Source organism: Leishmania mexicana, chromosome 17 (assembly GCF_000234665.1).
Source record: "Leishmania mexicana MHOM/GT/2001/U1103 complete genome, chromosome 17".
In the NCBI taxonomy this organism is placed as follows: domain Eukaryota; phylum Euglenozoa; class Kinetoplastea; order Trypanosomatida; family Trypanosomatidae; genus Leishmania; species Leishmania mexicana.
The window spans coordinates 79,712-619,303 of NC_018321.1; the positions used below are offsets into that span (position 1 = coordinate 79,712).

A 539,592-nucleotide genomic window follows, 5' to 3' on the forward strand; every position below is an offset into this window, starting at 1 on the left:
GTTGCAAGGAGGCCATCGGCGAGTCGCCACATCCGTCTCCATCGATCCGCCCTCCGGGCGTGTGTGCGCGGTCAGGCCGACTACACCGAGGCCATGCCGGCAGGGGCCGAGCGCGTCGGCCATACAAGAGCACACACACGCACATACGCCTGTGCGTGCGCACGGGCGGGGGTGCGGCGCTACACGTCCTTCCAGCGTACGGTGCCACCGGGTGCGGACATGCAGGGGGCCCCCGGGGGGGGGGGGCGAGAGCTACATTCTGGGCGCACGGACAGCAGACATAACGAGAGACAAGGGGCCGTGCGGTCACCGTCGCCCATCCGCAGCCGGAACGGAAATGAGAAGGAGCACTCACGGGCAGAGCAAAGAGCGCGCCGCCACCGGGCATCGGGGGAGCGGCCCCATCGTCCCCCCGATGCCGTCGCACCGCCGTGTCCCGAGGAATGCGTGCGGGCGTGAGTGCATGGCGTACACAAAGGAAGGAATAAGCATGGTGTCCGCAGCGACCCGTGCCCGCTCGCGTGGCGGCGTCGAGCAGGAGATCAGGCGCGTGGGTCCCGAGAGTCAGCGAGCGAGCGAGAGTTGGTCGCCAGCACCCCCTCTCCAAGGCGCGCCGTCAGCGTCACCATACAAGCAAGAGAAAAAAGCGAAAACGAAAGAATTCGCAGCTGCCATCGTCGGGCAGAGAGACAACGACGAGCGACACACTCGAGCCTCCACTGCGTCGTCCCGACCACGGCTGCTGCGTAGCACATGCAAGCAGACAGACACATCGACATACATAGAGAGAGATATGTGCATGCACACACGAACACATATATATTTACATGCGTCCATACATGGGCTCCGGTAGAGGCACATATACCTATGTGAGTCTAATATATATATATATACAGACGGAGAGAGATCCATTCAACCGCGCACGTCGGCACGCGCATGCACCGAACCCAGGCGCATGCGTACACACGCGCCACTTCTGACCTCCACGTACCAGAAGAAACAGACAGTGGACAATATCGTATGCGCCTCCTCAGAGCTGCGCCGCTCTACAGTATGGAACGACGAGCTACCGCAGGAAGACTGCTGTCAGCTGCTGTGGCGGCGGAGATGACACACGTCCTAGGCAGACCCCCAACGGCGTCGAAGGCCTAGCCACAAACAGCACCAGATCATCCCCTCACCGGTCAGAGAGCACCGCAGGGCTCTCCTCAATGCTTGTCGCACACATTAAAAGCAGCAGGTCGCTCAGGGGGTTTGCGGAACACAAGCTGCCCACGCATCGCAGACGGTTCCGCAGAGGGCGGCACCGCTGTCAGCCCCGAATGCCGTGCCCTCGCGCCGTCTGCGACAAAGCTGCCCTCACCCAGGAACGGGTTCAGCAATCCACTAGAGATAAAGTTCTGTATATCTCCTGACACCCCAGCCTCGTTGTTGCGCATCTGCTGGCGGGCCTGCAACACCGTCGTAATGCGAACCGCAAGACGGTTCACCAGCCCCTGGCAGTAGTCCTCCTCGCTCACAGCACAACTCCGCGGCGGCGCGCCAACGCCCCACTTGCTCAGCAGCGGCTGCAGCTCCCGCACGCGCTGCGCAACGGGGTACGGCGCAAAGCAGCTCACCAGCACGAAGGCAACGCCAGCAGCAGGGCCGTTCATCGTCCCCACAGACGACAGCAGCGCGCCTGCAGCGCTCGAGGCCGTCTCCGTCGCTGTCTCATCCGGCACGATCGCCTCGATCTCAGTGCGCAGCGCAGCGTGACGGCGGCCAGACACAGCGTTCAGCTGGAACATCTCCACCGCGAACGGCACGCCGCGCAGCCCCTGCGGCCCCATCGCCGTGTGCGCAATGCCCGCGCGCTCGTCGTTCGACAGCGCCCACCACGCCGCCTCCGTCGCGATAACCTGCCCGCCATTCGCAACAGCCTCCGTGCGCGCAGCCATGTTCGACGTGTCACCGTAGTAGTCGTACCCCTTCGTCACCTCGTCGTACCGGATGTCGGCCAGCCCCGTGTGGATCCCCACGCGCACGCGCAGCCCGCACCACAGCGCAGCGTACTCCTCCTCGCTCAGCTGCGCAGTCGGCGGCACGTAGTCGTCCAGAGTGTCCACGCGCGCAAGCTCGAACTCGCGGTACGCGCTGTCCAGCGCCGCAGTACCCCAGTCGTGCCTCAGCAGCTTCGTCTGGATCTCGCACGCAAGGCTCACAGCGCTGTGCGCGCTCTTGCACGCGATCATGAACGAGTCGCCGATCGTCTTCACCTCGTAGCACCCGTACTTCTTCACCAGCTGCCGGATCACACGGTGGTGCGCAGCAATCGCCTCAGTCATCAGCTGCGGCAGCGCCGCCCACAGTGCAGTGCTGCTCTCGATGTCCGTGAAGACCAGCGTCACCGGCTCGTCACCGTCCTTCGGCGCGGCGTCGTTGTCGCGGCTGTCGATGCAGCAGCACAGAATCAGCGTGCAAGTTGTGATCAGCACCACACCACCCACGACGCAGCCAGCAATAACGCCGGCGCGTTGCGCAGGTGTCAGCGCATGCGACCCCAGGCGCGGGCTATACTCCATGGTAGGCGTCATTGGAGAGGAGAGCATCGGCACCGTCGGGTCCAGCATCCGCTGCACGGACAGCATCACGATGCCCTGAGCACCGTAGTTTTGGTGCACACAGAGGCTCTCCGTTGGCGTCGTGGTGCAGCCCCACTGAAAAGCCCCAAAGGGTACGCCGCGAGTGGAGACAGAACCTTCACGGTAGATCATGCCTGTTAGTGAAGTGCTGTCAACGGTGTCCGTAAGCCTCCTCATCGTGGCACAAAAACTGCCAGTTATAACAGCGGCCAGGGATCCTGGAGTGTGTTGGGAAGGGTTAGGCAGCGCGGCGTGAAACACAGTCAGCAGCGGAGAAGCAGCATGCGCGCTCTCCGACGTGTCGCTCCAGAGCGGCAGGTTACTGAACGTGATCACGCGCGCCTGCACAGACGCCGGCTTCGACTTGAGGGCAGTGACAAGCGTGGGGTACTGAATCACCAAGTCATCGAAGACTATCACAACAATCGATGACACCGCCTTCACCAGAAAGTCGACGATGTCAGCTACATCCGCAGCGGTCACGGCAAGCACGAAGTTGATCCGCCTGCGAACCAGCGCACTCCCAACAGTCTCCGTGGAGGGCACCGCAGTCACAATCGGATTCTTGTAGTTGAACGTCGCAGCAGACTTGTACAGCACAGCGGTGATGTTCGCTAGCTCATCGCTGGGGTAGCCGTGCATGATCACATGTACGGTCGAGTCGATCGACGTCACGCCCCTCACAACCGAAAGCTTCGCGTACAGCACGAACATCTGCTGCTCAAGCGTTGGCATCAGATACACGTAGTTTCTTAACGGCTCTACTAGGTGTGGCCGAGGGTAGAGGGGGGAGGGCACCAAGTACTCACCAACGTTCACACCCCTCGCTAGCGTGCCTAAGATGACGTCGGTGGTGTACTTCGTCGTCAACGCATCGTGCAGCGCCTGTGGTGTCGTATCGGTCACGTTAAGTGTCGCCACGTTAGCGGTCGTCTCATTTGGCTCGATGTACTCGAACAGTGCTGCTATGCTCTTGTTCACGTTCATCCCCACGTGTGCCAGCAACGGCTGCTGCTCAAAGATCAACGTCAGGAAGTTCAGCGGCCGCGGGAGGGTCGTTTCATCGGAGTAACATTGTTTCTGCGTGAAGCTGACGCCAGAGCGGTCAATAATGGTCCACACGGCTTCGTCGAGCCGCGAAAGGACCGCCGAGTGCCCACCCTGGTTACAGTAGCACACAGCGCCCAGAAACTCGGCAAGACTGCCGCACGGGCCGCCGTAGTCACCAAGAACAAAGTCCTCGCCTATGATGTAGCGCTGCTGAGCGAATATGTACTTTCGGTACGCCGTCCGATCCGCGATCCAGCTCTCCTCCTCAACCGTCTGCGCGATCAGCGAGCCAGAAATCCACCCAGCAATCATCAGCTGCGTTACGCACGGGTGCTCGTTGAAGAAGTTGTTCACGTATGCATCAGAGTCCGACGGCGGCGCCTCACGCACCCACGGGCCGTACTGCCGCACAGCCTTCGCCTCGTCGGCCCACAGGCTCGCGTCCACGCGGTCGGTCTTCACCATGTACTCCCCCATCTGTGCCCTGAAGACCTTCAGATGGATCGACGCAGGTTCCGTCAGCGGAAAGGATGTAGCGCTCGATATAATCTGCCCGTCTACAGGCGTCAGCTTCCCAGCCATCGCAAGGTCGTAGTACACCTGGAATGTCATCTGCTGCAGCGCAAAGCAGGTCATGATGTACGCCGACGACGTACGCGGGTCCGTCAGCACAGCCTGCAGGAGCCCCGCAACCTGCTCACCAGGTATTCCCCAGAGTATGATCACCTGCGGGTGCGTGTCCGCCATCGCGTCGAAGGCGTCCTTGTCAAAGCCAGTTTTCTTCGGCGAGTACGGCACGGAGTACACCGCCGGCGGGTCGAGCGAGAGAGACGTCATCACCTCCACAATGTGCTCGTGCTCGAAGCTGCCGAACCACTCGCCCGTCAGATACATGAACGCCGTGCGGCGAGCGCGGAATGTATTGGCTATGTGCTTTACCATTGCCATGATCTCCAGCCGCGGCTCCGCGCGCGTGAAGTACAAGTTCTCGTTCCACACACGCAAAGCACTAGACCCGGTGAACGGGCCCAGGAACATCAGCCCGCTGCTCTGAATCTCAGGGCTGCTCATCAAGGCACCAAGGTACGTGTCAGAGTACGGCCCAATCACGCCAAGAAGCGACGGGTAGTCTTTGAGCGCCTTCTTCACGACCGCTACAATGTCCGACAGGTCTACCTTCGGGTCCGGTTCAATGATCCTGATGGGGCGGCCGCCAGCGGCGGTGTAGCTAGCCGCGTGCAGCGCGGAGTCGATGCCCAGCCACAGAGCCTTTGCATGATTCGCACTGTAATCACTCAACGAGTACATGGCGTTCAGCAGGTACACAGGCTCGTCCGACGAGATGTGGGCACCCTCAGCCCACGCCGTAGGCGCCGTGGATACGGCGAGCGTCAGTGCGCCGACAATCAGCAAAGTTCCAGCCAGGAGTCGCGAGCATCGGTACGCATGTCGCTGCTTCACACAGCCGGCCACGCCACCTGCGCCGCACCAGCAAGCGCGGCGCGGATGGGTCGTGTCTGCGTACATTGTATGGTGCGGCGAGCCGCGACAGTAGTTCGCAAAGAGGAGGCAGTGGGAGCGTCTGACAGTCCGGCAAAGAGCGGGAGGGAGCGGGAGGACCGACCCGGATGAGGGCGGCGGGGAGGCGAGAGGCACTGGTCAACAGCAAGAAAAGGAAGCGATGAAGGCCAATCGCCCACGCACGCAGAGGGTGAAGGCGAGGGAGAGCTGCGGACACGGGCGGGCCAGACCCGCAAGAGAGGCGGAGAGGGAAAACGGGGGAGGGCAGAGAGGGGGTGGCGAAACACCTCCTCAGCAGCCAACACCAGACAAGCGACAGCTGAAAGGAAGCGGAAAGGAATACACGAGGGTCGGTCTCGGACTTGTCCGGGTGCGTGCGCTCCCTTGCAGTCGTTGTGCTGAACACAAGGGAATACTCCCTGCTCCCTCGCCACCGCGTGAAGAGAGAGAAGAAAGCGGGGGAGGGACGGCAAAGGGGAAGGAGTTGCAAGGAGGCCATCGGCGAGTCGCCACATCCGTCTCCATCGATCCGCCCTCCGGGCGTGTGTGCGCGGTCAGGCCGACTACACCGAGGCCATGCCGGCAGGGGCCGAGCGCGTCGGCCATACAAGAGCACACACACGCACATACGCCTGTGCGTGCGCACGGGCGGGGGTGCGGCGCTACACGTCCTTCCAGCGTACGGTGCCACCGGGTGCGGACATGCAGGGGGCCCCCGGGGGGGGGGGGCGAGAGCTACATTCTGGGCGCACGGACAGCAGACATAACGAGAGACAAGGGGCCGTGCGGTCACCGTCGCCCATCCGCAGCCGGAACGGAAATGAGAAGGAGCACTCACGGGCAGAGCAAAGAGCGCGCCGCCACCGGGCATCGGGGGAGCGGCCCCATCGTCCCCCCGATGCCGTCGCACCGCCGTGTCCCGAGGAATGCGTGCGGGCGTGAGTGCATGGCGTACACAAAGGAAGGAATAAGCATGGTGTCCGCAGCGACCCGTGCCCGCTCGCGTGGCGGCGTCGAGCAGGAGATCAGGCGCGTGGGTCCCGAGAGTCAGCGAGCGAGCGAGAGTTGGTCGCCAGCACCCCCTCTCCAAGGCGCGCCGTCAGCGCCATGAATTTGTTGGTACTTCAGAATGTCGATTTCGTTGGGTAGTGGCTTCGTTAGTTGGGTGAGCGGGGAAACGGTAATGGAATGGAAAGAGGAAGGCGTGACAGAAGGGAGAGTGGCGTGTCCGAATACGGGAAAGAGGGAGGAAAGAATAGGATGAGCGAAAGCGGGAGAGCCCTACGAGGAAATAAATGTAACCAGCATTAAGGATGTTGAAACAGCGCCTGCTGTGGTTCTCGCATGCCCTGTCTTCTCCCCCAGACAACGAGAGATCCACACCTCCGCCCTCGAGACTCCCCGGCCCTGCCACAGGCCAGCCGTCGCGTGGCGCGACGCAGCCCTAGACACACGCCGGTACAGCAATGCGCCAGCTCCGCCACCGGCGCACGGCCTCGCCATCGAGCTCCACCCACACCCCACTCCGCAGGCCGCCTCACAGCCGCTCCCGCCATGCCGGCCACCGCCCCTCGTGCACCCTCCCCCCCCCGCCTCGCGGTGGCGCAGGCTCCCTCCACCAGTGGGCAGCGAGGGCCGCGTGACAGATGCCTTCGAGCCACGCTGGCGCTCTGCTTGTCACGGCGGCGGCACAAGCGTGCTCGCGGTCGCAGGTCGCTCCGACGCCACGCCATCCACCACCTGACCGCCGACACCAGTCGCCGTGCATCGCTCTGACCCCCGCACGTCGTCGGTGCTCGACCCTCGTCGCGGCCACGAGCGGCCCGGCATTTAGCTGGGGGTAGGGCAGGGGCGGGACTGCCTGGCTTTCTCCCGCACGGAGAGGAGAGTGGGGGTGTGCTGGGGCGGTGTGGCCATGCACTGGGCCGGTGTGGCCCCCTTCATCCCCCACCTCGCTCACCTCACCGTCTCCTGTGATCCGGGAGCGCAAGCAGCAGAAGAAATAGCCAAAGATGGTGTCATGACGTGGGAAGTCTCTGGGGGTGGTGGACGCGTCTTGACGTCTTCGCAACGGAGGAAAGGCAGAGAGACGGGCTGGGTAAGAGGGAGAGCGAAGGTGCGAAACTCCTCCGCACTGCCGTTTCCGTAAACAGCAAAAACATGTTCGAAAAAATGAAGGCGTTGGGCACATAAACACATATATACATATATATACAGTTGTAAGTACGTGTGTGCGTGGATACACATATGCGAAGGAAGGAGAGGAGGAGCAAGACGCGGACGGCTGAGAGAACGACGGAGACATAGAAAGGGTGCAAAGCTAAAGAGTCGCAGAGGATGGTCCAGTGCCGTCGCTGGTCGAGTGCGTGCGCCAGTGCACCTCCTCCGCTCACCAACACCCCGACAAAAAAAAAGCAGAAGACGGTCTCCAATACGCGTGCAAAGGAGGAGAGAACGAGGTTTGTTGACGTGGGTGCGAAACATGAAAAGCGCCTCCATAACCGCACGGACGCACATCCACACGCACACACACGTAGACGATGAGGTGCTGTGTTCCCCTTTCCTGTGTGAGCTGCCGCGGGCATTCTTTTCCTTGAGGGGCAACAACCCCGAGAGTAGAAGGCTTGCACACACACACACACACGTGAGAGCGAAACAGCCACACATGCACCCAAGAGCACCCCCTATCATCAGACAGCAACAGCAGCACGCATGTGTTCACGAACAAGGCCACACACATCACCACCCCATAAAAATGGAGAAGAGCAGCATGCCACCTGCGTCACGCATCAATATCATCGACGGCGATGAGTCGCTTCACCGACACACCAAACGCAAACGATGGCCCCCACTCCGCCGGCCGTACAAAGGCCTCGTCGCGGTCCTCTTCGTGGGTGTCAGCGGCATCGAAGCGAGCGCGCTTGCCGTGACAGCCACCGCTGCTCTCAACAGCGGCGGCGGCGGCCCCGACTCTCACTCCATTTGGCTCCTCCTCCATCGTCCTCAGCTCGCCGCACCGCCCGTAGCGGATCGACACAACCTCAAACTCCATCTCGATGTCCTCCTCTTCGTCCCACACGGCATCCTTGTCGGGCTCGCCAAATACAGTGGTGAGTCCACCGAGGCTCAGGCTCTCGCGTGTCTCAGCGTCGACCCAGGCAGCGCCGCTCAGACGGCTGAACGCAAGGCACGAGGAGGAGCTGGGTCCCTGATGCAGCGTGAGCAGTGATGGCGCGTTGCTGTGCACCAGCCGCACGCCGACTGCACCTGAAGCTGTAGATCCGGTCGACTCTGATGGGGCTCCAAGATGCGTAGCCACCTCCGCCGGGCCGCCGCAGTGCACCGCGAAGGCGATGAGCCCGCACTCCTCCACGAGACATTGGAGCAGCTTCGACACGAAGAAGGGCAGCACCGCACATGACAGCGACAGCGCTGATGCGGACGAGGACGTTGGAGGAACGGTGAGGTAAGATGGCGTTGAGGGAATGAGGCGCCAAATGTAGCGGCGGGCGACAACGGCCTGGCGTGTCGGTTGCCTCGCCGCCGACGTCGCCGACAGCGATGACGACGGAGGCTGGTCTTCCTGAGCAAACACGGGTGCCTCTTCGACGATTCGACCGACTTGATGGAAGCGCGTAGCGCCCTGGAAGGGCATCGATGACATGAGCGAGATGTGAAAGCCGGAAAGGCCCGAGCCGGTTTGAGCCACTCTGCTCAGCACCTCACGCGCCCCTGCCGAAACGTTGTCGAGGGTATTCGCAGCGTCGCCAGCACCGCTAGTGAGTCCCTCCTTGTTCCCCTCCCGGTTACTTGAGGACGGCGAGAGCAGCGGTAGGTTCACCAACGCATCCCACACCGCCCACACTGGGTTGACATCTCCAGGAATCAGCTGAAGCGGCTCCGCCATGAGCGCTGCCCCGCCAAGCCAATCCAACCTCACCCCAGCACCGGTGCGGCAAGCCGCCGTTAAATGCTTCTGCGTTATCCGAGAAGAAGAGATGAGGCAGACAAGCAGTCGACCCCTCTCCACGCACAGCAGAGCGCTGAGATCTTTCCACGATGGATGGCCCAGAAGGCGCGCATAGAAGGTGTGGTGCGTAATCATACCATCACCGATTGTAGCAGCGCAGGCGCCGGATGCAGCGTTCTCCATGGTCACGCACGCCTGCCGCAGCGCACTGAAGCGTCGGAAAGCGTCGTGTAGTGCCTGAACGTATGCCCCGTAAGTCAGCTGAGAGTGGCCAGATGCGGCTGACGAAGCACCACCTTGATTCGGCAGCAATGGCGCCATCACGCTCTCCGAGAGTGTTGCACAGTTGCTGAGGTGGTATACGCTGCCAAAGCGCTCGGCGACGTCGTGCAGGCGGCGCTGAATTTGCGCCATACGCGCCATCGTTGTGGTAGGATTGCGCAACAGCATCCCACCAGACGCCCCTGCCTCGTCTGAGATCGGCAATGCCGGTGTTCGCGCACTACACTCGACGGACACATCTATGCGAACCTCAAACCGACTGAGAATGCCGTAGTAAGGCACCGACGGAAACGTACTTCGACCTGATTTGGCTGCTACGGGGCGTGTCTGCTGCGCAGCCGCCAGAAGCGTTGGAAGGTCCGTCAACTGCTTTGCAGCGGCGCTGGCGCCGATTCCGTACGACAGTGATGCTCGAGTGCCGCCGTCGCCGGGTGCAGGGGCTAGAATAGGGTATCGCACCACCGATGGGGCGGGGGTGTCATCGGCGAGGCTCCTGCCCTGCCGAAAGCCAACGCTGCTACTCTGGAAAATGTTCATGGATGGCGATGCGTCTTCATTCACGTCTCAGCACGTCGTTGACTTCGCCACGCACCTGTCGTGGTGCATGCAGCAAATGTAAGGTGTGGGCACCTCAGCGGGTGCGTCTCAGCACACAAGCACTGACGTCGTCGCATCATATCGTCGGCGTGAGTAGCGAGAAGAGACGAGGGAGGCGATAAAGGCGTCCCATCGCGCGATGGGAGGGGAGTGTGCGGGAGGATGATGCAGACAAGCAGGCGCCGAGGAGAAGGGTGTGAGAGCAAGCGCCTAAGCACGACCTGAAGGACAGGCATGAGGAGGGCTGAACCGCCTTCCTCATAACATAGGCACCGACCTCAAGCTTTGCTGAGCAGTGAAAGAAAACAAGCTCCACAGATGGCCCCCCCGTCCCTGGCACCGCGCCATCGCCGCTTCAGCGGCCACGTGAGAGGTGCCACGCGCACCATGGCGCGCGTAAGAGAAAGAGGGAGGGGCGGGTGGTTGAAGAGGTGTGCGCGCATCGCACAGAAGCCGAGGAGGGAGAGAAGAGGCGCGCACAAGAGTATTACAGGGCACGTGTCTCTGCGCGACATATGCACGTGGTGAGTGCGTCGGTATGCGCCAGGTGTGTGTGCGTGTGAGTGGGAGAGAGGGAGGGAGGCACGTTTACGCTCTTGTGCGTGGCTGACTGCACAAGAGGAGCAGGGCGCAACAACACCGACGAAAGAACACGAAAACCAGGAGCAACGGGAAGCGGCACATCAACGGCCGCTTCAGCGAAAACACGGTGAACAGAATACATACATGTATGCATATGTGTGAGTGAGGTAAGAGAGGGCCATCACAGCGGGGCAGTCTCCACCCTCGCCCGCTCCCATCTCTTCGTGCTGTCTACCCGGTCACGCCACCCAGCCTCAGGCCGACCCACGACAACAGAAAGATGCTCTCGCAACTCGCGAATGCGGGTGTCAATTCGCACAATCACCGTATCCGTCTCACGCAACGCGCCGCTGCTCCCCTCCACCAGTGACAACCGCTCTGTCTCCAGACGATGAAGCTCGCGACTGGTGCGCTCCACAAAGTCGCGAAGGATTTCCGTGTTCTGCGCTGGTCGAAGCAGCGCATTAGTCGCAGCTCCAACATTCGAGGACGGGGTGGAGGATGATAAAGCTGCGGTGCCAGTGGCTGACGGCCCCTCGAGATCCTCGCGGCCAGCGTGGGACGGCGGCCGCTGCGAAACTGATGTCGGTAGAGGCGGCGGTGAGGCGTTCTCTGTGTGACGGCGCAGTTGCTCCCGTCGGCGTGCCAGTGCACCCGTCAGTCTTCTGTTCTGCTCCTCTAGCTCACGGCACCGCTGCTGAGCTGCAGCCATGTCTGACGCATGCCGCTGCGCTTGCCTCTCTAGCTGCAGCTGGTGCTCAGTCTCCCACTGAGCGCGCAGCTGCTCCACCGAAAAAGATGAGGATGCAGTCCCACCCATTGCAGTTGCAGTGGCGCCGCCGCTAGTGGAGCCAGAGGATGTCAGCTGCTGCGTACGGTATCGACTGAAGGCCTCATAGAGGGACAAGTACTCCTGCTGCGCCAGCCGCTGTCTCTCGTCTGCACGCCGCGCCTGCGCCTCTGCTGCCTTCACCCGTTCCTCCAGTAGTCGTGCGCGGTGAGCAATGGTGTCGTTGGCCAGCCGCACCTGCGCCCGCACCTCATCCTCGACACGCTGCTGTGCGTCGAGTAGCTGCTGCCGCATGCGCCGCACTTCCTTTTCCATGTCGGACACATGCTGCTGCCGCTCTGTCAGGCGCGTCTCCTCTGCCTGCACCGCCTCCTCGCGAAGCGCCACTGCCGTGGTGCGCTGCTGCAGCGCCACCCGCGCCTCCCTCTCCCGTCGCTTCACGAGTCGCTCGAGATCGGCGAATGCAGCGCTCCTCTGCTTCTCAAGCTCTTTGCGGAAGCGGTCTGCTTGCACGGCTTTCCACAGCTCTAGGTCCCACGCCGCGCGGTACTCGACCGTGTCGCGAACGTCATGCGCTGCCGCTGCAACCGGTGTTCTTGACTCTGCGGAGAGGGAGGGAGTATTGTCCGTGGCGGCGAAGCGGACTGCGGTGGGACGTGAGAGCAACTTCACGCCTGAGGCTGCCGCAGCACTCCCTCTCTTCAACGGAGTGTCTGGAGGCGACAAGCTGCGTCCTGTGACTGTCAAAGAAGGTTCTCGAGATCGCGGATTGGTGTGCGTCGACGTGGTGTGCCCGTGAAAACCGTCGTCAGGGAGCAGGACATGCTGCGAGGAGCCCCGTCCTTGTCCTCCAGTACAGCTAATGTCATCATCGCTGCCACGGCTACTGCCGCCGTTGCCGCTATCGCTACCCATCATCCCCGAAGAAGCCTGGCAACTGCCGTCAGAGCGATTTTCGGCGCCGCCACCCATCCTCACCCTTCCCCTCACACCTGAAGCTCACGCGGAGACGGCGCGGCTCTTTCAGCGCTTGGCGGCCCTCTCGAGGGATCGGCAAACCAAAGCTATCGAGCTCCCCTCCCCCCTCCCACACACACACAAAACAACAGCACAGCGATAAGCCTGCGGAAGGAGTGTTGGCGGGCGGCGGGGGCCGAGGGGCGCTTGACCGGGCAGGGAGTGAGAGCAGAAGCCGCGGAGATACACACGCGAAGGCGGGGGGAGGGGGGGGGGCTGAGAGAAAAAACGCACAAGAGATGCAACGGAAAAAAGGGGGTTCCGAAGAGTACACACGCGCGCGAGCCCGCTCGTGCCTTTGCTGCGGAATGGTGGTACAGGTCTATGGAAAGGAGAGGTCGGTGGCACAGATGATGTGGATGAGGAGCAGTAAAACAAACGGTGCCAGTCCTGCGTCCGCGCCGGGGGGAGAGGGATGGACAAGCGAAGCTGAGAGTTAGTCGTAGGTGATAAGCCGCCGCCTCACCCTCGTCGCCTCCACACAGCGGAGGTAGTTCGTCTCGGCAGTGGCGCGCGGAGTTGTGTAAGGGCACCGATCTCGATACAAACGGAGAGAGGCAACGCATGCACACACACACACACACCGCAAGCGCGCCTCAAGGGGAGGCACACAGCGTCGCGTTACGATACCCGTCAACTCCTCCCCTCCCCCTTCCCGTTTGCGTGAAAAGGCGGCTCTTTGAGAGGGGACGGATAAAGGAATGGAGAGGTCCAAAGAGAATATGTGCGTCGGTCCGTGTGCGTGTTTACGTAAGTATATATATATATGTGTGTGCGTGGGTGTGGATGTGGGTGTCTGTGTGACGCCTTCTGATCTATGGGGCGCTTGCTAACGACAAGCGCCGCGCGCCGCCGACGAAATAGAGGTGGAGAGGGAGGGAGAGAAGCAACGGAGAAGGGCCAATGCGGCCAAGGAGGGGACGGTGAGGTGAAGCATCATGCATGTGACAGCGGGGGGGGGGGTAGGACGGAGGTGACAGAGGCGTTCTACACCTGTAGGTGAGACTCAATGGCGGGTCAGAGAGGGGTGTGGGCCGCTGCCATCCGCGAAAGGCAATCGTAGCCCTTCGCGCACCTCACAACGGACAAAACACTGAAGAGCCCCTTGCCCAACCACCCGCACGATAAAGAAAGGAGCGGCGCTTGCCATTGTATGGCCGACGTGCCATTGGTGCCTTTTCCCGCACGTACGCACATGTGGATTTCAATGTGGAGCCCCGTGCGCGTGCACTCCCATTGTGGAAGCAGCGATACGCCAACGTGCCTCCAGCACAAGCGCACGCACACGCACAGAGTAGCATTGGGATGCTCACATTATGATTGATTGTTCAGCCAGACACGCGCACGCAAGGAAGGCCGGATGGCAGCGGCTGCGAAGCGTCAAGATGGAGGAAGAGGTGATAGGCATGGCGCGCGTTACTTGATAAGCACCGACTCACCCCGAGCCATACCTTCTTCGCTTCTACAGCTGCGTTGCTCCTCATGTACGTTGAGCTCGCCGTCTTTATAGATGTGTTGCGCATTGTCTTACGTTACAGCGACATACACGGACACGTTCCTGCACCCAAGCACAGTTCCACCGAAAGACCGACAGAGAAGTCAGAGACGCAGACGGTGGGGGGTGGGATAAAGTGGTGTAGGGGTGAAAAGGGAAGGGGGGAAGCGCGGACAGGGAGACCGCGACACCCCCTGCAGCCGCACCACACCACACAAACAGTTCCGCCGATCACAACAAGCAAACCGGAAGAAAAAAAAAGTACGCTAAAACAACGAAGGAGAGAGGGAGGGAGAGAGGGCCTCCACGTGCACGTATAACGAAGCAGCCCTAGGTCTCTCGCTGCAGGTAGGCGTCCAAGGCCGACAGCATGGCAGTGCCGGCGTACATGCGGCGCAGCGTCTCGGCCGCATACGTACGCAGGTCCTGCGCCTGCGTCAGCACCGCCTCCTCCTCGATCCTCGCCACGCCGGACTGGTGCTGACGCAACATTTCATTTGTCACCTGCCACAGCCCGTAGGCCGCCCGCGAGTTGTTCTGCTGCGAGTTGAAGAGAAGTGACTGCGAGTACTCGATGACGCAGCGCGGCAGATCACGCTTCATGTAGTACAGCTCGCCGAGACGCACGTGAGCAAAGTAAGACTCGCTGTCGAGCAGAAGACACTCCTCTGCGTAGAAGATGGCTTTGTCATTGTTGCCGAGGAGGTAATGGAGGTTGCTCAGTTCGCGATAGGTCGACAAGGCGTCGCCGCGGTGCACCTCGAAGTATGTGTGCTGCTTATCATCCTCGTCCGTGTACACAAGGTCCTCCTCGAGGACACGAACGGCCTCCGTGTAGTGGCCGTTGCTCTTGTAGATGGCGCTCAGTCGCTGCACACAGAAGTCGTTCGTTGGCATATCTTTCAGAACCTGCTCGTACAGCTTCTTCGCCTCCGGGATCTTGCCTTGCGCCTCCAGGCACAGGCCGCGAAGGTGGCTGACGCGAACAGACTTCTTGCCAAAACGGCTCTCTAGCAGGTTAAGATACATGGTAGCGTTTTCGATACGACCGCACTCGAGGGAAGCGATCAGCACCTGCTCGTACACATCATAGAGTTCGCTAGACGACAGCCCACTCGACCCGCCAGCCAGCAGGTCCGTGGCTAAGAAAAGCATCTTGTTGGCATTTCGTGCCCCGCTAGAGCGGTAGTCCTGTAACAGCATAATTTTCTGTTGCCTTGACAGCTGCTTGAGGTCGACAGGCGTCAACGACTGCAGGGACAGGTGAGACTCAGCGTCGGACATAATGGTCAGAGAAGAGGGTCGGGAGAGTCGCCAGCAATCACCCGATGACTACGAGAGTTTGTTTTAGCGCGTGAATATCGACAACACACAAGGGAATACTCCCTGCTCCCTCGCCACCGCGTGAAGAGAGAGAAGAAAGCGGGGGAGGGACGGCAAAGGGGAAGGAGTTGCAAGGAGGCCATCGGCGAGTCGCCACATCCGTCTCCATCGATCCGCCCTCCGGGCGTGTGTGCGCGGTCAGGCCGACTACACCGAGGCCATGCCGGCAGGGGCCGAGCGCGTCGGCCATACAAGAGCACACACACGCACATACGCCTGTGCGTGCGCACGGGCGGGGGTGCGGCGCTACACGTCCTTCCAGCGTACGGTGCCACCGGGTGCGGACATGCAGGGGGCCCCCGGGGGGGGGGGCGAGAGCTACATTCTGGGCGCACGGACAGCAGACATAACGAGAGACAAGGGGCCGTGCGGTCACCGTCGCCCATCCGCAGCCGGAACGGAAATGAGAAGGAGCACTCACGGGCAGAGCAAAGAGCGCGCCGCCACCGGGCATCGGGGGAGCGGCCCCATCGTCCCCCCGATGCCGTCGCACCGCCGTGTCCCGAGGAATGCGTGCGGGCGTGAGTGCATGGCGTACACAAAGGAAGGAATAAGCATGGTGTCCGCAGCGACCCGTGCCCGCTCGCGTGGCGGCGTCGAGCAGGAGATCAGGCGCGTGGGTCCCGAGAGTCAGCGAGCGAGCGAGAGTTGGTTGTCAGCACCCCCTCTCCAAGGCGCGCCGTCAGCGTCACCATACATTGATGTATGCGGGCACAACCTCCGTTCATATGCCCACAGGCAGGCATGCACAGCACAACACAGGCAGGGCTGAGGAAATGAAGAGGCGGAGAGACACGCGTCCAGGCGTGTTGATGGCGGCGTGAGGCCGCGTTGACCACAAGGCAGGAGGAGCGAAGAGGAGACGGCAGATGCGCACGCACTGGCGAAGCGGGCCAGTGTGCCGGCGAGAGAGCAGGCGGGAGCGCAAAGGCCTTGACAAAAACAAAGTGGGATGCTTGCGCCGCACTCGACCCCACTCTGCTTGTGGGAGTGGATACATCGGCGGGGTCGCCGTCGCGCGTGCGGACACTGCCCCCAGAACGGCTGCTCTGCACGTTTCTCCGTGCCTGCCTGCCTACATTTGTGTCCTTGCGTGCTACCACGCATGCGTGTGGCCCATCTTACGCAGCAGTGGAGCAGGACGCACCGAAGGAGATGCGGGCAGTGAGGAAGCAACGAGGAGGGCGGAAAGGGAGGGCAGCAACCACTCGCGCAGGCGCCATCCCCCCCCCCCACGCGCATGCAAGCGCCAAAGAAGAGGTGCGCGTGTGAGTGTGCGTGTAAGACAGCAGGGACGAAGTTGTGCGGTGCGCGTACAACACGGCAAAGGCTGGGCAGAAGGGACGTGGGAGCGAACGGAGAAGGCTTAAGGCGAAGAAGGCAAACGCCTGTGATACAGAGAATCATCATCCCCACCACCACCACCACGACTCCGTGTCTCTTTGGACGACACGCCGGCACCAGTACACGACCACTTCTCCTATCACTCCCATCGGGTCATCAAGGAGAGCTTGCCCTTCTCCGTCACTGTGACGCTGCGGTTCACCATGCGCTGACGGTCGGCCAGCCACTCGCGATACTCCCGATGTCGACGCCGCCGACGCAAGAGCTGCGCGGCATCCTGTGAGTCCACTTCCTCACCAGAGGGGCGCGGCGGCCTCCCCTTAGGGGACCTCTCTCCTGCGAGGCCTTTAGAGACATCTTCCAACGTGGGGCGGCGCACCAGAAGGCCCTCCGGCTGCGATGCCGACGTGTCACCAGCACCATCGCCAGCCCCCTCCTCTTCCGCCTTCAGCGCAGCGTTCACCTGCTGCTGAAAAGCCTCTTGCTGCCGCTCCCGCTCTGCGGCGTCCTCGGCAGCTTTGCGGCGCATTCGATCCGCCTTCTCCCGTCGGCGCTTGGCCAAGTTCGCCGCCCACGTCGCCTTCCTTTTCAGCGCCGCGGCTTCTTCACGGGCGCGTCGCTGGCGCAGCCTTTCGTCCGCCTCCTCTGGTGACGAGGAGGTTGTGCCGCGGGGGTGCGTGCCACTCCGCCCACCGACCTGCTGCCGCCATACCTCTGTGTCGGAGTCGTCACTGTCAAGCACCGGGAGCGGCGAAGACCCGTTCAGGATCTGGCGCACGTACGCCGGCCCCTCCATCGGCTCCTCCGCCGTCAGCAACGGGTAGTAGCGGCGGTCTAGCTGGAGGTAGTGCCTGTTGGGGATGCCACCGCTGGCCGTGGCGGCCTGGACGGTATCCGGCAACTCCGTCGCCTTCGCCCGGAGCGTGCTGAGTTGGGTCGAGCTCATGGTGTACTGCATCGCACCAATGAAGCTGCCACTGGCCAAGAAACGCAGGAGGGCGTCGCTGTCGCTGGGGAAGAGAGGCAGCGCCTCCTTGCCAGACACCGGCTCGTGGGCCATCTGCGCATCGTCCATGTAGGCAGCTTTGAGAAGGTCGTATCGGTTGATTGTGTGTATGCCGATGAACGGGTCACGGTGGCGCAGGCCGGTCTCCTCAGACGCGCCAGCGGCCGCCCGGTCGTCATCGGCGGCGGCAGCGGCAGCAGCCTTGTCGCCAGCGCCACCTTCACCGAAGCGCGACTGCAGAGGCATCAAGATGAGAACCGATGGCACCTGCGACACATGCAGTCCGTCCGCCACCGCCGGCAGTTGCTCAGCATCTAGCCAAAACACGTCGCACCGCATGATGGGCGTCCAAGAACGCTCGACGCGGCTGCGCGCCCTCGACCCTTTCGCTAATGTTGTTGTGTTGTAGAGCACCGTTGTGTTCTGCACCCGCCGCGCTAGAGCGGCTGCGACCTCGAGGTGGTGGTGGAACCACATGTCGTCACTCTCGCGCAGCACGAAGACAATTTTCATTGCGTTCTGCAGCGCTTGCAGCTCGTGCAGCAGGTGCGCGGCTGAGTCGATCCTGCGAAGAGGACTCGTGGTGTTGAAGGCCTTCATCGCCTGGCGCCAGTTCTGCAGCTGCGCCATTTCGGCACGGACCGAGGCGGCACAGACAGCGCGCCATGCTGCCGAGTCAGCAGTCGCCTCCGCCAGCTCCGTCACGGTGGCGATGGACTGCGGCGGAGATAGATCTGAGACAGCGGCCACAAATCCAGCAGATGCAGAGCCGTTCAAGTATGCCGCAACAGTGCTGGGCCACGGGGCCATCGTGAGGGTGTGCTCGGCGCGTAGACCCCATGCCGCAGCCACCTCCGCCGACTCCGTCACCAGCGTAAGCACCGCATTGCCAGCTTGTGCGGCGATAGAGGAAAGAGCGGCGAGCACCTCCTCAGAACCGTGTCTCGTAAGTCGCGTATAGATCATCAACACGAATGCCGGGAGGACAGAGCGGGACTCGCTTGCCTCGACAGCGTCGCGGACAAGTTGGAGCGTGTCGTGCACCTCGGCAGGGCTGAAGACGAACTGAAGACTTGGTATTAGGTGAAAGGTAACGGGGTCGACGTAGCGGGCCGGCAGCTCACTCAGCGCCCACGAGCGCAGCTCGAAGTAGCTGGCGCTCGCCAGCGGAGTCGCCGAGTACAGCACTGGTACCTGGAAGGGGCTCGCCGAGATGATGGAGCCGGGCGCCACCTGCACCTTTGCAACTCTGCCGTGGAAGAGTGCCAGTGTAGGTATGCGGCTGGCACCTATGAGCAACAGCTCGATAAGGCGCCGCTCAGTGGCACTCATCGGTATCACGTACTCGTGCACTCGCAGCACTGATGACGGTACGTCCGTTGCCATCTGTCGCACCTTTGCGCGTAGAGCAGCAAGAGTGGAAGAATGGACAGCACTGCTCTCTGTGAAGAGGATGAGCACGGGGTGCGCAGAAAGCCGCGACACAGAGGACGTACAACTGCTCTCCTCACCCTCTCCGGTAGTGGTGCAAAGGCCGCCCGCCAGCACGTCCAGCAGCGATGCGGCTGTGGGAAGAGTAAAGGGAAGCTCGGTGAAAGCGGTGGAGGCAGAGGGAAGTGCAGTTACCGCATCCTCATCGTATCCGCGCACCGGTGTCCCATGGAGCAGAAGCATGGCTGCAACGACAACGAAAAAAGAGGCGCACAACACCGATTGAGGCGGCAGCGGCCCGCGCATCCGCTGCGGTGGGCTTGAGGAGGCCATGCCAGCCAAGAGAGAGGGAAGGAGGAACGCACGCCTCTAACGGCGAGGCTGTGGTGTGCAGAGGCGGGAGCGCTACACGGGTGGTGTAGGGACGAGAGAGGCAGAAGGATCCAGGGAGGAAGGGGGTGGGGTGTGGGGGGCCGATCCGATTATGCAAGAACAGCGCCGTAGCAGCGTGCAATGTTCGTTTTTTTTTTCTTTCGAGAGGGAGGGAGGGATAGAGAGAGGTAGTTCCTGCAGAGAGGCGTCACAAAGGTGCTCGCGTGTGTGGCTGTGTGTGTGGGAGGGTGGGTCGGGGTTCAGTGGTTCCTGGGCAGTGTGGGCATAGAGTGGGGGGGGGTGCATCGCAGGTGTGTTGGGAGAGAGAGTAGGTATAGAGAGGGATAGCGAGGTATCCAAAACCACACGTCCAGCAGGGACAAGGTCATGCGTGTAGATCGGATGTAAGGCGCATGGCAGCCACGTGAGTAAGCCCCTGGAGGCACTGCAGTCGGCGCTGCAACCGTGGTGGCAGCCCCCCCCCCCTCCCCCTCCTCCCACCTTCCTCTCACCTTCCCATCCAGTATTGCCTTCTTTCCGTTATTCTTTCCTGTTGCCTGCTCAGGGGTACACACACTGCACCACCCCACCTCAGTCCGCACGCCTTGTCCGGCTTCCCCATGAAGGTGTGCTCGGAGAGGAGGAGGAGGGCGGCACGGATGAGGAGAGGAAAAGAATACGTTCGCTTTTCATCAAGATATATATATACACACACATATATATTTCTATTATATATATATATGTATGCACATTCGGGCGTGAGAGAGGGGAGGGGAGGGGAGGGATTAAGAGAGCAGGCTGGCATGTGGGCATGTCCAGTTTCCGTGAGTGCGGTCAGATGGAGAAGCGAGAGTGTGGCAAGAAGGCGGAGAGGAGACGAAAGCCAGTATGGCACATCTACCTGTGGACGTGTGTGTGTGTGTGTGTGTGTGTCTGTGTGTGTGTGTGTGTGTCTGTGTTTCTCGGTGTGTACGCCTAGTCTCTGTCGGTTGAAGCGCACGTGTGTTTGCACGGAGGCAGATGGGCGGGCTATTGCTGAGCATGTGTCCCTACGCCTGTCTATGAGCTTCATTAGCCGCGCCATCCCGCCCACCTCACCTCCGCAGTCCCGTTTTGCGTGAACAGAGGTAACCTACCTATGCCCCCACAGTTGCGTCATGACCTTGATCCCCCTTTCCCACCAGCACCACCCCCGTGCCTCCCATGCGCACATACAAGTCCAAACAGAGCGACGAGAGCCCACCCCGTGACGATGCGGGTGACGATATGGCTGTATATACACATGCACATGCGCACACAACAGCCGAAGGTAGGGACAACGCGGCAAAGTGAAGGAAGGAGAGAGAAGAAAAAAAAAACTTCAACGGAGGAGGAGGACGGAGGGGGGAGGAGGGATTAGAGAGACGCTGATGGGGCGTGTCCGCCTTCCGTGGGCGAGGGACACGCAACGCACTGCACACGTGTATTTCTCTATAGGTACATGCGCATGTCTACGCCGCTCGGTACGCCCCCTCCCGCTCCCCCGCCGCCCTTCTTTTTATGTGGTACCTGCGCCTCTTCCCTCGCGCTCTCTCAACCGCGACACGAGGCGGTCGGACATTTCGTTTTCGCTTTACACGCATTATTGAAACAGTGATAGGCACCGGACACGGAAATGTACAGCTGTCACACGTAGACCCGCGCCCACCCCATCCTCTCCCCTGATCGAGTACAACACGTGGGGAAGAAGCGGATGGGTGGCGCTGTGTTGGGAGAGCGGGACGTTCGCGGCGCAGACATTCTAAGCACCACGTAACCGCTGATAAGCCTGCGCGTCTGCCCGCGCACTGTGTGCTTCTTTGCGTGCTCTGCCTCAGCGCGCCTACAGCACGGACGGTGTCTTCTTGCGCTTGTCAGCGCCAAGCAGGACGATGTTGCGGCACACCTCATACGCTTTCACGAAGGACGGGATAGGAAGAAACTCGAAGCAGGAGTGGAAGTTGTGCGCACCAGTGAAGAAGTTGGGGGTAAAGAGGCCCTTCACGGAGAGCGCTGCGCCGTCCGTACCCCCACGCATCGGGATAATGTTCGGCTTCACGCTCGCCTTCTTCATCGCCTCCAGTAGCAGATCAATAGCGGTGAAATCACCCTTGATCGAGTTCGCGATGTTCGCGTACACGTCCTCTATCTCGATCTCTACCTTGCCCGTCGGGTACTTGGCCTGCACCTTCTTGGCTACATCGAGCATGTAGGTTTTGCGAGCCGTGTACTCGGCGAGGTCGTGCTCGCGCACCATTGCCTCGAGCCGCGCCTGGGTGGAGTTGGCATCCATCTTCGCGAACCACCAGTACCCCTCGCGCAGTTCTGTGCACTCGGGGGTCTCCTCGCGGTTGAACTGGGAAATGAAGTCCACGGCCATCAGCAGCGGGTTGACCATCACGCCCTTGGCCGACATGGGGTGCGCCGAGACACCTGTGAACGTAATTGTGGCACTCGCGGCGTTGAAACACTCGTACACCATCTCTCCCAGCTCGCAGCAGTCGAGCGTGTAGGCAAAGTCAACGTTGAAGCGCGCCTTTACGTCGAGGTGCTTCGCGCCCACCAAGCCGATCTCCTCATCCGGCACACAGCAAATAACAACGTCGCCGTGCCTCTCCTTGCTGGAGTCGAGGCTGGCCACCATCTCCATCACCGACGCAATGGCGGCCTTGTCATCCGCGCCAAGCACGCTGGTGCCGTCGCTAAAAAGAATGTCTTGTCCAACGTACTTGTTCAGCTCTGCGTGCTCCTGCAGCCGCATCCAAATATTCTTCTCCTTGTTGAGACAGACATCACCGCCCGTGTAGAGAATCTTCTGAGCCTTTACGTGCGGGCAGAGACCGCAGTCGAAGGTGTCGAGGTGGCAGATAAACCCGATGCGCGGGGCACCAGGCACATTGCCCGGCTTCACCCCCGTCACCGTCGCATACTTGTCGCAGACGACGTTCTGCAGCCCCATCGCCTGAAGCTCCTTGGCGAGCAGCTCCGCCAGCACCTGCTGCCCGGGGGTGGATGGGATGCATTTGCCGAGGCTGCGGGGGTCGCTCTGGGTGGTGATGGCGGAGTAGCGGCGAAAGCGCTCCTCCAGGCGGTGTTCGATCGGCATGAGAGACATGGCGGCGGAGAGGATGGGTGGCGGTGGGGGAGGGGAATGGGGGAGGGAGAGACCAGAAGTGCGACAAGCCACGATCGAACACGCTGCAGGGACACGTGAATCGAAACAACTCTGAAGAAAAAAAAACGAAGCGAGTGCGTTGCGAAGAGCGAGCGAGCTGATCACACACGCACACACATATGTAGATACATGTGTGAGTGTATAAGTGGAGCGCGATGGATGTCCATCCGTTGGCAAGCGAGGGAGGATGGTTGCGGAGGGGAGAAAAGGGGGTGGGGCAACTCGCGCACAGGCACATGCAAGTAGGGAGGCAGTGGTGACCAGAGGAGCAGCAGAGAACGAGAGAGAGAAAAAAGGCACAGAGAGCTAGTGATGAGAGGTCCTTTGAGGAGGGGAAGACGGTGTGCCTCTCCACCTATTCGGGTGATTGAAGCGACCCACCAAGGATTCACGCAGCCCGCGCGATTAGGAGAGGAGGCGAGAGACCTCAGCCCATCACCAAGTCGGCGCACTGCATGATAGAGAGAGGGAGAGGGGGGGGGCTGCAGAGATAACGGCAGCAACAGTATCGAATAACACGTTCGCTCGTATTCCCTCGCATCTCCGTCTTTGTCTCTCTCTCTGAAGGGCGAAAGCGCTGCCGCACTCATCTCTGTGTCAACCATCCGTGCCGATGATGGCGCGCGCCTCTATCGAGCACAGGACGGGGGAGACAGCACTGACAACGGGCCCTTCGCTTTTCTTCATCTCGTTCAAGCGCGCCGTCAGTTGCGTGCACGCGTCGCTGCCCTCATCCAGTCAGCCGACACGGACAGCGACATGGCCACAACGACGTGACAGCACGATGCATGCATCTATAACAGATATATATGGTGCAAGCACAGGGCAAAGGCCATGAGGGACGAGGGAGGTTGTGCGTGTGTGTGGGGGGGGAGGGGTGTAGGGGACAGAGGGCCGGAGTTGGAATGGACGTAAACGGCACACACGAGCACCACCGTGCGCGCTCAAGCTGAACAGGGAAAGAGAGCACCGGTGAGCAATGCGCGAGAGAGAGAGGCGAGGCGAGAAGAGCACCGACCTCCGACTGCCTTGAGTCCCTCCCACCCACTGAATCACCAAACGCCTTCGCTCTTCCTCTTGGCTACTTTACATGAGTTTATTATACATACCAGCAACACCAGCCAGTGCACACACACACACACATCGCAACAGAAACACGCGTACTCGTCATTTGGGAGGGAGGGGGCAGAGAGATGGCAGGAAGAGGGAAGGATGGCGGACTGCCATGCAGCAACCGCACATACGCCTGAAGCAGCCGGCGGCCAAGGACGAACACATGGGGAGTCCCCCACATCGAGCACCCCCCCCACACACACACGCACGCACACGCAAAGACGAGGGCACCGCATCTGCCTCAATACTCGATGACTTTGCGCACCTGCTCGATCGCCGATGTGTAAGTGCCGCGAAGCCCCTTCAGATACTGCGCCACATGCGGCGGCTGCGTTGCCGCGTCGTGCAGCGTCTGCGCCTCGGAGTCTTTTCTCGGGTCCGCCTGCGTCGCTGCCTCACGGCGGAAGTGCAGCGCGGCGGTCTGCGAGGAATGCGTGCGCATCTGCATGAGATTGGCTAACTTCAGCGCGTGTCGACGGAGATCCCACTCGTTCCAGAAGTAGTTGTGGTTGATGTAAGAGTCGATCTGCCCCGTCTGCGTGCCGCAGCTCTGCCTGTTCTCGTGCGTGTTCTGTGCGCTTGCTAAGTCACTCGTCAGCCGCTCCACCACGCGCGCCCCCTCCAAGTACAGCTCGCGCGGCAGCTCGTCGCCTCTCCCCATCACAAGAGTCAGACACGGATCGGCGGCGTGGAAGACATGCAGACAACCCTCCACGTACCTCCACGGATCAGCCGCAAAGGCGCGCATTGCAGCCGCGTCCGAAAAAATGAAGTAGAGTGGGCGCGCCATGGCAACGTGGCGGGCGCCGCCGCTCACCTCAACACATCCCAACGACGTCTTCGATGGCGAGGACGACGAAAGCTCTGACGGCACTTGGCCAGGTATCAGCAGCCCTGTGGTTGGACGCCCGGCGAGGAGTTGAACGGGGCAGTAGCCTCGCATAGCGCAGAGCGACTCGGGGTAAACCTGCGCCACGGTAGGGTCGACCGTGTGCAGCGGGAGGTCGGCGCGGTAGCGGACGTGAACACCAGCAGGAAGTCGCTGCCGCGTTGCGTCGGAGTCAAGCAGGGCACTGACCTCGGCAGCCAGGGCACTCGTGGAGGTGACAGAGGGTGCCGGTGCAGCCTCCGCGAGGGCGAGCGCTTCTTCGGCGGCGGTTCTGGGCAGCGACGTGTCGTATCCAGCGGCGGACTCTGTTGCAACGCGCAGTAGCGTCGACCAAAGCGAAAGCTCGCCGGCGCAACGCATACCCGCCTCGTACGCGTCAGCCAGCTCCATAAACTTTGGAAACACCATCTTCTTCGGAGCGGCCCCACCAGGTGCGGCGGCAGCGGCGGCGGCGGCCGGTGAAGAGGCAGAGGTGATGGCAGACGAGGGCACTGGCGCAGCTGCGGCCACTTTGCTCCCCGGCATCAACTGCCGCAGCTCAGCTAAGAGCAATCTGTATGGCTGCATGACGCGGCTGTTGATGCACTCGCGCAGCTGCTGAAGACCACACTGCACATGCCGAAGAACGTGCTGGACCAGAAGAAGGTGGTGGTACTCCTCCTTGAGCTGCTGCTGGGCCGCGGCATCGAGAGGACAGGTCGGGGACACTAGAAGTGCACGCGTGAGGCGCACCCGTGGCTTCAGCTCAGCCACCGCCTCCTCCGCTTTCGCCTCTAGCTCCGCCAGCGGTGTGTCCACGGTGGTGGACAGCGACATCAAGTCCACGCCGGCGGTGCGGCCCATCTCTTTCTGATAGAGCCGCAGTCCCCATGCAATGCGACGAAGCTGCCGCAGCTGGCTCGCCCGCTCCACGCGGTCCTGACGTAGGAATGCGGTCACCTGTGCACGAGGCAGGGCCGCGCTGACGGCGAAGAGAGTCTCGCTGTGGGAAGTGCCGCTGCTGCCGCTACCAGCCTTCGCCGTGGCCGACGCCAGTGAGCCAAGGCCACTGTAGTGATGCGCGAAGTAGACCGCCAGAGAGCTCCAGACCTGCTCGGCGCCCACCATCCCAGGCTCCATGGACATCAGTGTACCCTCCAGTTGCACTCGGATGGCCTCCTTCTTCACCTCTGCCTTGTGCTGCTGCTCTTCGCGAGACGTGCGCAGCGTGTCGCAGCGGACCTGCAAGGACAATGTGGCGAGGCTAGGAAGACTGCAGCGATGGAGAAGATAATCAAGCACGTCGTCCGCCAGCGCTTCAATACGAAGAACGCTCGCCGCCACATCGCCAGCGTCATCAAATCGGTCACGCTCCTTCAGCAGCCAGAGACGCGTCAGCAGCGCTGCAAGGTCCACCGTGACGGCGGAGCCCATGGGGCGGTCCCGCGCCTGCTTGTGATAGCGCGCCACAATCTCTTGTGCCACCAACGGTATGACGTCCATCGTGGTGACAGGGGTGGTGCGTGCGGGAAGGAAAGAGATGGAGAGATGCAAGGCGGGTATAACGGCGATACCGAAGAGAAAACAGAACGACAAGACTCGACGCACGCAGATCCTCCTGCGCCTACTTCCAGTCGCAGCTGAACGGGTGATGCGAAAGGCGGCTGAGAAACGCGCTTGTGGGTTCGTGGAGGGAGGGTAACCAGAGAGAGAGAAGGTGAGTGTGTGTGTGAGAGAGGTATAGGAAGCGACGGTCAGATGGAGAAGGTGAGACATGTGCGGGTTGATCGAGGAAACAGACAGATAGGCAGGCAGGGAGGAGGGAGAACGACAGGCAGGGTAGCCCGTTCACGGGCGCATCTGTGATGAGCCATGTCCGAGCACGTGCCCGTTGATGATACTACGCTGTCGACAAGTTTCTCCGCGCAGAAATAGAGGGGGGAGGCGGAATGATACGCAGCCGCAGTCGTATCACCCTCCTCCCCTACCCCTTCCTCCTCCCCCGAGCCGGCTCTGCGTGTGCTTCCCGTTGGACAGCACAGCAGCATTCGTTTGAAATCACCCCTCCGCGTGAGTCTCCTTGGCTGCCTCCGCAGTCTTTCCTCCTTGGTGCCATGAGAGCATCGCAGACAGTGCAGGAGAGACGAGATAAGGAAGGGTGAGTAGGAGAGGGAGGGAGAGAGAGACCGGACCGATGAGGAGAAGCAAGAAGGCAGAGAACATGTACATAGTGAATGGACGCACAGACACACACACGCACACACATCTATTGTCTGTGCACTGATGCGGCAATAGGAAAAGCGTGTATGCTGGGATTGTCTGGGCCCAAAACCTCCCTCCCTTGTCTCCCTCCTCATCCTCCCGCCGCCGCCGCCGCCCCCCACTCTCTCCCCCATCCTTACCTATCACCATCCCTCTCTCACACACACACACGTATATAGCACGAGTAGTGCAAGCCGCTACTGTACATGAATGAAAGCGGTCGAACAAAACAAAGCGCACACACGCACACGCACACACCCTGTGGGAAGACAGGCGAGCAAGTAAAGGGAGGCGTGTGGGGAGGACGGGACATGCACGAAGAAGCCGAAGAAAGAATCAGAGAAACAGCTAGCGAGAGAGGAAAGCGCATAAAAGCTTTGCTCGCCCTCCCACCCCCCTCTCGTTCTGTGTGCACGCGTGCATGCATGAGCCACCGGCATCCTCCGTCCAACTGCCATCCTGCCCCCCTCCCTCCCCCTATTTCTCGTCCATGACCGTTTCGCCAACACGCCTCTGATGCCCAAGTGTGAGGGGTGCATGGCACATGTAAAAGCTGATGCGAGAAACATGCAGCAGCCACATCCGCCGTTGCACAGCACCACGCCATCACAGCCACCACCCGCAGCGGCAAACGAGCTTTGCATCACGCACGAAACCCAGATTCAAGCACCGTGCCGTGGTCACATGGAGCAGTAGGCGGCGGACGAAACACCGGCAGCGCTGAAGGTGTCGGACGACATGGCTATTGCTGCAGCCACGTCCGCTGACTCCTTCTTTGTGACGAAGGAAAAAGAGGTGGCAGGACGCAGAGCCGGCCCGACGCCACCCCAGCCCTCGTAGGCGACGTTACCTCCGACGCCGTTGATGGTGACACCACTGAGCCCACCCACCTCGCCGCCACCGCCACCACTCCCTGCACTGCCAGTAGTGGAAGGACGCCGCAGCCGTCGTCGCATCGTATCAAGCGTCAGTTTCTTTGAATTCTCTGCAGGTTTCTTCAGTGGATTCGCAGCAGCAGCGGTGTGGTCCTTGGCAGGCACACGAGCGCGATACCACGACTCAAAGCTCCGCAGCAGCGCCTCGCGACGTCGTGTTAGCTGGCTCTCGTGGTAGCGGCACTCGTCTGCCAGGGCTGGGTCGCTGTGACTGCCATCACCCTTCACTTCCGCCATGAGACGCAGTCTTAGGCTGGCAAGTGCCTCCTCTTCCTGTCGCATCTGCTGCACCTGCTGCACGCCCTCCAATGTCTGGGTCGTGTAGACGTGGAACGCGGAAGACTCGCCCGCACTCGCCTGCAGCACTGGGTCAGCTGTCAAGTGTGATCGCGGCACCTGCATCGTGGAGTTCACCTCGATAGAGGAAGACGGGCCCAGCGAGTCGGTGGGCGCCCGACCCCATGACGTCGACGGCTGCCGGGGGGCGGAGGCGTTTCGCGACGCATTTTTCATGCTCTTCGACGCCGACGAAGGGCGGATCAGCGACACCGGTGCGCCCGAGACCACCCGCGCACCCTGGAGAGACGACGACGGCGCGAACGGCTTAAAAGGCGGCGCTTCGACGTGGGTGGGGACAACGACCATCTCGTTTTCTGAAGACATAATCCCTTCATTCGCCGGCCACGCCACGGCAGCCGCGGCAAGCGGGGTGTTGGCTGTGGCGGTAGCTGCGTTGGGCCCCGTTGATGGAAAGACGCTCAGCCCCGGCAACGGCGAAAACGGGGTTGTTTCCTTGGTCTCACCTCGGTATAACCCCGCAGCCGATGGAGCGCTGCCGAACCCCTTTCCTGCCTTGACACCAGCAGTTGCCGGCACAGTCGGACTCGGCTCGTGTAGTAGCGTCGTATGCACATAGTTACATCTGGGCAACGGCGCTATCGACGCTAACAGAGCCGAGTCCATCGAAGGGCGACGCCTGCCCTCCGCGGCGGGGGTGTCCCTCGCTAAGCTCGCCGGGCTGCGTACCGAGCACATCCGGCGCCGGCCGGCCCCTCCGCTGCAGATGGACCGCCCTGAATAGCGCTCAGAGACGGAGCTGCGCGTGCTGCTCGCTGCCAGGGCCGTGAATGCAGCCGCTGTAGCAGTCTCTGCCGCACGCAGGTCTGCGAGTGCGGCGCGAAGCTGAATGTCCTTTTCTGCCACACACTGGCGCAGCAGCTCGAAGCACGTGTTCATCTCCAGCACCGTGCTGACTGGGAGCATCGCAATGCGTCCGGCAACGAAGTTCATTACGCCTGTTGTCAAGGCAGCCGAGACCGGCGCAACAGATGATGAGGCGGTGCGGCGGAGCAGTGGATGGCAGTCGCTCGCCCCCCCACCGGGTGTTTGCGACGGCGAGGTGCACCAGTCACTCACCTGCCCAGTGCAGGACTTGGACGACCGTCCCTGTGCATCCGTGGCCAAGCCATCGCCAAAGTGCCTATTGGCACCCTTCGCGTTCCTGGCCGTCGGTGCATTGACAGGTGCGGCGGCGGCGGCAAGTGCCGATGCAGCGCTCGCCGCGTGCTCGTTCAACTCCATCTGCAGTCGTAGCTCCGCCTGCAGCGCCGCCATCTGCCGCTGCAGCTGGCGTACCCGGACCACGGGGTCCTCGACGACCCGAGAGGTAGGATGCTCAGGCACACACAAAAGCCGCCGCGCCAGCTGCAACGTGGCCAGTGTTTCCTGCCTGTACGCCTCCTCTGACCGGACGTGCGCAATGATACAAGTGCGACAGCCGCCGCCAAGGTGGCCTTTGAGCAGCATCGCCAGCTTGCTCTGCTTGTATGGCGGCCGCGTAGGCGCCGCCTCATCCTCCTCCGTCGACGAAGACGAGAGTCCTGTGATGACCTGCTGCAGTATTGCAAGTGAATGCCGGATCGCCGCATCCTCGGAGCGGCCGCCGTGCGATGTGGCGCCGCTGTCAGCAGCCGGCATTGAGGACGATGTGAACGAGGGCGGCGGTTGTGGCCTGTGGCTGCGGTGCCGCGGCTGCTCCGCGGCTGCCAGGTCGACGAGGTACAGCTTGGCCGTGCGCACGAGGTGGTGAGATGCGCTTGCCTCCTCGCCCTCTTCACACGTGACGTCCACTATGACGACGACGTGGCCAGGAGACCAAGGCGACGCTGCTGAAGGCGACGCACGACGACTTCGGTGTATCAACGCGATGGCGTCTGCGGCGCTGCGGCACGCCACTTTCGATACGTTGCGCATTAGTACTCTGCCTCGTGGATCCATGGTGATGTTGGGCCTCGCAGAGAGCGATAAGGACGAGGAGGTCAGTGGCGGGGGTGGCGCTGCCCGCGGCGGCACCGACGCCGACGCCCCGTTTGAGGGTGCGCCGTGTGCTGCCTCGGCGAGCAGGTCCATCACGTGCTCTCCGCGGAGAGCCAGGCACGAGAGCTTGACCAAGAACCGCGTGCGACAGCTGCGTCGCGCCTCCTCCTCCTCTGCAGCACTCGAGCACAGGGACGCGAGGTCATGTGTGGAGGGCACCGTCACCGCCATGCCCGAAAGAGACGTGGGCGTTGAGGGCTCGGACTGTGCCTCCACCACTGCAAAGAGCGAGGCGAGAATGCGCTGGCACACCCCAGGAACGGCCACGTCGCCAAACATGGTGGTGGTCTTGCCGGTGCCTTTCTCGCCGCAACAAAGAATCGTGGCGCTCCTCCCCTTCAGCAGAGAGTCCTCCACGCAGGAACGGGCGATGCTGTCGAAGAAAGCGTGCGCGGCGTCCCCTCGGGCATCGCCGACGACGCCGTCAAGTGTGAAGCTTGACGACTGAGTCACATGCGCTATGGGTGACGGCCGCCGTTTCGAAACGGCCTCTGTCCTTGGCGGCACCTCCTCCGCGCTGCTGCAATGCAGCGTCGTGCTTTTACTGTCCACGGTGATCCACGGTGGTGCGTCGGGGGAGGTAGGTGGCCGCACGCGACCGTAAACGTGGACTCGATCGGCCACCTGGCACGGCATCCTCAGTGGTGCTGCTGACGGCAAGGGAGCTTCCATCCCGAGTACTGCGCAAGCGACAAAAACCAAGAGAGGGAAGAACAGAGCGAGGATGGCGCGGGAGGGAGGGAGAGGGGCCAATGAGCTTCACGGAGGTGAGGGGAAAAAATGGGTTTGTACGTGGAAGCGAGTGCGCGACCGTGGGAAGAGGAGATATAAGGAGTACAGTGATGAATGGCGCACGTCTCTGTGTGGGGGGGGGTCTCTCTCTGCGTGTGTGTGTGGGTGTATGTGTGTGCCTGTCAATGGAAGATGGAGAGGTGATGGGTGGACATGGAGGGCAGGAGTGCGAGAGGGTCAGAGGAGAGAGTCCCCTGCAGGCAATGCCCAGCGTCGCCGCAATGAAGGATGGGAGGAATCGTAAGAAAAGGTACGCAAAGCAATGGTTGAAGGGGAAGAGACAGAGAGAGGACAGCAACGAAAACGAAACGCCGTCGGCGCGTCGATGGCCACCGTGGAGGTTGCAGCGGCTCTGATCACTCGCACTTTCTCACCGCTGCTTCTGCTGCTGCCGATGAGTGAGGCATCGGAAGAGCGAAGAACAGGCGGAGGCGGACGCACGCACACGCACATAGAGAGAGGGAGAGCGGTAACCCCACATACGTGTACGACACAAGCGCGAGCGAAAGCATGGCACCGCGCTCAAGGGCCTGACGTACCTGAGCATGTGCGTTGTGTGCGTGCGTGCCTGCTCTCCACAAGCCGTGTCTTCCTTCTCCGTGCTTCCCCTCCCCCTCCGCGACCGCTCTCCTTTTCGCTTTGCTGTGGTATCCTTCACGAGCACACACACACACGCTTTCCATGTCTGCACGCGCACAAATAATAAGGCACGTGCGGTGTTCTCTTCAGCCCTCCCCCTCCCCACGACTATCAAGCTGTCAAGTCTATTGCTTGGCGTTTCCTAGAGGCGCACAGCCGCGCACGCACACGCTCACGCACAGCTCACCGCGCGCACCACCAGACACCGCACACGAAGGGGAGCACCCAAGAGGCAAACGAAAGGCAAAGATCTGGTGCCACAGGAAGCAATGGAATACAGAGATTATACATATGTGCACGCCTTGACAGGAATACAGGCACGCACGCTGCGCGCGCACGCACCAGACAAACAACGCAACAACGAAAGTTGAACGCGATCCCATCACCCCCGATCACCCCATCACACCGCCCCCCTCACCCACTCACCCTTACCCCCCAAGGCACGCAAAGAGTAAAGGCCACACAAAAAAAGCATAGAGAAGGTGCAACGAAGAAGTAAAGGGGGAGGAGGAGAGACGCCGGGGCGGTCGAGCGGGTATGGCGCCGCCGGCGGTGAATCGGCGCGAGGCGGGAGACAAGGCGCGACAGAGACACCGCAAGGGAAGCATAACGCAGAGAAAGAGAACGAGGTGGAGTGCGAGCGACGAACTACATCTCTCTACATATATAAGTGTGTATGGGTGTGTGTGTGTGTGTGTGTGCATGCGTGTCTCCTATAGTTCTCTGCGTGCAGTAGCGGCGGGCACGGCCACGGCCAATCCCAACCTCCCACGCTGTCCCGCCCCTCGCCGCGTGCGCGGGAGGGGGGTCCCAAAAAACAGAAGGGACGAGAGCACAGCACCGAGGAGACGACGGCAAAGAAACGAAAGGGGAAGACGTCGAGAAGCCGGGAAGGGGCGAAGGGAGACACGCGCACACGGCCCACGAGTATATGGAAGAGAAGCGAGCCTAACCGTACTGCGCACGTGACAAAAAGAAAAAGGCGAAGTGCGGCTCGACGCGGCATGTGCTGGGTTGTGTGCGCTCTAGAGAGCGGATGGGCCATGAGGGTGATACAAGTACATCGGCTGACACGTGACGACATTCCCTCGAACCCTATCTGCACGATTCCCGCCCTTGCCGCCAACGCGCCACCGGCGCACCGCGCGTCTCTCTCCCCCTCTCCACCTCTGCCATGCCACCCCACCGCTCCCACATTCATTGATGCTTGCGTGTATGAGGCAGTGAAGGGGGTGGCGTTCAAAGTGGCAGTGGTGGAGCTAGGGAGAACGCCGAGGTGCCCTCGATCACCAAGTGCCTCCACATGAGCACAGAGCGAGAGCGCGCGCGCGACACGCAGGCAGGCGTCGGTGAGTGATGGGAACGGATAGAGGGTGGAGACGAGGGTGTGCGCTTACGGCGTCGGTGACGCACAGCGACGACATCTACGGGACGAAAGAGCACACACGACAATGTCAGTGTTTAGACACACGAGGGAAACAGAAAAAAAAAATTATAAATATCATCGGCAGCAGGGAGTGGCGTGTGGCACCAACACAACCCCAAACAAAGGGAAAACGAGAAAACCTCCCCCCCCCCCTCACGAATGGCGGTGGGCAGGACCTGTGAAATGTCGGTGCTTTGCGGTGATCCGTGATGCCTCTTCATCGCATGAAGAGGGACAGCCACAAGACGCAGAGCAAGGGAGAGGGTGCAGACATGACCGATAGACACAGCGTTGTACACAGACACACACACGCACACGCATACCTTCCTCTTCCCATCGTTAATATACATACATGAAGCCAAACAACGACGGCAACACTAGAATCGCAGCGGAGGGAGGAGGAGGGGGAGAAAGCAAGATCCCTCATTGGCTTCCGCACACAATCGCATGAGTGCACTTGCGAAGGATGTCGGTCGTGGGTGCAGCGAACAAATCACGCACACACACACATATATATATAGCCTCTTGTACCTTCTCCGCGTAGGGAGACAAAATAGCAGAGCACCGATGATACCGAGAAGCACGCGCAGTACCATCCAGCAAGCACAAGAAGCCTATACCCATAATGAAGCGCAAGAGCAAGCCAGACGACCGCGAAACCACAGTAGCGTCACAACGCAGTAGGAGTAGTAGTATACATCACAGTAGACCAGCTGACTAGGTGCTCGCAAGGACAAACTTCTTTGAAAAAGGAAAACGCGCTCCCGCTCACCACACGCCATCGCCCCCCCCCTCCCGCACCCTGAGGATTGTACACGCACGCATGCGCAACCTCCGCGAGAAAAGCACTCGAAACGACCGCGCAGCGTACAGCAGAGCCGTCTGCCCTCTCTCTGCCTTCACTTTCCATGTGGTGTGCACGTTTACATCAAGCGAAGTACGTAGATGTTGCCAAAGCTGTCGCCGAAGGCCATCTTCTCGTGGCTGCCGGCGGTAAGGCAATACACGGGAGCCTTGCAGAAAGTGCTCGCCACCTCCCGGCCGGTCTCGATATCGATGACGTACACGAAGCGGTTGTTACAGGCGACCAGCACAAATCGCGTGAAGGAGCCAGGGGCGGCGCTGGACAACGTCCACCCTAGCTTCGCCGCGCGGTGGTTCGGCTGCAACGTGCCAGCGACGTCGACCGGCGAGAGAGAGAGCTTACAGCTGCCGTCCTCGGCGGACCACACCCGCAAGAGTGACTCATCATTGCTAATAATGTGCTGCCCATCGGAGGTGTAGCTACACGACAGGATTATGCCGACGTGCCCCAGCAGATGGAACCGCGTCTTGGCCGTCGTGGCCGACCACACCCGCAGTGACCTATCCGCCGAGGCGCTACATAGATAGTTGCCGTCTGGGCTAAACGCGATGGCAATGATGATGCCCTCGTGCTCCGTGTAGCTCATCCACTCTCGTCCCCGCTTCGTGTCCCAGAGGCGGCACACGCGGTCTTGGCAGCCGCTGACGAGGTGCTTGCTATCTGGGCCAAAGCAGCAGCAGATCACCACCTTGGGATGCGCGAAGGTGAGGAGGATCTTCGTCGTCGTCACATCCCACAAGATCATTGTCTCATCCTTGCTGGCTGTGGCGAGGTACTTGCCATCCGGTGAGAAGGTCGCGCTGATGATAGTGTCATGATGGCCCGTGAAGATGCCCACCTCGCTGCCGACGGCAAAGTTGCTCAATGTGATGGAGGCGTCCTCGTTGCTGCAGCTGGCGAAGTCCGTCTCGGCCGGCGAGAGGGCGATGCACTTGACGCGAGTCGCGTGCCCTAGGAGCGCCCTTACCTGAAAGCTGCGTAATGGCCGGCCAACCATCAACCCCTTTGAGCGGGACTGCGCTAGGTAGTGAGCCACCGTGTTCGGTGTCTTGGCTGTCGTGTTCGTCACCCTTAGGCGCTTCAAGCTTTTCTTGGGTGTCTCCATAACCGCATCCTGCTCCAACGTCACCACGGCCTCGACAGCGGTCGGGCTCAACGGCATGAAGTCTACCTCGTCCACGCACACGTCGAAGTCGTTGAATGAGAACAATTTCTTCGACGTCATGCTTGCCCCAGTGTCGCTGCTCGGCTCTACGTTGGAAGGCTGAGGCTTGCGACCAGCCAGGCGCCACTGCTTGGCGCGCGCCTCGTCCTTTGAGATGACGATGTCGTCGTAAACGAAGAGATCCTCTTCGATGCTCAGCGGAGCCTGCTGGCACCTCGCCTCCAGGGACTCAGCCCTGCGGAGGGAAGCGTTCGCGGTGCTACCGCAGTTTGGGGAACGGCAGTCCTGCAGGCTGTGCGTCGGTGTACTCTCGACGCTGACGGTATCGGAAATGTCGGAAAGCAACGACTCGCGTGTCGCATGCATATCGGTGGAACCCGTCGAGGGCACCTTCGGAGGCTGCGGCTCCAGCGGCTGGCGCGCGAGCTGCATGTCGTGAACAGCCGCCGACATTGACACAAGGAAAGACGACCTCAAGCTCCGTGAAGAGTATCCGGCTTCCCTCCGGGGCCTCGTCGCTGCAGACGGCGAAGCGTCGGCAGCGGAGCTTGTGACGAGCTGCGGATACTGACTCGGTGGCGCATCTGCCAGACTAGACGCTGCATTACTTGAGTATATCAACGCCATCGGGACCAGTGGGTTGGCCGCGCCCGCCACATTCGAAGTCAGAGTCGCCTTCCCGGACGCGGGAGAGCTGCGGTGCAGCTTCCACGATTTTCCGCTCTTGAACTTTGGCATGCAACTCTCTTCACTGGAGCTCGGCCAATCGGGCTTGCCCGGGCCGACAGCATTCTCCGGCTTGTCGCCATGGGCTGTTGCTCTCGCCCCTGTCGGTGGCTGACTCAAGTCCTTGCTGCTGCCGGTGCAGTCCTCTCGCGTGATTCCTGACTCTTCGAGGAAACCGTTGTAAAGTTTCGCCTTTTGGGGGTCGACGATGGACGTCAGCGATGCGGACCGATCCACGACGGAGTTGCTAACCACGCACCCCATCTGCCGCAACTAGCTGTAGGGGTGATAAGGGTGGGGCGTGGAGGGGAGTAAGGTTACGACGAGTCACGAGCAAGGGGAGAAGGGTGGTAAGAACGTGGAGGGGAGGGGAGGACGGAGTGAAGCCAAGATGGCACCTTGTGTGCACGCGCCTGCCTCCGTGCATGGAGAGGGGAAAGAGGGGAGGGGGGAAGGGAGGGGTCACAGATGCGCCGAAATCGATGAAGGCAGGGAGAGCGAGAAAGCAGTGAGATGGAAAAGGACGGGAGAGCGTGAAGTGGTGGTGGGGTGGGGTGAGAGGGGAGACAGCCAGCACAAGCATGCGATGCCACGCCAGACAACGCTCCTCACCTGCCTTCAAGGCCGCGGTGTGTCTGCTTGCTTGCGTGTACCCCCTCCCTCTCTCCCACCCTGTCCCTCTGTGCCTGTGTGCCTGTGTGCGTCAAGCGGCGTACGCGTCGCCAGCGACAACGTACACAGCAGGGTCAACCCCACACTATATCTATATATAAGCCGAGTAAGAGCACGTGTGTGGCTGTGTTCTGCCTGTGCGCAGAGATGTGCGTCCTCTCGGTGGCGATGCGCGTGTTGCACCGTCGTACACGGACAGAGAGAGACAGAGAGATGTGAATGCGGCGCTCAGCTGTCACATTCACCGCCCTCCATGAAGATGTTGACGCGAAGGAGGGAGGAGGAGGAGGTGGGTGCGAGAGTCCAGACGACGACAACGAGCACGAAACACATGGGAAAAATGGTCCGCGAATGACGGATGCAGAGGGGCCCGCGCCTCCTCCACACACGCCCAAAGGGAAGCTTGAGAAGAGAGAGAACCGTCTGTGTGTTCCCTTTTCTCCTCCGCGACTCCACGCGCATACGCCTGTGCGTGCGCACGGGCGGGGGTGCGGCGCTACACGTCCTTCCAGCGTACGGTGCCACCGGGTGCGGACATGCAGGGGGCCCCCGGGGGGGGCGAGAGCTACATTCTGGGCGCACGGACAGCAGACATAACGAGAGACAAGGGGCCGTGCGGTCACCGTCGCCCATCCGCAGCCGGAACGGAAATGAGAAGGAGCACTCACGGGCAGAGCAAAGAGCGCGCCGCCACCGGGCATCGGGGGAGCGGCCCCATCGTCCCCCCGATGCCGTCGCACCGCCGTGTCCCGAGGAATGCGTGCGGGCGTGAGTGCATGGCGTACACAAAGGAAGGAATAAGCATGGTGTCCGCAGCGACCCGTGCCCGCTCGCGTGGCGGCGTCGAGCAGGAGATCAGGCGCGTGGGTCCCGAGAGTCAGCGAGCGAGCGAGAGTTGGTTGCCAGCACCCCCTCTCCAAGGCGCGCCGTCAGCGTCATCATAAGAGGTGGGGAGGAGTGCGCCTGTTTTGTATGTGTGCGCTTGAGAGCGCAAGCGAGTTCCCATGCGCTCGGAGCCGCCGAGTGGTAACATCCCTCCCATGCGCACACCTCCGCCACTGTGCACACACAAAATATGTGAAGAGAAGCATACCAAATGCCGGCGCACGGCGTGTGTGCTACGCGCGTTACGCAGGAGCTGGAAGAAATGGTGATGGACAGAGAGCAGGAGAGACAGTGGTGTGGAGAGACGGCATCCATGGTAAGCTCGGGCGCGAGGAGAAGCGCAGAAGCGTGAAAGCATGCGAGCGACTCGCGCATCGCTGGGGAGTCGCGGAGGAGACGGGAAGACACAAAAGAAAGATAAGGGAGGCAGTAAGGCTCTTGTGGAAGCAGGCGGTTGAAGACCGTGTCACTGCAGCCTAGAAAGGGAAGAGGGCAAGCGTGCCGAGATCGCGCTTGCGTGCGCGCCAAAGTACCCCCCCCCCCTCCGCCTCCCACAGCAAGCACATGCCCAAGCATGCGCCCACACGTCTACAAGCACATCTGCGTTGTTTGTGTCAGAACAAAATATGTATAGGCGTACTCTCGCGGGTGCCCCCCTCACCCCTTCATGTGTTGCACGCAATGGGGCACTTCCTCTGTAGACTTAAAGCCAGAAGAAGGGCTCTACTCAGCGCGGCTGTCGCTGGTGCTGTGCTGGTGAGCTGCGGTGGCAATCTGCATTGTTCTCTCCCTTGTGGGCGTCCGCCTCTCCCCCATACCGCATCGGCCAATGCACCAGCAGTGTCCTGAAGTCATCAGTGGACAACAAGATATGCACCAAACGCACATGTGCGCGAGCACCAGCAACAGCCTGGAAAACACGAAGAGAGTGGGAGGCACACACATACACACAGTCGCACTCGCCCATGGGCCGTCGAAGCTTGGGGTAGTTCCTGTCCTACTCAAACGGTACCAGCGGAGCCGGCAAGTCGACCGTTGCCGCCGTTACCGCCACTCACCTCCAAGTACGCACCCTCTTCCCTACGCGTAAGGGGACTCGTCAAGTGATGGTGCTGCTGCGGAGAAGCAGCACCTGTGAAAGGCGGCGTTATATGGTAGCTGCTCCATGACGTCGGGTGCATTGTACGGGTCCTAGTGAGTGGCATGATGCGGCCGCCGACGCTGTCCGTGCTGCTCTCAACCGGAGCGTCCGCCCACGGGTCGCGGTACGCGGAGGGTGGCCGCTGTGATGCCGGTGTTGGAGGCATGAACGACCTGACCCAGCTGAGAGTAGTGTCGCCGCTACTGCAGCCTCTTGGTCCCCACGTGAATGCCGAGTGCCTCACGTGGCTCTCCGCTGCCGATGCCGCTTGAGGTGGTAGCAGCGGAGGTGGGTAAGGGGCGTAGCTCGGTCGGTGCTCCCAGCCGCGTGTCGCAGTAGGCAACTTTTCGCTGAATCCGTCAGCGACCGGCAGTGCATTGGCACCGAGCTCTTCGACGTAGGCGAAGGTGTGATGCAGCCCGCTCACGACCCCTCGCACATCAACATTTTGCAGGCCGGGCACGAGCTGATAGTGTGGGTGATGATGGCCCCCCGTGCACGGGAGCGGCGAGCGAGTCGGGAACGCAGCAGCAGCGCCGCCAGGTGCGAGAGCAGGCTGGTAGCCGCCGGCAGAAGCACCCGTCATATAAGGACCGTGGCCCGGAGAGGTGGGCAGAGCGCTTGCGTTCATCGCGGCCACGGGCACCCCGATGTGGCTCGAGGAAACCGTGCCACGCGTCGCGCCACTCACAGCAGACGCGGTTGAGCCCGTCGCGTTCGCCGCCCGGGTTGCCTCGCCGAAGCAGTAGACCTGCGCGTGGGAATGGTACCCAAACTCGGCAGCGTCGGCGCGGCAGCATGGCTGCGGGCACCACGGCTGCGGGCCCTCCATCACGACGACAGTGTGCTGCCGGCCGCAAGCGATGCTGCGAGCCACGCCGCCGGCCACGTACTCGAGACCGACGACCCGATACGGCGCGGTGAAAGCGTCGGGGCTGCCAGCGGTGGTGCCGCACTGCCCACTTGCATTGTCGCCCCAGCAGAAGACGGCACCGGCGGCAGTGAGGGCGACGGTGTGGAAGGAGCCGCAGGCCACATCTACTACACGGTGGCCCTCAAGCGCGCCGCGCACCAGCGTCGGCACGTAGGCGGGAGCTTTGGAGCCGTGCCCGAGACGACCTTGATACCCCACACCCCATGTAAAGAGCTCTCCGTGCTCGTTGATGGCGCCACTGTGCCACTGTCCGGCGCGGATGCGCACAATGCGCTCCAGCGCAGTCACGGCCGCGCCGCCAGGAGCGACTCGCTGCCTGCCCTTCACGGTGACCAGCTGCGGCGTCAGCACGACAGCGCGGCGCTCGTTGCTGAGGGACTCGCCAAGAACGTCGCGATAGCGACGCTCCACCTCCTCCGGTGTGCCGAGACCAACACAGTCCACCAGCCCCCAGCTGTACAGGGAGCCATCATCGCTTAGCGCCAGTGCGAAGAAGCTGCCGCAGCTCAGCTGGATGATGCGTTTGCCCTCCAGCGTGTCCACCAGCACGGGTGCGTCCACCTTCTTCGTCGGCAAGTCAAAGTGGGCGCGTCCGCGGCCACTTTGGCCGTGGTTGTTGTTGCCCCAGAAGTAGACGTGGTGGCCCTCCACAATCGCCATAGCGAACGCGTACCCGGCCGCCACGTGCACCGCCGGCAGCTGCTCAAACAGTGGAATCCGGCGTGGAATCAGCAGCTCCACCGGCACATCGGCACCATCCTGGCCGGTGCCGGTGCCACCGCCCACGCCACCACCTGCGGGGCTGCTGCCACCGCGCACGGCACAGCCACTTCCGCCGAGACCCAGCTGGCCCCACTCCCCGTTACCAAACGTGTATATGCTGCCGGTGTCGCTCAAGGCGCAGCTGTAGTTCGCCCCTAGCGCAATCTCGCACACCCGCACGCCGAACGGCGTCACTTGCGCCATGGTCGGCGTCGGCTCGTCTCGTGTGGCGTGGGTTCCCAGCTCCCCATTGCCGCCGGAGCCCCAGCTGAACAACATCACACGCCGTGGCTTCGCTGGACCGCGCAGCAGCCGCACTAGCCCCATCACGTTCAGATACTCCGCCATCGCCAGAACCCCGGCCACGCTGAGGTAGTGCGGGATCATGGCAGTACCGTGACGCAGGTAGTTCAAGATCGGCAAGAAGTAGTCCGCGTCCAGGTCAAGCAAGATGGCGTTGGCGCCGTCTGTGTCGAGGGGTATGGCAGAGGCCGTCTGCTGCGGGCTCACCGCCTCGCCGTCGCCGCCCTCCCCAACGCTGGCACCCACTGGCAGGCTGACTGCCGGCGGCGTGTGAGCTGCCACGTAGTCAGACTGCGACTCCCGCATCACGGAGAGCAAAGAATGCTGGTGCGGCACGTGCTGCAGCGACGGCGGTGGTGCGGCAAAGGTCGGGGCAGCGGAGGCGATAGAGTGGTGCGATGAGCGGTGGCATGTGTAAAGCTCAGAGAACGGGGAGGAGCGATCGCCGTCGCGTTGTACGCTATCATTGTCGTGCTGAGGCACATATTGCGGTCCATCCTCCGCGGCCGGTGACACCCCCACGTCTAGCGCTGCCTCTGTCGGCAGCGTCTGTGCGTCGCCGCCACCGCTCTCCGATGCGTTGTTGCGCAAGCCGTCTGCGTCGCGGCCGTCGGCGAGGTTGGCGGTGTGAGTGCGGTTGTCACGCCCTAGCGAGTCGCACCGAACTCCACCTTCGGGCGCCTCCTCCTCCTCGGGCGGCGTCGTGTCAGCGACGGCTCTACAGAGCCCCGACGTCTCCAGTGTTGTGATAGCTGCACTGCGATGTGCACTGCTCTTCTTCCCGGCAGCGATGTCACCCCGCCCTGGCGGGGGGACAAGGCACGCACACAGCGACGCCAGCACGCTGTCAGGATCCGCCATGAGTGTGCCGACGGTTGTTGTGATGAGCCGGCCGCCAACATTCAGCAGCACCCACTCCGACGAAGACGCCGTCGTAGCCACGCAGGGCGACTCTGTTGTACGCACCGGTTGAAAGTAAAAAGGACGCGGGAGAGCTGCAGACGGTGGTGATAGGCGCGCCTCCGCCGTTGTGTGTGACCGGCGAGGCGGTGGTGAGGCACACGATCGCCCAGGCGTGGCGGTACTCGTAGCGGCTGCAGCAGTATCACCGTCTGCACGAGGCGATGGCGAGGCCGGAGCCGGACGAGCATGCCGACTCGCAACAGCAGTCGTTGACGTGCTGTCACAAGCCTGTGTCGATGACGGCGTTGTGGCTGGCTGTTGCTGCCGTTGGCCGTGCGGCTGCAGAGGCAAAGGAGGCGACAAAGCGTCCGGCTGCCGCAACCAGCGAGCAGGCAGCTGCGCAGGTGGTGAGGATGTGGCGGCCGCAAACCTGTAGAAGCTCCCGCTCGACGCAGTGTGGCACATGGTCAAGCCACTTGCTGATGAAGGCACTCTAGTCAAGGCAGGGCCACCCTCCACCATCGCGGCTGCCGCAAAAGTTGATTCTGGAAACGGCGACGACGCGGCTGGGCTGATGGTATCGTGGTAGTCAGCGCTGTCCACGTGTAGCATGCCGCTCTGAACGCTGCTACTAGGGCTGCTCCTGCTCCTCGCGGTATTACTTTGACTGCTCCTTGTGCTGCCGCCAAAGTCAAGACGACTGATGGAGCTTGTCCCCGCGGATGCCATGACGGCCCACCCAATACGCCCCACGCGCGCTGCCTCGTTCTGCTGCCTCTTTCGTTGCTGGGACGCGCACCGCCCAGATGGAGCAACGCACAGGCGCAAGCGACGCTTGTCGAGCGCGAGTGGTGAAGGGGCGAGAAGCGAAAGGAAAGGGGGAGCGCGGGACACACTGGCGAGGAAGCGCGGACGGAGGAAACAGAAGACACGCCTCCGAGCACACACACACACGCGCGCGCGCAGATCCTGCGCAGACAATATGGGAAGAAGAGCAGAGGCGCGACACGAGGAGGAGCCCCCCACGGCGACGAAGAGGGGTACCGAGGGAGAAGGAGAAAGCCAAGTGAAGAGGAGGAGGTGGTGGAAGTGGCGGGCGGTGAAATCGAGCTGTTGAGTGCGTGCTGGTGTGCGTGTGGCTGACGCTGGAGGGAAGGGAAGGTGCACTGGGGGAAGGAGGAGCAGGAGGGAGGGAGGGGAAGGGGGAGGCAAGCGAGCGACGAAACAACAAGAAAAGAGAGCGGGAGAGAGGGCCACAGGCAAGTGCGCCCTCGGTTCGAATTGCCAAGTTGGGGCAGAGCGGCAGCAGCGTCCCACGCTGGGAGAGGAGGGAGGAGGGTGAGCGATCCCTCAAGTGGACTCCCGAGGTGGGGAGCAATACGTCGCAGAGCAGAGTGGGGAGTGGTGTAAGCGGTCAAAGATGCGAGCGAAGTCACGCCTTTCTTCGCTTGTGGGGGATGGGACGGGGGAGGGGATGGTGTTCGCTGTATAGTTGCGCGTGTGAGTCTCTGTGTGGCTGTATGGGGAGGGAGGGGGGCGAGTGTATCCGGTGGAAAGGATAGAGGAGACGCACGCCACGTCGGGCTGTGCGTACAAGAGCGAGGTGGCCTGGCTTTCGTTTTCTTCGGCCGCTGTGGCTTGATGTCACTTGTAATGTGTCCCTGGTGCTGACGCCGCCCGCCCTTCCCGTCAAACCTTCTGCTACTATGAAGCCGGGTTTGATGTTGAGTGCGTGTCAAGGCTGGATCGGTGGAGAGAGAGAGGGAAGGAGCAGGGGTTGGCGTTGGTGGATGTCCCTCAAAGCACCGGCAAAGGCCCCCTTCTCGTACCTCTCGTCTGCCTTTTGTTTCGCTTGTCTTTCTGTGGATGCGGCCGCCACGCCAACACATACACACAGAGAGACACACGCCCGCACACCGCTGGCACGCGGGATGCAGGAGTGAAGCAATGAGATCAGGACCAAAAGGAAATATATATAGATATATAGATATATAGATGTGTATATACCCGTATGAAGAATCACAGCTGCCAACGGGGATGAGCAACGCTGCAGCGCACGTAAAAGTGAAAGAGACAACAACAACAGAGGGTCAGAGCTATCAAGAAAGAAAGAGAGAGAATCGTCGTCGTCGTCGCATGGAACTGCGTTGGTGATGGTGGGCGTGTGCGCGAGAGTCTGTTCCCGCGACGTAAGGCTGTCGTCCGTCGTCAGGGAGAGAGGGAGGCGAGAGAAGAGAAGCGGATGACGTGTGCCGAAGCTGTGGCAGAGAAGTTACGCGCACATGGCGCAGTGGAAGAAGAAGGTGTGGAAGGGCGCAGCTCGTGACGTTCTGACCACCCCTCAAGTAAACACGCCGAGTTCTGTCGACGCAGGGCGAACACGGGCGCAGCTACTACCCCGTCCCGCTAGCACGCCCCTCCCTCCCCTCCTCCACAGACACACGCACACACCCATCGGTGCACAACAACGCAGCAGTGTTGTATCCTCTCCACTGTTTCGAGAGGGAGGAGGGAGTGGTATTATCAACGCATCAGTGCAGCACGCGTTGCGCGTTGTCTCCTCCTCCTTCACGCGGAGATGTTCCTCGCACCCTTCGCCCATGTCTGTTCCCTCGTCATCCTTTGCTTCTGCTTTCAACGTTAATCTTACGCAGGCGCGGTGGTGTCCATGAGCGTGTGTGTGTGTGTGTGCGCGCCTGCTTGCATATCTTAGTATGAGGGTTCCCTTTTCTTCTTCTTCACGTCGTCATCCGTCTGGTGGTTTGTGTGCAGCAGAGGGCGCTCCTGCGTTGCGTGCCTTGAAGCACGACGCGAGGGACGCATAGAAACCGACAGAGAAAAGGCGAACAAAAGACCGGGAGAAGAGGGCGTGGCATCACCGCAGACGGCTGCCGTGTCCTCTTGCTTCGTCAAGTAGCGTGTGTTGACGCCCTCCGTGCTGCTTGAGACAGGCTGTGATACTGAGCAAACGATAAGCATGCAGAGACGGCGGTGCCCCACGTGTTGGTCTTCGGAGCCCGCATGCCTACACGAGAGCCCTTCTTGGCTTCGTCTCTGCTGTCCCCTAACCCTGCCTCCCTTTCCCCTCTCAAACCCGCCCACCTGTCCACCTCATCTAGCGCCTCCCATCACCGACGCCATTCGGTGTGCCTGCATAGGTCCCCTTGGACTCGGCAACAACACGGTGCCGCGGCAGCAATGGAAGGCCCACGCAATAGGTAAGGAAAGCCAAAAGCCGAACACACAACGGCCTCTTGCACCCACGGCCTGACACCCGCTGGCGCAGACGTGGAAGAGCATGACACTGATGAGGAGCGAGAGCACGCGACGACGAAGCGCTTCGATTCAGGCGAGCAGGAGAGGCGAAGAATGGCGTGCGACGAAGTCGACGTGATCAAAGACATGAAAAAGAAACATCGCACGCACGCACGCACGCACGCAGGCGGCGGGAGCGAGAGCGACGTAGTTTGACTTCATGGCGAGGTGAGAAAAAGGGGGTTGGGCACAAAGAGAGCAGCGCACACACACACACACAGAGAAGTACACACAACAAGCCCCAGGTGACACGCGCGCTCACACGTACTGTCCATATAGGCGCGCACACACACACATCGGCATACGTGTATGTGTGCAGTACGTGTACACAGCACAGCATCCATGACGGAAGAGCACGCCTGCGAAGCGAGGGGAAGGAGGTGGTGGTGGTGAAAGACGGAAAAGACGCAAAGGCATCACAAACACCGGCCGCAGCCGATGTGCGCTGGCCCGTGTGCCTCCATCACCGTCCTATCGGCTTTCCATCTATTCCAAGATGGGCTTGCGATGCGTTAGGGTGCCACTGGGGGAGGGGGGTAAGAAAGCACATGCGCACTGGCACCCAGGTGCAAAAGGAGAGCTGGCGAACGATTCACTTCAGGGTCGCGGAGAGAGTGACGGAGTGCAGCGCACAGGTCTTCCGACCGCCTGTCTTCACATACACACACGCATACACACGCAAGGGCGCATACCCCCCCCCGCAGGCAACGAGGGAAGAGGACAGACGACGGAATGGGGTCTGGGGGGAGGTAGCGGCACACATCGATGCATCCCAAGGGGTGGCAGTGGCGGTGATGGTGGAGAGAAACGGCGTCATAGGGACGGATGAAGACGCAGTGACATGTGTACATTCACACGAGACACAGCAATGGCTTGCAACGGTGGAGGTGCTGTCGCAGAGTAGACGAGCGAAGGGGGAGGGGGGGATGTGGCGAAAACGGTAAGGAAAAACAGAGAAGGATGTATGGTGCGGGGTGGGAGGAAGAAGAACGTCGGGCAGAGCATGGCGTAGTGGCACGGGAGAGAGGGAGAGAGGGAGGGTATAATCTGGAAAGCTGCTGCAACATGACTGCACTCTCTCCTTTTGATATGGGGGGAGGAGAAGGGGGGTATCTCGCACGCAGGCACGCGGTGGTCCCCTCGATCAGCCCAGACCCCCATCCATTCTGCCTCCTCCTCATTCCCTCGCACTCACTCTCTCTTGCTGCCACCGCCTCTCTACTGAGCGCCGCTCTCGTACTTGGCCAGCTTTGCCTTCACCTCCTCCAGCTCCTTCTTCAGCGTGTCATAGGTGGGGCGGGTCACTTCACCCTGACGGAAGCCGTTCTCGATCATCCAGTTGACATCGGCGAACTTCCCCATGTAGTTGCGGATACCGTCCGCCATGAGCACGACGCAGCGCTGATCCGGGCGCAGGTCCTTGGCTGCCTCCACGACGCCGGCCATCGCGGAGCCGCTGCTACCGCCGACCAGCAGACCCTCCTCGCGGTGCAGCTCGAGGGCGAGGTCAAAACTCTCCTGATCGCGCGTCTTGACCCAGCGATCGACGTACTTACGCTCGCACACGTCCGGCACAAAATCATAGCCGATTCCCTCTACGTGGTACATGACAGGCTCGCCGGGGTGTTCGGGGTCCGCGATGATGCTGCCGACCGGGTCTACACCGACAACGATGACTTCGGGGATGAGCTCCTTCAGCTTCTTGGCCACTCCGGTGATCGTGCCTCCGGTTCCGGCGCAGATGACTACCATGTCGACCTTGCCGCCGCACTGGTCGTAGATCTCCTGACCAGTGAACTCGTAGTGCGCACCCGGGTTGCTGGGGTTCGTGTACTGGTCCAGCAGTACGTAGCCCTTCTCATCGCGCAGGCGGCGAGCGACGCCGATGAGGCTGTCCGGGTGGTCGTGCGGAAGAGACGTCTCCGTGCGGATCACCTCGGCGCCGAGGGACCGCAGCGTCGTCTCCTTCTCGTGCGACATCTTCTTCGGCATCGTAATCACCATGTGGTACCCGCGGATCGCGGCCGCCATGGCGAGGCCGATGCCAGTGTTGCCGCTGGTAGCCTCCACAATCACGGAGCCCGGCTTGAGCGTCCCGCTCTTTTCGGCGTCGAGTACCATCTGCTTGCCAATGCGGTCCTTCACGCTCCCGCCAGGGTTGAAGAACTCGCACTTGGCCACAACCTCGCACTGAATGCCGTGCTTCTGTGGGACACCGTTCAAGCGGATGCAAGGGGTGTTGCCGACCGCCTCGAGGGCGTTGGCCAAAATTTGGTCACGGGGGGCTGCGGATGTCATTATGATGAGAGACAGAGACAGGCAGAGGGAGAATGCGTGGGAAAAGGGGCCAAGAAATATGCTTCAAGAAAACGAAGAGGATTATAGAAGGCAATGACTGTTGCTGCTGACTGTGGGGTGTGTGTGGGGGGGAGGCAAACGATGTGGCAGACACGCAGGCAGTGGTGGGCAGCGGCATTAGCGGTGGAAGGACGGGAAAGAAGAGAGCAAAGGTGGACTCCAGTCAGGAAGGCACACCCAACTGTTCAGTTGGTGCGGGGTGGGGGGAGGACGCCGACCGGGAGACAAGAAGTGATAAGGCTTTCGACGGCGGGCAGTTCCCACGAGCGAGTGCACTGTGTGCATGTCGAAAGGGAAGAGGCAGGGAAGAGGCCTCGCACAGCATGTGGGTACGCCCACAAGCGTGTTGGGCATCCCGAAGGAAAGTTGACACACGTGTCTTCTGGTTAACTTCTTGGGATTTTGAGAATACATGTTCCAGCATCGACCCGCGTCAAGGACAGCTTCACCAAACGCGCACACGCAAGCATCACGAAGAAAATGGCTGCCGCCTACATGCAAAGCACAAAAGAAAAAAATGACGATCGATCCTCCATGCATGCATACGCTCACGGAGACAGCGAGAGAGAGGTACGCACATACATGTGCCCACGCAGCCGCCAATAGTCTCCTCTCTTACCCCTCCCCCTTTCACAGCCGCAGCGTTGCCTCACTTGAGAGACCAAGCGAGGTTGGCAGCGAGGAAGTTTGGGGGAGGGGGGATGCGATGTAAGGGATACAGTCGAGGACGTACGCAGCGGGACGGCAAATCAAACGGACAAGAGGGGGTGTACTCTGTGCGCAGAATGACACGCACTAAACCATGACGCAGTCCCGGGGAGGGAGGGGGGAGAGAAGAAGGGGACGCGGCGTCTAGTCGTATACGTGTGCGTGTGTGTAGCGGCCGTGGCGACATCACTGCATCGTTCCGAAGGTACGCGAACTCACAAGACAGAGCAAGATACAAAAGAACGGAGGAAGGGGGTGGGGGGAAGCAACACGGATTTAAACAGAAACGACTCGTGAAGCGTGGCGAGGAGAGGGAGAGGGGGACAAGGAGGGAGTCCGACGTCCTTATCGCCGGCACACGTGTGCGCGGCCAGAGGATGCAACCATCATCATGAAAGAAAAGGGCGCGGAAGAGAAAAAGCACAGACGCACACATGAAGAATACGCATAAGGAAAGACGGAGTGCAGCCCGACGCGAAACGTAACACAGGGGTGAGATCGGATAGGGAGGGAGCAAGAAGCATACACAGACACCCAGACACATACATACATACACGGACGAAGGGGTTAGTGGGGAGGTGGAGGAATCCTATCGCTGTCGATGCTCCGGCTCTCGTCCTTGTTCGCTTTCGATCACCTCTACCTCTGTCTCGGTGCCTGTCCTCTTCCTCTTGCTGCTCCTTTTCCGGGCTCCCTTTGTCGGGCGCTTCTTCTCGGATTGCATTCCGCAACAACGAAACACCGAGCACAAACGTATGGATAGATAGATAGGCATGCATGCATGCATGTATATATATATATATGTACATCTACATAGAACTATGCATGCATATATATATACACATATGCACATACACACACATATATATATATATATATATATACATCTAGCGTGGCCACCGTGTGCTCCCTCCCGCTACCTCTCCCTCGCCCTCTGTCTGTTGTGTACTTGTCTGCTCCATGTACATGGGCAGCAGATGGACTGCTGGTGGGAAGGGGGTGAAAAGGGGGTAGGTAGAGGCGTGTTGTAGGCTGACGTCAGCGCACGAGACGCACACACACACAGAGAGAACGACACCGAATCAACGGTGCTCGCTTGTCTTTGGAGAGAGAGGGGGGGTACCCTCCCTTTGTTGGTTTATGCATATACATCAAAGTCCGCCACACCCATGCCGGTCTCTGTACATCAACATATGCACAAAGAGCCGTAGAGAAAAATACATGTTTTACGTTGGTGTTATGTACATAAGCCCTCGCCGTGGGGACGCAGCGCGGACGCAAAGGTGCATCGTCACCACCGCCTCGACGAACCCATTAAGCCGCACAAATTGTGGCGGGCACCGGCTGGTTGGCCCTTTAAGACGGATTCGTTCTTTGCTGCTGCTGCTGCTGCTGCTGGAGGCGATTGAACTCGACGGCACGGTTCAGCAGCACCTTGTAGTCCTGTGTCCTCGCCTCCTGCTCAGTGAACTCGTTCTGCTGCGCGGCTAGGAGGGCACGATAGCGTTCCTTGGTGTCCAGGTGCTGCGTCCCTGAGGGACTTCGACACAGCTGCTGCACCGCCGCCTGCCGCGCCTCCTCCTCGTGGGGAAGCGTGAACTTCACAACTTGAATACCGGAGGCGCTGGGCGTGAATGCGTCCTCCGTGTTGTGCCCCGGCGCCGACGCTCGCCCCAAGGCGGCAATGCCGGCTTTCCCGTGCGCCGCGTCGTCCTCCTTCACCGTCACCGGTACGGCAGCTGCGGCGCCGGTTGCTGCTGTTGTCGCGTGCGCCACCGCCGGTGTCTTAGATGCCTCGAACGCATTCGGCGACGCGGGCGCTGGGATCCGTGCAGCTCGAGCCGCTTGCATGAATCGATTGTGCTCCTCCATGCTGCGGCGACTGGCGTCTTGCAGCAGCTGCTGCTCCTGCAGCATAGCACGCAGAGAAGGCTGAGAAGGCGCGGCGGCAGCCGAAGTAGACGGCCTAGGCGGCGAGCGCGGAGGCGATACGGTGGAAAAGGTGCCGGAAGCGCTGGGTTGGCTTTTTCCAATCACGGGCGGCGTCGCCATCTGTGTCGTGTGCGAGAGACGTGACTGGCTCTGCAGTTGCAAGGCGCGACGTGTGTTGTTCTTGCTCTGTTCCGACAACATATTCCGCAACACCTCCATATCATCCCTGCTCATGGCACTCTCCACCGGTCGGGGCTCCGACGTGGGGGAGCGGGGCTGGGTTTGCATGAGTATGCTGCGCTGTCGGTTCGCCTCTTCCCTCGCAGCCACACCGAGTAGCGGCTCGTGCACCGGCGACGGCGGCGCGCGGTCGTCGGCAAGGAGGGAAACGCTGCTGGGGCGTGATTGACGGGTATGGGAGATGCTAGTATTGCTGCTGTTGCTGCTGCTGCTGGGCCGACTCGCCTCTCTCGCGTCACCGCCACTCGTGGCCGCCCCTGCCGCAGCGACAGATGCGCCGCCTGCTTTAGCTGGCGCCCCGGGCAACGATGTCCGCAGCGCGTTCGCGACGCCGCCTTGATCGAGCAGGCGGCTCCCATCCTTGTTAAGGATGCTGAACACAGGCGTCCTGCCAGGCACGGCGGACTTCTTGGCCGACACAAGAGAGGGCAGGGAGCTGCTATCCGATAGAGCCGAGCCGCGGGCGCCGTTGCCGCCGCTGCGGACGGGGGTTCCCGATGGCGGGGTCAGACGCACGATGCTGCGACGCTGCGGCTGCTGTGGTTCCGGGGGAGGGGGAGATAATACGGCGGCGGAGAAAATGCTCGTCACGGAGCCACTAGGGTTCGTGGCGTTGGCGCTGAGCTTCTGCGCAGGAGGCTTGGCAGCTGCTGCTGAAAGACTGCGAGGAGATTGTGAAGGTGCTGTGGTATGCGCACCAGTCGCATGCGCCTTGAACGGCACTGCCGGATGCGGGGTGCCGCTCCACGGCAACTTTGACGCCTGAGCCAGCTGCTGTGCCTCACGCTGCCGCCTATCTTCGAGGATGACGCTGCGACCAACAAATTTTTGCAGAATTTCCTTCCGCGACATTTGAACCTCGGCGACCGCAATATCATGCGCGAGCTGGTTCGACACGCGGCGGATCTCTGCGGCCGCCTCGTCTTCGAGAGCGGCCACTGCGCTGTCCGAGGTGATGCCATCAACAACGCGCCTCGAAGTTGGCGGATGCGGCTGAGTCGGCGGCTGTGCGGGGATGGTGCTTGCGAGACCTTCCACCGCTACCGCACCTGGTGTCGTTTGCTTTCCGCTCGCATCGCCGGCGGCTGCCCACGGCGCCGGGCGCGCCGTGGCGCCCAGCGAGCTTATGCTGTCGTTCAGCGGAGGAGAACCTGAATGCAAAGTAGATGGCGCCGGAAGAACATGCCTCAGGAGAGACTCGGAGTGATACGAGATTGGAGATCGCTGCCGCCTTGAAGGAGACTGAGCGCGAGGTGGGGGGAGCTGATGCTCCGGTGGAGGGGTTGGGACCGCAGCGGGGGTGGCCTGCATCCCCATCAAAAGCGTAGTGGTGGTCACGCCTCCTCCAGTGCTCGGAGCAGAAGAGTCGATCGGTGCGGTCACCGATGACGCATTACCCGCTCCCCGGGTCCCCGGTGTGACAGCGTCGCCAGTAGGCGAGACAGTGGAAGCAGCGCCAGCCGTTGATGGCAACTCGAGAACGAATCGGGCATCCGCCACATTATGCTCCGCCAGAACGCTTTGAATCGCCGCCATGAGGTCAGAGACGTCATCTGTCTTCTTGGCTGCAGTGATGGTCGCAACACCGGCCGCGGCAGACAGCTGGGACGACGGGGTTGGCACCGGTGGCGAAGACATCCGTTTGCAGCTTCCCGCCTCTCTGCCGTTGGATATACTCTGTGGTCACCGGTGTGTGTGTGTGTGTGTGTGTGTATCGGGTAGGGGGGGATGTGTGGTGCAGCTCAGGAGGAGGCAGACTAGGTGCGTGCGTTGTCCTCGTTTTCCCACACCTCGGGTGACAGGTCAATGTATCCTTCCGTGACACGCGCAGCGGGCTAATACACTCGCCCACGCACCCACGTGAACAAAATGCGCGTGATAGAGAGAGGGAGACGAGAAGCACAGGAAGAAAGAGATCCTGCATCCGCCGGGGTGCTGCTGTGCGAGACGACGAGCTCCACGACTGTCGATGTATGTGTTTGGTGATCGGGAGCGGGCGAGCGGCGCTTATCAGATCAAAGACAGAGAGAGGGAGGTGCAGAAGACTTGTGAGGCTCAAACACAGACGTTCATCCGTACGCGCAGTCGCACACGCATGCACAGAGAGAGGGGCGCCGGTGGTCGTAAGCCACCGGCAGATCCCCATACCCACCTATCCCTGTACACGGCGACGAAGCACCACCGGTGGGGAGAGAAAGGGGAGAGAAGGGAGAGAAGGGGCCGGTTGCACAGTCCCCCCGATGCTCTTCCACCACGAGACCTAATCCCGCCACACCCGCCCCCCCACACACATACATGCATACACTTGCATGCATACATACATACTCGACGACTTTTGGTACACGCACACACACACAGAGAGAGGGCCAATCAACGCGTACATCCACAGAACGGAAAAAATGGGTGCGACTACTTCTTGGGCGGCGCGGCGTCCACCTTCTCGTCCAAGTCACGGCAGTACGGACCTGGCGGTTCCTTGAACAGGAGCGACGTGCGCCCACCGGCCGGCTCAGCGTACTTGCGATCTGGACGCTGCGGGCCGATTTTGAAAGGCTTTCCACTACGGAGGTTCTCCACGAGCGTCTTGATGCTCTCCCACGTTAAGTCCTCCATGTAGTCGTACGAGAAGTTGGGCGGGTTGCTGTAGTCGCTCACCACCAGCATTGGTGCATTCACGCACGCGCCAAGACACTCCATCTCGCCAATCGTGATAAGGCCGTCGCTCGTCGTGCCGTGCATGCGCACGTTCAGGTAGTGCATGGTGCGCTCCATCAGCTCGTCGGCGCCGCACAGCATGCACGGGGTGGTGCGGCAGAATTGGATGTGGTACTTACCAACCGGATGCCGGTTGAACATGGAGTAGAAGGTGACCGTCTCGAAGACGTGCATCGGTGGCACTTCGCAAATCTTTGCTATCTTGTACATCGCCGTCACCGGGATGTACCCGCCCTGCTGCTGCTGGGCGAGATGCAGCAGCGGAATGGTGGCCGAGATTCGCCTGCCGCGTGGGAACTTGGGCAAGATCTCGTTGTGAATCTTCTCGTAGCTGGCTGTGGTGAAGTCCCACGGAATGCGTGTGTTGTCGTAGTCCGTGTTCAGGTGACGCGCCTCACCGTGGACGGCGCAGGCGTTCGTAAGGAGCGCCGCGTTGGTGGACAGGTAGCTTGTCATCGGCGCCACCGCGGTCGCAGAAGCAGAGGCAGCAGCGACGCGGCGCATCGCGGTCAAGGTTGGCTGGCTAAGACGCAGCATCGGACCCCGAGCATCCGTGTCGACGGAAATAATAAAAAAAAAAAAACGAAGTGGTCAGTAGAAAACAAGAGCGGGCTACGGGAGGGGAGGGGGCAGCTGGTACGAGTCCTAAACTACTACTTCCACTACTAGTGATCACGATAGACAAGGAGCACAAAACCGCAGCAGTGAAAGGGGGTGTCAGCGTGGAGGAGGAAGAGAAGAGGGGAGCGGCACCGCTCGCAATCACGCAAACTCCCAGATACGCGCTGCAGCTGCGCGACAGCGGTGGCAATGATGAGAAAGGTGTGTGTGTGTGTGTGTTCAAGATATCTCAAACAGATGCAAGACCACTTTTGCGCACGTCGGCTGCGCTTGCGGTGCACGACGGTGCGAGCTATCGGTGCCTACGGCTGTTCGGCGGATGCGCCAGTGGTGGCGGCCTATTAGCGAGGAGAGGTGTGGGGAGGGACCGAGTGCGGCATAAAAGAAAAAGATGGAAAGAAAAGGCAGGAGGCCAGCGCATACATGCACACGTGCGCGCGTGCGTCCACAGCGCACGCGAAACAGGCGTGCAGTGCAAGAAGAGGCGAATTCGAACGCCTTCTTTGCTTCACCTCTCCACCTCGCGACACGTGGTGGCGGCAGTGGGAAGATGAGGAGAGGGAAGGGGGAGGGGGGCTCTGTGCACGGGGCACCGAGGGGACAACAAGAAATACAGAGATGAACGTGAGATGTGGGGAAGACCTCAAAAGGCTGAGGGCCCCTTCACTGCCCCTCCCCCCTACTCCCTCCCTCCCTCCCACCACCACCTTCATAGTCCTCTACCTCCTCTCTCGCCAACTTGCCAAGACGGCCACGAACACGGAAGACCGCCGTCTGCAGCTTGCGAAGAAGGGGCAAACCGCGCTGGATAGAGAAAAGACGGGCTCGTTCTCTCTGCGTCACTACGTGTACGTGTGCGAGTGCAGGTTGACTCACGTCTACGCGGCCGTCCCTCCCCCCGCCGCTCGCGTGACGTGCGCACGCCCTTCTCTTCTCTTCTGCGCTACACTTCTGCTTTCTGCACGCATCACACGCACTCGAATCCGCACATGCGTCTTTACCACGCACACGCACGCACGTGCGGACGTAACAGGAGCCAACACGATGCATCCATCGCGGCTTCGTACAACTCTAGAAAGAAAAGAAAGCGAAAGAAGGAAAGGGAGAGGAGGCGAAGGGGAGGGGGGAGGAGGGGGGAGCGAGCGAGTTTAGCCAGCGGCGGTGCAGCGGTACGCCCTACATGGTGTGGGTGTGGGTGTGCCGTTTTCGCGTGCATGTGCCATGTGGGAAGAGCGAGATGATGTAAAAAAAAGGAAGAGCTGCATCGCGCACGCCACACAAGACGAAGGAGAACACACGTAAAGGAGAGCAACGAGTCCAGCAGCAGCAGCCTTCCCCGATGCACACTCATCAAAGCCACCACGGCGCCGGCTCGTACTCTTTTCCCCTCTGCCTCTGCCGCCTTCGTTGCCACAGCACAAATCGATCGCTCTCCCCTCTGCATACACGTACACAGTTCAACCATCACGGAGGTCGTACCCGGAGAGACGCACGCTCGCACGCACGCACAGGGAGGCAACCACGCGAAAAAGGGAACACATTCCGCGTTATATAGAAACCGAAGAAATGAGGCATCATCTATGTCGAACGGTTGGAGCAGCCCTCCTGAAGGCTGACGGACGCTCAGGGAGAGAGGGAGGTAGGGTGTGGTGGGGCGGGGTGGGAAGGGGGAGGGGGGGGGCAGAGAGGGCAAACGTCTAGCAGCGCAAGAAAGGGAACACAAGCTCCATCCGTCCCCCCCCCACCCCACCCATCCACAGGTTGTGGGCAGATCTGTGGCACAGGCGTGAGCTGCGGAAAGGAAATGCCCCGAACGGAGAAGCAGCGCGTGCCACACACAGCTTTGGCCTTTTTCGCACACACGCACACTCGCCCGCGTCTTCCCCATCCCCCTCTGCCTCGACGGGCATACAGACGGAAGCCACTCACCGGTGCTGCATGGCGCCACTGGACACACACACACCTTCTGCTTGCCTGCCCTCCTGGTTGTCTAGTTCTACCCCTCCACCACCGCCCTCCACAACGCCCACTGAGCTCACCGCCACCACAACAATACGAACACGGAAACTAAAGAACCTGTGCGGCTACATCATCCGACCCGCTCTCCCGTGTAGACGTCGACACACCAAGTACATGCGTGAGGACATGTAAGGGGGACGCACCAGCACGTCTGCCCGTACACATACACGCTCGGTGTAATGCCTCCATGCAACATGGCGGGGGAGGGGAGGGGGCGGAGTCTACGCGGCACGCTTGGCGCTCTTCTTCTTGGACTTCTTCTCCAGTGCTTTGTGCACATTCGGCACCACGCCACCGCGCGAGATGGTCGCCTTCACTACCTGGTTCAGTTCCTCATCACCTCGAATGGCAAGCAACAGGTGGCGTGGCTTGATGCGCTCTGTCTTCTGAGCCTTCGCCGCCGCGCCGGAAAGCTCGATCACCTCCGTCGTGAGATACTCCAGCAGAGCGGCGCAGTATATAGCGGCAGATGCACCGCAACGCTGCTTGCGGTAGAGACCATCCTTCAGGCGAGAGTGAATGCGACCGACCGGGAAGTTCAACTCTGCGCGCGCGGCACGCGACATGCGGTCACGACGCCCTGCCTTGCCGCCAGTCTTCCCACCGCGCTTACCCTTACCTTTACCCTTGCCCTTGCCCTTTCCACCGAGCTTGCCACCCGAGACGATGCTGGTCTGATCGGCCGTCGCAGAGCCAGGCCCCATCATCGGCGGCTGCGCCTGCAGGCCGGTAGATTCCTCGCCGGTGTACGACATCGTGTTGGGATGTGCTGTGGGGGGATTCGAAGAGGAAAACAGGGAAAGCACGCGTGCCTGGCTAGGTTGTCTTGCCTCTGTGGAAGCCCGTGCGCGTGCGCGAGGTGATCTGGCGGCACGTAAGCGCACACGCAGCAAGGGAAACGGAAACAAGATGAGGGAGGTGCTCTTCCGGAAGGAAAGGGAAGAAAAGTAAGCGTGTGGTAAGATCGTTGGGTGTGGGGTGCGGTGTGCCGAAGAAGTGGCGGGATGTGTGTGCGTGGTGGATCTATGGATGTGTGGTCGGGAGGTAGAGACGGACAGAGCACGAGAGATGGACTGCGTGGCAAACCCATGAGAACAGAGCGAACGAAAAATGGGAATGAAGAAGGGGGGAAGCGAATAGAGAGAGATGAAGATGGAGAGCCGAAAACATGAAGATGTGCAAGACGAGCAGCCAGGGAAGAGAGGGGAGGGGATGGGGGATGGGGGATGGCGCTGTCATTGCACAACGCTCTCCCCTCTCCTCCCCTCCCCTCACCTCTTCTCGAAACAGAAAAAAGCAAAGGACTCTACGCCCCCTTCATGTGCGTCGGTCGACGTGTCATGGCGGAGAGCAGCCGACATCTGTGCTTCCTGTGCGCGCAGGAGCGTATATATATATATATATATATACATGTATACATATGTGTGTGTGTGCACATGTATGCGTACGTGTATGTATCTGAATATGTCTATGTGTCTATGGGTGTGCTCACATGTATGCGTTCCCGTTGCTGCCGCTCTTCCTTTAGTTCGCCCTCCTCCCTCCACCTCCCGCCCGCGTTGGCCTCGCACCGGTGCGCGGCGAAACCCGCAGTGGCAGGGGTAGGGGAAGGGGGGCATGGCCGTGCGAGGGAGCAGCTGAAAGACCCCCCCCCGGAGGGCAAAAGAAGAGCGGCTGAGAAAACGAAAAAGAAAAGTCACACGTCATCCGCTTCAAGCTGCGCGAGAGGGAGGGCCAGAGGCGCACAACTGAGTGCGCATGCGCCTTCGGTACAGACGGAGGCGGGCAATGTTGCCGACGCTGCCAACCTCCTCTTGCATCTGCATCTCACACACGCCGACGGCGGGCCTCGTGCCGCTCGTGGCAGGCCCCGCACCAAACCTGCACTGGAAGTTCGAGGCCACTGCGCCTCCCTCCAGCGCTACGATCGCGCACGAGTGTGTTCGCGCTGGGGTCCAGCACATTGCACTCATCTTCCAAGCCGAATATGACACAGGCCGAGGCGCCGGCGAGCAGGGCGCAGGGGTAGTGGTACTGCTGACCGCAGCTACTCTCGCCACGCTCCGTGCCCTCGCACGTGCGCAGACCCGCCCCAAAAGGAAACGAACGGGAGTTAGAGGCTAGCAGCGGTGCACCGTCCTCGCACAGCGCGCAACGCGGTGTCATCAGCGGTCCTTCTGCGCCGCTTCCACCAGAGGTCTGAGCGCGTTGCCACAGCTCACTCTCTGCATCCGAGTCCCGTTGATGCACGTGACACAAAGTCGCGGCCAGCAGCTGCCAACGAGCCACGCGACCTGATGTGCGCGCCGCGAGAACCTCCAATGGATCCTGCAGCGGCACCGTCATGTGCAGCGATGCGGTCGTGCTGGGGACGAAGTACACCCCAGCAGCAGCGGTGGCGGGAAGGTCTTCGAGAGAGGTGTTTGTGAAGAAGTCTAGAAGTCCAGCCCACGCCAGACAATTGTGGTGAGCCACGCCCGTAAAGTGGTGCGCTGTCACCTCGCCACGACAAGGACAACAGTAGCTCCCCTGCACCGCGTCGAGTTCGGTTGTCGTGTACTCACCTTCGCACGTCGGCACCCGTGATCGTGCGCTGTTGGTGCTATGCTCCTGCACCTCGCAGCACACACCCCACAACGGCCCCAGCAGCAGCGAGAGGCTCTCCTCAGTCTGCATAGCCAACTCCGCTGGATCGCAGTGCGCCGTCGGGGATCGCAGGAGTCGTTGCAGACGCTGTCGCACCACCGTGCGCTGCACCACGTCAAGGCCACAGAGGGCACAGCAGCCGAAGCGGTGCCAGAGTGAGGCGGCCGTGCCAGCGGAGACGGCGAGCCACGATGAGGCTGCTGTTGACGCGGCCTCCGTCTTTGCTCGGCCTGCCCCATCAGCTACTCCAGCTTGTCGTGCCAGAAGCCGCGCTGCAGGCGGGGTAAGCGTGCAGTGTATCACTCCCCGGCCGCGTCTCCACAGGCTCAGCGCGGATGCTGTCTTGGAGTTCGATAAATGTTCAGAAGCGAGTACTCTTGACGATGCCTGATCACTGAGATGTATGGTACTCGCCGCCTCTACAACCCCAAATGCTGTGAAGGGTGGCGGGCTCAGCCGCGGCGTCGAATCGAGCTGATCAACGTGGTCCGCGATGTGGTTGCGCATCAGCTGAAAGGGGGTGGAGAATGGCGCTGGTGAGGGCGACAGTGCCGGAGGTGGTGTGGGTGTCGGCGGTCGATCCTGGCCTCGTCCAAACGCGCTGCTATCCCCCACACGATGCGCGACGGCAGACGGCAAAGATGTGGTGACCTGAGCGATGATCGAGTGGCGCGGTGCTTCGCCCACGACCACAGCACCCTCTCCCACCACCAACGGTGGTGGTGAAGGTGACTCACTGTGCAGTCGCTGCGTTTCGCCGGCTGCAGCACGCAGAAGCTCTGGTAGACTCGCGTGCTGAGCATGATTTGCGGTGCTGCCCTCGGTGACAGTGGCTGGATTCGCGCCACGATGTGGTGCCTGAGGCTCACGCAATGACAAGAAGGGCCGCTGTTCCGGCGGTGGTGACAGTGACGAGCGACGCGGCCGCGGTGCCTGATGCACCCCTTGCGTTCCCTCAAGCGCGTCGTCTCCTGTGGCGCCTCGATGCCGCTTCATAGAGGAGTCGTGGTCGCTGTGAGAGAGCGGCGTTGCCGCGTTCTGCACGGATGATCGCAGCTGACGCCCGCTGGCACGCAGCCCCACCTCACGCGTCAGCACACAAAAGATGGACAGCTGCGGCAGCGGTGCACAGTGGCGCAGGTTTGGCACCGCTTGATTGCACAGCGGGCACCGCGGGCGTGCTGCGATGCAGCGGGTAGCGCAGGCGCGGCACAGGATGTGGCCGCAGGGGAGGCATACCGGCTTCGTGAACACGTCGAGGCACACACGGCACACGCAGTTGGCATGCGTGGACTTCAGTAAAGGTACGGCGTCAGTCATGGTAACAGGCATATCCGTGCGAGCTCTCGACTGAGAGGTGCCGACGCAGCTCAATCCGATGGAAGGGGGAGGGGAAGGGGGGCAGCTGCGCAAGGATCTGTGTGCCATGTGTGCCAGGTTGGATCTATGTCAACTCTGCGCTAGTAGCAAGATAATAGTCAGCGCAGGAGCGAGAGGCAGCTGGAGGGGTGGGGTGTGCCAAGGCAGAGATGGGGCAGGAAGAAGCGGAGGAGCACGGCGAGCAGAGGGGGGTGGAGGGGCACCGGTGACACGACGCTCTGTGCGGTGGCGATATACTGCTCGGCTCTCTCGCGCGCTCTCGAGCGTCTTTCTCGTGTAGACCGCTATCGTCTCTGTGAAATGCGCAGTGCCTTCATGCGCACGTGCGAGCAGCAGGCAAGCACACCGACACGCGCAGCGAAGCGAATGCATGTGTGCGAGGGAGGAGAGGAGGGGAGGGGGAGATGGCGAAATTCGAAAGAGAGGATCTACTCGGGACAGGAACAAAAGACAAAAAGGGGAACGGTCAAACGGCCCTGTGCCGTGCCGCTGCCCGAGACGTGCGTGCGCGCACACGTGCCTATGAAGGTCAGCCGTTCCTCCTTCACTTTTCGACCGACGCTGCGGGTCACCCCCTCGCCCAGTGAAGCGGGTCGGGAGGGGATCGGCATCCTCTGGACAACCTCGACGCGACAACATGTAAAGCGGTCTCCATGCCATCAACAGGCGTCTCCGCACAACGACGCCACGGAAAACTCAGAGAGGGGAAGAGCACACACACACAGGCTCTTCAGTCAGCGTGCTCAGCTCCCCAGTGCATGGCCCGTACAGTGCGCCGTGTATCTATGACCTTACGTGAGTTGTGTTTCGAGGTTACTCGTGTCCTGGGCATCGGCAGCTTGGCGCGTCTTTTGCCCTGAACACCCTTTACCGGCCGCCGCCTCCTCCCGCCGCCTTCTTGGCCTCGAGGCGCTTGCGGCGCGCGGCCCGGTTGCGCATCTTCTCCCGCTGCAAGTGAACCTTGATCGATGCAGCCATCATTGAAAATCCACTCTTGAGCTGCCCCAAAGCGGAGTTGGCGGAAGCCGCAGAGGCAGCATTTGTACCGGTGCCACCTGCCGCCTCGATGAAGCGCATGAGGAAGATGTTGTTGCTTCGGATGTACGTGGCACCGATGTAGCGAGGCCGCGGCATCAGCTCACTAGTGCTCTGCATCACGTCTGCATCCTCTTCCACCACGCCTTGGAGACTGCTTGCGATGAGCCGTGCCTCCCGCTGCGACTTTTCACGCAATACAGCCCGCTCCACATCAAAACTGCGGGCTCGTCGCACCAGCGCCTCGTTTAGCATAACGTTGTAGCAGTCATCAATGTGGACCAGCTTGCCTGCGTAGACGTACCCCTGCCTCGTCTCCACCTCCACCTCCATGCTGCGAGACGGGTCACAGCTTAGGCTGCTCGTCAGCAATGCCGAGTCGCACTCGCCCTTGTCGTTAGTGCCGTCACTTGCCTCCACAGCCAGCCCGAGCGCCCGCATGAGCACCGCCGCCGGCGCCGGCACGCCTTTCGACCTTTTCTCCGAGTCAAGGCTCGCGCTACCGCCACCGGTAGCGGCTGCAACACCTCGAGCATCAGTGCCAGTCGAGGATTCGTCGGCGGTGCCTCGCACGTGCTTCTTGGACTTGTCAGGGACTGTAACGCTGGTCGTCTTCGGTCGACGGCGCCTTTGCGTCGACGGCATTTGCCGATCGATGACAGCAGCGGACACAGCCAACAATGCGGCGAAACAAATATGTGTGCACAGGAAGAGGCCCGGAAGAGACGATGCGCAATGGCGATGTCCTGCGTTGTGCGTGGGCGTGAAACGGTGCCGGTCATGCGCGTTGGCCACGTCGTCGAGAGCATCATGAGAAGAGGAGGAGATAAAGCCAAAAGAGAGAAAGCGGTGGAGTGCCACGGAGGATCAACAGAGCTGAGGAAGCAACGCGCAGGAAGGCCACACGTCTGTCGCATTAATTCGATTCCAATGTGAGCCCACTCCGCTGCCAGACAACAGGAGGTCCACACCTCCGCCCTCGAGACACCCCGGCCCTGCCACAGGCCAGCCGTCGCGTGGCGCGACGCAGCCCTAGACACACGCCGGTACAGCAATGCGCCAGCTCCGCCACCGGCGCACGGCCTCGCCATCGAGCTCCACCCACACCCCACTCCGCAGGCCGCCTCACAGCCGCTCCCGCCATGCCGGCCACCGCCCCTCGTGCACCCTCCCCCCCGCCTCGCGGTGGCGCAGGCTCCCTCCACCAGTGGGCAGCGAGGGCCGCGTGACAGATGCCTTCGAGCCACGCTGGCGCTCTGCTTGTCACGGCGGCGGCACAAGCGTGCTCGCGGTCGCAGGTCGCTCCGACGCCACGCCATCCACCACCTGACCGCCGACACCAGTCGCCGTGCATCGCTCTGACCCCCGCACGTCGTCGGTGCTCGACCCTCGTCGCGGCCACGAGCGGCTCGGCATTTGGCTGGGGGTAGGGTAGGGGCGGGACTGTCTGGCTTTCTCCCACACGGAGAGGAGAGTGGAGGTGCACTGGGGCGGTGTAGCCGCGCGTACGCAGGCAGGCAAGTGAACACAAGGCACATAACTATACAAGGGCACGGGGGCACGTGGAGTGGTGCGGGCGGGAGGGGGCGGCGTGCTCGATTATGCCCTCGTGAAAGGATGCAACGGTGCTCTCCGCGGAGCACCGCATTGAACAGTGTACGCGGGCGAGGGACTCCGAGCACAGAGGCATGGGAGGGACGGAGAGAGAGGGAGAGGGGGGGCGGGGGGCGATGCAGGCAGCAGCACGCAAGCATGCGCACACACAGAAGTCACTCGAGTACTATCATAGCTACGCTGAGCACCGGTGTGTCTTTTTCGGCGGTGTAGCCGAGACGCACACGCCTGTGAAGCGAGAGAGAAAGTAGGGGAGGCCCGACCGACGCGCCTCAGAACGAATGCCGCCGCAAGGGGCACATCGCACTCCAAGTCCGTACAAGTGCTTACGTCTTGTCCACGTAAGTGTTCGTCTCCAGATCCAGGTAGCACTGCAGTACGCCGTCGTACATGTACCGACCCGCCCCGTTGCCGAGCTTTGCGGAGAGCAGCACGTCGTTTAGAGGAGCTCCATGATGAGAAACGGGGGCAGGCTGCGCTGGGTCACGAGTCGAAGCAGCTGCGGGAAAGCCGAGCGTCTGCTCCTGCTGCCGCTGCTGCTGAGCGAGTGGCGATGGCCCCACTGCTGCCCCAGCACTGTAAATGGGTGATGTCGCTGCAGCGGCAGCCTGGGGCATGTGCACGACGGACGGGTGTGGCATAGGTGGATGCGCAGAGGGGTATGCAGCTGCGATACCGAGCCGAGGCGGTCGCGGACCACCGCCTGCGCCAGAGGAGGAGTCGGAAAAAGGATCGCAGTGTCGATCGCCACCGGCACTGAGCGGTGTGATCGTGGAGGGGTAACGGCCACGACTCGCTGACAGCGTGGGCAGTGAGGAGGACGGCAGCCACATCTGAAAGCTGCTCACGGTACTGAAGCTGCGGCCGCTCGGAAGCGGGGGAGGGGTCTGCGCGCCTACGCAGAGCTGTGCCCCCTCGATGAAGCCCTGACGGCTCCTTTGATGTGGTGCAACGCCTAACTTGCCAGCGACGGCGGCCGAGAGAGGGGTGTGCATGCCCGAGGAGGTGGGATCGGTCTTCTGCCTGGCGGACCAGGCCACTAGGCGTCCTGCACCACCGCTCTCCGCTCCAGGAGCACGTGCCCGCCCTGAAATTGGGGTGTCCGTGAGTCGAACTTCATCCTGCAACGCGCGCTGAGTAGCGTCGCCGACGGACGGGGAATGGCCAGGCACGGGGACGGGACGGCGCCACACAACTGCCTTTGTGACTTGGCCAGATGACAACTTCGACCGTGGCTCCACAGCCGCCACTAACTCTGGAGCTGGGGTTTGTGATTCGCTCAAAGGCCGCGGCGCCTGCCGCAGCAACGGAGCCCCCTCACCCTTCCCCGCGCCACCCGTGTAGCTTGAGGGAGCACCGCCAGAACGTGGCAGCGCCTCACCTACAGCCCCGGAAGTAGTGGGTACCCTCAGCATTGAAGGCGTCTGCGGAGTCAGAGGGGCCGAGTGGAACGTCCAGGAGGTGGCAGCGCTTGTCGGCGGAGGTATCGCGGCTGAAGGGGCGTCACCGACGCCACCCTTGTCACCACCGTCGACGAGGGAAAAAGAAGCGGCCGAGGAGGACGAAGAGAGAGCCGCCTGGTGCTCACGTAGCCGCTCCGCCAGTGGGGCACGTTGGACAGCGGCAGTCGCTGGTCCCTGCAGTGAAGCTGGAAAGCAGAGCGGCCTCTCTGCCGAGCTCCACAGCTCGAGAATAGCATTCGTGTCGTTCGGGGCAGCGGAGGCTGTCGCTGCACACTCTACGACTGCGACACGCGCAACTATGTCTCGTTTTGGCGTCGCCATCGCGGCCGCTGGTGGCGTTGACGGCAGGCTGGGCACGGCCGCTGTGGCAACCACCGCATCGCGCGGCATGCCACCCAGGACTGCCTCCATGAGCTCAGCAGGAGTCGTTGGGCCAGGAGCAGACGGAGGCGACGGGGAGGAACGGGTTGCAGCAGCGTCTGTGAGTGGTGGTGGTGGCGCCAAAAGTGGCAGCACTGTCGGTGTCACAGTGCTGACGACAGGTCGAGGACCTTGCGCTGTAGGCGGTGGCGTCACGTGGCGCGACGGTGGGCACCTGCCGAGCGGCTGGGCAAAGACGGAGGCAGCAGCAGCAGCAGCAGCGGCCGCCTCCTCTTCCACCCCCGCCAGCACCATGTGGATGCGACGCACCCGCTCGTTCATCGCATCCATCAACTCCGCGGCAGAGGAGTAGGACACAACGGACAAGACTGAAGTTTCCGAGGTTGGGGCGGTAGCCGTGGTGGCGCTGCTAGTCGTAGAAAAGAGAAGGTCCGTCGCTCCCACGGCCGCGGGTGCCGAGAAACCCTCCTGTCCCGCGTCCTCTATCGCGACATTCACTCCCACTTGCTGCACCACCCCCTCACTCGCGAGCCCTGCATCCAGCGAGTGATACGTTGCCTTTTCGGCAACTGGCGGCTGCGACGGTGTGCAACGCAGAGGAGGCTTGCCCGTCATGAGCTGATTCACTGGGTACTGCGGCGGTGTGGCGGGAGCGAGCTGCTCGGCGGCCGACACCTCGCGGACAACGAACACCTCCGCGTCGTCGGAGGCCGAGAGAGACGCCGCGTCAACCGGAGAAGACCAGGGAGAGGCGGAGGATGGAAAAGAAGGCGACGGAGGGGCGGCAGAAGTCGGCACATGCGCTGCAGCTCCCGAGCCGGTGAACTGATGTGCGGGCTGAGGCCATGGCTGCTGCTGCTGCTGATCACGCATTCTTAACAGCTCTAGGGCTGTGTGGTGCAGCACCTTCGACGGCTCCGGCTGCCTCTTGCATACGCGCGCTGCTGCGGCCTCGCCCTCCGGTTGGTGCCGGCACGCATTCGACAAGACGAGACTCTGTTGCTGATCAGAGTTTGGCTGACGGCGCTGTAGCTGGTGCAGCGGTAGCGTGGCAGGCGACGGTAAGGTAAGGGGCTTGCTGGCGACTGCTGTGACTGCCTGTGCTGCCCGCCGCCTTGCGGTGTCCTCTGTCGCGTCCCCAGCCCACTCTACGGCGTCTCTACCAACGTCACCGGCACAGCTGTTCGCCCTCCACCGCACCTGCGTCGCCTCGGCGCTGGTGTCGCTGTCTCTCGTACGCGCTTTACCCTCTCGTGACGGTTCTTCCGCGAGGGCCAGCAAGGCAGGCGCCTCGCTCAGGATATGCTCGTCTCCAGTTCGCACAAAGACGCAGAGGCTCTCCCCCGCCTCGGCGGGAAGACGCAGAGCCTCTGGTGGTGCCCAGCAACTGTCTCTGCCGCTGCTGCGCTGCTGCAGTGTTCCGGAGCCTCGTCGATCGATGTGCCCCTCTCCATCGGCATCCCTGACGATCTCCTGCACACCGCCGAGCGGCGTAGCCATGAGAGGCACCGTACCCGGCACCCCATCCGCAGTGACGAGATGGTCCATGGCGGGGTGAGGAAGCGGGAGCCCGTGGCCGGCAATGATGCGGCGCACGTAAACTCCACCTGTGCTGGCGGCGCTGCCGCCCGAGCCGATACGCAGCTGTTGCAAGCGACAATGTGTCCCGCCTGCCACCACAGCGCCGGCTGCCTTGCAAGACTGGAGAAGCGCTTCAAGGTCCAAGAAGAGCTGCACCCACTGCGCCGTGCGCACACACTGCAGGGGTATCTTCGTGTGGTGCGTGTGTCGCTGTACGGCGTGCCCGGTGTTGGTGAAGCGCAGCCGGTACCCACCACTGCTGCTGCTACTGCCCCCACCGTTGGTGCTGCTCCTTCCTCGAGCACTATCCGAGGAAGTGCCGGTGCGGAGGACGAGCTCAATGTAAAAGCTGCCGGGTGGCGGGATCGGTGACCCCGGCAGCTGAGGTCGCGATGCACCCGCCTGATGTCGCGCAGCGGTCGACAGGGTAGGAGCTGCTACGCAAAACTGCACCACTACAATGGTGTGCACGGTAGTGGCCGCGAATAGCAGAGGCGTGGCAGCCGTCCCCGACGCTGATGTGGGTGTCGCGGCGAGCGCCGGCAGTCGCATGCACGAGGAAAAGTCAACCTCCGTCCCCGGCATAACGTGCAACAACTGCGAGCGTGTGTCGCGGTCGTAGACGCAGCGAATCCCGCTAGAAGACTGGTGGGACGTTCGCGCAGCGGCGGACGCTACTGCGTGCTTCGCATGGCGCTGCCTGGCTGCCGTACCGGATGCTGCCGCTGCAGAAGCAGATAGAGAAGGAGGCCCCCCTACGGATAGTCGGTTGAGGGACGCCCCGCGAGCTCGCAGATGTTCTCCGCGGGGTGCAGCAGTAACGTTGCCGGGACGCTCCAGGGTGACCGTCTTGAGCCCCTCCAGCGGTCGGGGGCCTTGTGGACTGAATAAGACGAGGCACGGCACGGTGCGATGCGGCGGTGCTGCGGTAGTAGACTCGGCAGGTGAAGTGGACCGGCGACTGGACGATGTGTGGGTGGCATTTGGGCGAGGCTTCGAGCCTATGGCAGCCGGCCCAACACGCCATGCGGTCCGCGGCGTGGCGGCGTTGCACATTGCCGCGTCGTCAACGTCATGGTATGGCTGCGTCGCCGCCGTTTCATTGACGCCACTACATCGCCCGTCTTCTTTCCCGTACGGCCCTCCCACACCTTCACTGAGGCATGTAAGCGTCTGTCGTTGTTTCGACTGACGCGGCCCCTGACGCTGCACTCCCGCAGCGATGGCAGCCGCCCGCACCAACGGTGCCGGTGTAGGCGGCGGGGGCACGTGGTGACTAAAGAAGTACGCGTTCATCGCCTCTACTCGCCCACCGTCCCCCTCTGCCTAGTCGGCAGGAATGGGGCGGAGAGCGGATGGGAGAGAGGGAGAGATGGCGGGGAGCCGTGGCAGAGAATCAAAGGCCGGCGTGCATAATCGCCGCTGGTGAGTGCAGGCGTGTGCGCGCGCGCGTCTATGTATGTGTTCGGACGATCGCTACGATCTACTCTAGCGGCAAGAGAGCAACAGAGAACAACGCATGGGAAAAAGCAGCGAGGGAACAGAGAGGCACACGCACACACGTACGACGACTTGCGCGTGTGGGTAGGGGGAGGAAGCGGGGTACGCCGGACTTTGGGCAAGGGAAGCGAAAGAAAACTAAAAAAAGGCATAAAAGGCAGCGACAGCAACACCGGTAGTGAGGGAGTGGCAGTTGTGGGTGCTTGCAGCGGCGCACGTGCACACCACCGCACACGCACTGCCCAGCTAACACTCGTGGCACCAACCTTCGTCGTCGTTTTCCTTTTGTGTGTCTGTGTGTGTGTGGTCAGTCAGTGAGCAACGACTCGATAACGGACGAAGCACCGTTGCGTTCCGGTGCAACGAGGCCCCGCACAACCGACTTTTCCTTGTGTGTGTGTGTGTGTGTGTGTGTGTGTGTGCACCTGCGGGGATGTGCGCGTGGAGAGTTGCTGTAACGGAGAGAAGGGGGGGTGGAAAGCTTCGTGGAAGAAGTGACGGCCGTTGCATCGGCGCCTTCGACACCGCCTATAAAAGAAAGAGCCCTTGTGGTGGGAAGAAGATGCAAGCAGCAGCAGCAGCAGCATCATGGGGTCACCAGCATTCATGCATGTGTGTGCATGTGTGTGTGTGTGTGTGTGTGAGCGATCCCCGAATACCAACACAAGATGGAAGATGCGGCACTACTACGAAGAAGGATATCCACTACCCCAGACGCAGAGATGGTAAATGCACAGTACCCAGCGCGTCCCCACCACCACCAGCACGACCATCAGGGATGATGCTCAAGTGCTCAACACCGTGACGCACACACACACACATGCACGTCGTCACATAGCAAAGCCATGGTGCACAGGTGGATTGCCCAGATCTAATTCCGCTTTTTCCTGATCTCTCGCTTTCTCCGGGCGCCTTGTGTTGCAGTAGTTGCTCGAGTGCATCCTGGCCAGCCTGGCGCAGCCCTCTTCAAAGAGTGGCCGCAGAGGCACAGAAGCGCAGAGACATCGATACACAGCGGGGGGGGTGAAAAAGCAGCGTTCCATTAGAGAACGAAACAAGCAGAGGCACCAACGTCAACTCGGGCGCCGGCGATTCTCTCCACTCGCGTGATGGACGTACGCGGGGGAGGGAATGGAAAGGGGCGGGCGGCAGTGCAGAATGGATGCCCTCAAAAATGCTGAGGATAGCACCGCTCCAGCTCCCGCGCCAGGGAGACGGCTGAGCGACGCCGCCGGCGCTGCCGACATTCGTGAGGAGGGCAAGAATCTGAGCACACACTGCCGTCGATGCCACGCTCGTCTCGAGGTGCTGGCGGTGGTGGATCCGTCGGGTGGTGCGCAGTGAGAGCAGTACCCACAGAGTCCAAATCCGTTTTCAGTGTAGGCCACTTCTGCGGAGCACATATTGACGGCGCCTCCTCATCCTCCAACGGTGTCGGTGATGAAGGACCGTTGTCGTGCGTAGCCCATGACGGCATAGCTGTGACGATGTGCAGAGGAGTCTGGCGCGGCAGAAGAGAAAAGCGCGGCTGTGCGTGAGCTATGTGCCCTCTCTCAGGGTCGACAGAAGCAGCGGTGGAGAGGGTCTGCGCAGAGGATGCCGTGGAAGTGGTATGAGTGCTGGCACCACAGAAGGTTATGAGGCCACAGCCAGCGCCAGCCTCTGAACTCTTGCCCGCGGCGTCCACGGCCTCCTCGTACGGAATACAGTGAAGTTCCATGACCTCCTCCACCAGTATGTCGAACCCGCAGAGGTTCAGCTCTGTGCCCACCACCCAGTCCGCCCCACGATGTGCGCGCTGCATGCAGGTGAAGATCCTGTTCGGGGCCTGCCCCGCCGCTCGGCATCGCAGCACGCACTCCCTGTTCTCCTTGTCGTACAAACAGGAGACGTCGTAGGCGACGGAAAGCAAACCCTCCCGCTTCGCCCGCTGCTTGCGAGAGCCGCTGTTGCGGTGGAAAACCACATTAAACCGAGAGGCACCGGTTTTAGTGGGTGGCGTAGCATGGCGGCTGCCCTTATCACCGGCGCCCATTGCTGCTGCTTGCGGCTGCTGCCGCCTTGACATCGGTGTGTCTGTCTGTGTCTGACCGTATGCGACAAGTGCCCGCAGTGGTGCAACAAGAGGAGGCCCTCTTTCGGCCGCCCATCATCGAGTTCCCAAGAGCGGAGAAAAGATAAGCGAGAGGAAGATGGCGAGGGAAACGCGTTCAGGGGGCTGTCCACCACGAAGAGATGGAAGTCGGACACGAGAGAAGCCGTTGTCCCACCCACCCACCCCCCTTTCACCACCACCACATCTGTAGGCAGTTGCCACGAGGAAGCAAAGTGGCAAGATTTGCGCCGTCTTCAGAACGGCTCCCGGTAGCGAGTGCAGTCTTGTCGACTTCGATCCACGCGAGGTGTACCCGTTCAGAGCCTTGCGGCACCGAGCGGCAGATGTAGGCGTGCTCTGTGGTGGTGCGGGCGTCCTTGCCTCTTTCTCTCCGTTCGTGGGTGATGCCTCGTCCTCCAGTGCAGGCCGGTGCAGCTCACAATGGCGCGCGGGCGAAGCGCGCTTGATGGGAGGCAAGGGTAAGAAGCAGCGCTCCACACTCCCGCGGAAGCACGGATAGCAAGCTCACGTAACACCGATCGTAGCGCAATGCCCCTGCGCTCTTTCCTTGCCGTCACCGCTTCTCCACGGATGGTGGGGACGGCTCCGTTGCCACCACATCGCGGAGTGCATCGCAAAAGTGTCGATATAGCTGCCAGGCGGCCTCGTCGCTCGTGGCGCCGACAGCGCGCGCCGCCACCCAAGGACGATCAAGACGTTCCCTTGTGCCTGCACATGACTCGAGTTCACCGTCTTGTTCCAGCAGGGGTAGAGCGTTGCCATCCAGAGGTAAGCCACCATGCGACGAGGATGGCGAGCCTGGACGCCGGCGCTCCGCTTGAATCTCTACTAAAGCCTCCCCCACCCACACCATCTGGTTCGCCAAAGACGGAGATGCAACCGCACTGGAGTTCATGCGGCGAATGCGCACCTGTGCGCGGCGTCCCACCCACCGCATCAGCAACGCCTCCACCCGTTCCGCAGGCGTCGATCGATAGCTGTTTTGAATGCGCGCCAAGTCACAGGCGCGGGCGTACAAGAGTCCTCGCAGCTCCTCACGCACCGCAAGCGGCAGCCCACACTGCTGTGTTATGTCACTGAGCCACCGGGTGATCTCCTGCAGAAGGCGGGAAGGGTGCTCACTGGGCGGTGGTGCCGCTGCAGCGGCAGCGCCGACACGCGAGCCGTTCGTCCCGGTGTCCAGCGGCGACCAGCGACGGGCAAAGAGAGCAGCAGCCGTGCACTCAAACAGGATGCCGTCCTCACCGTCACCGACACTGGCGTCGACGGCACCGCAACCTGCAGCAACAGAGAATGCCCCAAAGGAGGTGATCCCGCGAGATGCCCGAGATTGCTGGTTGACGAAACCGAGGGGACCGTTACCAGCCACAGTAGCGGCTCCAATACACCCGTCGCGCATGCGCACCTGCACCTTTGACAGCATCACCCGACGCCTGAGCCTCCTCTCGCTTCCCACCCCAGGCGACAGCGAGCCCAGCTCGTCGACCCTGACATCCTCTGCGGCGACGGGATGAATCACCACATCACTGTCGAGGTAAGCGCTCAGCGCCCCAGCGTAGGCATGCCAAATACTCTTCCCGTAGTGCGTCGTGTCACGCCAGGCCGCGTAGGGACCGAAGTGCGGGCTGCGGGCCGCGCCACCAACAGAACCGGGAGACGAGGGTGACATAGCTGCCCATACCATCTGACTCGCCGTAGTCCCCATGGTGGCCCTTGTCATGTGTGTTGCCGCCTCCTGCGCAGCGCTACGCACCGCACGGAGAACGACGGCGACGGCGGCTGTGTAGGCCTCCCCTGAAGAGGCAGCAGTGGCTATGCAGGCGGGGACAACGCACACCTTGGAGCCGTCTGTCCTTACGGCTGTCACCCGGCACTGCGACTGGCGTACTGCCGGAACTAACGCAGAAGCGGCCACCTCTGTCGCTGCGGTTCGTACGGAGGAAGGGAAGAGCACTGAGCAGTCAAAGTTCAGCTTGTAAACGACAGGAGCAACCCCACGCCAGACGCTGTCCTGATCCAGCCCGCTGCTGCGCACAAGCTGGTTCAGCTTCGCTGGCCGCTGCAACAACTCAGACACGTCGCGGTACGCCTCCAGCTGTGTCAACACCGCAGGAAACTGGAGGCGCACTGCCTGCCAAGCAGCTGATCGCCATGCCTCCCGCTTCGTACGGCCCACGCCATGTCCCAGAACAAACGGAATCGTCACCGGAGCAGGGCACGTCGGCGAGACAGCAGGCACTGATGGAGACTCCCCGTTCCCCAGCAGGCTCTCAAGGTAAAGCGTGCATGCCACGGCAGGTGGTTTGGTGAGGCAACTGTCATGCCGCCGCCGTGTTGCGTCCTCGTTGGCTGCCGCATCTACGCGAATTGGCTTTGAGGTGTAGAAGATCGTCGACGGCGGCGTTGCCTCTCCTCTCTCCCTCTCCACCACCTCTGCGCACCCCTCGACCCAGTCAGCACCAGATGCGGCACGCGTGACAGGGTCGCGCGGGGGCAGAATGTGGTAGCTGCACCTATACTTCCCCGCAGCACCTTGCAGCAGCTCACCGAGCAGCTTGGGAGCCGCGTAGAAGCGCGCCTCGTAGGGAAGGTAGCCGCCACCTGTGCCGGCAAACATTGGTGCCGCTGCTGCGCACCACGCAAGAACGTCGCTCGCGGGTGGGAGGATGGACACTAGCGGCGCGTAGCGGGCTTCTGAATAGATGTAGTCAAGTGCCCGGCGACACAGCAACACCAGAGCAGGAAAGATGCCTGAGACCGCCTGTGCAGTCGTTAAGGTGACGGTGCCAGTGCAGCAGAGCGAGAGGGACTCCGTCACACCTTTCTCGCATAACCACTCGGCCTCGGTCACCTCTCTCGCGCTTCGCACCGCGTCTACGCGGCACCGCAAGATAATGACCTCCACACTCGCCACCGCCGCCTGCTTCCCGTCTGCCGTGGCAGCAGCGCCGAGCGAAGTTCCCATGCACAGTTGCACCTCCATCACACCTGCACGAGGCGGGGCTGCCTCCTTGCCTAGAGGTCGACAGCTCCACGTGACATCATGGCCGCCAGCCCACCACCCTCGATCTGCTTCACTGCCCACCTCTCCTGCAAACGGCTCAGCAGTCGGACCAGAGTCTTCCAAGAGGTGCGCAGACAGAAGCTGACGGGCACGTACACCCCCTTGACCGTTGATGTCACCGTTCTCTGCAGCGGCACCCGCACGCGTTGCGGCGACTTTCGCAACAACCTGCAACACTGTCCATAACGCGCCTGCCTCTGACGCGCAAGCCCCGATGCACGCGCGCACAGCTGCGCCCACCACCGCTCGGTCGTGCGCCTGATGTCCTGCGTATTTGCTACTCCTCGCTAAGTGGTCAGCTCCCGTGCCGTCGGCGGCTGCGATGCTCCGCTGCAAGGAGCCTTCCAGCAACTGACGGGAGCGCTGCCACCGGCGTTGCCGTGACACCGACCGAAATGGCCGCTGCACCACCGTAGAGGGTGGTGCGTACAAGTCGTGGCTAGGAAAATTCCGCTCCACCGAGAGAAAATTCACACGCGTCACAGCGTCCACTGCGTCGGCGGCGTGCGTTTCCGCAAACAGCACGCGTTGCCCCAGTACGTCGTAGAAGAGCATCGCGCGCGTCATTGAAGGGCCAAGCTCGTGGTGTGTCGATCCGTTGAGGAACGGGGTCACCGTCGACCTCGGTGGCTGCGCATAGCTTGGCGGAGTGGTGCCGATGGTGAAGCACCGCACCTGCGGCGATGCCTCAAACCAGGAAAAGAGGAGGAAGTCCAGCCCGCCTCGCGCACAGGAAATCTTTACAGGGACCATTGGATAGCACTCTGTAGCCGCAATGGCGACACGGTCAACGACCTGGTCGTACAAGGAGCAGACAGCAGCAACCAAGAGAAGAAGAGGGCCGCGAGGGTAACCCGTATCTGCGCACGAGAGCCATGCACGCCATGATGCCTCGGGACCACACTGAATCGCATTTCGGTGGTGCAGCGCAGGGTCACTCACGGCACACGCTACGAAGCAGTCGCGAGGGGTCTCCCAGCATACATGCACCCTTGTCAAAACGTCCACATCCCCGTACAAGCCCTGAGCAAGCTCCCGCCTACGACGCGCCGGATCATGCAACGCTGTCTGCTCGAACGTGATTTTTGGATAGCTTCTCAAGGGAAGGTGGAGAGCTACACGCATAGAGGCGATCATCGCGACCACGTCGGGGCAGTGCCACTGATTTTGTGCTGGCGAACCAGTGGTATCTTGCGCAGTATTCGATTCTACGCCACATGGCTCACCATGTGAGAAGAGCTCTCGCTGCAGCGCCGCAGAGTCACAAAATATGGAAAAGAATGGTGCCAGAGGCCACTCGAACGCCGACGCGGCTGGTAATTTGCAGCGCACTGAGGCAGTCGACACCCCTTCAAGGACAACGTTGGAGTCCAACATCAAGGCGCTGCACGTGGACGTAGCACTGCGGTACAGCGACGCTTTGACGGTCGCCAAAAGCAGCAGAGTAGCACCAGTCATGCATTGGCGTGGCCACAGCATCTCTTTGAGTGCTGGTTTGCTTCTGCAAGCGTCTTCATCGACAAAAGGGCGCCGGATCGTGACCGCTGAAATCGGAAAAGGCAAGCAGATTTCGTCGAACACCACCAGACCAGCAGCTTCTCCTGAAGGAGCTGAGCTTGGAGCCGCGAAGCTGCTCTCTTTAACACTCCCTCGTGGCACACAAGTGGGTCTGATATAGCTTTCCTTGGGTGTGCGCTCCAGAGACGTCGTAGCGACGCTAATTCTGTCAGAATCTGCAACGCACCGAAAGCGCAACACCACATCTTCAGTAACAGCAGCGCATGGCGAATTACTGGGCACGCTGCCCCAGCGCAAAGCCGAGTTTAGAGCGCAAACGTCCATTTCACTTGTGCAACAGCCCCCGCGTGCCAACTCATTCAGCAGCAGCGCACCTTCTCGGCCGGCTTCACGCCACTCATCCACTGCATGATCTTGCAAGACATCGAGAGACTTGAAAAGAACCAGCTTTATTGCGTCACGTGCGCTCGGTGCCCAGTCGCCTGTTACTCCAACGTCATAACGGCGCGCGCGCTGCCGGCTCTGAAGAGCTTGCGCTTGGGGGTGAACAGCACTGCCCATCCTCAGCGGCACATTACCGGCAGCAATCATCTCGCTCTGATTTCTTGAGATAGTTTCCGCATCATCGATGGACGCCATCTCCGCGGCCACTGTAGCACGAAACTTCGGTCGAGTTTCCGGTGCAAATGGCGCGCGCAAAGTAGCGGGACCAGCTCGCGCTGGCTGCGCACGCATCACTCGAATGAGTGCGTAGGCATTCAGGCTTGTCAAAAGAGCTGCAAACGAAACGAATAGATGGGAATCGAGCACCCGCACAATCCGTGCCCACTCCGTCGATGAGGGAGCAATCGCCAGCGCATCGATGATTGCGCCAAGCTCCGCCTCTTCCTTTGATGCGGCGCTCACCTCGGCCACCGTCAAACTGCATCGGTGGTGGAGCGGAATGCAAACGGACGTCTGGTACAGAGGGCTGTGTCCTTCACCTTTGCTGGTGAAAAGGTACTTCCGATTCGGTGGCGTTCGGCTGACAGAAAAGCCGGAGAAAGGAGCAGCAACACGCCGCGATGAGCTCTGTGCTTCGATATTGCTCAGCAGCCGAGCATACAAATGACGGTTCTCGGCAGCTATGCGCTTTAGCTCCCGGTTTGAGTTGATCTTCGACGCCAAGGGCATCGATCCATTGTCGAAAGAGGAATGCGACGGAGATCTCCAGAAAAAAATGAAAGCAAAGCACTGATAGCCACCACCAGTGCAAAAACAGAGATGGAGGTGTTCGCCTCTTGATTTGATGGCCCCAGCAGATGGTTGAGAAGAAGTGCGCCGAAGTGGCGAAACGAGCACGCCGAAGGGCGGGAAATACGTGAAGAGTCACCTGTGCAGGAGATTGAATTCAGTTCACTAACGATAGGAATGCACAGCCACATCCTCGCAGCAGAAAAAGCATTCCGTCAGAAGAGTTTGAGTGAGAAAAGGAGTTGCTGAGCACAAGGCCCTGCAAGCCTTATCACTTTGGTTTCGCGCTTTCCGCGGCCGGCAGCGACGCACCGAGGTGAAGGTGGCAAGAGAAAGCTGAGAAGGCAACATGTGTTCGAGGCATCGCATTCTCCATGGGCATCATCCACGAGTAAATCAGTATCGTTCTTTTCTCTTGAAGAAGCAGCCCAGCTGATGAATGGATCTTTGGGCGAAAGATCCAGCAAAAGGGTGATATATCACTCTTTTGGCAACCGGTGCCAACTCCTCTGCGCGGAAACCAGCCGCTTACGTGGTGGTCGACAGAGCCGCTTTCCATTCCTCATCACAGAGAACTTGGAGCTTGTTTCTTTTCGTTTCAGTCTCACAAAGTACAGCAAGCAAATATGAAGAAATAAGCATCGTTCACGCATTCGCTTGTTGGGAAAAAGGAGGTCTTCTGGGTTGATTCGCGCGAAGAAGAAACGGCGAAAAAAAAAAGAAAAGAAGCACGTTGTAGAGTAGAAGAAAGCAAGTATCACAAAGCAGGTTGAAGGTAAGACAAGGCGCGGCACTTCTTGCAATCGATCTTCGCAATGCCAAAATTGAGAGTGATCACGTCCACGGTAGGGTTATATGTGGTCTCGAGATGCAAACCGCTTTTCTGGATGACTGAGCCGATGCAGTCAAAAGGGTCTTTGGCAGAAACGGCCACCAACTTGTGCGTCTTGAGATCGTACGTAAACACCTCATCCTTGCAGTTAAGGTCCATGCCCAGTCCCCTCAAGGACAAATCGAACAAATGTAAATCGTACCTCACCGACAAATTGCCCACCAGAAGGCCACTCGCATAACTGCCGCAGTAGAGGCCGTTCGGAACCTTCTCCCTGACTGTCATCGTAATCGCCAGTGCTGCGGCAAAAGCAGCAACCAGCGCCACGGCGCAGAGGATGCACTTTATGGTACGAGGCATGTTTTTTTTTTCTCGCGTTCAGCTCCGCAAACTGATATGTCACTCTGTGTATAGCGCAAGAGAGCCCCTTGAAAGGGAAATTGGGCTGTGTTTGAATCTGTGTAGGGCTTGGAGGATCTCGTAGGGGAAGGTCTATAAAACGGAGAAGCAGAAGATGCAAGCAAAGGACTAGGACGAGAAAGATGCAGAAAAGGGTGGGAATAGCCACTGTTAACGGTGGCGTTTAGAGGACTTGAAACATACTACGGCTAGTCTGTCCTGCAGAGAGCGACACGCTTGGCTTCTCTGTTCACAGAGTTGTGCCTCAGCGCAAGTGACAAGCCAGTGGAAAAAGGGCAGACAAACCGCTATCATTACGCAGCTTGCGGTACAGACGCGCATGGAGAACCAAACTGCCACGATGGATTTTCTTTCTTTCCTGCGCACGTGAGGACACCTGAGACGTTGCAGATTTAGGGGAATAGAAGTGGTAGAAGCAGGCAAAAGATGGAAATTTGGGATGAAGAGTTCAAGGCAGTCTAAGCAAGGCCAAGAACAATGATCTACTATTCTCACTTTTTTTGAAGACAGCGCCACTGCTTGCCGTTTGCACCAGTCCTAGCCGCGGGGAACTGCAAGACAACATGCAAGTCAGTCAACAGCATGGCTTCCCAAAGAAACATAGTTCAGCAGCAACAGGAAGCAAGGCGCGAAAGTGCAGAGGAGCGGTTCAATCTGGTCGTTGTGAAATGCGCCGCAGGAGTAGACAACAGGCTCCAGCGACAGCGCGAAGGTTGACAAAAAGCGAAAGGGAAAGCAGGAGACTGGGTTCAGGCGGCGGGTGCGACTGCTCTAGTTTCGCCGCAAGTATGCGCTCATCAATAATCATATCCTCGGCTGCCCACAGCATTTTCTTGGTTGCGATCAGCTCGCCCTCCAGCCTTTTTATCTCTGTGTCAGCTGTAACGCTGTCGTTTGCACTACTCTGTTGCTCTGCATTGCAGGCTCTTTCCTCGCGCGGTATTCGCGCACATCTGCAGAGCTCCGTGTGCCTGGCAGATACCACCTCGTGGGCCAGGTTTAGGCCTTCGGGAATGCTGTTTTCCTCTGACTCCATTGTGCTGGGTAAACTTGGCTAGAGGAAAAAAGGCGCTGCTGCGGGAGGTGTGTCGATGTGCAAAAGGGCAGCTGAGTACTTCGACAGGGAGGAAACTACAAAGTAGAAACCAAAGGAGACAGGTACAGAGAGAAAAGGTGTGCAGAAGTGAGTGCAGTGGGCTACCAGAGCTGAGAAAGGTAGCCAGAGCCAAACTTCTTGCGCCCCTGAGGGGGAAAGTGCAGCGACAGAGGTCAAAGACTTTGCTATTGACTTGGCGCGTCATGGGAAGAGATCGTTCAGGCAGTGAGTTGATCGAGAGGGGACAAGCGAGCACGACCTCTTGACAGATTACGACTATTCTGCACTGAAGGTTGAAAGGAGATGCCGGCGAAACCTGCGCACGTTTCAGTTACAGTCGCCCATTCTGCCAAAAGCCGAGCGCTTCGGACAAACACAAAACCCGCGGCAAACGGGCCGCGCCTGCGGCGCGCGTGAAGGGCGCCCCGGGGCGCGCCCCTTTGGCGGCCGCGGGTGTGGGGGGGCGGGCGCCGGCCCCCCGGACCCCGTGGGTTTCCGCCCAACCCCTCCGCACCCCGCCAGCCCACCCCTAGGCGGCGGAGCAAGCCCCCGCGCCAGCCTGAACGGGCGCCGAGACGCGAACCCCGGCCTTGAGGGGCCAAGCGAGGAAAGGACAGGGGGAGGGAAGAGCGACGGCGGTTCCGGGAGCAGGGAGAGGGGGAGCAGCCCAAAGGGAGGCGCCGCAAAGAAAAGGCGGCGCCCCCGCAAAGCAACACGGGACGGGCAGGCGGCGGGGGGCCGCCACCCCCTTATAGCATGTAGTGTTCGTTTCTGCCGACCGGTTTTGTTAGGACCCCCCCCGCCACGGCCATAGGCGCCACGCAATGCCACAGCTTTGCGAACAGGCAAACAGCACACCAATGGCGGGGAGGGTGACGCGCGCGATTAACTTTAGCCTTCTACATCCATGCTGCCGTCCAACTCCGCCGCATTTGTGTAGCTGTTGCTCTTGTGCTTCGGGGTGAAGCGGAACTGCTTCTCGACAGGCCCAAGCAGCAGCTCACTTATGCGGATCCAGTCCTTCACGCTATCGCTGGACATGAGCGTCTCCAGCTCATCGCGGCCTTCGTAGAACGGCGGACGCTCGTTGATGCGCTGGGGCAGCCGCTCCAGCAGCCCAACTGGAACATAGCGATGAAGAAACGACAGCCATTCACACAGGAAGCGCCGCGTTGTCATGACACCGCGCTCGTCCGCCCCCCAGTGGGCCATTCCGCATGCGCAGAACTCCTTCAGCATGCCCAGCCGCTCCGAGCTGCTGATGTCCTTCACCTGGCCGCTCTTGATCTCTTCAAATAGCCACGGCTTGATGAGGGCGCCGCGGCCGATCATGTGTGAGGTAATGTGCGGCTGCCGCTCCCGGTGCTCGAGGACGTCCTCCAGGGACATGATGTCGCCGTTGCCAATCACCGGCAGCGAGGTGAGCTGCGCGCACTGGTCCACGTAGTCCCAGTTGGCGAGCTTGGTGTAGCGCTGCTTGCGAGAGCGGCCGTGCACCGTCACCGCTGCGGCGCCCCACGTCGAGTACCGATGGATTTGCTGATGCAGCGTCGGCGTGTCCTCGTCGAGGCCAATGCGGCACTTAATCGCCACAGGGCGGCTCTGGTGAATCGCCAGGCTCTCCACGACATCCCGCAGCCGCCCTGTGCGCTTCCAAAGCCCGCAACCGCAGCCGGACTTCACAATCTTCTCCACCGGGCAGCCGCAGTTGATGTCGAGGAAGTCGTATGAGAAGCCGGACGCCTCCAGCGCGTGCGCAAAGGTCGCCGCCTCCTCCGGGCGAGAGACGGCCAGCTGGATGCCGAAGATGTCCTCGCTCTCGTGCCGGCGCAGCAGCGACCACTCGCTCTTCTGCAACCGATTCAGGTTGAAGACCACAGCCATCTCGCTCAGCGTGACGTCCGCACCGAATGACTTGCAGACGCGACGGAAGGGCAGATTGCCGACCGTGGTCAGTGGCGCCAGTACCAGCTTCTCGGCGAATAGACCGCGCGAGCTTGACTGGCGCGCAATCACCTCGCGAAGGCTCTCCTCCGTCCGTGTGGGGCGAGCCGTCGGCTCATCGCTGCTCGATTTCGTGGTCGCGTCAGGTGTTGGTGTTTCTGTTATGGGTCCCTCCTCGGCCGAGGAACTGCGCTCACGCTTCTGCCCAATTACCGGGAGGAGGTCACTCGCCTCGGCGGCTGTCGCTGATGCTGTCTTCTCGGATGTCTCCGTCGTGATAGCATCAGCGGAGGCAGCCCCGTCCTTGCTGACGGGGCTCTGTTGCTGCTCTCGCTCCCGCTGCTGCTGCTGCTGCTGCTTGGGCTGCTGCTTGGGCTGCCGCTGCTTCGCTTCACGAACAGCCTTCTTGATCTGCTGCAGCGTCGGCCCAAGAAAGAAATTTTTCTCTCCCTCCCACGAGGGACGCTGTGTGCCCTGCACAAACCCTGAGTGCTCACGCGCGGCGCCCTTGTTCATGCCGCGCGTACGGCCCTCCGCATCGAGGCTGACACGCGCCGGGGCTGGACGCAAGTACTCCGCCTTCACTGGACAGACGCCCTTCTCTGTCGTGATCGGCGGGCGAGCGGTAGGTTCCGCGGCGGGCATCGCCACCGGCATTGCAGGGGCCGCCTCTGGCTGCCTCGGCTCACTCATGGCTCGCTTCACGCGTGAAGGTGCGGTGGCCGCAGTAGCTCGGTGCCGTTTCGAATGCCTGCGGAACGCTTCCCCGCTGCTCTTTGCTGTTACACACACTGGTGGGTAGCGAGCGTGCGCTGCACAGCTCCGTCGACGCGCGCGTGCGTGCAAAGCGAGCCGTGACGGATACAACGGAAACCGAACGCAAAACACTGAGACAAGACGGACGAACAGGCGAGAAAGATGGAAAGGCATCTCAGGTAGACAACAACCTCTTCGGAAGAAGTCGGGGCATGCGCACGAGGTTGACATTGAACTAAAAGCTCGACCGATCACTCCCTCAAGTCGCTGTGTACAAGAGGGCACGAGGCGCGTACGAAGAGCCAGCTCGAGGGGGGCACCGGCGAGAGGGAGCGTGTGTGTGTTTGTGGGGGGGGGGCGTCTGCACAAATACGTAGCGGCACCTGCCCTCAACGTGCTTTTCCTTCGTCTCTCTCCCTCTCTCTATATATGCGGGCTGCCCACTGTGCTGTGTGGCAGCAGTTGCTTCCGCTTTGCCTTCGTGCGAGCGTCGCCCCTTCTCCGGCGCTCACACGTGTATGTGTGTGGGAGGGGAGGGGAGGGGGACAACTGCAGGAGCACGCGCTGGGGCACATGCGCTAGCTAAAAAATAAGGCGAGCAGCGGGGCTGAGCCAACGCCAGAGCCTCTGTGGTGGCTAAGAGACGGCGCCACCTCCTTCGCACTCGAGAATACGCCACCGCAGCTATGCAGAGGGGTGGCAGCCCAGCCGCGCTACGTCCATGCCTATGTCTGCCGGACCAAACTTCGCCGGCATGAGATCTGCCAGTCGCACCACCTTTGCTCGCTGTGCATCGAGCGCGACGAGAATCAGCATGAACTCCTCAAAGTTCTCGGAGAGGTCGGCCACCTCGACCAGTAGTTGTCGGCACAGCCCGCACGGGGGGCAAAGAGTGTCCGCCGGAGGGGGGTTTGTCGGGGTGGCGACGGCGCAGCTACGGCCGTACACAGCCACAGCGTTGGCGCGCCGGCGGCCCTCCACGTTGGCTCGCACAATGGCACAGCGCTCGGCACAGCATGACTGCAGCGTGCAGTTCTCGTAATTGCACCCGGCCGTGACGCTGCCGTCGTCGTGCAGAAGGGCGGCGCCAACGGAAAAGTTCGAGTATGGGGAGTAGGCATTCTTTTGCGCCGCGACGGCCGCCGCCGCCGCCCGCTGCATCTCCACCGGCAGCCTCGTCAGGGACATGAGGTCATTCCGCACCACCGGTGAAGACCACTTGATGGCGGGCATTGGCGTCTTTCTTCCCTCCTCGTACGGGTTTGCAAGGGTTCCTCTGCTGCGGTTGCGGTCCTCAGCGACGGGTGCGTGTGCAGTGCCCGTCCGCCGACAGTCATCGCTCGCTCGGATATCGCACAAGAACGGCGGTATGACAAGTTCAGAGAGGGGGAAAGGGGGAGGGAGGACAGCTGAAGTCTCATACTAGCTTTTTTCTTGAGCGGAGAACAGCATCAGCGAGCGTCGCGCGCTGCCGTACGCGCCAGCACGCACACGCAGCGAGACCGTGCCCACACACACGCACACACATACACACGCAAGCGGAGTAAGGCATGCGCGGTGCACGCACCCTTGGCTCGTCTTCTCGCTTTTCTCTTGCAGTGTGTGTGTGTGTATGCCCCATTATGACGGAGACGGTGAGGTGAGCGAGGTGGGGGTGAAGGGGGCCACACCGGCCCAGTGCATGGCCTCACAGGGCCCCAGCACACCCCCACTCTCCTCTCCGTGCGGGAGAAAGCCAGGCAGTCCCGCCCCTGCCCTACCCCCAGCCAAATGCCGAGCCGCTCGTGGCCGCGACGAGGGTCGAGCACCGACGACGTGCGGGGGTCAGAGCGATGCACGGCGACTGGTGTCGGCGGTCAGGTGGTGGATGGCGTGGCGTCGGAGCGACCTGCGACCGCGAGCACGCTTGTGCCGCCGCCGTGACAAGCAGAGCGCCAGCGTGGCTCGAAGGCATCTGTCACGCGGCCCTCGCTGCCCACTGGTGGAGGGAGCCTGCGCCACCGCGAGGCGGGGGGGGAGGGTGCACGAGGGGCGGTGGCCGGCATGGCGGGAGCGGCTGTGAGGCGGCCTGCGGAGTGGGGTGTGGGTGGAGCTCGATGGCGAGGCCGTGCGCCGGTGGCGGAGCGGGCGCATTGCTGTACCGGCGTGTGTCTAGGGCTGCGTCGCGCCACGCGACGGCTGGCCTGTGGCAGGGCCGGGGAGTCTCGAGGGCGGAGGTGTGGACTGCGCGTTGCCTGGCAGAAAAAAAGGCGTCATCCTGAGAAGAACAAAGGAAACAGCAAGAAAGCATGCGCCGCTGTCGAACGGGTGCGCGGGTGTGGCGCGGTCCGCCCCTCTCCCACCTCGGCCTCCTCGCAGCGCCTGCTGTAACGCAGAGAGTCGTTCGAAGGGCAGTGCCGGGTGATGGATTGAGGCCGGCGCAGGGCGGGGGCGGCGGCAGAGGGGGCACGCAGACACCGTGAAGAAAAACGTAACAAGATGAACAAGTGAAACACCCACAGAAGCAACGGCAGTGTAGCACAAGCATACCCTCCCGCACACCAAATAGCAGAGAAAGACGTGGGTGGGGGGAGGGAGGGACGTAACCGTGAGCGTGTCGTCGATGCGTGCGGGCGATGAGAAGCTGCTCTTCGCGCGTCCACTATACCTTGCACCAGCCCTTCTCATCTAGCCCTCTCTGTGGACTGTCCGAACCTTCTTTGAAGTTTGCTGCGCTTCTTCCAGCGTGCATGACGACCACCCGAGGCGAAACACTCTGGTGGGGGAGGGAGGGAGAGAGGGAGGGAGAGAGGAAGGGATCGCTGAGGTCACCCTACATCACGGGGTCGACATTCATGCTCTCCAGCATCGCCCAATAGGCGTGTATGAACGCTGCAACGAACGCCACAAACGTGTACTCGGACACCACAAACATGGGAATCACCTGAAGGTTGCGCGCCCAATCGTCACCACGGGAACTGCTGCAACAGCGGTTGCCGCTACCGTGCCCCCCATCTCGCTGCATCGTGGTGTGCCGCTGCAGTTGCCGAACCGCTGCCGCCCGCCTGTACTCCTCCACGGCAACTGCGCTCGTAAGTACCGCCACTGCCTGGTCCGTCGGCAGCTCCAGCGCAGCCTGCACCTCGTCCGCGGACGCCTTGTTGAGCAACCGGCAGAAGGACCAGAAGGGCAAGCAGTAGGACTCCTCAACGGCAAAGTCCAGGTACACCTCCTCCGCCGCTCCGATTGTGCACCACCCGTTCGCCTCCAGCTCTGCGTAGAACACCTCCGCATCCATCAGCAGCACACTCACCTGATGCGCTAATAAAGACGCCGCGGGGCCACCACTCAGCGCTGTAGCCGCAGCAGCAGCAGCGCCGGCACCAGTTGCCGAGGCTATTGACGAGGACCTGCCCCATCCGTTGACGTTACTGAAGCCACTACCGTTTAAATCCCCTTCGGGGGCGCCGGCCCCGTTCACGCTTCGGCCCCCACCAGCAGTCACGTCTTCGGGCGAGACGGCCGTGTTCAAGCAGGAAACACACGGAGACCCACCGAAGGACTTCGATCGCGTGGTGGGTGCCACCGCTGACGTTTCTGTGATGAGCGCGCCACCAGCGGCGGTCCTCCTGCGGTCATCGGGAAAACTACCAGCTGGAGTGAAGGGCGTTCCCATCGCGCTAGACAGTAGCGGCGATGAGGTGCCGTTAGGGGGGCTGTTACCACCATCTGGCGCGACCGGAGCGTTAAGCGGCGTCACGTTGCTTGAGGGTGACGATGACTGTGGCGGCGTATTCACACAAGTCGACAACGTGGCGGCCGTCCTGTGGGAAATGGGGGGGTTTGACTTCGACGTCAGCGGGGGACTTTTGCTGAAGGGGAGCGATTTGGCCAACTGCGATGGCGGCGCCAGGACCTCCACCACCCCCAGCTCCGGAGCCCCGTCCTCCGCATCCCACGACGCTGCCACCGCACCGACATCTGCGCTCAGAGTGGTACACGGCATCGATCGATGCTGTCCTGGTGTGCTATTCCATGTCATGGGCACGACGAAATCGTCGCCATCGGCCGACGCGTCTGCGCTAGCGGCCTCAGTGGGGAGAAACGTAGCCGACAAGCGTAGCCGCAGCGACTGTTGAGCTACGTACGACGGATGGCGCAGACGAGTGGTGCAACCGAGCCTCACGTCGCCAGCGGTCGCCATGCTGCGCAGGCGACGCTCGAAGCGCTGCCGCTCGTGCCGACGGTCCCGCTCCTGGTGCTGCACAAGCCGAAGCATCCACTCCGCAAAGTGCGCCGCCGCGGCGTGGCGAACGTTGTCCGTGACAGGCTGACTGACCGCCGACGGGGACGACCTAAGCGACGGGGAGCTCTGCGTCGGTGACACAGTGCGCACACTAGACTTTGTGGCCATGATGTCCATCTTGCCCGGAAGCGGCACGGGCCCATCAGCCAGTGCGTTCAGGAAGGCTTCGCGGAAGTGCAGCAGCATGAAGGAGGTCACACTCTGGCTGTGGTGCTGCTCGTGGTGCTGATGCAGTGAAAAAGTCCCGACGACGCTAGGCGACGAAATGTGATGTCGACGTGTGCGCCCCGCCCCGCCAGCGCTAGTGTTGCCGCCATGGCCAGCCTGTGGCTGCGCTGCGGATGCGGCCTTTACAGCCTCAATGCGCTCGCCGACGTGAAGACAGCAGTGCCAGCAATGCAGCGCCGCATATGTTTGCAGTACCTCTGCGAGCTGGTCCGGCAGGACATCGCGACCCACCGTTTTGATGCCCCAGTCCATGAAAAAGCTAATGTCGGTAGAGTTGATGCGGCCATCGCGGTCGTTGTCCAGCATGTACAGCAGCGAGACGCGGTAGAGGCTCACCAATAGCGGATCTGGCAGGTATTGCAGCGCGTGACGCAGCTCGTCAAGCGTGTAGTACTCAGGTGTCAGCGAGACCAGCGGCCCGAGGGCCTCGGGCGGCGGCGGAAGCTGCACATCCGCTGAGCGAGTTGCTGACAATGACAATGGCATGGACTGCTCTGCATCCCGCGATGACCGTGCGGCTACTGAGACCGATTCCTCAGTGCAGGACGCCAGCGACGCTCGTCTATAGCCGCAGGCGCACAGCAGCTCGTCCTCGTCTGCCTGCTCCTCCTCCTTCAAGCGCAGTAAGGCTCGCTGCACAGAAGACTCCGCGTAGGAGGCGGCTTGGCCCATTTCAAGTGTGGGTGCGTGCACCAGGTTGGTGCGGAGCAAGTGTCACGTGCGCTGCGGCGGTGCCTGGGTCTAAGCCAGGACACACAGAAAAAGAAAAGGTGAGAAAAGGTAGCAAAGATGTGAAGTGCTCGTCGCTGCAGACCCCCGCCCGCGCTCTCTGGTGGATGCAGCAGTCAACGGGCGTGTGCCGGTGCCGCCGTGACAACGAACGGGAGCGTCCCGCAACCGACACCGCCTCGCTGCCTCCCCGGACGCGCACGGGTATATGGGGTGGAAAACGAAGGGCGGCACCGCTGCTGTCGCCTTCTTGATGGTGCGCTGTGTGGCCTTACTTTGTTTTGCGCGGCGCCGGTGCTTGCGCGGATCGGCTGAGTAGCTGACGGCCGTGTGCGTGCGTGCTCATGCAGAGGTGGAGGAGCGAGAGAGAAAGAGGAGAGGAGAGGGGAGGGGAACGTGAAGTGGCGTGATGACGTGCGGATGGAGGATGAGGGAAAGGGATCGCCTCCCCACACACACACACAGATTCTGAACCAAAGAGGAGAGGCTGTGTTGCGCGTTCAGCGACGATGCGCGACGCCGCTTGATGGTGTTCAACCTGCCTGCCTGCCTACCCCCTCATCGTGGAAAGCCGCGCCACATGCCGCAATAAGGACTCAAGCATAAAGGCAGCATACACGTCTTACCGTTCGCACTGCAGAGCCACGCCATCACACACCCACACACGCACACATCATGCGGGGCGGGAAGGCTTTCCTTTGGATACATGCGCGTGTGCTCGAAGAGGGCGCCCATCACGCGTACCTACACAACGACAGCAGTAGTCAGAGAGAAGGAGAGACGGGCGCGCGCCTCCGTACAAACGAACAAAAAGCGCTGGCGTGGTGGTGGGAGGCGGTGCACGGAGACGAGCAAATGCGTCAGAAGCACGCAGAGACAGTGACACTGGAGAGAGCCTGGCAGGCGAAGCGATGACGGGGAACGGAAGCGCACACAGAGGCACTGCACAACTACGCAACAGGAAACGTCAAGCGAAGATCGGCATGCGTGCATGCCGAACCAACTCGCTGTGCGCCCCTCCCCCTCCTCCCCCCTCTTCATCCTCCCCCGCCACCTTCACCGTCACTTGTGCTTGAGCACCGCCAGCACCACGGTAATGATGATGCACACCACAATGGCAATAGCACAGCAGATGACCAGCCTGTCGCGAGCCATGCGGCGCATAAAACACTTCAACTCCGTGCTCGCACGCCCGAGCTCGGAGCGCATCTCGTCCAGCTCGGCAGCGGTTTGCTTGATCTGCTCCGTCTGCGCCCGCAGCGTCGTGGCTGCCTCGTGTCCGAGCGTCTGAGTCTCGTTCAGCAGCTTCTCCGAGCGCCCAAGAGACTGCAAGGTGCTGTGCTGCACCTCGTTGATGCGCGTCGCCGCCTGGCGAGCCTCCGCACGGTTCGACATCAGCGGGGCGTCCTCTCCTTCGGCGTCATCGTTGTCGCCCTCGCGCAGCGGCCAGTGCACGCCGGTGCGGCGTTGGCCTTGAGACGGCACCGCACATGTAGCGACCGCCATGGATGCGGCGGTGCTCTGGGCGGCACGTTCTTTGCTCTGCTGCACCCACTCACGCAGTGACGCAATCTTCCTTGCATGCTCGCTTGCGTGTGCTTCGTACACGCCGCGCTCCGCACCGTCCAGCAAGCGCATCTCAACTCGGAGCTGCTGCAGGAGTCGACTCAGCCGCCGTAGAATGTCCTGCGCTTTCGCGAACATCGCGGCACGCGCAGAGGAAGAGTTGACGTTACCACCCTCTCCTCTACCGGCGCCGTTGCTGCTACTGCTGCTGCCGACCCCGGCGGCAGCCTGCTGGCGTGGTGCGCGCACGTCGAGAGGAAGTGCTTCGACCTGTTTCTCGAGGTCGAGCAGCTCTTCATGATACAGGGCTGCGTCCGTCATGACGTAGCGGTGGTGCTCTCTGGAAAAGGTTTGTGTATGCGAGTATGGACGGTGGTAATAATGGTGGTGCCGACAGCGATATACTTTTCTGCCCCTTTGTGTCGCGCCTCCAGTCGGGCGTGTGTAGCAGCAGTGGTCGAAGTACTAACCGGTCGCGTGGCGCCCTTGTGGGGGCGGGTGGGAGGGGTAAGTGGGCATGCGCGTATGGAGAACACGGAACGGAACAAGAGCAAGAGGGATAGGGAGGGGATGGCGAGGGGGCAGATGCCACGTGAGCACACCCCAGTACACGCGCAGAGACGAGTGCGAGGGCGCTCAAGATCATGGCGATTCCGCGCCGAGCTGGTAGAGCCGAAGAGGGGATTAAGAGGAGCTGCAGCTCCAGCACGCGCATGTGTGTGCGTGTGCAGTGAACGAGAAACTCGAGGGAGACGCGAGGAAGCCGGTCTGTGAAGAAGCCTGTGGGCATGCGTGCAACCCTACAGCCTGCGCGTACGCCGCACACACTCCCTCGTGTCGTTGATGCCTCCTCCCCCATCCTTCACGAGCATCTCCGCGCCAGGCAGGAGTCACACGCATTCCGTTGCCGCCTCATATGTTCGCACATCGTCGATTACGACCTGATATTCGGTGCGCTTTGTTTTGTTGTTAGTCGCCAAGTCGGCGCTTTCCGTGGGGCACGCATCAACAAGATTTTCGTGTCCGGCAAAAAGGGGGGGGAGGGGGGAGGGGGGGGGGGCCAAGCGTCACGTCCCTCGACCATGTGCGTGTGGGCGTGGGTTGGGGGGAGGGGGGCGACAGCATCACAGCACGAAGGAACGTAGCCCGAGAGTCATCAACGGGGAAAAAGAAAACACAGGAGACCCGAAAGTGGAAAAAGAAAGAACGCGATGCCGCCCGCGAAACAAAAGGGAAGAGAGAACGTGCGTAGTGTCTGCGGTGGGTGTAACGGGTGGGTGGGGCAGGAGCAAGAGCAAAAGCAACGAGAAGGAAGAGAAACGGGAAGGTGGGGCGTGCGCGCGGACGTGTACCCCATCCACGTGAGCGTGTGCACGTGTGCAGGTGTCGGTGGAATGTGTCCTTGCTGAGAGATGAAAAACTGGCAGGCGGCACCGCAGGCGCACACGCGCTTACACCTGAGCGCCCGCAGATGTGTGCCTGCGGACACACCAACACTCACCATAAGGGGGAAGAAGAGGGGGAGGTGCAGACACTCGAATGCACACGGATGGCGTCGCCAGTCGACGTCATCCGTGTGCGTCACCCTCCCCTTGCCGATCGCTTCCGGTTGTTCCTCTCTGCTTCCGACTCGTCACGGCATACCGGCCTCACTGCGAGAGGGGAAGGAGAAAAACGAAGCGGGACGCCCCACGTACACACACACAGACAGACACACATACACACACACACACACAACGACAGAGAAAAATAGACAGACAGGCATGAAAGGGCGTGTCCGTGTGCGCGGCAGGGAGCGAACTCGAACAGCAACGTACAAGCGAAGGAAAAGAGCGAGAAGTGTCCGGGCACACGAGAGCGCAGGGCACCACAACAGTAACCTATGCCATGCAAGAGGAGGGGGAGGGCACAAGTGAAGCGCATGGGTGAAGAGGAGAACGTGGCAATGCCGATGAGGACGGCAAACGACGATACACCGGCGCGTTCGGGAGTTTCGGTCATGCAGAGAGCTGTGCGCATGTGTGCGTGTATGTGGAGCGGGGAGAACAGCCAGTTCCCGTCACCGCCGATCATTCCCCCCTCCCTCACCACCACCACCACCACCACCGTCGCCCCCGCATAATCCGTGCGCACGCACAAACGAACAGCACTGAAGCAGCAAAGAAAAGTTAGAGAGATGCAGAAACGGGGGAAAAGTCACAGTAAAAGACGGTGCGCCATCGCCTACGGATGCACAGATGTATGCACGTGGGCCCGTCGGTAGGTGGGTCGGTGGACGCACCAGCGCGCGCGTCTCCCGTGCCGGCTGCCGTGAAGAACGGCACCGAATGATGCGGAGGACATCAGATATATAAGTGAGAGGCCTAGCATACTTTCGAGAGGTCGCAAGCGACCACACACACGCAAGCAGACACACAGGCACACATGCGTGGCAGACGATGGAGCACACCAACGTGCGAGTGCACAACTGGAGCATCATCACTAATTTTAGATCACAGCGAAAACTCTACGGAGACGCGAACGACCCACGCGCGCGCCACCACGGGCAACATCAGCGGCTCAGTGGAGAGGAGAAAAGAAAACGGGAGAAAAACAAAAAGGCGCTCGCTAGGAAGTGCACACAAACACACACACATGCTCCTAATCATGAACAGTCAGGTGTGCATGCGCAGTGGACAGCATGCATTCGGGACTGCACACGTACACACACCCAAGCGAACAGAGAGCACGCAAGGGAGGGGGAAGGGGGGAGGAGGGAAAACGCGACGATGTGGGTAGCACCGAAAATAGAAAACAGAGCACAGAGCATCAGGCCAAGTGCGCGAGAGACAGAGGAGGACGATAACGTGGAAGCGAAGCCAGTGAAATTTCATGGAAAGAGCGCGAGAGATGCACACGCACACACACGCACACAGACACACACAACTGTGCGTGTCCCTCGCAACAAACACCAACGAACAAGAAGGGGAAAAAAAATACACCGAACAACACGACTAGAGCGAGTTTTTCTCTATATCCACCGATCGACTGAGGGAAGTGAAAGGGGAAAAGGGTTGCGCGCACCCACACACCCACACATATATAGAAGAGCTCATGACGAGGCAGCGGCCACGACACAGAGCACACCCCAGCGCTGTGTGTCGCCATGCAGTGCGCGGTGCGCGACATACATCTCTGTTCGCGCACCTGTCTGGGGACTCGAGAGGACCAAAAACGTAGATGCTGCCCTCTCAGGATGACGCCTTTTTTTCTGCCAGGCAACGCGCAGTCCACACCTCCGCCCTCGAGGCTCCCCGGCCCTGCCACAGGCCAGCCGTCGCGTGGCGCGACGCAGCCCTAGACACACGCCGGTACAGCAATGCGCCCGCTCCGCCACCGGCGCACGGCCTCGCCATCGAGCTCCACCCACACCCCACTCCGCAGACCGCCTCACAGCCGCTCCCGCCATGCCGGCCACCGCCCCTCGTGCACCCTCCCCCCGCCTCGCGGTGGCGCAGGCTCCCTCCACCAGTGGGCAGCGAGGGCCGCGTGACAGATGCCTTCGAGCCACGCTGGCGCTCTGCTTGTCACGGCGGCGGCACAAGCGTGCTCGCGGTCGCAGGTCGCTCCGACGCCACGCCATCCACCACCTGACCGCCGACACCAGTCGCCGTGCATCGCTCTGACCCCCGCACGTCGTCGGTGCTCGACCCTCGTCCCGGCCACGAGCGGCTCGGCATTTGGCTGGGGGTAGGGCAGGGGCGGGACTGCCTGGCTTTCTCCCACACGGAGAGGAGAGTGGGGGTGTGCTGGGGCCCTGTGAGGCCATGCACTGGGCCGGTGTGGCCCCCTTCACCCCCCACCTCGCTCACCTCACCGTCTCCTGTGATCCGGGAGCACAAGCAGCAGACGCAGTCGCCCACAAGAGGCAGTGGCAACAGGAGGACAGCATGCGGGGGTCGATGACTGGGGAGGGGAAAAGAAAGGATTTGGGTGCCACAGAGCAGGCACAGGCTAGACACGCATCAAGAGCAGGTCTTTCGGATCAGCACTATTTCCGCCCGTGAGCATCACGCCCCTTACATCAGCTTGAAGAAGGGGTGGTGCATGAGCTCCCTCGCAGAGGGCCGCTTTTTGCGGTCTACGACAAAGATGGCGTTGAGCATGTTGATGAGCTCCTGGCTGATTTCCGTCGGCGACGTCATGGTCGTGGCTGGAGACGCCACCCTGAAGGACTTTGAGAAAGTCGACGCGAAGGACCCAGTCATGCTGGCGGTGTTGGAGTTCGACAACGTGGCGTCGAAACTCGCAGAAGCCTCCGCAGTGATGTTGGTGGCTGTTAGGGTTGTCATCAGGGGATCATGCGGTCGCTCGAGGTGCGTTGTATCGTCCAAGCAGCCAATCTTGAAGAGCAGCGCGATGGGTTCCGGTGAGGAACCGGTTTGGGCGTTGTACCACGGCATTTGGCCCGTGAGGAGCTGCACCACCGAGCAGCCAAAGGACCAGATGTCAGACGCGGACGAGTAGGTCCCCTGCACGCACTCGGGGGCCATGTACGCTGCCGTCCCTGCGAGTGCATTCGATTTCATTGTGCGGTTGTTGTCGCTGAGAACGAGGCTAGTGCCGAAGTCGGTCAGCTTCACTGTACCGTCGGAGCTGAGCAGCATGTTCGCAGGCTTCACGTCGCGGTGAATGACGCCGCGTGAGTGCAGATAGGCGAGTCCCGAGACCACATCGCGCGCGTAGCGACGCACGACGCCCTCTCGCAGCACCCCGCGCGGGTGATGGCGCAGCACGTCCTGCAGCGAGCCCGACGGCATCCACTCCATGTAGATGCGCGCTGTCTCCTTCATGACCATGAAGGCAACCACACGCACGATGTTCGGGTGCGACAGCTCCGTCAGCACTGTGTACTCCTGCAGCACCTCGCGCACCGCCACGCTGTAGGCCTTGGACGAGTCCAGCGGCAGCTCCTTTGCAGCCAAGTAGCACCCGGTCACCTCGTCCCACGCGCGGAACACCTTGCCGTAGCTGCCCTGGCCAAGCGGGACGTCCATCAGGATCTGGAAACGGTCGATCAGCTTCAGTGTGTCGTTGCACGAGCACTCCTCGTTGCAAATCACCACCACGTCTTCCGCCTGCAGGAGCGCCTCAATCGACCGCTCCGCCGACTTCTCCACCCCGGCGATGCTGACGCTGCTGTTGTTCGCACTGGAGATGCTGGGAGAGGCGAAGTCCATCTTGTCGCTAGAGCCGAACCCGGTCACTGCCGAACACTGCAACCCGGATCCTGGAGAGCGAAGAGCATGCACAGGGCTTTGGGCCGTCGCATCACCGTAGCTACCATGTTGGCCGCCAGACTCAGGCGCGCTGCCGTCCGAGGAGACGACGCCCTGGACACCGCTGTTTTCCCGCTTCGCCCCCGGGGACGTCGACTCGTATGTCATCATGAGCGCCTTATCCGTCGCTGCCAAGGCGTTGTTGGTGAAGTCGCGCCACTGGCTCCAGAGTCCATCCAGCCCATCTTGAAAGATCCGGCGAAGGATGGCGGCCTCTTTTTCGTCGAAGAGCGCACACACCACATCCACCTGCCGAATCCACATGGGCGGCTGTTCTCCCTCCTGCGCGCTGTTAAACTCGTACAGCGTCAGCAGGGCACCGCGCACCCCCGCGTCTAGGAGAGCGGTGGAATGTGCGCCGTTCTCGAACAGAGAGGTAGCCGAGGTCGGCAAAGATGCACCGTCCACCGCGACGGTAGACAACGGGCTGCACACCTCCGCTGCCTGCCCTTCCGCTGCGCCGGCAGCGGAGGGTGAAAGCGCGTCGCTGTTGTTGGCCGCCTGATGAGGCAATGGCTGCGTAGCAGTATGTGCTGCGTCCGCCGTCTTGGCACAGTCGTTTCCCTGGAGCTGCGTAAGTGCTTCACGGAACGCGGAAAAGTCATCCTCTGGTATCAGCTTCAGCGCCGCGGCCGCCTTTTTCGAAACCTCCGCAGACACGTGTTGGGCCGACTCGCAGTACGTCTTGAACATGCGAACAGCGCAGTTGAACTGGTATATGGCACTGTAGTGCATGTTCACTAAGCCGAGCGCGGTTTCCGGGGAAAGGGTTGAGTCTAACGCTGCACCGATGTCTGCAAGACGGCTGCTATCGCTGCAGCCGCTACCTGTGGTGATGTTTGGCGGCTGCTCAGCACGGGTAGTCTGCGTCGTCGTCGATGGCGCCACCGACTCCGTCTGCACTGAGTTCACCAGCGTGCGCAGGGAGATGAGGATGGAGTGCACCAGCCGTACCAAGGCGCGGCACGCCACCTCATAGAGCAGGACTGCATTGCGCAGACGTATCGTTGCAATGGCCATGCCAGTCGGGCAGATCAAGAGGCTTGGGTCCGTCACGGAGACCGTCTTGATGAGCTCCAGTGTGTCGTCGAGCAACTCCTTCCATGCCGCAGGAGTCGCACGACCCGACGAGGAATCAGAGGCCGGGCACGCGGAGCCGCTGAGAGAGCAGTCGTCCGAGTCGCACAAGATCTCGCCGCGCACCAGGTCCAGCGTCGGGTGACGGAAGCGGTACTCGCAGAGAGCCTCCATGTAGGCCGTGTTAGCAATGAAGAAGCTTATCTCTCTTTCAGGGATATCTAAGATGGGGTCGATGTGCACCGGAAGTGCGTCATTCCCGTGCGAGAGCCACGAGCTCGCCCCTTTACTGTACGTCCCCTTCTGCTTCAGCTGCTCCAGGAAACAGGCTGTCAACGGCTTCACAGCTTTATTACTGCCGACGGCGTTCGTCGACTTTCCTCGACTACGCGCTGGCTTACGCCCTCCCGCGCCGGGCTTGATGGGCTGCAGCGAGCCTGGAAGTCGATCCCCGCTAAGGTTCCCCTGTGGGGTTTGCTTGATCACGTCAACGAGATGCGACACCTGAAAGAGCGATGCACCGGTAGCGTGCACGCTCTCGATGAAGCTGCGCGAGCCGCGCCAGAGCAGCGCGAAAAGTAGGTTGGATGTCTTGCCAATCACCCACAACTGCCCTGTCTCCATGCGGTCACACATCTGCGCCACCAGCCAGTCGCACATTTCTTTTTCCGTGCACAAGCCGTTCTTGGACGAGGTGAGGGAGACGATGAAGTCGACCAACTTTGCGGGCACCGGTGTCGCGTCGTTCTTCGTCGCTTCCTTGAACGCGAGGATGCTCTTGGTGCACTGGAAGCGGCGCACCTCGAGCGGAATGCCCTTCGCCGCCACGTCCACCTCGTCCTTCCCGCGCCGCACAGAGGCGCCTGAAGACTTGACCGAGAATAAGTCGGTGCCTGTGCGCTCGCGCGAAAGGCCGCCGGTTCGCGAGCCGCTCTCGACAGCATCGCCGTCGATGAGGTCCTCTTCCCGGTCATCGTATACGTTCGCCACCTCATCAGGCCTGCAGGAGAGCAGTTCATCGTTATTCTTTCCTGGGCATATACAGTCAGTGAGGCTGTACGCGCCATCTAAGTTCGCCGCTGCAGCGGCGGCCGCCGCCTCCAGGTGCTGCATCACGTCGTTCACATCCGCCTCTTCTGACGTCGCCACGGATGTGCCCGAGCCAAGGCTGCTGCTGCGGTGACGGTGAGGACGCAGGCGACCGCCCTCGCGCACGTCCTGGTTCAAAGATATGGTGAAGTCGTGCATGGTCGACTCTCGACGCCTACTTTTCACAGTCTCTACTTCAATGAGCGACGAGCACGCGCATGTGCGCACCAGCACGAGTGCGTATTGTTATGCACTCGTTGCACGTCTCCGCAAGAGCGCCGTTGATGTGGTGGCTCCGGTCCCCCTTTTCAGATCAGCCGCGCACGCGCACGACAGCAGCGTCGAGTTTTTCGTTAGAGGGAAAACACGGTGGAAGAGAGAGACGAGTTGTAACGCCACAACGCGCAGTACAACTGTAAAATAGTGAGGAGGTGGGGGGAGGCAGAGCCACAGACAGGGAGGGAGGGGGGATGGGGAAGGTAACGAGAAGCGCGTGCACGTGGGGAGAAGTCCGTGTGTTTAACCAAGGCAAGAACCAACAACAGTAAAGGGAGGGAAATAATACAGTCGAGGCGAGCACCCCCTCCACACCCACACACACTCGACACAATACCGAAGAAACGTGGGCTGTAGGGGCAGACAGTGAGAAGGGGGAAGGGGAGGGAGGCAGACGGAGGGAAGGGGGTAAAATAATACAGAAAGAACGCGACAGCGACTGCACAGCCAAAACAACTAAAACGTAGCCGACAATAAGTGCGGGCGTGGATGCGTATGAGGTACAGAGTGCTGACAGACGGCGGGAGAGGCTGAGGTGCACCGCCGTGCAATGATATCGCAGGCCGACCCAACCTTCGCAACGACGACGCTCTCCACGTGCGCTGAGGTGCCACACGCAGGAGCTCAATATCCAGTCTTCGCTGTACCTCTCCTTGGCGTAGATCCCGAAAGCACACGCGGATAAACCAAAAAAAGAAAGAGAGACACACACACACGGAAGACACGCAAGATTACTTCAACGCTCACTCGTCGCTGTAGCTGTGGCGCCTGCTGCACGCCAGCAGCGAAACACAAAGAAAAACGCGAACTCCCCCGAAATATGTACGCGCGTGTGTATGTAGCCGGAGCGCATACACACACGCGAAGCGGGAAAAATAAAAGAGAGAGAACGAAAACGACGTTGACGAGAGAATTGACCTCCTTGTACACGTACGCCTCTGCCACACCTCACCCTAGTAGAGCGCGCGCGTGTGTGGAGGTGTGGGGGGAGGGGTGGGGAGGGTACGGGTTTGGCAAAAGAAGGGGAGAGTGAAGGCCGAGCGTACACTCTGGTGCGCACACACACACACGCTCAAACAAGCAAGCAGGAAAGACACCGCGGCAGCGACAGCAGGAGAAGGAGGGGGGGGAACACGATTGGCGAGTTCAAAGTACACCAGGGAGAACAACAGCAAAAAGCTAGCAGCGGGAGCAGCACCAACACTCAAGAAAAGAATGAGGGGAGGGGGGAGGTAGCAGTGGTGCACACACGCACACACACCGAGAGAGAAGAGTGAGCGATGCAACGAGGCCAGCACCGAGACCAGAATCGACAACAGGAAAAGACGGCGTGAGAGAGAGAAAGTATGACGGGGTGAGTGGGAAGGGCAAAGACCACAGCGAGTAAATAATGAAAAAAAACGAAGGTGAGCCTCTCTATTCAGGCGTGTGTGCGTGCTTGGGGGAGAAGGGGGAGGTGGAGAAGGATTGCAGAGGTGTACGGGTGGGTGACGGGCTAGCAGCTATGCGTGTACCTCCGAAAGCAGAAGCACATATATATATATATATGTATAGCTATATAAAAGAATAAAAGAGTGGGAGAAATCGCTTTGCCTCGTCAGTGTGCGGTTCACTTTTTTCCGTTTTCCCCCGTGATGTTGTTTGTGGCGTTTTTCGTTGTTCGAATGTACCTGGGGGGGGGGGGGGGTTGTGCGGTGGCGATGACGCACTGTGCGTGTGTGTGTGTGTGTGTGTGTGTGTGTGTGTGTGTGTGTGTGTGTGTGTGTGTGTGTGTGTGTGTGTGTGTGTGTGTGTGCAGCTATCCAACATGCGCACACGTTGGCACACGGTCTGGGGTCGTCAGGGACTTGCAACACACGCTGCGCGGAGAGCTCGAACGAGTGATTCGATTTCTCTTCTGCCGCCTTCTCCTATTTTTCGTTTTGTTTTTTCACGTTGCGTTGCGGTGGCACCCGCGAGACACCAACACGACGCAGCACCGGCGCTTCACGCCACAGCACACCACGACGCAGCAGCGAGAGTGGGTTTTCGCCGTCCTCTGCGGATAGTTGTCGTCGTTGTGGGTTCCTATTTCGTGTCCTGTGGGGCGGGGGGGGGGGGGGGGGATGATGCTTGGTGAGGCTCGCAGGCGCTTGCACACACTGCGGTGCGGGATACTGGCCTGTCGTGGCGGCGATAGCCAAGACTGATCCCGCGCTCGTTATCACGTGATGACGTATATAAGGAAAGTGTGCACGCACATGCGCGGATGTGGAATTAAGTGTGGAGGAGGAGGCGGGGGTGGGACAGAGAGAGAAGATAAGCGAGGAAAAAGCGAACAGTGTATCTGGAAAAGTAAGAGATGAGTGCGGGTGTGGGCGTGCAGCGCACGGAGAGCAAGAGGGACATGACTTTTTCTACTCCAATGTGAGCCCACTCCGCTGCCAGGCAACGCGCAGTCCACACCTCCGCCCTCCAGCCTCCCCGGCCCTGCCACAGGCCAGCCGTCGCGTGGCGCGACGCAGCCCTAGACACACGCCGGTACAGCAATGCGCCAGCTCCGCCACCGGCGCACGGCCTCGCCATCGAGCTCCACCCACACCCCACTCCGCAGGCCGCCTCACAGCCGCTCCCGCCATGCCGGCCACCGCCCCTCGTGCACCCTCCCCCCCCGCCTCGCGGTGGCGCAGGCTCCCTCCACCAGTGGGCAGCGAGGGCCGCGTGACAGATGCCTTCGAGCCACGCTGGCGCTCTGCTTGTCACGGCGGCGGCACAAGCGTGCTCGCGGTCGCAGGTCGCTCCGACGCCACGCCATCCACCACCTGACCGCCGACACCAGTCGCCGTGCATCGCTCTGACCCCCGCACGTCGTCGGTGCTCGACCCTCGTCCCGGCCACGAGCGGCTCGGCATTTGGCTGGGGGTAGGGCAGGGGCGGGACTGCCTGGCTTTCTCCCGCACGGAGAGGAGAGTGGGGGTGTGCTGGGGCGGTGTGGCCCCCTACCCCGTCATCAGAGGGCAGGGGATTTAAAAAAAGTTCAAAGGTTGATGGAGAAGGAGGTTAGCTCTTCTGTTGTTAGGCGCTGCCGACAAGGATGATGACACACTGCGTGTGGACCGCACCCACCACTCTGATAAGCTGCAGCGGCAAAGGTGCGCACACACACACACAAGGTCAGCAGAAAGACGACGACAACAACGAAAGGGAGTGAGAGCGGCCTTTTGGCTACTTACTGGTCGCTCCATCGATGCATCTACGCGCAACCGACGAGCACGCATGCGGCCTGCATCGCTGGAAGAGGGCGGTAGAACAGCAAAACAAGGCCACCGTATTCTCTTAGTGGTATGCGAGTCGTTGCTTTCTGCACCCGCCCGCCTGCCACTTTCTCAAGATCAACTCGCTCACCTCCACATCCACGATGCCACGACCCCGCCGCGGCTTCTCTGGCATCGCGCCATACGGATGCACTGGCAAGCAAGGGAGACGGGAAAGTACGATGCACAAAAGGAAAAGGATACGCCGAGGTTGGGTGAGGCAGAGAAAATAGGAAAAGCCTGCGTGCGTGTGTGTGCGTGCAAGAGAGAGAGGCCGGCAGGGAATACGTACAAGGGCAAGCGTTCACAGAAAGACGCACACGCACTCGTCACGCATCCGCGTGCACTTCGCTCGATCTCGCGGGTCTTACTTGCCGCCCCTTGACTTGCTTTACTGTCCATATAGATATATATATATATATATTACCATATTATGATGGCTGTGAAGCAATACATGCTTCTGCCCCCACCACCACCACCACTCCATCACTGCCTCTCAAGGCACGCCAGGGGAGGCTGCCGCCATCACCCTTTCCCCTGCCGTGGCATCCCGGGTGAGGGCAAAGCCTGGCATCACGCCGTAGAAGGCCTCACAGGCCGCAATATTTGTGGCATTGTGGTACGCACCATCGCTCGTCAAAATCGTCCCCACTGTAATGGCGCACCCGCCGCCCCACTCCCGCGCCCATGCGCCGCGCCCCTTGGTGACCTCGTCAGCCGGCACCCGCAGTATGAGCTTGTACACGTTCGTCCTCATCATTGCATCGGCGTCTGTGAGGGGTGGCATGTACTCGCTGCGCCGGCACACGGGGCAGCCGTTGTTCTCGTTCACCTCGCCGTCTACGACAGCAGGCTTGTAGTGGTAATGCGAGCCGATGCATTCAACATGGAAGCAATGGCCGCACAGGGTGCGCAGCACCGGCAGAGGACTGTGCAGCAGCTGGAGACAAATCGGGCACACGTCCGCTTCATCGATCAGGTGGTCATCCGCCATGCCAGCCGCAAGCGCATGCTGGCTTGCCATCGCGGCGGCATCCGCGGCGGCGGCAGTGTCGCCACACCCATCCGTCTCCGTCAAGAGGCTGCTGATATTGGTGACGGAGCAGCGCTGTTTCCAGTCCTGTGGAGGCACAGGCAGACTCGCATGCACGTCGGCGGTCAGCTCCATCTCCTCGGAGAGCATCGGGCACGCAGCGCTCAGCTCGGCCAGCCGATCCACAGGAAGGACCCAGCCGACGGGCATCACGCCGTACGGTGAAACGCCCATGACCACCTCCACCGTCATGTCACCCTCACTCTCCCCGCAGGCGAACGCGCGCACGGAGTGCACCCTCACCTTGGAGAGGCGACCAAAGGCAAAGGGAACGCGCAGATGCGGGTTGGGGTGCACTGCGCGCAGCAGCCGCATCTCGCTGCTCTTGTAGTAATAGTAGCTACATGCAACGCATACATCGTACCCGATGCAGCCCTCGTACTCCAGTACCACCTCGCTGCGCACGCCGCTGTCGAGCACAGCTTGGAAGCTGACACGACGCTCCGTCACGCAGCACATGTCGCACTGCACGCCGCCGAGGGAGAAAATGATCGGGTTGCTGAGTTGCAGGCGAAACGCGTTTGTGGGGTTGATAAGCACCGTCAGTTCGCCCCCGCGCGGGTCATAGGTCGGCGATGCCCAGTGCTTCACGATTACCTTCTCTGCCGCATGCAGCGCACGTGGGTCATGATCGCCCTTCTCATCTTGCTTCACGGCCGGCATCTCCGTGAGGGGCAGCTGCATCAGCTCCGTGATCAGCTCCAGCTCCTTCTGCGACAGAGAGGGTGCCAGGCGGCAGAACCCGTCGTTGAAGGTACGGCGCTCCGGCTGCTCGATGCACGGAAGCAGCGCACCCACACCCTTCCCTGGCACTGTGTCCGCCACCAAGCGTGCAAGAGGTGTGCTGCACGGCGCCGGGCTCCGCACAAACTCGTATGCCATCGTGATGGCGTCCTCACCGCGAGTTTGTGGCCCCAGAAACACCTGCTGCGGCGGCACGTTGGCGCTGTTAGGGCCGACGGCGGCCTCGGTGCCCTCATCTTCGCTGTCGTCGTTGCCTTCATCCCGGGAGTTGCCATCGTCAGTCATGATGCTTTCCGCATCCACCGCCGACGACGACGACCGTGCCGTGGTGGAGCTTTCAACATCCACTTCGCCCGGAGCGCCTGCGCGACGCCCCACCGTTGCCGGCGCCTCAGGAGGCACCATCATGAGCGTCACCAGATGCCCGTTCGCTTCCCCCAGCCACTTGTTGAGAAACTGCCGGAGCTGCTCCTCCCGGTCGTCCGCCCACTGCGCCCTCAAATTCAGCGGATAGCGTGGCCATGTCAGCACACAGCGGCAGATGCGCACAACCTCGGCTGCGGCCTGCTTGACCTGGGCTACCGACACGGAGCCTTGGATGATGATGGACGCGTAGCACGAGAAGAAGAAATTATGGATGCTGTCACGCAAGCGAAAGGCGTTGTCCGGCAGCCCCACACGTATGCTCCGCTTCACCTCCCTCGAAATATAAAAGCCCTCTAACTCCTCCCCATCACCCTCCTCGTCATCATCGATGCTGCTTCCCACGTGTTTCAGCTCTCCTTCGCTGGCAGAGGCGGCGGCACCGTCCTCGTGTGCCCCTGTTGCCGCCGTCTCGCAGCTGCCGCGGGAAGTATATGAGAAGGCCCGCGCAGCAGCGTCAGAGAGCGCCGCATCGACGCCCCCTGTGCCTTCTTGCGCAGCACGGTTGCGCAAGTACTGGCAACGCTGCTCCACCCGCTTTCGCCGTACCGCCATGTAGTAGATTAAGGTGTGCACGGCACGAAAGTAGTCCTCCATCTGCTCCCCGAACAGCTTCGCTCCTATGCAGATGAACTGTTGCAACCACTCGCTCGGGGCCTGATCGTACAGCTCGAGCTGCCGCACACGCTCCCTCTTCTCATGATCCGCATCGCTCGACAGCGACGATGCTGCTGTGCTCGACGCTGAAGAGGTGTGGCAAGCATCGCACCCGTCCCATGGCTGGGAGGACGCTCTGCGTCGCTGCTCTGAGCCCGTGCTCCGGTATAGCCGCCGCCCATGTGTTTTGGCAGGCTCCCCTGACGCATCACATGTCGAAGCAGCCTCGGACCGCAGCAGCAAATCGCCACTTGGAAGCGACGCAGGCGACACAAACCCACTGCCCTCACGGAGGCTTCCGCGGCTGGCGGGGAGATGGGAAGCTTGATCCGCTGGTGACGTGGCCGCTGTTGATTGAGCCGCTCCGTCACCATCGACCCTCTCAGATGCGGCGGCGGGCGTGGAAAACCGCGATGACGACGCGGCAACCTCATCCGCGGCAGCAATGGCCCCGGCGTCCCCTGCGGTTCCCGTGCCGGAGCCTGTGTGACGACTCCTCTCGGCACACGCCTCATCGTCGTCGTCGTCCTTGTCCTCCTCGGACGAATCGCTCTCTGAGACGGAGATGTCGATCACCTCACCCAAGAGACGGCGGTTCCGACGATCGAGCCTCTTCTTCTGCTCGAGATGGATGTCGTCCGGAAGCGACGCCAGCAGCGCTCGCGCTGCCCGGAGCGCGTTGATGAGCTCGTCGCCTGTGTAGGAAATCTCGCCCACGGCGTCGCGAAACGCCTCGGCGAAGTTCATTTGTGTTAATGTAAAGGTGGAGGGAGGGGGGAGAAGGCGACACCCACTCGCTCACACACACACACCTATGCACACACGTTGGCCCATTCAAGGGCACGGGAGGAGGGGGAGCAAGCAAAAGCCGATGTCGGTGTGCAATGGGCCGCGACGCGGATCGCACAACAACGGTCCACAGCGGCACCTGATGACGGTGACGGCGACAACGAACACAGAAATATATGTATAAGCCGCACGAGGTGGAGGAGGGTGGAAGAGTTCCCAGGCGGCCTCGAAGCTGAGAGAGCGCGCGCTCGCTCGCGCCCTTTTGTGTTGTCTATCTTGAATGGGTCAGTGCTCAGGTGAAAAAAAACGCGAGCGGTTTTCTCTGTGTGCGTGTGTGTGTGTATGGGTATGGCTGCTCGGCCGGGGGTGACGGAGAGAGCGAGAGTCCGCAGAGAGAGGGTAAGTGGGTGATCCTTTACCAGTGGCAACACACACCTAACAAGAAGAGAGAGCGCCCCGCTGGCTGCGGGGGGGGGGAAGAATTCAGATAGCCCAGGAGCACGCAAGAGGCAGCTTTCATTGTCAGATAGGGAGAAGAATGACGCGTAGCTGTTGTCTTCTCTTCATGCAACGTGCGTGCCAAACACGTGCACTGGCGCATCAACGGTGTTGCATGGGTGTGTGTGTGTGTGTGTGCGGTGAGAGTCCGCGGTGCCACAATCTCGCAGAGGTCACACACACGCACACGCAATAAAGTAAGAGAAGCTCTACAAGTCGGAGAGCATGTAGGCAGACGACGCACAGAGGGAGAGACACACCAGACACACACACACGCACTTCGCTGGCACTATGCACGACACGTCCCAGATAAGCACACACACACACATACACGTGTGCGCGCGTGTGTGTGTGTGTGTGGGGGCGCGCGGGCGTGCGTGTGTCGGTGGTTTTCAACTGTTTCGACGACGGGACAGTGCAACAGCAAAAAATCTTAAAAAGAAAAGAACGAAGCCCAATGGAGACGTCGCGAGCGACCTGTCCCGCCCCTCCCTCCGTCTCTCCCTTCCCTCTTCAGCCAGCAATGCTCCCCCCCCCCGCCCTGCGCCGCCGCCGCCGCCGCCCTTCCAGGAAGGACGGAGAGCGAGGGAGAGCACGCACACCCGCACTACTTCTTCTTGTTTTGATGTGCCATCGCTCTCCCCTGCCGCCGTCTGCGCTTCGACACCATCCTACCCACCATCGATGACCGGCAGGAGTGTTAGCTGACACACACGCACATGTAAATGTATGTATGCATGTGTACTCTGGGAGAGAGGAGAGAGGCTTCATTGCACGACTCATTGGCTCGTGGTCTCCTCTTAGCGCTTGCTGCTGCTGCTGCTGCTGCTTGGGCGCGGGTATCTGCGCGCGCGTGAGTGTGTGTGTGATGGTGGTGTCGCTACGAAGAAGATAAAAAGTACAAGTGGCCCGGTATCGCCTACGCCTCACTTCGACTTCGCAGCAGCAGCAGCAGCAGCAGCAGCAAGCGCTAAGAGGAAACACAGTGCACTCACCCAAAAGAAAAGACAGCGCGTCAGCGAAGAGAAAAAGTAAACAGAGGCGGCACCACGCAGGAGAAAGCAGCGAGGAGGAGGCAGCGGCGTCTAAAGCCCAGCCAAGCACACACACACACACACGCGCACGCACACGCACACGCACGTGCCTGAACAAAAAGGGCAAAGCAGGCAAGCCATGAAACAGAAGGCAGGGAAACAACATGGAAAGCCACAACGCACCCGCCTGAGCTTCGACAAGTTCGACCCAGCGGGGCTGGAGAGGAAAAAGAGAGATGGAGGCATGCACACAAAATAGAAACGTCCAACACACACACACACACACATGCACACACATGCACGGAAGCAGTCTGTGTCTGTGTGTCTGTGTGTGTGTGTGTGTGCTTGGAGAAGGTGGAAGGAGAGGGAGGGGGTGGGACGGGGTGATAAGGCGAAGAACAAAACACGTTCGAAAAAACTGAAAAGAGCGACGCCTCCGACAGCACAACGCCCTCCCCCACCTCGTGACGCCTCCGACAGCACAACGCGCGGCAACACACGGTGACAGAAGTGCCGCAGAGAAAAGGTGCGCTCTAAAGCGATGAAGCGGCATCGCACGCAAGCGCCCGCGAGTATTTAGAGAAAGGCAGCAAACTGGGGGGGATGGGCAGGCACGAACGCATACGCACAGAAAAACATCACACAATGCCATCAGCAGGGCCATCCGTGTCAGGCACCGACACCGCTCCCCCACCTTCCTTTTCCCCTACGCCCTTCGCAAGCCCGTCATCCGTATCGTGGTGCAGGTGCGTCAGAACAACAAGAGAGAAGTTGGGGCACGGAGAGGGAGAGGGTGAGGGAGAGGGAGAGGGAGAGAGAGAGGGGGGCGGGGAGGAGGACGAGGAGCAAGAGGAGGAAGCACAAGGAAGACGAGGCAGTGTCAAGACGGAGTGGCGCTGATGTATTTGTGAAGTCCTTCTCGTCCATTGTGATGAGTCCTCTCAGACTCGCCTCTTGACACCATATATATATATATATCGCCCCTCACTCCACAGCCCCCCCCTTTCCATTCACTGCAGCATGGCTGCCCGTGTTGGTGTCTCGGTGCATTGCAGTGTGTGTGTGGTGGGGAGGGTACCTCTCGGGGGCAGCCATCCACCTGAACAGGAAGAAGAGTACGATCATCGGGTGCATAAACCGCACACCCATACACACACATGTGCGTGCACACACAGTGATACACGTATGTGCACTCCCATAAAACTGCGCACAGAGATGGAGGGAGAGGCGAAACGAAAGCGTGCTCTTCCTCGCTACTCGATGAACCCAACACAACACCAAGGCAAGCACGGGTGCACATAGAGGACAGGGAGAAGACCGAAAGAAGCAGAGGAGACGACGTCATTCATTTTTTTTTCTGTGTGGCTGTGTGTGCGTGTGCGTGACTCTACACTTGCTAAGCTCAACCATCTAAGAACCAAAACGACCACTCCCTCTCTCTCTCGACAGTCACGCAAAGAGGCGGTGAGCAAGACAGAGGGGAAGACACGCACGCACGCACGCAAGGGAGGGGGGAGGGGAGGCGAGATATAAAGAAATGGAAAAGGGAAGGGAGGGAGGGGGAGGGGGGGAGGGGGGGGGTCACGAAGCACCGATGAGGCGTGCGTTAAAAGAGAGAGGGAGAGACAGCGAGAGACAGCGAGAGGGAGGGGCACACACACACACAGACACATAGAAAAAAAAGAAAAAGAAGGCAAAAATGCGCAAGAAGCCACGAGAGGAGCGTCAAAGGAACGCGTACAGAGAAGTCAAGTCGATTTACCGGTTTCCCAATGGATATCATCCTCCCTCACTCTCCACTCCCCCTCCCCTCCCCCCACTGCCGATTTTTTGTTGTTTGGTTTCCTTGCCGGAAGCCCTCCCACCTCGCCCGCCATCGACCAACGTGAACAACACAAACGTAGACAAACCACAAGATATTCCGGATTGCATGCAGGAGGGGGGAGAGGGAGAGAGCCACGTCACGTCACGTCACGTCATGTCACACCCTCGCTCTTTCTCCCCACGAGAGACTGCTTCTTTCGTTCGTTATTTCTTCGCATCCGTTTGTAGTAAAGTCAGCAGCAACACACACACACACACACACACACACACAGACAGACACATGCGCAAGGAAAGCCGTCAGCTGGGAACGACATGGCACAACACAACATGGCGATGCATGTGTGCTTATATAAATACCATATAAAAAAAAAACGGAACTTCGGAAGAGAAACACAGCAGGTCCTAGCACAGACGCATGCAGACAACCTCGGCTCACCCGGCCCTCTGTGTTGCACGGCGGCTGAGCCCTGGGCGCCTTGGACGGCCCTTCCTACCGTCAAACCGGGGTCACGGGTCTAACGGGCTCCCCTCGTCCTTCCTCGCCCTTTCTTTGCATGTGTGTTGCGCGATCGGCGCCAGGTAGACCTCGGCGCGCTGCATGCCTTTATCCAAAGCGGGCCGCATCCATAGTCCCGCTCGAGGGCGGGGGCGGTGGTGTCCGTCGTGTCGCTAGTAGGGGCTGGCCTACGTGCACGCCAGGTGAGTTCAAGGAGGTGTTTGGTCGGTCTCAGGGGTCAGGACCCTCGGAGATGCTGCGTCTCTGCCTGTGTGCCGTGTCTACTGCCTTTTTTATCCTTTCATATGTTTATTGAATCATCGACACGATTCGGGGCGAGCCCGTGCAGGTGTGATCACCACGACAGCAGGTCTCTTCGGCAAGGCGCCAGTTCAGCTCTGTCTGCGGACACCACGAGTCCGCAACCGTACCTCCGAAGGGGGAGGGGGAAGGAGGGGACAGGATGTGCAGGTTGCTTGGCTTCACCACAAAGAGTGGGCACTGGACCCGGTGTGTGATAGCGCGGAAAGGTGAACCGGACTCAGCATGGTCGGAGTTGACACAAAAGTAAAGTGGAAGGGCAATATATATATATATAGGAAGAAGGACATGACGTAAGAAGAGGAGCAGCGGCCCAAAGATAGATAGAACACACACACGTGCGTGCATGCACGCAGACAACCACCATCGCTTACGAAGACAGAAAATCAAAACAACGGAAAAGGAAACAGAGCAAACACGCGGTGGGAGAATGGATAGGGAGACACACACACACGTAAAAGCGCACGCCTACATACACATGTATATGCATAGCACCGATCGAAGTCTTCCCACGCGTCAGTGATGGACGATGATGCTGGGTGGGAGGGAGGGAGGGAGGGAGGAGGGGGGGGGCATAAGTATTCGTGGTGGGGTGTCGATCATCATCCGGCCAGGCGTCCAAACCGCACGCACACACGCACAGCAACAAATATAAAGAGAGGAAGAAAACGACAAGAAGGGGCACGAGCACGATCAAAACTCCGTCGCATTGAGGGAGAGGAGGGAGGCCGAGGCGGAGGCCAGAGAAACACGGGCGTGCACAACCATCCCCCCGGCCCCCACCCGCCTGTGCGTTCTGGCACACGCGCGCGCGAGAGAGAGGGAGAGAGGGGAGGAGAACGAAGAAGAGCCACGGAAGTAAATAATAATAATAGCGAAGAAGCACGTAAGCTGGATGAGAAGAGCATCATCATCATCAGCACCGTCGCCAGCACGCACGCGCGCAGACGCGTGCACCGGCTGGCCGGCACATTTGCGAGACGCAACGAAGCCAAAAGTGAAACCAGAAGAAACACGTTAGAGGACACGCGCACACGCGCACAAAAGAGCACCCTTTATTCCACGCCTTTCCCTACTCCCTCACTCTCGCCCCACTCGCTCCCTCGTCCTCCCCCTTTGGAGGATCTCCCTCCACCCGCGCACGAGCAAAGATATGCACAGATGCACACACAACACCGTCTCGGCGCTCTACGAGGAAGGAGAAGCAGCAAAACATAGACCCGTGAATGGGCGAGTGAGCGGGCGTTGGCGTGTACGTTGAGCTCGCACAGAGAGAGAGACAGAGAGAGTGGCAGGGGAGCACAGGGAAGAATGGAGGTGGTGGCTTTGCGTCTCGAGACAGCAGTTGTGCATCATCACCTCCCGCAGAAACCGGAGCGTCCGCATGGCGATGTGCCTCTGGCCCGCCTGCCTACCGATGCGTATGTGCCTATTGCGCTTGGGGGAGGAAGGGACTTGCGCAGGTGAACCCCATCCTCTCCACATCTCCTCCCGTCGTGCTCGCCTATGGTCACTCGCTTGCACTTCACCGATCTCTTCGGTCAGAGACCATAGCAGCGCCTCACTCAGTACTTCCGCGTGGGGCGGGCACGCTGCTGCTGGGTATTGTCATTGCCGTTCGCAGCCACAACCGCCGACGCGTCACGCTGGTGGTAGCCATTTCCGTTGGCGGCAGCGTGAGCAGCTGCGTCCTGACCGTTCGACCGGAGCGGCGTGGAGCCTGAGTTGTTGCGATTTGAGGCTGACGCGGAGTTGTTGCGCTGCTTGATCAGCCCCGATGGGCGCCGCGACGTCGACGCACGCGTCCTCTTTGCGGGGGCCGGCTCGGGGACGGGCGCGGGCGCGCTTGGCACTTGGCTCGCGTTCTCTTCTTCGATGAAATCAATCTCCGCTGCCTCCGCGGAAGCATGTGTGGCCGTGGTCAGCACCAGCGTCTCATCGTCGGTCTCCTCAGGCCTGGTGGAGCCTTCGCCGAAGCCCTCCTGGTGGGCCTGTTGCTCCGGCTCCTCCTGCGGAGGCGGGCAGCAAGCTTGGGCGCTGCTGGGACGCCTTGCCGAGCGCGCACGCACAACCAACGGCGAGTCGGTCGCGCACTCAGGCTGAAGAGTCGCCAGGGGCACGCGCAGGGGTGGATAAGGCATCGGGGTCGGTGCAGGCGTCTGCGAAGCGGGCCTGCGTGACCCCGCCCACTTCTGCTTCTTGTGCTGCTGGCGCTGCTTCTTTTGCGGCTCCTGCTGTAGGCTGCTGCCCTCATCATTCCAGTCGCTCACCCACGGCGGCCGCGCCTCAAGGGGGATCGATCGCGGCTTGGCGGCAGCAGCGCCGCGAGAATAAGACAGCGACGGCGCGGGCGACCGGCGATGCGATGTGCGGGTGGACGTGGAGATGGAGGGGGTGTGTAGGGCGGTGGCCGACGACTCGGCCACCGCGCCAGAGCGGCCCATCGCCGCAGCGACGTCCTGCGCCGTCATCGGTTGCTCGTGAACGTGGCTCACCGCCTCGGCTTCTGCGTGTTCGCTCTGGTGCTCGCACGCACCCTCGCTGTCGTTTGGGTGGTGAGCGTCCACGAAACCCGCAGTGGCTTGGTTGCCGCCGGAGCCGTCGTTGGTGTCGGACGTGGCTGGCTCCGCTTTGCACGCCGCCGACCCAGGAGAGTTTGCTGCCCGTGCCGCACCACGCGAGGCCATGCTACGCGACGACGTCGCACGGCGGCTGTCTATGCTGCTTGCCCGGCGAGAGACGGCGCAGCGAGGCAGGACAGCGGCTGACATGCTCCGGTCCCAGCAGTGCAGCAGGTGTTCCGCCTTTGTGTTCATGTCGCTGCAGTCGGTCCAGAAGCGGCGCAGCGACGCCGTGTATGGGCCATGGCACACGTTACTCGCCAGTAGGTCCTCCACGCGTTCCATGAAGTCGACCGCCTGCGCCTTCACCTCAAAGGCGTACTCCATGGTGTCCCGGTCCATGAAGTAGTGCTTGTGATAGCCCGTGATGGCCTTGTCCAACTTCGGCTCCTCGCGCACGAGGAAGGTGTAGATGCGAATACGCAGCACATCAAAGTACTCCACAAAGGCGCGCAGCTCACCTTGAGCAGCGAAGGGCACGAGGTGACGCCTGCCGAGGTGGCCCGCCGCCGTGCCGCCAGCCCAGTGGTGCCCGCTGTTCGCGAAGAAGAGGCCCCCGTCGCTCTGCCCAGGCGTGCTTGCGGAGAAGGAGCGAGCACGCTGGCGGGTTAAGGAGCGCATCTCGCTCCATGAAAGGGTGTGGGCGGTGGCGCGATGCAACGTACTGCCGCGACGCCCACTCACGCAAGAGACGGAGCGGACCCCGGACAGCGCGGCACCACCGCTAGCACACCCCGACCGCAGCGCCCCTGCAGTGGTGGTGTCCGCACCCTCCTCGCCGTCGTCCGTATGAGGGTTGAGCGACGGCATCGCGAAAGCATCGCCCGTGTCGCTGTGCGCGGTGTTGCACCCCACGCCAGCAGCAGTCGGGGGCTCGGCCGTCAGTGGCACCGGTTCCTCGTAGAACTCGTTGCTTAGCAGAGCTGTGAAGAGGGAGTGGTCGCCCATCACTGGCAAGTGAGTGGCGCCGGAGGTGGCGCAGGCCTCCTCTATGAACGCCATCAATTCCGGCGATGCCGCCTCAAGCCCCGAGTTCAGCAGTACCGCCTCCGATGTGTTGTCGATGATGATGTAGAAATTCTCAGGCAGGCGGTTGGCGGGCGCACCGGCCTCGCGCTGCGACTCCACCAGCGCATGGATCGCCTCCTTTGCCGCCTCCACGTCACCCGGGCCGTAGACGGCACCGCCGCAGCACTCGACTGCGCGCCAGTAGCGTGTCGCCGCAGCATCCGTGAAGAAGAAAAAGATGCGGTTGGAGAACAGGTCGGCACGGGAGCGGTTGATCATGGCGGTGGACGGGATGGGAAAGAGTGAGAAGGGACAGGTGTCCGACTCAGGGCGGAGGTATGTGGTGGAGGTGGGGTGAGCTGTGCAGCGCACCGGCACCTCGAAGCGCGACGGCGCCGGCAGCGTGCTCAGCGGCGCCGCCGCGTTCTTCGCCACCGCCGCGAACCACTCGAACACGTACGTTGGCTGCACGATGGAGTAGCCGTAGGAAAGGGCAGCCAAGCAGTTCGTGCTGTCGTTGAGCTCGGCAGCGCAGTACAGCTGCCCAATCGGAATCGCCGGCGCCTCGTGCGAGGGCATCGGCTCATCCACAAGAATCGCACCTAGTTGGCGGAACATGCGACGCAGGTCATTCATGTAGTCCTCGGGGTAGGCACTACGCTCGATGCCGACCATCAGCGGGCGGTAGCGAAAAGTGCCGCGGATGCCATCACCAAGATATAAGATGTCGCCGTCGTGAGCGATCGCCGAGTCGCCCGCGTTCAGGATCGTCTCACCAACACGTACTTCAGCGTCGCCCTTCGTGGGTAGGGCCGTCACACGCACTACCAGCTTGCAGCCTTCACCGTCAGCTTCGGTGGGCGCATCAGAGACCCCGCCGCGCTGCTCCCCCGGCGCGTCATTGGCCGCAACGTCGCTATCGTGCCCATCTTCTGACGCTGTGCGTGCGGCTGCCTCCACCTCGTGGGCCGCCTCTTTTTCATGCAGCACCGTCACGGACACGTGCTCGTCCGAGACACCTTCGTATGCTAGGCTTATATCGGTCACCGCGTCCTGGCCGAGAATGTACGGTTTACGGATCACCAGGGAGTAGTATGGTGCCGACCGGCACGGCGAGGTTGTCGAGATCTCGAGCGCGTACATCCCTTCACTAATTCTACCGCCGCAGCTGCTGTAAAAAAGGGTTTTGTTATGGATGCAGGACGCTGGATGCGGAAGATGGAGGGTCCGCAGCCGTGTACCGGCTGAGCAAAAAGGCAAAGGGGTAAAGACGAGTGGTGGCGGAGATCCGTGATGATGTGGCGCTGTCGTCCCCGTCAACCCGAATACGCAGCAGAAGTCAACAAGGATGGGAAAGAAAGAGGTGAACAAAGCAGGAGGGGCGGGGCGTTGGGAGGCCGCGCGGCTTCTGCGGACGATGCGAGCTGACGATAGTGCCGCTCCTGCTTGAGGGGATGGTCAACCGAATAGTAAATGTGTGTATGTGGCTAAAGGGGGAGGGGAGGAGGAGGAGAGCAGAATGCGGTGCGCCAACGCCCTACACGACAACCGCGGAGGAGAAAGCACCCACAAGACGACGAAGGAGGGTGGGTGGAAGAGAGGGAGGCTGTGAGAGCACAGAAGGGCAAGGGAGAGTGCGGTGGTATGCGAGGGGTCGTTGGAGTGTGTGATGTATGGTGGGGGGTAGGAGGGGGTTGGAGGAGGAGGAGGAGGGGGCCCGATCTGTGATGAGCAAAACAGAAACGAATCGAGCGAGAGAGCGAGTGGAAAAAGGGAGGATGCGTTACAATCTCTTGTTGCAGGAGCTGGAAGGACACGGTTGCAAGCGAGTTGGGAGAGAAGGGGGAGGGGTGAAAGGGGGAGGGGGGCAGAGGAGAGGTCCCATGTCAGCTCTGATGTCTTGCATCTCGTAGGTGCGAAAAAAAAAGACCGTGCCTGCTGTCAGCGAGTCCCGTTTTCCTGCTCGTCCTTGTCTGCGCGTGACCCTCACGGCGTACCTTTGCGCGGCGAACCGGGCGCGTCACACGTAGTGCATGAGGAGAGAGAGAGAGAAAGGCACCGCGACGTGCTCACCCACGCGCGTACAGCTCTTCACAGGTGCTTTAACATTTCTGTGTCTTTACGGCACACACACGAGAGAGATGGTTAAGGAGGACGTCGTGGAGGGTAGGAGAGGAGCGGTGGACCTTCAGTATAGTCGATGGGGAGCCCGAGGAAAGGTATGCGCGCCCCCTGCAGCTGCGCCGCACGCACCGCGCACACGCCGACATACGTGAGCGAATGTGTCGTCACCGCTGCTGCTTCAGCTCCTTCATCCGCTGCAGCAACTCCTTCATGCGCGCGAAGAGAGGAAACTTGAAGCGACGAGTCGCATCCGCGGCGAGCTCCTGCAGCGGCACCTTCTTTGCCTCAACCGTGCGATACGCCTGAATGCACTCCGCCATGGCGGCTGCGTAGGGAACATTGTACGGGGCGACGGCAGATGAGGACTGCTGACCGCTTGCACATGCCGCGTTGGTATCCACGTCACCAGCAGCTGCCGTGTCGGTGGGAGGAGAGGAGAAGGGCGACTTCTGCAGCGCGAGCGCCGCCAGCTCCGCCTCTCCCTCTTCTATCTGCCGCGCCAGAAGCTCCATTTCGTCCAGCCGCTCGGCCCGCTCCCGCTCATTCATTGCAATGGCGTTCGTTGCCTCGGCGACTTGTGCCTCGATGGCAGAGGTGGAAGAGCCCGCGGCAGCCGGGATGACGGGAGACGCGTCGTGCTCAGCGGTGTCGTTGTGATGCTTGGATGCCTCCCTCAGCAGAGTCAGCTCCTTGCTCACCTTTACCCGCTGGTGACGCAGTTTCATCTGCACGTCCATGTGGCGCTGCATCGCATCGATGGAGCTCTTGAAGGTGTCCAAATTCGCGCGAAGGCGCAGACATACATCATACTCGAACCCAAAGCTCTCAGCTGCTACAGGTGCCGCCGCCGCCGCCGAATCGGCGCTGGTGCCAGCCACAGTCCTCTGCTGCACCTCGGTCGGTGGCACGTTGCCCTCCGGGTACATGGTGAGCCCCTCCGGGATGTGCCCCCACTCCATCTTCTCGATCGGGATCGTGTCCCAGTTCACGGCGTTACGCTCCGCCTCTGCGCGTTCCTTGGCCTCCGGATTTTGCGCGAGCTCGTTGTCACGCTCAAAGGCGGCAGTGGGCAGTCGCTCTTCGCCCTCACGCTTGCGCTGCGCCATCTGCAGCGCGAACTCCTTCTCCGAAGAGCGCAGGTCGTTTGCCATCCGGATGGCTGCAGTCATCTTCGCGTCCGCCTCGGGCAGCTCCGCGTTCGGCTGCGCGAGACAGGTGGGCTCGTAAGAGAGGAAGCACACGTACTGGTACGTGAGGTGCTCCACAACGGGGTAGAAGGCGGCAATGAAGAGCGGGCGATCGAGCAGGTTCTCCAGCATTGTGTGATTCTCCAGCACCGTCGTGAAGAGCAGCTTGCCGCCCTCCTTGAGCAGCAGCTTCGCTGTCGTCGCGTAATGCGCCCACACATCCGCCGTGATGAATGGCGGATCGGCGACGACGTAGTCGAAGGCAGCCATGTACTGAATCGGCACCTGTTCCGGCTGGTGAAAGTCGTAGTGCACGTAGCACGGGTCGCTGGCCCACTGGGCGTCGTACTCGAAGACGCGACTGCTGCGCCGGAGCTGCGTCATCCGCGCCTCGTCCTCGGCCATCTCATCGCCGCGGCGCTCGTCCAGTGCGAAGAAGAGCGACGGGGTGGATAAGAAGGCGCAGGCGGCGGCGTGATGACACACCTCTCGTACAAGGTGGTGGATCGTGCTCCTGGAGTACCAGTACTGGTTGAACTCGGACTTGATGTGCGCGGCGTTGAAGGCGCTACGCGAGGCACCCGATGCACCAGCCACAACAGCAGTGACAGCGCCGCTGAGGGAGGGGTTGCCCTGACTGTTCGACATTGTGGACCGCGAAGACTTACAGAGGGAGGGAGTCGCGTACACGTACACACGCTCGGCAGTGATGGCGATCGAGCGAGCACAAGCGAGACAACGCGAATCACCGTAAAAATAAACACAGAAATAAGGAGCGCAGTGGAGGCGATGTACACACGCGCATAAATCTCTCTCTCTCTCTCTCTATATATATATATCTACCTGCACACATACAGACACATCTATCTATGTACATGTACATGCACGCACGCGTGTGTGTAGGGGGAGAGGCACGTGTTCATCATGTCGAGGGAGAAGGGAAGGGAGCGTGTGGAGTCGGAGGAACTGCATCGGTGACTGAGGAAGGGGGCGGAGCACCGTGGCTATCCGACATGTGATCGCTAGTATCCATGCCCTTCCCCCACCCTCGCACACGCGAGCATGAATGGCTGGCGGTGTGCGCACGTAGATGCTTTAGCGCGCGTACAGGCATCCGCAAGCGAAGGCATGCACGAGCGCGCTCGCCACGTGCGATGGCAGAGACACAGTGCGAGAGAGATGAGAAAGGACTGCGCTAGTCACATAACCATCATTCTCCGTGGTAGCGTCGCGCCGCCGCCACTTCTCTCAGGCTTTTGTCAAGAAGGCTCGTGTGTGGGGGGAGGGGGGTTACCTCTATTCGTGGAGTGTATCGCTCACTGATACATGCACACGCGCATCTGGATGTGTGTGGCAGCGGGCGTGTGTACCTCTGCACCTTCTTCGTTGTCTCGGACAGGAGGAGGCAGAGGGGTGTGCCATTGCAGCTGCGTGGGTGAAGGAAGATGGGGACACGATGGGGCCGAGGTGAGTGTACGGCCACGCTCACTCCGTCCCACACACGAAGTGGTCCACGCACAACATAAAACGAAAAAAAAAGAGAATAGGTTCAGTGCTAGCTGATCAGCATCTAGTCGCCCACAGACACAGGGACCACGTATGCGGCGACACCATCGCGTGCGAAGTGCTTGCGCCAGCACGGCTGCGCATCGCGTGTCAGAAGAGTGGTGTCGCATCACAGGCGCAAGCAGATCTCGCTCTTACACAATCTGCCTACGCGCTGGTATGGGAGGGTAAGGGAGAGGGAGGTGGGGGGGGGGGGGGGGCAAAGATCTATGTTCGGAAATATCAATGTGCGCCATGCTATAGACGCTTCCTGCCGGCACAGCCTCCTCCCCGCCAGCCCGACCCTTCTGGCTCCCCCTCCCCCCCCCGGCGTGCCCAGCTCCGAGGAGGTGATGGGGCAAGCAGACAAACAACATGGGCGCGTTGCATAAACACGAGGAGACGCCAGCGTCGGAGAACGCGAAGAAGGTGGAGAGGGGGGGTTGGAGGAGGCACGGCAACAAAAACCCTATATAACCCAATGCGATGAAGAACTCAGTGGAGTGCCCGGAGAAAACGACACGGACACGAGTACAATGAGGAGAAGGGGAGGGGGAGGGGGGCGTCAATACACCAACCGAAAAGAGAAGGAGGGACACGCAGGGGCATGTATACCTCAACGCCGCCGGGCCCCCGGTGGATGCACACGCCCCGGCCTTTCCCCGCCTCCACGTCCTTCGAGTTAACGACGGGGCGGCGTGTAGAAAGCAAAGCATAACAGACGGTGTCCGTGTCGCCGCCAACGACCTCACCCTGCATACTGCTCTGGAGAGGGCGCACCCGCGACACTAAAAAAAAAGCGCATCAGCAGAGAGTAGATCGGGGCACACAAGCAGACTGCCGACACCCCAGGCACCACACAGCCTGCTAAGGGGGGGGGGAGGTACTCCCGATGCACCCTCCCTCTCTCCGATGCCTGCTTAGAGCTCCTTTAGGCTTTCTATAAACTTGCGGTAGTACACAAGGACATCCAGCGGAGGAGGGCGGTGGGCGAGGCCCATTGCAGCCGCAGCCGCCTCCGTGTGCACGGACTCAGAAGTTGTCCTGGGGACCGTCAGTGAATCGCCTGTGCTCGCCACGATCGAATTCGGTGCCGCAGCAGCGTCGCCGCGTCTCTCCCGCTGAAGGAGCGCGTACTGCTGGCGAAGTCGTGGAAAGAGCGTCTCCAGCGGCCCTGTCACGTTGTTAAACTCGTTCACCACCTCCAGCTGAGTCTGCTCCGCATCCGCCTCTGTTGCGGTCACGTGCGCGTGACCGCGGAGATCACTGCATTCTGGCGGCGCCGCACTACTTGTCCTTCGCCGCTTCTGCGGCGGCTGGGCAACGTTGATGGCGCAGTCGTGGCGGCTGGCATTGGTGGCCCCTAGGTGGCGCCAAGCGTACCGCTCGCCAAACACTTGCTTGAACGCCTCCAGCACGGTGAAGTAGAACTGCAGGTACAGCTCTTCCTCGGAGCGGCGGTGCTGCAGCATCATAACATGCTCTAGCGTGCGGCTGGGGGAGATGCACGTTGCCGGGCGGCCGCTGCACTCCGGCTTCGCTGTCTTGACCTCGTCATCCGCATCTGCGTCCGACTTGCTGCACCTTCGAGGCCGTGTTATACCGATCAGGTGCGAGGACAGGAAGGGCGAGCCGCTCCCCCCGACACGCGCCGTCGTGTCGTGTGTATTGAGGGAGAGGCGCTGCTGGCGCGGTGTCTCGAAGAGCTTGTGTGACGCTGTTGTGACTCGGTGATGAGGCTCACCGGCCTCGCTGCTCCTCAGCTGACGGCCAAGCGGCGTCCCCGATAGCAGCACCGCACGGCGACCCTCAACATCGTGGGACAGAAGGCGCGCATTATCGGAGCGAGTCGCCGCACCACCACCCGACGCGACCATGGAGGCCCGCATCGGCGTGGCAGCCAAGGTGCCCTCTGCCGTTCGAAGCGACCAAGTCGCGGGTGGCATCTGCCGTCGCGTAATGACAAAGTACGTGACACGAACGACCGTCTCCATGGGCAGGACACCGTGATCCCTCGCGTCGTAGCCCTGCAGGCGTCGCAGGATGGCGTCCGCAGCGGCATTCAGATGTGGCCGCAGGGCAGTAGCGGCAGATCGCCACTCCCCCGACGTACGCGTAGTAGGCCCAGGGGCGGTTTTCAGCGCAGCCGATGGCGGCGTAGACAGCTCCGCTGCCGCCACGGTGACAGTGGAGAGTGGGAGACTGCGCGTCAGCGTGAGTGAGACACTCCGCGACGCGCACGCGGTGGTCGACACCGTCGCCGTCAACTGCGCAACAGGCGTCGGTGCGGTGGCCGAGAGCGTATTCTTGGCAGTCGGCGACGTCTCCGACAAGTGGAAGCTGGCGCGGTGGTCCCGCAAGGCAGAGAGAAGACTCTCCCGTGTCCGGCACACCTCGGCTTGCGCGCGCCTCACCAGCTCCCTCACCTCCTCGCTGACACGCGCCGACTCGGTCGAAGGCGGCGAGGACATCGACGGCGCCGTCTCCGAGGGCCTGCAGAGCGTACCGGCGGTGGCGAAAGGTGGGGGTGTCGCAGTGCTGTACCGATGCGGCGTGTTCGCCGCCTCAGGGGCAGGCAGTAGCTGCAGGTCGCCAGGCGTCACCGCGTCGTCTTTAGCCGAGAGGAGGTTCAGCTGGACGGAGGCAGAGGCGGCAGTGTTGGCTGCGAGAGCCGGCGATGACAGGCAGCCCGCCTCAGTTTGTGGGCGCGCAGGCTCCGGTGAAAAGGACGGCGCTGAGACTGCGGGGCCCATGGCGGAGTGTGCAGCGGTGTGTCGGGGAGCGGAGGAGCTGCAGTGGTGATGCGCGTCCTCTGCTGGGGCAGTCAGCTGCTCCGCTTCTATAGAAGCGTCAGCGGGAGCGGAGCACGGATGGGCGCTCCCGTGCAATGCGACTCCCGCTTCTGGTGCCGTCATTGCTGAGGCGCTGGCGTCGTCCGCCAGCTTTAGCGCACGCTCTGTCTGAGCTTGGGCGGTGTCACTGCCCTTGCTCGTCTCCTCTGCCTCTCCCTCTTGCGTGGGTAGCGTTGCAGACACCTCCCTGTCGCGGTCACGGAGTCGGCGGAGCGGGGTAGGCGTCGAGCCGCTGACAAGCCACAGCGAACTCATCGCCGTGGTCGTCGCCGACAACGACGGGCCGGCGATGCTGTTGAGCGCCATAAAGGAGTTGAGAGGCGTCACACTCGCCGGACCGCCGTCTGCAGCAGTCGGGAGAGCCGCTGCTGCGTCCAGCTGCGCTGGTATCGTCGGCGTCGCTTGCAGCCCGGACTCCTGGGTGCTGCTCGCAGACTGAGTGCTGGCGGCAGTCGCGGCGGTTGCGGTGGTCGTGTTCGCCAGAGTCATCTTCGTGCCAGCCCGCTGCTGCGGCTGCTGCTCTGTCGCGCTTCCGGCATCGTCACAGACCGCGTACACGGCCTCTCGCACATGTACCGGCGACGACCTCTTCGATATCGCTGTAGGTTGCGTCACGTGCGGCACAGGTCGGGGAAACGGGCTCATCATACTGCTGCTGCCTGCACTGCTCAGACTTCGACTGTGACTGCTCGCCGACTCTCTCTCAGCCGCAGCTGCACGGTGGGGAGTAAGCGGGCCGCGGTGCTGCACACCCGTTTCTGCCTCCCCCACGACGACGTCCGGGACAAGAAGGCCGTCTGGTAGCGTCAGGGGCACCGCGGGCCCCTCGAGAAGCGGCGCATGAGCGACAGCGGGCGGATGCGCATTCGCGCGTGCAATCACTGCGGCGGTTAATTCACCATCCTCAAAAGCGGATCCCTCGTCCTCGTCTCCGTTGTACATGACGAGGATGGTGCTCCCGCGTGGCGCATCCGCGGCGAAATCCACGTGCGGCATTCGTGTCGGCGTGCACCGCTCCGCCTCTTCGGCAGCAGACCGCGGTGCCTGCGCGTCGTCAACGCGCGCGTCGCTCTCCACGTCCGTACTGCTGTACCGGCGAGAGAGCACGAAAGCGCGCCGCGGCGGTGGTGTGGCGCTTGACATGTTCTTTGCATCGTCCTCATTGTGGTCCTCTTGTGCGTCGTGGTCGAGGTTCAGCATCCCACGGCCATCCGCACGCGCGGCACACTTGCTGCCCCGGCCCCGCGACGCCTCCTCGTCATACTGCTCTGCACCCTCGCTGACTGGCATGCTCAGCCCATCTCCGAAGTCGCTGGGCAGCGTTACAGCATGGCGAGGCGCCGGCGACACCGTCGAGCTCATCACACGCTGGCTGCACACCCCAGGCTCACCGTCTGCGTCAGTGCGGTATGGCCTCGGATCTGAGGGTCGTGTCATCACTGTGGCCTCCGACTCCAGGACCTCCAGCTTATCGCCGTCCACCTCAGACGCGAGACAGCGCGCTTGTCCTCCGCGTCGAGGCTGACTGTGAACGTCGTAGTCCCTCCTCACCGACGGAGAGCACGACGAAAGAGAGAGAGAGAGGGGGTGATGTCGGGACTGCGACGGCTGCTGCTGCTGCTGCGAGTAGGGCCGCGAGGACGAGTGAGCAGAGCGCGAGTCCGACACCGCGCGGCTGTGGCTCGCCTTGAGTAACTGGAGAGAGTGCTGCCCAGACGCCTCTACATTGACATCGCGCGTGTGAAACGGCGTCGGGGAGGAGACAGCGGCACCGCTGATGCAGATGTCATTGATACTGTCGCCGCCGAGTGCGCCAAGCAGCGGGCTGGCTGGCCCGCTCGCGGTGCCTGCCCGAATGCTTGTCGTACTGATGAAGGAAAGTGATGTGTCGAGACGGATGGCAGGCCTGGCTCGCACCTGCGACATGCTCTGCGAGCTTTCCTCGTCGCGGTGGAAGTCCGAGTCACTGCAGAAGTGCGGAAGACGACTCATCATGTGACTGTGGCGGTGGTACCGTGATACAAGAGTGAGGCTGAGGCCACACAAAGCGGGATGGAGTTGGGGGAGGGGGGGTCCGTGCTGCACGCTCACGTCTGAAGCTCTTATCGACAGTCACGCCGCCAGTGTGTCTTCTAGCGCGTTCTGTTCGTCTCTAAGCAATGACGCTGCTGCTCGTCACGAAGGAGCGAGCTGCGCGGCTAAGTATTGTTCTATGCTGGCGCAGGTGGCGGCTCCGAGCGCGAGCGTGTATCTGCCTACGGGTATGTGGGTGGGTGGGTGTCTCTATGTGTAAGCTATGCATCTGCGTGCGTTCTGCCTTGACCGGAACCTTTTCTCTCATGACCAACAGGCCTTGAGGTATGAGGCAGGGAGATGGGTTGATGCCGCCGTCTTGAACGCAACGAGCGGGTGAGCGGCAAAGTGCGAAGCGCTCAAGGTCAACGCGAAGACTAGCGGGCAAGAAATCGCAGAAAAAGGTAATATGCGAGGAGGCGCACGCAGTAGTCCCTGAGTGCGTCCCGCTCTCCATGGGGAAGAAGGAGGCGGCGAGGGGGGTTGGCATGGAAGGGAAACAGATGGGATGGATAGCCAGGGAAGCGATGGAGGGAGGGGGGGAAGACGCCGACCAGACGGCCAGCACGCGTCGCGGTGTTGCGCGGAAAAGATCTGCGTGCGGAGGTTTGGGCGGGTGTCCCGCGACAGCTCTCCTAAAACGTGCCCACGTCTTCTCCTGTCACGCCCGCGTCGGTGAGCGAAGAGTCAGCTCAGCGTCCCCGAGCGCACGCACGAGAAGAGTAAAATGACGTGCGCCGCGTTGTTTGGAGCTCTTCTTGCGCATCTTCGCTTGTGCGGCACGCGAGCACGTGTGTGGGTGGCGGGGCAGGAAAGTGGCGCAGTGAGACCCGAAGCAGCACGGCCATCCCCCGCCCAGCCGCCAACCCTGCACCTTTATCGCCATCCAAACAGCGTTGGCATGTGGTGCCCTCCGGGTGTGGGAAGGGTGTGGGTGCAGTACTCTGCAGACAGGTGTGAGGAGGAGGGTGCCATACCGTTGGCGCGAGTGCGTTGCACTGTTCCAGAAAACACCACAGACAAACGCCCCCCCCTCCCCTGTGAGAAGACTATGCGTTCCAGAGATGGCAAAGTCCAGCAGCCATCACAGCAGCAGTGGCGACGTCCATGAAGGACGTACGCGCGCACGAAGAAACGTGGCACACGATGATGTACATGTCGACGGAGAAGAGCTAGCGAGTGCTAGCAACACGCTTGACGCCCGTGGTGCAAAAACAAAGGAGAAAAAACGAAGAGTGGGCGACGGCGGGCGCCAAGAGCGAGACACAGAGACCAAACGCGTCGACACGACGGTCCCCCAACAACATGTCCCGTGTTCGCTGTACATCAAAAGACGCACCATCTCCAAGCGAAACATGCGAAGCGAGGAGGAGGAGGAGGCGCAAGGGGGGAGGAGGGCATAGAGTCGTCGTGCGACGGGTATCAGGATGGGGGGAGGCTGAGGCTGAGGCTGTGAGCGAAGCGTCTGGACCGTGCGCCGAGCAAGAGGGAAGAGCAGAGGCCGCCGGTCGAGCCGTGAGAACGACAAGGAGAGAGACATGGCAAAAGAACAACGCGAGCAGACGACAATCAACGTGAGAAAAATGGGAAGATCGGACCCGTCATGATCGACCAGCGCCACGCGCGTAGCTAGTGTACATCAAGAGGGAGGCACGCAGAGGGGCAGACACACGCGCGCATGCCCGCCTCCTCTCCCCCGCAGACGTGCGCCTCAGGAGGGACACCGTAAAGGCATAGAGAAGGGGAGGAGTGAGGAGATGAAAACGTGTGCGCCAGAGTGTGCTCACCGCGGCGCCTGTATCTGTGAAGGATGACCACGTGCCGCGGAGGCGTCCCCTACTCGTGATAGGACGGGAGAAACGGCGTGAGCACCTCCTGTGAAGGAGTGCTATCGAAAACATCCGACAGGCTCGACCGAGAACTGGCAACGCTCACTGTGTACACTGTGCGCTTCACCGCCCGTTGCATTGGGTCGCGCTTTGCCTGGTGCGGCACTGCACAAGCGTTGCGGCGCTGCTTGCGTGTGCGCACGTAAGTAGACATGAAGTTGGGGCCCGTTAGCTGCCTCGCACTGGAGAGCGGGCGAACGGTGGCCGCAGATGGCGCCATAAACTGGAACTGGGACAGCTGCGTAGCACGCTGCTGGGCAAGTGTGAGTGGCACCTGCTGCATGTTTAGGCCTTCCGTTGAGCCCGCCACCCGCTCCGTGGCGGGTGCATACGGAGCGCGGCAAAGCGTGCCGCCGCCGCCGGCGGCAGCGTCGCGCGACTGACTGATGTGCCACCGTTTCTGCTGTTGCCACGTACGAGGCTTGCGCTGACACCAACGACGCGCCATTGTGCCCGTTGTGCTTGATGCGGGGAGGGCAAAGGGCCCATAGTTGCTCCGCCCAAACCTTTTTGACGACCATTGGCGCTGTGTCTCAGCCGGCGTTGCCAAGTACGTGAACGCCTGTGGGATCGGGGCGCCGCTAGTGCACGGTATCGACTGACCCAACGCATCCTGCCATGTGCGCGCCGCCGGATGCCCAGAGGCGGTACAGGGAGAACTGAAGTGGGAGTCGACACCGGGCCTCCCCACAATGGCGCCGAAGGTCATGCTTGTGTCACTCGGCGGCACGCCGGCAGGTGACGCTAAGATGGGTGTCTCGTACAAGTAACCACGCACCCAAGTGCCGCGCACCGGTCTTGCCATCACTTGGCGCAGTCTGCCTCTAGTCCCGGTGTTCCGCTCCACGTACCCCGCGCCGCCACGCGGCCACCCGGCAGCCTGGACATCACTCACGCCCCCTACCGCCGTAGACGACGGCTGAGCACCGCCGCGGCCACTGCACAGCGGCGAGACGCTTTGACCGAGGCAGAGGCGCAGCTGCTGATAGGCGATCATAAGTTGCTGACGCTTGTTCAGCGCCGTTGCCGCCGCAGGCGGGTAAGTTGCGTCCGTAGACAGCTGCGCCGGCCCATCGCTCCCAACATTGATTGCGGCAGCGATGGCGGCAGCGACCGCTGTCGAGATAGGACTGGACATCCACGCGGACACTGACTGCTGCGGCATCGTCGAGGAAGAGATGTGGGGCGGGCTCGAGGAACGAATGTTCGACCCCAACACTGACAGCCAGGATGCAGGAGCAGAAGTAGTAGCAGCGCCGGTGGCGAGGGTCTGGTGCGAGTGTTGTGTTCCAGCCTCCATGCCAGTGGGTAGAGCCGGCACGGGCACACGAGAGGAACGGCTGGTGCTCGACGGCGGTCGGCGCCCGCTTTTCGAAGACGACGCGTGGGTGCTCCACAAGTGCTGCTGCAACGGCGCCTGCGAGGAGGAGAGAGGCGGCAGGGATGGCAAGGCACACCTGTGAAGTCCTCTCATGAGTGGGCGCGGTGACTCGGAGAGCAGCTTGTAGGCGACAGAGTGGCCTCCGGCGCTGTTTGCGTGGCCGTCGCCACTGCCTTTGGCGGCGCTGCTGACATACGCGCCAGGGTCAGCCCTTTCCGGCTGCATTGCAGTGGCGCCGGTGACGCGCGAGTTGGTGATCACCAGCCCCAGTGTCTGCGTCTTGTGGGGAACAGATGCCGAAGAGGCGATGGCGCGGTGCAGAGCGCCGGAGCCGGTTGCGCCTGTGCTCGAGGTTGTGGCCCCTGTCAGTGCCTGAGGGCGACGGTTCAGTGCAGGCAGGCACGCGGAACCCCACACCGGCCTCAGTGTCGATGTGTTGCCGTACTGTGGCTGCGTAGCGGACGCAGCTGCGAGACCGCCACCGGCCCGCTTTGAGTGGTGCCCCTGCGGCGGAGGTGACACGAACGGCGATGGCCGTTCGTGGCGAAATGCGTTGGTGTTGCTCTCGTAAATGGAAGCGGCCCCGCCGACCATGTTGCCGCCGCGGCTCTGCGGTGCGCCGTCGCCCATCGCCTCCACATTCAAAATGGGGTCGCACTTCGCCATTGCAGAGGTGCTGGAGGACTGCTGGAACCCAGTCGTCGACTGAGATCCTCTGGCTGCAGCGATACCGGGCATCGAAGTGTTACCAGTGGTGCCCGATTCCTCGACCTTGTGAGCAACATGGCGCGCAGTGCCGCAGGAATGACCTGGGAAGGAGGGTGATGCTGGTGAGGATGCCGTTGATGACGAGCCGTGCGTGTAGTGATTCAGGACAGCGCCGCTGCTCTCGTCCGTGAGGCCGTCCTTGCCGCCGGACGCTGCACCAGCAGTGGAGGCCTTGGTGAAGCCGTCGCCGTCCGCAGCCCCGCCCCTGTGCGCACCCGCATGCGTAGACTGGTGTTGCTTCGTCGGTAAAGCAGAGCCGCTGTGGTGGTGCGGTTTGCGGTTGACGGAGGTGGCGACCTGGTTGATCTCCACAACTTCGCCGGACGCACGCATCGCTTCCTCGGCGGCCCCGGGACCTGAGTGGGGACTGTTTGATGCTGTCTGGAAGATCGTCGTCGTCGACTTGGCGTATTCATGCACCTTCTTGCCCGGGTATACCGGCGAGCGCGGCGTTGCCTGGTGACCCCCGGCCGCCTTCTGTGTCGCCGCGGACCCTGCAGCGGGGCCCGTAGCACCTGAGCTGCTGGCAGCCCCTGTGGTGCTGTCGGGGCCAGCAGACATCGACGGCCCCGGTGCTGGTGCGCTGGCCGCCGCAGCGGCAAGGGCGGCGGTCAGCTGGGCCTGCAGCGCGGCATTTGCCAGCTGCATGTCCTGCAGCTCCTGTGTCGTGTATGCGAGGCGGTCTTGGCAATCAGACAATGCCAGTGCAAGCTCAGAGGCAGAGACGCCAGCGGCCTCCGACAGTGCGGCGCCAACGTTGTCCTCCGAGCGACGCGAGGGCGAGACTGCCTGGGAAGTGTTCGAATCAATGTAAAAGTTTGGATTGTTCATGCCGAGCTTCTGTTCACCTTGCGTGAATAGGGCCGATGTGCTCACAGGCATCGAGCGTTTTCTCCAAGTCCTGGTGCCGTGTGTCCGTGAGTGGCCTGCGGAAGTTGCCCGGGACGATGTCGGCGACGAGGAAGCGCCGCGGCTTCCAGTGGAAGAAACCTTCTTGAGCCTCAGGCCGCTCGCCCCGGTCGTGCCGCTAGTGCTGCCGGGCCTCTTCTTATCTTTTGACTTGGTAACCGCGGCGGACGAGTTGGTGAGTCGAGTACCATCGTGCTGCGTAGCCGTGGTCTCACCCACTCCGCTACCCGGCGCGGCGCGGGCCAATTCACTTGACTTGTTAAGAAGCACCGCGCGACCACCCGCAGGTGAGGCCAATGCCGAGGACGCGTTTTTGCTAGTCTTGAGCGATGCGAGGTCAGCGGTGTCGGGCACTGAGAGCAAGCCTCGTGCACCGCCTTCACCGCTGCCATCCGCAGGCATTGGCAGCGACTCACCAGTGGTAGCGTTGACAAGCACATCATGCGCACAGTGCGGGCACACCACCACGCTGGGCGTGAGAGGGAGCGCAGCCAATCCACCCGCCACCTGCTCCGCCACTGTTGCGCAACTACTCGCACGGTTACGCTGGCCCGTGTTTGTTGTAGCAGAGATGGCAGCAGGCAGCGTAGCGGGAGAAGGTGGGGTGTACTCCACAGACTGGCCCGCACTCGCTGCAGCAGTCTCCGCAGAGGGCGACGCTGCGGAAGATACCTCCGCAGCATCCTTCCCATCGGTGGTGCCGTCGCGAGTCTGCGCCTTGGGTGTGGACTGTAATTGGCTCTCTGGCGACGCTCTCATGTCAGCGGCACTAGTGGAACCGCTCTCCTGTCCCTCCGATGTGTTGTAAGGGCCTCCGATCTTCGTGAGCCGCGAAGTTGGCGCAGTTGGATGCCCTGCGGCGCCGTCTCCCTGTCCAAGCAAGGAGGACTCCGCAGATGTCGGCGGCCTCTGCGCGCCGGACGTAGCAGACGACCTGTTCGATGTAGCAGATCCTGTAACGTGCTCCCCCTCTGCCTTGCTGCCGCCCTGCCCACACCCAGTGGGCACCGAGGTGGGCGGCACCTTGGCCGCGCCAGCACCCGTGAGAGACCCTTTTCGCCACTCCGCCTCCCCTGGCCCCTGCGCCGAAGAATGCGAGCCACGGCCTCCTGATCTGGAAGTCGGAGCTGAGCCAGAACGGTCCTGCACCGACGTGCCACCAAATAGGCCTCCACGCTGCAGGCGCTGGCCTTTGCCGCCGGCCGCCGACGCAGCGGCTGCAGCAGCAACAGATGTGTCCCTGCCTGTCGTGGACAACCGCTGTTGCTGCTGTTGGAGTGCTCTCGCCTGCTGCAACTCTTCTACGAAGCTGTTCTCCTGCTGAAGCAGGCCGACCAGGCCTCTGCCGAATCGACTCGCGCCCTCCTGCAGCGACTGCGCGATACCTTGTGCAAATTCTGGTGCCTTGGCCTTGTGCCACTCCTCGCGCACCTCCGGCAGCGTCAGGCGGCGTCGCAGCACCTCTTCCTCCATAGTGCTGAGGAACCCGACCAGCTCAGCGGTCGTGTGCAGCAACGTGCACTGTGCGTCAACGCAAAGTAAAAGCTCCTGCTGCTGCCGACTGGCATCATCAATATGCGTCCTCGACAGGCGATCAATCGTGCGGCGGATCTCGAAGGCGAGGGCGCCAAAGGACCGCAGTGGTGGCGGCACCTCAGCTTCGGCAGCCACGCCAATTTCGTCATCGTCGCCTCGCGGATCTGTCGCCAGATCCTCCCCGGTCTGGAGGTTGACCAGTTTGGCGTAGAGCTCCTCCTGGTCGCCGGCGAAGTATGGAGTGTACACGCATGTGTGTTGCGCCATGGTGTCCTCGCGCAGCATCGCCTCAGCCTCGTAGGCCTGCAAGGCGAGCTGCACGTGCTGACGGTACTGCACGTGCTGAGCAAGAACAGAGTCCTTCTCCTCGCCGAGGCGCGACAAGCGACCCTCGAGGTCCGCCATGCTCAGCTTCATACGCGCCTCCTGTGAGCGCCCCTCGACGTCGGCGGCGATGCGGCCAAGCATGTCCGCCGTGTACGCATGCGAGTTTGCGCCCTCGCCACCATCCTGCAGCCCGTCCTCCTCGCCTTCGCGCAAGCCATCCCTTTGCCCAGCCGTGGGCCCGTAGCGGAGCTGCCCACACTTGCCCAGTTCGCGCCTCAGCGTGCCAATGACAGCCTCCTTCTGCGAGAGGGTGACAAGGCTCTCGGCGACGCGGCTCTGACTGAGTTGCAGCTCTTCCTCCCTGCGCAGAAGCTTGGCGCGCAGTGTGTCGAGTGCCGTGCGGCCCTGGCCCACCTCCCGCCCAAGCTGCTCCACGGCCACCTCCAGCTTTGCCCGCTGCTGGTGCAGTTGCGTGTTTCGCTCCTCCGCCTCTTTGTTCCGCTTCTGGAGCACGGCGTACTCATCCTTGAGCCGCAGCATATCTTGGTGGAGGAGGGAGTAGTGCTGGTTGCGGGTAAGAAGGTCAGCCTTGGTACGCTCCAGCACCTGCTTCGTGGCGGCAAAGCGGTTCTGCACGGCCTCGAAGAGTTCGAAGGAGACCTGGATCATCGGGACGGTGCTGGCCGGGGGAGTGGCGTCGCCAGAAAAAAGACGCTGGATCGTCTCGTAGTTGGGGGCGCCGACCACATCCAGCAGTTTTTGGTACTCCCCCGCGAGCTGTGCCGCGCTGTAGGTGGTCGGAGCACCGTCGGCTGCCGGCACGGGCGCCGCCGTAGGGTAGGACAAGTCGGTAGCGCTGGCAGCCGCCGGTGGTGGTACTGCCGTTGCATTCTTTGTTTGCCTCCACAACGGCGACCGATCGCCATCGGTCACCGCGGTCTCCTCCACCCTCCCGCCGTTGAAGGACATAGTGGATACGGTGGTGTGTGACGAATGACGTATGTTGGAGGGGTGGGGTGTGCGCACGAAAGTGTGCCAGAGGCGAGGAGCGCACAACGCTCAGCCCTCCGTCGGTGCACCGAGACCGAGAAAGCCACAGACACACACACACGCCGGCACAGACACCAGCGCCAGATCCAGCGCGAAAGAGAGAGGCCAAAATGAAGGAAAAGGGTGCAATGTGGACAGGACCGACAGCAGTGGTCAGTGACGGAGACCCAGCTAGCTAACCCGATGCACACAGTGCGTGGTTGTGTGCCGCTGCTTGAGTATGGAGGGGGGAGGGGGAGAACACAGCGGGGGGAGGCGGAAGACAGAAAGGCCACAGACACACTAGAGGACGCACCCACACGCACACAGAGTGGTCACTGAGTCTTTTGCGCTGGGCGAAGGGGACCTCAACCTGTGCTGCAGAGCAGCTGTGTGCCAGAGGCAGTCGTCACAGTGAGGGTAAAGAAAGTGTGTGGGCACGGGTGTTTCTCTATGTATGTATGTATGTGTGTGTTTATGTGTGTGTGTGTGCCCAAGGAGTGCGAGGCGCATGTATCCGTCACAGTCGATAGGAAGAGTGGAGAAGAAAGATGAGGGCAGCAGGATAGCGAGAGGAAAGGGTGAGGACAGATCTCCCTCTACTCGGAGGGCGCGTGACTGCGCCTCAGCGCATCCGTGTGTGCGTGTGGGGCCTCTCTGTGCCTTCGTCCTCTTACTTTATTCTACAGCCCTCTCTCTCTCGTCAACCGCGTCGCAGCGAAGACGTCCGTGCGCGGAGAAGGGGGGAAGAGGGGTACGCAGAGCCTCGTCAACGGACACGCAGACATGTCACACAAGCGCCCATCCCCACGTCCACCCTGCGAGGAACGTACGCGGCTGGCACAAAGTCCCTGAAAAGGGGCAGTCGCGCGCCAGTCTACTCGATCACCCATGACAATGCCCGGGCGGGGTTGGCTCCTCCTTGCCCTCAAAGCGGGCGTGTACCTATATAAACATAGATAGGGAGGTGTGTCTGTAGCTGTGTGTGTGTGTTTGTGTGCCCGAGAGCGCACATCTGGAGAGTCGTCTCTGCCTTTGCAGTCCTCTCGCAGCACGCGCGCCGCACCGGGCATAGCCCAGACGACGGCAGCAGTGAGCGTAGGCACCCCAAAAGGAGAAGAGCAAGGAGCAGCAGACCGCGGACGGTGGAAGGGCGCGGCCCCGTGACCCTCCCCTCCCGCCACGAGAAAAGGGAGAAAGAAAGACACAGAAGGGCAGCGCGAGACGGCCACCACAACGACAAGGGCGAAGCGCCCGATGGGTGCACACATGCCGCTGTGCTGCGGCTGCAACCCCTCTCCCTTGGACTTCGATAGACGGCAACGCCTCCTCCGCAGCCCTTCCGTAAGCCTCACCCAAGAGGTCCAAAATCGCAGGAGCACGTAGCAGAGTGGCTTCTACCAGACACGCATGTTGGCCTCCTCGTCTGGCGAGTATTCGTTCTCGTGGGCCGCGCAGAACTTCGAGCCGAAGCCGCCGACGAACTGCGGCATAGCGATGCCCACCTCTCGGTCCCAGCGGAATCTTTGGGGGGTTGATGAGGGCGGATTCACCGCCCACATCGAACATCCCGTCGCACCCCCGCGGATCACCGTACGAGAGACTGCGCTTCTGGCACGCACACCGCACTGGAAGAGGTGGGCACGTCGACCACATACTGAAAAGCCGGGCCCCAGCCAATCCTGTCAGACCCAGCTGGGCGGCGCTTGGCACCGCGGATTTGGGGGCGCAGCCACGGAAGGGAGGGAGGGAGTAGGAGAGGTGGAGGTGCAAAGATAGGCAAGCTGGGGAGAGCTTGCAGAAGGGAGCGAGCACGCACGCAGAGAGGACTTCGAAAATATGCGCGACAGTGCGGCCAGCCTCATCTCTCCCCACCTCCCCCAAAAGGCAGGGAGGGGTATATACTCCAGCGTCACACATGCATGTCGCACATGCCAGCGCCATGCTCGTGTATGGGAGAGGGGCGACAATGCATGTACCGAGCCGGAGCGTCGATGCCGGGCGAAGCAGATGCAAGAGAGAGGAGTGAGGGCTACCCCCCCCCCACCACCACCACCCCTGCAACTGCCACCGCCACTGCCACCTTATTAGAGGTGGACGTACCGCAGCGGTGTATGATGTCTGCTGCCCCTGCTGCCCTGATTTTTTTCCACGATCTCCTGCTTGGTGGTGCGAGAGGTGTGAAGACGAAGACGGAGGGCGACGATGCTGTGCCTTCGCAGCGAGTTACACTCGACTCGCGTTGTCTTTCGCTTGCCGCTACCTTCAAGTATGCGAAAAGACGTCATCACAGACGTCGACCCGTGCGCACGCGTGCACCACCATCACCACCCCGCGCCTCACCGAGGCATAATCCCCCTCCCCTCCGCCCCTGAAATCCTCCGTCTTCTGTCCATCACCGCTGCCTCAGTGCCCGTGGCGACGCGGTGGGGCTTTCCTGCTCGGTTAGCCATATCTCCCCCCTCCCTCTCCTCGCGGGTACGTGTTGATGCGTCAGTGGAAGGATGCGCAAAGTCGGGGAGCACCACACGGGCAACAACGCCCGCGGAGGCAAGCTGCTGTGACACACCCATCCGCCTCCGTCATGCTCCGCCTCGCTGCTTTAGCTCGTGCCAGCCCTGCTCCATCTGGCGAAGCAGTTGCTCGTGGCGTACCTCGTGCACGTGGAACCGACCGTCGACATTAGGCGAAGTGGGCGCAGCGAGCGAGCCCTGGCCGGAATCCGCGGCCTCCATTGCTCGTGAAGGCAACAACGCGCGGGCCGTCGGCTTAACCAGCAGCCTCTTTGCCACGGTGACGTACACGCGATGCGCGGCTTGAACTTGTCGCTCCAGCGAGCGCATCCGCCAAGACCGCAGTGGGTTCGAGGCGAAATCAGCTGCGGCAAGCTGGTGCTGAGATGCGACGGGGGCGCCACCGGCGTTGGAGAAGAGCGCCTCTTCCGCCCAACGCACACACCGCCACGCGCCATCCAGCACGGAGAGGGCCAGGGAGTCCCATGACAGCACGCGTGTCTGCCGACGGTGCGACAGCGCCGGCGATGGTGCAACCACTGGCACCTCAGCGAGCTTACTCTGCTGTGGAACCCGCTGCAGCACCGCTGCGGCAGCGGTGAAGTGGGAACGGCAGATGTACGCCTCCGCGACCTCCAGTAAGAAGCCGCGCGCCTCCAGAAGACGCACCGCCTCCTCAAACAGAATCTCCGTCTCCTCCGCGTCGTCACCGGGGCAGAAGGGAGAGAACGACACATCCGCGCTTTGCTGCGCCATTGGCGTCGCCGCAGTCAGGGATGTGGGAGCAGAGGCCGCTGCACCGGACGACTCAGCGCGGCGCTCCGCTGAGGGCTCGCCCGCGTTGAGGCGACGCGCACGCGCGTCAGCTGCGTCGCTGCGCCGCACTGATGCGCTCACTTCTTGATATGCGGTCCACCAATCCAGAAGCCAGCGCGCCGTGGCCTCGTTTCGCTCCAGTACCCCTTGTCGCAGCAGCTCCTGCACACGACGTGCAGCGCTACAGACGGATGGCGATTGGGAAGACACAAACGGACTCGCTAGAGTGTCGCCCACGTCGCAAAGAACGATCTCGAGAAGCAAGTGCTGGAGTGGCGGCTCCACTGGAATGGCGGCGCTGTGCAGGAGCCGCACATAATCGCAGAGGAGTCCTTCGAGTTGGCGCCGCCTCTGCGGCTGTTGCTGCTGCTGGGGGTGGCATGGTAAAGATGATTGAAGGGCTGCCCAAGTAGGAGCAAACACCTTCTGTAAAATGAGCTGCTGCAGCTCGGCGGAGCTGATGAGGAGCCCACCAGATGCCTCAGAGCTGGCTGCACGCGCAACATCCGCGCCGCCAACCCCTCCTGCGAGGGCCAAAGAGCGCTCTCGCTCCACCGCGACGCAGCGGGCGGAAAACGCGGTTTCGAGCGTGAGGTTCTCCAGCATGCACGTCCATAGAGCGTACAACTGCTTGCCTGCGACGACCGGTGTCGATGTTGTGGCCATGCACAGAAGATGTCGCAACGCATCCACCTTTGAGTACTCAGCTGGGTCCGTCTGGGACACTCCAACACCGTTGCAGTCGCCATCATCGCCCTCCAGCCCCACTGCCTGGCCGGTGAGCTCACCTAGAAGGCCGACAAGAGCGTGCGTGCTGCTGGTGCTGCGGCCGTTGGCCGAGCGAGCCGGAAACACTTGATGGCGCCGACACAGGAAGCTCACATAGGAGCGGACAAGCCCAGCCGCTGCTTCGCCATTCAAGGCGTTTACATCGAGGCCTTGCTCCTGCTGCAGCGAGGAAGGATCCTGGCCGGCGTGGTTGCTCTCGCGGCTGAAGTCCACAAGCAGACGCCACACCGCCACCCGCGCGGCGTCTACACGGCACACGCGCAGCGTTCCGTCCGATGCCTTCATCACCAGTGGTAGCCGCGGGCCCCCCAGCCACTGATAGTCGCTGTAGACGATCGGCTCACTGGCCCTCGGTGCATCTCCACTGCTGCCTGCGCCTCCCTCCTCAGAACCCTCCACTGCTGCAGCGGCACCGCAGCAGTACAGCGGATACATCAACGGTACGGCAGATGCGGCAGCGGCAGCGGTGGTGGTAGGATCCGACGCGCTCATCGCCAGCATTGAGCTGCTCAACACGGACAGCATAGATCTGAAGTCGGCCGATGGAGCTTGGTGCTCCAATCCCACTTTCCTACGATGCGAACGGTCACGCTGCTGCTGGTGCTCACCCGCGAGTGAGTCGGCGGTGGCGGCCTGCGCAGCGCTAGAGGCGGCAGTTGGCGGATGGGGCGCTGTTGGTGACGGTAGCAGCAGTGAGCGTGACGTTGCTGCTGAGGCGTCATCGACGTCGTCAGTGATGCTGCTGTCGCTGCGGTGGTGCGGCCATGAGAACTGGAAGCGGCCAAAGCCACTGTTTGCCACCCCATGCGAAGCCGAAGTCGCACCCCCTCCAGCTCCCAACGAAGGATCCGGTTCAGAAGAATAGTGCGCTGAGTCAGCGGCGTTGTTTGCGGCGCTGGCAGTGGTAGGCTTATGCGCCCGCACCCCCGCGCCAACGGGGTCTGAGTTCACCGCCTTCCATACATGGCTCCGTGCCGGCGTGCTCCTCCTTACGTTACGAGAAGCGGTAGCGGCGCCCATGCGAGACACGCTGCCGCCGCCGCAATCTGCCAGGTCGTACACAGCCGACCGTGCCGTGTCCGGGGAGTGTATCACGATGAGGTTGTCAACCACTTGTACACAGAAGGGGACTGAACGCGGCGGCTGCGGCAACGGCGCGCCAAGGGCGTCAGCTCCTACGGCATCCGGCAACAGGTCTTGCATAGACGCTTGAAAGTCGCGAGACGGATGCGAGATTACTGCAGTCAAGGACAGCCGCACAGCATGAACAAAGAAGCCGCCACACACCTTGGGCGGCGGCGCAGAGGCGGTGGCGAACGATGCCGCCGCCGTGAGCCGGCTCAAGAGTGAGTCGCTATGCGCTGCTTCAGCGACCGACGCTGACGCGCCAGCACCGGCGACTCCGCTGCTCAGTGCCCTCTCCGTCTGCGACATACCGGGCAAGGGTTGGCATCCGTGCTCTTTGTAGGGAACGTGCATGTACAAGCTCATCATCGGGTCCTGTCGACCGCCCACGGTGCCGCGGCCGGAGGACACATGGTATACAAAAGACTGCCCATAGATCGTCAACACGCCCAGCAGCGAGGAGAGCTGCTGCGACGCCTGCGGGCACCGGAGAAGCGGCAGCAGCAGCTCCGGCAAAGAAGCGGCGGCAGTGCCGTGTCCTCCGGTGCAGTCCATATGGAGGGTAGCGCACAGGCTCTCTGGTAATGTCAACTCGGTCAACGTGCGCAGCTCCAGTGGCGCAGAGCTTGCCTCAGCTGCCCTGCTGGACTTTGCTCTCGGCTCGCTGTCCACAGAAGACGCCTTTCGCCCCACATACACCTTGATCGGCTTCACCACCGACGGGCGAGCGTGGTTAAGGCTCAGCAGCACACGACTTCGTGCATCGTAGGTGCACCAGTCCGAGCGCGTGACGTAGCGCTGCAGCACGCGTATGGACACCATCGCGGCCTCATCGCACACGCCGCCGGTGGTAGCAGAAGACGCCATGCATGATGAAGGGGTCATTGAAGCCGCTGTCGCCGCACTCAGCGGAGAAACAGGCAGGATGCGCACCGTCTCTCGCTCAATGTGTCCGTCCTCATGCGTGCCACTACCCCCACACGAGAGCAGAGCTGAGGGCTTCATGGACGCTTGCGGGGGCTGAGGCGGCTGAGGTGCGAGTGCGGGGTTGGCCCGGCAGCGCACCTGTATAAGATCGACAGCGATCGAGGAGGCACAAAGGAGGTGGTGGTCAACGTACGCTGCCGCTGACGTCGACGAGGCAGCAGCCGGAGCGTTGTCGCTGTCGCACCAGCAGAAGAACTGCACCGGATACCACGCTTCGCGGAAGCGCAGCGTGTTGGGGGAGCATACAAACTTCGCGAGTGGGCGCGCGAGCGGAACCGCAGATGCCGCTATGTAGTCCACACCTTCAGGCAGCACGGGGCACTCCATGATGTAGACTGCCATGACCGGCGGAGGCGCGGTGAGTGTGCCGTAACCAGAGACAGTCAACGGCCCCGCTGTCAGCCCTGGTGTCTCGTGGCGGTCGGCCGAAGAAGCAGAGGGCCACAGTGCCGCTGGTGGCGGTAGCGGCACAGCCATCAGCACCGACGCCGAGCGGCGAAGCTCTTCGGGCGGCATGGGCAGACGCCGCGGTAGGCAGAGCCCGCTGGTGGATGCTGTGGTGCAGCAGGAGGCAGAGAGAGGGGACATCCACACCTGTGAAGGATTTGCCATGCGTAGGCACGCCGCAGCCGCTTCGGCATTGGCTGTGGGCGTCGAAGACTGAGGTGCTGGTGGAGCGTGGGGAGAAGGCAAGCAGAGACGTGTACCACGCGCATGCGGCGGGCAGTTTCGATAGTTTATCGCAGTAGGCGATGCTGCGTCTTGGGCTAAACGAGCGGCGTCGCCATGAGGAGCCTCGATACTGTCTTTCTCGGACTTCGACGGTCCTTCCAAGCCAGCTGTCGCTGCTGCAGCAGCGCTCCAAGTTAACGGGACACATAGGGTGATGCTGTCCTCGCAGACGAGGATGACGTCCTCGGCGACGTCGTCGAGGTGCATCGCACGCACGCGAAACGACGGCGATGCAGACGGCGCCGCCGCCGGTGTTGCCGCTGTGGTGGTGAGCGGAGAGGTGGCGAGGGAGAGTCCCAGCGGTTTGACTGAGGACGGCAGCGGCTCGCTCAGGTAAATGAGCGAGGAGGCGTCGGCATCGCCATCAGCGTAGCTGTACTCGGCCGACATGAGGGTCGATATAGCTCTTCAAGCTGCACAACGAGTGTCCCTGTGCGAGTCAAGGAGCACCGTGACTGCGGAAACAGCGTCAATGAGGGTAGGCGAGGGGGGTCGAGAGGGAAGGGGGGCTGTTGCTAGGCATCCAGGCGGGCACAGTGATCAGATTGGTGAAGCAACACAGAACAGAGACAGCGAAGTGATGAAGCTGAAGGGAAGAGGCAGGGATCTGCACTGCGTGTTCGCACAGCAGAGGGCAGACGGATGTGTCTGCCTGGTGTGCACGCACGAAGACGTAAAACAGCACCTTAGCCGCTATAGGAAAGTGAAAGCGTTGATGATGATGGCGGCGGCATTGGGCAGTGATGGGGCTCGTTCACGTGAGAGAGCGACAGAGACAGAGAGAGATGCAGACCGACCGTGGAGGGTGATAAGACGCGAGCCAAGACACGGGAGTGGCAGGAATGGTGAGCAGAGTCCAGCAGAGGGAAGGGGGGGGCTCTTCACGTGCGGTGGAGCAAGGTGAAGCGCAAGTGCGCCAGAGAGGGAGGGCAAGTCCCTCGCTGCGTACAAGCGCGCTTCATGGAACGTGTCCCGGCCGTTTCACTGAGCAACGCACTCCAACAGAAGCAGCCGTGCTTCTGTTTCCCCGCCGTTACCTCGTCATTTTGTGTCGTCTTCGCCCCTCTCCCCTCTCCCCTCCACCCTTTGTGTGACGTCCACGCGCTGTCTGCCTATGTCCCCTTCATCGCTGCTGGCGGAGTCGCCCGAGTTTCGAAAGCGTGCGAGGCCCCTACACGGACAGCCACACACACACACAGAGAAGCAAGGAGATAGATAGAAGGGGGAGGGAGGGGGTAGGGGGCTTATCTCAACTTACATGTAAGGGCGAGGTACCCCGCCACATAGCCACACGGAGGGATGCGCAGGTCCACGCTGCGGCTCCCCCCCCCCTTCCTCTCGCCGAACAGACTCCGTGTCCCGCCTTTTCCCCCTACTCCGTCTGTGATTGTCCACTCGATTTACGTATCATCGCCTTAAGAGCACAAACACACACGCGCACACACGCGCTAACGGAGTGGCGGCCGAGAAACAAGAAAAAGAGCGCCACCACACAAATGGAGAGGTGCAGAAGACAGCGACGTGCGAAGGGAGGGCGCCCGTGGCTGCTGGAGCTGAGCCGCCTCCGCCCCCCGCCCCCCCCCCACCACCACCGGAGGGAGGACGGAAGGCGCTACCTTCGCTCGCTCTGTGAAACGAGCCCACCCTCACCCACTTCGTCCGCCTTCTCGTGCACTATCCACGCACGCACGGGCGCACGCCTGCGCGCTCTGTCGACGCCGCCCTCCTCCCCCCGTCCCTTCCACCATCAGCGAGAATACCGCAAAGGGTGAAGGCATCAAAACAGAGCACCGCAACCTCCGTGCCATCACCAACACCATCAGCACGCACGCGACACACGTGCAAGGCGCAAAACGACCTTGCAAAAGCGCTCCGCCACGCTATTCATAAACTTAGTAGCCCAACTCACGACGCAGGAAGCCCTTCGGGCTGGTCAGCCACGCCATATCGTAGCTCCGGTACGCCATGATTGAGTAGAGGAACAGCATGCACAGCGACGCCGGGGCGAGCATCGTGTGTAACAGCACATCCAGTGCCACGGAGACGAAGAAAACGCTCGTCAGCATCGGGAAGGCGGCGTAGAAGCGGCCGAGTACGTAAAAGCCGCAGAGCAGCAGGAAAACGTGAAAGCCGCTCGGGGTACGCCACTTAACCCAACTCCAGTACCGCGGCATCTCGTCCACGTTGCGCGCCATCCACTCGGGTAGGAACTTGTAGTAGAAGTACTGCGTGTCGGAGACGAGGTTGCGGTAGCGCCGGTCCAGCGTCGGACTCTTCGTAATCAGCTCGTATGCCTTGTTGATCTGGTTGAGGCGCGGGATGTCGCCGGCGCCATCGGCCGCCATGTCAGGGTGAACCTGCTTCATGAGTTCGTGGTAGCGCAGGCGGATCGTCTGCGTCGACGCACCGGGCTTCAGGCCCAGCACCTCCCATGGGTTGTACCCGCTTACATGGGTGCTGACGGCTTCCTTGTTCGCGTCCTCGGCAGTTGCCGCGTGCCCGTGCGTGCGGCGACGCTGCTCACGATGGAGCTCCTCCTCCGTGGGCTTTGCGGCGCCGCGCGGTGAGTCGATGTCGGCGGAGACGGTGCCGTAGCCTGGGCCCCCGCTGGACTGCCAGCGGCGAGCTGTTGCCCACGCAGAAGAGCTGCCGTTGGTGGACGCGCACAGCGGCGCCAGCGTCGCTGCACGCAGCAGCGCAAGCGAAGACGTTGGCTGGTAGGACGAAGATAGAGCAGCCGATGGAGGTGAGCGGCAGCATCGACTGGAAAAGCTGGCGGTGATACCCGCCGTCGCCGCCCGCGGTGCGCAGCCCCCGCGGTGAAGAAGCGCCGAGGCCAACGTCGACGCCGCGGTAGCTCGGAGCAGCATTGAAGGCGTAGAGGCAGTCGAGACCCCGAATAAGAAAAAATTGCGCACACGAGCACAGGGAGGAGGGGCGGGGCGGGCGGGGAGGCGCTGCAACGCGTGAGTGTGTGTGTGCGCGTGTGCATCGATGTTGTTTGAGTGGGGGGTGGGGGTGGTGCGCAGAGAAGGATGCGCCGTTGAAGAGCAAAAGAGCGACAAGGTCAGACCGAAGGGAGGCGATGGTGGCGAGACGAGGGACGCAAGACCCATGCATGGGGGAGGGGGGAGACGTGCAGACCTGGTGTCGCTACCATGACGACTCTGACCGTGGCCGCCCCATCACTCCCGCCTACCAGCAGTGAGGAGTAGGGGAAGAGGAGGGGGCGGCGCTAGAGGTCCGTAAGCGATACGTTGAGAAAGATGGGAAGCGATGCCGGCGGTCTTCTGCCGCAGCGAGGAGGACGGCGAGCAGGTCCCGGATGCGTCACGCACCTCTTCGCCAAGCGACCACCTCCCTCTCTTCGCCTCGACGAGGTCGATGGCAACCGAGAGACGGTATAAGCGCCTCAGGAGAGCGCAGTGGGGACGACGCGTGGGCAAGTATGCTGACCTGCGCACACGCCGACACAAGCACGCGCCACTTCTGCGAAACATGCGTTCCTTTTTTGCCGTCAACACCTTTAGTCTGTCCTTGTGTACGCTCTCGCTCTCTGTCTGAGCACCAGAGGGGGAGAGAGGAGCTGCTTATAGGCCTGGAAGTCGAGCGGGCATCCGCATCACAGGCGATTATGTCGGAGCAAGACATCCCATCCATCCACGCACCTCTCGCAGGGCGCGCATCGACACACACGCAGGAGAGAAACGCACGCCCAGGGTACAGCCGCCATCTTCGTCGCCGCATCGGCACGTACCCCTTCCCGCGCCTGTCCTTCCCCGCCCTCCGCTCACATGAGGTAATGCGTGTAGACAACCGAGGCGACAAACACTAGAACAAGCTCAGCACGGCGGCTATAGTACAGAGAGAGACACCACACCGCCATCGAGAACCCCAGCCACACCATCGGTGGCCCGTACGCGTGAACAAAGAAAAAGGACAGGAAAGCCATGATGGTGAAGGCCACGTGAGCGCGGCGCTGGTCCTCCAGGAGGGAGTCCGACAGCGCGGAAGCAGTGCCCGGCGGCGCCACAACGACGACGATGCCGAGCAAGGGCAGAAGCTCATGCACGAGGAAGGCCATAAAGACATGGTAGACCAGCACCGCAGGCGACACCGGCGACGGTGCCGCTTCGCTGCCTGCATCCCTTGCCGTGCTGCCAGCGCCTATGCGCTCGCCGCCGCGTCCGAACAGCCGTCGCATCCACGAGGCAGATGGCACGACCACTCTTGGCGCCTCCACTGTCAGGAGAGCATCGGTGATGGAGACGATCATGCACGACGCTGCGCTGTCGCCAACCTCGCTTGCCCCGTTTGTGCACACCTTCAAGAACACGGACGCATTCACGACCAGCTGCCCACCAGCGTAGCGGTCGTCTCGGTGGTACTCGAGCGTCGTCTGGGCATGTCGGCGGCGTCGCAGCGTGTCAGCGGCGAGCTGCGTGTAAGCCGCATCTACGGCCGTCTGGTTCACGCTGAGGACAAGCGGAGCAGCGAGCGTCGTCTGCCCAGCACTGGCGCCGACGCGGCGAGTGTGCGCGTGGTTCTGCCGCAGCACATCGGCCAGCTCAGCCGGGGTACTCGAAAGCAGCACCATCGGTCGCTGCGCCGCCGGCAGTGCCTCGCCATCGACGCCGCGAACGCGATACAGAACGACATCCATGACAATGGAGAGCGCTGCACCATCGCTGCTGCCGCTGAGCTGCAAGGCAAGGCGTTCAAGCGCGCGGTGGGCGGCGGCGGGGCAGAGCCAGTCGAACTGCCAGCGCCGCGGCACACGCGTGACGCTGTCCCACGGTAGAAGGAGCGGACGGGTGTAGGCTTCGCCGGTCCAGCTGACAAGTGCCATGGTCGCCTCGCTCGCAGGCGTGCCGCTGATTGCGGTGCTAGCCGCCGACACCATTGCGGATATCGTGTCCGTAGCAGCAGAGGCAGTACCAGAGCGAGGCGATGCAGTCCACATGCCCGTCAGATCGCCCGCCACATAAAAGGTGGTGTCGGCCAGTAGGCACCCCCTGCACTCGGTGGCGATGCCGGGAACGGCAAAGAGGATCTCCTCGACTTTGCAGAACTCCCGCACGGCGGGAAAGGCGCTCGAAAACGTTGCGGCGGTCGCCCTGCCACTGCCGGTTGCCGGCGCCGTCGCGGCACCGGCGCTACCGCCAGTCGATCGATGATTTGATGCACCTCGCCGCACCTGGGCCGCGTGCAGCTTGCTGTATTCCTCGGCCTCCGCAGCTCCCGCGTCACGCGGATGTCCGCTGAGCCACCCACCATCACGATGAGCTCGACGCGAAGTCGCCGCTTCGGGGTTGGCAGAGAGTGGCGGCATCGTTATGCCGGCGAAGGTGTCGTTGTAGCGGTACACAAAACGGTGCTCCTGCAGGACGGCTGGATTGCTTAGCAGCTCCGAGAAGAGGTAGTTGATAAAGTGTGATCGGTACACCCCACCCCCCTTCATGTACAGGTGATGGCTGCTGTCGAGGCTGTGATGCTCCACAACGCTGAAACTGTTGACAAGCGCCACGTTCGGTGGGGCTCGATGTCGCGGCAAGTCTGCCTGGCGCTGGTGATCATCGAGAACAATAGTGCCGTCATCGGCGGCAGTTTTCCCAAAGATGTCGGCACTGGGGCCGCCCTCGCCGACCGCTGGTGTCCATGTGTCGCCAATAAGCTCGATCCCGAGCTGGAAACCATAGCGTCGGAGATCCGCCTCACACAAGAGGAGCGGGCGAGCCGGGGTCGGGTCGAAGGACGGTCCAGTCGGCTGCGCCATCTCGGGCGCCGCCGCCGTCGCCGCAGGGTCGGGTTTCGATGATCCAGCAGTGCTACCGCCGCCACCCCACCACCTGCCGCTCTCCCCCTTGCGACGCCCGCTGCCGGCTCCGCCTTGGGCGGCTGCGTCAGGCAGCGTCATAGCAGCAGAGGAGCGCAAGTGCAGCCGCGCCAACGTTGGGCGGACCTCCACAACAAAGCTCGCGTCGGTGGAGGTGGCTGCGACACTCGTGGGCAGCTTGCGCCCGGGCATCCACTGCCACACCGACGCGTTTGACGCGCCGCTGCCCGCTGTTCGCGACGACGGCGTCAGAAAGCTATCAGGGTAAATCGCATCACGCACGGTCACGCGCAAGTAACGCGGGAGCTGCAGACGCCGCAGCAGTGCGTCGCTGTTCTGGTGCTCGTTGTACTCCTCTGGGGTTAGCATCTTAAAGGCCGGGCATGCGCGCAGCTGCAGATATAGCCGCTTGCGAGACCCGGCTTCCACCGCGGCCTTCAGGCCTCGCCGCATCTGCTCAATACACGCGGTGAGCCCCACATCGGGGTGATTCGGCGCACCGTGCTCTGCTTTTGCCAAGGCAGGATTCGGGATCTCCTCCAGCTTCACCGCGTCGGCCGAAAAAGCGGTCTGGGCAAAGTTGGCCCCAGTAAGCTCGAACGTCAGCACCGGCATGCCACCCTCCACCTCGCATTGCTTCACCACCGGCGGGTACGCCGACAGCACCGGTGCCATGTCGCGCACCTCCACACGGCCGAGCGGCACGAGTGAATGCGGGTTCCTCACAGTCGGCTGCACCGTCGGACCAGTGATGACAGGCGGTGGATCGATGGCGGTGCCGCATAGAACATCCTTGTGCAGTGCTGTTCGCAGGTAGACGTCATAAGGAACGGCAAAGGACTCCTTGAGTGGCAGACGTATGCGCAGCACCGCCACCTCGCTGCCCCGCGCGACACCTTGGTAGGCCCGAAGTGCCTTCTCGAGCCGCTCTGCCGGTGACATGTGCGACGGCGCGTTCTGCAGCTCGCGCTGGTGCTGCTGCTGTCGTGTCGCCTCCGCTAGTGCGGCCTCCTCCGCCTCCCGCCGCGCCTTCCTCGTCGCCTCGATCGCGCGCAGCTGCGTCGACGTCACACGGCGGCGGCTCAAGGCGTGCTGCAGATCGGCCGGCAGCCCAGTGACGTCAATGCCGTCGGCGGTCCACTTCCATTGGCGGCGAATGCGCTCCACCTGTCGCTCCATTTCGGCAAGTGATATGTACTGCTGCCGCTGGTGTAAAGGCGACGCCCCTTGGCGCAGTGCAGTGCCTTGTCGCCCTCTTTGCGCGCGCCTGGAGTGCCAGCCGCCGCTAGCAGACGGAGAAGCCGATGCTGCTGCTGTGGAGCCGTCGCCGTGCGCCTCGGAGATGAGGTGATCCAGCGAGCCGAAGAGCACGTCGCATGGCACAGTGGCGTCACGCACGGCGAAGGCGTAGTCTAGCCACTCCTGCGCCGTGCGGTCGACGCGGCCGTCGGGGCGGTTCGTCTCGGTCCAGTACTGCAGCACGTCGGCACCGCGCACGGTGCCGTCTACACACTTGTGGAGCAAGCTGTGGTGCGGACCCCCCGTCGTCGGCGCAGGTCTGCTCCTGCTGGAGGTCGTGTCGGCTTGACCTTGGCTGGCGTCATGCGCCTCTTCACCGGGCACGGTCGCCATCCCTGGCCTCCACGCCGCATTCAGCGCCGTTGCCGCAGACGCAGAGACGATGAAGCCGCCAAGTTGGCTCGGGTGGCTAAGGTCAAGCCGCAGCAGCACTGTGGCCTCTGACGCCTGCTTCGGTGAGTCCTGCGCCGGCATGCCAAAGGTCTCAGTTCGGCCGCTAATGTTCACCTCGTACGTCACTTCATCCTGCACCCCGCGCAACCCCACCATCGGCCGCATCGTCGCGTTGGCGCGCCGCAGTGTCGCCGGTTGGAGCACCGGCAGATAGCGAATACCCCATACGCCGCCCTCGTCGCTGCCGTCGTCTCCCTCCCCACTGCCATCACGGCCCAGCAACGTAGAAGCAAAGGTAAAAGCCGCATCGCCCAAGGTGTGCGGCAGCCCAAGCTGAAACAGCTGCGAGAGGCCAAAGCGCGATGTCGCAGCGTCGGCGCCGTCCTGCCCGCTCCCCCTCTTTCTCCCGCGTCCGGCGCTAGTGCCGGCGGCGACACCCGCCTCAGTGCCCGGCGCGCCATCGATGATGCGGGTGGAGATGAAGTCGCCGTGGAAGGGGCACACACCAATGGCATGCATTGCACCACCTGCAACACTGCCGTCTCCCACCCGATCCGCGTACATGCCGGAGGCCACAACCAACGTCGGTGTGGACGGCGAAGAAGGCCGCGGCACTGCCACGAACAGCGGTTGCGACACCTCGCGCGCTGACAGGTGACGGCCTGCCTTGACTGTGAATGATATGCACCGACCTGGCAAGGAGGCAGTACTCGCTGAGGTATAGGATGGGTTGAACCACTGTGTCGTCGGTGACACCCACCACGGCGTCGCGCACCGCCCACCGCTGAGCCGCTCCACCTCGCGCGCACCGCGCTTGACGGTGTCCTCCAGCGCCACAGGGTCGATAAGGCGCACCTGGCTCTGCCAAAACTGCACGTCTTCGCGAGACGACTGTGACTGCCGCTTCGTCTGCGGAGGCAGCACAGGGGGTTTTCGCGAGCTCCCCTTCAAACCGTCCTGTTCCCTTGTCGGTGCTCCCTCCGTGTGCAAGCACAGCGTGATGCGCCCCTCGCCGGTGTAGCCGTCGCACTCATGGTCCATGGAGGTTGCTGCGGTCAGGTAGGCGGAGACGCGCTCCACCTCGTAGTGGCCCTTCAACGTGCACGTATGCCCCTCCATCCGACCAAAGATGCTGCGAGACGGCACGAGGTCGTAGTGGAGGTACACCGTGCCAACAGGGAGCTGTTCCAGCACGAGCACCCCACTACCAGGGCGAGGATGCAGACCAAAGTAGGTGTGGAACGCCGCATGCGCGGCGCTGTCCGCGGTAGAGCCGTCGGAGGGGGAAAAAAAGGCCGCCGCTTCGCCGTTGCTGTAGTTGTGGATGCTGTGCAGACTCATGCGCGCCCGTGTCACCCCATCCACAGCCGCAGTCGCACCGGGGCCCGTCATCTCCGCCTCCAAGCGCCAGTTCTGTGTCGAGGACGTCGTCAGGATCGTCGCGCGATCAGCCAGAGTCACAAGGCGACGTGAAGGCAAATTCTCTGTCAGGACAAACACCTCCACTGTGTCGTAGTCGACGAGGCCGAGATGCTGCGCCTCGGATGCCCCTGACGCCGCGTGCTCGCTCGCGCCAACACCGCTCACGTGCTCACCTGAGGCGGTCGAAGATGACAGTGGGAAGGCGGCATCCGCGGATAACGGGCGAAGCCGGTAGACGGCCCAGCGCACTGTCACGACGCCGAACGGCAGGCCACGCACTAGCGTCTCCGCCTGCGTGCCGCGATCGAAGTGAATTCCCGTAAAGTTTGCGTCCGCCGTCCACGTCGTTTTCTCATCCGTCGCCAGCGACACCACCTCCCACTGGCCAACAAACTCATGTGCGATCTCGCGCGGGATGGGCACAGCCTGCAGTGCCGCGGTGTCGCCGCACACGTACAACTCCTTCTCCACCACCTGCGCGTGGAACACGTCGAGCATCTCCGTAAGAACCACCGGCGGGCACGCGGTCGGGTTCTCAGGATCCGGCAGAGAGTGCGTGATCGTGTAGAGCCCTGGCGTATGCAGCCCCTTGATGAGAGCCGTCGAGCCGCCTCTGCCGCGGGCCACGGCGGCCGGGTGAAGGGGCAGCGGCTGAAACTCGACGCTGTCCATGAGCACCTGCGACCCGACGGTGATGGAAGCGGCCGGGACAACGCTCGTGACAGCCCACCGCGCCACGACCGGGTCTGATGGGGCGTCCACGTGCAGGACGGCGCTCTTGCCGACAATGCGCCGCGCCCTGGCGAAGGGATACGTGTTGACAGGTGCAGTGTAAAGCTTTTCCATGGTGATGATGACAGGCAGTGCAGCGGCGGCCTGCTGCCGTGCCGCGTCGCTTCTACTCGATGTACCGGCGCTGCTGCTAGTGCGGCTCGGCCGAGACTTTGGCGTTGCCGACGCCGGCGGCGGCACCACCTGCAGCGAACCGGCTGCGTTGTGACTGAGCACGACAAGGGCCGTGGCCGGTAGCGGACTCGGATACACACGCTTTACTAGAAACCAGTCACTCTGCTCTGTGTGTGTGATGTGGTTAGCGACGGTCAGCTGGCAGAGCGCCTCGCTGGCATGCGCCGGCGGCGCCGCCGCGGCCCTGCCGTAGCGCTCCGGAGTGTGATAAAAGACCGAGTGCGTCGGGTGGTGCTTCTCGACCGTCATGACCGCCGTGTCAGGGCACGCCCACGTGAGTTCGTAACCGTACACGGAGAACAGCTCTGGGTAGCGGGCGAAGGTGTACTGCGGGGCGCAGAAGGGCAAGACGGCTACGGCAGGGGGCAGCGGTGGCGGCAACACCGTGCCGTAGCGCTCGTCCTCGCGAACGACGCCGCGGGGGTTGACAGCGAGAACGGCAGCGGAGCCCGACTTCTCCACGCACATGTCACGCCGCACAAACTCATGCTTCTCAGCCTCTACTTCGGCGCTCAGCCCCGCAGGCGAGCCCCGCACGACGTAGTCCATCAAGAACAGCGATGCGTTGCCCACGCCCTCGATTCGCAGCCGGCGCGTCTCTGCCTCGTGCACAAGTATGTATGTCCCTGCTAGCTTGGTGTCAAGCTGCTCATCGAGCTGGCGGCGGCGACGGCGGCGTGCTCGTTGCTCCGCCAGTTCGGCAGCACGCTCTGCCGGCGACGCGGACGCCTCACGTGAGTTGGACGCCTTGCCCGCGTGGTGCTCACTCCAGAACGATCCCTCGGCCTCTACAGTCTCGCTGTCGCTTGTGGCGGCGTCGACACCCAACTCCTCGGTGCCGGCACTGCCTATCGGCGTGTCCCCCTGTTCCTCCCGCACGCTCATCCCGTCCCGCCTGCGCAACACCATTGGCCCGTCATCGCCCGCCACGTAATCGTGCTGCGTGTTCCAGAGCTGGTGAGCAACCGCATCCTCAACAGGGCGCAGGTCCATCTCGAAGTAGTTCTGCTCACCTGTGTAGTCGAAGGAGTACCCAATGTCCGCTGCAAAGCCGGCAATGGGTATCACACGGCGATGGCGGCGGTGGCGACTGACGACCTCAGCCGCGTCCGCTGACGCAGATGCGGCACCTAGAGACGCCAAGACCGAGGCGTTGACGCGAGTGTAGGCGACCTCAGTCAGTGAGGGCAACGCAAACACATTCGCGTGCGGGTGCGAGATGCGCTGGTGATCGTCATTTTCGTGAAAGACGACGTCCGGTGGCCGCTGGCATCGCCGCAGCGAGTATGTCTTCTCCACTGCCGCGACGCGGTTGCGCACAGACCACACGACATCACAATGGTGGTACGCCTCCACACCGCACGCCATCAGCCCCGTCACAGGTTTCGATGCAGCAGCCACTGTCGTCAGGGCCAGCGGCCTCCCACCATCCACGGCGGTCGTGATGATCTGCGCCTCCTCCTGCTCCTCGACCGAGATAGTGCGCTCCACCAGGTACGGCGGGTGCCGCGCCGACACGCACGGAGGCACGCGCCATTCCGCTACCTCATCCTTAAGCACCTCACGCGGTGCCACGAGCAGCACGCACCCCTCCTCCGTGTAGATGGACGCAAACGCCGGCACTATGGGCGGGGGTGGGAGGGCAACCACGTAGATCTGGTACTCGACGTGCGTGTCAGGGCACTGCGACGTGTAGGCAAAGGAGTGCACCGCTCCGTCGATGACGGCGGTCAGCGACAGTGCTTCGCCAGTGTCCTGCGCGACAAACTCGAGAGTGCCGTTCGGCAGCATGCGTTGGACATTGGGTACGCTGTTCGTGTCCAGCACCGCTGTGAGCTGCTCATCCACTGACAGGATGCGCAGCGGGGGGCGCGAGCGCCAGTAGCCGGTGGGTGCGTTGTCGCTCAAAACATCTGCGCCGCTGCTGCCGCCGCCACGGGGAGCACTTTGGCGCTGCTGCAGAGCTGCGGGAGACGTTGAAGAAGCTGCGAGCGGCGATGTGGCGTCTGCGAGGGCACGTGGAGCCGACACCACCCAGCGACGTGCATGCATAGGCAGCTCCACAGCAACCACGCGCGGGTAGCTCGCCAGACGGTGTACCACCAGTAGCGGGCGAGAATAGACCTCTACAATGAACAGTCCAGAGGATGGCGCCTCGGCACTCGGAATCGCAGGGACGACTCTGGTGTAGAGTGGGTCCAGGTTGGCCGTACCGATCAGCCTCTCCTCGCGCACGGCAACTCGCGCCACCCACACCACCTCGTACACGCCACGATGACTCATGCGCACAGAGGCATGCACCTCGCTGACGTCCCGTTGCGCATCGGGGACCGCGACACACAAGGCCAGCGAGGCGGCGCCCGTGTCCTTCGCTGTCATCGACGTAGCCTGCAGGCTGCTGCGTGCTTCGCAGCGGTAGGACCCCTCGCGCGCTGCCTCTGCGAGCCGCCCTGGGCCGGCGAGCCACGTTGTATTTGGCACGGTAACCTCCAGCCTCGGCTCCACTCGCATTCGCATGAGCAGTTGCCGCAGAATCAGCGCCGACACGTCCTGATGCGCCCCGCACGCCGTCGTCGGCCCAGAGGTGGTGATGTGGGCCTGAACCGCCCACACTTCGCGCCTCTCCAGGACGACAGGGTCGCAGACATCATCGACGTCGCGCACAAGGTAGGCGACAAGGTTGCGGCCGAGGAAGAGAGGCACCGATGCGCTGCCGTCCTCGCCGTCCCCGTCGGTGTCGTCGGCTTTCCGAGCCGGCGCGGACGTTTTTGTGTACGGATTGGCCAGCACGCGAGTGGGATGCTGTGGCAGCGGCTGATCGCGCAACGGTGCGTTCTCCCAGTAGCCGTAGTAGGCCAAGGGCCGCTGGCGGCCGAGCACAGCGCCCCTGCTGCCACCACTCACCGAGCCGTGTCCAGCTCCACTGAACCACCCAGCACCGCTGGCCTTAGTGCTCGTACGATCAGCAGACTCCAACGATGACGTGGGGGAGGTGGAGTGTAGTGGGCAGTACGGGTCGAGGGCGGCCATCACGGCAGGATGTGCCATCGTGTGGTTAGTCAGTCGCATGGAGCGTCGAAACCCGAAGTGCGGCGCAGGGTGGACAGACGGCAGCGCCCATGTGCGGTTCAACGGCAGTCGAAGGACGAAATGGCCATGTGCCACGCGCTCAGTCGACGCGGTGGCGGCAGATAGCCAGGAGGAAGTCTCAGCAGCGCTGAAACCCACCGCAGGCTCACCCTGTCCCGGATCTTCGCCCAAAGCTCTGGCCCCGCGGGCGAGAAGAGGTGGACCGAGCGGCTGGCGCGAGATACGCACGGAGACTTCATAGCGCACGTTCGGCTCGACAGCAAAGAACGGACTAGAAGCAGAGCTGTGAAGGCGACTGTCTGTTGAGGTCGATACCGCAGAAGACCCAATGTCGCCGCCAGTGCTGCTAGCAGAGTAGTGTGGTACTGGCAACAGCCGTGAGTGCCGCAAGATGAGCGGACTGTACGTGGGGGGAGTTCTGGGACCGCTGCTGCAACCGCTATGATGTCTATCACTCCAAAGCCGATCCCCCAGTGGGGCGGCGCTGCCGGCCTCCTTGCCATCCGCGACTACGCTGCGCACCGTCCAAGTCACCAGCGAGGTGGGCGGCACTGGCGGGGTGACCTCGAAGGAAACAGCGAAAGCAATGGTGCCGTCCGCGCCACGGACCCTACGAATGTGCTGCGACGCAGAAAACGGCGGCCGCGCCGACTTACGCACATCGGCGCCGTCGGTGCTGTTTGACGATGATGGAACGCCGCAGTGAGAGCCAAGCCCTACGATGCTGATCGGTGGCAGCGCATCTCGCTGCAGGTGCAGCGGCGGCATTACAGTCAGCATGTGCGGGCACTTACATTTTAGAACGCGGCTCGTAATGTGCAGCTGCATGTCGGTGCTCGGCGCTAGCAGTGCCGTGCCCGCCGGCTCGCTGCTCTCCGCTTCCACCTTTACGGGTGTTGGCACAGCGCGAGCGTCGGTCCGCGCTGCAAATGCCGGATCAGCCGCGGCCGCCTCGTGGTTGGAGTCTAATCCACTCCTTCCGCCAGCAGAGAGCGATGGGGAAGATGCTATCAACTTGAGCAGCGCCACTGGGGAGAGAGCGCCTGTTGTCAGTACCAGCACATCACCATCTCCATCGTTGTCCTCTGCCACATCCGCGTCTGTCAGGACGTAGCTGGTGTTGTACACTCGCCGGCGGCCCCAAGTGTCGACGGCAAAGATCAGCGCCTGCGGGAACAGCTCCCGCTTCTCGGCTGCGCTTAGTACTTGGAACGGAGAGGCCCGCAGCAGCTCTTGAAGAAAAATGTCATACAGCTCCGCGCTCCGCAGCAGCGTGCCATCGAACCTGTACTGGCAGCACAGGCTGAGCTTCAGCGTCAGAGCAACCGGCAGTGAGAGACTGTGCGGCGTGAGCAACTCTCCTGCAGTGAAGGAGCCGCTGGCCCACGCCACGGACGAGCGGGGGCACGTAAAGTCCGTCGCGCACATGGACGCTGTCGCCTCAGTGCTCGCTGCATCCGTGATGCCTTCACCGGCTGATGCTCGATATTCGGCCTGCGCAGAGAGGCGTGCGCGGCGGCCCTCATCGCGTGCGTGCTGCACAGCCGCAGCGACCTCCTCGTCGGTCGGTATGGTCACGGCCACATCGCGGCGATCGCTGGTCACTGCTACAAATGTGTGTGGCGCCCCGAGCACCTGTTCGTTCAACTCCTTCAGACTTGCGTACACGTGGCTAGCGTCATCGCTACTCTGGGTGTTTTGAGCCTGCGAGGAGGACTGCTGAGGAGGAGCGGCGTGCGCTGGGAGAGGCCCCCACCTACTGCTGATACTGCCACTGCTCAAGAAGACATATATCAAGAGGCTGAGGAGCAGCGTCGGCAGACAACGTCGGCGCCGCACCGCCCTGCCGCCACCTGTCGAGGAGTGCGTTACAAGCATGCTAAGGCGCAAGGTCCGGAAAAGTTCAGGGAAGGAGAAGCACGCTGAGAGCAAAAGACCGCCCTGTGCGTGGTTGCGCGTGCGTGCGCAGAAGACACAGACACACGGATAGACGGCCGGATGCGGTCAGCAACAGAAGGCGATGCCGTGCAACAAACGTCGAAGAAACGGCACCAACACAGCAACCCACAGAGAGAACGGCTCTGACTGGGGCGCGCAGCGAAGAGCGTCGAGGAAACGGCGGACAGGATGGATGGAGGAGGGGTGGGTGGGTCGATGTGTACAGGGACACACACACAGAGATGATGATGATCTAAAGCATACGTAAGTAAGTGCGTGGAGGCGTAGTGGGGAAGGGGGGGTTCTTCACCTTTACGTGACGCCCTTCGACGCTTGACCGTTACCGTCGGGCCCCAAGACCGATTCGAGCGTGCGCGAAACCACGGGTTAACCTTTAGCGAAACGCCACGCGAGCCGGGAAGACTTCGGTACTCCTCCCCCCTCTCCTGCCACCCCTTATGGCCTCTGTTTGGCCGCCCTCCAACCAGCAGCCCTGGTCCTCGAGTGTGGAAGAGAGCGGAGGACGGTAAATCCGCCGCGTAGACGCAAGCCGCACAAGGCGCAAAAGGGGAACGGGGAGGGGGAGACGCGGAGACAGAGGCGTGGTGTCTCTGCCTGCGAGCACGTCTTGATCCCTGCGGTCCCTGGCGATGGTGCCGCTGTCGCTGGCCCTCTCTCCCTTCGTGTCTGTCGCACGTCTCTCTCCCTCTCTCCTTCTCTCCAGCTCTGTGGGTTATCTCCTCTTCCACCTGTTGCTACTATCTGTCTGGTATCGAGGGCGTTTAACTTGACGTCCTGTGAGGGTGACGGTGACGGCGATGGCGGTGTTGGCGGAGCGCGTCCACCGTGTTCGTGCGCGTGTATGCGTTTAGGAAGGCGAGGCGTCGTGCAACAGGAAGTGGTGGGGGAGTCGCATGAGGCAAGGGTTGCCGCGGGTGGCGGGGAGCACACACACACACACCCAACGCATAGCACAAGACATCAATGGCGATCAGCTGGGCAAGTGTTCGTGATGGAGGCACCGCCGCTCAGCAGAGTCAACGAGCGGCACGCAAAGAGCGCACGGAGAGCAAGAGTGACATGACTTTTTCTATTCCAATGTGAGCCCACTCCGCTGCCAGGCAACGCGCAGTCCACACCTCCGCCCTCCAGCCTCCCCGGCCCTGCCACAGGCCAGCCGTCGCGTGGCGCGACGCAGCCCTAGACACACGCCGGTACAGCAATGCGCCCGCTCCGCCACCGGCGCACGGCCTCGCCATCGAGCTCCACCCACACCCCACTCCGCAGGCCGCCTCACAGCCGCTCCCGCCATGCCGGCCACCGCCCCTCGTGCACCCTCCCCCCGCCTCGCGGTGGCGCAGGCTCCCTCCACCAGTGGGCAGCGAGGGCCGCGTGACAGATGCCTTCGAGCCACGCTGGCGCTCTGCTTGTCACGGCGGCGGCACAAGCGTGCTCGCGGTCGCAGGTCGCTCCGACGCCACGCCATCCACCACCTGGCCGCCGACACCAGTCGCCGTGCATCGCTCTGACCCCCGCACGTCGTCGGTGCTCGACCCTCGTCGCGGCCACGAGCGGCTCGGCATTTGGCTGGGGGTAGGGCAGGGGCGGGACTGCCTGGCTTTCTCTCGCACGGAGAGGAGAGTGGGGGTGTGCTGGGGCCCTGTGAGGCCATGCACTGGGCCGGTGTGGCCCCCTTCACCCCCCACCTCGCTCACCTCACCGTCTCACCGGGTCGTCATGCGTGGAGGGTATAGGGAGAAGCAGAGGAACACGCGATGGGCAGTCACGTGTGAGCGAGCGCCATCACACCAATGTACGATCACGCACACACACACACTAGGAAACAAGTGACTGCGCACATGTGTGGTCCACGCGGAGGAGGACGACAGCGGGAGCGAAAGCCCCGTGTCATCTGCGTTGCGTGCGCTGTCCGCACGAGCTCGCCGAAGCCGGGGCAGCGGGTGAGCGGTGATTTACGTAGTTGACGGAGAGGCAGCGCCAGTGACGATAAACAGGGATAGGGGTTTGTGGCAGAGGAGCAAGACAGGTCGCGAGTCGAGGATGTCGATGTAAAGGCGCAGGAGAGGGAAAGAGAGACGAGCACGCCGACGAAAGGACAACTCCTACGCGGCTCTTGCACCTTCACCCCTTCGATGCAGACCGTTTCACAGGCCCTCCCACTTACACGCATCCCTCGCGCTCCCGCCGCGCTGTCCTCTGACGGCTTGTCGATGGCCACCGCCGTCGCTGACGACCAGCTGCAGTCTATCACCACATCCCCACCTTCCAAGTTAGCCTCTCCTTACGCGCACGTGCATTCCGCTACTTTCTCCCGTCTCCGTGTGCTCTTCGTCTCCGCTGCTTCGCTCCTCCGTTGCTACGCGGTGTGGGCATGACAGGGCCTACCTGAACGTCACGTGATACACCCCTTGTTTACCAGCGTTGTCCCTCTCGCCTGCTGGTTGGCTGGACAGTGAAGAGAGCGAGCGCGCGAGGCGGAAGGAAAAAGAAACGTGAAGCGAGCGTATGACGTGTAGAAGGATGAGCGAAGATGGCGTCGGCGGAAGGGCGTGTCATAACGATGAGCGTGCGAGTGCGTCATCGAATTTTTGAGATGTGCGTTGATGCGTGGTGGTGGGGGGAGAGAAGCGAAGAAGGGCGCGCGTGCACGCGGATGCGCACAGGCGAACACACCAAAGAAAAGCGCGGCTAAGCCGCTCATCTACTTTTTCCACGTCGCTGCGTCTTGTGTGATGAGCTTGGCAGGTGCCTTGAGCAGTGCTGCTCAAGTCCCATTCGTTTGTGGGTGCATAGATAGCTATGCGTTTTCCCTGACCTGACGCGTCGCATGAACTCGCACGCGCCTACACAGCAGACATGCAGAAGCATGCACAAGCGGAGTATATGGGATGGGGAGAGAAGGAGGATGGTGACGATGCTGATGATGGTTCGAAAGATGACGATGGCAGTGAGCACAACGAGAGGAGACACCCGACATCAGCTTGCATGTCTCCAAAGTACATGTGCGTGCCCCATTGTGTGCGCGCCTTGTGAGCGGATGCGTGCAGTGCCCGCAAGAGAATCAATAAACTGAAAGAGGGAAGGAGTGGAGAAGCAATCGATGGTGGGATAATGACGAGCTGAGGTACGTGCGTGTACGTGTGCGTGTGTGTGTGTGTGTGTGTGGACCAGGAAGAGGTCCACCGCCAATGAGTACGAGTCCCAACGCCCAACGTAACGCATTGCACGCACACGGCGTCAGAAAAGCAAGCAGGCACACCTGCCCTCGCACACAAGCAACGAGCATGGGCCGGCCACCACTGGCGTTGGCCTCCCTCTGCATCGGTAGCATCTTCCGTTCTGGGCTTTTGTTTTGATGGTGGTGTTGGGCGTTGAAGATAAGAAACCAGGGAAAAGGACGGAAGAGTGAGAGAGTGAGAGGGAGGGGGGGAGCGTGCACGCGGCGGTAGGGAGGAAGCATAAGTCTGATGAACAGACGGAGGGAGATGAAAAGTGTCACCTCACAGACACAGAGAAAGGGTGAAAGTGACACATGACAACAACGACAGCATAGATGACGAAGACAATATAGAGAGAGAGAAGGGGGCGGGGTTGTGTGTGCGTGGGAGAGGGCGGGAGGGGCGGGCGAGCAAGGCGCCCTTGGACATACGTACACATGCACACGCAGGCACACAGACAGAGAGAGAGGCAGAGAGTAAAAAAGGCAACGCCCCGTGAAAAAAAAGGGAAGGAAAAGACGCACTTAACAGAGGAGAGAGAGGGGGAGGGAGCGGAAGGGGGGCGGAGGGCGGAGGACGTTCAACATCCGTAAACCATTCAAGAAACGTACACCAAGCACGGAAACGAGGCGGGACGAGACCCGCACGGCACACGCCATCAATGTGAGGTGTTGCTGGGGGGTTGGCTCGCCTCCCCCTTTTTTGTTTACTGGAGGTGTGGGCGTGTGTGCGTGTTACACCACTCTCTCGCCTCTTGCTGCTGACGCCATCCTCTCTGTCATCTCACCCCCCCACCGCCACCACCACTACCACTACCTTCCTCTTTCTCCTCTCCGGTACACCAAGGCAACATGTCGCGACCGTCCGCAAGGCATGCGTAGGTGCGTGCGTGTACTCCTCCTTATCCGTAGTTCACGTCCCCGAGTAAGCAAACGCTGTGCAGCCTAGCACCGATTCGTAGAACCGTTGTGTCGCCCCGCACACACGCACACACAGACAGACAGACAGACAGACATCGGCAGCAGCAGCAGCAGCAGCAGGAACCAAAGAGCACACAGACGATGGAAGGAGAGCAACAGTGGATAGCACGACAGAAAACAATTTTGAGTGCTCACGGAGCGAGCAACGAAAGGGAGCGAGAACTGCGGCTCCGAGAGAAAAAGCGAAAAGCAGCAAAGCACTTCCCCATCGAGTGGCTGGAGACACGTGCGTGTGTGAGTGTGTGTGTGTGTGTGTGTGTGTGTGTGTGTGTGCGCTGACGACGCCAAGCATCTGCGGAACAACGCGCTTGTGTGCATCCCCCGCAGTGGAGAGTAGGGATGGGAATGGGGTCGAAAGAGCCGGAGGAGAAGGCCGCGGTGGGCAGGCTGCGGCGATTTTGCGTATAGACAGCAGACACACACACACACAGCACAGGGAAACAGACACCCACGCACTCGCTGACGGGCGCTTCGGAACGAAATCAGGCAAGTGAAAATACAACCAAAAACGCTGCAGCAGCGCTCTCTTGGGACCATGCCTCGTGCTGGATGACACACACACACGTCCGCTCTTTCCCGTGAAGCGCGCGGTTGCGGGTGTGCGTGTGTGTGTGGGGGGGATGAATGGTGGGGGCAAGCCGACAGAGGCTCAAGCACGGTGAAAGAAAAATGAAAAATGAAAGCGAATGCCAATCGAAAATGGCCTGCAACGCACGCGCGCATCGGCGGCAACAGCACACCACAACGAAAAGAGTCGGTCTACATAGTGATGAGCAGCGCAGGAGCGAACACCCACAGTGAGAAGGAGAGAGGGAAAACAGAGAGAAAGACAAGCAACTAAGAGGCCAGGCGAGGGAAGCCGCCGGTGTAGGCGGAAGGCGACGGTCGAGGGGGAAGCGAGAGAGGAGAGTGAGGCAAGACCAGCAGTTTTCAGCACAAACCTTTACAGACAAAACCGCAAAAGAAACCGAAGCGAGCGAGAGACTGAGCGAGAGGTTGTATGTTTGGACCTCGGCCTGTGCCCTCGTCTCTGTGTGTGAGTGTGTGTGTGTGTGTGTGTGTGTGTGCATCTGGCGAGCGTGTCAACGACGTACACGTACGTGCCACAAATGTCCAAGCGATAATCAACAAGTACATAACAGCAACAGTCATCAAAGCACTACGAAGAAAATTAGCCAGCGAGCGAACACGGCAAGGGCGCATGACGGGGGGCCGCTCCCTCTCACGCAACGCGCTCACTCTGCCCCCTCCCCCGTCCTCCTCTTTGCCTCTCCACCACCTCGTTGGTCACCCTCCCTCTCTCGCTCGACTTCGCTCATGCATCGGTCCACTTTATTGGCCGTTCTTTTTTTTCGCGTGGCTAAAGCCTTCTCTCCGGCCCCTCATCATCCCTCACGCATATCGCCTCGCCATCGTCGGCACGCTCACTCCTTTACAGCTTCGGCCGAAGGGCGCATTTTGTGGGGGGCGGGGTGGCGCAGCATCGTGGTGGCGGTCCAACTGTGTGGCAGCGCGTCCGGTTGTCTCTCTCTCTCCGCGCACGCCGACAAAGCCTGTCACCTGCCCCCTCTCTGCTTCGTCTTACATCACTCCCAAGTGCACAGACTCGCCGCCTGTCGCCCCTTATTGACGTCCGTCAGCGCGCCTCTGCAGCCTCGTCTCCGCCTACGCGTCACGCCACCGCGGCCCACGTCGCTCGCGTTCTTCTCCCCGCCCCTCCGCCCTCGTTGCCATGAGACAGGAGGAGGCGGAGGTGGTGGCGGCGATGAAGGACACGACGGCACACGATAGCAAGGGAAGGAACAGCGGAGATGAGGTGCGAGTGATGTGGCGGAGTATGGTGTGGGTTGCCGTAGGAGACGGCAAGGGAGCAAGCGAGGCGAGGCAAGGTGCACAGCACGCTGCGGACATCCCCAGCGTGCACAGCAGCGAACATAAAAAAAGCAGAATAAGGCGCGGCACGGAGAGAAGTCGCACGATACTCGTTGGCCCACAAATGTAGCCCCGTGACTCCCATCTCTCTCTCTCCTCCTCCTCCCCGCCAACACTGCCTTGATAGGGTTGCGCGACGTCGTGCGAGACGAGCGAGAGACACTGCGAGGGATGTGGCACAGGCGTCTCTGCCGCTGTCTCGGTGCCTGTGCCCGTGCTCGCGTATATGCATGTCTCCTCTCGCTCTCTCACACTGGCACGGGGTCTTTGCACTTCTACACACGCTAGCGACACACCATGGCGAAGAGAAGGAGAGGTCTTCCCATGCGTGGCGACTTTCGGGGTCGGGCCCTACGTGAGGGCAGCCTCCTGCGTGAGTCCCGTACGGGGGGAGGAGGGGAGGAGGGGAGAGAGAACCAAGAAACCGGCACAAGTAAAAGCCCCATCACGAACCCAAGAAGAGATGCCCGCACGGCGCCCACACACTCCCCTCCCCTCCCCACACAGGATGGCGCGGTGTCTGAGCAGCCTCTGATCCTGTGAAGGGAGTAAAAGAGGGGTTGTGTGTGTGTGTGGGTGTGTGTGTGCACAGCGAGGGAAACAGACCCATGACAGTACACACGCACACGCACAGATACATGTATACGTGTGTGTGTGTGTGTGTGCGTGTATATATATATATACGTGCATGTACGCATGCGCGCGTGTGCCTGTCACGCCCTAGTGCTCCTCTTCCACCTCGAAGGTGCAGTTGCCACGCATGAAGGTGACAGCAGACCCAATCAGCGCCACGCGCTCCGCTTTTCGCCCAATGACGATGCCTGTCATAGAGCCACCACGCTTGCTGGCTTGGTAGAAGTGCAGGTGGTCGCCGACCTTGAAGCGGCCGTTCTGGAGAAAGCGCAGCCAGTACGGCAAGATTGCGGTGTGCAGCGAACCTGTCACCGGGTCCTCATCAACGCCCATCCACGGCGCGAAGAAGCGCGAGATAACTTGGGCGTTGGCGGCCGGCTCTACCATCATGTGGCCCTCGTTCTGAGCCGTCACACCGAGGCCCGTGATGGGGCCCATCATAGCAGAGTTCTCCTTGAGGGCATCCATGAAGGGGGTCGAGCTAAAGGCACGGCGAAGCGCCTCCCAGTCGGGCCGGCACTCCAGCACGTTGTGCGGCGTGGACAGACGCGCCACATAGTACCCGGTCAACTTGGAGTAGGCAATGTCCTCGATACACTCGGCGTCGTACGACAGTCCGAGCGCCGCCGCCACATCTCTGAAGAGCTCTGGCGGCACCTGCTCCTTGATCGACAGTGCCTCTGTCATAGGAAAGTGCACCTCGTACGTGTCGGGCGAGCAGGTGTAGCTCTGCAGCATCAAGCTGCCGGCTCTGGCGGTGGAGTCGGACTTGCGGCGCACGCTGATAATACCGGACTCCGTCACGAAGCAGATGACGTCCGTCTGCGCAGGCACAAAGAACTCCATTGGGATATGCGACACCAGGTGGCGCGAGCCCTCCGACTGGACGAGCCGCGAGATCTCAAAGATGGCGTGCGCTGCCGCGAAGGTGGCGTGGCCGCACAGAGGCACCTCCTTTATGGGCGTGAACCAGCGCAGGCCAAACCACTGTGTGTGCATGCGGCGCGGGCGGCGGCCCGTCTCGCTGCTGGTCATCATGGAGTTGGAGGCGCGGGTGTAGAGGAAGCTCCAACCGGAGTTCGCCATGGAGAAGCTGGAGCTAGGCAACAGACCAGGCGAGGGCGGCCATGCCATGCTGCCCGGATGCTTCACCGAGTGAAGCGGGTTTTGGCTGCTTTCCATCGTGTGCAGTGCCGACAACTGCTGGCGATCCGAAGCCGGAACCGCCGGTGCCTCGTCGTCTTCCGTCACGGCGGCGCTCATGCGGCGGCGCTCCTCGGTGTCGTGCTTCACCTTCTCCTCGTACTCGTTTTCGAACTCCTTGCACTTGTGCATGATCTGCTCATGAATAGTGCGGATGCGCGAGGCGGGCAGGCGGTAGACGAAGGCGGTCTCTGAGAGGTTCATCTCCTTCGCCACCTGCTGAAAGGCGCGACCCATCTTGATGTTGCGCTCTACCGAGTATTTCTCGGCCGCCGCCTGGCGGTCCTTCTCCGTCATCTTCCTCTCCCGCGACTCCGGCTCACCGCGGCCCAAGCTGGCCTCGAGGCTGCTCACGGCAGACCACTCCATGCAGTACACGGAGGTCGGCACAAGACAGACAGCGGCCGGGTTGCCCTTGAAGCAGGACGTCGAGAAGGCGTCGCACACCATCATCGGCGTGGACACGGCAACGATATGCGGCTCCATTTTCTTTTTTAACTTCGCCGCGCTCGCGGAGGATGCTGTCGCTGCCACAGCGGACGATCCTTCTCGCGCAAGGAGAGCAAAAGGGTCAGCGAGAGACAGAGAAGGGGGGCTACCGCACGTCACCAGGGCGGGGGAGGAGAGGCCCACGCACACGCAAGTGCACGGAGAAGCACCAGGGCAAAGATCGACGGCCCTGACAACTGGAACCAGAGGGGGAGAGAGAAACAAAAGAAGGGAAACCGGCCAAGTGCGTCTCGATGGCCACCGCCGCCCACCCCACCCGTATCTCTCCCTTCTGCGCTTGCTGGTGATGTTGATGTTGATGATGATGCCTATGCAGCCAAGCACCAGAGGCCCCAGATGCAGGGGATAAGACAAAGACGGGTTCAGAGAGAGAGGGAGAGACGACACGATACGACACACACACAAGGCACACAAGGCACAAAACGGAGGAAGGGGGGTGTCGTGAGTGCGTGCACGCGTGAGGGCAAGCAAGCAAGCGGGGGAAGGGGAGGGGGGACTACGTCAAATCAGCTGTCGCTGCAAGTGGGGGCCCAGGCGGGGGGAGAGGGGGGACGGGGTGCAGGCCACAAGACGTCGTGGGCGTTGTGTTCGTGGCTGGAGCGCGGGAGAAGGGAGGGGCCTCTTGCTGCGGTTGCGACGCACGAGAAAAACAAAAAAGGGGGGATGGAAAAAGAAGAGCAGTAAAGGCGAAAAGGGTAGCGAAACTTTCTGCGATGATGGTCGCCACACATGTATATGTATATATATATATATATCAGCATCCAGTGACGGTGTGCGGTCGGTGGTATGCGTGCGCAACGGTGTGGTGCGAGTTGCAGAGCAACACCGATGGAGGAGCGGGGCAAGAAGAAGAAGGTGGACGGGGGAGAAGAGGATGAAGGCACACGCGGGGGGAGGGGGGCGACAGGGGAGCGACAACAGACAGAGTGAGATGCACACATGTCGTGTGCGGCTCCTTGCAGCCGCATTGGTTGTCGGTTCTCGCCGCTGCCCGTCCATCCGTGAACCGGACAATGAGGATACGAATCCTGAGGGTCATCCAGCAGCAGCGGCGGTAGTAGAGAGGTGGCCATAAACAAAGCGCACCGATGAAGTACGCTCCCATGGCCGCATGGGGGTGGGGGGTGGGGGGTGGGGAGGTCACGGCTGGAAGGCAAGAGGAAGACGTCCATGTGAGTGCCACGCGTTCGCCTCCTCTTCATAGTGCGCTTCGTTACTCGAAGGTGCCTCCTACACACGAATACTTCGTGCTACCCGCCCCCTCTCCCTCCTCAGCTTGTGTGAAGGGGAGGGAGAGGGGGCGGGATGAGAAAAGGAACCGACCCGGGGGGTGCCTGTGTCGACGGCGGTATACGTGCACCTCGTGCCCTTGGGAAGAGGAGAGGGGGTTGGCTGATTCACTCCCCTTCGTCAGCCATTCACCACCACCTCCCATCCACCCTTTCCCGCCGCCTCCCATCCCTCCCTCGCCCCATCTGCATCACCAGACCTCCCAATAAACACAATGCAAGACGGCTGCATCGACACCGCACGTCAGCGGCAGTGAGGGAGGGGAAGGGAGGGCGACGCACACGGAGAGAGCACGCACATCGCGGCACGTTGCCGAGAGAAAGCAAGACGGATTCATGGAAACATGGACTGGGTGACCGCACCAACAAGGATGCGAACAAATAAAAAAAACGTGCGAAGAGAGAAGGCATCCAAGTGACTGCACGTATGCATGCGCGTGCGTGTTATCCATCAAAGTGAATGCAATGGTAATGTACATGTGTGTTCGTCCCTCCGCTCTCCTGCTTCATCACATGCGTCTCTCGTTCCTCACCCCGGCTTTGGGAGAGGGAGGGGGGCGGTGAGACAGCACGGTGCTACGTGTAAGTCGCCGCGGCGGAAAGACGCGCGACCGGAGCCGGGAGACCGGAAGGGGTGAGCGCGGCGGTAGAGAGAAGAAGCGGCAAGCCCACGCCCATTCACAAAAGGAAAAACAAAGGCACGCACGCGTGCGGCGAGCGCGCGCGGATGTGTCGGTCTATGCCTTCTGAAGAGGTCCCGGCAGGCCGCGCGTGCTACCCGCCGCAAATCTCTGTACGAAGCACGCATGCAGACCAGGAAAAGGGCAAAGCGAAGAGAGACGAGGAGAAATGGCAGGAGAGCGCGCCATCACGTGGCGTGGCAACACGCGGATGGAACTGGGGGAGGGGGGGGGGGCAGGCGCGAGCGCGGTAGAGAAGGACGCAACCATTGTACTGCGAGGACCGCGCTTCCCAGGTGCAGGGGGTGCACCCGGACACAGAGAACAAGATTGAAAGAAGAGGAAAAAGGGGCCAGCGGCGGTGCTAGCGCGAGAACGCGACGAAGTAATCCGAATACAGAAGTGGGGCATTTGGCTCTACGCCCCTCCTGCCGATCCACTAGACCACGGAGGCAGGTGGACGGAGAGGCGCGTATCTCCAATCACACAGCCACGCTGACAAGCACGTGGCACCCCCCCCCCTCGCACCTCCTCCTCCGTCACTCCGCCGGCGACTCCTTCTGCGACAGCGGCGACGGCGGCACCTCCTCGAGCGCCTTGTCGGGGCACGTCAGCCACTCATGCGCCAGAAGCTGTACCGCGGTGGCCCGCCGCTTGGTATCCCGCTGGAAGCATCGCTCAAAGAAGTCGAGAAGAATCGCTGGGCACTGCTTTGGTACCCCACTCGGCATCCCCGTCTCCTTGCTAATGCGGAACATAATTTGAAAGATGTTCTTGCCGGTGATGTCCCATGGCTCACGGCCGAGCAGCTCCAGCGCCAAGCAGCCTACCGACCAGATGTCCGCTGCGCCAGTGTAGCTGCCGTCCTCTCGCAGCACCTCTGGTGCCATAAAGAAGGGCGAGCCCACCACTGTCTGGTGCATCGCCGCACGTGCTGCCGCCGCCTCTTGTGAGCTTTGTGCAGCGCCGGCGGCGGCGGCACCTGGAGGCAGTGTGCCTGGCCCTAGCCGCTTGCTGCACCCAAAATCTGCGAGCTTTGCCTCACCCATTGCAGATATGAGCACGTTGTCGCTCTTGATGTCGCGGTGCACGACGTTCTGGGCGTGCAGGTAGGCCAGCCCCTCCAGAACCTGTCGCGTGTATGAGCGCACGAGCGAGATGCTGAACGGCTCCTTGGCCTTTACGAACTTCCGCCGCAGGGAGGCGAGACTGCCGCCGTGGCATAGCTCGAGGAACACCTCCATCTGCTGGTTGCCGGTCGGCAGCACGCGTGTCTGGCACCCGTAGTAGGTGACAATGTTCTTGTGCTTCAGAGAACGCATGAGATTGATCTCCGTTTTTACCGCCTTCACCGCCTCCGCGTCCTCGCCGTCGTCGAGGGACAGCTCCTGCACCTTCACTGCCAGCATCTTCCCATCCTGGGTGATGCCCTCGTACACCGTGCCGAAGGAGCCCTTGCCAAGCACGCTCATACGCCGCCATTCTAACGGCTCGGTCTCATCAAGCCGGAACGTCTTGGCAAGGTTGCTGTTCAGTGTCTCGTTGAACTGCAACGACACGCTGTCCGCCGAGGCAGCCGCCCAATCGGACGATTGGCCACGAACAGCGTTGACCTCGTCACGGCTCGCGGTGGCGCCGCCATCTCCGCTTCCGCTGCCGACGCTGCAAGTCGTGAACGCGAGAAGAGTTCGCGCGAGGGGAGAACCTACTGCCCCCGGCGAGACATGGCTGTTTGGAGACTGATCCGCTTGAAGATTCCACTTGCTCGAAGGCGAGCCAAGCGAAAGATGCTGCTGCTGCAGCTGCTGGTTCGTGAAAAGCGACGCCGCCGTCGACGACATGCCCTGCGGCTGCGGATGGGCACCGTTGCCACCGTTACTCAAAGTGCCCTGCGGGTAGAGCCGGCTATGATTCATCTGCTGCTCGAACTCTCGGCGGTGGTCGGTGTAGTAGGCATTCGAATAACGCACATAAAGCCGCAGCACGCTGCCGCTGCTCCTGCCGTCATCCTCCACGAGGCTGCCAACGCTGATGGACGACGCGATCGTCGCGTCCAGTCGAGGGGATAAGGAGAAGAATTTGGCGGCATAGGAGGAGGACGTGTGGTTCTGACTCGCGCTGAGGCTCATGGCTCGCTCGTGGGCATGGCCACTCATGCTGAGCCCATCGCCCGCCGCGGGTATCCCACAGCTACCCGAGCTTTGGTTGGCGCCGTGCAGGTGGTTTGGAAGCCCCAGGGACGGCGGCGGAGGAGAGGTGTGCGGGCCTGAGGTGCCCACGAGGCTCTCCTTGCCTACCCCCGTGGCCTCCGAAAAAGCGTCAAGCAGCTGTTCAAAGTCCTCCTCCGTATCGATGTCGACGCGGTCACCGTACCGGTCAATGCAGTACATGTCGAAGTCGGTCGCCTTCCGGAAGCCAAAGCGCGTCATCACCTCCTTGACATAGCGGCGGAACCAGTGACGAGAGCGAACGGTAAGGATGACCTTCACGTTCACATCCCCCTCTCTCGACACCTTTGTGCGAATCGGCTGCGCTGCCGACTCGGGCCCACCACGCCACGGCGCACCGCTTGAAGCCGATGACGGCATGGCCGTCGTCTTTAGGGCCGTGGGAGAGTCCTGCGTCGACTTTCTCCCACCCCGCTTCCTTCTCCACGACCTCCTGCCGCCGATCTCTGCCGGCGCCGTCGAAGAGCCCGAGGAGGAAGATGAAGCCGACGCCGACGCATCGTCTTCCTCGTCATCAGCGGTGCTATCGCCGGTGTCTACATCGTCGTCGTCCTCCTCCTCCTCCTGGTCCGATGTGGCGCCGTCGTAGTGGCCACCCTCTTCGCCCTCGTCGTCTTCCTCATCGCTATCCTCTTCTTCGTCCTCATCGTCTTCGCTCGAGGTCTCATCGCCCCCGTCCTCATCATCTTCCTGGCTGCCAACGCGTCCGGCAGCGGCCTTGCCGAGTGAGCTGCTTGCCTTCCCCCCCTTCGCCACCTTCACGCCGTCTCCGGCTTCTTCTCGGCGCTCCGCAGTGGTGCTGCGCCGGGGGCGCGTCAGCGCACGACACGGTGCTCGCCGGTCCCAGATGCCACCACCGTCACTGATGCTGACGCCGGTGGGGACTCCACTGTTCGACTTCAGCTCTGGCGAAGGTATGTCGACCAGCTTCGTTGAGAGGGAAGATACGGCTAAGGACTTCGACGACGCGCTACCTACAGGTGTCCTGATGTGGTTCGCAGGGGCGGAGGGGGGTGAGCGATGCGGGTCTGCGTTGATCCGCGTCTTGTGCAGCGGCATCCAGGACTGTGAGTGTGCGCCATGGCTGAGCGTGGGCTCGGCACCGGGCAGCGAGCACAGGGGCGGAAGCCCGTCTGTGACGGCAGCGGTGAGGCTGCCGCCGCGATCCCCAGATAGGGAGGCAATAGGAAAAGCGAGAGCGGCAGCTGGGGTGGTGGCTGACTTCAAGAATGGCGTGCTCTCTTCGGGCTTCCCGCCGCCATCGCTGCCGCGATCCTTGACAGCCACGACGGCGACACCCTTGTCGTTGCGCACAGCAGGGAAAAGCCCGACGCTGCCGCCCTTGCCGCTCCGCTGCTTCGTGATAGGCGCGGCGCGGCTGCCACGGCCTGCAGAGGCGCTTTTTCCGGACGCTGTTCCAGCCGTGCACGATAGTGGCTCGATCTTTGACGTCAGTGCTGAGGAAGAGGCGCCAGCGGAGCGCGTGCTCCGTGGACTGGGAACAGGGAGTAACGGGGTCGTCAGGGCCGAACATGCGGTGGCAACGCTTGAGGTGCGACGTTTCGCACCCGCCCGGTTCACTGCGGACGGCAGCAGATACGAGGACGCGGTGGACAGTGTTGCTGACGACAGCGAGTGCACAGTCGCGGTCTTGACTGCCCTACGCGACGTGTCCGACTGGGGCGAGGCTGTCTCACCCTTTAGCGCGGGGGTCACTAAGCAAGGCTTTCTTGGCTTCTTGCCTGTCTCGTGTGTGGAGGGGGCGGTGCTGCATCCTTTTCCTGTAGTGCTCTCGAGCACCGCTGCCGCTGTCGCCGCCCCGGCCGTGGCGGATGTCGCGCCTTGCTTTGCACGCTTCTTGGTAGAAACCCCCAACGTGTGCGGTGCTCGCGGTGACGAGGAGGAGGCAGGCGCGACCTTCGTCGAGTTCTGGCGCTCGCGGCGCATCTGGGAAGGGGAGGGGAAGAGAGACCTCAGAGAGACGAGCTTGCGCAGGAAATTCGTCCCAGTGCTCTGTGTGCAGAACGGTTGGTGAAAGGCGTCACCTCGGTGCAAGTCGCCCTCCGTGGTGCTTCGTAAAAGCATACGCACGTCGGTGTTTTGGGTCGCCGTCTGTGTATGTGTGTGTGTGTGTGTGTCCCTATGCGCGCGTACTTTGAGCACCGACGAGACGGGGGATGTGCCGTCGCTCTGGCAACGGGAGATCGCTTGAACGAACGCCGTGATGCTGTAGTGCGGGTTGATGGCGTCTCGAGCGTGTGTGTGTGTGTGTGTTTTCGAGGTGCGTCAGCCGAGCCTTTCGATGTCACCACCGTCGTGTCGCCTTTTTTCGCTTTTTTATTATTATTCCTGTTGTAGAGCGTTGGCCCGGTCTCGTAGAGCTAGACGCACAGATTGATCAAGTGGCGCACCGGCGCATGCGCACAATGACGTGTGAGAGAGCGCACAAGAAGCAGCGGCAGTGAGGGAGATAGAGAGAGATCGCGCTGCTGGCAGGGATGGCGAGAGAGGGGGGAGGGTGTCTGGAGCGAAGCCCCTACGCAAAGTTCTTCTCACCACGCCATGCGACCTATGGCATGCGCACCGGTCCCAGCACACGCATGCGCTTGGTTGTGCTTGGCGTGACGCCGAGGTCGCTTGCCTTTCCTTCCGCTCTCCACGTTCATTTCTACATGCATTCGACGTGCCTGCTCCGTATGCGCCATGCGTGTCGCCCTTGGACTCCTGCCTGAGCGGGAGAGGGGGGGAGTGAGGCCCTGACGAGGGGGTGCGCAGACACCACCCACATACGGAGAAGGCACCATTCATGAGTGGCCGGAGACACACATACAATATATTTCTAGAGGGTAGCGTGGATGTAGGGTACACGGAGATGGGGAAGGTGTGTTGTTCTCTAGTGCATAAAGGTGGCTGGGTAGAGGGGGAGGGAGGAGGTACAAGAACCTATAAACAAAGAATGGATTCGATCAGCGAACGAGAAGCAACAGAGATAACGAGAGAGAACGGGGGGAGAGGACAGTGAAGATACTCTAACGAGGGAGGGGGGTGGGTGGCGGGTCCACACGTGCACACAGACAGACAGAGGACGAGGAGGGGGAGGGAGGAGGTACAAGGAGGGGTGAGGGGAGGGAGAATAAGCAGGCGTTTTATATATGACCGGTATACGCTTTTTGTTTTGCCGGTTTTCGTCATCCGCCCTCTGTCTGTGTGTGTGTGTGTGTGTGTGTGTGTGTGTGAGTCCATGTGTGCTCGCTCGTCCTTCACCTGTCCCCCTCCCTCCCTCTCCCTCTCGCTGTCGTGGTGATGGTTTGCCCGTGACGCGTGCGATGAGACAACGCCAGCGAGAGGGAGAGGGAGGGAGAGATGTGAAGGACGAACGAGGAGGAGGAGGCAGGGGAGGGGAGGGGAGGGGTGACAGGTACACTAACAAGAGCTTTTTCAAGAATAATCCGATATAAATATATATATATATAAAGGAGAAAGGGATGGGAAGATGAGCCTGCGTGGTCCTTATGTCCCGTCATGCGCGAGACCTTCTCTGCCGCTGCGCGTGGGGACGCCCTCGTGCCGCTGTGACTGGCGCATCTGACAAAGCCTACAGAACGTCACAAGGGGCAGGGAAGTGAAAAGAAAAAGACAACTCGAGTGAAAACGAAGTCTAGATCTGGCCAAGCAAGAGAACGGGAGATAATAAACGCTAGCAACACAGGCAGCCGCAGCCGTCGCCACCCCCCCCCAACCACTACCTCAACAGGAGCTGCAGAAGCACGCGCGAAAATGGTCACCCCCGCCCCACAGACAAGCAGTCGCGCACGTCTGTGTTCACAAGTCCTAACATGAGGAAACTTGTGGCGTGCCTGCCTCCTCAGCATCTGGGCAACCCTGGATGCCTCTATTTCGGCAACTGCTGACCAAGAAGAGGAGCGCCCCCTGGTGGTGCCGGGTTAGAGGGCGAGCGTGCCTTGCTGGACAGTCGCGCGGCGATGTTCGTCGCCGAGCCTTCCCAGCACCCGAGCGGTCTTGTTGCGCTGACGGACCTCGACCTCTGCGCACTGCCAGTGGCAAGAGCAGCTCCGACGGGGTTGCAGCTTGTCCGGAAATGCGCTGCCCGATTCTCCTTTTGAGACTCGTCGTCTTGCTTGCATGCGTAAGGAGAGGAGGGCAGCGCTGGTGCCGCCGGCTCCGGCTCTGTCTCCGTCGATGCAGCGCACAGAGATGCCTGAAGCTGGTTCATCGTCATCTCCATCGCAGCCGCCACGGCGGTGTTCAGTGTTCGCAGCGCTGCGAGGGAGACCACCGTGTCGCCGCGAGTGAGGTCGTCGGCAATCTGCTGCGCCACCTCTCGTGTGCTCACCGCGTCGCACGTGGCGCTGTTCGTCGTCGTCGTCGTGCTCGTTTCTGCGGAACTGGTGAACGGCATCAGTGTCATCGGCACATAAGGCGCAGGCGCACCAGCCGTCGCAGCGGCGACGCTGCGACGGCCAGTCTCGTCACTCCCGCCCAGGTTGACAGAGCCCTCCGGTGTGATGGTGAGCGGGGCCCAGGGCAGGAACACGGAAGTGTCTGGTACCAGGAACCCTGCAGTCGCAGAGGCACGACGACCGCCGACCGCTGCTGGCCCGGCCCCAACTAGCGCCGTGGCCTCTGTCCAGCGAAGGTACTGTTGCTGGTGTAGGCTGGCGTAGTGGTTGCGATGCAAAACGCTGTTGCGGTTCACCGCCCCCGAGCGGGGGGCAGCGCCGCTGACACTCATCGCCGCAGTCTCCGCCGTGGACCTCTCTGCCAGCAAACTGCCGGTGCTGTGTATGCGGACCATACCAGCACGCTGCTGCGAGTAGCGGTGCTGGTGGTGCGGATGATGGTGGGGCAGCGCACCGCGTGAGAGCGGCAGACCCGCCGCGCTGACGCTGCTCGAGCCGGGACCGTCGCCTCCACCGAAGCCGGGGTTGAGCGAGGCCGTCTCAGTGCTGGTAATGCTGGTGCGGTTGCAGCAGTAGGTCGTGCGGAAGCTGCTGTTGCCGGCGGCGCCAGCGGCGTTCGAGAAGGACAGCGCCGCCCCCGTTGGCATCCGCTGACTGTGCTCACCAAAGGCCTGCAGTGAGACGGAGGAAGAAGTGGTGCCGTAAGAGACCCCTGTGGCGGACATACGGCGAGGGTACGGGGCACGCCGATGCTGCGGCGCCTGCTGTGTGACATGATTCAAGGCGACGACGCCGGTCGCTGCACCCCCCGCATACCGTCCCCCAGAGGCGGGCCGCAGCGCCCCCGTCCCAAGAATCGCGCTGGCCGACGATGTCAGCGGGATACTCAGGGAGCCGTCGTTCGCATGCGACTCGCTCGTTGCTGCCCCAACAGTGGACGGGCGCTGATACCTCATGCTCGTCATCAAAGAGCTCCAGTCGACGTAGGCTGCATCGCCGGTGTCATCCTCGTCTGTGCCTGCTGCCCCGACAGGGCGGCCACGTTGTAACGCGGCAATGGGGATGGAGACAGCGGTGCAACGAGATGGGCTCTGTTCACGCTGCGGCGTCTCCGACAACTCAGGCGGCACCGGCACAGGGGAGTGGCTGTCGCTGGTCGGCTCAGCCGCGAAAGTGCTGAAGCTGCCGCTGAAGGTCTTTTCGTTGCCCCAGCAGAGCGAACTTGCTTCTCGCTGGATGCTGCCGCCGGCATTGCTGTGGTGCTGCTCGTGGGGATGCCCAGCGAGGAAGAGCGATGTGGCGAGTGGTAGCGCAATGCTCCCGGCAAGGTTGACGCCGCTAGCCCCGTCAGCGTCGGACGGGGAGGCGGCGTCACAGGCCTGACGGGTGCTTGTCCACCTCGATATGGAGTAGCTCAGTCGACGATTGATGCACTCCAACGTTGAGGCAGAGAGCGTGGACGCAGGGCTGAAGATCGGCAGGGCACTACCGCCGGGGCCGTCGTACGAACGACGCGAGAGGCTCTGCTCACGCTCAAACTTGTCGACACAATCACCCTGCGAGTTCACCCGCGCAGCAGCGGTAGTGGTGGAAGGATTCTTGGGAAGCGGCGACTCGGTACCACCACCAATGAACGAGTGGGAACGGCCATTGTCGCCAGCGGCAGTGGCGGTGGTAGCCGCGGCAGCGGGTAGGGCGTTCACAGCCTGCACTGGGATCCAGCCCTGACTTGTGATGTCATCCGGCGTCATCGTCTCCGTAACGGCGTCGGCAGAGATCAGATAGATGACATCCTGATCTGAGCGCAGAGTTCGCTTCTCGCGAGTCGCGCGGGCCTGCTGAGAGGCAAGCTGCTCCGCTGCGATGGGTGCATCAGGCACCGGAGAAGCACGCGAAACAGAAAAGGAGGAGGAAAACGAGGCGGCCGGGCAGGATGGTGAGAGTTGTGGCACACCGCGCTCACGACCCTCTGCACCTGCCTGGAAAGTTCTGAATGACACGGCGGCTGATGAGAGCGCCGGTGTCACCATCGTGGGCGATGCGCACGCCTCCCAACGCGCCGGGGCGCTGCTGCGGTAGCTCTGATCGGCCACCAAAGAAGCATCCACGATGACAGCGGAGCGGCCCGCGTCGGCGCTCTCATCGAGCGGCACGAGCAGCGTCTGATCGAAGCAGAAGCTTTCGCCGAAGTTGCTTGGACGCAGACGGCATGCAGCCGCCGACGCCACCGGGCGACTCGAGTTGTCGCGCGACGGAGCGGCAGAGCGGCACAGCACGCGGGCGATGCTTGGAGACACGGGAGATGCAGCACCGCTCTGGATAGGGTGCGGAACCGGCGAGTTTGGGGAGAAAGGTGCTGCCATAGATGCCGAGAGTACCTCGGTAAGACGCGCGCCACGAAGTGGGCGGTGCGTGACCTTGGCGCGCTGCTGCGGCAGGTCTGCATCAGACTGCATCTTCACCACCGGGGACTCAGCCCCGGCGGCGTTGCGGCGCGCCGTAGACATCGGTGAGGCCTCCGACGTGGCGCTGCTCCGAGCCAGCAAGATGGTTTGGCCGAGGACGTAGCTGCCGTCCAGCTGCAGCGAGGCGTCGGCGAGGTAGGCAGTGCCATCGTGATTGTCAATGAAGAAGTACTCGCTTGCCGCTGGGGTGGTTGGTGCTGTGGTGTTGGTGGCGGCTGCAAAGGTGGACGCGCGAGGATTGGGGCAGCAGCACTGCTGTGAGGTAAGGAGCGGAGAGACAGACGCCGCCGGCACGTGCGTGTTCACTGTTGTGGCTGGTGACACACAAACCGTGCAGCACGCCGAGGCCGTCGTGTCTGCTGTCGGGAACCTTTTGCTGTCAGAAGAAGCCGTGCCCGCCTCCGCCTGGTTCAGGTGACCAGCGGAGTCGCCCTCCGCCGGCATCTCGCGACCTGTCGGTAGCTTTTTCACAGGTGTCACCTCCAGCGAGCGAGGCATGTGCGGCGTCTGGATGGCCGAACTGATGACCGTTTCCTGGCTCGGCTGCTGAGGGGTCTTCGCCGGCGTGCAACGCATGCTGCTGAGCGAGTGGAAGTTGTTGTTCATGAAGAGCACCGTCTCCTGGAAGAGGCCGCTCTCATCCTCGTCTTCGCTCTCCTCTTCCTTCTCACCCGCCGCAGCGGTGATCTCAGCTTGAATGGCGCCGTCGAGGCCGGCCTGAGTGATGGCGCGCGTTGCCTTAGCACCACCGTCGGCATCCCTGTCCGCCGCTGAGTGGCCAAAAGTGGCAAGTGCCTCACCGCTCTGGTGACCTCGGGATGCGATGCGCGTTGGTGTGACGGCATCCTCGCTCTGCAGCTCAAGCACTCGCTCCGGCGGGGCCGGCCGACCGTCTGATAGGGTTGTGCGCTGGGAATCACCTGCGGAACCCTTGTCATGGCGGTGGTTACCTTCGCTCATACAGCTGCGCGACGGCGGACGCGGCGGCGGCGACGCGCCCTCTTCGCCCAGCAGCGGTGTCTCGGGCGCTGGCATTGCCGGTTGAATACACGGGTATCGCTGCGGATGCTGACGGGGGTCCAATCTCTGCAGTGAAGGGGCGGTTTGTCGTGACGCCCAGCGAGATGCTGCCGCCGGTGTGTGTGTGTGGGGGGGAGGGGGGGAGGGGGGGAGGGGGGCGTTACTGCTTACGATCTCTCTCTCTCCCGCCTGCTCGTCTTTCACAGAAGGGAACGAGAAGCGGCCTGGGCTGCGAGGGAAACGTAGCCGCCCTCTCGATGCCGGCGCGCGTTGCACAAGTGCTGGTCCTGGCGGTGGCGGAATGGTGGCAAGAAGGAGATGACACGAATACAGCGATGCAGGGGAGGTTATGATCTAGAACGGTAGCTGCTCTGTGCGTTACTTCTTCGCCTTCGCGAAGGCCCACAGAAGGGCGCTGGAGGTCGCGAGAAGAGAGGGAGCGGCGCGATCGAAGTACTGCTAAGGCGCAAGCGCGTGTTCGGGTGGGATCGGGTCGCTCTCAGCCTCTGGCTTTGCGGCTGCGTGTGCAAGTGTGTCGCCTCCGCCTCCTCCGTTGCTCTTCTTGCTGTTGCGAAACGGTGGGAGCACGAGAGTGGAGCGGGTTGAAAGATGCAGGCAGTCACACGAACAGAGAGAGGTCCACCGCCTCCTCTGCCCACCCGCGCTTCGAAAGGGCGAAAACTCACAACCGAAGAAGGGAACACGCAGAGAGACGAGGACGGAAATCTCACGAGAGGGAACAAGGGCGCAGCACAAGGAGCAGCGACAGATGAACGCACGCACACTCGCGGTGTGTGAGAGCGCGGCACCGCAAGAGAATCGCTTCGCGCTGTCGTGCTCACTTTTCTTTTGGTCGCTACAGCGGCTCCGTGATAAGGTGGTGGTGAAAGACTCTTCTAGAGAAGAAAGGTGCGGGAGACGAGGCCGTGGTCACGCGGCGTGCTTCAAGAGAGAACGAGGAGGGGGGAGTAGAGCACTATGGTACGCATGCACCACACACAGCCGACGAGAGAGGCGCATACGGGAGGAAGGACAGGGAGGAGTGCACGCCGGCAAGACGAAGGGACAGGGAACACACTCATAGGGAAAGCGGGAGACAAACGCGTGTGCACGGGGGCCTCGCCGCTTCTCTGCCCTTGACAGAGGCCGACGACTTCTGCCCTGACCGACGCGGTCGAGGCAGCATGTGTACGTGACTCGATCGGTGACGTCGAGGGGGGAAGGCACACGTCGCCCTCCACCGCCCGCATCCAACAGCGGTGGCGAAGGGAGAAAAGGGGGCAGGAAGCTGCGGTGCGTAAAGGCTGACGGGAGGTCATTTCTTGTGTGCCTGCAAGAGACAGCACGGAAGGGGAAGGCATCAGAAGGGAGTGTACAAGGATCGTGAAGGCGCGTGAAGGGGCCGAGAACCACGAAACGACAGAAAAAATGAGCAAGTACAAGTGGTGCGATCAGGTCTTTGTAGCGACAGCCGCCGTGGATATCGACTAGGAGGGGGTGTGGGAGGGGGGTGGGAGGGGGGTGGTGCACAGATCGACCAGGATAAGAGGAAGAGAGAAAACGAGATCCGTGGCGGAGCCCTTTGCGGGCACGCGCGGTGGGTGGGGCAAAGCCAAGAAGTGGTGGTGGAGAGATGCACACGCGCGCAGGGAGGGGCAAAGCGGAGAGCGAAGCCTCACCATTGCCGCTGCCACCGCAACAGGGGGAGAGAGAGAGGGCAGAGAAGGGTCGCTCAACGATCAGAGAAGAAAGCAGATACCATCAAGAGAGCCAAGAGGGGAGAAGGGAGGCGCCTTCTCTGTGTCACTCCACACAGCCTCAAGGGGCATACACACCCAGCTTTGGCCTACACAACTGTTGTACTCTATCTTCTAGTAGCCCTCACGCTCTTTCTGAAGCTCTGCCGGGGCCATGCTGCGCTCCCGAACTGGTGGCGACACGTCCCGGCGCGACCGCGAGCCCGTCGTCGTGGCTAAGGAGCCTGGTGAGTGTCCATCCTCGCTCCCCTCCGGCTCGCTCCATCGCACATGGGCAGCTGTAGCCGAGACGCACGCACCGCGGCGCAACGGTGTGACAAAGCTCTCCTCTCTGCTCACCCGACCTGACGCCACGGGAGCCGCCAGGTGCGCAGACGGGGTGGCGCAAGACACAGTCGAGGGGGAGGGAAGAGGAACGGGCGGAGTGTGGAGGTGAAAAATGCACCCAGCTGTCGGGGCCGACAACACCTTGCCTTCCTCGTCCGCTGCAATTTCGTTCTGTCGTGAGCGGGGGCCGTCATCTTTCTCCCATTGCAGCTGTGCCGCTCCGTCACCTCGCGGTCCTGCAGAGATCCCGCATGAGGTCCCTGGAAACCTCTCCGACTTTGCAGACCGCCTAGCACGACCCTCCTCCCTCCGCTCCTGCTCGCCCTCCTCCTCGCTTTCTGCCTCCGCCTCCAGCTCAAGCTGCATCGGGTCGACGTGGCCGCCGTGCCGCTCCACGTCCTGGGCGAACTGGGAGGTGGAGAGGAGGTAGAGGCGATGCTGTCGTGCACGCAGCGCGCTCGCAGCTTCGGCGTCTGCGTCCTCCATCGCTGCCTGCGCCCGCTCCAGTGAGAACGTGTCCACCTCAGGCTCCTCCCCGCTGCCGCCGGAGCCGCAGCTGGAGAGCGACGCAGCGTGTTGAGCATCCACCTCCACGACGACCCCCGTGAAGCTCTCTGAAATCTCCAAGACGCCCGCGGCAGCATCGACAGAGGTGACGTGCAGGGAGCCTCCGCCCGTCTTGTGCGGCCGCCCTCGCACACCGGTAGCCAACAGGGACGACGAGATGGGAGTATCCAGTGGCGGCGGAGGATGCACCGGGACCATGGATGGCGTCGTGGTTCGGATGGGTGAGGGGGGAGAGAAGGTGCTACGGTCGCGGTAGTGCGTCGAGGCATACGTGTCTGCGCCGTCACAAGGCAGCGGCTCCTCATCTGGACGGGCCACAGACGGTGATACAGTCCTCCGGCGGCGTTGCTGTTGCTGCCACAAGTGCGCCTCGTGGGACATCGCTATGCACGTGGGCGCAGCCGCCAGCGCATCGGCGAGGGACAGTGCAAAGGACCCGCTCAGAGGCGTCGCCGATGGGGACCGTCGCGGGCTCTCGACGCATTTTCGCTTCGTATTTCTCATCTCGATGTCCTCCATTGTGCTGTCATCACCGCCACTGCCGCAGCCCTGGTCCATTGTGTGAACCCGGTGCGCAAAGGACGGAGACGTCGGGGGGGAGGTGAGAGGGCTGCGGAACGGAATTCCCTGTCGCACACAGGCCGGTCCGTTCATGTCGGCTAGTGAGACCGACATCGGGGAAGATATGGGGCTGCGCCGCCCTCCACTGCGGCAGTCAAGCAGGGCACCATCACCGCTCACGTCTAGCTCACTGGTGCTCCAGCAAGCGGGAGATGCGCAGGAGCTGCCGTAGGCTCCGCCAGTCCGCACCGCAGCGCCACCCCGCTCCCAGTTCAGCGGTGTCTGCGCGGTGCTATCCCGGTCACTCCACAGTCCGTTCGGCAGCGAAGTGTTGAAGGACGCGCAAGATAGGCTCTCTAAACACCAATTCACCGGTTCACCGTCGCCGTGCCGCTCGGATGCGGGTCGCTGCGGCCACGGCGAAAGAACGGTGGGAGTCGCTGTGGAAGCAAGGTCGCTTCGTTGAGCCTCTGCAACGCTGCGCCACTCTCCCAGCTGGGCAAGCTCACGTGCAGTGAAGGCAGGCGACGACGAAAGCATGGGAGCGTCGGCTTGCAAAGTGGAGGCGATAGGAGCGGACGTGCGACGACTCGGCAGTGGTGTAACGAGGGACGGCGACGAGACCCCTGACAGAGACAGCTGGTCTCCGTAGCTCTCGTCGTCACCGTCGCCACCGCAGCGATTCGGCCCCCACCCGGACAGTCGCGTAGCTGCTGTGCCGCAGTCCGTGGCAGCGCTAGCGCTACTTCTACCAGCGAGACTATACGTACCTGTGCTATGCCCGCTTCTCCTGTGTGCGGAGAATGTGTACGCACTGCTACAGGCGGGGGCAGCGATACCGCCGCCGTTGCCACGAGAGGCGGACACGGAGTTGTTTGACGAGTTGATGGTTGCATTAGTCGCTGGGTGAGAGTGGAGCTGACGCCACGACGGCGTCCGCTGAGGGCTTGTCGGCGCGCAAGCCAGCTCCAGCCCCTCTGGGGGCTGAAGCTGCGCCTCGCTGCTACTCCAGCTGTCGACACCATCCCACCCACGTCCGCTGTTCACAGCGCTCCCGCCGCTGCTGCTGCTACCAGCCTTCGCCGCCCTTCCACCAAGCTCCGCGCGCCTCTCGCGTTCTTCGCCGTCATCTTCGTCTGCGCCGGTGGTCCACTGACGCGACAGCTCCCATCGCCCATCTCGTGGCACCAGCGCAGAGGCGAAAGATGAGGCGAGGCTATCTCTCCGCGAGACGGACGCGCTGCGAGGCTCCTTCGACGGACTGCACCCAGCAGACCGCACCCAGTCCCGCACTGTTGTCACTGCACTCTCCACCGCACCACATGTGCGTGTGCTGGAGCACAGTGATCCCCGACGCGGCGTCCATTGCCGTCTGTGGCGGTGCTGCGGCGGGTGATCTGGAAGGAGAGACTCCTTTAGCTGAACAGTGGAGGGCAAGGAAATAAACCTGTCGGCCGGCATGACTGGGTGAAGGCCCACTTCAGCACCGCTGTACACCGAGGGTTCAGCTGGGCAGCTGAAGCTGCTGAAGCTGCTGACGCTGGCAGACATGAGGACGTCGTCACTACCGACGCCACCGCCTGCATCACCATAGGAAGCAGCCCCTGTGATACCTTTTCTGTCTCCCTGTACGAAAATCTGGGATGTTGGCTTGTTCCCTGGCTGCATTCGCGCGTCCAGCTGCTCTGCTGCCGCGGTGCTCGTGAGTGAGGAATGTAGGGGAGGCGAAGCGAGTGCGCCACTGCGCAGGGGCAGCATCCTGATGAGCGGTCGACCTGGCAAGGGATACAGACCCACGTGATAGTGCGCGGCAGCCCGGTGTGAGGGGAGGAGAAGGTGGCAGCAGCTGTGCTGCCGACGGCCGCGGCAGGGAAGAGAGAGAGAAAAGACGTCTGCGCGATGGTGGAAAGGGGCGAACAGTCCACAAGAGAGACACGGGCACGCAGACACGCAAAGAGTCACAGGCAGAGGAGGTGCCCGGGAAGAAATGCGCGTCACGTCCGCACGCTGGCAGTGAAGAACGCCTGTATCGCTATCCCTGTTCGTATGTACGTATATTTTGGACTCTTTGCGTGCGTGCTCGCGTTGGTGCGGCGGCGGCGGGGAGACGAGCGCTGCCGTTCAACAAGCGCCGATCGAGTGGCATTCAAACGACGGAGAGACGGAGGAGGAGGAGGATGGCGAGTGATGCAGTGGACCTTGAGAGGTAGCTCCCAAAACGGAAAGGTGGCACTGATGATGATGGCGAGAAGCAGGAAAGGGGGGGACGTACACGTGCACCTACAAAGATGTACTGTAGTGCAGCGGTGGGGTAGGCATCCCCATGGATATGTCTCTCCCCACCACCACCCCTCCCTCTCTCCAGCCTTTATTATGGTTAGCTTTGAGGGAGCACTGGCGAAGGTGCATGAAGTGCGCACGGACTCAGAGACGTTTACCACGACCGCAGCGCATGACCATGTAGAGGAAAGGGGGATTTTTCTTTTACACAAGAGAAAAGCGGCTGGGGAAGTTGGAGGCTGCGCTTGACCGCATCGGGGGGGAGGAGGTGCACGTGTCTGGCGCGTCGTGCCGCGCTGCGCTGGACGGTGCGTCTTTACACTTGTCAGTACTCGCAGGAGGGAGAGCAAGAGAGAGGGGAAGACACGGAGAGAGAGATACATGGAGGAAGGTGCACTCGCTCCCTTCGCGCACATGCGCACGCACACGCGTGAGAAGTACTTTGCACCGCAGCTGTTGCCGCCTTCAAGGGAATTAATGAGATCAAGAATGGGAGGAGGAGGAGGAGGAGGGGGAAAGGTGCGGCATACACGCAGTATGCAGGCGTGTACGCAAGTGCCTCATGCACACCAACACGAACGCTCGTCCAGAGATAAAGGAGAGAAGGGGAGAGGCAGGGGGCGCCGATGACAAGGGAAGCGGAGAAGACGCACGCTCCCCCCCCCCTCCCTCTTCCCCCCTCCCCTACAAAACGCGATCCCTCGTTGTCTGCGTGGTGCTCTCCGCCCATCTATGAGTGCGATGGTGTCTTCGCCGCTTTATATCAGCCACGGCGCGAGAGTGCGTGTACCAAACACACACACACACCTATACATGCATGTATACACGTGTACGTGTGTGCAACCGGGCAACGCCATGTCAAGGCGTCCCTATCTCCCTCCTCCCTCCCCACACACACACACACGACTTACCCGCCTCGCTCCCACGGTCACACACGAGGAGGGTAAGACGCGGACGAAGAAAGTCGGAGGCAACCTCTCCACCCCTCGCACACGCGCGCGCAACAATACAGAGCAATAGGAATTTAAAAAAGGGCGCCGTCGGTCATCGACCTCCATCAACGCTAAGGTAGCAGTAGCAGCGGCGGCCGTACTTGCAAGCACGCACACAGATATACGCTACATAGAGCATGTATAGGAAGCATCTTGCGTCCTCTCGCCTAGTAGTCCCTCCAAGACCAACAGCGGCAGCGACTACTCCGACTGTCTCGGCTCTGTCTCCCTTGAACCTGCACCGCTGCGCATAACTCAGCAAGTGAATCATACCATGACGCGTACCCGCTTTGGGGGAGAGGAGACGAGCATGATGTCAGGTGGCGGCTCATCAGACGTGCACCCTGCCGCAGTGACGGCCTCGTGTGCAAGTAAGATGTGCAGCCCCGACGCCATCATCGACGGCAGCGGCAGCACCCGCGTCTCTCCATTGCTGATGTCGCCAATGTTAGCGTCGCTACCTTGTCTGATGCCGCTCGAGCGGCACTGCTGGGTACGGTGCAGCGAGGGGTACCCTGGTGTGGATGGCGACCGGGACACCCGACAAGGAAACGCCAACGAGCGCTGTACCGCTGAGCTGAGTGGTGTGCTGTCGTTGCCTGCGTTACCTCTGCCGTGGACACCATCTGCGAAGACACCGTTGCCGTTCTCGGCGCTCGTGCGCAAAACGCCGGGCGACGGAGACGCATCGGCGGGTGTGGCGCTTCCGTTCACGCAATCCGCATCCCCGGTGGTGTGGCGAAGCACAATGAAGTCTGTCTGCGGCGCCAGCTCGTCTAATGGCGATGACATCGCCGAAGTCCGCCCGTCACCACCACCTGCCGTGCCGCTGCTGGCTAGTGCGCGAGGTGTGGTGCTCGCGGTCGTCTCGGCTCTCCCACCGACCCCGCCACCATGAACGAAAGGCGACAGCACACAGGAGCGATTGGTATTCGTCTGATCGCCGTCGTTCATGACCGTCGCGCCGTACGCCACCGCTGTGCTGCACCCAGACTTGCGCAAGATCGACTTGACGTACGTTGCGGGCTGACGTATCTGCCGAAAAAGTTCGGAGTTCGTCGGGGGTGGAGTGTTCGTGCAACTCTCGTCGTTCCAGCGACTGCCAACGAGACCGCCGCTCCCGCCATCGGTGCTTTTCATGCTCCTCAAGAGCCAACTACTGCTGCTGACGAAGTGGTGCGTGTTCCAGCTTCCGAGGTCCAAGCGCGAAGTGCGTGTCTGGGTGGGAGTCTCGGTTCCTGCGGTCGTCGCCCATGAAGACGTGGCATAAAGGTTCTCGCCGTTTGCGTGGGTGCTGGTGCCGCGCACGTTGGCAGAGTTGGACGTGGGCAAGCGCGGATGAAGCACCCCTCCGGGATCGCCATCCCCAATGTTGCTGTAGCCGCCTGCGGTGCCGGCGCTCGCGGTGCTGTTGGCTGGCAGTAGGGTGCAAAGGCCCAGATGCTGCGGCAGTGGCACGTCGTCCGGTGCGTTGCTTCCGACAGAAACAGCGCCGTTGACAGGTGCTGTCGCGGCCGGTGCGGACGTACGGAGTGATGTCTGCTGCTGCTGCGCGGGCGTGCGCAGAGATGGAGACGTGGAGTCATGAGGCGGCCTGGAGGATGGCATCAGCGCCACGGTGAGTTGCTGCTCCCGCTCTGGTGTAGACGGCAGCAAAGATTCGGAGCGAAAGTCCTGTCGAGCGACGGCCACCGCCTGTGGCGGCTGTGCCAACCGCGATGTCGCGATGGCTCCGCTCCTGCTCTCCCTGCATCCGTCGCTCGCTTCAGCAAAGGGAGATGCGTCAGCGTCGCGGTCAGATTCGTAGCCCGGCCGCGCAGTCGTTCCGGCCGTCGCATCCATTGCCTCCGGCGCGTCGACCGCGTTTTGCAGAGTAACTTTCACCTCGGCACGCGGCGAGCAGCGCGCCAGCGAAGCGAGTGCGGAATGGCGCCGACGTTCCACAGGCCCGCCACTGCCGGAGAGGCGACTTGCGCTTGCCAGTTGCATGCCGCGCTGAGCCTCGGTGGTGAGTACTGATGGTGGCTGTGTAGCGGGCCCTGGCGATACTTGCTGCGCTACAGGTAGAACCACAGGCTGGCGAGACGACGAGCAACTCGCCTGCAGCGGCGGCGGCTGAGTAGAGCCGGCTGTCTGCGGGAAGGATGTCCCCGTTGTGTCGGTGTCATCGAGTGCCCACGTCATGACAGAGCCGCCTTCGTTGATGTTACTGCCCCTGCGCAGCTCCCGTGACGCTGCCGCGTGGGTGTCGCTGGCGCTCTGCAGCAGGGCTGACGAGGGCTGCTCAGCTAAATGAGTTGTGTACGCCATCGAACTGAGCGACTGCTGCGGAGGAAGTGAGGAGGAGTCGATGTACGCAACGGCGGCAGTTCTATGCACAGTATCGGGGGGCAGCGCATCATCCAGGGGCGGCGGGCACAAGCTCGCCACCTTAGCGCACTGAAGCAGCTCGTCTGTGGACGATGACTTGCTCGCGAGCACGCCCTCCTCCACGTCCCTTCTTGAGGGTGTAAGCTGCGTCGACTGGGGCGACGTGGATGCCGCAGGTTCGGACAAGGCGAGGGAAGAAGCCGCAGGTGGCGTTAGAGAAACGCCGTCGCCTGTAGTGGCGGTGTTGCTGCCTCGGCGCAGAGGCAATGACTCGACCTTCATGGGCGGCAACCCAAGCACATCGTCAACTAAAGGATGTGAATCGTCAGGTGGCGGCGACGCTGCCCTACCAACACTTTCATCTTCTTCCTCAACGCCGATTCGCGATGAGGAGGAAGCTAAGTCCTTGGAAGACGCTTTTTCCGCCTCCTGCAGTGTTGCGGGCGCGTGCTGTGGCGTTCCCGACTCGACCGCCTTGCCCCTACGGGGCCCGCGCACCTTCTCCTTTGAATCTGCACACCCCATTAGTGCGGAGTGGGCTGATTTCCTTGCGCTAGACTTTTGTACGGCGATGTCGTAGACCGCGACGGCGCAGTGAGAAGTCTGCCCCGTCCCCAGTGCTGAAAAGCGCGCGGCCCTACACCGAAGAGACAATCGACAACGCGAGGCGGCACCAGGCAGCGATGTAATCCGCCGGCACACCGGCGCGACACACAGGAACGGCAAGCGATGTTAGCGAAACAAGCGAATTAACACAAACGGTATTCGGCGGAGCTGGAGGGAAAGAGCGGAGGCGGAGCTGAAATTATGGAGACGGCGGCGACACGCGGCCACACCTGAGCAGGTCCCCCACGCAGCCCCCCTCCCCGCGCGGCGGTTCAACAGTCAGCAACGACACAACGCAGAAGACGAGATAACAAAACACATAAACCGTAAGCGAGGCAGAGCCAGAGGCAGGTGCACAACGAACAGAGACGACGCCCGGAGGGGGGGAGAGGGGAGGGATAGCGAGCGAGCTCACAAAACGAAGACGGGGAGAAGGTGCAACAAGAAGGAAGACAACACACACAAGGAGGCGGCAGCGCGTGATAACGATGAGTGGCGGGGGAGGGGGAGGGGGACGAGATCAGACGGGGGGCGGGGGGAGGTAGGGGGAGGGGAGGAGTGGGAAGAGAAAATGTGCCGCACAAGTGCCCTCGCCGACACGCCCACCCGCCTTTCGTTTCTCCGAGCGCGGTGGTGGCAGATGGAGGGAAAGCGAGTGGGGCTGATGCGGTGCGTGCTGGGAGGGAGAAGGGCAGCCACAGCAACAAGGAAGGAAGAGTAGAGACACTTGAAAAAGAATAGAGCTCTACGAGGAGACCGAGCGGAAGAAGAGCAGGCAGACCAAGAGTAGACTGAGAGTGCGGAATGCCAGGAGAGGGAGCGGGAGGAGGGAGGAGGGAGGAGGGGGGGGAGGAAGTCGATGCTGTGAAACGAGCGCCACCGCCTGCATTCGTTTGGTTGCTTCTTGTGCACTTTCCCCCGTTTTCCCCGTTCCCTTGCTCGGTATCTGCGCGCGTGCGTCGTTCGTGCCTCTGCTGCTGCTGCAGGTAACTGCTGCGGCGGCGGCGGCGTACTCTTGCTCAACGGTATTCGCGTTCCATGCGAATGTGGACACGTATGTGCGCCGGCGTCCTCTTCGGTGACAGCAGCAAGGCACACACACAGAGACCGACACAACAGCCAACAAATCCACAAAAGGAAAAGAGGAGGGTGCGCGTGTCCGACTGTGTGGGTGGGTATGTGGGTGTGGGTGTAGGGGGGAGGTTATATACAGAGAGGCGCATCAACGTCAAGCGATGACGGGAAGCGCAGACACAAAACAATGGGGGTGGGGGGGGGGAAGTTGCTTGCAAGGACCGCTTTTTTACGGTGCTGTGCTTTTATGTTCGCCTACTTTAGTCCCGCCTTCCGAACCTCCATGAAAAGCGAATTGGTGATGCCGCCCTTCCCCTTCGCTGCAACGAGATACCGGGGGGGAGCGGGAGGGGGAAGGGGGCTGATCGCGCAAGTGAGCGCCGCGGTCGTCCAGGTGTCCACAAATGCGGGAGAAGAGGAGGAGGACAGACTCGGGAAGAATTCGCACGCGCTCTAAAGGGAAAAGAGATACGCGAGTGCGAGCGAACGGCAGCAGCAGCGTAAGCGTGGGTGTCTGTATATCCGTTCAGGTGGGTGTGTGGTGGTGGGGGGGGAGGTGATCGTTGCTGCCGGTGTGCACATACGTACGCCTCCTTGTTTTTCTTTTACTGCTCTGTCGCTCTGCCCACACCCCACGTTGTGGAGTGTCGCGTGTGGGAGAGAAGTGGTTGGGGGCGTGGGGGGTGGGGGGCGTGGTAAGCACGCACGCACGCACGCATCTTTCACGTGTGCGCTTACACCACTGTGTACGTGGATAACCTCACCTGCAACACGGTGCGGACTGTGAGTCTCGACTGCGTGCCCTCCCGTCGTACTTGGCTGTGGAAGGGGGAACGCACCGACTAGGAAAAGAGGTGGTGAGGTGCAGAAAAAGCACGGTAAGCCGTCAGGTGAGTGTATGGGTGGCAGGGGCATTCGCCGTGTGTGGCGGCGTACACACACACACACAGAGAGCGAGAGCGAGAGAGAGAGGCGGTCAGGGAAGAGATGCGTGTGTGGGTGTGTGGGGGGAGGGGAGGGGGGAGAGAGGGATAAGGTGGTCAGGTGGGTCTGTGTTGGTGAGAGAGTCGGCGAGAGCGGGTATACCCCCTAACCTACATAGACGCTCAACGAGAGCACGTCTGTGCGGCGTGTTCTCTCTTCGAGTGCTGGGAAGCAGTCGATCGACGACAGCATACGGGCGCACCAACACACTTTGTATTTTCTTCGCTCACTCGGAAAAGCCAACGAAGGCGGGGGTGGGGCAACCACGGATGAGAAGGCACTCACTGATGATGATCAGGATGATGATGGTGTGTGTGTATGTCGTTGCCGTGCCACTAATACATACCATAATACGAGAAGAGGAAGGATGGTGAAGAGGCGGAGGGAGGGAGGCCATCAGAGAGCGAGTGTGTGTGTAGCAGGCGAAGAGGATGCGCTACAGCACCTTTGCCGCCTCCACCCTCCGCCATGCCCAGGTCTGCGTTGCCGCTGCTGCGGCTGCTGCTACCCCACCCCTCCTCTTCCCACCGCGGCGCGCGCGCTCTGGGTGGGTTTCTGTGTTGTTGGGACGTTGTTTGTCTTCGGCCTCCCGCTCTTCATCATCAGTGGTACGGAGAGGTGGCGCGGTTCAAGGAGCGAATCAACTTCTCCGTCACCTGCTTCGAGGTGCGCAGCGCTTGCAGAGAATCGTAAGCGGCAGCCACGCAGTGGGACGAAGAAGCCTCCGTCTCGACGGCAGCTGGCGGCGAGTGGCTTGCAGTATCGGTTGGGTTGCCGGAGGGGATGACTGGAGCGCCCCTGTCCTCGCTCTTCGAATGACGGGAGTGTCGCCTCTTCGCTTGACCGCCAGCAGCAGCGTATACGGCAGCCGCCCCTGATCGCGACACCGCCGCCGCCAGGCGCATCTTCGTCGCCTCGTGGCGTACTTGCAGCTTTTCATAGCCCCTTAATAAGCCCTCCACCTCTGCGTGGTGGCGATCCTGCATTGCACATGCCGCCGTCTTGTAGACGGCGATCTCCTTCTCGTAGTAGCTGCGCTGTGTGCCAAGCTCACTCTCAGCACTGAGAGCGCGCGCCTGCCACGTCGACGCCTCGTCCAGCTGCTCCTGCTGCGACGTGAGCTCATCGGTGGCGAGCCGGAGACGCTCCTCCATCGCATGCATGCACCCCTCGGACGTCACGACAGTCGAGCGCAGCCGCTCAACCTCCGCCTCCAGCTCGTCGATGCGGGACTCCGCAGCCTGCTGGTCACTGCACGCAGCCGCCAGCAGCTTCCGTGAGCTCGCCAGGTCACCCTCCAAGCGTGCCCGATGCATCTGCGCCGCCGACCGCAACGCGCTATGCTCATCCTGCAGTTCTGTGTGTGCGGCGCGCAGCGCATGCAGCTCGTTCCGCAGATTCTCGACGATACGCTGGCACTGCCCTGCCTCCTCTCGCAGCTGAGCCAACTCGTGCCCCGCAGCCGGCGGCGATTTTGAGGCAGACGAGGTCGCTAGGCTAGCGGCAATCTCTCGCAGAGAACTTCGAAGCGCGTCTACCTTTTCCATGGCCTCGTCGCGTGTGGCCACTAACGCCGCACGGCTGCTAGCCTCCAGCTCCACGAGGCGTGCCTGGCTCAGCTCCTGTTGCCTCTTGGCTTGTTGCAACACGTTCTCGAGCGCTCCCTGCAACTCCGCACACTTTGCCTCCGACTGTCTCACCTCTGACTCCAGCTGTCGTGACGACAGCTCCCACTGCGCCGCGCTGTGCCGCGACTGGTCGTGCGCCTGGGCGAGTCGGAGGTGCTGCTGCTCGCATTGGTTCGTGAAGATTTCCTTCGTCACCTGCATGTAGTCCAGGCGGGCCGTAAGAACTTGGTTCTCCTCCCCAAGCCGCCGAAGCTCCTTGAGCATCTGCACCTCCTCCTGCAGGGCCTCGGCTGGAGTGCGTGGGAGCTGGTAGAGATACTGAAGACTCAATGGCGAGGACAATGTCGTCATTTCGGTGGAGCCCAGGGACGGCGTCGTAGTAGTGGTGGCGGTGGTGGTGGCGGTGGCAGTGGCAGTGGCAGTGGCGGGAAACGCCGCCGCAGCGGCCACAGAAGCAGCTCTCTCGGCAACCGGCTCCCCTCCTCCCCATTGCTCTGCGGCACGGCGGCCACCACCGTCACTATGGCCACCCGACCGCTGCTCGTGGGCCTGCGCAAGGCCACTGCCAGCGTGCATTGCACGAATGTTCGCAGCCGGCGAGGGCGATGACGACCCGCCGGAGGTGGACGAGAGGTCTGTGACCCCGCGAGCGTAAGAGGGGTTGAACCCGCCCTCTCCGGTGGTGTTGTCGACCTCACCGTCACCACCGTCGAGACGCACCCGCTGCTGCCGCGGAAGCCGTACCGACTTCCCAGCGCCGAGTCGGCCGTCATCGCTAGTTGAGACCGAAGGGGTCATGAGGAAAGAGTTGTGCGGCTCCTCGTCATGGTTGGCACCACCGCGTGGGTGCCGTCGTGAGCGACCAAGCTGCTGCTGAGGCAATGTACCGCCATGTTCGCCATCGCCACCTGGCAGGTCAGCGCCAGCGTCATACCCAGTATCAGTGGGGAAGGTGCCCTGGAGCGGTGTCGAATGCGGTGGCTGTGCACCTGCGGCACCGGCAGCGCTGATGGGCGACGCGGACCTTGCGAGCGCAGATTGGTGAGAGGTGGGCGAGGGCATAGGAGGCAGTGGTGTCTCGGCCGCCACTCCGCCGCCTCGCTGAGGTGCCCTGTACTGCAGCGCTTCAGGCGATGACGACGCAGACAAGACCGTATATGGCGATGTCTCTTCCATCTGCCCCGTGCCAGTGATGGCGGCCGCTGCTGCACTGGGAAGAGAGGCGAAGATCTTTGTGTCCAGACCATCTAGCGGCTGCGGTGAGGCCAAGTAGCCTGTCGTGCTGGTCGTCGTGGCGGTGGTGGTGGGCGGCAGAGGTGGCCAGGAGGCGGACGGGGAAGGGGAGGCGGAAGACGTCGCGGTGGCGGCAGAGGCGACTGCCTGCACTGCCGCCCGCACACGCTCGCGACTTCCTGTTGCGCTGCCGCGCGGTGGCATATGATGGATATGAGGCTGCTGCTTCTTGGCAATGTAGAGCTGCAGCCGCTGATTCTCCACCATCATCTTTTCCATCTGCACGTGCAGCAGCGCGCGCTCCTCCACCCACTGCGCCTCCCGCTCCTTCGCCCTTCCACATGCGGCGACGCCGTCCTGGTAGACCTGCTGCAGCTCCAGCACTTTCTCTCGCTCCTGCGCGTAGGCGGCGCACTCCTCCTGCGCCCTCACCAGCTCACCTTTCAAAACCTGCACCTCTCGCATGTAGCGCGAGGTCACGTCCTGGAAAAGTGTACGCAACTGCAGCACCTCTGAAGGAGATGCCCAGTCGCTGCCGTGGCGCTCACGCATCTCCGTCAGCTGGGCGGCAGAGAGCCGAGACGATGCCTCGTCGTCGACACTGATGGAGGACGGGTACGTGGCAGTCGCCTCTTCGGTGGTAGTTGCTGGCCCTTGCTGCACGCTCCGGGAGGCAGGCAGCGGATCGTGCTTCTGAGCGCTGCGGTGAGACTGCTGCTGCCGCGTAGGCGTGGTGCGGTCCCACTCCGGCGAGCCGCCAGCCCTCTCCTCCACGTTGGCGCGACGCATTGGGTGGGCAGCTACCTGTGCAGAGGACGACCAGCGCTGCTGCTGCAGGGGATGGCGTTGGCGCGAGGACGGATGCGCTGCTTTATGGTTCGGTAGCGACGACGACGATCGCGTTGGTGTTCGCGAAGGTGACGTAGATGAGGGGCTCGCCACGCTGTCCAGCAGATGCGCCATGGCCCTGCCGTACTCCGGCGACGATGTGAAGGCGGAGGCAGGGGAGGCGAAAGCTGTCGTGTCGAAGAATGACCCAAGAGTGCCGCCGCCAGGGGAAAGATGAAGAGCGGCGCCGCTACTTTGGTGAGGTGGGGTGCGTGTGGAAGCAGCAGCAGTAGCAGAGACGGCAGTTCGCGCAGAAGTCACGTGACGGACGCCAGGGCTTCCAGCAGCCGCACCGCTGCCACTGCTGCTACCCGTGGCTGGTGTGTTACCGCTTTCCTGTCCACTCGGGTATGTCGGTGACGAGGAGTCGTTCTCCGCTGACGCCGCGCGCGGCGAGGTTCGGCGCTGCTTCTCCACCGTGAAGTGTGGCGTCTGTCGGTTATCCATTGGCTACGTCGGTGCCCTTCTATAACTCTATGCATGCGCGGGTGTCGGTGGAAGCGCCACTGCGTGCGCGTCGCACCACGCCGGGTGGAGGATGTCTCGCTATCTTTCGGTACGTAGGCAACGTCGTCTATTTAGGGGACACGTGGTAGTATCTGCCTATGTCTGTCTGCGTACCGTGCAGCGGTGCGTCCACGGGGTGATGGGCGCAACGATGCCGGCCGGTTGACCCTCGCCCCGCCCGCCGACTCTCTCCGCGTCCTCTTCCACGCCTGAGGCGGCAGAGACAGAGAGAGAGGGGGGTCGTACGCAAAGAGAGGGAAGACCAGGCGAGTGCGAGCGCGAGGCCAAGGTGGGGAGAGGGGAGGGAAGGGGGAAAAAGGAAGAGTGTATGTCTCTCTCTCTCGCCCCGCCTCCGCTTCTGTCTGGGTGTTCTCTTTGCTCTTGCAGCGACGAGTGGGTGGATGGGTGTGGCGGCACCAACACTCGCCTGCGCATCAACACGAACAAGAAGCAGTGGCAGTGGCAGTGGTGGCAGTGGTGCTCCGTTACCTCCTACCCCGCCGCCAGCCGCATTCAATAGCGGAGAGCAATGCCAGTAGACAGCATGTTCCAGAGAGATAGAGGGAGACATGTCTGACGGATAGCGAGATGGCATTCGTCATGATCCGTAGGGCAGCGGTAGTGGTAGCCGTGCTTGTCTCCCACCACCGAGACGTACCGTTGAAGTGTCGAGAGGCGGAGGCTGACTACATCCCATCCGTGTGCCCCTCTCTCCCACTCGAGCTTTCCGTTCTTTTTCTCGCTTGGCGGCTTACGGCTGCAGCTGCAGCTCACCGCACTGGTAGGGAGAGGGGCAGGCGGCGAGAGACGACAGAATCCGCAGTGCTGTGCGTGCGCACGTCAGCGTGAGCGCATCGACAGTGCTAACAGCTATTAGGATGATGTCGTGCGGGTCCCGCTTACGCGCGTGTGTGGGGGGGTGGGTTGGGGGGTTCGCTCTATAGAAGAAGGCACAGGACGAAAAAAAAGAGAAAAGGGAAGGGCCGCGATCATCGCGCGCAGGGGAGAGGAGGAGGTGCACACGTGGCCACACATCCCCCGATGTCGTGTTCCCTCTCCCACCACCCCTCTCCATCTGTCACGGTTGTTACTGTTCGCCTTCCCTCGACAGACAACTCAGCTCACGCCGTGCACGCGTAGCTGTCTTGTGAAGGCGTCCCTTTCCTCGCGTTTGGGCCACACGCCTCATCACTCCGGATGGCCGGCACCGTCGCCCGCGCACCCGCTCCTCGTGTGGAGCATCCCCCCTTCTACACTAAAAATCCGCGAAAGTCGCCGGCATCTTGACGGCGTTCGTGGAGCCGTCCTGGTACACGTAACGCACGCAGGCGTTCGCGGTGGATCGATGAGGAAAGTGCGGGCGAGGAAAGCGACCCTTGCCAGCGTCCCCAGCTGACGGTGAAGCCAGGGACGACGGTGACGTGACGGTGGTGGCGCTGGCGCTGCGACGGTCGCCAACAGCACGAGGGCCGCTGCGCGCGGTGCTGCCAGTCGATGATGCTGACGCTGCCCCTGCAGAGTCGGTGCTTGGCAACGGTCGACCAAAGAAGTCGCGCCGCACCGTCGCGGTGGTGGTGGTCACAGTTGCTGACGCCCCCTTGCTCCCGTCTGCTCGCGGCCACTTTTTGGCGGGTGCATCCGCCCCCTCTGCCCCACCTGCCGGCGTCACATGCGCGACTTCGCGAATATCACCCTTCACTGCAGAGTCGGCGTTATGGGCGGGATTTGACGAGGCTGTGACGGCGGAGGCAACGCCGTCAGCGCGCTGCCGCTTCATACCTCGCTCGAGCGCGTCTGTTGTCGACTGCTGCGACTGACGCTTCAGGAGCTCCATGGACTGCATGATGCGATGCTGGCGGATCTCACCAGACAGGATCTGCCGCACCTCGTTCCGCACCGGCATCATCACGGATGCCACCGACGGCGTTCTCGACGGCTCACGGCTGCCACCACCACCTGAGTTGGTTGCGGAGCCCGGAGAGTCAGTGCCGCCTTTCGCGCCTAAAGGAGTCGGTAATGTGGGGAGGCCGCTGCTGCCACGCGGACCGGCACCGCTCCCACCGAAGCGCGACGAGCGTGAAGAAAAGAAGTAGCCACGATAATCACCGCCGCCGCTTCCCGCAAGCGCGCGCTCCATCGGACGCACCACCCCTGCAAGGAGTCTGTCCAGCTCCGGAGCCAGTCGCCACGGCGCCTCATCCTCCACCTTCGCCGCGGCCAGCGAGCCGAATGGGCTGAGCAACGCTCCAGCGGCAGCAGCAGCGGCGGCGGACGACGGGGTGTACTGCCGGTCCCGCTGGTAGTCCAGACCGTACTCGACGTGACGGGCCACAGATGCCTGCAGCAGGCGCTGCTCTGCTGGTGGAAGCCGACTGAAAGAGGAAATGGAGTGCGCAGGCAGACGCAGCGATCGGTCGAACAGGCACCGCAGTAGCATGGGCACCACATCGGTGCTTACAACCTCGTCATCGCCGAGGAACGCGGAGCCGTGCGGGCGGCACCCTTCACGGAATTGCTGAGCAACATGTTTCAACTCCGACCGCAAGCGGCGCAGTGTCGCCTGCTCGCGTGGGAACTCGATGCGGCCCCCGCGTGCCGCGGTGCTGCAGTGCACGTAACACGTCAGCGCAGACACGTGACACAGCCGCTCCGCCGTCCCCATCAGCTCCGGATGCTGAAAGGCCGCCGCGACCACCACGTCCTGCTGCGAGAAGCTGTCAGCGGTGGCACTGGTGCGGGAGAAGCTGTAGTCGGTGTACGCACGGTTCAGATAATTCTCCTGGAGGCCGTCCACCAGACCGCCGCTGTCGGGGCAGCGAGACAGCTTCTGAGCAGCGTACAGGTAGCCGGGATCAACACGGAAACCCATGGCTACTGGCTGGATCGCTGCACGCGCCGACGCACCACCGCCACCTCTCGCCTCCGCCGTCCGTGTCGCGGCGTAGCTCCCGCCTGCCGGCACACCGATCGCCCTCTCTCGCTCAAGCGCACGACGCGCAGGAACAACGTTGCGGTTGTGCTGGGCGGCGGCGGCCTCAACGAAGGCCTCGTAGTCTATTCCGCACTCCTGCCTCAGCAGCTGCACAGCCTTGTTACGCTCGGGCCGGGTGAAGAGTAGCTGCCAGCTGTCGCGCAGCGCAACACGGCTGTCCTTGCCTTGCATGCGCCGAATGAGTTCCGTGACGGTGTGCCGCGACGGGGTCGTGACGAGTGCCGCGGTGGCAGAGGAGGACGCGCCAGTCCCTCCCTCAAGACGCTGCTGCTCCTGCTGCTGGTGTACAGCGCTGCTGATGAGCTGCATTGCATTCAGGCAGCTCCGCACATCACCGCCGCTGGTCTTGATGAGCTCTGATAGGGCCATCGAGTCGAACATTGCTGCCCCCTCTCGCCGCGCGATCTCCTCCAGCCGTGAGAGTAGTCGCTGAGGACGAATGGGCGGCATGTGGTACACGTGCGTGCAGTGCTGCCGCAGCGGCCGCAGGGATGGCACGTAAAAGTCGTTGCAGAGACAGAATACCGGCCGATGCAGCTGCTGCTGGGTGAGGTACGCGGCCACGCTGCTGTTGGCAATGCCGTCCATCTCATCGATGACAAGGCACTTGGGACGGAGCAAGTGCTGCACCAAGGAGGAAGAGGCATGCGGCGTCGACGGCGCTCCTGTTGCTGCCATTTCGGCACCGGAAGCGCCACCGCTGTGGCCCTTCTCAACGCCAAGATTTGCACGGTGATCGATAGTGGACACCGCCGACCCAGCAACACCCGACGACGCTGTTGGGCGGCGGACGCGACCTCCAGGAGCCGGCCCGGCCGCGGACACCGCCGTCTTGATGAGCGCCTCCAGCCGCGACGCCGTCCGCTCAACACTCGCGTTCACCTCGATCACCTCGTACCCGCAGTGTGCGGCGAGGACGTGGACGAGTGTCGTCTTGCCAACTCCGGGCGGCCCGGTAAGGACGGCGATGCGCTCCGCTGGCGGTGAAGCCGCGGTTATAGCGCCGGCACCTGATGCCTGCGCGCCCTTTGCTGCCGACGGCGCGTCATCTGGGAACACATAAGCGTCCCACGACTTGAGCCACTGCAGGAGTCGTAGGTTAACGGTTTCATCGCTGAGCACCTCGTGGAACAGCTTGGGGCTGTACTTGGTGACCCACAGTTCCCCGTTGGAGGAGGCGCGATGTGGCCGAGGGCGCGCAAGAGCGCCTGCAGCGGCGGCGCGGCATTGACGTGCCTGCTCAGTGAGTCGGCGCCGCTCTCTCTCCTCATCATCTAGTACCTCGTCGCCGTTACCAAGTGCCTCCAGCTCGCAACAATCCCGGCCTGCCCCTGCCCGGCGCACATTCTGCCGCTCCTTGTTCTCCTGTTGCTTCACTCGCTCCTGCTGCCGCTTCGCCTCTTCAGCGTAGATATCACGCAGCATCTCTCGAGCGCTTAAGCCGTCGCGAAGAAAGCCTGCAGGGTCGCTCGCCCGACGGTGCACCGACGAAGGCGCCGCGTCGGACACGTCGTCCTCGTCCTCCCCGTCGCTCAGCTGCATAGCTGCGCCGCTGCTACAAAGTGTTCCTGCCCCTTCGCCTTCATGCACAGTGACAACGTCATCATCTGCCTCCACGGCCTCGACGTCCACCACCTCGCGCGGGTGCAAGTGACCCGCGGCCTGTGGAATCTTCTGAGCACTTGATCTCTGGGCGGCAGACGCGGCAACACCACCAGTGGTCGTTACCCAGCGCACTCGCCCGTTGTCGCCACGGAGCAGAAAGCTGGCGACGCCGACAGGAGGAAACTCGAGGGCGCCCCGCTGCGGCGCCGAGGACGGAAGCAGAGAGGGCAAGGCCGCCGCAACAGCCGAGGCCGCCGCAGGACGCGGCGAGTAGGACTTTGTTACGGCTGTGGTAGCGGAAGCCATGGCAGTGCCCACCGGTGCAATGGGGCACACTGGGCCAAACGTTGGCGCCACAGAAGCGTCATTCGCGCAGGGGACACACCGCAGAAGATCCTCGTCGCTAAACTCATCATACGCGTCGTCGCCCCCACCGCCACCATCGTGGCCGCCACTTGCCTGGTGCTGGTGCTGCTGCTGCTGCGGTTCTCCCCCCATGGCCTCCCGCCAGGCCTCCTCGAAGTCCATCACGGCAGGGTGTCGCTTTGTTTTCGCGCACGGTTCGAGCGCGTTCCTGCGCCTGCTCGCACACCGAAAGAGAAGGATACGAGAGAGAGAGACGCAAGCAGCGCAGTATGGATGCACGCGTACGCCTATATATGTGTGTGTATGCCTATATACTCGTCGGTGTCTATACACGCCTGTCTGTCGACGCGTGCGTATGGTCAGCGCGGGTTAGGAGGAGAACGTGTCGATACAGTGGAGTGCTGCACCCTCTCCCCACTCCCACAGCACAGCAATCATCACCCGAACAACACGCCCCTCTTCTGTAGTCTGTAGACAGCTAGCAGCCTTGGCGCACACGGACGGTGAAGCCCCTCGATGTGCACGTGCCTGCGATGTGATGGCGGTAGCTGTGAGAGAACGGGCCTGAGGAGAGAAAGGGCGCACAGAGGGGAGGGCTGCGTGAGAGAATAAGAGAGCGAAAAGGAGAGCATGAAGGGGCAAACAGTCGGGATTATGCCAGCGAGCGCGTGCGCTTGTGTGCACGGAGGAGCCCACAGTGAAAGCAGAGAGACATCCGCGAATGCCCTCCCAAACCTATACGCGTGGGCTTAGGTGGAGGTGGCACACAAAAACGCCAATGAAGTGCACCGCCGGCACCCGCACACCACTGAAACACCCCCTATCCCAGTCGATGGCGCGCTACCACCACCACCACACTCCGAGTGGAGCTGGGAGAGCTGATCGGTAGAAAATGGGAGGCAAGAGTTGAACAGCCCTGGCAAGAGCCACGCAAGTGGCTGAAAGCAGGTGCACAGACAAGACCACTACCCCATTCCCATCAACCCCCCCTCCCTCCCCCCCCCGCTTCCTCGCATACATGCTGTGGGCCCATATGCCCGCCAAGGGAGCACAGCGCCGCTGTTTCCGTACTCATTCTTTTTCTCGTTGGTTCGTCTTAGGTTACCCAGTGCCCATTTATACGCTGCTTTTACCTGTGTGTTGTGTTGGACAACGGACACACACATTACACTCGGCACCCCAAGCGAAGGGTGAGCAATGGCGACGGACAGACGGAGAGGCGGATGCGTCCGGGACTCGGTAGGGCGTGTGGAGGGATGTCGAGGGGCAGATCACAAAGGCAGCGGGAGAGGCGCATGCGTCAACACAGAAAAGGAGAAATAGTTGCGCCTCTCTGCACATGTCCCCCGCCTCCTCCTCCTCCTTCGCTTGCTACGTTAAACACCCATCTGGATTGCGACGCTGCCGGGGATGCGGACGGTGCCGCTGCTCACCGTGATGACGTTGTCGTGGATCTTGGTGCCGTTCATGTGCTGGATGCACTGCTGCACCGACTCCGGGTTGTCGAAGCAGATCATGACCATCAACTCGAGACGGTTCACATCGAGAATGCGGCCAAAGGGGGAGAAGTGCTCCATGAGGTGCTTATTCGTGGTGCCGAATGGCACGTTGTCAACGAAGGCAACGTTCGCCTCGAACGGCGGTAGGCACGGCGGCGGGTGGTACTGGTCCTGCTGGTACTGGTCCTGCTGGTACTGCTGCGGCGGCTGAAAGCTTTGCGGCGGTGGGTGAAAGCTCGGCGGCGGCTGCAGATGAGCGCCACTGCGACCACGCATCCCACGGTGATTGCCACCGGCACCACGGCTGTTGTTGTTACTGCCACGGCCCATTCCACGCCCACCGCGGCCCCTACGCGTCGTCTCCGCACCCGCCACCTCCGGCACGCCGTTGCTCCCCCTCCTCGTGTGTGTCTTGCGCTGCTTTTGATCCTCATACGACTCGAAGTTCAAGAACTCCGCAGCGAGGCTCTTCTTGTCACTACCGGCGTTGCCCTTCTTCCTCTGCGAGCGCTTGCTTTGACTGCCGCTGGCCGCCCCCTTCTCCTGCTCCGGAGAGGCAGACAAGGCAGTGGTCGCCTCAACGATACCGGGAATGGCATCGAGCTTCGCCCTGGCCGCCTTCGCCGCCGCCTCGTCGCGGAAGGTGACGAACACTGTCGTGATGTCCCCCTTGTTGTTCTTCTTCTCGCGGAAGGACCCGACTGCCTCGACCTCGGGCCAATCCCGCAGCGTCGCCTCCACCGCCGAAAAGTGCGTCGTCCGGCACGACGTCTGCACCAGGCGGCCGTCCATCATGGAGACTGTTCCCGTGCGCGCGCCTATGCGTCCAAGAAGAGCAGCAGCACGGTAACGGCGCTAGCTGTATGGGTGAGTATAGGTGCCGCTGGCCTGACCGCGTCTACGTCTGTCTTCCCCTTCGTCCGTGGCTGGTATGGCCCCCTCTGTTTCTAGAGGCACACGTGCGTGGCGCGCGTAGGCTCAGCAAGCGTGCGCGCAACAGCGGAATCGCCGTGTTCGCTACGGACTCAGCCGCCTGTTTCTGCTACGTTAAGGGCCTTGTAGGCTCGTATGTGTGTGTTCCTGTTGCTTCGGAGGGTTGTGTGTGGAGTGTCGGTGGAGTGTGTGGGTGGAGGGGAGGGGAGCTGATGTGTGATATGTATATATATATATGTGTGTGCCACAAAGTGTTTTGCGCGACTCGCCATTCGCGGGTGGAGAGAAAGGGATGCGGCGGGGGGTGGGGGAGCATGTCGACCATGAGAGAGGGAAAGAGAGCTCATCCAAGTCTGGGGTGCGCGTTCGCCTCCCGCTCTGCGTCCCACAGACGCCATCACGATGCGACGGGGCCACCTTGCAGAGACGACAGTGACGCTGCCAGTGCCCTTTGCAGGGGTGAGTGCGCATGGGTCAATGCATCTCCCGATGCACCATCCGACGGCTTGTCCGCCACTGCGGGTCGTTTGCCTTTCTGCCGCTGTAAACCTGTTGCTCTGTGCTTTAGTAGGCGGCGCTGAACGACTTGATAGCGATATTGGCATGCCAACGCCACCGTCGTCCGGGAGGGGCGAGTTGACATGACAACGCTGCCAGATGACGGCAATGCAAGAGTCGGTTACCATCTCGCCGAAGAAGAAGCGGAAGAGAAGGTGCTCGGTGCTTGCACGCAGAGAGCGTGTGCTTGACACTCTCTAACATTCAGCTCTCTCACACGCAGGCAGACACACACACAGGTGTATTCAAGTCACTTCTCCAGCGGCATCGCCCGAGGATCGCCGAGGTGCTGCCAAATCACTTGCAGCTCCTCAAGCTCCGGCACAAAGTCGGCACTCCAGCGATCTGCCGTGATGATGCCATCCCGGTAGGCGGACAAGATACGCTCGTAGACGCTGAAAGCCGCGTCACGCTCCTCGACAGAGGCGGCGCCATCCTCCGCCTGCATCCGCATGGCGGCGCTCATCGCGCAGAGACCGTCGAAGAGGTGCGACACAACACGCTCCATGTGCAGTGCAGTCTTCTCCTCTTGCGGGAGGGCATCGTAAGCCGCCTGCGCCGAGTTGAGCTCGGCTGCAGCGACAGCCTCACTCTTGTTCTGATGCACCATTCCAGCCGCGTGCAGTGACTGCAGCACCGCCTCCCCAGACGACCGTGCGGGACGCTGCGTGAGGGGTGTGGGTGACGCTAGCTGAGCTCGAGCAGCGGCAACGCTGTCGGTGTCCACGCGAATGGCAGCCCGTCGCAGGAAAGCGGCGGGCACGCCAGACTTGGCAGGGCCCTCCGCGACGATGTCAGCGATACGGAGGATGTCGAACTGCTGAAGGGCACCAAGATACGGATCATTGGGGTCATCCAGCAACTTCTGCAGCGAGCTCTGTGTCCGACGCGGCGCCGTGAGCGGCGAGGCGTGCATGGCAACGGCTGATGCAACCGGCGCATGGAGGATGGTGCGGCAAAGCGAGCGGACTCGCTGTGAGAGGCCAGCACGACCTAGGCTGCTCGTGCGGCGGCACACGGTTCTCGGCGCCACCAGCACTCGTGCGCACACGCGTGCGCCGGCGAGCAGACGAAGAGGCATGGATGCAGAGGGGAGTGGGTGGCGGGGTTGAACGGCGCTCCTTCTTTGAGGGTGACAGCGCCCGCACGCGCGTGTATGGTTGCGTGCTTGGGTGGTGTTCACGTGGTGACGGAGAGGTTTCTCGATTCAGCTGTGCGGAGACGCGAGAGACGCGAGAGACGCGAGAGAGAAAGGGGATGGAAAGAGTAGCACCTCGCGTACCCGCGTGTACACAGACCTTCCACTGATAACTTGTGGTCTCTTCATTGGCGCACATCACACACACACACACACGCACGCACACACACTCCTCGAGTGATGCAAGCTCGGAGTGTATCCGGGTGATGGGTTGGCTGATTTTTTCTTTCATCTGTGCGTGCGTGTGCGTGTACTTTCACGCACGATGATAGCGTTGCCAGAAACTCTATGATGAGGGGGTGCGTACAGGGGATCCACAATCGTGAGAGAGGGAGCCCAAGAGGTGGAGGGGAGGAAGGCTGGCAGAAGAGAGTGCGGCGGCGGCAGACGGAGCCGAGAGGCCAGTCGTGCGCACAATGACAGAGCGCCATAAAATGAGAAGTGGGGGTTGCTGTGGAAGAGACCGGGAGAGGGGCATGAAGGCGGTGTGGACAGGAACGGCAGCAGGGGGTCGGGAGACAACGAGGGCATGGCCACCTGCCGCCTGTACCGCGGCCCTGAGCTGACCTTTGCACGTCCCTCGCTCCTCCTCCGCCTCACCAGCCAGGATAGACGCGTCTCTCGCTCGCGTCTGTCTCTCAGGTGCGTTGTGCTTGCCTCATCCACACACACACGTCTCCTCCAAGCGCCTCCGCGACCGATCCACTCATCACACCGCTGCCCGTTCTCTTCCTCCGTCGGCCTCCGCCTCTGCTGCCTACTTCGCCTCCCGCTCATAATTCTATGAAAGGTAAAACCTGCGTGCACACACGCACGCATGCTTGCATGCCCCAAGCACACTGCCGTTGTTCCATATGGCCTTACAGGGCTGGAGAGGCCACGTTAAGGTTCTCGCACAACTCGCCTAAGGCACCACGCACGTCGGCGCGCAGCGCCGAGAGCTTTGACCGCAGCTCTGCCACGTTCTGCGACCACACGTGCCGATTGCCCTCCACCGTGTGCTCAGCGCGACGGCAACGAGCCTCAACCGTCGCGTCGATCATCTCTTGGTGCAACACGAGCAGACGCCGCATATGCTCCATGGCCGGTTGCACGATGGACAAGCGAAACTCCTCTGCGGATGATGGCGCAGCGGCCGCAGCGGCAGCGCAGGTCGTGGGTGTCGCACTCCGGCGCGATGCCCCGGGAGTGGTCAGTTCGGTAAAAGTGCCTCGTGAAGCTGCCGCTGCGAGCCGTTGCTCTCGCAACGCATGAAATCGCACGCAGGCAGACTCGACCTCACGCGGTAGAAGTTGTCGCACGCGTTGCTCAACACGCTCAGCGAGTTGTGCCTGCTCCTGCACTCGCATTTCCCGCTCATGTCGCAGACTGGTCGAGAGGCGCGCGGAGAGCGCCTCCTGCTGCTCCTGCAGGTGTGTCACGTCGCGTGTGAGAGCCTTTACAATGTCCTGAAGCGTGTCGGCCTGCTGCAACAGCGGTGCCTGCGCACGGCATGTCCACGCATTCGCCTCCTCCTCCAAAAGAGTCCGCCACTCGGCCTTCCAGTCCGCTTGTGCGGTTTTCAGGGCCTCTTGCCAGTCCTGCTTCAGCTTCTGCACGCGCCGCTCATGCCGGCGCTCGTTCTCATTCACCAGACTATACCGTCGGTCGTCCTCCTCGAGCAGCACCGCGCGAGTGGCAGCGCGGAGGTGTGCGTCGAAGGCATCCGCAGAAGAGAAGGTTGCCCACACGGGGGCAGTGACGATGCCTTCACTGCCGACGGTCTCGTCTGCGCGTGTACGGCGCTGATGAGACATCACCGCCTCCTCAACGTACGTGTGCAAGCGCCGCTCAAGTCCATGCTGCGCCTCTTGCTGCTCGCCGCGGTGCTGGCGGAGCTGGCACTGCACCTCCCCCTGGACCATCTCCTCAAGTAGCGGTCGAAAGTGAGGCAGAAGAAGCATGGCGAGACGGCGCTGCTCCGCCGGCGTGCACTGGGTCACTGCCGCCACGACGGAGCTCGGGTGGAAGTCCACCTCTCGTCTTCTTGCGTGGGTCGCACGCTCATCGGGCGAGTTGGACCGCGATGCAGCCGCCAACGCCTCACGCATTCGTCTTTCAGTGCCTTCCGCCGCGTCTTTGGCCTCGGCACGCACCCTGCCCACCTCCTCGCGCACCTTCTGAAGGTCTTTTCGTACGGCCGCGCATAGCGCCGACAGACCCTCGCGTAGCTGCTCGATGCGGTGCTCCTGCGTGGTGCGCCACATCTCCTGCTGCCGGCGTGACTCAGCCACCGTCAAAGTAGCCTCTGACGCATCAACTCTCTTCGTCCCCACATCCCTTATCGCCTCCCTTGCAACCCGATCAGGTGGATGCACTCGCTGGGGTGCACCTGGACTCTCCGTCGAGAACGTCTCTATGGGAGTCGGAAGAGACGATCGGCGGGATGGCACATGTGTCGCATGAGCCCGAGAGGGCAGAGGAGGGGCGGAGTGGCGACGACGTCCCCTGCCACGCTGCAACCCTGTGCAGCCCTTCCTGTGTCCAGAGGAGTGCACCGAGGTATTCCGTCGACCATGGACGGTTGCTGCACCAACAGCAGCGGGCGATTGCGTACGACTGCCGCCATTGCCGCGTGATCTGTCCCTCAGTCGGCCTAGGACCACCTCGGCCCTCCTCACCGTTCGACGGAGATGCACCGAAGAGGATGATGACAGGGTCGAACACGCTGACAAGGACGACGACGAAGAGTGCCGTGGCCGGGATGGGCGACGGTGTTCTTCAGTGCTGCTGCGCCGCCGATGCGACCGTGCGCTGCGAGCCTCACCACTCGCCGCTGGAGGTGCAGCGGAAGCCCGGTAAGCATGCGCGCCGCGGTTGTCGCCAGTGCTGGATGACTGTGGAGCGGCCAGCACATGAAAGGCGGCGGTCTCCTCTGCTCCCGTCGACACTGCGGACGAAGACAGGAGCGACGATGCTGTAGCCTGAGCGGCGGAGGTCTGCTCCTGCGGCTTCTCTGGACGGCGGTGTCTTTCTCTCTTACCCTCTGCAGTTGCCCGAGGCTTCGCATCCGCCGGGTTCAGAAGTAGATCGCTGCGGGGCGCTCCTGTGGCCCACGAAGTCACGTCTTTGCTGACTTCTGCTCGTATCTTGGCGACGAGGTCCGCCAGAGAGTCACGAGCGCGAGACGACAGTGAACCAGCCGCGACCAAAGGCTGCTGCGCCGAGTCACCGTGTCTGCTGACGTGCAGTGGTGCCTCAGAACTGGTCGATGTCTGAGCACGCTGTTCAGCGTCGACGGTGAGGCCCGCAAAAGAAGATGCCGGCGTGATCGATGCCACCGACGGCAGCAGCGGCGGTCGCTGTGAGGAAGACGGTTCGCCAGACCCTGTGTCGTTGTGCACCAACGGCATGTGCGTACCACGACGGCCACCCCCATCGGCCGTCGGGGATATTCGCCGGGAAGGGTGATCAGCGCTGATGCTACGGCTCGATCGCGGCCGTGCGGCGCGTTCGGAGGCATAGCGAGTAGCATTGTCGAGGCTAGGCGACGAGGACAAGTGCTGTGGTATGCGGCTACCGAGCTTGCCACCCCACCCCAGGTCGTCGCAGGGGTAAGGAGATGACGCGCAGCACACGTGCGGTAGTCTCCCCGCGCTGGCGCGGCGACGGTGGCGCGCGGCCGCCTCCCGCGCGTCCACCGGCGCGCATGGCGAGAACGAGGAAAGCGGAAAAGCCATGTCGCCGTCGCCGCGCGTCAGTCTGATCCGTTCTCCATCGCCTTCGCAGTCATCGTAAGGAGACACATACGTGCAGACATGTCCGGCCCCACGGCGCAGGTAATCCAGCTGGGGCGGGTTGCCGTCTGCGCGGCGCTGGCTACAGTAGGTGTCTTCGCCGTAGCGCTCTATGAAGGGAGAGCCTCCTCGCCCAGCGTCTGCGGAGGCAGACACCGGGAGTGGAAGGGATGTCGTGCAACGATAGCGGTCGTCCTGTTCGTCGCCGCACCCCACGCCCCCATCCGCGCCGTGTAACATGCGCCGTAGGAGAGAAGGGGAGGAATGTGATGCGGCGTGTGAGGCTGAGACGCCGTAGGAGTCGGGCACTGCTGGCATGGAGGCGCTTCGCCGCTGCTGGCAAGGGCACACGTAGGGGCCAACGCAGTCGTGACCGCTGATCCGGGCCTTCAGAAAAGGCAAGCGTGACGCGTGTGGAGTTTCGCGGTGGCGGCTGGCGACGCGAGGCCACGACAAACCGCGGCTACCGCGGCCTCCCCCGCTTCCTCCTCGCTCGGGTGGCGATGATGAAGGGCAAACTGGGTTCCAGATACCGCGCTTCCATGGCGGCGGCGACAATGACGAGCACTGCAGCCGCAAGTGTGGGTGAGGAATGTCGTACAGGCCTTGACACACCTCGCAGTACGAGGCCATCCTACTGCGACAACGATGGGATTGTGCCCCACGCGCCAAGTACCGGCGAGAGCGGGTCTACGCGTCTCGGAGAACGAAGAAAGCAAAGAGCGTGCGTGAGGACAGGAAGGGGTGCAAGAGGGAAGAGTTCCGATGGCGCAGCAGCACCAGGAAGACACATGGACGAGGGTGGTGCACCACAAGCTAGAATGCATGTGTGGCGCCTGCACAGACATGCACCCCAGCGCGCGAGTCCTCCTCTTCGCTACGTAGGAAGAGCTCAGCCTTCCCACCCGCTGATATCCTCATCGCTTGGAAGGTGAGGAGCGTTGCGTAGCGGTGGTCCTCGAATACCACAAGAAACAGCAGCCCCACATGCGTGCGCACGATCATGCTCTTCTCTCTCGCCCTCCTCCCCTATCCAGTGCAGTCGCCGTCACTGCGGAGCATCCGTGGATTGGCGCATGCGGCGAGACCACCAGCAGGCACAGGCACACACCCAAACGAATGGGACGATACGCCATCCCTTCACCCGTTTGGCTCCATCACTACGAGCACCCTCTCTCCGCTTCGGCTGATCCGGAGAGAAGGGAGGGAATGTGCACACGCCCGCAGGGTGTGCGGGCTACGATGTTGCCGCGCAAAGGCGGGCACTAACGCATGCGCAGACCAGAGACGAACAGACACAAAGACGTGCGCAGTAATTCAAAACTTGCCTTCGCCTGCGCCCCCCCCCTCTCCCTCTCTCGCCTGCGCCTCCCCCCCCCCCACACACACACCCTTCCTCCGTCCCGTGCCGCGCCTTCTCTGGAGAAGAGGAGGGGGGAGGCTTTTTCTTGCCTGCTTGCTGTCATTCACATGTGTACCTCACATCGTCGACTGGCGCAGCGGCGAGGGGTTCATCCACCCTGGCACGGACACCAGCGTACTCGGCCACACCAGCGCCGTCAGCTTGTCACCGTAGACGCAACCAGAATCTAGCCCGTAGGCGTACGGATGCACCTGCAGCCGCCGCTTGGCGTCGTGGCCGTACACGACCGTGAAACCCGCGTAGTCTCGATGAATGCGCCTTCGCCACTTAGACGCATCCCCATCTACCTTCTTTGGCGTCTTCGTCTTTCCACTGTCGTCTGCACCATCGCCGGTGCCACTTGCGCCGCTGCGGCTGCGACTGCGGTCACTGCTGCTGTTGCTCGCCTCCTCGCCGGCCACAGAGTCTTGCAGCTTGCGGACCAGCTCCGACCACTTCACGCTCCAGTTTGAACCGAGTCTAGGCCGCTCCAGTGTCGCAAAGGCGGCAGAAACAGAGAGGGCCACGTGCGCTGGCTGCCCCGTGGCCCCATCGGTCGGCTGCCTCCAGTACTTTTTTGCCTTTACCAGGTTACGCATGCGCGTTACAGCCTCGACGCTCTGGACAGAAAGCGAGATCGACGGATCGATGCCCGCATGGACAACGATGAGCCGATAGGCATGGAAACACAAAATGTGAGGGACAGACACCATGAAGGCAAAGACATCGTCGGGGCAGTGCAATGCCAGCGGGTAAAGGCTGCTGCTCGTCTCCTCGTCCGTCAGCGGAACATCCGCCCGCAGCTTTTCTGAGAGCTGCAGCAGCACCGCGTCGTGATTGCCCAGCACACCAATCGCACCAATGTCGTGCAGGAACCGCACGACGCCGTACGAGTCGGGGCCTTTGTTCACAAGGTCACCGACGAAGATGCAGACATCATCCACAGCACCATCCTCGGCTGATGGCGAGGCCGACTCTGCCAACGGACCTGGATCCAGAGCAGCCGGGATGCACATGCTCGGGTCACCACCGCGAGAAGGCAAAGGGTTAGCTCTAGAGAGCGACGATGCCGACGACGACGACGTCAGCAGGGCGGGGCAGCGCCGAACAACTGCATTGGTGAAGTGAACCTTTACAAGAAGCTCCCGCAGTTGGTCGAGACAGCCGTGGATGTCGCCGACAAGGATCAGGCGGCCTGCGGCACGACCATGCACATCCACGACGCGGAGAGACATAGAGACCTTTGGGGGGAAGAGCGAAAGGCAAGAGGGGAGGGATGGTGCCGTGTGCCTTCACGCGCCTGCGCCTTGTGAAAAGCAGGGGGAGGAGGAGGGGGAGGGGAGAGACTCTGTGCATGGATGTGGGGCACGACGAGGAGCAGGGAGGGACAGGAGAAGCCAAGACTGTTGCCAAGGTAGCCGGCGCACGGGAGATGCGAGCGCTCTGCGGCAGCGTATATCGCTGCGTGTGTGTCACATCGGCGGGCGTGCGGTATGTCCCGGGCGAAGCGCACACACAGACGCAGCAGTAAAACAGAAGAGGGCACACGGGAGCTCGCGGCTTTCATTCTTGGCGCTGGGCGTGAGCAGCCCGACACGACAGAGAGTGCCTTGACCTAAGGCTGGTACACCCGCCCGTGCAGTCTGACCACCTTCCTACCTCCCATCTCGACACACCGTCCGCCCCGCTTGTCAACGATAGAGTCGGGGTCGGCTTGTTTCCCATTTTCTTGCCTTGCCCATGCAGCCTCCCACCCACCCCAACGGCCCTGCGATAGCCCATGGCCGGTGTGCAGCAGTGATAGCGCTCCTGCACATGTCACCGTGCGTGTGCTGGCAAGGCGAAGAGCACACGCACAGACACAAGAGTCGTTCATCACTCCTGACATACGTCGCCTCCGTCATGGTCGGTCGTGATCGCTCCAGCCACACACACACACGCCTCCGCGTGTGCTAAGATGTCAGTCCGAGCCGGCGGCAGTAGAGGAGAAGAGTATCGCAGAGAGGTACGCCCTCTCGCGCTCGGCAGCGTCGCGAGCCTCGCGCTGCACAGCCTGCGTCGCAGATCGAAGCTGCCCCATCGACTGACAGAGAGAGGAGGGCGAGGAGGGATGCACAGCTCTGATCTCTTCGTCCCTGCGAACAGCCACCTCATTGCCCCCACAGAGTTGTCTACGCTCGATCGCCGCTACGTGGTATTGGCTACCCGGTGCGGTATCCGATGTGTTGTAAGCAGCGCAGCACAAGCGCACAGCCTCCGCCTCCAGTTGCGTGGCAGCCCTCCCCAGAGCCTCCAGTGCAGCGCTGGGGTACACCTCAAGTTCGCCAGCGCTGGTGGCGCGGCACTGCGATGGTGGCGGGTGCGATGCTGCACACACCAGTGCGCCGCCGCCAATTTTCATCGTTCCCGCGCTGACTTGATGGTGCAGCCCTTCACCATCGCATGTGCCTTCGTCGATCCCGCATGCACTGCGGTGCGTTGTCGAAGGCGGTGTCGCTCCCGCCTCTACGCGCCGCTCGTGCTGCGGTCGCGATGGCGGCGGTCGGCGTTGCCGTGGTTCGCGACTCTCTACGTTGCCGGCTTGGTCTTCGGTGCGCGCCGCCACCTGCGGAGCATCCCCGGCAAAGGAGAACGACGCTGAAGCGGAAGGGCGTGAGGCAGCACGGCGGAAGGGCGAGTCGGGGCCTCTGCTCGAGACGGCGCTCGACGCACCAACATGAATTTCGAACAAAGACACTGGAGCCGCCACTGACGTCGATGCCGCCACAGTACCAATGTGGAGATCAGCTCTGGCAGACGGGGCACGGACGTCCCCGCTCTGCACGGCGCGCGAGAGGAGCACCGCTAGCTGAGTTGAAACAGCGTCGAAGGAGTCGGTGCCTGCAGGATCGCCTGCACTGTTTCTTCCATGCGTGGCTAGCCGCTGTGCGTTCATGCGGTCCCACAGTGTTGCAGGGTCTGCTACATCGTCGCCCCGGCGTTGTAAGCCGCGAGATACCGACGATGATGGCAGCGACGGGGCGATGTCGCTGGCGATAGGACTCACCGGCGCGGCAGTCAGCAAGGAGCGCTCCGCATCCACGTCATCCAGCGTACAATATAGAGAGTGAGAGCCCAGCGCAGCCGCTGGATGAGAAGGCGATGCAGTGAAGCGGATAGGTGGCGAGTCTGTTGGCGGACGAGATGCACCACCTGCGTGGGCACCACTCGAAGCCCAATCTCTCGTCGGGGAAGGAGGGTAGTGACGATACGGCGAAGCGGCCGCACCGCTGCGCTGGCGGCGCAGCCCCGCCAGCTCTGCCTCCAGCTGCATCACGCGCTCCTGTAAAGCGGACTTGGCCGCCTGCTCCTGCGCTAACTGCGCGTGCCAGCGATCCCCCCGCTGCTGCGCTGCTGCGTAGGCGCGAGTGCAACGCTGAAGAAGGCGCTGCAGAAGTGCCTTGGCCTCGCGCATGTGCGGGGCCGCCGGGTCCTCTCTCACCCCAGAGAAGAGACTCCCTACCGTAGCGGAGCCCCTTGACGTCACTGCAGGAGGAGAGGAAGACAGCTCCAGCGCCGACTCGTCATCCGCCTCGCTTGCAATCAGCGGCGCGGCATCGACGTTTGCGCTACTCATGTTAAGCATGGACGCCTCGCGCGCACGACGGCGCCAATCCACGAGTTGTCGCTCCAGCCATGCCACCTTCTCCTCCGATCTCACGAGCTGCTCGAAGATGAGGGTGCTGGTGGACGCGAAGGTCACGCTGCGGGACGTGGCAAGGTCCGGGTCGCCGTCAGTGAGCGCACCACGCAGAAGAGCCCCAACATCAGTTCTGCTGCCTCGTGCACCAAGCAACGTCGAAGCTCCGTTGGATACTGGCGTAGCGTCCACAGAGCCGAAATCGGCGGCGAGACGCCGCTGAAGCGTAGCCACCTCCTGTATATCGCGACTGTGACGCTCTGCTAGGGCAGACAGCTGGTCAAGCATTGCAGCCTCATGCGCGCGCCACGCCTGCACGTCGGCGCGCATTTGGTCACACAGCCGTACAAACTCGTCACAGTAAGGCCCCAGAAAGGCGGCGAGGGCCCCGTCCGGAGGGGGCAAGGAAGGCGCTGGCGTGTGCGCGGGGCCCTCACAGGCGTGAGGTGCAGCGTCACAGGCCGTGGAAGCTACGGCCTCCGCCGCACACGGCCCTTCCTCTTGAGAGGCGATAGTTGCGTCGTAGAGGAGCGCTTGGGGATGGCACAGAGACACGGCGGTGGTGTCGATGTCTGCCATCGAGTCATGTACCGCAGGCTCGACACCGATGTGTGATGGTGCTGACGGCAGGGGCGCTCGCAGTCCCTCGAGCGAGCTTGGCTCACGCGTGCGTGCCCCGGCACCTGGACGTCTACCGGTTCGAAGCACAGAAGGTGGAGAGCCGGAATTTCCCACTCGTGGTGTGTGCTGCGGTAGAGGCGTCTGCTGCTTGTGATGTCCATCATGTGCCATGACGTCCCTGGTGTCAAAACTTGGCTCTTCGTCCTGCCCCACAGCCCTCATGGCAGCAGCCAGCTCCGCTCTCTCGCCCACGTCGAAAGACTCAGACTCGAAGAGAGCGTGGAAGCGCCGCAGCCGCGCCGCCTCGGCGTGTGTCGCGGCCGTGGCGCACGTGGCAGCCACGCTGGCTGCCCAAGTCGCAGGAGGGGCTGTAGAAAGCGCTGCCTCGTCTGTGCTCCTCACCGCTCCCACGGCGCGCGTGTCAGCGTGAGCCTGATGGCGAGCGTCTTGTGGGACGTCCACGAGCTTCGTAGATCGCACATCTGCCTCCGCTCGTGGTCGAAGGCTAAAGCCGGTAGAGTCTTCCGCGTCCCCAGTCACATTGATGCTGAGCGGCACTGTCACCGCTGCGTCGGTGCCGACTGCCACAGTGTTCAGAGACACACTTCTCATCGGAGCGGCACCGACGCACAGTGCGACGCCACACTCGCTGGCCGCTGCACCACGAGAGCTGTCAGCCGCCACACTGGTGGGCAGTGATGCTTGCATCGGAGGAGCTCGTGAAGCGGGCGTAGCTTCCGTCCTCGCACTGCCCCATTCCTCATCCTTGTCAACCGGCAACCGCGAAGCCATCAACGACGCCGATGGCGATCGCGCTGTCGCAAAGGGCGGTGAAGCCGTGCCACCGTCATCGGCTGCGCCATAGCGCTCTGACACGAAATCCCTCAACAGCACCGCGTACTCCTGCAGCACTCGCCTCGCTGCATCTGCGTTATCAAGACCGCGCACACGGGGCCGCCCCTGGTGGTGGTATTGTTGCCCTTTCTGCTGATGCTCTCGCCCAAGTGCAGCCCAACCAGCTGCAGCAGCCAGCACCTCGCTGTTGACGTCATCTACCGTCGCCTCCGCTACCACGGCGCAGATCGGCACGACCAGGGAGCACGATGATACTGCACTAGACGCGATCTGGAGGGAGGCGCTAGTGTCATGGTGCAGAACAGGAGTCAAGCTGTCAACGGACCCTCTAGACAAGGAGGAAGTGCTCAGCGTAGCGCCGACCTCTGCGAGACAGGTGTGCGTGAGGGCAGCAAGGCTGTATCGACTGCTCCACGGCAGTAGCGGTGTGGGCAGATGGGCGGAGGCGGCGCGTCTCTCTGCTGCCAGGGCCGTCGTTGTGCGGTCTACGGCAGATCTGACTTCCTGACCCCCTGCGCTCTGTGGAGAGGAGGCCTTCAGTGGACGGTAGCCACAGGACACGCTGGGGCCGGCCACGTCCCACAACTTCCAGATACCAACTGGTGACAGCACTGCTGACGCCGCTGAGAGCAGTGCGGCAGGACCGGATGAGCGACGCTTGTGACCGGCCTCGTCACCGAAGTAATCCATCGCACGCCGCGCCGTCCACGACGGCGGGTGTTGCGTCTCCTGGTGCTCCAGTGGTCTGACCGGCTCGCAGGAAACGATGAGGGTCACACACACGTGGCACATCCTCTCCTCTAGCGGCTCGCCTGCCGGCTGCAAGAACGCGAAGGCGGTCGGCGACGAGGACGACGCATTCGCCTCTGGATGCCCCGCCTCGCCTGTCAGAGGGTGAGTGCGCCGCCAGCCGACCGAGCACGACAGAGCCGCGTAGAGCACCGCCATGGCGTCGTGAATAGACTCCACACGCACATAGCAAGCTGCCGGTATGTCAGACGGGTGATCAACAGAGTCGTCCACCCCCTCCATTTCGTCGATCTCGGTGCGCAGCACGGCGCCAGAGAGCAGGTCTACCGTCGATCGCGGTCGCTGCAGCACAGAAGGATGGCGGAGCGGGGCCGCGTCGCGCACCTCCGTCACACTCATGGCTGCCACAACGCGGGTGTCAACAGGCGCGTCGGCCGGCGCGAAAAGACGGCTCAGCACGGCAGCGAACAATCCGCCCAAAGCCTGGGATGACGGCGATACCGTCGTTGACGGTGCTCGCTGCCTCGATGGCCACCCCAGCGTGCCGCCAAAGAGGAAAGAGGAGCTGCCCGCGCCCTGCGGCCCCATTGTGAACGTCAGCACTTCACGGTTCTCTGCTGCGGCTGCTGCGGTTGTTGCCGAGGCACTGCGAATCCTGCGGCTACCTACGCCTCCGTGCCGCTGCAAGAGCTCATCGGCGATAACTTCAGCCAGCCTCGCTGTGAGGCACGAGTCCGTGTAGGTGAGGCAAGCTGAGTCAGGCCCGTCAGCGTGATGTTGCGGCCGTACCGGACGTTTTTGCGCATCGTCGTTGGCGGCAGCGACTGAGTCGGCACCAAGCCCCTCGACAGCAATGAACGGCGTCTGCACGACCACCTCCATCGTGGCTGGTCGCGCCGACGCGGAAGGGGAAGAAGAGGAGGTGGCAGAGCGATCGCCATCTCGCATGCCCAACCCGACGACTCTGCCAGCCTCCCCAGCAAGCGCTACCTCACCTCCGCGAGAGTGTTGGCCTCGACCCCGGCGGAGGACGTTGGATGCCGACAGTGGTGAAGCCAATGGCAAGTAGCGCCGACGCAGCACGCACAGTCGTGATGTCACCTCACTTGAAGTCGAGCCAGACGCTTTCGCAGATGGATCAATGTGCGTGTATGCGCCACCGGTGGTCGGACCGCTTGTGATGACACCCAAATTGGACGCCGCCAGCCCAGTTTCTTCTGCAGTCTCGCCCCTTCTCTGCTCATCCTCCATCCGCCATGACCGAGGCTCTCGCCAGCGCAGAGCCACGCACACACGCGGCAGGGGGGCCGTAGGGACGCGATCGCATCGGTTGCGCTCCATCAAAGTGGGGTTTTGTACAGGAGGTGAGTGAGTGTGTCGCCGCGCAGCAGTGTATCGGCGTTTAATTCTAGCAGATCAACCAGCATCCATCGCATCAACGTGTGTGCGAGCGTGTCCAAACCGTACGGCGGACGCCTCTTTCGCTCTGTCTCCCAGCGCTTTGTGAAACCGGAGAAGGAAAACGATGAAGGTCAGACAGTACAGCGAGAGAAAAGACCAGGTACGGGTGTGTGGGCTGCTGCTGCCGCTGGAACGACGGTGCGATGTAGGGCGCCCTGCTTGACAACGCGCGGTCGCTCGCACTGGGAGCAGCTGTCCGCACGCATGCACACACACACACACACACACACACACACTTCCCGTAATGAAGCGGTGGAGAGGCAAGACACCCGAGATGCCTGCAGGAAAAGGCGAGGCGGCTCCCGAAGGAGACCCTGTGTTTCTGCCCCAGCGATGAGGAAGAAGACAAGGAGGAACGAGAAGTGCGGGGCGAGGATAACGGCCACCGTCCCGGAGACGTGTCTCTCTCCCGCCCCTCCGCCCACTGTCCCGTCGCTTCCCGTTCGTCCTGTGCGGATGCCGATGGTTGTCGCTCGATTCTTTTCGCGTGTTAGTCGGAGGAGGAGAGGGGGTGCACACTGCCGTCGCGTGGGGGGGGGGGGGGCGCGTCCGCAGAGCACGAGAGGCACCGGCAAGGAGAGAAAAAAGGAAAGGGCGGGGGAGGGAGGGGGAAGGGGGGAGGTTCCGCACAACGCACAAGGCACACACACACACACACCACCCCCACCCCTCTCTCACTCTCTTCTGCTGACGTACACATACACGTGTGTGTTCATGTGACGTCGATGGCGATAGCGAGGCGGCGGCTCAGAGGCACGCACAGTCTGCGATGCGCAGGTAAGCCACCACGCACGCACACGGAAACCGCACAGCGAGAGAGGGGAAGGCGGGACTACATGAACTCTTTTCTTTCGACCATTCTACCACGCGATCAGGTCCAACGGAGTATGCGGACGCAAACAACGGCAGCTCATCGACCTCTCTCACTGCCTCTGAATCCGGCCATGCGTCTAGCGAGCGCTTCTTGTCCTTCCTCATCCCCTTCTTCGCACACATGCTGCGCCATCGGCACCAGACGGACACTCGGGTGGACTTGCATGCCTTGATCCAAGCGGGCCGCGTTCAGGGGCCTCCTCGGAGGCGGTCGCGGTGGCGTCTGTGGTTCGGGTATTAGGGAGTGATGTAGGCGCGTGCTGGATGAGCTCAAGGGGGAGGCTGGCCAGCCTCAGGCCAGGGTCCTCTGAGACCCTCTAACCTTCCTGAGCCACTTCAAGCTGCAGCGTGTCATAATACAGCGTGAATCCTCTTCGTATGGGAGTCTGGAGGGCTCGATGGTGTTCTCGCCATGCCTCTGGCATCCGTGCCCCATCAGCCCACCCCCGGTCGGATGTAAGAGACGCCGCACGTTTTTTTTTTTTGGGGGGGGGGGGGGGGCACATGCCTTGTGGGTTTCACTGTTACGGATATCCTCGCGCCGCTCTCGTCTATCACTCGTGCTCCTTCTGGCCTCTGGATGTCTCGCTCGTATTCGATACGCCATGCCAGCTGTGCTTGACCGTGCGCGCGCGGTGCTCGCACCATTGGACCCTGGGCCCTGCTCCAGAGCGATCTTGTTGTCTGGAGGGGGGGGGGGCGTGCCTGGACGGCTTGCCCGCATGTGCGGCGACAGTTGGGATGCTGCTATGAGTCTGTTGCGCAACGGGGGCATTCCGCCCTTTCCTAGATCCGCACCCCTCTAACGGGAGCGGGTGCGTCCAGTGAAGGGGGACCGCGCGTAAGCGTATGCCAGCGCACAAAGAGCTCATGGCCTGTCGTCCTGAAGGGTGGTCGGGGGCAGCCATACACACGCGACGGTGGAAGTCCGTGCAGCGCGGGTGAGACGCGCATAATCAGCCCATTGCGTGCACGATCGTAGCGTGAAGCCAGGTGCGCTATGCGCGTCGGGTGGTTCGCAAATTGCGCGTGGCATACTGGGCACAAAGCCTGGTCAGACGCCCTCTCATAGAAAACCACAGGCGGGGGTGGGGGTACCCTCCCCCCAAAGGCCAGCGGAGCAGCAGGCAGCACACCATCTGCAACACGCCTAGTCGCTGCCAGTCACCCGCCACTGCTGGAAGCCAAAGTGGGGACACGTGCCAGTGCGAAGCTGGGCGAGGAGAGTCCCCCCGTCGCCTCGCCAGCTCAGTATTCCTGCACTTCTGAGGCCAGACAGCCGCTGCCAAGAAGCTCTTGTCGTAGTGTGTTACGGCGTGTAGCGCTATTTCGAGGGATGTTGGCCTGGCGTCTGAGACCGATGACCGGGTCTGCCACCCATGCAGTTGGCGCCGACTCCTCTGGCGTGGCCGATTTCTGCAAGCACATCAGCTCCCTCAACGACCAAAAGAAAAAACAAGGTGAAAGGAGAGGCGCGCACGAGGCGAGTTAGCAGCGCCGGCACTGGCGCGCTCCTCCCTCCCTCCCTCACACACACGCACACGCACGCGCAAAATGCGCTGTCAGATGCCACCTGCTACGTGTGTAAGACACAACACCAACACGGTGAGTCAATGAGTATAAAACCCCGCAGCGCAGACGCTGTAGATACATCAGCGGGCCACCGAATAAGTAATAGGGAACCGAAATAAAGGCAGTACGGAGAGGCGCGCCACACAAATGGAAGCCCCAGCCCCGTCCGTGACGTTGTACTCCGCCCGCCCGCCTCCGCTTCAGCCCGTGAGCTGTTGGTGTGGCCCTCTGTGTCTGCCTATGCTTCGCGGGACCACGACACGGTGCCACATATGTACGGCAGCGATAGAGTGTGAAAGATCAAAGGTATGTGGCGCATGAAGCGGTGGAGGGGGGTGACCGCCATGTCGTGCATGGCAGGCCCTCCTCACCAACAAGAGGAGCCCACAGGACATGAAAACTCTGCTCCTCACAGAGGTGCGTGCTTGCGTTTAGCTGCCGGTGCCCCGCCCCCTGCTCACCTGCTCTGCGCCCTTGCCGCCTTCTGTTCCTGAGCATTTTCACCAAAAGCCTTCAGCACCCGCAGTTGCATCCGCACTTTTCCCGCGGCGTCTCGGAGCGTGGGGCAGACGTGCTGCTTCAGCGCCAGCTGCAGTGCCGCCTCCTCCTCCGTGTCCACCACTGGCAGCGGGGGCGGAATCTCCTTCTCGACAACGCCAATCCTGCGCAGCACAAAGCCGAGGAGAAGCGGCACAACGCCGAGGGCGAGAGACGTCACCCACGAGGCTAGCGGGAGAGGCACGCACTGCATGAGGGTGCCGCCGTACTGCACACTGACGATTTGAATGACAAACATCGTCCCGACAACGGTGATGAACATCGGTGCATTGCCCAGGTTGTGCCAGAAGGCCACGGAGTTGTCGAGGATGCGGGCATTGAACTCGTTGCTCAGCTGCATCAGAACAAAGACGTTGAAGATAAGGGTGTGCAACTCCTCAGAGTCTCGCACAGCGAGTCCCAGAGTGTTGGCGCCGCCCAAGAGCAAGTACTGCTGGATGAGAATCTGGTAGAGGGACTGGCCGGCAATATTCAGCCACATACGGCGCGTGATGAGCGGGGCCGCCTTCGGCTTCGGGGGCCGCAGGAGCACCTCGTCCGACGGCGTCTCCGTCGCCAGCGCCAAGGCGGCCAGCGTGTCCATGATTAGGTTCACCCACAGCAGCTGCACCGGCTTCAGCGGCGAATCGCCGTTGCGGTCCAGCAGCGCGCCAGTGAACGAGACAACGACGGCGGCCACGTTCACAGTCATTTGGAACTGAAGAAACTTGCAGATGTTGTCGTTCACGTTACGGCCCCACTTCATTGCGGTCACGATGGTGCTGAAGTTGTCGTCGAGGATGACGACGTCCGAAGCAAGCTTTGCGACCTCGGTGCCGGAGTTCATCGAGAACCCAACGTTGGCGCCCTTCAGCGCCGGCGCGTCGTTGGTGCCGTCGCCGGTGACCGCCACCACCTCGCCGCGCTTCATCAAGGCTGAGACGAGAATGTGCTTGTCCATCGGCGATGCGCGGGAGATGACCTGCAGACGGGGCAGAATGGCATTCAGCTTTCGCGCGCTCTTCGCCAGCTCGCGGAACTGCGGCCCCTCCAGCGCCAGCCCCTGCGCTCCTTCCGCAGGCCCGGACCAGACCTTGCCGTAGATGCCCACCTCCTTGGCAATGCTCACGGCTGTGGCTTTGTTGTCGCCAGTGATCATGCGCACAACCACGCCGGCCCGACGGCACTGCGCCACAGCCCCAGGTACCTCGAGGCGCACCGGATCGCGAATTCCTACGATGCCCACCAACGTCAACCCCGCCAGCTGTATATCGTCCTCCAGGAAAGGCGATGACGGCGCGACGCCGCTCTCATCGCTGTCGCTGGAGCCGTGTGGTGGGGCGCTGTCGTCAGCTGACAGCGGATAGTCTGCGTAGGCGATGGCGAGCGTGCGTAGCTGGCGGCGCGCCATGGCCATGATCGCCTCCTCCAGCTGCACGCGCACTTCGTGGGAAAGACCGACGCGCTCCCCCTGCGCATCGTACGTGTGTGCGCACTCGGCCAGGATCAGCTCGCTCGCCCCTTTTACGTAGTAGCGTACCAGCTTCTCCGGTCGCAGCACCAGCGCCGTCGCCATCCGCTTGCGCGCCGAGGTGAAGGGGTAAATGCGGAGATCCCTAGTGAAAGTCGCTGCGGCAGCCACGACGTTGCTGCTCGTCCCCTCCAGCCCCGTAGGCCACGGCACCAGCGAGAACGGAGACGACGGTGTACGCATTGCCTCCTCATTCAGCCTCGACAGCCGCTCGCTGCGCAGCTGCATCGGGTCCTCGCCCAGCGCGTCCACAAAGTTCAGCAGCGCCTGCTCCGTTTTGCTACCAGTGAGCCTCACCGTCGACTGCTTCGCGTTGAGGGACTCCACCCGGACCCAGGTAGCCTTGGTGTTCATAGCGATGCACTCCACGAGAAGCCGGCGCACACCGGCGGCCTGCGCGCCGCCGAGAACCGCAGACACGTTCATGGGCGTGGACGTCTGCAGCAGTGGTGACCGTGGGGCCAGTGTCCCGCTTCCCACCTTCTCATCCTCTCCGGCGAAATTGGACGGCTTGCGGGGCACCACATAAGCCACACCGTACGTCGTCACGCCGTCCGTCACGGACATGTCGTTCTGGGTTATGGTCCCGGTCTTGTCGGTGCAGATTGTGGTCGCGCCGCCCATGGTCTCACAGGCCGCCAGGTGCCGGACGAGGTTGTTCTCCTTGAACATCTGCTTCATGCTGTAGGCGAGTGCAATGGTGACGGAGAGCGGCAGCCCCTCCGGCACAGCCACGACCACGATCGTCACTGCCGTCATCAAGTTGTCGAGGTACTTCTTGTAGCCGAATGGGTGCTTGCGGTAGACAACCGTGTCCAGAAGCTCCTTGCCACTGAGCAGCACAAACATGAGCCCGGCAGCGAGCATGCCCATGTAGCCGATGCGGTTCGCAAGCTCTTCAAGCTTGTGCTGCAGCGGTGTCTCCTCCTTCGCCTCCCGCACATGCATCGCGATGTGTCCGGCAAAGGAGTGCACGCCAACCCCCATAACGAGGATCGTGCCCTCCCCCTCCGTAACGTTCGAGCCTGAGCGGAGCACAAAGTCGCCGTGCGCCGACTTGGCCACGTCGTCGGTCTCGCCCGTCGCGGCAGACTCATCCACCTTCAGGGAGGTGCTCCGCAGGACGAGGCCATCTACCGTCAGCACGTCACCCGCAGCGATATTGAGCAGGTCGCCGGAGAGTAGCTCCTTGTCCGTGACGGCCAGTGTGGTGCCGGAGCGGACCACCTGCACCTTCACCGGCGGTGTAGCCTTGCTCAGTTCCTTGAACTTCTGCTCCTTCTGGTAGTTGTTGATGCTGCTGACGAGAGTGACGATGGTGACGGAGAGCAGGATGGCGGTGCCCTCGATCCAGCCGTGGGCGTAGTCCACAAGCCCCGTGTCCTGATCCGGCACTGTTAGCCCCAGCACGAGCGAGACCACCGCACTGACGATTAGGATTTGAACCATGCGGTCCTCGAGCGACTCCCAGACCATGTCCATGAACGACGTCTCCTTCGCCTCTGGAAGCTCATTAGCGGAGAACCACTCGCGACGCTGCGCAATTGCCTTCTTGTCAGTGTTGTCGATGCCATGCGCAAGGTCGGTCTTGAGCTGCGAGGCGAGTCCCTTGAGACCGCCGATGCTGGCGAGCCGTTTTGTTGCGCCATGCCCTCCATCGCTGATGAGCTCATGCAGGGTCTCGGGGCGGATGGCAAATGCGCTCTCCGACACTGCCTTACTCGAGCTCATTGAAGAAGAGGGTGCGTGCTGGCGAGCACATTTCTCCCCCACGGACAACTTCACTGCACTGCTCATGCGGCTGTCGCTACCCTCGCCAGGTCAGGTGTGTCTAAGGGAGGGGAGAGAAGGGTTGCGCTCGGGGTACGAGAAGGAAAAAAACGAAGAAGATGATTACGATTAGCGGACGAGAGCGAAGCACCACCAACGAGGGGAACAACTCAAACCAAACGTGAGGGCAATGCATGTATGCATACATATATAGATAGATACACACACATGTATAGATGTAAATATAGGTAGGTATGAATATATATATATATATATATATACAGATATAGATAATGAATATGGGTGTGTGGGTGTGCACAACTTCTGAAAGATGGGAGAGATACGAGGAGGCAAAGCACAGCAGTGGAGTGCACAACATCACCAACAGAAGAGAAACGGAAAGTGCGACACATATGCCAACAGCGCACGTGACGACCTCTCTCTCAACACACACACAAACACCGGCGTGTGGGTCCTTGTGCGAGAAGGGTGAAAGGTTATAGCGAGCGAGAGAACACTCCGCAGAGTAGGAGGCACAAAAGTGCGCTCTGGCCCACAACGGTCTCTCACCACCTCCCTGTCGTCACCACAGCGAGCAAGGCTCTTTCGCCGCACTGGCGCGCACCTGCACACCAGTGCCTCCCATCCCCTTGCCACTCGCTGCCTTGTACGTAGGCTGTATCACTGAGCCTCCAAGTCGTCGTCGGGTCAGCTTTTCCCCTCCTCCGCCCCTTCTCCTTCCTCGCCCTCTCTGCCTCGGCCACTTATCACACGCGCCGCCGTGGAAGCCCCGCCCCCTCCCTCCTCACAGGAATCGGCTCCGAGAAGGACGGTGGGAGCCGAGGGGGCGAGGCGCAAGGAAAAAGTCACCCGCACAGACACACAGATACACGGGCGCCGATGGATGCAGACGCGGCCTTTGAAGACACACGGCACCACATTCAGAAATATGGCGGAAAAAAAGGAGGATGTGCGAGACGTGGTGGCGAACAAAGCGCAATGCCAACGTCAGAGACGAAAGAAATAGAGCAGGCGAAAGAAGGGGAGGGGGGTGACGATGCAGCTGGAAAGCCCACATGATAACATGAGCGCCTCTGTGGATGAGATTTCAGGCCTCCGCACTCGTGGAGCAGAGGAGAGTGCGGCGGAGAGTGGTGGAGGGGTACACCTGCACGCACTCATCTTCACTGCCCCCCCCTCCCTCCCCTCCCTCCCTCCCCGCGCTCCTCTTTCCGTTCTTGCACGGCGCAGGAGGGCCGCACGCGTGCGTATGCCTTGTGTAGTGGGGGAGCACACAACACCCATGACACTATCGGAGTGGAAGGAAAGGGAAGAGGGCAAATAAAAAGGAAAAAAAAAACAACAGAGCGCAGTCCGCGCACAGATGCCCACACCCGCACGCCAAAACGGAAAACACACGAGCACGCCCGCATGGGCAAACAGAAACGTGAGGCGCCTGTGGAAGGAGGGGAGGCGACAGGGAGCAGCAGCAGCACCAGCAGCAGAAGAGTGCGAGCAAGCTGATGGAATCGAGAGGGAGAGGGAGAGGGAGAGGAGGGGGGCGGGGATAACGGTGGGAATTATGAATGGCGTTGGGGACCAACACACCAAAAAAAAAAAGAAAAGGAGAGAAGAGCAAGAGAACATGGTGAAGAAGGTGAGAGGAGGAGGCGGGCCTCGGCAGCCGCCAGTGTGCACATGAGAGGGAGAACAAAGCGCACACACGCGCAGAGGAAGGAGACGCATGCGTACAACAGCCCCAACAAGAACGGATGGGTGGCACACACACACACGCAGCGAGAAAAAAAAAAGAAGCGAAGAGGGCACATGCGGCAGCTGACAGCAGCAGCAGTGCGTAGCGCAGCTACGAAGAATGACGCGTGACGAGAGAGGCGGTGCACGCACAAACACCGCTGCACAGGCACGACAAGAAGTAACTAAAGAAAGGCATTTTTTTTAGACACATAGATATACAACGCACGGCAAAAACGTAACAGGCACACAGAGACACGTACACGGGTGCACGGTGGGCGCATGGGTTGGCGGGGTGTGCGGCAGTGCATCCGCCTTCGACATTGTCCACGGCCAGAGTGCCTTTCTCCTCGCTCCATTGAGTCCTGCAGAACGAGTCCCTTCCCCACAGAGTCGTTAGGCGTCCCCTCGTCGACCGTGCAGTGCTAAAGTGTGTGCGTGTGCGTGTGCGTGCGTGCCATATCCTTTTCCGTTGCCGCGCACGTCAAGGTGAAAGCACGCAGGGTACGTGACACCGAAGCTATAAGCACAGAACTGCACCATGAAAATAAGACGAAGGGGTCCGCGCACTCCCCCCCACCCCCCTCCCTCTCTCAACCGAGCATTACCGCGCCACAGGGAGCACGCGGAGGAAAAGAGGAGGGAGACACGCATGAGCGATGAAAGACACCTAATCCAGTCAAAGAACAACGACGCTAACATGAAGACGAGCGAGCGAGGGGACAGCGATGCCCACCGACGCACACACACACACACGTATCTATATCTGTCAATATATATATATACACATATACATAGCCACACACCCGATGAAACACCCCCTCCACGGCGACACCCTACCCAACGAACACGCCCCCAGGAGTAGCAGAGACAGCTGAGGGAGGGAGGGAGGTGGGGGAAGGTGTGACGGGTCGGCCAGCAACATGCAGACGCAGAGCGACACATAAATAAAGGAGGGAACGAAACGTAAAAAAAGCATCCACATGACCAGGAGGACGGAGCGCCACCTCTGCGCGTGCAGCTGGCCCGTCTCGCATGTGGGCGAGAGGCGAGAGGCAGTCATGCGCCTACCACGCCCTAAAAAAAAAACACGCGCGCCTCACATATTCGTTAGCCTTCATTCTTTTTTCTCACCAGGGCCCTTCTTGGCGCCGTTCTTCGCCCGGCGGCTTGACACAGCACCATTGGAGGTGCCCCACACCGCCGATTCCTTTTCCAGCACAGGCTCACCCTTCCATGGAAGGGTCTTCGATGCGTTTGCCACCTTCGCGGATCCTTCCAGCCTCGGCACCGGTGCCGGAGACCCCGAGGCAACTGTGCAGTCCATCGCTGCGGCAGCGGCGGCGCCGCTCTCCTTCACCTTCTCCGGCGCCGCCGCGCCGGAGGCGATATCCCTCACGACGCTCCCGCAGAGGTTGCCCACGCTCCGAAGGTCTTTGTCCGTGTCCTGCGCCTCCAGACCCCGCTCACCATCCCCCTTGGCGTCTGCCTCTTTCATTTTCTCCGTGACGGTCGCCTCCGTCGATTCCTCCGCCTTTGGTCTCGAGCCGGCCATGCCCTTATTCAGACCCACGTGAGAACCCGCGACGCCTCGGCGCTGCACCCCCGCCTTCTCCTCCCGCTTTTTCCGTCCTGCCGCCTCCTCGGCCGCCTTGGCAGCGGCGGTCTGCTCCTTCTTCGTGAAGGAGTGCATCGTCAGCCGCTCCACAATCGACAAATGCACGCCGACGGCGTCCATAGCTTCCTCCATGGTGAAATGCATTGCCCCTGCGATCCTCTCGGCATGCTCGTCAGCATCGATGCGCTTCTTGAGCGTTTTGGCGCTAGTCTGATCGCCGATCACCTTGAGGTGGTCCTCTGTACCCGGGGGCGCCCACACATAGCCGCACATGGCGGCGCTCTTGAAAATATCCTTACAGTACATGCGCTTCGCCTTCTCACAGCTCATCCCCTTCAGAGCCGCCCACTCGTCGTACCGCATCTGCTCAAAACCCGCCTTCAATGGGCGAGAGCGCAGCCACTTGTACCGCTTCTCTGAGAGCGCAGCGGGGGTCTTCTGGAAGTCGCTGAGGGTTCCCACAAGCGCCTGCTTGTAGAGGGCATAGAAGTGCGCGCGCAGCGAATCGGGGAGGTAGTAGCCGCCCTTTGGAAGGTTCCGGATAATCCTCACACCATCGTGGAAGGCGGCCCACCGATCCTCACCGGATGGGGCACCCCACACAAAGGTGCAGTGCTTGCGAATCTGCAAGTCTAACAGGTCAATGTACAAGTCACGCGCCCTCTCACGGGTCATCCCGCGACACTTGCGCCAGCCGTGCACCTTCCAGTACCCCTCCCAGTCCCGCAGCATGCTCGGCTGCTTCACGTCCTCCTTGATGTCACCCTGTGTTGCTTGCTTGAAGAGGGAGTAGAACTGCAGCCTCAGCACGTCAGAGACAGGGACAACCCCCCGCATGGGCAGCTTTCGCACGTACGCATCTGCCTCCTCGAAGGCGTGCTCGTAAGGATAGTCTGGGGCATCGAAGTCGACTGGGAACACGATAGACTCGGGGTCGGACACCACCTTAAACTCCGGCTCTGCCCGCCGCCCAAAGAATGTCGCGAACATGCTGGGGACAACTAGTGGATAGTCGCCGCTGGCTGTGCCGTGGAGGGGTGCGGGTTTTCCTCTCTCGTATTTCGTTCTGCGCACGCGACAGAAACGTGTCCTCTGTGTGCGACCCGGGCGTCGCTGTTCCACTCGCCTGCGCGATTTCCTCTGCCCTTTTGCGCTGCACGCGTGGGAGCCCTCGCTGCTCGCCCTGCTCTCGTTGATGTTGGTGGTTTTTTGTTCTTCTATGAAACTCTCCCGTGGTGCGAAAACGGACCCCGCGCAGCGGTGAAGCGCGATGTGCGCGGGAGTATGAGAGCGCGCGCGCACGCAAGAGAAGCAACGTTCTGTCAAGAAGTGCGGACGGAGAAAAGGAAGAGGAGAGGAGAGCCGATGTGCGGGGAGGAATGCCGTCGCGTGCGTCGGTGCGTCCAGTGGGGGAGGGGGAGGGGGGTATAGATACGCCAGGCAAAGGCTGAATGAGAGGGAGACAGCGAGAGATGGGAAGGCGTTGGACGATCGTGTGAGGGCATAAAAGCGTGTCCTGCGCCTGCAGGTGAGTAACACAAAACGGGACACCGTGTAAACACAGACAGATGAACGCACTGGCGCACGTCTAGCGCCAGGCATACACAGCGTCACCACAGGCGGGGATGGCAAACTACTGGGGAAGAGAGTACATGGAAGGCTGCATCAGCTCTCCCTCGCTCGTTTTTTTTTCTTGCTGACTGGCATATGGAAGTTTTCTGCGATAGGCACAAATCGCCACGCGCTCCAAAACGACTACACGCACAAGCGCAAGCGCGTACGACGAGACGGTCATCCGAAGCTCAGACACACCCACACCGCCACATGAGCGCACCCACCTCCTCCCGACTCCAAGCGCTGCCGCACACAGAGGGGATCCGTAAGCAACGATACCACCATCCATCCGAGGTATGATGCCGAGAAACAGAAGGAAGAGATAACGGAGTCGCTCGCCACCTCCCAATGGCTCAGCAGTGCGGAGCGGGAGATAAGGGAGCAGAAAAACGGACACGGCCGACAACCAGTAAGAGGTAAAAAGGAAACAGTAAGAGCCAACTCTGGCCCCATCTCTCTCATTGGAGGGTTCTTCGCCGCCTTCACCGTTCAGTCATATAGGCGCTCAGAGCTTGCTCTGCACCTTCGTGCCAGCCTTCCACTGGATTCCCTGCGACCTGAGCACCGTCACGAGACGCCGCACGTACGCGGCCTTGGCGTCCTCCGACTTCATGCCCTTGCGAGAGTTCCACGCATCCCACTTGGCGCGCGCCTCGACCTGGACGGCCCACGGCTGGCTGCCCGTCACGTCACCCTCCGTCGCCTGCTTGTACAGGGAGTAAAACTGAAGCTTAGCGGTGTGGTCCAGCTGCACCGGACCGTCCTTGGGGAGGGAGCGCACGTACGCCACGGCGGCCTCGAAGTCAGCGGCCGACATGCCTATCGCACAGCCTCGGTTTTATTTTCTTCTCTTGGTGTTCTGAAGGCCAGATGGAAATACGCACACACGTCGCAGAGGGGACTGCGTTACGACGAAGCTCGTAAGCGAGAGAGGGATATGTGATGCGGAAGGAAAAAAAGATAGCTTTCAGTGCAGTGGTGGTCGGTAGGCGAGGCTGCAACACCTGAGCACTACCCTTAGTCGTGAGCACAGCCACAGCGGAGTGAGAGACGGGGGAAGAAGGTGTAAAAGGAGATGTCGTGCGGCATAAACGAGCCGGGGCGACTGTTGATCGCAGCGCCAGATCCTTCCATTCCCATTTCTGATACGCAACACAGAGAGTGCATCATGCGATGCTGGTGCGATCCGTGAGTGCGCCCTCTTGGAAGAACATTCGACAGCGAAAGGGCACAAAGAGAGGGAGGGAAGGCGGCACTGCACGTGCACCACCTTGTTTCGTTTTCCTCGTCGCCCCTTGCACACACACACCTCCCTCCCTCCCTCCCCACCCCCTCTCGTCCTTTCACTCTCTCACAACGGCGGTCTCTCTCCCGCACGACCCCTCCATTTTTCTGTTGTCGTTGCTCTCAACGTTCGCCCTGACAGACGAAGAGGGCCACAGGAGGTCCCCTCTGCCGGCCCTCCCGAGCATTCTGGTGTTCCCTTCTCATGGAAACGCCACATGTGCGGTGTGCCTGGCTTCCATGCTTGTTCGTCTGTTTTGCACCAATGCGTGGCACGCGCTGTCTCTTGTCCCTCCCCACGACATGGCCCAACATACGGGGATGGGGGGAGGGAGGGGGGATGCATAGAAGGCCCTCACACACACACACGTACCCAAAACGCTTCCGCAGCGAAGCGCTCGTATCGATGTAGGCGTGTATAACAGTTATGTAGGGAAGGTGCCGGAACACCTCTCGCAACGCTGCGAAGTAGAGATGTGAGAGACGGTTCGGCGCAGACACACGCGGGAGGCTCCCGACAGTCCCCCTCATGAATGCTTCGGAAGCACACAAGCCCACCTCGTCCTCATCGGTCCCTTCTCACCTACTCCAGCGCGCACGCTGCATAGAGACACGACCCCACGGGAGTACACGCCACAGCGAGGCGGGGGCGGGGGGGAAGAGCCAAAATAGTGCGAGAGAACGAAAAATAAAAGAGAGAGGATGAGCTTTACGCACACGACAACGAAGGCAAAGGCCTCCTCCCTCCTCTCCCTCCTTCTCTCGCGTTCATGGAGGAAGACGCACCCGCACAGCAGACATATGCATTGTGGAGAAACAAGATACGTTCCGAAGAAAATGAGGGGCACTGGAGGTGCCTGTATAGACCACAACATGGGGAGAAAGGGGAAGGGGGAGAAGAAGGGGGAGAAGAAGGGGGAAGGGGGGAGATGGGAGGAGATAGGGGAATAGGGGAATAGGGGAGATGGGAGAAGAGGGGATAGAGGAGATGGGGGAAGGGGGTGGGAGGTGCAGAAGGAGGAAAAGGATGAGGAAAGAGAAAGGGGAGCAAGGAGGGGGAGGGGTGGGCACGGGAACAGAAAAACACAAGGATGATGGAATAAAAGAGAAGGACTACACCACGTCAAACGGTGATGGGGGGAAGAAGGTGAGGAAATGGGGAAACAATGGTGGTGATGAGGGGGGAGGGGGGCGGCGGGGACGTGCAGCGGGTAGCACGAGAGCTCACATACACGTTGTGGGTGTGTTGGGTACGAGCCTGTATGCGTGGATGGCTGTGTGCGGCTCATCGCTCTGTCACATAACCACACCACATAAGTTTACCACAAGACACAAAGGGGGGTGCACTTAAGAGAAAAGAAAACAAAAAAGCAAACTGGCGGAGTGCGGCAGAGCCCACCACCGATACGTTTCGGCCCCCCCCTTCCACCCACCCAAGATCTGTGGGTGCGTGTGCGTGTGTGTAAGTAAGCCTGAGTGTGGCATGGGCAAGCTGCGATGGCGTCTTCTCAGCTCAGCAAGCCCCTTCGCCAAAGAGCACACACCCACACCCACACACACACATACACACAGAGAGAGGGAGGGAACGGTACGCGCACCGGCGGGCTGCAGTCCATGAAGGTAACGAGTAGGTGTAAAAGTTGACGAAGCAGTGCAGACAGGCCATAGCTTCATGTCCCAAAGGCAGTCACTTGAAACGGACACAGGCGGTGTTTTCTCTCCATGTGTTATGCGATGACGAGGGCGCCTGTCTGTGTGTCTGTGCCTGTACGCCGTATGGGCGGATTTGGCGGCATGCCGTGCAGATCCCCGAGCTTGCACTCCGTATTTTGCGAGGATACAGAAACCCTGACAACGTAGCACACCTCAGTGCGCGGCATCTCACGGTCCAGTACACCCACTGTGTGAGGGGCAGCCGGGCAGTCCCTCTGTCCCTGCCAAATCCCAGAGCCACTTCTGGTGGTCACAGGGTCGAGCGCCGGCGGCGCAGCGGAAGACGCACCGCGCGGCGACCGGCACAATGGGAGCGGCTGTGAGGCGGCGCAGTGCTGCACCGGCGTGTGTCTGCGGCTGCTTCGCGCCACGCGATGGGTGGGCTGTGGCACAGGGCATGGGGCTCGAGAGTGGAGGTGGACCGCATGCTGTGTGGCAGAGGCCTGACACGGTGAGGAAGAAAGACTCTAGAGGAAGACCAGGCGCTCCTGATGGAATATGTGCTGGACAGCTGCCATAGAAGCTCCCCCCCCCTCTATTCGTGACCTCATCACCTGGCTCCGCTGCAACCAACCAACACGCACACCCGCACACGGTATTCATGGGATAAATATGCACTGCGATACATGAAGAGTGTTGGGTCGCGGCAATGAGGGGGAGGGACATCATATGTTGCATGATGCAGTTGGATTCTGACAGCGGCATCTGTGACAGCGCAACGGTCGGCGTGGACAGAGGAAAGGAGTGGGAGGGGGGCGTCCGTAAAAAAAAACGGAGAGAAGAGGAACCCTTCGTATGTCGAGAAGCTGCCAACAGGCTTGACACAGTCAGATCCATCCTACGTAGAGGACTACGAGCATGCAAACTGCCGAGACACTGAGGAGACATCTTGCTGACGCCAGCATGCAGAGAGTGGTATGTTCGCTGCATCCCCCCTACCACCACCACTCTCCACGCCCTCGCTCAGAGTCTCTCCTCCTTGCCGCCTCCTAAAAAAAACGCAGCACCCCAACGCCGGTAACCACGTTGCGGGGGCCACACTTGTAGACCACCTCCTTCGTTCTCGCCTTCAAATCGCAGCGCCAGAGATGTCTCATGTCCGTGATGTACATGAACTGGCGCAGGGTTTCCTTGTTGTCGGACAACTGTATGTAGTCCACAAGGTTTGCCGCCCACGCCAGTCCGATCGCCTCGTTGAAGCCGCCGATCAGCAGCTCCCTCTCCCCAAGCTGTGGTTGCCCGGAACAGGGGTCGTAGGTGACCGGAGCACGGTTCAGCGAGTTGCCGCCCGCCGCGTCATCACCGCGGTCGGTCCAGTACAGATAGTTTTCCTCCGAGTCCAGAAGCAGGTCGATAGGCTCCGGCAGGTGGTCAAGCAGGGTTACAACCGTCTTCGGGTCGATCACGCCTTCAGAGGCGGACGTGTTAGCGGCTGTGATGGACGATAGGTGACGGCGTTGGAAGTGGTACGGGGCCGCAAGAATGCGGCCCTTGCCACCTTTGGACGGTCCCTTCAGGGTGAAGAAGATCTGATTGTGCCTCTCGTCCAGCGTAACACCGACACAAAAGCGGCACTTGTCCTCGTCGCTGTTGGGCTCCACAAGGGAAGCATGAGCTTCCTCCTCCGTGAGCCCGTCGGCGAGGCCCGCCAGCACGTCCGAGGACAAGAGCGGCACTACCTCCTTCGTGTCCACGTTATACTTCTTCACACCGTGCCCTTCCCGGTCGCAGAAGAAGACGGCGCGTCCGTTTCTGGAGAGCGCCACCTGCTTCATGGTGGTGATGAGTGGAAGGTGGCCTGGGGCCTGGAACGCCGCCGTGCCACGGATGAGGCTCTGTGGCGCCGTCATCTCCACCCGCTTCACCGCCGCATCACCGCCAAAGAGCGGGGCACGCACAAGGAAGCCGTCAGCATCGTGCCAGTCTGCACCGTCTTTCTGCCCCGGGCACGGCTTCATAGCCCCCATGTTGCCCCACCACGCAACAATGTCATCGGGGTTCTTCGAATCCTTGTACGCGCTGAGGTCGAGTCCGAGACCGTCCGGGCACACGCAGCCGGTGGTGAAGAGCGTCTTCTTCCTCGACCCGTCACCGCGGATCGAGTTGACGGTGTTCTCGAGAGCGTCGAGGAAGATAATGACGTCCTCGCTGGCCATTTCGCGGTTTGTAGGCGCGTGTGTGCGAGTGTGTCTGTGTGTGCGTCCCACAGGTCGGTGCGACAAGTTAACGTCAGAGGACCCCGGAAAAACGGAGCGGAATGAAATCGAAAATGAGCGGAGGCACGGCGGCCAACTGGCGTGTGATGCGCTGCGGTCTCTTGCTCGCCAATTTCAATGAGCGCACGCGTGATGGAGGATGATGCACACCTTCGTTCAAGTGAGTGGTGCATAGCGACGATATCTATGTAAGCACACGAAACCCACCTCGCAAACGAAAAAAAAGGGGAAGGAAGAGACGCGCAGAGCAAAGCCAGGAGGAAGGGAAAGATGAGGAGGACATGCAGGATGTCAACAGAGGGCCGCAGAACGCTTGCGGAGACCCCTCCCGAAGGATTGCGCCTACTACCTTGTAGCTGACACAAGTGGTTGGCAGCTCTGCAAGCAACAGAGACAGGGGGACACCGCAGTGGGGGAAGAGGAGTGGCCCCGCGTTGTTGTTCGTTTCATCCACACCCACACCCATACCCGGATAGCTGGAGAGACCTCCGTGCGCGGCATCTCACGGTCCAGTACCCCCACTGTGTGAGGGGCAGCCGGGGAGTCCCTCTGTCCCTGCCAAATCCCAGAGCCACTTCTGGTGGTCACAGGGTCGAGCGCCGGCGGCGCAGCGGAAGACGCACCGCGCGGCGACCGGCACAATGGGAGCGGCTGTGAGGCGGCGCAGTGCTGCACCGGCGTGTGTCTGCGGCTGCTTCGCGCCACGCAATGGGTGGGCTGTGGCAGAGACGTGGACTCGCATTGAGAGGAAAAGGCGAACCAAGACACAACTAATAAAAGTCCAACGTCTTTTGGTGTGTGTGTGTGTGACGTCGAGAGAGGACAACCATGATGCTCGCGCCCATGGCGTGTTCGCGGACGCGTCCATCACAACAGCAGCACGAGGCAGTCGAACATACACGAAAAGGTAGACGGACAACCAGTCAGACACATATATAGACGGGAAAGGCATGGACAGAGAAAAGATGGGGAGGGAGGGAAGCGGAGGAGGAAGACGAAGCGACAGCAAGCGCACCAACACAGTGCGAAACAGAACGAGGAGAGAAAGGCGCGCGAGATGTCCACACGGTTGGGTAGGGAAAGAGAGGGGGTGGGTGTGGGTGTGCGTGTGCGTGTGCGTGTGGGGGTGGGTGTCAATGTCGGTGAAGAAGACGGAGAAGCACCGGAGTACTTGACGAGAGAAAGAGAGACAAGCAGAGGGAGAGGCCGATAGACACGGCGGAAGTAGGTGCGTGTATCTTTGGATCCCCCCCCCCTCCCCTCCCTCCCGCTCCTCTGACTCACGCACCAGCGCGCAGGCCCCAACCGAGGAACCCCAAACGTCGTTCTGCGATTCCAGCTTCCCTAGGCGGCGGTGACACCTCTACACACACGCTCCACCAAACCCCTTGTCTCACTTTCTCGCTTCGTACGCTTCGTCACAGCTCATGCGTCTCTCCTGCCTTAGTGTAATGAATGCGCTGCCGCGCCGTCTAACGTCACCGAAAAGCGCACACGGGCACTGCGATCCGCGACACTGTATGCATAGAGACCCCGGGAACACACATGTAGGGACGCGTGCGGTTTAACGCACATTTACCTTGTGGCTGGTGCGAGCCGCGCGCGTGCACGCCCACGCTCCTTCCTTGCGTCAAATCCCTACGCACGGTTCCACGGGTGGCCCTTCTGGGATGTGACCTCGATCAGATCCTGCACGTACGCGGCCTTGGCGTCCTCCGACTTCATGCCCTTGCGAGAGTTCCACGCATCCCACTTGGCGCGCGCCTCGACCTGGACGGCCCACGGCTGGCTGCCCGTCACGTCACCCTCCGTCGCCTGCTTGTACAGGGAGTAAAACTGAAGCTTAGCGGTGTGGTCCAGCTGCACCGGACCGTCCTTGGGGAGGGAGCGCACGTACGCCACAGCGGCCTCGAAGTCAGCGGCCGACATAGCTCAAGTGTGGTGCGTGTACGTGTGTGTAGAGTTGGGAGGGCAGGGGCGTTACGGTGATATTTTCAAGTGCGTTGCTAGAAGGTTTAATAAATGGATAGAAGCATGAAAGGGTGGCAGCTTGAAAAGGTGATTTGTTGTGCAGGGGTATAACGCGCATACGAGCATGCGTGCCTCGGCAAATACCCTCACACACACACACATACATTGATGTGCGCGTGTGGAGGTAGAGCCAGGAGCGGCAGATACGCGGGGAAGAGGGAGGGTGTGATGAGAGGGACAGAAAAGAAAAAAGAACATGTTTAGGAGAAAGGGAGAGAGCAGCAGGATGATCATAAACATCGAGAGAGAGAGTCATGACGCAAACACCAGCTTCACGTGCAGCCGGCACGTATAAAGCAGAGAGGTAGAGAGAGGCACATGTCGAGTAGGCGAGAAGCACACGCGTACTTTGTTTTGCATACGGCATACCCCTGTGTGTCTCACATGCACCCTCACCACCATCGCAGTAGAAGTACTGTATACGCATTCTTCCTCATCTTGCCTGTTGCATGTGTTTGTTTTTTGTTTTTCCTTTCTCTCCCTCGTTGTTGTTCCTTGCTGTGCAACATTGTCAGCACGCACACCACGCCACGTGCGTGCGTGTCCGTGTGTGCATCCACCGACGCGAATAGGAACAAAAACGAGAGAGACAGACAGGCAGAGATGAGAGCAATGAGGTGGTCTCGCAGAGCAGTAATCGAGAAGGGGGGGTAGACACATTGTGGGAAGCAAAAAGAAAGAAAGAGAGAAATGGCACCGTCAAGCAAAGGATAAACTCGAGGGTGATGTGCTGCCACGCACGCCCACCCTCCAAAGTGGTCTTCTTTCTCATCCCCGTGGACTTGGTCTTGTGTATTCCGCATGTGCCCTACTCCCTCCCCACCCCCCCCCCGAGCGCTTGCTCCCTTGCCTCCGTACTCTTGTCCGGTGGAGAGGGAGACGCGTCGAGGACACGAGAGGAGGAAGAAGTGCGAAGAGCGAGTGAGGCAGTCATGCCACAGCGCTCAGTCCATCTTCGCATCACTATGATAAAAAGTCCCACGTTCTTTGAACTCCGTCTCTTGTCTTCTTGACATCTGCGACGCGGGTCCTTCATCATCGATGTCTCCGCTTGCCTCACGCTTGTTCTTGCAACGCTTCTCGCTCCGTTCGTCATATGCCGCCTTGACACCAGAGGCACACGCGCACGAGAACAACGGCAGTTGCCCAGCGCTGCGCAGGACAGGCTCCGAACAGTCCGCGCTGAGGTGCGGAAACCGCAGAAGGGCACCACAAAGGGAAACAAAGAAAAAAATGGAAAGAGAAGACAGGGAAAAGGAGAAACACACCCAGAGAGAGCGAGGGCGCCGTCCGTAAAACACATCCGCGTCGTCGGTGCAGGGGAGGGTCAACGAAGCTTATCCGAGGGTGGCGGGCGACAACGAAGCAGAGAAGGCCGTCGCCGTCAAAGTTCGTCAAGCCAGAAGAGGTGAATGGAGGCGAATAGAGAACAAAGAAATAAGCACCCCCCACACACACAAACACGCCCCCGGCAACATCGAGAGATGGGCAGTGGCCGCAATGTGCAGTGATAAGCGACACCTAGCCGCTCACGGCAGTACCGTTGCCCCTCGCCACTGGTGCACCACACCCCTCCCCCGTGAGCCACCAACAAAAAGGAAAACCGCACACGAATACGATCAACGTCGAAAACACGGCGTTGTCGTTCGTACGGCACACATGCGTAACAGCGGAAAATAATAATAATAAAGGGGATAGAAGAATGGTAAATCGAGGAGGAAACAGCACGGCAGAAGAACAGCAGCAACAAGGAAATGAGGTCGGCCGAGGGAAGTGAGGCACAACAGAAAAGGTAAGGAGGCAAAGCATTCACATGCTCTTGTGTATGTGTGCGGCAGACACTCGTATAGGCACACGAGCGACGACAACTCCGGCTGCACCTGGCGATCTCCATCCTACGCCTGCATAGATGCTCCTTCATCACCTTACCCTACGTTGTCGTTGTCGTGAACACTTGGCAGACACACATTTTCTGCTTCTTACACACTCGCCTTCCCCCATCCTCTTTCCCGCCTTGCGCTCGTGTCGTCGCCATCGTCTGCTGTGACAGCGGCCCTTCTCACGAATAGGCCTGTCATGGCCCTCGCACGCAAGAGAAGAGCGAGCAACAAGGGAGTGGGGGTGCCGGCAAAAGGAGAGACAACGTAAGACGGGTAGGGTAAGCAGCCAAGAAAGGAATAAGACGGAGAGGGCTCAGAAATGGCGGAGCGGGTGACAGGCCCACAAAGACAACACTAGAAAATGTGCACGTGTGCATCTGCGGGTCCCAACGGAAAAAAAAGGAGAGAAAGGGGGGCGGTGGAGAATGGGAGTAAAGCGGGGCGGAAAAAAAAGAGGTGAAGAACGGAAGATACAGAGAGACGACGCGTAGACAACGAGCCATGAGAGCCTGGAAGCGGGGAGGAGGAAGGAGGGAAGGAGGGGTGGGCGGGTGGGCGGAAGAACTGCGCGACCACAGACACAAAAGGAGAATGGGACACAAAAAAAAAGAAGAGCGGCGTAAACAAATCCCCGGCCACAGCAGTGCCACAAAAGGCACGCACGCAAAGGTGGAGCGAGGGAGCGCGGGAAAAAAAACCACGTGTGTACATTCTATGCACATGGACGTGGCCGCTCTCCATGAGTATATCCGGAACACGCTGTCCTTTTCCATTCCCCTCCCTCCCCCCCCCACACACACACGTGTTTAGATGGAGGAAGCGGCGCTGCGGAGACGGTGAACCGAAAACGAGACACAGAACAAACAATGCTGCCTGAAGCGGAAAAGAGGACCAGGGATGCGCGGCAAGAAAGCCATGGAGAGGGACCCTCTTGATGAGACGGGCGGAACCACAGGCAGGGCTGAAAGCGCAGACAAGAGCACTGAGTACGCCAAAGGGCAGCCCGCATCTCCCACGCAGCGGCTCTATCATCCACCATTACCCCAAAGGGGTCTTTCCAGGAAAGAGGGAGAGACATGAAAGCAACAGCCGCGTAAAAAAAGCACCCCCCCCCTCTCCTCTCCCTTCCGCGTCGTTCCACCCAGTCCTCCCTCCCTCTCGTCACCCCCGGCGTGTGACCAGAAACGAAAAAGAACGAACATAAAGCAAAACCCAGAGCACATACGACAACGAGAGGGGGGCTTCAAACGTGAGTCCACGTCTCTGTCACACAGCAGGCGGTCCAACTGCGCTCTCGAGCCCCGGCCCTGCCACAGCCCAGCCATCGTGTGGCGCAAAGCAGCCGCAGACACACGCCGGTGCAGCACTGCGCCGCCTCACAGCCGCTCCCATTGTGCCGGTCGCCGCGCGGTGCGTCTTCCGCTGCGCCGCCGGCGCTCGACCCTGTGACCACCAGAAGTGGCTCTGGGATTTGGCAGGGACAGAGGGACTGCCCGGCTGCCCCTCACACAGTGGGGGTACTGGACCGTGAGATGCCGCGCACGGAGGTGTGCCACGTCGTCAGAGAACGTAAAAGGGGAGCAAAATCAAGAGGGGCGGCAGGAGGGTGGGGCATTAGTGTGGGTGTCGGTGGTTGTATTTCACCTCAGAGAATCCCCTCCGCAGGCGTCCACAGAGGTGCACCCAAAAATCAATCTACGCGTTGTTTATTCATGTCCTTCAGGTCTGCTGTTGCCGTTGATGCTGTTGTGGGATGGCTGTCGGCCAAGGGGCTATCGGTGCCAAGAGAGGGGGGAGGGCTGCAGAGCAGAAGGTATGCCAGCAAGCGTCGTGTGCGGGCGCTCCTGTGCCGCCGCCGCCTTTTCCGATCCAGGCGGCGATACCACCGTCAGGATCCCGCGACGCAAGATCGCCACCACCGCACGCGAGAACTTCCGTGCCTCGCGCTGCGTCCACCCTGTCATGTTGTAGAGCAAATCGCCCACCGCCATGATGTACAGCGGTGTGAGCTGCTCCTCCGGTAGCACGATGCCGACCTGCCTTGCAATGGGTGGCTGCTCCAGATAGAAGCGAGTGCGACGACCCATGCACACGCCCATGGCATTGTCAAGGAAGGCAGCGCAGGCCTCCCCCGCAAAGCGCTGGCAGAAGCGATCCATCGCTTGACTCTCCCCAGCCCTCGCACCCCGTCGTTTCCAGGAAGACGCGTGGTACTCCCGCATCACACGGCGATGGCTCTTCTCGTTCAAGGTAGAGCGCGGCGCATTCTTGGGCACAGGGTGTGCTGTCCCTATCTGAGGTCTTCCCTTCGCCAAGCGCCCCATAATCGATGACGATAAAGGCGCTCCCGGCTGCGCGGCCTGCGCAAAGGCACAGTCCTGCTGCTTGAGGCACGTTATAACTGTTTTGCAGTCCTTCTTGAGGGCAATGGCGCGCACAATGCGCTCCTGATGCGCGACAGAGAGCTGACGCAGACGAGATAGGTAGTAGGAAGTGATCGCCCCCCTTAGCTCAGCGGGCAGCACCGGTACAGGACGACTGGCCGAGAGCAGTTCGAACGGAGGCAGCGCCACAGGCTCGCTTACTGGGCGGGAAGTATGCATGTTGCGGACCGAGCGCGCCGCCAACTCCATCTGCGCGAGGACACGGCCACGATGCTCTTTGGATGCACAGTAAGTGACGGTGGGGCCGAGACTCCACTCGCGACCCCGACGTGCCAAGGACTGGGCAGCTGGTTCGGCCCCGTCACGCTCTCGTTTCGGGGTGGCGGCAGACACTGGTCGAAGGTTAGAGGTCTTAATGTAATTCCCCATCACCGCTGCACGATGGCGCACTACGCTTAATATCGCCGAGTTCCCCACGAATTCGTGCACTGTCCACGCGGCGCGTGCGGTGGTGGCAATCGAATGCGGCTGCTGCTCGCCACCGGCGGCGGAGTGCCCGCCCAACTCTCTAGACCGAGCCGCGTCGGCGCGTCCTACCGGCATGATAGTCCGTTCACCGGGAGTGCGACGAACGGCAGTCCGCTTTCCGGTGGCCAAAATAGGCGTCCCATGGCTCTGCTGGTGTTTCAGCACGTTTGCCTTTGTGCTCGGGGCCGTCACCGAGGCGGCCGCGGGGGCGTTTTCTGTTGATTCTGGGGCAACTGGGCTAGGATCTGCAGCCGTCATGACAGACGAGCTGGAGGACGTGTAGTCAACCGGAACGCGGACGGACGAGGCAGACATCGGTAACGATTTTGAAAGACAGAAATTTCGACGCATGTCGGTGCTGCGAGCATCCACATCGGATGTCTAGGGGTTGGTGAGTGAGCTTTTCGATTGAGCCCCGGTGCTTGTGCTGCAACGTCACGAGAGATGAAAGATGCTCAGACGCCAAAACGCGGAGAGGGGGGAGAGAGTCGCGCACGATGATCTTGTGGAGGACGCAAAGCCAACTCAACGAGCGCAGCATTCTGTATTCACGAAGCGATGGAGACGAAGGAAGAGTCTACTGCCCAGTCCAGAGACGTCTGCAGCTGCACCCATACAAGATACACCCATCTTTATGAAACCTCAGAAGTGCGCACAACGCGCGATGGAGACACACATGCAGCTCAGCGAATTGGCGTCACTCAATCTCCGATCCAACGCGTGTGCGACTGTGCACTCTCTCCCGTCTCCACTGTCGAGATCACGATGGTGGTCATAGCCTTCTCCACACCCCTCACCGTCTTCTCGAGAAGGACTCCGACTCTGTTTTGTGCGTGTGTGCGTAGTGTCGCACCACCTCGATGCTCAATATCAGCAACGAACGAGAGACACGAATCAGGAAAAGGGGGAGACAAGGGGGCAGAAGAGGGGAGAAAGGAGCACGAAAGTAATAATAATGAAGCGTCCGCGGTGCCACTACAGCGCACCTCCGTCTGGGTCCTCGGATGGCCGTACTGGAGACTCGAGCCGTGACAGCATTGGCCTTGCCATCTCCTCTTCTTTACCTTTCTGAAGATCCGCTTCGCCCTCCCCCTTCTCTTCCTTTCATTTGTGTGTCGGGTCTTCGTCGTTGGGTGTGACGAAACCACCGATGCAGCCCATCACTTTCATCAGAACGAACACGGACAAACCACAACAGCGCAGGGCACTGACGACGAGGTCACACGGCAGCCACCACATCCCCATGGACAAAACGGACAAGAGAGGGGGTGGGAGAACATTCCCTCAGTAGATCGCCCCCTCCCCCTCCCCCTCCCTTCCCCCACACACACACAGATGTGTATCCACATCGGCTCCTCAGTGCGCCCGTGTGCCTTGCTCAAGTGAGAGACACGCTTCGGACCTCGCCAAGGCCCATACAGGAGCGCATGCCCTACTGCCTTCCCTTCTTCTTTTCCTTCTTCTCCGGCTTCTTCTCGGTGTTTCCAGCGCCCCTCTCGCCCAACGACGCGGTGCTGCCCATGAGCTGCACCATCTCCTTCGCGGCCTTCTCGAAGCGCCGCTTCATGACAACGTCTGGCTCGAACCGCTGCATCCACCCCCGCACCACATCCGCCACCTCGCCTGCGCACTTCGCGGAGAACAAATCCTCGTGATTATCCGCTGTCTTGATGACAGTCGGCCTGCGCAGACCAAAGAACTCCCTATGAATTGCAACATCCGTAATGGGGTGTTGTACCGGCACAAGCAACTGAAGAGGGTGGTGCACCTGAGCGAGGTGCCGCACGGGCACATAGCGGTGCTCATCTCGCACCAGGCCTTTTTCCCGGAAGACAGAGGCTGGGGAAAAGAGGTGATCCTCGTAGAGAGACTTGTCCGCCGCTGCCGGATACGGCAGAGGTGTCTCCAGCGCACTCCTCAACGACTCGATGGCGAACGAGAGCTCGGCGGGGGGCACGTTGACGTCCTTCCTCGCCTTTGCGATCTCCTCTCGCTGCTTCGTGTTGCGCACGAGTTGTTCCGTCACCAGTGGGGTATCCAGCAACAGCAGGGACCCAATGCGGTGTGGATACGCAGTCGACGCAGCCATGCGAGCTGCCACCAAGGCGCCGTAAGAGTGCGCCAGCACGTGACTCCACTGCACGTCCATCGCATCCAGCACGGCACAGACGTGGCGGCAGGACTGCTCCATCACGTTGATCTCGCCAATGGACACTTGCAGCGGAACGAAGACGGCGCCGTGATCCCATGCAAGCGAAGAGAGCATTGCTTCGTATCTCTTCGCAGTCTCCTGACAAGCATCTAGCACGGCCGTCGCGGACTGCTCCAAGCGAGCGACACTGTGGTCGAGAATAACGAGAGGCCGGGGGCCTAGTTGATCGCCGTGGTAGAGCACCGTTGTCGGCATGCTCGATCGAGCCTCAGCGTCTTTCACAGTGTGCAGCTGCCAAGGCCTGAAGGTCAGCGTGTGCCATGCCTTTGTTGAACCGGTCTTCCGCTCTGCGGTGTTCACAGGTGGTGCCGGCGGCGGTGGTACTCCGCCCACGCCTTCTTTCCTACTGGAGTCAATCCCCGATATGGATGCACTAGTTGCCGCTGGCTTGGAAGCACCGGTGGACGGCACCGTCGCCGCATCACCGGAAGCAGCTCCCGCGGCCGCGCGTCTCATCCACCTTACCGAGCGCATTACTCGCTGTCGTTATTTTGTTGCTGCCGAAAATTAGTGTGGCAGCACTGACGAACCCTTCCCTTTAGTCTTGCAAAATCGGCGACACTGCGGAAACTCGTCGCGCAGCAGAGAAGCAACAGAAACGCACACGTGTCAGGATCTTCTCGTGCCGGCGTTAACTGACGTCAAAAAATCGTAGCAGCCGACGCGAGGTACTGAGGTAGTGCGTCTGTAGAACCAGAACGAAAGAAAAAAGGCCACGGAGACAGAGAAAACGAGGGAGAATGTCAGTGATCACGTGAAACTGTGAGGAAGACACGACTGAGGCGTATTTTCCAGACATTCGAAAACTTGGGGAGGGCGGACTTGCACACGGAGTCTGTGGTCTTGAGCCCTCATCCTTACACACGTACACACGCAAGAATTTTCGTGAGCGGAGCCTGTGCGCGTGTTTCAAGAACCGATTGTGGTACAGAAACCCAGCCTTTTGTTGCTCGTGCTCTCTCGCACGCTAGTCGCTGATGACGCACCTCACGAACCTCGGAGGAACCCAAAGGCCATAAGATGGTTGCTGTTGCGGCATCCTTTGGTGATATCGTTTTTTTTTCTTCCTGTTCCTGTTTCGGTTGGTTCCACGTTTCGCCTTCGCACAGATGCTCGTCGCTGAGTCGTTGAAGCGCTTCATCACCTTTTTCGTCGCTTCGGGGCAACTCCCTTCCCTCCCCTCTTATGAGTCGCATGTACTCGCTTCGCCCACGCACACACCATCAGTGAAAGGGAGACAGGGAGACAGAGAGATGCAGACAACACGCGCGCGCTCAGACACTTCTACCGCTTCATAACATGCACATTCGACTTTGTTTATCGACATGTCAGGCCACTGCTACACACCATGCGGTCCAACTGCGCTCTCGAGCCCCGGCCCTGCCACAGCCCAGCCATCGCATGGCGCGAAGCAGCCGCAGACACACGCCGGTGCAGCACTGCGCCGCCTCACAGCCGCTCCCATTGTGCCGGTCGCCGCGCGGTGCGTCTTCCGCTGCGCCGCCGGCGCTCGACCCTGTGACCACCAGAAGTGGCTCTGGGATTTGGCAGGGACAGAGGGACTCCCCGGCTGCCCCTCACACAGTGGGTGTACTGGACCGTGAGATGCCGCGCACGGAGGTCTCCCCAGCTATCAGGGAATGAACTTTGACGAAAAAAAAGCACCAAACAGCGAAGGTGGGGAAAAGGCCAGGAATGGAGCAGCAACAGCACTGACAGCAAAACAGAGGAAGAGGAAAAGAGCTGCAAACAAGTCCTGATGTATGTGCCAGTGCCAATGGTAACGGTACCGGTGTGTCCCCCCTCCCCATTCCCTTTTTGTTGTTGTTTCGGTGTGTGTGTGTGTGTGTGTGGGAAGGGGGGTTACTTCTCCTTCGAGGAGGTCACACCAAAGTCCAAAAGGAGAAAACAACGTTTTTTTTCCTGAGCCGTGGAAATGGAGAGGAGTACAATAGCCTCCGACTAAGTCCTCACCCGATCTGTGTGTGTGTGTGTGTGTGTGCACGCATCGTGAAGTCCTCTCTGCGCTTTCTGCCACATTGCCTCATAACTCTATGAAAGGCACCAAACACCGTGATCCGTGCAGCGATGAGGGCAGAAGCGCATAATCGAAAAAAAAGAAAGGAAGGAAAAAGAGGCTTCAAACGGGAAAGAGGACGAGGGGGAGGGGGTGGAGGTGGTGGCAGAGACAACCCCAACACAAACAGGCAGTGGCAAGAGGAGGTTGGAGGGAAGAAGGGGGAGGGGGAATTGGGAATACATGTACACGCACGCGAAGATACACATACACACGCAACGAGCCGGAGAAAAGAAAAGGGAGAGGGAGAATGCGGCGGTGGGTTGTGAGCAAACGCTAGACGAGCATACGGCTGCCCCGCACCCGCTCCCAGTGGAGGGCGACAACGAGGACACAACGAGAGAGAACAAAAAAGGAGGGGAGGAGGAGGGGAAGCCAGAGGCGCGTGTGGCATCCTACGGGGCTGTCGTCGGAACAACGTGGGATAAGGGACACACAGTAACAAAGGATGGGAGTGGCAGTAAAAAAAAGAAAGGGTCGGCACCATCCCCAACAGCCTCACAGACAGGTGGCCTCTGCCGTATTCAGAAAGGGAGAGACAGTGGTCAATCCTCTCCATCTGTCTCCAACGCCATGCGGTCGTACTCTAGACGGGCAAAGCGGTCCCATGTTGACTGCTCTGGACCACCGAGCAAGCGCTCCTCGTGCGCTACGAACGGATCGCGGTGCTCAAACTGCAAGAACTTCACCACGTTCGTCAGTAGGTTCAGCGCCACCGCAGCCGCCTCAGGCTCCCGCATGAGGTCTGAGAGAAAGAGCCCGCGATACTCAGAGCACCGCATCATGTCGAACACCTGGCACACAACGTCCTCGAAAGTGACCAGCCCTTCCTGCAGGTACTGGGCAATCTTGTCACACGTGACGTTGTAAAACTGGCGTAGCTCATAGACAGAAAGCACCCCATCCCCGTCCAGGTCAAGAACGCGAAACCAGTAGCGGATAGCTTGTGGTGTGGACTTATCCTCCTCCGAGAGGCAGAACCAAACAAAATCTTCGTAGCCGATGCGATGGGGGACATTGCAGCGGCGCCGCCGCCCGACCCCAGCAAAGACGCGCTGCACGATGCACGGGTTCATAACATCCTCCGGGGCGTACCGCATGAGGTCCTCTGGCGCCAGTAGCATGTCGCGGTCCTCATCTAGCTCCCAGAAGCGGCAGTACAGCACGTAAAAGTGCTCGTAAGAGAAGAAGAGGAGTACCATGTTGATGTCTTCAGCAGAATCGACCTGACGAAAGGCGTCGATCAGCCGCGACGCAGCCAGCTCCGAATAACTAATGCAGCCCCGGTCAAAACGGTCGAGCTCGTAGAAGATGCGGTAGATGACGGTGTCGAGGTACTTGCTCTGGAAGTCAGGTGTCTGCCGCAGAAACGCAAGTCCCGGGTGATAAGTGAGGAGAACGTTAATGTAGGCGACAAAGTCCTTGGGTAGCAAGAAGGACCGCAGGAGTGACGCGTTAAGGGAGGGTCCCGGGGTCGACGCACCCTGGTCGTTTGCCTCTGTTGCTGCGCTCATAGCCGCCAGCGACGCCGCTGCTGCTGGCGAGGTGGGCAGGTGGGAAGAGAGAATCAGCAGGTCAAAAATGCGCCTCACCACGTCCTTGTTCTTCAGATAGGCCTCGTAGAAATTCTTCATGTGCTGCGCGGTGATGAGGAAAACGGATGGCAGTCCAGTCGCACCACTGCCGCCGCCGTTGGCTGTGTGACTCATTAGCGACGATGAGGACCCCAGGCGACCGTTGCTGTGGCGGGTCTGAGGCGGACTACGATTCTCTCCCGCGTCAACATTTCCATTGTGCATCTCCCACTGTATAAGCCGCAATATGAGAAAGGCAAAATACCGCGGGACACCAAAGCACTGGGTGCACAGGCGTTGCACGCACTGAATAAACTGCTGCCTGTACAGGAGCTCCTGCTTGGCGAAGGGTAAATTGCTGTGGTTGTGGGTACCGCTGCGCAGACGTCCACCCAGCAGCCAAACCCGCTGAGAATGTCTAGGAAGGGGCGGAAGACGGCCAAACTCCCGCTGAATGTAATGCGCCACCTGCCGGTCATCGAGCGCGTGCAACTGCGACATCGGCGCCACCTTCTGCCCTCGTCTCGATTCGGGGAAGAGTGCGCTGTCTTTGCTGGTTCCAACGAGCGCCCCCGCGTTTGCGCCCATGCGGCTGCTCTCCCCGCCGTCGTACATGGGGGCCGACATGGAGACACCGTCGGCAATCTTCAAATGAGGGTTATCGTGCTTGCTGGAGAAAGGTCCGCTGATCATCATCTCTCGCGTAGTCGGGCGCCCGAGGGGGAAGTAGAAGCGGGGTATTTCCTCGTATGTGGCCTCCTGCCGCGACCGCGCTGCTGTTGGGTTGTTGTTGCTGCGGCTCCGCTGGCGCGGAGAGGGGAGGTTGTGGGAGGAGTTGGGAAGAGCTTCCTCCGATGACGAATGGTGCAAGGACGGCGATTCCGTGTATCGGTGCGGTGAGACTCTTGCGTCGCTCGCGGCATCCGTCCGCTCGTGCGACGCCGCCGTACCAAGCGAAACACCACTTCTCGGGGTCAGGGGTGCTACATGCTTCTCTGGTGTCCGTGACGCCACGGGCAGCACAGCGGATTCGTCAGCGTCCCCTTTGACATCCTGCGGGGTCGGCGAACGCGATCCATTTGCAGGCAGCGTCCGCCTCTCTCGTGCAGAAGCGGCACTCTTTCCATTTTTGCGTCGCCGCCGACGGGCACTAGTTGAGCGCACCCTAGCAGCAGTCACCGAAGGGGTCGCCTCGTCTGGCGCCAACGGAGTCCCTCGCGCCGCGAGGGCAGAAGAGGAAAACACAATCCCAACGCTGTGCGGAGTCGGAGTGGAGGCAGGAGTGGCCTGATCGACGGATGGAGCTGGGGCTTCATCAGCCAAAGCCCGCGGACCCTCCTCGGTGCACTCTCGCTTTCTCTTGTCCTCCTCGGCGTGAGCAGTGGATGAAGGGGGCTCACCGTCCGACTCGAGTCCTACGCTCGTGGTAATCAGTTTGTTCTTGGGGGACACCTTCTTCGGTGGCGCCTTCGTCGCAGGTGGGTTGGCGCACGTGGTGATGGGCTGGTTGGTGCCACCACGTTGCTGTAGCTGCACAGAGGACGCACTGTCGCGTGACGCTGCCGTGCAGGCATCGCTGCCACCCCATGCCTCCTTCGCCTTTGCGATTCCAGCGTCCACAAGTACGTCTCGAATGATTGCGTCGAGGCCGGCCCGAGTGCTTGGCATGCTCATCCAGTGTCGCATCAGCTCCAACATTTTCCACCGCGCAATTTCGTGTCCTGGTGGGCCGCGCTCTTGAAGACTCTTAAAACGCTGCTGCTGCGCCGCTGTAAACCCCGCAAACCAGGCTGACAACGTTGCTGGCGAGGACGCCGCGGAGTCTTGAGGTGGTGACTCGACAGCTAGAGAGGTCGCGACTCCGGCATGGCGAGAGTAGTGCCGGCGCCCCTTTGCCTCCTCGCCATTATCTTTCCCATCTCGGTGGTTCCCCAGCTCTGGCGAAGCGGTGCGCCCAATTTCCTCAGCGGAAGACGACACCGGAGGCGAGGAGTAAAGATGCGACCGCGGCGAAATCTGCTGGTGCTGGTGACGCGATGAGCTGCTTTCATTCCCAATGGATGGAGCGGAAGGGCTGCTAGCTGCCCGCCAAAGCGCTGGATAGCGATACCGAGTCTGTCGATCAAACTCCGTGACAGGGTGCTCCTTTTCGCCCATCACGGCTGGCGCGGCTTCGCCGTCGTCCGTTGGAAGAAAGTGGTCGCCGTTGTAGCCGCGCGGCGTCGCGTAGCGGTCACCTGCTGTGTTTCTCCCCGATACTGCCCCAGACCCTCCGGTATACTGATTAAAGTGTCCGTAGCTACCTGGGAGAGTCCCAGGAGCTGTGGAAGTCATCCCCGAACCACTCGCAACCTCGTTGGCGCGGCACCGCACAATCTGAGACGAGTGATTAAGACCGTCGTAGTAGCCGCTACAGCTGTCCTCCCTGCCCGCCGATCCATTCGCCGTGGCGCTGCCTATTTGCCTGGTGCTGTGAGGGCTAGGTAGTACTGCTTCTACACTCCCAGACGTTGCCTGTGTGGTACCCCGATCACCAGCGGCGATAGACGGTACAGACGAGGTCCGATGAGACACACGGCGACCAGCTGCCATTATGTTTGCAGTGTTCCTGCGGAAGCCGTAGTGCGGCGATGGTGTGGAGGGGGGCGCAAAGACGGTGGACTGAGAACCAGATGTAGATACTCGATGCTTCGTCAACGCAGACTCTCTGTTGCGGTCGTTAGAGGTGTTACTGCTGCTCGCTGCGGTCGGAGAAGTCGAGCCGACATGACTGCTACTGCCGCTTCTCCGCGCTTGCCCTTCCTCTCCGGACCGCGACCAATGCGCCCGCGGCGACACACGCGCCAAGGGTTTCTCACTCCCCCCGTCGCATGCGCACTCTAGCTGACTGTTCATCCGGCCATCTTGACGCATTTACACTACATGACATAAACAAAAGAGGGGGAGAGAGGAGACAACGACGTGGCAGGGGTGCGCCGGCTCGAAAAAGGAAGATGAAGTCGATGTCGCCCTGTTTTTCTTTTGGACCTCGGCTTCCCTACCTCCTTTCCGCGCAGCAAATAGGCGGAGGAGAGGCAAGCAGGGCAGAGGCTGAGCTGATATGACAGTGCGGCGTCGCAGTGCCAGGCAGATTGCTATCCTCTAAATACGGAAGCAAAGAGAGAGAATCGAGTACGAGTAGCGACACACAGCCCCACGCGTTGAGTACGCTCGCACAAGCATACAACAGTGACGGTGAGTGTGCGTGTGAAACAAGGAATCGCAGCGTGATACGGCTCTGCTCACATCAAATTAGAGTCGATGGGAAAAAAAAGACAAGAGTGGCTGAAGAGGAGGAGGAGGGGGGGCGGAAAGAGGACTAAGAACCCTCCCTTCTTGTTAACCTCGCGCGTGTGAAAAGGGGTAGAAAGAAAGGAAGTACACTCTGCACGCCCACACAGAGAAGTACAGACCCCTTGCTCGGCGCGTGAAGTCTGATCCCAAAGTTAGACAAGCAAGGTCTCTGGTTCGCGACACCGAAAGATGTGCAGGAAATGGGGAGAAGAAGGGAGAAGATCCGGGGAATGCAGGACAGAGAAGGAACTCCGTCGGCAGCAGCACTCGTCTCGCTCAAGTTTGCTGTATAACGAAAAGCAGACGACAGGGAAGGCCGGGGTGTTGCCCGAGCGTATTCTGCGTCGTTGTGGAGGAGGGGGGATGTCAAAAGAGCGAGGAGCGAAAGGCAGGAGGTAGCAAGTGAACATAACAGAAAGATTTCATACGAAAAGACCCACAAGACATAGGCGTCTGCATTGTCGTGGCTGCATGTGACTTGCAGTCACGCGCGCAAAGGGAGCCGACCGAGCTCAGTGCAGCCCTCGCGCCACGCACAGTTACCTTTTGCCGCATTCCAGGTGGAACGTCGGCGTGAGCTAGGGCACTCAATCGTCAAGCCTTCAACGAGGTCGAAGTTTCTGCACACACACACACATCACACGTACGCCGAAAAAAAAAACTTAGCTCTTGTTTTCACTGCTGTTTTTTGTTTATTTTTCTTGTATGTCGTCCTGTTGGTGCCATAGCGTTCAGGGTGTCACCCGCCGTTGATCTCTGAGCAGCATTGTTGCTAGCAGCGAGAAACACACAGATACAGAGAGAAAAGCGCGCAGTCGCAGTCAAATCGAATGAGAAAACGCAATAGGTGGAAACAACATGTCAAACGAAGCAGCACCCTGTGGGTGTATGGGTGTGTAGGTGCGTGGAGAGTCCGGACAGGGGTTCGATATTGTGCGGAGATGGGAGAGAGTTCTCATACCTTTTTCCCCCTTTACGAAGTGCGGCTAAGAGAGAGGCACACAACGAAATAAGCCTGGTGCTCCCGTTGCTGACGGGGGGACGATGAGCCGGGTTCAAGGGGTGCAAAACAGGAGAGCGCTGCTGAGCAATCTCCTGGAGGGTCCCTTCCTCCACATCTTCCTATGCCTCGGAGAGTGCGACACCTTTGAACGTCACACCGCAGAAGATTGAGATGAGGAGGAGATAGACAGCTACCAGCGCCGGCCGCGCTGCAGATAGCACACCGTTCCACTCGGCTACCATCATTTGGCACACAACGTCGAGATGTTCTGACTCACGTCCGCGGGCAGCAGCGCAAAGCTCCCATCCCGACACCCGTGTGAGAGCTAACGTCTGCCAAACGCTTTTCAAACACACCACGACAACTAAGCCAGCCAGAGCTGTGGTACCGTGAGCCATAACCCTGCGCTGCAGAATCGTCTGCGGGCTCAGAAGAGGTAGATGTGGTGAGAATTTATCTGGTTCGATCTCTGCCTCATCAGACGCTGGCGCGTCGGGAGCTGCAGGAGCACCACCTGATTGATCAGCCATTTTGGCAGCAACCATCGAAGCCAGCTTTTTGTACCCATCGGGCAGCTCCGTGTTCATCGCGGTCGCCAAGATGCGGCCCTTCACCCACACGCTCTTCAGGAACTGCACGTACCCGAACGCACGCACCGTCACCTCGGCCGACGCACCGCTGCCAGTCTGCGTGAAGGTCACAAGCGCCTCCGCGCGGAATGCGTCACCAAACATCACACCAGGCACCTGGCTTGAGAACTGCACCGCGAGCGTCGGCGCACCGCTCACCTTGAATAGGGCGTAGCGCTGGTACTCGATGTACGCGTACGGCTTCCCCATCATCGCCTTCACCAACGTCGTGCACGTGAACTGGCGCTGCCCCCGGAACGCACCTCCATCCTTCGTTGGCCGCCACGGCTCCCACTTCTGGTCCGTGTCCTTCCGCTCTGTGTGGTAGTCCTCCAGCAGCGCAGTGCCATCGTCGAAGCACACGCCGAACACGTCGAGGACCCCCTTCCCCGTGCACAGCTTCACGGGTGTGATCAACTCCTTCCCAAAGCATGAGAAGTCGCTAAGCGCGCTGCCATAATCCGTCTCCACCTGCGAGAACGCGTCCAGCGACGCCACACCGGGCATCTTGGCTTCATCGTTTTCGCTCGTCGTTGTTTTGAAAGCCATTCCCAATTCGAGAGGCAGTTGTATTCAAGAATCGATCAGGGCTATGTCGCCGACATCATCAAGAGAGGCGTGGGGGAAGGAGGTGGGGAGGGTGATCGATTGGCAAATACGTTTCCAATCAGCACCGGGATGTGCAAAATACCCCGCTTGCAAAAACACGATGAGAACATCAAACAGCAGCAAAAGAAAAATAGCGGAGTAGATCGTAACGACGATAATGGGCATCAAGGAAGAAAAGGCATTTAGTGGCAAGAGAAAGACGACACAAGAATGGCGTCCTTGCGATGCCCATCCACAGCGCCTTCTTCCCGCACTCGCTACGCCCATGTGCCGTAAAACCGCCCTGCAGACGGCACCTCTGATAACCCAGCGTCACCCGCACCTAAAAACTATACCGCATTCCCTTGAGCTCAATAATGCACGCAAGCAACAATGGAAGCAGTAAATGGGGGTTGGGAAGCCGTGGAGCAAAAGAGTCAAAAAAGCCCCCCTCAGCGCATTGTAGAGCTCACGGTCGGTATCAATTACCAGTGCCATAGAGACACCCTTTCGCGCAAACGGCTCGTAGGTGAAACATTGACATCCTGTTTTCAAAACGGCGCCGCCCTTTTCGAAACGAGACAGGCGCTAAGTAGCTGAGAGTCCCACTGATCCCAGCAACAGAAAGTCCCCTCAGTCTTTGCTCTTTGGCGTGCGCGTCAAAGGGACACAAACGCAGCGATGCCGATCTGAAAGCTCACAAAGCACACCACCGCAGTGACCACGGCAGTCAGCGGTGACGTGAGAGACTGCAGCACGCCTCGCTGGGTGAACGCCCCTATGGGGGAGAAACTCATGGTAAGGCAGAAAAAAAGTGAAACAAAAAAGCATACCGCAGAGAGCGCGAGAACAGTAACATTGGCGACGAACCCTTCCAACATCCAAACTTTGAAGAGCACAGGGACATATGGTTTGCACTCCGGCGACGACGGAGCTGCTTGGCCCCCGCCCTCTTTCCTCCCCTCGCTGTCACCTCCATTGGGTTGCGGCTCGCATCCGCTTTGATGACTTTCAAGCCGCCCGCAAATCATATTGGCAAGAGTCCTGTACCCATCGGGGAGCTCCGTGTTCATCGCGGTCGCCAAGATGCGGCCCTTCACCCACACGCTCTTCAGGAACTGCACGTACCCGAACGCACGCACCGTCACCTCGGCCGACGCACCGCTGCCAGTCTGCGTGAAGGTCACAAGCGCCTCCGCGCGGAATGCGTCACCAAACATCACACCAGGCACCTGGCTTGAGAACTGCACCGCGAGCGTCGGCGCACCGCTCACCTTGAATAGGGCGTAGCGCTGGTACTCGATGTACGCGTACGGCTTCCCCATCATCGCCTTCACCAACGTCGTGCACGTGAACTGGCGCTGCCCCCGGAACGCACCTCCATCCTTCGTTGGCCGCCACGGCTCCCACTTCTGGTCCGTGTCCTTCCGCTCTGTGTGGTAGTCCTCCAGCAGCGCAGTGCCATCGTCGAAGCACACGCCGAACACGTCGAGGACCCCCTTCCCCGTGCACAGCTTCACGGGTGTGATCAACTCCTTCCCAAAGCATGAGAAGTCGCTAAGCGCGCTGCCATAATCCGTCTCCACCTGCGAGAACGCGTCCAGCGACGCCACACCGGGCATCTTGGCTTCATCGTTTTCGCTCGTCGTTGTTTTGAAGACAAGTGGGCCTGAGACCACAGAGTCTTCTGCCGTATCCTTCTGCTGGGCCTTTGAGGCTTGAAACGTGGACTCGATCACATTCAAAGCAGCATCGCGGCTCGTAAAGTTTGAGAAGCTCATCGAGGCCCCAGATTTGAGCTGCACGTAAAACCCATCGAGCAGGACAAGCTTCTGCTCCTTTTCGATTTTCTCCACGTCACAGAACTTGATCTCTATTCTTGATTCCATCATCGGGGAAACAAAGAGAATGAAGTTCTGAGTGACCCACATCTTTCCCAGCCGACTGGCCCCAAATTGGTAGCAGCACGTGAACGAGTCCTTGACTGTTTCTGTCTGAGGAAGCGACGGGAAAAAGCGCCGGAATTCTGGAATTGTCCCGAGGCAGGCGTCGCTGCTACCTTCCGGAAGTCTATTTTTTCGATTTTGCAACGAGCTTCTCTCCTGCGACAGCCCACTAGTGCTCTGTTTTTCTACCACACCCGGAGTACCCACATGCGAAGCGGATAAGGAAGCGGTAGCTCGGTCACGCTCGGTACACACGTCGGAGTCTTGCTGACCGTTCGTGCGCTGTTGATTGCTGGATGACAGGGGCTGTGAGTCTTGGGATTGATTGTCTCTTCCCTCGGCACCACCGCGATTGCCGGCTGAGCTGGCTCGACTCGTAGAAGGGGTACTTACAAAGTCATCCGAGGACGAGGCGTCAGATTTCGGTTCAGGGTAAAGGGAGGTAGCCCTATCTGCAGCGTACTTCTCGCGAACAGACCACAAAGTTTTCAATAAGTTGTATATTTGGGTCACGCCCGTCGAGAAGAAAGCTGTGAAATCGTGCTCCACTCGTGCCTTCGTGACTATAACAATGGTGTCGCAGACAAAGTTCGTTTTCCTCTCCAATGTAAGCACGTTCTCCAAGAGAATAATGACAGGCTCTTCAATGAACGACGATGTGAAGCAAATCCGCAGAGGTGTCACGTACATCCTCCCCATCCGCACGAGTTTCCGACGTATCAGGCCACAGTTGCACGACTGAACCAGTTTTTCACGTTGATTTATCTCTGGAAATAGCTGATGAAAAAATTGTTCTTCAGGGCTGCTTGACACGATTAGCTGCGCCTTTACATCGGGAACCGCAGAGTTGGCCATTCTGGTGCCTTCTGTAATGACACGCTGTAAGAGAGAGCCGTGATGTAAGAAAGAAGTCGGTGAGCTTATTTGAACTTTGATGGGGCGAAAGAAACAAAAAAAGAGGATGAGTGGGGAAGGAAATAGCCAGAATCTAGGGCACTTCCGAGAAGACAGAGTCCCATGCTTGCGCATTGAAGTGAGTCAAAACTCAGACCCCAAACCGTACAGCATACACAACTCGCCACTGACAAACGGTTTCTCCAACCAGCAGCTAAGCCACCAAAAGCAAAAAAAAAACATTTGTATACCAAGCACATGACAAGAATACCGACACTTAGAAAAACAACATTTTTTTTAACGTGTCCATTCAACCGTAGAGCATAAAAGTCCACCTCCATTCTCGAGCCTCGGCCCTGCCACAGGCCAGCCATCTCGTGGCGCGAAGCAGCCGTGGGCACACGCCGGTGCAGCACTGCGCCGCCTCAGGCATCGCGGCACGGCGCCCGCCCCGACCTCCACCCACCCATGCGACTCGCAGTGCCGCCTCGCAGCCGCCCCCATTGCGCCGGTCGCCGCGTGGTGCGTCTTCCGCGGTGGCGCAGGCTCCCGCCACCAGTGTGCAGCGAGGGCGGGGTGGGATGTGCTCGAGTCGCCCCGGCGCTTCGTCAATCGTATGCGTGGTGCAAGCGTGCTCGTTGTCTCAGGTCGCTCCGACGCCACGCCGTCGAGGGCCTGGCCGTCGCCATCGGTAGCGATGGGGCACCCGGACCTCGCTGCGTCGCCGGCGCTCGACCCTGTGACCACCAGAAGTGGCTCTGGGATTTGGCAGGGACAGAGGGACTGTCCGGCTGCCTCACACAGTGGGGGTACTGGACCGTGAGATGCCACCCTGAGGTGTTCTCCGTCAGCAGAGCTACAAGAGCAAGACAAAAAAAAAACAGAATATTGAAGAAGTTTACTAACTAGTAACCTAATGCTCCTTCACTTCCACCAACGCAACATCGTACACATTCGGCCCCGGGGGCTTCGAATCCCTCAGCCTTTCAACATAGTTTCGCAGATATCGCTTGCCTTCTTCATTTTTCCCCATCACAGCATACCCATGGTGCATCGGTGTTGCCCACACGCTGCCGGATATATACTCTACAAGCTGTGTTGAAAGATTCGGCTTGTCTAACCATATGTCGTAATGTGGCCCTTCCGACTCATTCAAGTGCAAAGCTGTCACTTTCGCCTTGGCGATCTGTTCAATAAGGTGCGCAATGCAGAGAGGCGGAACGTCCACGCTGACATTTCGCATTGTTACATCCGGCTGGCGTGATGAGAGTCGCCCGTACAAGGTCCTCAGCGTACACCTTGCACAGGTGTAGCTAAACAGCTCGAGCTCAACACTCTTGAGACCTTTGGGGTGAACGGAGAACGAGTGTGCAAACAAATTTGTGCTCGATTTCCTCGGTACCATCGGAGAAGGGGTTATAACTTCCTTTCCATCAACAGTCATAGCTGCCCACGAGCCAGGGTGAATGGCAACTTCGTTATCAGAGGCTACTAAAGGAGTTACCGTGACCTCGGGATGCGGGCTCCATGGTTTCGCGTAAGCGGACAGCGAGTCCTTCCCGGTTGTGGTCTCCTTTTTTACCGCCGGTGCTGGAGGAACCGCAGGTGCAACATACGGCATATGGGCAACATTCACGGGGGCAGTTGGCGACAGGTGTGCGGTAGGAACAAATGCCTGCGGGCTCCACTGACCAATTTTAATCGAAAGCCCGTTGGCTTCGCCGACCAAAGTTGCTTGTAGTGCCGGATCGCTAAGGGATACAGGGGAGAACGGCTTTGCGTCGATATTGAAGGCAGCCTTTTGCGGCTTTCGGGGAGTACTGGGCGAGGTGCTTTCCGTTTTGGGGCTCTCAGCAGTCAATACGGCACCGCTGATACTTGCTTCCTTATCAGGCAACTCGTCGGAAACCTTTACAGGAGCGGCTGTGGGAACTTCTGCAGAAGCCTCGGCAGGAATTTGGGCAGCCTTCGGACTCACTATAACTGGGTCTTCCTCTTTTACCTCCTCAATTGCAGTAGCGACGGGCTCTTCAGCAGGAGGGATCTTTCTCTCGGGGTTCTCCTCACTCGGGTTTTTTACGAGGGTAGTCTCCCCAGGGGTAGTTTTCGCATCGGTATTTTCTTCCTTTATTTCGATTGCACTGATGCCCTCAGTAGCAGGAGTATCAGCCTTGGCGCTTTCCACAACTGCCTCAACTTTTTCAGCACCTCCCGCAGAATCAGACATCTTCAATGTTGACTTCTTTCCGGCGGTTGGAAATTATGTTAGAGATATAGTTTGTGCGTTTGTACACCTTAATTGAGTGTCACAAGAAAGAATTGAAGAAAAAAAGGAAATACCGGTGTGCATTTTCGAGAATTTCTACCCGACCGAAAGGATATCACCACGAGTACTACGAGATGTCGGAACTCATAAGCCCGCACCATTGTGTGCCTGTTCGGGTACTCCCAAGCATGTGGAAGAATACTCAAACATAATTACCAAAGCTATTCGAACCCCTCTGAGTCTGGTATCCAGCAAAAATGCCGATTCACAGAACTTAACATCTCGCTGCAGCAACAATTCGCCTTCCACAGCCACTGAAAACTCTTAGATAATATTATTCAAAAAATCTAGCTACTAAAAAAACATTCCCAACACCCGCCGTCCAGCGTTTGGCACACACCACCACGACGCCTCTGACTAAATTTTCCCTCCCTCCCAAGCAGTTCGTTTCCTTTCACAATTGTTAAATCCTCCTCCTCTTGTGTAAACCCCAAAACCACTAATCACAACACAGAAACCATCGTAGCACTAGGTCCAGTACCCCCACTGTGTGAGGCAGCCGGACAGTCCCTCTGTCCCTGCCAAATCCCAGAGCCACTTCTGGTGGTCACAGGGTCGAGCGCCGGCGACGCAGCGAGGTCCGGGTGCCCCATCGCTACCGATGGCGACGGCCAGGCCCTCGACGGCGTGGCGTCGGAGCGACCTGAGACAACGAGCACGCTTGCACCACGCATACGATTGACGAAGCGCCGGGGCGACTCGAGCACATCCCACCCCGCCCTCGCTGCACACTGGTGGCGGGAGCCTGCGCCACCGCGGAAGACGCACCACGCGGCGACCGGCGCAATGGGGGCGGCTGCGAGGCGGCACTGCGAGTCGCATGGGTGGGTGGAGGTCGGGGCGGGCGCCGTGCCGCGATGCCTGAGGCGGCGCAGTGCTGCACCGGCGTGTGCCCACGGCTGCTTCGCGCCACGAGATGGCTGGCCTGTGGCAGGGCCGGGGCTCGAGAGCGCAGCTGGGTCTCTCCCCCCGCGGCAAAAATGACGTGTTTAAAGGAAAAAGAAAAACCCACGCCATGTGAGCATCCTTTTTTTTAAGAAAACTTCAACCCCCCCCGCCCCAAGGGAAAAGTGAAACAAACAGAGGGTGGGATGGGGATGAAAAGATCCCAGCGGCTTTTGTTTGTTGATTGTCACTTGTTCGTTAAAATGAGGAACTGATATGGTTTCTTTTCGTCGATGCCTGAGGCTAGTGTTGTCGCTCGTTCTTTCGCCCCCCTTAGATAATTCGGGAAAGGACGTGAGGATCCCTTAGGGATGAAATACCACGACGCCTTTAAAGCAGATGAGCGAAACCCGTCGTTACTTTGCCCATATCCAAGAATATGCGCTGTGGGCGTCGTTTTTTTCGCTGTGTCTTTGGGCCCGTCTTGTTTTTGCCCGCCCCACCGGGGCATCAAACGCCGGCCCCTGGCGAAACCAAGGGCCAACACCGACCGGGACCCCAACAAAACCCCCGGGAAGGGTAACAGAAAGTATACCAAGCCAAGCCTTCCGCGATGGTAAGGTGGATCCTGCCGCCAGACGGGTGACACTAAGATGAGCGCCGCGTAGCTGAGCACGGGATGGGGCACAAGAGTTTTTTTTTGTGTGCTTCTCACCAAAGCCTCCGGAACACGCAGGACCTTTTCACTTAAAAAGTTAGACGGTGGCGATTTTGTGGGGGTGTAAGATGCCGACTTCGTCGGCGCTCCCCAGGGGGATTGAAAAACAACTGTCCCCTTTTGCCTTCACCAGGGTGCCTTACCGAGGAGCCTAAAAAAGACAAGACAAACGACGGCACCAGCGTTGAACGGATCCAAAGCGTTAATTGGGGCTACTTGCGGAAATCTTTATTTCCTTAATTTTTAATACTTAGCTATTATTTGCCGGTGTTCTGTGTGGAAACTATTTGCTTTCAAGAGGATATACACGGAATGAAAACCGCAGAAACACTCATACTAGGCGCATTCTCTGGAACGCCGGCCCCCGCCGGCGCCCCTTTGGGCCCGCTCTCCAGTAGTCCCCAAGGGGCGTTTGGCCACAACAAGCGCCTTCCCTGTGCCGCGCGTTTTCAAAATAAGCCAACTGGGGTTAAAGAAGGTCGGGAAATAAAGACTGGTTCCGGTTACCCTCCCCCCCGTTCCGCGTCAGCAAGGGGCGCATTTCCCACGTGGGGCCCGTTATCCTTTCACCCCCGCGACAGGGAACCCAAAAACCCCAACCCGCTCGATTTTGCGCGCACCAAAAACAGCCAGGGAAACCAAACCAACGGCTTGATGTCGATTTAAAAAGGCCGCGCCGCTATTAAAAGGCAAAAAAGGCGCGCAGGATTTGGGTCTCGGCCTTCGCTTTGCCGGCTGGCCTGGCGGCCATGGCGTGGCGTGCCCGCTGTTTTCCGGTTTCTTGTTTGTTTTCCCGGGGCCTGTGGCAAGGGTTGTCGGCGGTGCCGGGAAACGGGGGTACGGGCTGGGGGACCGGGGGAGCCTTTGAGGCGACGGATTTCACCAGGCACAAACAATAAAAAGAGGGAATAAAACGCCGCCCGGGCACCACCGGCAAAACGTGGCAAAGGAAAATCAAAACCACTGGGGCGTGGGGGAAAAACAAAGGCCTTTTAAAAGCGGAAGGGCTGTGTTTGGCAGGTGTTCTGTGAAATTACGCGGCGCGCTTTTCGCCGTTTTTCGCCACTAGGGGGTAGTCGCCGCCATCGCGGGGAAAGGGGTTGTGTGGTGTCCGAAAAAGGCCGCCCCACAGAGCCACATTTCTTTGTCGTTGGTTATTTTTAAAAGGCGCGAACCGCCGGGGTTTTGCGGGCAGGCGGCTGCCCCTCGGGGTTTTTTTTTTCTAGTCTTGGTGGGGGTCCCCGCGGGGTTTCTTTTCTTCATCCCCCAGCGGTGGTTTTGGGGGCAGGGGTGGCGCGAACCCTTTTTTCGTCATCCAGCCAACGCGCGCCCCCGCCCCGACGTTTTGGACAAACAAGAAAGCTGCGGTTTTTCTTGAAAGGTTTGTGAGGCTCGGAATGGCGTAGCGGTGTGGGTGCTGTTTTCTTGGGGCTTCGGGGGGAATCCGCGGAGGGGGCGAAACGTGTGCTTGATTCCTTGGTGGCGTAAGGTGCTGGCAAACGGTGCGGGGAAATCAAAGCTTCAGGGGGCGGTTGCCTTGGTCGGTGGTTTGGTGACCTGGTTGAAAGTGGAGGTGGCTTGGTTGCGAAGAGGGGGGGGGGGCGGTTTCCTGGCGCCCCGCGCCCCCGGCCCCTTTTCAGAAACGCGGAAGGAGGCTGGAAAAAGAAGGGGTGGGGGCAAAAGCGCGAACGGCGGCCCCGGGTTGCCGCCACATGCCTGTTTTTCGCGCGTGGGGCCGGGACCTTCGTCGGAGAGAAGGCGTGTTGGTGTTCAAGCGGAAGGGAAGCGACGCTTTTGAATGACGCGACATCGTTTTAGGTTGGCCCCAGGGGCCGGATATGACAAAAGAAAATGTGAAAATATTCTTGCGCGGCGTCCGCTGACACGCTATTGCGGGGCCCGCTCTTGAACCCGGAAACGCCGCAACCCAGAAGATCGCGGGTGTGGTGTGCATAAACGAGGCATAAAAGGCGATGATTTTTTTTTGTGGTGGTGGGCGTCTTTCGCAAGTGTTGGTGCGGGTGTTTTTGTGCGCGGTGTCTTGGGGGCCTTGTGGTTGTGGCTTCCCCCTTGGGAACGATACGCGCCACCTTCATCGAAAGTGGTGCCCAAGGGTTGTCTGGGTTTTTGGTGGTTTTTGAGTGGATGCACCGTTGGGGATATAGGTCATTTGCTCTTTTTGTGTGCGGTTTTTTGTTGCTTCGGTGCGCGTGGCGCTTGGCCCTTGCCCCTGGCGAGGCTCTCCGGGCACAGCCCCGGAAAAGAGAGGGGTGGTTGGGGGTTTCCGGGGGTGGTTGGGGCGAAAGGAAAGGGGTTGGCGGGGGTGGTGGGGCGGGACCTCTTCCCTTTCCCGTGAAGCGGAAGTCTTTCAGAAAACTTGGTCCCGCAAATATTCCGAGGCTGCCGTCATCATTTCCGCGGGGCTGAATTGGGGATGACCGCGGGCCAGTCGGGCAGCTGTGCGCGGCTCGTATGTTTCAGGCGCTCGTTCGCGGTTTAGACTTCATCATCAGTCACTGTTGGGTGTACGCTCCAATATGCTTGTCTTACTCATGAAAGAAAAAGGCATGGATGGGGTAAGGATCTTTATGTTAGCGGTGGGCCCCGGTTTCCCAGGAGAGGCAGAGGGGGGAAAAGAGGGTTGCTTTCGCTGGGTTTGCTTGTGGGCCTTTTCCCCGGCATAGGGAAAAAGCTTCCCGGCCGGGAATTGAACCCGGGTCACCCGCGTGACAGGCGGGTATACTAACCACTATACTACCGAGAATTCAGAAAGAGGGGATCGCCACTAGGCATTGTTTTTTATATTATTGGGCTCTGACTTTTTGGATTCTCGTCATGGAGCAAATGTGGCCGAGTGGTTAAGGCGCCTGCCTGCTAAGCAGGTGTGATCTCACGCGAAGGTTCGAACCCTTCCGTTTGCGAACTTTTCGGAACCCTGTCTGTACAACTATAAACATTTGCTGAAGCGCGTACTTCTTCGTGGGGATGTAGCTCAGATGGTAGAGCGACCGCTTAGCATGCGGTAGGTATTGGGATCGATACCCAACTTCTCCAACTTTTGTTTGTAGCAGGCGATATCGAGAGGAGGGAGGAAATCCAAGCGTGTCTGTCTAGTAAGCCGGGTTGTTGCATTTCTGCGCGCCTACATCCCGATTTCATTTCTTCGTTGCCTCTTGCTGGTATGCGCACTCATAATGACGTGCAAGCATGTGTTCTCACTGAGTTTGTTCAGGTGCGCGTTCGCGTCACTGTGTAGGTGGTACAGTAGATTTGTCTGAGCGTGTGTCAAAAAGCAAAACAGCGTCTATTGCAATCTTTTTTTGTCCATCTCTGCCACACAGCAGGCGGTCCAGCTGCGCTCTCGAGCCCCGGCCCTGCCACAGGCCAGCCATCTCGTGGCGCGAAGCAGCCGTGGGCACACGCCGGTGCAGCACTGCGCCGCCTCAGGCATCGCGGCACGGCGCCCGCCCCGACCTCCACCCACCCATGCGACTCGCAGTGCCGCCTCGCAGCCGCCCCCATTGCGCCGGTCGCCGCGTGGTGCGTCTTCCGCGGTGGCGCAGGCTCCCGCCACCAGTGTGCAGCGAGGGCGGGGTGGGATGTGCTCGAGTCGCCCCGGCGCTTCGTCAATCGTATGCGTGGTGCAAGCGTGCTCGTTGTCTCAGGTCGCTCCGACGCCACGCCGTCGAGGGCCTGGCCGTCGCCATCGGTAGCGATGGGGCACCCGGACCTCGCTGCGTCGCCGGCGCTCGACCCTGTGACCACCAGAAGTGGCTCTGGGATTTGGCAGGGACAGAGGGACTCCCCGGCTGCCTCACACAGTGGGGGTACTGGACCGTGAGATGCCGCGCACGGAGGTCTCTCCAGCTATCAGGGTTCTAATGCAATCTATCGAAAACAAAGAGGGGAGTGTGGGTAACCCAACCCGCGGCGAGACGCACAAACACGCGAGTGGGTGGTCCTCTACAGGCAGTGGTCGCGGATAACCTGATACAGCACGCTCTTGGTGTTGCGAAGCCGGTCTGCCGCTTCTTCCCATTCCGTGGCCACCGAGTTCAGCGACATCGTGCGGCGGCGGCCCGACGACGTCGTGTAGGTCACCACGCGCCACTCCGAGCTCAGGATGATCTCAGCGCCGTCGTCGAAGCACACCTGCACCGTCTTGTTCGACAGCCGGAACACGAGTGCGCCGTCCACGCGCAGCCAGCGCTTCACGTACACAAAGTCACTGGACGTGTGCGGGTCGGTGCAGCGTGGCGGCGCCCCCGGCAGGAAGGGTGAGCACGCCACCACCGGCACCCTGTCCGGGGAGCTCTGCACGCGGCCGAGGTAGGTCTTGAAGTACTTGGTCAGTGTCACCTTCTTCTCCAGCTCCGGTGGGTAGCTGTGCATGCTGAACACGTGCCGCTCGTCCTTCGCGAAGAGCCCGGTGCCGCCGTCGCGCGCCGGCATCTCGATCTTGACGCGCGCGTAATACTCCACACGGTCCGTGATGGGCTCCCACACGATCTTGGTGGAGTCGTTGAAGTGCGCGCCGGTTTGCCCGGTGCTGAGGCGGTAAGCCATGCCGTACTTGGACGAGAAGTCAGCGCACTGCGTAACCCACACCGGAGGCGGCGCCGCCTCGCTGTCAGCAGCGTCGTCGGCGGCCGGGTCGCCGCACAGGGTCTGGTGCAGGCGGTCGTGTAGCGCAGTCAGCTGCTGCTTCTCGTCCTCGTCAGCGTTGGCGTCGTTTCGGAGCTGCTGCGGAGACGACGCGGGGCAGCGCCCCGAGAGCGGCACCGCTGCCGTCGCAGGGCCACTACGTGGCGTCTCGCTGCGCGCCTGCGCGCAGTTGCCGGGGAGCGTCGGTGCCAGTGCGGGCTGCTGCTGCTGCTGCTGCTGCTGCTGCCTGAGGCTCACGAGGTGGCGCGGCGATGTCGGCGCGCCGTGCGGCGGGGGCACGTTAGCGTTGATGGGCCGTAACACCTCGCGTTGTGCTGGGGCACCTAACAGCTCCTTACCATACGGCGCCGGTGGTGAGTGATGCATGTCCACCGCCAACCCGCGGCGTGCGCTGCGTGTGGTTGTGATTGCTGCTGCTGATGCGGTCGTAGTCGTCGCGGGCGCGGCGGCGCCGGGCACCGGCAGGCCGAAGGACGCGAATGATGCCGGCGGCGTCAGCGGCGGCGGCGGTGACGACGAGAAGAAGGAGTGCTGGCGGATGTCCATCAGCGTGGGACGGTGGGCCGGGCTGCTCTGCAGGATCTGAGTGATAAGGTCACGCGCGGTGTCTGGCACGCTGGCGGGGAAGTCGTAGCGGCACTGGCGGATGCGCTTATATGTAGACTCCACGTCCTCCATCTGGAACGGAGGCTGACCCACGAGCAGCGTGTAGAGGATGACGCCGAGGGACCACGTGTCCACCTCGTAGCTGTGACCGTGGCTCTTGTGGTCGATGATCTCGGGTGCAATGTAGTTGGGCGTTCCACAGATGGTGCGCTTGCGCTCGCCGTCGTACTGGAGCTCCGCGGCGAGGCCAAAGTCGCCGATCTTGACGTTGAGCTCTCTGTCCAGCATAATGTTTCCGGGCTTCAGGTCGCGGTGAATGACACATTCACTGTGCATGTACTGCAGCGCTGACAGGCACTGCAGCATCACATACTGTGTCTCCGGCACGGTGAAGCGGCGCACTTTGAGTAGGTCCATCAGCGTCCCGTGGTCACACTTCTCCAAGAGCATGTACACGTAGTAGCGGTCGCGGAACGTGCGAAGGAACTCGACGACGTGCTTGTGCTTCATACGGCGGTGGATGCTGATTTCACTGTGCAGCTTCTGCAGCGTCTTGGGCTTCTCCAGAGACGCGCGGTTAACGGCCTTGAGCGCGTAGGTGCCAGTCTCGTCCGATACCTCGTAGCACTTGGCGAAGCCGCCGCGGCCGAGCACGCGGCCGCACTGGAAGCGATGCAGCCTGCCGCTGGAATCCATCTCGTAGATACTGCTGCCAGGCTGGAACGTCGGCTTCGGTAGCTCCGACGTGGACGCGGGTGCGTCGGGGGCGAAGGTGGGGCCGGTGCGGACACCGACGCGCTGCAGACGCTCCATAGCGGCGACGTAGGGGTGCGGGTGAAGGGGTAGAGAATGTAGGGGAGAAGCGGAGGCCGTCTAGGAGGCAGGGAAGGGAATGCGTGTCTGCATGCGTTGATCTATAAGTGGTGGCTGCAGTGTACAAGCGCGCTTCTGTGCAGGCGGTAGGTGGGTTGGCAGTGGGACTGCGTGCCAGCGCGCGGGGGATTTCGTCGGAACCACAAACGAAATCTTCCGGTTGTTGGGAAAGGGGGAAAACGGTGATGAGCGTGGGATGGGGAGAGAAAAGAGAGAGAAATCCAGGGATATCGTGTATGGGAGGGGGGCCTCGCGCACGGAGAATGCAGAGGCGGAGGGTGGGGTACGTTGGTGCTCTGGTGGTGGTGGTGAGGCCGTCACGGAGGTGGGAGGAAAGGGGAGAGAGGAGAAAACGGAGATGTGGGGAATCTAGAGATGGAAGAGAATGTAGGGGGGAGCGGGGGCGGGGGTGCAAAAGGGCTTTGAAGTGTGTGGGTGGTGGTGGTGGTGGTGGCGGCTGGGACGGGGAGCACCTGACGTAGCAGGTGTGTGCATATGGGTGTGCTGGTCTCTCTCTCTCCCTGTGTGCTTCTGAATCCTAGGTTGTCTGCGGTTTGCTTGTGCTGAGGGAGGAGGAGGAGGAGGGGGGGGGGCGTGCTATGGGCGATCTATAATACTGTAAGGCACACAACAGGCGTGGATGAGAGGCGAGATGCGGCAAGAGGGTTACAGAGGGAAAGAAACGAGAGAGACGACGCAAAACCACGGAAGCCTTTTGCGTGCATGCGCATGTCCGGGTTCGGGCGTGCAGACGTGTTTACATGAAGAGGAGGCAGGAGGAGGAGGATGGGAGAACCAAAACAAAAGGAGGTGAGGATACGGTCGTGAGGGCGGAGAGGCCCTCACACACACACACAGAGATCACCATTTTGTGTGTGTGTGTGTGTGCATGCGGGGTGGGGGGAGGAGGATGAGGAGACGATGAGCGGTCGGGGTGGCGACACCCTCCCTTCCCCACCTCGGAAGGCTCACGAAGAGGGGAACATGACATCCTCGCTCTCTTTCTTGTCAGTGTGTCCTCTTCGCCTTGCACCAGTGGAGGTCTTTTGGAATACATTTCTTTGCGCGTGCGTGCGTGTGTGTGTGTGATAAATGCGCAGGGACACGGGGGTGGGGGTGGGGCGCGAGTGGGGAGTACGGAGAGAGGAGGAGGAGAGGTGGGGGAACGCAGAGGATGCACTCGCGCTGCTATCTGACACACACACACTGTGCCCCTCTTCCCTCCCTCCCTCCCAGCCCTTTCGTCCTCCTAGAAATCTCTTCCTCTCTCTCTGCCTCCACCACCACACCAGCTCTCCGACCTACTTTTCCATCTGCACGCAGGCACGTACGCTCACACAGACCTCATTGGCACACATAGCTCAAGGAAGCACAAGTGCCACGCAAGATGTGCCACAGTCGATGGGCTTCCATCTGGGAACACCGTTCCCTCTCCAAAACACCGTGTTCTGCTCTGTTCGCTTTTATTCTTGGGCATCGTTTCTATTCTACGTTGGAGAGCTGTGCGTATAATCGAAAACTGCCGAAAGTGCTGCCCCCCCCTCGCCGATGCCATGAGCGAGTCGGCACACCCGTCTCCATCGATCCAATCTCCGGGCGTGTGTGCGCGGTCGGGCCGCCTACAGCGAGGCCATGCCGGCAGGGGCCGAGCGCGTCGGCCATACAAGAGCACACACACGCACATACGCCTGTGCGTGCGCACGGGCGGGGGTGCGGCGCTACACGTCCTTCCAGCGTACGGTGCCACCGGGTGCGGACATGCAGGGGGCCCCCGGGGGGGGCGAGAGCTACATTCTGGGCGCACGGACAGCAGACATAACGAGAGACAAGGGGCCGTGCGGTCACCGTCGCCCATCCGCAGCCGGAACGGAAATGAGAAGGAGCACTCACGGGCAGAGCAAAGAGCGCGCCGCCACCGGGCATCGGGGGAGCGGCCCCATCGTCCCCCCGATGCCGTCGCACCGCCGTGTCCCGAGGAATGCGTGCGGGCGTGAGTGCATGGCGTACACAAAGGAAGGAATAAGCATGGTGTCCGCAGCGACCCGTGCCCGCTCGCGTGGCGGCGTCGAGCAGGAGATCAGACGCGTGGGTGCCGAGAGTCAGCGAGCGAGCGAGCGATAGGTGGGTTGTCAGCATTCTGTTGCCCCCCTTCCCTCTCCCATCCCCCCTCCCCCAAGGATGCCTTCACGACAACACGTGCGTGGTCGCATTTTTGTGCGTGTGGAGGGGAATCGATGCGGGTCGGCAGGAGGGGGGAGGGGAGGGGTTCCGGCAGCGCAACGGGAGGGAGCCGAGCCTTGCCCGCCAGATGCACAGAGGTGCAAGTGCAGCAGTCGCCGCCAACCCTACTCGGTCCCCCATGTCCACGTCCGACTCACCTCCTTCTTCGCTTCATGCACGGGTACGACTCCGACGTCGTTGCCGGTAAGGAAGCCGACGTGCGAGGCACGGTTTGCTGAGGTCGACAGCACGGTCTGCCCTACCGCCACGGCGGAGTTCACGACGGCGCGTCCGCTCTGCTGAGACGACTCAATCGCACGCAGCGACCACGTCAGGAGGTAGTCCCCGCAGCTGGCGGTCACGCACAGCTCCTTGGTGCCAGGAAAGCGGTCGAACTTCGCGGTTTGGAAGTGCACCATGGTTGCCCCACCCATGCGGAGTGTTTGCTCCGGTGAAGGCTGGAGGATGATGGGCTGCGGCTTTCTCGCTCCCATCCGAGTCTGAAACCCTGTCGACTCTTTGTCGTTGCTGTCCACGTACTTGGTCTCGATGAACAGGAGAAACGAGGTGGAGGTCGCGACGATATACTGGCCGTCGGCTGTGACGTCGATGTCAACGATCGGCACCTTGGTGTCCAGCAGCGTCTTGGCAGTTTTTGGGAAGTACCCGCCTGCTGGCTTGCGCGCGCCGGGCGGGCCGGTGTAGAGTCGGATGTTCCCGGACCCATCACCGATGACGAGGTAGCCGTTCTGCGAGGTAGCATGGCAGGTGAAGTCCTTCCGGAGCGACGGCAAGGCGTAGTCAGTCGGTTGCTTCCCATCCTCCATGACGACACAGCTGCGGGGGTCCATGCGGACGTCGATGTTGAAGGCAACGTTGCGGCCCAGGCACGTGTAGACGGGGCCAGAGTTCGCCGCTGTATGGTTTGCGTAGGCCACACTCTGCACGGGGAGATCCGCTGGCTTGTACTCCTGCACCACAGTGCCGTGCGCGAGGTCTAATCGCTGCACCGCCGCACTGCTGCCGCCGAAGAGCAGCATGGTGACGTCCCCGTTCTCCAGGAGAGTTCCAGTGGAGGTGCCGTCGACGCCGCGCACGACGAGCTTCTCCATGGCAGCCCGGTCAAAGCCTCGCTCCGTCTGCGGCAGCGCCTGCAGCTCCAGAGTGGCCTCCTCGTTGCTCTTCTTGACAACGAGGGTGCGGTTGAACTTTAGCGACTCTGCGGCGCAAATATTGCCGGCGCCGGTGCTCGCCTTCGTCAACTGGGTTGGGTCGAACTCGAATACGGGCTCGGTGGCATCTTCGTTACAGACCTCGCGCGTGGTGGCGGCGCCGAGGTACTGGTACCACTCGTCCTCCGGGTCTACCTCGTCGTAGCCGGTGAGGAGGCTGTAGGTACAGCGGTTGTACAGCTCCACAAACTGCTGCATGCGCAACTGCGCCGTCACCTGCGCGACATGCGCCGCCGGAGCGGTGAAGCGGAAGGCAACGGTCTCAAGCTCTTCATCGATGATCGCTGGCCAGTGCACGGACGCGGTTGGGGCGGAGTAAGAGAGCTGAAGGTCCACGCCGATGGGTTGCTCAAAGACCTTCTCCCCATCCTCGGCCACGGCGATGAGGTACTCCACACTGCTGTTGTTACTGCCGGTAGTGCCTGCCGTCTTCTTGTGCTTCAGCAGGGAGATGGTGAAGGTGTCCACGTCACCGAGGGGTTTGTAGTAGGGGTGCTCGCCCTCCTCCCCAGCGTACTGATAGAGGGTACCTTGGTTGGTGAACAGCTCCATGGTGGGCGCCGACATGGTTGGCTACACACACACACACACACACACACACAGCGAGAGAGGGACGGGAGGGGGGAGGGCTTATCGGTATGGAGAATTTCTAGAGAGAGAACGATGAGGCAGAAGGCAGAAGGCAACCACAGGGGCCCATTCCAATGGGAGCACACATCAAAGGCGGTAAGGGAAGACGTGAATCCAAACAACGTGCGACTGCAGGACGGGGGTCGTACTTGGCCTGGACGGATGTGTGCGTGCGTGCGTATCAGAGGGTGGATGGTGGATGGTGAGGGGAGGCGGGTGGGTGGGGGGATGCCGTCACTATCGCCGCCGCCGCCGTCCCACACGCACGCAGAAAGAGAAACGGAGGTGTGTACAGAGCGAGTAAAGAAGTGGGAGAGAGGAGGAGGGACGGTGCTGGTGGTGGTGGTGGCGGTTGCACCCGATGACGCACGCGCTTATCAGTTTCGTTGTGCTTCGCTTCATTCGCCTTTCCCCCTCCCTTCCCCTGGTTGCTGTGCACCTTCTTGGTGTAGAGGAGCGCACCTGCATGTGCCATCTACGCACCAGGACACGGCTCACGCGTCTCGATGATTCGGTGTGTTTGCCAGCATACAAAGTGAACAGAGAACCGAGAAGCCGTTGCAGAGGCAGGCACTGCTGCGCCCGCACCCGCACATGTTCGCACCTCCGGATGGAACGGAGGTGAGAGGGACACAGGCGACTTCACCGCCGTTTTCAAATGATGCGAGGCCTCATTCTTCTGCAACATGGCGCACGCCACGCCCCTTGAGGGCTCACGCGCTGTCATCGTTGCCGCGGAGGAGGGTCACGTCCGTCATGCGAACTGGCGTTGCCGTGACGCAGCTCAGGGCCATTTCCTTCACGACTGCCTGCAGCGTGCCCCACGGCCCTTCATTGTCGAACTCGGATGGTGACGCACAGCTTTGGCGTTGCCTACCGCACAGGTTGGGATCAGCAGCCTGGAGGTGGCGCCAGAGCACCACGGCTTGCCGCAGGGTTCTGGGCAGCACCTCGACTTGGTGAAGTCGGCGAGCAGCCGCGCCGGTGCTGCGCAGCGTCTGGCCATGTTGTTGTTGGTCTTGCCGTAGTAGAGGCGATGATGGGCGTGCAGACACGTCGACACTCCCATCTGCGCTTACCGTTGCAACGAGGAGCCTCCACATTTCCTCTAGCTCGGTGCGCGACGTCTCCTCCTTCGACATTGCCGGCCACTCACTGCACCGCTCGAGCCCGTCCGCTGAAGTCGACACGTCAGCGGGCGCGTGGCCCTCTCCCATGCAGGTCGGTGAAGCAAGAGTGATGGGAAGCCACAGGTGGGTGAGGTGGTCTGTCGGCGCCACCACCTCCGCCTCTGAGATGACGGCGAACAGCAGCGGACCAGCGGCAGCAACTTTGCAACCGTCACCGCTGCCGGCCTTCGTCGCACTATTCGCTGCTACCCACGCAGCCGCCGCCTTGCCACACGCGATCACGACGTCCGCCTCGTCCTGCAAGGCACCAAGCTGCGTGGTGGCCTCGTCGCAGAAAAGGAGAAGAAGACCGCCGCGCTGGTGCCACAGCACCGGTGCCGCGCAGCTGACGGCCACAGAAGCGGCCGGGGAGCTGACCTCGTGCACCGCCCAGGGTGAAAAGAAAGCGCGGAGCGTGCGAAGATACTGCTGTGTGCCGAGGTTGGGGTGTTGGGTGGGGTTGCCGCGTGGGAGCACTAGCGCGATGCGGGGGAGAGCCCTAAGGAGCGCACCGAGGCGGCCGCGAGGGAGTTCATAGGGAGGCGACGGCGTCGGTAAGCGTCTCTGCGTCACTGTCGAGGCTTTCATCTCTGCGGCCTGTTCAAGTGACGGGGCAGACTCCAGTGGCCCAGTGGAGAGCCGCCGCGGCCCGTCGTCGCCGATGCCGGTGCCCCACCCACTCGTGCTACGTGGTCTGCCGGGCCGGAAGCGACTTACGCTGGCAAAGACGTCCGCTACCAGTGCGTACACCGCCGCAAACACCGGGAACGCTTCACCGAACCGCGATGGGTCGACGCACCACTTCTCGTAAAGGTCCTCGATGGTGCTTAGTACCGTTGCGGCACCTCTTCCATCACTGCTGCCGCGGTGCGCGTCGCCGGCGGTCCCGGGCAGATCCGCGGAGGAGGGGTCAGGTGCCTTCATCACGACCGCTGTGGCGTCTGCAAAAACATCGAAAAGCGTCGCTGCCGCGGCGTCTGTGAAGCTGCCGAGGGCAATCCTCTCTAGGAGGGCTGGGGTCAGCGCTTGGGCTCTTGCTGCAGCCGCTTCGGACGAGGAGTCTGCCGTCCCCATCACTCGTGGACGTTTCCGATTAGCCTTCTTGGTGGGAGAACACTTGCGCTGTCCTGCAGTTTCACCGCCCCCCTCAGCAGCGCCGCCATCACCCGTTTCCCGACACACCGCTACAGGGGTGCTCGCCAACACGGTGGAGAGAAGGGTCAGTTGCTCGGGGCTGCACGGGACGAGAATCTTGTTATCGCCGAAGACGGCACCGGAAACCTTGACAACGGTAGTGGCGGGTGCCGTAGATGGCGGCGGCTGCGTCGTCCCTGAAGGGGAAGCAGCTGCGTTGTTGCCGACCGGGGTTGGCCGCGGGGGCGGTGCCGGGACGTCCTGCAGAACACACTCCAGGCGGTCTTCCCCGAGGTGCGGAATAAGTCGCTGCAGCACCGCCTCCGCTGTGACTTGCTGCTGCTGCTGCGTGACGTGCTCCTTGAAGCTGACAAGTGCGTCGACGGGCGGCGCAGCTGCGAGCAAACAGCGCAGCTGCGTTTCCATGAGTGCCACTGCCTGCACTACCTCCGCGCTCTCTTCACCAGCACTGGCCCTGGTGATTGAGGAACCATCTTCCTTCGTCACCTCCTCTTCCACAACCTCTTCTCCGGTATCATCGCGCAGCATGCACAGCCAGATCTTGCACTGCGCTCCGAACGCGTGCGACGTTTGCGGCGATGGGAGAGCTCTGCCTGCGTGGGTACCGTCGAGCAGCTGCACGACGTGGCCGCGCACCGTCATGAAGACGTGAAAACGACGCAGGGTGGCGTAGCTGTCGAAGATGACGAGAATGAGTGGCGGTGGGGACGCGGCGTTGGCAGCGGCGACGCCGCGACGAAGCCGCCGACTTGGAGAGGCGAGAGGGTCTGCCGTGGGGTCTGTGAGGGCATGGCGGCGGTGACGGCTGCAGTGATGCTCCATGTACGCGTTCACCTCCTGGAAGATGCCGGAGAAAAAGACATGCACGCTAGTCGGGGCGACGTAGCGGGCAAACATAGTGGCGGCTGACGCGGCAGGAGTCGTCGTCCCCCCGCTGCCGACCGTCAAAGCTGCCTTGTCAGTAGTACCAGTCGACAGAAATCGCCATGCGGCCGAGGAGGGAGTGGCCGTTGCGGCGGTGGGTTCGAGTGCGACAGGCTTCGCTGCCATGTCTTCCTCTGATGCGCCTTGTGCCACACCTCTGGAGTTGCGTGCCATCGTGGTGTCCGGGTGCTCGTCGTCGTCATCGCTGAGGCAGTAGAGTTGACGGAGCCGCCCCACGCAACGCTCCCGTTGCCGCTGCCGCTGAACCAGCAACGGTGATAATCCCGGTGCAGAGGTGAGCTTGGGGGACGGCGCATGGAGGGCCCGGTAGACGTCATTCACCGGGAGAGGTCCCTCCGGCGGAGTGACGTGCAAGACGCGCTCCAGCAGAGAACAGCGTTGTGGTGCAGGGCTGTTTTCCTCGAGAAGCCACCGTGAGAGACATGCGGGCGGGCACGGCACGCATTCGTACATCGACACGGCCTCGTCGTCGATGCCTGGATCCGTAAAGAGGAAAGACACGGTGACAGTACCGGCCATCACCTGAATACCCGTCACCTCCGCGAGCGCGTAATGTAAGCGATAGGGAGGGGGTGGTGGTGGCATCAGCTGGTGCGGCGCTGCTGCAGTGACCGGAGATCCACTGACAATGCCGCCAGTCACACACGGCGACAAGCCACCGCGCACCGGGCGTTCAGTGCACACGCGATAGGGTGCAAAGACCACCGATCCGATGGACAGAGTGCCCAGGCGCGGGTCGCAGACACGCGTCGGTGCATCCAGCGCGGACGACGGGGGAGAGGACGAAGACAGCTGTGCCCTTTTCACCTCCTCGGCCTGTTTCGCGTTAGTGAGTGCGGCAGCGTGTCGAGATGACGACGCCGCGGAAGGTCGCCACAGCGCGAGAAAGTCCAACGCGGAGGCCGAAGAAGCGACGTCTTGATGACGAGACAGCTGCTGCTGCCCACGCTCGTCTTCTGTGCTCGGTTCCGCCTTCACAGCATCACGGAGTCGCGGGGGTGGGCTTGGTTCAGCGGCGGAGGCGGTGTCCATCTGCGTGTGTGTGTGTGTGGGAGGCCGGGGAAGAAGAGGAGGGAAAAGGAGGGTGGGTGGGGGATTGGACACGGCTCACTTGCTCAGCAGGCGAGCTGTGACTTGACCTGTGTACGTGCGTTGAAGCGATGAATAACGCGACTTAGATCGGGTGAAGGGGGACACGTATGTGCATGTGCGCATTCCATGTGGAAAGCGAGACAACCGATAGAGAGGGCTCTATAGCGGGGGTGTGGTCGTGTGTATGTCTATGCGTGGGCGAGGGGCGGATGTGTGGGCGTACGCGTGTGCCGATGTGCTTCACGTCCCCCCGCCTTGCCTTCCGCCCTTTCTCTCTCTCGTTCCGGTGCGCTGAGGCCCGTGTATGGGTGTGTGCCGTGAAAGAGGAGGCGGGATATGGTGGGGGGGGTGCTGGTGGTGGGGTGTGGTGGTGGTGGTGGTGGGGAAACAAGAAAAAAGGGAAGGGAACGAGGCAGCGTCAAACGACCACAGATCGATGAGGAGGTGCATCAGCCTCGTGTATGTGCAGCACAACATGAAAACCAATGCACGCCATCCACCGGACCCCCCCTCCCTCCTGTTCTGTCTCGTGCCCCGAACGCTGAACTTTGTCCTCCCTTGGCGCAAGGAGGGGGAGGAAGGGGGAGAGGGTGAGCGAGGGAGAAAGGTAGGAGGGGCTGCGATGAGGTCAGCGGTGGTTGCGCGCCGGTTTCATTGTCTGTCGCCCCGTCGTATTGGATCAGCCTTCTGGCTGACGTAGCAGACATGAGTAGAGCAGAGGCAACAGTGCGACAGAGCGGAAGGCACGCGCGAGCCTCCGCTCTCCGCTAGTGTGCAGGGGTGAGCTGGGTGAAGGAGGGGCGGCCGTGCGAGCACACGTAGTACTGTTCGACGCAGTCTAGCGCCGCCACCATAGTGCGCGCCGCGGTGGGGCGAAGAACGTCCCCGAACATGATGGCCCCGCGACAGGAACGGGAGATGAAGAAGTCGAGAAACACCGAGGGAATGAGCAGCGGACAGTGGCAGCATAAAGGGACGGGGTCCGTGAGAGCAGACGGTGGAGGCATGAAAGCGTTGCCACATTCGGCAGTCGCTGCGGCTCCCACCACCTCCAGCTCCTCCACCGTTCGCTGCAGTGCTTGGATAGAGGTGACATGGCGAACGACCCCCTCAACCTTCAAGCACGGCCATGCCACAATAGCCGTGGTCAGTGAGGGCCGTGTGCATGAATGTGCGGACTGGCCAACACGCACGTCATTGGCCCAGGCAACAGCTCTGCTGCACTGCATCTCTCTTCGGTCCACGGCTGCCACAGCTTCGTGATGGAACCGCCATCCCCACTGACGCAGATGTGCCTCCACGGCGGTTACACGCAGACGCCACTCAGCCGGGAGGGAGACAGAGAATGACGCCGCCGCCGAAGACGCGCTCGGCGAACATGCGGCGCCAGTGACTGCGTGCGACCACAGCAGCTCTGCAACGCGGCGCCGACGCTCGAGTGCCTTCCGTGCGTGGGGGCTAAGCGACAAGGAGGTAGGAGGCACGCATTCCGAGACCGTGCCAGAGCCAGCGATCGAGCACTCACTCGCGGCGCGCTCCACACCACGCTGCAGCTCGGGATGACACACGTAGGTGTCAGCGAAGCAGAGAAAGAACTCCAGCCGCACCCGCTCGTGCACCGCATGCTGATCTGCGACCCACCACTGGAATGCGTGTGGTTGAGGACGGCATACTGGCCCTTCAGGAAGCACTGCTGCAAGGCCACAGCTTGGCTTGGACGCACGCTGCGGGGTGGTAGGGGAAGCAATGATCAGAAACTTGCGCGCCCACTGGACCACCGAGACACCCGCTGAGAAGGCAGTGGTGATGGGTGGTATGGCATCTGGTGAGGCAGTTTTTGTGGCACCTTTGGCCGTATCAGCGTCATTGCTTTCGGGACCTCTGTGGAGTCCCCTCTCTGGCATCCAGGGACACGGTGCCGCACAGGCGCGGGGCAGTCGACCTAGCGCACTCCCACGCCCCGTGTCCAGGAGGTGTCGCATTCGCGTTAGCCCTTCCACCGTGTTGGAGGCCTGAGCAGCCGGCGAGTGATGTGCAGCGGCAGACGCCTCGCGAGAGGATGGCGCTGTTTCCAAAGGAGGGCGAGAGTACAGTGCGGCCTGCTCCGCCTCTTCCTCTCTGGTGATGCGGTGCAGATTTCGGTCGAGGGTGACGGGGGTGCGACGCGGCGCAGCTGCCGAGGGGTTGACTCCGCTGCCGGTGGCGCTTAACCACAGCAGCGAGGCGGAGTTGAGCTGCACGTGATGCAGAGCTCTAGTGCGACCAGCCACACCCTCCGAAGACGCGGTCAAAGAGCTGTGCCTTGTCGAGGGCGGTGCTGGCACGTACGACTGCGTCCCAGGAACGGCGGCGGCCTCCAGCACCCGTTGACAGAGATATCGCACTCGTAGCTGCACCTTCGCAGTTTCCTGCTTTGCAAGCACATGGTGTGGGGTGCAAGAGGGCCGCTGCTGCGGAGCCGGGGTGGCCGTGTGCGGAGGAGTCGTTTGGGCCGGCAGAACGTTCTCGTCATCCCTGAGGGGGCCATCCCGACTCGCGCACCCGCGCAAACCGCTGGTGAGGCGCCGCAGTGCTTCGTCGTAGAGCCGCAGAAAGGACTGCTGTCCCGAATCTCCGTGTCGGGCCCGCTGTCGGGCCTCGGAGATACGGGCAGGGACGTACGCGCTGTCAACAAACACAAACACAGGGACCGCTGGTGCTGAGATCGGCCCCCCTGGCAGCGGATGTGCGCTGTGGTGATGTCGATGAGCGTTGGTGGCGACAATGCCGTAGGCCCAGTGCGTAGGTTCCAGCACACGGCAGTGCGTCGGACACAACGGTGAAGACGGAGGAACTGATCTACCGCGACAGCCATCGTCTTCCGGAGGATGGGGTTGGCCATCTCGCACGAGTATCATAAAGAAGGTCATGTGGCGCTCAGGAAGCGGGGAAAGGGCAAGGCTCTCTGCCGCGCTCGGTGTCTGGCGGGCAGGGAAGGCGCTGACGCCAAGCGGGGGAGAGGTGGCGAAGAGAACCGCAAAATGTCCAGGCTGCACCACCACCTCTGTCAACACTCCCTCTGCCGTCCTCTCCTCCGGGGTCCATGCACCGCCTTCGCGGCTCGCGGCGGGCGCAGAAGATGGACACCATCGTCGTGCACCCACCCTCGCACGGGTGGCGGACGGTGATGGGGCAGATGAGGGGTCTGGCACCGAGATCCCGAATGCGTGACACAGACGACGCGCCGTCGCCTCGCCGCGTGTGAGTCGGCGTCCCGATCCTCCGCCCATGCCCGCCTCTCGTGATGCCTGACGCACCCGGAGAGCGCCGCTGTACAAGCCGTGATGATCCACGCGCAGTCCCGCCGCCGCCACGGCGTCAGGGTGTATGCCACCGGTATCACGACCTGTGCGCGGGGCAGAGGCGCAGCGAAGCGGTGCAGAGAGCGAAAGAGGGCGCAGCGGGAGTGTCTCAGCTGGCGCACGTCGGGCAGCGCCCGCGGCCGCACAGAAGTCATAGTCAACGATTAGCTTCGCAGAGAACGTTGAGGCACCGTGCGCCGGGAAAGAGCACCGGGGCAGCGATGCGTCTCTGCCTCCACTTGCGCCGAGAGGTCTGTCGGTCAGATACAGCGGTGCCAACAGCGCACACACCGCGGTCTGAAACACAACCGCCACGAGGTGTTGCTGCTCCTCCCGCCGTGCCTGCATGGCAGACGCCGACTTGCAGGCCCACAAGGTGCGGCGGCGAAAGAGCTCCTCCTGATCGCGTTCATTCACAGTCTTCCAGGCAACCTCATCGCCGCTGCTGCCGGTGAGAACGCCGTAGCTATAGGTGCCGACCAGTCCCACATACGGGGTCTGGCGCACTGGGATGTTATAGAACAGTCCGCGTACTCGACACACGGTGACCAGGCGCACAAGATTGCATCGCTTCCTTGCTCGGCCACTAATATCTGGGAGACGGTCGTGGGAAGAAGAGCAAACGTCATCACCACGACATGAAGGGTTGCGGCTCGTAGGCGGATGCCCGCCCATGTGCTTCTCAGCAAGGGGTATCTGCTGGCCACAGTGCCACCGCATCTCCGGCACAAGGGGCCGCACAAGGAGGCAGAGCGGCGACTCGTCCGATGGGCGTGCAGCGGCACCGCCGTCTCCCCCCCTATCACCAGACGCCTTCCCACTGGCAGACACCTCGGCGGGGCAGCCGTCGCCTTGCCCCGTGGAGCATTCCACCACTTCCAGACAGACACTCACGGAGACATCAGTGCAGATGGCGGCCAGGCGGCCAAAGAGCTCAAGCGCACCAGGTCGTAGTGCGGCGCGGTTTCGTTTCTCTGTGCCGCCTGCTGCTGCTGCTGGGATTGTGACACCACTCGCCACCCCTGCCTCTGTCCTTCGTCGCACCTCGTCTGTGACAGGCAGAACGCATGTTCGTGTGATGTCCCACGCGAGTGCTGGGAGACAGAGCGACACCGCCACGCCGTGTGAGGGACTGCTCACGTTCTGTGAAGAAGGAATCCTGCCAACTTCCGCCTCAAGCTCTGGCAGTCCGACCTGTGCGACGCGGGCAAAGGCGTCTGTAAAGGTCGGAAACTCGTGGCTGGCACGCAGCACAGCGGCATCGTGTGAGGTGAGCCGCTGGATATGCTCTTGGTGCATTGTGCGGGTAGTGATCGCGGCGTTGACGCGGAGTCGAAGGGAGCCGAGCAAGGGAGGGGGACGTGGCCACGGTCAGAGCGTGTGTCTTATTGGGTTTGCAGGTGACCAATGACGTGGGGGATTGGAGGCGCATCGTAGGGGGCAAGCAACGAAGCACAGAGAGGTAGAGGGAGGGGGAACTGCAAAGATAGGGAGGAGGTACTGATGCGGCGCGCAGCGGCACAGGACACGTGACGGCGAGGGTTACCACGAGAGAGGGAGACGAGGTGCCCAGCAACCGGGGAGCTGCGGGAGCAGTTGCTGATCCGTGTCCCTCCCTCATACCACCACCGCATCGCCTGCTTCTTGTTGTCTGGTTGGCTGTGAACGATTTGCTTGTCGATGGATTTGTTTGTGTGTGTGTGTGTGGTATGCACGCTTCCAAAGACCGAAAAAAGAAAATAGTGCCTGACACGCGCACACAAGCACACGGAGAGAGAGAGGAAACAGCGGACGATGATGCGACACTTCGCCTCACCGTTTTTGGGTTCCAGCCGCAACAAACATCGCAGAGAAAGCAAGAGAGAAGAAAACACATAAAAAGGCAACCCCCTCCCTCTCCCCCCACAACAGAAAAAAAATCAAGGCGAGCATGACACGCACCGCACGCATGTCAACACACACACACACACACAAACGCACACAAACGCCGGCGACGACGACGACGATCATGGCCAATGGAGCTTATACAAAGGCCATCCAGAAGGTATCGTACGCAAAAGGGGACAGACAGAGGCTGCGGGGTATATCGAGCACAATGAAACGGGGGAGAGAGAGAAAGCGCGCGCGTGTGTGGCTGTAATTCAACGTGCAAAGCGTGAGGGCAAGCATAGAGAAAGATCAGAGGAGGTACCCAGCAAGGGAGCACCATCCTCACCACCCCCAAGACGACCATCGCCTACTAGGGCCACCACCACAAAGGAGAAAAGAGAAGGGGAGAGGGAGGGATGAGTAAAAGCAGTGACGCACTTTCTCACACGCGAAGGGAGACGAACGGTCTAAGAGGGAGAAGGAGAGGTAGGGGGGTGGGTACATCGGTGGTGAGGGGGGTGTCTCTCCCCTCTCTGCCTTGTCTGATTACTTACCATGTGTCTTATTGTTATTATTCGTGTGCCCGGCGTTGTTGTACATGCGTCGATACGCTATAGGAGAAAGAGACGCACGTGTGTGCCAGAGGCACGACAGGCAGCAGGTCGCCTCCTCCTCCTCCTCCTCCTCCTCGCCTTTCGTCATTGTTGTTTGGCCACGAGAGCCCGTCTCAGTTGAGGGGCAGCACCGTCACTGCTGACGTCTGATCGTCGTTGCGTGACTTTTGCGTGCCGGCGAGGTTGTCGCGCCCGGACGACTCGGCGGAGACGACGACGGAGCTCTCCGTCCCTTGGTCACTTCCGGAGAAGGTGACCCGGAAGGGGTAGCTCTCCGTGCCATCGAAGAGGTTGCGGCGGTGGTTGCTGTTGCGGTACGGTGACAGAGCCACTCGCTCGGCCGGGTTCTGGAACATGGAGTGAACGCCCAGAGCCGAGTTGTAGCACAGAGACAGATGCCGCTGATGCTCTTCCCACATGCGCGCTGACGGTGCCGTACGGTGGCTAGAGGGGAGCTCGAACAACACAATGGCGGAAGGGCTCATCAGGAGCGGTGTCAAGAGCGGTGCTGCGTCGTCCCTGGTGTTGGAGTGGCTGCCATGCGGGCTGCTGGGCTGACTAGCCGCCTCTGCCGCTGACTCGAAGAGGCGAGCCGTCAAGGGGTGGCGCCGGAGGTAGTGGAGTCCTGAGCAGTGCGTGGGGTGTATGGTGAGGGGCACTACCCTTCCCGGAACGGCAGGACTAGAGGCGGCAGAGACACCGGAGGCGCTCATCGTTGCATCGTCTACTGCGTCCTTTCTGTCCATCCCCGACGACGCAGCAGTGTTGTTGGCGGTCACAGCCGTTGCGGCTATCACTTCAGGAGAGAAGTTGGATGCGAGATACGGGTGGGCCTGCGCCTCCGCCGCTGTAAGTCGCTCCCCAGCGTCCCAGTAGAGGCAACCCAGCAAGAAATCCACCCACGCATACCGATCCCAGTCACACTTGCTTGGCAAAGAGAAACACTGATCGGACTCGTGAGCTTGTCCAGCGGGAAACATTACCTTCAACAGCGCCAGTTGCTCCGCCGTCTCCCACATAGTCGTGCACCCGCTGCCGTTTGCGAGAGATAAGCCTGCTTTCCTCGGGCTTCGCTGGGAGTTCTCCATGACTGGTGGTGTGCTCGACTCTTGTTGGCACTTGAGACGTCGCTCGTGTTCTCGCTGGTGTCCGGCGGCATTATTCAGCACCTGGATGAACTCGCGCCAGCACCGCTCCACAATGATGGTCTCCTCGTCTTGTTTTCCGTCCTCGCCATCTGCAGCTAGCCGTGACTCTTGCGGGTGCGCCTGACGCAAGTGCAGCTGGACCTTCTGTGAACCGGTGTCCGATGAGGTCACATCGCCCTGCGCGCGGGCGGTCGCCCTGACTGTGCCTGTTTTGTGCTGTTTATACTTCCTCCAGCAGGCCTTCACAGTAGCGAGAAAGGATGCGTCTGGCATCCCAAGTACCCGCACCGCCGACTGCAGCATCGTCGCGTCGTCACAAACATCGGGGAAGAGGCCGTGACCCGTGTGGAGCTCATAGAGGACGCACCCGACCGACCACATGTCGATGGCGGTGGTGTACGGCAGGCGCAGAGACATCTCAGGGCAGCGGTAGGACGGCGACTGAAGAGGGAAGGCGGTGGCGGTGGTCCCAGGGAGGATGTGATGAGCGTGGCCAAGGTCGATGAGGGCAATCCGCGACGAGGTTGTTGCAGCTGTTGATGCAGCCATTGCGTGAGGCAGCGCGTAAGTCAGCCGAGTGAGGCCCGAGGGTCTGACGGTGCTGGTTACCTCATCGCCACCGCTACTGTCGTGGCCTGAGCGGGCTGTGTAGCTAGGACTTACCTCTCGGCTGCTCCCGCTACTGCAGTGCGGCGCCTCGCTAGGGGTCGTGGACGCCGCCCCATACCCCACCGACCCCTCCACAAATCCTGCGCCAATTGACGTGGAGTGCGGTGAGGGGATGAGAACACCAGTGCAACTGCCTGTCATACAGCGTGAGCGTCCTGCAAGCGAAACCGAGGCACCATCAGTGATGCACTGATCAAGCAGATCTCCGCCGGAGGGACGCCGCTGAGAGCTGCTCGCCGCTTCGTCGCCGAGGTGCTGCACACTGCGGCTGCAGGTCATACTCGTGGCGCCTCTGTCAGGGCCGTCGGCGATTTCAGTGTTCCGCGGAGGCGGGTGCGGGGCCGTCAGACACGGCAGAGGCGAGGAGCACGCTGACATGCTGCTGTTGGGACTTTCGCGGTAGCCGACGTCCGCGCTGGAGCGCCTCTCCAGGTATTCAGTCGCATGAGAGCGACGGGGCCCAGTGCCGCTGTGCGTGACGGGAGGCGGAGGAGGCGCAGGTGTGCTCGAGAGCGACGGCGACGGGAAACCGAGGAACGGCCGATGGAAGGGATGCGTGCTGAGCGGGGTGGAGAGGGGACCAGCATCACCACTGTGGGGGAGCGGGGCTTGGAACAGCTGCTGCTGCGAAGGCGGGCGTGGCGGGGGTGGTTGACTCGCAGCACCACCAGACTCGGCAAGATGGCCGTTGATGCTGCTGCTGCTGCCGCACACAGCGCGATCCACAAACACGATGTTCTCCGGCTTGATGTCGCCGTGGAGGATGTGCGCGCAGTGGTGCATGAAGTGAAGGGCATGCGCGAGCTGCGCGAGAACGCTGCAGACTACCTCGGCCGGTAATGTCACCGCCGCTTGGCCGCCAGTCTGCGAGGGTGGCGCACTAGCGGGCAGTAGGGAAGAGGACGCGCTTAGGGCGTGACCAGCCTTCGCTTCTCGCGACTCGCGCTGCAGTTCCACCACATCGCGCACGCTGAAGCCGAGGAGAGGAAAGACAATGACGTGGTAGCCGTGGTACTCGAAGCGGCTGCGTGGGGTAAGCACCGAGCCAAAGAGCAGCGTGCGCTGGTCCGCCATGGACAACCAAGGCAACGTTGATGGCAACGATGGAGAGGGTTTGCGATGCACCGATGCCCTGGACCGATAGTCGGTGGTGACCCCGCTTGCGTCCTCCCTAAAGCTGCTTCCACTGCGCGGGCGCATCGCTGCGCAGCACTCCTTCAGTTGCTCGCAGATGGCCCACTCTGCCTGTGCCGCGTTCTGGTAGAGCAACTCGCGCCGAATCAGCTTCAACGCACAGTACCGCTCAGGGGAGAGAGGCGAGGCTGCGTGGTCGACAGCGCGCACAACGATACTGAACGTGCCGATCCCCAGCACCTCCATCACCTCGTAGCGGAAGGATATGTGCATGCCTAGGGCGATCGGGAAGTACGAGGAAGAGGGGGCGGTGAAAGATGCTACCTCCTCCTTGTTTTTCGGAAGGCTTCTGACGCTTGCAGTCCCCTCCAAGGTGTGGTGGGTTGACGGCGGAGGTGTTGCGCGGTCTGTTGCCCCGCATGCCGTGCGCGGTTGCACGGGGGGCCCGCAGTAATATACCATGTCGCACCCCAGCATCTCCTCCTGCTCCTGCAGCGTGAGGCGATTTCGCATCCAGTACAGCGCCTCTCTAGGCGTCCACGGTGGTGGTGGCGACAGTGCGGGTACCGTCAAGGACATAGACGACTCCCCATTTGGGTGCGGGGGTGCCGGTTGCGCAGAGCTGCCGCTGCTACTACCAGCCGTGAAGATGACGTCGTTGGCTACGGACCTGCGGTGCCGATTGCAGAGGCTGACGCGGTGACCAAAAGAACCACGCTCTGGTACACTGGCGGTGCTGTGCTCCGTCGGTTGGTCCATCAGCGGGGTTGACAGAGGCTGGTGCTGCTGCTGTCGCTGCTGCTCGACGAAGATTGGCGGAGTGTAGCAGGAGGAGTCCACCAGCGTTTCTGCACTCTCGCGCCGCTCCGGCGATCGCTCCATCGCTGCCGGGGTCAGCTCCGGCGGTCTGAGCGAAGAACACGGGGCGTGGTCGCGCATGATACTCGCCATGGGAGTTCTGGTCCGCGGCAACGGGGGGGCGGAGGAAGAAGCAGGGAGTTGCTGCAACTGTTGTGGATGTAGTTGGGGAAGAGGGGAGAGGCCTTGCATGCTATCGCCACCTAGGCGGTGAGCAAAGTCCTCACGTGAAATCACCCCCATCACAGCTGAGGGAGGGATTGAGGAAGCTGACTGGCCGCCTTGATCTACCGTGTGACTGCTGCTGCTGCGCCTCACGCTCCGGCGGGCTGTGCTCCCGATGGGGGCATTGCTGAAACGGCGGCCGGTGTTGTCAGAGAGCCAGAGTTGCGACTGCCTCTTCATCTGCAGAAACATCCGCTGATCTGTCGACGCTGTCAAGGCATCCCCGATGTGGCCCCTATCATGCAGGGGGCTCGTGTTGGCACTGTAGCGGCGACGGCCGTATCCCCGCGACGACGCGGTTGCTTCACTTGAGGCACAAACGGCGTCGTGATTGAGAGCCAGCATCTCCTTGAACACTGACGTTCCCTCTACAGAACTGGAAAAGCGGCGTGCACCACCCAGTGCATGGGACGATGGACTGCGGCCGGTGATGGGTGACTTGCCCTTTCTCATCGGCGACAGCGGCTTTGCAGGGGAGACGGGATACCTGTGAGGGCAGCCCTCGCTCGAGCTGGTAGGGAACAAAGCGGACTCGGATGGAGGGTGCTGGTCGAGGTCCCGAAAGGGAGTAGCGATGCTTGACACGGATGAGAAGCGCGGCATGGAGCGTGTGTTTCCGTCGCGTTCGCGGGCAATGGATCTGCTGGCGGTGCGACCGGAAGCGGGACGAGTGGGTTCGTGTGGAGAGGTCTTGCCCTGCTGCGGCGCTGGCGGCGGCGCAAGGGATGTGACGGGGGTCGAGTAATGGCCACTAGGGTGCAGCTGCCGGCAAGGGGGGGCGGGGCAATTCGTGTTGGGTGACCTCACCCAGCCATCCTGGCGCCTGTACACATTCCACATTCGCTTGTCGCTGTCCACACTCGCCAGATCCGCCGTGGTGAAGGCGAGTGACGATGGTGAGGTGTGCGAAGCTGGCAGCGCACGAAAGTCGGGGGGCTCGTTCGTCATGCATCCCTGCAGACGCCGCGTCATTGGCGTTGACAACAACGACGACTGAGATGAGCCGAGCCGTTCAAATGCGGAAGAGGTCTCGCTGCGCCGCGTTGGCGAGGTGAGGAGCGTCGAGAGCTGCGGATTGGCGACATTTCCATTGCTACACATGTCCGACATCGAAAGCTTCGCGGCGCCCCGTTCCTCTAAGTCGACAGCGCTCAAATTCTTGTCTTGCGGGGGGGAAGGGTGCTCGGGTACGGGGAACTGGTTCCAGAGGCGCCGTGCCAACGATGGTAGGGCTGGGCTCAACTGGTGCTGCAACGACGACGGAACGCCTCGACATAGCAGTTGCTGCGGCGCCGGGGTGCTCGGGGCGAGGTGCGTAGAAAGGGCGTTGGGCGACAGTGGGCGCTGCGCATGCGACGCGTCTGCTTCATTCAAGTGCGTCCCACTGCTACCACGACTGCAGCTGAGCGTTCTCGGGGACGCCGCGTCCTCCTGCATCGGGGTGATGGGGGAGGAGAATGCGGGCTGGGGGACAAGACTCTGGCGACGTGTCGGAGATGCGGTATCACCCGCAATGGTGGCGTCGAGCGCAGCGCGGCTCTCCGTCGGCGACTTGTGCGCCCGTGGCGAGTTGGTGGAGGACATCATTCGATTGAATACGCTCCTCCCCCCAAAAAAGAAACACCACGCAGGCTCACGTCGACGGCAGCAGAGCGAAGCGACCGCCGTGATGGAAGGAGAGGGCGAGAGACGAACTCGAAACAGCCACACGGTAGGCCAACGGCAACCACAGCGATGGGAGAGTAGGACGGCAAAGGCGCCTCGGAGTACTTTCCCGCCTTCTTTTTCGCTAGGACTGAGTGGTCGTGCGTCCCACAGCACAGGAGAGACGCACAGCGAGAGATCAGAGAAAAGGGGGTGGGGTGGGGAGGGCAATGACGGAGACGAGAAAATGAACGGCGGTGAGAAGTGATTGCCTTCAGGTCGCGAGGAAGGGAAAGGGCGGCAGTGTAAGAAGGACTGCGAAGAAAGAAATCGAGAATGAATACCAGAGAGAGAGAGAGACGTGGAGACTGCAAAGGGAGAAATGCTGTCGACACGCACACACACACACACACACACAGACGGGGACACAATACACAAGACAGAGTCGAGAAGCTATAAGGAAACGGTCAACAGTAACCCAGTATACCACAGGTTCCACAGAAAACATGAAAAGGGAGGGAGGAGGGGGAGGGGAGGGGCGGCGGTCTTTTGAATGCTTTAACGCTCTTTTACCTTCGCTACAGACGCATAATGCAACACACGCCCGTGCGAGTTAGGGAGGTACGTCTGCGTGTGTGTGTCTGGAGATAGAGAAGGTAAAAAAGTGATGGAGGGGGAGGGGAGGGTGTCGCCTTACATGTATGAGTGTATAGCAATCTAAAGGAGGCGTGTGTGTGCGTGCGTGCGTGCGGGCTATGATGTGTCTGTCTACTTTGTTCCCAAGGCGGAGACCGAAGGGAGGAGGAGCGAGAAGCAGAGAGGGCGGCGGAGAGTTCGTGAGTCGGCGGGAAATCGTGTGTATCGGTTTGGCTAGAGGATCAACACAACGAAAGCGGGGAGAGGCGTGGAGCGAGCAAGGGAGCGGGAGAGGGGGGAGGCGCTAGTGCTGACCACTGTGCCTTGGCGTCCTCTGGGTATTGCTTGCTCGCTCTTCCTGCACTCGATCTCGTGCGCCAATTTTCCGAGAAGGACTGACGACCCACTCGACTCGGTCAGAGACACGGACACACTTTTCTACAAAACACTTCCACAGAGACGCGCACCCCACCAGAAGCCGTACATACACACCCGGTGGTAGAGCTTGCTACTGTATCTTGTACCCAACGTGCAAGCCTGATATGACACGGCCAACCTACGGACATATCCAGAAAGCCGTGCAGGACCCCGCGCTCCCACCACACACACACACACACAATGTGTGCGGGAGGGCAATCGTTGCCGAGAGAATGACAGAGAGAGAGAGACAAGAGACAGGAGGGGATGAGAGGGAGAGAATAAGGACGTCATGATAGTTCACGACGTTGCCGTCCATGGCGCGCAACGGACCGCTCCTCCTACACCATCACTGCCGCGTTTGCCTGGAGGAAGAGGAGAGGATGGATGGACATGACTCGCGCTGTCTGACCGCCGTCTGCCTTTTCACATTCAGTGCGGCAAGACGTGTGTGTGGGCTTTGGGGGAGGGGGGCTCGATGTTATTGGGACTTGTCAGAGTCTGCTGCACCTCCGTACTTGGCGGCTGCTGTGGGCCGAACCACAACTGCCTCGCCGTCCTCTACGTATCAAGGATCAGAGAAGCCCGCACGCCTACCGTTTGAAGTGCCATCCTCCTTCGCAGTTCCTCTCTCTCGCTCGCTTTGTGTGTGTGTGATGCACCAGAGAAAAAGAAATGAGAACTCGCAGCCGTGTCGAGATAACAGACGACAACGACAGCGGCGGACAGACCGTGAGGGGGAAGAGCGCACAGACGGAAGCGCAGCGGAAAGAATGACGGGAGAGCGAACGCGAAGGAGGGAAGGGGTGGGCCTCTAATCACCACCTCCACCCCCTCACACACGCACTCACACGCACCCCCCTTCACGCTCGCTCTCCTGTCACTCACCCCATCCCTAACAACACAATCGACACTTCTTCCGCCCGCCACAGACGCGGGCACATTGGGCTCGGCTCCCGCTTCACCACCTCATCGAAAACACGAAACAGGAACACCCATCGCTCGGCGTTGCAGCATCAATGACGCTGCTTCCACGCGGTCTCACGTGCGGCTTTTCGGGCTTGTCGACCTCGCAGCTCCTCCAAATGCGCGCGCTCCATCTGCACCGCCACCATCTCGTGAGAGGAGGTGGTGCTGTACTCATCCGTTTCCTGGGGTGTCTCTCCACTGCTGCTGTGCATCGCGCGACGCCGTATGGGGGGTTGCGTCTTGCTCGACACATCCTCGTCCGCCACAGTGTGCGTTACACGCCGCTCACGCGCCACTGCACGCTTGCGCTTCAGCTTGTCGGCTTCGTACTCGAGCTCGTCCACGTCATTGAAGAGCCCGATCTGCTTCAGAAATCGATGCAGGCGAACATCGCACTCGTAGTCCAGAATACGCTTCTGGGTTTGCCAGACGCTGCGTGTTTCCTCCACTTCCACGCCCGTGAAGGCGAGCCGGTACTCGTGCCCCGCTGCAGTACTCTCTCCGCCGTAGGTGCCGTGCTGTGGCGGGTAGGAGGGCAGACGGAATATGGCCTGACCGGGTGCGGTGCCGTTGACGAGGATCGTTTTTACCGCCGTGGTGGCGCTCATGCCGAGCCACACAGGCGCCAGGTACGGAGGAAAGAAGTGAAGGGCTGGCAGCGCCAACGCATACGTGAGTGGGCCTGCCAGGAGCGAGCTCGCCGCGACGAGTCCCACGCCAAGGCACACCGCCTGCTTCGTTTTCGTGATCCACTCATCAAGCCGATCGTTGAAGCCGACGCGCTGGCTGAGGTGCCGAAACACGTTGAAGCACGTCAACCCTGCTGCTAGGGCAAGGGTCGGGTCGACGGTGAAGAGGGTGGCAGCGGAGGTCGTGGTTGTGGTTGCCAAGCTGAGCTGGCCGCCCGCCATGCACGATACGGCGAACGGGCTGACGATTGCCATGCCGGCATCTTGCACAAAAAATGTGCCCATCTGCTGCGCCGGCACACCGAGGCAGTACAGAGACAGCGCCGAGCCGACTACGTACGGCGCCGTCATCTTCACGTTGTTGGTGCGAAAGCTGCGAAAGATGCGGTCACGGTCGTTCTTCAGCTTCTGCGCCGCCACGCGCTTTTCCCACGCGATTGCGCGCGGGTGGTCGACGATGTCGAGGTACTCCTTGTGCGCATCGTGCAGCTCTGGGAGAGCACAGGCTACGCGGTGCAGGCATTGGTCACCGTAGATGGTAAAGGGCATTGTAAGGCAGCGGAAGACGCACCCAGAGAGGATTAAGGCCCCGGCAGGGGTCTGCATGGAGGCGAGGTGTGCTGCATGGAGAGCGCCATTCGCGATCAAGGTGGAGAGGAGGCCGGCGCGATGCACGGGTGTCGGTGACAGCATGCCTGGGTGACACGCTCTCCTTGCGAGGAGAGAGAAATGGGTTCCACTTTGCGCGTGTGCAAGTCTTTCTTGTGTCTCCGATCACCCGCGATGATGCTGGGGCTGATGCGCGCCCGATTCCGTATCGTCCAGGACAGGGCCGCAAGAGGAGGGGCGTTCTCTCCCCATCACCTCCTTTCCCTCCCTCTCTTCCTCCGTGACGAGAACAAGCGTTTGCGCGCTCTCTGCACACCCTTGGACACACAGGTCTGACCCGACGTCGCACTGCCAGGACGCGGAGCGGCTCGCACGCTGCCCACAGGAGAAGGGATGGAGATGGAGAGAGAAGCAGAGATGGGCAAGAGGGGGAAGGGGGAAGGGGAGGGGGAGCCGTGAAAAGGATGGACATGACATGGCTGGCGGCACTGCAGAGAGGGGTCCAGACACCTCGAACAGCCTTCTTTCCTCTCTCCAACGAGCAGTGCCGTACACCGAGGCGGGGGCATTCGGCAGCGTCGGGAAGGCCGAGGGGAAGGGTGTGGGGAGGAGAGAGGGTGAGCAGTCCAGCTGGAGATCGTGTTGAGACGGGGATGCAGTGGACGCCTCTATTCCAGAAGCCAGGAGAAAAAACTGGTAAGCGGCACCACCACCCAGCGAGCACGAGCACGCTCACACACACACATACACACACACACACACGCACATACACAGGGGGGTGGGGTTGGCGAGAGATCCAGGGGTTGGGGTGCCGCGCACCCACTTCATCTCTACCGGCTCTCCAAACTTCGCTGGTATGCCGATATGCTGCTGAAAATGGCACTGCCTGCCGGCCTGCCGGCATCGTCGGCGCTGTCAACGCTGCCGCGCTCTCTTGATGACGGTGGCGAGGATGTGGTCGTGGCACTCTGGAGGAGTTGATTGAGGGAGTCCTTCATCGCCTGCTCTCGGGCTTGCAGAGACTGCCACCACACGCGTCGCTGAGTCTCCTCCGCTGCATCAAGCGCTGCTTCTGCGGATACTGCCTCCGCCGGGGCGATAGGTACCGTTGCTTCGGCACATCTCGGCAGAGGGGAGGTTTCCTGTTGCTGTCCCTTCCCAGACTGGCTGGCGTAGGCTGCTGTAACGACGTTGGCGCTGCCAGGAAGCCTCTCTGACGGGTGCACCGCACTCTGCTGGGCACAAGGTGCAACAGCACCACTGCTGCCGCTGGTGCTTTTTATAAAGTCCTGGATGCTGCGCAGAGGCGTCGTATCTGGGAGCGGTGGGAGGCCCGAGATAGTGACGCTGGTCGCCGCCGCTTCTTCTCGGCCGGATATGTGGTGGCTTGTCGTGGGTGATCGGGACGAGGACGAAGAGGCTAGGGATGCCGCCGCGGCGTGCAGGAGTCGTTGCCGCAGCGCACCGTTGATGTTGTGCAGCGCATGCTGTAGAAGCACTACCTCAGCGTCGGAGGGATGCGGTGAGCGACGGTCCGCGACGGCAGTGTTGGCCCCTGGAGATGCGGAAGGAGACGGCGTCTGCTGCTGCTCCCGCTGTAGCGGTACGCCTGCCGCAGCCTCGGAGGCACGCCAAAGCTCTGAGTAGCAGCTGCAAGGCGGAGGCGGCGGACCATGGGCAGGTGTGTGTATCATTCCCTCAGCAGCAGCGCTTGGTGCTGCCGCCGACGGTCTGACATGTTGGGCGCCATCTTTATCCCCTCCGGTGGTGTCTGCTGTACAGCTGAAGTCGCTGCTTGCGTTGTCACCCCACGGCACCTCGCTTAGTAGTCGATGCCACGTTTCCAGCCGCTGCGCCGACGCACGCTCCTCCTCTTCCAGCTGCGCAAGTTGCCTCCGAAGCGTTTCACATACTTTGGCGAGCTCCTTCTGGGCCTCGCACTGCGTGTGAGACAAGGATGGACACGCTGTAGCGGCCGCTTGCGACTTCCCCGCAGCCAACTCCGTTGCCCCAGAAGCGGTGGAAGACGACGATGCTGACGCAAAGCACGAGGCTAGCGCTGTGGCGCCGCGGTGCAGCTTTTCCATCTTGCGGTGCAGCTCACGCTGTTGATAACGCCAGTTAGCTACGTCCAGTGCCTTGGTCTCCGTGACGTGCAGGAGCTGGCGATCCACTTGTCGCACCTCCGCTATGAGCTGCGCCACCGCGGCCAGCTTGCTGCGGCGCAGGCTGAGCAAGTGAAGGAGCGTGTCCTCGCGCTGCTGATCCTGCACTCGCCAAGGCTTGGTGAAGCTTTCCTCCGTTTCTTGTACAACCTCTCGCGCCTCCCGCAGCAGGGCAGCTGGCATGTACAGCAGCGCATCAAAGAGAGGCAGGTAGTCATGGTTTGTGTGCGGCCCCACCAACAGCGCCAGGCCACTACACCGAACATTGCAGCTGAGGCAGAAATACGCTTCTGACTCGGTGGGAAAGAGGGCGCAGGGACTCGAGGTGGAGTCTGGGGGGATGCCCGCTGAGGCTGCAGGTATGGCGGCCGCCATGACGGTGATGGAGCCCCCTTCCCCTCCTCCCTACACGACGCGTTATCGAGAGACCGCACTTGTAAAAGGATACACGGCAGTGGCGGCAGTTCAAGACACCGCTCCACCGCACTTCTTCGTCGTTGGCTTGGTGCTGCTTCTGCTTCTGTATGTATGTGTGCACGGGTGTTTATCTATGCCATGTTATGAGAGAAGAGATGGGCCGCGACAGGTCGGTGGACTTGCGCGCGTATGTATGTGTCTTAGCCTCTAAGAGTTCCTGTCCCGCGATGACAATGGGAGACGCTGCAGAGGCTAAGCTGCCCAGCAGGGACGAAGAGGAACAGATGATCTAGGTCTCCACGCTTGTGTGTATGCGTGTAGGGTCGGGAAGAGGGGAGGAGGGAGGTGAGGAATGTCCGTAGAAGAGGGCAGTTGCAGAGAGACGGGTGATGGGGGGTGGAGGTGACGACGGCAGGCTGGCCGTCGGCGAACGAAATACACTGACGTTTACTACCACGGGAGAACGGGAGCGCGTCGGCTGCGTGCGTGCAGTCCTGCAGACCGTGGAGAGGGAGAAATCGCCACCACGGGCCAGAACACCTTGTACTTCGCACGCTTATCGGTCACTGGGGGGTTACACCCAAGGTGAGGACAGAGGATACGGAGGGGGAGGTCGACGGTGTGCCTGCGGAGATGATGGTGGTGGTCAGCAAGGTTGCTGATACATGCACGCACAGAGGCAGAGGGGCTTGCACCGCCCACGGGCACAGTGCTTTGCGTGTTCGCTGAAGACCTTGAGATCCGCCGTTGGGGGAGGGGGGAGGGGGATCATTACTCGTGTACGCCAGTCGTTCCGTCCGTTAAAGAACAGGCCGGAAAGAGAGCAGGCACAGCGACCATAACGACGCATCCGGCAGGAGGCACACACCCCGCCAATCAGCGGTGATGTACGTCCCCATGGCGCCGCTTCTTCTTGTTCACGTTCGGGGCAACGCTCTCTGATGGTGCCTGTGCGTCGGTTGCGGCGGCAGAGCCGTTCTCACCAATGCTATCATCGCGAGACCGACGACGACGTGGCGGTTTGGGCACGCCGAATATAGCGCTCGATGTTGTCGCATGATGGCCGACGCCACCGCTGTGGTGCTGGGTCACCTTTTCCCCTTTCACGACCTCCGTGCACGTCCACCGAATTCGCGTGACACGTATGACCATGTTCAGCTCGCTCTGCGCATCCTGCAGCACCTTCGTCTTGTACACCCATCGGTATGCGCCACGACGTTGTACGAGGACGTAGCTCAGCAGCGAGTTCGCTGCTTCTTCGCGCTGCTTGTGTTGTTCCACCGCTGAGGTCGACGACGACTTGCAGCACCGGGTCGCACAATCAAGAACTTCAGTCCACATGGCGTCGCCATCGCGCTGCCTGTTCTCCATCGGCACAAACTTCTTCCCGTTTTCCGCATCCAGCAGCTTCAGAAAAGCTCCCTCCACATCATTCACGCGCTGCTCGCAGAAGTTGACGATTTCGCACTCGTCCGGGTTCGTCGCCATCAGTTCCGTCAGCGTGTAAAGCAACGCTGGCCAGTCCTTTGGGTTCCCGTAGAGTGCATCACACAGGATTACGTAGTGAAACGGCGTCTTCAGTGGCGTGTCGGTGGCGACCGCGGTGGTGGATGACGACACCGCTGCAACTGACCGCAGTGCCTCCTCGCACTTCGCCAGGAACGCAGACGGCGCCAACAGGGACGACACCATAGAAGACACGACACGATCCACAGAGTGTGAGAGCGCAAGTTTCGCTGACAGCGTTGCGTTGCTGCGTGGAAAGTGTTGTCGCTGTTGCTGGTCGGGGATCTGCACCGCCGCCACCGCTTTCTGCAGCTGCTTATGGACCATAGTGCTCACGGTGGGTCCCCACTTCCACTGGAAAGCGGTGCAGTGGCCAACACCGCGGCTGCGAGCCTGCACCCGCTTCTCGTTCAGGCGCACGTTGTGCTCTATCAGCGGTAGGAGTTCCTTCAAGTCGGTGATGAAGACACGTGCACCTGCCATGGCGAGGGCGATCCCAAGGCAACCCACACCGGCGCCGAGTTCTACAATGCTCTTCCCAGCCAGCGGAATCGCTGGGGGCGCCAGGGCTGCCGATGACGAGGAGGAAGGGGGCAGGTTGAAGACATGTGTGTGAAGGTGGCGGAGAGCCGCACTGTTGCTGTTCCACAGGACAGCCCCAAGCTGATCCTCCGCACTCTCCAGCTCCACCTGCAAAGCGGTGGAATTGAGCGCGTTAACTTCCGCGTTGTCGTCCGCGTCAGGCACCGCCCAGTGCAGAGTTGCGACGTCGCCATACGGGCTCTCCACCTCCTTCACAAGCCAAGCAAGCATCGCCCGTCCGCTACCAAAGGGGGCAGCGAGGTTGTGCGTGTGCGGGGGCGAATCGTGTTGCGAGGCTCTTGCCTTCAATGTGAAGACCAAACAGACCCACAGAGTTGAAGGGGCGTGGGAAGGCGAATGGGCGGGCGGCAGCGTGGCAGCCCTTTGCGGCAGGGCAAGAGGGGAGACGAGGGAGAGAGAGGGGTGAGGAGACCCAGGTAGCCACGCATTTACAGCAGACACCCCCCCGCAGACACACATGCATCCCCTCCCCTTACACGGTGGCCTCACACGTGGGTGCAGTGCGGTGGGGGACGCAAAGATGGAAATCTGCACAAGAAGGGCGATCGACTAGGATACGGGAGGCAAGCAACGACTGCACCGCGGAGATGCTCCAGCGGCTCGCATAGAGGACGGCCTCTCCCTTCCCTTTCGCCCTTGCCTCTCGGACTTGGGTAGCTTCACCAAGGGAGAAAGGATGCGGAGATGGTGGTTAGCGGAGGTGACGACATGCACACACACACATACACACACACACACACTCATACAGAAGGGAGACGGCAAAGGAAAGCCCCGGACCTGCTAGGTCCCCTTTTTCTTGTCGAGGGCCGCACCTGCTCAGACGTATCACAGCTGTTGCGCACGCTTGTGACGGTACATGTCCTGCAGCGTACGCTCGCGAGACTGCAGCTGATGCAGGTCGTCTTCGACCTCATCCAAGTCGCGGCGCATCTTCAAGACCTCGCGGTCCCGCAGCTCCTTGGTGAAACGCGACGCCAGCCGCACACGCTGCAGCTGACCGACGATGCGCTCGCACACGTAGGCGGCGACGGAGGGCGGGGCCAGACCTTCCCCCTCGTCATCCTCTGCGCTGTTACCCACGGCCGGCGAGCCCTTCAACTGTCCGTCGTCGCGAACGTACCCGGAAAGGGCGTGTCTGTCCTGCGGGCTGAGCATTGCCGCCGACATCACCTGTTCCCACTCCTGTCGAAGCGGCTGCAGGATCGCGTTGGCCTCCTGCACTTGCACGGCAACTCTTTGGCTCAGTTGGTGTAACGCCTGCTGCACGTTTACGTGAGCGCCGTACGCCTGAAGGCCGCCGACTGACGTGTGAGCACGGACAGCCGCTGCCATCGATGAGGAGTGCTGCAGCTGCGTTGCTCCTTTCGTGCTGCCCCCGTTGGCCATGCTGGGACCATCCGTGGGTGTGCGATCGGCCGAGCACAGCTCCTGCTCCACAAGGCTTTGAGCAGCGTGGATCTCCACCGGCGTGGGCTGTTCATCCTCCGGCGTCGTGCTTGTCGCCGCAGCGGTCGTTGCGCGTTCGCACTCCACAGCGACCCACCGACGTGCATCTTGCATGTACATCTCTGCCTCACCTTCTGTGAAGGTGACACCGTACTGCGCGTCGGCAGCGCTGGTGCTGGTGGCCACGGCGTCTGAGGAGTCCGCATTAGCATGGATGGGTGCACGGGCCTCGTTGCTTCGGGAAGCCCCGTTGTTGCTGTCGACTACTGCCGTCGCCGCGGCGTCTGTCTTTGGCATCTTGCGAGGTGCGGGGATGCCCAGCGTGCTGAAGAGGTCTGCCGGAACACCGTTGTCGCTGCGCTTTGTTTCGACGGTGGTGCTGCTGCTGCCGGCAGGGCGAGAGGGCAACTCAGGTGCTCGCTGCTGAGCAACTTCGCTCGGATAGCTGGCGTCCCTGTCCTCCTCTCCAGTCACCGACACCGGGTTCAACGCTTCGCGAGGGCGCTTCAGTGGTGGCAGGGGAAGCGGTGGGGGCATGTCCGCGCTGGGACTCGTCAAGGCGGGCCCGGGTGCCGCCCGGGCAGCCGAGGGCAGAGTGGCAAAGAGGTTGTCGAGGGTGCTCTTGAGCTCCTCTTTCGCCTCCGCTGCCGCAGCCGCAGCGATCGAGTTGGCGCCGGTGACGGGCTTGCCAGCTGCGGTGATGGCACGAGTGCCGAATGCGTTGCTCTCCAGCAGCGACGGTGATGCCGCCGTCGGCGCAGATGTGAGTTGCCTCAGCAGATCGTGGTTCACTCCTGTGAGTGCTGCACGAGCGCGGCTGCTACCGCTGGAGGACGTTGTCGCCTCCTCGTCTCCGTCTGCGTCGGCGGCGCTGTTCATCTGCCGCTGTTGGATGAGGCGCTGCTGCTCCGTCAGGTCCTTCATGAGAACCCGCTGCTTCTTTACGAGACCAGCCTGCTTCTGGTCCTCGTACATGTCAATCGCCTCAAATTGCTCATCGTTATCATCGTTCTCATCAGAGTCGCGCGCGTCGCCGCTCGCGCCGTCCTCCTCGTCGACCTCTTCAATCTCGTCAACCAGACCGGGCTTCTGCCGGTCCTCCTCCAAGGCCTTCTTCATCTTGCGGGTTTGGCGCAGTGATAGAGTGCCAGACTCGATGCCCTCGCGATTGCTCTCCAGTTTGGCGAGAAAGGCCGCCTCTGCGAGCTGCTGCTGGCGCTCTTTGCGCAGACCCTTCTTCTGGTCCTGGTTCGCTAGGCGGCTGGTGGCCATGTCGATCATCTCTCTCTCGCAGCGTTCGCCGCTGACAGTGTCGGCCCTGGAGGCGCGCTCTTCATGCGTCTTGCGCGCGATGCGCCGTCGCCGCCGCTCCGCCATGAAGGACTCTAAGCTCTGCTTCTCACCGGGGGCGCCGCCTGGTGCGTCTTTGAGCTGCTGCTGCTGCTGCTTCAGGTAGTACTCTTGTTCATCTTTGAGCTCCAGGTAGCGCTGCTCGCACAGCCACGCTGGCCGGATGTAGTGGTTCGGGGTGCGCCGCGTCAGCTGTTCCGAAATGAGACGCCATTTGTGCGGGAAGAGCGCCTGGAGCTCGACCAGCTTTTCCTCCTCCTCGAGGCTCCAGGCTTCGTGAATGTTCAGACGCGGGTCCAGGTAGTTTTCCCACCGCTCGCGGCACTGCGTGGCGGTCTTTTTGGTCAGCATCGAGGCCACCCGCTCCCAATCCCGGAGGCCGTACTGCGCCAGCGCTGCCTTCATCACCTCATCCTCGGCGTTCGTCCAGGCCCCGCCCTTGAAGTGCAGTCGAGACATATTCGGAACGAGTCGAAAGACCCGCGAGGGGTATGTCGGTAAGAGAGGGTGGGGGGTTTGATGCGCCCAGGACTTTACGGCGATGCCCACGCGCGCGGAGCCGGACGACGAACAACGTGAAGGAAAAAGATCGATGCCGTTGGTAGGCAGTGCACTTGCTACCCCTTGAGCACCTTCTACGGTATACCCCCAAAAGACAAACGGGAAAGGGTGAGGAGGGGGTGGGTGGGCAGTAAACAGCCGAGGCACCACCGCCGTGGGTGTGGGCGTGGTCCAGGAGAGGGGAAGAAAATAGAGCAGGATGAGGGAGGGGGGAGGAGGGAGGGGGATTGGGTGGGTGGGTGGGTGGACGCACGAAGGGAGCGGAATTTTGTGCGTGCGGAGAAGCCGCATCGGCGCGGATAGTTTTCGGTGGTACGAGGTCGAGGTCGTGCACACGCCCCCCAGGCCCCTTTTTTTCGTCTGTTGCCTTCATTTCCGTGGCAGTCAGTTCGTCCTCTTCGTCGCATATTATGTGGGCGGAGGGTACTCAGGTGGACGCATACACGCGCGGGCACACACACGCACTTCATGGCATCGTCAAACACATGCTGCACAGCCACACGGCCACACGTTGCTGGCAAGAAGGGGTGGGAGGGTGAAGGCTAGCGGGCGCGCGAGCGGCAGCAGCCATGGGAGTCCTCCTGCTGTGTGGGCGGGAATGATGTCCGAGAGAAGGGGAGAGGCAGAGTAAAGGGGGGGGTGAGGGCTGCAGTCACCTCCCACTGTTTGTTTCACCGCGTCACATCGCCGCAGCCACGGCCTCCACGAGAGAGACCATGTCGGAGGGCAGCTGCAGGCTTCGGTCTCGCACGAGGCCCACCATGCGCTGCACATCTTCCTTGGCCAAGCGTGACGGGGCTGTTACGTGAGGAGACTCGGGTGCACCGCAAGTCTTCGGCTGCTGCTGCTGCCGCAGGCGGTGCAGCTCACGACGCCACTCGTGCAGGATGCGCTCGTGGTAGTGATACAGGACTGACTGCTGTCCAACCCCAAGACGCATGCACAGCTCATACAACTCGTAGTCTACTGGCGGCAGCTCCTGCATATGGGAATATGTGCGGGGGTAGCGGGCGAGCTTGTCAGCGCTCAGCACAACGGCGCTGCTCTGCAGGGCGGGTGCCTCGTGACGGCCCACAAACGACGGAGCGAGATACGAAGGGCGGCCTTCTTCCTCATCCCGCAGGATGGGGGACTGCAGACTGATGCTGCGTGCCGCGCTGACGGCCTCCGACCGAGCTGGCTGTGCCGCCACGGCGCTAGCGGCAGTGTCGCGCAGCGTTGCTTCCGTACCCGCGCCAAGAACAGCGACGCCATTGTCTTTCCTTTGCGTCATCGCGGCAGCTTCTTTACGAGATTCTTGAAAGACATCGTCATCCGCATGCATCGAGGAGCTCTTCGGAGCCGGGTGCTCGGTCGCCACTTCAGCTTCAGAGGCCTGCTTCAGCTCCTCTGGCGTCATCCAACGGAACTCGTGCTCGGACAGCCACACCTTCATGCGTCTTCCACTCCCAGCTCCAGCGCCAGCGTCCGCGTGATTAGGAGGCCGTTCGTCCAGTGGTACTTCTGCAGCGGCCGCAATGTCCGTGTTGAGCATGCGCGCATAGTGAGCAATAGCCTCCTCCAGCAGCGACACATACTCCACGCACAGCTGCGCCTTAGCAAAGAGGTCAGCGCGCAGCTGCTGCGACAGGTTCACAGCAAGGTCGATGGAGACGTCATCGTCCGCCTGTCCACATAGTTTGCTGCCGGTCGCATCGCAATCATGAATGGGTGTCGCGGGTTTGGCGAGAGCACGACCTCGTGCATCGCTGGCGTGCAGTTGCTCTTGATGAGCGCTGCGGCTCTCCTTCAGCGCTGCCGCCACGGCAGGTCGCAGTGTGTGACGTGGCACCTCGAAGACATAACGTGGTGCCTCCTCTGGAGTGTTGTACGGCGCATCCGGTGTCACTGTGAAGGACAGCCCGCGGTATTCCTCCTGCCAATCGTCGATTCCGAGTCGCGATGGGTGGAGTGACGGGGGCAGTGGGTCCAGGTGCCCGAAGGAGTGGACGCGGAAGGCAGCGGACGAGGCCGACGCCACGGACGACGACGGAGATATTATCTCTTGCAACGGGAAGAAGCGATGGAGCACCTCCCTGGAGATCTGGTTTGCCATCACCAGCGCCAAGCCGTCCTCTTGACGAAGTTGCCGAAACGACGCGGAGGCGCCGCCGACTGAGCTAGGCAGCGTCGGCCCAACAAAGAGCACATCGATGGCTTGACGGATCGCCCCACTCCAGAAGCCGATGCCGTAGGCTTTGGTCGAGCGTATATCAGGGAGGAACAGCATCGCAGGCACGGCGGGTGTGATAGAGAAGGAGGAGGTCGGTGCTGCTGCTGCGGCAGTGGTCGCAGCGCCGAGCGGAGCGCGAGCCAGCGCCGCTGCCGCAGTGCTCGCCCTGTTGCCCTCGAGGAAGGCGATAGGTGGCGTGACCACCCCGTACGGGTCCTCTTCCTCAGGATCCATCGCTGCCGCTGCTGCTGCCGCCCCCTTTGCGCCACTTCTCTCGCGCGAGACTTGTTCTGCCGCTGTCTTGTCACAGAATGCCGTCGTACCTGACTCGGCACCACGCGACGACGACACGTTCGGAGGCAGCCGCAGATCACTGAAGGACAGCCCGCGCTGCATTTCCCAGGGCAGCACCGCAGTCCACACGTGGAGAGGCACCACCTTGCGGTACACGAAAGGGGGGATGGTGGGCGCAGAAGACGAAGCAACGCCGGCCACCTTCGCGGCCAACGCAGGGTCGCCAGCGCCATCGCGACCCTTGCGGGCACGCCACAAAGGCCACCAACGCCCTTCTCGCGCTGCACGGGCCTTGCCGACCGCAGTTCCGCTGATGCCACCTGCACCTTGTGCGACGGTGCTCTGAGACGCGGGCGGCATGCGGGTTATAGTGATGACTAGCTCGGCTGCGAAGGTCGGCTTCTCCTGCAACGGGGTGCGCGTGTACGCCAGCCAATTGCGCAGCACGCGCTTCAGGGCATTGTAGTCGCGGTTGATTGGAAGCTGTATGTGTGACTTCACAATATCGTAGACCGTGCGCGGTGAAGGCGCTAGTGGTGTCGGCCGTGGCATGGCTGCGTGGACTGACGCGAACTCCTGTGGTAGAACACCGCGAAGGCAGAGTTTTGTGGAAGAAAAGGGGACGAGAGATGAGGTGCAACGGCGTTGCGTGTTCGTGACTGCAGAGCCGGGCGAGAGACGCGAAACGCAGCTGAAGACAGCAGAAGCCACATGAGAGAGACCTTAGGAGGGGAAGCTGGGGGGACGCGGATCAGCGAAAGGGCTGAGCAGCAGTGTCGGAGGCGCATTTGCGGTCGACTCGTTCAGAGAAGTTGCGTGAGTGTGTCAGAGAGAAGCAAGGCTTCAATGCGCCTAAGCGTCCATACACCCACACGCACAGACACGCAAACGTTGGCGGCAGGTCCTTATGATGTACTCTCTCTGCCTCTGCCGCCTCGTCGCTATCCTGCCGTCTCTCTCGCCGTCCGCTCACCGTTTAACGCACTAGCTCGTATACGAGGGTGCATCAAGCACTTATATCTATATATGGACATCTCTATCTAGCTATATGTATGTATGTATGCCTATTCCCAACTTCTTCGCGGGTGCGGTACATCGACTTTTGTCTTTCATTCAACAACATTCATGTATATACATGTATATATATATATGAATATATATATATATATATACATATACGTATATACACACACATACGTTATGTATGTATGTACATATGTATAAGTATCTATCTAAATATGTGTGTATATGTGTATGTGTATATGTATAATGTATGTATATGTGGGCCAGCGGCGTGCGATTACGACTTTGCTCACATCTCTTCTCTGGTACGAAGATAAGTCGAATATGCTTTGGCAAAGCCAGTGAGAGGGAAAGGGGATGTGAGAGAAGCGCTGGACACGACCACTCAGACGCTGATGATGATACCATCCCTGTGTCCGCACCTTCCATTTCGGTCATGCATTGCTCTTGACGAGCATGAGACGTTAATGCCTCCGTCCCTTCGCCAGCGTGAGAGAGAGAGATGGGCAAAGGGGAAGGAGTTACGCCGACGCCATGAGCGAGTCGGCACACCCGTCTCCATCGATCCAATCTCCGGGCGTGTGTGCGCGGTCGGGCCGCCTACAGCGAGGCCATGCCGGCAGGGGCCGAGCGCGTCGGCCATACAAGAGCACACACACGCACATACGCCTGTGCGTGCGCACGGGCGGGGGTGCGGCGCTACACGTCCTTCCAGCGTACGGTGCCACCGGGTGCGGACATGCAGGGGGCCCCCGGGGGGGGGCGAGAGCTACATTCTGGGCGCACGGACAGCAGACATAACGAGAGACAAGGGGCCGTGCGGTCACCGTCGCCCATCCGCAGCCGGAACGGAAATGAGAAGGAGCACTCACGGGCAGAGCAAAGAGCGCGCCGCCACCGGGCATCGGGGGAGCGGCCCCATCGTCCCCCCGATGCCGTCGCACCGCCGTGTCCCGAGGAATGCGTGCGGGCGTGAGTGCATGGCGTACATAAAGGAAATTATTCAATATGCTTTCCGCAGCGACTCGTGCCCGCTCGCGTGGCGGCGTCGAGCAGGAGATCAGACGCGTGGGTGCCGAGAGTCAGCGAGCGAACGATAGGTGGGGTGTCAGCATTCTGTTGCACCCCTTCCCATCCCCCCTCCCCCAAGCATGCCTTTATCATGATATGTGCATGTCCAGATGGGTAGAGAAGATAAGGAGAGCCGAGGCAGAAGAAACAACAAAAAAATGAAGGCCATATCAAGGAAAGCATGCGATACACGTGTGTGCCTGTGTGTGTGTGTGCGCCCGCATGCGTGGCCCTTTTTCTCTCTGGCGCCTGTGTCAGCACCCCACGTCCCCCAACCCTCCCTCCTGCTACCACCACCACCACACATTACACTCGGCCTGTGCGTAGACATATACACGGGCATAGCACGCCTGCGCCATCCACATGATGGGGAGAGTTTCAGCGTGGCTCGAAGACATCTGTCACCACGCCCTCGCTGTCCACTGGTGGTGGGAGCCTGCGCCACCGCGGAAGACGCACCACGCGGCGACCAGCACAATGGGAGCGGCTGTGAGGCGGCACTGCGAGGCGGGTGTGTGGAGTCTGGTGCAGAGGTCGTACTCCGATGGCTGAGTCGACACAGTGCTGTACCGGCGTGTGTCTAGGGCTGCTTCGCGCCACGCGATGCGAGGGGGGGGGGGCTGTGACAGGGCCCGGTGCTCGAGAGCGCGGTTGGACCTCGTGTTAAGTGGCAGAGACATGAACTCGAATGGAAAAGAAATGGCAGGTCGTTCCTCCGACTTTTCCGTCTGGATCGCATCAACAGAAGGAGAACACCGAGTCACACTACAACACACACACACACACACACAACGATACCTGTGCAAAAGACACTTGACCAGCGGAGGGGGGGGGGGAGAGGGAAGAGGGCAAAAGCAGGGAAGGAGAGGGAGGAGGCACTGCAGGGCGTCAACTGCGCGCGGTGAACTTCCGATACCCCCCTCCCCCAACCGGCCCATTCAGAGAAGCAGCGCTAGACCAAGTCCGCAAAGAGCATGAATGCTCACTTATGACGTTTATGCGTGTCTCTCTCTGTATTTATGTAGGCAGTGCCATAGGGCCCCTTACAGCTTCGAGATATCGTGGCTGCCGCTCTCCCGCAAACCGGCACCCGACATGCGCACAAACCTTGCGCGCTGCTGCATATCCGCAATGCTGTGGGAGCCGCAGTACGAGATGCCGGAGCGCAGGCCACCGACAAGTTGCTTTAAAATTGGTGCGAGGGGGCCCTTGCACGGCACGCTGCCCTCGACACCCTCCGGCACGAGATCATTAAAGACGTCCTCGTCAACGCGTTTTTCGCGCTCCGCCTTGCTGACGTTCGCGCCAAAGCCAGCCATGCCGCGAATGATCTTCACCTTCTTGCCGTCCTTTACAAGAACGCGGCCTGGAGCCTCGTCTGTGCCCGCCAGCATGTTGCCCAACATCACCGTGTCCGCGCCCGCAGCAATCGCCTTGCAGATGTCCCCGGCAGTCTTGACGCCACCGTCGGCGATGCACGGCACACCATGCTTCTTCGCCACGCGAGCACAGTCCATCACAGCAGACAGCTGCGGCACGCCGGAGCCGGCCACGAGCCGGGTAATGCAGATGCTGCCCGGACCCACACCAATCTTCAAGCCATCTGCTCCCGCGTCGATGAGGTCCTGCGCGCCCTCCGCCGTGGCGATGTTGCCGGCGATGATGTCGACCTTGCTGGTGAGCGGGCTCGCCTTGAGTGCTTTCACCATGTCGATGCAGAGGTCGCTGTGGCCGTGCGCGATATCCACGACGAGCACGTCCACGCCGGCGTCCACTAGGGCGGCAGCACGCTTGTGATCCTCTTTCTTCACGCCGATGGCGGCGCCGACAACGAGGCGGCCACGCGAGTCAAGGGTGGCGTTGCGGTTGCCAGTCAGCTTCAAAATGTCCGACTGAGTGATGAGGTAGAGCAGCTCTCCTTTGGGACCCAGCAGCGGAATGTTGTTGGTCCGCTTCACGCGCATGACCTCGCGAGCCTCCTCCAGGGTGATGGCGGTGTTGGTCGAGACGACCATTCGGCTCACCGGGGTCATGAGGGTTTCGACGAGGGCGGAGTCGGTTGCAAAGACAAGGTCGCTCTTGCTGAGCACCCCGCACAGGCGGCGGCTGGTGAAGTCGTCCACCACCATTAGGCAGCTGACACCGCCCTTTCGGCCGGACCAGTTCAGCTCCTCGAGAGCCTCTGCCTTCGTCGCCGACGGCAGGATCATGCGCGGTTCTTCAATCAGGAAGGACTGGGCGCGCTTCACCTTGCGCACCATCGCGCACTGTTCCTCAATGCTACAGAAGCGGTGCAGGATGCCAATGCCGCCTTCGCGCGCCATCGTCACGGCCGTCTTGTCCTCGCACACGGTGTCCATGTTGCTGGCGACGATGGGAATCTTGAGGTGAATGTTGCGGCTGAGGCGTGTGTTTGTGTTGACGGCCTTGCGAGAGCGCACAGGGCTGCGCTGCGGGATGAGTAGAACGTCATCGTAGGTGAGTCCCTCAGGGAGGGTGGGAAGACTGCCCAGGGCCGCCATTTCCAGCCAAGAGAGGCGCAAAGGAGGAAGAAGAACGGAGGAGTCGGTGGGACGTGTGTGTATAGATATATATATATATATATCTATATCTATATGTATACACACAACGAAGACGGTACGCGTGCTTGTGCGAGGACGAAGAGAGAAGGGCCCCGGGTGTGGGGTAGGCAGAGGCGAGGAGGGAGGCGAGGAGACATGGAAGTGCGGTGCCGAGGCGGAGACATGCAGCCCAGGAAAGGGGCGTGAGTAGGCGGTCTCTATCTCTCGTTGTGCTTGATGCCCTTCTTCCCGTCCTTTTGGCTGCGGGCGGCAGTCCCCTTCGGAGACTGGCAAGCACACATACACACACACAGATCCAGAACCATCCGTACACGCGAGAGATCGTTAGGGCTCACACAGGTAATGCCCCGGGCAACGAAGTCGGTCGTCGGTGTAGCGACATTTATGTGCGCGACGATACGGTCTTTTTAAGATAGGAGAAACAGAGGTGCTGGGGGGGTGAACGCCGGACGGACTGTGGGGTGCTGGACGAAGGGCGGGTGGGAGTGGGTGGGGTACAAGCCGGGTGAGCTGGGGGGGGGGAGGGCCAAACGCACGCAGCACCCGCCCGCTCGCTCGCATCCCACGATCCGCGGCACGCATCCGTTGGGAATAAAAGGGCGGAGGTACGATGGAGAAGGGAGGAGGGACAAAAAACGCACCGTACTCACGAAGAGGGCCGTTACCGTCTGGCCGCGCCTCAGCACCCCACAACAAAGCGATGCCCTCGCACACCCCACACTCCGACAAGGGCGTGCCGTTGTGGTCCTCGGCACCTAGGGCCGACTTGTCCAGATCAGCGTGGAAAACGGGCTCGGCGGCGGCACAAAGGACTTGAGCGCTTCCATGACCTCGACCGCGGTTGGCTTGATCACCAGAAAGTCGAAGACCTTCTCCTCCACGAAGCCCTCGGCAATGAGGTGCCTCAAAAGCGCAACGAAAGGGTCGAAAAAGCCGTCGACATTCACAATGCCGATCTTGGGCCGATAGGCGTTGAGCTGGAACAGCGTGATCACCTCCAGCAGCTCATCAAAGGTGCCGACGCCGCCTGGCAGCGCGACCACCGTGTTGGAGTGGGCAAACATGATGCTCTTCCGCTCCGACATGGTAGCTGCTGTGTAGATGCGGTCGCCAATCATCGCCCCCGATACCTCGCGCTCCGACAGGGCGTTGGGGATGATGGAGATGATCTTGCCATTCAGTGCCTGCGCCTCCTTCGCCAACGCACCCATAATACCGACTGTGCCACCGCCGTAGACGACAGGCTGCTTCGCCTCTTCGACAATGTACTTGGCGAGAGCCTTGGCCTCCTGCGTGTACGCGGGCTTGCTGCCGCTGCGCGAACCGGCGAAAACCAGCACACCCTTCTGCAGCAGCGGGTCGTCCACGTCCTTGTCAGACCACACCTGTGGCCTGCTGTCCATTGCCGGCTGCGACGCGACGCTGCTGTACACCGTTAGCTTCTGTTCCTCAACGGCGATCCCGGCTACGACTTTAAAGAGGTTCTGGAGGGGCGCGCTCTTCAGGTGAGTGTCTTCAAAGTCGCGCATGCTGTTGTAGCGCTCCAGTACGAGGTACTGTAGCGGCACCGGCTGGCCATTCTCGAAGACCTGATGCAGCTCGTAGGTGAGAGTGCCTGGCTCATTGCGAACGGAGTGCTGATACAGCGGGGCGAAGGCGTCGAGGAACTTCTGCTCCGCCTCGCCGTCGCGCAGCTTGATGGTGAAGACGGCCGCCACAACCATTTTCTTCTGCCCTTATGCTCGTCGTTTCGATGACTCGGCAATGGGCCTTCCGTGCGAGATATGTGACAGTGGGTTGTGCGGACTGCTCTTGTGCAATGTGCTTGTATGCCTTCCCGGCTTGTGCGTGTGTGCTCTACAATTCGCTTCTGAGGAATGACGGACAGTCACAGGCGTGTGTGTGTGTGAGGAAAGGCTAAGGCGTGCTTCATCGAAGGTGGCTGTGGGCCAGAGGTGTACTCACAGGACGGAGGAGGACCCACACGAAGAAGCGCAAAGAAAACGAGCGGAGAAAGAGGGAGAAGGAGAATGTAAAAGCGGCAGCGACGATGATGACGGGACAGCAGTTGTGGTACCACACGCACACACGCATGCGCCAGGGGAAGGGAGGGGCTGGACACAAACTGCAGGGAGAGAGGGGAGGAGGAATGACCCCCCTCCCCCTTATGGGCAGCGATGTGAGCGCCGCTTTTTCCACCATCAGCAGTCACGTGGAACGAGGCGTGAGCAACAAGTGCAGAGAGTAAGAGCGAGAGGAGGAGCACGAGCACGAGATCGGGATGAGGGTAGGTGCGCCCCTCCGTTTGTCTGCATCTCGTGAAGTCGAGCCGCTACCAATCCTGTGCTCCCTCACAAGGTGTCTCGACTCACCTTGCACGCCATCTTTTGTTCTCAGCGAATCCGTGAGCGCGGCAGCAGCGGTCGCGCCTTTTGACCATACCACATCATCATGGTGAAGTCGCCTCGAATCCCTCCTTACCTTTTCTGCACGTGCTTTTTTTTGATTTGCCGACCTTGTGGTGATGCAGCACATCGGTGGACGACGCATGAGCACACAGACACATACAAAGCGAGAGTGCGAGTGAGAGTGGTGTGCACACGTGCGTCCATTGTATCGCCATCCCTCCCTCTCTCCCCGACTTCTCCCCGTCCCTCCTTGTCCAGGAATTGAGGAGAGAAAGCGGAGACATGAAATTAAACCAATAGAGCAAACATGTATGGAAGAGGTGAAGGCGGTGAGGATGCGACAGGGGGTGGGGGTGGTGGTGTTGGTGGTAACGGCAACGTTACGTTCCGTCTATTCATTCGACGCGCCGCCCACGTACCCACCCACGCTTTTCCGCGCAACGGTGGGGCGAGAAAAACACAAGACAACATTACAAAATGCACAACGCCGAGGGGGATGGGGAGAAAGGGGAGGAGGAGGATGCGGTGGGGAGAACAGCAGCAGGATTCTCCACCCACAGCGAACAAGGCGCGCCAACACACACACACACACACACAGACGCGGACAGAGTCTTACATGCACGTGCAGGCAAGCAGGTCACATGTAGAAGGGGGAGAGGAAGAGGAAGCGAAAAAAAGAGAAGTCCGCAACAAGCAACAGAAACGGGAGCGTCGATCATTCTCGCTCCCCCGCCTCCTCCCCCCTCCAAAAAAAAAACGATATACACATACAGTGTCTATACATATGAAAGGAAACAATGGCGCGGGAGAAATCAAACACAGAGCCACATGAGAGGAAGAGCAACCACCGCGATGGCAGCAACCAAACATCGAGGAGGATGCGAAAACACGGGAGGGGGTGGGGGTGGGGTGAAATGACGGTGTGCGGCGAAGGCGGGGACAGGAGAGAGAGAAATAGGTGCAGAGATGGGGAGAGGCGGTGGTGTGTGTGTGTGTGTGTGTGTGCCATCCGCTGACAGCATAATAAATTTCCTGCCCTTCTATACGTCTCTACCTTTGGCGCTCTCCTCCTGCGCATCCCGTTCGCTCTTCATTATCTTCGCCAGGGGGCGAAAGAAGAGAACAAGTTCAAGGTCAACAGCGGCATCAACCATCAATTTCTTTTTTTCTATTGGCACGCAACTCACGCTGGGCTGATGAGAGGTCTGCACACTCCACGACATTCCCACATCCGTCACGCCCCCGACTTCCTCGTTCCACGCCGTCTCCTCCCCCCTGCAAGCGGTATATCAACCCCCGCCATGACACGTGATACATCCCATCAACACGATGGTGCTGGGAAAAGGGGGACATTCAGTTCCCCCGTCACAGAACACAAAAGGTGTGTGGATGTCGGGTGGTGGTAGCAGCTGGCAGTAGGAGGGGAGACGTCAGTGTAGAAGAGAGAGAGATATCAAGGGAGGAGAGAGGGGAAGGGGGCAGGAGCGGATAACTAGCGCAGAGACACACACACACACACAGGCTCAGGCACAGGCAGAGTGGTACATTGGTGAAAAGGGGGAAAATCAAAAAAGCAGGGAAAACACAAGAAGAGAGAAAACGCGGGGGTGTGGAGGGAGAGGTGAGGCACTGCTGCTGCTGCTGGTGGTGGTGGTAAGAGACTTATGCACAGAGGGGTGGGGAGAGAAGCGAGGAGACCCGCTCGGGGTTGAGGTACATCCATTATACACACCCACAGGCACGGCAGAGGAGAGGGAGGCCCTGGGGTGAAACACACGCACCACACACACACACACACACTTCTACAAAGAGCCACACAAAGAAGTGGTCACATCTCAGTGTGTCACACCATCCCCTTGTTTTCTTGCGCTCACGCACATAGACGGCGCAGATCGACCAACAACGAGCTGTAAGAAAGTAAAGCGAGAGAGAGTCACAGAGGGCTATGCGTATCGGCGTGTGTGCGTCGACTCCCCAATCGTTTTCCCCCCTCCCCCTCCCCCGACCCTCACCGACGGTTCCAGCGGAATAATCAAAAGAAAAAACAACGAAGGAACAGAACAGCAACAAGACAAGGCTGCATGGAGAGAGAGAGAGACAGAGGGGAGGCTTTCCTGTAAAGTTTCTTATGTGTTTTTTTTCTTTCTGCTTCGTAGGTGTGACGTCCTCCCGATGCGTGCCCCCTCCCCCTCCCCCTCGCGGTGACTCGAGCCTCCCCACCCCCACACCTCTCAACGGATGTAAGAAAACAGGAGCGAAACCGAAAAAAAAGGAAAAAAAAAAGAACGGTGAGGAGTGACGGAGGAGTATGGCAGTCGAAGCAGGCGTTATGCATATATACATGTATACACATATATACATATATATACACACATATACATATATATACATATGGTATCGCTTTCTCCGAATGGCGTGTGCCTCGGCGCGTTGGTGGAAGGGGACCAACGGTAAGTAGAAAAAGAAAAGGAAAAGAAAAAAGAGGCCCTCCCCCACCATCGTCCACAGACAACGCGAGACATACGTCACACGGCCGTTTCCCTCTCTTCCTCACACGCGGCGGCGCAGCACAGATGTGCGTGCGCATCTCTGTATACATGAGTAAGAGATTCATGCTAAGGCGAAACGGTGTGGGAGGTGTGGGGGTGGGGAGAGAAGACAGAAAAAGCACAGAGGCCTCTGCGCTCAAAGCCAGAGAAGAAGAAAACCTTGACGCACGCGCAAACACGCGCATGCCGCCCACATGGGCATGAAGCTGTACTGGAGACGAGAAAAGGAGAAGGACAAGCAGAAGCGCTCAGCCCAGCACGCGCACGCGCCCATGCAGAGATTCGGGAACATAGTGAGAGGGGTGGAGGGGTGGTGGTAGTGTGTGTGTGTGTGAGTGGGGATAATACACACGCGCGCACACACAGACGCATAAAGGAAAAGGGAAGAGGTCTGATCGGCGAGATTACGCGGGGATGGGGAAGAGAGGGAGGGGGGCAAAGGGGGAGGAGCCACACACACGAGAAGTAGGGAGCATCATATGGAGTTGCAAGGGGAGATGGAGGGATCTGAGGCAGAGAGGGGGGGGGGCGGAGAGGAGGAGCAACCGCTGCATATGAATGCGTGTATGCGTCCCGGTCTTGTTACGGGTACTCGGCGTCGTCTGAGGGGTCTGTCGTGCCACGCCGCACAACGGACTTGGCGCTGCGCACCTCACCCATGGCGAAGAGGTCGTCCTTGCGACGGCGCTCCTGCTTTGCGCGCTCGAGGGCGTTCTGGATCTGCTCCTTCTGCTCCAAGGCCTCGGCCTCGTCATCGGAGAGCTCGATGCGGCGCAGCAGGCGCATCTGCTCCACCTTCTTCTCCTCCAGAGCTTTGCGGAGGTCCTCGCACTCGCACACCTTCATGTCGAACCGCTCTTCCCACTTGCTCAGTTCCTCCTGCAGCTTATGGAGCTTCTTCTTCAGCTTCTTCTGACGGAGCGACTTTTCATTCAGTTCAGCGCTTCGCTGCTCAGAAAACTCGGCGACGCGCTTATTGATGAGCTGCTGCATCTGCGCATCCTTGTTCTCCAGCTGCTCGCGGAACTGCTGTTCCAGCACCACGAGGGCCTCCGTCTTTTCCCGTAGAGAGATCTGGAAATACTCCGCCTTCTCATTGTTCTTTATGATGATGGCCTTCTGCTTCTCCAGCAATGTGCGCATCTGCTCTAGTTGGTCAGAGCGCTCGCGCAGGCGGGCTTCCAGCCGCGCCACCTCGTCCTCTGAGCGAGTGGCAGCTGCCAGTTTCACCTCGTACTCCTGCTGCATTTCGGCGAGCTGCCGGTCGTGCTGCGCCACGGTGGACTCCAAGTTGGTGAGCTCCGTGCGTTGAGCCTCCAGCTCCGCGTAGAGAGACTCGCGAGAAGCAGTCACGTGCTCCACCTTGGCCTTCGCCTCCTCAAGCTCCGCCTGGAGGCTGCTAATGGCTGCGGCTTTCTGAGCCGCCGCACTTGTGGACGACTGCAGCTCCAGCAGCACCGCTGAGTCCGCCGTCGCGTTCTTTGAGATGGAGGCCGAGTTTTGCTGGGGTGCGGCCAGCGCAGCGGTCGAGTCAGGCAGAGGAGAGGTTGCCGGCATCAGCTGGTGTCGCAGCTTCTCGTTTTCCTCACGTAAAAGCTTGATCGCTGCCGCGCCCTTGTCGTCGAGCTTAATCGCTGCCAGCAGCTTCTCCTGCATTGTGTAGTCCTGCTGCTGCCCCATTCCCACCGCAGCTTGACCATCGCCGATGCTGTTGCCGGGTGCGACCGAGGCTCTCTTCCACTCGGCCAGCTCCTCCTTCAACTCCGCCAGGTGCCGCTCCAGCTGCGCCTTGCTGGTCTTAAGCTCCTTCTTGGTTGCCCTGTGCTCTGCCTGTGACACCTTGAGGTCCGCCGTCAGCGACTGGATCTTCTTCAGGGACGACTCACCGCCTCCTTCGACCTTCTTCTTGGCGTTTCGCAGTACCTCCTCGAGTGTCAGAGTGACCTGCAGCTGCTCCAGACTCTGCGCCGCCTTCTCCGTCGGTGTCAGGAAGTAGTTGTAGCACTGCGTCCAGACGTCGTTCAGCTGGGACTGCATGGCCGCCCCGCCGCTCTCCGAGATCTGCAGCTGATTCTGCAGTTGGGCAATTTCGTCTTCCATGGAAAGGAGGCGGGTGTTAAAGGTCTGCCGCTCGGCTGCAAGAGTGGCCTTCGACATCTCGTAGTCGACCAAATCCGCTTCACGGCTCTTCGTGGCGTTGTCCAGCTGCACTTCCAGTTGACCTATCTTCTCTTGAAGCTGCACCACCTCCTCCTCCAGCCCAGCCGTGCCCTGGGTCTCGTACTTGGCCAGTTTCTCGCGCAGCTCCTTCACTATTTCCGTCAGTTCCGCGATCTTCTGATCCTTCGAGTCCATGTTCACGACCGGCTTGTTCTTGATCTGCTTGGCGCGGTCGGCAAAGCGCAGCGTCGACACCGTCTCCGACATGTTGCGCTCGCTGGGGTTGATGTTCGCAAACATGACGGTCTTGCTGTTTCCACCAAGCGAGTCCTTCAGCAGCATCGTCAGAGGGCTACTGCGGAACGGCACGTGGGTGCCGCCCTTGACAATGGTGTCGATGACGGTGCCGAGCGCGCTCAACGAGAGGTTGATGTTACACCCCTCCTTCAGCGTGTCACCCGAGGCGCCTGTCTTGCCCTGGCGCTCCGAGCCGGCAAGATCCACCAGGTTCAGCTTGCTCGACACGGCGCGGGTGCTGCCGTCTTCGAGGGTCTCGGTGCACTCCAGAATGAGGGAGAAAACGGAGTGCGAGCGGCTGCTGTCGGCGTTCAGCTCCGTGGACGCGACGCGGCGACGGTCTGTGCCCTCCTCCAGGTGCCGAATAACATCCTCCGGGAACTTGACCTGCGCCACAACGGCACCTTTCACAAAAAAAGTGTGGTCCTTGTTTTCGCGGATGTCCAATGACACCTGCTGCTTCGCTAGCAGGTCGCGCACCTTACCATTGTACAACTCCATGAAGGACACATACATGCTGACGGTCGTGCTCGGTGATTCGTTTTTCATCTTCTGCACGGAGTCGAAAATGTGCATGACGCAGCGGGGGATCACACCCTCCAGCGTGCTGTTGCCCATCACACCCGTCATCGTGTGTGTCTTACCAGAGCCGGACTGGCCGTAGGCGAATACTGTCGCGTTGAAGCCGCTGAGCACGGACTCCGTTAGTGGCATAATGAACTGGGTGAAGATGTCCTCCTGGGAGAAGCTGTTGTTGATCACCGCGTCAAAGGTCCAGCGATCGGGCTCGCCAATGATGCTCTTCACGGTCACGGTGTTCTGCGCCATGTCAAGGTCGACGCAGCTCTTGTGACCCATCGCGCTCTCCTTCTCGCTAAACGGACGGCATCGGACGAGCACCTTAATGTTCTCCGCCGCGGCGGCCTGGTCTTTCTTGCCCATCGAGAATGCAGAGGGGGGAATTGTGTGTGTGTGTGTGTAAGGGAAGAGGAAGGATGTGTGCGTCTGTGCGTGTGTGCTTGAGGGTGCACTACGACGTCGGTTATCGGGCGTGTGAGAGCGCGTCTGCGTACAAGGGGTGGGGGAGAAGTAGTAGTCGGGGATAGATCACGGAGCAGGAGGGAGGGAGAGATGAACGAAGGCAGCCTCTCATCATCACCCACCACCACCACCACTACGACACACACCCGCCTCTCTTGCACAGCCACGAGAGAAGAAAAAAGAACGCAACGCGCGCGTACGCACCCAAACGGAGAGGGAGTGAGAGAGACAGGGGTGGGCAACGCAGCACCGCGTAAGGGTGCCCTGAGCGACTCAGCGTGGGGCGCGTGTGCAGGCGCTGACGGCCAGACCAGTGCGTCTTTTGCGCACGTCTATGTGATGGCAAGAGCGACAAGAGAAATGACGAGTCTGGCAACAACAATAATGGCTGATGCGGGGGTGGAGGCTTCTCAGCAAGAGGGGTGCTATGTATATGTCTGTACGTGTGTGCGTGTGCGAGGCAGATACACTACTGCCATTGCCATTATTATTATTCGTTGTTCATGTCCACGTGTTGGGGCACATGAGCAACAGCGTGTGGTGGTGGGGCATGCGCACACGTGCATGGTCGTGTGTGGGGGTGGGGAGAACATGCCATAGAGAAAGGGGATGCCCGAAATGAGGTGGAGAGTGATGTGTGTGTGTGTGTGTGTGTGACAGAGAGGAGTGCGGAGCAGGAAAGGGAGAGGACGGGGCGGGAGGGGGAGGAGAGTGGCGGCGGCGGCAGGCGGGCACCCCTCCCCCTCACCCCCTCAAACACAGACCCGAGACACCACTGAATGCTCCCGTAGGCGCTTACGTACACTGTCTGTGTGCGTGCCGGCGTATTCGTCGGCAAAAGACACCTCAGCGTCATCTACGTCGCATTGCTCTCGCGCCCTCTTCTCGTCCTTTTTTCAGATGGGCCGCTCCCTGGACGGAGGTGGACGCCCGGGATGGCAACCTGCACCTCTCACTACCCCCTTCTTCACGCGAGAGTGTGTGGGAGGGAGGGAGGGAGGGAGGGACGCGCTTTGTGTTTTCGTTCTTTCGGGCGTGTCAAGTCACCGCCGCATTTAATGGGTGCATGTCACAGCGTTCTCTGGGAGAGACACGAGACAGACACAGAGAGAGAAAGGCTGCGGCAGACATCGAACACCATACACACCGTATGCCGCATCAAACATGCACACCACTGTGGTTAGCAAGAAGCATAAGGTAACCGCACAAGCCGTTCAGTTGATCGGCCGACCGAGGTGGACTTGACTATCGTGTCGCGCCACCAGGCCCACGCACGGTTGCCTCTGCCTCAGCGCCAGAGGGGGACGGTGAGGGGAAAAGGGATGCTTAGAACTCTCCTCTCCTACTTTGTGAGGTGTTGCGAGGCTGTGGCAGCTTCGTCTTCCCACGCCTTCAGCGCTGCCAGCACATCCGCCGACACCACCGGCTCAACGACCAGTGGCAGAGGTGTTTCATGTAACGTCGGACGCAGGTACATCCCGTTCAGCACCTGCAGGGCCCGCACCGCGGCGGCGGCTGAGGTGAACACCACCTCAAGCGTCTTCGTGTTTGGGCGGATTGCAGCCACTGTGTCACCGCGAGGAAGATCACCCAGCGCGGCGGCGTCTGCGGAGGCAAGGGACGGGGAAGAAGGCTTGGACGCCGCCTTTCTTGACAAGTATCGAGGAGGTGCCGCGTCGGTGGGCGAGTCCACGACTTCCGGCACCGGGTGGCATGCGTGGCCGGCCACTGCTGCTACGGCAGGTATACTGTTGGCGCGGCGGTGCACCATGCAGCTCACCAGCTCATCGGCGTTCTTCCCCTTGCAGACATGCTGAACACAAAGCTCTCGCACCTCCATGGCACCCATGTTCAGAGGTACGTTGTGCACCCGAACGACCTGGCTGGAAAGGCGAGTGACGCCGGCTGCATCGGTGAAGGTGCCGAGCGCGTACCGCCGCTGCAGCTGCTGGAGCAGACTAGAACGACTCGATGGGGTTTCTGCAGGCAGAACACTTGCTACGACTTTTTCCGTGTCGATTCCGGATGCTGCCATGCGATCGACGATGGCGCCAAGGCGATCGGCGGCGAAGATGTTGGTGGTGAGCTGATCTAGCCGAGCTTGCAGAGTGGCTACCTGCTCCGCTAGTTGTGCGCTTGACGGAAAAGCGCCAGGCGCGACTGTTGTAGCCGCGTGTGTCGCAGCTGCAAGGGAGGCACCACCGTCATGGCTTGCAGACGGCGAGGCGCATGCATCGGAGAGAGGCGCCGTCGTTGATTGAGCAACACCCTCTCCGGTACCACTGCCTGTCGCTGCGTGTGTGCCGGCAGGCCCGGCGAGATGTCGCCGTTCCATCTGCTGCACGAGCATGTCGGTGTTTCGCTGGCCCAGCACCACTTCTCCTATAGAACGGTGCACCTCGTTGAGCTTCCCGTGCAAGCCGTCCGCGGTGCTCTCCAGCTGCGCCACACGCCGTGTCAAGAGCAACAGCTCCTGCTGCATCAACCGGATCGTTTCTTCCTGTGTGCGTAACGTGTGCTGGGTGCGCCGTGTGAACTCGCGAAGCTGATCGATAGCGTGCGTGAGGGTCGAGAGAGTTGACGGCGCTGGCGAAGCCACCGCTGGAGACGCAGGAGGTGTCGCACTCGTGCGAGTTCCCTCCGTTGCAAGATGAGATGCGCTCACCGCTCCTCGCGCCAGGGAGGCACTGCCACAAGCGTTCGAGGTCTGCTTATCCTCACCACCCGCACTGGCGGTTCCGCGAAGGGAAAGCGGCGAGCGCGCTAGCCAGCGCCGGCACACAGTTCTGTTCCACATGTGCACGCGTGTACTGGTGAGAGAAAAAGAAGTGAGTCGACCACCACCACCACCACCACCACCACAGCAAAAGGCGTTGTGGCACATGGGTGTGTGTGTGTGTGTGTGTGTGGGTGAGACAGAGAGGGAGAGACCGTGTGTCGATGGGCGTGAAAGAGAACGAAGCATGTACGTTGTATGTGGAAGGAGCAGCGCCTCCCCTCCGCCTCCTTTTCCGTTTGCCCTGGCAGCGTGAACTGCCTGAGCAACGCTGTAGGAGGTCGGGGGGGGGGCAGAATGGCGTGCCCGTATCCACAGCAGTACTCGCCAAGGGTGTGGCATGTGCACCCTGCGTGTCCCTCCGGTCCTGCGAACTGAGTGAGGGATGCTCAAGGGCGCAGACAGGATAGAGACGAGAGAGCGGGTGCCAGCGCGATGGCGAGGCGAGGCGAGGCGGGGGAGGGAGGGAGGACTGGGGACGGGCTGTGCAGCACGTACGCTAGTGCATGTGACGCGTGCGTTGCCATTCCGTGGCTCATACCCACGTCCTTCCCACACATAAGCGCACGGGCGACAGGAGGCCGATTAGTCGAGTTAGAACAAGACCAAGAAAAGCGGTTGCGTTACCTCGTGGGGATCATTGGGGCGGGAGCGAGGAGGGGGAAGGGGGAGAACAGCCACGGTGGAGGAGGCGGTCGTGCGTACTTCACTTCCGCTTCATGCACGCCCCCATTTCCAGAGACACGCATGACACTGCCTAGCCGCCGCGGATGGGCTTGAGCGGAAAAGGCTTTCGCCTGCTCGCCCCCTTTCTCTCTGCTTAGCTGGAGTCCTGTATGCGCTTCAGCTTCCCATCAAAGAGGCGATGGCGACCTGCACGGCCGAGGCGTACCCCACCGCAGCGCTGGAAGAGCTCCTTGTCGGACATGCGAGTGACATCGCCTATGTACTCGCCCTTCGACCGCTTGCTGTCGGTACGATCATCACCGTCGTTGTCACAGTTCGAGGATGGAGACGACGATGCGCGGCGCTGCCGCTTCAGTGCGGCACGAACCGCGACTGCCAACTTTCCTTCGGACTTGCTGTCCGCGCTGCTACTGCTGCTCGCACCGCTGCCGGTGGAGCTCACGTCACTCAACTCGGCCCCATGGTCCACTTCATCTTCAGAGTTATTGCCTTGGTCTACGCGCGCCTTGTTCGACTGCCGCTGTCGCTTCCTCGTCTCTTTGTGGAGCTGGCCGTAGATGGCGTCGAGTTCGACGGCGTGTGTCGAAGCCAAGCTGCCGCCCTGCGCAGGGTCAGCGGCGTGGCCGAGGCCGGTGGCGGTGTGAGGGTCGCGGCGAGTCACCTTCACGTAAGACTTAATGCCGGAGCGCTCCTTGCCAAGTCCCTCGCCTTCCTTCCACCCGTACTTCTCCATCATCTTCTTAGCTAGAGCGGACATGGTCACCGCTCTGGATGCAAACGTGTTGGCGATTGGGGGCAGCGGTGGCAGTGGCGGGCGATGCCACTGGAGACCCCTTCGTGTGCACGCTGAGGTTTTGTATGTGCGCTGGACACGCCGCTTTCCTCCTTAGCTTGTGTAGAGAGCAGGTGTGCGGGATAGAGAAGACGAGAGATACGCAACTATGCATGTATGACGGTATGGTGAGAAAATATGTGTCTGCGGACTTATGCTTTGGTGTGGTGCGCACGCACACAGCCACACGCGAGCAACGCCAATAGAAGCAAGGAGGGGCAGTTGGGTCCCAGGGGTGTGTGTCTGTGCGTGGAAGATTAGTGAGGGCCTAGAACTATCGCTCGTGCGCCTTTTGTAGCACAGACAGTGAGCAAAGAATGTGCCTTGGCGCTTGCTTGTCCGCAAGCGCAGCCGCTGCTTCTCCCTCTCTCCCTCTCCTTTTCTCCGTCCAGCTTCCGCGGTCCGCGCTTCACGACGTCCTCTCAGGCAGCACCCATCACCAAAAGTCAGATCACGCCGCACACGTCGTCAGGGGCCCGGAGGAGAGAATGGGCGAGGGAGGAGGAGGAGGAGGAGGGGGGGGGGAAGGTGAAAGAGGCTGCTAGCCGCCACGCAAAGGCTGCATAGGCAATCTTCACACAGTCCGCCCAAGTCAGCGCACCAGCTGAGCTTGAGGGGCAAGCTACACGCGTACACACACGTGCACAGGGATGTAGTGCACAAGCGCACCGCGACGCCATAAAGGAGGCCACCAAGGTGTTTTGTTGCTCATCAGAGAAGAGGCGAACACAGCATTGGAAAAAGAGAAATCGGAAGAGAAGGGTCCAAACACGCACGCACACACGCACACACACCGGCACACACCGGCAACAGTGACCGAAGACAAACACACGTAGATGGAACAGGGAAAGAACCAAAAAGGACCAACGCACGCCAAAGAAGAGAGTCGCCCCCCCGCCGCATCCACCACTCTACATACACAGAAAGGAACAAAAAAAAACACCGAAGCAGTTGCCCACCAGGACGTCACCGCCACACAGCGGCAGCTGAGGGGAGGGGGGAGGGAGACGGGGGCGTGAGGAGAGGCGGGGAGGGGAGGGGGAGAGGGGGAAGGAAGACCGGCAAGACACTTCAGGTGAATAGTTCATCATAAACAGGAACACCATAGCGACAACGACGTACTCATCAACAGGACGAGTGCCACGCTCATCGGAGAGGAAGACACGAGAAGGGGGAGCACACAGGAAAAAGGCCTCCGCACACACACACACACACACACACACACACACAGGCTAAAGAGTAGAACAACGGGGGGAGAAGGGCTCACAGGGATGTGTGGGGGGAGGGAGGGGCTTGAGAGAGCGAGAGCGGGGGTGGGGGGGTGAGTGAGACAAGAGGAACCGAAAAGGAAAGGAGAAGGGGGAGAGGGGTGGGGCAACGGAGAAAAGCACACAAAAAAACAGAGTGATGGAGAGTAGCGAGCCGAGAGTGTGCGTGCGTGTTGTGCCGACTGTGATGGAGGTGGGGTGGCCGTTAAAAGGACGAGGGGGCGGGGGAGGGGGAAGGAGGAGGCGCGTGGGTCGAGCAGAACAGGAGGGGGAGAGGACGGCGGAAGGACGAAAAGATACCCCACACCACACACACCACACAGCAGAAGCATACCAGTGCCAGCGATGACGAGGGCGAGGGGAGACACGCGGAGGTCGAATTGACATCAGGGCAGAAGTACGGAGGCCAAAGCCGCAACAGCAAAAGACGCGGCGGGTGAGAGAGGAGCGGAGGGGGGAGGAGGAGGAGTGGGTGGGTGGGCGGTCCGTACACACTCACCCACACCCACATATATATATGTAAACAGACGAGGGCACACTACAAACGACAGCACAACAACAACAAAAGAAAGACGTCTCCCCTCTGTTGCGCGGGGTTCAATAACACATACATGTACAGACAGACATGAGGCGCTGCATAAGACCAAAGGGGGGAGGAGAGAGGGAGTAGATATCGTGGTGGTGTGTGTATGTGTGTGGGTGGAGGTGAAGGTGGTCGTGAGGAAGGGGGTGGGGACGGGGGTGTGGGAGGTCGGGAAAGCGGAGATAAAGAAACATCGGAAGGTAAAAGACACACACACACACACGCACACAGACGCATACCAGAAGAGATCCAGATGAAGAGAGGCAGACAGACAAGCAAGGAAATCACGAAGAACGAGCAGACTACCCTCCCCCTACTTTGCCGACGGGGGAAGGGGGAGGAGAGAGAGAAGCGAAGTTGGTAACAGCCACGCACACACAGAGGAGAGGAGAGGAGAGGAGAGGAGGGGGGTGGCAAAAGGGAGACAAACAAACGACGCCTTTTCACGTCTCCGTCTCTGGGGCCTTCTTTTTCGGTTTTTGACGTCTTGGCAAAGAACCGAATGAGGTCACGACGCACCCGCGTAGGTGCGTATATGTGGTGTATGGGTATGTATGCATGTGTGTGTCTATAGGGAACGTTTTCTCTTCTGCTGTGCACTACGTATGCCCGCTTTCCCCCTTCTCTCTCTCCCTCCCTCTTCGCCCCTTGTACCTTTTCTGGTGTTCGCACGCGTACCAGCTTATAATATGTATACATACACCCCACACTTACACATTCAGGAGCGTTCGTGTGCGTGCGCGCGTTTGTGTCTCTCTCCGTTGCCGTTCCTTGCATGTGGGACAAGTCGAGACGTATGTGCAAGTCGGCTGCACGCGTTAGCCACAAAGGCAGGGGGTTCACAGACACATACATCCACCGAGAAACGGTAAAAGGGAAAAAGAGAAGGACAGGAGGAGGGAGGTGTGTGTGTGTGTGTGTGTCTGTGGAGACATCCGGTCCCCCCCTCCTCCCACACACACGCAACCAAAGGCCATGCAGAATGAGAAGGAAGGGGCAGGAGAGGAGGGGTGAGTCGCAGAGAAGGCGATGATGGTGGCGGTGATGAAAGACGAAAAACAAAACGGAAGCCGATGAACGGCGAACATGATTTCCGAACATCAAGAGAGCAAGAACAACACAAAAGAGCGTGCAAAGCACCCAATTCACCAAAGACACAAGCCGGGAGAGTGCGTCCGCACCTCATCAAGGGTGCGAGCGGAGGGAGGGGAGGGGTCGGTGCCATCGCCGTGGCAACCCCCTCCCACACCCCACTCCACCCCACTCCACCGGCGCAACACTGTTCGGGGAGAAGCGCAGAAGAAAGAAAAAAAGAGGGGAAGGACGCTACGCAGCAGGTTGCTCTCTTCCCCTCGGACTCACCACACGAACAGAGACACGCACACCTGAGCACATGCGCAGATGGGTGCTACAGTGTGAAGCAAGTATAAAAGACGAGCATGCACACCGGTACGACCATACAGCAAAAAGGGAAGAGGAGGAGGACATGGCCGAGGACGAGAACAGGTGGCTTGCACACACAGCGCAGGGGCACACACACGCACACTCATGCAGACGCGCGCACAAGGGGAGAAACGTCTTGTGCGCTCTTATCGCCTCTTCTACAACTACAGTCTATAGCTCAACCTTCCGGCCATATCTACCAGCCAAGCCCCTCCCCCTCCCCCTCTCCCTTCGCCAGCCCGACCATGGCTGGGGGCTCCATCCGCTCCGCTGAAGCACCTTAAACAAAATGTTCTCCACCTCTCTGTCAACATCCACCTTGCCGTTCATTTCTTTGCTCTCCTTCTGCCCTCTCGCTCTCCTCCAGCACACACACACACACACACACACGACAGACATCTTCGCTGTGCATGCGTGTCAGAGAGGGAAGGAGCGAGGGAGACCGGACGAGAAAGATAGCGAGTGCCTGCTTAGGAGAGAGAGGAGGGGAGGGGAGGGGAGTGAGTCAGCGCACCGAAAAGGGGGAGGGGGGGGGGAAATGGGTGTATCGTACTGGGAGAGCTGAGGAAGATGGGAAAAGGGGGAGGAGAGGGGTGAAAGAGTGAAGAAAGACCAAGACACCGGACAAGAGCGCTCCCATGGGAGAGGGGAAAAAGAGGCGACGAGCGAGTGGGGGAGCGAAAGGGGGACGGGGGGGAGGGGGGTGATGTTGGGCTGAGCGACCTCATACACGCAGGCGCAGCAACAATACGCACGGGAAGGCAACAACAACAAAGAATAAACAACGTCAACAGAAGCAGAGCTTGAAGCATTCCGTCCCCCATCTCCCCCTCTCCAGCTCGCACACAGAGTCGCACGTTAACCCTCTTCCACTGCCCGCTTCCGCTCAGTCACACACACACACACACACACACACACACACACACACACACACACACACACACACCCAGACGCCGAGTGTTCGCGAAAGAACACATCCACGATCGTAACGAACTGAAAAAGATGTGCGTGTGTGTGGGGGGGGGGGACGTACTTCGTCTTTTCATGCTCTCTCCTCCCTTGGGCCGTTGCCCATCCATCCTTCTCCTCCGCGGCAGACACACATGTCGTACAGGCTACCGCTCCGTCGTCGCTACCCTCGAACTTCTCTTCTGCACTTCACTTGTGCCCCACTCTTCCTCTGTCTCTCTGCTGTGGTGGATAGCGGCGTTTGCGCCTTCGCCCTACCTTTTTTATTACCATCTAGCGCCTCATATTCGCCACCACCCATCGCTCCGCCCTCTCTCTTTCGCCGTCTCCTCTTCCACGGTGTATAAGACGGACGTGTGTGTGCATGTGTGCGCGCACGTGCTAGTGGGCGTGGTGCGGTGGAGAGGCGGGTAGACAGGGGGACACGGGGAGAGGCACGCACGCTAGCCCTTTTTATGCGTTGTTGGTGCGGCCGTTACCACCGTTCATGGACATCCCGTGGTCTACCTGGATCTGGTGGAAGACGCTGCTGGACAAGGATGTGTTGGTAGTTGCGTTCGCCGAGGAGGAGAGCACGCGGTGCGCGCCAGTGAGGGTGGAACGGCAGCTGCGTGTTTCGCCGCCGGAGCACTCGGAGAAGGCGGAGTGGTTGCTGGGTGCCACGTTCTTGCCTGTGCGACTGCGCGGGCCACGTATGCGGCCGCCGTCGCTGCTCACCTCTGGCTTCACCGCACGAGGGTGTTTGACAGTGGCGCTGGTGCTACGTGCTGCGCTGCCACTCGGCCGCCGGGAGGCTTGACCAGTAAGACTGGCGATCGCAGCACGATCGAGGTGACCTGGATTGCTCACACTATCGTGTATGAGGGCCGTCCATGCCTGCTGATGCTGTTGCAGGTGGGAGATGCTCCGAACGCTTCCGCCCGTGGCACCCGACAACGGAGCGGCGCCTTGACAGGGGTTCATGGGGCGGACACCATGCTCCATCATGTACATGTGGTAGTTCGAGCCGCCGCCCCCGCCGAGATGGGAGATGCGGCACAGCGAGTCGCTCACCTCGGTGTCGATCGTTGAGCGGCCGTCGTTGTTGATGTTGCTGGCCGTGACGCTCGTCAAGTAGTTCGACGCGAGATGTATCCCGGGTACACCGCCGGCAGGAGATCCACGTGAGTGGGAGCGGGCAGCCACGCCGGCACTTGCGCCGAACAGACTTGCTGCCGTGGGCACTGTTGCCGCCGCTGAAGCTGTTGCTAGGGATTGGGCTCCGCCACCACCGCTGCGCGGCGAGGCTCTCAGCATGCCATGTGGTGGAGAGACGTAGCCACCGTTGCTGTTGCTGCTGGCATGATGGTTACTGCGGTGTGCAAACTGAGGTTGCCACTGCGGGTTGTGGGCCATGTTTGCCTCCAGTATGATGCCAGTGAGCAGGCTCAGCTCCTCTTCAAAGATGTGCGGATCCAGCCCGGAAACAACAGCCGCGACGGATGCGGTGGAGGACTGCTGTGCAGCTGGCGAGCTTGTCGCTCGCGGATCTCCGCCGGGAGAGGCTACGGACGTGGTGCTGCCGCCAGCACTGCCGCTGTACCCGTGCAAGTGCAGCTCGCCGCGGCACGCCGACGCCATCTGGTGGATGAGTCGAGCACATTGGTCTCTATCTTGGGTGATGGCGGATGCTTGGCACGCGCCAGCCACAGAAGGCAGGCGCCTCGCGGCGCCCTGGAACAGGACACTAGGACTGCAGCGCTGATTGCTTCCCGCCGCACCACTGTAGTGGGCGGTCGAGGAGACAACAAGACCGCTGCTGCCGGTGCTGGCTGCGTAGCCGCCGACAGCCAAAGGTGGGGTGGCCCCAGATGGCGAGTGTGTTCCGGTGTTGGACGGGCTGCGGTTCCGGAAGGGCACTTGTGCATTACCACTGCTAGCGGCCGCGTCCTGCTGAAGAACAATATCGAACTGATCTAGTTCCCCTTCCTCTGGCGCAATACCTGGGTTTATCCCGGCATGTGCGTCGGCTGCGTCGTGCAGCGTGGGCTCCTCAACGGCGGCCATCGAAGATGCTGTCGCATGAGGAGGTGCAGGGGGCCGCGGCGAGGTCATCAGCCGCGACACATTGGCACTAAGGTTGCCGCTGCCATTCATGCTTGCGCTTCCAGTGAAGTGACGTGCGTACACGCTGTCGGCGTTGAACTCGATTGGCGAGGAGGGTTGCCCGGCACTGCTGCGGTGCAGCGCCGCATCAACGCCGTCCATCGCTAGCGCTCTTCAGTTTTCTTTTTTCGTGGTTCAACTGCTGCTCCACGTCTTTCTGTACACACACACGCACTCACAGACAGGCGGACAAGCGATGCGTGCCTGTCTGTGCGGGCGTATGTCTGTATTCGTTTATAGTCGGCCGAGGGTGATGGTGGCGGTGGTGAGAGGGGGGGGGATGGGGAAGTCGGAGGAGGAGAGAGAGGTGTAGTGCGCTGTGCACACACACACACAGACGAAAAAGGAGGACCTTTGCCAAACACCGACGAGGGATGTGTGTTTGAGGCTTTGGCCTTTGTTATGTGTGTGTTGTTGTGAGGGGGGGTGGGTGGGTGGGGAATACCGACGAGGCTGAAAGCGTTTCGCGAGCGAGCGAGCGAGAATAGAAAGGCATAAAGTGGAGGCGCCGGTGAAATGGGAGAGATGGAGGGCGAGGAAGCGGAGCTCGAGTCAAGCCGAGGGTTTTGACGCAGCCTTTTCAGGAGCCCCTACCCCCAAGAACGAAGAAGAAAAAAAAGAAAGGCGAGACCAAGAAGCAATGGACAAGGCGAAACACCAACGCCGACGAGAGCGAACAGTTCAAAGAAGATACATACAGGAAACACACAGACGGGCACACGCACAGGCAGGGAGAGGAGGGAAGGAGAGGGAAGGCAAGCGCAGTGAGCAAACAAAAAGCGTAGGGAGAGAGAGAGAGAGAGGTGGTGGGGGGAGGGGGAGGGGCAAAAAAGAAAAACGAGACTAAAAGATGCAGTAGTAATGGTTGCGGCAGTGGTAGTAGTAGTAGTAGTAGTAGTAGTAGTAGCAATGGTAAACGAGAGAGGAGGAGGGGGAAGGCACTGGTACACACACACACACACACACACACCAGCCCTCACTAGCGAAAGGATGAAGAGGAAAAAAAGGAGAGGGCACCCAGAAAGCGAGAGACAGAGTACAAGAGGTGTGGGTATATATGTATATACCTGTGTGTATGTGGGCTGTCGTTTCGAAAGAGCAAGGAGGAACAGAGACGACGCAGCTCACACCTGAAGGAGAGGAGGAGGGAGTGTGTGTGTGTGTGACAACGTATAGGTGTATACGAACTTGCTTGCGACGAGGAAAAATGGGGCGGTGGGGGACAGCCAGCGACGGAGGTTGTTGGGAGTGTACACGCCCCCATGCACAGAGGCAGCCAGACGTGTCGGCCCGTGTCGGCCCGTGCGTGTGTATGTATGTGCGGAGGCTCCTACTTATCCCGCTCTTACTTTCTTGTTGAGGTGCTGCCGCACACTCCTTTCCTATTGTGGCTGTTAATGGGACACAGGCAAGGGAAAAGGGAGGGAGTGAGAGAACAAGAAGAACGGGGCGAGAGTCGAGGGTACGCTTGTGCCGGTAGACACACACACACACACACTTATGAGCGTATGCCGAGTGAGCGAGTCGAAGCAGTGCAGCGATGGCACACGGGTACTCTCCGCCGCGCTACTGCTCAAGGCACAGAGGGAGAGCGTCAGGGGCTTGTGTGTAATGTGTAAGCGAAGAGAGAGAGAGAGAGACCCCTCGAAAACAACAACAACAGCAACAACAACAACAACGCGCACACGCACACAACACGGAAGACGAGGAAAAGAAAACGAGACCCAAAAATAAAATGGTGTATGTCGTCTTTTGCCCCCTTTTACGTGTTGCTGCGGTGTGCCTGTTGTCGTTCGTTACGTTGCACAGACGCGCCACCGGCCTCTTTCCCTGCCTGTCTGTGTGTCGTCTGTCGTTGCGTTTACAAAAGGGAGGGATATGTGTTGAGAGATGTGTGAGAGGGAGGGAGGAGGGCGAAAGGGGTAACAAACGCTCAACCGCTGGCTCTTGTTCACCTTCCACTGGTCGAAGGGTTTATTTTTCTTTTTTTCTTTTTCGTACACCACTATATCACCACCGCCCCCCATGACCACGTCGAGTGGAGTATGTGCGTAGGTGCAGGAAACGGAGATGAGAGGAGGAGGAGAGAGAAAGCGTATTCGGGAGGGAGGGAGGGCGTCGCGTCATCATAGAAGACGGATCACGTGCCTGCGCATGCCCTTCAACACACACACACACACACGTAGACATCTAGCAAGTAAGCCAGGAAGGAGATGGGGTGGTGGGGTGGGGAAAGGGGAAGACCTCCTCCTACCCCCTCTTCCGCCAACATCGCATGCGACACCTGCAGTATCCATACGTGTGACGGCCACGTGCGCCCCCATGCCTTTTTTTTCTGTTCAACGGGCTCTCTTGGGCCGTCTTATGGGTGCGTTAAACGTTTTTCTTTTGTCCTCCCTTGTCGTGCTTGGCCGTCCATTCCATCCACCCGCTCTGGGCACACTGGCGGGTTGGGACGGGGGGTGGCTGTGCACAAGTTGGCCACGACGGCAATGCGCCGCCCGCAGCTTTTCCCCCCTCTGAGTACCCATCCCCCCCCCCGGTAACGAACAAAGACGAAAAGAAGGACGGCGACGGTAAACACCACCGCGTTGTTCTGGTGGAAGAGGGGGGGGATGGGCGAGGGCGGGAACAAGTCAGGAAGCGCCACACATACACACATACACATACACACACCTGCGTCCACCAGTCGTCACGGCTGCTGCTACTGCGTTGTGTCTTCAAACCAGCTCAGCGTCGTTGCTGTCGATTCCCGCGGTGGTGCGCCGCCGTCGCCGTCGGTACAAGCAAACGAAGGCGAGACATGACCAGTTGCCATACCTGACGTCGAAGACGGAGCTGAGGAGCAGCCTGTTGGTCCGACATCCTCAAAGATGCACAGCGCGCTCGTTGGCGGTTGCTGCAAGGGCTGTGTGTCTGCAGTATACCACAGCGGAGTGCTTGACTTCGGTGCCGCTGTGGAGACAAAAGACGTCCTCATCGCCTCTGTGCGTGCTCGTGGGTGGTGTGGCTGAAGACCACCACCAATACCTCGGGTGCTGTTTCGATTCTGCCAAACAGTTTCGTCGCGCCTGGTCGCCGATGGGGGCGTCCTCCCGTCAGCCCCTTTCCCGGGAGACTCAGGCGATGCGGCTGCAGGTGCCATCTGCTGAAGGGGAAGTGCCGGGGAAAGTTGTAGTGCCGCCAGCAGCGTCTCTGTTGTCGGCGCGAGAAGCGCCGCAGCAGAGGGCCTCGTGGCACCCCGACAACTTGCAACGACCTCCTTCACGGCCTTGTCTACGTCGAAGCCGCCGCCGACGAGTCCTGCCTCGGCAGTGCGGTTCGCCGCAACAAACTGGTGAGAGGCACGAAGGACTTCTAGCCACACCGGGTCCCGTCGAATACGTGAGGCACCCAGCACAGTAGCCGTGCCATGTGGATGGCTTTCCGACGACGATGCGGCTAACATGCTGCCTGCAGACGCTGCCGAGATTCCAGAGCTCCCTCGACGAACACGTGGGAGGTCGATGAAGGTGAGAAACCCGTGCCCCTTCGCACATTTGTCCAGGGCCACAAACTTTGTGGACACCGCCGCTGCCGCTGCCATCGTTTCCGTCGCGCCCGCGCTTGGATGTTCGACGGTGGCTTCGAAGTAGCAGTGAAGGTGCGCGGCAAACCAGTAGGACGCCTTTGCCTCTTGCAGCAGGCGCATAGTGTGCGGGTTGCCCAGGGCGTGGCGGCGGATGTCATCTTTGAAGTATGGCTTAAAGCGCAGCAGCTGCGCCTCGTCGCCGTAGCCGGTGATGCCAACGGGCCAGTCGTGGGAGAGAAAGAGGTCGACCATCGGCGGCGACGCCGCGGGCGACGTGGCTGAGGTTGTCTTGGTCGTCTCAATGGTGCTGCTGCTGCGTATTTTCTGGGTGGCGCGCAGGTAGGCGTACAACTTCGCGACCTCGATCCGCCGCACGTGATAGGCAGACTTTTTGGCCATCGGATTCACAGCGTACGGCCGGGGTGGATACGGGCGGTCGTAGTCCGGATCCTTGAAGATGCCGCTAAGCCCTGCGATGGTGAGACAGTCGTCCACGGTGACGACAGAGGAATGACCTAGATAGAAGACGTTCGGCGCCACAAAGCCACCGTAACTCTCCTGCGCCAGGAGGTCAGAGTTCTCGTGGTTGCCGCCTACAAAGATGGTCAGATACGGTGCCAATGTTTGCGCCTTATGTCCGGTGGACGCGCCCGACACGTCGGCATAATACTTGTGGAAGTCGCCGAGTACCTTGTACTTGTCCGGCACTGCCATGCTGTCCAAGTCCCTGGCCGTGCGGACGGCCTGGAAGTCACCACAGCAGAGCAGCACGTCGATCCGCTTGCCAGTTTTCCGCTCGTGCTCGCTGCAGGAATCGTAGATGCGGTCGAGCTCTCCGTGACAGCACCCTTGCACCGCAATGTGGTAGAAGCGCTCATTCCACGAGCCTGACGGAGACGCTGACATGGTCGCAGCTGTTTCCGACTGACCTGTCGTCGGCGCTGCAGGGCTGGGGAAAGTGCCATCCCCACTCGCCTTCAGTGTGGCGAAGATTCTGTGCGCTAGCGACATATTGCCCTCTGACGAAGCAGGGAATGGATCATGTTGGGACAGCGCCGCTGTAACTGCGTACGCGCACGATGGTTTCGTTTTTCCGCCACAGAGGCATGAAGGAGAGCAACGCGTGCGCGTAGAGAGGGGGAGGGAGAGGAAGAGTGGCAGTGATGCGTGAGCGGCTTTCGCAATATGCTACTGTCCTATATGCTCTGAAGACCCCTGCGTGTTGCTGTCAGTTGCGGCTAGGCACAAGCTCAGGAGGTGAGGTGGGGTGGGGAAAGAATAGGAGAGAAGGTACGATATCAATACCGACCTCCACGCTAGACCCACCATGTTGCATGTGCTCTCGTGCGGTACTCTTTCTCTTCTACAATGTCTGCGTCCGGCACTTCTCCCTTTCGTTTCTTTTTTGGTGGTGGTGGTGGTGGTGCCCGACCTCATCGGGTTAGACTCGTTATGTGAACAACTGCTTTAGGAGGAAAACACACACATACACACAAAGAAAGAAAACGGCAACCACAACAAGAGCAACAACCACAAAAAAAAAACGGCTATCAACAACATGCCTTGCATTCCCTCCCTCCCGCTCCCCGCACCCATGCAGTAGCCCACAATGTAGAGACCCACAATAGAAGGGGAGGGGGAGGGGAGGGATCTCGATTTTCTCACGCAGCACCGCGTGTCTCTTGCGGCACGCCAACAACTCGAAAAACAGAAAACAACAACAACGCCCGCGCTGAAAAACATACAGCGTCGCACACACACACACACACGCAAACATGCAGAGAGAGAAAGAAAAAAGACGAGGGACGTGCACTGGAAGATAAACGCGATCTACTTGGGTGCCTTGAGGTACTCTGACTCCAGCTGCCGTAAAAGCGAAGGGAACACAGCCTTCTCATCCGCATCGGGGAGACCACCGCTGAGCCACCGGACGACGCCTTCATGGTCTACCAGCATCACATGCGGCAGAAGATAGTTGCGCAAGCCCAGCGTAGCGTAGAACGGCTCCAGTAGCTGGCTGCCAACAAATGTGGAAGAGGCTATCAGGGCATTTTTGATCTCGTCGATGGAGGGCTGCTCTCCAGACGCAGAAACTGTTGTTTGGGAAAGTGATTTGGCGAATCGGCTCACGTACAGACGCTGCACCCAGCGGTACTTGTAGACGTCAGCGCTACGCAGCGAAATCACATCGATAGGCATCGACCGCGACGATGAGGCGGCACGAGCACCGCTGCCGTCTTTCCCTGTCAGGCCCGATCTGGAGACACCGTAGAGCGACTGCGCATCTGTGGCGCTGCTCGCTGCTGTGTCCGCCCCTTGGGCTGGGGGGGAGATATACGGCAGGAGTCCTGGGCAGGTCGTGGCGTATGCAAGCCGGCGCCAATCTATGTCGGCCTGAGAGCCGAACTTCTGCCCCAGTTGGGAGAAAATGACTACCGCTGGCCGACGAAACATGGAGGGTGTCACTGTAGTGAACAACTCACTAGCCTTTGCGTTGTAGGACTTTTCGGCGCTACCTCTCGCCTCTTGCACCGTCGTAGACGGGAAATACGAGGCAAAAGGCCATGGACTATGGCCGACAGACAGAAGAGTGGCCAGCTTCGATGTGGCGGCTGCGCTGAACGTTTTGGGAGAGCAAAATTGACGCATGTGTGCACAACGAACGTGAGGAAACGCAGAGCTGGTTTGGAACTGCAGGCCCTGCTGATGCAGCGCTACCGTCGAACCCCCCTGCTCCGCGAGATTGCCTTGCGCAGATGCTCCAGCAGAAGGTGCAGGCTTGATCGACGAAGACGTTGATGGCCTTTGTCGTGGCGCGCTGCGCCGCTTGCGTGACAGAAACGGTGGACCACGCATCAGCTTGCTACCTTGAATGATCTTGAGCTCGTTTGTGGCGTGTTCGTTGAAGTAGCGCAGCATTCGCTCCAGTTCATTGTCTACAGCGAAATCCATTCCGTATCGGAAGTACTTCAGTACCAGAAAAACATCGCGAGAGAGAATCGGCTTGTCAAGATCCATCCCGACATCGCGAAAGATCAGCATCTTAGAGCGCTCTGCTTTGATTTTGGCCTCGATCTTTTTGCGTCGCTCCTCAGCTGCCGCGTTGTAGGTCGGAAACGACGGCAACCGCGAGTCGGACTCCATCTTCGACAGCTTCTGAAGAAACGGGTTAGATGCACCCTTTTCCGCGTCGCATCGGCTCTCAAAGTTCGCCTGACCGGACACATCGAACTTTGAGTCAACCTTCTTTCCAACACGATTGCTGGTGCTCGCGGCACCATTGCCCTGCTTTTCAGGGCCGTTACTCAAGGGGTTCGGCTCGTCGAAGAAATTGGTTTTACCGGAGCGGCGCGGCAGTGCCGGAGGAGCTTCCTTCGCTTCTGCAGCAGCGCGCTTTTGCATATCTTCCTGTAACTGCCGTATCACTGCAGCAGGGTCCTCATCTTCTATGCAACCTCCGCTGCTGCTGGTGCTCTGAGTACTCGCTTTACGCAGCGTCAGAAAGACGGCTGTGGCGTAGCCCACTTCACTTCGCCTCGAGTGAAACAGGGGTTGTAGACACCGCTGCATCTGTGCACTTTCTAGAGTTTTCTGAAGCACGTGTGCGTGTGTGTGTGAAAAGTAATGAGAAGGGGGGAGAAGACGAAGCTGAGAAGGTAGCCTGGCTACGACAATAAAGGGGGAAAGAGCCTGTCACGATGACAGGAAGGTTGGTGGTGAAACGTCTGCGGCTCAAAGCTATTATCAACCCAACTCGCTCGAAAGAAGTGAGGGTTAAGGCAGCTACTATGCCGAGAAGCCCACCCAAAGAAATAACAATAAAAAAGGCTGCATCACAAGGTGCTTTTCGGGGAAAAAATGTGCATTTCAATAGGTTTTGCATGGAGCTTTGCTTGCTGCCGCGACAGTACATTTTACCATTACACCTTTTTTTGCTTTACGACGAGGACACAGGAATTTCTCGTGACATCGCGCTGTTTACCCGTTAGCTTCTTTCGACACGCGAGAAGAGCAAGAATGAGCACGAGGATGAGAGGCTGCCGAATACTTTTCAGCAGCAAACGGCGTCTCGGGGTTCTGCAAAAAAAAACAACAACATATAATCTCTGCCGAGGAGCTGATGGCTACGGCCCACATCAGATAGGTCTACGCCAGCGAGGAGTCGATCTAAAGGCGCTACCTTTTGCTCTTTCTGCGAGCTTTATCAGCGTGGCGTCGGCGAACATCTTTCACAGCACCCATGATCTGCTTGCGGAGATGCTTGAGACCCTTCTCACGCTTATTTACTACGTGTGCGAACTGAACCGAGGCGATTTCCTGTGCAAGATTCTTCGGGGCATGCTTCTCTGGCTTCGCGAGCCCTAGCGACTCCTCTAGTTGGACCTGCTCGCTATTGCGATTGAGGAACTTCTGACGCTTGCGTTGACGGGTACCGCGGAGGCCTTTGGGTGTTTTCTTGCCAGCGTTGCAAGCCTGAGCGTGTGTGACGATGGCAACACTCTTGGCTCCGCGCCCGAAGCCTCGACCCATCGCACAAGACGGGAAAACTACTAGATCTACTCTAAGTGACAGCAGAAAAGCAAATGATATGAACAAGGTAAATGACAGGATGGGCGGAGAGAAGTCAATATATAAGCCAGAATCACATGAGTTTCAGCATCGCTGCGGCCTTTGGACCAGTTTTGCATGGCTGCTGTCAATGAACCGCCACGAGTTCGCCCACCAGCACAGTTCCTCACTAGGGGTGGAGGCTGCGGGCATCACTGATGACCATAACATGCAGTTTTGTCATACTTCTATTGCCATATCTTTTTTCTCTCAAGAGATACACACATAGTTTTTTTTACAACCAAAAGGAGGTAGACCGCGTAAAAAGGAGAAGAGGGCAAAAGAAGTATATATATATATCTACCTATATATAGATATATATTCATGCCAACGATGAAAAAAAAAACGCTCAGCACGCAACGATTACCTGCTACAGCCCTCAGCAGCTCCGAGAATGTACTGCTTCGCGCATACAGTACAGGTCATCCCTGTTCTTTTGCACTTAATGACCGCCGGCGAGGTGACCTATGTAGCTCATCACATGAATTGCATAGAAAGACCGAATGGTACTCACCTTTGCATAACATACGAAGAACCATCACGCATGCATGCAGATGGGCAAAAAAGGAGACGGAGACAGTCTAAAAAAATAGTGTAGGTGGCACTAACCTCGTAATATATGAAGAGTGGGTTTTCACAGAGGGGCAAAAAAGAGGAAGAAATATGAGGGGAGAAGAGAGAAGAGAAAAAACACGTAAAAAGAAAAACTAAAGTGAGACAGCTGATTGCACCACCTTGATTGGGCGCAGGCAAGCACAAGCAATAAAACTACAACTCCAGCGTGCAACCGGTACCAACAATGAGTTCCAAAAGCTGAAGCAAAATGTATAATCAAAGAAACGATGTAAAAAAAAAGTATGAATGGGTCTCTTTTCCGTGAGCGCACTCCGTCCGCTAGTAGACCTGATCGTACCCTTGATTTGAATGCCCCTGATGCTGCTGGTGTATATACTGCGGGCCTGGCATGTACTGTTGACCCTGCGGGTACTGCTGCATATCGTTGTAGTTTTGCATGCAAGGGGCCTGCCGCGCGCCGCCGTAGCCCGGGTTACTGCCCATCGGCATCTGATCTGCATAATTCCCTGACGGATTTGCCTCCTGCTGGCGAAACGACCTGGGGCGTTTCGCGTTGTCATTACTGTTTTGTAAGCCTTTGGAGCTTGCCGATTCTCGCATGCTACCGCGAATCGAGTGGATGCTCTTCGGCCGAGCGGACATTGGGTTCGGGTTGTCGTAGTACTCGTGGGTGACCAGACGTTCCTTTTCCTTGTTGAAGAGCTTTTCGGTCTTGGTGGTAATACTCCCCCACCACATCGCGAACTTGGTACTGAACGACATCGCAAAGTAAACTAGTCTGTAGTCTGAAGGGTGAGTGATGCTGTCTTAGCGACGAGGAGAGAAAGTAGAGGAGGACAGGGAGAAAAAGTGTGAGGAGCAGGTTGGAGAGCGGTTCTTACATGAGGAACGAAGACAAATGGACATTGGTGGTGTGCACAAATAGTAGAGGTGACTTAGGGAGATCCTGTACGGTGTGACTCTGTTACAGACCATCACTCTCAGTATTTCTTTCGATAAGGAGTGTGGCTTTGGACATTTATATTCCATTTGTCGCGGAAGCACGACGACTGTAGCGAGACATTCCACAAAGTGGGGTTCGTAGATTGGGCGACCGCGCGTCGTGCACACAAATTGAGAAACTTTCAACATGCTTCAAAGTGCGTTCAAGAAAAAGAGCACTGCAAGCTCATTCTTGTGGCCGGCAATACTACAATTATGAGGCTGCGGTTCGCGCACGAAGAACTCCTTTTGTTTGAGTGAAAAGCAAGCGACAGTTCGGAAAGTCAAGAGATGTGTTTGCCGCAAGAGCTCTCTCGAACGGTGCTTGCGCCTAAAAGCTGTGTCTTTGACAGTGGGTGGTTATCGGGGGAGGGGGTAAGACCTGCTGGCGAGCGGTGATGAGAGATAGAGTTCGCAGGAGTGGCAAGAGCGCAGCAAGGTTTGAAAAGAACAAAGTTATCAGGTGCACAGCTGGAAGACATGATGAATTGCAGGGATGGGGTGGAACGGAAGCATATCGTCGCGTGGAATCGACTCCAGTTAGCACAGGTGCTTGTATGACAAGCCTGTGACCACACTTATGGTTGAGCCGGTTAAATCAAACTGGGGGGGGGGCATCGAAAGGGAGGCGGAGGCAGAGACTGGCAGTTGACGTGGTTGTAGAAATGTTGCACGGCTGTTCTGCGCCTTTCTCCTTCCAACACCGAGCATGAGGGAGGTCAAGCATGCAACGAGCATCTTTTACTTCGCCACGCTGGGAGTTGATGCCTGCACTCTTGAGGACAAACAGTGATCTTGAGTGGGAGGGGAGGGGGAGTAAATCAGCGTCTCTTGTCCAATTGCCATGTCAAGCGTATAGGGATGAGAGTTGAGAAGATGTGATTTTCCTTCTTCAGCTCACGTTTTCCGTCGGGTCCAAAAAAGCATTTTCTGAAAGGTGACCATTTTTTCTTTCATTGCCTACGCTGGAGCACTCCTCCTAAGTAGACCACGGACACATTATCAAAAGCCGTTATGCGAAAAAGGACACACTTAAAATACCAAACCACAAGGAGGCTAGAGAACGCTTTCTTTCAGCTTTGTGCCATCGCGACCAGAAGTGTGCTGCCTCCTCAGCTACTCCATCTTCTTTTCTTACCGCCGCATCTTTACCCCTTTCCCCACGGTCACCCTTACTATTGCGCGTGAAAGAAAAGCCACTCGTTTGGTTTTAGGTTTCTGCGTATCTGATATTTTTTCTTTCAGTTGTTTGCAGCTTATATTTCCACATACACATATACGCGCAAACACACACACACACTATTTCACAGTCACAGCTGTTGCATTCAACTATAGATATAAATACCGAGCGAGAAGAAACCAAAGAAGCCATGACCACCGCTGACGACGTTTGCGGAAGGTACACTCTTTCCCACTGCGACGGAAAGGTGACGCCGGCAAAGGCGACCCTGACCATTCACCGCTGTGGGGAAACACTTACAGCGCATGCCACTGTTGCAAATGATCTGCGCGGAACGGTCCAGTACGAAAACTGCCACATCGTCGGCTCTCTGCATTCCACAGGCAACGAGGCCAGTCCCGCTCAGGAGTCGGTGGAGCAGGCGCTGAGCAAGGGATTTGCTGACGGATTCAATGTGGTGGTTGAGATCAATCAGGTTCTTCTCAAGAACGCCAACAGCTCTTTTGTTTTCGAGCGCTCGTGGAAGCTTTCGGATCTCAACGGTGAGCACGCTATCATCGCGATCAACGACCAGTCACCGAATCAGGAGATGACAATAAGCTTCACTCCCGACGGCAACGGTGGAAGCTTTGTGACTGCCAATATTGCGAACTCCCTGCGGGGCAACTGCCAGATCGATGCGGGTCTTCTGCGCGGTGACCTTGCAACAACACAGGGCAAAGCAGACGAGAGCTCGATGCAGGTGGAGAAGGTGATCAGCGAGGGATTTCAACAAGGCTTCCATGTTTGCACGAACGATTCAGGGATTCTGCTGCAGTCTTCCGAGGCCAACATCCAGCTGTGCCGGATTGTTAGCCAGAGCGACCTTGAGGGTGAGTATGTGCTGAAGTCGTTCAACGGTGCTGCTGTTCCCACACGCAACCAGCCGAGCATCGTTTTCAAGCCCGTCAACACAAACGAGGTAGAAATCTCCATTGTTGTGGCTAATCGCATTCGCGGCACTGCTGCCCTGAATCAGAACGTCTTGTCCTCTGAAGAGCCCCTCATGTCAACTCGCATGGTGGGAACTGAGGAAGAGTCGCAGCTGGAGGGCGCCTTCAACGTTGGTTTTCAGTACGGCCTCGAGACGATCTCCCACGGCAACGAGCTGACGCTGAAGAACCAGGATTGTAAATTTGTCTTGGTGAAAGCGGTGGCTCCGGCGGCGCAACACGGCGGTCCAACATACAAGGGAACGCATTGCAACAAGTGCTTCAAAGCTGAGGGTAACGGTCTACTATTCCGCATCGTCAACGAACACGAGAAGAAGTGGGCGTTTTACAACGACACAGAAGATCTCCGGATTCGCGTGCACGCCACATTCGGCGCCCGCTCCAAGATAGAAGCTCTAGACAACGCCAAAATGTACAAAAATGATGACGGTCGCTACGCTGTTGAGGTCACCGTGGATCCTCAGGCCACGGAGATGTTCATTCAGGGTGATGTGAATGGCTTCAGGGTGCTGTACGACGCTCAGCCCATTTAGAAGCTGCTTTCATAGTGCTTTTTTTGTTTTTGAGCTCAAAGCCTATTCCTTCCTATTTTCCAGAGAAAAAACTGTGTGATATGGATTTGAATTATGTGGACCCATCTTTTGCGTGCGCCTAGAGCTATCCTAGTCGTCAGGGACAGACAATTCAAGTTTTCGTTTCTTTGCTGTTTTTCCTCTCGCGCAGAGACTCATCTGACTCTCGATGCTCATTCATCCGTATATTTTGCTCTCATTTCGTTCACGAACTAAGTGGTCCGGGCAGGTGACATGTATCTCGAATTCATTGTCCCACTGATTCATCCTCTCTGATTTTTCCTCAATACACACTTTGAGCATATGCTCTCCATGTTTTTATTGGTAGAGTTTATGTACAAGACGCTCTGTATATCGTGCTGCTTGTTGGTACAGGTCACTTTGTTGACGACGACCTCTACCTCCAAAAAGCGTAAGAGTATGATACGTTAGGACATTGGCTTTCAGCAAAAACAACTCACCCTGCCATGATATAGTGCTGCGAAGGAAATCTCTCCTGCAGAATGTTTTCTGTGAATGCCTATTTCCTTTCAGTGGCTTCGTGAAATTGTCCCCCCAAAATAGCAACGCGAAGGTGTTGTAGAGCGAGCTGTGCTAACCTGTTTCTTAGGCGCGCTTCCTTTGCCAGATTATTTGGCTGATGTGCATTGCCATCCTGAGCACATTATCTCGGTGTGCGAATCGAGATGGCGTACCAGCGCCGTAGGGCCGGGTTTCGCACTAATGTTTTATTACGCTCTTCGCTTTCTATTTACCTTTGGCCACTCTTCCGGCTGGCGAATGGACAAAGCAGTACACGGTGCGCTTAACGCAAGCAGTACATGACTCCTTTTTGCACTTCCCTCCTCATTTGTCATGGTAGCATTCTCCCTCTTTGACGCTGCGGGTTTGGCAAAATGACGTACCTTGATATTTCAAAAGCGACTTTTTTTTAGATGTTCCACCGAGGCAAGACATAGCCACGGAAAACACCGCTTTAAAATTCATACACGAGACGAAAAAAAAGGAACGGCAACATGCTCCTTTTTTTCTGCTTAGTCTCCAGGTGCACATTGAGGGTGACATAATCAATCAATCACCCTCGAAGCCATGCTGCTCGCCGAGCAAGCACGACTTTCACGCCTCCGTCTTTATAGCACTCGCCGTAGCAACACTTGGTCCGCACCTCTGTTTTGGAGAAGGTGGGGTGCACAAAGGAGGGAGGTTTCAAAAGTTCTTTGTCACGGAAGGAATGTGACGACCTCGCGGTACACGAAGGGATCATTTCTGAGGTGTCATCGGGGCCGTACAGTTCAATCCGTAAGTGATGCATGCCGAATGCGCAATCGCATACGATCATATTGTTTCTCATCTCAGATGTTGTCTACACTTGCCAGCTCGTAACATGGCCGTTTTTTTTTGGAGTATTGTATCCTTCCTGAGGATGCCGGCCACTTCACTATGTTATCAAGGTCTAGTGCCCACTCTTTGTGGGAAAGCCAAGAGCCTGTAGGCTCTCCTCATGGACGGTTGGGGACTCTTGGTGTCAGCTGACAAGTCTGGGCTGGCGCTGTGCCAGAGAGAAGTGCGGTCATGACAATATTTTCAAAGTCTCACTACACATGGTGTCGACGGTTTGACAGATATTGGAAGAAGCGATCCATAATGACCAGCTCACCAGTGCATGCTTGCAAAACACGCGGCACCTCCTGCATCCTACTGGGGGTGGTGGTGAGGCAGAAGCTGGAAACATGAGGAAAGTACCCCGAATCAAAATCATCGAGTTCTCCAGACCCCCATGCGGAGAGTCTCCACACCACATTATGGAATGCCAAGGCCTGAAGCAAATGATGGGGAAAAACGGCATACACGCCGGGTGTGGAGCGGGTCTCAGAAGGTCCTGGTCTGCAGCTGGCCAGTTTCCTGAGTGCATCTGGCATGCACCTGAACCAACCTCTGTTATCCGCACGACAGATGCCACTGCTTCCGCCTTTGAGGATTGCCCTGGATACGGCCCGCTTTGGGTCAAGTCAAGCAGTCTATCCATGTCTGTGTCGCCGATCGCGCAGAATGCATGCGGAAGAGGGACGAGGAAGAACACGAGCCCGCCAGACGCATTGACCCGATTCAACGCCAGGAAGGCTCGTTCTAGACGACCAGGATTTAGTTGCAGTGTAACAGAGGTAGATAAGCCGCGGTTGTGCATGCGCATACTTGCTGACCTGGTCGTAGCAGAATGATACGTTGAAAGAGGGAAAAGAAAAACATCGTTGTATGCTTCTGTCGGTCTCTCAATGGCGTTGCTCCAAACATAATCGACGTTCTTTGATACCACTAATTTTCTACCACTGTCGTCACGACGGTGTGTGCGTGAAAGCTACGAAGGCAAGTTCTGTGAACAGCTGAACTGTCCTTTGTGTGCCTCTTATCGTGAGAGGACTGGCTCGCTGTGAAGCTCTTCCACACCCAGAACAATGCGCTCTCTCTATCTTGCTGTGTTGGGTTCTTTGCTTTCATCGGCGTGCGTTAAGGATTCGCGCGGGGGCCAGTTGGATCAATGACAGCACCGTCTAGCGAGCACAATCCTGGCGTTCTGCCGTCATGCACTAACAGCGCAGTTGAAGCGTTTGTTGCCGATGCCACCGATATTCGCGATCTTCTTTACAAGTACCGTGCTGACGCAGAACTCTTGACGCATGGGCTGAGGAGCTTTGTACATCGCGAGATTTATGAGCAGGCGCAATTCTCGCACTTGCGTGCCTCTGCTAACCAAACCGAACTGGCTTCTCTGCGTGACCCTAGATTTATCGAGTATCTTGCGCGACGTCAAGCGGAAGGAAAGCGTGTGGGTCTGTCCGCCTTCTCAGGTGGTGACGTGACGATCAGTGACCAAACTGATGGTGTAGGAGCGACGAACGCCAGTACCGACTGCCAGTGGTGGGCGCAACGTATGAAAGAAGAGGGCTCGCCATGGCTTCAGTGCTGGGCACCCGATGCAGCGCTGCCTCTGGCAGCCTTCAAGCGCCTGCCAGATGTTTGGAAGGGATGGAAGCATCCAAGTGCTGCATATGATACCGAGTTTGATAGAATGCTCGAGGAGGTGTACGCGAGAACACCGCCTTCTTGTAGCGCCACCATGAGGTACTGCTGCTTTGGGAACGGTACTCTTTGCATTCTTCCCATCGAGGACGACGTGGCGATAATGGATGGGTTTGAAAAGAGTGTATCACAGATGGCGGGAGCTTCTTGGGAACCCTTTTCCAAATCACCTCCTCTGCTGAGCACGGACAACGCAGGCTACGCAGTGGCCTCTGTCCTCGATAGCTACTTTGCTGAGTTGACCAGCGCTGTTGCCATGACGCGCGACGAACTTCACGAGAAGGTCTCCACGCTGGTGCAGAAAAAGAAACTGGCCAACATGGATAGCCACGCCACCGTAGCAGACAGTTTTCGACTCACTGGTGATGCCTGGGACACGTTGAGCTTTGCTCACCCGGATAGACTGAAGCACGCTGTCATGGTACGCGGCTTCTTCTTTAAAGGTAGGCTTTCCTTGGTGGAGCAGCTCGGCGCAGAGGTGGATGTCGCACCACTCTTCTTTGCAGATGAGAAAGGCTCTAGCATGCTGGAAGAGCGTGGGCAGCGTGTTCAGCGCCTTTTCTCGCAGACCCTGTCCACTCTCTACAGTGAGCTTGAACGAGCCTGCCACGGCGTCACGGTGCCCGGTGAAACGGCCCTTCCGCCAAACGCAGCACTCACTGTTGCCGTGAACGTGCCCTCCTCTGAGCGCGACGTGGTCAAGGGTGTGCTGCTAGACGTGCACCCAGTAAGCCCTCAGTTGCCGTTTGACGGTCACGTCACCTGGATGGACGTGTGCGCCGTCGGGCGGCAGCGTGCCTGTGCCCCGCCAGGGACTCAGGAGCCACTTGGCGCTGCCGCCGTCTCACGCGGCAGCAGCGACGAGGAGTACAGTGTTCTCTTCCGCCTCACCCGTCTACCTGTGGCGTCACTGCAGCCGTACGATGCCGTAAGCCGTCGCGTCTTTCCACTGCTTAATAGACAGCTCACTGCAGACCAGCGGCGCAAACACGAAAGGGCAGACAAGGATGTAGAAGTGCCAGCGGGAGGTGTGGCTGACGTCTCTTACTCAGCTCCTTCGATGCCTGTACCCATCTGTGTTGGCGCTGTAGCGTGTGTGGCTGCGGCACTCAGCGTGGCCCGCTGGGTTCGTCAATCCTAGCTTTCTTGAACTTCTTTTTTAGGAGTTTGCGCCTCGAAAGTCTGTGCCGAGAGGCACTCGTGACCTGTTCCAGCTTTCAGGCCTTTGATTCCGCTTCTTCATGGGGCCCTGTTGTTGCCATCTTGGGCAACCTTCTCCAGCATGACCCGCCGCACAGACCCGCATGCTCCCCCTCACCTATCGTGTCGGCGTGTCGGTGTGGTCCCGTAGCGCAAAAGGTCGAACTTCTCCAGCACAAACTTTTTTTTGTTCTTTCTGCCTTTCCCTCCCCCCTCCTCCCCCCGCTTCCGTCACGTGCCACACCGATGTACCGGCATGTGCTTGGATTTCGATGGACTTGGCTTTCTTCAGAACAATCCTCTCTCTTTTTTCGTTTTGGCTCGATTGCCTTTGCCGTCTCGATGCTCACGATGCACACACACACACACAGAGGCACACGCGAACATGGTAGCGAGGGAACAGAAGCCGTGTGCCCAGTCCCCACGCTCATCCGCGCTGCTTGCATCTTTTTCTGGAGCACTTTTGCATGTTGCCTTCTACTTTCCCCTTGAACCTTTCCACGAATCCATGACACTGGCTTTTGCCCCCTCCCCCTTCTTCCTGTTCCTCCTTAATGACAAGAGGCATCAAAGTGCTGTGTCTCGGTCCATTCCCCACACTGTGTGTGGGGGGGAGGGGGAGACAGGCAGTCCCTCTATATCCCCCTGCCAAATCCCGAACCCACCTCTGGTGGCCACAGGGTCGAGCACCGACGAAGTGGTGAAGTCAGAGCGACACATTGCTACTCGTGTCGGCGGTCAGGTGGTGGATGGCGTCGGCGCGACCTGCGACTGCGAGCACGCTTGTTCCGCCGACATGACAAGCAGAGTGCCAGCGTGGCTCGAAGGCATCTGTCACCCGACCCTCGCTGCCTACTGGTGGAGGGAGCCTGCGCAACCGCGAGGGAGGGGGGTGCACCAGGGGTGGTGGCTGGCATGACGGGAGCGGCTGTGAGGCGACCTGCGGAGCTGAGTTGGGTGGGTAGCGGTTGAGGCAGAGCCTTTACTCCGATGGCTGAGTTGGCGCATTGCTGTACCGGCGTGTGTCTAGGGCTGCGTCGCGCCATGCGACGGCTGGCCTGTGGCAGGGCTGGATAGAGTGAAGCTAAACTCATGTTGTATGGCAGAGGAGTGCGCACGTTGACGACGAGAAGCTCCATCTCGCACTTTGCACCCCTCTCTCTCACTGTCTGCCTAACGAGCGTCATACGCACACACACACTCGCGACGACTGCCCAGCAGTCCCACAAGCCACTTGAAGCCTTTTCACCATCAACACGAGAGAGAAAACGAAAGAAAACAACGTACCCCATAGCGCGACGCAGTGCCCGCTTGACGTGACAACGAAGGAAACATCACACAACAACATTCGGCCGTTGGGTTTTTCTACAGAGAACACTCTGCGCATTCGGGCCTCCCTCCCTCTTTCCATATTCTCTTCCGCTTTTTCTTTGCGCTTCGGGAAAATGGAAATGAAAAGCTTGATTGGCAAGTACAGGGTCTTGTCCGTCAACGGCAGGCCTGCACCGGCGGGTGTGACAGTGGAGTTCAAGCCCGGCGAGAACAGCGGAACCATCCAAATGCACGCGAAAGTGGCGAACTTCATGAACGGCCAGTTGAAGCTCGGAAACCGCAAGCTGTCTGGTACTCTCGTGTCAACGATGATGTTGGGCAGCGACGACCTCATGAATATCGAGAACGCCCTCAGCCAGGGATTCATGGACGGCATGGCATACACAGTGCATGACGGAGGCAAGTTGACGCTGAAGTCTAACACACATACCATCAAGCTTGTTCCTGCGTAGATACACGCCCCCCTCTGTCTCGTTTATTATTACTATTGTTACTATTTTTTTACGCCTCTCGTTCTCCCCCCTTCTTTTCTGCCCCGCGCATGGACGAGGTTCGCCATCGCATTTTTGCATTCTGATGCGTGCATGCACGCACCGCACACATGCACACACAAACACACCCCAAAGCAACCGGCACGCGCATGACCATCATCGACAAAGGGGAGTGAGTGAGGTGGTGGTGGTGGCTGTGGTGGTTTGTGTCACTTTGTGCGGTTGACGGAGCCGATTTCTTCGCCCCCCCTTCTCCCCCTTTCCCTCTTGTGTGCGTTACTTTGGCTATTGCCTCTTCGCACATCTTTGCTTTACCTCGATCCCTGTGTTCAGTATATCTGTGAACCATGGAGGCAGCAGGAGGAGGCAGGGGAGAGGGGAGGCTGATGAGACCGGGAGGTCGTTTCGGAACACGGGGGGAGGGGAAGGGAAAAGAGGAGCTGTGGTGATGATTGAAATATTAAGTAGATGGTATTACCTTCATCTTCCTTGCTTTTACACACACACACCTGCTCCTCTCCTGTCTCTTCCGTCCTTCGGTCGTTTGCCTCCAGCGCATCATGGGGATAGTCTGCTTCCTCCGCCTTCTCGCTTTCTTTCCTTTCCACGCCCCCTCTACTCCCTCTTACGCTGGATTGCTGGTCTATAGACGTGGTGCGAAGACTGGGGACTAAGGAGAGGAGGAGGAGGTGGTGGTGGTAGATGTGCGTGTAGCGGCGGGGACTGCGTGAGTGGGAGGGTAACATGAGGCGTGCAGAGGCCAGTGCGCGTTCTGTTCATCGCTTTGTGCTGTGCTCCTGTTCCATTCGTCCTCTCCTTCGCGAGCTCCCTCTTTCTTTCCCCCTCCCTCCCTCCCAACGACGACAACGACGTTGCTCTCCCTCCATTGTCTGCATGTCTTTTCTGTTCGTTTTTTTTTTGGAGTCCACCCCCTGGAAAGACCCGTTAATGTCTCTCCTCCCCGCATCTTGTGCGCTGTCTATACATCCATACCAACATATGTATATGTGTATATATATATATTATATATGCATTATATGATATATATATATGGTATGCACGCATGTGTGTATGCCCTTCATCTGCCGTATTACTTGTGTGGTTTTTGGGTGTGTCCTCTTCGGAGCTCTCTGCCTGTCCTCTCCTTTCCTCTCCGCCTTTCCTTCTTGTCTTGCCGCTGTACCTCTCGTCATCTTTCTTTCTTCCTTGTGGAGGGTGACTTAATGATGGGGCGTATGCGCCGCCACGGCGATTTGGGGCAGCTGACGACGACGAACAGCATCGATTACGGAATTTTCGCCAGCACAGACCACAGGCAACAAAATAATGAAAAAAAAAACATACACCCAAAAAAAGGACTCGGCGGGCCTGTCTGCTCATGTGCATGTGGCTGTGTGCCACTCGGGGAATCAAGCACACACGCACTTCTGCGAGGAAGACGAATCCATTGGAGCTCCTCATTTCGCTCTGGTGGCATGAGCGCTTCTTTGTAGCAGCACAGTTTCACCGAGCGGCAATATCTGTGTGTGTGTGTGCATGTGTGATGATTCTCCCCCCTCCTCCTCCTCCTCCCCCCATTTCACTTTTCTTACTGTCATCTCTCTTCCTTCCTCTCTCGCACACTATGCGCGTGCCCTCTGTCATGCGTATCGCAGAATCGCGTCTGCTGTTGCAACTGAGTGGCAGCGGCACCGACCTGCCTGCGTACACCCCTGCCCACCCACACGCACACCCGTCGAGGGATTCAGGCACGTGCACAAGTGTGGTCATTTGGTGGCGGTATTACAACCATAGTAGGAGCAGAGAAAGACACTTTTCCTCGACCTCTTTTGCTCATCCACACCCACGCGCACACCATTGCCGGAATGCTGAATGCTAACCTGCGTAGCAAGCGCAGTGGCGCAGCACCGCCGGCGCCGGTTCTGGCGGAGAGCGAGTTCCACCAGATGCGCATGCAGGAGCAACTGCGCAACCATGCCATAAAGGACTTTGACGCCACTGGGCAGCAAGTATCTCCGTCCTACTTCGTCGCCTCCTTGCAAGAGCTGTGTGCGCAGCGTTTGGCGGACAGCTTTGCTGAGAGTGTGGAGGTGGATGCGCTGCGGGAGGAGCAGCCAGATCTCTACGCGATGGTGCTGGAGCGGCTGCCGACGCAGCCAGACACAATGCTGCCACTGCGCATCACTGTTCCGCGGATCATTGATGAGAAGTACTGGCAGCGCTGCTGCAAGGCTCGATGGCCGCTGGGGCAGCTGTCCCGCATGACGAAGGGTCAGAGGCTGCTGGAGAAGGAGTACGGATGGAAGCGCTTGTTTCTTGAGCAGCTCCTTAACGACTTCCTCATGGCTCTTGGCAGCGGCAACAATGCGGGGGACGGCAACGGCAGTCTGCTGCCGCCCGGTGTCATGACGGTGGTAACCGGGGAGGCCCTTGCCGTCTCGCAGAAGGGCATCCCGTCGCTGGCGTCCGCTGCCGTAACGTGCACTTCCCGAGACGCCGATGCCAGCCGCTTCGACTTGAGCCTTGACGACGAGGCCATCGCTGCGCTGCGTGAGCTGTGCGCCATCTGCCGCGACTACGTCCACACAGTCGATTTACCCTGCCAGCTGGTGCACTTCCGCCCCTATGAGCACCTCTTTGCACACGTGCCCGGCATCCTTTCCTTTCGTCTCACCTTCGGGGTGGCTAACCGCGGCGTTCGTGTCGGTGTGACGGACATGATCGGCTTTCGCGACGAGGACGCGCAGTTGATACAACACCTGCTACGGCACTACGCCGCTCTAGAGTCCTTGCGGCTCCCGCTGAACCGGCTGGAAAATCGTCACGTGCAGATGATTGCGGCAGGTTTAGCAAGCTCGACCACGCTGCGCGTCCTCGACTTCTCGCAGAACTCGCTGACGGACGCCGCCGTTGTGGAGGCGGTATCGCTGCTTCTCTGCCGGCCCGACTTCCCGCTGGAGGAGCTGTACCTCGCTGACAACCAACTGGCGGACACGGCGGCGGCCGCCTTGGCCGAGGCCCTGCGGTTCAATAAGACACTACGCGTCCTGCACCTGCAGCAGAATTGCATTGGTGATGCCGCCGGTGGGGCTCTGCTGGTGCGTGCGCTGGCGGTGCACCCAACGCTAGCGGACATTAATCTCGGCAGCAACCGTCTCGGGACGAGCACCGCGGAGGCGCTGTCGGAGGTGCTTCCTCAACTCACACAGCTGCGCGTCCTTTGCCTCTCTGGCAACTCGCAGCTCGTTGGTGAAGAGGTGTCCTCGCCCCCCCTCCCCTCTGAAGGCGCCGCCGCAGCGGCGACTGTGGCCCTGACCGGCTCCACCACTTCAATCCCTTCGGTGTACTCCACCAGCCTCTTGGCGGTGTCCGTCAAAGACAGTGATACCGAGGCCGCAGAGACCTGTACTGCAGACAGCTCAAAGGCGGATGAAGATGATGAGGCAGATGCATCCCTCACCCATGTGGGGACAGCGGAGGGAGAGGACTACAGATTCACCGCTACGGCGCGGCCTTCTGTGGCGACGGTGGCCGGCGAGGATGTGTCCACGCTGCCGCACAGAGGCCCGCGTGCGTCGAAGAAACAGAAGGGGACGTCCCAGCTTCTGCCCACGGGAGCGTCGCCACCGCCGCTGGTGCAGACGGCTGGTGGCAGGCTCATCGCCGCCGCTGTCAAGGCAAACACATCGCTCGTGGAGCTTGACGTGCGCTTCTGCGGCTTGACGCCGGCGGAGGAGCAAGAGATCATGCGTGGGGTTCAGGAGCGCGTGTACCAGCACCAGATGGACACGTCGGTGGCCTTGAGAGAGGCGGAGCAGCGGCGTGCGTTGCAGCGCCGTGCAAAGGAACGGGTCGCGCGCATGACAGGCCGAAGTGTCTAAGATGGAGGAGCGGAGTACAGCGTAGAGAAGGAGCGAGGGCGGCGTGTCGATACACACCAGGGTGCCCTGTAGCATTGCACGCTTGCAGCGGTGGAGGTGGGGGAGCAGTATGCCGTATGATGGCCCTTGTGCCCGCTCTCTCTCCTCTCCGTCTCTCGGCTCACCTTTTTATGTAAATTTCCTGTGTTTTCGTCTGTCTTGTTCTCTACCCTTCTCACCTGCGATGTATCCCCTCTCTGCCTCCCTGCTTCCCTCACCACTTCGGACCTGGGACCTCTTCGCGTGTCTCAGTGTCTTCTCGGGATCTCTCGGCTCGCTTCGCAGAGCTCAAGACGTTCTCGAGCGAGGCGTGCGTCTCTGTGAATGAGGCACACGGAATCAATGGCATTTTCGCCCCCCCCCCCCTGCCGTCCTGTCTCGAAGAGACGCGCACAGGCTCCTCAGCAGTGGTGCGGCATCAGCCGCCAACCCCATTGACAGCGGGTAGGGAGGCAAGGCTTTCAAGACTCGAGATGACCCTTCTCCAACTCTGCAGGCTCCACTGGCGCTCCTCCCCTCTCTCCTCAACGGCGCATACTCCCACGCGCATGGCTATGCTGCTCTCACGAGGAAGCGCTTTCTCCGTTCCTGCTGTGACATTACCCATCGCTTCCGTCTCTTCCCGCTCTTCGACCTCCTCGTCGTGCCACCACACCACTGGCATCACACACCAGTACGCACACACCCCTCGCTGTACATATCCTGTGCCACCCATGTATACACGCGGGTGAATCTCCTTCTCTCCCTATTTCTTTTTATTTCAGCCAGGACCGCACTGCGTACACCTCCATCACACCCGTGCTTCTCTCTCTCTGTTCCAGACCTTCCCCCTCTCCCCCTAGGTGTACCGACTGCTGCGGCTGTGGTGGACATAACCCTCGCTGTGGCGGCTATGCGTGGAGTGTAGGCCTTTGACTTGCTCATCAGACTGCTTTGCGAGCTACACTTCTTACGGACCTCCACGTGCGACTCTCTCTATTGAGGGGTGTGCGCGTAGGCGAGACTACGCGATCCAAGCAATAGAGGGCGAGAGAGGAGGCGGGGAGGAAGGCCGACGCCTGCCGCTGCGTAGCGGTCGTTCATGTGCCAGCTGCATTCACGAGGACGAGTGACATCTGCGCGTAGCGAGTGAGTGGGGGTGACCAAGGGCCGTCGAAGGGGCAAGGAGCCATTGGAGGAGCACGAGGGCAAACGGTGGCGATGCAATGAAGTTGGCACTACGCAGCTCCATCGCCCTGGCGGGCATCATGCTCGTAACGATCGCTGGCTTCTCCTCGTTTGAGGCGTGTGTGGTAGTGGCCTTGTACCTGACAAAGTATGTCTTTGGCGATGGTGTGCTGATGTCGCTGTACCGCCTCACCAACATGCACCACAACTTCTTGCAGCGTACGTACCTGTGCTGTGTGGATGGCTTTCTGGAGAACGTGCTGGGCACCCGCGTCGCCTACACAGTCGTTGATGCCGATGGCCAGGAGCACCTGGAGCAGCACTACATGACGTCTGTGCGGTATGGGGAGGGCGTGGCGGAGCGGTACCCCGACCTGGACAAGGTTCTTCGACCCCCGTCGAAGCCAGACAAGGTCAAGATCATCATCATGAACCACCACTGCCGCCTCGATTGGCTCTACACGTTCATGTACTTTGCCCGCACCCGCGGCATCATCAGCCACATCCGCTACGTCATGAAGGAAGATTTGAGGCATCTCCCGGTGCTGGGCTGGTCTATGGAGCTGCTTCGCTACCTCTTCCTGTCGCGCAACTGGGAAAGCGATAAGGTGTACATGAAGCGCATGATCGACTTCTACAACGCCACCGGTGACACCCCGGCCATTCTCCTCTACCCGGAAGGCACTGACCTCTCGCCCAAAAACATCCAGCGGTCGCAGGAGTACGCCGCCAAGGTGGGACTGCCGAAGTTCCACCATGTTCTGAATCCGCGGACCACCGGCACCGTGGCGCTCATGAACATGCTGGGCGGTGCCGACAGTGTGGAGGAGGTTGTGGACCTTACTATTGCCTACACGTACCACACCCCAGGGGAGCGTTTGAACGAGCTGTCGCTCACCAACGGCCACCACCCGAAGAAAGTGCACCTGCTGATCAACAGCTACCCTGTCGCGGGCACGGCGGCCGCGGCAGCGCAGAAGAACCCGAAACACGTTTGCCCTACTGAGGAGGCTGCCCTCATCGCCTGGATCCATAAGCGCTTCGCGGAGAAGGAGCTGTTGCTTTCGCGGTTCTTCGCTACGAACCCAGTCGGCTTCGACGCCGCCGATGTGCGGGCGGTGCTCGGGGAAGACATCGGCATCGCCAGCTACGACGACGACGAGGAGAGCCTGCGCCACCCCAACCGACCGTGGTGGAGACGGTACTACCAGCAGGTCGGCCTTTTCGGCACCGTCATCGCGCCCCTATACTGGATCGCCTCGCCGATCTACTATGCCTTCTTCACGCGCTGGTGGCTGTCGGCGTTGTGGGTGGTAGCCGTGCTTGTGGTCTTCATGAGGGGCTTCAAGGCGATGGGTGGGGTTCAGCAGTCGCTCTACCTGAAGGTGGTGATGCCGGAGGCCACGCTGATGCAGCGGCTGCGTCGCATGCTGGAAGGCCGACGGAGGAGGAAGGACAAGAAGAGCGACTGAGTGCAGTCTTCCCCTTCCCGGCTTCCCCATCGCCCTCTTTGTATCCTCTCCTTCGGTGTCTTCGTTGTTTTGTGTGCTCACCTGCCTCTCCATGTCCCGATCTCTTGCAGTGCGCAACGCACAATGCTGAACAACAACAAGGCAACAAAGAACATAAAGAGCAACGACGGTTGCTTCTCGTGTATGCCATGGGGGGTGGGGGACTCGCTCACCTGATTTCCCCCCTCCACGCGTGCTCTCCGTCTCCGTGCCCATCTCCATATCGTCTTGGCAATCGCTCCTGCGATGTCGGCATCTGCGTGCGTGCGTGCGTCGCGGGCTTCTCGTTACCGTGGGCAGGCCCTGGACCTGCATCTCGCCATCTCTCTCATATGTGCGTCTCCGTATGTGACAGGGAGGGGGAGTGGTGGGCGCGGTTGATTGACCGATCCAGAGAAGGATAGGCCAGCAGCGCGCGTCTACGTTTTTCAAGCGCTCGGTGACCCGCACGGTGCTCGCCTCACCTTTGTCAGACTCGTTGTCTTCCTGTCTTTTCTTGCTGGAATGCGTTGACGCGGGCGCTGCAGTAGGAGCCCTCAAGGAGTCTGTCGCACCCCCCCACACACACGCACACGCACACGCACACGCACACTCACGCACGCACGCACACACACGCGTTCCTCCTACCACCTCCCCGCCCCTCTTCTCCCCAAGAAAAGAGAGAGCAAGCGGCAGAAGTATGTCGTTTGTGAACCACCTAGGGCGGTCTTCGTTGGCGACACGTTACGTGCCGCACTCTGACTTGACGAAGTCGTACTATGAGCGTCTCCTGCTGGACGTGCGCCGCTACCTCCCACCAGGTGTGGAGGATGACGTGGAGGAGATCGCCGAGCAGGTGCTGAACATTGTGTGCTCGACTGCGTCAGGCGCATCCTCCTCGGCGGCGACCCTGAGCGAGCAGCATCAAAGTCTTGAGCGGCTGCTGGACACTCGCCTAAGCCGCGAGGTTCGCGACCACCTCATGCAGTATGGGAAACTGATCACCGACTACGTGGCGAGCGACAAGGCAGCGGAGGCAAACGGTACGTATGGTTTGCCAGCTACATCCTCCGGTGCGCTGGGTGTGCAGGACTTGAACTTCGCGGGCCCCAGTAGCAGCGACAGTGACAGCGACGACAGCGGCGATGCCGTGCGTAGCGACGCAGAAGAGCGACGCAATGTCGAGCTGCTGACGGGCGGCGCACCCTCCTCGGCGGCGGAGAGAAAAGAGCGGCGCAAGAAGCGCAAGGCACTTATGAAGGCTGATCAGAACCTAATGCAATACGCCTTCGCCGAAGAAGGTGGGATAGCTGACACGGTCGAGGAAGCAGAAGGGTGGCGGGCTTCCGCGCCAGTTGGTGCCGGCGGGGCTGCCGCGGGGGAGCTGAGCGGTGATGAGTATGACGAGGATGGCGCGCTGGCGACGGGGGCCGCGGACACGCCACGGATCCCATTTGAGGAGGTTGCGTGCAACGCGCAGTTTCTCAAAGACGCTGTGCGACGTCTTTTCCCGGCTCACGACGCTGATACCTGCCACAGCCTAGCACAGCGGGTGCTGAACTTCCTGAGCGAGAGGGAGGAGGACGACTTCACACTGGAGACGCAGCTCACCACGTGCCTGGGCGGCTATGAGGATGAGGCGGTTATGGACTGGATTGGTGACGTAGTGCAGTCGCGCTGGAGCGTCGTGTACGGCCTGCGCTACGCCCAATGCACGGCACAAAAGGAGCGCCATGCAGTCATGGATGCAATGCAGCGACACGCCCTCGATGACCCGCGGGTCGAGCACCTGTACCAGAGTATCACCGGCAAGGAGGTGGACCCATTGAACACAGAACAACTGCAGCAGCGCCGCGAGTCTGCTGCCGCGGGTGGCAACGATGATGTTGAATCTAAGTTGGCGTCGACAGCACCTCGGCAGCCTCTGCTGCGACGCGTGAACCTTCAGGCCTGCGCCTTTCAGGATGAGCGAGCACCGCACCTGCACGTGCGCGCCACGGTACCGCAAGGCACGCAGCGGCTGACCTACGAGACTCACGACGAGATCCTCCTTCCGCCGACCTCGTCGTATAACACGTCGAACCCGCTCATTCGAGTTGCCACGTCTTTCCCAGGCTGGGTGGTGCCGGTATTCGCGGGTGTGGAGGAGCTCAACGCTATGCAGTCCAAAGTGTACGACTGCGCCTTCCACTCGGACGAGAACATGCTGGTGAGCGCGCCGACCGGGGCCGGTAAAACGAATGTGGCGGTGATGGCGATGCTGCGCACCATCGCGGCGGCTCGCAACCCCGTGACGGGCGTGATTGATGGCCACAGTCTGAAGATGGTGTACGTTGCGCCCATGAAAGCGCTCGTGCAGGAGGTGGTGCGCACCTTCTCGAAGCGACTGGAGTCGCTTGGCCTCACTGTGGCTGAGCTGTCCGGTGACGCGGCCATGACGCAGCAGCAGATGGCCACGACGCAACTGATTGTGACGACGCCGGAGAAGTGGGACATCGTCACGCGAAAGTCCGTTGAGCTCGGAGTGGCGTCGCTGCTGAAGCTGCTCATCATCGATGAGGTGCACCTCCTCCACAACGAACGCGGCCCGGTGGTGGAGGCGATTGTGGCGCGCACGATGCTGCAGCAGCAGCTTCGCGGTGAGGGCGGTATTCGACTGGTCGGGCTCAGCGCCACCCTTCCGAACCACATGGACGTCGCGGCGTTCCTGCAGGTGAACCGTCAGCGCGGCCTCTTCGTGTTCGACAGCAGCTACCGCCCCATCCCGCTGGAGCAGACCTACTGCGCCATTAGGAAGATGAAGGGTGTGGCGCAAAGTGCCGTCATGAACCTCGTGACTTACGACAAGGTGCTGCAGACGGTGCAGGCCGAGGAGCAGGTAATGATCTTTGTGCACTCGAGGCGGGAGACCGAGCACACGGCGCGCTATCTGCAGAAGCGCGCTGCCGAGGAGCGCCGCGGGTACTACTTTGTGCGCCCTGACGGCGACAGCCACAAGGCGCTGGTGGAGGCCAGTAGCGGGGCTGGTGGTGCCGTGCTGCGCCGCAGCCTGCAGCAGCTTTTGCCGGACGGCTTCGGCATCCACCACGCCGGCCTCAGCCGAGACGAGCGCAACACGGTGGAGCAGCTCTTTGCAGACCGCCACATCAAAGTTCTCGTGTGCACGTCGACGCTTGCCTGGGGCGTGAACTTGCCCGCGAACCGCGTTATCATAAAGGGCACTCGCGTCTTCAACGGCTCCAAGGGACAGTCGGAGCTGCTGAGCGCGCTGGACGTGCTGCAGATGTTCGGGCGAGCCGGCCGTGCGGGCTATGGCGCGGCTCTGGGCAGGGCCACCATCATCACTTCCCCGGATGACCTTCATTACTACCTCAGCGTGCTGAACCAGCAACTGCCCATTGAGTCGCAGATGATGCGGCGGGTGGTCGACATGCTCAACGCCGAGATCACCCTGGGCCATGTGGAGACGGTCGAGGAGGGCGTGCAGTGGCTCCAGCGGTCCTACCTGTACGTACGGATGCGGCAGATGCCGGAGGTGTACGGCATCCGCGCCAGCGCCAGTGATCCGCTGCTGCTGCACCACCTCGCCAACATCGTTCACACAGCGTGTGAGGAGCTGAAGGAGTCAAAGATGGCGGACTACGACGCCCGCTCCAGGAAGGTGGCCGGCACCGCGTATGGCCGCATCGCCTCCTACTGCTACATCACAGTGACATCCATGGCCGCCTACCTGGGACTGATGAGCAACGCCATGCAGGACGTGGAGCTGTTCCGAGTCTTCGCCTCCTCTAGCGAATTCGCGAACATCGGCGTACGGGCGGAGGAGCAGGCGCAGCTCAAGGAGCTCCTGGAGAGCGCTCCGGTGGCGGTGAGGGAGTCGCGCTACACGCCGATGGCGAAGATCAACATCCTACTCCAGTGCTACATTAGTCAGAAGGGTCTGGAAGGTTTGCCGTTGATGAGCGAGATGGTGTACGTGAAAGACTCCGCGCAGCGTATTCTGCGAGCGCTGTACGAAATTTGCCTCGTTCGCGAGTACGGTCGCACGGCGCGGCAGTTTCTCGAGCTGTACTTGATGACGGTACACCGACAGTGGGCGGTGCAGTCGCCGCTGCGGCAGGTGCGCGATTACTTACCGGCAAAGCACTTCGATGCAATCCTGCCGGCGCTGGAACGCGTGCGCGTGCCGTGGGAGGAGGTGCGGGGGTGGAGCGTCGAGGACCTGGCCGAGAAGCTCAGCGACGACCGGCGTGCGCAGTCTGCGTACGAAGCGATCCATGTTGTGCCGCACTACGCCGTCGACGCCGCCGTTCGGCCGCTGACGCGCGGGATGCTCTACGTGGACATCGACATCTTGCCGGACTTCGACTACGTCGAGTCCCTGCACGGCTGCTCAGTGTGCGAGGTGCTGCTCATGATCGAGCACACGAACGGCCGCCTGCTGCACCACGAGTCCGTCCTGATCCCCTTGGCAAATGTGCTGGAGAAAGCCGCCTACGCCTGCCCGCCGGTGGTGGTGCCGATGGTGGAGCCGGCGCCGACACACCTGTTTGTGCGCGTGGTCTCCCCGCACTGGCTGGCCGCAACAGCCTTCACCTCAGTGTGCCTGCTGAACACGCTGCTGCCGCCAGTGGCGGCGCCGCTGCGCGAGGTAGATCAGCGGCCGCCGTCGCAGGATGCGAACATCACGTCTGTGGCGGAGCGCCTCGCTCCGTTCCAGCTCCACACCGTCGGCGAGATGCTGTTCCCCTTCCAGGACTTCACGGCGCTGCAGTCGGACCTAATCGACCCCATCTTTCTGGATCACCCACACAACCTCCTCGTCGGTGTTCCGCCGGGTGGTGGCAAGACGGCCATCGCGGAGCTCTTCGTACTGCAGTTTTTGCTGGAGGAGGCGCTGAAGGAGAAGGAGCGGACAGCGGAGACGCAGCAGCAGCAGCAGCGGGACGAAGAAGAGGGGTCGGCCACACGATCGACGCTGCTGCTTCCCGGCAAGCTTCTCTATCTCACCAGCAACCTTGACGTCGTGCACCGCCGCGCGCTGGACTGGCGCTACAAGTTTGGCGAGGTGTTGAAGCAGCGTGTCGTAGAGCTTGGCGGCGGCGCGGGCGACGACACGGACGCCGACGGCGCTGGGGTGGTGAGCAACGCCGACGAGGTGGCATCGGCCGCCATCGTGCTCGCCACCGGCGAGAACCTTATTCGCCTTGTGCGTCGTGGGGACTCAGCGTTGGCCGGCGTGACGCACATCGTCGTTGACCACCTGCACCTTTTGAGGGCCCCCGAGGGGCAGGCGATGGAGGAGTGCATGGCTCGCCTTAACAGTGAGCCGTTCCTTGTGCGGCGCGGTGCAGGGCGCGCGCGCGTGCTGGGACTGACATACCCACTGATCAGCACGGCGGAGCTTGGCCGCTGGTTGAAGGTGTCAGTGAGCCACCAGTACAATTACGGCGCCTCCTACCGGCAGCTGCGTGTGCGCATGGTTGGCATGGAGTTGCCTGGCCCCCGAAGCCGCTACGAAAGCGGCGTCATCGCAGCACTGAAGTTGCTGCGCCAGCCCTCGTACGCCGCAGCTCCCACGGTGATCTTCGTTCCAACAGCACGCCAGGCGCGAGAGGTGGCGCAGCGCATACTGCTGCGGTGCCGCGACAACTACATTCCTGAAACCACCGAGCACGCCACTGACGACGCGCGACTCGCCGTCTTCCTGGCGGCTGGTGTCGCCTACATGCACAAGGGGACAAGCGAACTCGATGCTCTCGCGATACAGGAGCTCGTTGACGCACCCGCCGTCTACCCCACTACGCAGGCGTTATTACCTTTGCGCCTCGTCTGCGCCTTCGACGCGGCCTGGCGATTGCCGGCGGCTCTCTTCACGAACGCCATCGTGTGCTGCGGGGAGCGTCTGACCGCCTTCGAGAGCGAGGACGGCGAGCGTGGCATGCGCTATCAGGACTGCAGCGCGGTAGAGCTGATGCAGATGGCGTCACGCGCCATGAACGAGGCGGTGATGTGCACTCGCACGTCGCGGGTGTGGGTGTTGGGTAAGCTGCTCAACGAGCCGCTACCGCTGGAGTCGAGCCTGCGGTACGCGGACGACTTCCGCGACACGGTGAACACGGCAATCGCACAGGGGCGGGCGCACAACCGCGTGGACGTGCTGCGTGTGCTGTCCTCGCACTACTTCCTCTACCACGTCAAGGCGAACCTGCACTTCTACGGTGTGCCCACAGTGGGTGATGTGTCTCTCTACGCCTCCAGCTTCGCTTCACACGTGGTGACCTCGCTGAAGGAGCTGAGGTGCATCGAGGAGCTGCGAGTGCGGCGGCGCCACGCGGATGGCGACGGCGATGCGGATGAGGATGGCGGTAACAACAACGTAGAGCTCGGGAAGGCCGAGGAGGACGAGGACCCGCACGCCCCTTTGCGACCCACGGCGCGCGGCATGGCCCTCGCCCACCACTGCATTGGGGTCAGCACCGCAGAGGACCTCGTCCGTGTCCTGCCGGGCTCCCTCGAGGGAGAGAAGAAGGCCGCCCTCTATGACTGCACGACGTACCTTTGGCAGATCCTGTCACACCACTGCACCGAACTCACGCCGGCGCACCTCGGCGACGCCGCGCGGGTGACGGAGGCGGCGGTGTACCGGGCGCTGCACTCCATTGCGCGTGCTTTGCCAGAGTCCATCGGTGTGCGCTATATCGACCTGGACTTCGGCGCCACAGGGACAAAGATCTATGTGCTCGTGCTGGCGTACTGCAGTCGACTCTTCCCTGCCACCCATTTCCACGCTGCCGGCTCCGCTTCGTCGATGGAGGAGGACACGGCAGCGGCGGCCGCCTTCGACAAGCACTTTGGCCACAGCCTCTACCATGCCGCCGTTCCGGCCGCGGCGCGCGACGCGCTCTGCAACGCCGTGCCGGACGACATCGCTCAGCGCCTCGTGCAAGACGTGCGCTCCATTCTCCCAACAGTGCACCGCGTCGTAACTGCGGTTGTGGAGCTGCTGGACGGCGACACGCAGGCATGGGCGGTTGCTCGCCTGATTCGATTCGTTGCGTGCCTGCAACAGCAGGAGTGGGACAGCGAGCCGCCGGTGGCGCAGCTGCCCTGCTGGCGCGCGTCGAGATGGGCGTCCGTTGATGCCCGACAGGTCATTCAACGCACTTGCACGCTGCAGGAGCTGCAGACGAACCCGGCGGAGGCTGTGTCAAAGCTGGAGCCCGCTCTGCGAGGTGTCTTGACCACTGATGATGCTGCGGTCGTGGTGCCGCGCGTGCTTGCCTCTGCAGTGCGGGACGCTGCGGGAGTGCCGCAGGTGGTGTCGATCAGTGCCAAGGGGCGCGTTGAGGAGATGAATGGCGTGTTGGTCATGGTAGTAAGTGTCACGGCGCAGCTCCACTGGAGCGCGCCGACGACGCTGAAGTTGCCCAAGGGCAGCGAAGGCGTCGATCGCACATCACAGGCCGACCGCACCGAAGATGCTGCACCGGCGTTGAAGTGGTGGGTGCGGTGCGTCATGTCGCATCGGTCGTCTGCCACTTCACGAGCTGGGGCGTCAGCGGGCACTCGGCAGCTGGCCCTGCGAGTTAGCGTGGCGAAGAGTGTCACGGGCGCAGGGGCGACGCCGCTCTATGAGGTCTCATCCGACGTCTTTTTCTCCTTGGCGCGGCTGGAGGCGGAGGACTTGGACGCTGTGGAGATGCGCGCGATCTTGACGAGCATGGCTTACAGCGGCGTTGAGGCCACGGCTGCAGTGCGGTTCGAGGCGGACGAGGAAGAGGTCGAGGACGGCGAAGGCATATGACCCGTTGAGGGTGGTGGTGGTGGTGGTGGCAGTGGTGATGGGCCTGCAGAGAGGCACCTGAAAACTCGTGTGGGTAATATGGGGAAGAGCTCCAGCTGAGTGGAGAGAGATGTGCTTCGTGGTAAGTGGCGGTGGGGAGTTGGTGAGGCCGAGAGTGCGATGGACGATGGCAGTGGTGACTGTGGTATGGACGGCGGGTGAGGGCGGCGGCGGTGGCGGTAGTGGTGGCATCGGCTGGGTGTAGAAGGAGTAGGGGGGATGAGTGGCGGAGTGGGGAGTGCTGCACCCCTCCCTGCTCCCTTGCTCCTGTCGGACACCCTTTGCACCGTCGCTCACGTTTCCCACGCACCACTACCCTCTTTTTCGTTTTGAGCCCCTAACGAAGTGCAGCGAAGAACTGATGAGGCCGACGAACTTCGGCAGTCTTTGGCAGCAGCGGCAACGGCAACACCAACATCCATGAGAGTGCATAGGTTTATGTGCGCAGGCGGACGCACGCCTTGACCCCCCCTCCCCGTCTCTCTCCATGTATGTGTCGAGAGGCACGACGGGGTGGCTGGTGCATCGTTCGCGAGCGCTCAAAGGGACGCACACTTAGGGGCCAAGTGTGTGGTTTATCCTGGTCTTCGGGACGCCCCCCTCTTCCCTTTCCGCTTGGCGCTGCGTGAGTGTGCGCGTAGGCGAGGACGTGGCGGGCGGATGTGTGTGTGTGTGTGTGGAGGGGGGGGGGAGGACGGAGAGGCCCGCGAATGAAAGCAGCCCACAAAACGGAAAGAGGCGAGGAGAAGCAGGGCACATACCCCCCCCCCCCACCACGCCACTCTCAGCGGCACATCTCATGCTCGTTATGGGTGATATACCGCCAGCCTCAATCTCGAACCCATTCTGCACCTGCCCCTTTGCCTTCATCTCTCCCGCCTTTCCTTCCAACGCTTTCGTCTCGTGCTACCACCAGGTCATTCTTTGCACATACCCCCACCCCCTCCACCATCTTTCATTTCCTCCCCTCTCAGTGGTTTGTGTGTGTGTGTGCGCGTGCGTGCGTGCGTGCGTCTGAGTGGCATAGCTGTGTGTGAGCGTCTGCGGCAGCCTATCAGCAACAGCACGTCATCGTCGTCTCTGTCTGTCTGTCAGTGTGTCTGTCTCTCTTCCCCAGCCAAACACACGCTTGGGAATTCCGCCGCTTTACCGCACCCGCCCTCCCTTCCCCCACCGCACGCCACCTCCTCATCTCCCCCATATCTCATTCCGACGTGGACGCCGTCACTTGAGAATTTGGGCTTCTCCCCCCTCCCCTCCCCATACCTCATATATATATATATATAACGTATATATCTTTCCCCCATCCCGCTTCCCCCTCTCGTTTGCCGTGTCGTCTCTGAGTGCCTATCGCTGTAGGCCTGTGTTGGTGTGCAGGGCGTGCAACGACACAGCCCCCTCCCCTCCCCTCTCTCTGTCCGCCTCTGCGGACAGTGGGGTGCGCTGTGGTCGATTCAAGTTCGAAGGAGGCGGTAGGAAGTACACGTAAAAAAAAGGGTGGGAGGAGGAGAGCACGCACGTGTCAAACGGACGCGGCGGCAACAGTGACAAGCCCAAAACACCGCAGAAGGGGGGAGCGTGCCCGCCCGCGCGAGCGTACGTGAAAAGAGAGGGACGGAAGAGGAAGAGGAAGAGGAGGGAGGAGTGGGGAGGGAGGGAGGGGGAGGGGCAGAGGTCCGCGACGCACCGCACGAGGTCACTAGCGAGATTGCCTCGCTCTTTGCCCTTTCATCTTTTGTGTTGTTTCCTTGGCTGCTGTAGATCTCTGCGTTGTCTTTGTGTACCCACCTCTCTCTCTATCTCTACATATCTATCTATTTCGTCGTGTCCTTCTCCTCCGTCTGCGTCTCTCACACACTCTCTCTCTCACTTTGCTGTGCATACATTTTCATCCTCGCCCTTCCTTTTTTTTTCCTTTGTAGGCCTTTGTTCTTTGTCGGCTCTCCACCGTCTCGCCGGTGGCCCTTTTCCGTGGTTTGTGCTGTATCGCACTGTATATAGCTGCGCTTCGCTTGCCTCTGAGTGCCTTCGCCGCCACCCCACCCCCTACTCCCTCTCCCCCATCCCATATATATATATATATTTCTTCTGTCTGCATCTCTCCCGTCTTTCTCTCTTCGTATAATCTTACGTTCCTGTTATGTGTCGTACGCTGGACAGATTTTTCTGCTCCCTTTTCTCCCCCCTCATCATCCCCAGCATTGTATCCTCTCATCTCCTTTATTCTTCTGACCAAACCGCCACGTGCGTGTGCGTGACTGTCCAAGCAGCTCGGTCACTCTCACAGACAGTCAGGGCCCCAAGTAGCTCACAGCAAGCTGCGACGTGGTGCACACCCCACGGGGCCTGCTGCCGCGACAGAAAGCACGAACAACTCCAAAAGAGAAGCGAATCCCCACGGCGAAACCCCTACGCGGCTGGCAAGGCAGCGCAACTGAAGCACGTGAACGTCGCTTTGGAGTAACGCAGGCGCGCACAGCCATGTCCTTCCGCCGCCCGCCCCCAGTGAGACGATCGTGCACGTCTGTCGAGTTCGCGCAGGCCGGAGAGGATGTTACGCCGGAGCGCAACTTCACCGTTCCTGATGTGATGGATAACGACAGCGTGACCATCGACACTGAGGGGCCCACTGCTTCGCCGAACACCCCCGCTCGCGTGCGCTCGCCGGAGCATCCCCGGCGGCGTAGCACCGTGCGCATTGACGGCGCGACTCTGCCGCAGCCGGGAACCTCCCCCTCCACCTCGTTGCAGCAACTTCGCCGCCCCTCCGTGAGTGAGTGTCGCCGGCGCGGCTCGCTGTCGGCGAGCGGCACACATGCATCTCTTCGCCGCTTCTCACGGCCAAACACGGTGGAGGTGTCGAAGGACTATCTGCAGTCCGTGGCGGAGGCGCACGGCGTCACTGTAGAGCACGTGCGCGATGTTATGATCGCCGCTCAGGGCGATACCGACCTCATGCTGGCAATTCTCCAGAGCGAAATGGATGTGCAGCTTGCCTCGCCGGCGAACATCGACGTGCTGCACTTCGGAACGCAAGAGACGGTACGCCGACTACTTCTCTTCCTCGAGCTGCCGCAGGAGTGGGAGGGCGAGGTGGTGCGGACGCTGAACGTGACCAACGGCGACGCGCAGGAGGCAGCCGCCATCCTCGCACAGAAATCTGGCCAGAGGTCCATCTCGCTGCCGAACGATATCACAGCGTCGCGTCAGCAGGTGCTCACAGCCACAGAGGCTGAGGAGCTGCCGCTGCTGCTGCAGCGTCTAGGTCAGAGCCCCAATGGTGAGACGCGCCAGTTGCAGGCCGAGTTCCCGGACCGCACTGTGGACGAGATCCGCACGGCGTTGCAGCTGACAGACGGCAACATGGAGAACGCACGCCTCTTCTTGCGGGAAGATCACACAGCGTCGAAGAACAGCAACAGGGATGCCATAGGTAACATCTTTGCTCGCGCCGCTGCGACACGCGGGTCACGGCCGCGGCCGGACCACCGCAAGGAGATCGAGGCTGTATACCACAAGCTCAACGGCGGTGTCGGCATCAGCAAGAGCACGGTCGAGGTCCTCGACGTCGCCACCCGCGAGGACGTCGTGAAGACGAGTCTGTCGCCGCAGGAGTTTCAGCTCTACCGCAGCAGTGGGCGCGGCGGCGGCGGTGGCTGCACCGCTGCTGAGGGCGCCGATAACCCGAGTCGGCAGCAGCCTGTGTCCCAGAGCGGAGATTCGACCCCAGCGGCATCTACCTCGAACGCTTTTGTCTGTACCAAAGCTTCGCCATCGTTGTTGACACCAGACACGGGCGCATCGCGTGGATCGGACAAGGCGCCCGACTCGCGTCGCCCGCACCCACGACCGCTCTCCGCGGCGACGTTCATGACGTCGCCGCCCTTCTCCGACTGCGGCACAAGTGGGGCACGTCATCCATCGAATGCAACTCGCCTGAACGTCATGCCGGCCTCCTCGCACGAGTCACCGTCCGCGGCAGCCGTCACCGACACGATTCAACGCGCAGCACTGCCTGCGCAGCGGTCGCGTCGATCATCCCTCTCACGAGAGGCGAAGAATGTGTCGGCGCGCCTCGCAGGCCGCCTTGATCTGCCGTCGCTGCATATCGTGCGAACCGGCGGCGACGCTGCCGAAACTGGCAGCTCGGCCGCCGCCCTCAACAACTCTACCAGCACCTCCGCCGCCGAAAGCAGTGTCAGCGGGCACTCCAGTAGACGCTCACCACCATCGCCGCACTCTGCCAAGGTGATCGCTCCTCGCCGTTCGAGCGTTGCGGCGATGAACCTGAATGACTATCGCGGCTCAGGCGCCGCTGCAGAGGCGGGGAGGGCAGACCACGTGTGGACCAGCGCAGGCGGCGATGCGGCAGGCAGTAGCGGCACGTACTTTGCATCCGTAGCGCCTGGATCTGCTCTCACCGCGTCGCAGCAGCTTACTGGCCAGCCGTTGCACTCGCCGCATACGGAGAGCCTGCTTAACACTGTCCTTAGTCAGCTTGGCACGAACACAGAAGGCCATCAGGACAAGGAGAAGCAGCGGCAACAACGTCAGCTGTCCTCGGAGCTTGTAGACACGACTTCTCTTAGGGCATTTTGGCTGTCCGGTAGCGCTGATAACAACAACACACCCGTGTCCGCCAGCGGCGTCTCGTCGCCAAGGCCGACGGCGCCGCCACCGCCACCACCACCCGGGAGCTCCGCCACGGCGCCGAGTGCCGCGGGGCCTGCTCCTCCTCCCGGCTTTCCTTCACCCCCGCCACCGCCAGGGTACAAGGCATGTGGCCCCGCTAGCTCTGCTCCGCTGCCGCCGCCACCCCCACCACCCGGCGGCAGTGGCGCTCCGAGCCCTCCTGCCGGCTTGCCTCCACCACCGCCGCCTGGCCTCCCTCCCCCTACAGGCGGACCCAAGCAACCACCGCCACCGCCGCCACCGCCACGGATGGGTAACGGGCCACCGCTACCACCAGGAAAGGGCGCGAGCGCTGCAGCAGCCCCGGTGCCAAACAGCAGCACAACGCGCAACGTGCCGATCAACGGCGCCGTCGGCGACTCCGATGACGCCATCTTCAAGTCTGCGCGACCAATCGGGCTGACAGCCGGAGCGCGTGATAAGCTGCTTGCCCTCTTCCCGAAGGCGGCGCCAAAGCACGTGATGGAGGAGGACGAGGCGACGTCGCGCGTGCAGCGCATTCTCGATGTGAACCGTGACCGAAACGTTGGCATTGTACTGAAGTTTATTCGGCTGCCCATTCAGCAGATCGAGGCGAGCGTGCGCACGTTCGACACACTGACGCTCGGCGAGGAGCGCATCTCCGGCCTTCTCAAGATTATTCCAACTTTGGACGACTTCGAGGCAATCGCGCGAGCACAGAAGGTGCACGGCGGCCCGTGGAAGCGTGCAGAGGAGCAGCAGCTGCCACAAGCGGTCCGCTTCTTCCTCATGACGCAGCGCATTGACCACTACGCCGAGCGCATCCACGCCTGGAGTCTGCGGTATGAGCTGCATGGACGGCTCGAGTACCTGGAGCAGAAGCTGAGCAAGGCGGATAAGGCGATTGACGCCACCTTTGCCTCCCCCTCACTGCCTGATCTGTTGTACTTCCTGCTCGAGGTGAGCAATTTCCTGAACGCTGGCAGCCGCTTCCAGGGTGCCAAGGGGTTCCCCATCACGCAGTTGCCGCAAATCATGGACTTCAAGACAACCGACGGCAAAGGTACCCTACTGCAGTACGTGGTTGAGATACTGGACACAGTGAACCCGCACCTGCAGGCAATCTCGAGCGAGCTGATGCCGGCCGTCGACGAGGGTCGTGACATTGACGTTGCCAGCATTGAGCAGGAGCTCAAGAAGCTGCGGGGCCGCCTGCAGAAGTGCAAGCATCTGATTGAGCAGCTGAAGAACGATGTACGCTGGACGAACGTGCTGGGCAAGTTCATCTACCGCTCGTTACCGGAGCTGGAGCGAGTCGAGAAGCTTGCGGAGTCGATCAACGGCAAGGCGGAGCGCCTGCAGGAGTTCCTGTGCGAGAAGAGGGAGACGTTTTCGCTGAACGAGGCTCTGCGGGTTCTGTCCAACTTCTGCAAGCGGTACGAGCAGGAGCGCGAGAAGCAGCGGCTACGGCAGGAGCGTCAGGACCGCATGGAGGATAACAAGCAGCGGCGGCAGAGCATAGCGTCCAGCGCTGTGGTGAACCACGGCGATTTGTCGTCGCAGACGCCGACTGAGTCATCATCGCAGCAACGGCGGTTCAGCCAGCAGCAGTGGCAGCAGTCTCCGCAGAGACAGTCTCCACCCCTGCATGCGAGCTCGAACGGCGCGGACCGTGTTAGGGCCACTACTGACGCTGAGTTTAGCATCAGCCGCCTCCGCGGCGGTGCGAGCCTACGGGCTTCTGGAGTAGCCCCCGCTAGCCGTTCCGATGGCAGCCCCGGCACCGCCGAGCAGGGGAGGTCGCACCCGCCACACAACAACGGAATTGGTGCCGCCAACGGGACTGAGGACCGTACATCACCACCAGTGGACCGCACTAGCAGCGGCAGCACCCCCGCCAACGACAGCACGGGTGGCGGCTATCGCCGACGTCTCAGCAGCGGCGAAGTAAAGCAACCCGGTGTCAACACTATCGCTGTTTCAGCTCGTGGACCTCTGCCCAGCTCGAGTGCGCGTGCCGGCACTGGCAAAGTCGGAGGAGAGGTATTGCCGCCTGTCGGCAAGGCTCCGGTTGTCCTATCTGCGCGCGCCTCAAGCAGCGTGCGCACCCACGCGGAGAGCGCCCGGCGAGATGTTCGACAAACATAAGGAGGGGGGAGAGAGGGAGTGTGGGTGGGTGGTCGTGGAGCTGTCTTCGTCCTAAGTTCTGCAGCCCTTTTTCCTTCTGATGCATGTCGCCCTCTCGTGCATCGGGTGGCTCTGCCATCTGCATTGATGGCGCATGCGTGTTGCATGCGTGTTTGAGGGAAGGGTGGGATAGGTAGATGACACACCGGCGTCAAGAGCGGGAGAGGGAGCCTGGCGGGAAGGCTGGCGCGAAACGTTGTTCCTCATGCGGCGCAACTCCTTCCCTTCTCCGCCGTCTCTCTTTTGTGCTGTTCTCGGCTCTGTGCGCTGTGTGTCTGTGTTGCAGTCGCTGACCCCAGCCTTACGTTTTCCTATTCCACCAACTCTCCTTTTGTCCACCTCTTCCGCTCTCCTCACGGCGTGTGCGTGCGCTTGTACTCCATCCCCGCCAGCCCCTCCCGCCTCGCGGTCACCACCTCGTCCTCTGCCCTTTTCATAGGCCAAGTTTGTCTCGCTCGCACGTACCCCCTCCCTCCCTCTCCCTGCCCCTCCGCCTCATCGACATCCCTTGTCTTCGTCTTTTCCAAGCATTCCGACCCCTTTCCCTTACGCCTTTCACGAGGGAGGGGGGATGGCAAGGGGCCGCATTGTTCACTCGATCTCTTTCTCCACCGGTGTGCCTTTTCTGTGGTTCGTCGTATTGCTGTGTCCTGTCAGTTGGTGTTCCGCTTGTGCGCGTGCACTCGTCCTTGTGGAGGCGGTGATGGTGGTATACACACCACACATACGATATATATATATATGTGTATATGTATAAGTATCTAAATATGTGTATATGTTGTTTTCGTTCGTTTTGTATTGCCCCCTCCCCTTCCCTTTTCCTCTGTCCTCCTCATCCTCTTTCGCGCTGCCGCGCGTCACTCTTGTGTCCCTCCCTGGGATGAGGACAGCTGACGACAGCAGCGGGTCGCAATGCGGTGGGGGGGTGAGGAGCACATGAATCATGTTTTCATTTTTGTTTGCGTGACGAGTGGTCGACGATGACGTCCATCGAAGCGACACGCACACAAACACGCGACGAGGCATGGAAACACGGAAGAAAGCACACCAGCAGATGGGGTGGGTATCGCCCTCGGCAATGCCAGCCCCAGGCGTCCAGAAATGGAGGCAACCGAAAGTGCACGTGCATGCGCTTTTTCGTTTTCGTTTTTTTTTGTCTTCGTTGGCGTGGGCGGTGATGTGAGATGGTGTATGCAGGCAAGTATGTTCCCATAGCAGCCTGCCATGGCATCCGAGCCGACGTGTGTTGCTTGATGAATGGGCAGCGAAGGAGGTTAAGAGGCGGAGGACGAGACTGCACGTCTTCTGTCCTTTCGAGCCCCCTCCCCTTTTTCTTTTGCCGAGCTACGGCACTTCGGCCCCAGGCAGATCTGAGAGAGGGAATGCTTGGACTGTGAGAAGGATAGTAGTGTGAACGTGTGTGTGTGTGGGGGGGGAAGGGGAGGGGAGGGGAGGTGTAGCAGGATGGGTGGCGGCAGCGCGAGGCAGACTCATGATGGCCGATCCTCTTTTCGATGGAGATTCTACCCTTCTGCCTTACTCGGCCTGTTCTCCTCCCGGTCTCTGCAGCATTGTGGCTGCGTCTTCCTCAAGTAACTATTATCATCGTTTCTGCCCTGCTCTGCTCCTCCCACCCTTTCTTTCTTTGGACATGTGCTGACCTGCAGCCATTTGTGCCGCCTCACACCAGCGAAGAACTTGGTAGCCGCCACATACCCACCCCTCCACCCCCCACGTCCCCTCGCCATTCCACATGAATGTGCGAACCACGCGCGATGGCGTGGCGGAGGTGTTTGAGCGGGATCGAGTGGCGCTCATTATGCAGCAGACACTCGCCCACCGTTACGCCCGCCCGCTGCCGTCGCCGCTCTCCGATGGCGTGCATGACGGCCACCTTGTGGACTCTGTGGGCTGCAGCTCCGCCGCACCCGGCATGACCGCTAAGTCGCCCTCCTCTTCACCTCGCTTGACATGTCCATTGCACTACACGCTGCGCCGGTGCTCTCGCACCGAGTATTATCTTCGCTTTACTCCACCGATTCCTGACACGGCAGGATTCATGGAGTCGAGCACGGCGGGGGGCTCTCCCTCTGTGTCGACGCAGTGGCAGTCGCGGGACGACGAAGCCTGTGTAGCGGCTGCCGTGGCCGCAGAGTGCTGGCGTCACGCCGCCTTCACTGCACTTACGCAGCGAGACCTGCGCCGACTATGCGGACTGCCCGAGGAAACCGGGCCCGGCACCAACGGACACCGGCACGACCCTACACCGTCGTCGCCTTCTCTTTCTGCGACGCCAGTGGCGTTGCATCCCCGTCGCTCCTCTCCTCCTCTCGTGACTCACCATGAGTTTTATGAGATGCCGCCCCGGTGGGTCATGCAGAGCCTCGGCGAGGTGGATCAGCACACTTTTCACAACTACGCAGAGTGGGATTACCGGCGCCTTGTCACTCCGCTCGACGTAGGGGCCACCGTCGTGAAGCAGGCGATGGGCGCGGAGGGAGCCGCCCCTCCGACCACTGCCTCCGCTCCTGGCGGTGGTCAGTCTGCCTGCCCAGCAGGACCGGTGGCATCGTTGTATTCGCCGGCGCAGATAATGACAGAGAGAGGTGGTGCCGGACCACCATCGTCCTCGTCTCTGGGCCGCGCGTTTGCGTCCCCGTCGGAGGCGGAGCATGTGCTGTGTTGTCAAGAGCGTTTCCGTGTGCGTTCAACAGCAGCTATGGCGCACGGGGCATACTGGGTGGAGGTCGTGCTGCTCACGGCGGAGGAGGAGTGTGATAGGAGGGAGGTAAGAGTAACGGCAAGCTCAGACACTGTGATTCCTGCCGTTGCTGATACCGTGAACAACAGCATCACCTGTGAGCGCGTCGACCGCGATGCGTTGCTGCTGCACCCTCCTGCAGCGCTTTATGTGGACCCCCTTCTGCCCTGTGACGAGCTCTACAGCGAGCGCGGCGTCAACACCAGCGTCTATGTCTTCTTCCTGCGCGCACTCCAACAGCAGCAGCAACGCAAGCTCGCAGATGGTCGCATCTCGCGCGATACCGCCAGCTCCGACAGCAGCAGTGTCTGTAGAGGTATGCGCCCGGGGAAAGGTACCGGCGTGTCCAACCCACCCGAGGCCGCAGCGGCGCTGGCCCTACAGCTTGCCTTGTGCGCGCGACAGCGGCGTCTGGAGTTGGCGGGACGCATTCATCGAGCAATCAACGCCGCCGATTCCTCATCTGTGCTGGGGCGCGTACCCTCGAGAGAAGTCGCCACGTGTGTCATAGCAGGCACCGCTGTCACCTCTGCCAAGTACTCGGGGCGTGGCGCACCTGCGGTGTCGCTGCAGGTGCGCGTGGACCATGCTCGAGGATCTGTGCAGCTTCGCGCGCTGACACTGGAGGATTCGGCGGACAGTACCGGTGACGTGCTAGGAAGCGAGTGGGACGCAAGCGGACATGCGGCAGCACCCACCTCGTCAGCTGCGGCACGACCCCGTCTGCAAGACACGAAAACCTCCAGTGCTGCCTACACCAAGCGGGGAAGAGAGGACGCGGAGGAAGGCGAGGAGGCAGTGCAATACACCCACAACGCTGCCACAACCAAGGCGATGCGGTCGCCAACAGTGGAGGTGCTGCTCCGCTCTGCTTGGAAGCTGGCTGCCCTTTACGATATGACGCGTTTCGCGTCGCTGGAGCAGCAACAGGCAGAGCGGGGCGCCAGCGAGGAAAGCAGCGAGGCGCAGGTGAAAAGCCCCGAAGGGGCGCAGACGCGCGCATCTCTTCCGGCTTCATCGTCCTCGTGGCTCGCGACGTCACTCTTGACACGCCTTACAGGCACGCCGTCAGCGGTTTCTGGGCTAACTGCATCAGGAACCTCTGGCGCCCACAGTGAAGCACCATGCGACTCTGGCTGGGTCACTGTGGCACTTCATCGCGGGGGTGCATGCTTGTCGTCAACAATGCCGGTTGCCGGTAAAAGGGCCCCTTGCCCATCCCCGTCTGCTGGACGGATCGACCACCCAAGTGCCTCTTCGCCTTTTCCGTCGTTGACCGATGACGATCCACCAACTGGTGTTCTCGCGGCTACCGCCATCGCCAGCACCACTCTGACCACGACCACAACTACCGCCGAAGAGCGCATCTTTCTTGGGCGACTTTTCACCCTTCTCCTTCGGTATCGTACGCTCTTTGGGGAGCGTGGGTACAACCAAGGCCCACAGGCTGCTGTGCCGCCACCGGTAATGGAGCACCTTGCCGCCGTCTTCGAGATCAGCGCCGAGGCCTTCGCGTCGCCGCTGAACGCGCAACTGCCCCAGTTTGGTTCTCTGTTCCCCGACACAGACCGGCACTTTGGAAGCATGGGATCCTTCTTCGACCTTCAGTTCGGCGGTGCCAGCAGCGACTTCCACGGTCAGCGCGTGCCCATACCAACCGACTGCGCTGCTCCGCCGCCAGGGTGCCATGTCGAAGTCAACCCGCCCTTCGACACGACTCTTCTTCGGCACATGGAGACGCATCTGCTGTCGTGTTTGACGCGTGCGCAGGAGTCGACGCAGAGCCTTCTGTTCCTCATTGTGCTGCCCAGTCATGACTTGGTGGACGCGGAGAAGGCGGTGGCAGCGGTGGCAGGCACGCGGCTTCCAACGCAAACGGCCGCTGCGAAGCGCCTCGGCAGCGACCGGTTGCGTGGGAGCAGTGCTCCTACTGCTGCCACTGCTTCGGTGCCACCGAGTACTGAACGCACCCTGCGCGAGTCGCCGTACTGCCTTGGCCACGTCCTTTGCGCGGCGGCGGAGTCGGCCTACGTGGACGGCCACCAGCACCTTCTGCAAAGTCCCTTCTTTCGCATCGAGACACCGACGCGGCTGATCCTTCTCGGCAACACGGCAGCCCGCGCGCGCTTCCCTCACGCAGCCGAGCAGTTGGAGTCGGTGCGTGTGGCCTGGAGGGAGCTGACGGAGAGCGCGCTGCGCGCGCGCTCTGCTAGTGCGCATTGAGCCGTGGCGTGCGCTCTCAAGTCTACGCGATGTCGGTGGCTTACCAGCATCGTTTGTCTCCCTCGTCTCAGCCATCTGAGGAGGGGCCGGTTTTCTTTTGTGTGTTGTGTTCAGCCCATCCGCGTGCATGGTGTCAAAAGGTCCGGCGCCAATGCGTTGTGGGTAAACAAAGAGCCCTCACAGCCTGCCCTCGGGCGCGGTTGCGGGACTCCCTGGTGCCGGTGAACAGGTGTGGGATGCCGCGGTGCCGGAGAGACATGCGGCCATGACCACGTTGGGAGCAGCTCACCACGAATGGTGTCGACGATGGAACAAGTATGCGCATCCGCCAACTGCTTTTCTGCCCTCGCTGCGTTGTGGTGATGCTGAGGGCAATCCATGGGCCTCGCCTGCGCTGTCTGCAGTGGGCTGAACGGCACCCAACGGTGTGTGGTGTGTGGCCGGTGCCCGTGACATAGCCGTCTGTGCAACAGGGATGGGTACGCTGCCGGCGGTGCGTGCGTGTACGTTTGTTGACTCGTTCGTGGTCGAAGGATACGTCAAAAGAGAAGGAAAAAGGTCCTCTCTGTGTTGGTCGAGGAGCTGCACCGCGTGCCTGCTGCCTCCGAACGGCGCCTGCACCCTTGTGTGTTGAAGCTTACCTTCGTGACCGCCTAAGTCATCGAGCCGGACTGCAAGAGAACGTCGCTCCTCGCTGCAAGCAGCAGCCCTCCACCCCGTGCCGCGCCTCTGTGACGCGAAAGGTGACCCTCCTAGCACCACTCTCCTGCCTCCTGCCTCCTGCCTCCTTGGACATCCCTACCCTTATCTGTGCGTTGCACACGCGTTCAGAGACCCGGGACAGATCTATAACGGGAGCGCGAGCAGGCACGCAACAAATCACTCTCCCGCCCCTCCGCACACACGCACGTGGGTGCGTGCATCCATCACGCACAAGCTCTAAGGTCTAGCCTCTCCTGCCTCCGGGTCTGCGTGCCGCCGCGCCTCCTCTTCTTATAGTCTTCTCTCGCGTTTCTTTGGCGGTCAATATTCACTCTGATGTTACTTCGACTTTTATGTTCCGTATGTATTCCTGGATCATCTTGCCTCGCTATCTTAACCGGCAGTCCCTCTCTCCCACACCCTCTTTTTCCATCACCACTGCTCCCTCGGCGTGTCTCCTACTCGAACGCGTGACCCCCTGTGCGCCTTCTCGCCCCTCACACCCACGCTCCCACCCTCCCGCCTGCCTGCCTGCCTGCCTGCCTGCCTGCCTGCCTCTCCAGCACACTCACAAGGATACACGCATGCGCAACGAGCATTTTCTCCCTTCCTTTATTTCGCTGTGAGGGCTCCTCGCTTTTCTCTGTTCTCTCTCTCTGTCGGCCTCCGCCGCCGTCTGTCAGGTGCGTCGCGCCTTGCCCCGGTCGTGCAGTCTCCTCCCTTCCCGTCACACCTCTCCGTCGTTTCTCTTCCCGCCATTTCTTGTCGCTGCCTCGCTCGCGTGATCTCCGTGTGTTGGGTTTCGTTTTTTTGCCGTCCTTTCTCTGCCGCCCCCTTTCTCCTCGCTGGTGTCGCGCGCGTGTCTGTGTGCCTCTCCCACGCCGTCCCCCCCTCCCCTCCTCCTATACTGCACCTCCGTCCACCACTTCCAGCCCCCTTCTCAGCCCTCCGTTTTGTTTTGTTTCTCAGTGGAGCTTCTTCTGCCTTGCGCCTCGCTTACACCGTTACCACACGTGCCAACCGCCGCGCCGCTTCTCCGCTTCTACTACCCACCCACCCCCTCGGGGGAGGGAGAGGCAGACATACGGGCGATTGATTGTGCACGTGCGTGCTTGTGTGGGCTCCTCCATTCTTTATCTTTCAGCTTCTCTTTCCGCTTTCCATCCGTGGTGTTGCAGACAACTCCTAATCGAGGTCGTACACCGAAGCCATCCGACGTGGAGCCTCCGACCGCTATGCCTGGGCGTTCAGGCAGTGAGGCAGGAGGCGTAGGCCCCTCAGTCGAGCTGGTAACTCCACTCAGTGCCACAAGGGCGACCTCTGCTAGGTCCTCCAGCGGGCGAGGTCATCCGTTACACCCAAGTGCCTCCGCCAGCTTCTGCTTCAGCGACACCGTTCCCACCCACGGTCAACACGCTTTGGCAAATGCCGGAGAGGTGGTTCACGTAGACCACGGTGGGGGCCAGTCGCAGCGGAGCTGCCTCCCCACCATCATCGACACGTCGGCGACTGAGCCGACTGCCGCTGGTGTGCCCTTTCTTCGCCCTGACTTTGTTTCTTCACGAGCGGTTTTGGCAGACATGACGATGAACAGCCAAGTCTCCACACCGCACCAGTCTACCCCCGCTGCTGACACGCGCTCTGTTCAGCTTCTTCAGCACCTGCAGCAGATGCTTCAGAACAACGTACCGACGGCGATGCTGCAGCAGTGGGTGTCCGCCAAGCTCCTCCAAGCCACATCGCCTGCCACCTTTACGCGACCTCCCGCTGCTGTCGTAGTTGGCCCCTCGCTATCTGCGAGACCGCTCCCCCCCACCGCCCTGCCAGCTTCGGCACGGGGGCAGCTGACAAGTCCACGCATCCCCGGTGGCAGTCGCCCGCCGCGACGGCCCGCGCCGGCGGTGTCTTTTTCTGCTGTCGCCTACCCACATCGTCAAACACACCAGCAGCAGCTCTCACCACGGCAGGGCAGCCCTTTGGACCGCGTCAACGTTTCTTCCGAATCGTCCTTCACCCCGTCTACCATCGGATGTGTGTCCACCGCAAACAGCGGCAGTGGTGTCCCCAGTGCTCTGACGCCGGCCGTCGATGGAGGCGCAGTTGCGCTCGCGCCAGCGATGCGCAGCGCCACGTCGGTGGGTGTCACGGTGCTGTCGAAGGCTGACATCGAAGCGCCTATATCAGGGCCCTCACTGCAGTTTTTGGCAGGTTCGGCGGTTGCGCCATCAGTGGAGAGGGGCCCCTGCTCCACCGTCAATGACCCGCTCACCAGCGGTGCCGGCAGTGACGTCGACCCGGCGGAAGCTCAGCGATTTTTCTGCGGCGACGGCCTACTAACGACTTCGCGACTGCGCCGGCAGCACTCCCAGTGTCGTTCGCTTCGAAACCAGAGCAGCAACGCCGGCTACAGTTCTCCCACTGCCCCATCTGGTGGGGTGTGGTCAGCGACGGTGTCCGGCACGGATGCTAACATGGCCCTCCCTCCGACCATCATTCTCCACTCAACGTCTTCCAGCCCTGCAGACTCCCCGAGGCACTGCCGCGTTGCCTCTGCACTGCACTCAGCTACGAAAGCAGCGATTCACGCGACAACGTCCCAGCTTGTGGCAGTCAAGCGGCAGAACATCTCACAGCTGCTCGAGGAGCGCTTCTCGCGTCACTCCCAAAATCTTGTCCGGCGCGCGGCATCGCCACTTGTGCAGGTCGGCAGCGGCTCGCCTGGGACTTCAGCGTTGTCCGGGGCGACTTTGGGGGCAGCTTTCTCGCAGGGACGGTCACGCTGTGAGAGCGACTTCGGCGCAGACAGTGACAACTCCAGCCTCGCCACCGCGAATACTGTGCTCGAGCGCCTCGAGGCACCGACCGGCTCGTTGGTCGCGCCAGAGACGCGGCTCCCATCGGTGGCAAGCGCTCCGCTCAAGGTGGAGGAGAGGGGTGCCGTGGTAGCGGTGCGGTTTTCGGCTCATCGCGCTCCTTTGCCATCGGTGGCCGCGGCGGCTTCTGGCACTGGCCCGGCGCGCAAATTGCTAGCCAGCCGTCCATCGCCTGCCATCACGCCACCCAGTCTGCTGGTGACGGGGATGGATCTGGGCGAGAGCGGCGGCTCTGGGGTGTCGTCACTCCAAGGTAATCGTAGCGTAAGCGACGACCATAGCGCCGTGTCGAACGGCGCCGCTGCTGCTGCCCCGCTGCCGTTGCCTGCATCCGTGGAGTCTGCGTCAATCCACCGATGCACCGACAGCATCCCTTCAGAGCAGCCCACGAATGCAGAGGCCCAGCTCAAGCTGCTGCTGCAACGGGGCCGGCCGAGCAGCACCTTGTCGGCCGTGATGGCTGCGCGCTCGCTGACGGCGGCCACAGAGGCTGCTTCGGGCGATGCCGCAGAGCCGGCGGCGGCCGCGGAAGTGCTGGGTGTCACCTCCCCCATGGCGGCTGATACGGAGGGCGCGAGCGTGCCCTGCACCCCTTGCCGGGAGTCGTCATCGCACACCAACTCGTTCATGCTCAGCGGCGGCGACTCGCACCAGTTGCCACGTTGGTGGGGCGGCGCTGCCGCCCATGACGGTGAGCATTACCATCTTCCTCATCGCGGCGCCATCTTGACCCTGCCTGCAGTGAGCGCCTCCGCCTCTCCGTTCGCGTCGGCGCAGCCGCCGCTGAACATCAACTCACACACACCTGTCTTGGAGACATCACTCTCGCAGCTTGCCCCGTTGCCATCCGCGGTGATTCAAGCCACACGCCAGGCCACCGTGACGCCGCGGAGGGTGACCAGCTTCGTCTCCAACGCCAGCAGTGACCTCCGTTGTGGTGGTGCGACCGGGGGGCACGGTGCCGCTTCGCTCCTCAACCTCGCCGAGCAAGATTCCTTTTCCCTGCATGATGACGTGCCGAGTTTTAACAGCAGCCACACCGCTGGCGTGTCGTCCATCGGCGACGGCATGAGCGGCAATCGCCGGCGCCACTTCTCCGTGCTTCACTTGAGCCAGTCGTCTATGAACGGCGGTGTAGACCCCATGGACGGAGTTATGCCGAGCTTCATCCTGGATGACATCAAGGGTGCGCAGCGCCGCTCCGGCCCACGCTTCTTGCGCTCCTTCTGCCGTCACACGCCTGTGCGAGCCACGGAGAGCGTGACGCACGAGGCGCTGAGGGGGCTTGGGGTGCCGTTCATTGAAGGCATCGACCAGGCCTCAGTCCCAACAAACGTCTTGCAGCTGATGGACGCATACAGGTTCACGGACAGCTGCGCCTTCTACGTGGCGATGTGCCTCAACGTGTTTCTGCGCTACGGGTTCGTGCAGCGCTTCGGATGGAATCTGCAGAAGCTGAAGAGGTTCTTCGAGGTGGCCGCGACGTACTTCCGCGGCGGCAACCCGTTCCACAATGCGGTACACGCCGTCGACGTCGTCATGGCGGCTCACCAGTGGCTCAACGAGGGGAGCACCGGCGCCGCACTTTCCGATGATGAGGCGATGACGTTTTTGTTCACCGCCATGGTGCAGCAGCTCGCTCACACAGGCGCCGATAACCGCCTGCTTGGACAGCTGAAACACCCGTACGCGATGCTCTGCAGCTACGCGTCGCCTCAGCAGGGTGCCACTGTCGCACTAGTGATGGCGCTACTGAGTCGACCAGAGCTGCATTTCTTTCCAGTCCCCTTCCTCGCCACAGCTCACACTGCTGGCGCCAGTGTCGTTGCCGACCCGGCCCTTGTAAAGGAGTGGACCACGGGCCGCGAGTCGCAGGTGTACGATATGCTGGCTGACCTTATCACGGCCACAGACGAGCGTAACCATGCCACGCTGAAGCAAAACATCGTGCGCATGGGGGAGGAGAACGCGCGGCGGCACGGCTGCATGTGTGCTTCCACTCACACCGACCGCTCCTTCTCCCAGGCCGACGCCGCGACGCGGCTGCCGTACCCGTCCCTGCTGGGCAACTTCTGTCTCAGCTGCTGCGCCTACATCACCGACGCGCACGTGCCCGACCTGCTGAAGGCGGTGCTGCACTTCATTGACTTCGCGTACCTGTTCCGCCCTTACCAGGTCTATCTGTCCGGCAACATCGCCTACATGGCGGAGGTGTACCGGCAGAGCCAGCGGGAGTACCAACTGCTGCAACGCTGGCAGGAGCAGCAGCTGCCAAGGGCCTTGACGGATGGGGCGGATGGGGAGAGGGTTGGGGAGGAAGTTCTGCGGAGGCGGTCTGGTGCTCAAAACCCCGGCGCACCTTTCTGCGCCCCGGCGACGGACGCTTACGCGCCAGCGGTAACGTTTGCCACGGCGCTTCTGGCAGAGCAGCAACCTTGGCGGCAAGGCGTTGCTCAAGCCTCCACCGTGACCTCGCTGCAGCGCAGCGGCGATGAGGCCGTGCTAACTGCGGACGCCCCGCCGCCGTCGCGCCGTGTGACGGACGTGACGCTGCCGAGCGAGATGCCAGCGCATCGTCACTCTATGCGTCCGCCACTGCTGGCGCTGAATGCGCAGCTGATGCAGCAGGCGACGAGAGCGTCCCAGGACGAGGACGCCTCTGTCTTGAATGCGCTGGGCAGTTCGACGTGCGCACAGCCCCTCAAGGGTCTCGGTCGCGATATTGTGCTCATTAGCCTGGAGGACTTGTGCCTGCCCTTCCTCGTGCAGCTGGCCCCGTACATGCCGGAGGCGTGGGTGGCGGCGAGTTACGAGAACCATCAGCGGCTGATGAAGTCTCTTCCAACACCGGAGAAGTTTGATGAGGTCGTCCATCGGTTGCTCGGCATGGGCGAGGAAACAGAGGCGGAGAGGCTCGAGGAGGATATGAAGAAAGAGGGCGAGGCCGAGGAGGAGGCGGATTGCCTTGCTGCTGAGGGCTCTTTTGCGCTACCGTGGCGGCTGCTGCGTCCGATACGCCCCATTGAATCGGAGTGGACGGTGGACAAGGACGGTCTGGTGCGACGTGTGGTGAGAGAGATCATGAGAGGGCCCGATCAGCTGCTGAAAGAAAGCGATGCGAGCTGAGATGTGGAGTAGGTGGGGAGTGGTGGTGGTTAGGGAGGGAGGGGGGGACTGGCTGGCTGTCGTTCATCTCCGACAGTTGTGGGCTCTCCTCCCTCTCTTTCTGTGAGCTGGCAGCCGACCCTACGCATAAACTGGCGAGCGCGAACAACGGGTACGTGCGGATGCGTACACATTCACACCCAAGTGACGAGATGCGCACGCCTTCTGCTATAGATGTACACTACCAGGTGTGAGGAGCGCGCGCGTCAGGCTGTTTAGCACCTTCTGTTTTATTCCTTCTATCTTCATGTGTGTGTGTGTCTGTCTCCCCTCTCCCTTCTCCCTTCACGACCATCCTTCCCCTCCCTGTCCACGACGGCTGTGGGGCCCCAGCCATGGTGCACCTCCGAGGTATGCCCGTGTCTGCGCATGCCCCCCCTCCCCCTCCTCCTCCTCCCTCTCTCTGCTTGTCTTCTTTTGTTTCTATGGCTGCAGCTTCCCGTGCCACGCTGCCTCTGCGCGCGCCCCTTCCCCTCCCTCTGCCTGTATCGGTGGGCGCCGTGTGATACGCCCCGCCACGCATGCTCCGCTCTTCTTCGCTTCCTTGCCTTGCCTTTATTGTTGAGCGAAAACATGTATGCCCCCTCCCCCCCATGTGTGCTCTTGCGGTCGATGCTGCCGCTGGTCGACCCGCCGTGCGCGTGCGCTGCTCACATCACCACGCGGCAGTGCACCCATTCCTCCTCTTGTCGCTCTCTGTGTTGATTGACTTTACCCCCTCCTCTCTCCTCTCCTGTCCCTTCGACGCGTGCCTATGCATGCGCCGGTGCGTGCGCTCAGGGGTCATTCGTACGATGTGTCGTCCGTCACGCCGTATTATCCAAAACGGGGTCGTGGTATCTATGCTGCTTCTCGTGCTCTTCCTTGGCCTCCTCCCCCCTCCTCCTCCTCCCCCCTCGCGACAACATTACCATCACACTCACCCACCCCCCGCGTGGCCTTTGTGCAGCCGTTCGTCATCTCTCCGGATTGTTTCTTTGCTTTGTGGATGTCTGATAACAACTTTCGCATGTTTCCGCTGGTGTGTCGTGCCGTTGTGCCGCCTCCCCCCTCTGTCTGTGTGTGTGGGTGGATGTGGGTGTGGGTGGGTCGCTTCTCTTTTCCCCCTTCTTCGTCCTGTCTCTGTTTCTCGTGGAGGTGTACGAGCAACGGGCAGGCTGGGCGGTGCGAGGGGTGCGCCGGAGTAAGAGATGTGGATGCTGTGTGCTTGATCCCTCCCCGCCCCCCTTCCCTTCCCTCTCTGTTTCTCTCCCCCTTGGCACATAGGCTGCTATGGGAAGCGGGACGCACACACAGACAGAGCGGAGAAGGGAGGGGGGGCGGGGGACAGTGGTGCTGGGCAACACGCATGTAAAGAATGCGGGCCCCACTCAAACTCCCGCGTACAGTTTCACAACTATCCGTGCCCTGTAACTTTCTCGTCACCTCTTCGCTGGGTGGCGGAAGGTGGCGCCGGTGGATGTGCGTCAGCACGGGGTCTCTCTCTCTCTGCCTCTGAGTCTCCTTGCGCACGAGCAGGGGCAAGCAAGGATTCCAAGGAAGCACATGTGCAACGGTGCGGTGGCAGCGAAGGGCCGCATCGGGGGGGGGGGGAGGAGGGTGACGGTGTGTGCGTGCGTGTGTGTCACGCATGGGCTGTGGAAAGGGTATCCCTCCTCCATGCATTCAAGTTCGGACTTGTCGGCCGTGGCCACCCCCATCTGGTGGATGACGCGCAGAGGGGGATTTCGAGCATCATCGAAGTCCCTAAGCATGTGAGCCCTTCTCCCTCCCAACCCCCCAACCGCGCGAGCACGACGCCGCGACGTGGCCTTCACGCTTGCCTTTACGACAGATGCCCTCTTCTCATTCCGGCTTGCGGACTTTCTCTTCGCTGCCACTCGTCGCACCGTCCTCCCCGCCTCGCTACGCTTGCTCCTCCGTTTTCTTTTCCGTGCACACGCACGTGCTGTACATCCGCTTCACGAGGGGCGTGCGCGTGCCAACCGCCGCACAAGTCTTCGCACCCGCATACAGAGACGCGCAGTCGCACATCAGACACGTATACACGTAAGGCACTCACACCTGTCACACCCGCTGCCGCGCGAATTTCTTTACCATTGCGCCTTGTCGCTCTCACTTTGGTGCTGTCTTGACCGCTCTCTCTCTCTATCTTCCTCCCTCCCTCGCTAACGCCCTCGCCACGCGGAGGACTTTGTGCGGCGCAGCGGGCATACCGTTGGCGAGAGAGGGCGAGGGTGCGCTACTAAGGAGGCACGGACGAGGGGAGGGGAAGGTGGAGGGGAAGGGCAGCACATGGGTGGTCATGCATAGAGACGACTAGGTGTGTGATCGAGCCTGCATCGGTGTGTCTGTCCGCCTCCCTCTCTTTTCCCCCAACGTGAGGCTCACTGGCCTCTGCTGCCGGAAGGGACGAAGGAAAAAGCCAAGCGCTTTGTTTTTTTTGTCTTCTCGTGACTCGCTGCCCCGCGTCTGTGTCTGGTGTATCACCATCTCTCTGCGCTCCGTGGGCCCTCACCTGATCCCGTCGCTCAGCGCGGCTGTCACCTGTCACCTGTCACCTTCCCCCTCTCTCTCCTCTTCTCATACCCTCCTGCGCAGGCGTATCGACCATGCTTGAGCAAACATATCCCTCAGCCTTGACAGCGCCGTCATCGCTGCCACCGCCGCCGCCGCCGATGGCCGTCTCTCGCTCTCTACTTTCGGGGGTCCACACAACGGCGACAACAGCGGCGAGCGCCTCCTTGTCTTCCACAACCGACACCACCGCGGCCTACTGCTCCACCGCGCAGTCCTCCTCACTCGCTGACGCCGGTCACGGAACTCCAGGCAGTGTACTCGGCGGGGTTCATGACATCAGCGCCAGTCGGTCCCACTCTTCGATGGCGACTGCCGAGGATGCCGGCGCCACCTCTCTGGTCTCACGCCAGCGTGCAGAGGCTGCGTGTCGAAAGAGGCCACGGCTACTGCGGTGCCACGCGATGACACCGACGCTTCTCTCCTCCGGCGAGCTGATGGCGTGGGAGCAGCCCGTACTGTCGGCGGCGGCGTCCCTGCCCACTGCGACGCCAACATCGGTCGCCAGCCACCCCACACCCAACACTGTGCCTCCTGCAAGTTTCTTCCACACTCCACCTCCTCCTACGCCACTATCACCACCTGTGTCACAGCAGCAGACACAGCAGCGTGAGCTGAGGCAGCCACGATGTGTCCGGCGCAGCGGTGTGCCGTTCATTGAGCAGGTGCAGCAGCGGTGCCGCACCGCTATGGGACTCACGCAGCACCTCGTGGCGCCGCAACGCTTACCGCGTGCCTCAGGCGCCTCTGCCGAGTCGCCATTACACACCGCGGCGGTTGTGATGCGGCAGCCGTGCGGCTCACTCTCGGCGCCTCTGTCGCCTATTTCCTTTCCATGTGGAAGTCATTCAGGTTCGGCGTCGGTGCTGAGGGCGCACTCCTCTGCCGAGTTTCTGTCCCCAGGGACACGTCAGTTGCACTGGTCCAAGCGTGGGAGGGTGCCTGCGGCTCCCGGTGTCATCAGCGATGCGAATAACCGACGGAGCACCAGTGCTCGCGAAAGTGGACTGCTCGACAGCGTCCGTGACGGACAGCAAGATGAGAGCTGCAGGAGCGCCCCTGGAGCCCGCGTGGGTCTCGGAGAACCGAGCGAGCTTAGCAGAGATGGCCACGACAGAGGCATGGGCACTGGCGATGGTGCGCTGCATCGCGTAAGTCTGTCAACCCCGCTTCTCTTCGTGGTTCCGTCTTCTCCCTCGGCGGATGCCGACGCCGCCGCGTCGTCAGTTGCGAGCACAGCCGGAACAGCATTGGCTCATTCAACTACCGAGCCGGCGCACGACACGTGCAACTTGCCCTGCTCTTACTCACGACCCTCCGGCACTCGTTACCACCCCCAAACGCCTCGTAAGGCGCACTCTGGCATTGACCCATGTCACTTGGCGGGGCACCCCTTGGTGAGCCGCCCGCCGCCCTTATTCTCGGCTGCGGCCGCACAGGGCGTACTCTGCCCGCCCGGCAACGGATGCGCTTCTGCCGCCGCTACTGCGTCACGCGCTCGAGACAGCCGCCCTCTCACCTTCCACAGCCACGAGGGCGGCGTGCCGAGCCCGTCGCCGTCACGCTGGCCTTCCACGTTGCAAGCGCACGCATCTCTTTCTTTGTCTTCCTCGGCAGCAGGAGCAGCGGCAGCGCCGTTGATGAGCAGTGCACAGCCAGGCCCCTCTCCGACCATGTCACAGCGGCAGCAACAGCGACACTCGCCTCTGTTCGCCGTTCTCCCTACCGCGTCGGTGATTCCTTCATCGCAGAGCATGGCAGGGGCGACTCCTGCGATGTCCGCAGCTGGCAGAGGTGACTCTTCTACGCCACCGCTGGTGTTCACCGCGATGGAGCCCGCCGCCGCGGACATACGTTCCACTAGCGGCAGCCAGTACCTCTCCCAAGAGATGCAGCCGGCCTCCAGGTCTTCCTCTGCAGTCAGCATGTCCCCATATCTGGCGCACAGCGACGATCGCGGCGGAAGCCCAGTGCGTGCGTTCATGCTTCAGCAGCACCCTTTCTCCGAGCCTATGGTAGCCACATCCGCGCTTGCCGCGTCGCTGCCGTCATCTCGCACCGTCACACCGCCAGGCATCGCAGGCAACTCGCACGACCGCATCGCGCATGTTGACTCTTCTGCCACGACACCTCGAGCCACTTCGGACACCGCTGTGGTGGGCAGTGATAGGCCCCACTGCGCTCATCATCCTCACAGTCATCCACCGGAGGGGGCGGTGGTGGCAGCGGCGACCGTAGCCTCTGCCGCGGCATCGCCGTCTCGCTCCTCCGTTTTGCAGCCTCAGCAACCGCCTCCGCTGCTCCCGAGGCCGGCAGGGGTGCACCATCGACCAGGGATGCCACCACCGCTGCCCTCCCTCCCAGCTATGTTGCATGCCTGTGAGACACCGTCACGCCGCCAGCAGCGACCACCGGCAGAGCGGCACTGTGCCACGGCAGGTGCGCACGCCAGACAGCCAGTGACCGCGGTGGAGAGAACGGTGAAGGCGGCCTCAGAGATGGTGGTGCCGTCCGCGGACCCGGCGATGCTGCTCGTGGTGCCTGGAGGTGTTTCCTCGGTGCCGGCCGCCTCCATTGCTGCCATGATCGGCTTCTCTGGCGACGCGCCAAGCTGGGGCAGTGATACCCATGCCGATGCTGCCTTAGCCCTCATCGAGGACGCCGTGGAGGGGGGTTCCAGCGCGGAGGGGCGGCTCGTAGCACCTGGTCGGCGGGTGGGCGGCGGGGAGGGCGGCGCAGGATCGGCCGAGACCGCCGTCGAGAAGGTGATTACCTACTTCCCAATTCGAAAGTCCGTGCTGGCACAGCGCAGCGCCTACTTTGCTGCTCTTCTCGACGAAGGCAGCGGCTGCAGCCCTTATGTGCGCAGCACCCCGGACGAGTACGTGGATCTCACCGACTTGTTGCCACTTCCGACAACAGCGGAGCCAGCAGAGGCGCGGGATGCCCATCGGTGCAGGGCTGGCGGCGCGGGCGTGTCATGTCCCATGACGGCGAAGGTGCTGCACATGTCTCGCCGCCCAGATCACCTCCGCAGAGGCTCTGCGGCTGTCAAAGCTTCTGACGATGCCGAGCCTGCCCGTTCCGTGGCGACGGCCCACCGCCAGCGCGTTCCCGTGTACTACCTCCCAACCCCGGAGACGGTGGCGTGCTTCACGGACGATAGTAAAGGTGCCCGCCTCGGCCGCAATGGCGCGCACTCTCGCATCAGCGCTGGCGACCCTGCGGCGGTCTCCACTCCGCCGACCCTCTCGCACGCTTGTGTGTGTCAGCTGCTCCACTACTTGTACACTGGCGTGCTCCCCATCTTCCATCAGTTGCCAGGGAGGACAGGGGTGAGTGAGTGGGAGTCGACTGCTGCCGCCGGGATCGCCAGCCTGCAGTCGGACGCCCTTCGCAATAGCTTCGCCAACGACTACGCGGCAGTGCTGTGGATGGGGCTCTATACCGGCCTCTCCTCCCTCACCTCGTCGATGCTCAAGCTACTCTGGCGTTTTTTGGCGCTGTCGCGCGACATGTGGCCGTACTGGCTCGCTGCGGCACATTGGCAGGTGCCGGAGATGCAGCTCATCTGCGAGGCGTGGATAGAGCATCATCTCTGCGCGATGCTGCGAGCATCAACGGTGCAGGGGCTGTGGCGTGGACTGCGTCTCGATCAGGTGCAGATACTAGTGAGTCTGCGCAGGAAAGCACTTGAGGCGGAGGCGCGGGCCGCGCAGACGAGCCCGATGGCAAGTGACGCATACCCTCGCTATTTTCCCGGCCACACCACCGCCGGCGGTGACGCTGCTGCGGAAGCGTCGATGAGGAGCACCACCACCGCCGCCACGATGCCGTCGTTTCTTCGGGAGCAGATGAACGGCAGCGACGCCGCAAGCAGCGTTGACGGTAGCGGGTCGGTTGGCGAGGAGGCGGCAGAGCAGCGCCGTGTGCAGTTGTCCCTGAGCCCTCCAGCACCTCCCGTTTCTACCATCGAGTGGCCAGCTGAGGTGCTGAGGTACCAACAGCCGCACCCTCTGCGCCTCCGCGGCGGCAGCGGCAGTGGCAGCGGCAGTGGCGTTGGTTCACCGAGTCTCTCGTCCTCTCAACCAGGCGCTGGTTGGGCTTCTTCTCTTGACAATCCCCGAGTATCACCGGCTACCGAGGGTGTTCCGGTCCTGAGCCGAGATGCGGCGGCATCTCCCTCTCACCCTCCTCTGGATTCACTGTCCCAGTTCGCCTTGCCAACGCCGCCGTCCGCGCTCGCTACCCCGCCTGCACTCGCTACGCCGCTGGCTTTCGACGGTGCCCCATCCCCAGGTGGGATGGCTGGAGTTGCCAGCACCCCTCTCAGCCGCCAAAGCAGTCGCGCCAGCACGCCCTTCTTTGCCTCCAGCGCCGCTGCGGCCGCGCGGCCCTTTCGGAGCTTCAGTGGTCGCTCCGCCGCTCTCGGGGTGGCGACAACAATGGGTACGCCTGGCATCCCGTCTTCCGCGGCACTCACGTTCGCCGACTTGAGCGGCGTGGACGGCGCACACGCGCACGAGAGCGCTGGCAGCACGGCGGCAATCGCCGCGGGTGCTCGAGGACACCGAACGGACCTAGGAGGCGGAGGAGAGAGCGGTGCAATGATGAGCGGCGCTGGACTGACTCGTCGCACGGAGGCTCCTTCTGCAGCCAACACAGCCTTCGCTTTTCGAAGGCTGGTCACCGCCGGAGACGGTGCCGTTCTCCGGTCGGAAGTAGCGGATTGGCCCACGCTTGCTCAGACCAACATCCCTGCCCGCGCCAACGCTGAGGTGTTGCGCACCACGCCGCGCCGCTCTCCGCTAACCACACGCGGCTTCCATGATCTTTTCGACGACTCTCGCACCGAGCCGCGCAGTCCGTCGCGGCTGCACGTTGCGTACCCGCCGATTACCTCAGCCAGCGCCTACTACACTCCATCCAATGGGATGGTGACACAGCCCACGCTGCAGGTACTCGCAGACGGAGCCTGGACCATCGGGGGCTGCGGCCGGCTTTACACAGCTGAGACGCGCGAGGAGCTGGAGAAGCGGCAGGCCTACTGGTACCGCGCTGAATGGGAGCAGCAACAGCAGCTTCCGTCGGCGGTACTCTTGACAGAGACTGAAGTGCTGGAGCGTCTCTGGACGTGGTGGCGGGCTCGCACTGAGGACTCATCCAATTGGCCGACAGAGACGGAGGTGCGCGCTGTGGTTGAGATGCTGCAGAAGGTTCGCCTCAGTGACGCGCGAGAGGCGCTGCCGTGCACGTCCCCGCGCGATGACGCGGCCTACGACGGCTTCAGGGCCCTCTTGGACGAAGAGCAACGTTTCCTGGTCGCAAGTAAAGCGGGTCTGCCCAACGCTACTGCTGCTGCTGTTGCTGCGGTGCTGTCGCCGCTCTAGGGGCGTGTGCGCACACGCGCACACGCGTGCGAGGATAAGTCATGCGCCTCACACGACTCCCGACTGGCGCACGTGCCTCTCCATCTCTCCCTTTCTTTCGTTTACTTGACACGCATGGCCGTGGTTGTGCGTGTCTGTCTGTCTGTGTGTGCGTGTGTGGGAGGGAGGAGGAGGTGGGCGCGTGCGGCGCGCGCCTGTTCCATGAAGGTAGCGGGTTTGCGTAATTCGTAGAGGCGAGCCGTTGGGGTGGGCTCACACAGACGGAAGACGTGGGAGCCGCTCCGACAGGAGAAGAGACACTGGCCATTGCCGCAGCGCTCAAACGGGCATTGTTGGCTGTGGCAGTTTTTGGAGAGCGGAGAGGGCGAGACACAACGCGCGCGTGCGTACACTTGCGCCTGCTTCCCACTGACAGCGCTGCTTCGCGTGACTTGACGCCACTGCCCCCCCTCCCTTTCCCCTGCATAGCACGCCTTACTTTCCCTTCTCATTTTGCGGATGCCGTACATCCCGGCTTACACTCGTGCCTGTCCGTGAGCATGTGCCTGTGTGTGTGTGTGACCTCCCTCCTCACACAGGCACGATCCTCCACCGACCTCTTTCAGGATCCTGTTCCCCATCCCTTCCCTTTCCATTCCTCATACACACCCACACATCGTGCGAGCCGAGAGGTCTTGCAGCTTACACTACGGACGAGTGAAAAAGGAGTACAGCCGTACGGCAACCCCAAGCAAGACGCAGGAAGACGCACGCAGCGTACACGCGCAGCGTCGTGCGACACACACACACACACACACACACCCGCCTTGCCTACTCTATCTCACGTCCCCGTCTTTGTGGTCACCATGCAGCCACCACCGAAGCCACTTTGCGACCTCAACGATACCTGGGAGGATGTCCTGGCCGCCTTCAAGGACTGCCTGAAGGGGGAGTCGACCTGGAGCTGCCACTGCCTCGACGGCATCGACAAGGAGGTCATCCTCTCCGCACCGGAGATCATGGACCCCAAGACGGACTCTGGCTTTAACTGCGAGGAGATCTACTCCCTCTCCCACCTCCTGAAGACGCAAGAGGTGCCCTCGGCAGCTACCGTGTCTACGGAGGCGGCGCTACTGGATGTAATGGACTACATCCACGTCAAGGAGCTCACGTACCTGCAGGGGTACTCGCTCACTCAGAGCTACCTGGACTTCCCCTACTTCCTGCGCATGGATCTTCTCAAGGAGCAAAACGGCACCCTGCACGCTTACTGCCGCGGCGTGCTGCGCTCCCTCGATTGTGTACTGCGCGCCGTCTTCTCCACTACGAACCGCAGCGAGGAGGAGTTCATGCTGGTGCCCCCGGAGCTGGACCGTCAGCCCGACTGCAGCGTGGACGAGATCCTGGCGGAGCTGGAGACAGCCGCGGTGAAGTCCTCGAGCCCCGCCGTGGCTGCCCGGCTGCGCTTCCGCAAGCACTTCCTCGCGACCCTCTCGCTGCTGCTGGACTCGAAGAAGAGGTCCGATATTGAGGCGGCGTGCGACATCTGCCAGGAGGCCCTCGCGCTGCTGGAGAGCGACCTCTACATCCGCTCCAGCGAGCCGGCGCCGGAGGCGAAGCTGCTACGCGCGGAGGAGATCGCCTACTGGGTCAGCGTCATCACGCCGACCAAGGCGCTGCCCGCAACGTCCTTTGCCGATGCCATGTCCGCCTACAAGTGCCTGCTGCAGCAGTTGATATCGTTCAAGACGCTTGTGAGCATCGAGTCACTTGCCTGCATTGCGGACTTCATCGAGAACTTTGGCGCGCTGAAGCCGCTCCTGCCGGTGCGCTCGCTCTGCGCCGTCGTCTTGTTCAGCCGTGACCCCAACGAGTCGTTCCTTTACGGCGCCCCGCTGCATCGCCGCATGCTGGAGACGCTGACGAAGAGGTACGGCGCCCCGCTCTATCAGAAAATTTTCGAGGCCGACGAGGCCATGGTTGACGGTGTCGTTGAGTACCGCGTGAAGTGCACGATGAACCGCCTGAAGGTGACGCCGGGGCAGCGAACACTCCTGCGCCAGCAGACCGTCGACTCGGTGCGGCGCTGGGTCACGGAGGTGTGCAAGCTGTATCTCGTCTTCCTGGAGACGATGTTGTGCAACCGCGGGCTCGCGCACCGGCGTATGATGAACACGATGGCGGACTTCATCCGCCTGCAGGAGTTGTCGTACACGACCGACCTCTCCGTCTTCCTCGCCAACGTGCCCGGTGTGTCGAAAGAGTTGGAGGCGGAGTGCATCCGGTGCAGCACGGTACTGACGCTCTTCTCGAACGACTACGTGCTGCGCGCGATGGAAATCATTATGAGCTTCGAGGTGGAGCTCGACTTGCTGACGCAGGGAGAGCTCGTACCGGCAATATGGTACATCAACTTCGTGCAGCGCGCCCAGAAGGAGAACATGACGGCGCTGTGCCTGCAGAGCACGAACTTTATTCCCGCGACGCTGATCAACAAGCGCACCCACATACCGGTGCACAACCTTGCCCTAACCACGCGCACGACGGGACAGATGGATCTCGCCCGCGACGGCCTGCTCGACGCGTGCTGCTCCCTCTCCGACGCCACCTATCTCTCCGCATGCCTTATGGAGAAGAAGAACCTCATTGACCTCTTCAGTGCGCCAAAGGGCTCCCTCATCAGCGTCGAGAACACCTTCAACCACCGCCTGCTCCTCTGCTACGGCCAGCTGCGCAACCCGCCGCTGCGGTCGTACGAGCGCTGCATGAGCGCGAGGCCGTCACTGGACGACGTGAGCAAGATCCCGATGTACGCCAAAAAGGCGGCCGAGGTGGCCAGCAACGCCGCCGAGAAGCTGAAGGCTGTCAGGTCGAGCAGCACCATCGACGAGGTACGCAAGGCTGCCATTCGGCGCAATGCGGAGGGGCTTGAGAAGACGGCGCACATCGTGGCTGCGTCTCTCCGCGCCTTCTCGGCTGTTTGCGCGAACGGCGAGGAGCTGAAGGACTACTGCGCCACGGTGGAGCGGCCTGGCTTGCCAAGCGCTCTGGCCTTCACATTCCGCAAGAGGAAGGAGACAGCCACGGCGTAGCTGCGAAGTTCGGGACGTGCCCTAGTGGGCGCGTGCGTTGGCGCTGTGGCGCCAGCGTGGGCGTGTGCGACCTTCCCTCGCATCCATACCCTCCCCCGCCGCTCTCCCTCCACACGAACGCGTGCACCGGCAGATGTGTGTGCTAGCGTGTTTGCTCGCGTTCCTCGTCACATCCATCGAAGCCTCCCTCCCCCTCCCTCGCTCCCTTGTTGTTGTTTCCCGTGCTGTCTTTCTCTGGTGTTCACCGTGTTCCATGTGGCCTTAACTAATCAAACGTCTCTCAGTCCTCGGGTGTGTGCTGTGATACAGAGGGGGGGGGCGGTGGTGGTGGTCGTGGTCGGGGGGGGGCTTGGCGCTGTGCGTCACCCGTCTTAAAGTGTTTGCGCCCGTGTATTCGTTTTTCTTTTTCGTTAAGGAACAGCAGCGTCACCGCCACCCAGCAGCAGCGGCAGTGGCAGTGGCAGTGGCAGTGGCGGTGACGGTGGCGGTGGCAGTGGCAGTGGCAGCAGCGACCGAATGCGGGCGATCGTGTCGCGAGTCGGGCGACCATGGATGAGGGGAGGGGAAGAGGCGGGTGGGGCGCTGAAGGACCTCTCCCCCTCCCTCTCTCCGTCCTTCCCGTTTTATTTCTGCATCTCTTAAAGTTTTAAAGGAGGAAAAGTGTGTGCAGGAGGGAGCCATCACACACACACACACACAGACACAGACACACAGAACCTATGCGCGGAGCCAGGCATGCCCCATCCTCTCGCTACTCCGCCCCGCCTTCGCCTCTCTCTGTCTCCCGGCTCGCGAATTAAACAAGCTTCTATAGTTGTGGGAGTTGTACGGCGCCGACCACCGGAGATGTACGAAGTAGGCAAGGGGTGCACACGCACGCTCAGGCGCGCGCCCCTGGTGCGGTGGTTGGTGCTTCCCATCACCGTTCTTCACCTTCTGTTTCCGTCTCGCTGTCTTCTCCAACACCACGTCGCTTCCCTGCACCCTCCCCTTCCCTCCTCCCTCCTCCCCACACCGCCGGGGTGCAGTGGCTGCACAGCCCTATCGATACGACCTCTTTATCGCGCCGTTCCATCTACGGACACCGACACGAATACGCCCACGCACGTCACGGATCCTATGTGAGCAGACCCACTCGCAATCATAGGCGGCGCCCAAAGCAAGTGGCGACATCTCTTTCGGAGGAGCTAGCACGCAATATGAGCGTGGTTCGAGTCGCTGTTTTTAGCAAGTACTTCGCCATCGGCGGACTCTGCGCGACTCTCGTGTGTGCGCGGCACAGTGCCTTCCTCGTTGCCGACGACTCACTGCAGTTCCAGCGTGTCTGCGCGAGCGTGGCGCGCTACGCCGATGAGGCAGCTGCGCTGGAGGAGTATCTGGAGTCAAACGATCGCTCTATCGCCAAGATCCAGTCGAGGATGAACCTCCCGTGGCCAGCGGCGGCCGAGTAAGGAGTGCCGTACAGGAAGGAGGAGGAGGGGTATACCGTAGAGTCGATGGACAAGAGTGTGTGTGTATGTATGTATGTGGGCTCGCCGGTCTCTTGCTCCGACTGCCTCTCATATCCTCCGCATCACGGTCCATCACATGCGAGAAATGTTCACGCGCCGGGGGCCATGCATGCGCTGGCAGTCGCATCGCATGTCTCATACTTCCAGAAGACGACCACATCCGACATGCGCGGTTCCGGAGGGGGGAGGAAACGGACACGTGCCCCCCTTTTCATGGACAAAGGAAGCGGCACTCAAAGGGACACAGGTCAGGGCGTGTGGCCCGTGCTGCAGTGGTGTGATGGTCACGTCCTTCTCCCCTGTTTCTCCTGCATCCATGGCCTTCACACGTCACTTCTCGCGAGACGCGTGGGTGATGGAGGGACAGGAAACGCAAGAAGCGCACGCTGCGGTATGGGACAGCGTGAGCGACTGGTGCTACTACTACTACTACTACTGCTACGACTGCTGCTGCTACTGCTGCCGCTGCACCACCTTTCTTCCAAGAACGCTTACGATGTTCTCGCTCTCTTACTTCTCATTTCCGCCGTCCTCGTCCTCCTCTGTGCCCACTCCATCGCGGCCCTCCTTCGACACACACGCACGCACGCGCGCACACAAACACGCGAATCATCACAACATGCGTTATGTTGATGCACAAGTCGAGCAAAACGCTCCTCGCGTCAGCCGTCTACTCTCTAACCCACGACCATATCTTCGCCTTTCCCCGTTCCTTCGTAGCCGGGTCGCCCTGGCGACATCATCATCACCATACCGATTCACCTATTCGTCTCTGGGAGTCAACGAGTGGTCGTGCGCGCGTCTGCGATTTCATCAGGGGGAGTCTCGTCGCCTTGAGGCAATCATACGCGCCCGTCCATGGGTGACAAGGGATCCCTGGCGCCCACGGACTCGCACAGGGTGCACACTTCACATAATTCCCATAAAGGACGACCTCTACGCAGGCGATCACCTAACTGCGTTATCGGGGGCACGAATTCTCACCCATATAACAATACCGTATTGGTGTCCTTTCCTACTGCTGTGCGTACCTCCCCTGCCGGTGCTGTGTCGACTGCCCGCGACGACGCACTGTGTCTGCGTATCGCCCTCTGTTGTTGCCCTTTGTGCCCGCGGTGTTGACTTTCTTTCCCTTCCGTCTTGGTCGTGGTCTTGTAGGTCTTCCCTTTTCGTTCCTCTTATCGGGCTTCTCAGCTTACGGGACCATCCAGTGTGCGCACGCACATGTGCGTGTGTCGCCCTTTGATAGCGCCTGCTTAGTTTATTTCGCTCTCCCTTGTCTTGGCGTCTTCACGACTCGGTCTCTGTTGTCTGACCTGCCGCACACCGTCCTCTCCGTTATCTTCTCCTGCGGGGTGCTGTGACGAGGGCGTGTGAGCAGCCTTTTCACACTGCCGCGCGTCTCGCGTGTGGTGGGCCACGGCAGAGTGCTTTTCTCAGTACCGTCATCTGCCGATCACTTGCCATCATGCCGTCGCGCCTTGCGCACATAACAACCCACTTCTTCAACCTCCCAGCCGCACAGGATGAGCCGACGTATGGCGCCATGCGGTCAGCGCAGGAGCTGACGAGCTCCACCACATCGGCCATGGGGGCCGCATCTGCCCATCGCAGAAATGGCGGTCCACTGGACGGGTCCAGGCTGATGGTGACCATGCGTCGCGGCGGCGGAGCCAGCGGAGGGAGTCACATCTACGCAGCAGGTGCGGCCGGACGGCCCTCCTCATCAGCTTCCTCCACCGTTGCCTTGACGCCGCTTCTGTCGCCTGCCTCACCTGCGTCACCGATGACCACGCGATGGCCCACCTTCTCGGTCTCGCCTGGTAGCAGCGGCGGTGAGCCTCGAAGCTGGACCGCCCTCGCCAAGGCGAGGCGAGCTCTCGAAGACAGCAGCTTTGGCTCCCCATCCTCACCGGTGCTGCCGAGCGCGGGGATCGGCGCAGATGCCGTGGGCATGGAGGCGGCATTGCCGTCGCTGCCAACGTGGAGCGCCGACGCACGCACCTGGTCTGCGAGCACGGGCGCTGGGGTGGCTGGGAAGGAGGCGGTAAGCGGGGTGACAGGCCTGGTCGGGTCGCGACACAGTTCGCCGCGCATCGGCGCTGCTGGCTACCACAGCACCCAGTACAGCGCTGCTGTGTCCATGTCGCCGACAGGGAAGCTTTCGTCTTCGTGCCGTTGGGCCCCCCCTGGCACCGCCGTGGGCCACGACCGCAGCACCGAGGGCATGCCGACTGGGGCGAGCGGGCGGGATGGTGACGGCGTCGGTGACCGAGGGGGTCCGTACTCCACATCAGCGGATCCCGCCACGACGCTGGTAACCGAGGCAGACGGCGACCTTCTCGTGCCGCCGTTGATGCACTTCGTCGAGGATGAGGAGGTGCTGCGGTATGTTGCTGGGCTGCTGAACCGCCGTCGCATTGACGAAGTTGCATCCGCTGTGGAGGCTGTCGAGCACGCGTCGGCAGAGGACCTCTCGGTGCCGCCCAAGGGGCTGAGTCGCGCGGTTGCTCTTCAACGTGACTATGTGCTTAGCGCTCCACAGAGCAAGTCCCTTCACGCGTTTATGATGCCGAGCAGTGGCGCGCGGAGCACAATGGGCCACCGCCGCGCACACCATTCTACGCTCGTGTCTGCGAGTGATGCCACGAGAGACGCGGTGAAAGGCGCGGTGGCCGGCGATGTTGGGATGGCTGCGCAGGGCCGTGACCGCTCTCGTACCGCTTCCCTCGGTTCGCAACTCCATTCAAGAGCCGAGGAGGAGGCCACCGCAGCGACGATGAGATCGCCTAACACAGGCAGCGCGAACACGGGCTCGCCCACTTCCCCCTTAGCTGCAACGGGCTCCTCGTTGTATCTGACAGCTCTGACGAGGCCGCTGTGCGACACCGGCAGTAGCGGAGTGCACTTGAGCTGCACCAGCAGCGGCAATGCGGCGGCAAGCAATCAGTCCGCTGCGCACCAGCGTAGCGGCAGGTCGCGCAGGTCTCATGACGCAGCAAAGTCAGGCGACTCTGCCTCGCCCACCACTGCAGCGTTGCAAGGGGCGGATACCGCGTCAGGGGGGCGCACTGCCGCTGCCGATGCTGCGATGGCCTCCGCGCCGCCGATCGACCTGGAGGGCTTCTGTCTCGCCGTGCGCCACAACGTGTTCGCCAACTACCGGACGCTGCCCGTGCACTGTGCGCAGCGGTCTTATGAGCAGCTACCGGTGCGGTATCGCGCCGGCCTCGACGCGATTTCGGCCGACGTGCTTCAGCAGCAGCAGCAGCGTGACCAGCAGCAGGGCAGTACCGATGCGGTCAGCGCCAGCGATGAGGTTGCCAACGTCGCGGTGTCGACGAGTGTCGGCGGCGGAGGGGCCGTGAACATGGGCCACCCTCGTGGCGGACGTTCCGAGGGGTCTTCAACGGGCTTGTCAGCAGCTGCGCCAGGGGCTGCGGGCTACGTCACAGAGGGTTGTCACGACCCCGTCACCTTCATTGGCATGGGCTACTACGGCTCTGGAGGTCGTGGCGGTGCATGGCCAGCCACCATGAACCTCTCCGGGAGCATCGGCGCCGCGTCGACGGCGACAACCCCAGCTGCCAGCCCCAGCTGGCTGAGCAGGGGTGAAAGCATGTGCCTCGACACGTCGGTGTTTCCTTCGCTTCCCTCGTGTGCTATGGAGGAACGAGCGGCAGCGACGATTGCGTCGCCTGTCTCGGCCCCCACAACCTCTACACCAGGAGGCGCCGCTGCGCCTGGGCCGATGGGCTCCCCATTGCCTTCGTCGTCGCCGACGTCTGCGGTGACCACCACGTCGGCCACAATAGGCGACGCAGCCGCAGGGGCAGGGCTTGTCTCCAGAGTGGCGCTGCTGCATCACGTCCAGCAGACCATTCAATCCTTCATCGCGCGTGGTGAGCGGGAGGTGGCGCTGCACTTTATAATGGCCACCGCCCCGTACCGCTTCTCTGGCACGACGGACAGCGACCGCGTACTTGCATTCTTCAACCAAATTCGCTTCTTCCTGCCGTCCCCGCGCTTTGGAATCGTCATGCTGGCGATGGAGGCGTGGCGCTCCCTGTACAGGCCGAGCGTCGGAGCCGGGGCAGCGGACTGCACGCACATGACACTGGAGCTGCTGGCACTGATAGAGACTTACCTATGCCATGGGCGCACGTACGCCGAGTACGTGTCAGGGTTGCTCATGCTGCGTGCGGTGTTGGCGCTTGCTATGGAAAACAGCCCTCTTTGCAGCCGTACGGCGGCGGTGCTGCTGCAGCACCGGTCCCTGCTGCAGGGTCGCTTGCCCACCTTCCTGCTCGCGGTTTGGCTGATACTGATGGAGTTCTACACCATCGACGACACCGTGTTGCCACCACGACGGGTTTTGCGCGACCTCGCCGCCAACGCCATGCAGGACCTGTTCACGGTGGCTCTGGAGCTGCACATGACGCTGCCGGTGCAGAACGTCGTCGCCAATGCCGTGAGTGTCTTCTTCACAGGCCCGCAGCCGCAGGCACAACTCGGCCTCTCTCCACTCGTCGCGGCGCTCTCTGGTGAGGCCGCAGTTTCGGTGGAGGTGGACCATCGTGGCGGTGCTGAGGCGAGCAACAACAGTTCCGTCAATGCCGACACCACTGCGGCGGGGGTGAAAGCCGCACACTCCCTGTACTCAAGCGCTTCGAACAACGCCGGCAAGAGCGTTGACTCTGAAGCCATGATGCTGCCTCTTCGCACTTTGGATGTGCCTGCTGCCGCCGCTGCTGTCGGCGTACGGGGAAGCGGAGCACCAGGAGCAGGAGCTGCCCGAAGCCCGTCCCCTTCTCGGCCTACGCCCAGCACCGGAAACGGGGTTTCAGACGACACGGCGAACGCCACGATGGCGCCATTGCCGCCGCATCGCGTGCCTGGGGCTGGTGGGGCCTCGGCGGTGGCGTCTGTCTGTCTCTCTCGCGACCCAACCGAGAGCCGCCGGTCGGCGCTGCGAACGGGAGTCGCCGCACCAGCATCACCGGCCCCACAGGCGCCAGCATCATCCTATCGCGCCGTCGCAAAGTGGATGTGGGCTTCTGTGAAGCGCGCTGCACGGCGCCTCTCCCATTCAACATCGATGCCGTCGCCGTCACCAGCGCTGGCCACCACTGCTGCCGTTGACGGCCGCCGCGACACGGCTGAGGCTGCTGGCGGGACACAAGATACATTCAGTAGCGCGCCTGGGAGGGTGTTTGCGCCGTCGGCTTTCGATCTACCTCGACGCATGGCATCAGCGCGCACCATGGCCGCCAATAGACACCCGTCGCCGCCGCTGCTTGTTGAAGTTCTCGAGGACATTTTCCGCGAGTCAATGGAAGCTGACTTGTCAGAACGCGCGGAGGCAGTTGCGCGATCGGCGGGCAGTGCGCAGCAGCAAGGACTCCTTTCGACAACCTCGGCAGTTGCCGGCGGTCGCTGGCTTGTACAGAGCAGCAGCTCACCTTTTTCCCAGGTTGCGCGACGGGTCTCTGTCACGAACAGTACCGCAGGCGGAGGTCGTGGCACCATGCTGTCCTCGTACCACGCACTTTGGCAGCCCAGTGCAGTCGGCTTGCCACTGTTGCGTTCAGGGTCGTGGGCGCAGCGTCGACAGCAGCGACGCAGCTTCAGCGTCACAGCTGCGGCGGCCACCACGCTGGGGCTGGAGTCGTCAGCGCTCAGCGACCCGGTGTGGGGCGACATTCCCTTCGATGGCACCGTGTCCGACCGAGACACGCTCTGGACATTACCGCTGGCACGCGCTCTCCGTGCGGCCGGCCGGCCGCAGACGTTGGAGGCCACGGTGGCGGCGTCGACGCTCACGCTGGGCGCGTTTCTGTGTGCGTGGAGAATAGCAGGTTTCTCCGACGAAACGGACTCTGACTATGCGGGGAGCCGCGCATCGCGGCATCTGAGTGGCATGGCTACGGCAACTGCGGCCTCACCTGGCGCCAGCCCTACAGAGGTCTCCATCGTTCCATCCGGCGAGCCACCCCTGCCGCGCTACTTCGGCCCTGCGTCTGGTGGAGCCGGCTCGGGCGACGCTAACCCATTCACCGAGGGTGTTGTCCTTCCACTCTTGACACCGGAAAGCCTCGTCGCAGCTGCAGGCTCCGGCGTCCTGGCGGGCTGTCGCGACTCTCTTGGTGAGTCAGCCTCGCTGCCGCACCCGTCACCCGCGACGGGTAGCTCGACGGCGATGCCACCTGGCGTCGGCGCTTCTAGTGGGGTCTTTGGGGTCTCTACAGGCGAGCCGGAGAAGCCGGTGTCGATGCTGCCGACGACGATTTCTGCGCTCGCCAGCCGCACCGGGGCGTCGCGGTGCCGCGGAAGGTTGCTGGCATCCACCGCCACCGATGCGGATCCTGAGTGGCAGAGTGTGGAGAGCGCTGCGACAAACGTCTACGTGCCTCCTGTGGCAGGCGTTGCGCCCCCCATCGTGGGGGCTGCACGCGCCACGACGGGGGCGGCACGAGATGAAGTGTCGGCCGCCACGCCGGCTGTGTCTACCGACATGGCAGCGCTGCTTGCGGTGCCACCATTGCCAGATCCAAGAGCAAGTCCGTCACTGCATGTGGCACAGGGCGCAGTAGGCACAGCCGCAGCGCCCGGCAACGGGTTTGACAACACGGGTGCGGATCATGTGCCACCAGCAGGACTGTTAGGAGCTGCCGCCGGCGCCGTCGCAACGCCTGACGCAGCCGGCCTCGTAGCGTCAGCGACGGTGGCAGGCCGCCAGAGTGGACTTCCCGCTACCATTCCGACGTCGACAGCGGGCTTGTGCAGGGCGCGCGCCCCTCCCACCGAGGTGGCGGATGTCAGCGTCTCTGACGACTCGCGCTCACAGGTGGGCGCGCGCGGCGGTGACGGTACGGCGAGGCTCACGATGGCGGCACCGAGGCCCGCTATGACTTCTGGTACTGCCGATGGGCGACTGAATGTGGCAGCACCAGTACCGCAGACCCCGTCCCTTTCTTTCTTCTTGCCCTCGTGGGCCGCGGCGCGAGTGATGGAGCGCTGCGTGCGTCCTTGCTGGGACGCCATCGGCCCTGCCGCACTGTCCTCCACAGCAGACGGCGCGAGGGCGGCAACGAGGCACACAAGCGCCGTAGTGGTGACCAAGGAAGCCGAAATCCTCCTCAGCAGCGTGGTGCCACTCCTCTCACAGTACTATGTGGACGCGCTCTCCGCCAGCACCGTGACAGCGGCGACCCAAGTACTCGTGAACCGTGCCATTCAATCAGTGAAGTCCCTCTCGCAGGGACTGCGTGATTGCAGTAGCCACCTCGGCGCCAACAGTCGTGGCGGGGCACCTACCGAAACGACCACGCGCGCAGGCTCAGGCGGCACCACTCTGCCCTCCTCGTCAGCGCCTCGCGAGTCTGACGTTGCGCCACGTGACTCAGACATGGGTGCCTCCCACAACGGCGCCGAGCCACCGGTATCATCGCCGCGTGCGGCGGCGCCTACCGGCACTGCCTCTGCCTCTGCCGCCACCACCACCGCCACCGCCTCGACACCATTCGCCTCACCGTTTTCGGCCTGGCCGGCAGAGGACAGCGCCCTCGTGGACGGCACAGAGTTGTTGAACGCGATTTTGTTCATGACGACGGTGGCGGAGCGCTATCCTGCTGTGTACGAGCGCATGATACATCAGAGACTCTACCCGCTACTTCATCACATATTACTGCTGCACAACGCCGCTGTCGAGGAACCGCAGCTGTGGCTCTCCATGCCCCCCTCCTCTGCAGCGGTGGCCGCACACTTCAAGGTTGGGGACCGAGCACGGGCGGCTCCGCCTCTGGTGCCGCCGCCGCAGCAGCTGTGCAGCTCGCAGTCCGTAACGTCTCCCACTGCCATGGAAGGCGAGGCGGTCATCCAGCGAGTACGGCTGATCACCGCCCGGGCCATGTATCAGCGCCTCGCAATGCCGGCGCTGGTCCTCCTCGCGCACAACATGCCTGATGACGCGTGTGCGCGTCGGTGCTACCCACTGGTGGTGCGGCTGGCGCAGCTGGGACTGCGACGGCCTTTCTCAATGGCATCCGTCACGACGGCATTGTGCATCTGTGCCGTGTACCCGCCCCTCTCCCGTGTGTGCCAGTCCGAGCTGGTGCGGGCAATGGCCGTCGTGCTGGCAACCCCAGATGACGGGCTCAGTGACGGAGACGACGATGGTGCCGACAACGCGGCGGCGCCGACGGCGTCGCGAGAGGCAGAGGCGGACGGCGTGAGGGCGAGGCACCACTCTCGTCGAGCACCGCCGCAGGCCCGGCCCGAAGATGAGCCGCGGGGCACTCGCGAGGAGGATGCCATTGCGAGCAAGCCAGCCGGGCCGACTCGGGCTGCAGTGCTGTCGCCTAGACCTTTCCCAATGACTGCTGCGACGGCAGCGGCGTCTCAAGCATCGCTACCGAGGCCGTCCTCGCGTCGGGCCGCGCCAACCACAGCTATCGCGGCCACCGGGAGCGCGGCCCCTCCGATGTGGAGGAGCCGGCTGAACCTCCAGCTCTTTTTCCCTTGCTCAACAAACGTCGGGCACCTGCGCCTCCCCGCGGCATCGATGCGGGCCGCGCGGCGCCGACAGGCGGTTCAGACGCGCCTCGTCAAGCACCACTGCTTCCGCGCCATGAGCCTCTTCTACAGCAGCTGGGAGGGCACCACCCTCCTCTTCCTCGAGGTGTGCCTTCCATACTTGTGGCACCCCGATGCGCAGCTGCGACTGGAGTGTGTGCAGTGCTGCATGCGCTGGCTGCTGTCGGACTGCTGGCACTCCACGGACCAGGCATTGCTGCATCACCATGCCGCCACGCCCACTGCCAGCGCGGGTGGTGTCGATGCAGCTCCGTCGACGGCGCTGACCTCGTTCCGGAACCGCGTGACGGCTGCCGTCACCCGCGCTCCAGTGCGCGACCCGCGCACGACTGCGAACAGTGGCAGCAGCGCCAAGGGTGGCGTGCACGGGACGGCCGCGCTGCGGTGCCTCACAACCCTTAGCGCGCCAGCGCCGACACAGACTGGACAGGTGCGCGTGCCGTACCGTGCGCCGCCCCGTCAGACCGCAGAGGTCCTTCGCAATGGTGTCTCGTCGGGGCCGGCAGTGCCTACTGCCACAGCCCGAGCACCAGGGATGTCGATCTGCACTGTGCAGCATCACGGACGCACGCACGTGAACGCTCTGCGAGAGGTGGTGCACCACTTGGTGGAGCTGGCCGTCTGCGACCCGGAGCCGCTCATTCGGAAGTGTGCGCTCGAGAGTCTCTCGCCGGAGACGTATCCTCTGCTGTACCCCCACGAGCCCTTCGTGCACCAGCTGTTCACGGTGCTGTGGGACAGTTATATGCCGAATCGAAGCAGAGCAGCTGTGCTGCTCTGCGCTCTGGCGCCGCTGAACCCGTCCTCTATCTTCCCACGCCTCCGCCAGGTGTTGGTCCAATACACAGAGGACTTGACGAATAGCATTGCGCGGCTGGCAGCTCCTTCCCTGCCTGCAAAGCGATCCTCAGCGCTTCTGCCAGTCGCCCCACCCGGGCACATCCACGAGGACGCGCTCTTTGTGTTGTTCCAGATCGCGTCTCGGCTGAAGCAATCAACACAGCTATACTTGCCGCAACTTCTGTCGATTGTGTCTTCGGTGCTGCGCAGCGGGTCGTCGCCGCGCGGGTCGGTGCTGCAGGCGCTGCACTTCCTCGTTGCCTTGCGTGAGGACAGCACCGAGGAGCAGTCGGCACTCTTCGCTCCCTTTTTCGACCTCGTTGCGCAGCAGCTGATCGACGGCGACGGCGACACCGCACGCCTGCTGGCGACGGTGGCAGCACTGCAGAGCTTGCTGCAGCAGTTCACCGGCTCGGCGCACTCCTCATCGCAGACCCTGCCGATGGTGGTTGAGCGCCTGCACTCGCTACTGTACCGCAAGCCATCCGTTGTGACGGAGTTCGCCATGGCTGTGCTGCAGCTACTGGGCACAATCAGTAGCATCGAGCCGTGGGACGCCGAGGCGGCGCCGCGCGCACCTGCGCTACTGCGACGACCGCAGAACCGCTACCCCTTGCCACCGCTCTCCTCGTCGGCTGGCGTGCTAGGTCGCGGCAGGGCAGTGCGCTCAAGGTGGCTCGACAGAGATGAGAGGGCAGACAGCGCTGCAGAGGCACTTGCGCAGTTGCAGAAGGCTGACCGCTTCGCTCCGTTCACGGCGCGCGCGTGGTGCGATACGGTCCTGCGCGCGCTGATGCGCACCGTTTCTGGATACGTGAATGGGACGATGAGCCAGACCCAGGGAGGTCTGTGCACGTGTCTCGCCGCCATCATGAACATCTTGACCAACACCGTGGCCATTCACCATCTGGAGCTGTACCTGCCGACGGTGCTGACGCTCGTGATTGACCTCCTCGAGAAGCGGCAGACGCGGTGGCGCGACATCGAGACAGCTTATCAGTCGTCGGCGCACAATCCGCACTCGAGCACCACCACCGCGACGGGCCGCGGGGACGGCGCGGCGACGGCGGTGGGGCCTGCAGAGGTAGGTAAGATCAACGACTCCTCGGAGGCGATACGGCTGCTCTTCCTGCGGAGACTGTTCGACCTGGTCCTTGTCGCCGGTCGCCGTATTGGTCCGATGTACCCGCTGCTGAATGTTTTCCTGCGCGGCAGCTGGAAGACAATGTCACCGCGCGGCCTTGTACAGTGCTGTGAGGTGCTTGATGCCCTGTGCTGGGCAGTGCCGGACTTGCTGCGCGACGACTGCGACGTGTGGATCCCGTCGCTGCTGGAGGCACTGATTCAATACGACGCGCTGGTGGTGACGCACCGTCGCGCACACGAGGGGGTGCCAGACAGCGCGCCCGCTGCAGCCAACACCTCGACAGGAGCTGTGGCAACCGGCATCGCCGCCGGCGCCGCTGTTACGCCTACAGAGAGTGAAGAGACCCCAACAGCGCCGGCCAACACATCGCGGAACTTCTCGGCGTCGGCGAACCGTATGAGTCCTGCCCGACATGGGAGCGTCGTTGCTGATGCGAACGACAGCAGCAGCAGCCCGCTGAAGAAGCCGCACACACCGTCTCAATCGCTGCACAGCGCGGCAGTTGTTGACGGTACCGAGGAGGCTCCGTGGGAGCAGCAGCTGAAGCTTGTCTATCAAGCCTTGACCCTGTGCTTGACATCGCTGCAGCCGCTAGTGCCTCCGCTGGAAAAGCGGTTCGTTGCGGTGAGCCTGTCGGAGTGCCTGAAGTCGTCACACGTGCCACGCGGTGAAGCAGTGCGACGCACCGCAGCGCCGACAGCAGCGGCCGCACCAACGGATGGCCGCACGGAGCAGGGCGCCGGCTTCGATGCGGAACATAGCGCCACGCTCGCCACATCGACACCTTCATCGCTGCAGAGCCTTTGGCCAGCCACCGGCGCCACGACGGCGTCAGCCGTTTTCGATCTGATGGCGGACCCGCACGAGGAGCTCATCTCCTTCCTGAACGCGTGTGTCTGCAGGCCTCTGCTGGAGTACATGGTGCACAGCAACCTCTCCACTGTCTCCATGAAGCTGGTCAAGAACCTGCTGTCGCGTTTGGAGTCGCTGAGCGCCGTGCATGAGGAGGCGCTGCAGCGGTTGTGGGGCGCCATGAGCCGGCGCACCGCGTCGCTGCTGTCGCAACCCGAAGGCAGCGGCGGGCTATCCTGGATGCCGGATGTGGCGAGCGGCTCTGCCACCTGTCCCGATGGCAGCGTCGGTTCGCTGGCCGCGCCGGCGCGCGCGCAGCTGGAGGTGAAGCTACGCGAGGCGCGAGAGTTGCTGCATCTGCAGTGTGCGCGGCAGCACGAGGAGGGCGGTGGGTCGGCCAACGTCAGCGGCTGCGGTGCCGGTACCTCCTCGCTCACTGCCTTCTACGCAGCGCCGCGATCGGCGAGTGAGGCGCTGTGGTTCAACAACGCTGCGCTCAGTCGCATGTGGGTGCAGAGCGCCGACCGCGCGGTGACGGTGCGGCGCTACTTTCCTTTCGACGCGGTGCACACCTCCTGGGAGACCGAGGGAGAAGTCCAGCTGCTCGGGTGTCTGCTTGTGTCGGCTGCGTGGCACCACCCGCCCTCGACGACCGCGTTCGCGACGACGCTGCACACGTACTTTGCGCAGCGCTTCGGCCCTGACAGCGTTGCGGTGGCCTACGTGCGCTGTATCTGCTCCAGCTACTATAATTTGTGCATGCCGCTCGCGTCTGCGCATGACGAGGAGATGGTGGTTAAATGGGCTGTGCAACAGCAGCAGCGAGTCGCAACCACAGGCTCTGGCAGCGACGCCGGCACTGAGAGCGACACCTCGCTCACCACCGTGACGCGGTCGGCTGTGATGCGCGGCCCCGGACTCCATGATGCCGCTGGCCAGATGACGCGAGAGGGCAGCGCCGACGTCATTTTGCGTCATCCGAGGTCTCCTGTTGCCCAAGCAACTGCGGCAGCGGCGCCTGCGAGGAGGAGCACCGCCGCCTCGCCGAAAGGCGGCGCCGCATTGTCGGGATTATCTGGCATGGGCAGTCGTGCCGTCAGTTGGGAGGAGGACGCGCCGGCGCTTACCATCGCGAGAGGCGAAGGCACATCCGCGTCCTCCTCTGCCGCTGCGACAGCCTTCGCTGGTGCATCTGGGACACGCGCGACGACTCGATGGGCCCAGAGCAACAGCGCAGCAGCCTCGCTAGGCTCAGTCCTGACCACCACCGCCATCGTGCGCGGAGACAGCACGAGCGACATGGCGTTAGCGCGCCCCATGGTGACGTACCCGAGCATGGAACGCCTTGACAGCAGCAGCGACGGACGGCGGTCAGCTGAGATGAACACAACGGTGCGCTTCTCAGACCATGACGAGGATCAGGACGGCAACGGGCGCACGTGGACGGATTCGCACTACACACGCCACGCGAGGAGCAGCAATGGTGGTAGCGCGATGCCACACCGGGCGCACATCAGTCACCAGCAGCTAAGTGCGAACCAGCTCCATCAACCGCAGTACCCGTTGCCGACTGGGACAGCCACCTCGACACCCCTCTGCGGCCCCAACTCCCTACCTCGCACTATCACGGCACACAGCACCAATGGCGCAGATACGTCGCCGTCAACGACGCATAACCACAGCCCCACAACAGCCACCCTGGCCATCCCCGTCGAGGCGGGTGTCGGCGGCTCCTTGGACAACTACGTGAATGCCTCAGCACCTGTGGGTCTGTCTGGCCTCCGCAGCGGAAGCGGCAGTGGCTCCTCGTTCTATCCTGGGAGCTTCTTCACAAGCGCCGTCGCCGCGGAGGGGCGGGTCGGCTGCGATGGCGGTGCATGCAGTGGTGTCGTGAACAGCACCCCTCATCACCATCACCCACACGCCTCGCTCGGTGCGGGTGACGGAGGGCCGTCAGCAGACGTGGAGGCGGTCTACGGGCGTGGCAGCAGCGAGGCCGTGCCGCCTGCGCACGCGTCGGTCGGTGGCGGCACTGGGGTGCACCTCACGACCCCCATATGCCGTCCCTTTCAGCTGCCCCATCCGCAGCCGTTCCCGACAGGACAGTCGCACGCCCCCTACCCCGTCAGCAGCAGGGCCTCGCCGAATGTGAACCTTGGCCCGCAGCCAGCGGCTTCACCAACAGGCAGTGCGGGGATGCTTGGGGTCGGCTCTTTCACCGCCGCCTCCGTCGATCACCCCTGGGGCGTTCTGGGACTTCCCGCTTCGGCCTTCAGCCCTGTCGGTGGGGTTGGTGGGGGCGCACCTGGTGGGCCCGGCGGCACGCCGCCACCATGGCGCTTCGCGTCGATCGCGGCGTCCGTCACTGCCGCCGATGTGGCGTCTCCAAACAGCTTTACGATGCCGCCGTCTAGTGGTGGTGTCGGTGGCGCTACTTTTCCTTTTGCTGTGGCCTCCCATGATGCTGCAGCGGTGCAACAGCAAGCGTGTCGGCGACTGTCGCCCCTTGTCTCCCATCCGCCTCTGCATCACCACCTGTCGAGTGGTACCATGGCGGCGCCAGCCACGGCAACTATGCGGAGCCGCGGCGGCTCAGGCAACGACTTGAGCGGGCACCAGCTCCAGCCGCCGCCGGTGCACCAAGCGCAGAGGCAGCTGCCTCCCTCGCCTTTCTCTGCCGAGGCGAGCGCCACCTCGGCTACGACTTGGACAGCCGCCGCCGGCGCGGTGCGTTCAACCACGACCACGGCGGCGGGTGCTCCGCCGCTGAGAGCAGAGGCACGCGTCTTCACATCAGCCGTGCAGTCGCCAGCTGCGACTACGCAGACGGACAACGACGGCCCCACCTCTCCGGCTGCGGCGGCTGCTTCCGATAGGCTGGGGAAGGAGGCAGCGACGTCGCCGTGTGTGGCGAGAGAGATGGCGGAGGCGTGTGCAGCTTTCGCATCGGCGCACGAGGCTGGCGAGGTAACGCACAAGAATTCGCTCATTGCGTACTTTGAGCTGCATCGGTCTATTTCCGGGCACGGCTGGCGGTCGTGGTGGGAGCAGTTCTGTCTGTACTTGCTGCAGTGCAGTCCGGACTACTGCATCCAAGCCTGCGAGCCCTTTGCGCGTCAGCACCACATCGCCTTCTCGTACTCGGAGCTGCTGCCCTTGGCGCTCTTGTCAACGCTTCCGTCTTGCACCGTGGCGGAGCTCGTCGCGTGGCTTCGAGCGCTGCGCGACTTTTACGCTTTCCACACCGACCCTAGTGCTCCTGTGCCGCAGCAGGTCGCCTCCGGGGTGGCCCGCGTCGCACACGATATCCGCCTCTACCACCGCACATTCTTCCCACCAGAGGTGGTGTCGCGAGTCGTGGACGTCTGGTTGCCGGAAAGTGTCGTGGCGGAGCTCGCGAATCGCTCGCTCAACCCCCCGTTGCGCATCCTGTATCTGGAGCAGGACCTGGCCCGCTTCTTCTCCTGGGGATGTACAGCGCTGCTCATGGTGTCTGCCGATGACGTGGCGAGCGCGTTGGAGCGGACGCTATTCGTGCAAGACCCGCGCTTCCAGCAGTGGCTGAGTGCGGTGGCGGCGACGGCATCAGAGATGCGGAGCAGGGACAGTGCCGTAGCCCGTTCTCCAGGACGACGGCGTCGCAGCTGCAAGCCTGTGGTGAGGTCGGCGGCAGCGGTCGCCAAGTCGTCGTCGTCAACCATCGGCATCCTAACTCCGTCAGCGCTGGAGCTGCTTGGCTTCCACCGCGCAGCCGCACTCGAATATGTGCGCTTGTACGAGGAGCAGCAGCTGAGCGAGCGCCGTGACAGCCGCCGCGGTGTGGCAACGGAAGAGGATGAAGCTGCACAGTGTAGTCCAGGGTCAACATCGAAGGACACGGCGGCTCGGCACCACTCAAGCGCCGCTGCTGCTAGGTTGATTGTCGGGGCGATGCGCTGCCACATCTGCCTGTGCGACTTCGAGGCGGTGCTGCGGCTCTGGGAGGTCGTTAAGGGCAGGGGCGCTGCCGACACGACCACAGCGATGACAAGCTCTTCCCTGTCTACAGACGGTTGCAGTGAGGCGTCCGACGGCGACAGCGGCTCAGCCGTGGTGAGGAATAACTGCAGACGGGCTAGCTCGTGCGTGCTGAGCCCCGAGACAGCGCGGTATGTGGTGATGTCTGCCCAGGCTCTTTCTCGATGGGACTACGTGCAGGAAGCCGCCCACTACGCCTTTGGCTGCGCCAGCGCTGGCGGACTTTCCTGGACCACCGGCGCGCCGCAAGCAGTGCAGGAACACACGCACAAGTCGGGCGGGCCGGCTGCAAATTCTGCCGTGACACCACATGTCCAACAGCTGCCGCAGCCACCAGGCAACCCTCGGTGGGCGGAGGATGTGGGAGAGGAAGGGCGCGCCGAGCAATTCCTGGACAAGGTCTTCTCGTCGGACTTGCCCCCCGGGACGGACGGCACGGTCGAGCTCCGGGCGGTCGATCACACCCGCGAGTCGCTCCTGCAACGGCAGATGGAGGTGTTCGTTGGCGCGGCGCTCGTGGCGGCGCACGATTATGACGGCGCGAAGCGGGCCTTGACTGCTGTCCGCGACGGACTACGTGACTCCTACGCGGTCTTCCACAGCGATAACAATCGCGTGAAGCTTGAGTGGAGCAGCGTCTTCCAGCAGCTGTCCGACTTGGAGGAAGGCATGCACGCGCTTGAGCAGGTGCCCGCAGCCCAGGAAGGGATGGGTGCCGTGCCGACATGCACGGAGAGCGGTGGCACGTCCGCGGCGTGGCCAGGCGCGAAATTGCCAGCTCTGGATCGCGAGATTAACGGCAAGCTCTTCCCCGAGGCAACGGTGCGGCGTCTGCGCAACATCACGTGCCGACCGGTTTCAGCCACCACCACGATCCTGCAGCTCTTCATGATCATCGCCGTCCGCAGCGCCATCGCCCCTGTCACCTGGCAGCTTGACAACGTCCTCGCCTTGGGGGAGAGGCTCGAGAAGGCGGGTCAGCCCATGCGTGCTGTGCAAGTCCTGCACCATTACGCCAACCTGCCTGTTGTCGCCACGTCCTTCACGACCACGGCGGTGAAGTTCAAGCAGCAGCTGAGTCTCGAGATGCTGCGCCGTCTGATTCGCAACTTGTCTAGCGAGAAGGACCTACGCGAAGTGCACGCCTGCGTGCAGACAGCGCTGCGGAACGACCTGTGGCTGGCGCGCTGCGCCGCAACGCGGCGGATGAGTGCGGTGTCGCCGACCTCCTCATTCTCGGCGTCACCGTCTGCCGCGGCTGCGTCGTCGTCGTGGCCGCTGCGAAATCAGCTGGCGATGGATGGTGCTGCCCCGCGCGGTTCCATGCTCACCGCACAGGAGCTCGGTCCGTCGCTGTCGCACTACCAGGTGGATCTGCTGCTTCTAAATGTTGCATGCCGGCGTCGCCTGGCCCATGTGCTGCTGCAACGTGCGCCGCTTGCACACCGGCCCTCACCGGTCACTGTCGCCTCGGCCACGCCGGACGTGTCTGCGCCGCTCGCAGACGCGACAGCGTCCAACTCGGCACCGTCGTGGACGTCGGACGCGGTGCGGCCCCCCACCAACACGCTTTCACTTCCCATCGAGGTTGGTAGGACACCTCGCCGTGCCGCAACGGATGTCGTAGAGGACGAGAAGGCCTCCGGCACAGATCCCCATTCGCCGGCCAGCTCGTCCATAACGCGCCAGCCCAGCGACTTTCCAGCTACGGCTGCGGCTCCGTTGTCCGCCCGGAGCGGCGCTGACTCAACAGCAGGAGCAGCAGCAAAGAGCTGCACCGGTGACGGTGCAGGCTGTCGTCATGACTCCACAGAAAGCGGGTGCGTAGACAGAAGCGACACTTTGCCGGCGCGGGAGCAGCGCGCCAAGATGGACGAGGCGGCCACTACGGCGATGGAGGAGTCCGTGGAGGGGAGGGAGGAGGGCGTTCTCTCGCTCGACAGCATCACAGGGAAGACGGCGATGTTTGCCGAGTACTACCTGCTCGAGCAAGCTGTCGCAGTCACCTGCTACGTGCCATCCGTATGGAGAGAGTTCGGGCTCGTCTTGTTCGATGTCTGTATGGCCATTCACGCGGAGTGTAGGTCGACAGGGGACGAGGAGACGAAGCAGAACTTCCTGGCACAGTCGGCCAAGGCGATTCACGGCCTGCAGCTTGCAGCGCAGCTTTGGCGCAGCCAGTCAGAGTCGGTCTTCAGCCGCGGTATCGGCCCCTTCCCCGCCACGATGCCGCGTCGCCACGGGCATGCACGAACGGCGTTGCCCTCGGCCCACTTGCTCTTAAAGGCGCTGTACTTGGCAGTCACGTGCGAGGTCATTGTACAGGACGACGCGCGGGCTGCAGCCGGCGCCACCGAAGCAACAACAGCGGCGGCGGCCGCCGCAGCGGTGGTGACGACTTCAAGTGTGTCGCTCGCCCCTTTCTCTGCATCTTCGCCGGCGCCGCTGCCGTCATCGTTGGGAGCCGGCAGCAAGACTGCGAAGGACGCAGAGGAGGCGGAGATGGCAAGCGGCACAGGCGGTGGCGGTCGCACTTGTAGCGTGTTCACGACTCCACGGGCCTTGTCTGCGAGTCAGCGCACAGAGCAGCCTCGCGCGGGAGCGTGTGAAGCTGAGACGGCAGCGGGGACCAAGGCGGAGAACAGTAGGGGCCCGACGGGCATCGAGAGTGGCGCCGACACCACAGGGCAGCCTTATCCACATTCGGCCTCGCAGCCGCAGCCGACCGCTGCTGCTGCCGCCGTTACCGAGCAACAGGGTGGCTTTGCCTGCCTAGACTTTTCTCCCCCTTCGTACCTGCAGTGGGCCGCCGTCGCTCCGTTCCTGCTGGCGGCCGCTACCCATCACCACAGTCTGTACGCGGCATTGCGGGACATGTGCGTGCAGTCGCGCGACATGCTGCGCCAGCTGGTGTTCCCCCTCATCGCAATGTTCGAGCATGGATTTGGGACCATGCCTGCGCCGCAGGCCAGTCACCCTCGGTATCGCAGAGCCTCTACTGCTGAGGAGGCGCCTGCGGCGACAGCTTCGCGTCACCTCACCAGCACCTTCGTTGCTTTGGGGAGTGAAGGGCAGGAGGGTGGGCGGCAGCAGCAGAGGAGCGGACTCGAAGCTTCTGCGCGCGTGTTTGAGGGTGAGGACGGCGACGAGCAAGTCACTGGCGTCAGCTGCTCCAACTCCACTGAGGTGCCGTCGCTGTTGGAGCACCCAGGGGTGGCAGAGGGAGACACCAGCGATGCTGGTCTGATCGCGAAGCGCGCGGCATGGACGTCGGTGATAGAGGTAACAGACGGGCGGCACAAAGGAGGGCGCAGGGTTCCCTGCGCGGCGCTGGCGACCTCATTGTTGCCCACCCGCGCCAGCACCTCCGATAGTGAAGCGGCAACGCTCGGTGGCCCAACTGCGTCGTATACGATGTCGGCGTCACACCGCCTTGTGTCTCCGCGGGAGCGTCCGCTGGAGGAGGCGGAGCGGGAGGTTTACTCGTCGCTGCTGGCCGACATTGCAGCCGCCAGTCCTGGTCATCGGCGACTCATCCAAGAGGCTATGCAGCTGCACAGCTTTGTGCGTGGGCTGTGGGAGGTGCCGACAGCGGCTTCACGAAGGCGCAGCTCGTTGGGTGCAGCGGTGGGGCAGGACGGCATGGACGCATCGTTGGCGTCGTTGGGTGTCGTCGAGGGAGCACCGCCTCCAACACAGCGCGCACGTGAGGCGGCGTCTAGTGGAGCTGCGTCGCATGGGGCCACCAGGGGCAAAGGCGCTGCCTCGGGCTTCGTCCCCATTGACGACGCCGGCGGCATGCACGGAGAGATGGAGCTGCTGTTGGACGGCTTCTGCCCCTTACCGGCGCCACTGTGGCTGCTCCCCAGCGTGTTTGGGGTGGGGATGACGACAGGGGACGCTGGCGGTAGCCGCGGTCACGACAACACCGGCAGTGATGAGGGTGCGTGGGCCGGGAAGGCCCAATCCGGCGGCCTTGGAGCTGGGCTGGACGCGGCTGCTCGAGGCCGCCCGCACGGCGGCCAATCAGGCGGGCCGACCTCACCTGCTTCCACTGCGCCTGCCACACGGACGGCTGGATACCGCGGTGCGCGGATGGACGATGGAAGCGGCGGCGTGGCAGGGCTGCCTCAGTCGTCTGCGACCGGCCTGCCGGCTTCCGCCGCAGCTGCCCACGACCAGCGGGCCGCACATAGCACCACCAGGTCCGCTGTCAGGTTTGCACCCACGGCGGTGCCCACCATAATGCATGTGCGAAGGTACGCCGTCCTGAAACCGGCCCCGCACCACCAGTGCGAGGAGGTCGTCTTTGTAATGCTGTCGGACGGCTTGGTGTGCCGCTTCCGCCACGCGGCCCCGGCGGTGACTAACAGGAGCGGAGAGGCCTTCGGCGCGTGTGAGTCACCACACGGCGCAACGGACTCTGCCAACGCGCGGCTGGGCCAGTCGAGGAAAAGCGGCGCTGCCTCGGCTGGCGCTGGTGCGAAGGATGCCCCAACCGTCAGCGGACACTCCGGGGCAGGCGGGTACGTGCTTCCCTACGCCTTGATGGAGCAGATCGCCTCGCTGCTTCTTAGCCACCTTCCCTTGACACATCTGCAGCGACCGTTTGTGCTGCCTCTTTCGGTGCAGGATTACATGACGATGCTGCCAGAGCACAGAACGTCGCCGCTTATTCTCGGCGCAGCAACGGCAGCGTCAGTGCGGTCGGACGACCCACAGAGATGGAGGCATGACATGGCGCTGCTCACCGGCCCGTCAACTGGCAGCTCGGCTGCTGCGCTCCGCACAGCAACACAGCTGCTAGACTGGTCGTCTGACGCGACTCGCACGCCGCCGTCGCTGTATCACCTCATGGACGACTACACGGTGCACCTCCGCGTTCGGGAGATGGCTTTGGCGGCGCAGGAGGCGGTGGAGGCCTACCCCGCACTCGATCTCGACGCGATGCAGATTGCCGCAGAGACGGGCCGGCGCCCCGGCGTATCGGCGGACAACGCCTACCCATTCAACTGGGCCTACGGCTATCCGGTGAGCGCCCCACCAACGGACGAGGCGGCGGTCGCGCTGACGAAGTCACACAAGTATCGCGACCTTGTACAGCGGCGCCGCACGAACGAGGAGCGCTTTGACCAGCTCGTCGCCGCGGCCTACGATGACGGCTGCGTTGGGCCGCTCATCGCGTTCCTTCAAGGCATCCTCGCCACCCGACCGTCACCGCCACCGCCGCCGTCGTCGTCGCCGCCAGCGCCAGAAACGCAAACTGGAGCGGCGGCATCCGCCAACCCGGCAAGCACCACGGCGACGGCGACATCGCCTTTTTCCGCCTCCTCTTCCGCGCCAGCGCCGCCGTCGTTCCGCTCGCCAGAGGAGACGTTCTCGATGCAGCAGCGGCTCTACGCCTATGCGGCCGTGCTGCCGCGCACAGAGGCGCACTTGCGCAGTGTCCTGGCAGCTCTTTCAGCGGTTGTCGCAGGCGCCGAGGACCGCTTGACGAGGGAATCATCGACGCCCTCGTCTTCATCGTCGCCGCTGTCGCCTACCGTGTCGCCTGTCCTCAACACGGAGAAGCGGCGGTACGGTCACCGACAGGCCTTTACTGCCACACAGGCTACTTCCCTCTCGGCGCGTGAGCTGCAGGCATGTCGGCTCGCTCTTTTCCGCCTGGAGAGCGCTCGCTTCAGGCTTGCCTTGAACGACGCATTCAGTGCTGACAGCAGCAATGCAAGTCACTGGCTCGAGGCGCGCCGCACGTATGCGAAGGAGCTGTCCGAGTGGAGCGTCATGGAGTACCTCCTCGACGTACACACGCGCGAGTGTGGGACGGTGCTTGTGAACACATACGATGGCCATGTCGCGGTGCACGCCTTGGGGAGGTACTGCCTTCAACCACCGCCACGGCAGAGTCGCGGCGCGTGCGCGAAAGAAGCAGCGACGTACGCGGCTGACGTCGCCCCCCTTATCGTGAGCCCGTTTCCGACACATGACGCAACGCTGTTCCGGTTGACTCCGGTGTTGGTGGCTGGCCTCCCGTTGCAGAGTGCCCACGCCGCCTTCCAGTACCACGCCAGCTCCGTACTCTACGAGATTTTTCAGTACGGGCGAGATTTGACCGGCATTGCCACCTACGGCGTGGACTGCGTGACGGCCTTCGCGCACGCTGCAGCGGCACCTAATGCAGCGCCTTCGCCGTCGTCGAACACCTCCTCGATAGAGACGCCGCTGTCGACGTGTAGATCGGAGTTCTCTGTGACCGCGAGCGGCGACTTCGGTGCTGCTTTGCCGAGTCGTCGTGCGACACTTCGACCAGAGGGCAACTGTGCATGCGCATCGGGATCGGTGAACGCCGGCGCCGCCACGGAAGGCGGCCCGGGGCCGAGCGCTGCAGCGTCGCCACGACGGGCCGGCACAAAGGCCGCTGCTGCACCGCCAAAGAAGCAGCGCGAGGTCCCCCCGCCGCTCGAGTCTCTGGTCGGCGTCCCCGCGGCCGCGACCTCCGCCGCGCCCTCTTCCGCTTTCGCTGCCCTCCCTGCGCGTGGCGCGGCGCAGCGCCATCCGAATCCGCCGCTCGACGAAGGCGCCGACGCTTCGACGCTGCCGCCACCGCCACGCTGCTTTGACTCCAGCTCCTTTCGCTTGAAACTATCATACAACGTGCTGCTCGTCCTGCACGAAGAGGCCGAGCGCAGCGGGCGAGCAACCATGCTGCGCTTGCTACGCAGCCAGCGGGAGGCTACGGAGGCGCAGTGGCTGCACGTGACACCGACAAGTCCGTCCGGGGACGGAGACGAGGGCAACGCCGTGGAGGCAAAGGTGTCGGTTGCGGGCCACGGCGCAGCGGAGGTGAAGACGGGCGGGACTCCGCCGTCACCGCTGTCGACTGCGGCGGGCGACGATGAGGATGAAGATGACCGCGCCCCGGGCTTGACGTCGGCGTTTGACCTTGTTGCCGCTATGATCACGGCAGCCACAGATGAGGAGAACCTGCTCGGAGTCGACGGTTTATGCCCTCACACGTGGCGGCGGTGGGCACCGCACTGGTAGCGCATTTTGTATGCGCGATGGAGGCGAGGCCTCTGGTGCTTTTTTTCTGGCTGCTGCGCTCCTGTGCATGTGCCAGTGTTTCTCACGACAACAGTGCTGCAGCCTGCACCTTCACGTGTCTATTCACGCGTGTCAGCGTGCGCTCCGTGAGGCTGAAGGAATGAGCGCAAACCATGAGCGGCGACAAGGTCGGCATCAACCTGACCTTCCGCTCTCCCTCTCCTGCCCTCACTGCACTGCAGCGGCGTCGACGCACGACACGAGGACGTGAGGTCCAGCTAGGCGACTCAGCTGCTCGCTCGCGCCGCCGCTTGGGGACGCCCTCCCGTCCCCCGCTGACGCGCGGCATTGCCGGGGGCCATTACGCCTCCATTTGCTAGGTTTTCGGATTTCCCACGTCTCTTGCCCCAACCCACCCCCCTTCCTGCCCCGATCTCCATACACTCACCTCTTTCCCACTCTCCATTCTTTCTCGTGGACCCTGGGCGCATCTGCGCGTCCGTTTGGTATGTTGTCCGTGCCTGTGCACGCTTCCTCCCCTCCCCTTACCTCTCCGCCATCTCGGCTTGTGTGTGCGCGACGCAAGGGCGTCGTCGAACGCTCGAGCAACTCCCCTTCATGCAGTTGGATCCCTCCCGTCCTCCATCCGTTCCGCGTCACTCCCCTCGCATTCACTTGACGGCGCTCCGCTCCCCGCACCATGAGCTCGACCACCTCCTCCGCGGCTCTGCAGTTCTCGCGCAGCAGCGCGCGCCACATGGTGCGTCAGCTGCACCACCATGTGGAGGAGCAGCGGCGGGCAGTTATGGAATGCCGCAACCGCGCCGAGGCCATGTCTGACCGTGACACCGCGCACAGCGGTCGTATCGGCAAGGCGGAGCAGTTGTCGCCGCCGTGCTTTGTCGAGGTGGCGTCCGAGAAGGACGTGAAGCAGAGTTTCATTCCAGATGGGCTGCTGAGTGGCATTGCCGTCGCCGTCTCAGACGCGCTGGATGTGCAGGAGTTCTACACCAACTCTCGGCTTTACTCACAGATGTTCCACGACGCCGCATGCAAGGAGTTCCCGCTGATCTCGTGGCTACGTCTCCATGGTGCACAGTTCGTCGGCAAGCTGAGGTGCTGCACCCCCTTTGCGCTAAGCGAGGGCATCGTCTTCGGCCCTGGGAAGCCGGCCTCTATCGCCGTTGCTGAGCACGCGTGCGACTATGCCATCAGCTGCTCACTGAACGGGCCCCCGTCCGTGTTGTGTGCGGCGCATCACGATATGGTTGGCTTCAAGCCGACCTCACAGACATTCGGCACCTTCACGGAGCGGTTTGAACTGGCGGTGCCGTCGATGACCGTTGGGCTGTCGGCGCGCCGCCTAGATGACTTGATGTACCTGTGGCAGGTCTACACCGCCTCGATCGACCCCGAGGCGCACTTTGAGGCAACGACGGCGAAGGGGGCGCAGCCCAAAGCCTCCTCTACTGCGGGGAGCACGAGCGCCTCTTCGCCACCCTCTGCGCCGACGCACAGCGGCGCATCGGCGTCCGCGACCACTGCCGGCGAGCTCACGGGTGAATACGGCACGGCAAGCGTCGCCGGGGATGCGCCGCCGTTGTCCGCCTTGAGCACTACCGCGGTGCCTCGTGGCGGTGACCCCAGTCATCAGCAGGCTTCCGACCTACCGGCGCGTCTAGTGCAGCTCATCAGCAGCTGGTGGAGTGGCAAGGCGGCGCCGAAGGTGAAACACCCTGATGATGTGCCCAAGTACTCCCACCCAGATATACTCGACCACAGCCCGTATAACTACACGGTGCGCAGCCGCCGCGGCCACATCGCCGATATCGACGTTGGCTGGTGCGACTACAACGCCGAGGCAGCGATGGCAGACGACTTCAACCAGCCATCGCAACCAGGCTTTCTTCGGCGGCTCTTCACCGGGGCGCATACATACGAGGCGCCGAAGGTCGAGCTCGCTGTCGGCTACCCGGCGGAGTGGATTGACCAGCACTGCACGAGCAAGTATACGTCGTCGGCCGAGTTCCACCAGCGTATCACGGACGCTGTGTCCATGCACAGCGCGCTGCACTACAGCCAAAAACTGGAGATTGTGCCGCTGGCGTTCGACTTCTCCGTGGAGGAGGTGATGGAGGCGATGACGGTCATCTCACGCTACGAGCTTGCTAAGGCGTTCGAGCGACTCATCGCGCCGGCGACGGCGTCCGCTCAGGCTGACGAGGACGCGAAGAGCGGCAACAACGATAATGGCAAGGACAACGCGACCGTCTCTTCCCCAGGGAAGGTGCTGCATCTCCCTGTGGTGCCTAGCGTGGAGCCGATCACGTTTAGCGGCGGCGACGCTCCGGCGACGAACCGGCCTAACCTGCTTGTGGGACTCTCCGGTGCTCCGGAGGATTTGCCAGCGTCGCTGGCCGACTCCATTCAGGCTGGCCAGAGGTTGTCCATCCGCGACTATCATCGCGCCCTGCGCGTTCGCGATGACGTGGTGCGCTCTACCGAGGAGCAGTTCATGGACGTGGACTGCTTTGTTACGCCGCTGCTGTGTGACCCGTACACGAGCGGCGATGTGCGTAGCGTGCGCCTCACGTTGCCCTTCCAGCTTGCCGGCAACCCCATTCTCTCTGTGCAGGTGGACCCGCAGACACCGGTGGCGATGGTCGGCGAACTCGGCCGCGATGCCGCGCTCATGGAGGACACCTTTTGCTTTCTGCAGTTTGTACGCGGTGCGTCTCCGTCGTTGTGGTGTGAGAAGGGGGTTGGGGAGAGCCCGGCGGCAGCGCTGGGTGCTGGCAGGGGCGGCCACGCTGGTGCAGCCGAGATCGCCACCCACTCGCGGCCAGCCGGGTAAACCGCGTTCACCCATTAGCAGACTGTCCCACGCCTCGGCGCATGATGAACATCGATTTGGGGCTCATTAGTAACGTCGCGGACGGCGAAGGAGGTACGAAGTGAGTCGGCCGCAGCGGCGGATGTGTGCGTTGGCACACGCGGCCCAGGCATGTGTGTGTGTGGGGGAGGGAGGGAGGGAGGGAGGGCGATGCACCTCGTACGCCCCCTCGTTTTTGCCCTGCCGACTCCTTTCCGGCGCACACCGTCGCGCTGTGCCGCTCCGTCGCCGACGCCGGCGACGTGCCTTTGTTTGTTTGGTTGCCCTCTTTGGACTTGCCTCAACATCTGTGCGTGTGCGCACTTTCTGACTCTCGCGGGTTTCCCGATCGGCAATCCCGCTGCTGCGGCGTGGCGGAGCATGCTGATTCTCTCACCGACCGCCCTCCGCTGCCTCCCCTCCCTTCCTCTCCGCACCCCGTCCTCGCCACCAACGTGATGCACTCCCTCCCTTGCTCTTGTCGACGTCATGTGGCTTTTCCTCCCCAACCCCCACCGCCCCACACAATACACATGTGTGTTCACACTCGTTTTGTCTTCCCTCTGCTGTGACACGAGGAGGACACACGCACTGTAGCCAGCGCACCTCATCCGCACCACCTGTCTGTCTCTCCCCGACGCACGCACGCACGCACACACGCACGCACACACGCACACACGCACGCACACACACACGCACACACGCACGCACACATTGCTCGCACGCATTGCGCACCCTCGTGAGGTACACAGCGCATCGCCTTTGGTGCTGCTCATTACGGCGTCGTCGTCGCGTTCTCGGCTGGGAGGAAGCGAAGACACTGCGGTGTAGCACTTATATTTCGTAGTGGCGCCTCTCATCACGCCATCCGTCATCGAACCTATCGTGCTGCTGCTGCCGGCGGTCTGTACTGACGTTCCCGCCCCTCTCGCTGCGGGTTCGACTTCCTCTTGTATGCTCTTTGCCCATTCCCACCCACGCGCCTCGGGAACATGACCACGATGACCGAGGAAGTGTGTGAAACCGATGTGGCGGGGACTATGCCCCGCGAGCTTCGCGGCAGAGGCAAGCCGATGCCGGGGGACAAGTTCGTGCGGGTTGGGCGGTGCCCCAGCACGCGAAAGGAAGTGACCATCTGCTACAGAACTCTCGGTGACCCCTCCAACCCGTGCTTGCTGCTCGTCATAGGCCTCGGCGGCACCTTGGTTCACTGGCCGTGGGGTTTTCTGGAAGAGCTCCTCAACGATGGCTTTTACCTGGTTATATTCGACAACCGTGACTCGGGCCTGTCGACCCACTTCGACGGCTACCCGACCCCGTGCCTCCTCTGCATGGTATTCCAGTCGTGGTCCCCCCTTTGCGGAGGCGCGCCGCCCTACACGCTCTACGACATGGCGTACGATGCCTGGGGTTTGCTGACGGCACTCGGGATCCATCAGGCGCACATCTTGGGCACCTCCATGGGTGGCATGATTGCGCAGTGCATGGCCATAGAATGCCCTGCGCGGGTGCTTAGCCTCTCGGTTCTCTACTCGCACAGCAGCGGCCCGTATGTGAAGCCGCAGGCGTGTCGCGTGACGCTGGCGTTGCTGGACAAGCCTGCCAGCATGTCCATGAAGGACGTCGTGGATTATGTTGTTCGCAGTGACTGCCTCTTCAGGGGTGACTACCCGCTGGACGAGAAGCATGTGCGCGAGGTTGCCGTGACTAACTTCACCCGAAGCCCTCCCTACAAGAGCGGGTTGCTGCGACACGTATGGGCGGTGCAGCGCGCGAAGAATCGAGAGTGTGCGCTTCGCCATCTGAGAGGCTTTCCAGTGCTTATCGTACACGGCAGGAAAGATTTGATGATACCGTACCAAAACGGCTTGCGGCTGGCTTCTGTGATGTGGAATGCAAAGCTTGTTCTATTTCCTCACATGGGGCATTCTATCCCGGCGCCGCTCTACAAGGAAATCGCGTTGGAGGTCTGCTTGCAGAAGCTGCGCATCGTGGAGCAAGTGCCGCGGTAGTGGGGCCGGCCGCTGCTACGAGTGCGACGGATGTCACTGCCCCGACCGAAGGCACGGTCGGGGCGCGGAGGCAACGGAGGGGAGGGCAGGGGAGGGGGGAGGGTTCCACTTTGTTTCACCTCCTTTATTAGGATTAGTTATTCTGTGTCGTCGTGGCCATCGATAGGAGCTTCACGTTTGTGGAGAGGGACGACGCCGCAAGGCGACGTGCGGGCGGATGATTGGCGCGGATGGCATTCCCTCTTTCGGTTCGCGTTGAGCCCGAGGGTGACGGGCCAAGGTGCCCCCCCCCCTAACTGCCTGGTGACGGGTGGCGAGGGCGGCTGCTCATGTCACCGCTCGACTCGCTTCTTAGTAGCGCGGCGTGCTCGCTCCGGTGGGCGCTGCGGATATTTTCTTTCAACGCCTCGGCGCAGGCCACTGCCGGCACGCAGAGGAAAAAAACAAAAACAACAAAACGCGCAGAACACACACGTATGATGAGGAGCTGCTCTCTCTCTCTCACATCAGCTTACCCGCACGGTCACCTCGCGCCCGCCATCGCTGCTCTCCTTGGCCTATGCGCACTCCCTCCCTTACTATTATATATTTGATCCCCCTCCCCCAACCTTACACGTCACGTGGAGGCGATTTCGTCTTCGCGTGGCCCGTGTTCTCAGTTGTCTCTTCGCTTGCGTCCTTCTTCCTTTTGTTGTGCCGTTTTTTAAAAGTGTTTCGTGGGTCGCTCTCGGCTCCTCCTCCTCTTCTCCCTCATGCTTTACCGCCCTCCGCCCTCTCCCCCCTCCGTCTGCCTCCCTCCCCCTCCCCCTCCCCCTTCTCACTGTTTGCCCCTACAGCCCACGTTTCTTCGGTATTGTGTCCAGTGTGTGTGGGTGTGGAGGGGGTGCTCGCCTCGACTGTATTATCTCCCTCCCTTTACTGTTGTTGGTTCTTGCCTTGGTTAAACACACGGACTTCTCCCCACGTGCACGCGCTTCTCGTTACCTTCCCCATCCCCCCTCCCTCCCTGTCTCGCTGTTAGGTTCGCCTATGCACATGCGGGACTGCTGCCTCGCATGTATCCCTGTGCGATGCATTTTGGACCTGCTCTGCACCGAAGAGCGAAGGAAAGCAGCGACAGGGGCACGGGGACAGAGGAGGGTGGGAAGAGCATCGCGCTTCATGCAGCTGTACGTGCGTTGGAGCGTGCCCAGCCGTTCTTTCGCTTTCCGCCGCCCGGTGCCCTGCCGGTCGCTGCTGTCTTCCCTTTCTTTCGTCTATTTGCTTTGATTTCCCCGTATTTATCAGCTTGCTGTCTATATATATATATATATATATATATGTGTGTGTGTGTGTGTGTGCCTTGGCGCTGGGCCGGTGGAACCCCTCCACACGGTCAGCTCCGAGAACGAAGACACAAAATTATATATATATATATATCGCACCACTCTGCACCGGCTTCCATTAGCCCCTCCTCCTCCTCTCTCTCGTTGCGCTGGCTTGCGCACGCTCGCCGTCCGTGGCGGGGCCTTCCCTTTACCCGATGAATGCTCCGCGTCCCGGGCGCACCTGGTATGGCGCGTCGCATGACACGTTTTATCCCCACGCCACTCCCTCCCTTTCCTCAGACTATCTTCCCCTCTCCTCTCCCCTCCCTCTCTCTGCCCATTCTCCGGCCGGAGGAAAGGTCTTGCTCATACCTTGAGGGTGGCACATACAAGCGCCGGCAAACTGCAAGCGAACGCCGACTCGCGCGGATACTTGCATTGACGTGCATGCCTGCCTGTGCGTAACCCACCTTGTGGACTTCTCTTCCCCATCCGCAACACCGGCCTCATTCTTTTTGTGGCGCTTTGCTGCACGCGCGGGGTGTATGGTCGACCGTTGCGCTTTGGCTCTCAACAACACGTATACACCCACCTGTATATACCTCTGTGCATACAGAGCGGACGTCCGTGCGCGTGTCTGTCCATTATTGAAGCCATCAACGCGAGCATCAACAGTCCCTCCGACGCACACACACACACACACACACACACAAAGTGTTTCAACGCAACCTCGAACGGAAGAGAAAAATGCCAGACTACGGCCAGGTGCCAAGCTTGCTCAAGCGGCCTCTGCGCATGCCACGGCGTCGTCTCAGCGCGCGTCGGCGACAGGCTTTTCTAGTCTTCGCCATTCTATGTCTGTGTGGGCTGCCTTTCATGTATTTCTTCTCGACCTCGTCGGCAAAGGTGCGTGGCGAGCTCCCTGATTCGCGCGAAAAGCCGTGGATCACCCCGAGTGAGAACTCGACGCGCTTCGCACAGATCGTAGACGGCCGCACCCCGGGGACGGCGTGGCGCGATCCTCGCTTCAACATGATTATCTCCTTCTCCAAGTCTGGCGACGTTGTGCACGTGACTCCCACCAATCACGTTCTCCACCGCCGAGCCAGTGATGACAGCTCGAGTGCGTTCCGCAAGTGGGAATCCATCTACCAGCCTAGCGACAAGTACCGCATCCCTGCCTGGGCCACGCCGGCGGACCGCGACACGCTTCATCACGCGTCTATCTTTACATCCCTAGCCGCGTTCCGCGACCACGAGTGCGCGCTGACGCTGCGCAACCTCTTCGACATGGCTGTTGCGCCGCACCGCCTGTACGTTGGCGTGAGCGAGGAGCGCAGCCCGTCAGACGCGAGCTGCCTCTCGAGCATTGGGGTAGACGACCTGGCGAGCGGCGAGACGCGGCGGGTGCTGTACGGTGCGGAGGCGCCGCGCACGATTGGGGTGGAGGTGCGTTCACTGACGTGGGCCAGCGTGGTCGCGCCGCGGCTGTTGCTGGACGTGGATGCCGCGTTGAGCGTGCCCACCGGCAGTACTGCGGAATATGGCGCGCGACCTGCTGGCGTGTTTTTGCACCCGGCGCACGCAGGGGAGCGGGTGATATGCATTGCCGGGGAGCTGGAGACGGCGCGTGACAGGTTGCTGTTAGCGGAGGACGACGCGAAGCAAGACATGGATGGCGGGTCTGTGTTCCGGCACGGGGGCGGGGGCCCCCAGCAGCAGCCGTCGCGCGCACTGGCCGGGTGCCGCGTGACGACGCGCGTGACAGAGCCCAGGTTTGCGCGCGGGCCGACGTTTGGGCGGTACATCACGAGCCTGTTCTTCTTCGACCAGGACTACTACATGGTGGTCGACAGCCACACGCGGTTCTCTGTGGACTGGGACATGAAGCTGATCACACGCGTTTTTCAGCTGCCGACGCGCGGCGTGCTGTCGCACTACCCGAACGGTTACCGCGAGGGGAACGACCGTGAGGAATTCGACAGGACGATCGTTATGTTGATGTGCACAGCGCAGGTGCTCCACAACGGGATGCCGAAGCTCGGGGCGCGGTGGATGAAGTTATCGCCGCACCCGGTCCTGCAGGGTTTTGCTGCCGCGGGCTTTATGTTTGGCGACGCGCAGTTCATGCTGGACACGCCGTTCGACCCTTTCCTGCCATACATGTTCGACGGCGAGGAGGTGCTGTACTCTGCGCGGATGTGGACTGCTGGCTGGGATCTCTACGGACCTGGGCAGTCGGACGTGTTTCATCACTACGGGCGGCCGAACACGCCGAAATACTTTGGTGTCATGACGCCGAAGGAGGCTGCGCGGCGTGTGCTGTCAGAGCAGCGGACGCTGTACATGCTGCGGCGCGCGCACCCGTGGGTTGAGGAGCTTGTGCGCCGCGGCTACGTGAGCGCTAACGGGCAAACGACTCTGAAGCCGCTGCCGCCGAAGGAGGCGCCGGAGACGCGGCTTATCGTGACGGACGAAGTGGCTGCTGAGACACGCGAGATCAGCGTGTGGGCGAAATATTACGGGATGGGCACAGAACGCTCTGTGTCGGCTTACTGGCAGCACACGGAGTTGTCGGACGAGTTCGTGAAGGCGAAGGACGAAGAAAACAGGTGGGTGGGCGGCGTTGGGTTGTGCGAAAAAGGCGGCGCCATGGGGTGAGGCGCACCTGCCAGGCCGTTGGGTAGAGGGGTACGGGGGGACGGTTTAGGGAGGGGACACAATCGAGAAGAGGAGGGACGCGCTCCAGGCTGCAGTTTTCCGCCAACGGCCTCCGGCGCTGCGTCCGTTCGCCTGTTCGGGGTGCTCTTCTTATGCCTATATCTGTGTACGTCCCTTCTCCTCTCTCTCTCTGCTTTTTATTTTTAGGGGGAGGGGGAGGAGGAGGGGGGAGGCGTCAAGTGGCGCGCGAGAGAAGAAGAGCAGCAGGCGACATGCACAGCCAAACCTGCGCGCGTGCAGATATCCTGGGGCGCGTGTTGGTTGTGTGTGAATCTATGTTTGCACGGCGCCTCACCATCTCTCCCTTTATCTCCCTCGTGTTTTTCCTTTTGGCGTGTCCTCTTCTCTGCCTCTCACTCTCTGGCTTTCACCGCGTGCCCTTGCTACGAATCTTGCGTGGGCGCCACGTCTCTGACGTCGACTCTCCCCTCTCCATACTTTCGCTGTTACGCGCCGCTGGACTGGGACAGGCGCGTCGGAGGAGAGGCGTGAGCACACCGTCATCCATCCCCTCCATCACACGCTTGCGTGCGGGCAAGGGGTGAAGGCGCTTCTGCTTGTGGCAGCGCACGGCTGAGTGCAGAGCTCCGCTTGTCGCTCGTGCTCTTCTCCTTCCGGCACGCTCTCCTCGCCATGTCCGCACGCCCGCAAGCTCACGCGCGCGTCTGGCGGAACGGCACCAAAGAGGACGTCGCTGTGGCGACTCCGCCCCGCCCCCGCCTTGCTCCCCCCTGCGGATTACGGAGGTGCTCGTCGCAGAAATGACACGTTGTAAGGGAGCGAGCGCCGCCACCCCTTCTCGAAAATAGAGAAAAGCAAGGAAATTTGAACCCTGTCGGACGCGCGTGCGACTCCTCGTCATTGCTGCGCTTCGATGCTCTCCTGGTCTTCATGGAATGGTCGCCTCCACGCCTACCACGAGCGCGATCACGCAGCCGCGACCCGCACGGTTTCTTACTGCACCTTGTCACCCTCCCGCCCAACCGCCTCTTTGCCCGCTCTCTCGTCTTCGTGGCGGTCGTGCCCCGTCTGGGAGGCGACGGTCCTCTTGACAGTCGTGGCCACGCCCATCGACGTATTCCAGGCCAAAGTCCAGGCCAGCTTCCGAGGCGCGCCACCTGCTAATCGGCATGTCGGTAGCACACCGTGCGGCAGCGGCAGGGCGAACCCGTGGACGCGCTTGCACGAGGGCTTCCCGAGCCAAAATGAAAAAGGAGTGCAGAGAGCCTCATGAACGTTGCCGCTTCCTCACCCATCATCCCCATCATCACAGTGTCGGCGACAGGGATGGCAGCGTAGATCATGTGCGGCGTCGCCTTCCCGAATCGCCCACGGCCTCTTCGCCCGTAGTGTACTTTGTGGCGACGCTGAACGGCTGGGCGTGCATGGCTGGCGTGTACGACAGTACGGACAGCGCGTTCGGGTGTGGCATCAAGGGTGCGTCCAACTGCGCTGGCGGGTTGGACCTGGTTGTGGCTGCGTGATGCCTCCAGACGCTAGCGATCATCCTTGTGTGCATCATACCTACCGAGGAGCGCCGACGCGCTGCAGGTCTCACGAAGGTGGTGGATGGGTGAAGTGGGAACGGGGACGCACCCCGCACGCGTGTGTGCGCGCTTCTACGCATGTATACGCCGAACGGAAGAGAGAGTGGTGGTGGGGGGGGGAGTGGCGATGGTGGCTTCAAGACCCCCCCCCGCCCCCGCCCACCGACACCTCCATAGGCACACTTACAAGCACCAAGACATGGAGGCTGAGCAGAGGCAAGAGGCAGATCGCCGATGAAACAACAAACGTACACTACCGTGCTTATCGCGCGTAAGCTGCTGGACGTGTGGTGTACGCCGGCGAGGTCGTGCTCTGTATATTCGATCAGATCAATCGGGGAGAGCGAGAGAGGCGGAAGATGAGGAGGATGAGGAAGATGAGGAGGAGGGGGATGGCGAGCGCAGCAGGCAGAGGATGGGTGGCCCGTTTCTCGTGGACTGTACACATGCGTGCTGGTATCGTTCTCCCCCCTCTATCTCTCTGTGCGCCTGTGCCTGCCTCTTCGCAACCTTCTCCGTCTGCCCTTGATTCACCGATCGTAGCATTCACTTTCTCCCCTTCCCTCCCCTCCCTTCTTCTTCCGCCTCCACTCTGATCTCCACCGCTCCCACGCGGTCAGCAACTCACGTGCTCACAATTCCATACACGCGGCAGAGGGCGGGACATCATCAGCAGCAGCACCCGCAGAGAAAAAATAGCCCCCCCCCCACACACCTTACGCCAAGTGGCGCGTAACAGGAGCGCGCACCCCAACGAGGCAGGAACGTGACGGACGAAGCGCAGCTCACGGATTCCCCCGTAGAACCGAATCCCCCCTTCTCTGCGAGCGCGTGCGCTGGCGTATGGGCGTCTCCCGCGCATCTGCGGCTGCGTCATTCTCCGTGTCCTCTCGCATTCTTTCATCCCGCACACACGCGCCCACTGCCTTTTTCTTTGCACGGTGCGTGTTGTCCTCTCTTTAATCCTTGACGAATAGTATCTGTCGTTGGTGCGCGTTGGCGCTCTTGTCGCTCGTATTGCGGACGCACGTCTGTCCGTGCCCTGTGCACGATTTCTGGGCACGTGCGGCACTCACCGGCCAGCAGAGCAGGGCTGGTGTGCAGCTACGCTCGTGTAAAACGAACAGGCAGTTGTCGCAAGGCCTGCGCACGGCTTCACACGCTAGCTATGTACGGTGGCTATTACGTGATGGGCTCTGGCATGCATCAGGGCGGCGGCTACGGCGGCCCTATGATGCAGCAGCAGCAATGCCAGCACCCACAGCTGCAACAGAATGCCCAGCAACCACCACCGCCGCCGCATGCGCAGGCGCGCCTACGCGGTTCTGGCCGAGGTGTTCCACCAGGCCACCCGTCCGCGGTAGCTGGTGGCGGCAGCCCAGGTCAGCTGAACCGCAATCCGAGCTTCATGATGTACAACGACCGAAGCTTTGGCCAGCTGAATCCGATGATGCGGCGTATGGGCTCCTTCAACTCGATGGGGTCGATAGGCGTGATTCCCCGCTTTGGCAGCTTCAGCACGCACGGCTGCGGCGGCAGCCACCCCCAGCGCCACGGGAGCTTCTCTTCGGTCGGTACCAGCGCTGGCAGCCTGCGCCGCGCCAACAGCGGCGTGAACTTTGACTACTCAACCGGCTTGCAGGCCCACAGAGGAGGCCCGCTCATGCGCAACGACAGCTACGGCAGCATGCACCAGGGCGGTGGAAGCTTCTTCGGCGGCAGCGCAGCCCCGAGCTGTGGCGATCGGCCTCTTCAGCAGCTCAGTCGGCAGAACAGTGCCCTGTGCTCCTACAGCTACGGCAGCTTCCGACAGCCGAGTTTTACGCAGGGTAATGCTCACAACGGTGCCACCGGCGTCGGCCCGGGGGTGTCGCTGAATAGCATAAACGGCATATTCAAGCTCGCCGACTCTGGTTGCAGCAGGGCTGGTAGCCCCTCCACGGCTGCCGCACCCCGCGGCGACATCGGAGCAGCGGTTGCTGCGGGCGCTCCCCTGGAGTCGCCGGCGTCAGGCCTTGCTCGCCAGGACAGCGCCAGGTCGCTTCAGCGCAAGTACTCTATTTCTGGTCAGTTCTACAACTACGGCAACGACGGCAACAACGGCGGCGGTGTTGACCAGGGCGCTGCGGCCCCGCTGTTGCAGCACCGTCTCTCACAGCCTCTGCCGGGAGGCGGCCCAATGATGGGCGGCGGTGGCGGCATGATGGCACTAAACGCGCTCACGGCAGCGATTGGGCAACGCGGCGGTGCTGGTGTCATGACGCAGCAGAGGCAGCATCACATGATGATGCAGCAGCAGGCGCGCATGAGGGCGGCTGGCGACGGCAGTGGCGTCGCTGCCTCGGACGCGCCACCGTCGAAGGGGACGTCGGAGAACACGACGGTGGCGGAGGGCCAACCGCAGGTGCTGGGGCGCAAGAACAGTATGCAGAACTTGACGCGTAAAAACAGCGAGAAGCGCGTTGGCATGTACTTCAAGAACAGGGCCGCAGAGCAGGACGGCGTGCAGTACAAGAAGGACGGCGACCCGGGCACCTCTGGCAAGAACAGCTCCGGCGAACGCAACACGTCGCTGACGAACACGCTGAAGGCCTCCCTCTTGCTGGACACCTCCGGCGGCCGGAGCCCCGCGATCGAGGTGGACGGCCGCACCATCCGCGCCAGCAAGCCTGGCGCCGAGGAAGTGCAGAAGTACGACATGCGCGATATCATGTACGTCAACCGCAGCACCGACGTCCAGCTCTGCAGCGACTCGCTAGAAGAGATGCGAGATAACTTTCTGTACGGGTGCAACGTCGGCATGATCATGGCCGATGCTGGCTTCTCCGCTGCACGACCGACGGAGTGGTTTACGTGGCTGGCGTTGAAGTCCGTGGTGAAGGGTAGCTTTGGCAAGCTGGCCTCTACGCAGTTCGAGTTTACCATGTCAGTGTGCCTTCTGCAGGATGATCAGGTGATGGACCTGCTGTCCGATCCGCCGCAACGCTTCATGAACTTGACCGTGGCAGAGAGCCCATTGTTTGGCAACGTGGCTAACGGCATGGTGTACGTCTGCGTCGAGGATGCCGGTGAGTTCAACGATGTGCTGGACGCGAGCCTGCACCGCGCGCAGGAGCACTGCAGTCCTTTGGCCGAGGAGCAGGGTATCGTCTTGTGCACGTGCGTGCTGAAGCAGGTCAAGACCTCGCAATCGTCCGGCAAGGAGGACGTCATTGTTTCATCCATCTTCGCGAGCGGCGTCGGCGACGGCGTTATTCACTACAACCGCATCATTGACAAGAACCCGGCCGAGCCACGGGCACTCTTCTACTCCGTCATGCACCGCTCCGTGCACTCGACGGCGCTATTCTCGTGCGCTATGCATGATGATGAGATGTTCAACTACCTTGCGACGCTGCAGCGCTTCTCCAAGATCGAAACGCGCCGCCCGAAGGTGGGCAGCGCTCGGGCCTTTGTCGCCTACGGCACTAGCACAATACCAAGGATCCGCGACGAACTCAAGGAGACCAAGGATGTCCGCCAGCGGACCATGATGCAGCGGCAGCTGGAGAAGCTGGAGCTGATGGTGGCGGATGCAGAGGACATGCTTCAGTCACCGGCGGATTGCGTGCCCAAGACGTACATCTAGGCGAGCAAGTGGGGTGTGTACCGGAGAGGGTCGCACGCGAGGTGAAAGCTGCGCCTCTCCCTCTCTCTCCAGAGACAGACGCGCACCTCGTCAAACCCGCTCGACCAAGGCGACACTGCCCCCTCTTTGCCTCAGCTCTCCCTCCCTCCCCCCTCCCCCCGCGTCCGCGGCTCTGGTGATGGGCGAGTGCGCTTGTGTGATGTGCTGGCATGGGCTGGGGCTTTTTTTTTCGTGTAGCTGCCGTCTCTCCCGCGCCTCTCCCCACGCGTCCCACCGATGCACAGGGCGTGCCGTGCAGCACAGCACTCTGCCGTATTGTTTCGCTATCCTGTGCTGAGCCCTTCATATTTCTCACGTGCTTCTCCTCCCCCCTCCTCCTCCTACTTTTCCCTTCATCAGACGTGCGCGTGTGCGTGTTGCTTGCCCGGTGGTCTGTCGGCGTGCCGACGTCCATCATGTCCATCCCTTCTGTCTTGTTGGTTTCTTTGGCCATGTATTCGTTTATTGTCTGCGCGCGCGTGCGTCTCCGCGTGGGCGACCCCGCCCCGCCCCCCATGTGTCTATGCTTTTGGACGATGGTGATGTATGCCTCCGTGTTGCTGGCGTTGTTTCTCATTCGCGACCACTCGTCCTCTCCTTTTTCGTTTTGAATGCTACCGTTGTCGTTGTGGGACAGAGGCACACGCACCCACACACACGCACAGAGGCACCACTCTTCCTTGTGCTCTTCGTTGACCAGGGGGCACGGCAGCCGTTAACGGCAGCGGTTAACAGACAGCGGAGCAGATGATGATCAAGGGAAGTGGCTTCGATCGTTGCGTGGATGTCCTCCTGTTGCGTGTGCGTTGCGTAGCTATACCTTTTTAATTTTTTTTTGTGTGTGTGCTCCATCCTGCTTGTGCCACGTATTCTCCCCTCCCTCCCTCCCGCCTCCCATTTCTTTCCCCTCGCTGCGCGATCATCGGGTGAAGCGATGCAGTGGGGTGTTTTGAGGAGAGGGAGTGCGGTGATGGCGTATGTGTGCGTATGTGTGCGTGTGTGTGTGTCTGTGTGTATACCCTTTCGCCTTCTCGCTGTCTCTTTTCCAGTAATTTGTTTTCGCTTCTCCGTCTGCACCTGTTGCCCTCCCCCCACCTCCCCCACCTCCCCCACCTCCCCCACCTCCCCCATCGTGCCCACATCGCCTCTCTCCCTCTCCCAAGTGTGTCGACACGCGTTCGAAGTCCATGTGTCAGAAAAAAAGTCTGCCCTCTTTGTCCTTGTCTCTCTCTCACACACACACACACACGCACACGCATCAGTTTCTTGGTTGTAGGGCTGCGCCGCTGCCGACTCGTGCAGGCCCTTTCCCCTCTCAGTTTCCAGGCGATGCGCCGTTGTTGGTCGTCCTCCCCTCCTGGTGGTGACTTGCATGTATGCTTTTCTTTTTCGCCTCCCCACTTGCCCTGCTCTAGTGTCCGCGCGGTGACTGTGCTGTGGCCTTCTCCACCCGCTCCCTCCCCCCGCCCCGTGCGTGACATCTCCGGTGTCCCGTACATCACTCTCTCTGTGGGCGGAAGCCAGGCAGTCCTCCCTACCCCTGCCGATGCCAGAGCCACTTCTGGTGATGACAGGGGTCGAGTGCCTACGACGTGGAGAGGTCATAGCGCCTCATCGCTACTGGTGTCGACCGTCGCGTCCTCGGCGGCGTGGCGTCCGAGCCAGCTGCGGCAGTAGGCACGCTTGTGTCATCCACATGATGGGCAGAGTGTCAGCGTGGCTCGAACCCATCCCGCCTGACCCTCGCTGCCTGTGGGTGTAAGTCTCTGTAAGGGGTATGGGGTGCTTGGGCGACCGCGAGGGGCACACCAGGTGGCGGCCGGCATGATGAGGGAGGCGCTGTGAGGGGCGACCTGCGAGACGAGGGGTGGATGAGTAGAGATTGGAGGCCGTGCTCAGGCCACTGAGTTCGCGCATTGCTGTACTGGCCTGCCGAGCGCTGCTTCGCACCAGGAGGATGGGGGCCCTGCGATGCGGGCGGGACCAGTGTGAGGCATGATCTCCTGCCTTGCGACAGAGAAATGGGCGCGTTGAAGGACACATTCGCTTGCGTGCTTGTGTGTCTCTGTGCCCCCCCTCCTCCTCCTCTCCCTCGGCGTGCTCTTCCGCGCTTGCTCGCTGTGTCTGCTGAGCGTGGGGTGCTTACAGAGCAGGTCTTTCTCCTCCGCACCGTTTTCTTGCTTTCCCCTAGTTTATCTCGTGAGGTGCCGTGGTATATATGCACGTTCGTGGGAGCGATCTCTTCCCTTCCCTCTGGACTCCGCTCCTACGCTGTGTAGAGTCCCTCTCTCGTAGTTCTTTGCGGCGCCTTCTTCTTGTGCTCGTGTCTCTCCCTCTATCCGTGCGTGCTTGGTGCGGTGTGCGAGCGTGTTGGCACATCGCCCACACCCACGCATGCGTGTCTGTGTCACCTCTCCGTCGTTGACCGCAGTGATGTGTCATGGGTGATGCTGATGTGTGGACGGATTTCGTGGCGCGGCCGACTTCGACGTGCTGTTCTCCCTCTCTTGGTATGCACGTGTGTGCGTGTGCGTGTGCCTTCATCCGTATGCCGTTGTCTGCTCCTCTCCGCCCCTCCCCCTCCCCTCCCACTGTTGCGTCCCTCGTGGCATCACTGGGCTGTTGTTCTTCCTCGTTGTTTTCCTGTTGTCTTTCTCACGTACTTCTCTCTCTGCAGTGATGCCGCGGCGTGCACCAGCGCGCTCCCATATCATTTCCCCCCTCCCACCCCCACTGTGAATCCCCCCGGCCATGTCGAATGTACAGGTGTTTATGCAGACCAACAACATGAAGCAAATTCACAACCCACACGCTGACACGGGCACCCCCCTTCCCTCTCCTCCTCCTCCTCCCCCCTCTCTCCCCGCACATACCACACCCTTGACGAGTGCAACGGAGACGACGCAGGAGCTTTGGGGGGTTTGCGTGTCTGTCTGTGTGCGTGCGTGTGCTCGCAATGCATAAGGCAAAGGGCGCCGACCTGCTAATGTGTGCCGTGGCCTTTCGTTGAGGGAGCGCAGTGGGTTCGCCATGAGCCCCGCATTCCCCCTCCGCTCTCCCTTCCTCTGCTCCGCCTCGTCGTCGTCGCTGTCGTCGCACTGCTGCTGAAGAATGCTTTCATGCCTCCCTGTACGCCATACTCTCGTGTGCGTGTGTGTCTCGCTGTGCCTCGCGCATGCCGGCAACGCCTTCTTCGCACTCTTGCTGACTTTCGCCACGCTCAACTCCTCCTCCACCTCCTCCACGCATAGCATCTATTTTCACTCAGGGTCCACTCACATTGCTTCATGCCTGGCCCTTCTGCACCGTCACCGTTGTCCTCGCCTCAGAGGGCCGCTGTGCTGCGCCCACACGACCAGTTCGCTGACGTGGGCCGCTGCCGCAGCACGGGACGCACGATTCGCCTCTGCTACAACACCTTCGGTACGGCGAAGGACCCATGCGTGCTACTCGTCATGGGTCTCGCCTCCCCAGGGCTCTTCTGGGATGATCGTCTGTGCACGTCGCTTGCGCACTCCGGCCCGTACCACGTCATCCGCTTTGACAACCGCGACGTCGGCTGCAGCACCCACCTTGATGGGTGCGAGGGTGGCGATGGTGCGTTGCCGGTGGGACCGGCCAGCTACCTGCGCTACGCCTACGCGGCGCTGCGCCCAGGAACGCGATCGATCCGGGAGGTCTACACCCTTAATGATATGGCAGCCGATGCCTTTGGCTTGCTGGACGTGCTGCGCATCCGCTTCGTTCACCTTGTCGGCTCATCGGCAGGCGGCATGATTGCGCAGTGCATGGCTCTGGCACACCCGGAACGCGTTCTCTCGCTGACACTCATGTCCACCCACTCGAGCTCTCCACACGCGCAGTGGCCGGGGATACGTGACATTATGAGCCTCATCTCGCTCATGCCCAAGTCGACGTCGGCCAAGTACGCAAACCACATCGCACGGGCCACGAGCGCAGAGGAGCGGCAGCGGTTGTGCGCAGAGAGGGATGCGGAGCGGGTGGCTGCTTACGCGGCCAGCTTCACCAAACTGCTGGAAAAGATGTCTGGTAACCAGCGCAAGTATCCGTTTGATCATGTCGCAGCGCAACGGCAGATGACGCGCATCTTCAGGCGTAGCCTCTACGTGAACGGCGGCCCGCGGCAGTTTCTGGCGCTGCTGAACGCGCCATGCCGCGACGACGCGCTGCGGCAGCGCATCATCAGTGTTGCACCGATGTCGCAAAGCAAGGCGGGGGGCGACGACAGGGACAGCAGCCGGCATGCGACCTCAGCGGCCACGACACCTTTTTACGTGCCCACCATCATCATCCAGGGCGACTGCGATCCACTCGTGCCTGCCTCCAACGCGCGTCACCTAGCTTCCGTGATAGCGGGTAGTCGCCTGTACGTGGTGGAGGGCATGGGCCACACCTTGATTCCCGCCTTGAGAGACACATACATCCGAATCATTCGTGATAACGTGCGCGCTGGCGAAGCTGCGGCGCAGTCGTTAGGGCGAAGGGCTCAAGAAACTGCTGCCGCTGCCGCTGATGCCGGCTTGTCCGCCAAGAAGCAACCAGGGAAGGCCACCTCCCGGCTGTAAAGGGGGGTGGGGGAAGGGGGACAAGGGTGGTGGGAGAGATGGGTGCACCATTCGCGCGCACGTGTTTATAAACCGCCTCCGTACATTCTGTCAGCAGCACAGCGCTGCACTCCGTATTTCCTTTACCCACATGTATGCCTCCTCTCTTCCCCCTCTCGTAAGTGGAGCACCTCTACTCGAAGCGCACACCCGCCCACATACTCCTGCGCACAGAAGGATGCGCGGACTCGCTCTCGCCTCTCTCTTTCTGTTGACTTGGGCGCCGTCGTCGACGCTCGCGCACGCCCCGTTTCGAGTGATGTAGGGTCGGACGCGAAGCCGGTGACGGAGGTATGTCTCTGTGTGTGTGTGCGTGCGTGCGTGTGGGAGGGAAGAGAGTCGACCGAATGCGGCTGTAAGCTGATCCGCCTCGCTGTGCTGCATGTGCTCCTCTCCTGCCCCCCGACCCCCGCCCTCTTCCTCATCGGAAGAGGAGGGAGGGGTGGGAGCTGCGCGCAAACGGCACGCATGCAAGGGGAGGCCCTCACCCCCGCCAGCTTTCTCTCCCGGCTGCCACCGGCGCACAGGCGTGTGGGCGAGGGCGTGTCTCTCTCATTCCTCACGGGAGACTCGCTTGCGCATGCAGCCGCTCTTTTATCTACCGCTGTGCTCTCCTCTCTGCCCCGTCCCTGTGCCCTGCTCTGGCTCGCCCAACTGTGGGAGGAGGCGAGCACACCTCGCCGAACCAAGAGCATCCGCCCCCCCCCCCCAACACCATCACGACCGCCAACGCCTCCACACACACATATACACACACACACACAGAGACAGAGAGAAAAACGAAGATCTCGGCAGGGGAACGAGTGGAGCTCTCCGTTTGGTCCATCTGCGCACTCCCCCTTCCTCACCTCTCCTTCACAAGCGTACAGCACATGCCGCAGCATAACGACGGCGGAGACGTGGCGGTGAGCGACGGATCGACGTCGCTGCATCCGCAAACAGCGACGAAGAGGCCGACTAGGCCAGAGGACATGGGCCTTCCACCAGCCATCCTTGAGGAGCTTCGCCACATCTTCCCGCACCCACCCGACGACGCCTTCGTGCATGTTGGGCGCTGCGCCAGCACCGGCAAGGACATCACGCTCTGCTACAGCACCTTTGGTGACCCGTCAAACCCATGCATTCTGCTCATCATGGGCATGAACGTGACGTCGCTCATGTGGGACACCCGCTTTTGCGACTACCTGGCTGCAGCTGGCTTCTACGTGATTCGCTACGACAACCGCGACGTTGGCCTCTCCACGCACCTTGATGAGTATTCGTCGCCGTTCATTCTTCGAATGGCGCTGCCTGCCTGGGTATCCATCGGCGAAGGCTCCTTAGCGTACACGCTGGAGGACATGGCCGAGGACGCCGCCGGTCTTCTGAAGGCGCTGAAGATCAGCCAAGCGCACATCGTCGGCTGTTCGATGGGTGGCATGATTGCGCAGCTGCTGACGTTGCGGCACCCAGAAATGGTGACGAGCTTGTGCCTTCACTCCACCTCTCCCGGTTCCGCCTGGCCCAGGGCGTCGCTGCTGATGAACATCCTTGACCAGCCAGAGAACACCCGTGATGTGCACTCGGTGCTGGACTACCGCGTGCGCTTCTTCAAGGCAGTCGCAGGAGACATGGCCTTCCACGAGCGTGAGTTCCGTCTGGGCATGTGGTTCGACTTTGCGCGAGCGCCGTACCAGGGAGGTGGGCGTCGACATCTGGCCGCTATTGTGCGCTCCAAGGACCGCAGCGCTGCCCTCAAGGCTCACATCAACCGAGGGACCAGCGCCATGGCAAGCGGCGGCGAGCGTGGCAGCTCACCACTGCCGACATCGGGCACGGCGCCGTCGCGATGCATCCCTGTGGTGGTGCTGCACGGTGGGAAAGACCCGCTAGTGGTGCTCTCCAACGCGCAGCATCTCGCTAGCTGCATCAACGGTGCTCGACTGGTCGTCTTTCCGAAGATGGGCCACTACTTCTCCAAGGAGATGCATCGAGCCATCGCGGACGAGATTATACTGAACGCGCGCACGGATGCGGCAGCCATGATGAACGAGCTTCCATCGTGAGCTGTCCCTGGTGGAGCACAGCCAGACACACACACACACACGTATACATGCAGACATGTCAGGCGTCGTCAGGCAGCCTTGGGGCATGTAGATGCTGGGAGGTGGGAGGTGGAGAGGGTAAGGGGGGGGGGGCGCATCATCTGTTGTGGTGAACACCGCCGCCACGCGCACAGGCATGCAGACGTGCGTGCGCATCTTTCTCCACCCTTTCTTCCCTAAAGCATCACCGAGTTGCACCACTGAGCTCTTCAGACTCCCCGTGCGGAGCATCACCACATCATATTACGGGGACACCACGGCTTGGTGCGACTCAGGGGAACATCATGGAACATAGGCAGAACATGCAGGGTCTTCGAGGACTCTGACCCAAAGCTGGCCAGCGTCCTTCTCGAGCTCATGCAGCATGCACCTAGCCCCCCCTCCCCCCGTTGCCTGCCCGACAGACATCACCACTTCCGTCCCCTCGAGCAGCACCCTGGACGCGGCCAGCTCGGATCAGGCCATGCGGTTCACCGGGGGTCTCCGTCTGGCGCCGATCGCGCCGCACGTACCCAAAGAAGGGACGAGCAAGGACAAGATGAGCCGATAGGACGCATAGCTCCGACTCGTCGTCTAGGCCGGTCCTTTCCATGACGACGAGGATGATATCCGTGACGCAACGGAGGCCAGGTGAGCTGTCGTTGCGGAATGCGTCTCTTCGCCGACTGGTTCCTGGGTGGGGTACGGAACACACGTTGGCTTCGCCTAATTCGAACAAGAGAGCCGCGGCGGCCGCAACGCTGATTCCGTTTTGGCTGCACCCCCTCCCTCTTATTTCAGCTGAACGAGCGGGCATGGTGGGCGGGTGAACGGCTTGTGTGTGGGGTGTTGCATGCCCCCTCTCAGTGCTCGCGTCTCCCGCTCTCGATGCCGCTGCGCTTGAATGGGGTCCACCCCACCTTCCCCCACCGCCGACACTCGCAGGAACTCTGACAATCTTCTCAACCCCCCCTCCCCCCTCGACACAAAAACAGATGAGCAAAGCGCGGCTATTCTGTGAAGGTGGCGTGCGCGCTGGTGTGGTCCGCCACGGACTGGAACACCATCCTACAAGCACGGGGGAAATGTGGGGGGGGGGGAAGAGGCAAGGGACGCATGTGAAGCCCTTTAAGGAAGCCCCCTTTTTTTGAGGGAGGGGTGTGCTTGCTCGTATATGAGCACGAGCTGGGTGTTGCTGTCCGGCTTCGCGCGGCCCGGCAGCTCTTCCTCTTCCCCCTCCTCCTCCCCACTGAGGCAATGCTGCTGGAGTAGCGATAGACACGCTGGCCCTGACCCCCTCCATTCTCGCTGACGCCGTTGTGCAGGACCTCCTCGCTACACGCGTCCGCCGTTCAAGCTCGAATCCTCATATCCCCCCCCCTCTTCTGCAGCCAGGGGCGTTCGCGGCGCCGATTCAGGCACCACCGCGACGACCACCTCCCCCTTCCCTCCCCCTGCACCGTATCTTCCTCGCAGCTCTCCTTGTCGAGGGGCCGCCATCGGGCTCCGTACAGGCACCTGCGCAGGCCCGTCGGTGCCGCAGCCGCCTTCCTACTATTTCTCTCTCCTTCCTGTTTTGCCCCCCACCTGAGAGCCACCTAGGCTACCTGGCCAGCGCACGCACGCAGGCACGCGTGCCGTACCCCCTCGTCCCCCCCTCACCTCCCCAGACCTTCTCCCTTGCTGTTTGAACCCTGCGCCCTTCACCGTCGACCCCCTACAGAGGCCCCTCCCCTTCCCGCTTCTCGCGCTTGCTGCACCTCCCATACCATCCATCACGCACGTCTTCCTCCTATAGGGCCCATCTGCATGGTGCGTGTAGGGGGTGGGGCGTGCGCACGGCTGCCACTCCTGTAGACGCTTGTCCTCCTCTATCGATGCACATCGGCCCCTTCCACTGCCTCACCCTTGGTCCTCCTCTCTTGGGTTGCGGCATCCCTTGTGCCTCGTGCGCGCGGCTGCCGTGATCTCCTCTTCGCCACCCTGACACGGCACCGAAAATGGCGAGAACTCAAATCCTTGCCCCCGATACCCTCCCCTCTTCTTCCGAACGAGAGACGCTTTGGCGTGGCACCCGGTGCTCAACGCACCGCGTGAAGCGAGGCGCGGCTGGCCCATTTTCCTGGAGGTCTTGCCAGGTGCGGGCCCGCTGCTGAGCGTGGTGGGGCTGCTCGGCACGCACTCCCCCCGGCTTGCGCTACGCCGGCGACCTGACGCTCCGCCGGGACGGCGAGCAGCAGCAGGTGGCCCGTCATCTGGGGACTGGCTCTTTGACTTGCCTCGTGCAGCGGACGACCCACTCCTGGCGCTGCTCCATGCCTGCCATGTGGCGACTATGAAGCTTGAGGCTGCGCGTGTGCGACCAGGCGTCTGGCGCGGTGACGCTGAATGGGCGAGCTGATGTGTGGATAGGCCGCATGCGGATTGCAGGCGCGTGTCGAGTCGTGAAGCAGGCAGCGGGGTCGGCGATTCTGGCGCCATGCCGGTTGAAGGTCACTGTCACCCGTGACGAAGCTGAGGTTGCCCCACCTCCCCTCTCCCGCAGGCAGGTGTGTACAGGAGTGGTTCACGACGGCGAGGCGGGCGTTGTGTGGCCTGGTGGGAAACAACCGCTCGGGAAGCGGCGCGCGGCGTCAGCTGAAAACGTGGCAGCGGATCAGTTGGGACGTGTCTTGCGACGGCTGTGGTTTAGGGCCGGCGGTCGTGATGGCTCCTGCTCATGTATTCTTGTGGTTTGTCGAAGGGGCGGGGCGGCTGTCCTCCAATGGGAGGTCACATTTTGTTGCTGGGTGGCCGATCGCTGACCGCGTGTGTGAAGTGGGCAACACAGCAAGCCGCCATGACGGGCACGCGATGGGGACGTGGCCCCACCGGCGCATGTGAGGCGCCTTTTCTTTGGGTTTTCTTGTCTGCCATCGCTGCGGCTCTCACGGGCTACCTCCACCGAGTCCTGCAGTCCACACGGAGCCACATCACTCCGTGACTCACCGTCCATACGTGATTCAACACCCTGCTACGTAAATGTCAGCGAAACTCTCGCAGATGGGCCGGGCCGTGATCCTGTACACCAAGAGCGAAGGGGCACAACGGGCGACACGGGGAGCTGAGACCAGAGTCTGGAAGCACAGGTGGCTCCGCACTCTTGTCAACACGCAAGCAGCGTTGTATAAGCGTATCCGATGCTCTTGAATGGCGCGCACTCTGCGCCTGCCGGTATGGCCACGGTGTTTACGCCGCGATGGCACGCACATCGCCCCACAAGCTGGACCGATGGCGACGACCAACATGCCGACTCGCTCCATGACATCGCTCTCACTTTCTTCCCTTCGTGTCTCCCCTTCCCCGTCCTTTTCTACGATGTCGACGAACAGGAAGCGTTCACCGCTCCCGCTGCCGCATTCTCTCCGCTTCTCAAGTCTGCGCGCGCCCGCCTTTCGCATCCTCCGGTGCGGGACGTTGCATCTCTTGGGCTCTCTTTCGTTTCGTTTTTCTTTTGTTTGCTCGTGTGCACTATCGCTATAACTTGCATCGCTGTGGTTCCGCTTGCCGTCGCCGCCCCCGCCGCCGACGTCTCGCCACACCACTTTTCCGGCGCCTGAGTTTGTGCGCCGCTGTCTGCTCTTCTTGCTTTAGTGTCCTTTGCAGTGATCGACCGTTTCCCCTCCCCCCTTCTCTCTCCCTCTCCCTCTTGTCAAGTGACTTATTCTGATTTTCTAATCCTTTCCGTCTGCTCGCGTCACCGTTTGTGTGTGACTGTGCGAAGGTGGGGTGGCACTCAAGCTCACATGTCTGCCACGACGTTGTCTGCAGGAGTGCCGGCGCTGTCGGAAGACGCGGCAACCCCTTCTTATTCATCTTCCTCGCCCGCTCCTTGCGGCAATGCAGGTGCCCCGGGTGGTGTGGCTGGTGCCGCTGCCACCACCACGTTCGACGCACCCTGCCCAGACGGGGAGCCACGGCAGCGGAAGCTACCGCGCGTTCCACGTACACCAGAGATGGTGGTGAAAGTGCGCGACTGCCCTATCTCCCGTACGGAGATAGAAATCTGCTATCAGTGCTTCGGCAACCCCGATGATGGACTGCCGGTGGTGCTGCTCATAGGCGGCCTCAACATGCAACTCACCGCGTGGGATGAGTCCTTCTGCGAATCCCTTGTGCGCGCCGGCTTCTACGTGATCCGCTACGACAACCGCGATATCGGGCATTCCACCAAGATCGAGAACTGTGGTAAGATCAAGGCGCCGATGCTGTTGCTGCCCGACCGCGCGGCTCAGTGGCTGGGCGAGGAGCTCCCTTATCAGCTGGAGGACATGGCGGCAGACGCTTGGGCGCTTCTCGACGCGCTGCACATCCCATGCGCGCACTTATTCGGTATTAGCATGGGCGGCATGATTGCGCAGACGGCGGCGCTACAGGCGCCGGAGCGGACGATGAGTCTCACGAGTGTCATGTCGTCGACGAACGCGCCGGACCTTCCGCAGCCGGAGCTTTGGGTAAAGCTTTGGATGCTGCGCCGACCGCCGCGCAACTGCACCGTCGAGACGTTACTAGAGTTCCGCGTCCACTCGCTGCGCCGCCTCCTGCGCTACGCCTTGCCCCCCGACGGCGAGTACCTGAAGAGGCGGTTCTTGATCTCGCTGCAACGTAGCTCCTACGCGGCCGGGTTAGTGCGGCAGGCCGCCGCGATCCGCCGCGCCGCCGGTCGCGATGCACTGCTGCAGTGGCTGCACGTCCCCGCCCTTGTCGTGCATGGTGCGCAGGATGTTGTGGTGGCGCCGATGAACGGCTATCGGACGGCGACGATGCTGCCGTATGCGCGGTTGCTCGTGCTGAAAAGCATGGGCCACTATTTCCACCCGGCCTTCTTCTCGACCATTATATCAGCCTTTGTGGACATGGCAGCCTCGACAGATCCTGCGAGGCGATACCTGGGCTCGGCGCTGCCTTCCGCGAGTGCGCAGGAGCTGCCGATAACGAGCGGCGATGGCGCCGACGGCCAGGGCGTGAGAGGGAAGTCAGGAGCTGTGGAGGCGGTGGGCTCTGGCGATGACGAGGACGAACCGTCTGCCGAGCCAGGCGACGCTGTCGATCCGAAGACGCACATGATGGCCTCACTGGGCGAATACATTGTGCCAGTCGTCGCCGATGCTGAGTCTCCGATCGGAAAGGCGGTCTGCCGGTCGGTCATGGTGGCGGTACCGGGTGGCAACAGCAACCCTGCCGTCCCGGAGGCCGTCATTGTGGAGAATCTTTTTCAGCGTGATCCCTACGCAGCGGTGAGCGTGCCGACACCAGCCATCGTGAAGCGGCCTGCGCCGCCGTCGTCGCCAGAGTCGACACATCGGCGGACCGCAACTGCGGTACCCACGGGCGATGGACTGATGATTGGTTCGTTGCAGGATGCCAGCAGGAAAGTGCAGCCGTCGTCGTCCTGTGCTGCCAAGCTGCACTTATCTCCTCCTTTATCACCCATGGGGGGCGCTAAGCAGTTTGTGCTCTGCAGCCCCTCGTGCTGGCATGAGTTGGAGCCGTTCCCTCAGCGCAGCGCTGCTGCTGCTGCTGCTGTGGGCGGAGCTGGAACAGCGGAGATCAGCAGAGGTGGGGATCCTTTGGCTGAGAAGGCGGCGGAATGGTTCCCCGGCTCTTCCTCGTCAGTTGCCCTGGCTGCGGAGACGTCCACTTGCTCGGCCGGTAAAGGTGTCGGAGCGGTTGAGGCGCCGTCGTGGCAGCGACTTCCTAGCTTCCACCCAGTGGTGGTGGGGGTCACCCTGGAGGAGTACCTGCGCACGCACCCGACAGTGCAAAAGGGCAGTGACATTATTCCTGCCACTGCTACGGACAGCACGGCGGTTGCCGGAGCTGGAAGGCCGAGCAAGACAGCTGTAGCAGTCAACGAAAACGTCGACACGACACTCTCCGTTACCGCGGCGAATACAGCAGCGGCGCCTCTTGATGCGATTTCGGCAGCTTCACCGATGGCGCCTGCTGTTGCGGGCACCGGAGGCGGTGCGGGAACGGTGGAAGCCGCGTATGGTGAGTCAGCTTCCTTCTCCCCCGCGTCCAGCGTCCCATCGGAGGAGCGTCGCGCTGATGAAGCCTTCTTGCACTGCGAGGCGTCGCAAGACTTTGTCGCTGCAACCTCCTTCACTTCCCTGTGAGAGCGACGGTGGAGGAGGATGGGTGAGGGGAAGCGAATCACTAGAAAGAGTGATGCCTTCGTGAGGAGGGAGAGGAGCGAGGGCGGGCGTGACGTACGCGCAATATGCGTGTGCCATGCCGCGCGAACGGGCGGCTGCGATAGTCCGTCTGATATTGAACATATGAACAAAAAAAAACGTTGCACACGCACCTGAACCCGTACGCGCAGATGCTGCGCACGAAGGGTGGAGGAGGAGGACAGGCCTCGTGACTATATTCCCCCCCTCCTCTTGTAATGTGTGCACACTATTCGCTTTTCGATCGCTCTGTCTATGTGTGTGTGTGTGCCTGGGAGCCGATTACGTATCAAAACTCGCCACGAGAGTGAGAGGCACCGGATCAGGAAGATCCGGAAAGTAGCAGCGACGGGTGAGGACGCACCGTAGGAGGGGGTCGCGCCACTCAACTCCGATGGTGCATAAGAATCAAGGCTGGCCTTGAGCCCAACCGCTGCCGAGTGGCAAACTGCGCATCGCCTGGTGGTTGACGCCACAGAAAGCACAGGAGCTGCAGCGCAAGCAGAAGGGAAATAGTGGCTCACTGTGCACGCGCCTGTGCTCATGTCTGCTGAAAGGGTTCGCCCGGAGTCTGCAACACGTTGCAGGCTCGGTGCGTCTGCCCGGCTTCTCCGCCATTCGTCCACCCCCTCTCTTCTCCTTTCTCTTTCCTGTGCTCGCCACTGTGATGGGTACTGGCATTCGCTCGGGCCCTAATGCGCCGGTGCATGTGGCTGGCCCCCTTGTCGTTGTGTGTGCCTCCCTCGGGTATCCCTCCCACCACCACCACCGCCACCAACTCCCTCATTCAGCTCCATCGTCACGTGCATTGCCGCCGTCCTCTTCGCCTCTCGTGATAGCTACACCTCCGCGCGTTGTCTTGCCGTGTTTCTGCGCGCATGTGCGGCTGCCGCTGCTGCCAAACCCCGAAAACAGCGACACGTTTTCGATCTTTTCTTTTGCCTGTTTTTTTCTGAGGCGCACGCCGCCCTCTCCAGCCTCCGCACGCTCCGCGTTTCACCAGCACCCGCCCTTCCCTTCCCTTCCCTTCCCCTCTGCGTGCGGCCGTCAACACAGAAACAGCCACGGGCGGAGACGCCGTTGGTTCATGTAAGGGGGTGAGGGGATGAATGCCAACGGTGATGATGCAGCCAACGCCGGGGCGCCTCGTCAAGGTCCACGTCGCGTTGAAGCGCCGCATGCTCAACAGGGTGCGGGGCCCACAGATGCAAGGGGATCGGATGCCTCAGCCGCGTCGCTAAAGACAGTGCCAGAATCGATGGTGGGTGTTCTGTCCCCACCGGCGCTCGTGCCGCTGCCAGCAACGGCGGCAAGTGCAAGCTCGCCGGAGATGAGCACGGCACCAACTTCCTTTCCTCTGACTACAGCGGCCCCCTCCGGCGCCTCGGACGGTAAGGCGGATGATAGTGGCGAAAACAGCGGTAGCGCTGGCGCTGCAACGCCGCAGCGAATTCGAACAGGCACGCAGGCGTGTGACCTCAACACTCGCCACCGCGGCGGCTCCTCTGACCCGTTGCACCGTGCTCCGCACACCCTCTCAGCGGACAGGACGCCGCAGGAGCTCTTGCCCAACTTGGAGAGCGGCAGGGGCTTCTCCTCCATGTCTACCAGCGGTGATGCCACCTTGGCTTTCAGAGCCTGCCCGGGCACGGCCAGCTACTGCGCTGGCCCGGTCACGGGGCCACTGGAAATACCCTCTGCATCTACCGCGCTGACAGAGCGAGGACCTGCCTCAACGTTCCCTTCAGCATCGAGATCGTTGCTCTCCGCGCTGCACATCGCGAACACGTCCACGATTCCTGTCACTCCTTTCAGCGACACACGTGCCCGCCACGACACAGCTGCGGGGGGGACGCCAGTCATAGCGCCGGCAATCCACTTTAACGGACGGTCAGCAACACCGGAGCATAATCCGGAGCGGCAGCAGCGACCATGCCGCAGAGGCAGTCCGCAGCCCACGGCACAGGATGCGGGCGCAGCGGTGGTGCCTGACATGCGAGATCAACAGCGGCTATCGCAGATGCTGTACGGAAGTCCGCATCGAGAGCAGCGCCCCGGCCGCTTCCCCACATCGAGTCATGACGCAGACGCCGCCGTGTCCCGGATGACGGACCACGTGTTCGTCAACGCGGATTTTTCCGCCATGCAACTCCTGCCGGAGCGACGGGTCGACTCGCCGAGCCACGACACAGAGGCCGGTGGCGGTGCCGGCAGATCCGGCACGGGGGTGCACCCACAGCAGCGGGAAAGCCGCAATGCGGAGTTGGCGGCAGACATCGGCTGGCACGATGTTGCCCATTTCACGTCCCTCTTCCGCATTGTTCGACCGGTGGCTGGCACATCGTCGACAGAGGCTGCTCTTCTTCAGCAGGTGCGCATCGCCACCTCTGAGGAGCGTCGCGTGCGCATGTTGTTCCACACTCGGCCGCGCATCCGGCTGAGGGAGCGTCCTCTGATTGTGACGAACGCGGTGTTCGACCGGCCAGGCTGGGTGCAGCCGCTGTGCCACCCTACTCTCTGGATACCGTGTGCGCGCAACACCATCTACTCGATACCGCTGAGCACAGTGATGCGGGCGCCATGGGAACCGGACTTCTTTGCGTCAGCACAGCCAAGCGTTGCGTTCTTGGCTTCCGAGACGTTGGTGCTGCCCGGCGAGCAGCTGCGACGCGACCTCAGCGGGGCTGCCCATGACGGGCCGCGCGCATTGGGCTCCCCGTTCACGACCGCCATGCCGACTGCCCCTGCTTTCTACCACGTACCCCTCACGGCGCTGCCGCTGGCACAGTCAAGTGCGTACGATCGCCGTGCTGATAGGGAGCTCCTTCGCCGTATGAGAGTCTCGTCGTCGTTAAACCCGCTAAGCCGCATCGGTGAACGCGCGGCGGCGTACTCGCACAGGGAGCTGCTCATCCCCAGCATCGAGACGGCCAGCCGACCAATGCGGTTCGCCCACAACTGCAGCCACCTGCTGTACCGCTGCTTCTGTGTGCGGTGTGCCATCGCTTCCCAGATACAGGCACTGCAGGCGGACGCCGAGATGCGCGGCGCTAAGATGACACTGTTTCCGTCCTGCATCTGTCTGGGGGTGGAGTCCAAGTCGCGCACCGAAATCCTGTCCACGCTGTGTCTCCTCGACCTCTTCACGCTGGGCGCCCCGTTTGGTTGCTGCTGCTATCATGGACTTGGCTCCGCCGTGTACGGGTGGCACCTGCGCTACATGCTGCGTGCACGGTATCGCATCTTTGCGTGGACGTCGATTGACCTACTCATCATGTGCTGCATCCCTGGTCTTGCGCTAGATCAGCAGGGGGCGGAGCTGTTGCTCAACGGTACCCCAGAGGCCACCATAGGACTGAAGTTTATGGCTTAGTGCCCCCCCTCCCCAAACCCCCCGGAGGGAAGGGGGGAGCGCGAGCGGACGCGATCGTGTCCTGCTTTTCCCTTCCCCTCCTCTCGTGCAGTGCGCACCCGTACACGTGGATGCATGTGTGATCATCGAGAGGTGAGGCTCACCCTCCCCATAAGACAACGAAATGTGGGCAGTACTGCGGTGCCGCGTAGGATGATGGGGGTACACAGGTGCGTGCGCGAGGGTTGGGTGCTTCCGGGTGGGTCTTGGCATCACGCGTGGCGCCAGTGAGTGCCTTTAATAATGTCGAGAGGAGAAGCGCCGTGGTAAGGGTTAGAGAGAGCGAGGGAGAGGGAGGGGGGAGAGGAGGAAGGGGTGGTGCGTACTCAGACGTAAGGGTGATGTGTATGCGTTTCTGCCAGCGCTTCCGTCATCTCTCTCTCGCTCTCTCGTCTCTGCCTCCCGCGCTTCTTCTTCCTCTCCAAGCGTGTGTGTGTGTGGGGGGGGGAGGGGCTGGATGGAGGCACTGTTTAGGTCGTCGCCTTGGCTGGGCATAGCGCGATACCCCCCCTCCCTCACACACACACACGGCTGTTTCTCCCTTCCGTCTGTCTGCCTGTATATATGAATGTATACCATCTGTGTGTTGCTGCACATTCGGTTCTGGTTTCTGCCGCTGTCGGCTCTCGCCGTCTTCGTTCATTGATCCGCTGGTGTGTGGCGGATGTCCTCATGGCGAATGGTTTCTTGCACGGTTGATCATGTTTTCCTTTGTGTGTGCGCGTGCGCGTGTGTCTGTCGGCGGGCCCGCAACCTGTGCTGCCCTTGGTCGGCCCCCCTCCCCCTCGGAACTGGCGCACTATGTAATAAGCTTTTCCTTCCTTGCCTCTATGCATGCGCGTGTGCGTGCGCGCTCTTTTCTTTCACGTTTTCGTTGCGGTTTTGCACCTCCCCCTCCCCCATCCCCCCACACACGTGCATACCCCCACGCTGCACCTCCTCGGTGTCGCCCTCTCTCTCTTTCTCTCTCGCTCACGCACGCACACACACACACACACACACACACACACCGCTGCGGACGCATCTCTCCCCCTCCCCTTTTCCTTTTTCTGGGCTCACATGATCGATGTAGTGTGTGGTGTGCCGTATGTAAATACGTTGTATGTGTGGCGCATGTCGCACCTCTCTCGCCTGGCTTCCCTCGCCGTCCTTTCCCCACGCCTTTTACAGACTTCTCGGCGCCGCTGTCGGTCGCCCCTTCGGTGTTGTCACCCGTGTTGCGTCTCTGCTCGTCGTCGTCGTTTCTCTGACTTTCTCTACTCGGTGTTTCTTGTGTGTCCGGCTAGCCTCCTTCCTGCGGACTCTGTTGGTGCACCGGCTCGCATACGCCATACACACGCACAGGCGTGCACGCGAGCCGCTGTCGCAGTCGGCGCCATTTCTACTGCTTTGCGTGCCTTCATTGACATTTCCCTCTCCCCCTCCTCCCTCTCTGCCTTTTGGTGAGTCACGCGGAGCTGCCTCTCCATTGGCGTCATGGAGCCACCCCACCCTACCCTTTGGCTGCTTCGCATGCCCACCCCTTTCTCTGTTCGCTGAAAGACCGCCAGAAGTTTCGGCGATGGCGCGGCAGAGAAGGGGTGGTGAAGAATACGGCTACCGGACGACACAGGAGGAGCCGCAGGAGTGGTAAACTTGCGTTGAAAGAGGTTGGCGAGCGCGGTGCGCGGAGGGAGGGGCGGCGGCGGCGGCGGGATGGGGACCTTCTTCCTGCTCAGGACGCGTGCTCACATGGACGCCACATACCACACGCCACCCACTCCTACTTTCAAAACGAAGAAAGACGGTGACAGAATCATGCACAGCATGCCTGCGCGCATGCGTTCTCTTCACTGTGTACGACCACACCGTGTGCAGCTGGCCGTCACTGCCCTCCTCCTCCTCCTCGTCGTCGTCGTCAGCGCTTTCCGCAAGTGTGGGCTCATAAAAAGGCGCATCCCTGTGCGTTACGCGAATGACCAGAGGGAAGGCACGAGCAAGGCTCCATGACGGTGAGCACATGTGGCCACCTGGAGCAGCAGACCATGAAGCAGGGGATGCGCACACATAGGTCTGCCGATTAACATCCTTTTCTTCGCATCCCATCTTTATCTTTTCCTACCTCCGCGCTCTCGACGCGCCGGCGACTACACCCGCAGACACAGAGAAGGCCAACAGCCGCACGCACGTGCACGCACGCAGCCGAGCATGTTCTTGTCTGCGACTCGTCAGCTGCGTGCCCTGCGCGCCAAGCAGCACGCGACACGGGCAGTTGTGGAGGAGCACATGGCGGCCTACGAGGCTGCCAGGAACGCGTACGAAACTGCGCAACGTCAGGAAGCAGAGTTGCGAGCGATGCTGTGCGCCGCGGAGGCACGCGCGGCACAGCTGCTCCGAGACTTCGACGATGCGGAGGCGAAGCTGCGCAACACCACGACCGACCTCAGCCACACTCAGTCTCTCTGTCACTCCCTTGAGAGTCGCATTGCAGAACACGCCAGGTGCCAGCGCTCGGCTGTGCTGCTACTGGCTCCGCCATCTTCGTCGATATCGAAACGATCAGCACCGCCACGGCTGTGCCACATGGATCCGTACAGTCTCTTGCACACGCCCACGGGTGAGGCCTTTGCGTACGACCTTGTCGAGCTCCGCAGCTGTGCGTCGGCGGACCAGGCGGTGGGGGTGCTCAACGGTGGGGAGAGCGATGACGGTAGTGAGACGGAGAGCATGAACGACGCAGCCGACGCGGGGGCCTGGGGGAGCAACGATGGCGGTGATGATGTTGACGCAGAGGCGAACCAGCTTCCAAGCAGGCCAAGCATCACGTCTCTCTTGACCGAAGCCGTCCGGGACGTGCTTCATGGCTATCACTACACGCTCCTGTTCACGTCTTCCGATGGCTGCCGCCTCTGCGCCCAATACGAAAATCTGACGAACAACGTGTGCCCAGCGACAGCGCCTTCAACCAGCGACGTGCCAGCCGCGGCATGCGGACAGCCCCATAAGCATCGGCGGACGTGCCAGCCGGCGAACCTATGTCTGCGCCTCCTTCAGCTCCTTCAGCGAGAAGCGGCGCGCAGCGGCGTTCGTGCGCTCAGCGTCACTGTCGCTGCCGGCTGTGTTGGTGCAAGGGAGGCGGCACGCATCCCTGGGTCAGGAGTCACGGCACGGACAGCGTCGGCCAAAGAACCCAATCGTGCCGCTGCGACGTGTGGCTGGACGGACCTGCTTCTGCCGGCAGCCACGCGGCACCAGCAGCTGACCGTCTCCATGGAGGCTGCACCGTCAGAAGAGCGTGAGGAGACAGCACTGCCATCGATGCCGTCCGACGTGTGGAGCATGCGGGGAACGAGCGGCGGCAGCGCTGGAGCCGGTTCTTGGCTCGACGCCGGTTGCACGCATCCCAATGACCGCCACATTTTACTGCCGTCGACGTCTTCTGCGACTGCGGCGACGGGGGCTCCGCTGACGTCGCATGCGCCCACCCTCGAAGGCGTGCCTGTCAGCTCCATCGAGGCGGCGGCTTTCTGGCTGCGGGAGGCCGGCCTCCTCTCCACAACGGACACCTCGAACATCTCCACGGACAGAGTAGCGCTGAAATCCCCCACCACGACCTCCACCGAGCGCGTCGATGCGCAGGAGGTGACTGCTGATGCCTCTGTAGTGGTTCTTCTCGTGGGCGTGGACAGCCAGGACGCAACAGGCAAGCTGCACAGGAGCCTTCTGCGTATCGTCAGCGACACTCACTTCGATCCGGGCTACTTCGCCCATGCCGGGCCGTTGCTGAGGAGCGGCAGCAGGGGCATGGATGTCGATCCTCCCGCGTGCTGCTCTCCTTCGACGTTTGCATTGTACATGTCTCATGCCTTGGGGGTCGTTGCGCGCGCGGCCGCCGCAAAGATGCCGGATGCGGGGGACGCAGGGCAGTGTGCCACACAGGTGAGCGACGAGCATGATGGTACTGCTGCGAGTTCTCCCGTTCGGATGCTGCTGTTGCAGGGAGCAGAGGTGGCCCCCCTCGCTGCCTGCGAGATACGCGCTGCTGCCCAGAGCATCTCTTTGCAATGGCCAGCCGAGGTGTGTGCAAGCTCTCCCGCGGCTCGCGGACACGCCTCCTCGCGCTCTCAACTCGATGCAGCTTGGTCGCTCTGGGCGGCGCTGCTGCGGCCTGTGTTTGGAGGCAACAGCAAGGCACTGTGGCTGCACTGCACGAACGGCGACAGCAGAGGCTTCCATGACTCCGCAGGGAGCGCCCCTATCCCCGACGGCCTTCCTTCTCCGCCTGTCCCACGCGACGATACAGCAGCGCTTCGGCTGGGCGCGCTTTTCTGCCGACTGGTGCGCCACGACGCCGTCGCCTCCGAGGTGTCCCCAGACCTGGCGCGTCTTGTGCGCGTCCGTCTGTGAGGCGTCAGTGCTCGCCGTCCACGTCATCCGTGCATGAGCGGCCCGTCCATAGCCAGCTGAGGACAGACGCCACCACGGCACGCCCTTGCGCACATTTCTTTCACACGGTCGCTGCCGTGCCAAGCGTCAGAGGGGTTGCCCTTCGACTTGCTCTCTGCTCGAGGGGCCGTGCCTCTTCTTCGCGGACGCCCACGCCCCAACCTTCGCAGCGTGCTTCCGCTTTTGTGGTTTGGCAGACCGCACCGCATAGAGAAAAAGGTCCCGGAACACTCCTCGGCCGCGAGCGAGCTCGCGCTAAGAGGGATGCTGCGCCGGTGAACGCATCAGTGACGTGGGCAAGCAGGCGTGCGAGCTCCTCTCTCGCGGGTGTGCGAGAGTGTGGGGCGGAGAGGGTGCAGGCACCTGTTTTGCATGCGAGGAGGTGTGCGGACGACAAACCCTCACCCTTCGCTCCCTCCTCGGCGACCATCTCCATCTCCTGTTTCCCTTGATCGTGGCGCTGCACCCGGCGGTGGCGACCACACGATTCGCCTCTCCGCGCACTTCCTCCATGACCTGCTCCACTGCTTCCCTTCCTCCGCCCCACTCCCCTCTCTCACTGTGTTCTTGGTCGCCCTCCCCCTCCCCCGCTGCCAATCCTCGACTCTTCCGTACGGGTGCGGCTCCCTATGCGTGCTACCGCATCAGCAGCACCGACTTCTCTCTCTGTCTCCGCCGCCACCAACCAGCACTGCCATCATCACCACACGCGTGCGTCGGCTTGCGGGGTTCATACAGTTGGGCACACGCACACGCACTCATAAGAGGCGACTGGCGCCCGTGCGTTCGTTCATCGAGGACGCGCGGTAACATCATACCCCCATACATCTCTCCCCCTCTCTGACCCCCTCACGTACCCACTCGCACCCACTCGCCTCCACCTCCCGTGAACGTCGGTCAATTCTGCGCTCACCGCCGTTCAGCGGAGGGGAGCCGGACGTCTGGGCTTCGGCACTAGGAAAGGGAAGAAGCCTCACGTGCTCGTGGGAGAGGCCATCATAGACCAAAGAGCGCACGCAACGCGCAGTCCGCAGTGGCGGCTGGTCCCCCCCTCCCCTCCTGTAGTGCTGCTTGGTTTTCCTCCTCTGCCTCCACCGGGCCCTTGTACATGCTCACACTCGCCCCCTTTTTTTCGCACTCTTGATATCATAGACATCGAGTAGTTGGCGCTCTCGCTGCCCAGCATTGTGTGTGTGTGTGTCGCTTCTATTGTTTGTTGCTTGGCCTTTCCTCGTCGGTCGTGCTGCTCTTCTCTGTTATCACTGACGCTGCGCGTTGGCGTCTTGTTGGTGCTCCCTGTCTCTGCGTGTCTCCCCCCACGCAGACGCACAAACACCCGCGCGTAGGGACGTGCGCTTCGTCGCGCAGCTGCAGGTCACTTCCTCCGATCTGCGCACCATTGCTTTATATCGCAGGTGGCGGGGTACGCGCTGCCGTCTCTGTCGGTCTGTTGCGGGTGGTGAGGGCCGTACTACTTCCCACCTGGGAGCGCCCCTCCCCTCCTCCACTCCACCCCGCTGAGTCTTATGAGTCATGGTCGGCGTATGCTTGAGGCGCAGGCGCAGAAGGAGCGTACGTCTGGCACCTGTGAAGACGGCCGGCTGGACGATGGGCACCTACGCAACGGCAGCCGAGCTTTGAACGACGACGGAACACCGGTGCGACTCTCACGCGGCGGCGCGCGCGCAAGCGGTGGCGAGCGCGGCAGGGATGACGGACTCGACGACGCCGCCCTCGTCTCCCCACCCCCTCGCCCAAGTGTGCAGCTTGGATTCGACCGCGCTGGTGACGGTAGCGGAAGCGCTAGTAGCGTTGCCACCGCAGCAGGCAGTGCGCTCGGGGCTACCTTAGCCGAAACTGCCAACCGCCAACAGCGGATCAGCGGCATTGGACCTTCTCCCGCTGCACCATTTTCCTGCGCACCCCTGGCCGTGCCACGTCGACTACAGTCGTCAGACGTGGCCGAGGGCGTGCGCGTCAGCGCTGCTCGGCGCATCGATGTGGACGCGGAGGAAGGGGAGAGTGACGACAATGTCAGGAAGACGCGCGGCACTCTCGCGGAGGCGGCGGGGAGGGGCTCGCCAAGGCGGAAAGGATGCGGCGGCCGAGGCGATTCGTTCGCCGGTGGTGACTCTGCACAACGCCGCATGTCTTCTGAGGCCCGCAGCCGCAGCCGCGCGGGCGGCAGCGGTCACTCCTCTGCGAGTGGCTTGCGCTATCCTGTGTCCCGAGTGAATGCTTTGGCCTCGACTGCGACTCTCTCAGCGGCTCCGCATGATCTGCCAAGCCCTCTCAACCGAAGCCGCACCGGAAGCCGCTCGCCGCTGCCGATGACGGCCGTGCAGAAGACACCGGCTTCCACTTCTCTAGCTCGTCAGCCTCGCGCGGCCCCTCTACCGGCGCCAGTAACTGCTGCCGTTCTTCGCCCGAGCAACACGGAGTCTCGTGCAAGCCCAACGCCAGACACGGGCACGGCAACCGCGGCCACCCATGCTCCTCGTCAGCCACCGCCACTACGACAGGAGTCATCGTCGCGGAGCGCTGGCGGCCCAGGCTTCACGACGGCGATGACATCATCAGCGAAGACTCCTCCGTTGCAGACGCTCATGTCACCGGCATCTCCTCCGTTACGGGCTGGGGTGTCGCCCCGCATGCTTCCGCTGCACCCTACCAGGGCGGATGCCAGCAGCGCGTCCATGTTCCTCTCCCGTGCGGCCAGCGCAAGCACCGTCACCACGACGGTGGCCACCACTCCTTCCTCCTCGCAGGCGCAGCTTCCGCCGCCGGTCGGCTCGCAAGTGTCGCCCTATGAGTTGCAACAGCATCAGCCGTATCCGATCCCGCCCACGCCGTCGTCCACGGCTGTTGCAGTCATGCCATCCCGCTCCGCTGTGCCCCACGACATGGTCGATCTCGCTGGGGACGCATCCGGAGAAGACCGCGCCGCCACAGAGACGGAGCCGCACACTCTTCTCCGCTCTACCAAACCTCTTTCTCAGAAGAGTGAGCCTGCAGTGGCGACGGCTGGGTCTGAGTGGCAGTCAGCGCCACCGTCGCCACTGCCGACAAGCACTGAGCTGCTAGCCCGTCCGCGACTGCCGCTGCTTCCGGAGGCGACGGTGCCGTACGATGAAGTGGGCGTCACCCCGTTGACAAACAGCGCGGATCGCCGCGTCTATCCCTTCATGCGTGACTTCAGCGGCTTCCACAACACTGGCAATGATTGCTACGGTTGCAGCCTACTGACGATGCTGCTGCGCAGTGAAGTGTTTCGTCGTGCGTTGCTCGGCTCACCGCTTGTGTGCGCGATGCGGCGCTATGAGGCTCTCCTGACGGGTAAGGCGGAGCGGCGTGTGCTGTGGACGAGCGGGTACGTCAACACTGCAGCGGGGACAAGGGCGAAGAAGGCGGCGGCGCGGAAGCGCACCCGGGCTGCCGGATTCTCTATCGATGACGGTGACGACGGTGGACAGACGGAGGAAGCGTCAGTCGCGGGTGCCTGCGGCTTGCCTGACACCACGCCAAGAGTTCCGGCGGAAACACTGGCGCACTCGCCGTATGTGTGGCGCCCCACTGCAGATGTCCAACACACGCTCGACGTTCTCGACACCTTCTCCCTGAGCGAGCTAGAGGATGTGCTGGAGGTGGATCTGGAGACTCAGCGCGTCCCCGCTACGCTGCATGGCGCGCTCGCCGCACTTGCACGAGCGCAGCGCTGGCGTGAACACATGACAACGCTTGTGAACGCGCCACGGATGCAGGCGGCGGAGCGGCAGCGCCTTATGGAGACGAAGATCTACCACGACAACGATCGTGACTTTGACGGGCAGGTTTACACGTACGGCATTCGACTCAACGCCGTGGCCAACTTGTTCGATGGCGAGTTCTTCCTCGGTGATCAGGAGGATGCGCACGAGCTGTTTGTGTCGGTCATGGCGAAGCTGGAGACCGAGGCGGTCAAGCTTCAGCATCGGTGCGATGAAGTACTCGAGCGCCGCTCCTCTGTCACCCTAACGGAGGCGAGCAGCGCGGAGGACGAAGTGGACGAGGAGGTGGAGTCGGAGGAGGGGAGGCCCAACAACGAAAGGGGGACGAGGTTTGCGGAGAAGCGTCTGCTGCACGGGGCTCACGCCCCCTTTGCCCCCTCCCTGAGTCCATCAGACGTTCCGGCTGCTGCTAACCCCTCGGAACAACCCCGCCTCTCTGTCTCCACAACCGCGGGGGAGGTGTGGATCAACACGCTTGTGCAGACCCGACTCCTCAACATCATTCGATGCCGCACCGGCGAGTGCCATCACGAGATCGTCACAGACGAGGTCTGCGTGAACCTCTCCGTGCACATTCCAGAGGAGCGCCCGACATCTTCGCCACCGGCGCCGCCTCTGCCGCCACGGCCGTGCTTCCCCGCGCAGCCGCCCCCCCTTTTGCCCACGCCCATCTTTCCCTCATCCTCGGTTGCGGCGACTGCGACAGCCCCGCTGCCAGCTGTGGATGGGGGTGGTGGCCGGTGCTGCTCCCTCGCGAACCTCTTGCACGAGTCCATGGCGTACGAAGCTCTGAACGAGTACCGGTGCGACTGTTGCGGCTCACGGACCTCTCAGTTTCAAGGCGGGTGCTTCTACACACGTCCGCCGCCGCTGCTGGTGCTACAGCTGAAGCGGTTCGCGACACAGTTTGTGAACGGCACCATCATCATCCAGAGGAATGGCCGCCGTGTCGCGGTGGAGGACAAGCTGGTCATTCACGCGCTGCCCAGTGCAGGGGAGTGGCATGCGGGACAGCGGCGACAGGATCGGCAACACCGGCGCGGTCCGGACCCCGTGGAGTCCATAGAGGTGACCGAGGCAGTGGAGGACGCGCGTGAGAGCGCGGAGTGCTACTTCTACTACGACCCCGACAAGAAACGTTTTTCTGCCGCTCTGCAGGAAGTCTGCGACGTGAGCGGGGGCGGTGGGCTGGCAGGGCAGGATGGGTTGAAGGATGAGAGGCAGCATAGCACAGGCGACGACCTGCACACGACCCTCGCTGCAGCAGCTCCTCCCTCTTCTCTTGTGCGGGCCATTCGGTGCCTTTACCGCCTGCGGAGCTGCGTCCTGCACCTCGGCCAAAGCCTCCACTACGGCCATTACGTGTCGGACTTTGCCGTCGACGGCGAGGAGGATGACGAGGAGGATGGCGAGGACGAGGAGACTGCCAGAGGGCGCCGCACGGCGGAGCAAGAGGCAGGTGTAAGGCCCACCTCTGAGCCGACATTGAGTTCTTTCAGTGCTGTACGACGACGCTGGCGCCGCGCGAACGACGAGCGGGTCGAGGTGCTCAGCGACGAAGTGGTGCAAGCCCGCCGTGCCGGCTGCTCCGACACGTACCTTCTTCTGTACGAGAAGGTCGCAGAGGAACGGGTGTGGTGCCCTGCCGAGGCGGTGCTGCCGGCGCCTGTCTACCGCAGCTCCGAAGGGGGCAAGACGTGAGGCGAAGCGGGCGGGTCGTTGCATCCGCAAGAGGCGCAGCTGTAGGAGTAGCCTGCGTGTGAGGGCCGAGGCACGGCAAGCCTCTCCTCCTCTTCCTGGTGGTGGTGATGGTGGTGGGGTACTGTGTGGGAGGGGCGCCGGCTTCTTATATCCCATCCTCTACCCCATCCCCTCCTCCTGCACATGCATGTAGTCGCGTTCTCGCGGTCGGACAAAGTCAGACACCACTGATGCGGCCGCCCCTTCCTCAGAGCAACGTTGTGTGCATGTATACGTGTGGGACATCAAGCAGCGCCGAAAGGGGCTCAAGGCGAAAAGGCGAACCGCGCGGTGGTTGACGCGGCAGCTCTCGTGTTCCGTGTACCCGGGGGTGATGGTGGTGGTGTTCTCGATTACGGCTGCAGTTCAGTACTGTCGCAGCAGCGAGGTTTCGCCCAGAGGCGTCTTGCTCGCTCTCTCCCTCCCTCCCTTTGCTAAGGTCTGTGCGTGTTGCCTTCCCATGCCTTCACGTGATGGACTTGGATGCCCCTCCCCCTGCCCTCACCCTCATCCTCTCTGCCATCCGTACGCTCTCTCACTACTTGGTCGTCATGGCGATGCTCAGCTGACCATCCCCGCCCCCTCCTTGCCCGTTCCCCGTGGCAGACGCGTGCGCGGAGAAACATCGAAAGACTCGTCCTTTCCTGCACACACCTTTACCAAAGCACAGACGTGGACGTGCTGGCATTGTCGCACCTTTTTCTCCGTCCCTGTGCCCGTCTCGTCCCCTTCGTTGCGGCTTGCAAGCCACCCAGGTCGACACCTCCATGTGTGTCTGTGGATCTCTGTGCTTGGGATGCCTTTGATCGCCCCCATCGCTCTACAGTCACTGGAAATCTGCGTTGCGGAGCCATGCTCGCTTGTGCGCGTATCACTATCATCGCCATCGTGCACCTTGCGCTGACGTGGGTACTGCTGCGCTATATTGCGGATTCTGCCATGCCCTTCTACGTGTACCGCGAGGGCAGTAGCTCTGCCGGTGCCGCCAACGGTGCCTCTGTTCGCACGACAGCGACGTATGAACGGGACCAGTGGTCGCCCTTCCTCGTGCCAAGCCAGGAGGTGTACGCTGCACAGTTCGCCCGACAGCAGCGCGCGACGTCGGCTGCGGAGGCTGTCGCCCTCAACAGTCGTGTGGTGTGGCGCAGCAGCGTGTTCCACCTCATTCTCGCCATCGTCACATACGCGTTGCTGAGGTTTGGTGTTACGGCCCCGTACGGCCGTCACTCCTGGTCCCTCGGCTTCCAGCTTACCCTCCCCTCGCGCGTCAGCTGGATGCTGCAGGAGAGTCCGACCATCTTCCAGGTGCTTTACCACGTCTTCCTGGAGTACCCGCGCCTCATGGGGCACAGTCCTTCACGGCCATCGCTGTGGCCATCGTCTTTCTCTGCCTCCAGCCCGACTGCTGCTGGGATGTCCAGCAGCCATTCTTCGGCGGACACATGCCATTCCTACTGGGGCTGCGTGCGGGCCGCCTGCACGCAGCAGCAGCTTGGACTCCTGCTCTTTGTTATCCACTACGTCCACCGCAGCTGGCTCTATCCACTGTCCATCCCCGCCACCGCACATGATGTGCCGCTCGTCGTTACGTGGACGGCGACCCTGTACTGCCTCTTCAACGGTCGCCTACAGGTGCTGGCGAGTGCAGGTGCGGCTGTCACGGCCTGTGCAACCGACACAGCAGCGTGGTCTTCGGCGTGCACTCCCGCGTACACGGCGTCGATGAGCTTTGTGCGGTGTTGGCGCGAGCGCCACAAGCTGCAGTCTCTCAGCTCCTCCTCCGCCGGAGCTGCTGCTGTGCACGTTGGCTGGCCGCTCCTTTTCTGCCTCTATGTGGTTGGCGTCTTGGGCGGTTCAGCGCTGTTCTTCGTTGGACAACGAATGAACATGCAGGCGGACTACTACCTGGTGCGTCTGCGCCGCGGTGACAAGGGCTGCATCGGCCACGGTGGCAGCAAGCCCGGCGGGCGAAGGGTGACGAATCTGCACGGGGATGCGCTGGGGCCGTCGTCGTCGTCGTCTGCGGCGTCTGGTGCGACTCAGCACCGCAGCAGGGTTGACGGCTATCGCATCCCCGTCGGCGGCTGGTTCGACTCCGTCAGCTGCGCGAACTTCTTCGGTGAGCTTGTCGAATGGACGGGCTACGTCATCATCGTCGTGGCGACGTCTGCCGCTAGCAATGGCAGCTGCCTCTCCGTGGCGACTGCCCTGGATGAGGAACTACTGCGGCCGCTCTCCTCGTCGTCTTGGTGGTCACTGATGAACCCAATGATGTGGCTGCGCCTTGTTGTGCGCGTATTCTTCAGCGGGTCGGAGTCACGCCCGGCAGCGCTGGCGGCGTTTAGCTTCCTCGTGTACGTCTTCAGCAACTTGGCCCCGCGTGCGGTGTCGCATCATGCCTGGTACGCCAAGACGTTCGGTGATCCCTACACGAGGCTCGGCCGCAAGGCACTCATACCAGGTGTGTACTAGGCGGGCGAGACCGGCGTGCTTCTCCCCTTCGTCGATCGGCCCACGCCTGTTAGGCAAGCACTTGGGCGTTAGAACGGCACACACGATGGAGCCTCTCCACGCACGCACACGCGGCCAGAGCGTGCTGCCCCCCCAGTCCATGCATATTTAGCGCTGCTAACGGCGCCCATTCGCTTCTGCTACACGAGAGTGGCGGGGCGGTGTACACAGATTCGCGAGAGTTGGCGGTCACAGCCTTGCCTTCTCCTGGTCTTCCATCATGCCTGTCCCCCTTTCGTGTTCCTAATTCAAGCCCTTCATAGGGTCGGTGCTGCGGCAACTGATCGCCATTGCTGCGATGGCGGAGTGTGCGCTGTGCATCTCTCTGAACGCTCGTCGCGGTGACGTCCACAACGCTGCCCGCTCAATCTCTCAGCGGCCGCCGTAGTCTCCTGATTACATGCGCCACTATTCTTGTGTCTCTCCCCCAACGTCTTCTGTCGGTCTGTCTGTTTCTCTGTGTGTTTTTCCGTCCCAGTGGAGTTGTTGTACGGGGAGTGTGCAGCGCTCACGCCGCCAGATAGATACGCCGCGGCGCCAAGAGGACCGCGCCACTGTTCGTGTCGGCGCATCCACTGCCCCCCCCCCCCCTTCTCACCCACCACCGCTACCACCACCCCACCACCCTCTGCGCTATACAAAGGGTGGGCGACTCCGCACAGGTGGCATACACTTACGCATACCTTGCACGGTAGAGAAGCAGCGAAGTAGCATAAAGGCTGGAGTACGATGAGTACGGCGGTGGTATCGAGGCCACGTGTGTACGTGCGCATTCGCCCCCTCAACGACCGCGAGGTGCGTGATGGAAAAGGCGAGCTCGCCTGCCGCGGGGATGCACGCCAGCAGGACGTCTTGTTCCTGAGGAAGGACGAGACCCTGGAGCAGCAGGTGCGCTTTGATCAGGTATTTGACCAGTCCTCGACCCAGCAGCTTGTCTTCGACCACATCGGTCCCGAGATTCTGCGCACTCTTTTCAGCGGCTACAATGCCTCCGTCTTCGCCTATGGGCAGACCGGCAGCGGTAAGACATACACGATGGAGGGTGACAGGGGTGGCGGCGTGAGCGGCGGGGCCTCCTCGGAGGCGCAGGAGGGCCTTATACCTCGCATCATCCGCGGCATCTTCTCCTCTTTCAAGTCCAACGCCAACATAACGGACGCGCTTGTTGAGGTGAGCCTCGTGCAGATCTACCAGGAGCGCATCCAGGATCTGCTGAACCACCGCAAGCAGGTGGAGATTCACATGAACCGCACCAGCCAGTACGTCGCCCGTGACGCGACCTGGCGAACCGTGCGCAGCCTCTCGGAATGCATGAAGCTGTACGGAGAGGCCTGTAAGATGCGCGCGACTTCGGCGACGGAGATGAACCTGGTGTCCTCGCGTAGCCACATGATTCTCATGCTGCGCATGCAGTGGGACGAGCCGGCGCTGCCAGGGTCGCACGCGCAGCTGAACATGATCGACTTGGCTGGTTCTGAGCGGCTGAACGAGTCCGGCGCCACCGGTGAGACGATGAAGGAGACGATCACCATCAACAAGTCCCTCAGCGCACTGGGCAATGTCGTGGCGAAGCTGGTGGAGCAGGCGAAGAAGCCGAACAAGCGCATACACATTCCGTACAAGGATAGCAAGCTTACCTACCTCTTGCAGTCCAGCTTGGGTGGGGCGAACCTGGTCCACTTCATGCTCGCAGTGTCGGGCAGCGCCATGTGGCGCAGCGAGACAACGTCGACCATCGAATTTGGTAAACGCGCCCTGCAGCTTCTCTTGCGGCCGGTGCGCAACGCCATCGACTACACGCGCCTCGCCGAAATGGAGGCGATGATCGAGCGCATGCGGTCCCACATCGAGTCGCTCGAAGAGGAGCTGCAACTCAAGCGCAACTGTGAGGCCGCCGGGTTTCTGCAGCTCCGACAGATTGCCCAGAGCGACGACGACCCCGCGCAGCGGCGGCGGCGGCACGAGACAAGCACGAATCATAAACACCTCAAGCGTCAGACGGAGCTCACCCGCATCATGGCGAACCTGCCAGAGACGTTTGACGACTTGACGTCGCACTGTGTACTCTTCCCTGAGTCGAAGGCGACGTTCCGTGAACTGGGCGGGCTAGAAAAGCTCATCCACTTTGTGGAGAAGTCTGCCTCGAACTACTACCGTGCCAGCGCCGCGCAGACCATCGCCAGTGTGATTGACGAGCCCGGGAGAGAGGTCTTCGCCAGCCTCGGCGGCCTTCATGCTTTGGCGACGCTTCTGCGGGTTCAGGAGGAGCGGTGCAAGGAGGCGGCATGCGTCGCCCTCGAGGCTGTGTGCCGCGGCTGCCTGGCGAACAAGAGGAGCCTGTCCGCCGACGTCTACGCGGCGCTCGTAGACCTCGTCTACGGGTACTCGAACCAACAGGTGCAAGAGGCGGCGTGTACGGCCGTTGCCTCCATCGTTGACGGCTACCCCGAGGCGACACGGTGCTTCGAACGGCTTGACGTGGTGCCGAAGCTGCTGGAGACGATCCGCACCTGCCCGGCCGAAGTCGTCAACCTCACAAAGGCGGCGACAAACTGCGTCGGTCGCCTGGCGCATGGCGACAAAGAGATGCAGCAAACGATCGCCTCCCTTGGCGGCGTTGACTTGCTCATCGATGTCCTCTTCAGCTCCTCCGGCGACCGCGACCATCAGGTGCCGATTTTAGCTTCGTACGCGCTCGTCAACCTATGCTGCAGCAGCCGCGAGAACCTCAAGATGGCGATGGAGCACAGCCGCTATGACGAGGTAAAGTTCCGGCTGCTTGAGGGCCTTGCGCGCGCCTTTGGCACGAACACGTCCCGCGAGGGCTTCGGCCGCGCCACGGCGCAGGAGACGGCAGGGCCGTTTCCGTACTACGGCGTCACCATCCAGGACGAGTGGACATACGCCTCGTCCGGCGGCCGACCCATCTTCTCGACCTTCATGGACAACCCACAGTTTCATCTCTACGTGCGTGAGGAGACGGACATCGCCTTCATCATTCAGGACACGCTCTACGAGGCCCGCATGCGCAAGAAGCGGCGCAACAACTCCGTCTACATGGGCATCGCCATCTTCGAGGGCGATCCGACTCTGGCAAAGCTGGGGCTCAAGCAGCTCGACTTCCACGGCAAGATGATCGAGATTGGCCGTTATACTTCAAACTGCGAGAACGTGCTGCACTGCACGCTGCCGGCCTCCGACACGCCGTATATGGTTGTCCCCTTCACGAGTCAGAAGGGCCGGCACACGCACTTTGCCCTCTCCGCCTTTGGCAACCACCCGATCGAGCTGACGTCGGTGCCGGATCAGGTGGGGTGGGTGCACACAGTGCTGCAGGGCCGATGGACGGAGTTCACGGGCCACGGAGGCGAGGCCTTCGACTGGCGCTGCAACCCGCAGATTAGGCTGAGGACGAAGGAGGCCTGCCGCGTCGTCTTCGTCCTCTCGTACCTCTCGCTGGATGAGCAGCGGGCGCAGCTGCTGCAGGAAGAGGAAGAGGGGGAGGGGCAGAATACCCGCCCCCGCCTGCACGGCCGCCTCTTCTCCAACGCCTTCGCGGCCCACAAGCGCTACCTCAAGGCGATCGTCCCGCTCCCCCAAGGCTCGACCTTCGTGGCCAGCAACACGTTCGCCAGCAACAGCTATATCACCACCTCGGCCAACCTCGACAAGAGCGGGGACTACGTCTACATCCCCTTCACCGAGGCTCCCTTCCAGGACACCTACCGCGTCTCCGTCTACTGCGACTCGGACGAGGTGGAGATAAAGCCGATGCAGGGGCAGTCCAGCGAGTGGATGTGCGCAAGCCTTTCCGGTATGTGGCAGGGGAAGCCCATCTCCGTCGACCTCGATACGGCCGGTAAGCTGGTGGCGGTCATGTACAGCCCCGGCGCCTTTGTGCGGCCGCGCTTGCTGAGCGGCTCGAATCAGAGACGCCTCGCCGGCATCGACTCCTACTGGAACACCGAGGCAACGGTGGAGTACGACAGCAACGGGCAGCTCACACTGCAGGTGGAGGCGATGATGCGTAGCGGGGCGCCGAGCGCCGCCGCAGCGCGTGTCACCGTTCAATCGGCCAAGAATCAGGCGACTCAAGTGCCGGCGACAGATACCAAGTTCGACCTTTTTATCTTCACCGAAAGAAAGTGCACCCTCACGGGGGTCGGCTTCGACGCCTCACCCAGCTCGTGGCCGTGCCCCACGCAATCCACTTCTCTGGCTTTGCTAGCCTACCCGCGGCCCGTCGAAGACGTCGACGCCGTCGGTGACGATGACGAGGACAGCAGCGACGGCCTCGCCAGCGAACTGTGGCGCGGCGACCCGGACAGCATCTCGGCAGCCGAACAAGAGGCGCGTGAGATGGAGTTGATGAAATTATTGGAGAAGCAAGAGGCCGCGAACCACGTCCTCAAGTTGAAGCTGGCGCAGCAGGCACGTGAGCTGGAGGAGCTGCGGAACGGCGGCGTCAGTGCGACCACCTCGTCAAACAGCGACGGGCGACGTGGGAGCAGCGCAAAGCCGCCGGGGACCAAAACGCCGAGAAGAACCTCGTCAGTCACGATGGACGGCTACGCGGGCTTCTCGGAGGGGAAGCACCGACCCAGGAGGGAGCTTGGCGGCGGCGGCAGCGCGCAGGCCGCGCCTCGCCCCCCCAGCCGCGGTAACACTTCAAGCTCAGCCGAAGCCAAAGGAGCAGTGGCCAAGCCGCTTTCTGCCGAGCCGGCACAGCGAGGCAACAACACGAACGGCACTGACGCGCGGCGCCGAAAGCCGTTGGCCCTCGCAGGGGCGACGTTGCCGACGAACAGGTCGGGCACGGCCGACAACAGCGCCTCGGTTGCGCCGTCCCCGCAGGTGAAGGAGTTAGTGGACTACACGCTGGTGAAGCTGATCGAGATGGGCAAGCGTGCCGCCACCAGTGCTCGCTTGGCCGACAAGGAGGAGGACACGGAGTGGAGGGCGATGCTGAGGGACATTGAGGAGGTGCAGCAGCGACTGCACGATGTCTTTCGCATACTTTGACCTGTATACCGGGTGAGCGGGGGATGGGGGCGTTGCGGACGCCGAAGTGGCTGTGTGGATGTGTGTGTGTGTACGCGCGTGTGTTGGGGGGTGTGTGGGGAAGAGGGAGGCGAGGCGAGAGAAAACAGGCGAATAAGAAAGTCGAGGCGCGGGTTGGGGATGCGAGACGCAAGGGGGGTGTTGCTGCGCGGGCCCATATGGCAACCCTGTCCTCACCCCCCTCAGCCCTGGTTTCTGTGAGTTGGATGTATGCCTATCGTGTGTTGCCTTTTTCGGTTGCTGGCTGATGTTTTCTGCTTCCTCATTGTGTGACTGAGTCTGGGTGCGTGTCCTTGGCTGCCCTTCTCGGGACGGTGCTTGTGCCCACACGCACGGCACCGTCAATACTTGTATACCCATGAGCGCACGCAGGCTAAGGCAGTCAACGGGGCATCCCTCTCTCCGTTGGTATGCCGATTTCTCTATCTCCACTGTACGCTCCCTCGTGTGTGCCTTTTCCGTTGTTTTCGCCTTTATTTTTCCCTTCATGTTCTTCCGATGTGCGTGTGTTTATCCACTCATCTATGTCCCCTCCCCTCCCCTCTCCTCAGCTCTGGTGTCTGTGTACCTTGCCTGGCCCCTCAGCGCTACCGCGCCCCTTCTCCTCTCGGCGCTCCGCTGATGCGACTCTCCACCTGTATATACGTATCGGTCGTGTCGCCTACCGACATGAGAGAGACAGATGCACCTCTTCTTCGGCGTTACACCCATCTAACTTTAAGCGTCATTGCTCGTCTAGACCCTAATTCGTCCGTGCGCGCGGGGACTAGCCTCCGCCTTCACCTCCGCCTCCCTTTTCAATCTTTCCCGCATCACCCTAGTCTCCTCCAGTGTTTGCGACTGTTTCTCGTGCTCGTTCCCGTTGCCGTTGTGCTCTCTCGCCGTGCGTGTGCGCACCCCTTCGCCTTTATTTCCCTCTGTGTGTTTGGTGTGTTGTCGTTGTTCTCGCTACGCCTCTTCTCGCTCGCACCCGCACCCCTTCCCATCATGGAGAGGAGTTTGGGCGTGTGTCACTCGGTGTTTCCGTGTGCGGTGCTCCGTTGGATGCTCTATTCCGTTTCCGTGTGTTTTCTCTTGTAAGCTGCGCACGCGCATGTGTGCTCGCGTGGCGAGCGAGCGCGGGTGTGGGAGCGGGAGAGGTGGGAGGAGGAGGAGGCGGAAATAGAAGAACCTATCGATATGTGCTGGACGACAGAACCGAAGGGAGGCATACACAGGGACACGGCCAGGGGGGAGGGTGTAGGGTTGAGAGAGAGGGTATGAGAACAGACCGTCGCTACTGCACAGCCGGGCCTGCTCGCGCATCTCCTCTCCCCTCTCCCTCTGCAGTGCCGTCCTTCATCCTTTGAATGGAGACACCCCCCCTCCTCCTCCTCCTCCTCACTCGCCAATGCCCTTTCCTTTTCCTCTTGCGATGTACTGCAGTTCAGGTTTTAACTAGAGTCCGGTCAACTATACATCCGCACACCTACGAGCGCCTTCGTAGAGAGAGGGAGGGAGCGAAGGAAGCCGCGCAGATGTATCCAAAGGCGTGGCTGCAGGGGTGATGTAGAGACCTTCTGTCCGTGTGCTCTAGCCTTTCATCCCTGGGAGCCACTGTCGAACACAACCTTTGGTGCCCCCTTCGCACTTTCCCCGTCCGCACCATCACAGTCTCACCATGTCGCTGCATGCTTCCCCCCCCCCGCATGAGCGTTTTGCACACTACATGTCCCCCTTCTCTCCCCCCGTTTTGTGCCCTTTCTTTCCCCATATACCCCCTCCGGTCACCTGCTGCTGCTGCTGCACGCGTCTCCCGCGCCCAACTCACCGCCAACACCGCGCACACCGTACAAACGCCTGGGTGTCTTTCTGTGGAGCGGCTGTGCCGTTCGCATAGTATTCCTCGTAGACCTTCTCCCTCGCTGCCTCGTCGTGTGCAACGTTCACATCTCCCCCACGCTTCTGCTCCTCATTCGCCGGTCAAGAGGCACTCGCGTGTACGGGCGGTCACATCAAAAAAAAGCGCCACCGCTGCCCACCGCCTTGCGCGTGTGTGCGTGCCGTGGGGCTCGTATTCTTCCTAGTGAGAGATCTCTAGTCCCGCGCCGTCACGGTTTCGTGGCCCCCTCCCCCCCCCCCCTCATCCCCCTAGAAAAAGGTTTCATAGGACTGCCACGCCTCGATAGTGAGACACACGCGTTGCTGCTGCTTCTGCTGCTTTCTCCTTCTACACGCCCCTCTCCTGACCCATCGCCCCCTCCCCACACAGCTTTACTTAGTGGATACGGTAAGACAATGCTCCGCTCACTGCACCGCACCGCGCCGTTGGCCGTGACGGCGACGACGACCACGTTATCCACGTCCGCCGTGGCCTTTGCCTTGCAGACGGCGTCTAGGACCAAGTACGTGCGGCAGCCCAGTGCTCAGTGGGACCCTGCTCACGAGGATATCAACGCCCACGTGAAGCGCCGCATCCCGGGCGAGACGCGTGTCGATCGCGTGAGGCGCTTCGCCCGTGAATGGCGTAACGTGGAGCTGGAGCTGGGCGTGTACAAAGACTCCCGCGGCCGCGAGATCAAGTACCGCAAGACATTCGTGTACCGCTACACCTACCCGAACGCCTTTGACGAGTTCTGGTGGCCGTGCAAGTAGGGGGGGGGGAAGGGAGGGAGGGAGAGAGAGCGAGCCGAGGTGCGTGCGCACGAGGGGCGGTAGCGACGATGCGGATGGGAGAGGCGCAAAGGACTTGTGGGATGCTCTGGAGGTCATGAGGGGGTGGGTGGGTGAATAAGAATACGTGCTTCGGTTGGAGGTCAGTGCGTCCTTGCTGCTCGTGTGGAAGGTGGTGGTGGTGGTGGGGGCGGGAGAGGGGCGTGCGGTGTCACTGCAGCCCGGCATGCTCTCGCCTTCTCTTTCTTGTTCCCCTCCCTTCCTCCCGTCTCGCTCTCTCCGCAGTGGGTCCGTGCTAGCTGGTGTGTGGATGTCGCGCGCTGCCGCTGTTTGAGGGTGGCGGTTTCTCGGGCGCTCTTGGCTTCTTTATCTCTGCTCGCTTTCGCAACCTCGCCTGCGTTAGGCCTCTGCGCTCTCCTCCACCGTTCCTGCGTCGCCTTTCCCCCTCCTGCGGCTCACACCACCCCGTCGCACCCCTCTCTGCCGATGTGCTCGACTTCTCTCCATCTTGCTGAGAGCGTGATGCGTGCGTGTGTGACTACTTGCGGCGATATGCGTCACCCAACGCTACAACAGAGGGAGGGAAGGCAGCTGCAGCTGCGAAGCAACAACGTACATGCGACGGGGACCAACCTATACGCCTGCGTGTCCCCCCCTCGTCACCTGTATGCACACACACGTGTGTGTGTGCACCTACGAACACACAGTAGCGCATGCATCGCCAGTCTCCCCGCGTGTGTCGCCTTCCTCTCCCCTTCTCACGCGAAAAAGCATTGAGAGGCCAGAGCATCCTGGGTTTTGGCCCGCCCGTCCTTGTCGACCGTTTTACCTCCTCATCCCTTCCCCCAACACGAGTTGCAAGCGCAGGCGCGTGGGAGTGGAGGAGGTGCGGGAGGCGGCGGCACATACATCTATACGGCTGAAGAGGAAGTCCTGCTTCTCTCTCCCGCTCCTCCTCCTCGGTGCACCCGTCCATTTCATCGCACCCGCCTCGCACGGCGTCTACCCCTTCCCCCTTTCCCTTCGCTGACAAAGATGTACTACCTCTCCCCCCTGTGCCCGTCCTGGCTTGCACCCGTGCTATACGCTCCCAGACATCTCCCCCCTCTCTTCCTCCCTTCGCTCCTTCGCAACCGCAACAGCCACGACTTCCTGCAGCAGCAGCAGTGACAGCCATGGTGCGTCCCACGCGACGCGCCTTCTTCGACTCCTTCCGGGCCGCCCGTGGCGAGCTCGACCATCTCTTCTCATCAATGAAATCGGAGCAGCACATGCGCAAGGCGGTGCGGCAGTACCTTATTCCCTCCCTCTCATGCCAGCTGCACCGCTCCCGTGGGGGGCGTCTAGGGCGCGCGCAAGAGCGGAGTTTCTTCCGTACCAACGCCTCTCTCCTCTTGCAGGAGGCGCGACGGCGTTGCAACCACCGCGTCGCAGCCGCCGCGCTGGACGTTGTTCTCGGTGAGTCACAACTTTCGAGCTTTGCGCAGGTGTTCGAGCCTACATGGATTAAGGACGCCGTCTCGTCGTGCCGCAGTGCAGAAGAGCTGCGCGTTATCGAGAGCGTGCTGCGGCAGCACGAGCAGAGAGTGCTCGCCAGCGGCTCTGCCACCGCTTCAGAGGGGTTTCTGCTGGCCGCAGCCTTTGGCCGCTCGAGAGCAACGGAGAACGCACTGCGTGCTGGAGACGACGACGCCGATGCCGACGACGGCGCGCAGAGTGACTCACTGACCTCCACGCGTACCGCTTCGTTACAAGCGACAGGCGACGCACTGGCCAGCAGTGGCGCTGGCGTCACGGTTTCTAAAGAAGCGCGCGTGTTGGCTGCTCTGGCACAACCGCCGTCGCTCACCGACCTCGCCACAACGGGCGGCACTGGAAGCGATGCGCTCTGGTCGTCGCCGGAGGCGCGAGCGGCCGCCGGGCTGCGAGGACTCCAGCGTCAACAGCGTAATTTGACGGCCGGTCCAAACGTGTCCTTCACCCGCTACTTCCTTCATCAAGGCCTTGTGCGCCACGAGGGGGAGCTCATGGCGCTGTATCAAGCCATGCGCACTCGCCCGCTGGACGTGAGCTTCCGTGTCGTCGGTGGTGGTGATGCTGCCAGCGAAGCCGCACAGTCCCCTGGACTTCTCTCGCCGCACGCCAGCGCGGTGCACATTCTGCTGCAGCGCCGCCGTGGCTTGCACCGCGTGGCGTGGCTGCCCCCAGCGATGGGCGCCTATACCCTCGACACCCGCGCTAGCATCCCTGCTGACACAGTGCTGGCGAACCGGCAGCTGCTGCGGTCTCTCGCTCGCGAGCGTCTCATAGCGTATCAGAGCTTGCCGAGTATGCTGCCTGTCTACTACCTTGACCCACAACCAGGGGAGTGCGTGCTGGATATGTGCGCGTCGCCGGGCAACAAGACAGCGCTGATACTGGACTGCATGCACGCTGGCGGCAACAGCCATGCGCGCTGGCCCTCCGCTACCACATCCGGGGCCGGCATCGCGGCGTCTGAGGCTGGCCGCCGCGCTCCTGTCGGCGGCAGCGGCTGTGTCGTCGCCAACGAGGCACAAGCCTCTCGCATTGCAGATCTGCAGGAGCGTCTGCGCAACGCATCGCCCGAGGTGGTCGTCACTCAGGGACGAGGGCAGGCGCTTGGGCTGGGAGAGTGGCGCGAAAGCCGCAGCAACGGCGGTGTGGGCGGCGGAGGCGATGCATCGTCACTTGCGCACGGAGCCGCTCTTGCCGAAGGTTTGTACGACCGTGTGCTGGTCGACGCGCCGTGCTCCGGCGAGGGCCGCATGGGGCGCGACGCCCTCTCGTGGCGACTGTGGCACCCAGGACGCGGTATCGAGTTTTTTCCGTTGCAGTGCGCGCTGCTGCAGCGTGCGGTGCGGCTATGCAAGACGGGCGGCCGCATCGTCTACGCCACCTGCACTCTCAATCCACTGGAGAACGAGGCGGTTGTGGCGGCGGTGCTGCGGGCGTGCGGCGGCGCCGTGGAGCTCATACCTCCTCCGCGACCACTGCCACGGCGGACCGAGCTGCAGACCGAGGAGGACAGCGGTGGCAGCGTGCCGCCACTGTGCCTCACTGCTGGGCTGCGGAGTTGGGACGTCCCGTCCGGCGCCGGCGGATTCTTGCGTAGCGCCGCGGAGGCCTACGCACAAGGCGAGAGCGCCGCACGGCTGCCACCCGACATGTTTGCACCGGGATCAGTGGGTGCGGAGGGCGACCGCGCGGACATCAGCGGTGCACTGCAGCGGTGCTGCCGCCGGGTCATGCCGCACCTGAACGGCAACGCAGACGGCTTCTTTGTCGCGGTTCTCGAGAAGCGAGCGGGCGTACCACACATGCTTGGTGCTGCGGAGAGCCGTTCTTTTGTAGCGCCGCCATCGCGCCTCGACACTGTATCCGCCGCTGCCGTCGGGTCGACTTCGACCGCTGCGGCGTCTCTTGCCGTGTCGCTCGCTGGCGGCAGCAACATTTTGAATGACCGCGGCTTTGTGCGACTGCCTCCGTCGCATCACCTCGTGCTCAAGCACCTGGGCGGATTCTTCACCTTGGCCCCGTCGCGCCAGGCGTCAGCACCGGCCACGGCTTCTTCCTTCACGGCTGAACAGCCGCAGCAGGGCGAGTGCGCCAGCGTTCAAGCCTTCCTGGATAGGCAAGGCTGGACGGCCGTCTGGTGCGAAGGAGAGGGGCTGCGGCTCCTCTCTCAGTCTACCGTGCAGCTGCTGCGGCGCCATTCCACCGTTCCGGTGACGCCGCCAAAGAGCAGGCCAAATAGCTTCGGTCTTGGCTTCACCCGCCATCCTGAGGAGGCATCCAAGGCGTCCCCCGCACCGCCGTCCACCGGCACGGAGCTGCTTGACGCCGGTGTGCTCGTGGTGGGCGCGCAGGGGGAGCTGACGGAGCGCGGGGCGGCGCTGATCCGCCCAAGCGCGAGGAGCCGCATTGTTTCGCTACCGCTCCCTTTTGCGCTGCTGCTGCTGGCGAATCGCACACTCGACATTGGCGCCGCATTGCAGCTCATGCCGGCCTACATGCAGGAGGCGGAACAGGCTCTGGGACCGCAGCACGGCTTCCTGGCCCCGTTTTCAGCTGCGACGCGGGGCAGAGGTGATCCAGCATCTAGCGAGGCACACGCCTCGACGTGGTACCGAGACGCCCTCGCGGCTCTCACCCCGGTACTCGGTGGGGGAGCAGGGGCGGCCGGTAACGCCATCGTCGTGGTGTGTGTGTCGTCCTCCGGCCCCTCAGCCTCGCCGTCATGGGCGGCACCGCTGGCTCAGTGGGCCTGGCCCGTGCGCGTTGAAGTGATCCAGCCATGGTCGTGGCACGACATCGGCGACATGCCACGGGGGCTGGCGCGACTTCACTTGACGCTTCCCACAGCCGCGCGTCACCGCACGCAGGCCCTCATTGGCCGCTTGCAAGGACACGCACATCGCCAGCGGAGCACGCAGGAGCGGCTGCAAGCCAGCTCACGGCATGACCCATCGCTCATGATGGGCCAACAAGCGTTGCACGGTTCCGCAATGCAGGCGAGCCAGCAGCATCGACTTCTGCTTGGCGGTGCTGCGCAGGCGTCGGCGTTGCGAACACAGCCAACAGAAGCGCCGCCTGCTCGGGATTCAACGATGACCACCCCTGCGACACCCTTGTCGCAGTCGTTGGACGTGTTCGAGTTGTGACGCCCGCGGGACTTGCCAGCGAAGCGCTCACTGCCTCCTCCTTGCCGAGCGCGGTTCACATCACGCGTAACGCTTAACCACCTTGTACCAAAACATATTTGCACAGCTAAGTGCCGAGACGTATCCGTGACCGCACGGGCGGGGGGAGGGGAGGGGAAAGACGCGGGGAATGTTCTGGCAAGACATGCCCTCTTGTGCGCTGCCGTGACAAGGCACCCTGGCGACTTCCTCAGGCTTGAAGTATGTGCGCCGCTTCGCAGCATCCAGCTCTCCACCCCCACCCTCCCCCCTCCCTCCCTTCGGCACCAGAGGGGGGCTCCTCTCCATGCACGCGCGCCGTCACCTCGGCGCAGACCGATCGTCCGGCAGACTTATGTCGCGGCACACACACACACACACACGCATGCCAGACCGGTCCCGGGGTGGCGTTGTAATGCGAACATGCACGCCTTCCCCACCGACGCATGGACTTGTCGTCCTACACGCGGGAGAAAACGGCGCTTCCACTCTGTCGGTCGCCGAGCTCGATGAGGCCTACCCGGGCCTTCGATCAGGGCGGCATCACAGAGGTGTCATTGGGGGGGAGAGAGGGGAGGGGGAACCCCCCCATGGGATGCAGACCTGCAAGCAGCGCTTCAATGATAAAAGCTTCTCTACCTGGCAGGAGGACGAAAGCACGAACGACGACAACCGCCCACTTGTGTTAGAGCGGGCTAAAGGTCGTCAGGGAGTCCCCCCCTCTCCTCCATCTCACATCGCCCTTCACGGGCCCCGAGCTCTGGGCGTCAACACACCGACGACAAGGTAAGGGATCTCGATATCTTTTCTCGGCGGTGTGCGAGAAGCTGGTCAGCGACGTCGGGTCGGTTCAGGAATTCCGCTCTGTCATGGAAGGCGTGTGAGCTTGACATGGCCAAACTGCGCACTGCGCGCACACGCCCCACGGCAGTACCAGTCATCGCCTTCCCGCCTCAAACACAATGGCCACCGCCTTACGACGCTGCCCCACCCACATGCGACGCCTAGATGGCACAGGGGCGCTCCAATGACGCTCGCATCCCCGAAGGATGACCGCGAACAGGGGGCAGCATCCGAATGAGAAGACGCAGGTGCACCCCACGCCTCGAATACGCGCCATCTTGCTCCCGTGCAGGTTCTCGGGTTTCGAAGCCCGAAGAGGAGGAAGGGCGATCCCGCACGTCCTACAAGCCTTACCCGAGGCGCGAGCCCATTGACGCCTAACCAGTAGCCAAGGAAGAGCGGAGGGGGAACTCCCTTGCCCACGGCACAGGTGAAATCGATGCACTTTGCGGATCTGTGTGGCGAGATGAAAAGCGAGGGGCCACAACCAATGCAGCGCGCATGGGACGTACCCCCGCCACCAGTGACAGAAGCCGATGGCGAGGCCCCTCCCCTCACTGGCAGCAGTCATTAGGGTGCCGAGCGCACCTCCGAACCCTCTCTTTGGTTGGGCGTTCACCGTCGTGGAGGAGAGGAAAGGATGTCTCAGACGGTGGCATCTTCATTCTCTGGCCACGACAAGTCAGCAGCTGCCCCGATGAGCAGCGTTGCAACGCGGCGGTGGGCCTGGATGCATAGCCATGGGAACTTTGTCCTCGACGACTGTGTGCGTGTGACGGACCTGGCAAGGTAATCTTTTCCAGGTGCTTCTTCCCGTGCATCTGCGGTTGCTCTTGGGCCTGCGAACCAGGAACGGCTCCGCGCATCAGCGAAGAGGGCGCCCAATGAGCTTGGCCGTTGGCCCAGAGGTGATGCGGGTGATGACAGCAACATCGTCTTTGCCATCCTATGTGTGGCCAAGCGATCCGTCTCCAAAACACTGGTGAAGGTCTGCATGGAAAACATCCAACGGACGGGTGATCCACGGGCGGTGGAGGCTGCTCTGCAAGCGCCCCGAAGCGCCGCGTGACAAGCTTAGCGTCACCTTGAGTGACGACGAGACCAGGGCCTGCAACATGTCTGCGTTGGCTGGCTTGGTGCTTGACGACAACTTTGGAACGGTTTGTGGTGAAAAACAGACGTGCACTCAGCCGAGCACCGATTCGATCAGGCCGCTGACCACCAAGAAGATGGGGGTGGGGGCGGCTCATGGGTCACCTTTGGTGTGCCTCCCGAGTCGTGCACATGGCTCTTCACAAATTTTCTTTTCCTCACAATGACGCGCCGGATCTGTTCAAAAGTTGTTACGAGACCTCCACTGTGGTTTCCTGCAGGGGGAGGGGTCTGTCCCACAGCGCACAAAGCGAACTCCGCTTCTGGCGCCAACGGGCAGCGCCGGATAAACCACGTCGCGCCGCACGCCTCTTGGTGTCTGCCGCAGAGCACCGCCTTTCACATAGGTTGCAACATCAGGAGGACGGGAGGGAGAGGGGCGGTATGCATGCATCCGCATACGAAGCAGATGGCCGTCACCCGTACCCGTTGAGGGGAAGGGGAGGGGTGTCAAACGCAAGTAGCATCGACTCGGCTGAACTTTGCGCGTCTCACTGTGCCTTGTCGGGCATTCACGCCACTAACAAGAAACAACAGCGAGATGTTACTGCAGCTCCACACCTTCCCATCGACAGCACGCCGGCACTCTCTGCCCTCCGTAAAGTCTACGCACGCGACCATGTGATGCATGCTGCACCGCGTGCATGGATGACTGTCCTCCCATACGCTGTCACTTCTGAAGTACAAGTCCCCCGCTACTCCCGCCGACGGCCGGAGCTGTGATGCCGCACACCACACGGTGAGGCGGTCCGACGAGCGACATGGCAAAAGTACACGACGTGATAGATACGGGCAGTGCAGGGGCCACCCCCTCCTCCCGCCCGTACAGGTCATCGAAGGGCGACAAGCAGCGACCCCGTGAGACCGGAATGCAGACCTCCGCTCCCCCCGCGCCAGCCGGGCGACGTCCCAAGGCGTCTGGCGACATCGCCCTATGACCGGTTAGACGGTGGGGATGGAGCCTCCCCCCTCCCCCTCCTCAACACAACAGGCGCCTTCTCTTACCTCCTCCGCCCCTCCTCTTCGTTTACGCTGATCTCTCGCACGCACACACGTGAGCGAGGGCAGGTATCACGCACGTACCGTGTGCGCATGTGTGCGTGTGTGTACGCTTAGAGGCACCCTTTCCGTTGCAGCGAACAAGTTAGCGTCCATCTACGGAGCAGATGAACGAGATTCCGTCTTCAGGTGAGGTGTTCCGCAGCGAGGATGGCACTGTTTCCACGATCCTGCCCAGCAACTATGGGCAGGACTACGAGGCGTCTGAAGGGGAGCTGGAGGAGTACGCCGAGTACATCGGCATCGACCCCGCCAAGGAGCCGGAGCTGATGTGGATAGCGAAGGAGGGGCTTCGAGCGGCTCTGCCTGATGGCTGGCGTGCGTGTCAGACGGACGACAACGAGGTGTACTACTTCAACTTTCAAACCGGCGAGAGTCTCTGGGACCATCCGATGGACGAGCACTTCAAGACTCAGGTCGTCAACGAGCGCGCGAAGCGAGGCGGTGGCGGTGGCCGCAGTGGCGCAGCCGCCCCCAACGGCGGCGCCCTCCGCACCGGGCGGACGGCCGCCGGGACCGGGTCCACCAAAGCCATCGCCGACTCCTTCTTCTTGAAGCCTTCCGCAGCAATTTCTTCGAACCGGACAGCTGGATCTCTTACAGACATCGGCGGTGGCGGCGTGGCGGCGGCCATCACAGGCACCGCGACTGCGACGGACATTCGGACACCAGGCAGCTCCATGAAGGACGGTGCCAGCGCGCCGCGCGCCCCACCAGACGTGTACGATATCTTGGCACTGTCTTCAGCCACTTCGCACCCTCCCTCTCTAGGTGCGAGCCGCGCTACAGCAAGCGCGGGTCTGCCCCGCATAAAGGAGCGGGAGGCCGCTCTACGGCAACGACTGGAGGAGGGGAATGTGGCGCAGCTCCGAGCACTGCGCATCGAACTGGACAAGAAGGCGGGCGCGGAGCGGCAGAGACTGGCGGAGGCGCGGACGAAGCTTCAGAAGGATCTCGACGCCGCTTGGGAGCTGGAGAGGTCCAGCGCAGCCGGCGGCACCGTGACCGCATCTTCAGCGGCTAGCGCACCCATTCAGCGTCGCCTGCAGATTGCCCGTGAGGTGAAGCAGATCGAGGAGAGCTGGAAGGCTCGCCTGCACGACGTTGGTGCTCGCGTGCGAGAGCTGCAGCAGCAGGTGGAGGAGAAGCAGCAGACACTGCTGAAAGCCTTTCAGCAGTCCCCAGAGGAGCTGAGGAAGACGCTCGAGGCACGCAACGCCGCCGAGGTGGCGCTGCTGCGGGAGGCGAAGAGAAAGGAAAGTGACGTCGCCCTTGCTCACCTCAAGAGCGAGCAGGCGTCGGCACTGACAGAGGCGCGACTCCGCGCGAACGCCGCCGTCGCCGCGGCTGGGAAGGTGACCGAGGCGGAGTTTGAGAAGAAGGTACAGGAGCGGCGGGCGCAGAACGGGGCGATGCTCGCCTCGCTGAAGGCGGTGGTGGAGGCGAAGCAGGCGGATCTGGCAGCGAAGGAGAAGGCGACGGCGAGTACCACTGCAGCCGCTGCCGCAGTGGGCACGTCCTCCGACGCCGAGGAGGCTGCGATTTCCGCAGCGCAGGCCGCAGCTGATGCTGAGGTGGTGAAGGCAAGAGAGGCAAGCGCAGCCGCGGTGGCGCGGCTGCGAGAGGAGTACGCCGCGAAGAAAAGGGAGAAGGAGGCATCACTTAAAGCAGCCCAGCCGCCGCCGCCGAGTCGTTCATCGCTCACCTCTTCTGCAATCTCTAGTCCCACGGTCGATCTCTCCAGCCCCGCAGACAGCCTCAGCGCGCGTGGCATCGGTGCTGCAGAGCAGGCGAAGCTGAACGAGGAGGACCAGAAGCTGCGGGATGAGGCTGACAGGGCTGCGCGCATCTTCGAGGAGGAGACCCAGATCATGGTGGAGAATAAGAAGGCTGGCCGATCCCTCACGGCGGCCCCGTCGGCGGATGTCGCTGCAACCGTTTCTGTAGAAGCAATCGCCGCGCTCGGCCGCACAGCGAACCAGGAGCAGCGCGCACGCGAGGCCGAGAACACGCGCCACTTCATGGTCATGAAGCAGTTAGAGGCGAAGCACGACCAGGCCGTGCGGGCCTTGAAGGCCCAACTCGACAAGAACTTGGCGTCGTCGACATCGTCGTCCGCGCCGAGGCTTTTCAATCCTCGCCAGCAACCCTCGTTCGCGACACAGCTCGCGGATCGCAAGCGGGAGTGGCTGTGCGATCACCCGGCGCCGTCGGTGGAGATGCCAACGCTTCTGCCCGTCCCGACGCTGCCGGCTGTGACTCTGCAGTCAGACGTAGCGGGTGTGCGTATGCCAGACGAAGAGGAGCAGGCGAAGCTCATCAAGAAGCGCCTCGCTCAGGTGCGGGAGGAGGCGCATCGGCAGTACGACCAAGAGGCGCAGGCGCTTCAAACCACTCGGCAGAAGGACCTCGAGGCGTGGAGGGAGGCGTACAGGTCATCGCGGCTAGTGGAAGTGGAGAGGGCCATGGCGGCGGTGAGGGAGGCTACTGCCGCAGCAGGGGCTTCTGCGGGGGAGGGGCGGCGGCTGGAGAAGCTGCAGTCCGAGCTGCAAGCGCTGGAGGCTGCCATTATAGCCGCAGACAGCGAGCACGAGCGTCAGACGCGTGCGCTGGAGGAGAGCATCGCCGATCTTGAGACTTCCCTGGTCCAGCTGCGCACACAGGAGCGCCGCGAGGAAGAGGCGAGGGCAGAGCAACTTCACTCCCAACAGCAGCGCCTGTTGTCAAATGACGTGCACAAGTCCTCATCGAGCGTGCATGCAACCGCCGCCGCCGCCGCCTCGCCGTCGAGGACAGAAGTCTCAGCATCGAGTGAGCTGTACATATCTGAGGAGGAGGCAGCCAATGAAGCGGCGGCACTGCGTGCGCGGTGGACGGCGCTCATCAAAGCGCTGCGTGCTGCCGTTCAGAGCGAGATGGAGGCATACCAGCGCGCACTAGATGAGTCTACTGCTCAGCACCACACCACCAGCGCCGCTGGAGCTGTCGGGGCGCATCCAGCAGGTTCTGCAGCGGCGACCGTGGCTGCAAATACCGGCGCTTCAGTGCACACTGTAAGCACGCCGCGCGATCGAGGCCCGGCGACAAGCGCGACCTCCTCTCTACCGCCTCCTGCCCCTTCAGCTATGCTGACTGGCAGTGCACTGCCGGGCCGACCTGCGGCGCTGCAAGAGCAGAAGCCGCCGCAGCCGACGTCGTCGTTGCTTGCTGTCGGCTCCACCGCCACAAACCCCTCTGGCTACACTACCCCACTTCAGCGGCACCCACGAGAACACGACGACAGCGGCGCGGGATCGATGCTCCTGGGCGGCACTGCAACGCGGATGTCGGCTTCTTCTCCGGCGCCGCAGCTGTGTCTCATGGACTCGCGCTTGGGTGAAGTCGGTGCTCACGGTGCCCTCCCTGTGCAGCGCTCACTCCACTCTCCCTCGTTTCAGCCACAAACGCAGCCGCATCAACTGTGGCCTGACGCAAGCGTCATGCCATCTTCAGATGCCCCGCTGGGGGTGCGCTGTCGACATCTTGACCCGCACTGGAACACAAGCGTATCCTCCGCAGCCGCGCCGTGGACGACTGTCCCCGGTGGCGCGCAAGGGGGAGGACTGACAACTTGCACCTCCGCTGCATCAGCGCAGCAGGTCATAGAGGCATCTGCCGACCGCTTCAGTTACTCTGGCGGGCCAGCGAGCGGCAGGGCCAACGCCGATGCCGACGGTGCGCGTGCGCGACAGCACGCGGCGCGCCTGTCTGCCTTGCGGCAGACTGTGCGGGCACGCCGGCGCGACCTGCAGGCCCGGCGGGAAGAGATGGAGGCACTGCGTGGTGAGTGGCGTGCTGACATGCGGGCCTGCAAGCGGCAGGGCGATCGCGCGCTGGCGTGTCAGCTGCGCGAAGTGAAGACCGAGTTAGAGGTGAGGGCCCGTGAGCTCAACGAGGAGGTGCTGCAGCTGAAGAAAATGCATGAAAGCGTACACGAGGAGGTGCGGCAGTTCCGTCGGTGGCTGGACCTCCGCCAGCAGCCCGAGAGTCTGATAGCGCGCGAGTGTGGCGGCAGTGCCAACTCATCGGCTGTATGCAGTGGCCCCGCCTTCACCGGGAGCAAGCTTGCATACGTGTGCCGGGGTGAGGGTGATAAGTCCCCGGGGTCGTCGTCGAAGACCGCTGATGTGATGGGGCTGCTGCACAGCATGGTGGATCGGACGGAGCGGTTGGAGGAGCTGCTGCTGATGACTCGCCTGGAGACCCACTCGCCTTCAACGCATCGCAGTGGCATGCAGCACAGTGGCCGGTGACGTTAGGACAACGCCGTTTATCGTGGACGATGATGCGTGGATGTTGCAGGTCTCGTGATATGGCGGGCGAAAGTGAGAGAGACGGGGATCGAGGCGCGCGAGGAAAGCTCATGTTTCTCTCGGAGCCCCGTCCACATCCCCTCCCCTCCTCTCTCACCGCTACGCGCATCCACCACATTCGTCGGTGTGTCTGTTCGGGAGTGGGGGGAGGGGAAGGGCGCATGCGGCAGCGGTGCCCGCAGTGTGTCCCACTTTGTCCTTTCGCGTGTTGTTTCTCAGTCTCCTCTTGCCTCTCTTCTGCCGTATTCCATCGCTCGTCTGCGCCGTCCTCGTCTTTCCTCCTCCCCCCTCGACATACTCACAGGCGGGCGGTGGCGACGATGCCGGCCATGAGCGAGTTATGCATGCATCTGCATCGGGCCGTTTCATCGATGCGCAGGGCGCACACGGCACCCGTCGAGCGGCTCATGCACGCATGACGATGTGCGCTTGCTTGCGAGTATACCCCTGTGCGGCGGTGGTCTTGTGCCGAGGGGCTGCACTGCCTTTCAAGGGAGGAAAGGCGAGAGCGGACACTTCTGGTGTTTTCGGGCCCTTTCTCCCGTGCCATGCAGCCCTGCGTTGTTGTGCTTACTCTCCCGTCGCAGAGACGTGCGCATGCTCGGCATGCGCACGTACACACCACCGCGCACACTCGGATAGTTCCGCGCCGGATGCCGCTGTATCCAGCGCGCCTTTGTTTTTCTTCGCTCTCGTTTCTTCGTGTATTGCTTGCTGAGGTTTCGCATCTGCGGGTGCTCCTCGTCGTCCTTTCGAACTTTGCCTCGCGCTCTTCACCGCCACTTGTACCTGAGCGGCGCGTACGCCGACCCCACCGTGCAACGCCGCTGCAGACGACAGACAGAAGAAGCGGAGAGGAGTGGAGTGGGGGGCCGGGGGGAGGGAGGGAGGGAGGGAGGGGGCGCACGAGCCATGTGCGCACATGCGTCCTGGCAGAGCCTCCGAAACAGGCATCGCAATGGAAGCAGGCGGGCGAGAGGTGAACACGAATACGAATCTGCAGCATCTCACGAGTGCTCTCCGTCCCTGCGGCACCCGACCCGTGCGTAAGCGCTGCTGCTGCTTTACGTAGACGGTTGCCGTGGCGTTGGAGGTGTGTGTGTGTGAGCACCAGCATCTCTGACATGAATCTATGGAAGCGCATAGGCAGGTACGTGTACGCCTCCCTCTCCCCCTCCCTCTATGCGCGTGTGTGCGTGTTCGCCCTGCTCCTCGACCCGCCCTCCTGCTGTCGTCTTCCCGTTGTCCTTTTATGTGCACCTTCGCTCTCCGGTGAATCACATGCAAGTGAACGCACTGATACCGAGCTTTACGAGACACACTACCACGATGCCCGCCCATCCCCCCTCCCTTAACACAGGCGCACGCTTTCGGCCATGCTGAGCCGCCACGCAGGCCCCATTTTCCAGCTGCTCTCTCGCTATGCAACCCTCTCCTCTCACCTCTTCTCTCACTCACGAGGCTCGTTTTGCATGTCGAGCGACAGGTGAACGTACGTGCTTAGCCACGCACGCCTTCCGCGCTGCGCGCCGACTCACTGACGCCGCGCCCGCCCACGTGCCGGTGTCTTACGATTGCTTTGCCTTCTTCGTTTTTGGTCCCGCGCGTGTCTCTCGTTTTTCAGTGAGCGCGCCGGGTGCCCTATACTGCGAGCCCCTTCTCCCCCTCATCCCCATCCCTAGGTCCTTCGCCTTGTGGCTCGCACAGGCCTCAACGACGATCCGCCCTCCAACTGCCGGGCGTCGTGACGACTCGATCGGCGAGCACCACCGCCTTTTGCTCTCAAGTGTCGTACCCTTGGGTGCGGAACGTTTCTTTGGCAGCTGCTGAGTCGTTGCAACAATGGGCGTCCCCAAGTTCGCGGCATGGCTGACGAGGAAGTACCCATCCATGGTTATGGACAGCTGCCCTGGCGATGTGCACGGCCTCTACATTGATCTTAACGGGCTCATTCATCCCTGCTGCCACGACGAGCACGACCCGTCTGTCGCCCTACGTACACAGGAGGAGAAGTTGCGCAGCATCTGCCTCGCCATCGAAACACTTGTCGTGACGGTGCGTCCGCAGCGTGTCATCTACATCGCCATCGACGGCGTCGTGCCGCGTGCAAAATTGAATCAGCAGCGCGCGCGGCGGTACATGAGCTCCGCCGTGCCGCTCACGGACACGGACAAGCCGACTCGCGGCGGTAGCCACAAGATGAGCGCGACCATCGTCGCGGCGATTGAGAAGGAGTTCACGCAAGCGGAGTGCGACGGGGTGGAGCGTGAGTTGGCGGATGTGAGCCAGGCACTTATGGGAGATGTGCTCTATGGCGGTTGCGCCGCGATGGCGCTGGCGGAGGACACGACCGAGAAGGCGGAGGTTCATACGCTGGCCGCGGCGCCGTGGGTCACTGTGCCGACCTTGGCAAGTCAGGGTGAGAAAGGCGCGTGCTGCGCCGCCGCCGCCCAAATCGGCAGGCAGCCGGCAGCGGCAGCATCTCCAGCCAAGTTCGATAGCAACTGCATCTCCCCTGGTACCGCCTTCATGGATGCCGTGGCAACTGCCGTGCGGGACTACATCCGTCGCAAGTTGGCGCCGAAGGAGAGCGACGGCGGCGGCGAGGCGGTGGCTGAGGCCGGCGCGTCTCCAGCCGCCACCTGCGCACACTGGGCTGGCCTCACCGTCGTCTTCTCGGACTCGAACACTGCCGGCGAGGGCGAGCACAAAATCTTCGACTTTCTGCGCACCCAGTCGGCCTTCCCCGGCTTTAACGGCAGCGGCTGTCACGTCATCGCTGGGCTGGATGCCGACCTCATCTTCCTCTCACTCTCTCTGCACATCCCGCGTGTGGTCATCCTGCGTGACCACAAACGGTCCAGCTACGAGCAGGCGTTGCTGCCCGACACCGCCGGTGGCACGCTCATCACCAAGAGGGTGCCCCCAAAGGCGAAACCACGGCCAGTTCGAAGGCCGGGCGTGTTCAGCTCGTCGATGTCGTCGATCGACTCGGCTGCCGCTCCGACGGCTGCGGCGGAGGACGAGGTGGCGCTCGCCAGCGGCACCGCTTCCATGGCTGCACCAAGTGACGGGACGGACGAAGGCGGGCCTTTCTGGGGCTCTGAGGCGCACTCGAGTCCCGCATCGCCGGCGACCGTGGCCCCAGCGACGGCACCGCCGCAGCACATTGCTGACATGGTGGTTGAGCCGAGCAAGGGCTACGAGTACTTCGACGTAGACGTTGTCGGGGCGTCTGTGGTGTCTGAGGTGTATCAACTATGCCTGGAAAATGGCATGCAGCTCCGCGGCGACCCGCTTGAGTGCGCGGCCAACTGCGTCTCGGCGAACGGGTTCTGCTTTTACCGCTACAAGGGCACCAGCAGCCGTGAGGTCGACGGTGGCGCTGACTTCGACGGCGATGGCAGTGGTGATGCGAAGGCGGTAAGTTCAGCGGCGACAAAGGGCGGTGGAAGGCGCAGAGGGAAGCTTGACGGGAAGCCCAAGGCCCCTCCGCCGCCGTTTCACCCGTGCACCTCGACTAGCAATTCGAAGATCATCGACGACTTCATTGTGCTCGGCGTACTGCTCGGCAACGACTTCCTACCGCATCTGCCGAGTGTCTATTGTGGGGAGAGTGCCATGGACACGCTGATGGATGTCTATGTCCGTGCAGTGCTGCCGTACGGATACCTGACCGGCGGCGAGTACGAGATTCAGCTGCTCCAACTGGAGCGGCTGTTTCGCGCGTACGCGGCGGTCGAAGCGGCGCGCTTTCGCCAGTTCGTCATCCAGTCGGGGGCAATGACGCCACATGACGCTGCAACGCCGGAACTGTGCTCGGCTGCGGATCGCCGCTGCTGGCGCGACGTGTACGTGCGCACTACATCGCTGCGCGATGAGGCGGGGGCGCAGGCAGCGTGCAGGTCGTATGTGGAGGGAATGCGGTTTGTGTGGCGCTACTACAGCTCCATATCCCTGCAGGTGAGCTGGGCGTGGTACTACCCGTTCCACCACGCCCCGCTGGCCCTCGATATCGCTGATTTTCTGCGTGCGCAAGGGCCGCAAGTGCAGACCACGCTGGCGGCACCCAAGCTGGAGTGGCAACCACCGTCACCGTTCTGCCAGCTACTCTGCATTCTGCCCTCACCAAGCTGCCAGCTCGTACCCGACGCTCTGCGTGCAACGATGGCGTCTCCTCCGGCCGAGCTCGCGGACACGTTTCCGCGCCGCTGGGTGGTCGACAGAACCGGCGCCTACGGCAAGGATCATTTGGCGACGGCGCTCTTGCCCTTCGCAAACGTGCCGCGGCTGCAGGAGTTGGTGGCCGCTGCCAGTGGGACGTACACGGAAGCGGAGCAGCAGCGGAACGCGCTGCGTTCGGGGCACCTCGTCTTCGAGGGGCAGCCTGCACCCCCCGCCAAGGACTCAACAGACGCATCCGCTGACGCTACGCCCACAGCCGCAACGGCCGGCAACTTTACCGACCCCACGGCGAGCGAGAGGGCTGAGCGTGCACCTTTTCCGAAGCCGCGGCGGGCCTCTCCCGCTCGAAAAGTACCGCCCGTCGCAGGGAGTGCCGCAGCGATGATGCGCGGCTACCGCATCCAGGGCAGCGGCCTGTCCGTGCTTTCCGCAGGGGAGAAGCCGGCCGACATGAGGGACTACACCGCCATCGTCTGCTCCTCTCTTGTCGAAGTTGTGCCGCCTCTGTCGCGACCGCGCACCTACTCGTACACCGTGCCCATCCCGAGTCTGACGGTGCTCCCGGACGGCAGCCGTCTTGCAGCGGAGCGGCCCCCGCAGCACCGTAGAGGCGGGCGCCGGCCGCGCCACGGCAGCGGCGCTGGTCCGCCAGACAGGAGTGCATGCGCCTACGCGGCTTCGAACAACGCCGCCGACGCCCAGGCCGTCACGCCCGCCATGCTGTTTGGCGAGTTTGCCTTGTGCCTCGTGGCGATGGGTATACTGACGGCGGAGGTGACCCTCTGGCGGTCCTTGTCCGTGCCATCTTTGCTACGCAGCTGGCCGATCCTTCTGCAGCTGTGCGGCATCGGCGCCGCTTTGGTCTGGCTTGCCTTTGCGCTGGGCCTCGCCGTCGCGCCGAAGGGCCGCAGCGCAGGAAGCGGGCTGCACCGCCACAGCATCTTCACGGGCTTCGCGGACTGGCAGTGCTCCGCTTGTCTCTCCCTGAACTTCTCACGCAACCGACGCTGCTTCATCTGCCGTGCACCATACGACCCGCACCGGTGCGTGGTGCTCTTCAGCAGCCGCTATCCACCAGAGCCGCCCCTGATGGACCCAGACCACTCCGCCTACGCGGCGTACTACAGCATCACTGCGGTTTAGCCACGGCTTTTGTTGAGGAAAGGTTCTGCGTGCGGTCCACACCGCACGGTGCTGCGGGCTGTGTGGCGGCGCGTGCGTGGTGTCACGATCTCGGACTTGCGAGCGATTTTGACATGGCGAGAAACCCGAGATGGCAGACTCAAGCAACGAAAGTCGACAGCGCACGCGCACGCGCAGGGCCTGTAGCGGCGGGCTGTTGCAGCTCGACGTTGGCGTGAGGCGGGAGAGGAGGGGAAGGGGCTGAGGAGGGCCGCCTCCGCTTGAAGGTGTTCGATCGAAGCACGACTTCGTCTTCTCCTCTTGTGCATCGGCGCCATCCTCCCCCCCTCCCCGTTTCCTTCAGTTTCGCTATCTTCTCTCGCTCGCTCTCTGGCGAGACCACCTGGCGGTCTTGTGCGCCACATCGTCTTGACTCGTGGCAGAGCCCTTGCCCCTCAACGCTGTGCACGCACCCCGTGCTGCTCCGCATCGGCGTTGCTTGCCGCACCTCGTCGCCCCCCTCCCTTTGTTTTCTCCTCGCTCACACACGCATATATGTCTATGTATCCGTACAACTCCAGCAGGCACAGCTGTGCATGGCGAGAGCATGTCGCTGGACTTGGGAAGCAGATCTCGAACGAGGATCGGGCTCGGCGGAACACAAGCGATATAAGTGCACGTGAAGAGGGTGGACGGTGCCGAGCCGAGGACGTGGTAGCATTCGGCGTGCGCGCGGGGGACCGTCTGGGCACGAGTGAGTGGGACGGGCGCATTCTCTCTTCACCTCCTCCGCCCTTTTTTATCGACGGCTCTGTAGAGGCCATCAATGTGCGGACGAAGGCGGTGCAGCGCTGTCGTTTCTCTAAACACAAGCGCCCGCGAAGGCAAAGGGGTTTGCAAGAGACGAACGCCCTCCCCCTCACTGGTCTCTCTGCCTGTTGTGGGCGTTGTTTGCTGTCTTCTCCCATCTCTCCCCTCCCGTCTCTCCCCTTCCATCTGAGGCGCCAACGACGACGGCGAGGCGGCAATCATGAGCGCATCGCGCTTTTCCCTTTGTCGGACGCGGGCAGCTGCCGATGAACATGTGCAAACGGGGAGGGAGGAGAGAGGATGGTTGCTCCCTTGTCCACGACGACACGACAGGTGCCCTTGGCCGGTGTACATGATGAACTCGTGGCACCCCCACGTGCGGCCATCAGCTCTCTGTCCTTCGGTGCTCAGCCCTGTGTGGTACGCCTATCGCTGCTTCATCACCGTGTCAGCGCCGTCCTCACGTTGTCTTTTACGGTGCCGTCTTGTATCGGCCTCTGCACTTGCGTTGCAGTCAGCGTGTCGCCATGCAGCATCCCAGCTCCCAGATCTGTGAAGAAGCTGGCACACCGACAGCTCACTGCACCCCCTCCGGCGGTGTTGAGCGGGTGGCACTGTCTACATGGACTGCGCAACAAGAGAGAGGCCCCTCCCCCTTCCCCCCTCCCCCCACACACCCCACCAACATGTGTAAGCACCCCTGCGACGGCGCAAGAAATTTGTCATGGCCCGTCTCGCGAGTAGCGTAATGTCTGCGTGGGCTCTCTCTCCCTCTCGCACAAGAAGACGCCGAAGTTGTGCTCGACCAGTGCCCCATCGCCGCGAATCGGATAAGGTGTGGTCCTGGCCACAGGTCTGCCTAAAAGGCTCAATGCGGCCCGCGCGTGTAGCGAAGGCGTGGTCCAACTTGTGCGCCCCCCAAAAAAAAACGCGGGCGGAGCGCTGAAAAGCTCACGCGGCCAGACGGAAGCGTCGGCGATGCGCCCCACACTCTTTCCATTCCTGGACCTTCTTCCTCCCTACCCAGTTGCGCGACAACGTTGACGTGCACGACCGCAACAGGAAAATGGCGCAGCCCCCGAGCTTTGCTCCTGCTTGGACTTGATCGTTCTGGTCTTATGCTTTCGTGCCGCTCCCCACCCTCCCCCTTCTTCCTCCATCTCGTCGTCTATGGGCCGGCGCCTGCGTGCGTGTGTGTGTGTCACCATGCACGGATGAACCCCCCCCCTCCCCCCGACAGACACGACCACCAACCTATCGCGGCACCTCGCCTCCCCCCTCCCCCGCCTCTACTGCATCAGCGGCCCAGCCACAGGCACGGAGGGAAGAAAGACGGCAGTCACAACGGCTCCTCCCCCCTCTCACGCCATCTTTTCCACCGCTTTTTTTTTCACTCGCCTCTTCGCGTCGCAGATTTTTCGATCAGCTTCGGGGAGGGGCTACTCTCACTGTTGGTTGTGCCTGTCCTTCTCTCCCCTCCTGCCTCACCACCACCACCACCACCATCGCTAACCCCCGCACCCCCCTCTTGGAGTGAGCGCTTCGACGCTGCTTGACTCGCCGCCGCGTCCCCCTCCTCTCTCTCCTTTTCTGTCGTCACGCGGCCTCATGACGAACCCGTCCAACTCCAACCTGCAGGCGCTGCGCGAGGAGCTCTGCGCGCCTGGCCTGGATCAGGGTCACCTCTTCGAGGGATGGCCGGAGACCGTGGATGAGTGCAACGAGAGGCAGGTCGCCCTCCTCACAGAGCTGTACATGTTTTCCAGCGTGTATCCCGGCGGCGTCGTTCAGTACATCCGTAACGGACGCGAGCTGCTGGCGCGTGAGAGCGAGGAGGTGGACTTTGCAGCGCTGGAGATGCCCCCTCTCATCTTCGAGGCGCCGTCGCTGCACCGGCGCACGGCGGAGAGGACAGCTCTGGAGAAAGCCGGCGCGGTGATGCTGTGCAAGACGGTGTTCGTGCTGGTTGCTGGCGGTCTGGGCGAGCGTCTGGGCTACTCGAACATCAAGGTGGGCCTGCCAGTGGAGACGGCGACGAACACAGCGTATCTCGCCTACTACCTCCAGTGGGCACAGCGGGTGGGGGGGAAGGAGGTACCGTTTGTGATAATGACCTCTGACGACACGCACGACCGCACGCTGCAGCTCCTGCGCGAGCTGCAGATGGAGGTGCCCAACTTGCATGTGCTCAAGCAGGGGCAGGCCTTCTGCTTCGCCGACAGCGCCGCGCACCTCGCCGTGGACGATACAGGAAGGCTGCTGCGCAAGCCGCACGGTCACGGTGACGTGCACTCCCTCATCTACAACGCGACTGGGAAGAGAGACGTGGCGCGGGACTCCGGCGACGGTACCGCGACGGCGCAGCCACTCGTGAACGAGTGGCTGGCGGCCGGCTACGAGTCCATTGTCTTCATGCAGGACACCAACGCCGGCGCGATGATCACAATCCCCATCAGCCTCGCCTTGAGCGCCGAGCATTCACTCGACATGAACTTCACCTGCATCCCTCGTGTGCCGAAGGAGTCGATTGGGCTGCTATGCCGAGCCAAGAAGAACAGCGGCGGTCCGTGGCTGGTCGCGAACGTGGAGTACAATATCTTTGCCGAGGTCTCGCGCACGCTTAACAAGGATGGCGGCGAAGAAGTCGGGGACTCCACTGGCTTCTCCCCGTTCCCTGGGAGCGTCAACACCCTCGTGTTCAAGCTCTCCAGCTACGTGGACCGGCTGCGGGAGTCGCACGGTGTCGTGCCGGAGTTCATCAACCCCAAGTACTCGGACGAGACGCGTCGCTCCTTCAGAAAGCCCGCACGCATCGAGTCCCTCATGCAGGACATCGCGCTGCTCTTCTCTGAGGACGACTACCGCGTCGGCGGCACCGTCTTCGAGCGATTTTCGTACCAGCCAGTGAAGAACTCGCTTGAGGGGGCGGCGGCGCTCGTGGCGCAGGGTAACAGCGCCTACTGCGCCGCCACGGCTGAGGCGGACTTCTACGAACTGCAGCGGCGCCGTCTCAAGGCCATCGGCCTGCCGCTCTTCTACAGCTCACACGCGGAGGTGACGGTGGCGAACGGCGCCGTTGGCGTGCATCTCTTCCCGATCATCGTGCTGGATGCCATGTGCGCGTCAAGCGGATCCCTCGACGACCTTTCGAGCGTCTTTCCGACGCCGGAAAAGGTGCACATCGATCAGCACAGCACCTTGATTCTTGAGGGTCGCGTCATTATTGAAAGCCTGGAGCTATACGGCGCACTCACGATTCGCGGCCCGACAGACCCGACGGCGCTGCCGCACGTAGTACGCAACGCTGTGGTGCGCAATGCCGGTTGGTCGGTACACGCGATCTTGCCCCTCTGTGCTGAGGGCGACAGCAGGTTGCCCGAGGTGGACCGCATCCGCGGATTTGTGCTGGAGAAGACGGCCATGACGGTGATGGACTGCCATACGAAAGGCGAGTCGGAGGCCGGTGAGCCGTCTGGTGCGGCTGACCCGGCCAAGCTGTAGGTGCTGTTGTCGCGAGGGTGCTTGCTTGTGTGGGTGTTCCAGAGGAGTTGAGTGGGCACCGGCTTTGCCGGCGCACCGAGCCGTCTTTCTCAGTGACGGCGCGTGTAGGCACCCCAGCGCGGGGGCACACGCCGGTGGGAGAGTGCCGTGTACCAGTCCACACACAGCGCGACACCGTTGGCCGTCTTACCTCCCTGCCATGAATTCCTACTTGCCCTTCGCATCTCTGCAAGCCGCAGCAGAAGGTGTAGGACGGCGGTGGGCTTTCACTCCCCCCTCCGGTGGCGGGTGTCGGCCACGGACACTTGCGCGAAGCACTAGTGCCACACCTTAGAAGCAATAACAACAGCTCAGAAAAGACGGAAACGGTATGTCGCGGCGACTCGGTGCCGTCAGCGAAGGGAGGGAGACCTGGCGGCCACTCTGCCCCTCCCTCCCTCCCTCCCACACGAATACATGCCACGTACACGGAGGCAAGCCAAACGGGCGTAGAGCCACGCTGCGGACCCGCGCATGCGGGCGGTTGTGCGTCTGCGTTCACTTGCGCACGCCGCGCTTCCACGCAGCCGTCGCTCACGTGAGGTCGCTCCGCGCTGGCCAGCGACTCGCCTTTGCCTCTGCTCCTCGAATGCATGTTTCTGTCCCTCACGAGCTCCCTTTGCGATGCTTTACTTGCACGAAGGACTCCGTACTCTGTCAATGTGCGAGAGCGGCACGGCATCGAAAGCCCTCCCCTCCCCCACCCCACCCGCCACACACCGCCACACCGCCACACCGGCGCACACGTGCGCACCGCGCCACTGCAGCTGTGTCTGCGCATCACTTCAGATCCACGCTTGTGCCTCAGCCAACGCTGCGCGTTTCCGGACCGCGCGCTGCGTCTCTGCCTGCCAAAATCCCTGGTGGCCGTCACTGCCCATCCTACGGCCAAAGACGCCCACACGCATACACCCTCTGTGCCAACGCGTGTATGCATCTCCCTCACTAGAGAGCCAAGCAACCCAGCTCTCTTCTATCGCTCATGCCAATCATTCTCCGTGTGTGCGTGACCATCGAGTCGGACGCGGCTCTGCCGTCGGCGTCAATGGCATCTTCGCCACACGCTGCTGCTGCGACGACGGCCCCCGCAGATGCGAGGAGTGCGCAACACCTCGACCCTCTACACCAACAGCGGCCTGCGCCACAGACATCAGCCCCAAGGCTGCCTAGCTCACCAGGGCTGCAGCATGACTCGGCTTCGCTGCCGAAGCGTCGTCACAGGTCGCTCCTGTGGCTATCGATGCAGGTGACGCTGACCACGACGGTGGAGGAGGTCCTCAAGCAGGTTCAGGAGACGGTGGAACAGCGCATGCGTACTTCAGTGTGCGCCGCCTACACACATGACCACCACCACGAGATCAGCCCGGGCGACAGCGCCCATTGTTCCCTAGGCAGCCCTACTTCGCTGCTGGACCGCAGCGGTGGCAAGGATCACCATAGCGGTTCCGTCGTGGATGGTACCCACGCAACTGACCCGTCGGTTTCTCGTACTCCTCATCCGACAGACTGTGTACACGAGGCGGAACTCTGTCTCTGCCTGCAAGACAAGGATGGTGAGTACCACTGGGTCGGCGGCGCGCACCACTTCCAGAAGGTGGCCGTGCTGCGAGCGCCGTTCGTCACGGAAGTGTGTCTCCGCACGCACGCCGTCTTCGAGGAAGAGCGGCGCCGGCTGCGTCGCGAGGCGCGGCAAGAGCGAACTTCATCAGCACGGTCGTCGTCGTTGTCATTGTCGCTGGCCTTGGCATCACACGCGTCGTCTCTACTTCCTAGCCTATACCGCAGCGCTGAGGACACTCGAAACGTCAGCGACAGCCGTGAGCGCAGCGATGAGCGTGCGGACCAGCGTGCTAAGAGCGCACAAGCAAAGCGAGGAGGTGCGTCCGGCAGTGACCCGGCCGCTTCGGCTGCCACAATGACAGCCAACGAAGACCATGCGGCTCACATGCTGACTGGCCAGTCGTTAGCGAGGAAGGCCAGCGGGCTAAGGTTCGCTTTCTTGAAGGGTGTTGTGGTGCCCATGGCCGTGCTGCGGCAGTGCAACCCTCAATACGCCATGGTTGGCAAGCACCACCCACACGGCCGCACCCCTCGACAGTATGCAGAGATGCGAGTACCAGCTGATATGCAGACGGAGCCACTTGATGACTCCCTGTGCAGCTCTGAGAATGCAGCGTCCAGCGGCACGGCACATGTCAATGCGAAGGAGTCGGTCCCTCATGCCTCTGGTCATGCGGAGACGTTGCCGCCACGAGTGACAGCGGTGCCAACTTCGGATAGACTTGGCGACACGGCATTGCGGTCTCCCGCCTCGCCGCACAGCACCAGCACCCCGGCAACTAGAGGCATCTCAGCTGAGACACCTTGTCTCGCTGCCGCGCTGATGCCGACATCTTCCTCGTCGCCGTCCGCGTCCTCGACGTCGACGCCACCAAGCCGCTCCGTGCCGCTTGACCGGTCGTGCGGAGCCGTCGAGGACGCCCATGGTCCCCGTTCCCACCCTTCGGTTCTCGACACACACCAAGCCCATCCCTACCACTCGACCGCGGCAGCGGCGGTGCGCACTGCTACAGCGGCAGGGCCAGTCCGCCTGGTGACGCACGCCACGACGGTGGAGAGGGGGAGCGAAGCGAATGACCCGCGTGCCACAGCGGATACACGGTGTATGCGAGGGACCGTCAAAGGGCAGGCGTGCGAGGCTTTAGCCAGCGAGGAAGCCGCAGCCCGCATCGCCTTGGCAGCAGCGCAGCAGGACTACACCGCCGCGCTAGCCGAGTACAGGGAAGTGGTGGGGTGTTCATCTGTCAAGTCCACCGCGGTAGGCGAGTGTGAGGTGCAGCCCTTGCAGCCGGCTCCGTGTGCTGATGCAGAGCTGGTGGCTCTCCTGCAGCGGAGGATTGAACTGCAGAGGCAGCTAGATGTGTGCCGGGAGGCGGAGCAACAGTGTGAGCTGCTGACCATGCTGGCCGAGCGCCTAGAGGAGGAGGTGCGGGAGCAGGAGGAGCGTCGCGTGCTGCGGCCGCCGCTACGCCACGGCAATGGCAGTGCTGCAGTCGTGACTGGCTACTAAAGTGATAGGGGAGGGTCTTTGTGTGTGTGTGTGTGGGTAAGTACGGGGGTGGCGGGGCGGAGGGACGGCGATCCCGTACGCACAAGCGTTCCGCAGAAAATATTCGACCGCCCTTTCTCTTCCTTGTAATTCGTGTGCCGAATATCTGCCGGTTGTCTCTCGTGCCGTGTGCGCGTACGAGGCACGGAGAACGATGAGGTGATGGGGTGCGATAGCCTTTCCCACAGCAAGCTTCCCCCTCCTCCTCCTCCAAGGCGGAAAGGAACGGGGCCACGTGACGCTACGCAGTGGTGGAGGAACTCGTCGCTTGCATGCGCATGCGGGGCAGGTGTGTATCTACGTATGGGCTATGTAACTCGCTTGATGGCATCCTTCGACGGCACTGGATGACACCGCGCACGTGCACCCAGCGTGGACTCTTTTAGCGGGCGCTTCTCGAAACGGTACGTGCATGCACCTTACACAGATGCGCGCCCACGCTCGCGGGCGCCGGTGTAAATGAGGTGCATGCCAGCGCACGCTGCCGCCCATACGCAATGGTGCCGCTCGCCACTCTTCCCCTGTTGTACACCGGCGGCCCTTCTTCTACCCCCGCATGGGTACACCCCGCGTCGGCCCCCCACCCCTACCCCCATCCATCCTTTACCTTCCCTTGGCTGTGCACGTTTGGGGCACTTCATCGTACCCACCCGCATCTGCAGCGCACGCTCTCATCCTGCTTGTGGGAGGCGTACCACCGACGTACCTTCCATACGAACCCATAGATCTGCGTCGTGGCCTTGCTGCTTTTCGTGCGTCTCGACGGGCTTGTTACTCTGGCGCAGGGGTGGGGGCTAGCGAACACACACGCACGTGCTCACGAATCGTAGACGCGGCTTTCTTCCCCCGCATCTTTTCTTGATGCGGAGTGCCCTCTCGAGAACAGGCACGAGGCACAGGCACCCCCAGACACACTAAAACTACCCCCATCACCCCACTACACATGCCGTCCTCCAGGGTGCACCCTGACGTGAAGGGAATGGTGGTCGTCGTGGACGTAATCCGCCCTCTTGCGCAGGAGACAGTCTCCCCCTCGCCAACGACGGCCCTTGCGGTTGAGCGCCTCGAGATCGACGTGAATGCTGTACCCTGTAACACAACGGCAGACACGCTGCTCACTGATGTGGCGGTGGCTCTGCAGGAGATGCAGCTGACCATGTGTGTCTCCCTGCAGGCGGCCGCGTTGGCATCAGGGAGAGTGTTGCCTCCGGTATCGTGGATACAGGAGGCCGTGAGGGTCAATGACAGCAGTGACTTAGACAGGCGGCAAGCCTCAGTGACCCCGTTTCTCAGGCGCCGCTACGCAGCAGCTGTGCGGCACGCACAGAACTCCGTAGACTCACGTCAGATGCCCACTGCGGCGCCTCCGTTGTCGTCCTCGCTGGTGCTTCGCATCGGGAGCGACTACGTCGTGGAAGACATGGCAGGCCACCCCAGCCCGGCAACCACCGTCTGGTCGGTTGTGCCTCAGTCAATGGAGGCCGCCAGCAGCGTTGCAGGCAAGGCACCTGCACAGGCAGCACTGCCTATCACGTCCTCACTCCATCTGCTGACACGAGACCCCGCGTCAGAGGGTGTCGCTGTGGAGGCACACGGCGCTCTGCACGCACCTCTTGCTGCTCTGCCGTCGCCATCGCGAGGCAGCGCTGCGACGATGATGGCCGCCCCCAGCCGCGTTCCTGACGGCGATCTGCTCCCTGGCTCTCAGACCACCGTAGCCTCCGCCGCCGTGAAGAGAGCTACCGCAGATATCAGCCAAGACGGGTGCTTGTCAATGCCCTCCCTTACTGTCGACTCCACCGCACCGCCACCTCTCCCGCAGCAGCAGCCACCGGCACCCGTCATGTCCCTCAAAGATGCCGACGCGGTCGCCTCCGGCCACCTGCAGGCCCACCAGGCACAGATGCTGCCTCGTGACGCTCAACGCTGCGACGACTCGCCCAACGCCAGCACCTCCGTTGCCGCCCCTGCGGAGGAGCGGAGCCGTCTTCAGCGCACTCTTTCCCGGACTGCGGCCGAGACTGCCGTGCAGGCGGAGGTGAAGCGCCTGCAGGCAGAGCACGTGCTCACCGGAGAGCACGGAGAAGGAGGGGCAGCGTCAGCGACGAGGAGGGGCGCTGGTGCGAATCTTAGTGATGCCGCCAGCGGCGATGCTTACAGCGGGACGGCGATACACACGGCAGGACGGCAGGACGGCGGCTCTGCCTCCGACACATTGTCTCCACCGCGACTCCGAGCGCACTGGCTTGCGGCCGTCAGAGAGGAGATCGGTGCCTATGAGCGCGAAGCCGCGACGCTGCGCCGGGCAACGGAGAAGGCACGCCAGTGGCGAGAGTCTACGAAGCAGGAGTTGCGCGAGGAGATCGCGCGCCTGGAGAGGGAAGCAGTCCAGCCGAGGGCGGCGCTGGGAGAGCGCGACGTGCTGCGGCGTCGAGTGGAGCAGCTGGAGGCGCAGTTGGCTGGTGCGAAGGCGGTGAAGGCGTCGCCACTTGCGACGCAGGGGACCGCAGCCGTGCTTCCACCAGCCTCAGCTGATGCCCAGCGAGCCAAGAGGGATTGCCGAGCGACAAGCGGTTCTGCCAAGTCGCACCGGCCGTGTGTGACAGCGGTGGCCGCGATGCCGGCCCTCGAGTGCTTCAGTGACACTTCCGCATTGGGGCATGGCGACTCCTCCGAGCAATTGTCGCCACCACCGCTACCTGAGCCAGCGTTGCCGCCGCCGTCACAGGCGTGCCGATCAGCGCCTCGCGGGAACGGACATACCGCGGAATTCAGCATGGGTGCGCATCGCTGGTCTGGCAGACGCGTTTTGCTTACCTATTGCGACAGGGCAGCAGCGCCAACAGCAAGCGCTGCGTATCCGCTGCCTGAGGCACAACGGCAGCCCTCGCCCAGTCGGAGTGGGCTCGGCATGGAGAGAAGCTTCCTGTCACCGTCCCTTGAGGCCGAGGTGCGGGGAGCGCTGGAGAGCGACGACGACGACGCCGGCTCGTCCGTCACAGACAGCCGCAATAACGGCACGGCGAGCGCAGAGGCAAGGGTCGGAGGTGGTAGCGGGTGCGACTGTGACACTATTGCGGGGAGGGGTGCGAAGGCGGGGCGGCAGCCACCTGCGGTGGGGACGCGACGGCGACGACAGCGATCGACTGCCACCGCGAGTCCCACTGCAGGTGACGCTTCATCCGAGATGCTCACGGCTTCTTGGATGACTGTGGATGCTGCGGCTCCTGCCGCGGCTTGTTCTGCCGTTGGAGCGACTTCGTTCTGCAAGGCCGTCAGGACCGCCTCGTCGCCGTACCCCGCCAGCCTCTCCGCGGTGTCTCCACGTCCGCACCGGGCGGGTGCTGCAGCGTTCACCGTCCTAGCTTGCTCCAGTGGCGGTGGTGAGGATGCCACGCGGCAGGGAGTAGGCACCTATCGACAACCGGGGAGAGGAATGGCGAACATGACGGCGACTGCCTCTGCTGCCGGATGCAGCGCCACTGCTGTCCATCGCGGACTCACAGGCAGGCACTTTGCCCGTATCGCTCTCGGCCGCGGTGACGTAACCTCGCTGCCGATGGACGCGTCGAGTGTGCGCGACAACAGCCGCCGCGGTCCTGGTAGGGGCGGGTCGCCATCACGACGGCTGGGGCATGGCTACCTGTCCCCGTCGTGGCGCACCCCCTCTTCCTCCTAAGAGGGGCAATTGTGGGGCTTCCAGAGGGCTTGCCCGCATTCTTCTGCCACCCGGACAATGATGCGACGACCCTCTCGCTCACTTTGCATGTCTGTGTGTGTGTGTTGCGTGCCAGCCTTCTCTCCTTCGCGTTGGGGAGGCCTCGGTCCGGCTCTACTGCCTCGTGTCTGCACTCAAAGGGCGCACCCTCCCCCCTCCCCACACCCCTGACCAGCCCCCATCCTGTTTGCCACCCGCTGCGACGTGATGGATACGGGCAGTGCAGGGGCCACCCCCTCCTCCCGCCCGTACAGGTCATCGAAGGGCGACAAGCAGCGACCCCGTGAGACCGGAATGCAGACCTCCGCTCCCCCCGCGCCAGCCGGGCGACGTCCCAAGGCGTCTGGCGACATCGCCCTATGACCGGTTAGACGGTGGGGATGGAGCCTCCCCCCTCCCCCTCCTCAACACAACAGGCGCCTTCTCTTACCTCCTCCGCCCCTCCTCTTCGTTTACGCTGATCTCTCGCACGCACACACGTGAGCGAGGGCAGGTATCACGCACGTACCGTGTGCGCATGTGTGCGTGTGTGTACGCTTAGAGGCACCCTTTCCCTTCACCCTACTTGCCGACCGCTTCTCCTCCTCCTGCTTAACCCTCTCTGTTCTCTGGCTTGGTTGTGCGTTGTTGCCTCTCGCAGCTCTTCGCTCACACACGTGTGTGTTGCCCACCGCCATTGACATTTGGCCTCCCTTCCCCATAGCTGTCCCCATAGCTCTCCCCATACCCCCCCCTCCCTCCCCCGACTCCACTCCACACCCAAAGTGTGCGCGCCACCTCATCCCTCCCCTCTCCCTTCGTGAGCCGCTGAACACGCGCATACACGAGCAGTGCTCTCATCTTCCCCACCCCAAATCCCACCGATCTCACCACACGGACTTGCCCCTCGCTCGCTTGCTCGCATCGTGGCGGCGGCCGACGCCCTCCTCCTTGTCACTTGCGCCTCCGCTTCTACAAACTCCCCTCTCACCCTTCCTCCACTTCGCGCGTGCTGTTCGCCAGCGGCGAGTGCACTCGCCATCCTACACAGACGCGAAGTGAAGCCAGCTCTGCACAGGTGTAGGCCCGCACGCGCGGTGGGAGCACTTCCTGCTGGGGCCTGTTGTATGCGGCTGGCACCCCAGCGTCTCAACGGGCACACTCGCGCACACTCGCATCTACGGCACGCATCACGGTAGATGTCGGGCTTTTGCGGTGCTGCGGCGACAGCAGCGGAGGAGTCGATGGCGCCGCCGAACAGCCCACCGGAGCGCGAGGTGACGGCACCGATGCATGACATACCCGCAGACGTCGGGTTTGGCGCAGCAGCGCTTCCCCACAACATCAGCAGCTGGGAACTTCTGGACGTTGAGACGGACGGGGACCCTGCAGCCTTTTCGGGGTCGTCGCCAATCCAAGCTGGCCGCCGGGCCACCTGCGTGGAGGTTGCCGTGGATCACGAAGATGGCGGGGGCCACGCTCTGCAAGCGTCGGCAGCGACGAAAGAGCTGAGGGCCGCCTCTGGGGAGCCTCCCGCTGCACTTCTGCAGTTGTTCGACACAGAGAGCCGCCACACCGCAGACGACACCCCGTCGGAGCACGCGCCAAGCGGCACCCCCGCTCCGAAGGGGCGTGAGCACCACCGCTTTGGCGTCGGCAAGTTAGCAGAGGCGCAATACTCCTTCACCCGCAGTGTGTCAACAGTGTGGTCCCTCCTCTCCACTACCTCTCAGGCCCACCTGCCTGTGGTTAGCACCGGCCTGTGCCCGGTGCTGGGCCCGAAGACGACTGCCACCCCCAAAGACGCTTGCTGTCTCGGTATCGCCGTCACAGAGGCCACCTCTACTGGCCAGCCCGGTGCTCACGAGCAACAGGATCACAACATCAACTCCTTGCACGCGAGCTCGGGGATGGCGGGGACGTGGAGGGTAGATTCCCTTCCGAGCTCACTGCCGCTGGCGCCACAAAGCATTGGCGTGTCGCACTCCTCCTACGAGGCGGTCACGGAGCAGGCGAGCCATGGCACCGGTGCGTCAAGCTCCGAGATGCCAATAGGCGCCGTGACGAATGCTATCCTCATCCCTCGCGTCATCAGTGTCGCGACGACGTCTCTGGCGAGCGAGGGTGAGCTGTGCATGGGTGAGTCCCGGCGGGCGGGTGTGTGGACGCCGGTCTTCGCGGATACTAGCACGCTCAGCGATCAAGTTGCGATGACCTCGATCGCGTCGTCACTTCCGTCGCCTTCTCAGGGCGCACCTGTGCTGTCAGAGGACAGTATTCGACGGCTCGGTGAAGAGGTGGCAGCCAGGGAGACGCAGGTGGCTGCTGTGGCGATGGCACTGGAAGGTCAGCTGGAGCTTGATGGGCCCCCATCCATGCCACCATCGCCTTCCCCCGATCCCGGGACTAGCGCGGGGCCGAGGTGCGCGTGCGAGCAGCCAGCCGAGCTACTCGCGTGGTTGATGAAGCCTTTGGTGTCGCTGTGCGACCATCGGCCGCATCCATGCACCTGCGAGGAGGGTCGGGCGGGAAGCGGTGCGGCGAACACCCCAGACACGGGTCTAGCCGGAAGCGCCTCCGCGCAGAGCAGGCAGTGTGAACAGAGGAGAGCGGCGGCGTGGCTCTCCCGGCGCATGTCCTTCATCTCTTCGTCATCCCTTGCCACATCGCCGCTGCCCTCGGCTATGCCCAGCACCACCTTTCCTTCAGCGGCGGCGCCGGCCACTTCAGCTGCCTCGTCCTCCATCTTCACTCTGGAGTCGTCGCTGCTTTGGTCGCAGGCCTGCATCGTGTGCGCCGGCAGCTCGCAGCGCGCGCTCAAGGGGCTGCACCAGCTGTGCGACTATGTGTGGCAGGACTTGAAGAACCACTGGTACCCGCAGCTGCGCCTCGTGCTCGGCGATCACTCGTCGGCGCGCAAGATCCGCTACGGGTGTCGCGCGCGTCGTCGTTTCGAACCGAAGCGCACGTCAGAGAACGGCGAGAGCGCCACAGCGACAAGTGATGCCCCTACGGAAACCACCGCGGGAGTCTCTCCCGCCGCCTGTGGCGCTGCCTCCACCTCCCGTGTAGAGGCAATGCGGTATCGCAGCGTGTCGTCGCCATGCTTCTTCAACGGTGACGTTCGCATCACCAACGACTCAGCAGCGCATCCGTACATGTCGTGGAGGGATAGGGCGGCGACGGCAGCGACTTTCCATCTCCATGCCAGTAACAGCAACAGCACCAACAGCAGTGGTGCCAGCAGTCCGCTGCCGTCTCAGTCCACTAAGGAGGGTATGCGACTCTACGCCGTCATGACCGCCGAGGCCGTTGCGTCAGCCGCGCAAGGTCTGCTGGTGTTTCTACTGTGAGGACAGAGGCCCCGGAGGCCCTCACTCCGAGCGCGCGGTCTTCATTTCTCTTCTCTGCAAAGAGCCCGCCGTACTACTTGTGATGGCGGTGCTGACGGTGGCAGCGGCAGGAAGCAAAGGTGTGTGTGTGAGGGGGGGGGGCGCCCTGTTACACACGTGCGGCCCTCGTCCTCGTTCGTGTGCGACTTCCGCCCCCGCCATCATCCGGTGTGTGCGTGTTGTCGCCTCCCATACTGCGCCAGCTTCTTTGCTGTCGTGCCATCTCGCGTCCTTCCTGTTTCTTGTATTACCTGCTTGAACGATGTATTCAGCTCTGACGATGGAGGAGCATAGAAGGGCTGGCGTGCGTGTGTGCATGCATGTGTGTGTGTGTGTCTGTGTGTCGGGACGCAGTGCACCGAAAAACTATAATCCCCCCCCCCCACCCACACACTCACACCCACAAAAGCTCGTGTCACATCTGCGTGTACACCCGCATTGCCGCCCCCCTCCCCCACTGACGACCTCATCTTTCCTTCTCTTTCTTTTGCTTTATTTGGCGTCCACGGCGGTCGACTGAGCCCGACGCTGTGCCCCTTTATTTCGCTTGCCTTTCCTACTTAGTTTCCTCCTCCTGCTGCTGCTGCTGCTTCGCTACTGCTGCTGGCGTATGTTGCTCGTTGCTGCGATTGTTGAGTCGTGTGTGCGTGCTGGGTGCTGTGCGTGTGTGCTGGCGTCATTGTCGCGCCAAGCGCACAATTCTTTCTGTTGCGGTGCTTCCCTCTCCCAATTTTCATTTCTTTTGGGTTTCTCTCTGCTGAACCAGAACCCTTCTGGCGATGTGTCCGCTCTGCAGGAGTGCATCGTCTCCCCGCCCCGCCCCGCCCCGCCTCTCCGTTACGCTTCTGCTGCCTTCGCTTGTCGCTGAGGGTGGTGGTGGGGGGGGGGCGACATCTTTTCGCCATCGTTTGTATGGACGTGTTGCGTGGTGCGGGTCTGAGGTGTGGAGTGTGAGGTGCACGCCGCTTCCCGTTGATGCATGTACACGTATATCTTGTATATATATATATGTATACATGCCATTATCTGGTGAAGGCGTGCCTTGGGGAGTGCGTGCCGACGACGAACTCGCGCGCGCCCTCTCCGTCTTCTCATCCCCATCTCCTCCTCTGCTGGCTCCTTCGTCAGCAAGCGGGTGAGGGTACGAGTCCCCGCGGACACCGTATTATTTCCCTGAATTCTGTACGCCACTCATTGCCGCTCGCACGCATTCCGCGCGGTACGGCGGTGTGGCGCGATCGGGGGGTGGGGTGGGGTGGGGCGATGGGGCCTTTCCTTCTGCCCCATGCAATCGATAACTTTACTTTACCCCGGGTATTGGTGGTGGTGGTGGTGTTCCCTCTCGTTTCCGTTTTTGCTGCGGATGGGCCGCATTGACCGCACGGCCCCGCCTTTTCTTGCTCCTTCTTTCGGCTGTCCATGCCATCATAGTAAGTCCCCATGCCCATCCAACCCCCGCTTCCTGTCTCTCTTCCCGGCGAGACAGGGAGCGGGATGGACCGGTGGGGCCGACCTCTCAGCAGTACGCAGGCGCAGGCATACACGCGTATCTGCACTCGTGAACTCTACGCACTCTACTCCTGCCGGGAGGGCCTCGGTGTAAGCGGCACGATCGCACGCACCGCCCTCCCAGAGGTCGGATCGACGGAGGCGAACATGCCGACTCGCTGGATGGCCTCGGCGTCACAGTACACACACCCACACCCACACACATACATACGCCTTCCCTCTCTAGTTGATTTTCGCTGTACATGCGCAGGCTGCCGTGTACCATCCATTTGAACCAGCGTCTTCCCGCTTCTCACATGTGTCGCTGGCGCGCTTTTCTTTCGGTATTGCCCACACCAGCTTTATATTGCGTCGGGGGGGGCCCTTGTGCGTGGCCGTTCACCTCTCCTTCAACTTCTCCACCCCTCACAGCGCCCCCTCCCCCCCCCCGCACATCACACACGCACCTCTCCTTACCATAGTTGTTCGTCTACGTCTCTCTGTCTCGTCGTTCGTCGATGCTTGCGTGTGTGTGCGTGTGCGCCGGTGAGCAGTCCTCACCATCCATGTGCCGGCCCTGCCCCCCCCCCTCTATCACGCCTGGATACCGGTGGTTCGCCCTCCCCCTCCCCTACCAGCTCTCCTCGTTCTTTGTTTCCTTTTTTTCTGTTCAAGGCGTGTTGCGCATGTTGTGTGCTGCCCTTCTCTGCGAATCCCCGTGGTGGTGGTGGTGGTGCTCTCTCCCTGTTCCCTTCTTGCTGTTTCTCTTCCCGCTGCGTGCCCACCGTGGCCGATGATGATGAGGATGATGCCGCTCCACGCCACGACGCGGTCGAGTCGCATCCGAGCGCATGCCTGGCCTCTCTGTCTTCTCTCTTGCACATGCCGGCTTGCAGCTGATCAGCTACTATGGCTTCGTCTGCGCGCGCGTGTGTCGAGTGAGTGCACAGGACCATGTACTACCCCCCCTTCTCTCTCGCGCTCCCCAGTGCTGCCCCTTCTTCGCTTTTTCCTCTGCTGCTGTCGTTGTTGGGACGTCTGCCGCAGTGGTCGGTGTCGCCGCTGTCCCCTCTCAGCGCGTATAGAGCAGAGATGACGGTGGTGGCGGGAGGAGAAGGGGAGAGACGAGGGAGAGGGAGATGCGCTCGCCAACGCTCGGCTGTCCGTGTGTCTCCTCATTCCCTCTCTCTGCTTCCCCGTGCGTCTGTGCTCGCGCTTGGGCCTTCTCCGTCTCCGTTGCGTCGTCCCTCTCCGTCCGTCCATGCCTTCTTCTCTCGTGTACTTTCTGGCAGCGGCGTCCTTTGTTGCTTCTCATGCTCTCTGAGCTCCCCCCTCCCCTTCCCCCCATCATCATCTTCTTCCTCCCCGGCTGTCGAGGCGTCTGCGTCGCAGCACTCCAGCGGCAGTGCCATCAACTCATGAAGGGAAGGAGTGCATCGACGAAGAGGTGGGGGCGAAACCGCAGACAGGCGCAACAACGCGCCGCGCACAGGCCAAATGAACGCGGACGTGGAGAGGGGTCCTGCCAGCTATGCGACGTGTGTATGCATGCACATCGCACGTGGTGGACGCGCTGAGGGACGTCACCCCTCCTCCATCCGAACACATCACGCCCTCTTGCTCTTTGCGTGTGCGCGCTTGTCTCTGTCGTGGTGCCATTCCTTTTGATGTGCCGCACTCGGTGGGACGTGTTGGACCAGGAACGAAAGGGGTGAGGGCTGACGAAACGATTTGTGAGGCACACGGCCTCCTCCCTGCACTCTCCCCCTCCCATCACAGGCGCGCCTCGAGACTCTTCAGTGCGTCTCTACGCATCCTTCGAAGTTCGCTTCTTCGCGCTTTTCCCTCTACGCGCTCGTCGCGGGGCGGGGAGGGGTGGGGGAATGACCAGGTACTTCCCCATGGCGAGCGACGACGGCGGGCCCTCCTTGTTGACCTGCGCTGACGCGCGCCTCGCAGGTATCGGCATTCTCGAGCGCTTGTCGCGCTCTTTTTAAGTATTCCACTCTGCACCTCCGCCTTCCCTCCCTCTCTATCTTCTCATGCGTGCGACGCACGTCGCCGAGGCGTGGCAGCCCAGCGCCGCCGTCTTCGTCAACGTAGAACACGCCAACACGTACCAAAACTGGTAGGCACCGCCTCTCTCTCTGTTATCTGCGTGCATGTGCACTCCTTCGTCCGCGCCACGGACTCTCGCACACGCTGGCCTCGATACTTTTTTTTGTAGGCGAACCGACGCGCCACAGCGGGAAAGGCGCGGAACACAGTGGAGGAGACGGTGAGTAACGCCGCACCGAGCCCGACAACCAGGGGAAGAGGCGCGAAGAGCCGTGGCTTTCCATCGTGCACCACAGCGGCTTCTCGCACGGGGCACCAGCACACAGCGACACCGGGTTTCCCACGAACACATTACGGAACACGCTTCATTGCATCAAACACGCATGTCTCGGCGCACATTTCTCGAGAGCATGCGCCAGGAGGCCCGCGACCGCGGTGGGTACGACAGCGGGGGCAGCTGCTGCAGCGCCGCAGACCCCGGCGATGCGAGGCGGGCCGCAGCTGCAGTGGCTGCCGCAGGTTCGAGCCCGCACGAAGGTCTCACGGATGTGCTTGACAGGCCGGAACACTGCCCTGCTGCTGCTGTTATTGCTGGTGAGGTTGCAGCACCGATGTTGCCCTCTACTTCACTGCTCACCGCCCCACTCAGCGGTACACCGGACAGCGATTACGGCGAGGCGTTGCGCACGGGGGAGAGGGGGAAGCACCAACACTGTGATGACGCGGTTAGGATCTCGACCGTCTTAGACCAGCCACAAACCTTCTCACCACTGCCCCAGGCGCCTCTCACTGCGCCGCACAACGATACCCAGCAGCGGGACCAGCACCCGCATTTAGGGCAAGGGCACAGGGACGCTGTCAACAACAGCGGCGGCGGAAGTAGCAGTTCTTGCCACCCCAAACAGACTCACCTTGACGGAGAGTACGATGTTCATCACCGCCACGCGCAGCCGCGCCTTTCCCCGGATGCCGTCTTCAAGTATGGTCACGACGGTGCACTGTTGAGCCCCAACAACTCCTTCACTGCGGCCGCCGCTGCTTTGGCAGCTCGCCGCCAGTCAGCCACCGACCGTGTGCGTCGCACCAGTTGTTCTGTTAGTAGCGTAGCCGATCTTTATGGTGGGCACGCAGACCGCAGCGCAAGTGCGTCACGGCGGCTCTCACTGGGGCGATGCAGCTCCGCACAGTCTCGCAAGTATATCGACTCCGCATTGCCCTCGACAGTGCCCCCGGCGGGGGTGCGACAGGACCGGTGTGGCAGCATCACTCGCGTGGAGGCTTCACTAGTTGCACTGCAAGTGGAACTGGCGACCGAGAAGCGCAACAACATTGAGGCGGAGCACCACATCACTACACTGAACCGCGAAGTAGAGCGCCTGCGGAAGGAGAATGCGCGCTTGTCACGCGAGGTGGCGGTTGCCGCGACCGCTGCCCACAGCGCATCCGCGCCGCCCCATTCGGTCGCGCCCGGGGGCGGTGCGGATGGTGTTGGGGCGGCTTTCTCGTCAACAGCCCAGGCGTATTCGGATGCGGTGACGGCGGAGAAACGCATCGAAGTCCTCGAGGCGCGTCTCGGTGAGCTGTCGCGTAACATGGAGACGAAGCAGCGTGAGCTGGACACGAAGGACGAGCGCATTCGTCTGCTGGAACACAAGCTCGCGGACCAGCTGCTGCTCTACTCAGGGATGAGCCACATGGGGGGGATGCCCACAAACCCTCCTCAGGCCTCGCAGCCGGCCGCGGTGGTGCGGCACAACTCAGCGACGGCGCCAGCGCATCAGCAGGAGCGCCGGCCGAGCCGCACGAGGCAGAGGGGCAGTGAAAAGGTGAGCAGCGTCGGAGCCCATGCGGCGCCTTCGCGGCTGTACTGGCAGGCGCAGGCGCCGGACACAACCCTGGTGGGCCCAAAGGTGAGCGCCATCCGATCAGTGAGCGTGCACAACCTGCACGTTGGTCGGAGCAACAGCGACGACAGCCCCGGCTCGCGGTCGATTTCGCAGGAGCAATCTCGCAGCACTTGCAATCATGTACGCCACAGTGCCGGCGCCGGTGCGTCGGAGGAGGGGGCGCCCAGTGACGCAGGGCCGCAGCCGTCCGCTTTCTCGCTGCGAGGGTCCCAGCCCGATGTGAGGGTGAACCGCCCGCTAAGCGCCACGAGGGACCTTCGCCAACAAACCCCGCGCACCTCCAGTGTGCGGCGTCGTCCTTCCTCGACATCTTCCCAACCGGGTGGCAGGGACCTCTCAGCGGGGACTCGACCAACCACCGGCGCGCGCAGCTCGGTCAGGCTGCGATACAGTCGTGACGCATTTGGTTCGCGTGGCCACGCTGACGGTGACGCTACTGGTAGAACGACCAGCAGCTTGGAGAAAGGTCATCCTCCCGATCGCTCGGGATCGGCAAGCTCTCCTCGGCGCCCGTCCGTGCAGCGGCGCACGTCCACCTCGTCGCTGCGCTCCGCCATGACTGCGACCCGCGAGGACAGCCAGCGTGCATTTTCTCGCCGCAATCCGGCAGTGTCGCCGGCCCGCCGCAACTCCAGTAGCATAGTCACCGGCAGCCACCCGATGCGCCTGAGTGGCGGTGCCAGCGCTGGTGGAGATGCGCGTTTTCCATCGCCCGGCAGTCCCGCGTACGGCAGAGCGCAGTCCAGTTTCTTATCGAATGGCTCCACGGCGCGCCGCGGGTCGGCAACCCGCTCTGTGGAGCAGCAGAGCGTGCGCTCTGGCACGTCGACCCGCTCTCGTCCGCAGATCACGTACAGTGCGGACAACGAGTCGGCAACGATCAAGGGGTCGACGACGACAGTAGTGTTTCGAAGTGGCAATACCTCCAACGCCAGCGCCAACTCCTACTATAGGGGCAGCTCCTACGCTCGCGATGGTGCCCCGCTGCTCCCCTCTCGCTTGACCGCCTCTGGTCCGGTAGTGGCACCAGACGACGCGAGAACGGGCGCCGCTATCGACATCCCGTAAGACAGATGCCCGAACCGAGAGGCAGTTGACAATTGACAGGGGACGGTTATCCAGCGCTCTAGCGTGTTGACGTGCGAGGGCATATGTGTCTTGCGTCGCGCCATTATGCGTGTGGAGCGAAGGGGGGGGGCTCAGTGGGTCTGCAGACGGCCAGAGGGAGGAAAGTTGGGGCGGGGGCTCCGCATGAGTGAAGGCGCAGAGACGACAGACGTGAAGATCCTTATGGACTTGCGTGTGCTCACATGCCCCTGAGGACGTGAGTACACCTCAGCGTCGTCTCAGGTTCCCGTACACAGCTCGCTGTGTGGAAGGCGGTCGAGCAGCCCCCCTCCTCCTCTTCCCTCTCCCCCTCCTCTATCCCTGCCAAATGCTGCACCACCCGTGGTGCTGACACGGTCAAGTGCCGACGACGTGTGTGTGTGTGTGTGGGACCAGGGCGATGCGTCGCTGCTGATGTCGGCGGTGCGCACCTGAATGGCGCCGTGACGACGCCTGCGCCGTCCATGTGATGGGCAGCGTGTCGGCGTGGCTCGAGCGCCGCTCTCCGTCGGCCCTCGCGCGGCCCACCGGTGTGTGGGGATCCCGCGTGTCGCCGCGAGGGACGCACCGGGTGGCGCGCGGCGTGACCGGAGCTGCTGCGAGGCGACGTGCGGAGCGGGTGGTGGGTGGGGTGCAGAGTGGAGTCTCACCTCATGTTGAATGGCAGAGGGGGCGGTTACAGCTCGAAGGCGAACATCGTTCATATCAGGATTGGTTTCGGCCCACACCTCTCTAGTGTGATGCTCGGTTCCCGAATCGCTGTCAAGTTTCACCTGCAGATCCCTCACCGTTCTCCCTGCTCTTCCCGCATGCCGGACTCGTTGCCCTTGCCTCTCACCCGCTGCACCTGTCCTGAGAGGTGTGCACTGTACGTTGTGTGCGGTTATCAATGTAGGTCGACCTTGGATGTGTCGGCCTCGCCGCTTCTTGGGGCATTTCGCTTTTGAAGTATTTCTGCGGTATGACTGCTGTGTTTCGCGTGTTGCGATGTACCATGAAAACCGTCCGTGATGTGCTTGCCGTATGGCCGCCTCGCTCTATCCTCCCCCCGTCCCCCGTCTGTTGCCGGTATGGCGACTGCAGGCATGCAGACACGCAGGCGTGCGCACGGGCACGCATGCGCCTCACCACCGCCCCTGGCGGAGATGTGGAAAGCAGAACTGTTCACAGCCGACCACGTGGGGAGACGCCGCCCCCCTACTCGCTCCCATCGTCATCGTGAGACCTGCGCCTCTCCTGCTCTCTTCCTTTGCTGCCACTATTGCCGCCCTGCCTGAACATATGACGACCTTGCCCTTCCCCGTTCTGCTTATTCCTTGTCCCACGCGGCATCCTGCGCACCGTCATCAGTACCTTCTCCGTCACACACGCACAAGCTTCTCACGAGAGGATCGGCTGCGACTGCAGTCTGTGCTGTGCCGCCCTCCACCACCCCCGCCCTCCCATCAGCAGAATCCTTTACCCCTTCTTGTGTCTGGTAAAACACGGCGCAGCCGTCTTCCCTACTGACCACTACCCCTCCTGTCTCCCTCTCTCTCTGTTACCGCCTCCGTGTCTTCGTGTTTACATACCCTCGGTGCTCGCTACGCTCACTGGTGGCGACCTCTACTTATCCCTCGCCCCGCCTGCAGCAGCAGCCGCAGCGGCAGCATAGCAGAGCCGTTTCGCCAACACGTGTGTGTGTGTGCACCAACGGTAGGGGCGAAGTTGCTTGTGCTTCCTTGTACTGTTCTCGGCTTCGCGTAGAGGCGCAACCACCCGCATCCAAGCATCGTTGTTACGTCTGGCGCTGCAGTTGGACGGTTCTCCTGTTGTGCACGGGTCTTACCGGTGCGTGCTATCACTCCCCCAAACCCTTTCTCTCTCCGTGGGCAACACAGCTGTACATTTCTTCGAATACGTGCGCCAACGCCGGCACTGCATCCTGCCTCGATGTGGCGCAGGCTCTCTGCGCATCCCTCCTCCCGTTCCTATTTTGCCTTTTCTCCACGTGAAAACCGGCGCGCTGTCGCGTATGGAGTCGCATCATTCATTGCGGAGCGAGAGCGACATCGAGGGGCTTGCAACGGCGCCTTCTGGGGGCAGACATTACTCGCTGTCGCCGCAGCGGCGGTACGGCACCTCCAGGACGCACGCGCTGATAAAGATTGAGCCGAGCTGCCTCGTCTTTCCCCCGCCGCACTTTGGGCGTTGCATCCAGAACGCCATCTCTATCTACAACGTGTCGAAGCAGCCATGCGTGTTCAAGATGCGCAGCCAAAACCCCGAGCGGTACGTGGCGAAGCCGCACGTCGCCATCGTGGCGCCGGAGTCGGCCACGCGCAGCTTCGTGACGCTCCGAGACATGAACACGCTGGGCGTGAAGAATTTGCCCGAGGGAACGCAAGACCGCTTCCGCTTTTCGCTGAGGCTCTACGACCCCGTGACGGTGGACCCGTTGCTCTCGCCGAAGGACCTGTGGAACCTGCTGACGGCGCGTGGGGACAAGGTGGACCATGAGCAGGACCTGATTGCGTACTTCACGAAGAGGGACACGCCTGTGGGCGGCCTCGTCACCTTCTTCCCGCCCACGTACATCCCCGTCATCCCGTCAGTCGTGTCCAAGGCGGCGCTGCCCCCCAACTCGGCGACAGCACCGACATCGGCACACACTAGCAGCAGCACCGCCACACCCGTCCCCAACAGGGACGGGGGCGCTGCGGCGCAGAGGAAGAAGGCGGCCGGCGGCGGCGCTGCGTTCCGTTTTCGTGCCGCTTCCGATGCCGTGAGGGAGTGGGTGACGGCTGCCGCTACGACGCGCGGCCTCGGACTTGGCGTGCTCGTGGCGGCTCTAATCGTGCTTTCTGTAGCCGTTGTGACGCGTCGAATGTGGGGCGCTGGTGACGCTGCAGGCGGTCGGGTGCAGACTACGACCGCCTCCGGTCGCCCCGCATCACACGAGCATCTGACGCAAGCGGATAGGGTCGATCATACGGCACCTGTCGAGCCACCGCTGCATCATGCGGAGCCGGTGGTGCACCACGATGTGCCTGGGACTGAGCCCGTGCAGGCGCAGCAACATCCAAAACATCACGGGGAGCATGGGAACAGCCAGCCAGAGGGTGCCTCACCCGTAGTCGATCCATCCTATGAGCATTACGAAGCACCACCCACGCAGGAGGAGGCGCACCATCACCGTCCTGGGGCACATGGACAGCATCCAGCGGCGCCTCTGGAGCCCACCGTGGCGGAGCCAGTTCACGACACGCAAGCTGAACGTGCCCCTCCTCCGGAGCAGCAGTGGCAAGGAGCGACCTGTGACTATGGCCCGTAGCGGCAGGAATCTCACTCTGAGTACCGCCACTACCAAGAAGGACCCTCTGCTCCGGCGTAGGCACAGCATCGGCAGTTGCCAGAGGCACTGCCGACGAGGCAGGAGACACGGAGGTCTAGCATGCACAGGCCCGCGAGCGGCGCGTGCAACACCACCAATCTCGATACTTGTGGGAGTAGGACTAGGCTCGCCGATCAGCATGCCTACGGTGGCTGTATGCGCATGCCTGTCTGTGCGTGTGCGTTGTTGTTATGGCTCGCTTAGGCGTTGCTGTGCGCGGCGTAGTTGCCGCTCGATCTGTTCAGGCTGATGCTCCCCTTCCGCCTCCGCCCCCTTCTCTCTCTCCACTTCTCGCACGCGTGTTGCGTGCACGTGTTGTTGTTTGATAGTCTCACTAGCGTCCTCGCCGGAGTGGAGGAGCGCTGTGCGGCTCCTGGGAGCTGGTCTTGTGCGCTTGTTCCACTCTCCTTACGGTAGTGGCGGGTTGCCTTGGGGGGGACGGCACTCTGCTCATGTAGATGCATCGCTGACGCGTCACTGAGCGTGCGTGCCCGTGATGAGCGAGGGTGTTTGTCGTCCGGAATGTATGGAGGCGAGCACGTCCACAGAAAGACAGAGGTGTGGGACGGCAGCAACACAAGCACGCCAAAGATGAGACAGGCGTGTGCGAAGGAGCTGGGTCGAGGGGGCTCTTGTGGCACGTGGAGTGTCTGCGTTCTCCTGCTCATTTTATAGATGCCCGTACTCTGTCCCTCTGTCTGTCTGGCCTCGCGCCTCCATGCACCCCCTTCCTCACTTACACTCCCTTGCTGCACCAACCGTTGGCTGCGCCATCGCGGCTTCACCCCTCCACCCCCGCTTGCTCGCCCACTCGCCCTCTTCACGCTTCTTTGCGCTACTTCATCGTATTTTCGAATCCTGCGATGACGTCGCGCATCGCAGCATCGGCACAGACGGTGGCGTGCAGCGAGAGGCGACGCCTGCGCACGGCGGGGCACTCGCCTACACACATCCACAGTCGAGGCACCTCCGATGCAGACGCTCCTTTCATAGCACTCCTCGATGCTGCGTGTACGGGGAGGGGCGTAGGCCACATGTTTGGTTGCGCTGTGCTACCTTAACCCATAGATGCGAGTGCGCACACGCACACACACTTACACCTACACTCTTTGGCTGCTGCTGCTGCTCTCTCGGGTAGTCGCCTACTTGGTCGTCGCTCCACGGTACGTCTCTGGCAAGTTGTCTGCGTTGCTTCCCACATCACGGACCGTGAGGCACGCTCTCACACACACACACACACAAACAACAACAACAACAACGTCGATGCCCCACTAAGAAGCGTCTCTGCTCCGTCACCTGCTGTGCCAGCCCCTCCTCGAGGGCAGAGTAGCGCTCTCTTACTCAGCACTCCCTGCCCCCAACCTTGCAGGAAGGCGTCGAGGGACCTGTGCCCCTACTCGATGGCGGTATGCTTCCAGTGCCGAATGGCCCCCGCGCCGGCGCCTTGACGTTGCCAAACTCGCTCATGCCGCCAGGTGAACATCACGGTGCAGCTCAGCGTCATCACAGAGCCGCTAGAGCTGGAGAGGGTGATGCTCGGCCACTAGACCACTGCGGCCGTGTTCACCAGCAGGCGTGGCCGCTCGCCGTGGAGTGTCTTCTCCTCCCGTGTCTTCTCGATAAATCGCCTCCTCAGATGTCGCCCTGCGACGTGCAGCGGTGCGGGTGCCGCCGGACTGGTGCTGCACGCCCCCGCATCCTCGCCTTCAGCCCCTTCTCTCTCTCATCTTGAAGCTGTGGGTGGGGGTGAGCGTACTCGCTGCGCGTACTGCCGCGCCCGCAGCGGTAGGCACAGCTGGAGTACGCTACCTCAACCATTGACAGCAGCAACCGCATTAGTCCAACTCCTCTGTCTTTCTCACGCCCGATGCGTCGATGGAGTCTGTGATGGGGTCGCCCGCACGCCACGCGAGCCTCCCAAAGGCGCCGCGGCTGCCGCGCTCGCCACAACCCCGACGTCCGGCTTGACGCTCTCGCCGATGTCTCCAACGGAGAACACCGAGGAGCTCGGCATGAGCCGAGAGGTGGGCAACGTGGAGTGCTGCCTCTCTCTCTACGTGCAGTGACCCAACACCTTGTGACGGCGCCGCCTCGCGAGACATCCCTCCGAGCGCTGCCGCTGTGCGCGCGCACGTTTTGAGGAAGACCTGTGACGGTCTGCTGACGCGCTTGCCTTGTGTGGATCCGGGCTGCCTTTCTCACTACTCCGCATTGCGCGAAACGCGAAGACAGCGGAGATGGGGGAGGCTGTGGATGGGAGCCTCTGTGTGTGTGTATGTTTCTCCGTGTCTGCACTGTGGGTCGACGCGCCTTCTGCGTCCTCTGCACCATCACCATCACTAAGCGTAGCTCCGACGTCAGCTCAGCTCATCCTCATGTTTTCTGCTTGTCCTGTGCCTCGATTCTTGCCGCCCTCCACCACCTCCGCGGTGTACAGTGCACGCACGCAGGGGGAGACGAGGCCGACACGAAACCACAGCCACCACGCCCGGGAGGAGGGAGGAGGCACGGACGTGTACTCCCGCACGAGTGGGTAAGATGAACACAGAGGCGAAGGGAAGGAGGCCCGTGCGCCGCCGCCAGCTGGTGCGCATCACTGGCGACAGCTTGCTTTTTTATTTTTGGCTGTCGAAGTGAGTCTGGGGGTGGTGTGGGGTACTCGTCCCTCCGCTACAGACGTGTTCCACAACGCCCACCCGCCACCCGGAGCGCGCTTCTCGCTATCGCGGATGACCCCCTCGCGGCACTCCACCGACGCTCTGGGCCATTTTTACGTCGACCGCCGCTCGCCACATCTCTCCTCACCTCTCTCTGCCGTCTTGCCTCCGCTTCTCGCCTCCTGTGCCGACTTCGGCGGAAGGCCGTTCGCACTTTCACGTTGCCCCCTTCTTCACACACACACAGACAGAGACGGACCCGCGTCACCATGGCCACCAGCCGCCGCTCTTCCTGCAAGCCTACCCACTCGCACAAGCCGCACCGCAAGCCGAAGCGCACGTGGAACGTGTACGTGGGCCGCTCGCTGAAGGCGATCAACTCCCAGATGTCGATGTCGCACCGCACGATGAAGATCGTGAATTCGTACGTGAACGACGTGATGGAGCGCATCTGCACCGAGGCCGCGTCGATTGTTCGCGCGAACAAGAAGCTCACCCTGGGTGCGCGCGAGGTGCAGACGGCGGTGCGCATTGTGCTGCCGGCGGAGCTCGCGAAGCACGCCATGGCTGAGGGCACGAAGGCCGTGTCGAGCGCGTCCCGTTAAACCGGCTTGCCGGATGCCGTGTGAGTAAAGGAGGGGGGGGGGGCGTGTGTGGCTGCCGCAGACGCTGTCCTCGGCGCCTGCGGTGTGGCCCTTCCCTTCTTCTCCGGCGGTGTGTGTCATGCATCTGCTTGACTCCGCCCCCTCATAGATGCAACTTTTGTGTTTTCGTTTCCTGTTTGAGCTGCAGCCGCACTGGTCACTGCGTGACGTGGACGGCGCGCGCTGACCGCAGAGCAAAGCACAAGACACATTCTGTAACGCCGTCGGTGATGCCCATCTAGCCCTGTCGCCGTAGACAGCCTGTGGAGAGGAGGGTCGCGGTGCCGACGCCTTGTAGCATCTCCTCCTCTCCTATGACCACTGGATGCTTCCTCGCCTTTCCCTCCCGCCACGTCGGCTTCCCCAACTTTTCCCTCCCTCGCCACCTGCTTTCTCTCCTCATGCGTTCTGCAACAGCTTCCCAGCTCGCCTTCGATCTATCCAGCCACCCCCGCTCTTCTACACCTCCCACCCCCTCACACCACCATGGCTTCTTCCCGCAAGGCTTCCCACGTGCGTAAGTCGCACCGCAAGCCGAAGCGCACGTGGAACGTGTACGTGGGCCGCTCGCTGAAGGCGATCAACTCCCAGATGTCGATGTCGCACCGCACGATGAAGATCGTGAATTCGTACGTGAACGACGTGATGGAGCGCATCTGCACCGAGGCCGCGTCGATTGTTCGCGCGAACAAGAAGCTCACCCTGGGTGCGCGCGAGGTGCAGACGGCGGTGCGCATTGTGCTGCCGGCGGAGCTCGCGAAGCACGCCATGGCTGAGGGCACAAAGGCCGTGTCGAAAATATCTCACTAGTGCGTTTTGTGTTGGGGCCACCCCTACACCGCTGCACACGTGGGCACACGCGCACGCGATCTGCATGGCTGTGTGCGTCTTGTGAGCTTTTTGGACCCGCCGCACACCGGGTGGCAGAGTGAAGAAGAAGCGCAAAGTGCCCACGATGGCGACCATGGCGGAACATGCAGGGGAGCCGGCGAGCACGAAAACGATTTGGCGGATGAGAGGGACACACATCTCGTGAACGTTTCTTTGATGCCACTGCCTCCTCACAGGGCCATGCTGACGTGTTGCCCCCCCTTCCCCCTTCTCTTTCTCATCTCCTGCTGATGGACGGAGCCCCTCCTTCCGTTGCTTTCCTTTTACTTGTCATCTTTTACGTCTCTTGTGCTTGTATTATCCACTCGACACACAGACACACACGCACGCGCAACGACCATCGCTCAACCCACTGTGCGCCGGTGTGCGTGTGAAGCGGTGTGCACGCAGGCGCCATGCCAGCGGGATGAACGTGGGGGTCTACGCGCTCCATGTGTGCTATGTCGTACGCAGCCGAAAAGGCAAGGAAGAAGGAGAATGGGCAACTCGACGGACAACAGCAGCGAGAGATCCCATCATGCTTGTAGCTGACGTGCTGCGCGGCAGGCCACGGGATATCTCCTGAGCGGCAGCTGGGCTTGGCTTGGCTGTGTGTGCGTGTGTCTGCCTGAGCCGACCCACATGATTCTGGTTAGCCGCACACGCATATACACTCGCTCGCACGAGCGCGTGGGCGTGAAGCAGCCACCACTGCACCGTGAGCAACAGACGCCGCATAGAGCGCAATGTCTACGCCTACGCTGACGCAACGCTGCAGTCGTTGCCGCTGCTGGCGTTCTCTGCTCATTCTGCTCTCTGCCCTTATCTCTTGCCTTTTCTCCTCAACTCGCGGCAGTTTGTGCGCGCACACACACACACACATCTGCGCTGCCTCGCGTCCATTTTCTGCACACCCACGTACTTGGTGATGGGCTTGACTTTACCCGCTTGTTTTTCCCATCCGTACACGTGCGTGCATGCACGGGCGCCAAGTCCTCACCGCTCTCTTTCTCTCTGCGACTCGCGCCTCACATTTTCAGTCCCCTCCCCTCCCCCTCTCCTCGTCGTCTTCGCTGGCGTGCTCTTGCTGGCGCGAGGCGGTGCACAGCGGCAGCGGCGGACTTGACGCGCCGCTGACTCGTTCCCTTTTGGTCTGCCACGCGGTTGCGGCTCTCTCAGGCAGAGCCTGCTTGGCGTGTGCCTGTCTGTGTGCGTGCGTGCGTGCGTGCATGCGTGGGAGAGTGCGGGTACTTGGAGAGGAGGCGCCGCACACGCACAGGCACAGCGCATGCGCATGGATGGGCGCATAGGCATGCACGTATATATATAGAGAGAGGGACATCCTCACGTCTACACACGCACACGTCTGCAGACCCATACAGGACACCACGCAGTCGAGCACAGCGGTGAGCCATGAAGGTTCAGCAGTTGACCGTGGAGACCCTCGATAGTAATGGGGAGAGGGGAACCTCGGCACCAGCAGTACAGATACTGGTTCCACCGCTCTTCAAGGGTGACGCCACTGTCTCGGGGGCTGCCACTGTTGCCAACCACAACGGTGGCTCCGCTACGAGGGCCTCATACTTGTCCATTTCTTCCTCTGTCAACGGTTCACAGTCTAGTTACTTCGGCGGCAGCAGCTCTGCAGTCTCGCCGGTGGCCTCGACAACGGTGACACAGGCCAATGTTGACACCCCCAGCAGCACATACGAGGCGGCCGTCTGTGCGGAGCTGCAGCGGCTGCTGGGGCGCTGCGAGCAGTCTTGGGCACACACAATGCGTATCCCACGTGTGATTCTGCGCAGCGTCGCTCTGGATCAGAACTGCGCCATCGCCGTGACGTGCGTCATGCTCATCATCTCCTGCATCCTGTACCCGATGACGCAGACGATCCTGTGCACCATACTGTTCTTTGTCCTCTACGGCCTCTGCGTGCTGCTGCAGGCGTACCACTTTTGGGCTCGCGTGACGGAGATGAAGTACCGCACCGCCTCTGTGACCGGGGAGGTGCTGGTGCGATGGTGGCGCCGGGTGCAGGAGATGCCGCTGCGTCGCAGCCAGACCGCCGAGGAGCGGCGGCGCGTGTTTATCGAGTCCTTCTCGCAGCTGCCGGCGAGCGCGTTCCGCATGGTGGCCGTCGTCGACGAGCGCACAGGTAGACTGAAGCACATCCATAAGAGCTTAATGGTGAAGATGTCGAAGCGGCTAGACGAGGTGACTCTGAAGGTGCGCCCTTACCTGGAGCCGACGAGCATCTGCAAGCTCGTCGACGTCATGCGCATCACCCTCGAGTGCGACGCGATTGTGCTGAAGCCGCTGACGGATCGTGCCCGACCACCGCGGCTGCCGAACCTGCTCCTATCCAACAAGCCCTTTGTGGAGGACGAGGACACAACGGACAGTAGCGACCATGAGCGCGAGTCGCGCACGGTGCTGGGTGGTGGCAACACCATCACCGTGTCGCACCACATGGAGTACTTTGTCCACCGCGTCTTTCTGCTCGCCTGGGCAGCCGTGATGGTGCTGACCATCGGCACCGGCGTCGTGCTCTGCAAATTTGTACGGTTACCCCTCGGCGAGGGCGTCTTCCTGGATCCTGCCGTTGCGGCGCTGGGTCTGCTGCCCCTCAACGCCATTGTGCTCAACCGCGTACTCATCTTCTACGCCAACGTCTACCTCGACAAGCTTTTTCACTACATGCTGTCACGCCGCTCCTACGCGCTGGAGGATCGGCTGCCCCGCTTCTCCTTCTGGTCGACGCTGGTGACGATGGCGCGGGTGGTGTGCCGCATGCCGCCGCCGAACGGGGGGCGTAACCCACTTGTCTTCTCCACTTCTCTTGTCGACGTCTTCGGCATGGCAACGGTGGTGGCGATGTTGGATCAGACGGGGATTGTGACGGACATGGTGCTTGTCCCTAAGCAGGTGTTCCTGCTGAAGTCCGACCCGCAACAGCAGCAGAAGCAGCAGCAGCAGCAGAACTCTTCCAGCGGGGAAAGCGGTGACGATGATGATGGTGCGGCGACTGTGAAGGGGCCCTTCTTGCAGCGCAGCGAGCGCGACGCGCGTGAGCGCCACCGCGACATGCACAAGCAGATCAAGCGCAAGAAGTATCAGGAGCGCCGGTTCCTGGAGCTGCGACTGATGCAGTCGACAAGGCAGGACCTGGCGGTCGAGTTCGTCGACGAGAAGGCGCGCCACAAGCACAACGGCCACCTCAAACCTCTCTGCCTCGCGATCCTTGTGCACGCCCTGGCACGAGAGCCGACGCAGCTCGCGACGTGGACGGAGTCGTTCCACTTCTGCGACCGCTCACTTCTGTGGGCGCGTGCAATGCACTGGATCCCGCGGGCGTGTGGCTTTCACGACAGAGTGGCACACAACTTCCTGATCATTGCGCGCATCTTCGTGATCAGCACGTCCACCGGGAGCGGGTACCGCGACACCTACCCAGAGCAGGCGTGCTCGTACCTCGTCGAGGGCAGCGATGGTGCGCTGCACCTCTTCACCATAGGTACACCGTATCTCGTGTGCCGCCACTCGACAACGCATTGGACAGGAACGACGATAGAGGAGTTTGACGCCCACGATAAGGCGGAGGTGGTTTACATGGGGAAGCACCAATGGGAGGAGGGCGCGACGCTAGAGACGGTGGCGCTGTCGCACCGCATCTTGCCGGAGCGGTACCGCAGCTACGTCGCAACGCTACCGCGCCACGCGCATCATTACAACGAGTTTTTCTTTCGAAACGGCGTGGAGGTGAACAGCACGACAGCGAAGAGGGCGCAGATGGAGCGGCGGCATCGCCGCCAGCAGCACGCGACCGCGAAAGCAGTTCGTAGTGAAGTCACTGCACCGCAGCCGCAGTCCGCCAATTCACGGCAGGAACCGCGCGGGGAGAACGGGACCAGCAGGTGCCGCGCCATGCGACCCGACGGCGCAGGTGCTGATACCGACGACGGAGCCCCCAAACCGTCGGCGGCCACGCAGCGCGAGCGCACCGAGACGGCTGTACGCGCAGGGGACAGGGAGGTGGATGTACAGAAGGAATTAGGTGTGGTGGGTGCCAGCGATGGCAGCGCCATGGGCTCTCACGACGACGACGACTGGGGCGGGGATAGGGGCATCGCGGTTCACGAGATCAACATTAGCGTCCGCGACGGGGCTCGGCAACGCCAGCCGTGCGGCACACCCCAGCGTCGCTGCCAGTCTGCACCGCCGGTGCGCAGCACGCAACCGGCGAACGTGAAGCCGCCGCGCAATCGCTCCTTTGGCGCCGTTCCGACCGACGCCGTGGGTGACATCGAGGGGGATGACTGCATCACTATCGACACCTTCATCTGGCTCATGGCGACCACGTCCCACACGTTCCTTGGGCTGATCGGGTTGCAGGACTCGGTGCGCCCCAACGTCCAGAGCACCATGAGCTTGCTGGATGAGTCGGGTGTGCGCTGCATGTACTTCTGCGCCGGCACGGAGCGCCAGACGAAGAGCTTCGGGAGCCGGGTCGGCCTGGATACAGACTGGAACTGCTGCATCTCGCTAAAGGAGGACGCCGTCGCGCTGGACCCGCACAGCATTCGCGCTCAGCTACCGTTCGGCATCAAGTCGATCCGCAAGCACATCCTGCATGTCGACCCGATTCCGCTTCAGGTGAGCCTATTCTCGCACGCCCTCGGAGTGTCGAAGCGGGCGATGCTGTCTGTGCTGCAGGACAACCACGAGGTCGTCGTCGCGGTCGGCTCGGTGTTCAACCACAGTAACGTGCGCAGTTTCGTACAGGCGGACTTGTCGATCGGCGTACTCCCAACCAGACGCGGTATCAACGCGGATAAGGAGGGCGCGCTGAAGCACACCCGCGTCGTGGAGCCGTCCGACTTTGCGGCGACGAACAGCCTCAACCGCGATATCCCGCTCTACCGCAACGTGGCGGAGCTGATCGGTTGCAGCTGCTCCCTGCGGGCGCCGCCAACGACGTCCATCTTGCCGATTGTCGCCATGATGATCCGTCAGGCACGCCTGCGGCTCAGCGGCATCAGCAACGGCGCCGAGTTCGTCATGCACGCCAACTTCTTCCTGGTCATGGTGAACACCAGCTCGCTGATCGTCGGGGTGCCACTGCTGCTGACGCCCTCTGTGACGGTGTTTGAGCTCTACGTGCTCATCCCGATTTTGGCGCTGTGCTGCACGTACACGGCGTACGCCGGCATGGATGCGATGCGAGTGATGCCGTCACGCCACAATCACTTCGTCCGCCGTGCAATCTTCCGGCACAGCGCGGTGGTGTGGTGCCTGCGCTACGCCATCTCTGTCGTGGCGCTCCTGACGCTCGGCATCACTGCCTCCACGAAGCTGTGCAAGGTCCGAGCGCTGAAGCTAATCACAATGGAGGAGGCCACGTGCGTGTCGTCTGGTCAGGGCTACGTCGCGCTCACCTTTAACTACTGGCTCATGGTGCACTGCTGGACGCACATCAGTCGTCATCACCCCATTTCCCTCACCTTCTCGCTGAAGCTGGCGCATGGACGCCGCTCCACCTACCTTTTCCGCTCCTTCCGCTGGCTCGCCGCGAGCGTCCTCGTGACGCTGCTGAGCATCATCATCGTGGTCCTCGACACACCGATGAGAGCCCTCCACCACGCTTTCTTTCCTTCTGCCCCGCACTTCATTGTGTCGCTGCTGTTCCCGGTGCTGATCCTCGCACTGGACTGGCCCGTCAAGCGGTGGCGCGAGCGGCGCTTCACGAACATGCAAAAGTTTCGGAAGCTGTCGTATGGCACGCGGCTTGGCATGCACTCGCCCCGCGGCGACTACGAGCCGGAGGGCATCACCTACACACACACCAGCACCGTCGGCGGCGCTGGGCGAGAGGAGGCGGTGTCGGCGGAGCGCGTCGGACTCCTCAAGCGCGTGAGCGAGTGGTTTTACCGCTTCAGCAGCATGCGGGGCGGGAAGCTGGAACTAAACTGCGTGTGCTGCGACCACATCGGCGGCAACTATGCCACCTACCACACCACGGCTAACGTATAGGATGTCGGTCGGTGCGCACCGCGTGCGACGGGTGTGCACAAGTGGGTATCGCCTCCGAGTAGAGGGACGGCGGCCTCCATCGTCGCTTCTTTAATGTGTCTTGCCGCGCTGTGGATGGGTGACGCGTCGCTATCGGTGCCACCCATCCCATGTTTTGTTGGCCTGCATCCGTGCTTCCCACCCACCCCCCGCACCGATACATCCGCACGCACACGCGCGCCACCGTGAGCTGCCTGTCGTTGGGCGATACCGCTGCTCTTGGTGTCGTCCTCTACGTGGCGCGTTGTGCGCGTGTCCTTTCTCCTCTTAACCGCCGGTCGACAACTCCCGAAGCAGACGCGCACACCACAGCACAGTGTCAGCACAGCACACATACGTGCACACGTGTGTATGTGCGAGTCCACCGCCTGGTGGAACAACCCCAGCATTGCTGGCGTTCATTGCCGCGTATTCCTTGCACCCTCCCTCTACGACTGCCAGTGACTTTACTGTCACTTCTCCGAATCCGACCTCCCTGCACGTGCACACAGACGCACGCACTCCGTGCACGCGTGTTCGCGTCATCTCTTTTCACCACCACGCCCTGCTGCACTTGGATCTTGTTCGGCCTACCCTTTTTCCCATCTCTCCTCGTCGTGGACTACACTGCCTTCCCCCAGCACAAACTATCGGAGTATGGCGACGTGCGGCCTACTGCGCACCTCCTCTCTCTCCCCACTTCACACTCACTCACACACAACCACCCACACACGCACGCGCACGCACGCACCACCATCATCCTAATCATCATAATAAAGTCTTTGTGCTTCGTGGTGGGCTGCTGTGGCAGGCATGGAGCTACTGCTGACTCTGCCGTCCCCCTTGGAGGGGATCGAGCGGTACATAGTGGGTGACAGGCTCCAGCTCACGTTGCAGGAGGCCAGCGAGCTCTCCAGCCGTTACCACGCAGCGGTGGAGCTGCACCTTCGCAGCAGCGAAGCCGTGAGGGTCGAGGAGGCAGAGGATGGCATCGTGTCAGCTCTCGCGTTCGCACTGCGCCTCTTTAACGCCGAGAACTTCTCGGGCGAGCTCACCCCGGCGGAGAGGACGCGCTACGGTGCCGTCTTGAGCCGGTTTGGCGGTGTTGTGCCAAAAGGCAACGAGGTCCCGGATGGGGAGGACAGCGACAGGGAAGGGGAGGCAGCAGCGGCGGTTGCCACGTCCCCGGTCGCTCCTTCCTTGGCCACGGCTCTGACCGCCGCTCAGCGCGAGCGACTGCAAGACCTGTTTCTCCAGCGCCTGCTGACGACGGATGGCGAAATGGCGGTGCCGTCGATGCGCCTTCCTGGTCTTCTCCTTTGCATTATCAGCCTTGCCAAGACAGAGCTCGAGCCGGGTGTGCCGCTGCTGCCGCTGACCTCGCCGTGGCGTCTCCGCGCCTTCTTCCGCCACCAACTATGCCTCTCCCATCGCTCCAACACGGTCTTCCTGGCGTTGGCGGCGTGCGTCGACGCCGTACTGCGGCTGCCGAGCGAACAGCAGACAGTCGAGATGCTGCTGGAAGTGGGCCAGGTGCAGAGCTACTACCACCGCCGCGATCTGGCAAAGGGTGCGTTCGAGGCGGCCATGCGCCTTAGTGAACTGCGCGTGGAGGAGACGTCGATGATGGGGGTGCGCACCCGCTGGCAGCAGAACCAGCACGTCCAGATGGTGCTGAACGCGACAAGTAGCCGCCCTGTTCCTCCTCAGTCCATGCTGGAGGAGCAGCCGAAGGCGATCATGGCGGAAAAGGATGGCCACGACCTGCTCGACCGCCCCCGCGAGACGCCCGAAGCGGCCCTCCAGCCCCTCACCCCGCTCCACCCCGAGGACAAGGCAATTCTCCTTGCTCTCTGCATGGATATTCGCAACAACAACCCCGATCACGGCCTCACGCGGCACCACATGATGACCTACATCGAGCGGCTGCTAGCGGACCCCGCCCCGTCGCCGTTCATGGTGCGGTGTCAGACGCTGTTGATGCGCGCGCGCCTCGAATCACGGCGCAATCGTGTGCAGGAGCGCGCGTTCATGCAACTCACCGAGCTAGTGGATCAGTACTCGGCCCGCCGCGACCCCACGCACGAGGTTTTTGGGCGGACGGCCAGCGACTACTTCTACAGCGTCGCCTTCCCGCCGGTGTGGGCGCTCAAGCGTGAATATGCAGGCTTTTGCTTCGAGGAGACGCTCTACAAGACGGCGCTGGATGTGTACGAGCAGATTCTGGACTGGGAGTGCATCATCGAGTGCTGCAAGAAGCTCGACAAACGGCGCCGCGCCGAGAGTCTGGCGCGCCAGCTGTTGGAGACGGATCCGCTGAACCCGATGCTGTGGGTCGCGCTCGGTGAGGCGACGCGCGACGACGCGCACCTATGGAAGGCGTGGGAGCTGTGCGGGCACAAGATGGCCGCTCCGATGCGGGCGCTGGCTCGCCTGGCGCTGGACCGGGAACACTACGACAAGGTGGTCGAGTACTTTGACGAGGCGGTGCGCATCAACCCCGTTTTCGGCGGGGACTGGTTCGCTCTCGGCTACGCCTCGCTGCGCCTGGCGCGGTTCGAGCGCAGCGGCGAGGCCTTCACGCGTGTCTGCCAGATCGACCCCAGCGACTCCTTTGGGTGGAATAACCTGGCCTCTGTTATGCTGCGCGAGCGCAAGCTTCGGCCGTCTTTCAACGCCATGAGCCAGGCCCTTCGCAACAACCGCCGCGACTGGCGCATGTGGCAGAATTACTTCCGCATCGGCTGCGAGCTGAGGGAGGTGACGGAGACGACAAACGCTCTCGGCATCGCGCTGGACATTGCGCAGCGGAAGATCCACCTGGAACGCGACACGCTGGAGCTGTTCGTGGACAACACGATCGCCTACTTGAAGGGCGAAATTCACGGCAGCTCCCTCGACGCCGCGGAAACGGACGGCTCCAAGGCAGACGCGCTCGTCTACCGCAGCCTCGGCATTCTGCCAGACGAGAACGACATCCACCATGCCCCGGTGGCGCAGAGCATGACGATAGCGGAAGAGGAAGAAGAGATGGCCGACCTGACGCCGTTGGGAGCGGATGTAGAGTTGCCGGAGTCCGTGACGGGCGCGGCAGCGGCGCAGACGACGGAGGAGCGCGATGTCATCCTTGCGGGAATCCGTCGCCGTCACGCCGACCGCGTCCGTGCGCTGTTTGCCCGCATCTTCGAGCTCTTCGTCAGCGACCCGGACATCTACGCGTGCGCCGCGAAACTCATGCACTTTTTGGACGGCCCCATGGCGTCCTTCCGCTACCGCCAGAAAGAGCTGCGCGCGTGTCAGCAGAAGGATCAGTGGTGCCGCGAGGAGGCTCTGCTCAGCCGCACCGTGGAGTGCCTGGAGGCAATGGCATCCGACGTCTTCGAGGCCTTTGGTGAGGCGGAGGACGGCGGCGCTGCCGGGGCGACGGTGCCGTACGCGCAGACGACTCCTGCAGGTTCCGAGGGTGCGTCGCAGGCGCCAGCGACTGCTGCAACGGAGCCGACACCACTTGCTGGCGAGGCACTGCAGCAGGCCATCGTCGACGCCTTCAAGGAGATACAGACAAACATCAAGGGAACTCTCGACGCGGCCGAGGAGCACATGGAGGAGCACGCGGTATACAAGCGGCTGCGCGAGCTCTCCACGCGCGTGCGCCACGGCGCGCAGGGGGCAAAGGCGGCGTTTCTGTGAAGGGGGGGGCGGGCAGGAGATTGTGGGTAGGGAGGGGGCCATGGGGATGTGCACAGTAGGAGCAGGCACACCTGGGAGTTTGTTCGGTGCGCTGCTGTCGCCTCCCCCTAACCCCCTCCCTCGAGGCTCTCCCTCAGCCCCTTTTCACACACGCGCAAAGTCCAGCCCAAGTCTTCACCATTCTTTCCCCGCGTCGTCGACGCTTTCTCTCTTACTCTGACTCGAGCACCACGCGGTTAACGTAATCTTTGCCGCCATGGCGGATCAACTCGCTCTCATCACCGTTGTCATTCTCCACGCACTCCCCCGCCTCGCCTTTCCATCGCCGCGTGCGTGTAGGGGCGCACGGACGCGAGGGCAGATGCCGATGCGGAGGACGAGACGGAGGGGCGACCCCCTCCCGCCCCCTGGACGACAGCAACCAGGAGGAAAGAATCGATCGAGGAGTCAAGGTGATAGCTTTTCGTCCCAACACCAATCGGCGCGCGGACCGTATCCGCCACCGCACCGCCCAGGCAGCGCCACTCATTTTCTTTGCCCCACGCATCCTCCCCGTCTCCTGTGTGTCCACGTGTCTCTCTTTCCCCGTGTCTGTGTCGCCCATCACTCCCTCCCGCACGCGCACACACATGCCTGATGCGGCGAAGCCGTTTTCACTTGCCGGTGAACCTGCCCTTCTCTTCCCCGTATAGCCCGCCTCCACTCCGCCTCCGTATAGCATGTCGTCGTTGGCATCTGTGGCCGGCTCCGCCCGCGGCGTTGGTGGTGGTCCCTCCATGGTGAAGCGCAAGGTGGACGACCGCGTCAAGACGCTGATCGACGACGTCGCCCACCACAAGCATCGCGGCCTCATCTTGCTCGTTGGTGACCGGGCCAAGGACCAGGTGGTGAATCTCCACCTCATGATCTCCCGCGCCAACCACAACGCGAAGGTGAACGTCCTGTGGTGCATGCGCGAGGACCCAGACTTCGGGTCGACTGGTAAGAAGCAGCAGGAGAAGCGGGCCCGGCTGGAGGTGAAGGGCGGCCTCTCCACGGAGGCCTCCAAGGAGGCGTTCCAGACGTTTCTGGCGCAGACCACCATCCGATTTTGCAAGTACAAGGAGACGCACAAGATCCTCGGCCAGACCTTTGGGATGGCTGTGCTGCAAGACTTCGAGGCGATCAACCCCAACACACTGGCCCGCACGATGGAGACGGTGAAGGGAGGCGGCCTCATCGTGATCACATTCCGCGCGATGCGGTCGCTGCGGCAGCTCTACACGATCGTCATGGACGTGCACGCGCGCTACCGTACCGAGGCACAAAGGGACGTCGTCCCCCGCTTCAACGAGCGTTTCCTTCTTTCGCTGACAGACTGCGACACGGCCATGTGCGTGGACGACGACTTGAATGTGCTCCCCATCACACAGAAGATGAGGTCGTACGGCAAGAACCGCAAAAAGGACGCCTACGACACCGATCTCGCCCTGCAGGGCCGTCTGCAGCACGAGGTGGACTTGGCGAACGTCAAGGAGAAGCTGAAGCCGAGTGGGGATGTGGGGCCGCTGATGCAGCTGTGCCAGACAATGGACCAGGCCAAGACGGTGCTGTCCCTTATGCAAACCGTCATGGAGAAGCGGCTGGACTCGACGTGCGTTGTGACGGCAGGCCGCGGTCGCGGCAAGTCCGCCGCGCTTGGCATGACGATCGCGGGGGCGATTGCGCAAGGGTACAGCAACATTATGTGCACCGCGCCGACGCCGGAGAATGTGCAGACTCTCTTCGAGTTCGCGATTCGCGGGCTGAAGGAGCTGGGGTATCGAGAGCGGACCGACTTTGAGGCGCTGCAGGGCGTCAGCGAGGAGTTTGCCAAGTGCTTCATCCGCATCAACGTCTTTCGGGAGCACCGGCAGACCGTGCAGTTTGTCTCCGCGACGGACACGACGAAGTTTGCGCAGGCAGAGCTGTGCGTGATCGACGAGGCGGCTGCGCTGCCGCTGACGCTGGTGAAGCGCATCTTGGGCCCCTATCTCGTCATCCTGAGCTCCACCGTGTCTGGCTACGAGGGTACCGGCCGCAGCCTGTCCATGAAGCTTGTCGCCGACATGCGTCGCGGCAGCAGCAGCGGCGCCGCTGACGTGCGCCACCTGAAGGAGCTGTCGATGAGCGATCCGATCCGTTACGGCCCGGGCGATCCGGTGGAGAAATGGTTGAACAAACTGCTGTGCCTCGATGCAACGATGGAGAACACGCAGCTGACCACGTCGCCGCACCCGAGCGCATGCGAGCTGTTCTACGTCAACCGCGACGCTCTCTTCTCATACCACCCTCTGGCAGAGGAGCTGCTGCAGCGCATCCAGTCGCTGCTCGTCGCTGCTCACTACAAGAATCAGCCGAACGACCTGCAGCTGCTCTCCGACGCGCCGGGGCACCATTTGTTTGTGCTCTGCGCCGACAGCGTCGAGTCGTCCGCCGCCACGGCGCTGACCTCGTCGACCTCGGCGGCGGCACGCCAGCAGGTGCCGGACATCTTCTGCGTCATCCACGCCTGCGAGGAGGGCCAAGTGAGTGCGCAGAGCATCAAGAGCCATCTGAGCCACGGCCTTCGCCCATCGGGTGACTTGATTCCCTACACCCTGTCCCAGTACTACCTGGAGGAGGGCTTCGCAAAGCTGGCAGGGCTGCGCATCGTGCGAATTGCCACGAATCCGGCGCTGCCTCGGGCCGGCTACGGCTCCCGTGCCCTCTCCTTGCTGCACCAGTACTACAGCGGGTCCATTTCGCTGACCGCGGCCGAGCCCAAAACGGCGACAGCGAAGCACAGGAGCGGCGGCTCCGAGGCTGACGCGCGTGAGCAGCAGGCTGAAAATGAGCACGACGGCGACGACGGCGAGCCCTCTGCGGCGGCCGCGATGCTTGCACCGCGCTCGCACGTCACAAATCTTCTTACGCCTCTTATCGAGCGCCCTTACGAGCTCGTTGACTACCTTGGCGTCAGTTTTGGCCTCACGACGGAGCTGCTCAACTTTTGGAAGAAGGCGTCGTACATTCCCTTGTACGTGCGCCAAGCCCCGAATGAGCTGACGGGCGAGCACAGCTGCGTCATGGTGCGGCCGATGGGCTTCGACCTGCGCCCGCTGCAGCGCGAGTTTCAGCACCGTCTGCTCCCTCTCCTGGCGATGCCGTTCCGCCACTTGCCGACGGAACTCGCGCTGAGCCTCGTGGGCGACTTTGAGGCGCACGATCCACACAAGCTGAGTGCGGCGACGGACCTGTCAGAGGTCGACCACCACGTTGTGCGCGTCGATGGCGTCGTGCAGGCGACGAGCGACGATATTGCAGCCACCTTTACGGCCAGCGATGTGCAGCGCCTTCGTCTGGTGTCGACCACGTTCATTGAGGGTGGCAACGTGCTCGACTTGGTCCCAACGCTGGCAAAGCTGTACTTTGGGAAGCGATTCTTCCGTTGCCCGGATGGCACCGACGGCGTTGTGCTCTCCCACGCGCAGGCGGCCGTGCTGCTGGCGGTGGGTCTGCAGTGCCAAACAACTGATGAGCTCGCAGCTCAGCCGGCTTTCTCTGGTGTGTCGACGCAGCAGCTGCGCGCGCTTTTCCTGAAGGCCCTCTCTCGCCTCTCGGAGCACCTCGTCGCCCTGCAGAAGATCGCCCAAAAGGCGCAGAAGGATGGCCATAGCGCCGGCGTCGTGACAGGCAAGCTCGCGCGCTCGCAGTCGGACGGCGTGGCCGGTGACAGCGTTGCCGATGACGACGTCGAGGATGCGGAGGAGGTCTACGACAATCACGGTAACTTGAAGGGGCTGAAGGTGGCGCGTAAAGTCAAGGCGCAGGTGTGCACGGACAGGACACTACTGCGGGACACGTCGTCGTCCGTCTCGGGCAACGCGTCGGGTGCGTCTGCGGGTCGGGACAGTCTACAGGATGTCTTCTACCGCCCAACGAAGAAGGCGTCCAAGCGTCGTTGATGGCGAACTCCGCACCTCATCGCATTCTGCGCCTGTCGCCACGGGGGTATCTCGCTGTACCTTCACAGACACGGCGAGCGGCGGAGGGCCGAGCCCGAGAAGGGCGTCGAAGGGGATCGGTGCGGGCAGAGGTCCAACGGCACGAGGGCGGCGGGCGGCTGCGGGTGGGGGGTGCCGGGGACGTCCCATAGTTGGGGAGGGGGTGGTCGCCCATGTCTTACGCAAGGGCACCTAGCATTCCCTCCTTTTCCGGCTGCGCCGTCCCGGAAGGGCTCATGTACCTCTCCACCACGATCCACCACCACTGCGACCGCCAACGGCAGCAGCGGCGGTGCCCTCCCTCACTGCAACTCCGTTCTACCTCACCGGCCGCGTCTCACGAGCTCTACCGCTCGTTCCTCCCTCTGCGTGCGCCCGTGCGCTCGGGTCTTGAGTGTCCCCGTTTTGTCTTCCCCTTTATCTATGCCCCACGCGGAGAGCGTCAGCCCCCCCCCCCCCCATCACTCTCCCTGCGGCCACTCGAATAAATTCCCACACGCACACACGTGCACAACGGGACTTGTGTCTGAAGGGTGCTTGTGTGTGTCTCTCCACGCGCGTGGGTGTGGGTGTGTGGCCGCGTTGGACCGCCTAAGCGGTCTTGTGGACGCTAATTGGTATCCCTAAGCGCAGATTAACGACCGAGATAAAGCCTGCGAGCTCACAAGCGAAACGACAACTACGACAGGCGCCCCAAACGCGCTCTCGTCTGGGGATGTCTGCTGCCAGACGTGTTGCTGCGGCCGCGTGCGCCCGACATGCTGGGTTGTATTCAAAGCGCTAGATGGGCGAGAGGCATGCCAGCAGATGTGGGTCTACGGCAACTTCTGCGCACTCATGGAAGCTGTCCTGCTCGTTCTACCACCGCGTGTGCGCGCTCGAAGGTCATGCAATGCGAACGCCGGCCTGTGGCGTGATCGCACGTTTGTCTGCACTTCGTCTTTCCACTACTTCCCAAAGGGCGATGGGTGCCACATACACGCTCACACACGCACGCACACCCGTCCCATCACTTCCTGCTAAACCCACGGACGGCACCGCAGAGAATCGCTGCTCTCACGTGAGCGCCTCGCCAGATCACCCTCCCCAGCCTTTTCCCCAACGCGCACGCAACCGCACACAGACGTGCAGAGGCGCACAATGAGCTCGCATGAGCTGCCGTTCCTGATACTCAACCTCGCAGTGGAAATGATTTTCGTGCTGAACTCGCGCCTGCACGCGCAGGCGGTGCCGCTGGCGAGGTCGGCCAGTGTACTAAGCGACATCGGCACAAACATCTTTGACACCGCTTTTGTGAACGAACTCTTCGTCCCACAGGCAGTGTACTCATCGGCGTCAGTGCTCCAGGTGTTCGCGGCGCTGTCGAGCAGCACCATTATGCGTCTTAGCGAGAACTCGATGCGCAAGTTGTACGACCTCGTCTACATGACGGTCAAGTACCAAGTCTTCACGCTGCGCCACCCGTTGGAGCTGCTGGAGCTGACGCTAAATCACCTGGATGCCGCACAGAAGATTTTGCCAGCCACGGTGCGACCGCTCACCAGCGTAGCGGAGGAGCGCGTGTTGCGGCTCGCCAGCACGCTCAACATGGGTGACTGGGCGAGCACAAGGCAATCGCTGCTCAACTTCTTCACCGGCCGCCACGTGCGGGTGTCCGTCTTCCTCGAAAGCAAGATGCAGGACGGCACGAGCGGTGCCTTTTACATTCCTCGCGATGCTTTTCTGTCGCCCTCGCCCGCCTGCAAACCACCAGGGCTCGTCTACGTGGCGGGTGTGCCCCAGCCTGGCACGTTCGCCCACCCTGATGCACACCTTCCCTACCCTCCGCATATACCCCTTGGATCATGGAGACCGCAGAAGGGTGCAGCGCGAATGACGAGCAACGGCTTCGACATCTACGCCGCTGCTGCCACTGCGTCGTCGAGGTCGGCTACTGTGGCTAGCGCTGCAGGAGCTCCTTCTACCGTTGTCGTCGACCCGCTGCTGAGGCAGACGGTCGAGGTGCCGATGCGGAAGAAACCGACGTTTGATGACGGCGGTGCCGTCCCCGCCTCCACCGGCCCCTGTACTCCGCCGCCTGTTTCCGTTGCCGCCGAGGATCAACAAAGTGCCCACGACGCCGAGGTGAACTATCTTGCTCAGCTGATTGGGTGCGTAAACAGAGCTCGCGGCGTGCAGCATTTCGAGCTCGACTTGTTCCAAGTCGGTGCCGGCAGTAGTGGTGAGGCGAGCGCTGTCGTGCCAGTGCCTTCTGCCTCCTCGACGTCGATCACGAAGGCGGCCAGCAGCAGAGGCGCCGGCGCTATGCCGGCGATGCCGGTTACTCGCATGACAGCCTCTGCGGTTTGGGAGCAGAACAAGAAGCTCCTGGGCATCATGAGCGACTTTCAGTCACCCAAGGGGGCAGGCAGCGGTGATGCTGGTGGCGCTGTGCCAGCCACAGGTGGCACGTCCATGAACGACTTGCTCAACATCATGGACGAGCTATGAGGGGTCATCCGACACTCAAGGGGGGGGGGCCGTTTAGTGATGGAGGTGAAGGGGGATCGTGCTACAGCAAGGGCAAGCACACCTCAAGCGAGACGTGTGGCTGCATCGCTCTCTTCCTTCGTGCCTCTCTTCTCCTGATTCTCTTGCTGCTGCTCGGTTCTGTGGGCCTCCTCCGCCACCCTCATCCCCCCCGCCCGCTGTACCGTGTCGCCTCCCTCATCTCCCCTCTCCCGCCGCGCCTCGCTCATTTCTTGAGCCGCTTTATGTACGAACACTCCCGCCCCCTCCACATAGGTGCGTGGGCATACTGGATGCATCCATCTCTCACTCCCGCTTTCCTTCGCCCTTCAGCGTGATGAAGCGGGGCCACGAGCCACGCTCCCGCCGCGGCTTGCTGAGTGCACCGCCACCGCTGTCGCCACGTCTTCTTTTCGCCGTGCTGCCACAGCGCCATCCGGATGGCGCATGACTAACGCGGGCACCCACACGCACGCGCATGTGTATGCGCATCTTCGTATGTATGTAGATTTGTGTGTGTGTGTGTGTGGATGCATGTCTCAGTGGCCGCTCGAGGCAAGGTGTTCTGCAGTCTCTTCTCCAGCGGTTTTCACGGTCTGCAGCGCCACGGCGCTCTCCCCTTCTCGCTGTATACTCTCCGTGAATCGTGTCACTGCCATCTATCCCTGGCCTCCCCCCTCTCCCTTCTTGTCCCTCTCCCTGGCATCCCCACGATGAACGACCACCGCCACAGCTACCCATTGCATACCACTTACGCTGGGCGATCCGCATCATCAAAGACAGCAATGTGACCCGGACGAAACCTGTAGCACAAATCTCAGTTCACGTGTGTTCCTGTGCGTGAGTGCGCCTCTGTGCGACTCTCCATCCCCCCGCCCCCCACACACACGCCCTCAGTTGGCATACGTAGCCTAGGTACTTGGTAGTTATACTAGAAGCAGTAGCTCTCCTCTCCCATCGCCTTTTCTTTCGGTGATTAGTGCGCGGCAGCCTTCACCACCTCATAGCAGCTGGAGGATCATTTTCGCGTTTGTGGCACTTCTCTGCCACCGCGAGCTCACTCACTCTCTCACGTGTGTGTGTGTCTGCGTGCCCTCGCACGCGCATGCGTGTTGAGCGGCCGACTTCGTTTTTTACTGCATCTATCTGCTGTTCCTTCTCGGGCTTGGGGAGCCGCCTCCGTGAGTCGCCACACGTGTCTCGTCGTCGTCAGGCAAACGACCGTCCCCCCTCCCCCTCCCCCTCCCTTTGTGTTCTGCGTCGTCCGGGTTGAGGGACGCGCGGCCCGCAGTCATGTTTCGCCTACCCGCCTTCGCCACTCGCGCAGCTGCGGCCCCGGCCGTGTGCGCAGGCATCATGGCGGTGTCCGCCGCCAAGCGACAGTACCGCATCATCCCGCACCTCTACAGCGAAATCGAAGAACTCGCGGAGACGCAGCGGCGCGGTCGCTGGTCGATCTCGCACCGCAACTGCCTGCAGCAGCCGCTGAAGAAGGCGGAGATTATGTGCGACAAGTTGAACCTGCGCGAAGGTCGTCGCAGCGGCGTGCTGCCGGAGAAGTCCATCGCGCGCCGGTTGAGTCAGAAATACGCTGTGGACGGCAAGGTGTACGAGAGTAAGTCGAAGACAAAGCTCATCAACATCACCGTCGTCAACTTCGACGGTCATCCGTTCCACTTCCGCACGTACCCGATGCCGGATGTCACGCTCAACACGCTCATTGACGGCTCGGGCATGTGCCACGGCCACGCCACGCACTGGGGCAAGTGCAACAACCCCGACTGCTCCGACTGGAACCACGGCGATGGGTGCATGGTGAACGTGGATATCGAGACGCTAGACCGACTCCTGCCCCCCAACCGGTGGGAGTACACGTCACTGACAGCGTGGCGCGCGACGGACAGGCCGGACATCACCTTTAACACCCGCTTCAGCTGCCAGATCCCGATCACGGAGGAGCTCGACGGGGCTGTGTTTGCGCTGAAGCAGCTGTGGACGCGTGCCCTGCGCGAGTCTGTCTCCGACTGGGGTCTGGTGGACGACCAAGCGACGATCTACAGTGCTCGCAGCAAGAGGATCGAGCCCTGGGCGCCGATCCTCGAGGAGCCGACGAAGGTGGACTTTCCCATCACGTGGGACATGCTGTGGGCGACCGGCTACCAGGACATCATGAAGGAGAAGTACTCGAACTTCCGTCGCAAGGACGGCTTCCACACAAAGCCCGAGATGTGGGCCGCGTACGTGTGAAGCCCTCCTCTTTCTATGTCTCCACGCACCGACAATGCACGTGCGAGCTCTAACCACGCCGTGCCTTTCCATTTTGCTTTCTTGCTGAGCGGGTGTTTCGCTCTGGGAATCTGAGCAGTGCGGTGGCGGTGGCGGGGGGGTGGGGGGCAAGATGTGGGCGACTCTCCTCTCTCCATGATGCACATCCTCAGCCTGCTCTTTCTTCTTTGGCGTACTCTAGCGACAAAGCTTTTACTTCACTGCCGCTCATAGCGGTGTACACGGGCCTAGCGCGTTCACGCTCGCTCGCTGTCCTGCGCTTCCAGTCGATGTCCACGCTGCTGAGCCCCTTCTCCCCTCCCCCTCTGTGTGTATGTGCGCACGTCTCTCTCTCGCTGCCCTCCCCCTTTTTCGCTCTCTGCCGTGTTCACCGCTCGCGTAGGTCTGCTGAGCAGCAGTCACCAGTGCCGCACGAGAAAACGAAGGACCCTTGCTGGTGCCGTGCAACGAGCGATGAACGTCGTGACGAGCTGTGATCGGCGGTGAAAGGGGGAGGGGAAGGCGGAAAAGGGTGGCGGCGGTGGCGGCACGGCGCTGGTGCGAGTCCATTCGACCCGCCCTGCCAGCTTCGCGCCGGAGGTTCCGTGCGTAGGAGCGGTACAGGCATCTCTCGTTGCTCGACGCCCTCACTGCGCCATCTCTCATCATGCAGATGTCACTGCTGTTTCCGTCTCTGGTATCGTGGCCACGCTGATCTTTGCTTCATTCTCCCTCTCCTTTCCATTTCTCCTGTGCCACCCTCGGCCGACCACACCACCCCGGACACGGACCACGTCGTCACCGTCCTTTCTTGCCATTGCCGCCTGCGCAGTTGTGCGAGATATATTTTTTCCGTTGACGTCTTCTCCCTCTTCACCGAGACGCCTTTCCTGCAGTGCGCGCTCGAATTACGCGCACCTCTCTTCCTCTCTCTCCACCATCGCCACCCGCGTCGTCATCATGGCTCCCTTCTGGACAAACGTGCTGAACTACACGTACGCCCGCGGCTTCACCCGCATCCCGATTGTGCTGGCGCTGCCCATCGTCTTCAACAAGTACATCCTGTGCGCCTACGAGGACGCATTCAAGCGCTGGAACGCCGGCCACAACCAGGTGGACATCTGGAACCGCCTCCAGGCAAAGGTGGCTGCGGAAGCTGAGTAGGAGGCAACGGAGCCCACGCCGCGTGGGCCTTTGAGCCCCCCTCTCTCTCTCCATATCCCGCATGAGCGGTGCTGTTGACGGTGCGCTGCAGTTCGCGAACAGCGAGAGAGCGGGACGCCTCTTCTCGGTTTGCACGTCACACGGCAGCCGTCCACGTGATGAGCAAAAGGCGGACATCTTCCTTCACTGGCCGTCACGGTAGGGACGGCAAGAGGTGCGGTCCTTCAGGCTGCTGCTGCTGCTGCCCCTCTCTCTCCTCCTGGCGCCCTCGTGTGTGCGTGTATGTGTGCGTGTGCCATGTGACGTAGGTCGGTCTCGGTGTTGTGCGAAGCGCTTAGTTATTTAGGAACATCTCTTCTCTTTCCCTTCGTAGCGGATCCCAAATGCAAGAACACAAGGAACAAGCGATGCCCAAAGACACCACGATGCCTGCCTCGGGTGTGCGTGCGTGGTTGTGCTTCACCACTTCTCCTCGTTGAGGCTCTGCGACAGACGCATTCGTCCTGTCGTCTGCGCGGGTCTTGACAAACTCGGCGCTACTCGGTCTAGTGAGTGCCGTTGCTGTTCTCTTGCCTCCTCTCTTTAACTCCCTCACCGTCACCCCGCGCTCATCCTGTGCACACGCGAACATGTATACATGTACACATATCTTTATACACCGAAGTAGAAGAAGGTAAGTAGACACGATAACGTAGCATCCGCCACTCTTCACACTGAGCCTGCGCGTCTCTCTCTCTTTCCGTGTACAGTGCCGTTGCCATCCTCCTCTGCCCCCGCTCATCACCGCCCGACACACGCGCACACCAGACCACCACCACCACCACCACCGCCATCCCTCTTACGACTCTCACGGTTCCTGTTCGCCTGCTGCAAGGCAACCACAACCACAACCGCCACAACAACCGCAGCCGCCATGACGGACGTCAACTTCGGTCGCCACATTCTTATCGATGGGCTCCCCAACAATGTCACTCCCGATAAGCGCGACCTCTTCCAGCGGCACTTCTCGCGGCGCATCGGGGAGCTGCTCGGCGGTGAGAAGTTCAGCCTGCATCTCCTGACCGATCCGGAGACAGCGCTCCTATCGGGTGCAATCCTCAGCTGTGTGACAGAGACTCAGGCGGAGGCGGCGCTGGCGAAGCTGAATCGCTTCCCCTTCACCAAGTCTGCCGTGCTCACGACGTACCGCTGGAGCTCACTCGAGGAGGCGCGCGTGGACGATGGCCCGTACGTGCCCCCGGCTATGGCGGACGACGATGACGAGGAGGAGGCGGAGCTGGTGCACAATATGGCTGAGGACCCAGATGCGCGTCCGCAGTTCTTGATCAAGTCTGGCGTATCCTTCGACTGCGACTGGTACTGGTTCAACTGGGAGAAGAATGAGCCGGACCTGTACCGCCGCCGCAAGATCAGCAAGGACGACCCGCTCTGCCGCTGGTCCGAGGTGGACCGGGACAACAAGAAACTGCACTCCGGATTGGTGTGCAGTGCGCTGCCGGTGTCGCGTCCGCTGCCGGTGTGGTCCACGTACGGCTCCATGGTCATCTCACAGCACGAGAAGGGCCTGCGCGTGTGGGCCGGCCGCAGCATGCGCCTCCACTTCGAGATCACGATGGACATCAACGCCTTTATGGTGTCTCCGTGCGAGAAGTACATCATTGTCCAGACGCCGAAGGACATCGGCATCATCAACCTGCGCACTGCAAAGAAAATCCGCACGATTGGCAACCTTGACCTGCACAGCGATGATCTCTGGCCCATCATGCGCTTCAGCGCGGATGATTCCCTGGTGGTGGTGTGCAAGACGGGTTACCGCCCCATGGACTCGGCCGAAGTGCCGGAAGGCCACCTGAACATCTATGTCTCCGAGACGATGAAGCTGCTCAAGGGTCGCGGCAGCTCCGGTCATAGCTTCGCCATCCCTGGCCTGTACAAGGCGGAGTGGAACCCCGTGGTGGGCACACAGATGGCGTACGTCTGTGAGCTGGGCCCGAATCAAGGCTGGAAGGCTGTCGTGGCTGACATGGTGGTGAACGAGGACGGCGAGGTGGAGCAGCGCGTGCTGAACGAGCGCAACTTTCTCGTGGCAACGCGGCTGGACATGCTCTGGCACCCGGCAGGGACCTTTCTGTGCGTGAGGGTGGCGTCGAAGGGGCCGACGGAGTATTTCCTTTTCCACGTCGCGGAGCGCAACGTGCCCATCACTCGCCTGTCCATCAAGCGTGGCTACATCCCGACCCGCTTCGCGTGGCAGACCGGCGGTGACAAGTTTGCCGTACTCCTGAAACGCGATGGCGTCGGTGCCGGCCTTGGTGAGACCGGCGTGCTGCAGATCTTCATGATCGGCAAGCAAGGTCCCAAGGTGCTCCACGAGGTGGCCACATCGGCGACGCATTTGTTCTGGGCTCCCCGCGGCGGGCGACTGGCGGCTGCCAACTTCGACAAGTCGTTGCTGCACTTCTTCGTGCTGCATGACAACAACACCATCACAGACAAGAACAAGCTGAGCGGCATCAGCGCGACGAACTGTGAGTGGGACCCGACTGGCCGCTACTTCGCCGTGTGGGTGTCGTCGATTCATGAGCAGACGCTCGCCCCACAGTACCGCATCTTCGACTACACCGGCAACGAGCTATTCAAGAAGGCCATCAAGCCCCTCTCGCACTTCGCCTGGCGCCCGCTGCCGCCCACGCTGCTCACACAGAGCGACGTGGCGAAGGCGCGCGACATGATAAAGACCCTCGTGCACGAATACGAGGCTACCGAGAAGGCGCACAAGGCTGAGGAGCAGGAGCGCATCGATAAGGAGCGCAAGTCGAAGGAGGAGGACTACATAAAGCGTATGAGGATTGCTGCCCGCTATGCTGAGGAGAAGGGCATGGTGCAGACGCGCGAGGAGCAGCGCGCCAACTCGAAGTGGGTGCGCTACAACAACAACCGCCTAAAGGCACTGCCGGACGAGGAGCACATGATTCACGAGGACGTCACGGAATACCACCTCGTGTCGCGTCGCCAGGTCGGCACGGGTGTGGCGAAGAAGTAAGGTTTGTTGATCAACGGCGGAAGAAGAAGAGGCACAGCGCATGACAACTTCGGCCGACGGCGTTGTTGTGGCAAAGCTGAGAAAAGGAAAAGCCGGACAGGGAATGCGCAAACGGCAGGCGAAGAGAGCGCGACAATGGCCGGAGAGGGTCAGTGTGTGTATGTGTGCGGTGACGCACCCCCATCACTCTACACACATGCACACGCCAAAACGTCGTACACGCTCTCACGACCTTCCTCTCTCCATTTCGTCATGCTCGTCTCCCTCGCGTTGACCTCTTCCGTTTCCATTGTGTCTACACACGCCGCGCACACATGCGCCGTGTGTGTGTGTGTGTGCCTGTGATGGCCTGTGCCGTTGATAATGCGCGTGTGCCGACGGCGTGTGTGTCGACGTGTTCAAGTGTACGTAAGTTATGGGCGTTCTGTCGGGTTGTTATGATATAGTTTTCTGTTCATGAGGTTAACTAAACCGTAGCGTTGTTCCACGCGTGTTGTGCGGCTCGCCTCCCCCCTCCCCCCTCGGCTCCCTTCTCTGCATGCCGAGTGGAGGCGCGCGGGTGGGGTGGCGGGACACGATACGCGGTATGCTGTCCGTGTTGTCCCCCTCCCGTCTTGCTGGCTTCGTTGTTGAGGTGGAGGGGGGGTCGTACTAGTTGTCATGTTTTTCTAAGAAAGTTGGCGCGGGGTCACACGCAATTGCACGCCCGCCCGCCCGCTGACAACACGCACTGTTGTGTAAGCAGGTGCTTGTGCGGGCGTTAGAGGTGGTTTTTCTCTTCACCGAACACGTGCGAGTGGTGAGCCGTCGGCTGCGCTTCTCTCGCACGTGTGTGTCTCCTCCACCTGCGCACCTTCTAACCAACCTAAGGAAACAAGGAAGACGTAAGAGAAGCACTACTGCTACTCCACGGTATCTCTCAAAGGCCCCACCTTCTTCCCCTCCCCCTCTCCTGAATACTGGCACGCACACGCACATACGTGGCCCACCACAGCGGTGGTGTATGTGTTTCTCTCGGTGCTGGCAGGTACGCTCACCATGCGCTCTTCCGTGGGATCGTGCTGTGCGACAGTCCCCTTTGGACAGGTGCGTCTTCACTGCACCTGGCGAGGCGGTGGAGGAGAAGAGGGTAGCTCCCGAAGTCGTGACGAGCAGCGGCGGTGAACGTTTCTCACGATGCCAACTGATGCTAGGCAGGTGATGACTCAGAGGGGTGCAGGCTTCCTCACCCTCGCCGGGGGTGGACCGGCTCTTCCGTCCCTCTCTGCGTGTGTGTCTCACGTCGGATGCTCATGCTTGGCCCTCGTCTGCATCCGCACTCGCTGCTCAGCGGTGCTATCACTGCCGCCCCACTTCCATGCCTTCTCTCTCTGTGCTATGCGCACCCCCTTAACTCTCCACCCTCCTCCTGCACATGCGCGCAACACGAAGAGGTACACCGCTGCCAAGCTGGTATGCGAGAGGAAGCGAGGCGAATAATGCACGCGCTTGCTGTCGGGTTACTTCGCCGCCGCCTCTCGGGCTGCACTGGCCTTCGCTCCGCGGCTGCTGGAAGTGTTTTGACTGGAGGCGTTGACACGGCAGGTCGGCGCTTCTACGCCGGGGATGCCTCACACCCACCCAGCTCTTCCTCCGCAGCGTCTGGTGGCACTTTCACTGAAACATGCAGTCGCACAACGCGCGCGGATAGCGAGTCTACCGCTCGCTGTACCACCACTGAGCAACCCAGAGAGGCGACGGGCGACTCGGCCACAGATGCCGCAGCCGCATCCCCCTCTCCGCTCTCCACACCGCCTCCGTCCACATCGTCGGCGTCGGGCGCCTCTCCTGTGACTCCTCCCACGGGTGACAGCAACGGCGACTTGGCGATGCCAGACCCGGAGCCGGTACGGTGGGTGCAGCCGACCTACCAAGACGTAGACACGCTCCCTATCGTGGATGCGAAGGGCGAGTACATCGTATCACGTGTGCAGTGGCCGACCGGCGAGGTCGCCTACCGCACCCCTGCCCCGGTGGACGACAAGCTTGCCCCACGCTTCGGCTATAATGTGGTGCAGGTGCGCAAGCACGTGTCGTGGTGGAAGTACAACCAAAAGTATCCCCGCCTCTCCCTCGCGTACATCAACATCCAAGTGCTTTTTCTGCTCGGTCTCGCCTGGCTCGTCGCCTTCCTTACGAACGAATACCGTCAGACGATGGAGGCGATGCGGACGCCTGGGGCGATGGTCGGCGAGCACCGTGGCAGAGGACCGGCAACGAACAGCACGCAGAAAATCGCGTTTGAGAGGGATGAGATGAACGCGCTGCTCGACAAGGCGCAGAACAACTGGTGCGACGGGAAGGCAGAGGCGTCCTACGTGGGGTCGAAGGCGTACAAGATGAAGAAGATCCCGCGTCCGAAGGAGTTCTCCGCGGATGACTTCCGAAAGCGATAGGTGGCGCGAGGGGACGCCGCCTGAGAGATGCGCAGCCGCAGCGAAAGGGGCTTCGACACGACGCGTGCGTAGTTACGCGTCTACTGATGACAGTGGTGACTGGTTTCCTTCAGCGCTCGAGATGCACGATGGTGACAGGAGGGGGCACACACACCCCTCTCCGTGCATGGCGTCTCAGGTTGCCGTACACAGCTCTCTGTGTGGAAGGCGGTCGAGCAGCCCCCCTCCTCCTCTTCCCTCTCCCCCTCCTCTATCCCTGCCAAATACTGCACCACCCGTGGTGCTGACACGGTCAAGTGCCGACGACGTGTGTGTGTGTGGGGTCAGGGCGATGCGTCGCTGCTGATGTCGGGGGTGCGCACCTGAATGGCGCCGTGACGACGCCTGCGCCGTCCATGTGATGGGCAGCGTGTCGGCGTGGCTCGAGCGCCGCTCTCCGTCGGCCCTCGCGCGGCCCACCGGTGTGCGGGGATCCCCGCGTGTCGCCGCGAGGGACGCACCGGGTGGCGCGCGGCGTGACCGGAGCTGCTGCGAGGCGACGTGCGGAGCGGGTGGTGGGTGGGGTGCAGAGTGGAGTCTCACCTCATGTTGAATGGCAGAGGAGGCGGTCATACGTTAAGTAAGGAAGGGGCCGAAGCTCCTTCGCGAGAGGACTGCGCCTCCGGTGGGCAGCGACGAACGATTTCTGCTTGCTTTGGGAGTGGGCAGGGACGGGCTGATGTTCGTCGACGTGACTCGACTTCCGTACCGGTGTCTCGCCGGGGTAGTGGGAGCGGATCGCTCGACCATGAACAGACACACTGGCGCGACACCATGAACACAGCAAGGGAATATTCTGCCAAAGGGTGACAGCCCCGCTTGCGCGTCCTGCGGCCGTGACGGCCTGTAAGACAAGATGGGGTGGGCAGGACAGACGCTCCCACGAAGCCAACCGTGCGCATCACTGACACAAAGAAAGCTGCGGGAACGTGAGATCAAAGCTCTGATACAGTACGTGTCGCTGTCAGGCACAGCCGCAACGGCACAGGTTTTGCCCATGACGCCGCTTACAACGGTTGCCGTGTCTCTCACTCTCTCTCCTGACTCTCTTCACCGTGTTCTTCCTCTCTTTGCGGGCTCGACATCGTGCGCACGTCTCGCACGCGCTGGGCGCTCCTTGCCCACCTTCCCGACGCATTCCTTTTTTATGTGGCCGCTGCACGCGCTTTCACGGGTGTGTGTTGGAGGTGGGGCGTAGGGCTGCACATCGCGCGCGCAGGTGCACACAAGCCACCCCTTCTAACTTGTGCAATCACGCTCGCAGAGAAGCACGCCTCTTCTTCTACAGTCATGCCTGCTGAGCACTCGCTAGCGTTGCCGCTGTCGGCCGACTACGCGCATAACGAACGAGAAGGCTTCTCGTTCTTCTGCACCGGTGGCAGCCGTGGCAGCACAACAACGTTGGACCGCTACCTGGACGATCTGTGCGCCTTTCTGCGCAGTGCCAGGCTCATCCAGTCCCACCCGGACAACTACTTCCAGTTCATCCGCGGCGAAAGGTGGGCCGCGTCATCTGTGCACTTTGATCACTCCCCTGTCGAGGCGGAGGAGCTTGCGCACACGAAGACGCTGCTGAGCGCCTTCAAACCACTCTTGCAGGGCGATGACGCCATGTCCAAGCTGCGTGCGCTGGTTCGCGATGGTCCACCAACAGCCGCAGAGCAGTGCGCCGGCGCGCTGGCTGGAGACGTAGGCGCTTCGTCAACCTCGTGGTCGCCAGCCATTCCCTCGTCCCTGTCCCCACTTCAGCAGTTCTACGCCGCCACACGGCGCTTAATGCTGGGCCGTGCGCGCCGTGCCGAGAACGACGCCGTCAGTCTTACACTCCTGACGGAGGCTGAGCGGCTGACCATCGACCGCGACTCCTCCAGCGCACAAGCGCAGCAACAGCACGAGCAGGACATACTCGACCTCGTCGTTTCGCAGGGCATGAGCCTGAAGAAGCAGCACGAGGTGCCCATCATGCGAATGTCGATACGCGACCTGGTGCTGTGCTGCAACGTCGGCGTGGAGCGCACGTCTGCAGCTCGACTGCAGGTCGGAGAACCGGAGGAGGTGAGGGGGGAGGCCGAGAAGCACCGCTGCGGTGCCGTTTCTGCAGTCCGCACAGTGATCAACATAGGCGAGGGAAAGGGCTACGTGTCGCGTGCAGTGTCTCTGTGCGATGATCTCCAGGTGGTCGGCCTCGACTGCAACCCTGCTCACAAGGAGCGCGCTGTGGAGCGCTTTGAATCGCTTGTGGAGGCGAGCCTCTCCTCACGCGACGGGCGGCCACGCGTTAATCTCCTGTACGCGCCACGGGGCCACGTGGCGAGCATCGCCTGTCGGGTCGGGGAGACGGTGGACTGGGAGTCGCTGCTGCACGGCCATGTCCGAACGTGCGCAGATCCGTCCTGCTTGCTCTCCAAGAGCTGCGGTGACGACACCTATTCGGCCGCGGGGTCTGTCGCAGAGGATGAAGGCGCCATCGCCGAGGACGACGCCGTTGCCTCGACGCGCACTCGCGGCGACGATACGGTGAAGCTGGCCTGCCGAGTCTGTGGCACGGTTGTCCGACAGGACTCCACCACAGCCATCATGAAGCACGTCTACAGACATCTGCACGGCAACATTGGGGCCAGAGCGGCTTCGAGCGAGGTGCACGCACTCGATAAGGCGACGGAAACGTCGTCCCCACCACCACCGGACCAGATGCGCGTTCCGGCGTTGACAGAGGTGCAGCAGTGGAACGCGTCGCTGCCCCAGCACGCGTACGTGGCGAAGCTGACAGAGCACTTCTTCACCGTCACAGACGTTGAGGCACGGCATCTCTCGGGCCGAGAAGATGTGACGTTGCTCAAACGTGTCGCCGTTGACGGTGAGGGCGGTGCTGCTCTTCGGGGTAGCTCAAGTAAGCACATGCCACAGTACCTCACCTTGGCGCCCCGAGCACACGGAGAGGCGTGCGGTGACACAAGCGGGGCCCAGCGGCGGCGCTCGCCGCCGGAGCGCGCATCTGTCACGCTCGAGCCCGCCTACACTGCTCGTGGCTATCGCGTAGTGCTGCTGATGGCTGTGGAAGAGGCGACCGCATCCAGAGAGCTTCACTCGCTTTCACCAGCCAGTTCCAGCAGTCCGGTTGATGGAGGAGAGACCCAGGGCGCAGTGCTGACGCCGCCGGCGCGCGAGCGTGACACAGAGCCAGACTTGACCTCTTCCGCTGCCGGGCAACCACCCCAGCTGTGGTCATACACGCAAGTGCTTGCCACCATTGTCGGCTACGACGGCGGCGTAGACCGCCACCAGGTGCGTGTCGACCAGGAAAGCAGGAAGCGCACGCTACGGCTCTATCGCCTGCGGGGGGACGCCACAGCAGCGGCACGGGCGTGCGTAGAGGACTGGCAGCTGCCAGATGCGGAGACGTGGGGCCGTGAGCGCGTTGCGATCGTCTTGGCAGTACTGCCGCCAGCCCTTCCCTCCACCCCTGTCGTGTGCGTGCCTAGCGTGCGGAACACAGTCCTCATTGGTCTGCACTCGTGCGGCGACTTGGGCTCCAACATGTGCCGCATCTTCCGCAACAGCTCGGCGCGTGGTCTGCTGCTCGTCAGCTGCTGCTGGCATGCACTGACGCCGCATGGCTTTCCACTGAGTCGCGCACTGCAGCGCCGCGGCTTGACAACTAACAGCATCTCGCTCCTCCTTGCCACGCAGCCGCTGGATGCCTGGTCGACGGCCTCTCCCGAGGGCCACCGCAGCTCCGCCAAGTTGCTCTTTTTTCGCAGCCTCTTCAAGCTTCTGTGGAGACAGCTGGCAGGGATGTGGGCGGCCGGGCGGAGGGACGGGTCTGTGCCACGTCCTTCCGCCTGCGCACACAATGACACCTGGGGCAGTGATGACACGTGCGCCTTCCCGGACGCGCCGCCGCATCTCGAGCCTGCCTTTCTTCGACGAATCTCGCGTGACAAGGACACGCTGACCTTCGCCCAATTTGTGCAGGCCGTCGCCGCCGAGTACGTCTACTCCGAATCTTCCAAGGACACCCCGTCCACGCCGTGGAACATTGAGCGGTGCTGCGCAGTGTGCCGAACGGCGCAGGAGGCGCACGTGCGGTACGTGCTCACGCAGCAGCGTCTGCCTGAGGCGATGGGGGCAAACTTTGAACAGGAGCACTTCGCTTCCTTCCTTGGTCTGACCGTGCTGCGTATGTGGATGTGCCACCTGGTTGAGTCGCTGCTTCTCCTGGATCGCGCCCTCTACCTGCATGAGGAGCTGTCCGAGCTCCATAGCCGTGCAGCAGGGGCACCGGCAGACGAGGCGGAGAGGAGCGCAGTGGCGCTTGTGCCGTTGTTTGACGGCGCCGTGTCGCCCCGCATGTATGGCGTCCTTGCCCGGCGTGGCGGGTCGGCGTGCGCCTAAGGCAACGCTTCTCGATTTTCCCTTCCCTCACACAGCTGCAGTACCCGTAACGCCACTGAGCACTCGCATCACGAACGCACGCGAGTCGCCATCACCGTGGCATCGCCACCTCTGAGGAACAGCTCAGCGCTACCGGTGGGACTGCCACTGGCCACGTAAAGCACCGCACAAATCACAACGAGAGATGAGACAGGCCTGACACTGCTGCAGGAGGAGGTGGGTCAGCGGTGTGAAACCTGGCCTCCACTGTCCCGTCCTCACGGCCCGGTGTCTGAGACAGCGCCGCGGACGGCATGGGAGAGGGGTCCCCATTGCGGAAATTGTCCTTCTCCCAGTCGTGGTCTCTGCCTTATCGGACAGCAGAGGAAGGCAACAAGACGTGCAGGGGTCACGTCGCAGCGGGCTGTATCTCCGTGAATGTGGACTTTCCTCTCGGCCAGGTGCCGCCTTGGCACCCTTCGCGCTCGTCACTCTCTCTCATCTTCTGTTCTTCACCTCCGCTCCGCCTCTGCCCAGTTTGAGACGGCGCCGCCCGCCCGCCCACCCACCAGGTGCGGTGTCGCAGCGGCCCAAAAGACGAGTGGGGAGAAGATTCGCCGCCGGCGCAGTCACAGTGTGCACCTTCGCCGTCTCGCTGTCGTCCCTCTTCTGTTGTTCTGCGTCGCGTGCACCATTGCTGGCAGCGCCACCCCCCTTCTTAACGATCGGGTTCCGAAATCTGTGAGCGAGTGAGGGAGCGGCGTGCATCCCTAACCATCTCCTCTCTGCACCTCGCTGCTTTTATTTCCTGAAGCTCACTGTCTTCTGTGCTGGTTCTCCGTGGATGCGGCAAGTGCGGAGGTGTTGGTGTGCTGCGAGAAGGCGTTGCTCTCCGACCCTGCCCGCGACGATCTGTGGGTGGGTGCCTTGAGGGTGTGTGTGCAGGTGCCTCGCCTGGAGAAGCGCACATGCACACGTCGTGAGCCAACACGGAGCAGCTCGTGCGCCTTCTCGTCCACAGTCTCGTGGAGCGGAACGCTGAGGTTCTTCGCGGTGCTGACGTCACCGCTGCAGATACGGTGCACCTAAGCGACAGCCGCGGCGGCAGCAGTGACGGCTGCCATGCTATGGCTGTCTTGAGCTTCTTGCTTCCCCTTGATACTTCTGCAAGAACAGCTGGTTCATCACCTCGCCCATGTTGCTCCCTGCTCGCTGGCGTGCTTTGACGTGCAACGCCGCCGCGGTACCAGACCGTCATGACGACGACCACAGAGATGGGGGCTGCTGTGAGCACCGCCCTACACCGTGAATATGGGACTGGGGGGGGCGGCGGATGACACCAGCCAGTTTTCATGCACACCTGAGTGACTTGCCGTCTGCGACGCCGCGATGAAAGTCCTGCTGCCGTCGTTGAGCACGAGGTCGACTCCGCTAACCGCGTCCGCCGCGGCCCTCCCCTTTCCTCCCCACTATACACACCGCCAGAGAGGACAGATGCCGCCGCAGTGCCCCAGGCATGCGCGTGCAGACACGTCGTCACTGGCGTGTTGCCTTCGCATTTTTTTCATTCTCGCTCCGTGTGGCTTTCCTTTTGTGCACCGCCGTAGCACCATCGCTTCTCGGTCTCTCTGTCTTTACCCCCTTCCGCTCTCTCAGCATGTTGGCTCGGTGTGTGTGAGTGTGTGCCGGAAAGTTTCGCTTTCACCGCCACTCCCCCCCCTCTTCTTCTGCCACTCTAGTCGCACACAGGTGTGGCATGGCATCTCCGCCTTCCCGCTCTCACTCTCTGAACCCATCGCGCGCCCGCCCTCGGCATCTCCTCCGCTCTCCTTTCCTCCTGGTCAGATCGAGGAGACGTGCGCTGCACCGCTGCTGCGGCACCGACGCGGTTGCATCGCTCGGGCCCCGTCCCCCTTTTACACGAAAAGAAAGTATTGTGGATGTCCTGCTTGGCCGTGCCTCCTTCGCTTGTGTTGTGCGCCGCTTCCCAGTCCACTTCTCTTGTGCCTCCCTCCTCCTCTCCCCCTCCTCTGGTCGCTCGCGCCGCCCGTCCGCGGCGCACAGCTACGCGTGCCCGCCACCGCCCACACCCTCACCCCCGCTCATATTACTGCCACAGAGAATTCTCCCGTTAGTCCCCCCGCACTCCCTGCTCTTACTGTTCCCATCGCATCCACCCAACAACCCTCTCGTCCTTTTGCCGTTGACACATTGGCACAGAGAGCGGCGAGTCGTGTGCACAACGAGCGCGCCACTTGCCTCTGCTCTTCATCTCTCGGTAGCGACTTCCGCTGGATACCCGCCCCGCCCCTTTGTCTCTTCTCTGTACTTCTGCTGCTCACGCACCTCTTCTTCAAACGCGCAGGCAACAACGTCGTCACACCCCGTTCACACCGCCAAGCACGCACGCGCTCTTCTCCGGAGGGGCGGCCGAACACAGGGAAGGCGAAAAGGTTGACCAGGAACCACGCACAGGCCCCCCTCCCCCCTCCCACCCCACCCCAACAACAGCAGAAAAGCGAGAGAGAGACGGCGGCTGTGACGGGGCCGACACGTGGAGGGAACGAGCGGCGACACATCCCGACCCCCACTCCCACCTTTGTTTCGTTACTGATATCACATATCACATATATATAGAGAGGTATATAGGCATATATACATATATATATATATATAGGCGTATGTGATATTTATTATTTTCCGCGAGATTTTTGTTTGTGTGCTTTGTGCGTCGTTGTCGTCGTCGTTGCTGTTCATGTGGCTGTGGCTGTGATTGTCTTCGGATATCCTTTACGCTACTCTTCTTGGTCATCCTCCCCCTCGCCCTCGCCGTCCCTGTTCCCCTCCCCTTCTGCCCTTTCACATCGTTTCGACGGAGCACCTTGTTCTTTCTCCCTTTCTCCCTCGCTTTCCCTGTCTTTCCCTTGCGCTGCTCTTGGTGCGCGTGCTCTTGGACGTTCTCCTCCCCGCCCACTGTGCCATCTTAATCCTCCCTTCACTGATACCTGTGCTTTGTTTCTTATCTTCGTCCCCCCCCCTTCGCTCTTCCTGCTCAAAACAAGCAGCCGTGGATCGACGGTCGCGCCGTGCTGACGCGCCACTGAGTTGTGTGACAGCACTCCGACAAGCGGAGATACACTTCGTTTGCTTTCGTTACCTTTTCCTGTTCGTTTTCGCTGTCCGCGCGATTTCCGCTCGTCTTCTTTCGTTCCGCCGCTCCTTCCTCTCTCTGCGCCCTCACTGCTTGGTTCTTCACTTCCCCTCCCCCTCCCCCACGCTGTGGCAGCTGTGATTGCCTGCCGCCGCGCCGCTCCCTCCGCCCCGCGCCGACTTTGTTTCCCTCTTCTGTGAACGCCTCAAGCAGCACTCTCCAAGAGCAAAGCAAAACAAAAAAAAACAGCAACAACAGGCGAGCCAAGAGTCGCGTTCTGCCACTATGCAGCAGCAGCAGCCGTCAAGTAATTCCTGGCGCGGTGCTAGCCGCGTCGGGTCTGTCAAGTATGCTCATTCGCCATACGCCTACCGCACCAACGTAGATGATGCCCGTTTCAGCCCATTGAGCGATCAGGGAGGTCGTTCGGAGTCGGCGAGCCTCCCAGTGTACCTGAGCCCCAGGTCGTTTAGCGCGAGCGGGTCGATGTATGAGTTGCCTGGGAGCCACGTGCTTCAGGGCACGCAAAATGAAGGCAGCGGACAGCGATTCTCTGGGCCGAGCACTCCACTGAGCCGATCCAGTTGCATGCAGGAGTACTCGCAGCCGATTCAGGTCGGCTCCGCCCCAAACGTGCACCCGCGGTACCGCCGCAGAATGCAGAGTCCCATCACCCATGGCTGCAGCAACGACAGCGGTAGTCTCAGCGGCTTCCCCAACACACCACTTAGCAGTCTGCCGCCTCGGTCTCCCTTCATGCCGCGCGACGACAGCGGGAGCACGTTCGCTGGCGGCGAGTCCGCGCCAGTGCGAGGGCACAACGACCGTTACCAAAGGAATCCCAACGGCGGTTGCTCCTCTCCACGATACCGGCTGCAGCTCTCGGGTAGCTCTCGCGATGCCGCCACTGACGTCGAGAGTAGATCGCAGTCGCCGAATCCTCACTACACCGCGCACGGGACGCCGCCCCCGCCACCGCCGCTGCCGGTGGGCACCTCCGTCCCTCAGTATGGTGCGCGGACGCCCAGCCAGCAAACGTCGCCAACGAACGCGAATGGGGCGGCCGCCTCAAGCTACGCCCCCACGGGCTTTTCGGTGCCGCTGAAGATGGCGCCCGTGCACAGGGGGGGCAGCGGGAGCTACCACGGATCCCTCGGTGGACGAGGCGGCTCGCAGTCACCTAGCTATGTAGACGTGAGAGCGAGTCACTCCTTCCCTTCAATGATGAGCGGCGGTGCACCGCCGCTGACGTTCGCCGCCGCACTGCAGCAGCAGCAGCAAAGTGGATCCTTCCCGGCAAACAACTATCACGGTCACGCTAGAAGTGGGACCTACCTTGCCTCTACTCCATTGGGTGGCCCAGGGATGAGCGGTGGGTCCGCCGGGGTGACGCACGGAGCGGAGGCTCCCCATTTCAGTGAGTCGTACGACGCAAAAACGAAGACGAGGGGCGCCATGGCGGACGAGATGATGTCGCTCTCAAGCAAGTCGAGCAGCAGTGCGAACAGCATCCGCGATGACCTGCCGCTATGTCCCAACGATGACGCGTGCACGCTGATTAATGATCGGAAACACCAGAAGAAGTTCGCCCACACGTGTCGATTGCTCCCCTGCTATCACGGACACGTTGCCCGCCACGCGAAGCTTTTTAGGCACTCTTCAGGGCAGGTGTCGTTGCCGGAGGGTGTCTCTGCCAACATGAAGGTATCTACTCACGCCTTGGCCAGCGTGAACTTTAGTACCATCAGCCCAGAGGCGCCAAATGCGTATCGTATCTACGTGTCACACGGCAATAAGAGCTACGAGATCTTTGGCGACTGGGCCTCGGTGAAGGTGCACACGTTCAAGCGGTACCTGCATCAGGTGTACCGCATTGCTCCGAGCGCGCAGATCCTGTCGGTTGTGAAAACGGGCAGGGTAATGGACGACGACATCAACACCGTGAAGGGCTTCGGCATTGAGGAGGACTCCGTTGTCCAGCTGCACAGCAACATTGAGGACGCCACCGTTTCCGGCCGCATCGGCATCTCCCTCGACGATCTATAGATGCCGTTGGCGCACGTACACCGTACACACATAGAGACGCGCATGCACATCCATACCCTCCACTCGCACACGGCGACATTGGGGTGCGTCAGAGGGCGAAAGGAGACGGCAGCTGCGGCGTGGCAGGGGAGCGTCCAGGGCCGCACGGGCATAGGGGCAAGAGGGAGCCACACGTTTCAGCACGTGCGGTGTGTTTGTATGCGTCCTTGCATGCGGATTCTTTGGTCTCGCGCCGGTGGTTCATGCGATGAACTGCCGTCACGCAACAGTATAGCGCCGTGACCTTTTTGCATGTATCTTTCTCTCGCCTTCCATTCGCCAATCCGTACGACAGTGATGAGTGCGACGGTCGTCAGCACACGCGGCGCGACGTGTCTCCTCCTGAGCTGCCACCTGGTCTTGGCCGCCATTTCATTTTCTCATGTTTTTTTTTTCGTGCCTGCCTCTCTCTATCTTCCGTTGTTCTTGCCCCTCGCCAAGATCTATGCGTGTGCTGCGCGGAGGCGGCGCATTTTACGGAGTGCTGTACTTGCTGGCGGTATAACATGGATGCGCGCGCGCACACACACACACACACACACACACGCACATACAGAAGAAGAGCAACCGAACGACAACAAAGTCCTGTGCGCACATACATGCATAAATATATATATATATATATACATATACCTAGATGTGTGTGTGTGCGTATATGTATATATGTGTGTGTGCGGGACTGCCCATGTGTTTGCCTTTAATTTTTTTTTTTACATGAAAGCATCGATGTTTGCTCTTCTCAGTTTTTATTTGTTTTATTTTACGGACCGTTCTCTCGCTATGTTCGCGTACGCGAGAGTGATTGACGGCGTCTCGCAGCCTCTGTTTCTTACCCTTCTTCATGCTTCCAGCATTTCCTGCCCCCTCCCCCTCCCCCTCTTCGCCAATGCGTGCTCGGATCCGTGGTGCGTTATATGGTTATTATCGCATTGTCTGCGTTGTTCGCGTACCCTTCTTGTTTTGTGGACCGCGGTGATGTGCCTCTCTCTGTTTAGGCGTGTGTGTGTATGTGCATGTATGTATGTCTGCTTCGGTGGGCGCATGTTTCTTTCTCCCTCTGCCGTGTCTGCGTTGCTTGCGCGAGGCCCCACGGCTTCTCGGACATCTCCTTATCTCTGCGTGCATCATGCACAGGAGCAAAAGGGGGGGGGGCTGGGACTTCCTCACGTGCGCACCATTTGTTTCAATCCATGGGGACAGGGACGGTGGTATGGGAGACGAAAAGGAACGAGATGCGAGAGGTGCTTGTACACGTACAGCGGCGCGTGCAAGATGGATGTTGAAGGCAAGGCACGGGACTGACGGTGGGTGGAGTGAATGCGGCCCAGATAGAGACACATCCGCTGCTTCGCCTGGCTGCCCTCGTTATCGTTCTCGTGCTCCTTCTCTCAGCAACAGAAGATGACGAGCGGCATGGCAGCATGTGTGCGCGTGTTGTTTGGGCACTTGAGATGTGAGTACAACTGACCAACACCGTGAATGCGTCCTCCGCATCACCACCTGCTCTTCCCATTCTCCCGTGCCCCCTCTCACTTACGTGAAGCGCGTCTTCCGCACATCGCATCGAGGTCACTGATTCTCTCCGTAAGCCTGCTATATTCTTTCTATTTTCTGTGGTTGGTGTGTGTGTGTGTGCGCCTTTGTAACGGAGAGGGACCCCTCTCCGTGCATGGCGTCTCAGGTTGCCGTACACAGCTCTCTGTGTGGAAGGCGGTCGAGCAGCCCCCCTCCTCCTCTTCCCTCTCCCCCTCCTCTATCCCTGCCAAATACTGCACCACCCGTGGTGCTGACACGGTCAAGTGCCGACGACGTGTGTGTGTGTGGGGTCAGGGCGATGCGTCGCTGCTGATGTCGGGGGTGCGCACCTGAATGGCGCCGTGACGACGCCTGCGCCGTCCATGTGATGGGCAGCGTGTCGGCGTGGCTCGAGCGCCGCTCTCCGTCGGCCCTCGCGCGGCCCACCGGTGTGCGGGGATCCCCGCGTGTCGCCGCGAGGGACGCACCGGGTGGCGCGCGGCGTGACCGGAGCTGCTGCGAGGCGACGTGCGGAGCGGGTGGTGGGTGTGTGTGTGTGGAACTTGGGGCAGGGGTGCCGTGCTCTCCGATGCCCGAGCCGGCGCATTGCTGGAAGGCGTGTGTCCAGGGTTGCGTCGCAGGACGCGGTGGGTGGCCTGTGGCAGGGGCCGGTGGGGTGCGGAGTTGAGTCTCACCTCATGTTGAATGGCAGAGGGGACGGCCCCACGTTGAATAAAGAAAACGTAATATAAGTGATGTGTCAACGGAGGAACAGCGGCAGCCCCTTGCGGGCTGTTCCGTCTCCATGCAGAAAGTAACGATGTGAGAGATACAAAAGCAGAAACAGAGAGACGACAGCCTCGTCGATGTGATCGCCCCTCGCTGTCTCTTGTCGCTCGCCAGCTGGCACGTGGAGAGGTATTTCAAGAAGGTGGTACGACATGGGCGCACGTATATGGTGGCACGCGCGCCTGCACGAGTGACCCATACTTGATCACTGGTGCGTAGTGTGCCACGGATCACATTGGGTGTCTTGTATGACTCTGTATGCTCGAGTAGCTGCTCGACTAAATCGGTGGCGCATCTGCCGGCGAGTGACGACAGGTGCAGCACATCGATCCACTACTCGCCCCTTTTTCACCTGGCAAACTCCTAGCAGGACCGAAAATTGTCGCCACCGTTAGAGACGCGCGCTCTCTGTGTTGCGATTTCACTAGGGCTTCTATTCCCTTCCTCTTCCAATGCTCGTGCTTGCGCATCGTCTACCCTTTGTGCTCTTCCCTGCCTGTGGTGCGGCTCCGCCCGCCACTTCTACTGTGCACACTGCACTGCTGATGAACCCAAAGGGTGTGAGGATAATCACTCCCGCTCCTTCGCCCCGGCTAGCCCCGTGGGCTGGTACCGCGAGCCAAGGATCAAGGTATCTGCGCCAGTCGAGTGCCCAAAGAAGTCGTCACAGCCATCACATCAACCACAGGCCGTAGGGGCCGGGGTGCGTCGGTATGCCTGGACTTGGCAGCCTGTGGCGATGGCTTCGAGGAGAACCGGCGATCCCAGGCGTCGTGTATAGCGATCAGCTGCAAAACATCATGGAAGAGCTCGAGCGCCAGCAGAACATCCCGTGGGCTGGCAACTTGCGCAACGTGCGGCTCGAGTCGGCGCCGGATCTCATCGTGCGCACCAGCAGCAGCTCTGCCGGGTTACCTGGCCCGGAGGAGGAGCCGTACACCTTCTGGGAGCGCATTGGCCTGGTGCCAGTGCACCCCTCGCGTGTGCGAGCGAGGCAGTATTACCACCCTATCACAGACTTCGCCCTCTACGACTACGACGAAATCTCTCCAGAGGAGAAGGAGTTGACAGCGAAGTGGATGGCGCGCGTTATGGAGTTCAACGGTGCCACGCCTGCCGGCATCCTATGCGTGGCGGGTTGCTTCGTGCTACCGTTGCACACGATCTACCGTATGCCGCTTCTCGTCGCGGCTGGCATCACCGGCGTGGCGGTGGAGGTGACACGGGCGTATATGGCGGCCTCGCAGCAGCGGCAGGACTTGGACGACTTCTTGCTGGCTAAGGAGATATGGTATATAAAGAATGTGGAAACCTATCAGCTCGGCATCCCACGCATCCCCCGCGGGCGTGAGCGGGAGTACCAGCAGTACGTCGATGGAGGGGTGTCCATGCAGTCGCAGGACCTCCCAGAGGAGCTGGCGCGTGATTTGCACTGTTGAAGATGGGGTCACATGGACGCCTATTCCGTTTGCATGCGCTCCCACGCTCACTGGTGAACTGGTGGAGTGGGTGCTGCGTCAAGGGGCATATCGTAACGCGTGCCTCGGTGTTTTGCGTGCCCGTGCTCGACGTCACGAGGAGGATCTACCTTGCCTCTAGAGAAGGGGGTGAGGAGTACACCGCCAGCAGACGGAGAAAGGACGACGCGCGGGGAGATCCTAGCCAGAAGCTGCGTGCACACTGTGCTCAACCATAGAGTTGGACAACGGAGCGTTGCCCTTTGTTGTCCTTGCCACATTTAGCTCTCTCTCTTCCCGCGCGCATCACGCAAGGCGCTGCCGCCTTCGTGCTTCGAGCGGCTAATTTCGACCATCATGCGTCTCTACTCGGGTGCTCACATCCTCCTTCTGCCCATTCTTTGTGCTTACTTTGCCATCGAATAAACGGACAAAGCGAGCTGATAACGTCCGCCACGCCGTGCCGGCGCAGAGAAGTCGTGGACGAGGCGGGACGAAGGCACGATTACGCCCGCAGCGGCAACCTCGGCTAATCATTCGACACAGCTCTCTACGACCCCCTTACTGGGGACACACAACGGCGCACAAACCGTCGGTAGCCAACGCGGAAGAGAGAGAACACGGCTGCTCACGCACAGGTACTCAAGCGGAGCAAGACGCTCTCCATCTTACGCGCACGAGCCACTATTGTCAAGCTTGCACTGCCTCTTGCCGTCTTCACCACAAAAAGCGAAAGAAACGTTTTCCCCCGCGCACGTTGCAAGCACTGCTTGGCGTTCGAATTCGTAGCATTTACACGCTCAGTGTGTGTGTGTGTGTGCGTGTGCTTCTCCGGTCGTGAGCTTGTTCCATCGACCCGGTTGGCGGGAGGGGGGCAAGGAGGACTGAAGGTGCAGTGTGGCGACCACGCCACGTACACCAACAACTTGGGAGGGCAGAAAACGGAGCGACAAGGCCGTAGAGGACTCAACAAATGCCGCCTTCAACTGCTGCCCCCTATGCGCTTCAGACGGACAAGCTGAAGCCACTGGAGGGCTGCGTAGCTGGTTGCTCTGCTTCCACTGCGGAAATGGCATCGCAGGGTGCATCCTCACTGCAGCCGGTTGTTCTCGCCATCTGCGGGAGCTTCAACCCTATCCACAACGCGCATCTGAAGCTCTACGACGCCGCAAAGCAGTCCATAGATGGCGCTGATGGCCATGTGGTTCTCGGCGGATTTCTCTCCCCAGTCGGCGACGCCTACAGAAAACCAGGCTTGCATAGCGCGGCGGATCGTGTGCAGATCATGAGGAAGGCACTTTGTCACCACCCCGACCTCAACGTCGACACGTGGGAGTGCCAGCAGCCCGTGTACACGCGCACCTTCTTTGTACTGCAAGCACTGGAGGAGCATGTCAACGCGTGGTACGCCCAATCTGAGCCGGCGGAGATGGAGTGGCTGGCCTCGCGTGACCTCCGCGTACGAGTTGTTTTCGTGTGTGGCGCCGACCTCTTCTCTTCGTTTTGGATCCCCGGCTGCTGGCCGCTACGTCTGCTGCGACGACTCCTCGACTCATTCCGTGTGGTTGTCGTCCACCGCGACGGTGCTCGAGGCGGTGTCAGGGGTGCCGATGACTTCGCACATGTCTGCCAGACGGCGCCGCTGCTGTCGGAGACGGCGGAGGGCGGAGAGAAGATTGTGATCGACATGTCCCGATACACGTTTACGTTCGCGACCCTCTCCGCGCCGGATGACACGTCATCTACAGCTGTGCGGGCTTCGGCGATGGAGCTTGCAAAGACGCCGCTAAGCGATGCGGTGGCGCGCGCAGCCCTGCAGTCGCGTCTCCGCGCCATGCTGCCCGAGGCTGCCGTGCAGTCGGTGGTGGAGCTCTACGGAGAGGTGCTGACGTCTTGAGATAACACGCCGTGAGGAAAGGAGGCCGAGGCTGCAGAGAGCGGAGTGGGGAAGCCTCTCTGTAGCAAGCGTCGCGGCAGCGCAGTGCAGCACTCGTGGACATGCCTCTCCTCCAGTGTGCCCCGCACCCTTTGGGTCTATAGTCTGGTGCATGCGTTGGTCTAGCCCCTCATGTACTGCCTCTTCAGAGAACGCATTATATCGCTAGCGTGGCGCGATACGGTGTGCAGCAAGTGGTGGATGGCCGTCTCAGCGGCGAAGCGAGTGCGCAAGCGCCAGCCCTGCTCCTCGTCTCTGTCTGTGGTTTCAGCGCACGCACCCGTTATACGCCTCTTTCGGACAAGACGCATCCCACGTGTGCTCGTTGCCGGCTCACCATTCGTGAATGGCGACTCCCTCTTGGCACAGGATCCACCGTAGGTGTCGGCGACCCTGCGTGTCCTTGACCTCTTCCCCGCTGCTATATCGCTGCCTTCTCTCCCCCTCTCTTCCTCTCGCTGACCGTCTTGTGCGCCTCTCGCCCCGGCTTGTTTCGCGCAACACCGGAGCCGCGTGCAACAGAAGAGGCGCAGCGGCTCACCTCACCCGTGTCTCTCGTCTTCCCCTGCTTGGGGCCCACTGCTCTCTCCCTCATGCACGCACCCACATCCTGGACCCACGCGGACAAGAGGCACGCCAATGGCCGAGACGCGGTCACCTCTTGCCCCCTCCAGCGTGGTGGGGTCGTCCCGCAGCTCAAAGACTCCGTGCCGGCAAGCGCGCATCGTTTCCTTCTTCTCCCGTCTTCGCTCAAGGACGATGCCTGAACATGACTGGAGCGGCAGGGCGCTGGCGGTTGCTGTGCTGCTCGTCGTCGCCGCCTGCGGTGCCATCTCGAGCTGCGACATCTGCGGCCTTTCGATTGCGAAGTGGCTGATGGCGGCGAGCGACCAGCCTGACGGGGATGTTCCAGAGGCCACTGCTGAACGATCGTCGCCATCGACAGCAGCGGCGACGCCGATGCTCGAGCTTGACGACCATCTGCAAGGTGCAGCGAAGGAGAAGGCCAACAAGTACGTGGAGGAGTTCTACCAGGTGGCCGGTCACTTGCGGTGCCCGCAGCCGCAGCGCTACACACAGGAGGAGGTGGCGCGGCACAAGACGAAAGATGACCTGTGGATTGTGGTGGATGGCAACGTGCTGAACGTGAGCGCGTTTGTCCCGCACCACCCTGGCGGGGACGTGATACTGGACGGCGTCGGCGGGGAGGACATGGCGACGGTGTTCGCCTACTTTCACGACCCCTCGACTGTCCGACTCTTGGCGAGCTTCTGCATTGGCCGCGTCCTGTTGCAGTGAGGTGGGCGAGAACAGGTGAGCGTGCCGGTGCGCCGGCTGCGCTCTCGCCTCTCGCTCCTGCCTTCGCAGATGACACGACGAGAAGGCGCCAAAAAGGCGCTGCATGGGTCTTCCCGGGTGCCGACACCCCTTCCTCGCCCCTTTTCCGCTGGTGACTCGGTGGACTTCATCGGGGCCACGTGCGCACGTCCTGCCTCTATCGGCAGCAGGGAGAGAGATGCGTGCTATACAGTCACCTCGAACCTTTTCCTTCACCTTCCCCCCGACGCGTGACGAGCCCACCAGGAAGGTGGCCACACACGCCGGTGTGGCCGGTCTGCCAAGTGCATCACTCGCGGTGAGCTCAACCTCGGCATCCTCTTTCTCTTCCCGATAACGCTTTCGCCGGGTGCAATAAAGCTTCCGGCATTGCCGCCGCCGTGGAAGCCGTGTTCTGGGCGAGCCTTGATCTCCGCTGCTGTATCTACCGCCCTACGTGATTTAGGAGGTGTTGGTGCGCATGCATCTGTTGCTGTAACGCCACCAGCGACCTCACCCGCCTCTCTGCGGTTCTTCCCTCACCTCCTCTGTGCTCGTATCGTTGCTGCTCAGTTGTGTTCTTTTGTCCCCATAAACCACCCTCGAGCACCTCCTGGCAGTGAGACGCGTTGGTGCTGCCGCAGCTCGATCACGCATATGCCTGCCGGCAGCGCTGCATCTACGTGTTTGCCTCTAGGGCGAATGCCCCTATGCCGTATCGGCTCTCTTGCCGACTTAACATTTCTGCTCTCACTCTCTCTGCATGATGAGGGCGGGGGCACACACACCCCTCTCCGTGCATGACGTCTCAGGTTGCCGTACACAGCTCTCTGTGTGGAAGGCGGTCGAGCAGCCCCCCTCCTCCTCTTCCCTCTCCCCCTCCTCTATCCCTGCCAAATACTGCACCACCCGTGGTGCTGACACGGTCAAGTGCCGACGACGTGTGTGTGTGTGGGGTCAGGGCGATGCGTCGCTGCTGATGTCGGGGGTGCGCACCTGAATGGCGCCGTGACGACGCCTGCGCCGTCCATGTGATGGGCAGCGTGTCGGCGTGGCTCGAGCGCCGCTCTCCGTCGGCCCTCGCGCGGCCCACCGGTGTGCGGGGATCCCCGCGTGTCGCCGCGAGGGACGCACCGGGTGGCGCGCGGCGTGACCGGAGCTGCTGCGAGGCGACGTGCGGAGCGGGTGGTGGGTGTGTGTGTGTGGAACTTGGGGCAGGGGTGCCGTGCTCTCCGATGCCCGAGCCGGCGCATTGCTGGAAGGCGTGTGTCCAGGGTTGCGTCGCAGGACGCGGTGGGTGGCCTGTGGCAGGGGCCGGTGGGGTGCGGAGTTGAGTCTCACCTCATGTTGAATGGCAGAGGGGGCGGCCCCACGTTGAGTAGAGAGCGCATCTCTTTGTCTTCGCCTCGTACGCTGGCAGCGCCCGTTCTCAGGGATTCTCGCTCACTGGCTCGCCGTGTCTTCGCCACTTTTGTGGAGGTGCGCAGCGCCACCAGATTTATCGTCGGGCAGCATCTCCCTCGGCTGCCACGTCGGCTGCACCACTGCCGCTGCTCCTCGCACCAACCCTTCTTTGCCTCCCTCCTTGCGCCTCTCACCCTGCGCTGCCCTCCCTCTTCCTCGGAGCCTCGTCCCGTGTGGGTAGTGACGAAGATTTCAGGCACTCGTGTGCCGTCTCCCAATTTCGAATCCCGCCTTCCGCCTGTTGGCTGCTGTAGTTGAGTGTGCCGCCCTCTCCGCCGCGCCGTATTCGGTCATCTCACACCCACTTTTTCGGTCGCACGCCACACCCTGACCAATGTCTGCTCAGTGCCCGGACAGTCGGTGGACGAACCTCGCTGGCATTGGTTCGTGCCACCCGACGCACCACCACTACCCCACCAGTACCCAAGAAGTGCAGCACGTTGTCGAGCTGGTGCGCTCCCAGAACGGCAAGTGCCGCGTTGCGGGTGCCGGCATGAGCCCGAACACAGCCACCTTCACGAATGAGCACTTGATCCACATGCAGCGCATGAACCGCATCTTGTCCATTGACACCGTCGCGCACACCATCACGTGCGAGGCAGGGGCGGTTATGGAGGAGGTGATGAGTTCGGTCGACAAGGTGGGTCTCATGGTGCGCTGCGTGCCATCCTACGTCCGGACTACTGTCGGGGGCTGCATCGCTACGGCTACGCACAGCAGCGGCATCCAATGCCATTGTCTCTCGGACTATGTGCGAGCGTTGACGATCGTGGACGGCTGCGCCAAAATTCGCACGCTGGTCGCAGGGAAGGACGATGCGGAGCTGCGGCTGGTTGCCTGCCACCTTGGCGTGATGGGCGTTGTCACGGAGGTC

At 61.6% G+C, this 539,592-nt stretch overlaps 126 protein-coding genes across 126 annotated transcripts in view; 50 read left to right on the top strand and 76 right to left on the bottom strand.

Annotated features, from left to right (window-relative positions):
• Positions 1-1,208: 1,208 nt before the first annotated feature.
• Positions 1,209-5,201, bottom strand: LMXM_17_0237 (receptor-type adenylate cyclase b; the record flags this gene model as incomplete). The annotated part of the gene is made up of 1 exon (XM_003873828.1): positions 1,209-5,201. One exon carries the CDS (start codon positions 5,199-5,201, stop codon positions 1,209-1,211), a length of 3,993 nt encoding a protein of 1,330 aa, XP_003873877.1.
• A 2,776-nt stretch (positions 5,202-7,977) lies between these two features.
• Positions 7,978-9,984, bottom strand: LMXM_17_0100 (conserved hypothetical protein; the record flags this gene model as incomplete). Its single annotated transcript, XM_003873829.1, has 1 exon — positions 7,978-9,984. The coding sequence occupies one exon, from the start codon at positions 9,982-9,984 to the stop codon at positions 7,978-7,980; it is 2,007 nt and encodes a 668-aa protein (XP_003873878.1).
• Positions 9,985-10,807: 823 nt separating this feature from the next.
• On the bottom strand, positions 10,808-12,388 carry LMXM_17_0110 (conserved hypothetical protein; the record flags this gene model as incomplete). Its single annotated transcript, XM_003873830.1, has 1 exon — positions 10,808-12,388. One exon carries the CDS (start codon positions 12,386-12,388, stop codon positions 10,808-10,810), a length of 1,581 nt encoding a protein of 526 aa, XP_003873879.1.
• A 1,870-nt stretch (positions 12,389-14,258) lies between these two features.
• Positions 14,259-15,212, bottom strand: LMXM_17_0120 (conserved hypothetical protein; the record flags this gene model as incomplete). Its single annotated transcript, XM_003873831.1, has 1 exon — positions 14,259-15,212. One exon carries the CDS (start codon positions 15,210-15,212, stop codon positions 14,259-14,261), a length of 954 nt encoding a protein of 317 aa, XP_003873880.1.
• Positions 15,213-16,794: 1,582 nt separating this feature from the next.
• Positions 16,795-19,398, bottom strand: LMXM_17_0130 (hypothetical protein, unknown function; the record flags this gene model as incomplete). The annotated part of the gene is made up of 1 exon (XM_003873832.1): positions 16,795-19,398. The coding sequence occupies one exon, from the start codon at positions 19,396-19,398 to the stop codon at positions 16,795-16,797; it is 2,604 nt and encodes an 867-aa protein (XP_003873881.1).
• Positions 19,399-21,325: 1,927 nt separating this feature from the next.
• On the bottom strand, positions 21,326-22,597 carry LMXM_17_0140 (peptidase T, putative, metallo-peptidase, ClanMH,family M20B; the record flags this gene model as incomplete). Its single annotated transcript, XM_003873833.1, has 1 exon — positions 21,326-22,597. The coding sequence occupies one exon, from the start codon at positions 22,595-22,597 to the stop codon at positions 21,326-21,328; it is 1,272 nt and encodes a 423-aa protein (XP_003873882.1).
• A 1,414-nt stretch (positions 22,598-24,011) lies between these two features.
• Positions 24,012-25,184, bottom strand: LMXM_17_0150 (conserved hypothetical protein; the record flags this gene model as incomplete). Its single annotated transcript, XM_003873834.1, has 1 exon — positions 24,012-25,184. The coding sequence occupies one exon, from the start codon at positions 25,182-25,184 to the stop codon at positions 24,012-24,014; it is 1,173 nt and encodes a 390-aa protein (XP_003873883.1).
• A 2,396-nt stretch (positions 25,185-27,580) lies between these two features.
• On the bottom strand, positions 27,581-30,883 carry LMXM_17_0160 (conserved hypothetical protein; the record flags this gene model as incomplete). Its single annotated transcript, XM_003873835.1, has 1 exon — positions 27,581-30,883. The coding sequence occupies one exon, from the start codon at positions 30,881-30,883 to the stop codon at positions 27,581-27,583; it is 3,303 nt and encodes a 1,100-aa protein (XP_003873884.1).
• A 3,108-nt stretch (positions 30,884-33,991) lies between these two features.
• On the bottom strand, positions 33,992-36,088 carry LMXM_17_0170 (conserved hypothetical protein; the record flags this gene model as incomplete). Its single annotated transcript, XM_003873836.1, has 1 exon — positions 33,992-36,088. One exon carries the CDS (start codon positions 36,086-36,088, stop codon positions 33,992-33,994), a length of 2,097 nt encoding a protein of 698 aa, XP_003873885.1.
• A 2,294-nt stretch (positions 36,089-38,382) lies between these two features.
• On the bottom strand, positions 38,383-41,889 carry LMXM_17_0240 (conserved hypothetical protein; the record flags this gene model as incomplete). Its single annotated transcript, XM_003873837.1, has 1 exon — positions 38,383-41,889. The coding sequence occupies one exon, from the start codon at positions 41,887-41,889 to the stop codon at positions 38,383-38,385; it is 3,507 nt and encodes a 1,168-aa protein (XP_003873886.1).
• A 4,068-nt stretch (positions 41,890-45,957) lies between these two features.
• LMXM_17_0250 (cystathionine beta-synthase) lies at positions 45,958-47,037 on the bottom strand (the record flags this gene model as incomplete). The annotated part of the gene is made up of 1 exon (XM_003873838.1): positions 45,958-47,037. The coding sequence occupies one exon, from the start codon at positions 47,035-47,037 to the stop codon at positions 45,958-45,960; it is 1,080 nt and encodes a 359-aa protein (XP_003873887.1).
• Positions 47,038-49,161: 2,124 nt separating this feature from the next.
• LMXM_17_0260 (conserved hypothetical protein) lies at positions 49,162-51,513 on the bottom strand (the record flags this gene model as incomplete). The annotated part of the gene is made up of 1 exon (XM_003873839.1): positions 49,162-51,513. One exon carries the CDS (start codon positions 51,511-51,513, stop codon positions 49,162-49,164), a length of 2,352 nt encoding a protein of 783 aa, XP_003873888.1.
• Positions 51,514-52,386: 873 nt separating this feature from the next.
• On the bottom strand, positions 52,387-53,196 carry LMXM_17_0270 (NADH-ubiquinone oxidoreductase, mitochondrial,putative; the record flags this gene model as incomplete). The annotated part of the gene is made up of 1 exon (XM_003873840.1): positions 52,387-53,196. One exon carries the CDS (start codon positions 53,194-53,196, stop codon positions 52,387-52,389), a length of 810 nt encoding a protein of 269 aa, XP_003873889.1.
• Positions 53,197-55,553: 2,357 nt separating this feature from the next.
• On the bottom strand, positions 55,554-56,087 carry LMXM_17_0280 (putative histone H2A; the record flags this gene model as incomplete). Its single annotated transcript, XM_003873841.1, has 1 exon — positions 55,554-56,087. One exon carries the CDS (start codon positions 56,085-56,087, stop codon positions 55,554-55,556), a length of 534 nt encoding a protein of 177 aa, XP_003873890.1.
• A 1,072-nt stretch (positions 56,088-57,159) lies between these two features.
• On the bottom strand, positions 57,160-59,310 carry LMXM_17_0290 (conserved hypothetical protein; the record flags this gene model as incomplete). Its single annotated transcript, XM_003873842.1, has 1 exon — positions 57,160-59,310. One exon carries the CDS (start codon positions 59,308-59,310, stop codon positions 57,160-57,162), a length of 2,151 nt encoding a protein of 716 aa, XP_003873891.1.
• A 915-nt stretch (positions 59,311-60,225) lies between these two features.
• On the bottom strand, positions 60,226-60,834 carry LMXM_17_0300 (conserved hypothetical protein; the record flags this gene model as incomplete). The annotated part of the gene is made up of 1 exon (XM_003873843.1): positions 60,226-60,834. One exon carries the CDS (start codon positions 60,832-60,834, stop codon positions 60,226-60,228), a length of 609 nt encoding a protein of 202 aa, XP_003873892.1.
• A 1,499-nt stretch (positions 60,835-62,333) lies between these two features.
• On the bottom strand, positions 62,334-66,488 carry LMXM_17_0310 (conserved hypothetical protein; the record flags this gene model as incomplete). The annotated part of the gene is made up of 1 exon (XM_003873844.1): positions 62,334-66,488. One exon carries the CDS (start codon positions 66,486-66,488, stop codon positions 62,334-62,336), a length of 4,155 nt encoding a protein of 1,384 aa, XP_003873893.1.
• A 1,612-nt stretch (positions 66,489-68,100) lies between these two features.
• LMXM_17_0320 (conserved hypothetical protein) lies at positions 68,101-69,000 on the bottom strand (the record flags this gene model as incomplete). Its single annotated transcript, XM_003873845.1, has 1 exon — positions 68,101-69,000. The coding sequence occupies one exon, from the start codon at positions 68,998-69,000 to the stop codon at positions 68,101-68,103; it is 900 nt and encodes a 299-aa protein (XP_003873894.1).
• A 601-nt stretch (positions 69,001-69,601) lies between these two features.
• LMXM_17_0330 (conserved hypothetical protein) lies at positions 69,602-74,803 on the bottom strand (the record flags this gene model as incomplete). The annotated part of the gene is made up of 1 exon (XM_003873846.1): positions 69,602-74,803. The coding sequence occupies one exon, from the start codon at positions 74,801-74,803 to the stop codon at positions 69,602-69,604; it is 5,202 nt and encodes a 1,733-aa protein (XP_003873895.1).
• An 817-nt stretch (positions 74,804-75,620) lies between these two features.
• Positions 75,621-76,055, bottom strand: LMXM_17_0340 (conserved hypothetical protein; the record flags this gene model as incomplete). Its single annotated transcript, XM_003873847.1, has 1 exon — positions 75,621-76,055. One exon carries the CDS (start codon positions 76,053-76,055, stop codon positions 75,621-75,623), a length of 435 nt encoding a protein of 144 aa, XP_003873896.1.
• Positions 76,056-78,102: 2,047 nt separating this feature from the next.
• Positions 78,103-80,085, bottom strand: LMXM_17_0350 (conserved hypothetical protein; the record flags this gene model as incomplete). The annotated part of the gene is made up of 1 exon (XM_003873848.1): positions 78,103-80,085. One exon carries the CDS (start codon positions 80,083-80,085, stop codon positions 78,103-78,105), a length of 1,983 nt encoding a protein of 660 aa, XP_003873897.1.
• A 510-nt stretch (positions 80,086-80,595) lies between these two features.
• LMXM_17_0360 (cytidine deaminase-like protein) lies at positions 80,596-81,144 on the bottom strand (the record flags this gene model as incomplete). Its single annotated transcript, XM_003873849.1, has 1 exon — positions 80,596-81,144. One exon carries the CDS (start codon positions 81,142-81,144, stop codon positions 80,596-80,598), a length of 549 nt encoding a protein of 182 aa, XP_003873898.1.
• A 1,579-nt stretch (positions 81,145-82,723) lies between these two features.
• Positions 82,724-85,096, bottom strand: LMXM_17_0370 (hypothetical protein, unknown function; the record flags this gene model as incomplete). The annotated part of the gene is made up of 1 exon (XM_003873850.1): positions 82,724-85,096. One exon carries the CDS (start codon positions 85,094-85,096, stop codon positions 82,724-82,726), a length of 2,373 nt encoding a protein of 790 aa, XP_003873899.1.
• Positions 85,097-86,215: 1,119 nt separating this feature from the next.
• Positions 86,216-87,040, bottom strand: LMXM_17_0380 (conserved hypothetical protein; the record flags this gene model as incomplete). Its single annotated transcript, XM_003873851.1, has 1 exon — positions 86,216-87,040. One exon carries the CDS (start codon positions 87,038-87,040, stop codon positions 86,216-86,218), a length of 825 nt encoding a protein of 274 aa, XP_003873900.1.
• A 3,737-nt stretch (positions 87,041-90,777) lies between these two features.
• Positions 90,778-94,362, bottom strand: LMXM_17_0390 (putative protein kinase; the record flags this gene model as incomplete). The annotated part of the gene is made up of 1 exon (XM_003873852.1): positions 90,778-94,362. The coding sequence occupies one exon, from the start codon at positions 94,360-94,362 to the stop codon at positions 90,778-90,780; it is 3,585 nt and encodes a 1,194-aa protein (XP_003873901.1).
• A 3,906-nt stretch (positions 94,363-98,268) lies between these two features.
• On the bottom strand, positions 98,269-101,436 carry LMXM_17_0400 (hypothetical protein, unknown function; the record flags this gene model as incomplete). The annotated part of the gene is made up of 1 exon (XM_003873853.1): positions 98,269-101,436. The coding sequence occupies one exon, from the start codon at positions 101,434-101,436 to the stop codon at positions 98,269-98,271; it is 3,168 nt and encodes a 1,055-aa protein (XP_003873902.1).
• A 5,780-nt stretch (positions 101,437-107,216) lies between these two features.
• LMXM_17_0410 (conserved hypothetical protein) lies at positions 107,217-110,423 on the bottom strand (the record flags this gene model as incomplete). The annotated part of the gene is made up of 1 exon (XM_003873854.1): positions 107,217-110,423. One exon carries the CDS (start codon positions 110,421-110,423, stop codon positions 107,217-107,219), a length of 3,207 nt encoding a protein of 1,068 aa, XP_003873903.1.
• A 1,145-nt stretch (positions 110,424-111,568) lies between these two features.
• LMXM_17_0420 (conserved hypothetical protein) lies at positions 111,569-113,239 on the bottom strand (the record flags this gene model as incomplete). Its single annotated transcript, XM_003873855.1, has 1 exon — positions 111,569-113,239. The coding sequence occupies one exon, from the start codon at positions 113,237-113,239 to the stop codon at positions 111,569-111,571; it is 1,671 nt and encodes a 556-aa protein (XP_003873904.1).
• Positions 113,240-115,056: 1,817 nt separating this feature from the next.
• On the bottom strand, positions 115,057-118,983 carry LMXM_17_0430 (conserved hypothetical protein; the record flags this gene model as incomplete). The annotated part of the gene is made up of 1 exon (XM_003873856.1): positions 115,057-118,983. The coding sequence occupies one exon, from the start codon at positions 118,981-118,983 to the stop codon at positions 115,057-115,059; it is 3,927 nt and encodes a 1,308-aa protein (XP_003873905.1).
• Positions 118,984-120,897: 1,914 nt separating this feature from the next.
• LMXM_17_0440 (conserved hypothetical protein) lies at positions 120,898-126,840 on the bottom strand (the record flags this gene model as incomplete). The annotated part of the gene is made up of 1 exon (XM_003873857.1): positions 120,898-126,840. One exon carries the CDS (start codon positions 126,838-126,840, stop codon positions 120,898-120,900), a length of 5,943 nt encoding a protein of 1,980 aa, XP_003873906.1.
• A 2,642-nt stretch (positions 126,841-129,482) lies between these two features.
• Positions 129,483-134,252, bottom strand: LMXM_17_0450 (conserved hypothetical protein; the record flags this gene model as incomplete). Its single annotated transcript, XM_003873858.1, has 1 exon — positions 129,483-134,252. One exon carries the CDS (start codon positions 134,250-134,252, stop codon positions 129,483-129,485), a length of 4,770 nt encoding a protein of 1,589 aa, XP_003873907.1.
• A 1,502-nt stretch (positions 134,253-135,754) lies between these two features.
• On the bottom strand, positions 135,755-136,732 carry LMXM_17_0460 (conserved hypothetical protein; the record flags this gene model as incomplete). Its single annotated transcript, XM_003873859.1, has 1 exon — positions 135,755-136,732. The coding sequence occupies one exon, from the start codon at positions 136,730-136,732 to the stop codon at positions 135,755-135,757; it is 978 nt and encodes a 325-aa protein (XP_003873908.1).
• A 920-nt stretch (positions 136,733-137,652) lies between these two features.
• Positions 137,653-148,296, bottom strand: LMXM_17_0470 (conserved hypothetical protein; the record flags this gene model as incomplete). Its single annotated transcript, XM_003873860.1, has 1 exon — positions 137,653-148,296. One exon carries the CDS (start codon positions 148,294-148,296, stop codon positions 137,653-137,655), a length of 10,644 nt encoding a protein of 3,547 aa, XP_003873909.1.
• Positions 148,297-155,677: 7,381 nt separating this feature from the next.
• Positions 155,678-157,279, bottom strand: LMXM_17_0480 (hypothetical protein, unknown function; the record flags this gene model as incomplete). The annotated part of the gene is made up of 1 exon (XM_003873861.1): positions 155,678-157,279. One exon carries the CDS (start codon positions 157,277-157,279, stop codon positions 155,678-155,680), a length of 1,602 nt encoding a protein of 533 aa, XP_003873910.1.
• Positions 157,280-159,811: 2,532 nt separating this feature from the next.
• On the bottom strand, positions 159,812-162,559 carry LMXM_17_0490 (putative protein kinase; the record flags this gene model as incomplete). The annotated part of the gene is made up of 1 exon (XM_003873862.1): positions 159,812-162,559. One exon carries the CDS (start codon positions 162,557-162,559, stop codon positions 159,812-159,814), a length of 2,748 nt encoding a protein of 915 aa, XP_003873911.1.
• Positions 162,560-165,392: 2,833 nt separating this feature from the next.
• Positions 165,393-169,421, bottom strand: LMXM_17_0500 (hypothetical protein; the record flags this gene model as incomplete). Its single annotated transcript, XM_003873863.1, has 1 exon — positions 165,393-169,421. One exon carries the CDS (start codon positions 169,419-169,421, stop codon positions 165,393-165,395), a length of 4,029 nt encoding a protein of 1,342 aa, XP_003873912.1.
• Positions 169,422-171,277: 1,856 nt separating this feature from the next.
• LMXM_17_0510 (hypothetical protein, unknown function) lies at positions 171,278-174,376 on the bottom strand (the record flags this gene model as incomplete). The annotated part of the gene is made up of 1 exon (XM_003873864.1): positions 171,278-174,376. One exon carries the CDS (start codon positions 174,374-174,376, stop codon positions 171,278-171,280), a length of 3,099 nt encoding a protein of 1,032 aa, XP_003873913.1.
• Positions 174,377-176,157: 1,781 nt separating this feature from the next.
• LMXM_17_0520 (hypothetical protein, unknown function) lies at positions 176,158-178,542 on the bottom strand (the record flags this gene model as incomplete). The annotated part of the gene is made up of 1 exon (XM_003873865.1): positions 176,158-178,542. The coding sequence occupies one exon, from the start codon at positions 178,540-178,542 to the stop codon at positions 176,158-176,160; it is 2,385 nt and encodes a 794-aa protein (XP_003873914.1).
• Positions 178,543-181,526: 2,984 nt separating this feature from the next.
• Positions 181,527-184,748, bottom strand: LMXM_17_0530 (conserved hypothetical protein; the record flags this gene model as incomplete). Its single annotated transcript, XM_003873866.1, has 1 exon — positions 181,527-184,748. One exon carries the CDS (start codon positions 184,746-184,748, stop codon positions 181,527-181,529), a length of 3,222 nt encoding a protein of 1,073 aa, XP_003873915.1.
• Positions 184,749-186,435: 1,687 nt separating this feature from the next.
• Positions 186,436-190,305, bottom strand: LMXM_17_0540 (conserved hypothetical protein; the record flags this gene model as incomplete). Its single annotated transcript, XM_003873867.1, has 1 exon — positions 186,436-190,305. One exon carries the CDS (start codon positions 190,303-190,305, stop codon positions 186,436-186,438), a length of 3,870 nt encoding a protein of 1,289 aa, XP_003873916.1.
• A 1,214-nt stretch (positions 190,306-191,519) lies between these two features.
• LMXM_17_0550 (putative RNA-binding protein) lies at positions 191,520-192,437 on the bottom strand (the record flags this gene model as incomplete). The annotated part of the gene is made up of 1 exon (XM_003873868.1): positions 191,520-192,437. The coding sequence occupies one exon, from the start codon at positions 192,435-192,437 to the stop codon at positions 191,520-191,522; it is 918 nt and encodes a 305-aa protein (XP_003873917.1).
• Positions 192,438-193,383: 946 nt separating this feature from the next.
• LMXM_17_0560 (conserved hypothetical protein) lies at positions 193,384-194,049 on the bottom strand (the record flags this gene model as incomplete). Its single annotated transcript, XM_003873869.1, has 1 exon — positions 193,384-194,049. One exon carries the CDS (start codon positions 194,047-194,049, stop codon positions 193,384-193,386), a length of 666 nt encoding a protein of 221 aa, XP_003873918.1.
• Positions 194,050-195,191: 1,142 nt separating this feature from the next.
• On the bottom strand, positions 195,192-198,740 carry LMXM_17_0570 (conserved hypothetical protein; the record flags this gene model as incomplete). The annotated part of the gene is made up of 1 exon (XM_003873870.1): positions 195,192-198,740. The coding sequence occupies one exon, from the start codon at positions 198,738-198,740 to the stop codon at positions 195,192-195,194; it is 3,549 nt and encodes a 1,182-aa protein (XP_003873919.1).
• Positions 198,741-199,586: 846 nt separating this feature from the next.
• Positions 199,587-200,525, bottom strand: LMXM_17_0580 (bis(5'-nucleosyl)-tetraphosphatase,symmetrical-like protein; the record flags this gene model as incomplete). The annotated part of the gene is made up of 1 exon (XM_003873871.1): positions 199,587-200,525. One exon carries the CDS (start codon positions 200,523-200,525, stop codon positions 199,587-199,589), a length of 939 nt encoding a protein of 312 aa, XP_003873920.1.
• A 944-nt stretch (positions 200,526-201,469) lies between these two features.
• Positions 201,470-206,362, bottom strand: LMXM_17_0590 (conserved hypothetical protein; the record flags this gene model as incomplete). The annotated part of the gene is made up of 1 exon (XM_003873872.1): positions 201,470-206,362. The coding sequence occupies one exon, from the start codon at positions 206,360-206,362 to the stop codon at positions 201,470-201,472; it is 4,893 nt and encodes a 1,630-aa protein (XP_003873921.1).
• A 3,415-nt stretch (positions 206,363-209,777) lies between these two features.
• Positions 209,778-213,185, bottom strand: LMXM_17_0600 (putative P-type ATPase; the record flags this gene model as incomplete). Its single annotated transcript, XM_003873873.1, has 1 exon — positions 209,778-213,185. The coding sequence occupies one exon, from the start codon at positions 213,183-213,185 to the stop codon at positions 209,778-209,780; it is 3,408 nt and encodes a 1,135-aa protein (XP_003873922.1).
• A 2,842-nt stretch (positions 213,186-216,027) lies between these two features.
• Positions 216,028-217,518, bottom strand: LMXM_17_0610 (hypothetical protein, unknown function; the record flags this gene model as incomplete). The annotated part of the gene is made up of 1 exon (XM_003873874.1): positions 216,028-217,518. The coding sequence occupies one exon, from the start codon at positions 217,516-217,518 to the stop codon at positions 216,028-216,030; it is 1,491 nt and encodes a 496-aa protein (XP_003873923.1).
• A 1,129-nt stretch (positions 217,519-218,647) lies between these two features.
• On the bottom strand, positions 218,648-218,959 carry LMXM_17_0620 (conserved hypothetical protein; the record flags this gene model as incomplete). The annotated part of the gene is made up of 1 exon (XM_003873875.1): positions 218,648-218,959. The coding sequence occupies one exon, from the start codon at positions 218,957-218,959 to the stop codon at positions 218,648-218,650; it is 312 nt and encodes a 103-aa protein (XP_003873924.1).
• Positions 218,960-222,128: 3,169 nt separating this feature from the next.
• LMXM_17_0630 (hypothetical protein, unknown function) lies at positions 222,129-223,295 on the bottom strand (the record flags this gene model as incomplete). Its single annotated transcript, XM_003873876.1, has 1 exon — positions 222,129-223,295. The coding sequence occupies one exon, from the start codon at positions 223,293-223,295 to the stop codon at positions 222,129-222,131; it is 1,167 nt and encodes a 388-aa protein (XP_003873925.1).
• Positions 223,296-224,993: 1,698 nt separating this feature from the next.
• On the bottom strand, positions 224,994-225,284 carry LMXM_17_0780 (conserved hypothetical protein; the record flags this gene model as incomplete). Its single annotated transcript, XM_003873877.1, has 1 exon — positions 224,994-225,284. One exon carries the CDS (start codon positions 225,282-225,284, stop codon positions 224,994-224,996), a length of 291 nt encoding a protein of 96 aa, XP_003873926.1.
• A 3,754-nt stretch (positions 225,285-229,038) lies between these two features.
• Positions 229,039-230,253, bottom strand: LMXM_17_0770 (conserved hypothetical protein; the record flags this gene model as incomplete). The annotated part of the gene is made up of 1 exon (XM_003873878.1): positions 229,039-230,253. The coding sequence occupies one exon, from the start codon at positions 230,251-230,253 to the stop codon at positions 229,039-229,041; it is 1,215 nt and encodes a 404-aa protein (XP_003873927.1).
• A 1,357-nt stretch (positions 230,254-231,610) lies between these two features.
• On the bottom strand, positions 231,611-232,585 carry LMXM_17_0760 (conserved hypothetical protein; the record flags this gene model as incomplete). Its single annotated transcript, XM_003873879.1, has 1 exon — positions 231,611-232,585. One exon carries the CDS (start codon positions 232,583-232,585, stop codon positions 231,611-231,613), a length of 975 nt encoding a protein of 324 aa, XP_003873928.1.
• Positions 232,586-235,012: 2,427 nt separating this feature from the next.
• LMXM_17_0750 (conserved hypothetical protein) lies at positions 235,013-238,198 on the bottom strand (the record flags this gene model as incomplete). Its single annotated transcript, XM_003873880.1, has 1 exon — positions 235,013-238,198. One exon carries the CDS (start codon positions 238,196-238,198, stop codon positions 235,013-235,015), a length of 3,186 nt encoding a protein of 1,061 aa, XP_003873929.1.
• Positions 238,199-240,496: 2,298 nt separating this feature from the next.
• On the bottom strand, positions 240,497-241,555 carry LMXM_17_0740 (conserved hypothetical protein; the record flags this gene model as incomplete). The annotated part of the gene is made up of 1 exon (XM_003873881.1): positions 240,497-241,555. The coding sequence occupies one exon, from the start codon at positions 241,553-241,555 to the stop codon at positions 240,497-240,499; it is 1,059 nt and encodes a 352-aa protein (XP_003873930.1).
• A 698-nt stretch (positions 241,556-242,253) lies between these two features.
• Positions 242,254-244,230, bottom strand: LMXM_17_0730 (conserved hypothetical protein; the record flags this gene model as incomplete). The annotated part of the gene is made up of 1 exon (XM_003873882.1): positions 242,254-244,230. One exon carries the CDS (start codon positions 244,228-244,230, stop codon positions 242,254-242,256), a length of 1,977 nt encoding a protein of 658 aa, XP_003873931.1.
• A 1,117-nt stretch (positions 244,231-245,347) lies between these two features.
• On the bottom strand, positions 245,348-246,661 carry LMXM_17_0733 (conserved hypothetical protein; the record flags this gene model as incomplete). Its single annotated transcript, XM_003873883.1, has 1 exon — positions 245,348-246,661. The coding sequence occupies one exon, from the start codon at positions 246,659-246,661 to the stop codon at positions 245,348-245,350; it is 1,314 nt and encodes a 437-aa protein (XP_003873932.1).
• A 5,665-nt stretch (positions 246,662-252,326) lies between these two features.
• On the bottom strand, positions 252,327-254,447 carry LMXM_17_0790 (putative polo-like protein kinase; the record flags this gene model as incomplete). Its single annotated transcript, XM_003873884.1, has 1 exon — positions 252,327-254,447. One exon carries the CDS (start codon positions 254,445-254,447, stop codon positions 252,327-252,329), a length of 2,121 nt encoding a protein of 706 aa, XP_003873933.1.
• A 2,405-nt stretch (positions 254,448-256,852) lies between these two features.
• LMXM_17_0640 (conserved hypothetical protein) lies at positions 256,853-258,526 on the bottom strand (the record flags this gene model as incomplete). Its single annotated transcript, XM_003873885.1, has 1 exon — positions 256,853-258,526. One exon carries the CDS (start codon positions 258,524-258,526, stop codon positions 256,853-256,855), a length of 1,674 nt encoding a protein of 557 aa, XP_003873934.1.
• Positions 258,527-259,302: 776 nt separating this feature from the next.
• LMXM_17_0650 (conserved hypothetical protein) lies at positions 259,303-262,890 on the bottom strand (the record flags this gene model as incomplete). Its single annotated transcript, XM_003873886.1, has 1 exon — positions 259,303-262,890. The coding sequence occupies one exon, from the start codon at positions 262,888-262,890 to the stop codon at positions 259,303-259,305; it is 3,588 nt and encodes a 1,195-aa protein (XP_003873935.1).
• An 827-nt stretch (positions 262,891-263,717) lies between these two features.
• On the bottom strand, positions 263,718-267,590 carry LMXM_17_0660 (conserved hypothetical protein; the record flags this gene model as incomplete). Its single annotated transcript, XM_003873887.1, has 1 exon — positions 263,718-267,590. One exon carries the CDS (start codon positions 267,588-267,590, stop codon positions 263,718-263,720), a length of 3,873 nt encoding a protein of 1,290 aa, XP_003873936.1.
• Positions 267,591-268,887: 1,297 nt separating this feature from the next.
• On the bottom strand, positions 268,888-273,918 carry LMXM_17_0670 (putative protein kinase; the record flags this gene model as incomplete). The annotated part of the gene is made up of 1 exon (XM_003873888.1): positions 268,888-273,918. One exon carries the CDS (start codon positions 273,916-273,918, stop codon positions 268,888-268,890), a length of 5,031 nt encoding a protein of 1,676 aa, XP_003873937.1.
• A 2,603-nt stretch (positions 273,919-276,521) lies between these two features.
• Positions 276,522-277,856, bottom strand: LMXM_17_0680 (conserved hypothetical protein; the record flags this gene model as incomplete). The annotated part of the gene is made up of 1 exon (XM_003873889.1): positions 276,522-277,856. One exon carries the CDS (start codon positions 277,854-277,856, stop codon positions 276,522-276,524), a length of 1,335 nt encoding a protein of 444 aa, XP_003873938.1.
• Positions 277,857-278,602: 746 nt separating this feature from the next.
• Positions 278,603-280,120, bottom strand: LMXM_17_0690 (conserved hypothetical protein; the record flags this gene model as incomplete). Its single annotated transcript, XM_003873890.1, has 1 exon — positions 278,603-280,120. One exon carries the CDS (start codon positions 280,118-280,120, stop codon positions 278,603-278,605), a length of 1,518 nt encoding a protein of 505 aa, XP_003873939.1.
• A 1,110-nt stretch (positions 280,121-281,230) lies between these two features.
• On the bottom strand, positions 281,231-282,673 carry LMXM_17_0700 (conserved hypothetical protein; the record flags this gene model as incomplete). The annotated part of the gene is made up of 1 exon (XM_003873891.1): positions 281,231-282,673. The coding sequence occupies one exon, from the start codon at positions 282,671-282,673 to the stop codon at positions 281,231-281,233; it is 1,443 nt and encodes a 480-aa protein (XP_003873940.1).
• A 615-nt stretch (positions 282,674-283,288) lies between these two features.
• Positions 283,289-285,718, bottom strand: LMXM_17_0710 (conserved hypothetical protein; the record flags this gene model as incomplete). The annotated part of the gene is made up of 1 exon (XM_003873892.1): positions 283,289-285,718. The coding sequence occupies one exon, from the start codon at positions 285,716-285,718 to the stop codon at positions 283,289-283,291; it is 2,430 nt and encodes an 809-aa protein (XP_003873941.1).
• A 781-nt stretch (positions 285,719-286,499) lies between these two features.
• On the bottom strand, positions 286,500-288,878 carry LMXM_17_0720 (conserved hypothetical protein; the record flags this gene model as incomplete). Its single annotated transcript, XM_003873893.1, has 1 exon — positions 286,500-288,878. The coding sequence occupies one exon, from the start codon at positions 288,876-288,878 to the stop codon at positions 286,500-286,502; it is 2,379 nt and encodes a 792-aa protein (XP_003873942.1).
• Positions 288,879-291,463: 2,585 nt separating this feature from the next.
• LMXM_17_0725 (guanosine monophosphate reductase) lies at positions 291,464-292,942 on the bottom strand (the record flags this gene model as incomplete). Its single annotated transcript, XM_003873894.1, has 1 exon — positions 291,464-292,942. The coding sequence occupies one exon, from the start codon at positions 292,940-292,942 to the stop codon at positions 291,464-291,466; it is 1,479 nt and encodes a 492-aa protein (XP_003873943.1).
• An 815-nt stretch (positions 292,943-293,757) lies between these two features.
• LMXM_17_0735 (ysine decarboxylase-like protein) lies at positions 293,758-294,726 on the bottom strand (the record flags this gene model as incomplete). The annotated part of the gene is made up of 1 exon (XM_003873895.1): positions 293,758-294,726. The coding sequence occupies one exon, from the start codon at positions 294,724-294,726 to the stop codon at positions 293,758-293,760; it is 969 nt and encodes a 322-aa protein (XP_003873944.1).
• A 3,815-nt stretch (positions 294,727-298,541) lies between these two features.
• On the bottom strand, positions 298,542-301,358 carry LMXM_17_0800 (putative OSM3-like kinesin; the record flags this gene model as incomplete). The annotated part of the gene is made up of 1 exon (XM_003873896.1): positions 298,542-301,358. The coding sequence occupies one exon, from the start codon at positions 301,356-301,358 to the stop codon at positions 298,542-298,544; it is 2,817 nt and encodes a 938-aa protein (XP_003873945.1).
• Positions 301,359-302,799: 1,441 nt separating this feature from the next.
• LMXM_17_0810 (conserved hypothetical protein) lies at positions 302,800-303,939 on the bottom strand (the record flags this gene model as incomplete). The annotated part of the gene is made up of 1 exon (XM_003873897.1): positions 302,800-303,939. The coding sequence occupies one exon, from the start codon at positions 303,937-303,939 to the stop codon at positions 302,800-302,802; it is 1,140 nt and encodes a 379-aa protein (XP_003873946.1).
• A 1,114-nt stretch (positions 303,940-305,053) lies between these two features.
• On the bottom strand, positions 305,054-305,677 carry LMXM_17_0815 (conserved hypothetical protein; the record flags this gene model as incomplete). The annotated part of the gene is made up of 1 exon (XM_003873898.1): positions 305,054-305,677. One exon carries the CDS (start codon positions 305,675-305,677, stop codon positions 305,054-305,056), a length of 624 nt encoding a protein of 207 aa, XP_003873947.1.
• Positions 305,678-310,468: 4,791 nt separating this feature from the next.
• Positions 310,469-312,109, bottom strand: LMXM_17_0820 (conserved hypothetical protein; the record flags this gene model as incomplete). Its single annotated transcript, XM_003873899.1, has 1 exon — positions 310,469-312,109. One exon carries the CDS (start codon positions 312,107-312,109, stop codon positions 310,469-310,471), a length of 1,641 nt encoding a protein of 546 aa, XP_003873948.1.
• A 2,755-nt stretch (positions 312,110-314,864) lies between these two features.
• On the bottom strand, positions 314,865-316,742 carry LMXM_17_0830 (conserved hypothetical protein; the record flags this gene model as incomplete). Its single annotated transcript, XM_003873900.1, has 1 exon — positions 314,865-316,742. The coding sequence occupies one exon, from the start codon at positions 316,740-316,742 to the stop codon at positions 314,865-314,867; it is 1,878 nt and encodes a 625-aa protein (XP_003873949.1).
• An 819-nt stretch (positions 316,743-317,561) lies between these two features.
• Positions 317,562-319,133, bottom strand: LMXM_17_0840 (conserved hypothetical protein; the record flags this gene model as incomplete). The annotated part of the gene is made up of 1 exon (XM_003873901.1): positions 317,562-319,133. One exon carries the CDS (start codon positions 319,131-319,133, stop codon positions 317,562-317,564), a length of 1,572 nt encoding a protein of 523 aa, XP_003873950.1.
• A 774-nt stretch (positions 319,134-319,907) lies between these two features.
• Positions 319,908-320,261, bottom strand: LMXM_17_0850 (conserved hypothetical protein; the record flags this gene model as incomplete). The annotated part of the gene is made up of 1 exon (XM_003873902.1): positions 319,908-320,261. The coding sequence occupies one exon, from the start codon at positions 320,259-320,261 to the stop codon at positions 319,908-319,910; it is 354 nt and encodes a 117-aa protein (XP_003873951.1).
• A 972-nt stretch (positions 320,262-321,233) lies between these two features.
• LMXM_17_0860 (hypothetical protein, unknown function) lies at positions 321,234-321,677 on the bottom strand (the record flags this gene model as incomplete). Its single annotated transcript, XM_003873903.1, has 1 exon — positions 321,234-321,677. One exon carries the CDS (start codon positions 321,675-321,677, stop codon positions 321,234-321,236), a length of 444 nt encoding a protein of 147 aa, XP_003873952.1.
• Positions 321,678-323,266: 1,589 nt separating this feature from the next.
• Positions 323,267-324,601, top strand: LMXM_17_0870 (conserved hypothetical protein; the record flags this gene model as incomplete). The annotated part of the gene is made up of 1 exon (XM_003873904.1): positions 323,267-324,601. One exon carries the CDS (start codon positions 323,267-323,269, stop codon positions 324,599-324,601), a length of 1,335 nt encoding a protein of 444 aa, XP_003873953.1.
• Positions 324,602-327,176: 2,575 nt separating this feature from the next.
• On the top strand, positions 327,177-328,859 carry LMXM_17_0880 (conserved hypothetical protein; the record flags this gene model as incomplete). Its single annotated transcript, XM_003873905.1, has 1 exon — positions 327,177-328,859. One exon carries the CDS (start codon positions 327,177-327,179, stop codon positions 328,857-328,859), a length of 1,683 nt encoding a protein of 560 aa, XP_003873954.1.
• Positions 328,860-330,363: 1,504 nt separating this feature from the next.
• On the top strand, positions 330,364-330,702 carry LMXM_17_0890 (conserved hypothetical protein; the record flags this gene model as incomplete). Its single annotated transcript, XM_003873906.1, has 1 exon — positions 330,364-330,702. The coding sequence occupies one exon, from the start codon at positions 330,364-330,366 to the stop codon at positions 330,700-330,702; it is 339 nt and encodes a 112-aa protein (XP_003873955.1).
• A 1,904-nt stretch (positions 330,703-332,606) lies between these two features.
• LMXM_17_0900 (conserved hypothetical protein) lies at positions 332,607-334,622 on the top strand (the record flags this gene model as incomplete). Its single annotated transcript, XM_003873907.1, has 1 exon — positions 332,607-334,622. One exon carries the CDS (start codon positions 332,607-332,609, stop codon positions 334,620-334,622), a length of 2,016 nt encoding a protein of 671 aa, XP_003873956.1.
• Positions 334,623-335,866: 1,244 nt separating this feature from the next.
• On the top strand, positions 335,867-337,300 carry LMXM_17_0910 (conserved hypothetical protein; the record flags this gene model as incomplete). Its single annotated transcript, XM_003873908.1, has 1 exon — positions 335,867-337,300. One exon carries the CDS (start codon positions 335,867-335,869, stop codon positions 337,298-337,300), a length of 1,434 nt encoding a protein of 477 aa, XP_003873957.1.
• Positions 337,301-338,018: 718 nt separating this feature from the next.
• On the top strand, positions 338,019-345,125 carry LMXM_17_0920 (putative ATP-dependent RNA helicase; the record flags this gene model as incomplete). Its single annotated transcript, XM_003873909.1, has 1 exon — positions 338,019-345,125. The coding sequence occupies one exon, from the start codon at positions 338,019-338,021 to the stop codon at positions 345,123-345,125; it is 7,107 nt and encodes a 2,368-aa protein (XP_003873958.1).
• A 2,964-nt stretch (positions 345,126-348,089) lies between these two features.
• On the top strand, positions 348,090-351,965 carry LMXM_17_0930 (putative formin; the record flags this gene model as incomplete). Its single annotated transcript, XM_003873910.1, has 1 exon — positions 348,090-351,965. The coding sequence occupies one exon, from the start codon at positions 348,090-348,092 to the stop codon at positions 351,963-351,965; it is 3,876 nt and encodes a 1,291-aa protein (XP_003873959.1).
• A 1,792-nt stretch (positions 351,966-353,757) lies between these two features.
• On the top strand, positions 353,758-356,988 carry LMXM_17_0940 (conserved hypothetical protein; the record flags this gene model as incomplete). Its single annotated transcript, XM_003873911.1, has 1 exon — positions 353,758-356,988. The coding sequence occupies one exon, from the start codon at positions 353,758-353,760 to the stop codon at positions 356,986-356,988; it is 3,231 nt and encodes a 1,076-aa protein (XP_003873960.1).
• A 1,937-nt stretch (positions 356,989-358,925) lies between these two features.
• On the top strand, positions 358,926-363,689 carry LMXM_17_0950 (conserved hypothetical protein; the record flags this gene model as incomplete). Its single annotated transcript, XM_003873912.1, has 1 exon — positions 358,926-363,689. One exon carries the CDS (start codon positions 358,926-358,928, stop codon positions 363,687-363,689), a length of 4,764 nt encoding a protein of 1,587 aa, XP_003873961.1.
• A 2,717-nt stretch (positions 363,690-366,406) lies between these two features.
• On the top strand, positions 366,407-371,695 carry LMXM_17_0960 (hypothetical protein, unknown function; the record flags this gene model as incomplete). Its single annotated transcript, XM_003873913.1, has 1 exon — positions 366,407-371,695. One exon carries the CDS (start codon positions 366,407-366,409, stop codon positions 371,693-371,695), a length of 5,289 nt encoding a protein of 1,762 aa, XP_003873962.1.
• An 845-nt stretch (positions 371,696-372,540) lies between these two features.
• Positions 372,541-374,766, top strand: LMXM_17_0980 (conserved hypothetical protein; the record flags this gene model as incomplete). Its single annotated transcript, XM_003873914.1, has 1 exon — positions 372,541-374,766. The coding sequence occupies one exon, from the start codon at positions 372,541-372,543 to the stop codon at positions 374,764-374,766; it is 2,226 nt and encodes a 741-aa protein (XP_003873963.1).
• A 4,602-nt stretch (positions 374,767-379,368) lies between these two features.
• LMXM_17_0990 (conserved hypothetical protein) lies at positions 379,369-398,772 on the top strand (the record flags this gene model as incomplete). Its single annotated transcript, XM_003873915.1, has 1 exon — positions 379,369-398,772. One exon carries the CDS (start codon positions 379,369-379,371, stop codon positions 398,770-398,772), a length of 19,404 nt encoding a protein of 6,467 aa, XP_003873964.1.
• Positions 398,773-399,472: 700 nt separating this feature from the next.
• LMXM_17_1000 (conserved hypothetical protein) lies at positions 399,473-401,626 on the top strand (the record flags this gene model as incomplete). The annotated part of the gene is made up of 1 exon (XM_003873916.1): positions 399,473-401,626. One exon carries the CDS (start codon positions 399,473-399,475, stop codon positions 401,624-401,626), a length of 2,154 nt encoding a protein of 717 aa, XP_003873965.1.
• A 1,058-nt stretch (positions 401,627-402,684) lies between these two features.
• Positions 402,685-403,656, top strand: LMXM_17_1010 (hydrolase, alpha/beta fold family-like protein; the record flags this gene model as incomplete). The annotated part of the gene is made up of 1 exon (XM_003873917.1): positions 402,685-403,656. One exon carries the CDS (start codon positions 402,685-402,687, stop codon positions 403,654-403,656), a length of 972 nt encoding a protein of 323 aa, XP_003873966.1.
• Positions 403,657-405,710: 2,054 nt separating this feature from the next.
• Positions 405,711-407,624, top strand: LMXM_17_1020 (conserved hypothetical protein; the record flags this gene model as incomplete). Its single annotated transcript, XM_003873918.1, has 1 exon — positions 405,711-407,624. One exon carries the CDS (start codon positions 405,711-405,713, stop codon positions 407,622-407,624), a length of 1,914 nt encoding a protein of 637 aa, XP_003873967.1.
• Positions 407,625-410,399: 2,775 nt separating this feature from the next.
• Positions 410,400-412,859, top strand: LMXM_17_1030 (conserved hypothetical protein; the record flags this gene model as incomplete). The annotated part of the gene is made up of 1 exon (XM_003873919.1): positions 410,400-412,859. One exon carries the CDS (start codon positions 410,400-410,402, stop codon positions 412,857-412,859), a length of 2,460 nt encoding a protein of 819 aa, XP_003873968.1.
• A 3,326-nt stretch (positions 412,860-416,185) lies between these two features.
• On the top strand, positions 416,186-417,484 carry LMXM_17_1040 (hydrolase-like protein; the record flags this gene model as incomplete). The annotated part of the gene is made up of 1 exon (XM_003873920.1): positions 416,186-417,484. One exon carries the CDS (start codon positions 416,186-416,188, stop codon positions 417,482-417,484), a length of 1,299 nt encoding a protein of 432 aa, XP_003873969.1.
• A 911-nt stretch (positions 417,485-418,395) lies between these two features.
• On the top strand, positions 418,396-419,568 carry LMXM_17_1050 (esterase-like protein; the record flags this gene model as incomplete). The annotated part of the gene is made up of 1 exon (XM_003873921.1): positions 418,396-419,568. One exon carries the CDS (start codon positions 418,396-418,398, stop codon positions 419,566-419,568), a length of 1,173 nt encoding a protein of 390 aa, XP_003873970.1.
• A 4,013-nt stretch (positions 419,569-423,581) lies between these two features.
• Positions 423,582-425,744, top strand: LMXM_17_1060 (esterase-like protein; the record flags this gene model as incomplete). Its single annotated transcript, XM_003873922.1, has 1 exon — positions 423,582-425,744. One exon carries the CDS (start codon positions 423,582-423,584, stop codon positions 425,742-425,744), a length of 2,163 nt encoding a protein of 720 aa, XP_003873971.1.
• A 2,050-nt stretch (positions 425,745-427,794) lies between these two features.
• Positions 427,795-429,174, top strand: LMXM_17_1070 (conserved hypothetical protein; the record flags this gene model as incomplete). Its single annotated transcript, XM_003873923.1, has 1 exon — positions 427,795-429,174. The coding sequence occupies one exon, from the start codon at positions 427,795-427,797 to the stop codon at positions 429,172-429,174; it is 1,380 nt and encodes a 459-aa protein (XP_003873972.1).
• Positions 429,175-431,400: 2,226 nt separating this feature from the next.
• Positions 431,401-433,599, top strand: LMXM_17_1080 (hypothetical protein, unknown function; the record flags this gene model as incomplete). The annotated part of the gene is made up of 1 exon (XM_003873924.1): positions 431,401-433,599. The coding sequence occupies one exon, from the start codon at positions 431,401-431,403 to the stop codon at positions 433,597-433,599; it is 2,199 nt and encodes a 732-aa protein (XP_003873973.1).
• Positions 433,600-435,164: 1,565 nt separating this feature from the next.
• Positions 435,165-439,106, top strand: LMXM_17_1090 (cysteine peptidase, Clan CA, family C19,putative; the record flags this gene model as incomplete). Its single annotated transcript, XM_003873925.1, has 1 exon — positions 435,165-439,106. One exon carries the CDS (start codon positions 435,165-435,167, stop codon positions 439,104-439,106), a length of 3,942 nt encoding a protein of 1,313 aa, XP_003873974.1.
• An 891-nt stretch (positions 439,107-439,997) lies between these two features.
• LMXM_17_1100 (3-oxo-5-alpha-steroid 4-dehydrogenase-like protein) lies at positions 439,998-441,617 on the top strand (the record flags this gene model as incomplete). Its single annotated transcript, XM_003873926.1, has 1 exon — positions 439,998-441,617. The coding sequence occupies one exon, from the start codon at positions 439,998-440,000 to the stop codon at positions 441,615-441,617; it is 1,620 nt and encodes a 539-aa protein (XP_003873975.1).
• Positions 441,618-442,385: 768 nt separating this feature from the next.
• LMXM_17_1110 (putative kinesin) lies at positions 442,386-446,678 on the top strand (the record flags this gene model as incomplete). The annotated part of the gene is made up of 1 exon (XM_003873927.1): positions 442,386-446,678. The coding sequence occupies one exon, from the start codon at positions 442,386-442,388 to the stop codon at positions 446,676-446,678; it is 4,293 nt and encodes a 1,430-aa protein (XP_003873976.1).
• Positions 446,679-448,994: 2,316 nt separating this feature from the next.
• On the top strand, positions 448,995-449,351 carry LMXM_17_1120 (conserved hypothetical protein; the record flags this gene model as incomplete). Its single annotated transcript, XM_003873928.1, has 1 exon — positions 448,995-449,351. One exon carries the CDS (start codon positions 448,995-448,997, stop codon positions 449,349-449,351), a length of 357 nt encoding a protein of 118 aa, XP_003873977.1.
• Positions 449,352-450,544: 1,193 nt separating this feature from the next.
• LMXM_17_1130 (conserved hypothetical protein) lies at positions 450,545-454,051 on the top strand (the record flags this gene model as incomplete). The annotated part of the gene is made up of 1 exon (XM_003873929.1): positions 450,545-454,051. The coding sequence occupies one exon, from the start codon at positions 450,545-450,547 to the stop codon at positions 454,049-454,051; it is 3,507 nt and encodes a 1,168-aa protein (XP_003873978.1).
• Positions 454,052-457,230: 3,179 nt separating this feature from the next.
• On the top strand, positions 457,231-461,415 carry LMXM_17_1140 (conserved hypothetical protein; the record flags this gene model as incomplete). The annotated part of the gene is made up of 1 exon (XM_003873930.1): positions 457,231-461,415. The coding sequence occupies one exon, from the start codon at positions 457,231-457,233 to the stop codon at positions 461,413-461,415; it is 4,185 nt and encodes a 1,394-aa protein (XP_003873979.1).
• A 1,902-nt stretch (positions 461,416-463,317) lies between these two features.
• Positions 463,318-466,803, top strand: LMXM_17_1150 (putative 5'-3' exonuclease; the record flags this gene model as incomplete). Its single annotated transcript, XM_003873931.1, has 1 exon — positions 463,318-466,803. One exon carries the CDS (start codon positions 463,318-463,320, stop codon positions 466,801-466,803), a length of 3,486 nt encoding a protein of 1,161 aa, XP_003873980.1.
• Positions 466,804-469,200: 2,397 nt separating this feature from the next.
• On the top strand, positions 469,201-471,093 carry LMXM_17_1160 (conserved hypothetical protein; the record flags this gene model as incomplete). Its single annotated transcript, XM_003873932.1, has 1 exon — positions 469,201-471,093. The coding sequence occupies one exon, from the start codon at positions 469,201-469,203 to the stop codon at positions 471,091-471,093; it is 1,893 nt and encodes a 630-aa protein (XP_003873981.1).
• A 1,279-nt stretch (positions 471,094-472,372) lies between these two features.
• On the top strand, positions 472,373-474,202 carry LMXM_17_1170 (hypothetical protein, unknown function; the record flags this gene model as incomplete). Its single annotated transcript, XM_003873933.1, has 1 exon — positions 472,373-474,202. One exon carries the CDS (start codon positions 472,373-472,375, stop codon positions 474,200-474,202), a length of 1,830 nt encoding a protein of 609 aa, XP_003873982.1.
• A 982-nt stretch (positions 474,203-475,184) lies between these two features.
• LMXM_17_1180 (hypothetical protein, unknown function) lies at positions 475,185-477,920 on the top strand (the record flags this gene model as incomplete). Its single annotated transcript, XM_003873934.1, has 1 exon — positions 475,185-477,920. The coding sequence occupies one exon, from the start codon at positions 475,185-475,187 to the stop codon at positions 477,918-477,920; it is 2,736 nt and encodes a 911-aa protein (XP_003873983.1).
• Positions 477,921-479,137: 1,217 nt separating this feature from the next.
• LMXM_17_1190 (hypothetical protein, unknown function) lies at positions 479,138-481,291 on the top strand (the record flags this gene model as incomplete). Its single annotated transcript, XM_003873935.1, has 1 exon — positions 479,138-481,291. One exon carries the CDS (start codon positions 479,138-479,140, stop codon positions 481,289-481,291), a length of 2,154 nt encoding a protein of 717 aa, XP_003873984.1.
• Positions 481,292-485,286: 3,995 nt separating this feature from the next.
• LMXM_17_1200 (conserved hypothetical protein) lies at positions 485,287-487,851 on the top strand (the record flags this gene model as incomplete). The annotated part of the gene is made up of 1 exon (XM_003873936.1): positions 485,287-487,851. One exon carries the CDS (start codon positions 485,287-485,289, stop codon positions 487,849-487,851), a length of 2,565 nt encoding a protein of 854 aa, XP_003873985.1.
• Positions 487,852-489,904: 2,053 nt separating this feature from the next.
• On the top strand, positions 489,905-491,203 carry LMXM_17_1210 (hypothetical protein, unknown function; the record flags this gene model as incomplete). The annotated part of the gene is made up of 1 exon (XM_003873937.1): positions 489,905-491,203. One exon carries the CDS (start codon positions 489,905-489,907, stop codon positions 491,201-491,203), a length of 1,299 nt encoding a protein of 432 aa, XP_003873986.1.
• A 3,847-nt stretch (positions 491,204-495,050) lies between these two features.
• On the top strand, positions 495,051-495,374 carry LMXM_17_1220 (histone H2B; the record flags this gene model as incomplete). Its single annotated transcript, XM_003873938.1, has 1 exon — positions 495,051-495,374. The coding sequence occupies one exon, from the start codon at positions 495,051-495,053 to the stop codon at positions 495,372-495,374; it is 324 nt and encodes a 107-aa protein (XP_003873987.1).
• A 1,836-nt stretch (positions 495,375-497,210) lies between these two features.
• Positions 497,211-501,464, top strand: LMXM_17_1230 (conserved hypothetical protein; the record flags this gene model as incomplete). Its single annotated transcript, XM_003873939.1, has 1 exon — positions 497,211-501,464. One exon carries the CDS (start codon positions 497,211-497,213, stop codon positions 501,462-501,464), a length of 4,254 nt encoding a protein of 1,417 aa, XP_003873988.1.
• Positions 501,465-502,295: 831 nt separating this feature from the next.
• On the top strand, positions 502,296-505,172 carry LMXM_17_1240 (conserved hypothetical protein; the record flags this gene model as incomplete). The annotated part of the gene is made up of 1 exon (XM_003873940.1): positions 502,296-505,172. The coding sequence occupies one exon, from the start codon at positions 502,296-502,298 to the stop codon at positions 505,170-505,172; it is 2,877 nt and encodes a 958-aa protein (XP_003873989.1).
• Positions 505,173-505,948: 776 nt separating this feature from the next.
• Positions 505,949-509,137, top strand: LMXM_17_1250 (conserved hypothetical protein; the record flags this gene model as incomplete). Its single annotated transcript, XM_003873941.1, has 1 exon — positions 505,949-509,137. One exon carries the CDS (start codon positions 505,949-505,951, stop codon positions 509,135-509,137), a length of 3,189 nt encoding a protein of 1,062 aa, XP_003873990.1.
• Positions 509,138-510,316: 1,179 nt separating this feature from the next.
• LMXM_17_1260 (conserved hypothetical protein) lies at positions 510,317-511,666 on the top strand (the record flags this gene model as incomplete). The annotated part of the gene is made up of 1 exon (XM_003873942.1): positions 510,317-511,666. One exon carries the CDS (start codon positions 510,317-510,319, stop codon positions 511,664-511,666), a length of 1,350 nt encoding a protein of 449 aa, XP_003873991.1.
• Positions 511,667-512,977: 1,311 nt separating this feature from the next.
• On the top strand, positions 512,978-513,931 carry LMXM_17_1270 (conserved hypothetical protein; the record flags this gene model as incomplete). Its single annotated transcript, XM_003873943.1, has 1 exon — positions 512,978-513,931. The coding sequence occupies one exon, from the start codon at positions 512,978-512,980 to the stop codon at positions 513,929-513,931; it is 954 nt and encodes a 317-aa protein (XP_003873992.1).
• A 978-nt stretch (positions 513,932-514,909) lies between these two features.
• LMXM_17_1280 (conserved hypothetical protein) lies at positions 514,910-515,113 on the top strand (the record flags this gene model as incomplete). Its single annotated transcript, XM_003873944.1, has 1 exon — positions 514,910-515,113. The coding sequence occupies one exon, from the start codon at positions 514,910-514,912 to the stop codon at positions 515,111-515,113; it is 204 nt and encodes a 67-aa protein (XP_003873993.1).
• Positions 515,114-516,026: 913 nt separating this feature from the next.
• On the top strand, positions 516,027-518,156 carry LMXM_17_1290 (putative translation initiation factor; the record flags this gene model as incomplete). Its single annotated transcript, XM_003873945.1, has 1 exon — positions 516,027-518,156. The coding sequence occupies one exon, from the start codon at positions 516,027-516,029 to the stop codon at positions 518,154-518,156; it is 2,130 nt and encodes a 709-aa protein (XP_003873994.1).
• A 1,868-nt stretch (positions 518,157-520,024) lies between these two features.
• On the top strand, positions 520,025-520,591 carry LMXM_17_1300 (conserved hypothetical protein; the record flags this gene model as incomplete). The annotated part of the gene is made up of 1 exon (XM_003873946.1): positions 520,025-520,591. The coding sequence occupies one exon, from the start codon at positions 520,025-520,027 to the stop codon at positions 520,589-520,591; it is 567 nt and encodes a 188-aa protein (XP_003873995.1).
• Positions 520,592-521,920: 1,329 nt separating this feature from the next.
• LMXM_17_1310 (conserved hypothetical protein) lies at positions 521,921-525,025 on the top strand (the record flags this gene model as incomplete). The annotated part of the gene is made up of 1 exon (XM_003873947.1): positions 521,921-525,025. The coding sequence occupies one exon, from the start codon at positions 521,921-521,923 to the stop codon at positions 525,023-525,025; it is 3,105 nt and encodes a 1,034-aa protein (XP_003873996.1).
• A 1,368-nt stretch (positions 525,026-526,393) lies between these two features.
• LMXM_17_1315 (hypothetical protein) lies at positions 526,394-527,641 on the top strand (the record flags this gene model as incomplete). Its single annotated transcript, XM_003873948.1, has 1 exon — positions 526,394-527,641. One exon carries the CDS (start codon positions 526,394-526,396, stop codon positions 527,639-527,641), a length of 1,248 nt encoding a protein of 415 aa, XP_003873997.1.
• A 799-nt stretch (positions 527,642-528,440) lies between these two features.
• On the top strand, positions 528,441-530,201 carry LMXM_17_1320 (conserved hypothetical protein; the record flags this gene model as incomplete). The annotated part of the gene is made up of 1 exon (XM_003873949.1): positions 528,441-530,201. One exon carries the CDS (start codon positions 528,441-528,443, stop codon positions 530,199-530,201), a length of 1,761 nt encoding a protein of 586 aa, XP_003873998.1.
• Positions 530,202-533,257: 3,056 nt separating this feature from the next.
• LMXM_17_1330 (conserved hypothetical protein) lies at positions 533,258-533,983 on the top strand (the record flags this gene model as incomplete). The annotated part of the gene is made up of 1 exon (XM_003873950.1): positions 533,258-533,983. The coding sequence occupies one exon, from the start codon at positions 533,258-533,260 to the stop codon at positions 533,981-533,983; it is 726 nt and encodes a 241-aa protein (XP_003873999.1).
• Positions 533,984-534,974: 991 nt separating this feature from the next.
• LMXM_17_1340 (conserved hypothetical protein) lies at positions 534,975-535,898 on the top strand (the record flags this gene model as incomplete). The annotated part of the gene is made up of 1 exon (XM_003873951.1): positions 534,975-535,898. The coding sequence occupies one exon, from the start codon at positions 534,975-534,977 to the stop codon at positions 535,896-535,898; it is 924 nt and encodes a 307-aa protein (XP_003874000.1).
• Positions 535,899-536,696: 798 nt separating this feature from the next.
• Positions 536,697-537,236, top strand: LMXM_17_1350 (conserved hypothetical protein; the record flags this gene model as incomplete). The annotated part of the gene is made up of 1 exon (XM_003873952.1): positions 536,697-537,236. One exon carries the CDS (start codon positions 536,697-536,699, stop codon positions 537,234-537,236), a length of 540 nt encoding a protein of 179 aa, XP_003874001.1.
• A 1,816-nt stretch (positions 537,237-539,052) lies between these two features.
• Positions 539,053-539,592, top strand: part of LMXM_17_1360 (putative L-gulonolactone oxidase) — a gene marked incomplete at both ends in the record, with an annotated part of 1,509 nt that continues 969 nt past the window's right edge. The window contains one exon of the mRNA XM_003873953.1: positions 539,053-539,592. This exon is cut by the window's right edge and continues 969 nt beyond it. Coding sequence (XP_003874002.1) covers positions 539,053-539,592 — 540 coding nt within the window.